General features: G+C 43.6%; 4 protein-coding genes and 1 non-coding gene across 8 annotated transcripts in view; 2 read left to right on the top strand and 3 right to left on the bottom strand.

Moving 5' to 3' along the window:
• Sh3d19 (SH3 domain containing 19) overlaps positions 1 to 68119 on the bottom strand; it is a 169375-nt gene extending 101256 nt beyond the window's left edge. The window contains exon 1 of the mRNA XM_037206704.1: positions 67873 to 68119. Within this exon, the coding sequence (XP_037062599.1) occupies positions 67873 to 67984 (112 nt within the window). The 5' untranslated portion in view covers positions 67985 to 68119. The remainder of the gene's footprint in view (positions 1 to 67872) is intronic.
• Positions 24148 to 42839, top strand: Prss48 (serine protease 48). Its single transcript, XM_037207269.1, is given in 9 exon segments — positions 24148 to 24246; positions 24452 to 24511; positions 24604 to 24740; positions 28868 to 28956; positions 35659 to 35821; positions 38329 to 38591; positions 39326 to 39492; positions 42390 to 42592; positions 42594 to 42839. Coding segments are annotated over 9 exon segments (1221 nt in total). The 3' UTR covers positions 42634 to 42839.
• A 17548-nt stretch (positions 68120 to 85667) lies between the features above and the next one.
• LOC114685572 lies at positions 85668 to 85787 on the bottom strand. The gene has a single exon (XR_003733476.1). It is a non-coding gene; the product is annotated as a small nucleolar RNA SNORA32 (small nucleolar RNA).
• Positions 85788 to 110451: 24664 nt separating this feature from the next.
• On the top strand, positions 110452 to 381494 carry Fam160a1 (family with sequence similarity 160 member A1). Of its 4 annotated transcripts, XM_037206700.1 has the most exons (15): positions 145796 to 146175; positions 178438 to 178472; positions 215726 to 215846; positions 242919 to 243026; positions 283778 to 284001; positions 296288 to 296914; positions 305157 to 305315; positions 307207 to 307293; positions 345259 to 345426; positions 349939 to 350018; positions 358691 to 358881; positions 361836 to 362966; positions 369598 to 369776; positions 370097 to 370235; positions 374635 to 381494. In XM_037206700.1, the coding sequence occupies exons 5-15, from the start codon at positions 283897 to 283899 to the stop codon at positions 374886 to 374888; spliced, it is 3120 nt and encodes a 1039-aa protein (XP_037062595.1). In that variant the 5' UTR covers positions 145796 to 146175; positions 178438 to 178472; positions 215726 to 215846; positions 242919 to 243026; positions 283778 to 283896; the 3' UTR covers positions 374889 to 381494. The 4 variants fall into 4 exon arrangements, with proteins under 4 accessions (XP_037062597.1, XP_037062595.1, XP_037062596.1 ...); XM_037206702.1 differs by lacking the exons at positions 145796 to 146175; positions 178438 to 178472 and adding an exon at positions 110452 to 110678; XM_037206701.1 differs by lacking the exon at positions 178438 to 178472.
• Positions 381495 to 381748: 254 nt separating this feature from the next.
• Gatb (glutamyl-tRNA amidotransferase subunit B) lies at positions 381749 to 458214 on the bottom strand. The gene is given in 14 exon segments (XM_028860213.2): positions 381749 to 382172; positions 384031 to 384143; positions 384146 to 384164; positions 393721 to 393799; positions 402235 to 402368; positions 414072 to 414261; positions 416845 to 416889; positions 418621 to 418705; positions 420884 to 420997; positions 428569 to 428691; positions 429130 to 429328; positions 431547 to 431660; positions 456289 to 456439; positions 457997 to 458214. Coding segments are annotated over 14 exon segments (1671 nt in total). The 5' UTR covers positions 458173 to 458214; the 3' UTR covers positions 381749 to 382043.
• Positions 458215 to 484544: the final 26330 nt, after the last annotated feature.

The raw sequence follows: 484544 nt of genomic DNA, 5'->3' as shown, positions 1-484544 counted from the left end.
GCTTAGCTCACAACAGTATGTAATGTATTGTTTGTATGGCTTTCGGCACAGGTCTTTCCCATTTATCCCCGAGTATTGTGTTGGATGAAAGCAAGGACAGTCTTAGGTCCTCACACAGGCAGCCACTGCAAATGTCTGCAATAATGGACCTACCCAGTGCCCTCCCTTTCCGCTTTTGCCCTGCATCCTTTAGGCTGTACACACATTTATTACCCCACAGATAAATCTGATACTGCTGGAAAATACATCTGAGAATGCCCATGCACCTTTTGCTTTTCACGAACCTGATGGTTTTGAAAAATCACCTCTGTTCTAAAGCAGTCCGCTTTTAGTTTATCCTCCTGCCTCAGAGCAGCGCTCGGAGAAACAAACTGAATGTCGGAAACACAGTGGCAGTGCATATGAACCGGAAGAGGAAATGGCAATTTCATGGCAGGCTGCCTCTTTTTTAAGTCATTCTTTAAAGCGTCTCAACGGGCTCACTTTGATTGCTGAATTCACCTGACATTCATTACATCAGGCTAATGTATGATCTGAACTTTTTTATGTTGGTCCTTTCCGGGAATCCGAGTCCCCTTGAACTTTCCCTCTTCACCCACGGTGAGTCAGGCAGGGACTTTAGGAAGATGGACATTTCATCAGGGCTACTGGCAGGGAGGGGGCAGAGTGGAAGCTGGCTTGGTGACAGGCGTCATCAATTCTTGCTGCTCCCACTCACGCTTTCCAATGACGCCCTCACATTATCGACCACTTTCTTTCAAACTTCTTACAACATCTCTTTGTTGCATGTATTTATTTGTTGTATGCTCTCTCTCTCTCTCTCCCTCTCTCTCTCTCTCTGTGTGTGTGTGTGTGTGTGTGTGTGTGTAAGTGTAAGTGTAAGATTTTTTACTGTTGTTTTGAGACAAGTTTTGTTATGTAGCACAGGCTGGTCTGGAATTTACAATCCCCCTGTCTCAGCTCTCAAGTGCTAGGATTAGAGAGATGCAGCATCTTGCCTGGCCCTTATTAGCATATGTTAACTGTGCTCCCCACATGTATTTCACTGTGACATAACGTATTTTGGTCTCAAAAGAATGCTATTATTATTGTTAATTTGCTATTTTGAGACAAGGTCTCACTATGTAGCCCTGGCTGCCCTAGAACCATGTAAACCAGGTTAGCCTCAAACTCAGAGAGAGTTGCCTGCCTCTACCTCCGAGGTGCTGGGATTAAAGGCATGAGCCACCAAACCCAGATCAAAATTATATTTTTTTAATCCTCAAGAGTTCCAAATCACTTTCCTGAGTAGGCTGACTGAGTGGTACAGAGAAAAGAACTAAATAGATGAAATATAAGAATTTGATCTCTTTGTGAAATTACTAGACCCTCCATTATATTTCAGAACAATACAGAGTTTGTTCATGAGAACTCAGGACACACAAATTAAGATTGTTATTTCAGGTGCAAAAAGGATAGATAACATCACTAGCCACATGTTGTCTTTTCAGCTGTTAGGGTTTTAAAAAAAAAACAAGGATGAAGTCTTTAAATTCCTTTAAAGACAAAACCCCCCATTTCCCCATCTCCTAGTCCTAGTGCTGAGCATTAAAAGACCTTGAAACACCAGAGCTTTCCTCTTGTACAGCTGACTCTAAAAAGTGAGTAAACATTAGGGACCAGTGCAGTTGAGAGACGCCTTCACTGTGGAGAAGCTAGGAGAAGCTGAGAGAACCCAGACCTTGTGGAGAAGCTGAGGGCACCAGGACCTTGTGGAGAAGCTGAGGGCACCAGGACCTTGTGGAGAAGCTGAGGGCACCAGGACCACGCTATTCCAAACACCAGGCCAGGCCCTGTTAAATAACTGGCTCACAAACCTTTCTCACTGGGATGAGAATTCTTGTGACCTGCATTTTCAAGTTGAGGTGTTTATCCACAGTGGGGCAGTCTTGATCTCTAATCTAGAGTGACTGTTGAAAAAAAACCTTTTAATCAAGAAAAGGTAAAGCCATGTATGAGCCTTGCTAACGTATCTTAGCTCTGGATAGGGAATGTATTTTCTGTGCACACACAGCCTCCTACAAACTCAAGCCCACTCTTCTCCTTCCTCTCTGTTTCCCATCCAAACAGCTTCCTTCAAAAGAACACAGAAACAGAAGCAGAATCCCCACTGGCTCATCCGGCTCATGCTATTCTTCCCCGTGTAGACACCTAAGCGCTCAGAGCTGCTGAGTGTGAAGAAATGCCTAAGAGACATCTATCACTTTCGCTGTGAATCCTTGTTTGATCTTCTCCCGGGAGCAGAAATCACACCTGTCCTCTCTCTCATCCATCCAGGGCTGAGCACTTCTCAGCACTAACACACTTTGACAGCTCATCGCTTCCTCCGGTGTAAACGGCTTAAAGATGGCAAAGCCTGTAAAGCCCTGTACCTCGCACAGCCTCAGTGCAACATAAATAGAGGACTACACTGGCTGGAGTCCTCCATATCTCTGTCAACTAGAAACAAGCTGAATTGAACTACCTGTGCTGCCTGTTCTTGTCTCCTCTTTTGTGGGAGCGGGTGGCTCTGACTGATTCACAGGGACATGCATCATCACACACAAGCTTCTAATAATTCTGATTAGAAGAGGAAGCATCGTGAAATGCTCCTTCAGAAGTGCAAAACGAAGAAATGCTCAACGTCGGTGAAGAAATGCAGTGTTGAGGGGCAGTGCGTCTGGCACAGAGAATGCAGTACTCCCTGAGTCCCTTCTGAGGCTCCCAGGTCACAGGCACCCAGAGGAACCAATGCAAAAACTGATCATCAGAACAAAGGCACTGGAAGCTGTGTGTCTCCTCTGCGGGAGGCATTCCTAAAGTACGGCCTCTTCATCTTTACCAAAGCCCCACAACGAATGTCCTTGACATTTTACGGATGAGAACTTAGAGAACTAAAGGGGGAGATTTTTAAAGCTGGATCTCAAGATCCCCAAAATCTCCACTCCTCCATTTACATCAGAAGGCTGGAGGCGCCCTCACCCGATGAACCCATGGTTCACATACAAAGCTGATGCTCACCACAAGCCACACTCATCTTATATTAGATTGTATGTTGTTCGAAGACTGAATCCAGAGTCCTGAATTCCTTCCCACTGACTCCGAGTTTTCTTAAGCTCAAAAACTCCTAACTATCCAGAAGCTGTTGAGTTGAGAACCTTATGACAGAGGTGTCTGAGCTGGGAGAAGAGCTCCAATTTACTGTCTATTGTTATCATTTTTTTTGTTACTAACATTGAATTTATGAGCAAATGTGTACACACGGATAGGGATGTAGTGCATCAGAACATTAACAGGCCTGAATTCTGCTGAGATACTGTTTGCTGTCAATTCCTGCACCCTTCTCTACTCTCCTACAGGAAACAGGCATGCTGTATTAATACACAGCTCGGTGCAGTCTGCTCTGCAATCAGAGGAAAGCGTTACAGAAAACAAACCTTCATCCTGTATCGGTCAACTCGTTCCTTCGCTCATAAACATGCTCCCTCAACCAACGTTAAACAAGCAGCTGAGGAAATCAATACATAAAATAGGATGGCCAGATGTACAATCGATTCTGGATGAAAGAGAAGAGGAATTTAGGAATAAGACATGTAAGATAGTCTAATGACGCCAGGTGGTGGTAGCGCATGCTTTTAATCCCGGCACTCAAGAGGCACAGACAGGTGGATCTCTCTGAGTTCAAGGCCAGCCTAGTCTACAGAGTTCCAGGACAGCTAGAGCTACACAGAGAAACCCTGTTTGGGAAAAAAAATTTTTAATTGCATTCTCAGATTTAACGAAGCTTATTTTATCTATCTCTTTCTATTTATACATAAAACAGGAAAAGGTTCTACCATGAAGAAAGAGTAGGCAGAGAACAAGATGTAGGTCTTTTGAGAGACTGGAGAGATGGCTCAGCAGTTAGGAGCACTTGCTGCTCTTTCAGAGGACCTGGGTTCAGTTCCCAACACCCACATAGTGGCTCACCACTGTCTGTAACTGCAGTTCCAGAGGATCCAATGCCCTTTTCTGCTCTCTGTGGACACTGCATGCACATGATACACATACATGCACTCAGGTAAAACATATATACATAAAACAAAAATTAATAAATCTCTTAAAAGAAATAGTTCTTGGAAGGAAATACATGACTGCTTGTCAACATAAAAGATTAAGCAGACAGGCTAAATACGAGAATAAACAGAACTGAATATTAATCTGAAAAAATAAGGTGACAGGATTTTAAGTAACACAAAGATATAAAAATTAAGATCCATTAAAAAATAGACTTAGGAGGTCCACAACATTTGCTCATTTATGTATTTATCTCTGAGATGTTAACTCAACATACAGCAATAGAATAGATAATAGAGTGAGTTAAGAATCTCAAAGAAATAGTTGGTTAAAAGCTATGAACAGGAAATATTTCCAAGATGTTACTAGGTAACTATACAAAAGAAGAATTATCTCCCACGTTCCAACATTCTGTTGAGAAAATATCCTCCAAGGAAAAGGATGGACAAAGGAAAGACAGAAGATGTTATAGATCTGCTTTGGGGTGTCTGTCTCAAACTATATGCCAGGCTAGCCTGGAACTTACTATGTAGTACAGGCTAGCCTTGAACCCATGGAAAGCTTCTTCCTCAGGTCCATGAGTGCTGGAATTACAGATGTGAAGCATCACAGCTGGCGGTTGGAGCTGGTGATTCTGTTACAGTATTTTATATGGGGCAAATGTCTGGGGTGGAGCTGGCAAACCCAAGAAAAGCTCTGGAAATTGAGAACCACACTTTGGGAGAAGAAGAAACAGAGATTACGTAAATAAGATAAAATTTCTAGCTAAATACTATTCACAAGGTAGTTAATGTAAGATTCTACACGAGAGGGCTGAGTTTTCCATCAGCCCTGTCACTGACCAGATAGCACTACACTGACAGGATTTTTACATGTTCAGCTCCAAGAAGTTGCTTGGGTATTGTGAACAAGAATTCCTGGAAATAAGCTGTGTCTGCAAGGGCCGATTGGCTGATTTGAACATGAATGATGTGGAGAGGGCGGAGATACTACTTCTCCACACCCAGTAGAAGAGCTACAATCCAACAGATGGACAATAAAAGTATTGGCAAAGATGTGGAGAAAATGTAACCCTTACATGCTCCTGGTGGGAACATAAAATGGCACATCTGCTCTGTAAAGAAGTCAGCAGTTTTCAAAAAGTCAAATACAGAGTCACCATAGGAACCTAAGATGCCACCTCCCGGTACATGCAGTCAATATAAAACACACAGCTCATTCCTCCAAGGCAGTAAGAGATAGCTTATTCTGGAGCCAAATATGAGTGACCATGGCCTGGGAACGCTGATTCAGGTTATCTAACATTCCATGTTCCAACACGAAGCAGTTTCATGAAGTTTTTATAGTAAGAGAACAAAGAAAGTCATAAATCAAGGCACTTTGCAAATCCACTGGTGGGAACATTAAGTAGGCAGTTATGGTACAGCAGAGAAACCCCAGCCTTGCCCTGAGATGCTATCTGAGAGCACTTGGAGCCTCTCCATTGATAGAACTAGGGTTTTGTTAAGCCAATACATTCCAAAAAGTTCTTAAGTCTGGCTTTCTCTGTTAGTGACAGGATGTTAGGTCCAGCACTTTGGGGGCTGGGGGGCGGATGCAAGGAATATCTATTAAGTACTTTAGAGATAATCCAAGATAAATTTAATTAGGCTCTGGGCCTGCAACATTCCACCCTCTCCACATCATTCATGTTCGAATCAGCCAATCGGCCCTTGCAGACACAGCTTATTTCCAGGAATTCTTGTTCACAATACCCAAGACAAACGAAATCACGTCCACACAGACTCCTGTATAAAAAATGCTCAGCTGCATAACTAACAGCAGTCAAACCTTGGAAATAAATTTTAAATTAAGGAACTAGTCGTGGATAACATATTGGGTAGCAGACCAGTGAGCTGGCTCAGCAGGTAAAGGTGGTTGCTGCTAAGCCTGACGACCTGAGTTCCATCCTTGCAACCACATGATAGGAGGCGAGAACCCCCTCCTGCAAGGTGTTTTCTGGTCTCCATACATGCGTCATGGCACACATGCATGTGCACGCGCGCACACCCACACCCACCACACACACACACACACACACGCACGCACGCACGCACGCACGCATGCACGCACGCGCGCACATGTGTGCTTTAGAATTTTAAAACAGTATTGCATATACTAGAGCATCATTTGATCAGTCGGCAATAAAGAGGAAGGAAGCACCGAAACATGCCACACCTGGGCGACCCCTGAAAACATTACTGGACAAAAGAAACTGGTCACAGGCATGGTGGCAGGAACAGGAAGCTGAGCGCTCCCATCCTCCACCACAAGTTCAAAGCAGAGAGAGTCAACTGGAGGTAGGCAAGGCTACAGGACCCTGGAAGCCCACCCCCCAGTGACACACTTCCTTTGGCAAGGCCACACCTCTTAAACCTCCCCAAGCAATGCTACCAGCTGAAGACCCTGGTTTCAAGTACCCGAGCCTACGGAGAACATTTTTCAATCAAACCCAAACAGCTTCACCCGATTCTTTTTACCCCTGGATGACAGTCAATTAACAATTTTAACACTAAATTGAAATTTTAAAATAAAATCAATAGTAATCCTTGAGGATACGTAGCCTCCAGTATAAAAACTTCAATAGAAATAATATATAGCCTCAGCTATAGTCTTTTATATTAAACTAAGGCTATACCTGTCTAATTATCTAACTATGATACAAAGATATAGAAAGGACCTCTCAACAGAAAGCCACATAAGAATATAGGTAAAAAAGTGAGCATGGATTTGCCCTTAGGGTAACTAAGTTGTACGAATCAGGAGAGACAACTCCAGGGGACAGGCACACTGGGTCTCCATGAAGTTTCTCCTAATCTCTCTTGCATTTTCCCAGGAACAGCACAAGCAAAAAGGAAGCATCTTCATAGTTATCAGTTCTTACAATACTAATCGGTTTAGAGCAGATAAATTTCAACAAAGAGCCTCTGTACTTCCTGAGTAATCAGGGCCCATTGGTTATAAGAATGATTATTTAATATCTAAGGTGAGAGCACTCTGTTATTATCAAATAAAAAGTACAATAAATGACAAATGAAACTTTAAGCTTTTATGTTATAAAACGGAAAAAGAATTGTCTCTTTGCTATTTCCTTCTGTGAATATCACTAAGATGGGAGAGACAAACTCAATATAGTCATATCGTGAATCGTCAAACAGAGGGGTAAATATAAGTGTTTCCTGCATAGGACAATTAAAGGATGTCACTGATGGCGAAGTCCTTCCCTTCCCTCCCTTCCCATTCCCCTCAACCCATCACTTGCCTCCCTTCCCCTCAACGTCATCACCCCCTCCCCGTTCTCCTTGACCTACACCTCCCCTCACCTTTTCTCCTCTCCCTTCCCCTCAACACAACCCCTCCCCTCTCCTCTTCCCTTCTCCTTATTCCCTTTTTATGGCCTACATTCCATGCAGGGTCTCACTGATGAGAAGCAGATACTCTACCACTGAGCTACCGACCTTCCATCCACCAACGGAAAGTTGATGTTATGCTCTTGCCCAATGGCAAAAATTAAGTCATAACTGGACAATACTAAGCTGGCTAAAACACAGATGGTTTTATTATATTATATATTAATAATACTGGTTTGAAAACACACACAAAGTAGGAGACACTGGGTCTGTATTTTAAGTGTGCAAAGCAATTTCCCAGGGCAAAGCATTTAACTGCTGGGGAAAGCTGGACACTCAACTCCATTTTTCCCGAGTATCAAGGAAAACTCATACTTTGATACAAGCTCAAAGCCCAGCATGGTTTGCGAACTGCTCCTGAAAAGCAGACGAACCGTAAATGATTGTCATAGTTACTTTTTCTGTTGCTGTGACTGAATACCACGACCAAGGCAACTTACAAAAGAAAGCGTTTAATCCGGCCTAGTTCCCGAGTGTCAGAGTCCCTGATGGCAGAGCACAGACATGCGGTGGGTAGCCGGAGCACAGCTCAGAGCTCATGTCTCCATTGCAGACAGGAGGCAGAGGGAGCTCACTGGAGACACACAGCTTTGGAACCCTCAAAGCATGCCCCTAGTGATGTACCTCTTTCGGCAAAGCCACACCTCCCCAAAGAGGGTTACTAACTGGGGACCAAGTAGTCAAACACTCGAGATTTATGGGGAATTTCTCATCACATGAGGATGCCACCCCTTACTAGGAAAGGAACTCAAAGGGAAGACCTTCTCATCAGACTCTCCAAAGAGTGAACAACTTGGTGGATTTTGAACTTACTGTGGAGTTCAGTTTCCCAGCTTAATGTACAATTGTTCAAGGCACCAGCAGGTACTAACCAGAGGCTGATGATCTTTGTGGTTTAGTAAAATGGCTATTAACTCCTGAAGTTAATCACCAGGGAGCAACAGCTGGTCTGACCTTTAAGAGTCTGCAGTAAACAAGGTGTGGATTGCACGACACTGCAGAATTTTCACATCTCCACAAACAAAGGCACAGCACTCCAGGGTTTTGATGTTGTTTCTGTTTTGTTCCAAGATACCCTAGTAGTATATCAGTTGGGAGAACTATAACGCAAGCTTTTAAAATTGGTCCAAATCTTGACAGGATACAGGAAGAAAACTAGACAGGGAAAACACACTGTGCAGCAAAGCCGTGGCAGGACCACGAGAATACTTGATCTTAAATTGTTTCTATCTGAATCTGAGACTGGGGATGAATTTTTATTTTTATTTATTTATTTTATTTATTTTTATTGTGCTATCATCGAAGACCATACAGTACATATGTCAAACAAAATGTAGATTCTGAACGAGCCTAAGGTGACAATGGACATCAGAACTGTGGTGGTCTTTCACTTGAGTGACTAAAATATCCCGCACAGTCAACATGCTTCCAATATTAAATCCAGCTGCTAGCCATGTTTCACCGCTCTCCCCGACACATGACCACAGGGAAACTGACAGGCACCCAGGAGCGATCTCTAAACACTGCACCATGACTAAACCACGAGGACTGACTACTGCTGGCCTTTCTGAAGCATATTAATATTCATTTGTTCATATATCGATTAAATATTGCAACAAGACAGCTTTCCATTTCATTTGTTTCAGGGAGAGGGGAGAGGAGTGAGGAAATATTGATGTTTGGCAAGATTTACACATCAACACGATCCCACGGAGAAAGGGACCCTCCCTCGGCAGTATGAGGGGAGGATCCCATCACAGACACGTGCTCAGTAGCAGGTGTGCCCAGGCCTTCGGAATAGTCCTGGAACATTCACACCTGTTTTCTGTAAAAACTCATAATGTTCTGGGTTTGGTTTAGCGGTAAAACTGTCAAATTCAAATATAATTGGATGGATTTACACTGATCCAGTACAGCCTTCTGAGCCTTTCACTGAGAACTGGCCATTCTCACTTCCCAAAGAATTTAAAGACTAAGATAAATTTAACTGGGGAAGCACAATAAAGGGAAGGATTGATAAGACACGTGACTTGAAAAGACCGGATCCTCACCCTCACAAAAAATTAAAATAGAAGTTTTTCTGGTAGCATTTAATTTATATTTTTAGGAAAAATAAATTCTCTACAAGATTAAAATAATTAGAGCCTTTTGCTGCAAAGGTTAACTTTTATATTACAATATATATTATTTATTAGTATATTTATATTATTATAGTTATTATATTACATATTAATTTTATATTATAAATTTTATTTTAAGCTATCATATAAAACATAAATGTACAAAGGAAAGTCCAACTCCAGATACCTACCTAAAGGAGTACTGCCAACTGTATTTCTCTGAGTTTCACGTATCTTGGGATAAGTTTGAGTTACAGTGTGCATCTGTCACCAGAGAACTGGAAAGTCACCTCAGCCTGGGGTTAGCAATGTCTTTCAGACAAAGGCTTATTAAATTATTCCCACTCTACCAGGCTGTGATGGCACAGGCCTTTAATCCCAGCACTTGGAAGGCAAAGGCAGGCGGATCTCTGTGAATTCAAGACCAGCCTGGTCTAAAGAGCAAGTTCCAGGACAGCCAGGACTACACAGAAAAACCCTGTCTCAAAAAACCAAACCAAACCAAACAAAACAAAACAAAACAAAACAAAAACAAAAAAACCCCAAATTCTTTCTACTTATAATCCTTTTCACCTGAGAAATTTTTATGCAACTCTCTATACACAGGTATATAAAATAAGTATACAAATCAAAGATTTACTGACAATAAATCAAAAAATAATTTATTCTAGAACAATTCTTTGTATATATGTAGATTTATCATTTACTAAAGACAAAGGCAAATTTAATTATTTATGAGATGGGTGTGCTTGCTTAATTTTATAAAAATAATTAAATCCTGGCTAAGTGAGATGCTGAAGGGTAGAACATCTTCAACAGTTTTCAGGGTTGATTACTATTTGGATTCATAATCACCAATGCTGCCAATGCTCCTTCAAATAAAAATGTGCTACAAAAGTGGCAGAAGTATGCTGAGGGCCATTTCTGAAATTACTGGAGATTCTGTCCTAATCCCAAAACAAAGTTCATTTAACAATGAACTTTTTAAAACATATTTTAAACTAAAATAAAAATTTTAAATGCAACACAAACACCAGTTTTTTAAATCAAAGTTTGTGGGGCTGGAGAGATGGCTCAGCCGTTAAGAGCACTTCCAGAGGACCCAGGTTGGATTCCCAGAACCCACATGGCAGCTGGCACCATAATTCCAGTTCCAGGGGATCTGAAGCCCTCTTCTGGACTCTGCAGACACTAAACACACAACTGGTACACAGACATGCATGCTGGCAAAACACCCATACACACAAAATAAAATAAAATAAATATTTTGTGGGTGGTGGTGGTGGTGGATTTTTTTGAGATAGGTTTTCTCTGTGCAGCCCTGGCTGTTCTAGAATTCACTTTGTAGACCAGGCTGGCCTCGAACTCAGAGATCCTTTTGCCTCTGCCTCCTGAGTGCTGGGATTAAAGGCGTGTGCCACCACACCTGGCTATAAATAAAAATCTTAAATAAAATAACTTTGTATCCCACACAATCCATAGACACACTAATTTGATACTCACATGCTGAAGAATTCTGGCCAAGAAAATATTGTCTTTGCTTCCCATAATTATGTTTCTAAAGAGCAGAACACTCTGTATATACAGCAAAACACTGCAATTCATAACATACAACAGCCTTGAATCTTAGCTGAGGTATTTCAGGCAGCATTCATTGATGACATATGGCATGATGGCATGGCCCGGTACCCATGGGCATTCAGAACCAAGGCTGCAGTGACGTCATGTGATTCAACACAGGCAAGCACCACCAGAAAGAACTTAGATTCATTACACATTTGATTTTGAACTAATTTTGGCCACTGCACTTTAGAAATTTCAGATTCTTCAAGACTCCTACATGCATTCAGTTACTCGATCCCTTATGACTCATGATTTAAGAAAGGGGGCCCAGGAGCACCGTACTGAAGAATGAAGTGGAGACCAGAAGAGAGGACAAGGGACCTTTAAATAAGGCAGAAAGGGAAGAACACCTTGGAAGGTCAAAGCGGGCACACAGAGAAAGCAAAGAACTGGGGGCCTCCAGTCTTTGTGACTTCTGCAATGGCCAGAAGAGCTGTGTTCTGTCTGAAGAGTCAAAACTGCACTGGACCTCACTTGTCTGGGCCGAGGAAGAAATAATTAGCTGAATTCCATTACTGTTGGTTTTTAGCTCTGCAGTCACTTAAAGGCTATTCTTTATAGAGCACACTTCAGGATAGAGATCTCAGGCAGCTAACCAAATAGCTTTGGGCCGGGAAGGCTCAGCTAATTGTGCCTGTGTAATGGTTTACCCTGATCTCTGTGGTCAGTGTAGGGACCCATTTTTTATCTCTGTGGTCACTGTAGGGCCCCAATCGGCTCCTTTGGTTCCTTTTCAACTAAACAGAGACAAGCAGTGTGAGAAGTGTTTGCTGAAATGTTAGCGTTTCAAAATCTACAGCTGCCTCCTCTCCCAGTTCCCTAACTCCTTGCCTACTCTATCTTATCCTGTATTTAATTAAAGACATATAAAACGACACTATTTTCAGTAATATGTCCAATGCTGGTACAAATAGTACAGACATGGGCAATCTCCCTTACCCATGGTAGAAATGGATATGGATCTTTCTAGACCAGAGCAATGTGGCACTTTAAAAAGTTTACAGCTTTTTTTTTTTCCTCTCAAAAGTTCAGTTTCTAAAAAAAAAAAAAAAAAAATCTATCTAATAAATAAAAGGGCAATCGAGACTTCCATTAAGATTTTTCACTGTACCATTATTTTGAAAAAAAAATTTATATTTTTATTTATATATTTACATATATATATATTTGTTTTTTATCTGTATGAGTGTTTTGCCTGCATGCATATATGTGTACCATGTTCTAGAGCCTGCAGAGGTCAGAAGAAAACTTCAGAATCCCAAGAACTGGCATTAGAGATGGCTGCAAGTTGCCATGTGGGTACTAGGAGCTGAAGCTGAGTTCTCTGCAAGAGCAGCCAGTGCTCTTAATCGTGGAGCCATCTCTCCAGCTTCACACTCTAGTAATCTTGATGAACAGCAAGTTTTAATAAACTACCAAGGGCTCAGTAAGATTTTTATCCCTCGAAGGAGGAAAGAGAAGGAAGGAGGAAAGGAAAGAGAAGCTCTTTAAGAACTTCTCATTGACATTAACTCTGCTTTAGATCTTATGCATTCTGTGGTCAGCTACAGTCACACATTTTTCATTTCATACAACTTCATGATGTCTAGTTTATAGACCATAACATTATCTGAAGGCTACCAGTCAGTGATGTTAGTAAACTCACAGAGCTGTGCAATCATTACCGTGACCATCATAGAACTCTCCCGTGGACGTCAGTCAAACAGCCGCAGGACCATCAAGAGGCAAACTAGGCAGTGGCTAGAGGACTGCAGCTACGGGACTGTGTTACAGCAGGGCACATGTGATTGTCCTCACTGTAAAGACACAAGACTACCTACCACAAACTCGCCGCGACCAACATGGCTGACCAACATGGCTGACCAACAGTTCCAAGTTCCATTAAAATAACACCTGAGCCTCACTGACCTGGCGAAGTTACCTGTTCCCATCTGGTCACCGCTGCAATTCCCCTATGAGGACAGGAAGGGGGAGCAAACCCCTGTCTAGAACAATCTCCACCCATTTCTGCAACCTTGCCTCGATAACTCGAGATGATTCTCCCTTCCTTAAAGCTTGCCCCGGGAATACGCTATCCGAAAGCCCAGCGATGTACCTCGTCCCTTAAGTGTGCCTTGGCCTAGTGAACTTCTTCGCAGTCATTTTCTTCGTCTCATCTCTGAATTCTTTCTTTGCTGGCAAGAAGAACCCGAGAACACAGAATGGGGAGTCTCAATCTGGTGGTTTGTTTATCTTTGAAATCTGCTCAGTTTTCACCACCAGTGAACCATCTCCTTGTGCCCATCTGTAGCCAAACCCTGCTGCCCTCCCCAAACCTTCTAGTTTAAGATGACTCTATAATCTTAATGGATACGAACAGATATGCCTGTTTTATATTGGATAGCAGAGGATTAAATCTTAGACCTGTGGCGCATAACAGGGTTATATGCTATACAAATGTCTGCTTTTAAGACATTAATTAATGTGGTGCTATAAGCAAGTGGTGTGACTTTCTTAGAGCTCATTAAAGCTCTCTGGCAGCGGGAGTGGTGGCATTCCAAAGCCAGCTGAGGCAGAAGGGCTGCACATTCGGGGCCACCAGGGGCAACGTGCTGAGCTCCTGTCTCAAAATACAATTTAGAAGGTATATATGGCTGGGTCACCGAATACTTGCCCGGCCTGTGTGAGGTCCAGGGTTCAGTCTTCACTAAGAAAAAAAAACAAAAACAAACAAACAAAAACAAAAACAAAACAAAAACAAAATAAAGCTGACTGCTCTCATTTCCCTATATTCAGCACCGTGACTGCCACAAACACGTGTTCCTGCCCGTGCTCTCAGGAACGTGTAAAAGAGGCTGACGCTAACACGGCATCATAATTCCCCCGTCCAAGAAGCATTTCAGAAAAAATAGCCACTTTGCTTCCTGTTAACCATTTCTCATTGGAAAATATTTTAAAGTGCTCACCTTCTTATAATTTTGCCCAATGAGAGTCTGTTTCTGAAATGGACAAAGTGTTTTCGCCCCCAATACTCAGGGATTTAGTGCTTGGAACTAGGCACAGCTGACGAACAGACTGGCCAATGTATTTTTGGTGGCACTGAACAGACTTTCCTAATTAGGGAGCATTTGTGTCATTTGATTCCTGGTCCTCGCGACCAAGTTCTCCCCACACAGCAGGAAGCATCAAGAAGATGATTAAACCTAATTTAACGAGAAAATATTTTTACATGTTCAAACATGCAGAATCAAGGCAGTACCATTTTTAGATCTAAGATTACTAGGGGAAACTGCTTTGAGCATTAAGACATTCTTCCAGTGACAAAGGTCAATAAGAAAGAAACTCTTGGCAAAGTGCAAAGAACATACACTTTAAAAAACTGTAGATAAGGGTATAAGAGTTCAAATCTCCGGACCACCATGTTTGTGCCCCCCCCGCTCCTGTCTGCCAGTTCCTTACCTCACACACACACAAAAAATGTAAATAAAACACTTCAGTGGAAAAATAGTTGCAAGATTTTTATTCAGTGAGTTTACACTGACTCAACTGGTTTTTACTCAGGAGCTAAAGCAACCGAATTATAGTTTTTCCCTTGTCAACTCGATATCCTTGGTGGCCATCTGTTAGCTTTTCTATCATCTTCCACTCGAACACATAAAGTGAACCTCAAAAAAAAAAATTGAAGTGTGTACTGCAGTATTGTTTTCGGTCTCCAACAGATGTGCACTCACAGGAACTCTCCATTCTGAAGCACGCCAGGGTAATTACTGTGCCGACAAGTCAAGTCACAACAAAGGTGCCCAAGACACAGTCACACATGGATTTGGTCTCTTCACACCTTCATCCTAAGCACACGTTCATTATGTCCGTACAAGTCACAATATTTAAAAATGTGTTTTCCCAGCCGAATAAAAAGATGACACGTGGCTCTTCTGGTTTAAAATTGAACACTGTTTTCAGTGTTTTTCTTTTCTGGAAAATTAAAAGTTTCCAAGCTGCAACGAAGAATATGACTTCACTGGATTGAGAGCATGCATTTAAGATTTCCATGAAATAATCAATGGGGAGAAAAAAACCTTCCCAAGTCTAAATCTACACTGCCGCTTATCAGATGCATGCATATTCCTTCTAAAACAGGTCAAAGTTTAAAGATATGAAAACCTGGTTACTGATTAAAGAAAACAAAATTTCCAGTGTAGTCATCAGAAACTCACACACGCTGGTGGTGTGAATCAATACTTTATAGATCACTCCAGAACCTCCAGTCATTAAAAACTTGCTGAACAAAATGATGGCTTCCACAACTCTTCGTCTTTTCCTCCTCCTCTTTGTCTAAGACAAAGTTTAGCTATACAGCACAGGCTGGCTTTGACCTTGTGACCATCCTCCTGCCTCAGCTTCCCAGGTACTAGATTAAAGGCATGAGCCACTATGTCCTGCTCGTCGTTTTCTTAATTAGGACATTGGTTAAGGCCATCTCAGTTTAAACTAAATGTCTGTGGCCAAGGCTGGCCTTTTAACTAGTGATCCTTCTGCCTCAGTTGGTCATTCTATTTTAGCGGCTCCTATCTATAAGCCCTGTATTAAAGGTATGTAGTCTCCACTGGGATAGCATCTTCTGCCCGTGCTCTTTTCTCTCTTTCTGTGGCTTATCTGAGCAAACGAAAGCCACGAAAAACAGTAAACTCTCTAAAAGGGGGTGGAATAAAATATCCAGACAGGACCTTTTTCTGTTATCACATGTCCAGTCTAGAACAGGTCCTGGCACCCGACACAGGAACCGCAGAACTGACTGATAGGTGAATGAGTGAAGTCCCGGTCTCAGGAGCCTTCTGTAGTAAGAAAGGTTATGTTGTTAGACAGTGAATCTGAAGGTCTGGGTTTGAATCTGTAGTATTAAGAAATCGGGATGTTACCAGCCTTTGTTACTTGACGCTCTAAGATAATTAGCTGTCGTCACTTAACCTCCAAGGACCTCAGGATAAGGATATTTTCCTTATCCACAAAATAGGAATGAAACCTAGAAGAGCCACCGTGTGACGCAAACACTGAGCAAATATTAAACACTGCTGATTTTCTGTAATTGATCACGTTAGATTATTTAGAATCATTTTCAAATTTCTAGGTAATGGTTCATTGTTAGAGGGGCCATGTGTTTATAAACCAAAAGGAAAACTTGGATAATAACAAATGATTGTCACTTCCTTTTCTTCAGGGCTTATAATTGTCTCCACATAAATTGGACATATTCAAGCCTTATAAATCCTAACTTCTAGGTGCTAAGGCCAAGATTATTTTTGCTTTGTATTCTGAAGTTAATGTTACTTGTTATTTTGAGATCTTTGGTACTGTTGTCCTTTCCACAGACCTTCCTGCAGTCCCCAGTCAGGCAAAGCTAAGATGGGCGAGCACACATGCCAGACAGTCTAGGGTAGTGATCCTCAACCTGCGTGCTGTGACCCATTCCATAAGGGTCGCCTAAGACCATCAGCAAACAAAGATACTTACATTACAGTTCATAACAGTAGCAAAATCACAGTTATGAAGTAGCAATGAAATAATTTTATGGTTGGGGTTCACCACAGCATGAGGAACTGTATGAAAGCGCCGCAGCATCAGGAAGGCTGAGAACCACTGGTCTAGGGGATCTAGAGTGTACAGCTGGACATGGGGCACCCGAGGGGGGGAGAAGCATCTTCCCTGAGTTCTACTGTTTCAGGCTCTTCAACCAGGAATGTGAACAACTACGTTAATCACCTCACAGAAACCACAAATCAAAAGGACGGTGTCAGCATGTATTGAGAGACCACCTTAATAACATTCTCTGCCAAACCGCCTATTACGTTAATTGATGCGATTTTTGTAATATTGTGACAAATTCACTGAATTTTATTGCCAAGGAGAACAAACTCTCTCCTGATGGAACATACACTTGCCATCATCAGGTCGGATCAGACATAAACGTGCCTTTCAGTGCCCTGACCTCCCGAAACCCCCAGTTCTCAACTGTTAACCCTTATACTAGAACAATCCTATCCTCGATTCTTGGAAAACATAACCAACCCTCTTTCCACTCCCATGGGCCTCCGATCCCTAGACGTTTTTATTATTCTCGTGATGTATTCCTGTGTCGAGCACAGAGCCTGAAACAGAAAGGACTCTCAACCACGCCAACACCACAACTTTATTAGAAATCGTAACCAGCTCTTGCTCAGCAGGAAGGTTAATCACCTCGGAAGTTCAAAAGTTCTCAGAGGCAACCTGCAGGTAGGCTGGGAACGAGGCTGGACGGCCCACACCATGCATGCTAATGCCGCCACAGTCATCTCTACTATTGTTTTTAATAAACACGATAGACGTTCTGAACAAAGGCCTCGGAGCTATTTTCCCTTTCCCACTAGATTCTCCTATTGTCCACTCCGCAGCTGCATTGGTGCTATAAGATTCTGGTCTTCATTTAGCCCACAGCTTGTATATTACAAATACCCAATAAACAGCTGGTGACCAAGGACCGTAAAGCACAGAATTTAAGGGCAAAAATGTAAAGAGAAAGCGGGAAAACCCTGGTTATCTAACAGTCGGGTGCATGTCCTTGATATTTTCATGTTAGACAGGTAACCATTTTCCAGGCTGGGGACCTGGTACAGTCAGTCGCCATAGGTTTTTGTGATTCCAGTTGAGGGTTTGGTCTAAGCCTCCCACTCTTGGGGGAGGAATTCGATGGGAGGCATGTTCCTGACATGGAGGGAGAGGGCAAAGGAGGTCCGTGGCCAGACTTGTCCCACACTACAGTCACTACCCACTAAACAGGCCCCGCTCCTTCTATGGCCCACCTTGCTCTGCCCCTCCCTTCCCCCATCCCCCACAGTAAGCAGAAACTCTCCAAACAGCACCTTACACTCCCCTGTCTGGGTCCCAAAGTTTCTCTTTCAGTCTGATCTTTTCACTGCTGAGCTGAGGTGCCCACAAAGGGGAGGGGAGGAAGCAAAGGGCTCCACTCGGAGAGGGTGTAGTCTCCATTTACCTCCCGGCTGCTCCCTCTGATGCTCCTGAGGACAGAGGTGTGGACTCTGTTGGCACTGAGGACCTGCTGATACTTCTGGGGGACCTCAGATGAACCCCAGAGGTGAGTAAGCCCTAGGCAAGGACAGAGGCTGCAGGCCAGGAAACATGTGGTAGGAGCTGCCTATCCTGATTGCATCCAGGTTTCCTCTTTTCTTTTGTAGGCGGAAGAAGAAGAACAGAAGGATCTCCTTGAGTTAAGTATGGTATCCCGGGCACGGGTAAGATGCACAGGGACCATGGGAAGGGATTATGTGCCCGCCCGAGAGGAAAAGTAACACCTGTGGGTGTGGGGGCAAGGTGCAGGGGAAGGTTGGGAGATGCAGAGCTCCAAAGTTCGTCTTATATTCTCCCTCCCTTTTATTGGAAGTCTGTGGTAACCTGCAATCTCACTGGGCATTGCTTCAGGTTGGAAGACCACCATAGGGCAGTAGCCTTAGCAGTTAGCATCTTCAGTGGCTTGTTTAAGGTCTGCTCATGTCACAGAAGTGAGTGCAGACCCCAGAGACAGTGAGAGCTGTGTCTGGTGAGTTGTGACCTCACTGCTAGGGCACCCATCAAGGAAGTGAATGACTAAATCCCTAGGCTGAGTTTGGGGGTTTATCCTTTATACATGGATCCATGAGTTCCTGCCCTAGCTCTCAGCTAAATGCAGCTACTCTCTGACTTCAAGCACTTTCACAGTTGACAATCATTTCACTAGCAAGGAGCTTCCTGCAGATATAATCCTCTACCTGGAGACATTTCCCAGGGAAGGCCCCTATTCCACACCACTCTTTGGAGGCCTCTTCCCTCATCTATTTGTTATAGTTTAAATGTCATGTATGTGCTGGGGGAAAAGTCTCTAGCCCAAAGCCCTAGTCCTGGTCTATCCCCATCTGAATGTCTCAAGGCTATCCTGAAAATCACTACGTAGACCAGGCTAGCCTCAAACTCAGAGATCAGCTTGTCTCTGCCCCTCTGGTTCTGGGATTAAAGGTGTGCACCACCATGCTCCAAGAAGTGATTTTTCTAAAGTCAGAGGTGAAGTCATACCACATCTCTCTTGTCATCCTCCAGCGGCCACTGAGACACCTAGGATAAAACCCAGAGTCCTGGCCATGGATGGCTAAGCCACCAATCACTATTTATCTCTCACCTTTCCAACCTTATTCTACTCCAGATTTTCTTCCAGTTCCTAGAAACTGCCTAGCTCTCTCTCACCCTCCTAGTCTGTGTGTACTGTCTGGCAAAGCTTTTCTCTTAGATGACTCCTCCTTCATGTGGAGACTCAGTTGAAAAGTTACCTCTTCAGGAGTTTCTCTCTGGTCATCTAGTTCAAAGACCTTTCCCCCCACCCTTCACTCTCTAGCTTAAATTTATTTTCTTTATAACACGTATCACAATTTTAAATTTTGAACTCTACTATTGTCTTAGGGTTTCTATTGCTATAAATAGACACCATGACCACAGAAACTTTTACAAAGAAAACATTTACTTTTGGTGGCTTGCTTACAGTTCAGAGGTTTAGTCCATTATCATCTAGGTTGGACATGGCAGCATGCAGACAGACATGGTGCTGGAGAAGTAACTGAGAGTACTATATCTTGCAGGCCACAGGAAGTAGACTGAGGCACTAGGTGTGGCTTGGACACATATGAGACCTCAAAACCCACCCCCATAGTCACATACTTCCTCCAACAAGGCCACACCCACTCCAACAAAGCCACATACTAATAGTGCCACTCCCTTATGGGAGCCAATTTCATTCAAACTACCACATTCCACTCCTTGGCTCCCATAAACTTGTAACAATATCATAATGCAAAATGCATTTAGTACAACTTCAAAAGTCTCCCATAGTCTATCACAGTCTCAACAATCTTTTAAAATCCAAAGTTCAAAGTCTTTTCTGAGATTCATGCAAGCTCTTAACTATAGTCACCTGTAAAAACAAAATAATCAAAAACATGTCCAACATACAATGGCACAGGATAGATGCTGGAGAACCCTGCATTTAAGGTTACAGTCTACCATGTCCGGATAGCTCCCTGAGCTTGGTGCAAAATGGAGGACTCCCTTTCTCAGTGGGGCTTCCTCTTCTCTGTCTAATCTTATGTGGAGAGTGTCTCTGAGCTCAGATGCCTGACCTTATTTGGAGGATGACCCTGCACAGAGCTCCCTGTAAATGCTGTATGACTCAGCACATAAGTCACACTTTTTTCCTCCCGCCCATATGATAATTAGGTGTTGTGTTATGACCAATCAGCCCTTTCCGCCTGTAACCCTAAGAACCCTTATATACCTTACCCCTGGAACAATAAAATGAGCTGTCTCTCTGAAGCTGACTCCTGAAAGTTCTTTCGGTCATGCTCATGACTATCTGAACCCTGCTCACAGCTTCTGTTCCCCTTTGCCCTCATGGGCCAGTGGCCAATGACCCCGGAGGAAAGGGAGACCCACAGATAAACATTACCATTCCAATGGAGGGAAGGGAGCACAGCGAGAAAATCCTGGACCAAGGCAAGACTGAAAACCAGCTGGGCAAACTCCAAACTCTGCATCTCCATGTCTGATGTCAAAGTGCTCTTCAGATCTCCAACTCCTTTCTGCTTTGTTAACTGAAACACATTTCTTTCTCCTGGGCTGGTTCTACTCCCTGTTAGCAGCTTTCCTTGACAAGTATCCCATGGCTCTGATATCTCCAACATTTTGGGGTCTCCAAGGCAATCCGGGCTTCAACTTCACAGCTTCATGCAACAGCCTCTCTAGGCCTCCATTCAGGGACATCCCTGACACATGCCTGGTCTCAGCAGCTTTCCTTAGTCACTGAGGCAAATTCCATAGCCCCTTTCTTCTGTCCTTAACTCCAGAAGCTGCCAGGTTCTGCTGCCTGCTGGCACATGGCCCCCTTGTTCAATTTCAGCTTCACTAGCTTTCTATAGTTAGACCAGGCTGACCTCAAACTCAGAGATCCGCCAGCCTCTGCCTTCCCAGTGCTGGAATTTAAGGTGTGCCCCCGATGACACCTGGTTCTAAGCTTTTCTTTAATTCCTTTTCACAAGTTGGGAATTTAGCTGGGTGGGATCTTGCTCTGAGGTCACCACTCCCTTTATTCCATTTCTTAATCTGTTTATGTCCTTGAACTCAGGACTTAGTTCCATTCCACTTTTTGGTGCTTCTTCTCTCCTTGAATTTTACACTTTGTAATTTGCCCTGCTCAGCTTGTTCCTTTTTATTATAAACCTTCATTAGAGTTACCACTAATAACCACATGACAGTTTATACTGGGCTGATTTGAGATCTCCTCTGCCAAAGGAATTAATCCCAAACTCTTCACTTTAGCCTCAGGCAAACTCTTCAGACAAGGGCAAAAAGCAGCTATATTCCTCACCAAAATTTCACAAGAATGATCTCTAGTCAAATACTGAAATTCTTCTCTTCTGAAACCTCTTGAGCTAACACCCAACAGTTCAAATCATTATCAGCACCATTGTCTTCCATGCTCCTACTAGTATGGCCCATTAAGCAGTGCTTAAAGCATTCCACTGCTTTCCTAACCCAAAGTACCAAAAATCTAAATTCCTACAAACAAAAACATGGTCAGGCCTATCATAACAACGCCCCAGTCCCTGATACCAACTTCTGTCTTAGTTAGGGTTTCTGTTGCTGTGAAGAGACACCATGATCACGGAACCTCTTACAAAGAAAACATTTAATATGTGGTGGCTTGCTTATAGTTCAGAGATTCAGTCCATTATCATCACGACGGGACATGGCAGCATGCAGGCAGACATGGTGCTGGTGAAGTAGCTGCAGGCCACAGGAAACCGACTGAGGCACTGGGTGTGTCCTGGGCATGTATGAGACCTCACAGCCCACCCCCACAGAGACACACTTCCTCCAACAAGGCCACACCCACTCCAACAAAGCCACACCTCCTAATAGTGCTACTCCCTGTGAGCTTACGGAGGCCAGTTACATTCAAACTACCACAACTGTTTACTTATCCATTGCTTGTCTCTCTTCCCTCCCCGTTTGTATCATCCCACCACCAACCCTTAAGACCATCATCCTCCGAGAGGAAGACTTAGTCTGGTTTATATCAATATGTGTGGGAAGAATGAAAGCTCAGGAAAATCTGGAGGAGAACACAATGTCCCGAGCATCAGGCTTCCCAAGATGCCCATAGCGGAGACGCAAGAAACCTATATGCTTCTTGTTAGGGATCTCCCCTGGAGCTGTCCCTTCTCCAGACCCCACCCTCAGAAAGCTGCCAAGGGTCACAAGGGTCAGCTCCTCCCCCGGGGCTGCTCAAGGCCACGCCTACAGGGTACTTAAGACCTGGCTGTCAGACCTGCCATGTGCTTCCTCTCCTGCCTTCCTCAGAGTCACCGGGAGTTGCTTTGCTCTGTTTATTAAACCCGTACTTATTAATTTGGCTTGATGGGCTTATTGCATCAGTGGAGGATACCCAAAAACTGGGGATCCAACACTTACCACTTCTCACCTTGAGTCTAAGGATACCACAAAACACAATGTGCTGATGGGGCCACTTCAGATCTCTGCCTGAACTCCTAAATGACTATAAAACTTGTGTCTTGTACTGACTTCCAGCAAAACATGTTTAGTACCATTATGGTAGATGTGGCCTACTCAGTTTCTTTTAGCCTGTGGTCCTGCCCATCTTCCTGCCTTCATTGGAGGTCCAGACAAGGAAGACAGCTCCCTACTGACTAATATGTATGTATGCACATACAGTGTATACCTGTGTATGGGTTTGTATGTGTGCAGGCATACGGAGGCCCAAGGTTGATTTTGCAAACCATCTGTGATCCCTCTTCCACTTTATTGACTGAGGCAGGGTCTCCTGACCAAACAAAAGCTTGGTGAAATAGTCTTGCTAGCCAGGCTACTCTTGGCATCCTTTATGTCTACTTTGCTAGGCTGGAATTATAGGTGGGCGGTCATGTTTACTTGGTATCCAAACTCTGGTCCTCACGCTGGCCTGGCAAGTGCTTTCTCCAGAGAGCAATCACCCAGCCCTCCTGTGCTTCTCCATCCTGTGCTCCCTCACAGTCCTCCTGTTATAATCTTTGCTCATTTACACAGGCTCTTGTTCTTTAGCTATGACTTCCAAAGCACAACAGACAGAGCCCCTGCTGTGGAGAGGATAGTGGTGTTTAACCTGAGAAGTAACTGGTAATGTGCCAATGTGCAGTTGGGTGGAGTATGCGTGGGTGGGTGGGCGGGCAGATAAGCAGACAGATGTATTCAGGAAATGGGGAAGGCCTGCATCAGGCTGGCTAAGGAGCCTCATGTCTGTGTACAAAGTCTCAATTCTTATTACACTAAATCTACCCTTTATTTCTATGTAAGAATAAAGCTATATTCCAAATATAAATAATTCAATGCTATATTATTAATTATTTTGGGTTATCTTGAATCACAGATTTCTCCGTTCTATCTGAATGGGAACAACTATCATGAGCCTTGTTCAGAGCCAGGAAGCTCAGTCGGCAGATGATTTAAAAAAACCATAAATCAGGATTCTATCTAACATGGGGGCAAAATTTGTTTGCTTGTTTTTCAAGACAGGGTTTCTCTATGTAACAGCCCTGGTTGTCCTAGAACTCACTTTGTCAACCAGGCTGGCCTCGAACTTGCAGAGATCCACCTGTCTCTGCCTCCCAAGTGCTGGGATTAAAGGTGTGTGCCACTACAGCAAGATGGGGGCAAAAATATTTCAAATCAGGGCGACTTTTCAAACACCATAAGCATGGAATCTATATTTATTGCTGAAAGTTACCAGGGCCAGCATACATGAAGGGACCGAGCGTGTCTCTCATGGATCTGCAGACATGGAGAGGTGGATCACTGGCGGGGTGAAAGCAGAGAGCATGGGACTGAGTGAGGCCAGGATCTGCTCCATTCTGGTTGGGGCTTGGAGGGAGAGCTCTGTGAGGACATCACAAGGAAACACTGACCAAGTCCTTATAACAGCCCTACCTTCTTCATCCTACTGCTCCCCATCCCCAGAGCGCACCGTGAACCCAGGAGTATTTGGACAGGTCTCATTCCACAATCCTTAGCTAACCCGTGGAAAAGATTCATCTGCTTCCCTTTGCCCCTACGCCCTCAGGCCAACTTTCTTCTCTTCCCCAGGACAACAGAGAAAGCCCCCTGAAGTGTCAAGCTGAGAATTTTTGGGTCCTGGAATTTGTGGTGAGTTAAGGATCAAACTATATCCAAACCAGTGAATCTACAATATACTATACCAGGACCAGTGACTCTACAGTATACAGTACCTGAACCAGGGAGCCTACAGTATACAGTACCTGAACCAGGGCGCCTACAGTATACAGTACCTGAACCAGGGAGCCTACAGTATACAGTACCTGAACCAGGGAGCCTACAGTATACAGTACCTGAACCAGGGCGCCTACAGTATACAGTACCTGAACCAGGGAGCCTACAGTATACACAAACATCAGTTTCTATAAATCTTGGATTAAGAAGTTAGCCATCTCATCCACAGAGTTTTGTGCCACCCCCACTTCTTATGTTCCTCTGTTTTGTTTCTGCCTCTGATATTCTTGGGGCCACCTTAACAGGCGAGGTCAATATGGCCAGGATGAAGGAGCAATTGCAAATGAAGGAGCAAGAGCAAATTTTAGACGCCGAGAATTGTGGCGTCTAGCAAGACAGATACAGTTCTGTCGTCCTGAACGTCTAACCTGTTTGTTGACTTTCTCTGCCTGTCTGGAAAGCTGAGCTGCCAGAGTGAACACTTCAGATGATAGATAAACCCAATATCTTAACTTGATCATTATATAATAGGTGTACCAAAACATAGTATAACCCATGAGGTTGTACAACTACAATCTGTCACTTAAAAACCACTGGTTAACTCTAACAGTTATCATAATTATTCTTTTGATGAAACGGAGGCAGAGCTTGGAAAGAAATTTAGAAGCACAGAACTTTAAGGCTGAAAGGAATCCAGAAAACCATCTGGCCCAACCACTCTCCACATTCAGAAGGAAAAGACGCTGGGATCCAGGGGTTAGCCTGCTCTTGGCTGAATTTAAGAAGAAAATCACTCAACGTAGGACTTAGACTGGATTCTGAAGGGGGAAAAAAGGGGGATGGGGAAGAATGTGAAAGATCAAAAGGATTCAGGTAAACTGGGTCAGGCTAGAAGAGCCCACACAGTGCATCAGTCATCTGCTGTTGTACAACAAATCACTTCCAGACTTGAGTCACTGAAATAGTAAACCTTAGTTCCCTTTTGTGGGTCCGTGATCAGGAAGGGCTGGGCTGGGTAGAAGTGGTTCAGGGTCTCTCACGGACTGCTGCTGTTTGGGCCATATTCCACTCTCACCTCTGAGCTCAGTCATGTACCTGCAAGCAGACCCACAGGGACCTCTCTGCAGAACTGCCTCAGTGAAAATGGCTTCTCAAGAGTGAGTGACCGAAGAAGGAGTGAAAGCAAGAACTGAGGTCTTTTCATAACCTACTTGCATGTCAGTCTTCTCCTTACTTCCTGTTGTATTCCCTAGTAAGGAGTCAACAAGGTGTGACTCTCAAGAGGCAAAGACTGGGGGTGTCTTAGTGACTTCTCTATTCTTGTGAAGAGACACCATGACCAAGGCAACTTATAGAAGAAAGAGTTTATTGGGGGCTTACAGTTTCAGAGGGTCTATGGCCATCGTGGCAGGGAGCATGGCAGCAGGTAGGCAGGCATGGTGCTGGAGCAGGACCTGAGAGCTTACATCCTTATCTGAACGCATAAGGCAGAGAGAGCTAACCGGGAATCCCCAGTGACACACCTCCTCCAAAAAGGCAACGCCTACTAATCCTTCCCAACCAGTCTACCAACTGAGGTCTAAGAACTCAACTATATGAACCGATGGAGGCCATTCTCATTCAAACCACCACAGGGGACATAAAAAAGGCTGCCGTCCTCATTTAGAAGTTAAGGGAAACAGTGTAATGGCTCCAAAGTCAAGGCTGGCTGTGCCTAGCGCTCAAGGGTCAAACAGAAGAATGTAGGGGGAAATGCCTTGAGTCTCTCATTAGCCTTATCCACAGAAAGGACTTCACAGTCGTGCTCTCAGGTGTGGTGTTAGGGAAGGTTTTATTAAAGATACATCCAATGTGAATGGAGAGCAAGTCTAAAAACCCCTTTCATAACAAATGCAAAGGCTGCCTTATTGTTCTTTCCGAAGCTCCAGCATACAAAGACGAGTGGTTAAGAACATGGGATACACACTGGCCAGGGCTAAGCCCCCTTTCCCCCCCACCCCATAAAATAGTGAAACAATGTATCCCATGATAGATAAGAGTAAATCTTAGTTGTAGGAAGGAGTTCTGGCACAAAGTAGAATGAACAACAGCAAAGCAAGCATCCCAATTTCATTAAAAAAAAAATCACTATTGAAAATGACAGCTTTCATTGATAACCACACACACAAAATTACATAATGGTAAGTGAACTAAATCAGGACCGTTATAAAAGCTTTCCAGGGCTGGAGAGATGGCCCAGCGGTTAAGAGCACTGGCTACTCTTCCAGAGGACCCAGGCTCCATTCCCAGCACTCACATCATAGCTCACAGCTGTCTGTCACTCCAGTCCTAGGGAATCTGATGCCCTCTTTTGGCCTCTGTGGGCACCAGACACATATATGGGGCATGGACATACATGCAGATAAACCCCACATACATAAAATTAAGAAAATAATTTTTTAAAAAAATTTAAAGTTTTCCAAACACATGAAGTGCTAAGAACTTTGAAAAAAAATTCCCAAATATAAAATTACACAAATTATAATCAAGATTCAAAGAATGGTTACAGTTTATTCAACTTGACATTGGAGAATGCTTAAGCATAAGAAAGAGATGCCAAATATGTAGAAACATAAGAGAATGTGAAAGAAGCCATGTATCTAGATATTAGAGCCAAAAACACAAGTAGATAAAAGATTGTTATATAATCATAAAACAGTTGAAAGGTGCTTTGCAAATGGATACAATTCTTACCTTAAGGCATGAGTTTGCTTTTCAATAGACACAATAAATAGATGATGCTCATACCTGCTAATAATACGGCAAAACTGGAAAGTTAATTGTTGACTGTTGGAAACAGGAGCGGTGATCACTATGTAGTCTCATCATACCCCTGTACCCTACATTTCTCTCTTCTCCTATACTAGTAGATCACGAGTGTGTGTGTGTGTGTGTGTGTGTGTGTGTGTGTGTGTGTGTGAGAGAGAAGAGAGAGAGAGAGAGAGCTTTCAATATCACTCTATTTAGTCCTAACAATTAAATGTTATTATTTATCCCATGTTTACAAATGAAAACACCACAGAACAACTGAGCTAATATTAACAGATTTATCCAGAACTGCCTGACTCCAAATAATGTGGCTCTTTCCATCAGGAGTTTCTTCCATTCACTGCTGAAAAGTGCTGTCGAAGGTTTTTCCTTTTGCTACACCAGAATAACATCCACCCTTAGAGCCCAGTTATTGGACATCTTATTGGAGTGCAAATCTCCATTTGTAGCTGTTCATTTCTCCTTTGGAGCAGGTATGAACAGCTTGAGAGAAGACGCAAATGTCCTAGTTATCTTCTTAACCTTCTAACAGCGGCTAACAAATGGGAAGTGCCCAAACTGGTTACAGATGGTTGTTCCTTTGGCTTGGTTTGGTTTTTTGATACAGGGGCTCATAGGTTACACCCAAACTTTCTACATTGTTGAATATGACCTTGAACTCCTGATCCTCTTGCTTCTACCTTGCAAGTCCTAGGATGACAGGCATGTATGTGCCTTGCTTCAGTCTAGTTTTGTGTCAGGAGGAGGAGTTGTTGTTGTTTGGTTGGTTTGGTTTTTTTTTTTTTTTTTTTTTTTTTCCTCCAAACAGGGTTTTTCTGTGTAGTCTTGGCTGTCTTGGAACTTGCTCTGTAGATTAGGCTGGCCTCGAACTCAGAGATCCCCCGGCCTCTGCCTCTCGAGAGGGATTAAAGGCATGTATCACCATTGTCCAACTTCAATCTGGTTTTTTTTTTTTTTTTGGTTTTTCGGACAGGGTTTCTCTGTGTAGCTTTGCGCCTTTCCTGAGTCACTTGTAGCCAGGCTGGCCTCGAACTCACAGAGATCCGCCTGCCTCTGCCTTCCGAGTGCTGGGATTAAAGGCGTGCGCCACCACCGCCCGGCCAATCTGGTTTTTAAATGAACAAAATAAGAGCTATACAATATAGAAAACTCAACTGTTAAAACCATGAAGAAGGGTTCTTCAGGATGAGTAGAAGCAAATTTTTTAAAAGGAAGTATTTTTTCTTTAGTCATGTGTAGAACAGTACAAATCCCTACAATAAGGCAAGAAGCAGGGCAGAGCTTCCTACAGGGTCAGTCTCATTCAGTGGATACCCACAGACCACCTAAGAAAATTAAGAGCTAGGGAGAAGAGAGGGATGTCCATGGTGTGAGCTTGATATAACAGATGCACTATATATACATAGTAGCTAGTTCTATGACTATGTAGGGAAACGAAAGCCTGACTAAAATTTTCTTGTCTAGGTTCAAGAACGAAGACCAGACTGGGCCTTTTAAATTCATGCTTATCATCATCATCATCATCATCATCATCATCATCATCATCACCGGTGGTAATAGTGGTGGTGGTGGTGCATATATGAGTATGTGTGTATGCACGCGCGCGCGTGCATGCTCGCTCGCAGTGATACATGCACCACAGCAACTATGTGCAGGTCAGAGGACAACTTTTAGGAGTCAGTGCTCTCCTTTACTGTAGGTTCCCGGGAATGAACCTGGGTTCACGGGCTTCCATGGCAAGCTCTTTACCAGCTAAGCCACCTTGCCAGTCCCGGATTGGATCTTCCAGTAGAGAACATAGGTATCTGTTGCTGAGGGCACCGACAATGGCCAATGCCGGGGTCTGCTACAAACATGCTGGAGAAATCAATTAGTCTTTAGGACAATGGTTCTCAACCTGTGGGTTGTGACCCCTTTGAGGTTGCATATCAGATATTTACAATTCATAACAGTAGCAAAATTATATAACAAAATTATGAAGTAACAACGAAATAATTTTATGGTTGGGGGTCACCACAACATGAGGGACTGTATTAAAGGGTCCCAGTGTTAGGAAGATTGAGAACCACTGCTCTAGGAGGTAGTTTTATAAGGGATGTGCTCATTTTCCAATATTACAGATTGCTCTGACAGACTGAATCAGGGAAGGGACAGAAATGCAAGTCCATTGGCCCTATTTTATCTTCAGGGTACCCACGATAAAAATTAATTCCTGGGCTGGAGAGATGGCTCAGCGGTTAAGAGCACTGGCTGCTCTTCCAGAGGTCCTGAGTTCAATTCCCAGCAACCACATGGTAGCTCACAACCATCCATAATGAGATCTGGTCCCTCTTCTGGCCTGCAAGCAGACATGCAGACAGAACACTGTATACATAATAAAAACCCAAACCAAATTAAAAAAAAAAAAAAAAAACAATTAAAAAAATTAATTCCTAATGTGGCATCCTTCCTCTACAACAAGGTTCTCAACAACCTACTGACTTTGACCCCAGGGACATTTGGCAATGTCTGGAGACATGTTACAACTAGTAGTAGGTAACTCCATCCACCTGGCAGGCCAGGGATGCTCCTTAATGTCCCACAATTAACAAGGCAGCTACCCCACAACTAAGGACCATCTATTCCTAAGGCCACCGGTGCCAAGGTTTGGGACACCTTAGCCTCCAGTGTCTACTGGCACATATCTAAGCTGTTACCAAGGTAATGTTTGCTGAGAATTAAACTAAAAATGGCAGCTGCCATTTGTTAAGCTGCTTTAGTAGATGAAATCCAAGCACAATGCTAGCTCTGTACTAATACGTTTAATTCTTATGACAATCTTATGGTGTGTTATTTATTCCCATTTTGCAAAGATAAAGAGGTAGTAACTTGCCCACAGCCCCATAGCAAGTAACAAAGTTCTCCATACTAGCCCCCATATTGCCCTTTCCCAAACCAAGAGCTTTTGTGTACAGTAGAAGCAGTAGAAAAGAACCTTAGCTGTAACGTCTGGGGACAGAGAACCCAACACCTGTGACAGAACATGGTAAGAGCGGTGGAGAGCTCCTAGAGTGTCCCTGGGGTGGGCATAAGATTTACACCCATTACTTCCAATTCCTTGGTACTTTCTTATTTCAGAAAGTCAAGGAAGCAGTAAAATGGCAGCCTTAGCATCTTCCTTGATTGCTGAACTGAAATTAAAGTGTCTGTAGAGGAAAAGTGGAATAATCAATAAAGCGTATGATGATAAAGGCGCAATGCTCAATTCGATGTCACATTTTATAAAGGATCTTTCGATCTTCAGTTGATCCCTCCATGGCCCAGCAGGAGCCTGGAGAAAGGCCACTGGATAAGAAGATGTATTCAAGGCCACGGTGCCACCTTATCCACGAAAACAAAACTGCTACAGACTAAAAAACCACCGGAGCATTCTCCGAAGCGACAAAAAGAATTTAGCTCAGATTGACAAAGGACTCATGGGTCCTGGTTCTCTCTTTGAAAACATATATTTCCTTATATAACCCAATGCCATTGTCACACCCACCAGGATTAAGGCCACTCATCCAATATCCAGCTCTATCAAATTTCCTTCCTTACAGAAAAAGGACTCATTAGGGTTGGTTTATTAAATCTGGCTCCAAACAGGGACAACACCTCCCCCCCCCCAAAGTTTCGCATAACCTAGCGCAGTCTCTCTCCCTTTCTCCCCCACAGGGTTGACTGACTACAGAAACTAGGTTAGCGGCTTTAGAAAATGTCCCACATTCTAACTGGTCTATTTACTCCCTTGCACTGTAATTTAACTGGTTCTTTCATCCCCTGTATTTTTGGCCAATGGAAGCAGCTTTGGAGCTCAGGCCTCTCTTTCTCTGACAAGAATGCTGCACAGGGGGTTCTGTGCGCTTCATGTTCGAGACATCAAGGGGCACATGTCTGCCTTGTCCCACTTCCAGCCATGCCACACTTTATCAGAGGGCTCAAAGGTGCCAGCCTAAGATCCGCATCCACCTTCCCACTAAGGCTCCTGGCTATTTGCGACCACACTCCTAATCAGTTTTCACTATGGGCTAAGTGGTGACTCTCTAATTTTTTAAAATTTTCTACTAGTCCAAACACATTCATTGGGCGGACTCTGTCCCTCACTGGCTGAGCCTAATTGGTTTCTATGGACTATGATTTGTACAGGAAAAGCAGGACAACTCTTTTTACTCTCCAATTTTCAGAATAAGAAGCCAGTGCCCTCGTTACATCCCATAGAGTTTGCTTCCGACAAAATTCAACAGTATCAAGATACATTTTTATAACACATTTTTAACAGAAGAGACTCTGTGAGCAACCCAGCTGAATTCTAAAGGGAGTCAGTTAGAACTTCACATTTGCCTAGTGATACCAGACGCCCAGCAACCTGGCATGATCACGGGACCCAACAGTGCCTGCTCGAACCTTTAGTCCAGACAAATCAGAGGCCCGGGCAGAGCCCAAGGATCATGGCAAAACCAGGAGAAACTAACTACCTGTTCCAGACATGACTCCAGAGACAAATGCCAGATGAAGATGTGACTTTTCGCTTTCCTGCTTGCAGTGCTTGGGGAAGAACCCAGGGCCTTGTGGATGCTAGGCAAACACTCTGCTGTGGAGCTATTCCCGGCTCCCTAAGCCTTTTTAAAAAGCTACCTTCACAGATAAAATTGTCTGTGAACATCATAAATTATTGGAAATACCCACAAGGGTGGTTGTGATTAAAATAAGTGTTTTTTTTTCTTCTTCTTCTTCAGAAAAAAATAATAAGATGAAAAGCAGGAAGCCATAAATTATACAATGATAAAAATCACGGCAACTGGCACAAAGCCAGCTCGAATGTGTAAAGCTCAAAAACAGAGGATGTGAAGAACCCAAGAAAGCCTGGGACGCTAGTAAGTTAACTGTAGAGATGGCGCTTTATCTGGCAGATACCACCGAAGACAAGTGGATCTGAAAAGCATAAGACCAGAAAAAATGTAGTGGGGCAGTCAGTAAACAAATACATGGAGATATGGTTTTTTTTTTTTTTCAAATGTTCACTTCTTAAAATGTCTTTAAACTATAATTATTTAAATAAAGAAGTAGGCTGGTACAGGTCGGAAAAGCTACTAACTCTTGGGAAGATCACATTTCTGAGGCTGACCTGGGACTCTGTCTTAGCACACACACACACACACACACACACACACACACACACACACACACACACGCTTCATGACAACGGGGGAGTCAGGCTGAGAGCAACTTCACTAAAAAACAGCTGGCCTGCTCTGAGCATTTCTGTATCCCCGCCCTCCTCTTTTTATATAGGAAGACCTACTTCAAAGAGAATTGATCCACAGCCATGAGAACCTATGTCCTGGCAGGAGCAGATCATCTGCCAAATAAAGCCTCTTAGGAATTCAACAGACCACAAGGAAGCTCTTGGGCGGGTGGCCCGGGATGCAGTTGAGCCATTTTAGTGGATGACTGGCCAGGGATCTGAGTGGAGACACTCAACCATCCTGCTCCTGGCTCTCAAGCTAGCGTGCCTCCAAGTCCTCCCAGCCCTGGTCTTCAGGTCTGCCCTAGGTTTGCTCCAGATGTCCTTGTTCACACTCTGCTCCTGGCTTTTCCACGCACACCCTAGGTATTCACCTGAGACCACGCGACAATAATTGTCCTACACACAGATCATTGTCTTTTTTTTTTCCCCCAGAACTGAGGACCAAACCCACCCAGGGCCTCGTGTACTTGCTAGGCAAGCGTTCTACCACTGAGCTAAATGCCCAACCCCTAGATCATTGTCTTATACTTCATTTGTAAAGCTGATTCGTAAAAAAACAAATGGATTTAACTCAGACAGTGGGTTAATTTCCTCTTTCCCATTCTTATTTTCGACTCATCCTCGAATCCTGTACCTTTCCACCTTCTTGCTACGGACAAGACAAAACTTGAATCCTTCCCAGGACCCTTAGCGTGCTACTCCACTCAGGCAAAAACTCCACACATTGGGCTCCCCCGTGACAGTAGGGGGCGCTGCAGGGGCCTGCAGGAGCTCTGCTTAAATCTGATCCCTTGCGGTCTGGCTGAGGCGAGGGGGAAGAAGCTGAGAGCTCCGTCTGAAGGGAGAAGCTGGTCCAGCCTGTTACCTGGCTACTCCTCACCCCACTTCCGCCTGGGGCCCGGAGTAGGGAAGCAGGAAGTGTTGCACCCGAGGACCAAGGCATGGGCCCTGCCGTCCCCGTGGTCCTGCTGCTGCTTTTGCTAGGTGAGCCCCAGGGGCAGGGCCAAGAAGCGGGGAAACAGAAGCACTGGACTCAAGAAGGCATCATATGGTAACAAGGATGCTGCTTGGGAGTGGCATCATGTAAGAAACTCCTGCGAGATTATTGCATACACGCCACCGTTTTAATGTCGTCCCTGGTTAGATAACGCAGTAAAAAAAAGTCCTTGTCTTCATGAGACTTACAGTCAGTGCACGTATTTAAATAAATGTAAATTATAAAGCATATTAATGGGCAGTAAATGTTATGGAAGGAAAGGGGCACCTAAGGTTCAGGGACCAGACAGGCCTGTAATCCCAACAGTCAGGAGGGCTGAGGCAAGTTTGAGGTCAGACTGTGCTACAATCGGGAGTTCTAGGCCAACCTAGCCTACATCAAACAAACAAAAGTAACAACAACAACAAAAAGAGCTATGCTGTAATTTTTAACAGGCTAGTTTGAGCAGATACTGGAAAGAGACTGGGTGATAGCGGAGCACTTGGTTAACATGGTCCAGCCCTGCTTTGCTCCAGGGATTCCCCAGCCAGGGCCATGAGGGAATGAGGAAAGGACAGACACACAGACACAGACACACAGAAAAGCTGGGGTTGTGTGGGCTCTCTGATGGAGAACTGCAGCATGTTTATTATATACAGCTGAACAAGAAGGCGGGGTTATTACATACAGATAAACAAAGAGGCGGGGTTATTACATACAGATAAACATAAGAGGCAAGGTGTACGGTATGAAGCTGGATGGAGGAGGCAGGTTTAGCTGATTTCCTAGGAGCAGTGTTTATTGGGGAGCATTCTTCAAGCCATACAAATCAGTGGGAGAAAGCTACAGTGGACATTTTCTGCCCACACTGTCAACATCCACACATGAACCAGGGGAAGGCTCTTCCCTCTGAGCCTCACCCCTAGACTGAGGTGGAGGGGCTTTGGCATTTCTCCACAGGTCTGAGGCTAGGGTCCTTGACATGGCCATGCCCATGTCAACAGCATGCATTCACTCAGGACTTTATTCACTCACGGCCTCCTCCACTCCCTATAGGGAGGAAGTCTTCATGGAAATGAGTGAGTTAGATGAGGCCCAGGCCCTGGGAAACTCCATGTCAGGCAGAGGAAAGTGGAGGTATAATAAATAACTTGTTATTTCTCTGGTCTACAATTGATTAAAAGAAGGCTATACCGTCAGTAGCAAAGACGTAAGAGGTAGCAAAAAAGATACATAAATATTGTAAAAAAGACAATTCAGTTAAAAAAAACCATAAAAATGAACAGCCTATAAATCTCAAAAGTATCCAGGGCATCACTGTATTACAACTCAACATACTTGATTTTCCTGACAATGACCCTGAATCATCAAGTAAAAGGTAAACTTCTGTTGCTACAGGCAGGTAGGTCTAAAATTATCAAGAGCCCCAGTAACTGGTAGATATTTGTAAATTTTAGCCTTACCACCAGTCTGGAAAGCTTTCTGTTCAGTGAGCTTAAATATAAGATGTGTTACTATGCAATAATGATGTGGTGTGTTTTCTGTAGGGTCTTGCCAATACTCCTTTGCCAAAAAGAAAAATTTGCAATCAGGTGAGTAAGTAGTCTCCCCCCTGGCTTGGGACTGCTGGGTTTGAAACTAGAATTGGGGGTAGGGGTGGCTGGAGAGATGGCTCAGTGGTTAAGAACACTGGCTGCTCTTTCAGAGGACCTGCATTTAATTCCCAGCACCTATGTGGTGGCTCACAACCATCCATAACTGTAGTCCCATGGGATCCGATGCCCTCCTCTGATGTGCAGATGTACATGCAGAGGAAAACACCCATATACATAAAGTGCACAAATAAGTAACTTGAAGAAAAAAAACCAAAACCTGGAATTGGGAAGCTTGAGTCTTAGGGAAGGCTTCAGTCCTAAAAAAGGATGAGATGGGAGTTTGGGGACAATGATAAAATGGAGACCAGAGGCTGAACAGAACTCCTAGTCTGCACAGTTCCTTCTCTTCTTTGTCTAGTGTGTGGACGACCTGTATACCATGGACGTATTGTGGGTGGCCAGGCTGCTGCTTTGGGGCGCTGGCCTTGGCAGGTCAGCCTGCAGGTTGACCAGACCCACATTTGTGGAGGTTCCCTCATCAGCGACCGCTGGGTACTGACGGCAGCACACTGCGTGAAAACGTGAGTTGTAGCCGGGAGCTGGCACACAGACGGCTCTTCCGGAAATGGTTGGATGGCATCATGGGAATCAATAGGCTAGCACAAGTGTTAGGATCAGCAGGGCAGCAGAGAAGACTGTGTCATCCCGGAACGAACACAACCAGGGGACGGGGTGTAGACAATTCCCTTCCACTGTGCTAGCTCACTTCTGAAATACTAGTCCAGGGGTTTTGTCTTGAGCTTTTGGGTCTCAAAAAGAACCAGAGCTTTCTCAGAGCCATTGTCATGTGGTGAGCACTATGTGAAACTGGATCCTCCCGAGGACTCCAACTCAACATAAGTGAGCTGGAAACACTCTCCCCCAGCCGAGCCCTGAGATGACTGCAGCGACCCCGAGATGGAGGCGCTAGTTAGGCCACACCTGATCCCCGACTCAAAGAATCGAGACACAAACATGTTTTCATTTACATCACAAAACATTGTTGTAACTAATTGGCAACAACGGATAACTAAGATGCATAGAAGTCAAAATAACACGCTTTTTCTTGAACAACTGTGAAAACCCAGGAAAATGGTACAGTGACTTCAAAATGCTGAGGGAGAGTTTCTTCCTTGCCCAGAATTGTATATTCTACCCATATACAAACCATGAATCAATAGGGTATAAACAGACATTTACAAATATAGAGAGCCGCAAAAACATTACCACTCACACGTATAGGCAGGGAGGAACAGGGAAACACGGATCTAGACAACATGGTACAAGAGGATTCTCAAGAAAATCATAAATATTGTAAAGGTAAGTCCAAGATGAAGCAGGGGGAGCAGACCAGGACAAGAAGGCCAAAGGCCAGAGAAGCAGGGTGGGGGTGGTAACAGACTGCCCGACAGTACTGCCTGGACGTCCTGAGAAGTTTGTATTTCTAGCAGAGAGCTTGGGGACAAAACGATGAATCTGTGATGGGCATTAAAAAAACAAAATGAGCTGGGCGGTGGTGGTGCATGCCTTTAATCCCAGCACTTGGGAGGCAGAGCCAGGTGGATCTCTGTGAGTTCCAGGCCAGCCTGGGCTACCAAGTTGAGTTCCAGGACAGCCAGGGCTACACAGAGAAACCCTGTCTCAGAAAAAAAAAAAAAAAAAAAAGAAAGAAAGAAAGAAAAAAGAAAACAAAATGAGAGGACGTTATTAACCTCAGGAAAAGCCAAGGGTTTTTATGAGACATGCAATCACAAGCTACAGTCTAAGCCGCAGTCCAGGAGGTTACAAGGGGACAAGAGAACACTGACCTGACCGGTAGGAAGAGGGGGTGAACACCAGGCATGGACAGAAGCTTCACGGTTTTCTACGGTTGTAATGAAGTCCACGGCCCAAATCAACCCAGTGGGGAAGGGCTGGTTTCAACTTACAGTTGTTCTCCATCACGAAGTAAAGACAGGAAGGACAGGAACTCAAGGCAGCAACCGAGGCAGAGACCAAGGAGGAACCCTGCTCACTGGCTTGTCCCCAGCGCCTGCTCAGCCTGCTTTCTTAGACCACCAAGACCTGCCCTGGGGTCAGCTGAGAAAATGCCCCAGACTCGCCTACAGACCAATCAGATGGAGGCATTTTCTCAGTTGAGAATCCTCTCCCCAGATAACGTCAGCTGTGTCAAGTTACAGAAAAGTAAGCGGGACAAGGCTGAACAGTGAGATGTGTAAGAAAGCTCAGGGCTTACCCTCTGTGTTAGGAACTCAAAATCCAAAAACATTGTGTGGGGTGGGTGGGAGAGTGTCAAGAAAGTGTTTCTTTTAAGATTTATTTATTATGTATACGGTGTTCACCTGCATGTATATCTGCAGGCCAGAAGAGGGCACCAGATCTCATTACAGATGGTTGTGAGCCACCATGTGGTTGCTGGAAATTGAACTCAGCACCTCTGGAAGAGCAGCCAGTGCTCTTAACCGCTGAGCCATCTCTCCAGTCCCAGCATTTCTTAAAAATACCAGGGAAATTATTTATCTGAAAGAGCTGAAAGTGACAGACTGCCTATGCATAGTGTGGCCTATGAGCATTCTGCCAAGAACTGAAGTTATTTATTTTGTACATCTTATGAGACTACCTGACACACACTCACACACATACACACACACACACACACACACACACACACACACACACACACACACACACACTCACATACTACACACACACACCACACCCCACACATACACAGACTCATATACCACACACACTCGCACACACGCATGCACGCACGCGCACACTCAACCATGGAGAATGGAAGAGGTTAAGTGGGGGAAACCAGGAGAATATATAGGGCAAATTCTGGCCACCCGCCTATAAGAAGAGAAGCCAGGAGACTGGAAAAGGACAGAAAAAGGACAAACTAATCTCAGCTCAAGATTAACTGAGCCCTGGTGGTGTCATCCTTTCTTGGTCAGAGACTTTGGGCTGTAGTTGGGCAGCTTGTTTTGATCCGCTGTAGGCCAGCACATTGCTTTCATTATTCTCTCCCATCCTTTCCTCTTAGGACTTTGTATGCTCTTTTCTACACTGTGTGGCTTGGCTCCACGGATGTAAACTACTCAAGTAAAGGCAAGGAATACTATGTGTCCAGAATCGTCATCTACCCCAAACAGGACGGTCTTTTAGACGGAGACGTTGCCCTGCTGAGACTGTCTTCCCGGGTCACCTTCACAGATGTCATTCTGCCCATTTGCTTGCCAAATGCCACAAAGCAGCACACACTCCCAGCTTCTTGCTGGGTGACTGGATGGGGACAAAATAAGGAAGGTATGGGAGAGATGGGTGGACAGAGGGATTGATTGATTAGTTAGTTAGTTAGTTAGTTAAGACAGTTTTTTTGTGTAGCCCAGGCAGGCCTTAAACTTGCCCAGTAGCCAAAGTTAGCCTTGAACTCATGCTCCCTTATCTCCTGGAATTATAGGTATATGCCACCATACCTGGTTCTAGCTAATATTTTTCAACTAGATCAAAGCAATTTACAAGTCTTCAAATAAAATATCCTTTTGACATTTACCTGTTTGTTTACTTTTATATCATGCCCAGAGTCTGACTAGAACTGACAGAGCAAATATTAACAATTTAAACACAGAATTACCTCTCCTTCAGAGACTACTAAACATGACTTAATGTTTGGAGAGTCTAGGTTTTTTTTTGTTGTTGGTGGTGGTGTGTGTATATTAATTTGTTTATAAAATGCGTATTAACACTGTTCCAGAATGAAGTAGAGATATGACAGGAATTCATCTGGAAGCATAAAAATGAGGAGGAGAACAATTTTAGAATAATTTATATTATCTACACTTTGACTTAATCAGAAGTTATCTGAATATTCTTTATTAGAATGCTGGCATAAACTGAAACAATTTGAATTCATTTATTTGGATTTAACCATCTCAGACCTTTCCATAGCAAGGACAGTGGCTGGAAGGTGGCTGATTCTGACTGTGGCCCTGTCCACTTTCCAGGTTGTTACAATCTTACATTCCTGTCTTCCTCTGCAGGTCATTACCCCTCTGCCCTCCAAGAAGTTGAAGTACCCCTGTTTACCAGAGAGGCCTGCGAAAAACTGTACAACCCAATCGGCGCTTTCATCCCAGAACTGGAGCGGGTCATCAAGGAGGATGCACTCTGTGCTGGCGACACTCGGGATGAGAAGGACAGCTGCAAGGTTAGTGTTTGCTCTTGAGGCTCTCCTGTGTTCCTTCCTTCCTTCCTTCCAGGAGATCTTACTGTGGCTCTAAGTTGTTTTTATCTGTTATTAACAGTAAATTATGACCCAAGCCATGATGGTCCTGACAGTAATTCTTGAGCTATGCTGGACGAATCAAATGACCTATATCAATATTTCAATTTATTTTACTTTATTTTTGAGATTATGATTATAACATTTCCCCCTTTCACTTCTTCCCTCTAAACCCTCCAATGTGCCTCCTCCTTGACCTCTTTTAAATGCACAGCCTCCATCTTCATTTCATGGTTGTTACATATGTGTATACACACACACACACACACACACACACACACACACACACACACACTCCTAAATAGATAACTATAACCTGCTCCGTCTATATATGTTACTTGCATATAGGGCTGACCATTTGGTGTTAGATAACCAATTGGTATGCTCTTTCCTGGGGAAGACCATATCTCTGCCCCAGCATTCCTTAGTTGCCTACAGTCTTTGTGTAGGGCTGAGGAGGCCTCATGGGCTTTTCCCTGTCCACTCTGACATGTCTGTGTTGTCTTTGTTCAGCTCGCATTTGGGCAGTCATGTTAGTGAGACCCTGTGTAGCTTCTGATGTTACTAGGAGACATAGTCTCTCAGCAAACTCCTGGAACCCTTGGCTTTTAAATAATCCTTCTGCTCTTTCTTCCATAAGTTCCCTGAGCCTGAGATGTGGGAGTTGTGCACATTAAAAAAAAAACAAAACAAAAAAAAAACATCCTTAGCTTATCTGGTAGCTTGAACTTCAATAGAAGCCCATAGTCTTGATGACTTGAGGTCCGGGGACAGAGCTCAGAGCTACCACAGGCAGTTAAAAAGTGAAGGGCAAGCACTCGGGAGGCAGAGGCAGGCGGATCTGTGAGTTTGAGGCCAGCCTGGGCTACCAAGTGAGCTCCAGGAAAGGCACAAAACTACACAGAGAAACCCTGTCTCGAAAAACCAAAAAAAAAAAAAAAGTGAAGGGCAAAAGGATAGAGGGAGGGAGGGAAAGGAGGGAGGGAGGAAGAGAGAGGGGGGGGGAGGGGGAGAGAGAGAAAGAGAGAGAGAGAGACAGAGACAGAGACAGAGACAGAGACAGAGACACTGACTGACTGCAAGCCGGCAGCCTGGATTCACCAGGGCAATACAGCACATACTTGACTGGGATGAAGGTCCAAGCAGTGGCTGGGTTAGTTGGTTGTTTTTATGGTGCTGGGAGTCAAACCCAAGGCCTCACGGATGCTAGGCAAGTCTCTACCATTGAGTAATACCCACAAACCTTGATGGCTAACAGTTGATCAGGAGAATGACATTTGAAAAGTATGTGATGAAATAGTATTAAAAGATGAAAATTGTGTTTACCTCAGTATATTTATGAAAAATTATAGCTCTTAAAAAACGTAATAGCCGGGCGGTGGTGGCGTACACCTTTAATCCCAGCACTTGGGAGGCAGAGCCAGGTGGATCTCTGTGAGTTCGAGGCCAGCCTGGGCTACCAAGTGAGTTCCAGGAAAGGCGCAAAGCTACACAGAAAAACCCTGTCTCGAAAAAACCAAAAAAAAAAAAAAAAAAAAAAACCAACAACCACGTAATAACACCTGGCAGTGGTGGCGCACGCCTTTAATCCCAGCACTCAGGAGGCAGAGCCAGGCGGATCTCTGTGAGTTCGAGGCCAGCCTGGTCTACAGAGCAAGATCCAGGACAGGCACCAAAACTACACAGAGAAACCCTGTCTTGAAAAAAAACAAAAACAAAAACCAACCAAACAAAAAAAGATACATCTTATGGGTGGAGCTTAAGCAGTGGTTAGAGAAACTCAGTTGTAAATGTCAGTTCTATAAACAAGAGTATCTCAAGTGAAAAACCTAATCTCTATTTTAAGACACTGGGGAAGGAGGCTGGACACAGTGCAGTCGTTTCAGGGCCATGGTTTCAATTTGAGCATTGAAGAGGAAACCGGGAAGGAAGGGAACAAGGGAGAAAGACTGCCACTAAAGAGAGGGAAGGGGGAGGGGGGGGGAGGGGGGGGGGAGGGGAGGGGAGCAGGAGGGGGGAAGAGGGCACAGTACTGGGGGTTGGGGAGCAAACTAGACCTGGAAAAGAACAAAGAAAATAAGGATTTTATTTACTGAAGCAGAGAGCAGAAAGACAATAAAAAGTCAACAAAAGCCAAACTTTGTTTTAAAATAAAATTGGAAAAAAAGATAGCTAGACTGAGAAGTTAATAAGCTGATCCTAAAACTCATATAGAAATTCAAGTGGCCATAAACAGTCTTGAAAAAGAAGAACAGAGTTAGAAGACTCAAACTTTGATTCCAAAGCTTTCTACAAAGTGACAGTAATCAAAACAGTGTGGCCGAGCGTAAGACCAGACACACACGGTGAGCTGTGGACAGCAGTATATCCTAAAGCTGTTACAAAACAAAGAAACAGGGACCAAATTACTAATGACTGTCATTTCATTCCATAGAAGAAATGAACATTTAACACTAAAAAGACAACAAGAAGCCATGGAAAAACAGGAGTAGTATGTTACACAGAGTAAGTCTTGCTCTGTAGTGAAAACCTTAATGAGAAACGTCACATTAATTTTCCTTTGCTTTTTCATGGTTAATCAGATGAATATTTAGAAAGGACCGATGTATTTTTCTAAGGTCCCTGCCAATTTCACATTCTGTGATTCCAGAACTCCCGTGAGCTCTCCCTGAAGCAGTGGGAAGTCCAACTCCCTGGCAGCTGCACAGCTCAGTCCAGGTCCGGCTCTGAAGAACTCTCCATCCCTCCCCAACTGATAACAGTCCCCTCCCGACCCCCCAGGCCTTCTCACTGCTGAGCTCTGGCCTTTCTGTCTCCCTTAGGGCGATTCTGGAGGGCCTCTTTCATGTCACACTGATGGTGTCTGGACCCAGATAGGTGTGGTGAGCTGGGGTTTGGAATGTGGCAAAAATCTTCCTGGAGTCTACGCCAACGTGACCTACTATCAAAAATGGATCAGGACCATTATCTCGAGAGCTCGGGGCTTGGGTGGTGACTGTACTTACGTGACTTCTTGTTCCCTACTCTCTCTGGCTCTCCTGGGATCCTCCTGAGCCTTGGCTCTAACATGATACCAACAGTATATAGAGCTGATGCTGCTGAGGAGCTAATGGGATGGGATGTGTGGAGAATAAAGCCTTGGGCAGAGAAATCATAAGAGAGTCACTGAGATTCCTGGATGACTAGCTTCATGATTTTGTTTTCAAGGTTCTTGATTTCCTCATGTTTTATTGGTTGGAATGCAAACAGCTAATAAACAAGGCTACCACTTCTCTGCATGGTATTTTTCTTTTATTTTTATCCCAGAATAATGTATGTTATGAGGGAGGAAGGATCCTTTCTATGAATAAATATTTGTGAATCTGAGTTAAATAACTACTAGAAAATCAAAATGATGTAAGGGAGGGTTGTTCAAGGAACTCTAGAAAGGGTCTATTTTGAACCTTACCTACATCAGGGATTTCTTACCTACTCTGTATTTTTTGCCTCCTCTATTATCCTTTGCTTCCCTTCTAACCCTCTTCTATCCCTCCATCTGTAACAAGGAGTGCGTATAAGCAGCTTTGCTCTTTTAAAATTCCTGTGTGGTTTACTACTACAAATATTGTTAGGTTTGACAGCACAGTCTCTAATCACAGCACCTGGAAAGCAGAGGACTGCAAGTTTGGGGCTAGCCTGTGCTACATCATGAGTTTGAGGCAAACCTGGGTTACAAAGCAAGACCCTTTCTAAAAAACATAGATCAATCAACTAAATAGATTAATGCTATGAGCCCAAGCCCTGAGGTCTCAGGTAAACAATCTTAACCTACCAAGGTCCCATAATGTCTGCTTTATAATAAAGGCCTTCAAATGTTCAGACCAAGGAAAAGAGCCTCTGCCTTTAGACTGCAGGAGCTCAGAGCTTCGTCCTGAATGGACCACAGTCATTATCTTTCTCTTTGATTGTAGGCTGAGGCTTCTGTCCTGCCAGCCATTCTCAAGTAACCACACAGAGGCTTAATATGAATTATAAATGTTCAGCCAATAGCCCAGGCTTGTTACTAGCTAACTCTTACATTTAAATTAACCCACATTTCTTATCTATGCTTTGCCACATAGCTCATGCTTGTTAGCTCATTTTCTCCATGTCCTGCTTCCTCGGGGGCTGGCTAGTGTCTCCTGACTCCCCCCTTCTCCTTCCCAGCATTCTCAGTTTGGCTTTTCCATCTAACTATATCCTGTCCAGCTACTGGCCAGTCAGCTTCTTTATTAAACCAATCACAATGACAAATCTTCACAGTGTACAAAAGGATTATTCCACAGCACTTGATTTTTCTGGTGTAATTTCATTTATACACCTTTGAGCCATCCTTTATTTCTCATTTAATTTGTTTATTGTATCTATGCCTTTTATAGTAAATCAACTTTCAAAAATAATTTTTTTTATAAATAAATACATTAAAGAGGAGTGAGTATGAAAGCCAGGCATGACACGTGCTTATAATCCCAGTTCTTAGGAGGCTAAGGCAGGAGTTCAAGGCTGGTGTAAGCTACAGGGACAATGTCTAAAATGAGAAAAAGCAGCAGCAGGACCGTGAGGGTGGACTTGGAAACTTAAGATCTGAGCCAGCAGGATGGCTTGGCAGGTAGGAACACTTGCCACCAGGCCTGACGACCTGAGTTCAAGCCTTGGGGCCCACAAGGTAGAAAGCAAGGGCCAACTCCCAGGAGCTAATCCTCTAACCTCCATATATACACACAGCACATGCACTCAGCTCCCATACACCAAACAGATGAACACAGCTTAAACGTTCTGAGGACTCTGATAACTGTGAATCTTACTTTTAGACCTGCCACTACAGTGTCCTAACTGGTGTTTCCATGTCCTTTCCCAAGCGATAACTTTATACCCAACTCCTGACTCTCCATAGCATTCACACCGGTGATTTTAAAATAAAAAATACTTTTAATACCTGCCTCCCTATTTCTCCTGCTCACAGCACACTGAAGGCATCTTGTTCAGTATAAGAGAAAAGTCCTTCACACGGTCCAGAGCCCTCAAACCCGGCCCTAGGAGGTTCCAGCCTCCTCTGATGTCACTCTACCTCCTGTGGATGCCCAGCCTTCCTTGGCTGCTCCACACACCCCTCAGCATAGACTTTTTACATCTTCTATTCCTCCTCCTGGCTGCCCTTGCTTGGTGAGTCCTTACCATGACTTCCAATCTCAAGCTACCCCTCACTTTCTGAAAGAAGCTGTGTTGGCTGGCTCTCCTGGCCAGAGCAGATCTTTATAATAAACATTTACACAGCACGATGGAGCCCTCCTTCACAGAACTCAACACAGCACTTACCTAACGTTTGTTTATGTAGCTGTATAATTATTGTATCTGTCTTATCAAAATGGAAGGAAGGAACGTAAGAATTTTCGTTTTCATCTACAACTGTATCCCAGCCATGCTAACCATCTGAATGAAGGGAAGAATGAAAACCACCCGACTGATTTTTGTCATCCCCAGCTACACTGTGAGAACTTGAGTATTTTGTCTCCTGAGACAACCCAGAATCCCATAGAATTCTTACACTCAGGTTTCTAGATGCTAATTAAATAAAAGGATGAAAGGAGGAGATGATGCTCCTCCTGCCCGGCCATAACAAACAGAAAGGGGAGATTACTAAAAGCAGGGGAGCTAAATACTCATTAGATGCAAGAACAGAAGCTAAGGCCCTCTGGATCACACAGCTGATGGAGAAGGAAACAGGAAAGCTAGACTACCACCGAGGACCAGGGCGGAATAGAAAGTGCAGGTGTGAGCCAGAGTCACAGGGCAAAAAGGACTTGGGTCAAGACCATCAAAATAATGCTTTCTCAAAATGGGAAGCAACTCCCCCTCCAGCCCCCTGCTGCCACCCCCAGCATAGGATCTGGCAAAACCTTCTCATTAACCAGGAACCAAAACGTAAACCTTTAGTGGGTGCTGGGTCCAAGCGGAAAGAAGTCTATCAGAAGGACCCTGTCACTTGACAGGACGGAGCAGGAATGAGAACCTGACTGGACAGCAGCCAGGTGTCTTGCCTAAGAGACAGACTCGGTCCCGGACAACATAGCAGATTCTTCCCCCGAGGAAGTCTGGAACGAGTCAAGAGTGTGCACCTGTGCATTTAACAGTATCGAGCACCCACCACGTAATGGGCACCAAATCAACAGCCCAGCCTGAGATACTCTAAGCCTGCCTTGAAGGAGTTGACAGCCTGGTGAAGGAGCAACATGAAACTCAAAAGAAACACACTGAAGCCATGTACAAGAAAGTCTGATGGAGAAAAATCAGACCAAAGCGTCAGGTAAGAGTAACGTTGTTTTTCTTCCTCTCCTGCTTCTAGTCTGCACTGCCCGTTTACCATGGTGACCTGAGAAAGCCCCAGCATGTTTCTTACACTGAATTAAAATCCACCACTAAGACACCCAGAGCAAGTTCTTGATCCTTCAGCCCGTTTCCACCTCGTGGCCTTATTGTGTCTGCCCTCCGTACCTAAAATATCCTTCTTTTGTACATCTCAATGCACTTATTTCTGTCTACTGCTTAGAAAAGGAAGCGAAGAACACCGACAGAATACATTCAAAGCACCATAGGGAATGGTGTTTTTAATTTGGTTTTTTAGGGCTTGGGGGTGTGGTTCAGTGGTAGAACACTTGCCATGATAAGCAAAGCCCTGGATCCTACTATCCCCAGCACCAGCAAAGAAAAATTAACAGTCGATAGATGAATTGCAGGGCATCTGAGTTATACCTCATTAATGCCACGTTCTAAAAACGAACAGGGAAGTTTATCTCCTGCTTCACGTCAATATCGACTTGTCTGTGATATACTTGGAGCTCTCTAAACATCTGAACAATACTTGTGATTGCATTTCAAAACAAGACGCAAAGTAATTATATACATTTTCTGTTTCAGTTGCTAAAACACAAAATGGAAAGCATAACCCAAGATGTGGGGTATGGAACTTGCTAATACATTACTGAGGGGGAAAAAAAATCAATAGATATTTGTATTCACAAAACTAAAATGTCAAGCAGTTACAGGCGTCTAATGCAGTCAGCACCACCACACTGGCAGACTGAAGGAGGGATAAACAAGGGCATCTTTATTCTCCGCTCTGGGAGGGCTCAGCACAGGACTTCTGATTTAAAATCAATTTTAATTTGCAGAATATGTTACTTCTTGGAATGTCTCATTTTCATCTTTGTTACCCTTCATTTTCAGATGTCTCGAGAAATTTTAATTAAGGTAGGATTTTAATAAATAAAAATCGCTGAAAATCTAGTAAACAACATTTTTCCTCCCCGAAAAGTGGGAGGGGGAGAGTGTATAGTTAGTGATATCCAGGTTTTTTTTCTTGGTAGCAAGTAGACTGCTTCAAGTAATGACCTAGTTTTCCCCTCGATTCCATTAAGCCATCCAGTTGTCCTCCCACACTCGGGGACATTACAGAAAGAGTTCGGAACAGAACCGGAAGCCTGCACGTTGCTACTGTTTCAATGGTGACCCTTCACTCCTCCAGATGCTGTTCTGTGGATGCTACCGCCAGCTCCCCGTCAAATCTGACAAAACACGCTTTATTTACATAATAGAAAGCAGCCATCTGCAACTTTTTTTTTTTTGAGACAAGGTTTCTCTGTGTAGCTTTGCGCCTTTCCTGGAACTCACTCTGTCGCCCAGGCTGGCCTTGAACTCACAGAGATCCGCCTTGCTCTGCCTCCCGAGCAGAGATGGCTCAGAGGTTAAGAGCACTGGCTGCTCTTCCAGAGGTCCTGAGTTCAATTCCCAGCCACCACATGGTGGCTCACAACCATCTGTAATGAGATCTGGTGCCCTCTTCTGGCCTGCAGGCATCTGCAACTTTTTTAAAACACCCTTTCTTCGGGAAGGGGAGGGAAAGAGTTGCTCAGAGAACCAGAGCTTAATTTCATTCTCTATTCCCAATAATCGAGAGGAAATATTCAACCAGATGAACAAAAAAGACTGAGATCTTTCATGCAAATCCTAACTGCCTTTCTCTCTAAGACTTTCAAGATCATTATCTTTAAGCAACACAAATTCTCTCCAGCGTCTTCTGTGATGTAAGACTTCACTTCCAGCTCCATATGGCTGCAGGAAAGTGATGTAGATCTAGTCCTGTGGTACTGTGTGTGCCACTTACGAAACACACAGTATAGGGCTGTGATTAACTCAGAACACCCAAGAGTGGAAGGCAGGGGCAGGGAGCCAGCCTGGAGATCCTGGATACTTCAGATATTCAGTCTGTGTTTAGTGGAAATTAGTGAACAGGATCAATCTGGACAGAGCTGGGTGGCGGTGAAAAGACCATGTCTGATCAGCTTTGGATGTGACCTGGGAGTGGTAGGAGTGGGTGTGATGTCAGGACAGGAGGATGGGAAAGAGAGGAGAGAAATTAAGAATGACAAATCTCACAGTCACTGGTCTCATGGTGAATGTACCATTAAAAACAAAATGAGGGAGGAGGAGGAGAAATGGATTTACCATGCTATCAAATTAGGCAACAGAATGAGTGAGGCCTCCCTCAAGGATTCCCACGTCCTAATCCCCATAACCTGTAAATATGTTTTCATACATAGTGAAAGGGGTTTGCATATAAGATTAGGTATTGGCCGGGCGGTGGTGGCGCACGCCTTTAATCCCAGCACTGGGAGGCAGAGGCAGGCGGATCTCTGTGAGTTCGAGGCCAGCCTGGTCTCCAAAGCGAGTTCCAGGAAAGGCGCAAAGCTACACAGAGAAACCCTGTCTCGGAAAAGAAAAAAAAAACAAAAACAAAAAAAAAATAATAAGATTAGGTATCACAAAATGGGGAAACTATCCTGGGTTATGTAGGTAACCCAAAGTAATGACAGGGCATATTGACATTAAGGCAGGAGAACTGGGACCAGAGATGCTTGTGGGCCACCGTGGTAGTTTGAATGTAACTGGCCCCCATAATCTCATACGGAGTGGCACTATTAGGAGGTGTGGCTTTGGTGGAGTGGACATGGCCTTGTTGGAGGAAGTGTGTCTCTGTGGGGGCGGGCTTTGAGGTATCTTATGCTCAGGATACTACCCAGTGTCTCAGTGGACTTCCTGTTGCCTTTAGATGTAGGACTCAGCTATTCCTCCAGCACCACGTCGGCCTGCACACTGCCACGTTCCTCGCCATGATGATAGTGGACTGAACCTCTACAACATTGTGAGCCCCACAATTAAATGTGTTCCTTTGTAAGAGTTGCCGTGGTCATGGTGTCTCTTCACAGCAATAGAAACGTTGAGACACATCATGACACAGAAGACGTCATGGTGATGTAGAGCCAGAAAAGCAAAGATGTTGCTTTGGAGATGAACCGAGGGACCATGAGCCAAGGAATATACTTGGCTCCTAAAATCTAAAAAGTATGATGGTGCACACCTAATCCCAGCACTGTGGAGGCAGAGGCAGGTGGATCACTGTGACTCAGAGGCCAGCCTGGTCTACAGAGTGAGTTTCAGGCAAGAGAGGGCTACACAGAGAAACCCTGTCTCTAAATAAAAAGTAAAGCGATGGACTATCTGTGGGCCTACAGAAATATCGCCCGCCAAACACTCTTTTAGTGCAGTGAGACTGATTCTAGACTTTGAACCTCCAGAACTACACACTCTTAATTTCGTGTTGTTTGAAGCCTTTAATTTGTAAATCGTTACAAAAGCAACAGGAGACTAATAGAGATAGGTGCAATTTGAAGGACCCTTTAGTGATCCCAGCAGACATGCCACAATTCAGAAGGAGGAGCAGGGGCAGAGAAATAAGAAAGATCCTTTCAAATTATGGACTATCTTCTCCACACTGCCAATACCGTACTAAAAAAGAAAACGCACATTCACGTATTTTTCTTATGATTTTCAAAATATTCGAGCACCTTTGCAAGCACAGAAAGCCCTAGGTGATGGCAAAACAGCCTTTCCCGGGGTCCTGACCTCCGCCTCCTGAAGAGGGGGAAAGTCAAGGAGCGTCTAACCTAGAAAAGGAATCATTTTCCCGAATTCTGGCTATTGAAAGAAAACCAGACTCCACAGATGGGACGACGTGGAAGGTTTAAACCTCTGGGCAGCACAGCGTTCCCACTGCGGCCCTCTGAGCTGGGCTTGAGGACACGGCTGTTGTGCCACGATTCCTTCTGAAATACTGGAACAAACAGTGCTCAACTCTTAAAACTAAGCTTTTAAAAACCGGCTTACAACAGAAATCTGGGATGCCGCAACTCTTACGCTTCAGAATTGGTTAATGTCATCAAAAATTCTATATCAATAGGCAAGGCGGAGAGAAGTGACAGAAGTTGTTTGATCAATATTTTCTACCAGTGGGTTTGGAATAATAAAAAACACATTTTTTGGCGCTGGGAAACTAAAATACTCATCAAAGGCAAGTATTTGGAGTTTAGGAGAAATATCCTATCCCCCTAAGGGTTCAATGAAGCTATTTTTAATTCGGAAAGAGGGGGCTGGCATAAAGACCACAAACAAGGAAGAGAAATGCACTCTTGCTGCAGAGACTTCCAAGTGAGTGCCATACAAGGAAAAAGACATGAATCCAGTTGAAGAGCCTGGGCTAGTGTCCGAGGAGTTCTGAATGGACCTGATCGAAATCCTTCATAGTGTCACTTTCAACTTCTAAAAACACACCCTATACTTTGGGTTTTGAACAAGCAAGTTATGAAAACCAGCCTATTCCAAAAGCTCACTGGGCCAGTTTCTAGTTATTTCTTAGTTGCAGGGAGTTTATGAAAAGTGTTGGGCAAAGAATTCCAAAACAAGTTTCTGCCAACAGTTTCAGTCTCTTCAAACTAGCAAAGCTTTAAGGAGGCAAGGAAGACGTCACTACTTCTTCTGGCCATCTGCTCCAGGCCCCCATGGCCTACAGGGCCTCCCACAGGAGAGTGCAGCCGCCTGGTGCTGTTAATGCTAGGTTAGCCAAAGAAATGTGAGAACTGACATCTGCAACCCTGAGCCTGAGCTTTAATGTTGGCAGGTGGATTTCTGTCCATTGTTCCTACCATAGTTCTGTCCATAGCTCTTAGGAGCCAGGATCCCAGAAGAGCGCCAGGGTGAGCCTGTGCATACCTCTCTAGCTGAATAGACAGTGAGATTTAAAGCTTGTTTTAACCACAGCATTAGTGACAAAATAGGTCAGGTTCAGGTAGCTAACAAATAATAATGTATAATTTAAGGTGTTTCTCCCTCTTCTAGTTGAATTTTTCTAGTAATTTACTAAGAAGGGGCCTGTGGGGATATTGGCTTAAATGTCCAAATCTAGAATCAAGAATTTTAAGCCTGAAAGGAAACTTGATAAGAATTAGCAAACTTTTTCTCCAAAGGGTAAGAGAGCAAGTATTTCAAGCTTGCAGTCACATGGATTCTACTGCAACTCCTTTGGAGGTGTAAGACAAAATAGCCATGTGAATGTGTGTGGCTGTGTGCCAATAAAACTTTATCTATAACAGTCATAAGCTTGGGGCCAAGGTCCAAATCCTTCATATTTGTCAGTAAAGATTCTGAGAAGAGTGAGTCAAGATCATATAGTTGATATTTTAATTTCCTTTTCTTGGTTGTTTTTCTTTTTTATGTGTATGGGTATTTTTATCTGCATGTATACCGTGCACCATGTGTATCCAGTGCCCTCAGAGGCCAGAAGAAGGTGCTGGATCCCCTGAAACTGGAGTTACAGATAGTTGTTAGTTGCCAAATGGGTGCTGGGAATTGAACCCAGGTCCTCTGGAGGAGCATTCGGTGCTCCTGACTCCTGAGTCATCTCTCCAGCCCCTTAACTTTCTTTCTGTTACTGCATAAAACACTGACCAAAAACAACTGGTGTGTGGGGGGTGGTGGTGATTTATTTGGCTTACACTTCCAGGTCACAGCCCATCATTGAGGGAAGTCATGGCAGGAACTCAAGCAAGTGCTTGAAGCAGAAACCATGGAGGGAGGCTGGGGCTAGCTCTCTGGCTAGTCACTGATAATGGCACTACCCACAGGGGTGGGTCTTCCCAGATCAATCAAGACATGCCTCAGCGACTTGGCCACAGATCAACCAGATAGACTACTACTCAACTGATACTCTTTACCACGTCTCCACCCCCCAGCCTGCCAGTCTAGACTTTGTCACAATTGATTGACAATTAATGCTAACTAACTAGGACAGCTGGCCAGTAGGAAGTTGCACATCTAATTAAGAATAGTTTTGTTTTTGCTTTTTGAGGAAGGATCTTTCTATATCATATAATCTGACTGACTTAGAACTCACTCTGTAGACCAGGTTAGCCTCAAACCCAGAGATCCACCTGCTTCTGCTTCGTGAGTGCTGGGATTAAAGGTGTGCTCCACCATGCCCATTGAGGTTCAGCATTTAGAATGTGTGTCTCAATCAGGTGGTGGTGCACATCTTTAACCCCAGCACTGGGGAGGCAAAGGTAGACAGATCTCTGAGTTTGAGGCCAGCCTGGTCTACACAAAGAAACCCTGTCTTGAAAAACCAAAAGAATGCATGTCCCCTGAATCTAGTCCTCAGAAGAGGTTCTGTTGGGTCACAAGAAAAAGACAAAATACACATAAAAAAAAAAATAAAGCAGAGAATACTTGGGGGGTTTTTAATTATGTTAAGCAGGCAACAGTTTGATTATAAATGAGGATTTGCTTTTCAAATGATTACAGTGTTTGTGAAAACAAGTAAATAGCATAAGAGATCAAACTCCTGAAGAAATGATAAATTAGCCAGCGCTTTGAAAAGTGAGCTGCCGTGGAAACACAATTACACGCTCTCGTCCTAAAGTCGTCCACACGACAGTTTATCAATCATTTCTTTTATCAACAGGACAGCATTTGCTATTATCTTTACAGGAACTCATCTCAGGGAAAAATAGCATTTTAAAAATATCATAAAACGAACAAAGTATACAAAAGCAGCCGGCAATCACGTCTCATGTTTCTCTTTGTTGTTTCTGTATTGAAGACAAACCCGGGTCCCTGGCAGCTAAGCTGGAGCTCTGCTACCGACCTATCCTCACCCTTCGGGTTTCAAATTTATTTTCCTTTCTTTAAATTTCAAAAATAATAAGCACTCACCGGGAGAAGCTCAAACAGTACAGGGATATAAAGGAAAACCCTCCAGGCCCCCCTCCATCCCACTCTCCAGGGGTAAACATTCATTCCATGTTATCAGCATTAATTACCACTGTTTCTGAGCCAGGAAGTACAGTTGCATTGTCTAGTCACTTTGGCGAAGAAGAAGAATATGGAGTTCCCCTGGCCAGATACTCTAGGGAAATCATGTTTTAAAATGCAACAAAGAAAAAAAAAATAAGATAAATAAATAAAGTGCAAGAAAAGGGTGTGTAAGCTTTCTGTGATCTAAGACAAGCAAGGTGCCCAGGGAGTCTGAATGAGGGTTGGATGCCCGGCTAAGTAACATTCCTTTTTTAAAATGTTTCTCAGTTTTTTTTATGTGTATGTCTGTGCAGCAAGTGCATGTCTGGTGCCTTCAAAAGCCAGAAGTGGCTGTTGGATCCCCTGGGACTAGAGTTACAGACAGTTGTGAACCACTATGCAGACGTTGGGGATATAGCCCAGGTCTTCAGAAAGAGCAGCCACTTGGCCACTGAACTGTCTCTACAGCCCCCGAGATTCATCTTTTGTTTTCTTTAGTTTATTACATATTTATTTATTTCTGTCGTGAGCATGGGTTGTCATGCCAAGACACTCAGGTGAATGTCAGTAGGAAAGCGGGAGTCTGTCCTTTCCTTCCATCATGCTGGTCCTGGACACTGAACTCAGACGTTCAGGCTTCGGGTCTATCATCTTTACTCAGTGAATCACCTGGCCTACCTACCTCAGGACCCCTCTAGACACATACTTTATATAGATTTACTTTATGACTTTAGATTATGTGTATATATGTTTGTACACCTTGGTCCAGCGCCCTCAGAGGACAGGTGTGTGAGATCTCCTGGAGCTGGAGTTACAGGTGGTTGTGAGCCTCCAGGTGGATGCTGGGAAATGAATCTGGGTTCTCTGGAAGAGCAACAAGTGCCCCTAACCACTACACCACCTCTCCAGCCCACCATTTGTTCTTTTAAACAGTCACTTTGTTGCCAAGGCTGGCCTGGAACTCCTGGACTCAAGACTCCCCAGCACCCCTGGTGCAGGCCACAGTGCGGGCATCCTCAGAAACGTCTCTAAGGCTCACTCCAGCCCTACACATAACTCTTATTATAGCTTGGTGAGGAGTCGGGGAACTAGAGGCTTTTGCAATCACAGTGTGGGTTCATTAGGCAAGTGGGTGTTTTTTTAAATTTGTTTTTTGATTGTTTTTATTTTGTTTTGAGACCTAACCCAGGTTGGCCTCAAACTCTGTGGTCCTCCTGCCTCAACCTCCTGAGTGCTGAGATTATAACCCTGTCACACTATGCCAAACGTGGCTGCAAACTCTTCTAATGGCACTATCTTTCAGGTCTCTCCCTCTTTACTTGCTGATTAGCATCCTTGTCCTGGCTAAATATACAAATGTAATTTGAACTTTAAAATTTAAAAGTCAATTGATGAGACACAATGGCTGTGCCCTCCTGTGCAGGGCACACATGAAGTTGTGGCAGATGTGTAGCCACATGGCTCTCCTTGTGTAGGGAACTCACAGCCCCTACAGAGCCTCTCTATGGTGACAGCCAAGAACATCCATCCCCAAGGGCAGCTGGTGGGAAGGCTCTGGAAGCTGGACTTGATAGCCATATAATGCCACGCAGCAAGATGCCTATAGCAACAAGCCAACAGGCTGCGTTGATGGTGCCATAGGACAAACATTTAATGCCCTTTGGACTCACACAAGACAGGAAAATATAAAGATCTAGTTCCTTAGATAAATGGTTTCCCCTCAACAGGGCAGGCCATGAGCAGAAGAGGATGCTTTCCAACCTTCTACATAAGGATTCAGGTGAGAATAAAATAATCAAAGTAAATATAACGACAGTAAATCAAGTCATGGTTTAAAAATCAAGACCAGCAGGGTGTGGGGACACACACACACACACACACACACACCTATAATCCTAAACACTAGGCAGGAGGCTGGAGACCTGCCAGCTGGAAGCCTACAGGTCTGAAGCCAGCGTGGGCTACATATGAAGATACGGTCTCGAAAGCCATGGCTGAGGATATAGCTCAGTAGAGAAAGCACGCCGGTGTGTGCCAGGCCCTGGGTTGGGGTACATGCGCACTGCTTCCGAGTTGAGTTTAATACTCTGCTGGAGTTGAGAGTCACTGCTCCAAAAGACAGACAGGGAGAACCTGGTCCTCAGATTCAGTCCAGGGACAGCCAACGGCAGGACCACCCGAAGCTTGTTAGAAATGCAGAGTTCCTCTGTAGAGCATAGGGGTAGTCGCCTGTAGTTCCGGTGACGCAGGAGGATAATGTAGCAAGAGGATCTCTTGAACCCAGGAATTCCAAAGCAGCCTGGGAAACACATTGAGACCCATTGCAGAGGAAAAGGAGAGGAAAGGGGATGAGAGGGAAGGTCAAGAAGAGCAAGAGGAGAAGAAGGGAAGGAAAAATGCACTCTTAAAACCTACTAAATGTGGACCTGTATTCTAGCAAGATCTCCAGCTGATTTTGGACACAATGAGATTTGAGAAGCACTGCAGAGGTCCTGCTGCTACAGAAATATGGGAAATATGCCACATTATAAAGTACTTATATAAAAAAGAAAAAAGTACAGGGTAGAAGATAAAACCAATGTTTGTGATATTAAGGCATTTTACAACAAGTATCCTATTAAAAGTCAAATATAGCCAGGCGGTGGTGATGCATGCCTTTAATCCCAGCACTCGGGAGGCAGAGTCAGGTGGATCTCTGTGAGTTCGAGGCCAGCCTGGTCTACGGAGAGAGATCCAGAACAGGCACCAAAACTACACAGAGAAACCCTGTCTCAAAAAGAAAAAAAAAAGTCAAATATAAGCTAGGCATAGTGGCACACGCCTTTAATCCCAGCACTCAGGAGGCAGAGGCAGGTGGACCTTTGTGAGTTTTGAGTTCAAGGTCAGCCTGGGTTACAGAGTGAGATCCAGGACAGCCAGGGCTACAAGGAGAAACCCTGTCTGAAAAGCTTGCATCCACACCCCACAGTTCAACAGAATCCACTGAGAGAGCAAGAGACCCCATCCTCCAGTCCAGCGACAAGACTCAGCTGAGTAACACTAATCCACCTGCAACCTCCAGGGAGCACCAGCTTTCTCCACCACATGACAAGTCCTCAGGAGGAGATGAACAGCAAAGGGTGTGGTTGCAGGATAAGAAGGGGTCTTGGACACCAGTGGTCCCACACTGGGGGCTTTGCAGTATTAGGTGAACCCCTGTAACTTTTTTTTTTTTTTTTTTTTTTTTTTGGCTTTTCAAGACAGGGTTTCTCTGTGTAGCTTTGCGCCTTTCCTGGAACTCACTCTGTAGACCAGGCTGGCCTCGAACTCAGAGATCCGCCTGCCTCTGCCTCCCAAGTGCTGGGATTAAAGGTGTGCGCCACCACTGCCCGGCCCCTGTAACACTTTTTTTTTTTTTTCCCTGTAACACTTTTAAAGGACTATTTAGAAATGGTGATACTTATTACCAGAAAAAAAAGAATCCTCTACATCTTGTACAAACATTCTCTTCTGTACCCCTCGTACTCAATGGGACTCAGAGCAAAAAAAAAGAAAAAAGAAAAAAAAAAAAAGAAAAAAAGAAAGAAAGAAAGAAAAAATTAACAAGCTTCCAATACGATGACTCTTTGATTAACATAACGTCTGAAAACAAACCTCTGTGGTAACGAAGGCAGCCATACTGGACATGGGAACACAGACCCCTACCCAGCAGCATCCTGGCTGGCATTATGGTCTTCATTAGCAATGCCAATGATAACCTGCTCCAGCGCATAGGAGGAAAAGCAGTTTCTATCCATTTGTTCTATCCATGGCTTCTATCCATTTATTCTAAATTAAGCTGTCAGTAGGTCAATGCCAAAACCAGAGAAAAACTGTTTTCAGGTTCTATAGGCTTCCTTCTCCTGACTTGTCCAAAGGACTTGTCCCGGACTCCTTAACATTACATATCGTATATGTGAACTTCAAACTTATAAACACACTCCTCCTCATCAGCCTCTTGAATTCTCAAAGAGGTAACCAAAATAATAAGAGGGACTCATAAACCTGAAGTGGTTTGTCCAAGGTCATTAAAATAAAGCAAAAATATTACAAGGATGTAGGCGTTTGTTTTTGTTTGGTGTGTGTGTGTGTGTGTGTGTGTGTGTGTGTGTGTGTGTGTGTGTGTGTGTCTTTTTGCCTGCACTGAAGTCTATGTACCATGTACATGCCTGATGTCTGAGGAGGCCAGAAGAGGGCATCAGATCCCCTGGGACTGACATTGCAGACCATGGTGAGCCACCACTGGGTACTAGGAACTGAACCCCTGTTGTCTAAAAAGCAGCCAGTAGCTGAGCCAACTCTCCAGCCTCAGACAGACCTGGGCATCCTCTGGCAGCCTTGTTTTAACGAAGTACATTATAGTTTAGTGGTAAGGTAAGGCAAGTAAAAACATCAAGTTGGAGCCTCTCCCAGTCAAGGACTACATTGGACTTGTGGTTAGAGGCACGGGACAGGAGTGGCTTACTCAAGACAGTTTCTGCTGTTGCTGTTCTTCTCTCTCACAGAAGGAAGGCAAGCAAAAGTTCATATGGTGATTCCATTATCATCGGGAACTAGGATCTCACCTATTTTTCCACTATACTCTACTCCCATATGCTTTTCTGCTCCACCATAGTCATTTCCTGCTCCTGGGGCCTGGGATGCTACTGAGAGCTAGAGATCTTGATTCCTGGCATGCTATCACTTGGATCCTCAATATCCCCGAGGCCTACATGTTGAAGGCTTGGTCTTCAGCCTGGGGCACTTTGGGGAAGTTGGAACCGATATGAGGCGAGCCCTAGTAAACAGAAGTTAGGCCACTAGAAGCCTGGTACCTTCTCTTCTGTCTCTTGGCTTCCAGCTACCATTGAGAGAAAGGCTTCTTGTGCTAAGAACTACTGGCCATGAGAGTATCACTTGGCCACAGGTTCAAGGGCAATGGGACTAAGCCAGTGCAGACCCCACACCTATGAACCCAAGAGTCAAATAGCCCTCTCCTCCTTTAGGTTGACTTTCGCAGGCATTTTGTGACTGCGAGAGAAAGCTTACCAACGTGTAGAAGCAGGGGGAATGAGGGGGATAGAAAAAGGGCCATTCTGTGCAACTGAGTTAACGCCTTTAAGATTGTTTTTAAACATGCAGGTGCGTCTTGCCTGCATGTGTGTCTGTGTACCACACACATGCAGTGCTCTTGGAGGCCCAAAGAGGCCGTCAGACCCCCTAGAACTGGAGTTGGAGGCGGTTGTGGGACACCACGTGGATGCTGGGATCAAACCCAGATCCTGTGGAGGGGAAGTCACTGCCCGGAACTGCTGAACCATCCTCTCTCCAGCCTCCGAGTTAACCCCTTAAAGAACAAAGCTCTCGGGAACCCCACTCAACACCCACTTGCTCCTCATGAGCAGGCCAGAAGCAGTTTCACAGGTAACCACGGCTGCCATACTCAGCAACAACAGGCGTTCCGGTCACCAGGATGGCGTGACGAATGAGCACTGGGTAGACAAGTGTCTGCACCTCCGTCCTATTCTGTCACGACCTGTGTGGCCTTCTGTGGATTATCCACCCTTTTGCAGGTTTTCGGCCCTTCGCCCATCAAATGAAGGAAAGAGTCAGATCTACTTCACAGGACTCTTGCCAGGGCTGAAGGAGAAAAATATGTGTACAACACTAGACTACTGCCTGGTACCTAGTGCACAACAAAACAGTAGCTCATTCTCTGATTCATCAGAGCCCAGTGTTTTTCCAAATCCTCTCCTGCTCTCTGACTTCCTCTCCATCTCCGAAATGGGAAAGGAATGTATATTAGTCATCGTACCTGTCGCTGGAGCGCTCCAGTGTGAATGAGTCTTAGTTGCAGGGTCACCTTAATCACGTGTGTATTTCGCATCTTTCTCTTTTCAATTATGAAATGAAATCATACAGAGACTTGGGGTGGCGAAACAGAGATTCTCCGGGACCAAAGGAAACCCCATTGTTCTGCAGAGCTGAAGGTGCTGAGGGAGTGGAAAGGAATCATCTCAGGGCGGGAATGGTGTTAGGTTGGTAGAGTGCTCACCCAGCAGGCCTGAAGGCCCCCGAGTTTGAGTCTCAGAACGCTGGAAACCAAGAATGGAGGCAGCAGCTCTTAACCCCAGCACTCGAGGATGCTGGCAGAAAGATCACAAGTTCAAGGTCATTCTTGGCTACATAACAAGGTTGAGCCCAGCCTGAAATACATGACACTTAAAATTGACAATAGGGGCCGGGCAGTGGTGGCACACGCCTTTAATCCCAGCACTCGGGAGGCAGAGCCAGGCGGATCTCTGTGAGTTCGAGGCCAGCCTGGACTACCAAGTGAGTTCCAGGAAAGGTGCAAAGCTACACAGAGAAACCCTGTCTTGAAAAAAAAAATCCACCATAGGTCTTTCACGCAGAATAATTATTATTTAATGTATGTCAGAGCATCTCACTCTGTTGGAGTGGCTTGCACAGTGACTTCCTTCCCTTCATACACTACAGAAGTTCCAGGGAACAAAGCTGAGGTATAGAAACCAACAGTCACTGTCCACGCCAGCCACCAAAGTCAGCATCCACAAGAGTAAGTAGTAAGACTAGTATACATCCATGATACCGAATAAAGATGGCACTTCACCTCTGTGGTCTTCCTAGTGCCCAGTCTAGTCTTTAGAAAAACATCAGGGGGGCCAGGGAGATGGCTTAATGGGTAAGGACCCGATTTGATGCCCAGAACCATATAAAAAGACAGATGAGAGAGCACACATCTATAATATAATATAATCCTAGCACTCCTAATGTAAGACAGAAGGCGGAGACAGAATTACCCAGAAGCTCCTGGACAAGCTACCCTGGTGCACAGCCCAGCAGCAGGAACCCAGAGAGCCCCTGCCTCTGCTTCAACGAGGGTGAAAGTGAGACCAGGCCCTTTTACAGCCCACCCACAGCCTCACTCTCTCACACAGCAAACAAGTAAGTGGCTTCTCAGACTTTGAAACAAATCAGACGAATCCCAGTGGAGACACGTCAAAGGTATCAAAACCAAGAAAAATCCAGGGAGCTGCCACAGCCACAAGAAGCCTAGAGACACGGCAAGGAAATGCGATACGGTAGGGATCCTGCAACACAGTAAGGCCAGCAAGCAAAAGCGAAGGCAAGAGGAGCTGTCTGGACCGGCGGCGGCGGCGGCGGCGGCGGCGGCACCTGCTCGGCATGTGCAGGGCACCGGGGCTCTACCCCGGCATTATCCCTCTGCCCACAACACAAAGTCTGAAAGCAAACCTGAAGACCCAGAAAGATGCTGTCACCCGCTGGAGGCTCCCAAGCGAAACGAGGTGGGATTGGACGCAAAGATGAAATGTTCACCGAAAACGGCATGCTCATGCTCTCCCCAGAATGGCTGTAAGCTGATGAAGTTACAGAAGTACATGGGTCAACGAGGCAAAGACAAAGAAGAATGGAAGGACACACCCTAGTGAGAAATAGGTTTGCGCCGGTCGGGTGTGATTACAGGGCCGGCACACCTGCAACGCCAGCCCTGTAGAGACTGATGCAGGAGAATCACGAGTCTGAGGCCAGGGTGGGCTGCAAGCGTGACCCCATGCTCTTTGCACTATCCCTGAAGGTCAGGAGAATATTTTCTCTGTAATGCTGCATGATGATGCCCCTAGGACACTGCCAGACATGTAAATATTTATAAGGTCGTTAGTGTTTATTTTATGTCGGCCTTTTGCTATTTTTGCTGAAGTATCTGGAAAGGATTTGCTGCTCTTGCAGAGGGCCCAGGTTCAGTTCTCCACAGCCACACGGTAGCTTATGATAGTCTGTAACTCCAGGGCCAGGAGACCCAGTACCCACTTCTGGCCTCTGCAGGCCCCCAGGGGCGTGCACGGCACACATGTGCAAAGGCAAATACTTACATAGACATAATTAAAAATATAGATTAGAGGGAGGAGTGAGCTTTCATGTGTATTGTGAAATGCAGAAAAAAAATTGTCAGCTCTTTTAGCTTAGAAATAAATTTGAAAAGAGAAGAGGAGGAATTGAAAGAAAGCAAATGAGAGTGTGAAGAGGTGTGTGTGCGAGCGTGTATGTGATGTGCGTGTATGTGTGTATGTGTGTGTATGTATGTGTGTGTGTATATATGTGTGTATGTGTGTATATGTATGTGTGTGTGTGTGTATATGTGTGTATATATGTGTATGTATGTGTGTATATGTGTGTGTATGTGTGTATGTATGTGTGTATATGTGTGTGTATGTATGTGTGTATGTGTGTGTGTATGTATGTGTGTATATGTGTGTATATGTGTGTATGTGTATATATGTGTATGTATGTGTGTATATGTGTATGTATGTGTGTATATGTGTGTGTGTATGTATGTGTGTATGTATGTGTGTGTATGTGTATGTGTATGTGCTGTGCATTCGTGTAGCGCAGGCTTTCCCTAGGGCACTCGCTTCCTTAGGGGCTTCTCCGGCATACTCAAGGCCCTGGGTTTGACCTCCAGGACTGAGGAGAGAAGGAGGAAGGAAATGGTCAACTTTGACTTGTTGAAATTAAGTCACAGGAACAAACTTTTCATTTGTGACAATAATGAAACCTAAACATTACTATTGGGCCACGTTAAAATAATCCATATGGGGGCAAGAGAGCTGGCTCCGCAGTCAAGAGCACTTGTAGCTCTTGCAGAGGATCCGGTTTTATTCCCAGCCCCGACATGATGGCTTACAACCATCTAGAACTCCAGACCGTCTTCGGACCTCTGTGGGCACGAGGCACGTGGTAGACAGACCTACGCGCAGGCAAAGCACCCATGCACACACATAGTCATCATCATCATCACCTTCTTCTTCCTCTTCTTCTTCATCTTCATCTTCATCTGATGGCTTGCAGAATGCCAAGATGAAGAACCAGTCTCAGGCTTTGGGAGTCTGGTAGGGACTAAGGTGCATTTCACAGTGACCATATCTGACTGTTAAGTGTGACACTCCATCTGCCTGATGCTTCTTCTGCTGATAAAAAAAACCAAAACTAGTCGGGCAGCGGTGGCGCATGCCTTTAATCCCAGCACTCGGGAGGCAGAGGCAGGTGCATCTCTGTGAGTTCGAGGCCAGCCTGGGCTACAGAGTGAGTTCCAGGACAGACAAGAGCTGTTACATAGAAAAACCCTGTCCTGAAAAACCAACCAAACAAACAAATAAATAAAAAAACCCACAACTAATCCCCAAATGGAACAGAAATTCAGATTGAATTAAGTATCAGGTAATTTAGTAATAGTGAAGAGCAGATATAAAGTAAACACTAATAACTATCACTATTTACCACATGTCTGGCTGTATTCTTGGAGTATCACCATAAAACACTACAGAGAAAATGCTCTCGTGATTTTATTGTAGGGGTAGCATTTACTAACCAGGAAGAGGAAGTGGAAAAATTATAAAGGAAAAAAAAATCACATAGCTGTTTACATTGAAATGATAAAGGTTGACATCAAAGAGACCACAAAGAAAATAATAAATAAATAGATAAGCATCAGAGTAGAAAATATTTGTAGTACATATAACTACTCACAAAATTTTAGATACCTTAGTTTAAAAAAAAGAAAAAGAAAAAAACTCCAAAAACCAATAAAAGAATGGAAAAAAACCATAATGTATTTATCACAGCTTCTGAAGTGTGAACTGCATATGGGGTCACATAACTGAATGTGGTTTTGTAAAAAAAAAAAACATTGGAAATAGTAAAATGTTTCTGAATGTGCAAAGACCAAAAATAAATTCAAAATCAAATGTGTAGCAGATTCAACAGTTTCTGACAGTTCTTGCCTGTGTTACAGCCCTGGGCTCCATTGTAGCCCTGGTTCTGAACACATAACACACACAGTCTACACCACACATGTCACCACACCAACCAGAGCCTGCACCACACATCACCACACCAATCACCACCAACAAACACTTCCTGAAACACCTTGGCTCAGATTTGAGACTACTTTATGTTGTAAATTACAGTGTCTTTTTTTTTTTTTTTTTTTTTTTTTACTGTATATAAGAAGTTTCTGCTTTATAGACATAGCATGAATTAATTATGGAAAATAATGACAATATCTTCTTAGAACCATTCTTCGGCATGTATCAAATCACTATATATTTGATTTGCATTATGTTGGAATGTTTGATTTTTAAAGTTGCTATTTGAGATACTGACTTGTTTCATTTTAAAAAATCATTCAATGGAGCCGGACGGTGGTAGTGCAGCCTCTAATCTCAGTACTTGGGAGGCAGAGGCAGGTGAATCTCTGAGTTCAAGGTCAGCCTGGTCTATAGAGTGAGTTCCAGTACAGCCAAAGCTACACAGAGAAACCCTGTCTTGAAAACAAAAACAAAACAACAACAACAACAAAAACAGAAAAAAAAAAAAAACCCAATCAACCAACCAACCAATCAAAATCATTAAATGAATTTCATCTTGGGATTGGAACAGAATTTCCAACAATCTGTGAAATAGCGCTCAACATGACTTCAGTCATTCTGGAGTGTGTGTTCTTAACATGACTTCAATCATCCTGGACTGTGTGTTCTTAACATGACCTCAGGCATTCTGGACCGTGTGCTTCTATGAGTAGCATCCTCAGCACTGACAACTATAAAATTAAAATACCCACCAACTCGGAAAAAGACTGGAGACGTTCTGACATCCAGCAGACTAACATTTCAGCCAAGATTTCAAACATAAAAAACCAGATCCAGCCGATTAGCATGCAAATCCGCTTTTCTCTTTAATAAGTGGAAAAATTACATGTATATCAAAGAATTGTTTCAACATAAAAATTCTTTATGATTTCTTATCAGTTAGTGTTTTTATAGGCTTATACATCCAGGGATATATAAAAATTTTCTGGTCAAAAAAGGGTGTTAAGTGAAAAAAATATTTAAGAAGATCCATTCTACACAACTGTGATAAAAACCTACAACAACCTGTGACATTATCAATCTTACAAACAACGCTGACTGAAAAAAAACAAAAACAAAAAAAACCCACGATGCTTACTCTGATGTATGCATGAGCCAACTTCATCCTTCCTTTTCCTCCCTCTTCCTCCCAGGTCAGAAGAAGCTGTCCAACCTTAGCTTTGCTGGGTTTGCAGCTACATCCTGATGCACCTAATACTTGGGAGTTTCCCAAGAACTTTCCGTATTAAAAGCCAAGATAGTTTCCGGAAACCTGGAAAGAACTGGGCACCCCAGCTTTCACTTCCCCTTGCCCTCCACGTGGTCCACTTCACCGGCACTAACCAGTGCAACTTGGCAACACCAACACACCAGACTTAGCTGTGCAGATAGATGAAGAATTGCTGACCAACGACAAGAAAGAAGAAGTCAAGAACAGAGAATGCCGTTGATGATGTAGGCTGGCCCACATCAATCAACCACGACTCCTTTAAGCTGCCAAGAACCCCACAATGAAAAATAAGCTTATGTGCTAGTCTGTGGCTCTCTTTGTGTTAATCTCATTGTTTTTCAATTGCTCTGTTCAAAGGAACCCTTCTGAAGGAACCAGAGGCATAAAAATCTCTGGGAGTACATTGAGAACAGGCTCCGATCCGGGCCTGTGAGACGGTTCAGTGAAGAAAGGGGAGAGCTGACCTGGGTTTGCTCCCTGAGACCCACATGGTAGAAGGAGGGCACAGCTCCAGCAAGTCATCCCCCAACCAGTGGAGATCAGAGACCTGAGAGGACAGTTAGCAGTCCGACTGAACAAGCCCTAGAAGGCAGTTTTGATACACAAAGGAAAAGTTTGAGAATCACTTGACCCACACACCCACAGCCGTCTTCCCTGCTTGAGACTGACGTCTAATGGGTGAGTAAGGTGCTCCAGGAATTAAAATGTGCCTGGCTTTTATACTAAAACTGTCACGTGAGGCAATGAAGGATTTCGTATCACACCACCAACAGTGAAGATCTCACACGGTGTCAGGCTGACAACAGCGTAGTGTCCACGAGCATCGGTGCATGGTAATCCTCTCTGCTCCGTCCGCTCACAAGTTAATGCCAGCTAGGTAGCTTCTCCATGGCTGCAAAATTGCAGTTGGCTTTTTCTTCCTCCTCCTTCCCTTCATTCTACTGTTTCCTCTCTCTTTTAATCCCCCTCTCTCTCACCCCTCGTATGTTATAACATTTTCTGTGTGGTTCTCTTAATCACTAAGAGAAGACTGGAATCACAAAGAAGTAATGGGTGTGGGGTAATAGAATAGTAGTAGTAGTAATAAATAATAATAATAATAATAATAATAATAATAATAATAATAATAATAACAGGAGGAAATAGTCCATTTGGTGCCCTAGGTAATATCTTGGAACTTTAAACAATAAATTAAAAAAAAATAGGGCTGATAAGAGCCATGTTAGCATAGGTAAGGCCCTGGGTTCAGTCTCTAGCATGTTCCCTGCCCCCACAAACAACCAACAAAAAACCTGAGAAAACTTAGATATATTTTATGAAGAAGATAGGAGCCAAGTCAGCTAACTTCCTATGTGTAAGATGAAATAGTGATTCCTAAAATCACTTTTGTTTTCCAAGGATACCCTACATCTGTCATCAAAGAAACACAAAATAAAATTTTAAAAAGCATGATCTGGTGTCTTACACCTATAATTCCAGCACTTAGAAGGCTGAGGCAGTTGGATCGTTAATTTGAGGCCAGACTGGGCATGACCTTGGAAAAACTACATTCAGGATGATTCTACCTAAGTCAGGCTATAAACGTAATATTATATATAGGATGTGTGTGGTAAAATTTTAAAGACAAAATAGGAAACAGGTTTTTTTGTTTTTTTTTTTAATATCAAGTAGTAGAGCACTTGCCTAGCACACACAATGGCCTGGATTTAGTCCCTAGAAATACACACACACACACACACACACACACACACACACAGACCCACACACAGACCCACACACGGGAAAAGGTTTTAATGGTTAACTATATATACAGAGAGAATGTCTGGGAGGGATAGAAGCATGATTCTAAGGAACTGATATTCTTTTTCTTACTCTGGCATAAGTTAGAATACTCTTCACTTTATAATGTGTTGTAAGTCTATTGCAAAAATAGATACGTTTATGTAACTACAGATAAGTTACCAGGGCGAGAAAGCTCACTGGCTGTTTCGAGTCTCCAAGGCCCGGGGTTATGGCATGCATCAGGTTAGATGAGATTAAAGAGAAGGAGAAATCTTTAGAAGGGAAACCTTCAACGTGAAGGAGGAAGGAAGGAACCCTGAGAACAGGCAGAATGAACTACAATAAGGAAGAAACAGGGGACCTTAGGCCTGCGTCAGTTCACACTCTCACTTGGAAGGGGGCACCAGTCAAGCACCAGAGTTAATGCCCAAGCTTGGTAAGGAATGCAAAGTGTTTGAAAACACAGTGATAAATTTGGCGGGAGAAGCACCACCTATAAAGCATGTCAACTATTAAATAATTTATCCCCAAGACAATAAAACCCAGAATTGTAAGTTTGACCCTCTTGACCTACTTATGGAATTGCTGTCCCCTCACCCCTCCATGAAGAAAGGCCATATTAAAGATAAGAAAGCTGAAAACACCTATTTCTAAATGCAGAGACTACACACCACCATGTCTTGGCAAACTATTATCACAGAACCTAACTAGGCCCTGGCAGCCTTCAGACAGTATGGAACTAGTGAAAAGCTACAAAAAACGCCTTGGGAAAAAAAACACACTGAGGAAATATTGAACACAGAGCTGGGTCATATCTAGTTTACATGCCAACACAGTCTCCACAGTGCGGTCCTTTGTAACGTGAAGCTTTGCTCACAGGTACCAGGAATCCAGAAGAGCCCACACTTTTTAAATCCATAAAGCAATGGGGGTATATCTTTGCGAACTTTTCCCATGGTATTCTCGAATCATTTACTCAACAATTCCGTGTTATTTCATTTAGGGGATACACTGAACAAAACTACCAGTGATGACCAGGTGGTGTTCATGGTGACAGTCAAGTATCTTTACTCTGAAGAAAAGGCTCAGTAACGGGCACAGGAAGTTATTTTTGAGGTTCCAGGACTTCTACCGAGAGTATCCTGCTCTGACGAACTTCCTTTCTCCATGGCATCCCATTTTCTGCCCTCCATTTGTACAGACCCAACTTTCTCCTGGTGGTCACAGGGAAAAGCTCCCCCATGTTTACTTTCCAAGGAGACTCCCACCTGGTGAATGGAATCCACTTGGATCTTTCCAAATCCTTCACCTCTCTGCATCTCCCTCTAGGCTAATTCTTTCCTCCAGGTGCTGATAACTGTGGTTAACCAGCTGGAACCAAAGGCCCAATAATATCCTGCCCATTAGGTTAGATTGGGGGAAAACACCCCGAAAAAAGGGGAGGAGTGTGGGTCTACATTTAATCTTAAACATTATCCGCCAAGCTACTTGATCCGTGCAGCTTTTGTGTGCCCCCAAACAAGATCATAAAGGTAACTACAGGCCCCAAATGATCCCCAGTCCAACTACACTGGGCACCACCACGGGGAGGGTAGTTTCGACGAATTACTCCCAAGCAGAAAATTGGTGCGTGGGGGAGGGAAGGAAGGCACCAGAGGTCCGAAGTTCACCCGCCGCCGCCCGCCGAAACAAGACTTGACTCAGTATGGGCACGTGGTCTGACCAGGTTGAGGTGGCTGCAGGCGAAACCACAGGGAGGGGTCGTTGTCCACCCAGAGAGCCAGACCTAGGGAGTTCTTCCTGGCCTCTGACTCACCCACAGATAAGTTATCACCCAGCCACAAGTTCCAAGCCAGCAGCCTTGGATCGAGTTTGCACGGAAATTTTGGAGTTTTCAGCTCCAAGGCCACTGAGCAGGTAAAGCGAGCAATCTGAATTCTCTCGGGCTCAGCCCGAAAAGGAGACTAAGGATGGCATGGCCACTGTCCCGCCCTCTCGCCTCCACGAGTTAAAGGTGTCAGTTCCCCCAGGCTGCAGCGAGAACTGCCGCCGCGCGGGGCAGGGCGTGAGTGGCCACGGAGAGCCGGGTCCTCGGCGCGTCCCCCACCGCGGGGTGGCCCTGGTCCCCTCGTCCCCCACGCGTCTCACCTGCGGCCGAGTGGCCCGGGAGCGCGCGGCCCCGGGCGCGGCGCGGTCCCCCGAGCTCCCGGCGCTCTCGCAGCTCTTCCTCCTCGTCCTCCCGCCGCCGGCCCTCAGCCATGGGCGAGGCGCCACCGCGCAGCCCGGGGACGGCGGGCGAGCTGCGGGCAGCGGGCGCCCCTCGCCAGCGCGCTCGGCGGGGAAGGACGGTTCCACCTGCAGCGCGCGGAGCTGGGGCGCGGGCCGGGCCGAGCTCCCCGCCTCCTGGGCACGCACCGGCGGCCTGCAGCTCCTTGGCTGGCGCTCTCCGCTCGCTTCCCGTCCTGGCCCCTTCTCCGCCCCACCGAGGTCCAGCCTGGGATCCGGGCGGGCTCCCGGCCGGCCTCGCCTCCTCGGGGAGGGGTTACGGGCTGCTGAGGCCGCCCTCCAGCAGCACAAGCTGGAAACACCCCCAGAACCCAAACAGACGTGCACAAAATAAATAAAGGGGATGGCGAGGAGAGAGAGAGACGAGGAGGCCTGGCCTCTTCCTGCCCTTTCACAATATCCCGGAGTCAACAGGAAACCCATTCGCTTGACACTTAAACAAAAGGGGGAGGAACCGGTTCCAGGGCGAGCTAGGAGAGATGCGCCAGCTAGGAGAGGCTGAACTTCACTTGGGGCGCACCACCTAGAGTTGAGTCTAGACTCTGGGAGTTCTGTCTCTGACCGTGTCTGTCTGTCTATCTCTCTCTCTTCTTCCTCCCCTCTTCTGCCCCCCACCCCCGGCCTTTTTGGGACATGTGGCTTAAGTTGGCCTCGAACTCCTCCTGATCATTCTGCCTCTGTCTCCCAAGTGGTGAGATTACAATAGTGTACCACCACATCGGGCCCCTTTTCCCCTTTTATCACCCTTTAAACTGTACCCCACTAGGGAACAGGATTTGGTTGTTTCTGGCAATGATACTCCTCTGTGATGCACGTCATTGTAGATTAGTCCAAAGCCATGGAGTGTGCCGCGGCAAGGATGAGCCTCCTCCGTGTACACTATGGAGTGTGTGGGTGGTAAAGACGCGCCTTGCGTTTGAGTAAGTTTATCCGCTGTAACAAATGAACCACTCTATGGGGGAAGGGGGAAACTGCGGCTATGGGGGTCCGGGAGAGCATCTGTGCTTTCACTTCTGTTTTACTGAGAGCATAATACTGATCTAAACAATGAAGTCTGACTTCTTTTAAATACTAGATAGGACTTGGGGTTGGAATGGGAGTAGAATACTTCGCCAGCATGGGAGAGGCTTATCTCTGGCTCTGTAAAATAAATAAATAGATAGATAGATAGATAGATAGATAGATAGATAGATAGATAATACACAAATAAATGAATAAAGCCTCCCTGTATTCCAGCTAATAGAGGGTTAGGAAAAGGCCACAATCCCTGGAAGTCCAGGAAGAAAATGTGTTTAAGGAGTCCCATACCCGATTATTTGTAGGGAGGTGATTTGGCCAAGCGGCGGGAGAGCTGGCTCTGAAGTCTGAGGCTGTAATTTGAAGCACTTCACGGCGGGGCCTACCCCCTGAACACCGCTCCAAAGCTGGAAAGAGCAATGTAACGAAAGTCATTATGTGTACCCTATAGCACGCATCTAAGGTTCATTGGTTGCACGTACGAAATTTCACACGGAGGGCAGATTCTGGAATGTCACAAAAAGATACCGAAACCCTTAGGAAAGGGCTGCGTGGGAGGAACGGGCCTTTATCTGCAGCCTCCTGCTCTCTTTTGGAGAGCTTGTGAGAGTGCCCCACGACGTTCAGCATGCTAGAAAAGGAAAGGGAGAGGGGGGTCACCGGAGGCAGAAACGCCAGCATTGTTGCTTTGCCTCTGCCGTGGGGACTGTTGCTGCCTGAGAAAAGTATTTCTGTTTTTAGGAAGATAAGAACAAAATTCAATTTTCAGAAATTGAAGTCAGATCCACACGTTAAAGCGCTGCTACCGTGTGAACGGTTAAATAAGTGGACTCTTGGATAGCTGAAAATTCAGACGGGGTGATAGAATCCCGAACGCTCAGGATTGTCCTCAGGGTTTGGGCTCCCTTTAAGGAGAAGTGTATCTATCTGTCATTGGCTTTCAGGAAGGAGGAGTAATTTGGAGGCCCCTCCCTGACGGCAGCATGGCTATTGGGGCCAGTCTAGTATTTCCAGACCTTTAGTTTGGGGATCCCTGAAAATTTCCCTGTATCTCCCATGCAATCAGAGTTGGGAGATCCACACCCTCTTAGGGGTGCGTGCTTACACTCACACTTAGCAAACCTTATTTCTAACTATGTGCCAAGAACCACACAAATGATCCCTTGAAGAGACCAAAGAAGGAAAGACATGGATGGTTACTGTCAGGAATTATTGCCATCGCGTGTGTGTGTGTGTGTGTGTGTGTGTGTGTGTGTGTGTGTGTGTGTGCCATTTTCAATGAAGAAGATGCATTCCTTGTCCTCCAATAAAAGAGAAAGATGGCTGTAGAGGGCCATCCTTGAGCTTGCCGCCATTGGTCACCATTTCCACCAGAGCAGTGTGATCGCACACAAGCAACCCTCAGACTGGGCCTCTTGGCATTCCCTCACAGAAAGAGGGGCAGGGCGGGTCATTAGACTCACCTGAGCTTCCCGACGCTCATGCCTACACCACCCCCTCAGGGGGATGTCATTCTGCCACAGCCGCGCGTGGTCTTAGGAGGGTCTATCATATATGGGCAGCAGAAAATGAACAAAAGAGGAAGAAGGGCTCCATCAATGCAGCCTTGGAGATGTTGTCTCACACACACTGGAGTGAGATGATCTGGTGGTGCAGTTGCTTGGGGGACACCTCTAAGTCACCCCTTGCCCGTGCTCCTGCAAGTCAGTGCAATAAACTGATTGACTCTTTAAGCTACACTTGGGTAGAACCATTCCCTTGGTCTGTCTTTGGTGTCTCATCTGAGCTGAGGAGATGTCTGTTCATGTCTCCCCAGGAAAAGTCCATGCAATAAAGACCAGTTTACCACAAAGCAGAGCAAAAGTTAGGAAGTTCCACATTGAGGATACAGCCACAGACAAGGGTGATGAGCTAATTCAATGGAGAAAAAAGGTGTTTTTAATGACTGAATATCCCTGTATAAAAGAGTAAATTTGACCTCCTACCTCATATCATCTACAAAAATTTACTCAACATGTATTATAAAACTCTATGTAAGATTTCCAGTACCAGGCATGATTTCCCTCTTGTTGAGAGGGTCTCAAGTCCAATTAGAATTGTTGATGACCACAAAGATATGCATGCCACTATTGGAACCGTATGGTTATTGTGCCATGCTGGTCATCATTGTGGTTCATAGGTGTCATAGCTGGGTAGGACTACTGGTTGCTTTCCTTCTTTGGAAGCTTGCATGTTGCCTTCTGGTACCATGAGAACTAGTCCTCAGGTCCTCAGGGAGGAGGCTTTCAGGTCAGATCCAGCTCTGACCTGTAGGTTCATGGATTTCGGAGAACTGTCTTAGCTAGGGTTTCTACTGCTGCATCGAAACACCATGATCAAAAAGCAAGTTGGGGAGGAAAAGGTTTATTTGGGTTACACTTCCAGATCATAGTCTATCATTGGAGGAAGTCAGAACAGGAACTCAAGCAGGCTTGGAACCTGGAGGCAGGAGCTGATGCAGAGGGCATGGTGAAGAACTGCTTACTGGCTTGCTTCCCATGGCTTGCTCAGCCCATCTTCTTACAGAACCCGGGACCAGCAGCCTAGGGATGGCACCACCTGTGCACACAGAGGTTTCCTAGTGAGAACTTAGAATCTTAGGAGCTTGCTTTAACCAGCAGGGCTGCAGAGGGGAATGATTGGGCCATCGGCATGGTTACCAGGTGTTTGGAAGGGTCTGCACTTGGCTGTGCTTTGGTCTAGCAAGGGGGAGGTCTTTTGCCCCACCCCTTGGCATTGTTACTAAAAGCCCTTTTGAAGAAACAGAAGGGGCAGGTGGATTCTGATGCAGGTCCTCCCAAAGCTCTCCTGTGTTTCTTTTTGTCTCCTCTCCACTATCTTTCTATCTAAAAGTTTCTTATTCCTCTCCCCTCCTTATAGGAACCCTTTAAAAGGTGGGAGCTGGCCTCCCACACCACCTTACAGCTGGATCTCACTGAAGCATTTTCTCAACTGAGTCTCTTTCCTCTGATGACTCTAGCTTATTTCAAGTTGACACACAAAGCCAGCCAGTACCACTGACCCCTCGTCAACTTGACACATAAACACTTCACTATTAAGCCTCAGCCCTTCCTTTCTTACTCATCCCCCAAGATCTCACATTAAAATCATAAATAATTTTAAAAGTCCCACAGTCTTTATAAATTCAAACACATTAGAATTTGAGTCTCTCTAAAATATACACTCTCTTTTAAAAGTTCAAGTGGGCTCCCTTAAAAATCAAAATTAAATACTTTCTTTAAAATGGAAGAACCAGGGCACTGTCACAATCTGAACCAAACAAAACCAAACTCCAACAGTATAAATAACTCCATGTCCAGTTATCTGGGATTCACTCACCATCTTCTGAACTCCTCCAAAGGGCTTGGGTCACTTCTCCGGCTCTGCCCTCTGCAGCACACACAACTTGTCTTCTAAGCCCCAGCTGGCTCCACTCCACTGCTGCTGCTGTTCCTGGTGGTTTTCCCCAGGTACTGGCATCTCCAAAATGCTGGGGTCTTCTGCTGCACTTTTACCAATAACCCCTCATAGGCTCTCTTCATGGTGCCAAGCCTCAACTTCTTTGCCTGATCCCTTCAGTCCTGGGCCTTCAGCTGCCACTGAGGCTGCACCTTCACCAGTGGCCTCTCCTGGCCTCTCCTGGTGCCAAGCCGCAGCTGCTCTCCGTGACCCCTTCACGTCTTCAAAACCAGAACCATCTGGGTGACGCTTACACATCACCAAGTCTGGCTGCCAACATGAGGTACAACCATGGCCACCTCTGGAACCCAGCTTCTCTGTGCTCTCAGGAAACACTTCCCAGAAGATTTCACCTCTACAATGCTGCCCTCTTCTTAATCATCACTAATTTCTTAGCTCCAGCTAACCAGCACCAATTATCCCCATAACGTAAAGGTTTCACTTTAGAAGTTCTGGTATCTTGTTAATCATAGCTGAGTCTTCCGCCCCAGCTAATCAGAACCACAGAATCTTAAATCAAAATAGCAAATGGCCCTGATATAGTCTTTAAACTTCCCCCTGCAGTTCCACAAGCCCAGCCTCCATCTTCTGCACTGCTCTCAACATTCTTACCTTCCAAGCTCCCACAGAACATCCCACTGAGGTCTCAACCCTCGGTAGCTTTTCTAGTCCAAAGTTCCAAAGTCCTTCCACAACCCTCCCAAAAACATGGTCAGGTCTGTCACAGCGGTACCCCACTATGCTGGTACCAGCCTGTCTTAGTTAGGGTTTCTATTGCTGAGAAGAGACACCATGACCACAGCAACTCTTATAAAGGAAAACATTGAATTGAGGTGGCGGCTTATAGTTTCAGAGGTTTAGTCTGTTATCATCATGGTGGGATATGACTGACGGCGTGCAAGCAGACATGGTACTGGAGAGGAGCTGAGAGTTCTACATCTTGCAGGCAACAGGAAGTGGAATGTGACACTGGAAGTAGCTTGAACATTGGAGACCTCAAATCCCACCCCCACGGTGACACACTTCCTCCAACGAGGCCACACCTACTCCAACAAAGCCACACCTCCTAATAGTGCCACTCCCTTTGGGGACCATTTTCTTTCAAACCAAGAACCTACAACTGCCACTTTACTAATCCTAACTACATTCTAAATATTTATCATTATGCCCACAGATAAGGATAGTTCTCACCTCCCGCCCCCCCCCCCCCACTATCAAGGAAACTTCTCTTTGCAATAGATGGAGACCATTACAGAAAACCACAACTGATCAAAAGGCAGAATTGTAGAACCAGGTCCCAAATGATACATCTACAAGACAACTCCTGCACCTAAGTCTCAGGGGCCATTGCAGACGAGGGGATGAAAAGGTTGTGAGAGCCCGGGGAGTGGGGGTTGCTGTGAGAGTGTGTCTCCTAGGAATATCAGAAGTTACACCCATAGAGTCTCACCAACGAGACTGCCTCAACATGACCTTTACACAGACGACACCAGTAGACACGCTGTGGACAGGGGATGCTCACAAGGCCTCAAGTCCAGACAAAGAACTACAACTGAGGAACACTGAGATTGGAAGAAGAGCACACCAATCAGTTAACCAATACCAAATGGTCAGCCCTGAAAACACATATAAGTAACATTATACAGACTGAGCAGGGCATAGTTATGTATGTATGTATGTATGTATGTATGTATGTATGTATGTATATGTGTGTGTTAGGATTTTATTTATATATATATATACACACACACACATATATACACACACACACACACACAAACATCAAATAATGAAAGACAAAGAGACCATGGATTTGAAAGAGAGCAAGGGTGTGTACATGGGAGAGTTTGGAGGGAGGAAAGGGAAAATGATGTAATTATATTAAAACCTCAAAAAATAAAGCTAGATTATTTTTTTTAAAACTATATGTAAGAACTAGAATTTCAAAACACATCCAAAAAAACAAAAAACAAAAAACCATGGTATTGCTGGACCTGAAGGAATATGCCTTTAATTCCAACACTTGGAGGCAGAGCCAGGGAGATTTTGTGACTTAGAGGTTAACCTGGTCTACATAGCAGGTTCCAGGCCAGGTAGGGCTGTATAGGGAGAATTTGTCTCAAAAAAGAAAAATAAAGATAGAAAATAGAAAATGCAGTATGAAATATCCGTGCCCTTAGGCCTGGAGAGATTGCCCGTGCTTAAGAGCATTTGTTGTTTTTGCAGAGGACCTGGGTTCAATTCCTAGCACCCACATGGATGCTCACAACTGTCTACAATTCCAGCTCCAGGGGTTCTGATGCCTCTTCTGCAGGCACCAGGTAGTCGTGTGTTACACAGACACACATGCAGGCAAAACACCAATACACATAAAATAAAAATAAAATTTTAAAAGTGAAGTCACTTTTTCCTCGTCCAGGGGCAGTGTCTGGAAGCACGTTGAACCACTCAGCATTTGACATACTGTTTTCAGCTTTCCTGTACGTGACCTCAAATATAAACAGAACATCTGGCAATATGATTGTTTATCTTTATACCAGGAAGGTTGGGAAACCACCCAAATCCACATGTGTTATGGGCCCAGGCCGACTTTGAGGGGTTCTTGCTGTGAGACCCAAAGTCCTTATGAGAGTTTCAAAAGTGGAGAAGAGCTTGCAATCGCCAGGTCGGAAGGGCTCCACATGCACTAAATGTGGGGGTGACAGGGTCAAGCATGCTTTCCCTACTGAAGAGCAGGAGATTGTGAGAGCGTTGGAGGCACAAACACAGGTCAGAAAGCTTCATAAAATTATGAAGTTAGGGTTTGGTTTTTCAAGACAGGGTCTCCCTGTGTATCCCTGGCTGTCCTGAAACTCTCTCTGTAGACCAGGCTAGCCTCGAACTCACAGAGATCTGCTGGCTTCTGCCTCCTAAATGCTGGTATTAAAGGTGTGTGCCACCACTGCTGGGCAACAAAGTTTTTTTTTTGTTGTTGTTGCCTTTTTGTTTCTTTAGTAGTAAAAACCAAGACTTATCTGTGAAAAAGAAAAAGTAAAAAGATAAGATAAAATATTCCCAAATCATATATTTGATAAAGAAAATCAGAATCCGAGATTGTGAGTTGGGTGGCTTAGTCATCAATGTGAGCAGGAGACCCTGAACTTGTCCTACCACGCAGATAAAAAGCTGGACATGGGGGTGCAAGCTTACAATCCCAGCGTTGGGGAGATGGAAGATAGGAGCATCCTTGGGCTCCATGGCTGGCTGCCTCAGTGAGAGACCCTGTCTCACAGTAAAGAGCTGTTGAGGAAGACACACAGTGTGGACCTCTGGCTTCCATAGAGCTCTACATACACTCATGTGAACACACACACACACACACACACAGAGAGAGAGAGAGAGAGAGAGAGAGAGAGAGAGAGAGAGAGAGAGAGAGAGAGAAGAGTCTGTAAAAAGCTTAATCCAGAAATTTAAAAAAAAATCTAATTTGCCAGGTGGTGATGGCTCATCCCTTTAATTCCAGCACAGCGGCAGAGGAAGGAGGATCTCTGTGAGTTCCGGACCAGCCTTGTCTAGAGAACAAGATCTAGGATAGCCAAGGCTACACAGAGAAACCCTGTCTCAAAAACAAACAAACAAAATCCAGTTTAAAAGCTGGTATTTTCCGGGCTGGAGAGCAGTGCCGCTCAGTGGTTTGGAGTGCTTGCTGCTCTTGCAGAGGACTGGAGCTTGGTGCCCGGCACCCACGTCGGGTGCATCACAAGTGCATGTAACCCCACTTCCAGGGTATCTGACACCTCTGCACACTTACAAGGGCGCTTGCATTCACATGCACACATTCACACACAAAAGCAAGCAATAAAAACTATAAATTAGCCTAATTTTAAAAAAATTGACATTCACGAGCCAGCACACAAAGTCTGATGACCTGAGTTTTATCCCCAGGACCTACATGGTAGAAGAAGAAAATCAGCTCCCAAAGTTGTCCTGTGATTCCATACATGTCCCATGGCATTCATGCACTCCACACTGGTATGCAATAAATAAACAAATGTAAAATTAAACATAAAAGACCATTAAGGCTTTTGACTATTATTTTTTAAAATGGCATTCTCCAAATTCTCAAAAGAAGGCAAATACATAAAAGGAGCCAGGCGTGGTAGGTAGCACATATTTGTAATCCCAGCACTCAGGGCAGAGGCAACAGAATTGTGAGTTCAAGGCCAGCCAGGCCTCTATAGCAAGACCTAGTCAAGAAAGGAAAGAAAGAAAAGGAGAGGGTGAGGGAGTAAGGGAGAGAAAAACACATGTTTCAGAATATTTCTTTACGCTGTGTGAAAATGTGTCACTGTGGTTGGTTTAATAAAGAGCTGAATGGCCAACTGTTGCACACACACAAACACAGAGACAGAGACAGAGAAGGAGGGAGAGAGACAGAGAGACAGAGAAGAAGGGAGAGAGAAGGGAGAGCAACAGAGCAAACACAAACAGGTGTTTAATTTGTTCCCAAGGACATGTGAATAAACAATTTTATGACATACAACTACAATTGCTAATTTTTTTCTAAAAATTATCTTCATGTAAATGGATGATAGGGCCATGCATGCCTGGGACATGTGAAATGGCACATCCAGTTTGAAGAACACTTTGACAGTTCCTCGAAAAGTTAAACTTAGAGTTAACATAGCAATTATCATTCTCAGGGAATACCTGAGAGATACAGTCAATTGTAATTATAGCCCCTCACAATCTTGTACATAAAGGCTCTTAGTGGCTCTTTTTAATACCCTAAAAGTAGATAAAAGTAGACATTCATCAGTTGGTGAGTAGATAAACAAAACGCGGCACATAGAACATTATTCAGCAATAAAAATTGAAGAATGGTTGCATGTTACCTCATATATGAACTTTGAAGACATTGTATGAAGTTAAAGAGGCCAGAGACAAAAGATTCCTTTGATATGTGACCCTATTGACATTCCATGTCCAGAAAAGCTAGTCTACAGAGACAAAGGACAGCTTAGTGGTTACAAGGGGCAGGCAGGAGTGGCGATGTGTTGGTGGCGTTTCTTGTTGCTGTGACGAGGTACAAAAAGCAAGGTCAATGAAGAAGGGCCTACTCTGCTAGGGCACACTCCATGGTGGAAGATCATTGTGGTGGAAGCGGCAGCTGGGACTCTCACATCTCCACAGACCGGGCAGCAGAGAGCAGAGATTCTCACACTCAGCTGGCCTTCCCCTGCCTCCCTGAGTGTGGGATCCACATCCGGGGTGGGTCTTCCTTCCTGAGTCATGCTTCTCTGGAAAGGCTTGTACAGACATGTCCAAGAGTGCATCTGAATCCAGTCAAGTTGACACTGAGCACGGGGAGTGTTAAGGTGAGGTTTGAACGTAAAATGTCCCTATCGGCTCATGTGTTTAAAAGCCTGGTTGCCAGCTCATGGCACTGTGAGATACAGGCCTGGTGAGATGGCTCACTAGGGAAAAACCTCAAGAATCATAATGACCCCACTTCTAATAAGCTGTCTACTTTCTGACCCACCAAGATATTTTATTCTAAAATAAGGAGATTAACTTTATGGTATGTTAAATATACTGAAAGACAAATTTCTTGGTATATAAATTGTATATTTTAGCCGGGCGGTGGTGGCGCACGCCTTTAATCCCAGCACTTGGGAGGCAGAGGCAGGCGGATCTCTGTGAGTTCGAGGCCAGCCTGGGCTACAAAGCGAGTTCCAGGGAAAGGCGCAAAGCTACACAGAGAAACCCTGTCTCGAAAAACCAAATTGTATATTTCAATAAAGCTATTTATAGTGAAAGATACCAACCTCACCACAAAAGCACAGGAAACAGACCAAAACAAAACAAAACAAAAAAATCAGGTAGGAATTGCAAGCAATAGCAATTCAATTGTATGAAAGAAAACCAAAGGTGTGGTCAACTACCTACCTGTGATGGCTATCTTGGTTGTCAACTACATCTGGAATTAACTAAAACCCAAGAGGCTGGGCACTGTTCCTGTGAGGAACTTTTTCTTCATTAAATTATTTGAAGTGGGAAGACCCACTTCTAATCTGGATCCCTTAAGGTGGGAAGATCCACCTTTAATCTGGGCCAATCTTCTGCTAGTAGCCTATATAAGGGACATGGAAAAAGGAAGCTTGCTCCCTTTGCCTGCTTGCTCTCGCTCTCACTGGAGAGTCCATTCCTTCACTGGCATTACAACCTGCTTATTTGGGATTCCTCTGTAGACCGAAGATCAGCTGAGACATCTAGCCTCATAGACTGACCAACTACTAGATTCTTGGGCCTTCCATTGGTAGACAGCCATTGTTGGACTAGCTGGACCACAGTGTGTGACCCATTCTAATAAATCCCTATACATATGGGATTTATTATTATAAATATATAATATATTGATGTATAATATTATATATTAACTTATATGATGAATATATAACATACAATATTACAATATATACTTATTATATATTACATTATATATACATTATAAAAGTTATGTTCCTGTAAAGAAACCTGACTGGTAAAGATTTTGGTATCATAAGTAGTTCTAGAGCAACAGAAGTATAAAGATAAATTTTTAAGGCTCTGAATAAGCTTTCTGATTTGCCAACACCTACAGGTACTGAAGCCTTTCCTGGAACTTTGGAGAGTACTGAAAGTCCATGATATGAACTGTTTATTCATTCATGCATTCATTCATTCATCCATCCATCCATCCATCCATCCATTCATTCATTTTTTGGGGGTTGGTTGTTTTTTTTTTTTTTTCGAGACAGGGTTTCTCTGTGTAGTTTTGGTGCCTGTCCTGGATCTCGCTCTTTAGACCAGGCTGGCCTCGAACTCACAGAGATCCCCCTGGCTCTGCCTCCCCAGTGCTGGAATTAAAGGCGTGTGCCACCACCACCCAGCATGGTACCAACTATTTTATAAACTTAAGGAGGAAAATGCATTTTATTATCCTGATTTACCAATTGTGAGATGCAACAGATTTGGTGACTCTGTATATAAAACTTTTAACAATGTGTGGAAAAATAAGGAAATGGATGATGCTGGTTGGTTGCTCTCGCATCTCTGAATAAATCGATCAAGGAGGAGAATGAGCTCCCTGACAAGATTAACCAACTTCCAGCATCTCTAGCGTCTCAGAACATAGTGAAGGACAACAATGGACTCGGTGATAAAACTGACCAGCTCCAGATGCGCAGAGCCTAAAGTTTCTAAGTGTGCCCTGGAAGACAGTACAGATCCATTCTATAAGATCTGCTGCTCTAGAGAATCCTGACTAAGACACTACCCAAGTGCACAAGAGCCTACACACAGAAGGAGAATTGTAAGAAACATGGGATGAGATCAGGCAGGAACATGATTCACCTTCAAAGCTGTAAGATACTAAAAATATTACTGAGATATCAAAAAGTATACTTGTTACTAAGGAAAATATTCTTTTTAAAAAGTTATATTTATTTACTCATTTTTTATTACAGGGTGTGTGTTGTATGATATTTTGTTTGTGTTTTGAAAATAAAGCTTGCCTGGAGATCAGAGGGTGGAGCTAGCCACTAGTTAATCACAGAGGCCAGGTAGTGGTGGCACACACCTTTAATCCCAGCATTTGGATGGAGAAAGCTGGAAGATCAGAAGTTCAAGGCCACCCTGGGCTACATGAGATTGTTCCCATCTAAAAGAGAAACAGAGCTGGTGGTGGTGGTGGTGGCGGCGGCGGCTGGCGCATGCCTTTGAACCCAGCACATGGGAGACTTTAATCCCAGCACTAGGGAGGTGGAGACAGGAATATAAAGAGGGAGGAGACAGGATCTCGGGCCCCCATTCAGTCTGAGGATTTGTAGAGGTAAGAATTCTTTGGTGGCTACCTGCTCTGCTTCTCTGATCTTTCAGCTTTCACCCTGATATCTGACTCTGGGTTTTTATTTAATAAGACTAATGAGAATCATGCTTCAGTGTGTGTGTGTGTGTGTGTGTGTGTGTGTGTGTGTGTGTGTGTGTACAACCTTTAAGAGTCAGTTCTCTCCTTCCACCATATAGGTCCCTGGGATCGAACTCAGGTCATCGGGCTTGGCAGTCAATGCCTTTACTTGCTGAGCTGTGTGACTAGATCCAGGAAAATATTGTTGGCTTCTTATTTTATTTATTTGTTTGTTTGTTTGTTTGTTTTCGAGACAGGGTTTCTCTGTGTAGCTTTGCGCCTTTCCTGGAACTCACTTTGTAGCCCAGGCTGGCCTCGAACTCACAGAGATCCTCCTGCCTCTGCCTCCCAAGTGCTGGGATCAAAAGCGTGCACTGCTACCACCCGGCCCAGCTTCTTAGTTTAAATTTACAACTCTATCCTACAGCAAAATGGTGTGCCAATTAAACACTACAAAAAATATACTATTACTTTAGGGTCTCTATTGCTGTGATAAGACACCATGACCATAAACAACTTGGAGAGAAAAAGGTTTATTTCATCTTACAACTCTCCGGCCACAAACTCTATCACCAAGGAAAGAAAGGGCAGGAACTCAAGGTAGGAACCCAGAGGCAGAAACTGAAGCACAAACCATGGAGAAATGTGTTGTGGAATATGCCTTTATACTGTGTGAAGATGTGACACTGTGATCGGTTTAATAAAAAGCTAAGTGGTCAATAGCTAGGTATGAGCAGGACTTCTGAACAGAGAGAGCTCTGGGAAGAAGAAGGCAGAGTCGCCAGCCAGATGGAGAGGAAGCTTGATGGGCAGTACAGAAGGTAACCAAGCTATGTAAAAGAACACACATTAAAAGATAAGGGTTAATTTAAGTTGTAAAAACTAGTCATTAACAAGCCTAAACTAAGGCCAAGTTTTCATAATTAATAATAAGTCTCCTGTCATTTTTTTGTGAGCTGGTGGCCCAAAGAAAAAACCATCTACAGGAATGCTACTTCTTTGCTCAGCTTTTTTTTCATATAGGATTCAGGACCACCAGCCCAGAAGTGGCACTGCCCACAGTGGTCTGGACCCTCCCACATCAATCATTTCATCAAGAAAATGTCTACAGGCCAATCTGGTGTGGATATAATTTCAATTGAGATTCCCTTTTCCCAGCTTGTATCAAGTTGGCATTCAACTAGCCAGCACAACTATATAAATACATGTGTGTTGCAATGTTGGGCAAACAGAAGCACAATAGATATTTAATGATTGGACAAACATAACTTTTTTTTCTGCTGAAAGTATGAGTCTTAAGTCTTTTCACTTAAACATAAAATAACTGGAATTAAAAGTTTACTGCTGAAGATTTCAAAGAAGAAAAAGTAAGAATGAGCCAACTATAACTATAGCTTTGAAAGTACAATATCTTAGTCAGGGTTTCTATTGCTGCAATGAAACACCATGACCAAAAGGCAAGTTGGGGAGGAAAAGGTTTATCTGGCTTACACTTCATCATTGCTGTTCATCACTAAAGGAAGTCAGGACAGGAACTCAAACAGGGCAGGATCCCGGAGGCAGGAGCTGATGCAGAGGCCATGGAGGGGTGTTGCTTACTGGCTTGCTTCCCACAGCTTGCTCAGCCTGTTTTCTTAGATCAAGTTGCATACAAAACCACCCAGTACATAAGGTATCTTCAAAACTTGGTTCTTACCATTGCAGGACACTGAGAATAATTAGCGTTGGATGGTGGGCTCATGAATGTGGACTACTTGCTTTTTTTTTTTTTTTTTTTTTTTTTTTTTTTTTTTTTTTAATTGCTGTGATCACAGAACCTGATAAAACAATTTAAGGGGGTGTCTTAGTTACTTTTCTGTTGCTGTGACAAAGCACCATGACCAAGGCAACTTGGGGCTCATGTTCTAGAGGGTCAGAGTCCATGATCACTGTGGTAGTTTAAATAAGAATGGCTCCCATAGGCTCATGTTACTTAGTTACTAGGAGGTAAGCCCTTGTTGGAATAGGTGTGGCTTTGTTGGAGGAAGTGTGTCATTGAGGGTGGGCTTTGAGGCTTCAGAAGCCCATTCCAAGCCCAGTGTCTCTTCCTGCTGCCTGAGGATCCAGATGTAGAACTCTCAGCTACTTCTTCAGCACTCTGTCTGCCTGTGTGCTACCATGCCCCTACCATGATAATGGACTGAACCTCTGAAACTGTAAGCAAGCCCTAGTTAAATGCTCTCCTTTATAAGAGTTGCTGTGGTCATGGTATCTGTTCACAGCAACACAACAGTGACTAAGACTAAGACAATCATCATAACAGGGAGCATGGCAGCAGAAAGGCTGGCAAGTGGGCACAGTGCTGGAGCAGTAGCTGAGAGGTCACATCTCTATCTACAAGCACGAGAGAGAGAGAGAGAGAGAGAGAGAGAGAGAGAGAGAGAGAGAGAGAGAGAGAGAGAGGTGTGTGTGTGTGTGTGTGTGTGTGTGTGTGTGCTGGGAATGCTTTTGAAACCTCAAAGCCTACCCCAGTGACACATCTCTAACAAGGCCACGGTCCCTAAACCGTTCCCAACAGTTCCAACTGGGGACCAAACATTCAAACATAGGAGCCTATGCAAGCCATTCTCATTCAAACCACCACAGGGAGAAACCATTTGCTTTAGCTCATGGTTTCAGAGGGTCTCAATCCATCACAGCAGGACTCCATGGCAGGCAAAGCACATATGGTGAAGGCCCTTCACATCACGGTGGGACAGGAAGACTCGGGGATCAGGGGCCAGGTATTACTTCCAGAGGACCGTTGGAATAGCTTAAGGGGCAGAAGACACCTTGGCAGTTTGGAGCCAAGGAGCACCACAAAGCCACAGGGGTGTGGGGCGTGGTGCGGAGGCTGCCTCTGAGCAAGGGTGGAGGGGGAAAAGGAACAGGGAGAGAAGGTACTGGGTTTTTATTAGGGCATATAGCACATGAGCATAGGGGGAATGCATGGCTCCTGGAGACAGTGGGAATGTGTCATGTCTTGGGGGCTGATGATGATGCTCATCCCCGAGGGCAGGCCGGTGCAGGGCCTGATTGCTAACACTCATGCTTACTGACATCCTAGCCAGGTCCACCTCCTAAACACTCCTTCTGCTTAGTTGGCACAATGCTTTCTTAGCAGGCAGGAAGCCCTGGATTTGATCCCTAGAACTACAGAAACTGGGCATGGTGGTACACACCTGAAATCTCAGCACCTAGGTGCATCAGAAGTTCAAGGTCATCCTATGCTACGTATCAAATTCAAGGCCAACATGGGATAAGTGAGAGCCTGTCTCAAAAAAAGTAAATAAACACTCATTAGAAAAGCAGAACCAGACACACAGGGAGGATTTGGGGGAAGTAGTAGCAACATAGTAAACTGAGATGATCTGATTTCTGTTAGGCTAGAACACAGCATTTCACTTCTGGGAATTCTCCCCACAGTAGATCAGTACAAAACATTCCCCACTTCTTACGCCTCCTTCCACGTTAACTTTCCCATATGCTTTCTCGGACCTTCCGTCAAGACGTGGTTTCCACAAAGCTAAGCTAGCCTGGAGCTTTGCCTTAGCCATTAGAATGCAGCAGAAACCGTGATGTAAGAAGTCAAGTCAGACCTTATGAGGCCTTGCTTGCTTCAACTTGTTCTCCTGGAAGCAGCCTTTTACCACAGAGGAACCAGCGCGGGTGAGTCTATTGGTAAATGAGACACTGTGGGTAGAAAAGACTGCGTGTCGCAGCTGAGACATCGAGACCAGCCCACGGCCAGTTGGCTCTCACCCATGACAGGCGACCCAGGACAACATCAGCAGAAATGTTTATAGAACAAACAACTGACCACAGACACCTGAGTGACCCAGCTCAGGTTACAACTCCAGCAGCAGGCCAGCTAACTCACAGCCAGCAAAAAGCTGCGTTTTGTGTCCCTGAGGTTTTGTGGTTGTTTGTTATGCAGAGCAGGCTGGGTTTGGATTCCCCACCCCCACCCCCAAACTAAAATCGGTTGATTGAACAACAAGATTGGTAGAGAGGAATGACTACCATAAGAACAAAGGAGCACTCTCATTACTCTGTGGACCTGGCAGGGCCTCTGCTAGCCCAACTGGAAGCTCTAGAACAGAGATCCACACTGCGCTAAGCGCACCCAGCGAGGCCCTTGAGTCACTGTTTGGCTCAGTTGGCTGAGCGGTCTCAAAGCTGAGGCACTCACAGCCGCAGGCTGAAAGCCTCCAGCACCTTTGGTGCCTGCAAAAATGGCTTTTCTTTTCAAGTCCGTGTTCTTGTTTTGTTTTGTTGAGATAAGATCTTATCATGGCCTTTAGCTTGTTATATAGCCTAAGTTAGAAACAACACATTGCTGGGCTTGGTGGTATACACCTTTAATCCCAGCACTCAGGAGGCAGAGGTAGGTAGAGTTCCAGGGCAACCTGGTCTACAGAGGGAGTTCCAGGACAGCCAGGGCTACACAGAGAAACCCTCTGGGAAAAACAAATGAAAGAACAAACTCATGATCCTTCTGCCTTAGACTCCAGTGAGCTATGAGTGCAGGCGCATGCTCCCATGCATGGCTGCATTTTATTTGTCTTCTGGTGCTAAGCTGCATCCCTAGAACAATACATTTTTACTTAAGGAATTTCACATGTAATTCTTTCTATGGCCTATCAAGGTCATTTTAGTTCTTCTAGAACTCTAGACAAGATTTATCTTAGTGATGGCCCTTTAATGCTAGATCTACAGTTATTTTGTCAGCCTTACATAGTGATAACACCCAGATAAAGAGATGATCATCCATAAATCAAGAAAGTTCTGGAGTCAGCCTACTTCAGCTCTCTACATACAAACTGCCTGGTCATTAGCATCCCAGAAGGTTTGCAATGCAAATTAGCTAGGCAAAGTGGATTTGTAATGCTCTACACATCTAGGCTTGCAGTGTGAGAATCTGACTGAAATATGACTCAAATCTTGTTCTGGATGAAATAGCTATTAGGAAAATCACACATGGCTTCCACTGTGTGTGTACTGAAGTACAATCAAGTCACGGGCATAAAAAAAGTAGTGGTTTTGGTATTACTTGGTTCTTTTGAAAGAGTCTCACTGTGTAGCTTGGGCTGACCTTGAACTCATGGTAATCCCCCTGCCTCACCCTTTCAAGAGCTGGATCACAAGTATGTGCCGTCATGCTTGCCTCCTGTAGCAGTTTAAAAAAGGATTCATAAAATGTTCCCAATAGGCTAATCACTAGAAAGGAACCAGGCAGAAAACTAGTGGGTAATTTTTTTTTCACGGTAATGTCCACAACAATTGAGAAAGAGTTTCTAAACCTTAGGAATGACCAAGCAAGTCCTTTCTTGAAGGGAGAGTTGAGTGGCACCATTGTTTGTCAAGCTACTTATTATACGAGGCAAATACACTTTCTGATGTGTGTTTAGGGAGCAGTACTTAGGAGTGTGCTTTCTCCACTGTCCCTCCTCAATTCCTTTTGTCCCCACATCTGCTAGTTGTAGCGAGTCTTTCTCTGTCCTGCCAGCCAGCTCCCAAATCACAACACAGAGACTTATTATTAATTATGAAAGCTTGAATGATAGTGTAGGCTTACTACTAACTAGCTCTTATAACTTAAATTAACCCATACCTTTAAAATATGTTCTTTTTTGTGGCTTGGTCACCTTTACTTTGCAAAGCCCATGCTGTTTGCTCTGTGTCCCTGGCATCTCTGCCCTTCTTCTTCCTGGTGTCCTCAATGCCTGGAAATCCTGCCTAGCTATTGGCCATTCAGCTTTTTATTAAATCAAATCAGAGTGCTATATCTCTACACAGTGTAATCAAATATCTCACAACATTTCTCCCCTTTTGTCTGAATAAAAAGGAAAGTGTTTTAATTTTTAACATAGTAAAACTATATACAATATCAAGGAATAGTCCTTTATACTGTGTGAAGATATGTCACTGTGATTGGTTTAATAAAAAGATAAATGGCCAAAAGATAAATGGCCAAAAGATAAATGGCAGGATTTTTGGGGCAGAGAGAATGCTGGGAAGAAAAAAGTGGAGTCGCCAATCAGATATGGAGGAAGCAGGGAAGCATCATGGGCAGTACAGAGTAAAGGTAATAAAGCCACAAGGTAGAAAGTGAATTAATATAAATGGGTTAATTTAAGTTATAAGAACTAGTTAGAAACAAGCCTAAGCTATCAGCTGAGCTTTCATAATTAAAAAGTCTCTGTGTGATTGTTTGGGAACTGACAGGTGGGACAGAAAAATCTGCCTACAGCTAGTCATGGCAGCTTACCAGGGTTTGACTCATTCATAACTGGGTTTTCTTAGCCTGATGAACACATCCTTCTTGGGCTGGTCTACTTTGCTTGCCTCTTCATAGTTACTGCTCATCAAAGGAAGCCAGGAACCAAAATGCACTGGTTGGAGCTTCTCAAGTTCTGCTCTTAATCTTCCCTCATCCATTGTACCAAAGCAGCCTCACTTCCCACCGATGACTGCCCCAAGACTATAACTCTGCTCGCCAGCTGGTCCCTGACTACAAGGAATTCAAATGCCCAGACAGCAGATACAGTTTTAATTCTACTGAACCCTTTTGTGTCCTTTGATGAGAATATACACCTCTGTTGATAAAAACAACCTCTAACCATATATGGGCCACAACACAAAAAGTCCCAGTATGCTGCTGGAAGTGCTTCCACACCTCATCCCCCCAAGATCCATGCATACTTCTGAGTGATGGTACAGTACCATGTGAAGGTCTCTGCATTCGAGAAGACTGGGCCCTATCATAGCTGTGTGTTGCCTCCTGCTTTGCACATCAGCTATGTTGTGTGTGCTTCTTCTGTGTATACATACACATATGCATATCACAAGTATATACATACATACGAATATATACATATACACTAGATGTAAGATGTATGAGAGAAAACTTGCAAAGGACATGTGTTGGCTCATCCATCAGAAGCAAATCTATAGAACACATGAGCATAAAATCCAAATCTTGTAGAACGCTACTCATGGAGCAAGTGATCATTATTAGCATTTTTCTTCAAATAAAAATGAGGCCCATCTTGAAACATCAAGGTCAGGGCTCTTAGAAACTTGTAGATAATAAAATACCTTCAAGAGTCAAAAATGAGGGAGCTTTCCTGAAAGAAGGTCACTTTTTTTTTTTTTTCAAAATCTTCACACACCTGAAAATGAAAATGTTGGTTGTTTATATATAGTAACCTATAACTTCTGTCATTCTTCGGCGGGCCACATTCAGATCCTTGTCCTTTGATTCTTTCTCTGCATTCCAGCCCACACTGTAACCCTTTACAAACTTCCCCTCCTTCCCTCCTTCAGCTTGTTCCAATCTCTTTCTCTCTGCTTTTCCTTGTCACTCTGGTTTTCCTTAACTACTGCACGTCCAGTTTTGCCATCTGTGAAATGGGAGCACATCAGCTATCTCACAAGAAGATGTTGAGATTAAAAGGAGTGAATATGTTGTGTAAGATTGCTGTGGTTGCTAGAACTGTTGCAGTATTTGTGGTATGAACAACAAAAATGTATTGCCTCACAACTGTGAAGGCTGGGCATCTGAGATAGTGGCAGAGGGAGGCTTTGGCCCCTCAGAAAGCTCCAGGGTTTCTCACAGTTCCTTGACTCCAAACTTGATTTGGCTTGTTCCCTGTGTAGGTGTCTCTGTGACCAGATTTCTCTTTTCTATAAGATACCAGCCATATTGGAATAGGAATCCACCCGACGCCAGCATAACCTCACGTAGTTACATATGTAGAAAATCCAATCCAAATAAAGTCTCATTGTGTGGTACTAAGATGTTAACAGGAATTTTAAGGAGCCTCAACTCAAGATATTCCATATGTAAAACACCCAGAACAGCTCTTGGCATAGAAGACGCACTATGTACATCTCTGTTCTTCATTGAGTATGTGCTGCAACATACAGTTTGGATCTGCTATATCCCTGAAGTCTCTTGGGTTAAATCTAGGTCCCTGGAGTGTGGCGCTATGTAGGTGGGGCTTACTGGAAGTTAGGTGATTTGGGGCATACCACTAAAGTGCATATTGGGACTCCAGCCACACCGACTCTTTTTCTCACTTTACTTTTCGGCCACCATGAGGTGAGCACCTCTCTCACACATTCCTATAAGGATGCACTGTGTCATTATAGGCCCAAGGCCAGAAAGCCAGCTGATTAGGGACAGAAACTTCTGAGACCTTGGGCTAAAATAAAACCCTCATCTTATATTTGTTTTCTAGAGCATTTGGAGCTGTGAATTAGACATAGGTCTATTCTTCATTAAGTCATGACAGAGGGAAATCAATGGTCCCATTTTTCTCAGGACTAGTAATGTGTGGGGCTAAGAGGTGTTGGCGTACAGAATTTCCAGTAACCACAGAGAAGTTCCAGTAAAGGAGGACTAGTCCTTTTCCCTCAAGGTGAACAAGATGGGACAGACAGGATCCTCCAGGCAACATCGGACGAGCACCACAGCAAAGACTGCTAGATCTCCCCATGTCCGTTCTGTCCTCATTGCTTGATGTTCATGAATAATCACCCATGATGGCACATGTCTCTCATCTCAGCACTCAGAAGGCCGATGCAGAAGGATTACAAGTTTATGGCTAGCCTAGGCTATATAAAAGAATCTGTTTATAAATAAATAGACAAAATTTTCAACATCCTATGACACCACACATAGCCATGTGACTAAGCTCTGTCTAATAGGAAATGGCATATATGATTTTAGAGAAATGTACCAAACAGAACAAACAGTCTTCCTCATCCATTTCCTCTCCTGACTAGTACTTGTATATAATGGCAGCCAGAGCTGGAGGAATTAAAAGAAGCCTGGACCCTTGATTATCATGGAGAAGAAGCATATCAGAGACCTCGCCCTTCTATACTTCATTACTTTTTGTAAGAAAGAAACTTCCACTTTTGAAAGCTATGGTTGTTTTTTGGGCTCTTAGTCACGTACTTAATGCAAATCAAACTAATACACACATTACAGACTATCTTAAAGGGGCCTGAAAGGTGTTGCATGGGAAAGGAAAATGTTCAGCCACAAAGTACACGTCACAGCTTGCAAACAAAAGAGGCATAGCTTCTGGTTTTAACGGAGTAGGTAAACTATTATCAAAGATCCCTAATAAGTCAAAGGAAATCTCCAAGGGCTGGAAATGAATAAGGAACTACAACGAGAGTGTTAACAGCCGACCCACATATGCCGCTGGTGCGAAAGTTGTGCACAGCTTAGCTCACTCATTCCTCACAATCAACCTGCGAGATAGATACTCCTTGTCCCCTCATTTTGCAGAAAAGCAAACTGACTCAAAGGGCTACAGAAGATAAAATGACAACACACGCTGGATAGGCAGCCAGAATTCTAGACAGGACAAGAGAAAAGAATCAAGGCAAAGAGACACTTGAGGAGACAAGCATGATGGTAAAGCGTTTGCTTAGCATGCATGAAACCCCAGGTCAATCCCCAGCAGAGAGAGAGAGGGCAATGACAGGAAATTATCCAAGACGATGCAAATCATGAACTTGCAGGTGAATGAGGTAACAAATATCAATTTGATTTCTAAAATACTGATACAAAAATAGTAGTTAAACACACGGAGTACATTCTATAAATTACATTGTTTAATCTCTCTCTCTCTCTCTCTCTCTCTGCATGTGTGTGTGTATAGAGGACAACCCCTGGGAATCCATTCTCTTCTTTCACCATATGGGTCCCGATGATCCAGCTTAGGCAGACAGGCTTGAAGGCAGACAGCCTCCCCTGTTGAGCTACCTCACCAGTCCCAGATTATGCAGTCTTTCTTTCCAACAGCGTTAGGGGACACTGTCCTGCCACTGTCCCCACTTCGTAATGGAAAATGTGGCAGGAAAGCCCAATAACCATCCTCAGGTCACAGAGCATTCAAGTGGTGAATCCTGGATTCAAAGTCAGACCATTTGATTTAAAAAAGTTGTACTTTTCCAGCCAGGCGGTGGTGGCGCAAGCCTTTAATCCCAGCACCCGGTAGGCAGAGCCAGGCAGGTCTCTGTGAGTTCGAGGCCAGCCTGGTCTACAGAGCGAGATCCAGGACAGGCACCAAATCAGAAAGTTGTACTTTACAATCACTTCTTTGGAAAATCTTCTCTGATGAAAATCTATGAGCTAAGAATATTTGAGTGCAGACAGAATGGTGACAGAACTTCCTGTGGTGATGGAGGTGTTCTGTGTCTATTCTGTCTAATCTGACAATCACAAGTCACACATTTGAAATGTGGCTAGTGCAACAGAAAAACTAAATTTTACATTTACTTTTAATAAACTTAAACTTAAATGTAAGTCCCTATAGGCGGCTAATGGCTACCGTATCATACAGCACAAGTTCAAAGCTAATGAAGACAAGTGAACTCACTTATCCTCATGCCCTTACACTGAGATAGCTGGGTGAGTCCCGATTTTAAATAAGAAAAACCAGCAGAGTGAAGCTGCTTCCTAAGCAGGGCATCATCAAAATTGCCCCTAATTAGTCCTTAATTGCCAATAAAGAACTGTCTATACATCTTATTTAAATTATTATGAAGGATAATGTGTGGACAGTGGATACAGGGATGACTGGAGTTAGCAAATATGAAAAGAGACCTACAGAGTTCTGAGACGATGTGCCAGCTGAGCTCGGAGGAGACCCGAGCAAGCAGATGTCCATCGTGCCTCCTGAGGAACATGTTACAGACAGTGGTTCCGGCAGATGCTGCCCACAGCCTGCGGAAAGGAACGCCCAAAGGGAGGGACTGCACACACTATTTAAACTACGTTTTTTCTTTCCTCCAGTACACATAGTAGAAAACAGCTTAATTAAATACATATTCTAAATATAAGTGTTTATACAAACAAATCATCAACTCTCTGGCAGTATAAAGTTATACTAGTTTTAAAGACATGTATTTAAGTATTTTATATTTATATTAATTTTAAATATATCAAATAAATACATATGTTTAAAATTTTTGTTTATCTGTTTGTTTTTCAAGACAGAATTTCTTTGTGTAGCCATGCAGTAGTTTGAATGTAATGCCCCCCCCCAAGCTCATAGGGAGTGGCACTATTGGGAGGTGTGGCTTGTTGGAGTGGGTGTGGCCTTGTTGGAGGAAGTGTGTCACTGTGGAGGCGGGCTTTGAGGTCTCATTTATGCTCAAACCATGCCCAGTATCTCAGACCACTTCCTGTTGCCTGTGAGTCAAGATGTAGGACTCTCAGCAACTTCTCCAGCAATATGTCTGCCTACACACCACCATGTCGGACCATGATGATAATGGACTAAACCTCTGAAAATGCAAGCCACTCCAACTAAATGTTTTTCCTTTATAAGAGTTGCTGTGGTCATGGTGTCTCTTCACAGCAATAGAAACCCTAACTAAGACACTCTAGTTGTCCTGGAACTCACTCTGTAGTCCAGGCTGGCCTTGAATTCACAGAGATCGTCTGCCTTTGAGAGTGCTGGGATTAAAGGCCTGTGCCATCACTGCCTGTCTTAATTTTTTTAAAATTATGTGTCTGTGAGTGGCTATGTGCATGTGTGTGCAGGTGGCTGCAGAAGCTAGAGGTGTCAGGTCCTCCTGGAGTTGGAGTTACAGGTGGTTGTGAGCTGCCTGATGTGAGGCTAGGAACTGAATTTGTGTTCATTGCAAGAGCAGTAGGCAGTCATAACTGCTGAACCATCTCTGCAACCCTTACACTAGTTTTCTATTGTGTATAATGGATTACTATAAACCCAGCAAATTAAACAACAGCCATTAGCTCACATTTCTATACGTTAAAAGCCCAGGCTACAAGTGCCAGCCCCGCTGGAACTACAAATCAATTCTCAATTTAAAAAAATGGGGGGTCCTTCTGAATTAACTATCTACAAGGCTGACATCGAGGTATCACCAAGCCAGGCTCTCTGGAGAAGAACCTGTTTGCATTGGTAGCAGAATCTGTTTCTTTGTGGTTGTAGGGTTGAAGCTGGCTTGTTCTTGCCATTTTTTTAGCTCCTAAAAGCTGTTTGTTGGACCTTTTGACATGCTCCCTTTTGCTCTTCGAGTCAGTCCTAACATCTTGAAGCCTTCTTGTGCTTTGAGTCTTGGCTTCTTCTGCAAACAGGCAGAGAAAATTTCATGCATGGCTGCCCCTATGTTAGGTCCAGCCAGAATAACCGTCACATAACAGCAATCACAGCAATGAGGTTCATTATACTCACAGGCTTCGTCCATACTGAAAAGGCGGAAGGTCACGGGACAATTCCAGAATTCTGTCTACTATGAACATCATCTCATCTCCCTTCAAAACGACATAAGAGAAGAATGTTCATCAGTTGAAAAAGTTATTCAATCCTAGAACTTTCTCGAATAGAGTGAGTGCGTTTTAAACCAGCAATGTCTTGAAAGTCAGTAAAAATAAGATTGTATAAAATTTGTGTTTAAATTTCAGCCAGGGCTGGGGCTATCACTTGGTGGAATGTGTGCATTTATTATATTATACACAAGACCCTTGGTTCAATCCCCAGCACCAAATACTCCTCTAGTTCACCTAAATCTCAAAAACTTGGGTTACACGGTGCAGTTACAGGGTACACCACCAAGCCTTGTGATCCCAGCTACTAGGGAAGTTGAAGCAGGAAGATTGGTTGAGGCCAGAGTTCAGGGCCAGGTAGGGAAACGGTGAGACTCCATCTCAAAAACAAATTTGCAAAAATTTGGCCAACATGTGTTGAGTGATTATTATGGAACAGACACCAACTAATATGCAGCTAAGGGTCCACCCCACTCTCTTTTCATTGACCTTCTTTGCCCTTGGTCTCTGCTTCAGTCAGACTGCAGCCTACATGACTTCCAAGGCTTGGGAGAAAAGATAGGGAGGGAAGCAGCCGGCTGTTAAAGGCCACTCAGCTGCCGAAGGACGCTAGACACACCTTCACGGGGACTCCAGTGACCGAAGGAACCCAGGAGAGGACCCAACCAAAGTTAACCAAAAGCATTCACAGACCAGTGAAAAGAACTCTGTTAACAAAGATCTTGTCAAAAAGCACAAACTCAGGAAAGTCCGGCTAGAGAAAGACAGAAAAGCAGTAAATCTGTAAGACGTCGGGAAATGACAGGGTCAGTGAAGAGTCAAGGGAGCTGAAACACAGAGAGCCGTGGACTGAGCACAGAGCCCTTAGCCAGAAACCAAACTGTCTGTGCGCTGCGTATTCACAGAAAGTCAGTGTGAGAACTAGGGGTACAACTCTGTGGCAGAGTGCTTCCCTAGTATACTTGAGACCATCAGTTCAGCACTACAAACAACACACACACACACACACACACACACACACACACACACACACACACACACGTTGGTCCATTCTTAGAAATGCTGGGGCCGTTCTTGATAGGGGGCTCTTTCATCAGACAATGTTTTTCTATAAGCCTCCTCTCCAGCATTGCCTTTCCTGCTTCCTGGAAGGAGAGCTGCCCAACAGAACGATTCACTGGTCTCTGGATGGACCCAGCACTGAAAATGGACCCATGGAAAGGCCATTACCAATGTCAGCCAGCCGTAATAGTCTGCCTCACCCAGGAGAAGATACATTCCATGCCTTTCTCGCTCGATTTTGGATTATGGACGCTGCTTTCCTTAGGAAGCTTTTCTTGAACTTTTTTTTTTTAAAGAAATTTTTTTATTCATTTTACATACCAATCACAGATTTCCCTCTCTTCCCTCCTCCTGTCTCAGCCTTCCCCACAACCCATCCCTTCTTGAACTTCTTAATACAAGCCTGGGTGCCATTTCCCTCTATTTAGTTCCCACGCCACCTTTTACTTTCTCCCTGTGGTAATTAACATTTAGCATTAGAACTGTATTTAAAGGCATCTCATTCATCTATGTATTGTTCCAAAGGAAAAAAGTTTGATCTTATTCTGCATCTTGCATTATAATTCTATATCTTAAAACCCTACATTGTGTGTGTGTGTGTGTGTGTGTGTGTGTGTGTGTGTGTGTGTGTGTATGTGCGCGCACGCATGTGGAGGCCAGAGGTCAACTTCAAATATCAGTGCTAAAATGCAGCCTTCCTTGTGTTTTGGGACAGGGTCTCTCACTTGGCATGGAACTTACCAATTAAGCTGGCTAGCCTGAGATCCCCAGGGGTTCTCCTGTCCCTAACCCCCCATGCTGTATCACCAGTGATAGCCACTGTGTCATGCCTGACTTTTTCAGGTGGGGGTTGGGGGTCAAACTCAGGTCCCCACGCTTGCTCAGCACGCACTTTACGGACTGAGTCGTCTTCTCAATCCCAAATCTTGCATCTTAAGGTTGTGGTGTATAACCTTTGCTTCAAAGTGGTACCTGTGTCAAGAGGATCAGCATCAAGTGACAAGTTACGACAATTTACTTAAATACAGAACATCAGCTCTGCCCTGGATTATGGAATCAGATTATAGAATTTAATAAGAACCCCAAATGCTTCATATGCATAAGAAAGTTTGATGGGCCCTATTACATGTACTCACCCCGTGGGGAACCTCTTAAAATGTGGTAATCGAAACATCTAATTTTCATCTTTTGATGTAATTGTAGCTTGCTTGTAGTTTTGTGATATTATTAATTGGACTGTAAAATATGTTGTGACTATATTGTTAATTATATTCTTAGTGTCTGACACCAATTCAGGCACACAATAGATCATCAATAAAAACTGGTAAAATGTGTAAATAAATATTGGCAGAAAGCGTTTAGGTTTTTATTAAGGGAACAAGAAAATGGAGTGTTAAAATGACCTCTTTAGGTTTGCAGCTGTAACATTTTTAAGCATATCAGATTAACTAGGTATTGGTAATTTTCTCCAATTATACTTAATTAAAGCTCAATGCTAATGTTTTTTTCCTGTTGTATTAAAATCAATGCTAAATATATTTTTTAAAAGAACTAGGCAGAGAGTGAGAGGCCACCTTGGGCTATATAGTGAGATTACATCTCAAAAAACCAAATTAAAATCTAAGCAGAAATTAATCCTCCACTCCCACCCCAGAATCCCATACAACTTTCAGCTCCATTAATTTAAAGTACATGATGCTTTCAAGGGTATAAGAAAGACCAAAGATGAAATTTCTGTTTATTTTTATTTATCTGAGATGAAGGCTTAGGATGATGAAAAGAAATATCCTCACATAGAAACAGTCTAATCCCCTGAGAGAGAAGGGTTTTAAGAATTTGTTTGGGGCTGGGGAGATGGCCCAGTAGGTAGACTGTGCACAAGCATGACGATCCATGGACACATCCCCAGGACTGGGAGGATGGGGGTGGCTGGATCCCTGGAACTTGCTGGCTGGCCAGCCTAGCTGAATGGGTCATCTCCAGGTTTAGTGAGAGAGAACACTATCTTAGAAAGATGACTGAAGAAGTCATCTGATGTTGACCTCCAACCTCCACATGCACATACGAACACACAACCAAAGGTTTGGATTCTTGTTTTTTGAGATAGGGTCTCATGTAGCCCAGGCTGGCCTTGAACTCATTAGGTAGCTGAGGTTGTCTTAGAACTCCTGAGTCTCATGCCCTTTCTTCCCAAGTGCTAGGATTATGAACATATGCCACCATGCCTGGCTTTCCTTCAAGAACTTTCATTTGGTCAACTTGAGTTTTATTTCCTAAAGTTTCCATTTGAATTGGTGATTATCCAAAGAACTTGCTAATTAAGAAGTCTTGAATTACCATGCCTCTCCCTAATTGTGCATACGGGAAACAAACAGTTCTTGCTTATTTTTATTTCATAGCATCTCCATAGCAATTGTCAGAACCCACCACACTGACCTTAGCAGGACCAAAAATGTCTCACACAGAGCTTGCCTTATTCCAGTCACTCCAAAGAGAATGTTCAGCTTCAGCAGTTCCTGGAGTTGAAATACCACGGGCAAATCAGGACAGCTGACACGTTTTCCGAACGTCAGTCCTTGGAGGTCCTTATACAGTTCGGCTGTCACCAGCATCCTCTGCCTGCTGCTCTCCTCCCCACTCCTGGGCTCCAGGCATGCTCAAGTTATAATCGTTGTGCCCCCCCCCCCAACATCCTCCTCTTTAATGTCTCCACCTGGGGACATGGTGCTGTTTCTGCCCAGATCACAGGGACAGCAGCAGTGATAGAGAAGATGAGCTTGGGGGAAAAATCAGATGTCCTCATTCTGTGATTTATTTTTTAAAGCATACTAATTCATTTTCTCTTGATTGATTAGAAAAATTACGAGCAATTGGTAGCATTTAAAGTTACAGAACAACTTAGGGGAAACTATAATAACAAACATTCAATGAGCAATTATGAAGTTTCATACATATGCTAAGTGCTTATATGGTGACTTGATTTTTTTTCAACAAACACCCACCCTTCTAGTAACCCTTTATGAAAGGATAGGGTTGGGTGTTTGTTTGTTTGTTTGTTTGTTTGTTTGTTTTGATCTTGCTGGCATGGAACTGCTCACTATGTAGCTCTTGCTGGCCTGGAACTGCTAGATAGACTGGATTGGCTTTGAACTCACAAGAGACCTGCTTGCTTCTGGCTCCAAACTACTGGGATTTAAGGTGTGCACCATCATAACTGGCTCAAAAGGATGAGGTTTTAAAAACCATATAGCTGTCTTTGAATTTTTTAAAAAAAATCTCTAGTTTTTGGAGAGGGTCTCGTATACCCCAGGCTGGCTCTGAACTTGTCATGTTCTTGAGGATGACCTTGAACTCCTCCTGGTCATTCTATCTTCACCTCTCAAGTGTTGGAATCACAGTCATGCGACACCACACTGAGCCAAAAGTACATAGCTGTCTTATATACTAAATTGTTAGCGCCTCCAAAAGGAAATAATACTCTTATTAGTACCCAACGTGTGAATACTTCACAGATTGACAATATAATGGCACTGTGTGCTCTGGGCTATGTCTGCACTGTCACCTTGCCTCCCAGATCTCGGGGGTTCATCTAGTACAAGTGCCTACCATGCATAGTTATTCTGAAGCTTAGATAATAATGTTCCTTCCAGAGACAGAGTAAATGCAAATGCACATTGCTAAGTGAAAGAAGTCAGTATGGACAAGAATAAATGATATGATTCAACTATATGATACTAAAAAAGGGCAAATTTTGGAGACTATAAAAAGATCAGTCTCTATCCAGGAATCTAACTTAGAATATCTTAGAGTGTTTGCACATACATATGTATTGCTGAGCCATTCACAATGGCCAAGATAGTGAACAAGTTAGATGCCCATCAACAGACAATAGATGAAGAAACCACACACACACACACACACACACACACACACACACACACACTGGAGTTTTTCAAGTCTTTATTATTATTGTTATTGTTGTGTGTGTGCATGATATGTGTTTGGGGCACGTGTGTCACAGTGTGCACGTGAATGTCAGAGGACGACTTCGTGGAATTTGTTCTCTCCTTCTACCTTTCTGTGAATTCTGGGGGTTGAACTCAGTTCGCACTAGGCTTACACATCAAGTGCTTTACCCACTGAGCCATCTCGTTGGCCCCACGACGGAGTTTCATTTGGTAGTAAGAAGAATAAAATTATTTCGTTTGTGGGAACATGGCTGGAACTTGGGATTGATGTAGTTAGTGAAATAAGCCGGGTCCAGAAAGACAAATTTTCCCATCTTATCTCATATATGGACTAGGTACATAAAAACAGAAGGAGGGCCAGGCAGCGGTGGTGCACGCCTTTAATCCCAGCATTTGGGAGGCAGAGTCAGGCGGATCTCTGTGAGTTCGAGGCCAGCCTGGGCTACGGAGTGAGATCCAGGACAGGCTTCCAGAGCTACACAGAGAAACCCTGTCTCGAAAAGGCAGAAGGAGGAATAATGAAAAGGGCAGAAGATGGATGAGGGAGGTCAGAGGGAGAGAGAATATTAACAAAGTAAATGATACATATGTACAAGAATGTTATAAACACACTTTTTGTCCACTAAGGATTAATTTAGAAATCAGTGTTTTGCAAGGATGGTATGGAGAGGGAAATCAGGAAGATGAGTAAGTGGAGTACAGGGATTCTAGGGCAGTGAAAGTGTTCTGCACGATACAGATCTAACTGTCAAAACCCACAGGCTGTATAGCACAAAGAGAGAACACTAAGTGAAATATGGCTCAAGTTAAGGCTGTCATAGAAGCGCCAGCTTCGTAAAAAAAGAAATCACCTCAATAATGCAAACTATCAGTAATGGAGGAAACCGGGAGTGGGGCAAGGGTCTCTACCAAAACCTCCCTGCTTGACTTTTCTGTACCATAAAACTGCTCTTTTCTAATTAAAATGTTTGATTATACGTATGTGTCTGAGTGAGGCTTTGTATACTTGAGCCCCAATGACGCCAGAGGTGTGGGATCCCCCTGGAATTCCAGTTACAAGCTGTTGTGAGCCATCCCACCTTGAGTGCCAGGAACTAAACTTCAAGAACAGTTCATGCCCCAAACTCCTGGGCCGTTTCTGCAGCTCCCGAAACTGCTCTTAAAAATAAAATCCATCAATTAATTTTTTCAAATAAAAAATGATAGAAACTTAATAGTTTTTCAGTGTCCCATAGGCTTTGTGAGAATTATATTCATAAATCTTATTTAATTCCTATTCTGTGCTAGATACTGGGGTTGTATACACATGAAGACCTTGTCTCTACCATCAAAATATTTAAGGCTTATGCAAGACACAGAGAGGTGAAGAGGTAATTTTCACTATGGTGTGCTATGCACAGATATGCTCAAGGCAAGTGCATCTAACCCGATCTGGGAATGTGCCATAGGGAAGGGCAAGGACCTCTGGAAGGAGGGATCCATGGAAAGATTTTAAGCCGTATTTTGGCTGCCCCTCCCCTCCTTATCAGATCTTTTTCTTTGGGTAGCCACTGGTAGTCAGCGGCTATTTTCCTGGAACGGGACTCGATACTGGTAGTAAGGGAGACCTGAGCAAGTACAGATGGGGTGGGGTGTGAGGTGGGGTGGGTGGGTGAGGTCAGAGAATGGGTGTTCCCTCAGCTGTCCATGGCCTGGTGAGGTTGCTTCCTATAACACAGACTCTTCACGGTCCAGCCTACTACTAGCTAGCTCAGCAGCCAGGAGACCATTTCCAAAGTCCTAGAACAGGACTGTGTGAATTAGTTGAGGAGATATAATAAGCTTAGAAGTAGAAAAGGCTTATTTTGGCTCAGGGTTTCAAAGGTGTCAGTTGATGGTTGCTGACCCTGCTGCTTTGGCCTGTGGTAGCACAGTATGCTATATTATGGTGGAGAGGTCGCTATAGAAGAGACTTCTTTAGCTCATGCTGGGTGATAAAGGGAAAGAGAGACGGAAGGAGGGAGGAAAGGATGGAAGGAGAAAGACAGATCCAGGGAGAGGGAGGGGAGAGGACAGGAAGAGGGGAGACCCAAGAGCTCCTTTGAGGATAACCTAACTTGGTTCCCTTAAAGCTTCAATAGTGCCACCAGCTGGGTACATGACCTTTGAAGGCTATTCAAAATCTAAACCAAAAGCTGTCATAACATGTATTGTCTTAGCTACGTAGAAGGCTGAGGCAAAGGCAACAAGAGCATAGGTTGGAGGCTAGCCTGGGCAACTTAGTGAGGTTGTCTCACACACACACACACACACACACACACACACACACACACACACACAGTCAGTGGTAGATCCCATAGTGTAAGACCCCTAGTCAGTCCACAACAAATAAAACAAAACAAATAATAATATTTTTTAAAAAAAACCCAGAAAGAGAGAGATCTAGACTGTCATATGCTATTATAAAAACTCAGCAGTGAACACAAACCTGATTGTGTATGGAAAAAGCAGGAAGGCACCTTTCAACAGGATCCCAAAGAAGAAAGCATCAGCTGACTCTAAGCTTCCGTGAGCTCGAAAAACCTCTGGGGAAATCAGCAGACAGGGTGACAGGAGAGAACTGAGAAGCAGAGTGACTGCTGCTGGGGGACCGGAAGGTAGCTTGGGACATCTGCAAGACTATGGGATGGAAGCCGAGGAAGTCCACGAGAGGACAGACAGAACACACCAAGTACAGCTGCTTCCACGAGGCTTATCTGGTCGCTCCATGGCCAGATTTCAAACACCAGGTATACCGGTAGTTGGCATTTTAGTGATGACCCATCTCAGTGCATCCTTTCTCTTGAGTCACACTTCCGCACTTTGAACTTACTGCTCTGCACACCAGGACACAACCAATGCACCGCTATCCTGAGGACCCACTTTACCAGTTGGATCTCCTTTTCCCCCTGTGATTCATGCGGCTTTGGTTTCTCGATTTTAAGTTTCGCATTATTGTCTTTATTCTTGATGTATGACTTGGCTGGGTCTAGAGCTCTAGACTGGAAATTATTTCCCTCAGAAAACTGGAGGCCATACTCCACGGTCCTCTCTTTCACTTTGGGTTGTTTTTGAAGTGCCTGGTGCCATTCTGATTCTTCTCCTTAGTGTGTGCCTTTTCTTTCTGCGGATTTTAAGCTCACTCTTTAAAACAGCACGGAAATAGGCAGCGAATGGGTCTTTGCATTCACTGAGCTGAATAGTTGGCAGACATTCTCGGTCTGGCAAGTGACATTCTCCCGTTATCCTTCATACTAGAGAACTTCCTCTGCTGTTCGATAATCCTGTCTGCTCAAGACTAAGCCAACGAGAAGCAGCGTAGAACTTTACTGTAAGGTGATGGGCAGTCTCTCCCATCTCACCACACTGTCACAGGGATGGTCCCTCCTCTTTGTCTGGTCGTGTCCCCTGGAGAAGTCTTTTCCAATCTTCTGCCCGAGGGCCAGGCTTTACTCCCAGCATCTGGGGGAAATTGGGAGGGGATAGAATGCCTGCATTCGTTATTCCCAGCTCTCTCTCTCTTTAGAAGCCCTGGGCCCTTCTCCATCTTGCCCTCATATCCAGAAGATGTGGCACTGTTACCAACTGAGCACTTGCTGTTTTCAGATGTGTGAGGTCCTTCATCATACTCTCAAGTCTCCACCACGGTTTCTATTGTTGCCTCCCTTCTCTCCTAGAGTTTTAGTGGTATTCTAGAGGGAGCCAAATTAGGTGCATTTGTTCAATCCATCATCTCTACCTGGAATCAACTGTCAAACATTCATAAAAACCTCAGACTCATTTATCTAATAAACACTGAGTGTCTACGATGTTTCTGGCACTTTGATGAATGCTAGAGATGTATTAGGATTTATCTTCCATAGCGATGACTGATGCTCTGAGGTAGTATTTTGAAAGGAAAATGTCCTTTCCTTACCACTGCTTTGAAGTTAGAGTTTTATTTTGTGGGGATTCGTATATGCTAGGGCTGCTGGGGGCAAGGGCAGCTTCATACCCACACTGATGTGAAACTACATCGGAAAGTGCTGAATCATTTCTGATGCTGCCCACCTATTCCTCTAGACCGGTTGTATTTCCAAGTATTTTTGTAGGTTAACTGGCTCGATACCGAATTCTAAGTTGTGTTCTGTCAGGACTGATACTCGTTTAATACTGAGGCTCCCCTTTGTCTGCAAGGGGTACATTTTAAGATCCCACAGTAGATGCCTAAAACCATGGCAGTAACAACTCCCGGGTTTTCTCCTACATGTACATAACTAGGACCAAGTTTAATGTCTATATTAGGCACAATAAGGGAGTAACAACAATAATAAAATCTAACAATTATAATAGACTGTAATAAATATTATCCGAATGTGGTGTTGGACCCCAAATCTGGGGGTCTCCAGTGGGCGCCCCAAGAACCCAGACTCCAGTCCAGTTGATGCAATAGCAAGAGGTTTTTATTGAAACTTCTATATAGAAGGGCAAACTCTGCTCCTAAGAGCAAGAGCCACATCTTACTGCAGCCCCATAAGGGCTTATAAAGGAAACCTCCCCACAAAACCCGTAAGATTACAATTTCCATACAATTTCATGGCCTGATCAGAGAGTGGGTACAGTCATGTCCACATGTACATTCTTCCTGAAACCTCAAGGGGGTATCAGGGCAGGAGTGGAGTTTACATGAAGGTCACAGTGGTCCTTCCTGGAACACCTGCAACTATCCCAGTCACAGTTGAGCACATCTCTTAACAGAAATCTTTTTACATTGTTATATGGTTGCAGGGGAGATTGAACAATGGCTAAGTCAGGTTGCCCTTGGAACTGGATTTTCAGTTTCTCATTTCCTGGTGCTTGAAGTTTCTCTTTCCTGAGGCTTGGGGGTGTAAGCCTGAAGGGCTTTCCGTGGTCTCTCTGTAGCGACATCTTATTGCACTATAGCATCCTTTGTGTGACGATGTGATATGCTACAGTGCCTAAGCGATGAAATGAAATGAGGTGGATGACATAGGTACTCTGTTGGTCTATTGCTTAAGTTACCTAAACACAGGCACTGTGGTACTGCTGTAATTGATCTGATAACTGAAACCACTACTGAGTAACAGCTGGGTAGTGTATCCAGTACAGACACTGTAGACAAAGGAATGTCCCAGGTGGGCCATAGCAGGGCAGCTCGAGATTTTATCACGATGCTCAGGATAGTGTGAGACAAACCAAGCAACAAACAAAACAAACAACAAATGAAATACTTATTTTTTGAAATTTTCTATTTCATATTTTTTGGATCAAAATTTATAATAGTGAACTGGGACCACAGAGAGTAAGGATGAGGAGGCCCTATTGTATGTGTAAGTACAGACCATCTGCTGGGTGGGTGTGCAATATTTTCAACAACCCCCCTGCACACTCATGTCTCTAATTCTCATAGTAATATATTCTAGATCTCACCCGCTCTCTCATTTTTTTTTTCTCTCTTTCTGAGACAGGGTCTCATATAGCCTGACCTGACCTGAAACTCACTGTGTAGTCCAGCCTGGCCTTGAACTTGTGATCCTCCTCCCTCTGCCTCTCAGGTGCAAGGATTATGGATATGTCCTATCATGCCTTTTTATTCGAGGTCTTGACTTTGAAGGGTAGCCACAAGTCTTGACGATAACCATGGCAGAAGAACAGGAGATGTGTATGATATCTAAGTGCTTACTGTGTGCTAGGCAACGGCCTTGGTGCTTCTCACTTGGTAACTCGTTACACTTAATTCCATTCTGTAATAAACTCACAAGCACAGGAAAAGCTCTCCTGGAACAAAGCACCTGCTTCAAGTACTTCTCCTCCTTTTCAGTCTTCTCACGCAGAGTCTACACCCTTGTTCTGCATCTCTGTATTCTACTTTTACAAAACCCCATTAAACCACACATGTTTACGCAGATCTCACTTGTATGAAAGCATGCTCTCGGGGTGTGTTGATAACCTGACTCCACTTTGCAGTTTCATTTCCCAGATGTGAACCGCAGAAGCTCGATGCAGAATCCAGTTGCCTTGACAGCCAACTTGGGGGCGTGTCTGCTCAACAGAAAGAGGTGAGGCAGACTCCAGCCAGACTCACCCAGGAGCTCCACGGGAAGCTGCCACGTTTTTCCACTTGTGGCATCAATGGCCATGGACGAGAAGATTTTACTTTGAGAATCTTGGGTTTTTTGGCTCCCAAATCTACACATTTTTAAAGGGCATTTATTTGTGTGTGTGTGTGTGTGTGTATGAGTGTTTGCCTGCATGTATGTCTGTGTATCATTTTGTATGTCTGGTGCCCATGGAGATCAGAAGAGGGAGTTGGACCCCTAGAACATCGATTATAGACAGTTGTGAGTCACCAGATGAGTGTTGGGAACGCAACCTGGGTCCTCTGTAAGAACAGCAAGTACTCCTAACCAATGAGCAGTCTCGCCAGTACTGACTTTTAAACTTTTAACTGACTTTGGAAGAACGTATGGCCTTGTTTGACTAGATTGTTTCATTTTCAATTTCTGGTCCTCACTGTTGATCAGCATCTATGATGAACTGGGAAAGATAAAATCATCTCTGCTTGCTATAAATGGTCTTGAATTGGCAAGGAACTGAAAGACTGCTGGACTTCTTTGTCTCCTACGTGACTTGGAGGGAAAAAAAACCACTCGTTTGGGACAGCAATAATGGATAATGTTAAAATATTTTTTTCGTAGTACTGAGAAGTTATAAAACATTGTTAGACATACTAGTTCCCCACCCTCAGACCTGGCTGTCTTAGAACGCGATCTGTAGACCAGGCAGCACTTGAACTCACAGAGATCTGCCTGCCTCTGCCTCCTTGAGTGCTGGGATTAGAGGCGTGCGCCACCACTACCTGGCCACATAGTTCCTTTAATCATCTTGAACTAGGTTTTTAAATAAATAGTTGTGTGATTCAAAGGTTATGCCATAGATCTATTTGTGATAAACATTGATCAACTAGTGAGTTTCCAATATCTATTTTAAAATATGGTTTATACTGAAAAACTCTACTCCAATAATAGCACATGAAATAACAGCAACAGGAGAACAAACCCGGCACAGGCATATCTGATGGGAATGGCAGAAGTCATAAAGCCAGCACAGCTGCTTGACAAAGATCCAGCAAAGCTGAGTCACATGATGGCCACCACGCCACCTTTGGTTTTCATCTCCACCTGTTGCATACTTGGGGCACTTTTAATATTTGTACAATTTGGGGACACTGGATTGATGGAAAATTTCTTATGAATCATTTATGCCTTCTCCCAAGAGCACTGCTTCTAAGCTTCCCCAGGGAAGTCCTGTACACACTGCCCCTCCTGCTTTTAGGGGGATATCCTTATCTACTTGAAGGTCTTCCTTACCTTGGAGGTTGTGACACACATATAGAAGCCAGAGGTCTCTTTTTGAGGCTATGAGACATTTTTGAAACATCTATCCCTGTACTTACTCAGGAACAAGATAGTCAAAACAAAGTAAACTTAAGAAGGTCAACAAGATTCAGTGGGCTAGAGGAGTTGGCCACAGTTCAGATTGCAACCTCTTCCCACTGTACACTCAGGCGGTTACGTGGCTTATACAGCAACAAAGTCAGATTAGCTGAAGTTATGTCTGCCCTAGACAGAGACTTATACTGATGAACAAAGTATGGAATGCAAAGATGATAAAAGAATAAGATGTCAGGACCTCCCTTTCTTAGGAAAGTTAACATATGCAAAGTTACTGTGATGTCTTATGATCAAAAAACAACAGAATGCCAGGATTAGACATATAAACAAATTCTATAAAAATATAAAATATAAACATTGTATTATGTCAGAATTTGAATAATAACTGCAGCAACATTGGCCTAAGGACTTTTCTTGGGCATTCTGACCTTTAAGAGTTAATAATACACTGCTTGGGACATGGCAATATGCCAGGGTTGGCTTGAAGATTTTGTTTTGGTCTAGCATCCTTGAAACAACTAAAGCTACCAGCCTGAGAATAGGCTGTCATACGCCTCTAGATTCTTAAAAATTGAATTATGGGTTAATGAGTAAAAATGATAACTCTGTTCATCAATGATGTCAAAACTTGAGGGAAAATGATTGAAAACGATAACTCTCTTCTGTCATAGTTTATCAGTGAAGATTAAAAGATGAGCAAGAGGAAATGAAACACACGTCCAAAAACAAAAATGGTATGATCCATGTTTTGGAACAACGTGAATCTATCCCTGCTTACTAAATTCTGTATAAATAAAGCAGCGCTCTGGCTGCTAGTCAGTCAGGCTGCAAGGTTCTCCCGACCATCATGCCTGGCTCATTTCTCCCCCCCCACCCCCCCAGACTCCTTACATCCTCTGCTGGGACCTGTCCACCTCTGGGGATGATTCCCAGAACAAATAACCATGTCAAATAAGCTATTTGTGCCTTGGTATATTAAATCACAATGAGTAAATAAATACTGAGGGTCCAACAGCTACCTAAATTTCATTCCACATTTAAATATCATTCGTAGGGAAAAATTGAATTCCCTAGGTAGTGCGCGGCCTCCTGGGGCCAGAGGGCAACTTACAGTAGGGAAAATAGTGGGCAGTGGACAAGGAGTTAGAGAAGATGGGATGTAGGAACTGCCTTAGGGAAAGAGAAAGAGGAGTTTATTTTCCCAGTAGCCTTTGATCCTTCCTCATCAGAGACCAAGCACAGATGGATATGGGAATATACAAGACCACACTAGACCCCGCCTCCTGGGAGTTTATAGCCTAGCTTGGGAAGGAATTCTCACCTTAATCACTAGGGTATGCTGGTTGGTCACTCCTTGAGTTTTGAGAACTGGATTAATAGAGGCAGTTGAGATGACTCTGGATACAGGTACTTTGAAGGAAGCACACAGCTCAGAAGCAGAGTGTATGACTTATTTAGGGCAGAATTAGAACCGTAGCTTATTTCAATGGAGACTATTTCAGACTGTTGGAGGGACTGTGATTGACAAAATGAGTATGAGGAGTTTTTGATTGCTGATCTTACTCCAAGGAGAGACCCCGAGATAGGTTGCTGAGTATCCCCCGTTGTGGGGGCCTGAGTGGCTCACACCTGGACTGCCCACCACCCTTGACTGTCGAGTGTGACAGTGAGTGACACTCCCAGTGACGACCTTCTGTGTGATCACTGCGGCTCCAGATGCATCATGTGAAGTGTTCCTGAACACAGTCCCATCTCCCAGGTGGACTTGACTCCCCTCTCCCCCACATTAATCGTGGGCATATTGCTCTTAGAATCTAACTGGACCACACAGTCTTTTGTTTATATGTAGTGCTAGGAGATGGATTCAAGTCACTGGCATGCTAAGCACCTGCCCTACCACTGAGCTAAACCCCTGGTCCCTAGCGATACCTCTAGTGGTGGCTTTACTCATCTCTCTCCCTGTCATATAGGATGGCAGAGAGAATGTCCTGACGTTTTTATGTTCTCACTGTCTCTGTGAGAAGGAGTGAATGGATGCATGAATAAATAGATTGAATCAATGAAAGGACAGAAATTAAAATGAGGCCAACACCATACCTGGGGAACAATGGTAAAAACAAGTTGTTTTTTTGGAACGAGCTGAATGAAATGGTTTAATAGAGTGAGGCCAATGTTTCTTATTTCCCATGCCCCCCAGGCTGTAGTCTCTCTTAGCGGACGTGGTGTGGATGTTAAGAAGAGATGGCCTTTACCATTAGGGAGCCCACCCTGAGGAAGAGAGTTATGCCGTCACACAGATGGTGGCAAGACCAGACAGACAGACACCACCAAGGAGACCTCAAGTGAACAGATGGATGCATGAATACAAGATTAAATGAGTCACTCCTGGTGGGGACCACAGTAAATCCTTGAAGGGTGGACTTTCAGGCAGAGGGCATGATGCTAGTGAGGAACGAGAAGTGAAACTGTAGAACCTGAGTGGAGGCAGAGACTGGCTCCCCAGGGCTGGAGAGAACCAGGAGGCAGAGACTGGCTCCCCAGGGCTGGAGAGAACCAGGAGGCAGAGACTGGCTCCCCAGGGCTGGAGAGAACCAGGAGGCAGAGGGAGAGGCGGAACATGCAGACCTGAGGTGAGGCCAGGCCAGACTGTGCAGGGTATCTGTCAGGTGAAGGTGGTTACATTCCATTCAGGAGGAGTTTGGAACGTGTGGTGACTCGCTGCATACTTGGGCAGGGCTAATTGCCATGGGCTCTGAGCACTGTCAGCCCAGCCCTGGATAGAAAAGGCAAGGTAAACACTTTTGACCGGCTTGACTCAACTTTTGACATTTTTTTCAGTCTGTAATTAAGAGTCAAATGCTGAGATGGTTTCTGAGGTTTTCACATAGGAACTTGTTCTTCTCACTCTGCCTTTCATGATACTACACGCTGTTATTACGTTACTTAGTGTGATGCTAAGGCAGACCTCAACTGAGACAGATAACCATAGCCTGGGAGTCCTGTAGAGTCTCCTCCTCATTATGGCATCCTTGATCATGGATTCGCAAAGCCTCCAGCTAGTGACTATCTTTAGATTGAGTTAGCGATACCTGGCAAATATGAAACTTCATCTGTTGTCAGCACGTGTGTGACTACCATGAGGAAAAGATCTTATCTTGGAACAGATCCCAGGTGTGTTTCTCAGAATCCCATTGGTTCTAAGTGACAGCCCAAGCCACCTTATTCCCAATATTAGATTTACTAAGCAGAAATGAAAGCCATTCACAGGGCAGGCAGAAAGGCCAGAACTAAGAATGGTTCTGAGTGTCAAGGGATTAACCTGGCTCACAGCTGTCCAGATGTTCTCTTCACCCTTCCATCACTCTCCTTGCTGGTGGGGAGCATCATTTCTGACAGTTTCAAATTCACTTCCTGCTGGGTGGTGGTGGTGCACACCTTTAATCCCAGCTCTTGGGAGGCAGAGGCAGGCAGATCCCTGTGAGTTTGAGGCCCGCCTGGGCTACAGAGCGAATTCTAGGAATAGGCACAAAGCTACACAGAGAAATCCTGTCTTGAAAAACAAACAAAAACAAAAATCAAATTCACATCCTCTCTGCACTGTGACCTAAGAGACAAGAATGGGCCTCTTTTCATCGGTAGATAATTTTGGAAAAAGCCTTTCTGCAATTTGGTTTGACTTTAATGAGTGCATCCTGAGCCTAACACTGAAATGGGGTGGCTGCTGGCAAGGGGGACAGAATACCATGATGGGGCGTGGTTGGTTGCCTACCCCGTTAGTCAGGAGGTTGGGGACTCTTGCCAGCAGGAATGGACTAGAGAGGAAAGAGCAGATAAAGATAGCTATTATTGGAAGACAAACATTCCATGAAGATGTTCTGCTAACTTTGGATAGGGCTCTCAGAATTTTCTGATTCAAGCTCCAAATGTGTGATTGGGTTCCAGTCTACTGGGTCTGAATTAACTCTGTTCCTACACTCCAGCATACCTTAATTATGTCTTAATTACTCCTGGGTCACTGACACGTGGCTTAAGTTCTTCAGAGCTTTTCATTTAAAAGGTGTTCCTTTTTTATCTCCAATCTCTGTTTGTCTTGAAAGACATTTGTCTTTTAACTTCCTCAGTGTTGGAAAGCCAAGAATATGCTTTATAGGCTTTAAAAGACACCCACAGCTGCTTTCATGAGCTCTTCTCCCTCCCTGGGGATCTGGGGGTGGCTGGGGCATGGCTCACCAGCTGCTGGCCTGTAGCAGGCTCTCCAGTGTCCAAACCTGGAGGTGGAGCACTGATGTCAGCGCTGCTGGGTCAGAGGAGACAGGAGAGGGAAGAGAGGCCTCAGGCAGGCTAGCCAAGGCGAGGCTCATTGTTTGGTGTGTGTGTGTGTGTGTGTGTGTGTGTGTGTGTGTGTGTTTGCTAAGGATTGAGCCCGGGGCTCCATACATTTAACAGTGCTTAATGTCTTACAGCAATGTTCATATTTTTAAACATTTCTTATTTATTTTGTGTAGAACTGCATGATACATGAGTAGGTCCGATTCAGGAGTTTTCTTCTTCCTTGTTGTAGTTGTCAATTGGTGTAGTATTAAGCTGTCTCAATTATTGTTCATTCTAAGATTTATGTCACTTGTTTTTTTTTTTTTTTTTTTTTTTTTTTTCATAGGTTATTATCTCTCCCAGATTCACTACATCCTACTTTTATCACTTTTTGGAGTCTTATGGTTATCAATTAGTGTCATGAGGGCCTGAGCTATGTGATCAACTGAGGATTGGACATACTCACACATAGAAGAGTGTCACATGATGTGATCCTGGTGAAGCTCATAACCTAAGAAAACGAAGCTTGCAGCGAACCAGAACTAAGAGCAGTGCTTCCTCCTTGTCTCAAGATCCCCCAGTCCACACCTTGATCTCAGCCTGGCCTCAGAGCTGAGCATGCATTTTGTTTTAGTCATATGTTGTGTTTTTTATGCAGCTGCGTATCATTGTCCTTTATACATGTGTAGCTTTATGACAAGTGGAGGATTCTTCTTTGTCATTTTTTTTGTGGACTATGACGCTTGTTGTGTGTGTGTGTGTGTGTGTGTGTGTGTGTGTGTGTGTGTGGTGGGGTCACATGTCTTCAACTCTGCTAGTTTTGTTCCCCAGCTACTTGGTCTTGCCATCATTATTCCCTTGTGTCCACCCCATGATTCTACTCTTCCCAGGCTCACTGGAATCTATTCTAGAGCTTGTCCAGCGGCCAGTTTCAAAAATAACTCAACCCAGATCATCTCCTAATGGATCAAACTTGGTCTCAGAAGTTATGTTCTTCTTCATATGGATGGGGTCTTGAACTCCTTGGTTTAAGCAGCCTTCTGCCTGGGAATCCTTCCTGAACACCGTGACTACAGGTATGTGAAACTACACCAAACTTTCAGGGTCTCAACACATTTCCAGGAAGCATTTTAAGGAATAGGTCCTTTAAAGGGCAGTGATAGGAGAGCATTTCAAGCTTGCTGTGGACAAGAGTGAACCCTGAATAAGAGAGGCGTTCATACCCCAGCCACTATGCCACAAAACTGGGGAGCCACCAAAGAAATCCTATTGGGGCTTCCCAACAACTTCTTTATTTACTTTTTATTGTAGTGTGTGTGTGTGTGTGTGTGTGTGTGTGTGTGTGTGTGTGTGTATGTTCACATGTATGTGCCACCATTGCCTGGCTTCATCTTGAAATGTTTTTAAGTACTTAGCATAGAATCTGTAACTCTAGCAAGGCAAGTAGGAGAGGCAACAGCCCCTGGGAGCACTTGTCTTCCTTACACAACTGTCTTGTTCAAAGACTTAGTGTATCAATGTTACTTGAGCAAGAAGGACAAATTCCAATGCAAGTTTAGTATCATTCAAAATTAAAATAGTCTGCGGATGCTGTACTTCATAGTTCTTGCAGAGAAATGACTCTCACTTAGGGATGTTTAGTTCTAGTGAATTTTCCTGTTGTACTTTTTAGTGGATCATGACCGTGCCAATAGTTAAGACTTTATTAAAATAATTCACTCAAAACTACTCTGTATCATTGAGTGTCAACAAGGGACTATTTCTATCCCCATAGGACATTTGTCTAGAGACATTTTCAACCATCCTGACAGGACAGCCCCTTGTAACAAAGAATTACCCAGTCCAAAATACTGAGATTGCTGGGGTTAAGGATCCCTGGACATGCTGACAGGCTCTTTCTTACATACGATGGGCATGCAAAAATACCGTCATCGTAGAGGCAGAGTGGGAGTACACGTGCTGTAAAGAGGGACTTTCCCCAGGAGAGGGCTGATGATGGGGGGCAGGGGGAGGGAACTGTGTCTGGGAAAAGTCTCTGTGCAAGGCTGGAGATGGTCAGGTTTCTGAACAAGTCAGTCAGCTTTGCAATCCGTCTGCCCGAGCACAGCCCAGTTCTGCCTCAGCCAAGTGGCCCATCTGTGAGCTGCGGCTGCCGGAGACAAAAGTGCGGCTATCTCTTCCCAGAACTGAGCACAACTGCAGGGTACCGCACACTAGCGCTCTTGTTGGGAGTTGGCAAGTCCACAGCTAGGGCAGTTGTTTGGGAAAGAGTGCGAGTGTACTTCTGCATCACGGCGTTAATGTCTGCAGTGTGCTCCCCATGAAAGGGTGGCTGGGGGAGGGGACACACACATTTTAATTATTCAAATACATGCAGAATTTCACAGCCTTGAAGTCTACTTCGAAGGCCCCTTCCTGCATCGACACAATGCGTTAGATTCTACTGGGTTCGTGGAATAACTCTTTTGGTTTGAGTTGTGAATTTTTTTTAAAGGCTCGTTAATTGTTTGGGGGGCCATCAGGTGATCATTTGGTCATTCCTGTCATGAATTGGGAGAAAAAAGGAAAGAAGAAAGATCAGAAAAGACACAAACTTGAACTGGGGGAAAAGTCCTTCCTCCCTCCCTCCCTCTCTCCCTCTCTTTCTGTCTTTCCTCTTTTCTATTCATCACAGCAGCTGTGAGGTACTCTTTCATTCTAAGTGCGACATTTTTGATGGAATGCTGCTGTTGTTGCTTTTATTCCTCATTTTTTTTGGGGGGTTGTAATCTAAATATGCCCATGTCAAAAGACCCTCAGTGACAGGTCAAGTTCTTATGCTTCCTAATGAAATACTAACTAGAGGTCCCGAGAGGCAGGCAACTCAGTGGTAGAATGCATGCTGTAGTATGCGTGAGGTACTGGGTTTAATCTCCAGCACACAAAAGAAGATCTTACTGAGGTCAGGCCCCAAAGTACAGTTTTGTTTGGGGCTTACAGATCAAGGATTTAAAGTGGAATGCTACTCGGCTTTATGTAGTTAAGACAATGAATAGTTAATGAGTAATCGACCACTTCCATTAGATACTATGAGATCTGTAAATGTGCACACAGATAGGAATCATATCAGATGTTTTTGCTTTGGTGGATTATAGGCAGCATTTGTGGTGAAGGAGCATTTTGGTAAGGAGTAAATCAACTGTTTTTAGGCAGTTGTTATAAGAGTTTCAGGCTTCAACAATATTATAATTTGGTTAGGGAGACAAATTACATGGATAACAGAGAATTAATGAGTGTCAGGTAGTTTGGTCTCAATTAGCAGTATGATGTGAGCTTCTACAAGGAAAATCCAGATTGAATTTAATAACTGGTTTACTTTGTGAAGTATTCAGAAATAAGATGGTGTGAATAATTTGTATTATGAAGACCTAGTCAAGCTAAAGTCTTCATATGATCTTTGTGCATGTGCGTGTACGACACAGACACAGACACAGACACAGACACACACACACACACACACACACACACACACACACACACAGTCACTCCTTTGAATAGGGAATGATGGTCAACCAAATGCTGTAATATGTGCTGCATACCGTGCCGTGTGCCAGGAAAATCGAGATGAACTGTATATAGCTCTTGTTCCTACAGAGCTTGCCGGGAGGCCTTTTATCGGTTTAGCTACAGATGAGACAGGATAGGTAGTGTTCAGTGCTAAAGACACTAGTTATGAGGGTGGGCAGGGAGAGGATGAGGCCCATGCTCCTGGGGGGCTTGGGACGCCAGGGGACAAATGAGACTGAAGGACATTGACATGTTTGGAGACCTAGGAAAGGAGAAAGAGAGGGAAGCAACAATGAAGGCAGGACATGGGACAACGGCTGTGACACCACAGGACATGGAATGACATGAATGAGGCCTTGTAAAGGCAGCCAGCTGCCAGTGCAGAGATTGTGAGGCTTTAGAAGGTACTGAAGATGAGTGTGTGTCAAGACATACACACTGAAGTGAATATCAGAAAGATGGAACCATGGAGTTATTCAAGATACATGACAACGGATGAATTCTCCAGGGGTTGCTAGAGACTGCAACCAGAGCCTTGGGGGAAGGACCCCCAGAGCTGGAAGAGGAGGAGAAGAAGGGGCCCAAAGTGGCTGACAAGACCAGGAAGAAGTAGGGGAACGCGCTGCCACTGAGACGAGGGAGGAAGGAATGTCCAGCCGTGGGCTGTCAGGGTGGTTAAATGCCACAGAGAGGCTGGAGCGAATGGCAACCCAGATAAAGCTGCTCATTGTCTAAAACCACACTCTCCGAAGCAGCCTGTGGGTCTTTTGTTTTAAAATTAAATGAGAAGTATAAGATATTAATAAGCCTTGGAATAAAGCTTCTATGCAAGTGAACAGCAAAGACGATGCAGCGGCTCCCCGGTGGAGATTACCGTACAGTCACACACAGCATTCCTGTTTTCAAAGAAACCTAGGGGACAGTGTTCAAACTCATCTTTGTAACATTTGGGGGGAAGAGTATAGGCTTTAAAAAGCCAAAAAAACCCTGCTTCCATTGCTTTCTTGCTTTGTAGAACCATTGACACTAAGGGTGGATAACTTTCCAGGAGCTTGGTGACAGAAAATGGAAGATTATGAGAATGATGAGGACACGCTCGGGAAAACCCAACACTTCTCCAGCATGAAGTGATTTCATGTGAGTTAGTTCATTTTACCGTCCATAACTCTGTGGAATAGCTTATCTCCATTGTATGTATGTGGGCAGCTTATAAGAACCCATGTTAAAAATAGATACATCGGACAGGACTGAAGAATTCCAAATAAGCAGGACTTTGTTGGATTATCTTGAGCTCTGCCTAGAATGATGGAGGAAATTTGATCAGGGGACAAACACAAAGAGAATATCAGGATTTCCACCCCTTTCTGCGTGTAGACGCAGCTGGAAGGCATATAAATTTTGTGTTGCGAATGACAAAGCCCCTATCAAACCCACTTAGAAAAAAGTGGTAACGGGGTGGGGGTGGGGGTTGGGGAATGGTTGGCTCAAGAATGGAAAAGTCCGAGGGTAGATGTTTAGTCTAAAGGCTCAGCTCTGACTGAACCCAAGGGCAATTCTAGCTCTGTAAGAGCCAAGTCAAACCTTGGAGGCACTGTGTGTGGATATGGGCAGGGGTGGGCGTGGTTGTACCGAGCCAGAGTAGGGCAGCAAGCATGAGGCTCAGGTACCTCAAGTGAAGGACTTAGGCAGAGAACCAGCAGTTCCTCATGGGAAAAATCAGTCGCTTGTAGAGGAAAGAAGGGTTAGAAGGCAGCAAACCAGCAGGTCTCCAAAACCAGTCAGTCCCGTCTTCAAGCGGCGCTCCACCAGCTTCCCAGAGATTCTCCCTCTTAGAACTCTTTCTTTCATACTTGAGTCTCAGGAGTTTGCTTCCGTGCTGCAGATACTCTGAGGCTAAGGTCTGCAGTGCTGGTGGCGTGTCAGAGTCACGTGGGTAGCCAACACATTCTCTTGAGGATGGGGATGTCTGAGCTCACCACCTCCAGGGAAGTGCTATGGGCGGGCAATGCAACATCCGCGGTACGGCGCTTACCTAGCATTTGGGTCCATATCCAGTACTGAAAAGGCAAGCGAGCGAGCAAGAAGACACAAAACCATCAGGTGAAGGCCAGACATCGAACCCCAATGCACCAAACTTTGCCCCGGCGTTGGAAAGGAACAATAATACACTGTGCACTGTTACTAGCAGACCCCCCCCCTCCGGTGTCAGTGTCTGCGGCTGTTTAACAGCTGCTTCGGGAACACTGACCGAACTGAATATAATTATAATTGCACGGAGAGAGTATATTGCACTCTACACTAGTGTTCAGGTATTTGTACACTAGATTCCTACTGGGTGTTCGGGGCTCCAGGGTACGGAAAGTGATGGATAAAGTGAGGAAACCCTCCAGTCCTGTAGGGAAAATGGGCTGGTGGGACATTACTGTTTAGAGTTGGGGAAGCACGCGGAAGGCCACCAAATCCACAGGAATCCAAAGAACTCTGAGTCTTAAGAGGTCTTGTTTAGCATGTGGAAACTCCGGTCGGGGAGAAGAAACCCCGCTTGTCTGAGGACTCGCTTCACTATGAAGTAAAGGGCCTGAGCGAGGCGGGCAGAAGCCGCAGCTGGGGAGGTTTTTGTTTGTTTTTAGTTAAATGCTCAAACACTAAAGTAGTGTTTCTTCCAGGGAAAATATCACACAGCCTATCATTTTGAGCCTGTACATTTCCAATTTGTGAGTTGAGGAAAACTGTCAGAGTTTTAAATTGGATTTTAAAATCGGCCAGGAAAGGCATCTAAGCGGCTTCTCCCCAGGGCTCCGGGCTGCAGTACCACTCATGGCCACAGGGATGCAGTACAGCTCAGCAGACAGTTGCAACCACGATGAGAGGTGGTTTCCAGAGAATCCCTTCCCAGGCAGGGAAAGCCGATCTCCTGGAAGCAGGCGGAAGGTATCCTTTCTCTGTCATCCATCTCTCCCCTCAGGTCTCCCGCAATTCCTGTGGGACTCCAAATGTTTATTAAACGACAGTTTCTACAGGCTTATTACACATCGCCTACTCCAGGAAGTGGTCTTGCCTTGTTAAAAAAAAAAATTGAAATAACGGAAATGTCTAATGACCAAGGGCTGGCAAAATGACTTGTTAAATGCTCATACAAAGAAACACAGTGCAGCGATGCAAAGCGTGATCCAGACATTACTTCGGGAAAACGATAAATGAGAATAAGTTAAGTGAAAAAAGCAAGCCTGTTGTGGTGGCACATTTGTAACCCCTGTACTCGGGAGGAGAAGGCAGGAGGATTGCAAAACAGAGGCTAACTTGTGCCTCACAATGAAGTCTTGTTAAAAAAAAAGTGTGTATGGGTGGGTAGGTGCCTGGGAGTTGGGAAGATGGCTTAGTTGGTTTAAGTGCTTGCTGCAGGCATGAGGACCTGAGCATCCAGATAAAAAGCAGGACACTGTAATCCCAGGGCTGCAGAGGCAGACAGCAGGATTCCTGGGATATGCTGGCAAGCTCTAGGTCAGCTCTGGCTTCAGGGAGACGCTGTCTCAAAAACTAAGGTGTCAGGCAATTGAGGAAAGGCATTTTATGTAGACCTCCAACTTCACGAATGCACACAAACAGTGTACTCGTGAACACAAATACCCCCCCATCAAATAACAACAGCAAAAGCAAAATCCAGATACCCAAATTATTTGAGGTTCTAGTGTTATTAAAGTGTTTAGATGGCACATACTTACATAAAATAAAATCTCTTAAATGGTAGACTTATTGTTGAAGTCTTATTTTCCTCTTTATAATTTTATAAAATAATGAACACAAACACTTTTATACTTAGGAGAAAGGTAATGAAGGAAATGCCATAGCAGACGACTATTCAGTCTACCACATGAAGAAGAAAACAGGTCTTAGTGGAGGCTATTCATGCTTATGGGACTACTCCGTGTTTGCTTATTGATAGGTGTTGGGGAATATTTGTTTAACTATGTGAAGACGTGTTGCATTTGTTAAATTATATAAAGATGTTTTGCTGTTTCATCTTGCCTGCCTAAGGTATCTGATTGGTCTAATAAAAAGCTGAACAGCCAATGGTGAGGGAGGAGATGTAGGTGGGGCTTTTGGGGAGGGAGAGTAACTAGGAGGAGGAATTTAGGTTTGAAAAGAAGAAAGAAATAGAGATGCCAGGGAGACACCATGGAGACTCCAGGGGCAGCCACCTAGACATGGAGGAAGCAGGAGAGTAGGACATACAGAATGAAAGAAAGGTAAAAAGCCCTGAGGCAAAATGTAGATGAATAGAAACAAGTTAAATTAAGTTAAAATAGCTAGTGGGACAAGCCTAAGCTAAGGCCAATAATTCATAATCAATAAGTCTCTATGTCTTGATTTGGGAGCTGGTTGGTAGCCCAAAGAAAATGCCAACTACAGATAGGCTCTTCCCCTAACATTGGCCAGGGATTGAGAAGCCAACGCACAAGACCTTGAAAGAACACATCGACAAATCACTAATTAGTTGTAATTATATATCATCATTAATTTTCTTCTGTATTTTTAATTTTTTTGTAGGAAGCACACACAGTTTATTTGAAATACTTAAAATAGAAGTATTTATATGAATATTGGTTATTGAATTACCATTTATATTTTCCTTTAGTCTAGAGTAGTCTTTACACTTGTTTTTTTCTTAGCATTGTCGTTGTGAAGAGATCAAATGAGATGTCTTGCAGTATCCTGCCCTCTAAATTTGCCTGATTATTTCTCGAGGTGCCCTTGAATCTATTCTACCCCAGATGTATTTCCTGGAAACAGGAAGTTAAACCATAACAGGAACAGATTCAGGTCACATTGTTTTGGCAGCCTTATGTGCCGGGAAATGCTGTGTAAGTCATAATTCACCCTGTCAGGAGGTGTATCAGGTTGTCTCCAGTTCAGGGTCAGGCCATGGTCACTTGGCCCCATGCCCTTTGGGCAGAACATACTGGCAGAAGAGTGTGCCAGGAGAGGCTCTTCACCCCCTGGTGGACAGTAAGCAGAAAGACAAATGGATACATTTTAAAAATTGCTTTTTAAAATGTTTGAGATTATAATATAATTGTATCATTTCCCCCTGTTGCTGGAGGGCTTCTCTCCAGGTTCCACCAAACCCCGCAGTCCCACAATCCACGTATAAAATAATCACTCAAGACGCTTATATTATTTATAAACTGTATGGCGGTGGCAGGCTTCTTGCTAATTGTTCTTTTATCTTAAATTAACCCATTTTTATAAATCTATACCTTGCCACGTGGCTGGTGGCTTACCGGCGTCTTTACATGTTGCTTGTCCTGGCGGTGGCTGCAGTGTCTCTCCCCCCTTTTTCCTGTTTCCCCAATTCTCCTCTCTCCTTGTCCAGCCTATACTTCCTGTCTGGTCACTGGCCATCAGTGTTTTATTTATATAGAGTGATATCCACAGCATCCCCCTTCCCTTTTCTTCCCTCCAAGTCCTCCCACATATCCTTCCTTGCTCTTTTCCAAATTCATGGCCTCCATTAATTGTTGTTATATGCATATATGCATACACATTTACATCCCTTAATACAACCTGCTCAGTCTGTGCAATGGTACTTGTATGTATGTTTTCAGGATTGACCATTTGGTGTTGGATGACCAGTTGGTGTGCTCTTCCCTGGGGAAGCCTGTATCTTCCCCTCTCAGCATTCCTTGGTTGCTGCTGGTTCTTTGTGAAGGGTTGAGACCTGGTGGTCTTTCTCCTGTCCACTTTAGCACGTCTGTGATTGTCTTTGTTCAGCTCACATTTAGACAGTCATGTTGGTGAGATTTTTATGGGTGGAGATTCTGACATTACTAAGAGACACAAGCTCATTAAATCCTTGATCCTCTGGCTCTTACAACCTGAAATGTATTCCCTATGACCGATTTTGAGTAATAAGTGGTGGAATACTTGTTACATTGGTGAATCAATGTTGATGTATGATTATTAAAGGTCCAGTTTACTTAGGGGTCATTCTTTGTGTGGTACATTCTATGAGTTTTGACAAATGGTATAATCACATGTTTCTACCATTATAGTATCTTACTAACAAATGGTCAGATAGATTTGATTTATCAAACAATCTGTAATATTGATTTTTGTATATTGATCTTACATCCTAAAACCCTGTTAAACCCATTTGTTAATTCAAGTGGCTTTCTTACGGATTCAACTCCATTTTCTGCACAGATGAGCACACTCTACAGAGAAGTTTCCCTCTTTCTTTCTGAATCCTCTAGCACAGTGGTTCTCCACCTTCCTAATGCTACAACCCTTTAATACAGTTCCTCAGACTGTGGTGACCCCCAACATAAAATTACTTTGCTGCTGTAGTTTCATTACAATAATTCATAACTGTAACTTTGCTAGTTATGAATTGTAATGTAAATATCTGGTGTGCAGGACATCTGGGATGTGACCCTGCAGGGGTCGTGACCCACAGGTTGAGAACCACTGCTCTAGTACACTGTTGAAAGAAATGTTATCATCAATGCCTTCCTTGTTTATGATTTTAAGATGGATACATTCAGTATTTCACATTCTTTTTTTGTGTTTTGAGACAGGGTCTTACTATGTAGCTCAGGTTAGCCTTCAACTTGTGATGTTCCTGTCTCTGTGTCCTGAGTGCTAGGATTATAGGCACGCGCACGTGCACACACACACACACACACACACACACACACACACACACACAGAGTTTAATGTTTTATAATTAATTATGATGTTAGCTGCAGATAATCATAGATGACCTTTACTACTTTGAGGAAGTTTCTTAGTTTTTAAAATTATGTCCTTGAATTTTGTCAAATACCTTTTCTGCATCTATTCAGAGGATCATACATGGTCTTTTAATTTGTTAAGAGGATGAATTATAATGACTAACTTGTTCATATGATACTGGTGCTGCATTCCTGAAGCTGACTCTGCTTAGTCATGATGTACTATCATTTCTGAACTGCAGCCTTTCAATAAACAAAGGGGTACATTCCAAGACTCTCAAAGATGCCTGAAACTGCGCATACCAGGAAACACCACTCCCTTGGTGCCTGTGTGGTTGATCCTGGGGGTCAGTTTGATTAACTGAAGGAGGAAAGTCTTTTCCAGTGTTGATAGCATCTCTGGCCTTTGCATGCCTTTACTGCTTGTGGATGAGCAAGCATCATATGTATCCTGTTGCTGCTGCCCTCCCCCTTGACATCAGAACTCAGCTTCTCTGTCGTCCAACGTGGACTGAAGATCAGCAGCTCCCCAGAAATCCTCTAGGTCTTCAGCACCAGATGGGGTTTGGAGCTCTTCAGTGTGCAGACAGCCACTATTAGACTACCCAACCCATGTCATATAAGACTAATAAATCCATATATATATTCATATTATATAAGTATAACCTGTATATAAATATATACTTATTTATACACGGATATACAAATCCATATACATTCATTCTAGCAGTCTATTCCTCTGGGAGACCCTGATGGATATTGATTGTGGTGCTTTCTGCAACCAAGCACCTATGGCCTCATGAGGTGTGATCTGTGATCAGGTGACTGCTTTAATGCTGATTCCACACTAAGCAAGCACTAGTCAGAACTAGGCAGCCACAACATTACAGCTTCTTTCTGGGACATCCCTGAAGACAGTGGTGAAGGGAAACCTTCTCAGTGGGCAGAATTTCCTGTATTGCATATAGCTGTGGCTCTTGCTTAGAAGGATAAACGGGCAGATTTGATTATGTTCTGATTCCTGGGCTCTACTCACTTTGGCTGGATGGTTGGGGGCTATTGGAAGAAGCATGATTGTAGAATTGCTGAGCAAGATATCTGGGGAAGGGATACACTCGAAGATTTCATCGCAATGGAGGTAAAGACAGGCATGTCTGGATTGCAGCAGATATTTTAGGGCATTTGTTGGCACTATTGTGTCCTCTGGTTGAAGTCAATGTAAAACTACAACAAGCCAATCCAAGCAGGATGATAAATAGCCCTGACCCTTCAAAAATAAATATATGAATAACCCTTTTATAACCCAGATAAAAAGAATAACCCAGATAAAAAGAATCAAGACCTGCTGAGGCGCTTGTTGAGGGCAGAGGAAGTACGGAATGAGTAGACGGTGATTACAGAACTAAGGAATGTAGTTGTGCCTTATTTTGTTAAGAAAATGTTTATGTGTTCTCTTTCTAGCAATACTTTTTTATTTATTTGTTTGTATAGCCCTGACTAGCCTGAAACTTCTATATGACCATGTTGGGCCTCAGACTTGCAATACTTTTCCTGTCTCTGCCTCCCCAGTGTTGGGATTATGTGTACGAACCACAGCTGGTTTCAAAAGTTATTAGTACGTATCTGGCAGATGCTATACATACTTGAATAGCAATAGATTCAGGAAGATGATAGTTTTGAAATTATTGATAAGTCCTCCCTACTCACTTTGATAAAATGCTCAGTTGTAAAGCTCTGTGTAATTGCTACTTATTACTATTGTTATGTTTTCTGTGTTGTATCAAAGCTTTACATGGGCTTTAGGTTTACACTGTATCCTGTCACATGAGAGTTACAGGAGACAGAATAATTAAACTGGAACAGATGACATTATAAAATGCTTAATTTTTTGTAGCTTTAGGAATTATGCTTAGCAAGGTAAATTTTTTTTAGTGTAATGATGAGTCACAGGAATATCTGAGCTAAGAGTTTTTAAATTTTTCTAGATAAGATTATTTTAAAAAATGTATTTAGAAGAAAGCTTTATTCCAATGTCTTGAATTTATCTAGGACTTTGGAAAATGTTTAAATGAAAGAAAAGTTAGCAAAATGTATGTTAGTGAACACTGAGAGCCCAATTTAAAATACCCTTTCAAAGCAGCAAATGGGAAACGGTGTCTCTTATCATGGTTCCGATGGAATATGCTCTAATGCATGCTGCAGTCCATCAAGTTCAATTATCTTATAAATGATAAATAATTATGTTTTCAAAGTGATGACAGAAATTGCAGGAGGTGCTTCTGGAACGCTGACCTCTTCTGTTGTTTTTCATTTTAAATAGCAGGTAAAAACTTAGTGAATGTTTTAGCAAACTAGTTCTTAAACCTTTTTTTTTTTTCATCTTTGATGAATAGTTTATTTTATTTGTTCTTTTCATCTGGTTCTGGGGGCTAACCCAAGGCCATGTGCACTCTCCAAGCCCCTGTGATAGGTTTTTTTTTAAAAAAATTCATTGTATGAATGGCAATAAGAATAAACATCAGAGTGGGAAGAAAGAGAGATCAACCAGGAAGAACACCCCTCTCCAGAGACATGAATTTCCTCAGTCCGCCACGGTAGGGCAGTATAACGACGAAGCGACCAGTCAACCAAAAAGAAACTGAACACCCAACTCTTCAAAGACCATCTCATTAGTATTGGCAGGTAACTATCCCCAAGCCTCTAGAGGTAAATGAAAAACTATGAATGATTACCTGGGAAAAAGTCTATTCTCTTAATGATAAAAGGGGAAATGAAACTGGCCCACAGATAAGTGCAGACGCAATTCATAGATTAGAAGGGTAAGTTGTCACAAACAAAATCAATCAAACACGAAGGGCTTCAGATCTCGAATCAAACCCTGCTCTGTATTTCGAGTCATCTGTTTGATTCATGCAGTTACCACATCCCATCAAACACAGAGACAGGTGAGCACAATGAATTGGACACCTGACAGCTTTCTAGTTAAGCAGGTTTTACAACCACCTTTCCGGAAACTATCAGCACATTTCTACTTGACTTGAGTACAACTACGAGATTGAAATTTCCTGTAAGGAAAAATGATTACTTACTACTGTATCAATTTAGAGATGCCTGGGTTCAATGAAAACAAGCAAGGTCTATTTCCCCCTGTGGGAAATGCATTACATCAGACAGATTCCATGCCAGCCATCTACTCCTTTCAAATAAATACATCCTAACACAACCACGAGCATGCTGGCCACTGCTAATCACCTTTTTGGAGGGAAACTTTCAGACAGTCCTTTCACAAAACAATCCTAAAAGCTGTGATATGCACTACAACACAGATGAATCTTGGAGACATTCTGCTAAGTGAAATAAACCAGTCATACAAGGATAAATATTATGCGATTGAATCTACACAGGGGTCTTAGAGTAGTCAAATTCATAGAGACAGGATAGAGCGGTGACTACTAAGACCTGAGGGGAGGAAGGGATAAAGGGTTGGTGATCTAGGGGTACAGAATTTCAGCTGAGGAAAACTGAAAAGGTCCAGAGATGGAGGTGGTGGCGTTTGTTAGCAACATGAATTTACTTAGGATCACAGAATGGTATACAGAAAGCTTAAATGAGGGGGCAGGAAGATGACTCAATGGGGAACATACTGAAATTATGAGGCCCTGGGTTCAAATCCTTGGAATATACTTATGAGCCAGGCATGGTAGTATGAATATTTGTTATCTCGGTGTTCCTTTGGGAAGATGGGAAGCAGAGACAGAAGAATCTAGAAGCTCCTGAGATGACTAGCCCCTGTGTATGCAGCAGCAAATAGTGTGTGAGGCCTTCATGATATCAGGTTGTCCTCTGGCTTCCACATGAGCACTGTGGCACATGTACACACTCATGCATATGCACACACATGCACACACACCACACACACAGAATATTAAAAGATGGTTAATGGGTAAATTTTATGTTACATATACTTAACCACATTAAAAAGAGACAAAAATTGTAATAGCTATTATCCCCTTTCCTCATTATAAAAATCAATATATATTTTCATTGTAAAATGTATAGTGGAAAAGGATCTGGAAGTACTATAGGATTGCTACATTTTTTTCCTGTTCATTTTGTCATATAAAGTGCGTGAGAGAGACAATTTAGTTTACAGCATGGCCTCTGAGACTAGGAAGCTCCATGGGAGTGAGAATATTGCTGATTAGTTTGACATTTCTTCCACCACATTTCACTAGAGGACAAGCTAGCTGTCTCTAGGAAGGAAAGCTAGTTGTGTTTCCAAGATTATAAGTGTGTAGTGAGAAAGTTACAGCTATTTCGTCACTTAATCCAAGTGGGCACTGGTAACCAAATCATCTAGTGAGAGCCAATAGCTTGACTTAAAATTTTCAGAATGTTGGATATGGGAATAGGACAGTAATGTTTAGGCAGAAGCATATGCATAAAACCAAATTAAGACAATATCCAAAGTAAAGGTAAGTGAGAAGGAAAGACAGACAAGAGAGTGAGTGACTTGAGACAGTGTAGGCCTTTATTGGGGGATGGGAAGACCTGCAGATGCGGTCTAGAAAAACCAGAGTCCTGGTTTTAAGTTTGGGTTGTTACATGCATTTTTTGTTTGTTTGTTTTTTGGTTGTGCTTGTTTGTTTTGTTTTCTGTGTAGCCCTGGCTGTCCTGGAACTCACTCTGTAGACCAGGCTGGCCTTAACTCACAGAGATCCACCTGTCTCTGCCTCCCGAGTGTGGAGTGCTGGGATTAAAGGCGTTTGATACTACCACCTGGCTGTTCCATTGCCTTTTAACAAAAATTTCAGTGATGCTCGTAGGGGCGGTGGTGGCACATGCCTATAATCCCAGCACTCGGGAGGCAGAGGCAGGCAGATCTCTGTGAGTATCTACAGAGCGAGATCCAGGACAGGTTCCAAAGCCACACGGAGAAACCCTGTTTCAAGCCCCCCCCCCCCCCCCGTAAAAGTTTAGTGATACTCATGCTCCGACAGAGGGAATACAGAAAACATTTGCAAAGCCAGATTATCCTAAGCACCTCCAAATGTGTCTGATACATAAGGAATAAAGGAGGTAGGAACTGACTGTCTATCCTGGCTGTCCTTGAACTCATGGAGACACTCTCGCCTCTGCCCCATCAGTGCTGGGGTTACAGGTGTGAGCGCACACCCTTGGCTGGGAATTCTTCATGTAGGAGCTCAACTCAAGTCAGGAGAATGGGTTGCATAGAGAGAGAGAGAGAGAGAGAGAGAGAGAGAGAGAGAGAGAGAGAGAGAGAGAGAGAGAGAGAGAGAGAGATACTGTATATAAATTTGGAATTTCACAAGCTAACATTAATTCTGGCGATGGGTAAAACAGCTTCTGGCAGCTTCGTATTCACATCCTTCCAGCCTGGCTGTCCCAGGAGCAAGATTCATGTCTGCTTCCGCATCTGCACAGCAATCCTGGCAAGTGCTCCGAGCTTTCCTGTTTGGCATGTGTGACCATCCCTGGCCTACTGGATTTCCCAGAAAGATGCGTTCCTGTGATAGGCCAGGTCTTTGTGTTGGACTCACTCCAGGGACCACAAGAAATAGAGAACAAGCAGTTCCTCAAAAGAAATTGAGGTAGAGGTAAAAATCTACAGCTTCCCACTCCCGGTAACAACAGCCATTTCCAGCCCCTCCTAGGTTGAACCTCATCATGATTATTTTGCTCAAGTCAGTCTCTTTATTGCTCCCTGACTATGTTACGCTTGTTCGAGGCTCTAAGCGGAAGTGCTCATGCTTGCCATTTGTATCTATGAGAATATTATTATTCGGACTTCCCTTTCTCCACATTAGATCTTCAGGGAGCAGATGAAGTCCTGAGTGCATTATTGACACAAGCTTCGCTATATCAATGTCTCAGACCCATGGAAATGGCAAAGCTTGCCCCTGGTCCACGTACAGATGTTTACAAATAGTTGGCCTTGAGCAAAACCCAGTGTATGAAGAAACTGCAGCTTCCTCTTGCAGGATGACTACAACCTGAGACTGGCCCCCTACAGAGACCTCCTACTGAGAACAGTTAGCCAGCCTCCTCCTAATTCTTGCTGTGTATAAATGTGCTGAGTTCTGGGTTATTGTTGATACATCTTCAGAGCTCAGGGCCCACCTGATTCCAGCTTTTCTGCCTGTATGTCTGGTATTTCTTCATTTCTCTATTGCCAGTCAGATGAGTCCCAAGGCTGAGCAGGCTGTGGCAATTGTCCATAAGAGGAAGTTGACCTAACTAGGCTATCCTAGGCATTTTCTTTCATGAATTCCCCGTCAGGCAGGGCTTGAAATACCACCTACCCTCAATGATATAGGGTCTTCTATTAGGCCCTATTTCTCAAAGGTTGACCACCTCTCAATAATAATGCCACCCTGGGGACCAACTCTGTAATTAAAGTGGACCTGTAGAGAGCATGAATCCATAGCAACCACTCAGTCTACAAACTCCACTCACACTTTTACCAGCCATCTCCAAAATATCTTATTTTCTGGCCCAGAATCCCATCCAGGATTCATACTGCATTTAGTCATTGTGATGACTATTCTTGGTTGTCAATTTGACTCTATCTGGAATGAATTACAATCCACAAGTGGAGGACACACTTGTGATCCAGATCTTGAGGCAGGAAGACACATCTTTAATCTGGGCCACACCTTCAGCTGGAAGCCTGTATAAGGACAATGGATAAAGGAAGGTTCCTTAGTTCTTGCCTGCTTGCCCTCACCTTGTCAGCACATCCATTTCTTCTCTGGCATTGGAGCCTGCTTCTTGAGGATTCCAGCATATAGAGAAGATCAGCTGAGATACCCGGTCTCGTGGGACTGAGCAACTACTGGATTCTAGGACTTTCCATTCGCAATTCACAGCTAGCCATTGCTGGGTTAGCTGGACTGCAGCCTGTAAGTCAATCCAATTAATTCAGAGAGAGAGAGAGAGAACAGAGACAGAGAGACACACACAGAGAGACAGAGAGACACAGAGAGATATTCATTCTAAAAGTTCTGCGACTCTAGAGTACCCTGACTAGTGCAGTCATGTTATTTTAGTCTCCTCCAGTCTGTAAGAATCCTCAAGTCTCTCTATTTTTCTCATCCTCTAGTTTACAAAGAAGTACAGCTTCCACATCCTGTGGGTGACCCTAGCCTGTAGCTGAGGTTTCCCCACACATGATCAGAATCAGGTTCTGCTTCCTTGTTGAAAGACCATAGGGATGATGCTGTGCTCCTGTTAGTGTGGACACCACAGGGATGATGCTGTGCTCCTGTTAGTGTGGAACACCACAGGACGATGCTGTGCTCCTGTTAGTGTGGAACACCACAGGACGATGCTGTGCTCCTGTTAGTGTGGAACACCATAGGATGATGCTGTGCTCCTGTTAGTGTGGACACCACAGGGATGATGCTGTGCTCCTGTTAGTGTGGGACACCACAGGATGATGCTGTGCTGAACACCATAGGAATGAAGCTGCCTTTGTGATCCAACTTCCTGCTGCCATATTTCTTTGCCACTCAGTAATTCCTGGAACAGAAAGCCGAGCAAGCTCTTCCTTCCGTAAGTTGCATTTGGTCATGGTATTTCAACGCAGCAGCAGGAAAGCAACTAATGCATTGAGTGTGATTCTAAGATTATGTTAGTATCTGTTCCTCCTCAAACTTCTACTCAGTGGCATTAGCCTCCTTCAGCAACCTCTAACCACACGTCCCAGCACCGGGCTGATGGCAGACTGGGGCTTCTCTACATACTTCATTCTTTCTGTTAGGTGGGTGCAAAAAATAATTGCACTTCTTGAATTTTTAAAATTTGCCGTTTGATATTGGAATACAATTTTTAAAATAATGCAGTCTTGTTACATACCATTTTATTACATTATTTATTTGTGTGTGGGGGTATGTATGTGTGAGCATGCTACGATGTGTGAGGAAGTCAGAGGACAACATGCAGGCATTTGAGCTCTCCTTCCCCCTGTGCATTCCAAGGATGGAACTCAGGTCCCCAGGCTTCGCAGCAAGTGCCTTTATCCACTGAACCCTAATGGTTGTGAAAGTATTGTCCCTGCAAAAAGTTGTTGATATATTTGAAGGTCACTTAGAAGGTCGGGTGAAGGTGGTAGGTAAAATAAAACCTCACGGCACAATTCATCCAATTTTTCACGCATTGTATATTCACACGGGTCGAGAACCGTCATGGAGAATTGCGCCCTTTTTACTGATCACTGCAGACTGCGGACGTCGCAGTTTTCAGTGCGTCTCACCCATCTGCTGAGCATACTTCTCAGTTGTAATGGTTCAGAAATGCAAGGATTCGGAAAGCAGTAGAGAATTCAAGCGGTGCAGACCGCCTTTATCATTTTTTGTTTTGTTGTTGTTGCTATGATCAAATACCATGACAAAAAGCAACTTAGACACGGAAGCATTCATTTTGGTTTACAGTTTCGGAAAGATAAGAGTCCATCACGGCAGGGAAGGCGTGGCAGTAGGCAGCAGGGACAGGGAGGTAAGAATCATTCCTCCGCACGCAGGAAACAGAGAGAGAAAATTAGAAGTGGGGCAAGGCTGTCGACCCTCCAAGGCTTCCCACACTGACGGACCTCCTGAAAGTTCTACAACCTCCCCAAAGAGCACCACTGACAGGGAAACGGGTGTTCAAGTACGTGTGCCTGTGAGGGACATTTCTCATTCAAACCACCACACCGCCACACAATGTGATGGTGACATTTTTTTTGGTACTTGGTTTTAGGAAGCACTTTGGAGCTGCTTCTCAGTGTCACGACTGAACTGGTCACTGAAGGTTGTGCTGTACAATCCACTTTACATGGCACAGCACAGTCCAATGAAGAATTGTTTCTTATTCCTTATATAAATGTAAATGACAGTTCAAAACAACTATTTTTTTTTTCAGTCAGCTCATGAGTCACCCACGTCTCAAACATTTTCACCTTCTCAATTGACTTCAAGTGCCTAATGACCATTAAGTGGTCTAGTTTTTTTTTTTTTTTTTTTTTTTGACAACTTCTCATGTAGTTAGTTACAAGAGAGCCAGCTTTGCTGACGGCTCACAATTGCTCATTGTCAGCTTCTGATAGCCAGCCCCACCTTCAAGGCTTTCAGGCCCTGCACTGTGCACTGGTAACAAACAGTTCTGGGGCCAAATGCACTCTTGATGTCATGAGTTATCTCATTTCTTTGAGACCTGTTTTGAACTGGAAAATGGATCAAGTTTGTATAACATCATTTCCATAGTCTTAAAAAAAACCATAAAATAAATAAGACCAGCCAGGCGGTGGTGGTGCACGCCTTTAATCCCAGCATTCGGGAGGCAGAGGCAGGCGGATCTCTGTGAGTTCGAGGCCAGCCTGGGCTACCAAGTGAGTTCCAGGAAAGGCGCAAAGCTACAGAGAAACCCTGTCTCGAAAAACCAAAATAAATAAATAAATAAATAAATAAATAAATAAATAAATAAATAAGATCAATGCAGTGACTAACAAGTAAAGACACATGCCACAAAAGCTTGATGACCTGAGTTTAGTCCCAACAACCCATTATTAAAGGAAAGAACTGACTTCAGAAAGTTGTCCTCTGACTGCCACACATGTGCTATGGCATGTGTACACACACACACACACAACACACACACACACACCACACACACACTGAAATAATAAAAGTTTAAAAAAAGACAGCAAGTAACATGTAATAAGCACAAAAAAATATAAAATAAGAAGTGTACATTAAAATGATACGTAAGGGTGCAGAACTTTCTAGAGTTCATTGAATCTTGAAAAACAGATTGTTTTTTACTCTACAGGGTAAACTTAATTTTCTGCCAAAATATGTGTTAATTATAATGGTTCCCTTTTTGATTAATAAGTGAGTTTGAGATAAGTTATAATGCTTTAGAATCCATAGCCCAGAGATTCAATTCCTTTTCACCAACCTAATATGTTTATTATCATTTATCATTCTATTATAAGGAGGCGGTTCCATTTATTTGTTATGTATATGACCTCATGGATTTCTGGTATTTATTCCTCCCCCCTTTTTGAGGCAAGGTCATGCTATGCTGTCCAGGGTGTCTTGAGTCCCAGGGCTTCACTGATACTTCTGCCTCATTATATAAATGCACTACTGTGCCTAGATTTTTATTTTTACTTTGTTTTTTGGTGGTAAAAACCACTTTTTAATGTTCAAGCGTATCCAATGGTAATCCCTTCAAGGTGGCTCCTGTTTCTTCTTGGTAGGCATCTTAGTGTCTTTTCCTGTCGCTATAATAAAAACACCCTGATGAGAGCAACTTAAAGGAGAAAGGACTGATTTTAGTTCGTGGTGTGCCCTGGCAGGGAAGTCAAGGTATCAGCCAGCTAGTCACATCACATCCACTGTCAGAGGAAGACAGCAATGGATGCACGCTGGTGCCGAACTTGCTTTCCACTTGTCTGTAGTCCAGGGTCTTCTGTCCATAAAATGCCTTAGAACAGCAGCAGGTCTCTCCACCTACACTAGTGCAGTCCAACAGTCTTCCACAGGCCCGCTCAGCGAGCTATCTCCTGGATGATTCCAGATGTTGTCAAGTTGACAATTAACCCTGACCATCACATCACATTTCTATTATGTCTGAATATTTTCTAAGTTTTTGGATTGGGAGTGCTTGGGTTGAATACTCCAGGTTTATCGTGTGCCTTCCAAATGCCAGTCTAAAGGCATCCATTTCCCCAGCAAACCCTAAGTTCTTTTTAGTGGTGGCCATTATTTAGAAACCAAGATCTTGAGAACTAGGTTCCTCATTGCCATTGTGTATGAGAGAAGAACATGATATTATGTTTCTAGTTTTCTTAATGGATAGTGGTGAATGCATGTGTGCACGTATATACGTGTCTACAACTGTCTTTCAAATATGTGTACACATGTATAAAAACATGAGTTCATATCTAATCCCTACAACTCTTAATACCTTGGACTATTTTCTATGGTTGCTCCTTCCATTTGGTAAATACTTCCTCCACTGTGTTTTCTTATTCTCCCATTGCTTGGTTTATTGGTTTGATGTACCCAATCCTTAGCACACAGGGTATGCCCTATGCCTTGCCAGATCCTTTGCATGGCTACTCTACTTCTTTACTTGGTGGTGTCCTCATGCTCTTGGATGCTTCTTCTGAGAGGGGGAGCTACTGGTAGTTCAGATATTCCATTTTCCATTATGTAGAAATCTCTTGTACGCTGCAGGATCTTTAACATCCCCGTTCCCCACCACTAATTGCCAAGAATGTTCCCAGTCACAGCGACAATGAAAATTACTCCTACCCATTTCTGAATCCGCCTTGCTATTGAAAATGTGATCCTTGGACCAGCGGCTTCTGGGAATGTCTTAGAAGTTCAAAGGTAGGCTCACCCCAAACTTAGAGAATCAGAAGCTACATCTTAACAAGATCTCAGGTGATTTATGAATGCACTAAAGTTTGAGAAGCAAGGATAGGCTATCCATTAAAAATTGTTTCCTGAGAGAAACTCTTTTTTTCTGGAGGCATGCTCAAAACTGTTCATGTTAGAGATGTTGAACCTTTGCTGTGCAGATCAGCTTGTGATCGAGAATCATTAACTAAGAGGGCTGTGGCAGACACCAGTATGCAGTCAACTGAAGGAGAACAAGTCATGAAGATCACTTGGATCCCTTGAGGACTGTGGCCAGTTACATATATGGTGTCAATAAACTTGCCATTTTATTTAAATCAGGTTTGTGCAGCATTTCAGTTGTATGTAATCCGAAAACCTAAGAAGACAGAGTTGCACTGGACTAGTGTTTACAAATGAGGCTGAAGAATGTGAACAGGTATTACCAAGAAGAGGCCTGTGAGTGGATTGCTCAAGAGCCAAGAGGTTGACACTTTTAACCTTTTTGACGGGTACATGGAGTTAGAGATGACCAAAGACTCCAGATCTTCACCTTTAGTGATGGATAGCTTTGCACATTTTCCTAATGCGCTAGCAGTAACATTCTAGGTGAGAAACAAATAGGGAATTTCTGCTGTCAGCAAAGGGAAAATTTTGACATACATATTTATGTATGTGTATGTATATGTATGTTCACACAATATATGTACATACATATATGCACTTTTAAATTGAAGTAAAGCACACATAAATTTGCCACCATAATAACTTTCTTCTTTTTAGACAGGTCCCTTATAATCCAGGCTGGTCTCAAACTTGCTTATGCAGCTGACAATGACCTTGAACTTCCTGATCTTGTCTCTACCTCCCAGGTACTGGCAAGACAGCTGAGAGTGCAAGAACAACCTCGTTTACATAATATGTTTAAATCCAGCCTGGGCTACAAGGACACACACACACACAAATACTGCTTTCAGTTTTGTGTGTTTACACTCTATCGATGTCTACATCACATGGCGATATCATTTAAATATATTCCCTCAGATTCACAGGCTAAACATTTCAACCTCAATGCAACACTATTGGGAGAGGGCCTTTAAAATGTTAAGGTCTGGGTTGTACCTCACTGGTAGAGTGTTCGTATAATAGGTCTGAGGCCCTGGGTTTGATTCCCAGCACCACAAATAAAAGGCAGACCTCATATAAATAGTGTTGCTGCAAGAGTGGGTTCACTGTGATGAGCAGACTTGTTACAAAAGCTGAGTCCTCTCTTGCGTGTGCTCTTGCGTTGGTTGTCACTTGCTGTGACAAGAGTGATTTAAACAGTATTCTTGTGCGAACGTTAAATGGTTCCTCACGTGTTTGAATATTTGGCCCTAGCTGACAGCACTGTTTTAGAGGGCCGTGAAACTTTTAAGAGGTGGAGCCCTGGTGGAGAAAGTGGGTCACTGGAATAGGCCTCGTGGTTGTATAACCTGGTTCTATTTCCTGTGCTTGGTTTTCTGGCTTTGAGGTTTCCTATGCTCAGGATACTGCCCAGTGTCTTAGTTGACTTCCTGTTGCCTGTAAGATATAGGACTCTCAGCTACTCCCCCAGCACCACATCTGCCTGCATGCCATCATGATCCTTGTCATGATGATAATAGACTGAACCTCTAAAACTGTAAGTAACTCTCCTCTGTAGATGTAACCAACCATCTTATTAAATAAGAAACACAGAACCAATGTAAAGAAGAAAGCCAAGAGGTCAGAGCTCAGAGCTAAAACCTTACCCTTTCTCCTGCGGTGGTCCTACCTCTCCAAAAGAGACCTACTTCCTGTGTGTTTAGTCTTTATATAGTCTTTCTGTTCTGCCTTCTCATTGGTTGTAAACCTAAACATATGACTGCCTTGTCACTGCCTGTATGTACAGCCCTCCAGGTCTTCTATGGTATTGAGATTAAGGCGTGTGTCTCCAATGCTGGCTGTATCCTTGAATACACAGAGATCTACCTAGCTCTGTCTACCAAGTGCTGGGATTAAATGCGTGTGCCACCACTGTCATGCTCTTGCTATGGCTCTGATAGCTCTGACCTCCGGGCAACTTTATTTATTAACATACAATTAAAATCACATTTCAGTACAAATAAAATACCACCATACTCCTCAATTAAATATTTTCCTTATAAGAGTTGCCATGGTCATTGTGTCTCTTCAGAGCAATAAAAACCCTAATTTGTTGTGGGATATTTGTATATTTGTAGACTGTGTGAAGATGTATTTTTGTGATTGGTGTAAGAAAGAGCTGAATGGCCAATAGCTAGGAAGGAAAGGACAGGCAGGATTTCTGGGAGAGAGAGAGGAAGAGGAGGAGGAACCTAGATGCACAGATATGCTAGTGAGATGCTAGGGAGACTCTGAAGAGGTCAGATATATGGTACAGAGTAGAGGTAACTAAGCCATGTGGAAGAACACAGATTAATAAGAGCAGGTTAATTTAAGTTATAAGAGCTAGTGGGACAAGCCTAAGCTAAAGCTAATAGCCAAGCTTTTATAATTAATAGTAAGTGTCTTTGTCCATTATTTGTCTGGCAGTCTCAATGAAAAAGTACTACTACATCAAGACATCATCTTTTTTTTTTTTTTTTTTTTTTTTTTTTTTAGTTTTTCTAGACAGGGTTTCTCTGTGTAGCTTTGCTCCTTTCCTGGAACTCACTCTGTAGACCAGGCTGGCCTTGAACTCACAAAAATCTGCCTGCCTCTGCCTCCCGAGTGCTGGGATTAAAGGTGTGCACCACCACCGCCCGGCCAAGACATCATCTTTAGTATTAAAACCAGATTCTCTCAGGTATCTTCTGTTATTTCTTTTGTTTGTTTGTTTGTTTTTTTGTTTGGTTGGTTGGTTTTTCGAGATAGGGTTTCCCTGTGTAGCTTTGCGCCTTCCCTAGAACTCACTCTGTAGCCCAGGCTGGCCTTGAACTCACAGAGATCTGCCTGGCTCTGCCTCCCGAGTGCTAGGATTAAAGGCATGTGCCACCACTGCCTGGCATCTTCTGTTATTTCTTATTGACTTTTCATTACCTCTTAATACCCAATTGTTATTTGACAGATGATGGCACACATTTCCCTCGCAACAGGTTTCAACTTCATATTTACTTTTATTTTTCAATTGAGTAAAAAGTCCCTACTGAATGATTCCCAGTGTTGGTATATAGATTTGTTTTAATAAAGTCACCATAACCCTTAATATGGGTACAGTTGATTCATATTCCTTTTTAAACTACAACAGTGACTTTCTTAGCAGTATCACCTTCCTAAGTTTTGGATGAGACTATGAGTTATGGAAGTGGGAGTGGCTGAGGAACTAACGCCTAATGACACAGAAGGAAGTCAATTTTATTAGGACAACCCATGGAGTTAAATTATTCATGACATTTTTTATCTTAGGAGTCATCAAGAATTCACTGCGGCTGAAATTTTCTGTTGAAATTTCTCTTTCAAAAGCTCTACACAGCTTGCTAAATTTTAACCTCTCATTGTCTTTTTAGGGGAAACTCTTGAAACTAGCTGTAGGTTTTCTAGGTATCTGAGTTGAAAATGTGGCAGTGTGGTAAGATACAAGATTAGCCAATGTAATAGTGTGGCAAGACACAAAGAAGCCTGAGTCTGAGAAATTTAAAGACTCTGGGTAAGCATTCGTAGGACTGTGACAGTAGATAAAGCAAGGAACCAAAGGAGAGGTTGGTTCTCAGAGTTTATCACTGACCATTACAATGGTGTCTCCTGTGAAGAGAGAAGGCAACCCAAACAAAAGAGCTAGGTATGGTTGCATGTGCCTATCATACCAGCTATTGCATGGGCGGAGGCAGAGGATTACTTGGAAAATGTAGTAAGACTTTGCCTGAAAAAGAAAACCAAATCTCAGATACCATGAAATCCTGAGAAAATGTTTAAATAATAATAATAATAAAAAGGACCAGCTCATATCAGGAGGAGCTAAATGGGAGCTGGGAACCTATCCATGTGGGTCCATGGAGTGGAACAACCAAGAGTGTCATGGCACAGGAACAAAGCACCCCAGGAAAGTGCAAGTGCAGACCCTCTTGTGACAAAGAGGGAAATAATCTGCCTTGGTATTCTAGGATAATAGGTTCATCTTGAAAGCTTAGAAATAATTTAATTAGCCCCAGTCATTATTCAATCACTAGGAAATATGCAAGTCTGCTTAGCTTTCTAAAGAGAAAATTGAGTTGGACTAACTTAAACCTTTTCCTTGATAATGGCAGGATGATTAGGGAAAAGAAATATCTATGCATTCATTTAAGGCACTGGGGTTTTTCTTTTTCTGTGAAGATTACATCCTTTCATTGACTGAATAATGAGTCTTAAAGACATCATCTGGGATAACAGACCAAATATTCACAGGCTCTACAGTGGAAAGAGGGCACAGGACTTAGAAATGATCATGCTACTAAGAATGTATCATGCTACTACAATGTTGCTGGAACTAATTCACAGGAAATGTTTTCTTTTTTTAAGATTTGAAAATTATGTATTATTATTAGTGCGTGTGTGCGTGCACGTGTGTGTGTGTGTGTGGTGTGTGTGTGTGTGTGTGTGTGTGTGTGTGTGTGTGTGCATGTTCCAGGGGTGGAATTCAGGTCATCAGGTTTGCAAGGCTGGTGCTTTTACCCACTGAGCTATCTTGCTAGTTCTTTATTAATCTTGATCTGTTGAAAAGCTACTTAAATTGGGCAGGATGGTGCACGCCTTTAATCCCAGCACTTGGGAGGCAGAGGCAGGAGGATCTCTGATTTTGAGGCCAGCCTGGTCTATATAGTGAGTTCCAGACAGCTAGGACTACATAGAGAGACCCTGTCTCAAAACCAAAACCCAAACCAAACACAAACAACCAAACAAACACACCAAGAACCAAAACCAAACCAAACCAAAACAACAACAAAAAAGCTACTCAATCCATCAAAATCTTGGTTAAATAATATTCTATTAGACCTTCCTGGGTTTAGCCCTGGCCAACTTACTTCCCTTTTAAAAATTCCTTATAACTAAAATTTATTTTACATTTTGCATAAAGTGATTAAATAAAAGTAGACACTTTGTTTTCCTTACTGGATTATGTTGGTAAAGATAATTTTGTGTTCATTTTTATGGCTTTCTGAAAGCCTAATTCAGTGTTTAGGACTTGCGTGGTTCTTGATGTGTATAAAATATCAGAAGACAGAAAGAAAGGAATCACTAGAGAAGGAAGGAGAGAATAAATGCACATCTGTACACATACGTAGGCATACTCCTACTCTTAAGGCATGAACGGATTTATGGGAGTGGACTCACACGGAAGTTTTAAGCACTAAAGTAGACTTCTGTTTCCAGATGAGATGGTGAGCCAAGAAAAACTTCCTTTCCAAAACAAACCACAGTGGACATTCCAGGAAGAACATTTCCCTAGCAATCCGGAAGTGGCTACAAGGTGGAAAGGAGGTGTGAAAAGAGAGCTTAGCCAGGGGAGGGTTTGCTCCATTTTAGACACTGGCAAGGAAAAATAATGATCAATATAATTCTTCACCTGAAGAATGAAAATAAAATATATGTTTCAAACAAAGAGAAGAAAATTTGATCTGTCAAACATTAGGAAACAAAGAAAATATAGCAAAAATAACATTTGAAAATGATGGCAAGGATACTTCAATACGGCAAAAGTTATAGTATATGTAAGTAGATTAAATTTATAAATCACAGGAATGAGAATATCAGGCGCATTTTAAAAAAGTTAAATCTAGCAACATATTATTTGCACGAAAGGAATAAAATATGTAGAATAATAGAAAATGCCAACTTGGACCTTGTTGTAAAGGCTTCTAACCTCGATATTCAGGAGGCTGAGGAAGGATCATAAGTTCAAGGCCTGCCCGGACTACATAGTGATTTTAAAACCAGTCTGGGCAACTCAATGAAATGCTGTCTCAAAATACACATCAAAAAGAGGCTTAGGAATATAACTTGGAGAATACGGCTTGGCGGTAGAAACCTTGCCTAGCATGAGTGGGCCCTGGGCTCAAACCCTAGTAACACGCACGCACGCATGCACGCACGCGCACGCACACACACACACACACACACACACACACGCACACACGCACGCACGCACGCACGCACGCACGCACGCACGCACGCACGCACACGCGCGCGCGCGCGCACGCACAGTAGTTAAAACTGGCAAGATAGAAGGATGAAGTAATTAATTTTAAGAATCGGCTTGGAGTGTGCTCTAGTTTCATTTCTGTTGCCATGATAAAACACCCTGACAGAAGCAACACAGAGGAGAACGGGCTTATTTGACTCACAGTTCTGGTTCTAGTCCACTGGAAATCAAGATGGCAGGAACTTGAAGCAGCTAGTCACATCCACAGTCAAGAGCAGAGTTCAGTGCCTCTCCATAACATAGAGGCCAGGACTCAAACCTGAGAATAGTTCTGTCTACAATGAGTGGGTCCTTCTGCTTCAATTGACAAAATTCAGACAACCTCCCACAGACACCGCCACAGGTCAACACAATCAAGGCAATTCCTCATTGAAATTCTCTTGTCAGGGGATTCTAGACTGGGTCAAGTTGATAATTAAAAAGTAACCCCTGTGGAGTGTATGTTGGATGAGTGAACACTGAAATTAGCAAGCTCTGGGTGGAGAATATCATCCTAATATAGGCCGGCATCATCTAATCAAGTCCTGTATAAATAAAAAAAGGCCAGGCTCTGCCAGACTATCTCCACATCAGTCCCGCTAGGTATTTGGCCTTCTGGTGTGATACAACTATTTGGATTTGACACTTCTTATAATACGGTTCTGTTTCTCTACGGAGGAGGTATCAAGCAGGTGATTTCATAGTAGAAGAACAAAAGGTAAGCTGGATGTGGTGGCACACGCCTTTAATCCCAGCACTCAGGAGACAAAGTGGGATCTCTGGGAGTTTGAGGCCAGCCTGGTCTACAGATCAAGTGACAGCTTGAGCCACATAATAAAGAGACCCTGTCTCAAAACGAGGAAAACAAACCAGAACAATAGATGGGAAAATATGTTTTAAGCGTACATGTTATGGCGGTTTGGAAAAGAATGGCTCCCATAGGATCATATGGGTGTGGCCTTGTTGAGTAGTAGGTGTGGCCTTATTGGAGGAAGTGTGTCACTGGGGGTGGGCTTTGAGGTTTCAAAAGACCATGCTAGGCCCAGTCTCTCTCTCCCTCTGCCTACAGAACAGGATGTAGCTAGCACTCAGCTACTGCTCCAGCACCTGCCTGCATGCTGCCATACTCCCTGCCATGATGATATGGACTAAACCTCTGAAACTGTAACCAGACCCCAATTAAATGCTTTCTCTTATAAGAGTTGCCTCTCATTTTTATATTTTCTCAGTTCCAGATCCTCAGCTAGTCTATTGAGTGGAAAGTCTTGGACGAGAAGGGTTCAAGAAGAATAATGTTGCATTTCCTTATGTCTCAGGAAACATCTTTTATGGTAACATGTCAGATTGTCCATGAATAAACCCACTTTTTTAGACATTGATAAATTCTTTTCTTCAGATATTTTATACCAGAACACTTCAGATGTGCTATTGGATGTGACTGATTTTAACAAATCCTATTATATTTGTATCAGCTAGTTACATATTCTATTCATAGTCTTTTGTGAATCGTTGTCTTTTTGTTTTTAAAGATGGCCTGTTTTGAGCCTTTGTATAGGTATATTCCTGATTTTGTGACAAAAGAAAAGCTTTAAAATTGTTCTAAACAGAAAAATAATGGCTATCAGAAGTATGTTTTGTTTTAGTGTGAGAACCATTTCTGTATTTGTTTATTGTAAAGGTGGACATTTAGCACTCAGTGCAGTTTTCAATAAAAAGTAATTAAAATTTCAAAAAAAACCCAAAGAGTTGCCTTGGCCACGGTGTCTCTTCACAGCAACAGAACAATGTCTAAGGCATATGCTACCAGAAAATGAAGAGATATGACTTAAACAATACACATTCAAAACACAGACTACATAAATATGTAGAGTAGTGGGTTTAAAGTTTTGAAAAAATAAAGAAAATAGAAAATCTAGTAAGATATCTTTACAAATGTTTATTAAGGCAGATAAGAAATAAGTAAACAAAAATAGTTGAAGATTAATGAGCTTTGCCTCCTATCTTTCAAAGTGTCTAATTTTGCCTAGAAAACAAATACCACTTGATAGGGTACCCAGGGAACATTTGTATCAATCAATTACGTGGTGGGTTACAAAAGACACCTCAAAAAATTCTAAAATATGGGCTGGAGACATGGCTCAGTGGTTAAGAGGATTGGCTGTTCTTCCAGAGGATCCAGGTCCAATTCCCAGCACCCACATGGCAGCTCACAACTATCTGTAACTCCAGTTCCAGGGAATCTAACAGTGTCACACAGACACACATGCAAGCAAAACACCAATGCATATAAAATGAAAATAAATATATTTGCAAAAAAAAAATCCAAAAAATTAGGATCACTCAGATTATATTCTTTGAGAAAAGGCAACAATTAATAATAAAGGTAAAATTTAAAATATCTATCAATAAAAAATACCAAAGTACCTAGGATTTAGAAAGACTCAAAAGAGAAATTACAATAATTTTTCTTTGATTATGTCTCTGTAGCAATTCTTTAAAATCTAGATTAAAAATGCTTTAAGTTAGTTCCAGCTGGGAACCTAAAAGCAAAAATCAATCCAGACCTTTTATAATCTAATATTTATGGTATTTTTGGACCACACTGATAGTATCAATCTTGGCTTGAAATCAAGTGTGGAGTCAGAGGGATTATTCATTCATTTATTTTACATTTTAATCATTCTACCAGAGCCAAGGTTCAATTAAAAAAGGCACATATCTTCAATGTTATTCTACCATGAGGTTTGGATGAAATCATGTGCTATAGGACTGGTCTTTGGTGGGATAGTATTAGAACCATTTAGACCTGGACAGTATGGGAGGAAATTAGATCACAAGGCACTGACCTTTGAAGGAAGCATTGTGGGTTTGTTGGCTAATTCTTTCAAGAACGGCTTGTTGCAGGTTGGGCACATAGCTCGTCAGTAAAGTGCTTGCCACAAGAGGACTTGAGTTCAGACGCCCAGCATCCACCTAAAAAATGCTATCCATGTGAACTGGCTTAAAATCCTTTTTTTTTTTTTTTTTTTTTTTTTTTTTTTCAGTTTTTCAAGACAGGGTTTCTCTGTGTAGTTTTTTTGTGCCTTTCCTGGAACTCACTCTGTAGCCCAGGCTGGCCTCGAACTCACTGACATCTGCCTGCCTCTGCCTTCCTAGTGCTTGGATTAAAGGCGTGCGCCACCGCCGCCGCCGACCACCCGCCGCCACCACCACCACCACCGCCCGGCCTATTATTTAAAATTGAGAAGGAAAGGGATCAGTTTATGCTGTCAAAAGCTAACTAACAATTAGAATTTTAAAAATAGTTCACCTGGACACCCAGACAACTTATCAGCATAAATAAATTGTATTGCTCTGTATTAGAAAGGGCTGGGCATGGTAGCACACACTTTTAATCCTTGTTGGCAGAGGCAGGGCAATCTCTGTGAGTTCCATTCCAGGCTAGCCAGGGCTACATCGTAAGACCTCGTCTAAAAAAGAAAAGGTGGTGTGTGTGTGTGTGTGTGTGTGTGTAGCAAATGGCATTTTAATGTCAAGAAAAAAAATCATACAATATCCGGAAATTAAATTATTAAGGAATTAAGAAGTGTGGGGTTGGTGATACCGCGGCATGCTAGAGTGCCGGCAGAGCATGCACACCCCCATCCCTACCAAGATTTGTTTAAAGGACATTTAAAAAATAGCCAAATAAATGAAGCAAAATACCATGCTAACAGACGGGATGATTTAAATTTAAAATATTTAATTCCTATAAAAGTAAAGATCCAGTGTAATTGTAATAAAAATTTGAGAGACTTTTTTTTGGGAGTGAAACCAATAGAACGAACCTGAATTGTATCTGGCAAATAGTTCAGGGCAATTTTAGAAAACAAAACAAAGCAATTGAAATCTTTAAGCCAAAGGAGCAAAGTACAAAGTTAAACAGATCTGTGAATCCACAGGGGTTCATTACAGGGGCAGGATGTCACAAATCAGTGAAGAAATGGTGAATTATTTAAGACTTGATATTGGAAATAAGGAGAAAAATACAACAGATTTCTATTTCCTCTTATATAAGATAAGCTCTGAATATATTAAATATAAATGTCAAATATACAAGGAAAGAAGAAAATACAGAAAACCAGGAAAAGAAAAAAAATTTTAATACATGCTGGTAGACTGGGTTTTCTGGAAAACAAATTCAGAGACAGGGATTTATATCAGGATGGAACTTATCGGATCTTGGAATACAGATACTGAGGACTAAAGGAAGCAAGATTGGCGGTACAATCTTTACAGGGCTTCAGCTGATCTCCTGAAGGTGCTCTGGAGCTGGGTTAGCCCTTGCAGTGGGTGGGCAGAACTTTTATTACTTGCATTGACCTGTGTTCAGAAGCAGGCTACCCAGAGAAGGAGGTGCAGCTGATCAGGCACAATGCTGGAACCGCTAGCTTTATCTTGTTTATAATTATGAATCTGCTGCTATGGATGTGAGAGTACTCCTATCTCTGTGAGGTGCTATTTTTAAACCCTTTGGATATGCACCCAGAATGAGATTATTGGATCGTATAGCATTCTATTTTTAATATTGTGAAGATCTGCTACATGGTTTTCTACAGAGCAATACCATCTTACATGCTCACTAACACTGATGGGTGTGGGGTGATAGTTGTTATTCCTTTAGTACAATTTATTTGAAAAGTAAAATTAATGCCAGGCATGGTGGCCCACACCTTTGAACACAGCACTTAGGAGGTGGGTTTGAGGCCAGCATGGTCTACAGGCCAGCCAAGGAGAGAGAGAGAGAGAGAGAGAGAGAGAGAGAGAGAGAGAGAGAGAGAGAGAGAGAGAGAGAGAGAGAGAGACCCTCCTTCGAATGAAATTGATTATCTTATTATAAAAGCAATATATATTCATTATAGAAGGTTGGGGAAGGAAAGAAAAGTATAAAAAAGAAAATAAATATCTCTTGCACTCCTGGTATTTTAAGATAATTGGTGTTCACATTTTAGCTTAGAGTTCTTCAGAGTCTTTTCTGACCATATGCACCCAATGCTAATGATACAATTTGGCAAAAAGTCTCCTGTTTTCTTATGAATATACCATGAACCAGGTCCTACCTGCCCCTGAGGGGAAGTGCCTCGAACAACTTACGTAACTATATTGTAATTCTAAATGTACTTAAAAATCATAAACCTGAGAGCATACTATTTGGTAGACGACATTTGGTTATTAGTTCTATTGGATAGTTGTTTAAGAAGTTTTTATATTATAAAGTCCTGCTAATAATACTTGTACATAGAATTTCTTACATATTTACAATGATTCTTCTTGATAAACTTCTAGATATTGCCTTGAAAATGAAATGTTTAATGACTGCTTATTATACGGTCTGAACTGTGATTAGAAATGAAAATATCTAGTCACAATGCAGTGTTGTAGACATAATCATTAACCTTTTTTCAAAGAGAAAGTTGAAACAACACAAGACTTGAATTTACTTGATTAGGGTCACAAAGTTGGAAAATGTAGGCCTGGAACTGGACCAGATAGCCTGGGCTCTGGTGAGTCACTTTAAAGTACAAGACAGGTAGATGTTAAGAATAAATATACCTTATACAGGTAGGGAAGTGGGCCTGAACACTCGATCATTTCCATAGGAGATAAAATTCATTCAAAAGCAACCTTTTTTGTTAGAAAGCAATTTTTCCTTTTTTAAAAGAAAACAATTTATTGATAGGAATGATTATTATTCTACTACGATATACAGCATTTGTTACTGAGCTCAATTCTAGAAGATAATTTAAATTCACATTGAATCTATGAATGATAATGTTTTCTTGTCATTGTTAGTTTAGATTTTAAGGCATCCGGGACAATGCTTCTCTGTGCCGCACTTTAGATTCCTTAGACAGAGGTGATGGCCTGTTTCTTCTTCATATTGATGTTTAGGTCTATAATCTAATGAGCTCTTTGAGTAAGAATGCATGAAAGTGTGTCTGGATGTGTTAATGGAGGAATATCAACTTTCTCTTTTTATATTTAACTCAAGATTTTTGGTATTTAAAATAGAACAAATTTAGAAACACATGATACAGCTTTATATAAGTACATTTAAAAATGGGAGTAAAAGCAGGAAGAGAAAGTGAGGAATGATGTCTGGCTTCTTCATTCAAAAAGTGTAATTTCAGTGTCTTAAGTACAATATGTAATACAGCCAAAGAGAGTATACAGGAGTAAAACTGGGAATGAAAAAATCCATTTTACAAGGTTAACGTTACTAATTGTGTTCTCTGGCCTTTTATTAGTGTAACAAAATACCTAGCTAGATCAACTTAAAAAGAGGGAGGGTTTATTTTGGCTCACAGTTCATTTCCAATTGTTGCTTTGACCCCGTGGCAACATAGCAAACCATTGTGGGTGCTCACCACATCTGAGAAATTGCTTACTTCATGATTGCTGAGACTGTAATGTTTTTGTCCCTCAACCCTTCAAAAGAGTGCTTGGCATACAAAAACTATCTGATAGGTATTTGTTGAGTATAAGAAAGACCTACCCACATTCTAAGGGCAGGCCTGTGACCTGCTGTGCAGAAAATCTTGGTCTCTACTTTTAATTTCTATTCATACTATCTTGGCCTTCCTCAGCTTATATTGAAGAGCTGCTTCTTTTCTTCTTTTCCTCCTCTCCCTCTTCTTCTCCTCCTTTCCCTCTTCTCTCTCCTTCTTCTTCCTCTTCCTCATCCTCCTACCTTGGTCTTCCTTCCTCAGCTTATACTGAAGGGCTTCTTCTCCCCGCAACCCACCCCTTCCCTTTTTTTTTAGACAGGGTTTCTCTGTATAGCCCTGGGTGTTCTGGATCTCACTTTGTAGAGCAGGCTGGCCTGGAACTCACAAAGATCTGCCTGTCTCTGCCTCCCCGAGTCCTGGAATTAAAGGCATGCACCCCCACCTCTCAGAGAGGAGCCATTTAACCACAGGTGGCAAAAGTGGAAGTTGGTGATTCGGGTCCGGTGGTGGTGGTGAACAGGTGGGACAGAAAGCATGAAGTTCACATCATCCAGTTGCTGTTGGTGCAAGGACAACTTGAAGACCAGATCTACCAGAATTTGGTTATCTCTGGATGCCATTCACGCAGAACAAAGGAAGACACTTCCTCGGAAGGAAGCGGGATTTGGTGAGGCGCCAGTAGCATGCCGTGGTGGAACACCTCCACATCCGTTTTTGCTGACTGTGGTGTAGCCCCATCCGCTGGGAGGAAAGCTCACTTCAAGTTTCAGCCACACTAACCACAGGGCAATGCACATGCCAAGAGAGCTGCTAACCAAGATTCAGATTCCTCCTCTGGGATTTAAAGTCCAGAAAGCAGAGCCGGGACTAGGCAGTCCAAGCACGAAGGGGCGTGGAGACTGAAGGGGAAAGCTGGCGTGGCGCGTGGCTTCCAGTCCTTAGGCAAAGGTCGCCCCGGGTCGAGGGCTGGGCCCTGGAAGAGCATAAAGTACCGCGCAGTGCCAAAGGGCCACCGCCTCGCTCCTGCTCTCGATTCCCCTGGAGAGTTGAGTTGCGAACTTTCATCCTTGCCAAAGGCCTGTCCACATTAAACAGCCCTCTTGTCTTTTGGCTGGAGGTGGGGTCAGTTGGCAGTGAACGAGCGACACACACCTGTGCAATACTCTCAAGCCCACAAATAAGGTCCGTATGGCTAAAATTACCCTTAAGAAACTGAACTGCAAAACCGTAACCCCCGCCCCCTTGCTGGGACCCAATGGCCTCCTGTCCAGGCCAGCCAGTTTTCCAGCAGACTACCAGGCGACCACGCTCATCTTTTGACGCAGCGCTCCCGGGACTGTCATGTTCAAGTTCAAATATCGGAGGAAAAAAGAGAACAGGAGAAGGGAATCCGAGGGGGGCGGGAGCGCCAGGCCCCGCACGCGAACCTTGTGGGAAAAGTAGGGGAAATCTACGGCGTCCGCGCGTCGCGGTGCGCGGCGGCTCCCTTTCCGCACAAAACCCTGGGAACTAGCCGTGCGTGCCCGCTCGTCAGGCGTGGCGCGGGAGGGGAGGGGAGGTTCGCGGGAGAGAAGGTGAGGTTCGCGGGAGAGGCGAGCCCCCAAGGGCGAGCGAGCTGTCCTCCACCGCGTCCCAGTTCAAGTTTCGGTGGAAACTTTCTCCCGGAGGCTCCGCCCCCTTCACCTAGGAAACCCGTGCGCGCCGGAGTCCGCGCAACCCGAGTGCCCGGAGCACCTGGCGGAGGCGGGGCGAGGCGGCGGGGCGGGGCCTTCGGGGGGCGTGGCCCGAGGCGGCGGAGGCCCTGGGGGCGGGGTCTGCGGCCAGCTCCCCTGAGTCGCCGGGCAGGTTGGGCTCTGCCCCTGCCGCCGCCCCGCCCAGGCTCCTCGGAGGGTGCGGGCTGTGTGTGGGGCGGGAACGAGTCCGGGACCTGCCAAGGGCTGACGCGCAGGAGAAAAGTTGTGCCTTGACCTTCTCTCTCTCTCGGTGATTTGTCCCCGGGTCCTCAGGCTGAGTGGAAACCGGGGCTGGAGGTCACCGCGCCCAGACGCCCGAGGGCAGCTGCCCGGGCGCCCGGAGTTGGGTGTTGGGCCCGGGAGGAGCCGGCTCTGCCCCGCAGTTAGTGCCCTGCGCACTGGCGGCTCGGTTGTCCCCCGGACTGCCGCACAAACTTTCTGACTGTCGAGGGGACACTGCGTGCGTGGCGGGTGGACCGCCCGTAGGTAAGGGATCTGCGCTTGAAGGATTGCTTTTTATTTTATTTTAGGATGTTGGGGGAAGAGGAGGGTGTCCTGAGAGCCTCCTTCCTGCATCCTGTTGGGCGACAGGGGTAGGTTTTTGAAGAGAGGGAGGGCAGGGAGGCTGGGACCTGTGACTACTGCTCGGGACGCTGCGGGCTTTTGCACGCGACGTTACTCATGACTGACCCTGGGCGAGCGAGAGAGCTGGCTTGTTTTGACGGAGGAAGATGTCATCAGGCTTTTGTCGGGTCCCTCGGGTCGCAGTGCCTGGGTCTCCCAGGAGGAATTGGCGAAGGCGATGAGATCTGAATCTGTCTTCCTCTCCAAACCTCCTGGCATACACTGAAATTGGAGGCGGTGCCTCTGAACTTGCAGCACTTTTCCTGCTGAGAGGAATTTGCTGTTGAGTAGCTGTTGCTCAATTTCATAAATTCGCTGAAACTGGATTCGAGTTATGGTTCTCATCGACAGTGTGTGTGGGTTCTCTGGCTTCAACAAAGCTCTCTTGTTAAACCCACTCCTGTTGTGAGGTAGTAGACTCGCTATTGTTTTATTTCAAGTTTGGGTAGATGAGGTATTGGCGGCGACAGCTGCTCTGTTTGCTTAGAACTTTGGGAATCATGTGTGTGGGTCCGGAGAATTAGCCCAGGGTGGCTTCAGCCTCCTGTACTTGACAGATCAGCCGCCAGCCATTCCACAGGTGCTGCCCTAGACATCCAGGTGCAGGGAATACCATCCTGACTCTCCTTAGAGGGCGAGAGCTCCAAACTGAAGAAAGACAGCTCTCAGGAGGAGGAAGGGTGGGAAATAAGGCAGGCAGACCAATTACAAGTCAGCTTGGGCTGACTACTCCCTTGGCTGCTCTGGAAGGGTCTTGCTATCAAGTTCATCTCATTAGGAAGTCAACTGCTTTCAGCTAATGGCCATAGCAGCTCTGATGAAATTATATAGGTCACTGAAAAATAAATTCCTGCTTAATCACCTTTATCCTGTTGATTAACAAGGAGGAAAATTCCCCCTCCTTAATGTACCTGCCTGACCTTCAGTTCGCTAGATAGGATTTATCTGAAGCTGTCTGGACTCTATGGACCCCAGCCAATGTCCCCATTTGGAGAATGTCAGTGGTCTTCTTGGGACAGAAACTGAGTTAGAGATTCATTCAGTCCAATATGGCAGACAAGTTGGCATTAAAGATCGATTTCTTTGAGCATTAACGAATTCTTCTCATGATACTGCTAAGAATTTTAAGGTTGGGGTCCCATTTGTCATTTGTCTTATGGTTTTAGGGATATGATTAAATTAGAGAAGCAGGCATTGCTGAAGTGGATTTAGAATAGTTGAGAGTGGATCTAATAATTTAGGCTTAACTACCCAGCTAGCTTTTTCTTGCTTCCAACAAGAGGCACCATGGGGCGGACGTTCCACTTGAAATGCAGGCCTTCGGAGACTAGAAATGACAAGGGTGTTCTGTTTTTTTCAGTCAGAGTAATACACTGCTGGACAGTTCTTTACCTCCCAGATTTAGTTCAGAAGTCTTTCTGCGAAGTCCTTTCTATAACAGGGCCCTAATAGGCAATGGCTATAAACCAAAAGCAAGCGTACGAACGTATGTGGCCGGGTGGGGTAAATAGAAGGCACGGGGTGTACAGTTGTGAGCTTGGGCTGCTTTTGTCTTTCGGTACCGTGGATTGAAATCAATACCCCAGGTGTGCTAGGCAAGCATTTTACGATGGCATGGCATCCTTGGTCCTCTGGGGTTACTTTTCAAAGGAGAATTTGGTGAAGAATATCCCTCCTCTGTGAAAATATTACAGAAGGACCATCTCCGATCTCTGCTTAGAAACCCGATCTTCATTCTGTGTGCAGTTGTCTCTGTGGTAGTTCCCAGGCCCCTGCCAAGGGCGGACCCCTGGACTCTGGCTTTGAAGCCGGATTTATAGCTATTTCACCTTTAGTTTCACTGACTTCCAAGCCCTAGTTAATAACCTCTACAGAGGAACAGTGCTCAGGAGTGACCAGAACCCTGAGGATTTCGTTTATGGATCTCTTGGATAAAACAGTAACAGAAGCAGACCTTTCTACAGTGTTATGATTGACAGGTGCTTTCAGGTGTGCCAGATTAAAGCCGTGTAAAGCAAACACTTTTCAGTGAGTGATTGCACTTAGACTACCCGGGAGGAAACAGGTGAGGTTCAGGGTGGTAAAGAGACTTATTAAGGACATACCCAGCTTTGGGGAGTAGGGGACATAGACCTCAATGTAAGATTGTTGACTTATGGGCCATATTTTTAATTTTGCCCCTGTTACAATTCAGGAAGTTTTTGGATGTAAAATGGGATTTTATTTTATTTTTTGTTTTTATTTAAAAGACTCTGTGATGAGTGCATATGTTTTGGAAGCCAGAGGACAATGTTACGTGTTTTCCTCCGTCTCTCTCCACCTTGTTTTTTGAGACAGGATCTTCCGGACCCAGCAGTCCTGAGGTTTGGCGGTCTCCACCTCTCTGCGCTGGGATTGCAGGTGTGCTGCTGCTGTCCCTGGCCTTTTTACTTAGGAGTGTAGCGAGCAAGTGCAGGTCCTCGTTCTTGAGCAGTGAGCACATTGCTGCCCAACCATCTCCTCAGCCCAATGAGAAAGTTTGTTTATCAACATTATTTATTTATTTGAGCGTGAGAGAGGGAGAGGGAGAGCAAGAGAGTGAGCTCATTACTGCTGCGGTAGATGTGTGGAGGTCCTAGGGCATCTTGCAGAGCTGATTCTCTCCTTCCACCTTTACGTGAGTTCCAGGGTAGGACCGCAGTTCATCAGGCTTGCTCTCCAGGCTCCGTTAACCGCTGAGCCATCTGAGGCCAGCCCCAGATCTTAGTTCTTATTAATCCAAACGAGAACTCCCGAGGAGTTAGGATAGCAGGAGTATGTACACACACACACACACACACACACACACACACACACACACACATATATATATATATAAAGTTATATAATATATAGATATATATTATATATTAACATATAATCACTGGAAAAAAAACCACAACAAAACTCCCAGGTCCAACCCAAATGAAGAAATAAATATATTCTTTACAAATAGTGGAATAACTACAAGAAGAAATAGCTATGAATTGAAGAGTGTATTATTTATGTGTATGCTTTTAAAAAACTCCTCTGGCAAGGATAGAATCAAGGCCTGTTGTCGGATTTTCAAGCTAGCGGGGACCACCAAGACTTTTCCACTTTTTGATGGTGCTCTGAGGAAACTGAGGTGTTGGTGTTTACACGATTTACCTGATGCCTTGCTATTGTAGAGATGAGAACCAATCTCTCCTATTCTTTCCCCAGAAGAGAGAAAGTCATCCCATGGTAATAATTCCTTAAACAACTTTCGAGCATGAAAACTTTTTTAAAAAAGTTTTTCTACAATCTTTGAATAGTCACAGGACTATGAATTTAGAGACATTGCCATTCATGTTATTTCCTTTATAAAAGTACTTCAGATACATTTAGAGTTTGAGGAATTCTTACTTTTTGTCATTAAGTTTGTGGTTACTTTTTGCATAGAATTAGAAGCCTGCAGTTTATCTGCAATGATTTAGAAGTTGACAGCATTGCTCAGTTGAATTTGGGAAACTTAAATTTGCAGCTCAGTTTTGTTCTGAGAAGCTGATACTGGAACAGGCACCGAAGAGGCTTCCCAATCTCTACAGTGTTGTTTCATTTTTAAGTTCTAAGAGTAAGGATGCCACTGCCTTCCGAAAGAGAAGTTGAGATATTTTTGGTGAATTGTAAAGATTTTTCTACTCTTTATAAATAAGATTTTTGCCTACTTCTGATCATATTACTAACACAAAATGATTATATTTATGATTATGTATGTTATATTCATTCAAAATAAAAAGCTAGGCATTAATGAAGTGTAGTGTTGAAAGTTAAAAGCAAGCACATTGAAATCTTATATTCTGGAAAACCTGAGGCAAGTACATGTATTTTTCCTCTTAAACTTTTCCTTATAAATCTGACAGCTGATACTGAAACCCACTTTAGATCAAAAAATTATATTTCTCATGTGAAGTATGTATTTACTGTTGTTAGTAACAACTGGAGTTACACTATGCAGTTTTCAAGTTGAGTTTTGTTCATTTATTTTGCTGAGTTGAGAATGCCGCCCCAGGGCCTCATGTATGGTAGGCAGATGTTCCTTCCACGGAGCTACCATCCTGGCCATTGCTTTTTATTTATATTTTATTTTTTAAAAATTTTTATTTAATCTTATTTCATGTGCATTGGTGTGAAGGTGTCAGATCCCTTGGGACTGGAGTTACAGACAGTTGTGAGCTGCTATGTGGGTGTTGGGAATTGAACCCAGGTCCTCTGGAAGAACAGCTAGTGCTCTTAACTGCTGAGCCATCTTTCCGCCACTGCTTTTTATTTTTAACTTGACAGTGTATCTTGAAAGTGTTTCCGTGATCATACACATAGATGATCCTTGTGCTTTTTAAATTGCTGTATAGTATTATATTGAACAGCTGTATCATGGACCACTAAAACAGTTTCCTATTCTTGGGAATCTGGGGTTGTTTCCCATTTTTTCACCAACAGCTCTAGAAATCACCCTTGAAATCCTTGAAACTACACTCGTGTGTTTTCTGTAGGACAAGTTTGTGGAAGAGGCACCCATATGAAAATGTCAGCTTTTTCTGATTTACGTTTTCTCTGATAGTGTCCTTTCAATGTTTGGTGACATTAACACTTTCTTTCTGAGCGTACAAGTTGAGGACAGGTGATTGGGGAGGCCACCATAGTGCAAAGCTCTTAGGTGGGGTTTGCCTCATTTTCTTACATTTCAGGTTCTATTTGGTTTTAATCTTTTCCCCAAAGAGGAGGAAGTAATTGATAACAGCTATAAAATCACTCTGCAGTTGTTGGACGATCTGCTAATTGGTTTTTATGAAGCATAGTTTTTTTTAAAAAAAACATTTTCTTCAGAACATTATTCTAGGACATGCCATTAAGGAGTTCAGAATATCCACTGGCTTTGGCAGAATGCTGGGAATGCAGTTTGGCCCCTCTTTGTATTGTGGAGTTTGTCTCACGGTCATGGATCTATTATAGGGTCTTTGGGCTTGTATCAGGAATTGATTATCCTTGTGCTGTGTGTGTGTGTGTGTGTGTGTGTGTGTGTAAAATGTGAAATGAGATACTTTATGAATTTTAGGGCTCATGCTCTTGGGGAGAGTGGGAAGAACTTTCCAGGATTTTCTTGTGGGCTAGAGAGATGGTTCAGTGGTTAGGAGCATGTGTGTGCTTGTCTGTGGAGGCCAGAGGACAACCTTGGCTGTCATCCTTAGCGATGTCAACTACCTCCTTAGAGACAGGGTCTGTCATTGACTGCAGCTCACCAGCCCGCCAGTGAGCCTCAGGGAGCCTCCTGCCTCTGCCTCCCAGGTGCTGGGATTAGAAGTGTATGCTAACATATGGGTCACTTTCCTGTGTTTTGGGGATCTGTCCCATGTCCTCACACTTTCATGGAAGCACTTTGCCTACTGAACCATCTTCCTAGCCCCTGATTTTCCATGAAAAAACATGGACTTTATGATTTGCATATACTTGTTTTGATCTTTTCTTGGGGGAAAATATATATCTAATGTATTATTCTTGATTATTGTCTATTTTGTAACACTAGCATTTTTTGATGTTGAATATTTGAAATCTCTCTAATATATATATATATATATATATATATACATATATATGTATATATATATATATCACAAGTTATTTGCATTTTTGTCTTAAAGGCCATGATGTAGTAGTTTAAATGCTTATGAGAAATCGGACAACAGGATTTTTATTAACCTTTATTTGCTTGAGGGAACATAAAAGTATTTGATATTTACCTATCTGCTGTGGATATCGTTCTATATAAATAAAACACTGATGGCCAGTGACCAGACAGGAAGTATAGGCGGGACAAGGAGAGAGGAGAATTGGGGAAACAGGAAGAAGGAGGGAGAGACACTGCAGCCACCACCAGGACAAGCAACATGTAAAGACGCCGGTAAGCCACCAGCCACGTGGCAAGGTATAGATTTATAGAAATGGATTAATTTAAGATATAAGAACAGTTAGCAAGAAGCCTGCCACGGCCATACAGTTTATAAGTAATATAAGCGTCTGAATGATTATTTTATATGTGGATTGTGGGACTGCGGGGCTTGGTGGAACCTGGAGAGAAGCTCTCCAATACCACCTATCAATCGTAACAAAAAACCTCAACCAGCTGTGGTGGCCGTATCTATAATCTTGCACAGGAGAGCCTACAGCAAGATGAGTGCTGCAAGTTTGAGACCAGCCTGGGCTACATAGGGAGCTAGCCTGCGCCACAGTGTGAGACCCTGTCTCCTTCCCATTTCAAGCTAAAACACCTGAAATCAAACCGCAAACTTAGTAGCTAATGTTTATTTTTGGTCAGCTCGGTGAGTTTTCCTCCCAAGTTCCTCCTTGTGCTTCTTTGACATTTGACTGCTGAGGACCTGGAATGCCCTTTTGGAAAAGTTGCTGTAGATAGTAAGAATCAGCTTGTCACAGTCGAGAAGTGGTTGAGTTGGCCCATCTCCTTTTTGTTTTCTTCAATGGAATCCTCCCTCTTGACGATGGTTTAGGCTTGGGTTGTCACCCAGGAGCGGCCATTCCTGCACAGTGAATCATAAAGCGATTAGGGTTGGCAGTGCTTGCCGCCTCAGTTTGCTGACTCAGCCTGACTGCGTGCCTGCTGTCGTCCAGCTTCTGTCAGGCCAGGAGTCAGCTCCCAACTCGACTCTTCCCCGTGCAGTTAATTCCTAAGTTTGCATCTTTATTGCTGACCTTTGGAGTCCTTGGCTTTCTTTGCCAGTTTCTTCCTTATAGATCTCTATAGGTCCACCCTGATAGCAAACTGAACTACAGAGAACCTGGAAATGGTAAGGTGTGCTTGTCATCCTAGCATTTGAAGGTTGAGGCAGGAGAATCCACAGTTCAAGGCCAGATTGGCTACACAGCAAGGTCCTATCTCAATATATATGCTATACAGTGCAATATACGTCAATATAATACAATGCAATAAAGTACAGTATAACACAATGCAATGCAACACAACACAAATAATAACCCCACATCTTAGTCTCCTATCAGAATTACTTATATTGAGGAGAATCATAGAAACATTTGTTATTGATCAACTGTCTCTTACTGCATAGATAATTGTATTTTTCATCTTGCTTCTGTTTTGCTTTTCTCCTCCTCATCGCCCGTTTCCATGTCAAGGTCAGTTTAATTTGCTATTGTGCTTCTTTGCTCTTGCTTCATGGTCCTTATTGCCTGCTGGGTAATGACTCAGCTCAAGGTGTGAAGGTTTGTTTGATGTGTCAACTTGGTTAGGCAACAGCAAGGTGTCCAGTACTCATCCTGGGTGTGTCTGTTAGAGTGTTTCTGGATGGCATTGGATTTGGAGTTGGTGGATTTAGTAATGCAGATTGCTCTCCTCAGTGTGTGCAGGGTTTATTCACTTGATTGAAAGTCTCCATAGAACAAAAAAAGGTTGAAGCAGCATGAGCTTGTTCCCTCTTACTGTGGTGCCTGGTGATTACTAGTTTCTTCTTTCCCTGCCTAATTGGGTTAGGGTTTTGGTCTTTCACTTTAAGGTTTAGGCCCAAATGGAAACTTACTGCTTTTCTTGGATTTCAACTTTCCAACAGCAGACCTTGAAATTTCTTAGCGTCTATAATCACATGTATTAATTCCTTATAATAGTTCTGTTTATAAGAGCCGATCTCTCTGTCTTCTCCTTCCCCCTCTGTCCCTTTCCCTCTTCATCATCTCGATATCCATCATCTCTCATCTCCTATTTCCATCATCTTGATCTCCCATCTCCTCTGTCTCTCATTAATCTCCCATCTCCCATCTATCTTCCATTTCCCATCTATCTCCCATCATCTTCCATCTCCATCTTCACCATATCTTCTCCTGGCTGTGTTTTTCTGAACAACCCTGACTGATAGGGGCCTCTGTGACCTGATGCCCTGTTCAGATGCTCTGTTTGGAGGCTGTTCTTGTCTGTTCCTCATTCCTGAACTCGCTCTACCTCTTTCCTCCTCTCACCTCTTCTGGAATCATTCTTTCCTCCTTCCAGTTATTTCAGGAATGCACATTCTTGAAGCCTCGTTCAGCATCTTTGATCTGCATTCATTCTTCCTTGGCTGTCTTTCCTGAAGCAATGTCATGCCATCTCATTTCTCTATGCCATTTTAGGAGCTTGGCCATTTGATGGCCTCTAATGCTATCTTTGAAATGTTTGTCCTTTCCCCCAGTAATAGTATAAAATCTATAGGACTGAAGTCAAGTTATATATTTACAAATCCTCCACTGTTCTGGGCCTGCCATTTTTTTAGTTAGTAGATGACCAGTGTTTATTTACCTACTATTATTATTTTAAAAATACTAAGATCTACTGAGGGAAGAAAAGGTAAATGAAGGGCTTGTATGCACCCCCTTTGCCCTCCCAATCTTGAGACCATGGCCGAAATGTCTAATTCATTCCTAGAGGGACCCAACCCTTTCCCAGTGTGGTGTTCTCTAAAGTGCCTGCAAGTTCTCTGAAGTTGTTTCACAAAGGAAGCTTCTATATCATTCTTAACTTGGAGTCAACCTTTATTAAGGAAAAGAAATGAGTAGTGTTTAAAGTCTGGTTGAGGGGCCTAAGAGATGGCTCAGCAGGTAAGAGTGTTTACTGCTCTCATGAGGACACAGGTTCAGTTCCCAGTACCCACGGAACTGCAGCTCCAGGGGGATCTGACACCTTTGGCCTGCATGGACACTGGCACTCATGTACACACCCCCTTCCCATATGCACATAATTAAAAATGCAGGAAATCTTGGAAGTTCTGTTGAGTCTGTCTTTCTTGAGGTACTGGTTTGAAGTTCTTTGGTGCCATCTGGTTCTCTTGAGTCTCTTATAGTTCCCTTTGCTCTGCTCCTGCCTCAGTCATTCCCTATTTTCCTAAATACGCTCGGCAACACTTCAGGCAAGTAATTTGGAACAAATGTGAAGAAGACATGTGGAAAGTGAGCTGTGTGTTCCTAGGAACTTTGTGTATGTCTAATTTGATGCCCATTTCATCCAAGCACAGGTGTGACCTTCATTCTTTTCCCTATGGCGGGATTTAGTTTTAGAGACTCACCATTGGAAATTTGTTCTCATTCTTATCTTTGGCTGGTATGTAAGTTCAAAATGTTGCTCGGCCTCCGTGCTTTTCATCACTGTGGCTCTGTTCTCTTGTATTTGTTTTAAACCTGGCACAGTTTACTTAGGTCTATCTCTTGTTTATCGGTTATCTCCAAATAAGAATGTAAATCTTTGTCCTCTCTGGAGGGCAGCTGTATCACTGTTAGCTTTGGCCAAGTTGGCCTTCTGTCTCATGGTCATGAGTGGCCCAGCACTCAGGAAATGTTTATTAAGTGAGTGAGGGGGAGTTGCTGACCCGAGGCCCTTACCCTCTGTACATCTTTGTAGCTTAAGCGTCCTCTTGCCTCCTCTGGAATCTCTGTCTTTTTTCCTTCTTGTTGCTCAAGACTTCTTACTGTGGCTTGACTGGGAAATACCTGAACAGATGACTGTGTTGAGATGTTGGCCCCATCTTAGGCCTCTATGTGGGAGGTGGTAGAAACTTTAGGACATAAGGAAGAAGGTCCCTAGGGGTGCCTTTGGAGGTTAGACCTGGGCCTCCTTCCTGTTTGAGTCTCTTCCTTCTAATTACTGGGAGGGGAAGAAGTTCCTCTGTCATGAGCTCCTGCTGCCATTATGTGGTGACAAACTCATGGGCCAAACATTTGAAACCCATGAACCCAAACATTTGAAACAATGAGCCAAAACAAATCCTCCCTTGAGCTGTTTATGTTAGGTAATTCGTCACAGTGATGAGTAAAGCTAGCAAACACATCCCTTCTATCTAGACTTACATTGTGTGTAACATACATGCCCACACACTTCTCAGGCTATCTTAGTGATAGCCACACCGAGAGCCAAAGTTACTTTACATTTTCCTGGGAATTCATGGTTTCTGTATCACTGTCACATATCATCTTCTCTGAAGTCTTCTTGAGTCTGCAACAGTGATGATATTCTTTATATGGGCTGCCTTTCATCAAAGCCTCCGAAGTAGCAGACACTTTCGCCATCAGGGAATTCCTCCCCCTTCTAATCTGTACCATGTGTGGGCTCTGCTGTAACAAAGTTAATGCAGGAGTATGCCATTGTCTGGCCCCCGAGGAGCAGGCATCATACTCTGTGGAAAAGTGCAACGTATGGCATTGCCTTTACGGCAGGAAGGTCCTCAAGTAAAATGAGGGAAGTGAGAAAGAAGGAAAAAAGTCTCAAACCATCAACAAACGTTTATGGGATACTTCTTGATGGAGTCCCTTGGCTGGATGCTGAAGAAGGTCAGCATCGAGTCAGTTTGTTACCAGGAGCTTTTCCCTGGTTTACAAGCTACAAGCAGGTCTCCCTGCTGGCCTACTAAGTTACAATCAGATCTCCAAGCAGGGATCTCAAGAGGCCATGCTGAAGGATGGGACTGAACGGGGCTGAGAGCCAGTGACTTTCAGATTTCCTGACTTCCTTGCCCTTCCTGGTAAGCTCTGAAGAGGAAGCTATTTTCTTCCTGAAGGCTCCCTCTTCTCGCCTCCAAGCCACGGGGGTGCTCAATCACGATTAGTGTGTAATGACGACCCAGGGCTATTCCGCCGAGCAACTGGAGAGCTGAAGGCGTGTCACACACGCATTGACAGGGGCTCACCAATCTCTTTTCGCCGTTTTTGAAATATTACTGCCAGGGGAGTTGTATACAACTTGTTCTGACAGAGTGGTCTTAAATATTCATTCCTTTTACCCATTACTGTGAGAGAAGTGCCAGCATTTAGTCTTCAGGTTGCCAGCAGCAATTTTGAAGAAATTGTATTATAACTTTTTCAAGAGACCCGTTTTCACATAGCTTATTTATTTATGCATTGACTTATGAATATTTTTTTTAATGATATAAGAACATATACTTTGGGGTCAGGGGAAATCAACATGCTAGGTGGTTGTCTTTGATCAGTTACGCCTTCTGGTAAGTTAATTAGCAATATTTAGTATTGTGTGAGGTTATGTGGGTATAATGGAAAGATGATGCAGCTTGAATGTGTATATGGTTCAAATCCTTGATCTATTTATTAATTAGTAAATGCATGATCTATTAATTAGTAAATGACCAAGTTACTTTCTTTTCATGACTCGTTGCTTATCCATCTATAAAATGGAGAATCATCTATAAAATGTAATGGCATGCACCTGTAATCCTAGCCATTCTGCAGGCTGAGGCAGGAAGATCATGAGTAGAGTACGGGCAAGGCACTGAGTTTGAACCCCAGCACCACAAAAGGGGGATGGGAGAAAGAAGAGGTAATAATGACCATCCCAGGAAGTTTCTATGAGGTTTAAATAACATAGCATATGTATGTAAAGTGCTTAATACCAAGGAATAACTAATACATGCTATTATTACTTACATGCTAAAAATCTATTTAGCACCCTTCCGAGGACTCTGAAGGTTGTTCAAGAGATGAATAAGCTATGCCTGCAAAACTACAAAAGATGGAGACAGGTGCACTTCTAATACACAGAACATCAGCTAAGAGGCAGAGAGGTCGTGTTTGTACAGACGGGAAGTACAAGAAACCGAGAAGATGCTCACGGTCTTCATGACTCATGGTGGGGTTGTAATAGGACTCCTTTCATCCCCTATTGTGGAAGGGGGAGGGGCTAATTGGTCACCTGACCGAAGTGTGGGAGAGGCGAGGTGGGTCTCAGGGAAGTCCCAACTGGACAGTTCTGTCCTATATCTACTCTCTGTCTCATATCTCTACCTCTCTCTGCATCTATTTTCTTCACATGGCTCAGGGTGTGGCTGTAGCAAAACGAAGATCACTCAGGAAGAGGACTTGACCTTCCAAATTCTCAGTTATCTCAGGAATGGTTCTGGTCAGCCTTGCTTGAGTGTTAACTTCTGTTCTTGTGCTCAGGGCCAGAGATTATTCAGTAATTATTCAGACTTCTCTAGACATTCTCCTGGGCCAGGGGAGAGGAGCCGTTTTTAAAGAAGGTTTGTACAGTCTCAGGAGAAAAGAGGGATGCTGGACAGCAAGAGCTAGAGGTGTGCTTACCCCTGAGGGGGAAATGGAGCCTGAGCTATTTTCGAGGAGAGGGTGGATATGTAGGATGCTGAGCCAAGGGCGCGGGTGCAGAAGGAGCAGGTGGCGTGTGTTCGTCGAAAAGGATGAGGTAGGCATGGTGTGGATGGTTTCAAGTGGTTGCCTGAGGAGTTTCCCCAACTCGATAGGCTGGAAACCCAGACACGGATACCAGACCACTACAGTCATACTGGATCCCGGCTTTTATTGTTTAATATATGTTTCATGTTGTAGGCCAGCTACATGATTGAGTAACCAGAGGGTTATTTCAAAAGTGTGTTGAGAAGTTGTACTCACTGACTGTAGATGAAGTAGTCTTTGTAATCAAGAGGCAGATATACATCCTGGTGCTCGTAGATGCTAAATACTGTGAAGATGTAAGTCAGGTGCCAACCTCCCTTCTCTGTAAGCAAGCAGACAGACAACACAAAATAAACAATAGAAACCCTCAGCTGGGTGTGGTGGCTCACTTGGGAAGCTGAGGCAGGAGGATTACCATAAAATTTAGACCAGCCTGAGCTACAGAATGAGACCTTGTCCCAATCCAAAATCAAATATACACACACACACACACACACACCCAAACCCCCTAAACAAAAGAAAAACCCAATACCATATTTCAGAGTAACCAAAAAGATGACTCAGACACAATCCTGTTTTGAGAGGAATTCTAACTGACAAACGTAGAATGAAAGACAGGCTGTAAAAGGCCTGCACCTTGTTACCCCTAAAGAAATAGAGGGTCTAAGGATGGCTACCAGTGGCTACTAAAAAAATTGAGCCCCACAATCCAGTCCCCAGCAACCCCCTTCCTCTTTCCACAGCAAGGGAAGCCATCAGGCCACAGGCTCATGGGGAACTTTATGTTAAGTTGGGCAAAAACCTTGGGTCCACTGACCAATCTTATCATTCAAAAAGGAGAAAGAAGTGAGCGTGATGTGTCTCCTGATTTAATAGGAAATAGAAGCATCTATGAAGTTTCTTGCCAAAGAACATAATATGATTCTGATCAAGATTCTTATTTTTTTTAAGAACAGGAAAAAAAGATCATGTTAAACAACCTTAAGATTTAAATTTTTAACTTAAAAAAAAATCTTCGTATGTTGCTTTGCCCACAGATATGTCTGCAGCATGTGTGTTCTTGGTACCTGCAGGGGACAGAAGAGGGTGTCGGATACCCTAGAACTGGTTACAGATGTTTGGTTGTGAGCCATTGTGTGGTTTCTGGGAATCTAACCCAAGTCCTCTGAAAGAGGAACCAGTGCTCCTAACCACTGAGCCATCTCTCCAGCCCCAGTGGAGATTTAATTAGTTAAACCCAGAATGTGGAAGTCTCTACTAGACATATTACTCTGTTTGTTTAGTAAGTGGCTGGAAAGAGGCAAGAGATAAGAGATAGATAGGAGCTACAGCAACTACGTTTGGTTCTTGGTTTGGAGAGAGTAATTATAAAGTCATTAAAAATAAAATTTAAGGCAATTTGGAAAATTCAGGCTCTGACTAGATAGTAGATAAATTAACGGACTGTATTTTGTTCAGAGAATGATTACAGTATTATGAAATGGAGTTACAGAAGGTTGTCTTTATTTTGGGGGTGCTGGATATTGAACATTTGCTTTAAAACAATCTTTCTCTTTTTGGAATGATAAGGAGTGGGGTTGGAAGATTACCACGGTCTGACTAAGGCTAGGCAGCACACTGTTCAGGAGCTAGGTGGTGGTCTTCATTGCATTATACTCTGTAGTCTGTGTGTGCTTGATTTTTTCATATTTATAAAAAATAGGTCTGAGAATTCTAATATCTTTGTTAATCCTCCCAGTTCTTGGTAGCTTTTTGGAAATTGCGTGTGTGTGTGTGTGTGTGTGTGTGTGTGTGTGTGTGTGCATGTTCACATCTGAAAAGTAAAGGATTAATGAAAATCCCTTCACTTGGAATTCAGAAATTATAAAATGCCCTAGGGTTTAGCTAATCCCAATTTTTCTTCTTTTAAATATATTAAGAAGTGGTGAGTGTACAAGGTGGCATGGTTATATTTGAACTCTTGGCAAAATATCTCTGTCTAGTGTATAAAATTGTGATCAGGTGAACATTTTTACCTTAGGGAGGGACACATAGTTCAGCTGTTTTTAAGGTGATCATGAGATGTCCAGTGAACCTCACCTTGGCGCTGTGAGTACATCCCCTGGGGTAGCTCAGTGAACACACCCCCTGGGGTGGCTCAGCAGCAGCTCACATTCTTTTGTAAATTACTCCTCTGCTTAGTTCTACAGTGGTAGAAGCCTTGAGATTTTGAACCCTAACTTCAGTTTAGTTTACTGTTTTCTGTGGAAATCAAAATTGCTGAGAGATTTGTAGTTTTGCTTCCTCACCCCTGTTGGAAAGACTTCAAGCTACAATTTGAATATAACCACACTGCATAGAGTACAGCCTACCTCCAAGAGTGATTGTAACAGGTCAGAATATAATTTTTTTTTTTTTTGGTTTTTCGAGACAGGGTTTCTCTGTGTAGCTTTGCGCCTTTCCTGGAACTCACTTGGTAGCCCAGGCTGGCCTCGAACTCACAAAGATCCGCCTGCCTCTGCCTCCCGAGTGCTGGGACTAAAGGCGTGCGCCACCACCGCCCGGCCAGAATATAATTTTTTTTGAGATATCACTATATGCTTAATGCAGGCTTAAACACACCTGTTGTAAATCATGATAATGGACCAGATGGTATGGCTAAACACTAATTTATTTCACACATGCTTTAGTAGTTTTTATAAGGGAAGGAAACCAGAAATTCATGTGCAGAATTTCTTTAAATCATGCCTAGATTGTGACTCACATTACCAAAAGTAGCCTATTTAAAAGTGCATTTTGCCTTTAGAAGTTACATTATTGACCTGCTATGGTCTTATATGCTTTTCTTGGTAATTTTCATATTGAATTTCTTTCCAATAAAAAAAAACTACATTTTCTGGCTGTCATAAACTGTAGTTGGAAAATCTCAAAATTACACTATCTTTTTTTGTTGTTCTCAGAATTAGAATGTAGATGGAATATTTGCTGTTTATGTGAGAACAGTAAAACTCCAGTTCCCCTTTATTCCTGCTGAGCTGCTGTACACATTGCTTTGTATACATTTATGCAGTCTAAGGAAATCATTCTGAGCTATCCCAAGTTATAAGATCTAAAGGACGGAGAGGAGAAGGGATAAGGGAAGTTATTCAGCTAATATTGGGGGGCCATTCTTGAATCTATGTTGAGACCCTCACGGAAATGCCAACACAATGGACCACTGCACCTGTTTACATCTAAACCTCAGCCAATCCAGAAGTGGTGGTGCTCCTGAAGAATTGTTGTTAAGTACCCCCCCCCACAGTCTCCAACTCATTTTACCCTGCCTTTCTCTTTGTGTAGTCAGTGTGGGGTCTATGTAAATAATCCGTTTTTCCTTCTCAGACTCTGATTATAAAACCACCATTGGCTTCGAGATCTATTGCACTTGTTTCCAGTTGCTATCTAGTCTTTTTTGTTTGTTTCTTTTTTTGAGACAGAATTTCTGTGTAACCCTGGCTGTCCTGGACTCCCTCTGTAGACCAGGCTGGCCTTGAACTCACAGAGATCCACCTGCCTCTGCCTTCTGAGTGCTGGGATTAAAAGCATGTGCCACTACTGCCTGGCTTATATAGTGGCAGCCTTTTTTTTTAGATTTATGTGTATGAGTATTTTGTATGCATATGTGTGCGGTAGGTACCCTTGGAGGCAAGAAGAGGGTGTTTTATACCCTGAAACTAGAGTTACAGACAGCTGTGAGCTACCATGTAGGTGCTGGGATTCAAACCTGGGTCTTCTGCAAGAGCAGCCAGTGCTCTTAACCACTGGGTCACCTCTCCAGTACTGCTATTTAATCTTGCTCCTGTTGACTCAATAAACTCCTTTATTTCAGAGACCCCTTTGTCTCAGGAGTCTTGGTTCAAACTGTGTGACTGACTACATTTGAACTTACTATGTTCTGTCAAAGGACAAAATTGCAATAATTTTAGTTAATGATCTTAAACGGATTTGTTTCCATCTAATTAATTAGTCAGTTAATTAATTAGAGACAAGAGCTTGCTATGTAGCCCAGGCTAGACTCTAACTCAAAATCTTTCTACCTCAGCTTTCCAAGTTCTGGGAATATATGAATACATACAGTGTGTACTTATCATATCAAGATATTTAGCATTTTCATCTCAAACACTTCTCCATCACGCTTTTGTGTAAGGGAGCCTTTGAACTTTTTTCTAGTTTTTTATAAAACATATAGTAAGTTGTTGTAAACTCTAGTCACCCTGTGATGCTGTAGAAGTCTTCTTATTCCTCTTATTTAACTGTATTTTGGTACCAAATATGTGTCTCTGTCCATGTTGCCCTGCCCTTCCTAGGCTCTAGTAATCACAGTTCTATTGTCTTTTGTGAGAGCAACCTTTTATTTATTTATTTTTGCTTTTCCATATGAATGAGAATGTGTGATATTTATCATCCATGAATCAACTTTATTTTCAGTTCTAGAATTGGGTAACTCATCATTCTTTATTCTGTAAAATATAATGTGTTTGATTTTAGAGACAGAAAAGAACTTAGTAAAGCAGAAGCAGGATGAAGAAGTGGACTGTTCACATCAAGGTCTCTCGCCCTGAAGCAGAAATGGAGCAGAGAACTGGTCAGCTAACATCAGGTTATTTCAGGTTACTTCCTTTGCATAAGGATTAAAACCTAAGGAAATTGATTATCATACCATTTGAAACTGGCCCATTTGGGAAATTTGGCTGTTAATCTCTAATCCTATCTGGCTGGAAGGTCAGACAAACCACTTGGCTAAGCTTGGTGATTGGGACCTGCAATGTAAGTGACTTCATTTTGGATTTTAGCTTAGTCTGTTCAGGAGCTTAATTCAAAATAAGGACTTCCTGTAATTTTTATTTAACGATTGTTACTGACAATTGTAACATTGTGACCCAGACTTACAGTGAAGATGGATTTGTGGGAAGGTGTATTTTCTGGAGGGTATGAACTGGAGATGGTGGATCAAAGGCATATAGATATAAAAGTGATTTTTTCCTATGGATAAAGGCTTAGATCTAAATCTTTGCAGACTTTGTGGGTATTGTGGTTGCTTACTAAATGGTTTATTATGAAACTGGATGGTGATTATTAGATTTCTGCTATCCCATCCTTTCAGAACTATAAAATCACCCAGTTTATGTACCGAGCCATAAAAGAGAAATGTTGTATGGAAATAGAATGGTTCCATTTCACTTGATGTACAGTGGTACATGGTAATTTGTTTTGCATTTTTAATAAATGCTTTTGTGCAAGGAAGAAATATTTATTCCATAATGTTTCTGAAGGTGTGCATTGTTTTATTACCAAAGTGCGGCACAATTTCTCAGGAATTCATGTTTACATAAAATGAGATGCTAAGTTTGTTTATTCTTTTTCTGCTTTTTCTTTGTTATCTAAAATATGCTACAGAAATACCATAAATATGATGCAGAGAGCTGATTGAAAAATGACCTTAAATTTGTATGATTTTCTTTTTTGGTTTTCAACTGATTAAGACATTGTTAGGCAAGACCAAAAGGTTACCTTCAAGTGAGTCTTAAATACATAATATTCCATACCATTTTTAAAAATCAACTTCATGTGCTTATTGGCTCTTAAATGCATTCATTTCTGTCCATCTTCACTACTTCTTCCGGGTCATTATGTTAACCCCTTCACTGGTAGCTTCCCATTGGATCTCCACTTTTAGCGATAGAACCAAGCTGTCAGTATGGATCTCATGATGGTCTCCCTTCCTAGCTTACTTTCCATTGGAGTCTGTTTGGAGATTCTCATTGATTAATGTTTGCAAGCCTCCACTGATTATCTTTCCAGCCTTGTCTCATACTACTGTGGCAGTAACTCTCAAGACTTAAGGATCTCCATCTTTCTTTTAGCCCCTTTAATAGGTCATACTGAGCGTTGGTGCATGCTGTCCATTTTTCCTCTGCCCCTGTTAGCACACATCTCCTTCTTAGTCCTGTGTATTTAGTTAACTACAATTTAGCTTCAGCTCAACTTTATTTCCTTACACTATAATTGGGTCTCACTGCGCTAGGCTTTTACATCACCATGTGTCTTTCCATCTACCATTGAATTTACTGGCTATAAACTATATTTTTTGTGTAAATTGGTTTTGTACCTGACTATAAATTTCATGAGGGCAGATGGTGGACCTGTGTTTGCTCACTATTATTATATCTTCAGCACTTGCCACATATTAAGTGAATAGTAAATCCTTGTCTCATGAATGTATGGCATGAAAGAATGAATCGGATTTGGCTGGTATCCAGTTGGTTAAGAGCACACACAATATTAGTATCAAAGTTGCTGTAAAAAGAGAAGCAGGCTTTCAAGGAAATCATGAAATTGTCTACTCATTCCATAGCTGCAGTTCCTAGAAGGGAGTTTTGGAACGTTTCTGGAGAGAGAATGAACTTTAGAAGTACAGTTGTCCTTCAGGTCTAGAACCTTTTGAAGATGCCCAAATCTGCAACTGCTTATATGAAATGGAGTCACTTCCCAAATCTGCAGCTTATATGAAATGGTACAGTATTTGCTTATAACTTCTGCAATGCTTCTGCATATGTTAACTCACCTCTGGATTATTTATAATATCAGATGCAATGTACACTATGTAAGTACTTGAATTGTTCGAGGGGGAGGGTCACGTATACATGTTCTGAATATTTTTTTCCTCAAATACTTTCAGGATATGGTTAGCTTATTTAAAACTTACAGGTACAGAGGATCAACTGTGGTTTACAAGCTACTTTAAAAAGCACATATACTTTTGATAAAAAAAAAAATAGTATCCAGCTAGCAGATTCTCCTTACTTCTAAAAGTATGTCTAGCCTACAGATATCAAATTCCACATTCAAGGGACCAAATTTGCCATAGTTGAAATTTAAAAGAATGTTTTAAGTATGAAGGCAGTCCTAGAAGAGTTGAGTCCTAAAATGTTTTGAGCATTGGCAGGTATTTTTGTAATAAGGATATAGTCTTTGAAGAGAATAATTCTTTTATGGATGTGTGGTTTATTTATTTTTCTGTTTCTATTAAAATAACAGTCATTCTTCATGCAGAAGGAAATTTCAGTTTTGCTGCTGGCCATGAGGTGGAGGGATGTGTTTTATTTAAGTTGTTCGCTTTATCTTGTTGTTCATGGGCAAAAATCAATCTAGCAGACTTTTTTTTTTTTTCAAACAGCAAGCCATGCAATAGGGCATTGAGCTAATCATAAAGAACTTGAAATCTCACAGATGATGGCGTCTATGTTCAGGACAATTCCCTCTTACGGTGAACAAGTATAGAACATGTGCCCCCTTCTTTAGTTGAAAAGCCTCAGGGTTTCCTGCCCAGTTGTCTTATTCAAGGTTATTTATTCAGTACTTCTGTTGACTTAGCTAGGAGCACGTCACCTCATTTGTGCAAGGCACTGCTCTTTCATTATCTGATTTTTGGGAGAAAGTTACGACGCGTGCTTCCTTTTCTCCAGTAGCTTAAATCATTGCTAGTTTTAAAGCAGGGGCAACCGTGTGTGTGTCTTAAATAACACATATTTATCTTTGCATTGCAGTCCTTGGGAACCTGTGAAAGCAACTGTTGTGGGGTTTATCTTCAGTGGGGTGTTTGCCCAGTTCCACGCAGGTCACTGTCAGGCTGTGTTTTTTGGCTCTTCAAACCCTTTGAGAAAATGTCCTCCCATCCACACAGTTCAGAAGTCGTCACTGTAGTGCACAGCCGCCCAAGCCACCACTGGGGTGGGAAGCCTTAGTTCTCTGGCCAGGAACCAATGTTCTTTTGACCTTTTATTCTGGTGTCCTTGTTTGCACCTGAGCCACAGAGGCTCAGTGTGCGTTTGCTCTTTGTTTCCCTTCTGACTCGCCAATAAAAGCTTACATTTTCCTGCTGCTTTGGTTTTGACATTATTCCCTTCTGCAAATATATTCTTTGTACCTAGCAATAATGTCAAGATTTGTGAGAGAATGTCTGCTCTTTTGAATTTGGTCTGTTGAAGAATGGTCCTTTGCTAAATATCAGCTCAGGCAGGTTCTTACGCTTTCGTCAATAAGGTCGGTGGGAGAAACCCTTGAAGCGTTGAGAGGACTTGCTTTGTTTCGTGCCTGCCTGTGTGAATTTCAGCAAGCCCTTCTGTGCTTGAACTGCCACCTCCTCGTGCCTGGCTGACCTTCATCTGTGTGAGCCCTGGCCAGACCCTCGCTGCCTCCAAATGGAATTGTCCCTCGAGGGATTTAAATGATGTCACATGCATTTTGACTGAGATGCACTTAACATTTTCATTTAGTCCCTTTATTATTGCTTCTTTAATCTCCCATTGGCAAGCTGGGGTCATGTTATTATATAATGTATTTGATAGGCCCAGATCATGTGCACATCTCTTACCTGATTGCACTGCTATTTCCTGTGTGGGGCATTAAAAGGAAGGGAACTACTCTTCTTGGTGACATAGTGACATCTAGGGAAATTATTTTGTGTTGGTTCCAGGAAGTCTCAAATGGCAGTAGCATGCTGAAGTCACTTGTGCCTACTGGATGAGTACTGACTGAAGTGCCATGAGGTCGGGAAAAGTTAATGGAGAATTAATGCTTTGTAAACTTAATTCCCTACTGCTTCAAATAATGACCTACTCAAGTTCAGACGATGTATTTTATAATCGTTGTGACATGAGTTGAACAATTTAAAACTGGTAAGGAAGGGGCAATAAAGGATTCAGGCCTGACAGTTTGGCTGTGAAGCCAGTAAGCTGCTGTGCATGACAGACTTACTAATCTTTCTGCGAGGGAGCTGAGGTGGAGAGACTTTAAAGGGATGCTGGTAACCAGGGACAGAGCTGGCGCCTGAACTCAGATCTCTGACACCACAGCCGGTGACCCCGATTACTCTGCATGGCCACCTTTCCTCGGGCAGGGAGGTGTTATGTCCTGTATTCCTTATGGTACATAACAAATCAGGTAGAATCCTGGGCTGGCCATGTAGCCCAGCGGAGAGCTAGCTTTTCATTCTCAGCACTACAATGCAAAACCGGAATGTCTACTGAAAGGAGAGCACGGATTCAGGTAATGTACTTGTGCTTTGGTCGAGCCAATATGAGTGTAAGACAGTGAGGCTGTTGTTAAGGAAATAAGAAAGTTGTTTCTTCTGAGTCAAATATGAGTGATAATGGTTCAGGAACACAGACTCAACTTACTGTGAATCACATGTTCCACTGTGGAAGAGATTACATGAACTTTTGTACTCACAGAACAAAAGAAAGCTGTAAGTCAATACAGTTAGCCGTGGGCGCACTGTCGATGGGATGTAACACAGCAGGGTGCCTTCTACAGCCTTCAGATGTTCTCAGAATCCTGCAGGGCTCTTAGTTTAGGGTTGGTGTACCTAGAGGTATGCCAGCTAAGTGATATATTCTGAGAAGGTTGCCTATTAACCACTAGAATGTCAGGTTAGACGTAACAGTTAAGGTAATTGGCCTTTGAAGAGCTGAATCAAGTCAGGTCTAGTGGCATGGCCGTAATCCTACTATTCAGGAGGCTTGAGGCAGGAGGATCACAAGGTCAAGGCCTGCCTGGGCTGCAGAGTGAGTTCAACACCTATTTGGGCAGTGCAGTAAAATCTCATCTCAAAATAAAAAGTAAGAAGAGGGCTAGGGTTATGGTTCAGTGGTAGAGCACTAGCCTGTCCCTGCATTCAGTCTCCAGCATTGAGGGTGGAGGAGGTGTTATTTAAAAAAAAAAAAAAATGAGTTCAAGAGAATTTTGGCTCTTGACCTACAGTATTTCATCTCTCCATGTCCCATATCATAGTCAGCCAAGATCAAGTATCCTGCAGCATCTTTAATATAGATGCACATTCAGAGAACTGTGTATCAGCATTCTGATCTCATAGAAATTTATTGAAGGAATAGTATGTGCCAAGCACTGTGTGGGATGCTAGAGACCATGCCAAGACTATCAGCTGTCAGAACTTATGAAGTATATAAAAATAACTTCTATAGAAGAGAGGACTCATTCATTCCAGTGGACATTTATGTCATGCCTGTGTGTGCCAGGACTGGATTAGACCCCATTCATTAATTCATCCTGAACTTTTGATTGTCTGCTATGTGCCAGCTGATGTTCTAGATGCCAAGGTTGTAACTGTGAACAAAGCTAGCATAGTCTGTATACTCACTGTGTACGTCTATCTGTGTGAAGGAGAGAAACAGCAAATAAATAAGCCAGGAAAGACCCATGCAAGAAGCAAGGTGGACTGTACTCAGTGACTGGGTGGATGTGTTAGATGGCAAAGGTATTTAAGGTGTCTGTCCTGGCCCTGGAGGAGGCAGATCCGTGGACTGTAAACTGTTCTACGATTCCGCATTCAGGAAGACTGAAGTGTGAACTTAGTGCTGTGGGGAAAAGCCTGTGTGGAAAGCCTGGGCTATCCTCATGAAGATTCTGAAGGGTGACTCCAAGTAGTGAGTGGACAGGACTGGATGTGTGTGTGTGAGTAGTAACCGAGAGGCAGTCTGAAAACTGGGCTGTCCAGGAGAGAGACGGAAAGATGTGATGATTACACTCTGGAGAGAGAACACTGGTTTAGTGCAGGGGGCTGGAGAAAATAAGTAGTTACTTCACAGGAGACAACCAAGTATGGTGACATTTAAACTTGGCCGTTAACCTGCAGAGATGGAAGTGGGGCAGATATCCCGCAGTGGTGTTACCATGAGTGAAAGTGAATAGATAGCTACAGCTAATTTTGAGAGTGGCAGACTTTCTGACAGGTGATCGCTCAGGTTGTGAGAAGGAAAAAAAACCAGCGGAGGTTTGGCCTCAAATAGCAGCTTGCTTCAGGAGTGCAGGAGGAACTCAAGTCAGTATTAGGGGAGGCTGAGATAGTCACAGTTTTGGGAATTTATTCTGGTAGCATCTTGGAGATAAATTGGAATGGAAGGCAGAGGTAGCCAAGGGAAACTGTGGAGGCTTTGGCCATGGTCCTGAGGGACTGGAGCTCGGCTCTGGGGTATGGATGATGACTTTGGATGAGAGTGGACATAGTGGGAATGCTGAGGAGCAGAAGTAACAAGCCGTGTTCTCATCAGGCGTGGAAAGAAAAGGAAGGAAGGAGAAGACAGAGTCCCCCAGACAGCACATACAACAGCTCTGTGTCCCATGTACTTGTTCAGATGCCATTGGGAAGCTTTTGGTTGCCTCTTTTGGTGCCATCTCCTAGACCAGCTTGCTCATAGTGAGCAATAGGAAATACCTCCACGTCCTCTGAGGAGTGCAAATGCTTGTTCCTGATGGAACAGCCTAGGTAATTGTGTTTACGCCTCCCCCCGGCTTACTAGGACGCATAGGTTCAAATTCATTTTTTGAACTGTAATCGTGTAGGTGTAGAACTTTATGGTCTCCATATTTGAATTCTTTCCCAATTTTTCATATTCTGCCTCGAGTCTCTTTTCTACTCTAATGGATTCTCTCCTTGATCACAAATTTTAATTTTCTTCCTGAATACATGCCTTTCTCTTAAGCCATCTCAAGTCCACTGTAGAAATGGTGGAGGCTAAATAAATATGATGCTTCCTGTGAGATGCTCTCAGAATGTTATTATGGTGACTTGAATGAGAAATGTCCCTGTAGCCTTGGGCATTTGAACACTTGGACCCCAGTTGGTGGTGCTGTTTGGGAAAATGTATGTGGTGTAACCTTCAGAGAGGAAGGATGTCACTGGGGTGGGCTTTGGGATGAGAAGGTTAGAGCTGCCTCCAGTCTTCTCTCTCTGCTTTGTCTTATGGTTGAAGATGTGAGTTCTCAGCTTCCCGCTCTTTGCTGTCAGGCCTCCCCACTGGGACGGACATTACCCTCTGGAACCATAAGCCCAAATAAACTCTCTTCCTTACAGTGCTTTCATCTTGGTGTTTTGTCAGAAAAGTAACAAATACAGTTATAGATCAGTATGCAAACACAAGACTCATAGTTTAGTTGTATGTATTTTATTTTCCTTAATCTTTGTCTTCAGCTTTTTTTTTTTTTCTTCTGAGACAGGGTTTATTTGTGTAAGAGCTCTGGTTGTCCTGGAACTCACTTTGTAGAGCGGGCTGGCCTCAAACTCACAGAGATCCACTGCCTCTGCCTCCCAAGTGCTGGGATTAAAGGTGTGTGCCACCACTACCTAGTTTCATTGGTTAATTTCATGGATAGTTTTAAAAGAAAGTAGTATATATAACCCCAGACTATAAAACTAAATGAAAGATGATGCAACTTGATGGCCAAGTTCATAGTAAATATTTGCACACTGACCCAATCCACTCTTTCTCTTGGTCAGTTACTCATTCCTAGGTATATGATTCCTTGTAAGAAGAACTGAAAGGAAAAAGAAAAGAAAAGATAAAGAAAAAAGGAAGGTCATTCATTCACAAGTGTTAGTAGTGGCTGCATTTGGAAACTTAAAGTCCATGTTTTTAATGGCCTGGAGCTCATCCTTAGAGTTTTGCTAACTCAATTTGGTAATACTTTGGTTTCTAATCAATTTATGCAGACCCCACCCCATAAAGCTGTGTAGCATTTTAAGATTTTTTACTACTAGGTGTTTAGTAGGCTGCTGAAGAGGTAAAAAGAATTGCTTTCTGGCTGCCCATATTCTGCTGTATAAAGAGAGATTTTTTGTTTTGTAAAAGCCAAACATTTTTTTTCTCAGTGGTCAGATGTCATTATAACAATGATATTTTAAATTAAGACAGCCAAATGGATATGTAGTTAAATACTTAAGCATATTAAATACTTAATATCCAAATAAATAGTTGTGAGGGCTAGATTCATTCTGTTTAGTCTCCTGTAATTTCTTTATTATCTCAAGCACTCTTTCAGTTGTTTCTTCTTCTTTTTTTTATTGAGACAGGGTTTCTCTGTGTAGTCCTGGCTGTCTGGAACTCGCTCTGTAGACCAGGCAGGCCTCAAACTCAGAGATCTGCCTGTTTCTGCCTCCCAAGTGTTAAAATTAAAGGCATGCACCACGACCACCTGGCTCTTCCAGTTCTTATAAAGTGGATGAAACTTGGAATGTAGAGATGGCTCAGCAGTTACGAGGGCGGACTGCTCTTCCAGAGGACCCAGATTCGATTCACAGTACAGTTTCACATGGCATCTTACCATTTTATTAAAATAAAAATCCCTAAATGGAATACACTTTGTTTTAGACTGGTGACCTATTTTCTGTTTCTGTGGAGGGTCACGATGCTTTTGTGATTTAATTTATATGAGAAGGAAATGAGTTCAGCTCGACAATTCAGTGGCATTTTCAGATCCTACCTGAGTTTGTTTCCAGCTAGAGAGATGCAGTTGTTTGAAAGGAGTCAGCGACGCTGTGGTGACTTCTTTGTGGGTGACACAGGCAGGGAGCTGAATGCTCTTCTGATCCTCTGCACCTTCAATGACCTGTTTTTGTGTTTTTTCTAAACTGGAACTGCTCGTCTACATGTAAACTGATCACTGTTTATTGTAGAAAAAAAGTCTGTAGGATTTTTATTACATTAAAAAGAATCTTCTATTAAGAAACACAGGCTAAATTTCTTTCTGATCTTGATATCAAAAATAGTTGTTCTTTCTCTAGGCCAACTGGTTTATTTTTACCCCGTGGACACTGAATATCAGGGCAGATCACATTTCTGTTTTCATGTAGACTGCAACAAAGCCCAGAGTTCCTCCCCTTTGCGCTTCATTCCTACAGCAGGTTCCCCCCCACCCCCTTCCCGGCTCTCACTTCTTGTGGCTGCAGTTAGTGGTGCACCTACATTACTCTACGTCTTTAAAAGCTGCTTGAAGACAGTGCTTCCACTATTTTTATTCTTTGAAATGCTTTGCACCTTGACAATGGTTGGATGAGTATTAGTAAGCTGTTTAAGAAGAGTTCCTTGGCTGGGGATTTAGCACACTGCCCAAAAAGGTTCTACCAGTGAAGCTTTTGAAGTATGCTGAGGGTCGTAGGATTTATGTTGGTGAGAATATGGGGCAGGGATGGGGATGTAGCTTGTTTGGTAGAGTGCTCCTGTAGCATTTGTGAAGCCCTGGGTTTGATCCCTAATGCTGCAGAAGCCAGGTGTGTGGCTCACACTTGTGGTCTTGGGAGATAGAAACAGGAGGATCAGAAATTCATTGTTTTATCCTCAGCTACCTAAGGAGTTAGAAGCTAGCCTGGGCTAGAGACCTTAGCTTACACTGCACTTGCTCCCCCCAAAAAAGAAACATCCCCAAAACATAAAAACAAAACTAACTATGAAACTATAAAACATGTTGACTATAAGAGTTAAATTCAAGCACTGACTGACAATGGAGTTGACTGTGGGTGGGTGGATTGTGGGGATGATTTGGGCAGTCACGTGGTTCTCGACGCAGACACAATTGCTAGGACTTTCTTATACAAGGTAGAGCTGTCTATAATAGCGCTACACAAGATGGAGCTGTCATCTCAAACAGAGCCTTAAGAGCTATAACAAGAGGCAGCGGTAGTCCATTTCAAATGACCAGAATTTATTAATAAACTCCTAGCTCCTGCTGAGTTTTCTGATATGCTTCCTGTGTCATAGTAATTCCACTGGAGACTCCTTGTGGCTGCCACAGTCCAAGCTCCACAGCTGGTGTTTATTTAGTGGAACTTCCAGAGCTTTCCAGTTGTGTGTCATGCTAGCCTCCTTTACTAGTCCCCTCCCCAGGCAAGTGCCTCCCGAAGGGCTCTTGATCCTGCTTTTCCCTGTTTCACTGTGCCATTCTGTCCTCCACCTTCAGACCCATCCTTCTTACTCAACGAGACAAAACCTTCATGCCTCACTTGCCTAAAGCCTTCAGATCCTGCCGGTGTACTCCCAAACACACCATTATTCTTAACTGTCTCACTTATTATTTATAATATTATTATATCATAATATTTATTGTTTTCCCAATTTAGGATTGCCCTTTGAGGGACAATGGAATAATGGGGATCAGTAAATGAGTCATAAATCAAAGCTGGGATGAAACCTGATAAATTGTGCAAAACTGGCCTGATGCAAGTGCCTTTCTACCATGTCAGAAAGTTTCAAGGGGTCTAGAAAATTCTGAGACCAAGTCCTACCTACTTTTGGGAGGTATTAAAAGATCCTTTTAAACATAATTGTTAAAATATCTTAACAATCATAATGGCTTCAAATCAATTATCTTTGCTTGGAAAAATAGGAAATGGGCAATTCACTGATCAAGTGTATGTGTACATTTTGCCCCCTCCCCCCCAGCCTTCAACCCTGGCATCGGCAGCTTTAGTTATCAGCCTGGCCCACTTGGGAAGAGGGAACCTCAACTGAAGATTGCTTCTATCAGATTAACCTCTCGGTCTGTCTGTGAGACATGTTCTTAATTTCTAATTGGTGTAGGAGGGCTCAGCCCACTTGGGCGGTTCCATCCCTGGGCAGGTGGCCCAAGCTGTGTAAGAATGGTAGCTGAGAAAGCCAGAGGAAGCAAGCCAGGAATCAGGCTTCCTCCTTTGGCTTCTGTTTCAAGCTCTTGCCTTGAGTTCCTGTCTTGGCTTCCCTCCTCGATGAAACCTGTAAGTCACAGAAACCTTTTCCTCTCCTGAGTTACTCTTGGTCATTGTTTGATCACAGCAACAGGGAAGCCGACTAGAACACCCCTCTCCAGTATGTTTAAAGTGCTTCACTGCCCTGTGCGATCAGAGACCAAGCCTGCAGCCTATCCCAGGAGCGTACATCTCCACATCTCCTCCGTCATCTTTGAGGGTCTGTTAGACATTGGCTGGGGTTTGACTCTGCTTATTCAGCACGAGATGAATGAATGTAACCTTTCCCGTATGCAAAAGAGTCACCTTCCCTACATGCAAAAGAGTTCCTTCCCTTTTGTGAGCTTCAAAGAATATATATATATATATTTCTTGTTCCATGCAGATTAATCTAGACAATGGCATCTCATGCCCTTTATAAGTAAATCAGATTTATGCAGGTCACCAGGAAAGAAATTAGCACAGCTTTCCAACTTCCCGGCTGATTTTAAAGAACTCTGGGGATACAGAAGACACTAATTTACTCCCTTTCTTTCTCAAGCTCCAACTATTTGTTCTCCTGTTCCCTATTGTAAGGCAAGTTAACATTCTCCTTTTCCTAATTGTTCCACAATTTCACGTTTTCATTGAACATTTCATCAAATTCACTGTGTATTTACTGTTGGGTTTTGACATGCTAATTATTAGGAGTGTTTGATCACATAATTCTAATGATGCTCAACACTCTCACACGGCTCACGTTTGTACAAAATGCTGTCAGGGTGACAGGCAGCAGGAGCCAAGATGGCGTGCTTGCTGCACAGCTGCTGAGCGGAGCCTTGGCGGGAGATGTGTGTGGGTTATGCATTGTAGAGAACAGAGGTCGAACCAAGGGAGAAGAAAGCTCCAAAGCCTTACAGAAATGGAGGGGTCGGCCCTCAGGCTCAGTGACACTAGAGGTCCCCACCAGGAACGGGCAGCGGCTAGCAAGGCAGGAGTCCTCCTTCCTGTCCTCTGCCTCGTTCTCCATTGCTTCTTTGTTGGTCTTCTCTCAAGTTATCTATACCCAATGAACCCCCATAATCTTTTGGCTTCAATCACTTATCAGAGCTTATGTTTTTCATAAGTCAAATTCTCAAAATTTGATGGACTCGACCAGAAGATCCAATCCCTGGGTGGAGTAGCCACTCTGGGTTTAGGGATTTTTTTTTTTTTTTTGGTTGGGACAAGGTAGAAACTGGGCAGTTTTCAGTTGGACATTGTGTGTCCTTCCTGGGATTTTATTTTTTTAATTTAAATTCTTTTTATTTTATGTGCATTGGTGTTTTGCCTGCATGTATGTCTATGTGATGGTGTCAGATGTTGGAGTTACAGACAGTTGTGAGATGGCATGTGGGTCCTGGGAATTGAACCTGGGTCCTCTGGAAGAGCAGTCAGTGCTCTTAATTTCTGAGCCCCCTCTCCAGCCTCCTGCCGGGGATCTTTATTATTAATCTGTTTTTTTTTTTTCATATGTCCTGTACTTTTTATGTTTTGGTTTCACATTTCGAGAACTTTCTTTACTTTTATAAGACTGTTTGAATTTTTATTTTGGTGATCATACTCTATTGTTGTCCACAATCATTTTATTCTGTTGTGTCTTATTTGCATTTCATGGGTGCAGTGTCTTAAGTCTCTGAGTTGTAAGGTAGCTGCTCTTTGAAAAGTGCTCTTGTGTTCCCAGATTCACATCAGAATCTACCTTTCACTCCCTGCTGCACAATTGGCTCAGTTGTTTTAGCTATGAATGCTGACATATTTGGTCTCTTTTAACCCTCTGTCGGCTGCTTGCAGGCTTTGGTTAAGAGAGAAGGGAAGGTCGATAAAGAAATGATGTATCACCATCACATATTCAAACCAAACTACAAAAATCTTCCAAAAAAAAAAAAAAAAAAAAAAAAAAAAGAAAAATCACTTTAACCCTCTTTCCTATCCCATATAGTTCTTCTTTACCATGTGTCTCAGTTAGGGTTTCTGCTGCTGTGAAGAGACACTATGACCATGGCAACTCTTATAAAGAAAATATTTAATTGAGGAGGCTCGCTTACAGTTTTAGAAGTGCAGTCCATTATCATCATGATGGGGAGCTTGGCAGCATGCAAGGAATAGCTGAGAGTCCTATATCTTGCAGACAACAGGAACTCAGCTGACTCACTGGGTAGTATCCTGAGCATAAGAAACCTCAAAGCCCTCCCCCACAGTGACACACTTCCTCCAACAAGGCCGCACCCACTCCACCAAATAGTGCTAATAGTGCTTGCTACTCCCTGTGAGATTATGGGGCCAATTACATTCAAATCACCGTACTGTGGATACCTGTTAGTTGGTCTAGAGCTCTCTGGGATCCTGCCAAGGAGGTGACTTCCACCATGGCCGCTGACCGTGGCTCTCTCCTGTTTTGTGGTCAGCACACTCCCACCCTGTCTTCTGTTTTCCAGAAGTTTGCCGAAAACTTTTGTCCATTTAAAATTCTTTTCTGGGCCAATGAGATGACTTAGTGGGTAAAGCTTTGCCTGCCAAGCCTAACAACCTAAGTGTGGTCTCCAGGACCTGCATGGTGGAAAGAAAGGGCCATCTCCCTCGAGACCTTCACACCTGAGCTGTGGCACAGGCTTCCCTCAATCAATCAATCAATCAGTCAATCAATCAATCAGTCAATCAGTCAGTCAGTCAATCAATCAATGTACTTAAAAACTTAAAATTCTCTTCAACATCTTTCAAGCCTATGGAATTCTTCTGTTGTTGTATTTGATGTTTTACTTCATTAGGAACTCAGGATGTTTTACACTGATTGTGTTTGTGTGTGTGTATGTGTATGTACACACGTGCCCCATGGTGCACTTGTGGAGATCAGAGGACAACTTGTAGAATTTTTTTCTCTTTTTCCACCGTCTAGGTTATAGGGATTGAACTCAGCTGCTGTAGCAGGTACCTTTACCCACTGAGCTACCTTACCAGCCTCGTTTTGGTTTTTAAACTGAGAAGCATGCATATGAAATACACGTAAATGAATGAATGGCTGGGTATGTTGGGGTATGCCTGTTATCTTGGAACCTGGGAGGCAGAGGCAGAAGGATTGCTGTGAGTTTGAGGAGAGCAGGGATATAGAGTGACCCTGCTGCAAGAGACCCCAGACCAAACCAAAGAATCACCCAAACCCACGAATAAAGGTACTTGTATGACTCACGGAAAATTAGTAAAATGAATGTCAGTCCCTATCCACATAGCCTAGGAAATGGAGTTTTATATTATCATACCCAGGCGTGCTTGCATTTCCTCTTTTGGTTATCAGACGCTTATCTATGTGCCTCCTGTGATTACGATTAGCCGTTTTTTTGTCATTCTCTGGTCTTTTTTTTTTTTTTTTAGAAATTGGATTTGCCTCCTGTGTTTGCTTCTAAACAATATAATGTTTAATTTTAGCTGCTTTTTCTCTCTTTACAAATGGACTCACATAGCACGTCCACTTCTCTACTTTGCTGTTTTGCTTAAGGTTGTATTTTTGAAGTTCATCCATTTATTCATGAAGCTGTGTTTTATCTACTTTTGCTACTATTTACTGTTGCACTGTAAGCAGTTACCTATGCTGTAAGTTTTTAAAATTTATTTTTTGAGAATTTCATATATGAGTACTGTATATATATCATTCTCCACTTCCCATTCCTCCCTCATCCCTCCCATTCCTTCTCAAATTCATGGCTTTTATTCTTTAATTATAAGTGAAACCTGCTGAGGTCATTTAGTATTGGTCTTCTGTGTTTAGGGCTGACCTCTTGGGATTGGCTAACCTATCTGGGAGCTCATCCCTTGAGAAGACTGATTTCTTCCTCTCCCAGCAACCAAATAAAGACGTTGACAGTGTGTTTTTAAGATTTTAAGATTGCATGTGTTTATGGGCTAAGGAGAGGGCTCACTTGGTAAAATGCTTGCCTTACAAGTGTGAGTTTGATCCCCAGAACCAATATTAAAGAAAACATGCTGGATGTTGTGGCAGATATACCTCTAAAATTCCAGCTCTCGGAGACAGGGACAGGCAGCTCCCTGGAGCTCCTTAGGCAGCCAGAGACTCTTCCCCACACCCCCCAAAAATGTGGGGACAGTGTCTGAGGAATGATTCCCGAGGCTGTCTCTGGCCTCCACACACACATGCACACCTATGCATAAACATGCACCTGCATGAACATATAACATGTGTGAAAACTTGTATGTATTTATTTGCACATCATGATTATTTTGAAGTTTATGTGTAGTGTAGGATGACTGAATCTTGGTAATTTTCATATGCATTGCCTCACATATATTCTTGTAAGAATATACTCTAAGTATATTCCTTTTCATTTTTCCTTTTGCAGTGCTGGGAACAGAACTAAAACCTCATGAATTCTAGGTGAGTCCTCTTTATTTTTTTTTTTTTTTTTTTTTTTTTTTTTTTTTTTTTTTTTTTTTTTTTTTTTTTTTTTTTTTTTTTTTTTTTTTTTTTTTTTTTTTTTTTTTTTTTTTTTTTTTTTTTTTTTTTTTTTTTTTTTTTTTTTTTTTTTTTTTTTTTTTTTTGAACTATCTTCTGCTTCTTATTGTTTTTTTTTTCTCCAGCATTTGCATTTCTTTTCATTTAAATTCAATTTTGTTTTTTTTTATTATGTTCTATTATCATTCATTATTTTTGATTTTTTTTTTGACTTAGTTTTGTATGTTTAGCACAGATTGTCTTTGAACTCAAGATCCTGTTTCCCTAGCCTCTTGAGTGCCCTGAATATGTCTTCACCTCTCTTCTTTCAAAGGTCATGGTTAGAGTATGGAGGGTCAGGTAGAGAATGAGGAAAAATTCTAACCAGTCATCAGTCACCTGCAGCCATCCTCCATCTCCAAGTCCCTCAGCTCATTAAAAAATTATAAAAGATAACTTCTCACCCATCAGTTAGAAAATCCAAAGGTTAGAATTCTATTCAAGAAATCATAAAATGATTATAAAAATTGCGTAAAAGATACACTGTATACTGTGATGGATAGTGTAGCTTTGTCTCAATAGATAACATGCATGTACGCAGTCTGTGGAAGTGCAATAGGGTTGTTGTATTTGGTTGTTACAGTGTTTCAGGTCCATGCATTAACAAGGGGTAAGCACAAAGCAGGAAGTCAGGGCAGGGACCTGGAGGGAGGAAGCAAACAGAGCCATGGAGGAACACTGCTTCCTGCTCACTCTCAGGCTCACCTTCAGCTACCTTTCTGATAGAGCCCAGGCCCACCTGCCTAGGGATGGTACTGTCTACAGAGGGCTGTGCCTTCCTACCTCAGTTAGCAACCAAGAACATGAGGCTGGAGAGATGGCTCAGAGGTTAAGAGCACTGGCTGCTCTTCCAGAGACGAGGGTTCAATTCCCAGCACCCACAGGGCAGCTCACAACTTCGTATAGTTGTAGTTATAGAGGATCCAATGTTTCCTTCTGGCTTCTGTGCACACAAGTCACACACGTGGTGCACAGACATACATTTAGGCAAACCACCTATCCATATATTCATATATATGAAAAGAAATTCCCTAAAGACATGCCCGCAGGCTATCTGATGGTGGAAATTCTTCAACTGATATTGTCTCTTCCTGGGTGTATCAAGGTGATTGCAAAGCTAACCAGGATACCTGTGAGTATAAAATGATTCTTTAGTGTATGTTTTTAAACTTGAGATGTAATTTTTCTGTAGTAAAATCTACTCTTCTGCCACTTGAATTTTCATTTACCTGCTTGTTAGTGAGGTTAAGAATATGCTTTCATGTGGCTCTCAGCTTTTCTCCTTCCTCTTCCTTGCAGTTCGCCATGTATTCCCAGTTTGCTTTGCACACGCGTTCCTAGTGTTACACACATACGATTTTTAGTTTGGGTGGGCAGGATCCATTGCACCAGGGGACCAAGTAGTGCTTCTGTCCCCTAGCTGGCTTTCTGCAAACGCGAACGTGGCACCCTTCCGTCTCTTTTTCTGCTAGTTAATCTTAGACTCAATTAGGAAGTAAGCTTTGGCAGTGTTGAAACTGCAACGTTTTTTCTTTCACCCTCCACCCCCCAGTCTTCTATTCCCCGTGTGAAGCCATTCTAGATGAGGAAGTGTCATTGACATTTTAGTAACTCAGAATGTCTTCTTCCTTGGCGTGCATACTATTGGAAGTATGGTACAGATTTATTTAAGAGAGAGAGAGAGAGAGAGAGAGAGAGAGAGAGAGAGAGAGAGAGAGAGAGAGAGAGAGAGATCAGATATCCTAGAGCTGGTGTTACAAATGACTGTGAGCCACCTTACATGGGGGCTGGGAACTGAACTTGGGTCCTCTGGAGGAGTAGTATGCACTCAATATCCAAAGCACTCTCATGACTATATTTTAAAGAAGGTTCCTCAGGTATAGGAATGAGGTTTGGGCAGATGAAGTCACTTGCTCAGGTTTAAGTAAATTAATAAATGTTGATGGTGACAGCTTAAAAATAGATTGTGTGTGTGTGTGTGTGTGTGTGTGTGTGTGTGTGTGTGTGTGTGTGTGTAAAGACCTGTGGAGGCCAGAGATGGTGGATCAGCTGGAGCTGGGAGCTGAAGCTACATGTGGTTGTGAGCCACAAAACATGGGTCCTGGGAACTGAGCTTCAGTTCTCTCGGAGGGCAGTGCCTGTTAACTGCTGTGCTACCTCTCGAGCCTCTGGAGGTGACATCTTAGTATTCATTTATGTTTCCAAAGTTTGCACTTAGCATTCACTGTTAGCTGTGGACGTCCTGTGTTCTTGGAGTATGTTGAGACGGTAAGTAATGTTGCACACTCATTTTTGATTTTGATGAAGTTACTATATATAAAAGTTTATAATATGTTTTTTTGAGACAAAGTCTTGCTATTTAGCTTAGTCTGGCTTCAAATTCACTGGACAGCTCAAGCTAGCCTCAGTGCCTCAACAGCCTCTGGAGTGCTAGGATTACAGGTCCCTATGATATCTTTTTAAAATGTGCTTTTCTGTAATGATTTTAAAAATACAGTTAGTCCTCTGTATTTGTGGATTTCACATCCTTGGGGTCAACTAGCCTCAGGCTGAATACATTGGAAGAGAAACAATTGTGTCTGCCCTGAGCATGTACAGACCTCCTCACCATTACTCTAAACACTACATCATAGGAAGCATTCCCACAGGATCCCATTGTGTTAGGTATTGCATGTAATCTAGAGAGACTTAAAGTGCCCCAGAAGATGTGTGGCAGCACTTCACAGTGTCACACAGGGATGGAGAGCACCTGCTGGTGTGTATCTTCAGGGGGACCTGGAAACAGTTTCTTTACTCAAAACATCTTCCAAATATGGAGTTTTTCTAATTTGGAAGTACTTTCATTGTGTTGCTGGAATTACTACGAGCAGACATTTCATAAAAGGTTTAAGTATGTTTGTTGACGGGTGATATGAAATCCACGAGAAGCCTTCGAAGATGTGTATCTGTATTTATTTTGTATGTAGCCCAGCCTGGGACTTGTCATGTGGCTGAGGCTGCTTTAAACTTGTAATCCTTTCAGTCTCTTGAGTACTCGGATACAGGCATGAGCCACCAGGACTGCCTGGACTAAAGTCTGTATGATCTAAAAGCAATGCCTGTACATTGTAAGAAGTCCAAAAATATGGCAAAGTACAAAATGAAAATGAAATCTCATATCATACTTGAATTTAATAGTTTATATATATTATTTTTATGTATTTTTTCATTCTACTCATATAAAATCATATCTGCTATTTTCTTTTTAGTGATGACTTTTGGCTATTTCTCCTTGCCAGCACTCATAGGTCTAAATATATTTGTGTACGTGTGTTTGTGTGTGTGTAAACACGTGTATTAGTTATTTTCATATATTTATTGGTTAATTGGATTTTTATATTTGTACCATTTGCCCACTTTTATTTGACGTTTCTTTTTCTTACTGATTTGTAAGTGCTCTTTTAATTTGTTTTTATTTTGAGAGTGTTGAAGATTGAACCAAGACTCTTTTTCCCCAGCTTTGTTAGTTATCTTTTTATATTTGTGAAATTCACATTATACACTGTAGATATTTTCCCAGATTCTCGTTCAGCTTTAACTTTGCTTCAGCTTTAAAAATATGTATGTGTTCATGTGTGTGTGCCCATGACTATACACACGTACACGTGTACTTATGAGCATGTGCATAATGAGGTCAGAAGACCATCTCATGTTGTTCCTCAGAGGCCTTCTGTCTTTTGTGTGAGACAGTCTCTCTTTGGCTTGGGGTTTCACCAGTAGATAACCCTAGCTGACCTTCAAGCTCCTGGGGATCTTGCTGTCTCTGGGATTACGGGCACGCTCACTGGGCCTGGCTTCTATGTGGATTCTGGGGACGTGAACTCAGGTTCTTAGGCTTTCAGGCCAAGCGCATTGCTGACCAGACATCTCCCCAGCTCCAAACTTTTGTGGAGAGACATGCAGCAGTCTTTTCTCTCATGGACCTGGGGATTTTCGCTCACTTGTGTTTTCTTCTAGTGTTCTTATGATGCTTTCTTAACATTTGAATTTTTGAGTAGTGAGGGAAATTTGTGAGAAATGCTTAGACATCTGAACTATAATTTTAAATAGGAGGTTGAATCTAAGGAATCCACTGTTCTTTCTGGCTTTTTGGTCTTTGCTATAGGAGTCTGCTTTTCTAGAATGTTCTACTTCCCCACACCTTTGCATAAAGAACATATGAAAATGTAGCCAAGCAGCTAGCTTCTACTTACTGATGTGTTGACCATCCCATAAATGGCTGGTAATGTTTTTTTTTCTGATTTTAGCAGGGCAACACATGTATTTAAAACTTTAATTTCAATAAAATTCAAGTACATTAGATGACATTTTTTTTATAGTAGAATCATTTTTTTTTTCCCAATTAGATGTATTTTCAAGTCAAACATCACAGGGATTCTTTCATTAGTGAGCTTTGTGGAAATCAGTGTATAGATCTGGCCAACAGATTTTATTAAATTTAAAACTTGAAGATGGTGCCTTATGTCAATGCTCATTTGAAAAACACCTTGATTTTCAGTGTGGATACTACTGCCAGACCAAGGTGTATGAGCCTGGAAAGTATGAGCATATTAATGAGAGGAAATATGGGCGCATGGCTTACAGGTCTTAAACAAGCTTTTCAGTTTTCAAACACATTTTTTTTTCTGGTTATAAAAGTCGTATATACATCCTAGAACATCTTGAATATTTAGAAAGTATAAAAAAAAACACTGTACTCTCATCTACTAGAGAAATTACCATGCGTTTCTTTGTAGTGTTTATTTTTCTTCTGTACCTGCAGGCAGACACTGAAACACATATATGCACGTAAGCATGCATTGCTATTTTATAAAATCAGAATGTAATTGAAAATCTTCATCTGCTGTTATGGCACAAGCATTTTTCCATGCCACTAAATATTATTGTACACAAGTCTGCAACATAACTGTGCAGCTTCTGAGAGTCACTTCACCTCTCTGTACCTTATTGTAGCCATTTGTAACCAGGACAGTAATACTAATGACATCTACCTTTCAAGTCTGTAACCATGAAATGGATGCAATGCTTGCAAGGCCTTGGTTAATGCCTTTAAAGTATTCAGAACAGGGGTGACATATTTTGAGTGCTGAGGATCCCTGCCTCCCCCCCCTTACCTTTTTTTTTTTTTTTTTCTGAGGTAAGGCCTTACTATATAGCCCAAGTTGGTCTGAACTAGCAATCCTCCTGGGGCTACAGGTGTGTGTCACCATGACCAGCAGGTTAGCATTATTCTTATTTAATAACAAGGTGTATAATTGTTCTGTCCTATTTCATCATGTGAGTATACAGTGATATATTTAGCAGCTTATTTATTGGATAACTTTTAAAACCATATATTCATTGTTACATCTAGAACTGTGGTGAGTCGCTTTGTAGATAATTCTTTTTCTAGGACTTTTTCTTTTTCTAGGGAATGCTGTAGAACTCGGGATCCATGCTTTTAGACATAATGGAGTTCCCTTTTGATTTTGTGGTGGGCAGGTGATAAAGTTTGGACTTTAATTGTTCCTAGTCAAGCCAGGAGATTCCCAGAGGCTTTGCTGTGGCATTAGGTTGCCTCTTGACTCAGGCATTTTACCAGGAGCCATTGGAGTTATGGATGGAGAAGACTGCCATCTCCTGCCTCCTCTCTGGGCTCAGGACTTTGTTCTAGAAGGTGACCGTGGGCCCGCAGGTGTCCTGGAGGACCCGGTAGGTGGGAATGTAGTGTCCTCAGACTGGAGCGGCTTCTCCGAGACTAAGGAGGCTGGCCAACTGGCTGGCTGCCTTTCCTCCTGCGTCACATTGCTGTGCATTTGTGACTGTGCTTGTTTTAAACATTCATGGACTTGAAAATTACAGTCCAGGGAAGAAAACAGAACAAGGTTGAGGCAAACCAGGCCTCAGGAATTTATAGCCAAACTCAAAGAAACCTGTGAGGCTCACAGGTGTTTCCTGGACAGCATTTTTGAAATCACAGAGATTGACCTTGTTGTTGCATTACAACTGCTTGAAGTTGAATTAAAAATACTTATGAATATGTCCCTCAGCTTTTAGCTTGTATGTGAACATGCAAAAGATTACATTTTTTAATTTCTTTTTCTCATTTGTATGCTTTACCCTCTCACCCCAACAGTAATTCTTCAGGCTAAGACTGGCAAACCAAAAGTCTTCCTTTTTCTGTGGTTTGGGACAGAAAAAGCTGCGGAGTATCACTGGGAGGTCAAATCCCAGTCACCCCCGACTCCTCCCACCGGCCACTCCAAACTCCAATTTGTACAGATGACAATTTGACCTTTAAGCCATTCAGTTTTCTAATTAGAAGTTCACTGTGTTAAGAAAACAACAGCAGTAGCATCACAGGATCTAGTAAAATTAATTTAACACACACAACTCATATTTTTCTTTATGTAATTTGTATGCCAACTGGTTTGAGGTTTCGCAGAAATATAATTAGAGCTATTGAAGCCAAAGATGTTCCCCCTGTTATTAGTCAGTCTTTGGCATCGTTGTGATAATAGCATCGTGTTTGGGAAGATTGGAATCCCTGCCAGTGCTTCATGGGTGCTGTAAACGGAGACAGCCACCACTGTCATTAAGGGAGGGCAGGTCATCCCCTGGCAGGGTTAGCTACTCCTGCCTTGCAGTGGTGGCTGGCTTAATTCTCTCTGGCATCGTAAAACTGGGTGTTCCAGTTTCATTTCTGCTGCTGTGATAAAGTACCCTGACAAAAAGCAACCCAAGGGGAGAAAGCATTTCTTTTGTTTAGCTCACAATTTCTGTCGATGGTCCACCATTGTGGGGAAGCCACCCCGAAGGAGCTTGAGACAGCTGGTTACACCGTGTCCACAGTCAGAAGCAAAGAGGGGTGAGTGCATGCATGCTCACTTGGCTTGCTTGCTTGTGCTAACTTGGACTTTTCTACTCTTAAAGCTTCAGGACCCCCCTGACTAGGGAATGGTGCCACCTGCAGTGGGCTGGTTCTTTCCACATCAGTTAATTAAGATGGTCCTTCAGGGACATGCCCACAGGCCAACCCAACACAGACAGTCCTTCACTAAGTCTCTCTTCTCAGGTTGTGTCAAGTTGACAATCAAAGCTAACCATCACACAGGCACTGAATGCCTGTACCAGGAACAGTGGAGGGAACAGACATGGATTACGTCATTGCCACACTCCCAGACCTATGAGTCTTTCATAGAGCTAGTCAAAAAGAAAGCACATCCTCTTCCTAGGCTGCAGTGTGTTCTGTGAGCCCGCCCCATCAGTGGGCCCGACTTAAGTCAGAGGGGCACACTGCAAGTTTGTTATTGTATAGATCATAGTGTTGCTTCTAAAAGCAGAGAAAAAGAGGGTTGAGCTGACTGTTCTGTTCATTAATTGACTGGTGAGTTGTTTTGTTTATGTTTAACAAATAGATATTGTTCTACTGTGTGTTGAAAGCTAAGTTCTGTGGAGACAGGTAAAATAAACATAAAACAATTCCTGTTGAAAGCAGCCTGGAAGTCTAGACAGAAGCGTTAGGCATTGAGTGCCCATCTGATACTTTTGGGGAATGTGGGAACTACCTTGGTCATGAAACCCCTCAGAAGAGGAGGCAAGGCAGAGGATGATTACCAGAGAGCTACTTTCAGCTTATGTACTCTCAACTCCTTATTCTTTTTTTTTTTAATTAAAAATTATTTTATTCATTTTATATACCAACCACAGATTCCCCCTCTCATCCCTTCTCCCACTCCCTGCTGCTTCCCCTCCCCCCTCCTCACCCCCATCCTCTCCTCCAAAAGGGTAAGTCCTCCTGTGTGTTGGGGGGAAGCAAAGCCTGGTACATTCAGTTGAGGTAGGACCAAGCCCTCCCCTGCATTAAGGGTGAGTAAGGTGTCTGACCATAGGTAATGGGATCCAGAAAAACATCTCATCCATCAGGGATAGATCCTGATCATACTGTCAGGGGCCTCCTTAAACAGACCCAGCTACACAACTATCTCCCGTATTTAGAGGGTTTAGTCCATTCCCATGTAGGTTCCACAGCTGTTGATCTAAAGTTCGTGAGGTCCTATGAGCTTGGCTCAGTTGTCTCTGTAGATTTCCCCATCATGATCTTGACCCCCTCTTGCTCATATAAATCCCTCTTCTTTCTCTTTGACTAGACTCCTGGAGCTCTGCATCTGCTTCCATCAGTTACTGGATGAAGGCTCTGTGATGACAGTTATGGTAGTTACCAATCTGACTACCAGGGTAGGCCAGTTCAGGCAGCCTCACCACTGTTGCTAGTAGTCTAATCTGGGGTCATCCTTGTGGGTTCCTGGGAATTTCCCTAGCACCAGTGTTGTGGGATGTCTTTATAAATGCTGTGAATATGTGTTGCTCTGATTGGTTGATAAATAAAGCTGTATTGGCCTATGGCAAGGCAGCTTAGAGGCAGGCAGGAAATACAAGCAGATAGATAGGAAGAAAAAAGACAGAAGGGAAGAGATGCGAGCCAGCCACCCAAGGAGCAACATGTAATAGGATGCAGGTAAAGCCAGGGAACATGTGGAGAGATACAGATTAATAGTGATGGGTTAATTTAAGATATAAGAGCTTGCTAGCAAGAGGTCTGCCATAGACTATGCAGTTCATAATTGATATAAGCCTCTGTGTGTTTACTTGGGTCTGAGTGGCTGCGGGACTGGGTGGGACTCAGGAAAACTTCTGACTGCACACGGAGGCAAGCATTTCTTCCTTACCCTATAATGTCTCCCTCTGTCAAGATATCTCTTTCATTGCTCTCCCACTCCATCTCTCCCCCAGCTTGACCATCCCATTCCCTCATGTTCTCATCCCTCCTCCCTTCCCCTCTATTGCCCCTCTCCCCCATCTCCAGTTTACTCATGGAGATCTTTTCTGTTTCCCCTTCCCAAGGTGATCCATGCATCCCTCTTAGGGTCCTCCTTGTTTCCTAGCTTCTCTGGAGCTGTGGGTTGTAGTCTGATTATCCTTTGCTTTACATCTAGTATCCACTTATGAGTGAGTACATACCATGTTTGTCTTTCTGAGTCTAGGTTACCTCATTCAGGATGATATTTTCTAGTTCCATCCATTTGCCTGCAAATTTCATGATGTCATTGTTTTTTACAGCTAAATAATAAATACTTCATTGTGTATATGTACCACATTTTAAAAATCCATTCCTCAGTCGAGGGGCATCTATGTTGTTTTCAGGTTCTGGCTATTACAAATAATGCTGCTATGAACACAGTTGAGCAAGTATCCTTGTGGTCCTTGTGGTATGTTTGAGCATCCCTTGGGTATATGTCCAAGAGTGGTATACTTGGGTCTTGAGGTAAATTGACTCCCAATTTTCTGATTTCCAAAGTGGCCGCACAAGTTTGCACTCCCACCAGCAGTGGAGGAATGTTCCCTTACTCCACATCCTCTTCAACATAAGCTGTCATAAGTGTATTTGATTTTAGCCATTCTGACAGGTATAAGATGGTATCTCAGAGTCATTCTGATTTGCATTTCCATGATGACTAAGGATGTTGAGCAATTCCTTAAATGTGTTTCAGCCATTTGGGATTCTTCTGTTGAGAATTCTCTGTTTAGACCTGTAGCCCATTTTTTAATTGGATTGTTTGGTATCAGAATCTTCTCAAGGGCCAGTCCTGAGAAAATCCTTCCCAGGGTCCTGGGAAGATTGTACACTGGGCATGGGGTTATCTGAGGGGAAGAATCTGTGTACACCACGCTCTTCTGTCCATATACTTTATTTCTCCAAGACAAAATTCTATCTACACAGCTTCAGCTTCTTCTGTCCTTCCTTACAGTCAGCTCCTCTCTGTCCCTTCTTTATCTGTCTCCTCATAGCCCTAGTAATTACTAAGCTCTTATGTTTTTGATCTCATCTTTGTCTCCTGTTCCTTCATCCTTATGCACACACACACACACACACACACACACGCACACATACACACATGCACACACACACACAGAGACACATACACACATAAAGAGGCACACAGACATACACACAGAGAGATCGAGAGAGCAAGAGAGTGAGAATGCTTTTAATAAATAGATTTTTGAGAAATGAGAGAAGAGATGGAGAAGAATTTCCTCCCTTTTTGGTTTTCTTTGTGATTATCTCACTATGTATATTTCTGGCTGCCCCCATCTCCAAAGTGCTGAGATTACAGGTGTATACCTCTAGTATAAAATAGAAAGCTAATTTATGATGTGGATAAATGTCTGCAATAGGAAAGTGTCTTGATAGGCTTGCCCAACCTGTAACTTTTCAGTGCTCTCTGCAGTTCTTTTTCAAGAAATGATAAATGTTAGGATGGCGTTTATATGTTGTTTCCTTTTTGTTTGTTTGTTTCTGTGTAGTTCTAGCTGTCCTAAAACTTGCTCTTTGGATCGTGCTGGTCTCAAACTCAGGGGTCTGCCTGTCTCTGCCTCCTGAGTGCTTGCGTTAAAGGAGTGCACCACCCAGAGAATGAGAAACCTAGGAACACTCAGTCCTAAATGGGATGTTTCCATCTATGTACCTATATATTTATACCCTACAGGTCCTTTGCATAATATCATGGCTTCCGGTTTAATGTTTTGATGGGACTCCTGAGTGTGGGAATGAGTGGGTCTCTGTCCGTGTTTGTTTCTTGTGCCTTTTCTTGGGCTCTTTTCCTTTTGCTTGTTTGTCTTGTTCTATTCCGATGTGCTAGTTCTTGTTTCATGTTATCTATCTATCTATCTATCTATCTATCTATCTATCTATCTATCTATCTATCCATCCATCCATCCATCCATCTATCTATGTATTTATTTATTTTGAGACAGGGTTTCTTTGTGTAACAGCTCTGGCTGTTCTGGAACTTGCTTTGTAGACCAGGGCTGTCTCCAAACTCACAGAGATCCTCCTGCCTCTGCCTCCCATGTTATGGTTAAAAGCATGCACCACCATCGCCTAACATTTTTGTTTTATCTTATTGTGTCTTACTTATTATTATCCTTTAGAAGCCTGTTTGTGTTCTAATGAAAAACAGAAAGGAGATGGATCCTGGTAGGAAGGGAGGTGGGGAGAGGCTGGGGGGAGTGAGAGGGGGACCATAATCATGATATATTATATAAGAATAAAAACTATTTTCAATAAAAGGAAAAAGGTGAACATGGTATAAACAAACACTTGAAGAAATAAAATAAATTTTAAAAAGGAGTGTGCTGTAATGCCTGGCTTATATGTGTTTTTTAATTATTAGTTTTGTCTTTGCATCATTAATGGAAATCTGTACAGGTTAAATTAGTAGGAATAGACATATATTAAAGACCAGGCAACTTAGCTTCCTGACATGGGCAAAGCTAGTCAGTTTAATACCTCCATCGTCTACAGGTGTCTTGGAACAGGACGCTCCTTGTGCAGTGGCTGCAAAATGAGAGGCAGAGCTGAGTATAAACAGCAATGAATCATCTCAAACATCTGTTTTGGGGAAGAAACAGCATCATGACCAGGTCTGATGGGGAGGTCAAGTTCTAGAAAATTCTTCACCAGCTGCTTTGGGAGGCAATTTCCTTTGTAGGTAGGGAATATAGAAAGCAATAGTTCCTGTGCAGTGCAGAAGAGGTGTGTGTGGTGTGACCAGCACAAGGGAATGGAAAATCAGACCAAATTGAAGTTTCGAAGCAGCTTGTAATGTAGCTTTTGGCAGCTGTGAACAAGGTTTGTGTGAATATTTTGTGCTTGGTTCCTTAACTGAGTATGAGGGACTATCTAGCGCTGGAGAATAAAGATCTGAAATGTGTGGGGGTCTGAGATTTAATACAGGGCTTCCTGTTACAGTAAACTTTAAAACTAAATGAAGCTTTAGTCTGATGCAGGGACTGGCTTTTGTCTGGTCTGTCTCCTTGGCACCTACTCCACGCAGCAGAGTCGCTTTTCTGGGGCATAGTGGATCTCTATCGGGAGCTGGCATTTCCCATGCTATTCAGGAGAAAGAGCCCCAGGGAAGAGTGTCTCCTCAAACCTCCAGTTGTTGGCCTCAGCAGCACCTTCGAAACCTTCTGCTGTTAATGTTGCACCTTTAGCAAATACATGGCTGACTTGGGTATTGAAGATCTCAAAGCCTCTTTTGTCCCAGGGACTTCAACGTGAGGAAATGGAAAGAAAAGTCAGACTGCTGCCAACCAGCTGCATGTGAACAAGAACCCTAGGAAATAGCTGCCACTGTGAGAGCCTGCTGCACAAACCTTACAGGGTTTAAAAAGAACCAGGATGAAAACAATTGCATGTACACACGTACACACACACACACACACACACACACACACACACACACACCCTCTATCTTAAAAAAAGTGACTTTACTCCAAAAGTATATGAGAAAGTAAAACTGATGGATTTGCTTTCTGCTCTCTAAAGGCTTTAACATAAGCAAGGAGGGAGGAGGGAAACTTGGTTGCAAGCCACCTTGTACTGCTTGAAGAAGCTGGTGAGGGTGGGGATAAAAACAGAAAGTGAGCTGCTCCAGGGAAGCCCTTCTGTTGATTGTGTCTTTGGTGTGAGCGATCACTTTCTTAGAAGCCACAAGACAAACTGGTCCCGTTTGTTTTCAGAGCTGGAAGTAAATGCTTCTGTAACCAGCTTCTGGCTCTGCGGCATTTCCACCTGGAATATCACTGAAGAATTTGGCTAGATCTCAGTGATTTATGTTTAGCAAATAAGATTATCTTCAGCTTCCTATTGTGAAGGAGCAAATGGTTTGGGGTTTAGGTGCTGCTTTTCAGCTTTTTTAATTGCTTCTTCAAGGTAGCACTGTGTTAATCTCCCTGATTTATCTCTAGTGTCGACTTGCAGCGGAGGTTTCTAATGCACAAAGTAGACCGGTGTTGAGGCAGGATGGCTTACAGTATTAATACCTTTGTTGTGGAGCGACCCCAAGCTACAGCCGTTCACTAATGCTGTGGGGAGGGAACGGGGAAGGACTTTTTCATACACTTGGAATTAGCATCTTACATCTTTTTGCATATTAAGACAGGTTGTTATTTATTTTATGGATACTGGAAAATAAGGGGAATCTTAAGGTAGCTATTTTAAACTCATAATTTTCATATTTTAAGAGTTTAATTTTCTTCCAAAATAGGGGAATATTTATTTTTGAAATTGTATCTACTGAAGAAATTGCATTTCTTTTAAAAGTTGAGGATATATCATTATGCCAGTGTGATTGCTGACATTATTGAAATGTATTGAAATGTTCTACACTTGAATAGTTTATAGAGGTCCTAGTCTAAAGGTCTTCTTAGGTCCAAATTTGTGAGAGATAAATGTTTTTTGCAAAGAACTGATTATTCCCCAAAGTTGGAAAAAATCGTTTCAGAGCATACAATGCAGAAATACTGTATATCATATATTTGATAATCTGGGCAGTTAAATAGTTACTCACATCTAGTTACTAAATCTTTGCTCCACTACAGCCATGGCCACCTTTTACTGAATGCTGAACTGACGGCCTTTTCCTAAGCTACCACCGATTTTACATTTCACACCTGGCATACAGTATCCACCAAACAAAAGATAAACTAGAGGGGTCACTCTGGCAGCTCTATCACTATTTTGAATCCAGTTCTCAAGCTGCTCATGATATCTTGGCAGTCAGCCATGCAGTTGTCACTTTGTCTCATTAGTTAAGTCTAGTCCTGTCAAGATCGGTTTTCTAGTCTTTTTAAATTGCCTGCTTCAAAGTTTCCATTTCCAGAATCAGCTGAAGGATTTAAGATGGTGCTAAGCTTGGAGCGAGGGCAAGTATAGTAGAAGTTGTGAACAGATAGCACTCACTGGAGGAGGCGAATGAAGAGATGATTTCAAGGCCCTTGGGGAGGAATGGAAGACTCCTGAAGTATTTGTAGCTAAGAAAATGGGACAGTGCTCAGATTGTGGAGTTATGTGAAAATATGTGGAAGGTTATGTGACTGGTATAAGCAGTTTTCTCTGTGTATTTCTGCATGTAACCATGCCACATCTTCTTCCAGCAAACAGAGGCCAAGTCTTAGAATGTTGGAAGGTTGACTAAAACCAGATGGAGGTGGGATGAAATATGGGGGAGGACAGAGAGTAGAGTACTCACTTCACTGAAAATGCTGGTGACATGGTAAAGGACAGTGTTCATAGGTTAGGGCACCTTCACGAGTGTGGATAATTCCAATATCCCCGGAAAATAAAGTGAGTTCTACTTGAAGGTTCCACCTCTTCCTTGACTGCCACAAATGGGTTTTGAATGCTAGCATTGTGGGTGACTTATAAATTAAAGCTCCTAAAATGCCCATCTGCCTCCCGGCTCCTCATTACTCTTCATTTCAACTGTGGTGGTGTTGTGGGTCACAGTAATGATCCTGATGCTTTATACTTACCTTGGCCAGTAGTTTATAAATCTGTTCTAATAAATAAAAGGTTTAGCTGTGCAGTAGGTGATGTTATTTGACAATAAGCACCAATATGTGGCATCTTCTTTTGGACATCATATCACATGACACTTACTGAGAAGACCTTGATTTCTAAAGGGTATCTTTATAAGTGGACAAGGTTAAATAAAAGCAATTGCCCCTGGAGCAGGTCTGTTTTTACAGTCCCTTTACAGGGAGGTTCAGTGGCTGCCTTCAGTGAGTTTGGAAGTTCCTGTGACTTGAGCCTAGACACAAATGTGATGTGACTGATTGTCATTCCTGCTTCGTGTGGCCCTCTGTGAGCCTCCGGGGCTGGCTTGTAACTTTTGTTTCTGTAATGTCTTACGGAGTCTTTGTTTGTTGGGTTTGCTTTCTACTGCTGCCAGAATTCTTGAGGAACTTCAGCTTAGTGGAGGGAATATTTATTTTTGCTCAGAGTTTCAGAGATTTCAGTCAACAGTTTCTTAGCTGCCCTTTTTTTTCTCGTAGTGGTAGTGAGGCATCATGATGGGGAAGGAGGGCATGGTGGAGCAAATCTGTTTTACCTCATGGCAGCCAGAGAGGTGAAGGGTAAAGGGAATGTCCCATAATAACCCCTTTCCTTTAATTAGGGTTCCGCCTCCCAATCTTCCATTAAGTTAGGAACCTATCAGATATGTCCAACCTGCAGCCCATCAGCTGCATGTGGCAAAGGATAGCTATGAATGTGGACCTTCATGCAAAATTATAAACTTACTTACAACATTATGAAATTTTTTTGTGTGTGATTCTTTTTTTAAAGCTTGATGGTGTGGTTTTCAACCATGAACTTTGCAGATGATAACATCTTGTTACAGTGTCAAGAAGATGAGGTCAGAGCCCTCATGATCCAGGGATTTCTGCAAAGTTCTCAACTTCAGATAATTATTGGGTTGTGGAACAATCTTCCAACATGCAAAGTCTTTGGGGGCACATTTCAGATTTAGACCACACGAGCTGCAGTATAGTAGAGTCAGAAATGGAGGGGCCCGAGTATAATTAACTCAGTGGTTGTTTTAAAACCTTTTATTATTCCTACAAAAGAATGGCTGTATTATCAGTAAAAATGTAATTTATGTCAGTATGTTAGCTGGAGAAAAGCTGAATTTCTGGTTCACAGAGGAGCAACGACAAAAGACTAAAGTTACCACCATGTCTCTCCTTCCCTCCCACCCCGGCCCTGGGGTATCTGGGATTCTGTGGAGCTCAATTTGCAAACCATGGCTCATGTAGCCACGAAGGGATGTCTAAGTGGTTGAGTAAATCCACAGAGCACCAATTTGCTGTTTATTGTTTCCTGGGGGTGAAAATTTATACAAAACCACTCCGATTCCTTCCTCTGTATCTGACTGTGGTGAGAGTTTCCAACAGCTACTACCTGTTATCAGGAAACTCACTGGGTGCCTTGAATATTCAGGCTCACCAGCAGGTACAGTGGGCACCACCAGTGAGGGGCCGATTTGGATGACAGAGTGCTACTGCTTGCCTTTTAAGCCTGCTTTGGTCTCTGGATAGTGCTTAAGAGGTTGAGATATTCTAAATACATTGTACTCCAATTTTATAGGTTGGTGTAATGATTAATGTTAATTTTGAACTTGACAGGATCTGGACTCACCTGGATGGGCTGTTGTGGAATATTAGTTAAAAAGATGTGTTACATTCTTTTATGCTGTGGAGTATTTTTTAATGATGCAAAGATGAGTTGCATTCTTTTCTGTTGCATTTGTTTAACTCTGTGAAGCTGTGTTACTTTGACCGTCTAAAACACCTGGTTCGTCTAATAAAGAGCTGAATGTCTAGTCAGTAGGCAGGAGAGGGATAGGCGGGGCTGGCAGGCAGAGAGAATAACTAGGAGAAAAAGAGAAGGAGCAAGAAAAGGAGAAGGAGGAGGACACCAGGGACCAGCCACCCAGCAACGCAGCCAGCCACTGAGTAAGAAGTCAAGAAAGGAATAGGGAATAGAGAAAGTTAAAAGCCCAAAGGCAAAAGATAAATGAAATAATTTAAGAAAAGCTGGCTAGAAATAAGCTAAGACTGCGCATTTATAAGTAATAGTAAGTCTCTGTGTGATTATTTGGGAGCTGGATGGTGGGCCCCCATAGAGTAGAGTCAAAACAAAACAAAACAGCAAAACAACAACAACAACAAAACCTGCAACAGGCCTCTGGGCATGCCTGTGGGGACTATCTAGAAAGGTTTGGTCTTTCAGTATCGTAAGGAATGGTCTTGACTGGGTTGATGAGGTGGGAGGATGCGTCTGAACTGTGGGTCAGCCATTCCCATAGTAGAAATCCAGGACTGTATAGAGTGGAGAGGTTGAGTTGTGCCCTGGCGTTCATGTGTCTGTGATTTCTGATGATGGATTGATGTCACCATCTGCCTCAGGCTCCTGCTGTTTTGAATCCCTGCCATGATGAACTCTATCTGGAACTGTGAGCTGAAATAAACGCTTTCTTCTATGAGTTGCTTTCGTTGGGGTGCTTTATTGAAGCAACAAAACCAAACTAAAGATATGGAAAAGGAAAAGAAACCATGACATTTGGTGATTCTCAGAGTAGGATCTGGGAATACAAGCACCAGCCTCCCTAGAACCTGTCACAGTGTAAATTCCCAGAACTGCTGAATCAGCTTTGAGGGTGGAGCCCAAGCCTAGGAATTTGCATTTAATAAACTGGGGATTCTGTTACAACAACTTGAGAAGAACTAGTTCCAGCAAGCCCAGTGATGATGTTAAGGGCTAGCCTGGGGTACCTTGTCCTGGTCCCCTTCCTCTAACATGCTTCTTGGGTTACTGTGGAAATACAGTATTTAAAAAAATGATGTTAAGGCTCCAGCAACTCTCTCTATATATATATTCAATACAAACCCACTAGCCCAGGCCTCTAGCTTGGTGGGTGCCCTTGGAGCCCTGTTATGCGGGGATGCTGAAGCAGGTACTGGTTGTGTATAAACATATGCTCCTAGATGAGACCTTTCTTGGGGAGCCTGTTTTTCAAATGCAGTGGCTTTTCTGTGGATGTACGAGGACCTGATTTGTTTGAAAACTGCCTCGGATCCCTAGAACTTTCAGCTTTATGTCTCCAGCGGGGTCTGATGGAGGGTCTTCTCAGCACAGAACCTGTGTGACTGTGATCGTCTTAGCCAGGACACTTTTATAAGCATATCCTTTTAAATCTCGTGTTTATGGTTACTTAGATAGCCATTCGGTAGGCTGTAGCTGAGGATTTCTAGCTTGTGGTCACAGGAACCACCCTTGATAACAGAAAAAATAAGTTTGAGGACTGGGGGTGTAGCTTAGCGGTAGAGCATATCGGATGCATTTGATCTCCAACACCATACAAACAGAAAAGCTTGAGCATATGGGTGCATGTGTGCATGCATGTGTGCACTTGTGTGTGTGTGCGCCTGTGTGCATACCTGTGTGCCTGTGTGCACGCATATGTGTATGTGTGTGCATGTGTGTGTGTGTACATGTGTGTGTTTGTATGTGTACATACTTGTGTGTGTGTGTGTGTGTGTGTGTGTTTGTGTGTGTATGTGTGTATAAATGGTTTAGAATTTTCACCAGATTCTGGGAAGGATCTACTACTGCTCTGCACTCACTACATCCCCTCCCCCACCAAAAAAAGCAGATTAACTATTTCTTCAGGATCGCTGTTTTAAGTTTTCCAAAGCCCAGAGGTGGCAGCCCAGCTTCTGTCCTGGCTCCCGAGGAGTTGCTGTGTGCATGAAGTAGAGCCCGGCTGTCTCAGCACTGGTGCAATCTTGCTTTTGTTGGTGTCTGGGAAGAATGCACAGTTGTTGCTGTCATCTTCAATAATGCACTGGGTGGTGCTTCCTGCTCTTTACGCTAAAGCTTTTAAAACTTTTTTGAGAATTTCGTAGCCGAGTACACTGTGTTTACATCATTTCTATACCTTCTTCTTTTTCCTCCAGCTTCTCCTGTGTCCTGCCTCACTCTCTCTCTGGAATTCATGACTTCTTCTATAATTGTTGGTGTTAGATATATATAAAATCTACTGAGATCATTTAGTGTTTTTCATTTGTACTTGTTTTGTGATGACCACTTGGGATTTGATAACCTTTCTGGAACTTGTTCCTGGAGAAAATGAATTCTCCTTCTCTTAGCAGCCATTGACTATCTGTAGCTCTTCATCTAGAAATGGAGCCCTGTGAAATTCTCCCATCCAACTGGCATGGTCATTGTGCAGGTCTTGTTTAGACAGCCATGCTGTTGAGATTTAATGGATGTAGCATCCATGTCATGTCTACTGGAGGAGTCCTGCTCCAGTAGCTCTTGCATTCCTCTTGCATGATGTTCCCTGAGCCTTATATGTAGGGGTTGTATTGTTGATGTACCAATTGGGGGGGGGTACATGGTTGTTTATTCTCTGCATTTTGACCAGATGAGGATTTCTGTAGTAGCGTCCATTGACTGCAAAAAGAAGCTTTTTTGATGAAGGGTGAGAGTTGTACTTATCTGTGTGGATAAGGGTAAGTACTTAGTATTGGAAGCTATATTGATTTAGGAAAATGGCATTTGTAGGATCCCCTCTAGGACCTATGATTCCTCCAGAAGTGGGTAGTTGGCTAGGTTTAGGGAAAGTGATTCTGTTTGTATGTTTGTTTTGAGACAGAGATGTAGCCCTGGCTGTCATGGAACTCATTATCACTATGTAGACCAGGCTGGCCTGGAACTCACAGAGATCCATCTGCCTTTGCCTCTCAAGTACTGAGATTAAAGGCCTGTGCCACTATACTGGCATAAAGTTTGTTTTTTATGGCTTATTTTATATGTATGACTCTTTTGCCTGCATGAATGTATGTGAACTATGTGTGTTCCTGGTGTGTGCAGAGGCCAAAGAAGGCACTGAAACCCCTAGAAATTGAGTTACACAGATGTTTTTGAGCTGCTATGTGGGTGCTGGGAATCAAACTCGGTCCTCTGGAATAGCAGTAAGTGCTCTTAACCTCCAGTCCTTCTATCCAGCCCCCAAGTTTATTTTTAAAGTTCAATCTTGTGAGGTGTGCAGAGCAGACAAGATTATCCCTACTTATAGATTGTGCTCTGAGGCCAACAGTAAGAGGGAAGCAGTGTGACTAGGTCTGCTCACTGTGGAAAAGCTTGGATATGCCCGCTAGGCTCATACTCTAGTTTGTTCCAAGTGGTCTAAGCTGATGGGCATGGGGCGAGGGGAGCTCAGGGGTGGAGCATGGTATGTGCAAGGTCCTGTGTTCCATTGCTAGTGTGGAAGCAGAAGAGAAGATTAGAAGTACAGCTTGGCTAATTCCTAGAGAAGTCTCAAAAGTTCACCATGTCTGAGACTGCCTGTGCAGTCATTATGATCTAGCTCTAAAATAATGGTTCAACCTGTGGGTCGTGGCCCTTTGGTGGGGGGTGATTGGTTGATCCATTCAAAGAAGTTGCTTAAGACTACTGGAAAACACAGATATTTACATTGCAATTCATAATAATAGCAAAATTGCTGTTATGAAGTAGCAACGAAATAATTTTATTGTTGGAGGTCACCACAACATGGGGAACTGTATTAAAGGGTCGCAGCATTAGGAAGGTTGAAAACCTCTGCTCTAAGGCAAGTGGATCTTGTTAAAATGTGGATTTCTTTCCGCTATTTCTTATTTAATGTTTTTAAAAGAGCAAACATTATAGATTTAATTTCCTTGTTTCTCCGTCCTGTAAAAGCTGGCCCCAGCCCTTTTTTGTCCGCTTACCAAATCCTGCCGAGCCTGTTTTTTAGCATGTTAGTTCAGGAGAGGGCAAACCACTGGCAGCTGGTTTCATCACCTCATTCTCTCTGTTTTTTGGGTTTCGGGAGACCAGTGCCCTCATGATGTACATTACATAGCTTTAAAATTGTACATAAAAGTTTGCTGTGGAAGAGTGGCGAATGTAAGATAAATTGGGAAGGTTAAGGGGAAAACTGCTCTAAGAGCGTCTCATAAATGAATTCTCATCATAAAAGCACGGGCCTTTCTGCAAGTGACAGATTCACTGGAGCCTTGTGCTTTGCATTTCTAAATAATGTGCGGCAGGGTGATTGCATCTGCACTCAAGCCAGAGGTCGGGGCCTCTGCTTCTTCCGCTTGTGCTTTTTGCTTAATAGTGCAGGAAATGGAGCTTTGTAGGGAGGCATTTCATTTGCTTTTATTCTGTGGACTCGGACTGGTATTTGTGATGAGGCTTGGGCTAGAGCATTTTCCAGAAGGAATACCGTGCTTAGTTGTCTTGTAAAGATTCTCATTCTGGCTCGAGTCACTTTTCACTCAGCAAGGGTACTGAGCAGGCCGCCAAGATGCCAGTCATTTGTTTACGTTAGCAGGTGGGTAGGTAATGTCTTTGTGGGTGGTGGTCTTTTTTTTTTTAGCCATCAAGGGGTTTGATAACTCCGAGTTAGGTGACTTTATCAAGAGTGTGCATGTGAAGGCTGTCTGGGTGTTTTTTGGTAGCTGGATATAGAATGTCTATTACTTTTTGGGTTTTCACTGTGGTTTGTTGAACAGTAATGAAGATGAGAAGGGCAGCCTGCCCTGCCGCCTTACCATTCCTCTGGTCAAACGCAGTGGATCATGTGAGCTCGCCTGTATTTGTCTAGTCACTGGGGTCAGAATTATGAATTTAGGCCGGGTAATTGATGGTAATGTCTTTGCCCTCTGCATTCCACTATGGTTTTGCTTTCCCTCCTTTGGCCTGTGGCCACATTGCATTTTCGCTCCAGGAGTTGACTCTGGCCAGGAGACAGTGGGCATGATGTTAACTAATTGCCTCCAATGCTGGCTGGTATGGACTTGGCCTTTCTGGGTTGGAGCATGAGGAAACTTGCCAAAGTTTTACTTGAATAAGGCTTTTTTGTTTTAGTCTAGGAGGGTGTAGGGTGTAGTGTCTGGGGATCTGTGAGTGCCTATGCAGAGGGGACACTGAGGAAGAGCAGGCTTGGGTTCAGGGGTCACGGAGTATAGAGGGAAGTTTCTCCAGTCCTGCCTGGCCCTGTGGTCGGTAGGAATCTCTCCCATCCATGTCCCTCAGCTACTTGGTCCCAAGTAAACACACAGAGGCTTAGATTACTTATAGACTGTATGGCCTATGGATCAAGCTTCTTGCAATCTAGCTCTTATAACTTAACTCAATCCAGTTCAATTAATCTATACGGTGCCATGTGATAGTGGCATTACTGGTCTGCGGGCATCTTGTTGCTCCTTGGGTGGTGGGCTTGCATCTCCCCTCACTCTCCTTTTCTTTCCTGTCTCTTCAGTTTGAATGCCCTGCCTGACCTTGTTTTGCCTCTTCATTGGCCAATCAGCTTTATTTATCAACCAATCAGAGCAACACATAATCACAGCATACAGAAAGACATCCCACAGCAACAGAGCTTGATGCTAGCCAATCCCCCAGCTTGTGGTGGGGAATCTATGTTTCTAGGGAGCAGCATCTGGTCAGGGATTAATTTAGGAGGGAGCCTGTAGTAAATATGGCTCTGGATTTCCCTCAAGTTTTCTGAACTGGAATTCACTATGTATCCTCAGGCTGGCCTCAAAAGAAAGCCAAACTCAGCAATTCTCCTGCCTCTACTTCCCGAGTTTTGGGACTATACCTGTGAGCTGCCCTGACTACTTCTGAAGTTCCTCTCAACTCTGGATCCTTCCTGGTGACCAACATTTCTTTCTTTCTTTCTTTCTTTCTTTCTTTCTTTCTTTCTTTCTTTCTTTCTTTTTTTTTATTTAATTTTTTTCCAATAAGCAAACGAAACCAAGGCAGCCCTCTACATCTCTGCTTTATGTAGTGGAAGCTGGTATGACAGAATGAATTTGCATCCAAATGAAAACGGCAAATCCAGCTGCTCCACAGGTTATGACAGGAGCAGCTGGTGCTGGTTGTTTGTCAGCTGACACAAGCTAGAGTCATCTGAAAAGAGGAAACCTCAACCGAGAAAATGTCCCCACCAGACGGGTCTGTGGGCAAACCTGTGGGGCATTTTCTTGATTCATAATGGAGCTGGGAAAGTCCAACCTACCATGGACAGTGCCACCCCTGGGCAGGGGGTCCTAGGTTGTATAGGAAAGGAAGCTGGACAAGCCAGTAAAGCAGCACTCCGCCATGGTCCCTGCTTCAGTTCCTTCCTTCAATTTCCTGCCTTGAGTTCCTGCTCTGATGACGTCTCTCACGGTAGCGGTAAGATGAAATAAACCCTTTCCTCCCTGAGTTGTCTTTAGTCGTGGTGTTTGTCATAGCAACAGAAAGCAAACTAAGACAGTCTGTGCTTTTTTTTTAAGATTTATTTTTATTTATTATTTATGCATATGTGTCTGTGTGAGTACGTGCTGTGTGTGTGAGAGAGCTAGAAGAGGGTGTTAGATCTCCCGAAGCTGGAGTTACAGTCATTTGTAAGCTGCCCGACTTAGGTCCTCGAGAAGAGCAGGGAGTTCTTAACCACTGAGCCATCTTCCCAACACCGGGTTTGTGTGTTCAACTTTTTATTTGTTTTGATAATTTTATATGTGGATTCTGTATTCACATCACTTCCATTCCTCCCTCCCCCCTTTCAGCTCTTTGGGTCTCCTTTCCCTTAGACCCTCTCATTTTCATGACCTCTTTCTGCTGTGTTGTTTGTAACAGCTTGTCTTTGTTGTTTTCACGTTTTCCGTGTTAGAGACTGCGTATGAAAGCTGGGATTTTGTCAGCCACACACAGCTGTGAGCATCTCCTGTGCCATGATTCAAAGGCACGGGTGGAAGTGGTGATGCTGTTGGTGTGTTTGTTGGGATTCTCAAACAGCACATTCATGGGTTGATAGGAGTAAGGCACTGTTTGTTGGAGTGATTCTGCCAAGCTTATTTTCTTCCTGCAAGTCTGTGTGTAGGTGGACTTTTCTCTCCAGCCCACCAGTTCCCAAATATCCGACACAAGGACTTAATATTAATTATAAATTCTTGGCTGATAGCTCAGGCTTATTTCTAACTAGCTCTTACAACTTAAATTAACCCATTTCTATTAATCTACATTCTGCCACGTGGCATTACCTCTCTTTCATCTTACACCTCTTGTTTTCTTTCCATGTCTGGCTGGAGACTCCTCTTACTCCACCCTTTTCCTTCCCAGTGTCCTTAGTCTGGTTCTCCTGCCTGACCTTATCCTGTCCGGTTACTGGCCAGTCAGCTTCTTTATTAAACTAATCACAGTGACATATATTTACACAGTGTAAAGGAATATTCCACATCTGTGCATGCATGGCCATAGCATAGTAAACTCCAAATATGCTCAATTGCATGTGCTTCTGTTCTTGTAGTATGACTTACCTCTCTCCCCTCCAAAGAAAGAAAGGATACACTTCCTATTTCCTTTTCTTTGAAGTTTCTTGAAACACAGATCCCCTCTGTGTTTCCTCATTGCTAAAATCTCTTCCCTATTTGTAAATGACAATAGCAATCCCTTTTCTTCTGATGATCATAAACAAGAGATGAACTGGATGATGTTTGTAATCTCTAGACCCCTTAGATAAAGGACAAAATGATAGCATCAATCAAGATAGATAACCTTCTTTCCTATATTAAGCTCTGTTTTTCCCCTTCTTCTTTCTCCTCTCCCCCTCTCCTTATCCTCCCTCTCTCCTATCTTTCTATTTCTTCAAGGTCTCATGTAGCCCAGGCTGTCACTGACTCCTCATGGAGCTGAGGATGACTTTGAACTCCTGATTCTCCTGCCTCTACCTTCTAAGTGCTGGGATTACAGGTGTGCACTCCCACAGCTGGTATATGTGATGCTGGGAATCAAACCTAGGGCTTCTTTCTGCAAGCTAGGCAAGAGCTCTACCACCTGAGCTGCACTGCCAGAGTCATAAACTAAGTTTCATTCACGAAGGTGAGTTTTTCTCAATTGCTTGCTTTTTTTTTTTTTAAATTTAAGACTAGTCTTTATTTAAAAAAAAAAAAAAAAAAAAAAAAAAAGCAAATGCTGTTTAGATTCCTACTTCCCAATGCTTTTCTGAATTGGTGTAATTGTCATGACCCCTAATTTAATGAAGTATGACATTTTAAAAATGTTACTTTAAAAATTCTTTGGCCCATTAAATGTAAAAAAAAAAAATGACTTCAATTGACTTCACTTTAATTATCTGTTAAAATTTTGAAACTTGAGTCAAGTGCTAGAATATGGTTTTCATAATGAAATTTACAGTCTTAGATCTTAGTTTTCTGTTGTCAGTTTGTATGCAGACTTCAAGTGCAAACATCCCTGGGGGCACTTCATAGTCACACAGGAAGTTTCCTTTCTTCCTCAGAGTGGCTTGAGAGGATGCAACAGTTGCTGGCTACCCTGAAACCTGCTTCCTCCCCAGTGTGAAACTTTACATCTGGGGCACACAGAGTGCACAAGGCTGAGGGACAGCTGTTTACTCTGGCTCTGACCCCCTGTGAGAATTGGAGGTGGAAGAGTCAGGCTCTGCAAAAGGAGGTGTTTTGTCCCATGACCCGTCCTCAGTTTTGTTACCTGTCATTGGAATGGAAGATTAAGCGAAGGTGATGTAATATCACAGCTCATAACGCAGCTCTGAAACAGGTTTTCTTTTGACTGATGCATTTTAAGTAATTGAATATATTTCCCACTAATTTTACTGCCTTCCATTTATCTTTGAATAGAAGCCAGTAAGGAGAAACTATGAGAAAAGTCTTTTTGTGGTTTTTTTTCAAGTGAGTGCCAGCAGAAAAAAACTACTATAATTTGATAGTGAAATGTTGGAAAATGATATATTTGCTGTTTAGAAGGACCACAAATGGGCCGTGCCTTTTAAATCCAGAGGTTCAGACAGTCAGCTGTGCCTCACTGGCTCCCTCTCTGCTCACTATGTTGTACCTCGACAGAATTAAATGTGACATGTTGCCATGTTGCATCAACCCTGAAGTTCCTAAAATATGAAGTTTGATTAAATTCTGAAGACAAAGTTGTTGTTTACTATCAAACATGGAAATTTGTGCAGTTTTGTTTTTAGCCTAAAGTTGCTTTGAGGAAAAAAATGTAAGAAAAACAAAACAAAGACAAAAACAAGACAAAACAAAAAAAGGCCTATATGAGTACTTAATTCTAACTTGGCTGTTGAAACCAAAATAAAGTAAACTTTGAAAAAGTTAGTAGCTTATTAAAAGTTAGGTTCTCCTTGTCATCATTGGCAATAATGTAGCTAGATGAGTTTCCTGGGAGGGAGATGTTCTAGTATGTGTTTCACCAACATATTGGTCGCTTGGTCCTAAAATATCCAGTTTTATCTCTTGGCTATTTAAGGACATACATGGATGCCCTGAGCATTATGCTATGCTTCTTGCTGTGAGGATCACGGATGTTGGGAAGAGAGCTAACTTAATTCAATGCCTGTAATTTCTAAGAGGTCTTTGGGAAACATCTGCTGACAATTTTTCCTCACTTGGACGTGGTCTGTCTGCCCAGCTTTGCTCTGACTTTCAGTGGTGCTTTAGTAGTTCTAAGATTGTGCGTCCATTTTCTGCGGCCTGAAGTCCCATATCATTTGTTTGAATGGTTACGGGAAAGAAGTGGAAAGTTAGACTGAAGCTGCAGCTGCAACTTTGCCCCTGCGGGATTTTACTTAGCTGGCTCTCTAAGCTTCAGGATCTTCCTTTGTTCTCTTTCGTTGATCCATGTAACGGACACTAAGATGTTTGAAAGTGTTGGGCAGTTCTGCATGCTGGGAAGCTAGGGCGAGGGGCAGAGCAGGTAAAATGTGTCTTTTCATGGGGCTTCCTTTCTGCTGGGCACTGTGACCTCTGGCAATGTATACATATTCCACCTGGTAGATGGTGGCAAGCCTGCAGACAAAAATAAGCCAGAGTCAGGGTCAAGTGTAAGGCGCCTGGCATTTATGTGGGGCAGCAGGCAGGAAAGGCTTCTGTGATGAGGTCACATGTGAACAGGAACACGAAGACGAATGGTGTGGGGACATCTGGGGACAGACAGTCAGGGAACAGCGTGAATGGCAGGTGCAGCTTACTCTCTGAGCCAAGAACAATCTTGGCATATGAGGAGGCCAGTGTGGCTGGAGGAGAGGGACCGTGGGGCAGAGCATGAAGGGTAGGAAGACCCAGTCTAGAGGGTCGTTTAGAAAACTGAGTGAGGTAACAGTTTAAACATGTACTTTGTATACTTAAGAATAAAACACCACAGCAAGTGAGGTTTAAGAACGAAGAAAGTGTAATCCTATAATTTTATTAATGACATTATCTTATTTATTATAAATAGAAAAACTGATTACTTTTACAGTTGAGGCGTTTGATAAAATTCAGTATTTATTCTTGATTTTGTTAAAAAAAAAAAAAACACCTGAAAACATAATAAGAAAATATGCCAGGAATGTAAGTTATGCTCATTTTAACCCCTAAAACTTTTCAGACTTATAAAGAAGTTTGAGAGCATTGCTATTAAGTTTAGCACCATGTAAGGTTAATCCAGTGTCTTCACCAATTACCAGGAGTGTTTTGGAATCACAAGCCCATAATGCCTCTGGAGAAGAAAAGAAAAATCATAAAGGCATAAAAACCAGGAAAGGATAAATAATTGCTGTTTGCAGATAATGGGATATAAGATTCTAACAGAATCAAGTGAAAAACTAATTATAAATAAGAGCTTCTTAACTTCAGAAAACACTGAATGGCTGCTGACACCAGTGTAGGAGTTCCGGGGGCCCAGGATTAGGGGCCACAGCTGCTTCCGTGGAGGATCGGGCAGCGGTCTTAGGGGCCACAGCTGCTTCCGCGCGGCAGGACAGCTGTTCGGGATCGGCAGCGGTCTTAGGGGCCACAGCTGCTTCCGCGGAGGATCGGGCAGCGGTCTTAGGGGCCACAGCTGCTTCCGCAGAGGATTGGGCAGCGGTCTTAGGGGCCACAGTCATGACTGAGGCCTAGGGGCTCGTGGAGGAGAAGTCAAGACAAGGAGTGGATCCCTGTCACCAAGCTGGGCCGCCTGGGTTTAGGACAGGAAGATCAATCCCTGGAGGAGATTTACTTGTTCTCTTGCCTATCAAGGAATCTGAGATTATTGACTTTTTCCAGGGCACATCCTAAAGGATGAGGTTTTAAAGATCCTGCCAGTGCAGAGGCAGACGCGGGCTGGCCAGGAGATCAAGTTCAAGGCTTTTGTCTCTGTTGGAGACTATAATGGTCATGTTGGTCTTGGTGTTAAGTGCTCCAAGGAGGTAGCTACTGTCAGCTCAGGGTCAGTCACCTTGGCCAAGCTTTCCATTGTCCCTGTGCAGAGAGGCTACTGGGGGAACAAGATTGGCAAGCTCCACACTGTTCTTGCAAAGTGACAGGCCATTGTGGCTCTGTGTTGGTCTCATCCCTGCTCCTAGAGGTACTAGCTTCATCTCTGATTCTGTGTCCAAGAAGCTGCTGCTGCTGGCTAGTATTGGTGACTGCTACACATCAGCCACTCTGGGCAACTTTGCCAAGGCCACCTTTGATCCTGTCTCCAAGAATTCACTGACCATCTTGTGAAAACCCACACCAGAGTCTCTGTTCAGAGGACCCAGGCTGCAGCTGTGGCCACCACATAAGGGTTTTTATACAAGAAAAATAAAGTTAATTAAGTCTGAAAAAAAAGAATAAGGCAATAAAAGTATCCTGCCGGCAAATGATGTGTGAACACTCCTAGCTTCCAAATATACTGACAATAGCCAGTTAGAAGATTGAAGAAGTAAAGACCATTACCATTAAAAAGAGTAAAATGCTCAAGAATAAACTCAAGGGGACCAGTGAGATGCCCTGCCAGGTTAAGGTGCCTGCCATTGAAACCTGGGTTCAATATCTGCAACCCACATAAGGGTGGAAGGAGAGAACTGAGTCCACAATGTTGTCTTCTGACCTCCACATATATGTTGTGGCATGTGGAGCCATAGAGACATGCACACACACACATTGAAAATTAAAGAATAAACTTAAGCAATATGTATGCTGTAAATGAAGGCATTAGTAATGTACCTGAGAGTTATACAGAGCTATGAAAAGTTAGCAGGGTTGTCATATTCTTGAATATGAAGATGTCACGGGCGGTGGTGGCGCACGCCTTTAATCCCAGCACTCGGGAGGCAGAGGCAGGCGGATCTCTGTGAGTTTGAGGCCAGCCTGGTCTACAGAGCAAGATCCAGGACAGGTGCAAAGCTACACAGAGAAACCCTGTCTCGAAAAACAGAACAACAACAAAAAAAGATGTCAGTTTTCCTTAAAAAGCTTTGTGTTTTGTGCCAGTTTAGTAAAAAACAACCAGAAAGTTTTCTTGGAGTGTCTGGCAGCTGATTCCATGTTCACTTGGGAAAGTAAGCACAAGTAGCTGGAATAATCTGAGAGATCAAAATATAGCTTTAAGGTTATAATAACAGAAACACTGATAATCACTCCATGCTTTATTTGTAAAGCATAAGATAAAAGGTGGTATTGCAAATCTGTGGGAGAATGATGTTCTAGTGAGTAAATGGTAGTAGGATAATCAGGCTGTTGTCTGGGGGAAAAGTGCTGTTTGGAGCAGTAACCTCACATGTTAAGCCCAAACCAATCTAACTAGGTTAGAGAAGAAGAATAGGAAATTATTTTATAATCTTAGAGTATATATGACCTTTCCCTCAAATTGAGACATGTAAGTGGTTTGTAACTTTGATTATTTATAAAAACCCACCACAACAAACCCTGAACCAGTTCTGTATCAGTCAGGAATAAGAAAGCTGGAGATAATATTTGCCTTTCATTTCTTATCTGAAGGAGCCGGGTTTTATAGCAAAGAGCTCCTACAGGTATATAAGAAAAGTACAAAAGTCTGGTGGAGAAACGGACAGAAGACACAAAAGTAGTCCACAGGGAGGACACAACAGTGCTTTTGCACACACGGAGAGCTGAGTACTCATTCTAGAAGATGTGCGTGCTGCAATTTTATGGAGGAACTTCTCATTGTAGTTAGATGAGCAGCCATTTAGGTTTTATAATCTTTGCAGAGAGAGTACAAGTGCAAACCAGTAGCATCTCTTTAGTGGCAGTTTGGCAAATTTTACAATAGGAAAAGAGCCATATTCCTTAGACCAGGGGTTTCCATTTTAGAAATTCATTCTTGATACAAATTGTCCTAGATATGCCTGCGTTAATATATTCTGTCAAAATCATTCACACATTTACATATTACATGCACGAGAAAATGATTTATAAGAGAAAATACTCATTGTAGCAATATTGACAGGAGCTAAAGATTGGAATCAACTCAAGTGTTCAGCTGTGGGATACCTAGTAAATTCGCTGTATTACAGGTGAACATTAGAAAGGGCATAATCATAAAATGCCACTGAACATCTTCAGTCGTAACTTGTAAGCATTGCCAATACATATTGTTTGGTAAAGATGTGAGGTGTGTGTATAGTATTTTTATCTGTATAAAAGTATACATGCAAGGTTTGTTTGTTGGAGACAAGGTCTCATTATGAGCCAGGCTAACCACAAAGCTGGGTTAAGGTGTGTGCCATCATTCCCAGACCCAGTCAGTGGGTTTTTGTTTCTATAAGGCCAGTGACAGCTTCTGGGGAGAGTGATTGCTAGCTGAATACAGTCCTGTTCTTGGTAGGGGAAAACGATGGTTAGTTTTCATTTTCACTCACAAGTGGAAGAGAAAGACTGTTGGACTGTAAATGCTACCTAATAGGAGTCACGCTTAGGTTATTCATCCAGGAATACACTTCCTGAAGTGAGTCTCCTGGTGCACGGCAGTGCTAGTTCTGCAGATGAGAGCCGCCCCAAAGCATTGACACACTGGGTTGAACAAAACTCACCTGTTTTTCTGTACTATTTAGGAAGCAATGAACATAGAGCACAGCATTTTCAAAATTCATTTGATCGTAGAACTTTAAACAACTTAAAAGAAAGTTGAACTTGTATGTGTGGGTGTTTGTATGGGTGTTTGTGTGGGTGTATGTGTGGGTGTTTGTGTGGGTGTTTGTGTGGGTGTTTTGCTTGCATGTATGTCTATGCACTGTGTGTCTACCTGGTGCTCAAGGAGGCCAAAAGAGGGCACTAGATCCCAGAAACTGGAGTTACAGACAGTTGTGAGTGGCCATGTGGGTGCTGGGAATAGAACCCAGGTCCCCTGGAAGAGCATCCAGTGATCTTAACTGCAGAGCCATCTCTCCAGCCCTAAATAGTAACTTTAAAAAAGGAACATGAGTAGCTGTGACACTGGAAATATTACTTTAATATTTGAATTTTGCCTTGTTTGATTTTATTTTATTTTTTTAATAAATCGGTATGCTTGTAGTGGTTAGGTTTTTTTTTTTTTTTTTTTTTTTTTTTTTTAAATTTGACACAAACTGGGGTCATCTAGGAAGAGGGAGCCCCAACTGAGAAAATGCTCCTATCAGACTGGATAGTATATAAAACTGTTGGGGCATTTTCTTGGTTAATGACTGATGTGAGAGGGCCGGCCCACTGTAGGTGGTGCCACTCCTGGGCAAGGTGGTCATGGGTGTTCAAGAAAAGCAAGCTGAATGAGCAGTAGTGTTTCTCTGTAGTGTCTGCTGCAGTTAGTTCCTGCCTTACCTGAGTCCCGGCTTCCTTCACTGATAGACTGTGATGGGGACATGTAAGTCAAACAAACTTTTTCCTTCCCAAGTTGCTTTGGCCAGACTTTTTTCCGCACATGAATAGGAAGCAAACTAGGACAATGCTTTTTATTGTAATAAATCATCGATGGAATATAAACTATTTAAAATGAATAAATGGTGCACAGAGCTCTATCTACTCTGTAGAGACAACATTTTATAAGTAACCTACAAATCAGTGCTCTTGATTCATTTTTAAGATGCTGTGGTCTTTCCTTTTTCTCACATGGACTATCCTTCAACTTACTAGTTGATTGTGTAAGCAAGACTTCCTCAGAGTCATACTGTTTGCACTAACAGGATATCTTATGGATCTAGAGCTACAGGTGGTTGTGAGCTGCCCAGTGTGCATGCTGGGAACAAGGCTAGGTCAAATTATATTAAGATTCTTTGGTTGCAAAAGAGAATTCTGTATTATTAATAGGATGTTTCAGGGACTGATTGAATGGAGACTGAAGCTCCATTCACTCAAGCTTTTCTGAAAGCATTAACAAGGGTTGCTGGCTGTGGGAGGAGTGAAAGGAAACCAATCCCGGCCTTGCTTAGGAGGTAGTATCAGTACGGGAGGTCAAAGGTCCTAACCTCCCTTCGGCATTACCCATCCACTTACATTTGAGTGTTTGAACAAGCCCCATAGCCGCCCAGCCTTATCAAATGTAAATTCAGGGACTGGATTTTGGAGACCACTACGGACTCATCTATTTAAGGGCATTACTAGGATGTTGAATGGAGTCAGTGAAGATTGTGTGTTTACGTAGGTTTCCACATGTGAATATTACCTATCGCCTGCCTCAGTGCAGACATTCTGGAGGAAGAAATTACTCAATAATTAGTTCATCGTCAGCTTCAGATAATGAGAACTTGTTGAATTTTTTGACAGTTTTCTCTGTATTGGTTGGTTTCTGAATCACTCTTTGGGAAAGTGGCACAGCCATATCTGAATGGAATGGCAGAAGTCATAAAGCCAGCACAGCTGCTTGACAAAGATCCAGCAAAGCTGAGCCACATGATGGCTGCCATGTCACCTTTGGTTTTCATCTCCACCTGTTACATACTTGGGAAACTTTTAATATCTGTACAATTTGAGGATGTTGGATTGATGGAAAATTTGTTATGAATCATTTATGACTTCTACCATGAATGCTGCTTTTAAGATTCCCTAGGAAAGTCCTGAACATACTCTTTCTTCCACTTTTAGGGATATATCCTTATCTACTTGAAGTTCTTCCTTACACATTGGAGGTTATGACACACATATAGAAGCCAGAGGTCTCTTCTTGAGCCTATGAGACATTCTTGAATCATCTGTCCCTGTACTTACTCAGGAATAAGATAATCAAAACAAAGTAAACTTAAAAGGGACAACAAGATTCAGTGGGCTAGAGGGGTTGGCCACAGTTCAGAGTATAAACCTCGTTCCACTGTACACTCAGACAATTTTGTGGCACACAACTCTGCCCTTCACAGAGACATATTGATGAGCAAAGTATGGAGAGGAAAGATGATAAAAGTATGAGGTGTCAGGACCTCCCTTCCTTAGAAAGTTAGCACATGCAGAGCCACTGTGATGTCATATGACCAAGGAACAACAAAATGCCAGGATTAGATATTGGCGTAATTATTGAGGCCACTCCACGTAGTTAAAAGGGAGGTTTATTTAGTGTCATAACTTACAAATGAAGGGATAGGTAGGTTGCAGGGTCTGGGAAAGACATAGCACAGTCCGGCGGTGTTCTCTGGAGAACTCGGCTCGGTCTGCCTCCAGTGTCCAGGGTCCAAGAACCAAGAGAGCACAGCGCATCTGGATCTCGGGTCTTCAGGGTCCTCTCTTGGCCCCGCCTTGTAGGCATGACAGTTACTGAAGCCTCAATGGGGGTTAGAACTTCCAGATCAAGGTAGGAATGGCTACCCACTACAATTAGACATATAAACAAATTCTATAAAGATATAAACATTGTGCTATGCCAGAATTTGAATAATAACTGCAGCAGCTTTGGCCTGAGGATTTTTCTTGGGCACTCTGACCACTAAGAGTTAATAATACACTGCTTGGGACATGGCAAAATGCCCGGGGTGGCTTGAAGATTTTTGTTTTGGTCTAGCATCCTTGAAGCAACCAAAGCTACCAGCCTGAGAACAGGCTGTCATATGCCTCTAGATTCTTAAAAATTGGGTTATGGGGTTAATGAGTAAAAATGATAGCTCTGTTTATTAATGATGTCAAAATTTGAGGGAAAATGATTGGAAATGATAACTCTGTTCTGTTGTAGTTTATTAATGATGACTAAAAGATGAGCAAAAGGAAGTAAAACACATGTCCAAAAACAAAAATGATATAATTTATGTTTTAGAACATCATGAATGTATCCTTTCTTGCTAAATTTTGTATAAATAAAGTAGCATTCTGGCGGCTAGTCGGGCTGCAAGATTCTCCTGACCACCATGGCTTGGCTCACTTCCTTCCCCCACCAACTCCTTATATTTATTCTCTGTTGGGACCCGTCCCACCGGGGATGACTCCCGCATGCTTCTTCTCTGTCCATCTCTCCTAAAATGAAACTAAGAAGTGTCCCATGTCTGATTCCTCTGTTGCCAGTCTTGCCTCCACCCATCTTCAGACCCTGCCCTCATCCAGAGCTGGGTTCTGGCAGGAAAGCACATGTTTATGTCTCAGGTCTATTGAGACAGTGCTACAGATGAACCTATATCTCCTGAGTAAATACCTGTCCACTTGTTCCTCTTACGCAGGGGAAATGCATGATGTGGGTTAGCCAGCTCTGGTGTTCACTTGATGATTTTCCTGTCTCTTTGTGAATCCCTGCCTATCAGCAGAGTCCTAAACGGCACAGCTGAGGTCTCAATTCATGGAATTTACGCCATCTGGAAATGAGCTTTAAATTTTGTTCCCGTGTTGAAATTAGGGGTGTGACATAGCTATTAGAAGGGACGCTGCGAGTCTGAATTTGACTTTGTTATGTGGAGGTAGGATGCTTTGTTAGAAGGAAAGTGCTTGCCCGGGGAGAGATGGGAGTGTGACTGAACTGTTAACTGCCCTCTTTCTCCCTTTTAAGCAGGAGACATATTTTGTTTTTAAATGAGATGACAAGCGAGAGAATTATCAAGACGCAGTGAAATTTAAGAATCTCCTTTCAATTTTCTCAAGTTCCATTTAACCTTGCCTCTGATATCATTCTGTACATTACTGTCAAAAGACCAGCTGCCTTTGAAGTCGGGAAGCCCTGCTGCTGGCAGAGTCATGATGGTAAAATATAAGCAGGTTTGCAGTAGAGTCCTTGCTGATACATGGTGATGCCTTATTATGTGCGTAAAAGCACGCGCGTGTGTGAGTACCTAAAGACCCAGAGTGTGGGGGGTGGATATATGATAATGGACACTGAGAGGGAGAACTCATCTCATGAATTAGGGATGCCCTTTCATAATTCATGAGTTGCAGGCTGAGGAAAGACATGAAATCACCTGAAAAGCATCTGGAAGCAATCTGTAATTTTTAAGAGGCAGCCAAAGAGCCTGTATCTCTCCAGTACATGATGATAAAATTGTTTGTGTGGGATTATGGAGGGAGTTACCTGATACTAGCAAAACTTCTTATCGTTAAATGGCCCGAGATTGGATTATGAGGATACTTAGTAAGCGATTGATTGATTAAAGTGAAGAAGGTGGGCTAGGATTGTTTTCTTTGCATGTGAAACATCTTTTCACTCCAGTCTTCACACAGGAGTATTGCTTGTCTTTACCAGAGTGTGTCCAGTTTTGAAGATTAAAGTCATGTTAATACCCTTTCCTTTTGTTATAACTAAAGATACTACATTTTAGACTTTGAAGCTATCTGTGTATAGGTCAAAACCACAATCTTTTCGAGTAAATTCTAGAAAGTTGTCTTTTACATTGTATTATTGCAGAAAAATTATGGTATTATTGAGTGGTTTTCCATCTGGGTCTTGGAAAATCCTTAGTATACAGAACTATGGAAAGGATGCATTTTTTCTCTGACTTGACTTCTTAGCTTAACCTGTCTAGAGATGGGAAGTATTACACCTAATACTAAGAAAGACTTACTTCCTCCCACTGCCTTGTTCATGAGTAGCTGTGGTCATATGTAATTATAGCCCAATACCCATCTTGAGCTGCCTGCCTGCTTGCTTTGTTTTCCTTTTTTCCTTCCTTCCTTCCTTCCTTCCTTCCTTCCTTCCTTCCTTCCTTCCTTCCTTCCTTCCTTCCTTCCTTCCTTCCTTCCTTCCTTCCTTCCTTTTCTCCCATCCATTGTGTGTAGCCCAGGCTGACTTTCCATTCCTGCCTCAGCCTCACTAGTGCTGGAATTAAAGGTGTGTCCCATCAGGACTGACACTTCTTTTTTCTCTATCATATGAATGCCATTTACTCACCTTATTATAAACTCAAAAGACTTAATAATAGCGGACAGAATTATGTGAACTAAATTATTGTACTAACAGATTTTGTTGACTGTTTGTCACTGGGCATTTAAATGTTTTCCATTATTAAAATTTCAGTACTTTGTTTTCTTAAAGAATTTTTCCTTGCATATTTTCTCCAGCTTTTCATCCATTGTGATGTTGAATAACGGTTTGTGATTTTGCCTCGTCTTTATATTAGCTTTTGCCTTCCATACCTCCAAGCCTTTGGGTGTAGTTGTTTTAGATAGTCTTATTTCTATCTGTGTACCTCCAGCTCATTCTGTTGTGCAGTAGGGATGGTCACGTGTCTGTATTGTAAAACTCATCTTTTTGTTAGGCCCGATGATAGGAAACATATGTCTAAGAACAAAGTAGACTTTGGCCAGGGGAGGGCAACAAATAAGCTTTGAATTTTTCTTCTATCCATAGGTACTAGGGGACATTTTTTTTAATTAGGGTTGCTTCCATGAGAGTGGTCATGTCATGCCTGGGAGATAGCATTTCATAGCACGTCTCTACATCCTCAGGCTCTTACAGTCTCTTTGCATCCTCTTCCAAGATGTTTGTGAGCCTCAGATGGGGGTGACAGAGATGTCTCATTTAGCGTGAAGCACTCAATACTCATTCTCAGCTGTTGTAATGGTTAATCTTATTATCAGCTTGGCCTAGAACCACCTGAGAGAGATGCCTCTGGGCTTGCCTGTGGGGATTATTTTGACTGGGCTAATTGAAGTGGAAGACTCACCCACTGTGGGTAGCATCATTCCTTGGGCTGGGGATTCTAGACTCTGTGAAGAGAGTGAGCTGAGCACACGCAGTCATTGCTTTCTGCTTCTCGACTATGCGTGCAGTGTGACCCGTTGGCCCCTTGAAACTTCGCTGTGACTTCCTCGCCATGATGGACTGTGTCCTGGAACTCTGAGCCAAAACAGACCCTTTCTCCTTGAGGTTGCGTTTGTCAGGGTATTTCATCATAGCAACAAGGAAAGTCAGAAAGGCAGGTATTAACATAAATATTTGAAGACCATTTGACAACATGTCCATTTAGTAAAACAACAATAGTATGTTCGCCTACTAAGCCTATTAGCTCCCTAGCCGTGGGCTTTTAACTGGGTCTACAGTACCAGGCATGATATTCCTGCTACAGAGTGGGTCTCTAAGCCAATCAGAAAGCAGTTGGTTAACCTCAGAACCATCACACCACTATTGTACTAGTGGGCACATCTTATTGGCAGGTCAGTATTGTAGCACATAGGATCCACCCCTGGGTAGGGCTATTGATGACTTTTTACCTCAGTGGTCCATCTGCATAGCATCTTCTGGCATTATGAAAGATAGCCAGCAGGGAGGAAGCCTGCCACTCAGTTCCAGCTTAGTTTTCCTATGCCCCACAATCGACGTGCCCAGTGTCTTCAGTAATAGGGTCTTACCATCTAGTTCAGGTGGGCTACCAAGAACGACGATGCCTCTGAGACCTCCCCATACTTTTTATGATAAAGACAGAGGTGATCTGAGGGTAATTCACCCAGTACACAAATGGGAGAAATGTAGATTGGAATTTGTAATTTATTAGTATTACTGAGGCATTATTCATTCTTTTCTATAGATTTTGAGTCTCTGGGGGTTTCCTGACAGAGCCAAATGTTAGAGACGTCCTTCGCATTACTCTGCAAGGTGAAGTGAACGAATACAACCTGAGAGTGTGTGGAGAAGAAAGGCATTCACAGGTAACGTCCTTCTTACTGTTAGTTTGTGTCAGTCGGGAGTCACCTGGGAAGAGGGATCCTCAGTTGAGAAATTGCTTTAATAAAACCAGACTGGCGGGGCTGGGGAGGGGCATTTTCTTGATTAATGATTGATGTGAAAGGGCCCAGCCCACTGTAGGTGGTCCCATCCCTCATAGGTAGTCCTCCATTATATAAAACAAGCAAGCCATGGGGCAGAGCAGTAAGCATTGCTTTTCTGTGGTTTCTGCCTCTCGGTTCCTTCCCTCAGTTGATGGATTATAAGCTATAAGATGAGGTAAAACCTTTCCTCCCCAAGTGGCTCTTTGGTCATAGTTTTTATCATAGCAACAGACAGCAAACTAGGATATTTATGTATTACTATTGGTATGTATCCAATAATGTTTAATAAACCAGTTTTAAAACCAAGCCTACTTAAACATCTGCATACCTAGGTGAACATTGCCTTGTTCAAAGCAGTTTTGGAGAATTTATGCTCACTTTTCTACTCAAAGCATTTATAAAACATTCCTTTGGGAATTGCATCCCGGACTCCCATGGCATTGGTTTAAGCATCCTGTTTTCTGTAGGAGTGTCTGTCAGCACTGTGATATTGTATTTGAAAAACAAGGTAAATGCCTGAGGGTAGGATGGTAAGTAGAAACACCGTGATTTTGGCCAAAATCAAAAAGAAGTATTATGAGGCAACTAGTTTTCTCTTTTGTTGTCTCTGTGTGTAGTTGAATCCTAGGAAGGAAGTGGGTATTTAAACAATGATAGCATTGTAAAAATAAGTGATTAGACTTTGTAGTTTATAGAGAAACAGTATTTATTTGGCTTATAAATATTGTTGTTCCTTCTTATTAAGATCAATCAATCTGTCATGATTCTAGAAATGTTCCTGTATTAATCAAGTTAAATAAAGTGATATCTAAACTCTCTTACACTACATACCTCTCAGGCTTTTTAATTTGCCTCTTATAAATGACTCCCTGCAGATGTTTTGGAATGTTTCTCAAAGTGTTATTAGAGTGCTTGTTAAGATACACATTAAAAGTTTCAAATTACAGGGCTGGGGTGCGGTGGAGAACATGCTTAGCATGACTGAGGCCCTGGTTCAATCCTTCACACACTCACAATTCAGATTACTAGCTTCCTGTCATGTCAGTGTGAGATGGTGGGGCAGGTCTGGGAATCTGCATTTTATGAGTGTCACCAAAGATTGATACCTCTTGAAGAATAAAACCAAACTTCTGCTCAATATTTGTATATGTGTGTGTGTGTGCATATGTATACACACACACACACATACATACATACATACATACATATACCCACACACATCTGTTTTATAGTTATTTACTTGATTTTTTTTTTTTTTTTTTTTTTTTTTTTTTTTTCGAGACAGGGTTTCTCTGTGTAGCTTTGTGCTTTTCCTGAACTCACTTGTAGACCAGGCTGGCCTGAACTCACAGAGATCCGCCTGCCTCTGCTCCGAGTGCTGGATTAAAGTGTGCGCCACCACCGCCCGGCTGTTACTTGATTTTTTTTTTTTTTTGAATGCAGTAATTTATTATACTATTTTGACAAAGAATTGATATAAGATCTTATAATAGCTTATAAGATCAAATTGAAGATTATAATTGAATAAAACACTTGGATTTTATAGCTACATTTGAAAGGGATATGCTTTTCCTTGGATGTAAATGGGTAAGTGTAGTTTTCCTCATCTCGATGCCCCACACTAAGTTGTATTAACATCTGCTTTCAAATGTCCCAGGAGATCTAGGGCAAAGACTAACAGGGTGTCTGCGGAGGCCCTGGAGTCATGCTGCACCACGCTGGGCATCCAGTGCAGCCTTTCTCTGTAGGCATCATGCTGAAGGTTGTGCTGTGCTTATGCTTTGGAAAGACAGAATGCTTTCTTTCTGTTGCCCTGAGATCTTGTGAATGCTTCCAATCCTCCAAATGAAAGGAAATATTAACATGAAATGAAGCAGCTGCTTTGATAGGAAGCTTTTTTCATTACACTCCTGTAATTCTCCGTTCCGTTATCCTCTGGTGTTTTAGGAAGCACTAGTTCCCAGGGCCTAAGTGGAGTTAGTATGATGACGGTAAAGAATGGCCACTAAGGAATCCTGCCAAAGATCTGTAGCCACCTCTAACTGTTCACCTGTCTAGAAGTTGTTTGGCCGTTCTTGCCTCTTAGCTTCAGTAGGCAGAGTTTGTTGAGAGAATGATTCTTAACAGTGATTTTGTTTTTTTAACAGTCACACCCTAAATATTGTACTTTTAGAAATGAAGTGTTTTTTGTTTGTTTGTTTGTTTGTCAAGGGCAGGAGGACCTTGGGAAGAGCAAAGAGAATATGAGAGCAATTATTACACCAAATATCCGTATATACGGCTAAAATCTGAGTGGGGATGCCCAGAAATCAGAGGGAATGGCTGTGTGTAGGAGCGGGAGGGACTTGAGTAATGAAGGGCTCCCCCGCTCAGATGTCTCACTGTCTCGGGAAGAAAACATAGCGGATACTGTACTGAAGGAGCGCGGCAGGAGCCGCAAGTGGTAATGGATTTGAAAGTGGACTCTCAGGCTCCCGAGGCGAACGGCATAGAGCGCACGTGACCGTCCTGAGGATGTGCTGTCCGCAGAACCCATCTGCTATGAATTTTGGATGTTCCCAGAACAGTAAGACAAACAGCAAGCAGACAGAGGCAATTACAGCTACTCCGAGCTGTTGAGAGAGAATTATGTACGTGAATATACTATTTCGGGGTTAAGAGCTGGCTACATAAGACAGCGGCAGTTATAGCCGCCTTAGAAAGCAGCCTTTGTAATGGAATGCTGGGAACGTGAGTCACGCAGAGTGGCGTGGTGATGAAAATTCCTCTGTGGCTTCTCAGGCTCTGTGTGGAACCAGTGGGAGGCTATTTTAAAAGATGGTTTTGAATAAAAATCTGCCCTCGGGAGTTGTTTGGGACTAGGTTTTCTAATAGCACCAAAGGGTCTGCCTGAATGAGTTATGGTTGGGTAGTCAGATAGCCACATAAATACTCAAAAGTCTGAGGTTTTAAAATTTTTATTTGTATATGCCTTCTCATAATCTCATGGGTTTGAATCTACATCCACTTTCTTTGTCGCTTTATTGTTTGTTTACCCACGTTGTCTCTTCACATAGTTCATGACTTTCATAATTTCATTCCTTGTAGTTCGGTTTGTTTCTAGCATTTTCCGCCTCTTCTAATAGACTTGAATGGCTGAGGATATTTCTGTTTGATCGCATGTCCTGTTTACTTTTCTGGGTTTTGTTTGTTTTGAGACAGGATTTTACTCATTACCTCAGGGTAGCCTTGAACTCATGGAAGTTCTCTTGCTTAAGCCTCCCAAGTACTGGGAGTCCAGGTGTGAGCCACCATTCTGGGTTCTTGTTTTATTTTCGGCATAGTTTTTGAAATCCTTCATCGTTTTTAAGTGCTCAGGTCACACTCAGAAAATGACTGTAACATCTCTAGCAGCTCCACAACAGGAGTTCTCTCCATGTGGGCTTCAGGGGAGCCCTGCCATCCTACCTGGGAACTTGTTAAAAATGCACATTCGGGTTAAATCAGAAACCCCTAGGGCAGAAGCCAGAAGTTTGTGTGTAACAAGCTGTCCTGTTAATTCCAGGGTCAGCTGGAGCCTGCCAACTACTCTGGACACAGTTGATGTTTATGTGCTGTTGTTGAAGTCTCACACTTGGTCCCCTGAGCAGGTAGATTAGGTGTTCTTAACCTTTCTGAGCTCATTTGCAAACTTAACCAAATCACCTCCAAAAGCAAAACACCAAAACCAGCAAGCAAAACAAAAACCAGAACTTCCTCTCACACAGCCGCAAGGATCAATAACCTCTGACCTCATGCTCTGCCAGCGGTTTGGTTGGTTTCAGATGACCCAGTTATCTGCAGTTCAGTCAGCTCTCCAAAATAGTTCTCATAGCTGTGGTCTAGAGGAGATAGTTATCTACCCTTCTCCTCCAGCTCTACAGCCTGTGTCATTTAAATGGCTTCTTTGGGCTTGGTAACTGAAACCTGGAGGCCAGAACTTTATTTGCAAACTGCAGTTTGGATTATTTTTCACAAAAGCCAAATGCGTTCTGATTTCTTCCCTTGAAAAGTCTAATTTTTTTTTTCTCCATATCTGTCTACCCAGCTTACTCTGTTTTTCTCTGAAACTTATCCTCTGTGGTAAGGCAGTTCACTACAAAAACAACTTTTTAACTCTTGTAGACTTAGAGGTTTCCTAAGCAGTTGTTGTAGGTAGTGCATGCAAATAGTCAGTTGAAACAGTGGTCCAGGGAATGAATGCCACTCCTCACTGCCCCAGCTCGTGGTGGAGTCTCCACAACAGTTCCCTAGGAGTGATGCTTTCTTCATCTCAGGATTATTCACCTGTTAGTCCTTTAGTTTTAAAAGACTGATGTTTGCATGTCTTTCTCTTGACTTTTTACATGTTTACATGTCGGTCCTTTCCCTCTGTCCATCCCATGACTAGAGGGGTTTTCCAAGCTGTTTTCTTTTCTGTATTTTTTTTTTCCTGCACTGTGGTTGGAATCCGTACAAGCTAAGAAGGTATCCACCACTGAACTACACTCCCAACTCCCAGGTCTTGTCTTTTCTCTCCACATTTCACCTACAGGAACCGACACGTTCTTCCACAGTGCCCATTTCTTTGTGTCTGCCAGGTCCTCCCTCAGATGCTACCTTAGCACTAGTCTTTATCAAGGTTTGTCCCATTCCCACAACCCTGCCTCGCTGACCCCATAGTTAGCTGCCTACTAGGTGTTCTGGTCTTAGTGCACATCCAAAGCTGAAGCCATTTGTTCTCCCCTGAATCTGTGCTCCTTTTAGTTTCCCGATCTCAACAAGGGCATCACCATCTGTCATCCAAATGTTCTAACACTTTCTTGTCATTTCCCACGTTACAGCCAGTGTTTGGGAGCTTCTGGGTAATTCTTCCGGAAGTCCAGAGATGGATTCTGTTGTTTTTGCCATTTTTCTACATGGGGAGAAACCAAAGCACATATGGTCAAGTTGTTTTCCTGTGGCCACAAAACTATTAGCGAAGACAGAACTTAGGCAGGACTGTCTCTGTGTAGAACACCTGGTCCTAATTGCTCTGATTTCCGACTTTCCTTTCTTAGGGGCTGTCCTAGTTAGGGTTACTATTGCTGTGATGAAACACCGTGATCAGAAGCAAGTTGGGGAGGAAAGGGTTTATTTGACTCATACTTTCACATCATAGTCCATCACTGAAGGAAGTCAGGACAGGTTTCTCTGTGTTGCCCTGCCTGTCCTGGAACTAGCTCTGTAGACCAGGCTGGCCTCCAACTCACAGAGATCCACCTGCCTCTGCTTCCTGAGTGCTGGGATTAAAGGCATGTGCCACCACTACCCAGCCAACCTGCTCTCTTACACAACCCTGACCACTGGGCGGGGTGGCCACACCTATATTGGACTGGGTCCTCCCCCATCAGTCATTAAGTATAAAAATACCCTATAGGCTTGTCTGCAGTCCAATCTTACAGAGGCGTTTTTTCTCAGTTGAAGTTCCCTCCTCCCAGATGACACTAGCTTGTGTCAAGTTGGCATAAAACTGGCCAGCACAGGTGACAAGGCCAGACAGCCAGGATTATTCTTTACCCTTCTCAGTCCCGCTTGTCTGGTTGAGCCTTTTGACTTCATATTTCTTAAAATGTGTTCCCCATCTCTGCATTCCATTGTAAGGTTTCTAGATTGGGTCTCTATTATCTCTCTCTTTGCCACTATAATTAATGGCTCTTCCCATTCATACCCCACCCTCTTTTTTTTTTTTGAACTACCAGAATGTTATTGTTCCTAGTGTTAAATGTGATCTGAACACCTTTTTTAAAAGAAAACAAAAAACCAGCCCAGTTCTTGTATATCAGTTACCCATCAGGTAGCCCCCTCCTAGTGTCTACTTCATTGTTGCGAAAGCCCTACCGATTCTGGGGACTAGTGTGCTTCAGACCGTTGAGAACCACACTACGAGGCAGAGAGCTGCAAGAGAGTCAGTCCTGCCTGACACTTTGAGGAGTAGAAACTTAGGGAGAAATGATGGGTTTTGATTAGTCTTTGCCTACTTTGGTCCTCAATTTCTTCTTCTCACGGTGAAATCATAATAAAGACATTCTAGCTGAGGGAACATAGTCTATACTTTTTGTGGGTCACCAGAAGAAAGATGCTCCATTCTACTCCACTGCCATGCCGTGGCTGACTGTGCCTTCCTGAAGTACATCACACACACACACACACACACACACACACACACACACACACACACACACCCGTACCTCCCTGTGAGCCTCTGCATGTACACTTCTGTTCAGTGGATGCTCCTCTTCCAGGAGCCTGCTAAGCACCACTGCCTCATTGTTCAGGCTCCAAATTAAATTTCCCATCACCTGGAAAGTCTTCTCAGGTCCCATTGACTTCTTTACATTTGGGTGAACCATTTTTTCTGACGTGCTGCCAGAGGACCCCGTTCTGTGCCCATTCCTATGACTTGTTAAACTTTGTTTTAATTGTCTAGTTGTCTCTTTTGGACTTGGTGCTAGGTCTTATTTATTTCTGTGTTTCTGTCACCCAGTACAGATGCTCAATAGGTATCGATTGTATGAAAGCATTGGTATTTAAATGAGCTAAATAATGACCACCACTTACATATGCTTTTATCTTACTAAACCACCTAGCAGATGATGTGTCAGGGTAGGATGAGGTTCACTTTTAAGTAACCATCAGAATCAATGACCAAACAAATTAAGGGACTGTTTTTCTTCTAAGTAAATAAATACGGACCCAGACTCTCCATGGAGTTGAGTGCTTCTTTGACTGCCAGGCCCCACTGCCTCCAGCTCTCTGCTTTCCTGTGCTCCGGGTGTGATTCTTGTCCTCATACTGTGTTCTGGAGATGGAGCAGAACGCTGGCTGGCTGTAGGCCCTCCTAGTAATGACGGGAAAGGCCCAAACGCCAGTGCTTGCCAGCCTTCTGTCTGCCTGCTCGCACCCTCTCTCAGGACATTCCTCAAAGGTCTTTCAGGAGACCTGTCATGGTATCACTTGTAGCTGCCAGAGGAGCCCGGAGATTGAGATTTTGCCTGACCCTTTACTGCTTGTGATTGATTGGTGTTGTGTTAATAGGGCTGAAAAGAATAGACGGTAACCAGCTGTCTTTGTAACCAGCAGGTTGACATGATTCCCTCTTACGTGATCATAGGCAGCATTAGTGAGTAATTGGTAGAGCTAACCTCCTCCCTTTTCCCCCTCCCTCTTCCACCTACTCCCTCCCCACTTCCTTTTCCTCCCCCTTCCCTCTGGTTTACCCACTCTCCCTCCTTTGTTCCTTCTTCCCTTTCTTTTGAAATGCAGGGGATTGAGCAGGGCCTTTTTCAAGCTAGGCAAGCATTCTCCCACACCCCTTTCCTCTTTCACTGCCTGCACACTATGTGTAAGATTGCCTTCTGTAATTGGTATATCTATCACCTTAGACATTGTAATGGTGATTCTTGGTTGTCAACTTGACTACATCTGGAATTAACTAAAACCCAAGTGGCTTCGTACACCTGTGAAGGATTTTTTTCTCAAGTCATTTGAAGTGGAAGACCCACTTTTAATCTGGATCTTTTGAGGTGGTTAGATACACCTTTAATCCAGGTCTTTTGATGTTTGAAGACCCATCTTTAGTCTGGGTCACACCTGTTGGCAGCTTATATAAAAGGCACAGAAGGAAGCTTGCTTTCTTTGCCTGCTCACTCTCTCTCTTGCTGGCAAGTCCATTCCTTTGCTAGCATTAGAGCCTACTTCTGTGGGATTCTGTCAGATACTGAAGACCAGCTGAGACAACCAGCCTCATGGACTGAAGTTCTACTGGATTCTCAGACCTTTCTTTGATAGACAGCCACTGTTGGATTAGCTGGACTACAGCCTGTAAGCCATTCTATTTTTAAAATTATTCTTAGATTTGTTTTTACTATTTTATGCATATGAGTGTTTTGCTTACTGTGCTACGTATATAATTATGTGTGTTATCCTACTGTGCTACATACAGAACACAAGTTCTTCCTCCTATTCAGCTGCCCATGTTCCTCCTTTTTTCACCTCCTCCTTCATACCCTTTTCAGGCTCTGGTAAATAATATTCTATTCTCTACTTCTCTGAGGTCACTTTTTAGTTTTGGTCTTTAACTGCTTTATTTAAAATTAAGTATTTAACTGTTTTATAGGCACTTACAAAATCTAAATGATCACTTTTTATCAATTTTTTCTAGTGTTTTTCACTTGTTGATTTCATCATTTACCTTCTCAAGGTTTTGTTGAAATGTTCCCTAGACCACAATGATAGAAGGGTATTGATTGAACTGGCAGAAAATATGGCAATAGATATTAAGAAAGAAATGATCTATAGTCTCCCATTCGTTCTTTATCTACAAAACCATCATGAAAAGTCATAAATACAAACAAAATTATAGTCATTTTTTGAAGAGGATTTCTAGTAGTCACAAACTGGAAGAAACTAACAGTTCAATAATAGGAGAAGGGCTGTATAAATGAGGGATATTTATGGAGGAGAAACACTGTGAAAGTTGGATTATCTTTTGTTGGGGGTACCACTTAATGGCTTAGAATAATGCTCAGGATATGGTATTGATTGGAATATCCAAGAATCAAGATGGAGTATATACACACACACACACACACACACACACGTTATGCTCCTAATTTAAAAACTGGTGCAGTTATTAGAAAGCACACTAAAGACTGCAAAGAATTATTGTAATCTTAAACTGAAAAGAAATATGAAATCTTAAAAGCAGTTAGTCTTTGTAGTGCTGGTTGATTTTTTTTTTTGTTATATACTTTTTATACTTTTTCTGCTGTGGCTATTGTTAAATCATTTTAAAATTAATTCAGTTAAAAATGTTTACTATTTTAGTGATAAGCTGATGCTTTATGTTTTTATGTGAAAGATTTTGTCTGTTTGTTTTTGAGACAAAGCTGACTTCTGTTACTCAGGCTAGTGAAGAGCTCATTATCTAGTTCAGGGTTACAGTGTTCATCTTGCCTCAGCCTGACTTATACTTGGGATTGCAGGTAGGAGCTCTTAGCTGGGTGCACACAGTTTTAATCCTAGCACTTGGGAGGCAGAAGCAAGTGGAACTCTGTGAGTTTGAGACCTGTTTGCTCTTCATAGATGGAGGCTAGCCAGGCCTACATGGTGATATATGTTCTCTCTCATACACACATACACAGAGAGAGAGGGAGGAAGAGAGAGCGAGAGCGAGAGCGAGAGCGAGAGCGAGAGAGAGAGAGAGAGAGAGAGAGAGAGAGAGAGAGAGAGAGAGAGAGAGAATGAGAATGAATATGTGAGGATGCAGCTCTTCTTGTATCTCTCAGTCTAGCCTTGAACTCCTGGGCTTAAGTATTTTTGTCTTCCTGTCTCATCTTCCAAAGTAGCTGGGACTATAGACATAAGCCTTTGTATTGAAATTTTGATGCTGGTATTTTAATGAAAGAAGAGTACATGCATGGCAGAGAAAGTCTATATGGCTTATTATTTACATATTAGGCATTTCCCCCTGCCTTTTTAAAGAGACCTTTTCTCTTAGTAATTTGGATGTCACATTGTAGAACCCAGTAACTTGAAATTTAAAAAAAATGTCTGGGACCTTTTTTTATTTTGTTGTTGAGGTATTTCTCGAAGCTATTGGATATAAATGTACTGTAAAGTTTAAAATTTCACATTCAGTAGTGGTGTCTTGTGTACTCTTTACCAGGCTTACCATGTCATAATTTCTAGGATAATCCTACCAATATATGAATATATAATTGCCTTAGAGGCAAAGCTGAGGGATAGTGGAATGTGGTGAGTTTCACGTGAGACTGTGAAAGAAGATACGGTGTTCCAGTGACCTACTTCATACAGTCTGTTGCCAGGAATAGACAAATTTTACAGATAGATTATAGAATGTGAGATAAGGAAAGAGAGTATAAAAATTCTAAATATAACCCCAAATCCTGTCAGTTAGTAACAAACCAGATTTCATGCCAACAAGATTTATCTTTAAATTTAGGAGCTAGAAATAAGAATGCAAAGTTTGGGATATATCCAGGGGAAAAGGGAAGATTTGTGGGAACATTTTAGAGTCCTTTCCCACAGGCTGTTTGAGAAAGGGACACTATTGTGTTGAATTATTGCCCAGAAGCCAAATCTAGCCAGCCACCTATTTTATTTTTCAATGACATAGCGACTGAGCAGAATAAGGCAGGGAAAATGTAAACTGCAGAAATAGGTATTTCCTTGCCTGTCTTTTTCTGGAGAAAGTCTGTTAACCCCTTTCTAAAGTAGTCTTCCTTGGGGGATTGTGACCTAGAGGATATTTGGCAATGTGTTCAGACGTTTTTTCGTTGTCATAATGTGTATGAGTGTGTGTGTGTGTGTGTGTGTGTGTGTGTGTGTGTGTGTGTCTACATGCATGCTAGTGAAAGAGGCCATTGTACCATGAACAAAATGACCCCCCCACACACAAGAATTATTTGTTCTAAAATGTTGAACATTGACGGAACTTTATGCCCCCTGAGCCCCTTTTTTGACTCATCTTAGTGGCTACTCTCTTATCTTGGCTTTAGCCCAGCCAAGTTCTAGCAAGAATCTTCTGAAGTAGTTTAGTGAAGCTCCTTCTCCCCTTTGATATTTGATCAAATTTCTCTTTTTTTTTTTTTTGCCCTTGATATCTGATCACACTGGCCTGTTTTCAATCAAAATCCTGTTAGTTCATTTCATCCAGAGCTCCCTACCCTCAATGTCTTCTCTTAGTCATTTTCTGTCTACGGACTCCTCATTCTCTCTCTCTCTCTCCTTCTCCCTCTCTTCTCCCTCCTCACTCCTCTTCCTCTCTACTTTGCTGCAGTAAATGATCTTGGCACCTATTTTGTTTGTCCCGAGAAAAACAATTCCTTACCATGTGAGAAAAATTTCTCTTGCTGGACATAGAGATGTGTGCTTGTACTTGTGGCATGAGGAGGGAGAGACAGAATGTTTGTTAGTTCAAGGTCAGCCCAGGCTGTGTGGTGAGCTCTTGGCCAGGCTAGCCAGCAGAGTGAGGCTCTATTAAAAAAAAAGCTTTTCCCCTTCTCAGTATCAATAGTTCAGACTAGATGTGCTCAGTCCGAGTCCCGCTGTTGGACTACTCCGGCTGCTGACTCTGTATCTGTGCTTTTCTCCGGTGCCCTAGTTTTGACTTCATAAAGTAAGAACCATCATTGATGGCCAGTGTCCTGTGCATGCTACACAGAATGTCACTCTACATTCCCTTCCATTTCCCACAGGATTTCATTTTCTTCATTTTGATTGATTGGAAGTCATTAGAGCAGCCCCGGCTACTGTTTATGGATGTTCAGCTCTTTCAGGTGGCAGAGGGACTTTATGGTTACTACGCGGCCATTCTGAGAGGCAGTTCTAATGACTTGTAACAGCCAGTGGAGAAAATGGCCAGGGGACATGGAGAAATTTAAAAATTTATACAGAGAAAGGAAAGGACCACACAGAAAATTTTAATTAGCAACAATGAAAACCTGGGTGGCCAGTTTTTTTTTTTTTTTTTTCCTGAGTCTCCAAAAGACCATTTTGAAAAACAACTGCTAAGTAATGTGGTAGAGCCTACTAATTTATATTTGTTATTAGGTCAATAGACATACAAAAATATATTTCTCCCCATCTAGAATTAGATGCAGGTCAATCATTTCACTCAAGTAAAAGCTTTCCATTTTAAACAAAAACGGAAGTGTGTAGGTGCCCTATACAATCCTGTAAAATCAAGACTCACTCAGGAGATGGTCTGCTGTGTTTGAATTCTGGTTCCTTCCTTTGTCATTTGGAGCAAGTTACTGAACCTCTCTGCCTCAGTTCCTTCAGCTATGAAGTGGGAATAATAGTATACCTCTCTCATAGGACTATTGTGAGGAGTGTGTTAGTTTACTCGGAGATTATTTAGCCTGTTGTAACTGCTGCTGGAGCCTCATCTGTTATTACTTATTTTATTGTTTCTTGTGGCCCTGGAGTAAAGGACCTAATCTTGCTTGTGATGTTATCAAGGTATTCAAGGCAGTACATTCAAACATTTCCAGAAAGAAAAATCTAAGCCTAATTTTGTGCAGTTAGTCCCAAGATGACTGAAATTGTAGGCGACACTACGTATTTTTCAGTGGATTGCCCACCACGGTATGCCACTGTGTATTGAAAGCCTTTTTAGCTGACAGATTGTCATGGCACTGGAAAGTACTGCTGCCTCCGTCCTGAGTATCTCAGGGATGTGGGCTGAAATGACCGTCAGTTAAAGTCAAGTTTTCACTGTGCAAATATGGATTTGTAACTATAAAGAGCATCAGAGTGAAGCTCCCCATGGGGTTAGTTTTGCTGTGGGTAGCAAAATACACAGAATTTAAGTTTCAGTGATCTCAGCAGTAATAAAGGCAATTTAAACATACAAATTCAAGTTATTTTATAGAACAAACCACCCAGTTATGGGAGTGGGGCTTTCTTAATTTAGGTTGGTAAAACATGAGTTTAGAAGGTTAGACATTTGTAAGAAATATATCTTTGCTGTTTTGATTTGATATCTAGAACATTTCCAAATGAAATGTGCTTACTTAAAACACCAAAGGCAATTCGGAAAGCTTTGTCTTCAAATTAGCCTGTATGTTTTGTATGTGTCTTATGGTCAGTTGTTCCTGTTTTACTATGCACATGCACACACATGAAAGAATATAATAATGCTACAACTAAACTGTGGAAAGAGACTGGATTTCTTTGTTTTTCTTTAATATTTCTTTATTTTTATTTTATGGGTATGAATGTTTCCTGTATGTATGTCTGTACCTCCATGGGTACCTCTTGGTACCCATGGAGGCCAGAAGAGGACACCAGATCTCCTGGAACTGGAGTTACAAATGGTTGTGAATAGCCATGTGGGTTCTGGAAATGGAGCCCAGGTCCTCACCTACCAGTAATCTTTCCAGCCCAGAATTTTTTTTTTATTAAATAAATATGAAGCTTCTTTCTTTGAAAGTGGTTTTTAAACATCCACAAAACTGTGAGCTGCATTGTGCCATTTGATAGTTCTGTTTTATTTTGTGTGTTTTGGTGCTGACAATGAAACCTCTGGTGTTATACATACTAGACAAGTGCTCTGTCCCTGGGCTACACCTCCAGCCTTTACCAGGTGATTTTTTTCAGAAGGGAGAAACAAATGCTCCATTGATCCTTAATGTCATCATTTGTGTGGCTAGTTTTCTACACCAGCAGAAAAATTTTGATTAATTGCTATTAACTGTGACAAATCCCATGGGTAATGAAATTTTTTGGTCTATCTATTTTCTCCACTTTATTCAAACAAATTGATAAAACAGTCTTGTAGAACACTGTAGAAAATAAATATGTATTCTGTAAAAGCACAGGACCACAGTGCTGTCAATTGCTTACTTAGGATCTAGAGATGCAGGGTCCTGCTGCTCTTGGCAGGGTCTGAGTCCTGAAGTCCGTTTCCCTGAGAGCTTGTATTAGACTCTTGTACTTTATTGAGGTATTTGCTTAGGCTCAGACCTGCAGTCTGTCACCATTAACACCAAGGTATCCATATTGGATAATATGGAGTTAATCCAATATTAAATCTTTTACTTTGATTTTGATAACTCTTGGTTCTCTAGTTACTAGGAAATAGGTATTACATTGTTGCTTCTTAAATTAAGGTAGCAAAAGAATTTGATGTACAATATTTTTCTCAAGTGATTTAGTGCTATATGAACAGACAATTGTCAGTTATAAAGCTAAATAATTGGACAGTGCTCTTAAACAGAGCGTGCCATAACAAACCCAGCCCATCCCTTCCAAACCTAAGTACATTTGTGCTCTTTCTCCTCTCTTTCTTTCTGAGGGTGGAGTGGGGATGGTGGGTTGAGACAGTTTCTCTGTGTAGGCCTGCCTGTCCTGGAACTCACTGTGTAGACCAGTTTAGTCTTGAACTCAGAGATTTGCCTTCCTCTACCTTTGAAGTCAGCACGTGAGAGGATTAAAGGCCTGTACTATCACACCTGGCTTCCAAACTTATTCCTTTAGATTACATTTTTTTTCCCATCTTCTTTCTTTTGAGCCTAGGCTGGCCTCAAAACTGGGGTCACAATATCTTCTTGCCTTAGGCTTCCAAGTAGTTGTTGTGCCTACAGCTGTGTGCCATTACAGCCGGCTCCACACCCTGTTGTCTACATTGTTGGGTTCTGTTTGCTCTTATTTTCTTGAGGAATTTTGCACTTGTGTTCATAAAAAGATACTTGTATGTAGTTTTCCTATCTTTGTTTGGTAAGGTAATGCTGACCTCATAGAAGATTGGATGTATTCTCTCTGCTGTTTTCTGGGAGAGATTATAGAGAAGTGGTGTGACTTCCTCCAATGTCTGGTAAAATTCACCAGTGAATCCACCTACACATGGTCCTTTCTGGTTTGGGAGGTTGCTAGGCATTTCTTTACTACATACAGGCCGACTTGGATCATCTTTCTTTTTATGTGAGCTTTTGTAGAATTTCTTACAAGGACTTAGTTAATTTCAGTCAGGCTATTAAATCTACAGACAAAGCTGTTCATAATGTCCCCTCATTATTTTCTCAGGGTCTAAGGGATTAGCAGTGATGGCCCAACCTTCATGTTATTGATAATTTGTGTTATCTTTTGTCTCTTTGTCTAATGGGGTTGAGCTAAGGATTATAAATATTATTGATTATTCCAAAAAAGCAGCTGTTGGCTTAGTTGACTTTATTGTTTTTCGATGTTCAGTTTTATTGATTTCTGTTGAGTTTTTATTATTTCTCCTCTTCTGCTTATGTAGTTTATCAGTTTTAGGTATTTCTTCTGCACTGATGTGCCCATTCAGTGCTATCAATGCTATAATTTCCTCCAAAGCACTACTTCTGTAGCTCACAGATTCTGTATTTTTTTTGTTTAGTTCAAAATCTTTAAGTAAATTTCTCTTGAGTGCGGCGAGCTCCTCGGCCAGCGAGGAAGAACGACCACCACTCGAGGATTCTTCTCAGATCACACTTTATTGGAGCGCTCTTGGTTAAGGAGAGTGGAGGTGAGGGCCCGAGACTAAACTGCAGCTGCTTATATAGGAATCAGGCAAACGTGCCGTACTGTGATTGGGTCCTGCCAGAATGCAAGCACAGGGAGCCACGGGATAGGCTGAGGACATAAGGTCGATTACCATACCCGCGCACGCACAGGTCACAGGACACGTAGTCCCGAGAGCATAGCCATATATGGAGTTGTTTACAACTAGGCTACCAGGAGGCCAGCGCCATCTTTGAATGGCGGCTCCCTACACTTGAGGTTTCTCCTTTGACCCATGTTGTTTTAGAACTGTGTCATCTAAACTTATCGTATGCTTTTGTGCCTTAACTAAGTCATACCTTTACCCAAAGTGCAATTAGAGAATTGTTCCTCGTGATTAAAAAAAAATTGTGTACATTGGGCCTTTAATGGTGAGGGAGGCTGGAAAATGAGAAAGGAAGCAAAAGTTATTGAGTCATTTTTAAAATCTGGTCAAGTGTGCTTGTTTATCCAGTGAGCCTATGCCAACATTAAAACACCCATCTAGCTGAACCACTATTGAAATGATAAAATTATGTGATAAAATGGAGAGAATAATTACATTGGAGGCTGGTCCTGACCAGTGGTATCAGCTTTCTGTGGTCTAAGATGGACAGGAGAGTTGCTTCAATGGTTAAAAACACTTGTTCTTGCAGAAGGCTCTGTTTGGATTCCCAGCACAACATGGCAGCTCACAACCATCTGTAACCCCAGTCCTGGGGGCTCCAGTGTTTTTCTCTGACCTCTGTGAGCACCAAACATGTATGTGGTGCACAAACATATATGTGGACAATACTCTTTGCGCATAAAATAATAGGATCTTAAATAATTAAATAAAAATAGATGCTAAAAAGGGGAAAGGTTCTAGACAGGAGATAATTTCAAATTAAAGTTTGTGATAAATATGGATGGGAAATTGAGCCAATATTTTATAAGGAAAATTAAAGAATTTGTTTTCAATATCCTTACCTAAATGGCAGGCCATCTTAGCATTGCCCAGAGGTGAACTGTAGTTAAGCCTGGAGAGAGCTTTTTTTTTTTTTTTTTTTCCTACTTTCAGTTAAGATCAGTAACATGACATTCATTTTTATTTCCCTGTTGTTCTAGTTCACCTTGTAACCCACTCCCCTTGAGAAAGTGCTGTGATAGGGTAGATGGGTTTCCTGTTACAGGGTGTGCTGTGGACATAGACTTGTCCACAGCTATCATGCCCATGAACTAAAACAGCAACCAGCAGGGCAGGGTAATCCTAAGGGTGCCATAGTGATATGCATATCTCGGCAGTAACCAACCAACAATTGTCTAGTTGACTTAAGACCCACTCAAGAAGAGAGAAGTTATACCTGGTACTAGAAGCCTATCCAGGGCTAGTGACATCATGGATCCTGGAGGAGAGCTTACAGCTACCACTTGACTTGGCATAATTCCTAACTGCGTTCTAAAAGCATTCATCCTTATACCTATGAGAAGTGTAACTCTCACTTCTCATTAAAAATAAACCTGTTTGCAAGAGATGACAAGCATTACAGAAAAGCACAGCTGATCAAACTGAAGAAAACAAGTGACCATGGGGTGCTCAGCCTGAAATGATGCATCTGTAACAACTCTTGACTGAAGGCTTAGAGGGATTGTGAAGGCCGAGCTAGAAAGCTGTAAGAGCCAGAGGAACAGGAAGTCAGCCATGAGACTGTCTCCAGGGAAGCTAGACTCATGAAGTGTCAATAACATGACAGCCTAAACAAGATCTGAGCAAGGACTATGTAGCAGTAGACATACTGACAGGGATGCTCTTCCCCAGGACCAACCCTAGAGAAAGAACTAGAGGCAGCTAAGACATGCTGATAGTAGGAGAATACTCTTCCTCAGGGAAGAACCCCAGCTGGTTATCCAGTACCAAATGATCGGCCACACACATGTAAGACTGAATGGATAGTTATATATTTAGGAATATATGTGAATACACACACACACACATACACACACACACACACACACACACACACACACACATATAAATTTATAAACACAGCTCGCTGAGTTCCTTTTGTGTTGCTCGTATGAATATCTAAGACTGACCACTTAAGATTGGATCTTATCAGGGGCTCATCCCTGGAGAAGACTGAGTCTTCCTCCCTCATCAATCTTTCATTGCTTATAGCACTTCATCTAGGGATGGGGCCTTGCGGGATCTCCCTCGTCCACACTGATGGGTCAGTTGGTGTTGCCATTTTACAGGTCGTCTTTAGGCAACGGCACTGGGATTTCATGGGTGTTGCTGCCCTGTCATCTGTAGAGGGCACCATTCTGGCAGCAAATGCCATGGTCTTTTGGCTCTTACAACTTTTCCATATCCTCTCCCACAATGTGCCTTGAATCTTAGGTTTAGGGGTTGTATTGTAGATGAATCAATTAGTGTTTGGGCGCCTGTGGTCAGCTGTTCTCTGCATCTTGTCCAGTTGTGTCCCCCTGTAATGGTCTCCATCTGCTGTAAAAGGAAGCTTCCTTGATGAGGGATGAGAACTATATATACCCAGAAAGGCAGCATGGGAACTCAAGGAATCAGCTTTCACAATCAACACAGCTCTGTTTTCTCAAGAATGTTACCCATAGCATGCTGGGATACTAGCAACCTGGCTGAGTAGACCTTTCTAAAGCTTCTGTAGTTGGGCCTTATGTTCTCCAGCAGTCAGCTTTGTGTGTATCTGTGCAAACTTTACTTAGTAGTATAAGTTAATAATTTGGCTAAATATATGAACCAATTAAATACAGGAGCAAAAGATGCTTCTCAGCAAACAAAGTTTAACACTTTAGAAAAACTCTTGAGAATGTTGCCAACAAAAATTGCTTTTTAATTATGTGTGGATAATACAACCATAAGCCACTGTGAAACTTGTAGAAACTTTACAAAGATTTCTTCACTTATATTGTATTACAGGTATCTATAATCTACATTAAAGTTACCAGTTTATTGAAGACACCAAACTGTAAACTATGAAAGTATGTTTTATATTAGAAAGATGATATCAGTACCAATCACCAGCATCTCATACATAAAACATCTACATAAAATGTATGACTGAATATATGTCCATATGTTGAAATGAAAATAACCTTTATAGAATTTTTATAGCACCATTGAGCAATCAGCTTTTTTAATTCATGATTAACTGTCCACTGTGATCATTCTGGGTAAAGTTTTTATTTTTTTTTACCATATCTCTCACTACAAAGTCAGAGCACTCCATCCCCAGTTCATTAACTTAAAGGACTTTGTGACTCATAACAGATATTTCTATGGAGATTTTAGGACTGGTTGACTTCACAGTCATAAGGAAATACTCTCTCCTTCCTTTCGTTTTCCATGCATTTCTTCAGGCTGGCTCCTGGCAGAGTTTCAAAGTATGTCCAGGAGTAGAACCAGTCCTGTTCATTCTCTGGAACTGGAAAACTTCCCTGGACACCCATCTGCAGATGCTACATGTTTCACTGTCTGAAATGGGTCACACTCAACCTGTCCCTAACACTGGTCTGTCATCCTGAAGGGAGAGGCAGACCTGAGTCATTTGAGGCAGGGATGGGTTCCTTAATGAAGCCTGTATGGGCTGCGTTGCCAACTTGGCACATACTGATTCACATGGGAAGAGGAAACCTCAACTGAGATAATCCCTATTTTCTTGATTAATGCTTGATGTGTGAGGGCCTAGGCCCCTGCCGATGACCTGGAGCAGGTGGTCCTGGGAGGTCTAAGAAAGGTAGCTGGCCCTTAGTCTGGAGGGTAAACCAGTGAGCTGCATCCCTCCATGGCCTGTGCTTTAGTTCTTGCCTTCAGGTTCCTGCCCTGCTTGAGTTCCTGCCTTGGCTTCCTTCAGTGATGGACTGGGATCAGGACATACACACTCTTTTTTTCCCCAGGTTGATTTTGGTCATGTCTTTATCACAGTGACAATAAGCAAACTCTAGGACAAAATTAAAACCTGTTTAGCAAGAAGCCAAGGACAAGCTTGCTGGTGAAATGGCAGGCATTCTTAACAGTGGCAGATCTTCATGCAACGCACTGTCCTTTAAGCTTTTGATAAGAGCCGAGCAGGCAGCAAAACTAAGGGTATATTTCTGAGTATTTGCCGTGCATCCATACGGTATTGTTGTTCAGGAATGTATTCATTTACTTCACAATGGACGCTCACTGTGAAGGGCAGGTTGTCTTGCCCTGCTGAAAAATTGTAGGAAGTCTAGCTGTCACACCTGAATAGATGACTTTCCCACCTCTGCATGGAAAGGTCAGTGGTAATGTGGAGTAGCCGATGATTGTGCTGGTCCAGATAGTTTTGCTCTCATCATTATTTAGTCCCCCTTTCATGGGAGTTTTCTTTCCCATTTCATGAGGCCTTGCAGAAAAAGAAATAATAGTGCTAATTTATAGCCTCCTATTTCCCCCTCTTATTCCTAGCCACAAGATTAGGCACTTGGGTTAAGTACAGCTAGTCAGGGTCTATTTTCCAGGCTGCAGTGATGTCTTCAGGGAAGGTATGAGAATCAATCCTCACGAGAGCCATTCTTGGGATTTTTGAGAGACAGTGCTTGAAACATTTATAGTTTTAGGATGGAAATGAAAGCCAAATGATAACTTGTTTCTGAGGCCCCAGAGGGCAAGGCTGCCCATGATGTAGGAGAGAAGAAAGCCTGGAGGCGGAGACATGATAACTAGAGGGTAAGGCGCAGACAGGTAAATGAATCTGGGGCAGCACAATCCAATTCCAGTTTTCTTCTGTGCCATGAGCCACCTCAATGTCTGTCCAGCTAGATGAGTTAAACTACTTCCTGCTTTGTTTATGTGAATGTGAGTGGGGTTCCTGCCTCCTGTAGCTCCCAACATCCTGATTAACTACAGGCTGTATCTGAGGAGATATCTGAGGATAGTTCTGTGATATTCATTAGCAGATTCTCTTCAATACTTAATGTGCTTAATGAACTCTGTGGTCCATGGTGAAGGTCCCACTTGCGTTCAGTTTAACTCATGACCAGAGGAAAAATGACCTCAATCTGGAAATGGTCAGTGGTCAGTTTAAGCACTGTAGCTTGTTTCCAGTACATGCTTCTGGGTAAGTGAGTTGAGAGACTTTTTTTTTCTCTTTTTCCGAGAGATGTATATGATGGCATATGTTTTAAAAATATCTGAGGAGACTTACTAGATTGAATGGAATGGTTTTTAAATAGTTGAACTTGAGTTACTGTTGGTGAGGCTGACTTGGTATCAGCAGTTGCCTGTCTGGGTTACTCATGGTTGATGAAATATAACCCTAAGAAAGCCAGGTGGTGGTGGTGCACACTTTTAATCCCAGCACTTGGAGGAGGCAGAGGCAGGTGAATCGCTGAATTTGAGGCCAGCCTGGTCTACAGAGTGAGATGAATTCCAGGACAGCTAGGACTACACAGAGAAACCCTGTCTCTCTCTCTCTCTCTCTCTCTCTCTCTCTCTCTCTCTCTCTCTCTCTCTCTCTCTCTCTCACACACACACACACACACAACATGGTACATACATATCGTTAGGCCCTTTAAATCTGAGATTCACACCCTCAGGGGACCTTCCTGTTTTATGCTCAAAGTATATCTGAGTAGAATTCTAATTAATAAGCATGGAGGGCAGGAACAGAATTGATTTGGGGTCTGAGAACCTAGGTATTTGAGGTCTGGAGATTCTCTGTGTCTGGCATTGCCACAATAAAGCAGTTAGAATTTTGGAACTTAATGTATCCAGTGTTAATATATAACACTGGGCAGGGGCACCGGACTAAATGGAACCTGGACTGGACGCGTGTGTCAGCAATCAGCATTTCTTCCATTTTCTAAGACGTTAGCCAAGTTACAACTTTTACTTGTTTCTTCAAAGACAAATAAGGGACAAGTGCAGAGCGACAGCACAGGCCTGGTACAGTTTTAGGAGGAGAATGTGGAGTTAATGTAGTAAAGCAAATGTTTCAGTATAGCAGCCCTTTGCGTTCTTTAACTGTATTGAGAACGCGGGCTGACACCAACCGTGTAATGGCTGTACTGAGACAGGGAAATGACCCTGCGCCAGCATGCCCTGGTGTGCACCCAATGGCGTGTGTTAGTTGTCCCGGAGTGCTGTGGACCGACAACGAAACTGTATGCTGTTCAAGGGCATTGATAATAAACTGAGTGGCCACAAATAAAACTGTTCTTTCGTACGTACTCTGCGACTAGCACTGAATAATTTGGGGTTTCTAAAAATGGGAAGGCATTTGATAATCTTCCGAGCTCCGGACCATCTGCAGACCAGTTTCATTTGCTTGGAGTCAGATATGGAAAGAATCAGGAGTCAGACTTGAAAAGGCTCTTTTGACAGAACAGGACAGATGATGCTATCCCCAAGAGAATGGTAGTCTGCCAAGACTTGGTCATCGACTTTACTTTAAGGATGTTTTGCCATATGGTCTTCTCAGGAAGCTAAAGATCAGATTTCAACATCTAGCACACACACATTAATAAATCATGTTATTGAACTAAGGGCAGGAACTACCGCTACCTGCATCTGGAGAGGAGAATTCACGTGGAGCTGTGGGAAGTGGAGGAAGGGAATTGACCTGGGCGGTGAGTGGTTGGGGAAGGGTGGTATGTTTTGGGAAGGATAGTTAATACAATATTTATTAGGACTACAAGGCACTAGTGAGTTTTCTGTGACCTTTCTCAGGGAAGTATTCCCACCAAATAAAAAAAAGACATCACTATAAGAGTGCTGAATTTCAGAGTTAAAAAACAATTAAATCAATTGGGAAGAGATTTGGACCTGTGGCAATCACTCTTGAAATTTATTTACAAACCAACTTTGCTTGCTAGGACAGAGGGACACCTTCCCATCTTTCTGAAGGAGAAATCTGTTGTGACATTCCATTAGCATTTAAGGCAAAATTGAGACTTCCAGTGTTGAGCAAGAGCTGGATGGTTCTAGCTGAGGTCTCCCACCCAGAGTAGCACTTAGTGCCTGCGGCTCTTCCTCTATCCTGGGATAGCTACATCTGAGTTTTCAATGAACGATATGCTGCGAGAAAGAGACCAGATGTTTTAGAAGACAACTTGAAAAAGTTAGAAATCCAATGTAATATTTATTTAATTATATGTACTTCATACCAACAATATAATTACTATTATTAAAATAAATATTTGCATATTTATCATATGCTTCCATTCAATATGCATTTATTAGTATTTGATGATACTGGCCTTGGATCCTGAATTCAAGCATCCCTCCTGGGCCAGCTCAAGTATCTGAGACTACAGGCCTGTGGCACTGTATTATTCACCTTTTAAATAATCCCAGGGCATTAAATAAACAAAAGGGCATCTATGGTTACTAATTAACCAGTTAATTTTGGAGCTAGAAGGAAAACCAAGAACTTTGAGCATGCCGGGAAGACATACCGTAGAGCTGTACCACCAGTCCGGGTGTTCACTCTGAAGCTTCCGGTGGCCCGTAGGGAAGTTCCACTGCCCCTCGCTGAATTTGAGAGCATGTTGGGAACCAGTTTTGCCTTTGAAAAAAAGAGGCATTCACAGAACTAGAGGGCATCTGGCACTGTAAAGCAAGTTACAGGCTAGCATTCACCAGAGAGGTCCTGTTATATATTATTTAAGCGGAAGATAGCTGTTGTAGATCTTGGACACAGGAGTGGTATTGAACTCCGAGTTTATTTCCTGAGGTGTTTTGAGTCTGAAAGATTCAAAGGAAGGCAGAATCTAGAAGCAAGGTCTGAAAGGATTGTTTTGAGGCAAAGGCTGGAGGAGGTGGCGAAGGAGGACCGAGCAGCCAGGAAGCTCTCACCTAGGCAGATGCTCAGAAGGCCAGGGAGAGACAGAGATGGAAATGAGGAGAGAAAGCAAGGGCTATGTAACAAACAGCATTTCCAGATTTTACAGGGCTCTGTGCTTCTGATAACTGAGTTTTAATTGACTCTAGAATATCTCAGAGACACAGTGCTTATGAAAGAAAAACAACCCCTTGGGAACTTGATATGTAGGAAAGACAAAATAGGTGCATTGCCTCTGGGGGCCCTGCCTCCGTGCAGTCTTGTGCAGATGTGACCCTCTGGGGGCCCTGCCTCCATGCAGTCTAGTGTGAATGTGACCCTCTGAGGGCCCTGCCTCCATGCAGTCTTGTGCAGATGTGACCCTCTGGGGGCCCTGCCTCCATGCAGTCTATTGTGGATGTGTATCTATGGGGGCTCTGCCTCTATGCACAGGCTAATGCTGATATGTACCTCTGGAGGTCCTGTCTCTACTCAGTCTAGTGATGCTGTGTACCTCTGGGGGCCCTGCCTCCATGCATAGTCTAGTGATGCTGTGTACTTCTGGGGGCCCTGCCTCCATGCATAGTCTAGTGATACTGTGTACTTCTGGGGGCCCTGCCTCCATGCATAGTCTAGTGATGCTGTGTACTTCTGGGGTCCCTACCTCCATGCATAGTCTAGCGATGATATGTACCAAGGTCTGACCATTGGCCAGTGTCATCTCATTTTGTGGCTTTGGAGTTCTTAGACTTTTGCCAGGATCTGGCAATCTAGAGGTTTTTCATCAGAGCACGGGAACAGAAGGCGAGTTGCTATTGCTGTGGCCCCAGGCTGGAGCTTGGGTGAAGGGTTGGAAAGAACATGCTGCCTTGTACATCCTCTCTACAGGATCAGCAGCATATCATTGATCCAGACCTTTGTGGACTTGGTAGAGAGGTGCTCAGGATCACTATTGGATATTTGTACTCTTGAAAGACTTAGAATCATAGGCTAACCCCAAATTAGCTATTTGGTATCAGAGCCCACGGAGTCCTATAACAAAGTAAGGGCTGACTCTCTGGGTTGGCCTGAGCAGCTCAAACGTTGGAAAAGTCTGTTTCTCCACTAGGCTATATAGTCCTCTTATAGTCCTCTTGCCTCCCCAGTGAGCTCTCCTTAGAAATTATGCATGAGTTTGTAGAAACAGTCCTGAAACATCTGCCCCCTCACTCCAGGAAAATGTCGGCAATCCTCACAGCAGTTTCTCCTCTGGAGTTTTAGGGACATCTTCCCCGAGGTATGTATTTAACATCATTTGGGAACAATGTAAACAGCATTAGCATAGGGCTAACCTTGTACAAATGAAAACTTAATAAATATTACTCGCGGAAAGTAAATGAGCTGGGAAGAAAGCTGACTCTTATAGCTGTTGGTGTCGCTGGAAACATTTATTAAACTCTTTACCTTCATGGGGCACTGAGCCAGGGATGGTACAAAATACATTAGCAGATGTGACTTGTGCCCTTGGAGACCCAGGGCAGCATTTGCAAGTCCATTCTTGTGTGAAGTGTGAGATTTACCTCTCTTGTCATTCTCAGCTGACAAACAAGTAAACAGTGGTTGGGGGCAAGGAGAATGGTGGCCATCAGAAGGCTGGCATGCAGGTGGAGTGCACCCAGGGTGCTCGGTTATTACTCTGTGCTCCTGGAAGCACTTTCCAATACTGTATTGCGTTAGAGTAGATGCCTAGGTATGTATAGTGTAGTGTAGTGTAGTATAGTAATTAGTTATACTTCTAAGGTTCTTGTCTTTGTGGGTATAAATACATTTTAAAAAGATTTACTTTTAGTATGTAGTTTGTCTATGCCAGGAATGTTCAGGTCTGGATTGGAAACATCACTTTGGCTGAAGAATGATTTATCTTTGCAGGGCAGGGTCTTTTGGGGAGGTCCAAGATTTCCATTACAGTGGGAAGCATTGTTAAAGTCTATCTGGTCCCTGACAAAGTTGGGAACTGGAAACTGAGACTTGGTCTTTCTCCTCAGGCCTCTGCTTTTCTGCATTCCTAAATACAGCTGGCTTCCTTTAGTTTCCTCTTTTCATATGTGGCCTAGGGTCCTGCCTGTCATCTGTGACAGAAACATTTTTTTATTTTGAGATAATTTTAGATTTGCAGTAAAGCTGCTAAAATAGTATGGAGGATTCCTATACATACACTCTAACTGGCTTCAGAATGTTAACCTCTTTTGTCCTAGGGGCCTTGCTGTTCACAGAGTGATGGGTCTGGACAATGACCTTCCTCTAACTTCCAAGGAGTCTCCAATTGTGGAGTGGATTTTAGTGACCTAATGTTTTAGCTTTTCATGAGCAATTTAAAAATTTAAAATGTTCTTCAGGTAATAGCAGTAGGGAACGCAAAAGGTAGTGGGCATTAGTGGTTGCATTTCAGCGACGATATAGTTTATGAAAGGAGAATTTTAATGTGAGAGTCCTTGCTGGGTTCTTGAAATGCTGATCTGTTTCCTTAGCATCTACACTGATCTCTGGGGATACCAAGTTGAGCTTTAAGATGGGGTTTTTAATCAACAGTGTACAAATGCTGTGCTGGAGGTATATACCATGTGCTGTGGAGAGCATGGCAGAGGCCTTGATGCCCTCCTGATGGTACAGTCTTCATTAGGCTGCAACGCCTGGAAGGAACACTCCTGGCAGATGGAAACAATCTGTTCTGTCTAGTCCAAACTTACAATTATGAGAGCCTAGGTGAATTTAGGGACAGAAAATGCTTTGTTGTCTTACCAGTAGGTAAGTACATTGTTCCCCATAAGTAGAGTGAAAATGGTCATTAAATGCAGGGATGTGCTGATTGTCTTTATTTTCCCAATGCCACCCACTGCTCTCCTTTAATTGTTTTTTTTACAATGCATAAAGTTCTTTATTTAGAACAATAAAGTATATGTATATATAATTCGATTTCAACTTCAAACCTGTACAAAAATGTCAGGATATATACCTACCTTGAGAACGGCACCTACAGTATATACACAAATACATCACATTTTACAACCCTCCTATTTTATTAGACTTCAGTCATAATAAGGCATGAAATAACTATTTTACTTTTTCATATAAAAATCAGAGTAGGTATCTATACTTTCTAGAAAATAATTGTACACAGAACATCTCAAAATATGTACCTCACTATATTGTTTAAGTGATGTTGCTTGGGGAAAATGTGGATATGGACTGGTTCTGTAAAGGTGCCCATCTACAACTGTGCTTTGGTGTAGAGTGTAACTTATTGTCATTGGTATTTGTGTTTCTTCATTCTTACACTTAGTGTATGTAGAGACTACTTTGTTACTCAGTGCATCGTTGGCTCACCAGCTCGCCTTTTTTATAGGCTCATCAGTAGGTGGTGTGTGCTATGTCTTTCTCTGTGGTCCTTCTAGAGGATGTTCTGGAAATGGGGACATATCATCATAGTAGACTTGAAACTCCAAGTTCGTACTAACAGTTTCTGTAGAAACATTCCTTATAATTAGGCTCTTCTGCCATGTGTGTACCTGTTAAGGAACGCAGACTATGTTTAACCAGTTCATTTAAACTTCCTTCTGTAATCTCAGACATATATCTCTCCATGTTAAGTATTAGTTGATTGAGAGTGAGTTCCCATGAGCACTACTCAAAATAGAACAATGGAAACAATCAAAATAGCAGATGGACAAGTTTGGAAAATGTGATTTTTGTATGTATGCTGGAGACCAGGGTGTATAGTATCAGGTCGCCATTATAACCAGCCGTGGGCAACCTGATGCTATGCACCGTGGTCTCCAGCATACTTTGTGTTAGTATCTGAGTCTTGTTTCTGGTTAGAGATTCAAAGATGAGACATAGAAAGTGATGTGTCAAATACACATCTATGATCCAAACACTTGTGACATATTAAATTCCACATCAGTCTCACCAGCAGCAGGCTTGGCAGTGAAGATATCATATAGATATCAATGTGGAGAATTTCATTCTGATGAGTGAAAGCTTTGACTGATTCTTCTTCAGTGAAACTAAAACTGCATCTTTTTTGTTCGTTTGTTTGTAATTTCAGAGCAGTGGTGGCAGAACTTTGTTTAGCAGCCCCCGTTGCATGTTCAGTTTGCTGAATCCTGCCGTGAGGGCGTCAGTCAGTGGCATCACCAATCCAGTTGTGAAACAGGTGAGAACCTCTTTATCCATCCCTCTGTTGTTGGGCACCTACGTTGTCCTCTTACATATTGTGAGCAGTGCTGCAAGAAGCACGGATGTTCAAGGATCTCTTTCGTAGGTTGACTCAGAGTCCTTTGGGCAAATTCCTAGGGGTGGTGTAGCTGGATCAGTATGGTAGACCTATTTGTAGTTTATTTGTGAGAACGCTCCACACTGATTTCCGTAGTGACTGAACTAATTTGCCACCTCATCAGCAGCATGTAAAGGTTCCCTTTGGTCTGCATCCTCGCCAGCCTTTGTCATTTGTTTTCTTAATGGTTGCCATTCTGACCAGGGTGAGAGAGGATCTCAATGCAGTTTTCCTTTGTGTTTCTCTGACGGTTAGTGAGGTTGAATGTTTTTTCATGTTTATTGCCCATTTATACGTCATCTTTTGATAACCGTCTTTAACTCATTTTCTGTCTATGCTTTTTGACTTCTTTAGTTCTTTTGGGCTCTTCGTATGTTCTAGATATCAACCAATCTTCTGTCCACTGTTCTCTAAAGTGTCTCTTCTCCTGATTAGCTGTTTCCATCATGCAGGAACATTTTAATTCCATGAGATGTCATTTGTCCATGTTTGGCCTTATTTCCTGAGCAGTAGGATTCCTATTCAGAAAGTCCTTGTCCACTTGTGTTTTGAAGCTCCCGACTTCTATACTTGCTTCTTCATTTTCTAAAGACTGTCTTCAATGAGATTTAAATGTTGGCGTCATACTTGTCATGCTTACTAGTCATGGTCTAGTTCTGTAACCTGCCTGAGAAACCTTTGCCCTCTTCCACATCCTGATTTTTCTTTTGTTTCTCACCAACAGCTTTATGATTTTATCACTTGTATTCTCATTTATATTACCTATCATGTTAGTTTTTGTGAATGAGGTGGGGTTGTGCTCAAGATTTCTAGTTTTTCTATTGTTTTTCTTTACCTGTTGGATTATGCTGGTGACTCTGTGAAAATCATGATTTTGTATGAGGAGGTCTATTTTGGGGGGACTCCATTCTGTTCTATAGTTGTTCTTTGGTAGTCTTGTACCATTTATGAAACTATTATAGTGTATATGGTTGTGTGTATAATGTATATGTGTGTGTGTGGGAATGTGCATCGAGGTCAGAGGACAACTTCTGGGAACTGGTGCTCTCTTTCCACTTTGGTTCTGAGGACCACGCTCAGGTCCTTAGGTTTACACAACAAGCATTTGTATCCAATGATCCACCTTTCTGGCTTGCACTATTTTTAATGGTTGTTATCAAATAGGCGGCTGTTCCATAAATCACATGGAATCACTGGGCAATCTTGAAGTTTATAATTTTGCTGTTAAAAACAATAGATATGTCTGTTCAGCTATTGATATCTGAAAAGAAAAAAATTTTTATACAAAATCCAAGGCAAATATTTATAAGTGCAGTACTACTATTTAGCTTTATGTAGTATAGTCTAGTTTTTATTTCTGGAGCAAATGAGGGTACCTTCTGTTTACAAGAAAGTAGAATGAATGCTCTGATCAGAGCCCATGACGCTCTTGCCATCTGGGAGAGGACAGTGTACTTTGCTTCTGGCTAGTCAGCTTTCTGTCTCTGTAATGAAATAAATGATAAATGTAACTCGTCTAGAAAAAAATCATTTATTACAGGTTTGTCTTGATTTCTGCTTTCAGGGATTCCAATCTAAGTTGGGTGGATCCATTGCTCTGTGCATCTGGTAGATGTGTGGGGTGGCAAAAGCGGGGACCCTCTCATTATTAGTGCTGACTGCTTACATCAGGAGCCAGGAATCTAAGCAAACGGCAAAGAGAAAGAGACCAGAGCACCCTGTCTGCAAGGGCATGCTCCCAATGACCTACGGGTCTTTCACAAGACCTTACCTCTTAAAGGTTTACTGTCTTCCCATAGCACCATCCTGGGGACCAAGCCTTTAACACATGGGCCTTCAGGGAACACCTTCTAAAGCCATAGCAGCCCTTACATACCATTTTCATATTGTTTCTTTTATGTAACAACCAAAATTATTAGAGAGTCATAAAAACCAAAACCTTCAGTGGAAGAACTTTCCTAAAACTTAACTATTCTCCATGGGCCTCATAACATCTTATAAATATATATGCATTTGCATGCATGTCAGCTGACTGAAAATAGGAGGTGAATATTTGACCAATTGTCTAAAGGCATTCACTCAATTATAGAAACCGAACAGTGGTCATAACTCTCCCTGTGTGTGCTGTCGGATGTGAAAGGTTATCTGTCTTCAGCTTTTTTATATGCTAACCAGAAAGGCATTTAGTTGCATAAATGATCCCCGAGGTCACATGCTTTTATTTTATGTGGGTATATACACAAAATTATAGTGCTGTGTGAAGTATTTGTAAATGTTTAGCTGCTTTATGTGATCATTTATCCACTTAAAGGAGCCTTTTGCAGGAGAAGGGCCACCCTAGATCTCATTTTAGGTATTGTGATACTTTTCTTGGGGAAGATGGGTTTTAAGAAGGAAACTGTAATTTTTGGTAAATATTTAATATTTTCCACATCTTTTTCTGTATGAACAGTAAAATAATTGTATATTACGGTATTTTAATATGATTTCTTATATTTACCATAATAAAATTATTATCTGTGATAGAAGGACTACTGGTCTGGAAACTACAGTTTTAATAAATTATTTAGTCATCCCTGTAGTCTAATCAAAGCTTGACAGCTCTAAATTGTGCTAAGTTAGATACCAGGACACAGAATGCAGAGGACTGTATCTTGGGCAGTACACAGAAGGCTGTGTAAGAACAGCTTCTTCAGACTTTACATATGCCTTTTAATTTGTCCGTGAGTTAGAGACTTCTTTCTGGGTCATGTCAGTTATTTTTAACCAAGTAAAAACTCGTTTTTCTTTTCTTTTTCTTTTTTTTGTATGAAGCCTTTATTTGATTGTTATCTATTGTAAATAGAACAGAATCTTTAGGAGGACTATCCTCATTTATTCTTTATCTTTTCTATGTGTGGCATGAAAAAAACCCAATAACATGAATGGAAAAGCCTCATGGTCCTAATGCTGACTCCATCTTTCAATGCTGACACAGTTTCTGGATCCCCGTGTGTATAAGGCAAGAGGACCACCCTAACCTGGACCCAATTCAAATTGATTCATGAGATAGTTTAAGATAGAACTGATGGTTTTGGGGGTATTGGTCTTAACATTTTGAGGTATGTTCCAGTGTGACTGGACATGCTAGACTAAAAATAATCTCTTTCTGGTACTTATGATAGAAACATTTTTCTTTTATCAAGGCAGCAAAGGAACCTCTCTGAGATTCTCTTTAGAATTCTCCCAGGGAAGTCAGTGGAGATGTGACCAGGTAGGAAGAGGATAATCACAGCAGCCTGTTGATTGCTGTGTATTCCCTGAATCATCAAGTCTCCCACTTTCCTGATGAGAGATAATCCAGAAAACAGGCCAGAACCAAAACCAAAGGTATAGAAGATTAATTAAAAATGAATTTCATTCTTTGGCTCTCTGTCTCATATAATCATCCCATTTTCAGTAACCTTTGATAAAAGGTGTATGTATAGTTAATGTGTTTTTCCTTCCTGAGACCCTGTATCCTTCCCTCCCTCCTTAAATAAGAGCTGGGAACTCATGAGCTCACGTCATTCTAAAGCAGAAGCTTAAAACTAAGAAGGGTCTCTCCTCCATCCCTTTATACTATGCATTGCAATGTTACCCCCAACGAGAATAGGTTTGTTTTGTGGTCACTTTACTGTTTGGTGCTTGTGATTTTTCTCAGGTCTGACTCTTGCTGCTAATGAACATGTTCATTTATACTATGCAACCGTAGTATAGGCATGTTAAATAATTGATTGGGCTGTGGCAGATAGAGAGTGGGAAATGTAGTCCCTTTGTTGCTATGGTGATACATTAAGGGTCCTGTCCATCATTTGGACCACATGGATCTGACACATGTGATGTAATTGTGGTTGATGTGGTTGGAGGAGAAAATCAACTTAGGAAGAGGTGGTATTTGAAGCAAATGAATGTATGTTTCAGAAGGTGCTTGGCAAACTTGCGAATGACTTATACTGTTCTATTAAAAGGCTCACTCCCAGCTAATGCATCAGCATAGTGAATGGGTGAAGTGACAGATTTGTTTACTTGCTATCACAGTAGCATTTGATCATTTATTGCCTAAAATGGTTATTGTGTGAGGTTTACATTCTTCCCTCTGTCATCCTTAGAAGGGCTTCCAGTAAGTGGAATTAATGCTGTCTTTAGTAGAGATTCTGAGGGGAAGGACATTTCTTTTATTCTTTGTTAAAAGCAAAACCCCCAAGCTGTTAGAGGAAGCCATTTTGTTTATGTACTGTTTTAGCAAATATTCATTGAGCATTCAGCTGGGGACCCCCAAAAGCTGGGAGACAAGGGCACAAAACTGATATGGTCCTACCCCCATGGTGGTTGTCTGTCCATTTGCCCTTAGCTCTTCCCTTTACTGCTAGCCTCTGACTTGAAGAGGACTTTATTATTATATGTATGGTAATGTTTTAGACTGTGTGTGTGTGTGTGTGTGTGTGTGTGTGTGTGTGTGTGTGTGTAGATGCATTTATGTACAGGTGCATGTGGAGATCCAAGGTTGATGTCAGGAGTCTTCCCCAAATACTCTCCATTTTGTTCATCGAGGAATGGTTTCTCAGTTGAACCAAGAGCTTGCCAGTACGGCTAATTGAAATAGCCAGCTTGCTTTAGAGATTTCCAGTTTCTGCTTTGAGCCCTGGAATTAAAGGTGGCTCACCACGCCCCCTTGCCATTTATGTGAGTCCCAAGGTCCCAAACTTCGGTCTACATGCTTGTGCAGCAAAGACTATCCACTGAGCCATCTCCACAGCCCCTAGAATACTTATCTTGTTCTTATCCTTTGTGGTTCTTTAATGTGTATATCTCTCAGAATTTTTTGTTTGTAGTGCTAGGAAGTGAATCCAGGGCCTGGTATAAGTATTCTACCAGCGAGCTGCCTCCTCACCTTTCAGTACTTTGTTTTGAGACAAAATCTCATGCAGTGTAGGATGGCCTGTAATGTGCTATACTATCTGAAGCCAGCCTTGGACGCTTGCCTCATCACTGCTGGTATGCACCACTACACCTAGTTTTCTCAGTAGGTGTGTGTGTGTGTGTGTGTGTGTGTGTGTGTGTGTGTGTGTGCGCGCGCGTGCGCGCGCGCGCGCGTATGTTTACTTAGGTACATGTAGAGGCCAGAGGAGAACCTTGAATGTTGTTCCTCAGACACTGTCTACTGTCTATACATCCTTTTCTTCTTTTTTTTTTTTTATTGAGACACTGTCTCTTGGTCAGTATCTCACCAAGTAGGCTAGGCTAGTCTGGTTGGTCAGCAAGCCCTGAAGATTCACCTGTTTTCTTCCTTCATAGGGCTGGGACTATAAGTAGAAGGCACTATGTTCAGCTTTTTCAGTGTGGATCCTGGGAATTGAATTCAGGTCCTTGTGCTTGTAAGGTTTAACATACAAACAGCTGAGTGGTTGCCTTAACCCCCAGTAGTTACAGCAAGCAACATGAAAACAAATACAAACTTCAGTGACATAAGTGGCACTCTTGATCTGTACCTTTCCTGTCACTGGGCCAGCGAAGTCAAGAGCAATCTCTTTTGGGTATTTTACTCAATTACTTTCCCATACATTTTTCCTGACTATGTTTTTTCTTAAATGCTATTAATTAATCTTATGTGTGTTTTTATTATTCCTAGGAGAAGTCTTGGGGAAGGACGAAGTTGAAAGTCAGTAGAGAGGCCCTAGCACATATTTTTTTTTTTTTTTTTTTTTTTTTTATAGTGGAAGAATTGGGTTGAGTTGAACTCATGATGGGATATCGGGAAGATTAGACCTGCTATCCCAAATGTTCTGATTCACAAAGCCCCGGTGCTTTGCTCTCCCTGGGCCATATCTGAAAGGGGGCTTGAGCAAGTGATGCCCTATCATCTTGGAGTAGAAGTTTATATGGCCTTGGATGGTGAGCAAGAGTACAGACACTGGTCTGGCTGTGAATCTAGGCATGTGGAGCTATGACAGTGATTGGGCAATACAGAACTCACATACGTAGCACTCACCAGGAATTTTAGAGTGATACAAGCAGCTGGGAACCGCTGTGGGGGGCTGGAAGCTCAGTGTGAGCAAGTTAACATTCCAGGGAAGAAACTGGCCCTTGAGCTTGGGGACAGGGAGGTCACCTAGAAGTGCCCTTGGACGTGTTGAGTACTTGACATATAGACACTCAAGGCTCTTTGATTTTTGATCTGAGAAACTAATAACTATCTGACAGAAATAGGAATCATCTCAAATGGCAGGTCAGCTTCATCTCTTTTGATCGAAGCGGGCTTTCTGGCTGGCTCTGAGTTTTGATGATTATCTTATTTTCACATTCTGAAGGATCATTGAGTATTGCTGAACCCCTGCGTTTATACGTTACCAGAGGAGTTTGGAAACATCCTTGAGATTCAGATTCCGAAGGGTTACTAGCTTTAAAAATTATGATTTTGTTTGTTGGCTGGGAAAAAAAATACAAAAGCAAAAAGCACTTCTTGAAGCTTGTGATTCACTGCTTATCACCTTGAGCTCTTGCCACTCAGTGTCAGGAAGGCATTGAATCTTGTACAGAGGGAAAATAGTAAACACTGTGGGGCTACAAAGAGCAGCCCGAGCACTGTGACGCCAGGTATCTCTCATAGCGGGTTGACCAGCAGTCCCAGGCCAGTGGCTTTGCGTGTGAATTTTTCTGCCCAGCCTAAGCCCAGTGAGAGACAAATATCTTGCTAATACAGCAGCTGCATTTGAACCTGGTCCTTCTGGTGGCTGAAGGAAAAAAACTAATGGAAACAACTGACCTCAGGCCTGGCTGAGTAGTGGTCTGACAAAAAGTAAATCGAGATAAATTATGCTCTGGTCTGCTAGAGTACCCCTGTCTCCATCTCCAGGTTTGATTTATGCAGGAGTGCTTGCTGCTGCTGCCTTTGAACCTACAGCAAACAAATTTTCTCTGTTATATGCAGATTTGAGGAAGGCAGTGAAGCAAGTTGCTATGGGGAGCACATCCAGGGTGTTGGGAGAAACCCATCACCCATTCTGCTGCAATACAGAACTCACACATTTAAACCAGATGGCGTGAAATGGAACAAATTGGGCCATAAGCCACGCAACACAATGAATGCTAAATGGGAAGGAACCCCAAAAGTGCTATCAGAAAACTGGTGTGGTACTAAAGACCAGACTAGGAGGTGGGCGTTGTGGCATGTGTCAGGCCAGGGGAGCTTGCCATCTTGACTGTCATTTTCTAAATTATTTGGGTGGAGATAGAGGGAAGTGTTGCTTTTAGGTTTGGTGGTTGTTTGAGCCGTTGCTGTAAGGATGTTGGGCAGTGTTTATTTTCTCATTCCTTAATCAAAAGCTGTCACAAAGATTAAAACCAGCAAATCTGGGCTTTGTTTCTATCTCAAGAAATCGTTTCCACTGAAAGGAAGCTGGAAATCGTGGTTAAAAATACTAGCACTTCTGGATTTTGGTATTGTACGTTGTGGAACTTCTTTTTATTACATTTTTTTTTTAACCATTTGTACATAGGTTCATGTAGTTCAGTCTGGCTCACTGTGTTGCTGGTGTTGACCTTGAACTTCAGCTCCTCCTGCCTTGGCTTTGAAGTGCTGGGAGTATAGGTTTATGCTACCGTCTAGTTTATGTGGTTCTGAAGATTGAACTTGAGGTTGTGCCTATTAGGTTGTACCACACTACCAACTGAGACGCATCTTCAGCCCTTCATGGAACTTCTTCAAGATGTCATTCACTCACAAGGGATGTTTTGTACCCTCCCCCCCCACACCAGGTGTTTCTTGTGGCAGACTGTGTCTGTGGGAGGCATCTTTAGCCTATTTCATCTGAAGGAATCAGTTGCGCCCTCCCCACCCATTCAGTGAGGTTTAACAAAGAACCTTAGTGAATGCTTCCCTGCCCCCTTGTGGCCTCTTTTCCGGGGTGGGCGTAGGCTTCCCACCTAGCTTGTCTCTGGTCACGGAGAACAGAGAGAGCCTTCTGTGACCTAGATAGTAGGAAGCGTATTGTAAGATCCCAGGCAAAGACAGCAGCAGGCTTCAGGAAGGGCAAGGGCTGAGAGGCACTGGACACCCAGTGGCTGGAATCAAAGGCTGTTGGATCCCTACAAGTTCTCCAGGCCCGGCTGTCGTTCCTCACTGTACCCAGCTGTTCTCTAAGCTGCTGGTCTGTCTCAGGCTTATCTGCTTCACTGCCTGCTGCCAGGTCACTTTACCGCTTAGAATTGAACTAGGAACGTGAATGGCGAAATTCATGGATCATCATCTCTGATATTCAAGCATAATGCAGATTGGTGACCAACTTAGAGTTGCTTTGGATTAGGTTGCCACCCTGTTTTTTCTGTTTCTGTTCCATTTGGCTAGCAAGTTATTGTTAGTGGTGGTGGTGGTGGTGGTAGTGGTGGTGGTGTGTGGTCATGCACTGCTTTAGTGCAGAAAAGCATTATCTAAGGCTGCCCCCAAGCAGGGGCTAGTACTATTACTAGTGTCCCTCCGAAGGGTTGTGGTAGGGCATTGCACAGTCCCCGTGAAGAGCATACTGTCATGCCCACAAGGTGCCAGTCAGATAGAGGTTGTTATCTCCATTTTGAAACAGCAGAGATTGGGGCCACAAAAGGTTAAGTACTGTGTCTCCAGCTATGGACTTAGTAGGGAGCAGGACTGGAATTTAAGGCCAGATGTATTTGACTTCACTAGAGCATGTTTTTAAACACTGGAACAGCAGAGCTGGCTTGAAGCATCATGATAACACTGGACCATTCTGCTTTTGATGGCCGGGCCTTATGATTTTGGAGTCCTTCTCGATGTCTGACTACTAGGATGGTGCTTCACTTTCTCATCTCCAGGGAAAGACCTTCTAAGGAAGATTCCAAGTTCTCTGTCATTGAGAAGAAATAGTTAAAACTCAGTGCTTTTGGAGTGGATTTGTTCTCACTGTATCACAACAGAATTAGGTTCAGGAGAGGAGTTCTTCAGCTGGGTTCTCCATTGCCAGGCAGGTGTTCTGATGCCCGCCGTCCTCTGCCACCGACGGTCTTCCTCACTTAGGGGTCTGTGGTACTTCCCAGCACTCTGAGTTTGGAGGCCAGGGCAGCGTTTGGGCTTTGGCACAGAGCAGGCATGCAGTACATGTTGTTTGAATGATTAGATAGAAGCGTGCACCCCATGCTTTCCCCAAGATCAGCTTGGTGAATCACTCTTTCCTCACGCCTCAGTCTCACTGGCTGTTTTTTGTTCGGGTTTCATAGCCCTGTGTGAGAAAGTACTTTATCTGATGCCTGTTTGGATTTCACCCTCCACCCTGTCGATTCAAGCTGGGTAACCTCTTTAAGTTACTATCTCGGAGCGTGTAGTATATAAAACACCTCTTCGTGCAATGTGTGACTCAAGAAAGCTCAGACGTGGCCGATATTACTACAATAATCCTCAGGATAATTACTGCACTTCTTTCCCTGGCCTGTTGCTACTCCTTATTCCCAAACGGGGGAGCTCTTAACTTTGATCCGCAGCAATATAGTATTGGACTGCAGCCTTAATTCATGGGCCTTTTTGTTTATATTCTGTTGTCACCCTACGACTTGAAGCATTTCAAGTGTTATAAAGCAAATTTTGTATGAAGATAATTATCATGCTGCTAATGTAGAGGGGAGCTGAGGTGTTTTAATTAATGATGTGCCAGACACCCTTTCAAATAGGGTGAAGTATAATTTTTAAGGCCTTCATCTACTTGGCCATAATTAGGGACATTTGGAACGTTCCAGCATAATGTCTGCTGATTTGCACACTTTCATTAAGCAATCAGGATTGAATGACCCGGTGGCCAGACTTGCATGGGATTAGGCTCCAGCTTTTGAGGTGGAAGAGCCAGCTTTCTGTTTTCACCGGCCTGCTTTCTAATAACTTTTACCAAACCATGATCCTTGTTCATCACTAGTAATGCAGTACACTTTTTTTTTTTCCTTTTGAGGCCTTGGTTTTGTGTTGTTGTTTTTAATAGAATCCTGCATTTCCTCTTCGCTTTTACATTCTGAACCAGCTTGGCTATGTCTGTCTGTTAGAAAACAGATTCTCTAAGCTCAGTGTATAGTGCATGCCTGGGTTCCCTGCACTAGAGGCTGGGGCAGGAGGATTGTGAGTTTGACAGCAGCCTGGGCTATACAGTGAGACCCTGCCTACAAAACATAATATTCAAGGATTAAATGTTTCATATGACATGTTAGTTTTCCTTGGTGTACAAGAAATAATTTAAGGGGGGGGGGTTGTGGGTCACAGGCCGTCGTGGTGGGTAAGCATGGTGGTGGGGTGCAGGACACTGCTCACGCCGCCTCTGCAGTCAGGAAGCCGAGGGAGAGAGAGAGACGCAGGCTGGTGCTCAGCTCACGCTCTGCTTTTGTCTGGTCTGGAACCCGGTCCATGGGTTGGTGCTGTTCACATGTGGAGGGGATCTTCCCTCCGCAGTCCAGCCTCTCTGGAAACATCCTCACAGACACACTCAGAGGTGGTGTTTCCATGGTGATTTCAGTTACGGTGACAATGATGGTTAACCATCACATATGGCAATGATTATTTTGTGGGTGTTAGAGGTAATTAGTAAGGGAAATAAAAAATGTGAAGTTAAAGCCATAAAAATGAGAAGAAAAGGAATGAGTTAAAAACTTGGGAACTAGAATGGACTTTGGATATCATATCTGCCCCTCCATTTTAGACTGATCCCAATAAGAATAGGGGCAATACTTGACTTCTTCAGTATCATGTTCCTTGTACTGATAACTGTACCTAAACTGATGGCTAATTGGAGGCCCACTGATCCCTATATAAACTACTTTGGTAACTACAGGAATGGAACCTGGATTTCCCCGGAACCTGGTAATAGATAAATTAAGAAGGAAGTAAAGGAAAGAAGACATGAATTTGGAAGAATAAAGTCAGAATAAGGGTACTTAAGGAATGTGTAAGAAAGCTGCAAATTAGAAACTGTGAACTTTGCTCACCAATAATTCATGTGGAAGAAACAAAGTACGTAGACATGTGGCATCTCAGAAATCAGTGCCATGTGATTGCTTTCAAGAGGCCTTTCAGGGCTGAGACAGCTCTGTGAGCAAGAGTGCATTGCAAAGCCAAGCTCTGTGGCTGGAGCCCCTAAGAAGACAATTGGAGAGCACTGACCCTTCAGAGTTGTCTTCTGACCACCACATGTACGCCACGGCACACCTACGCCCCAATAACAAATACATCCAGAGCTCTTTTAAATAGCTGTCTTACAGTTTTTCCTGTTGGATCTATGTTTTTTTTTCTTGGTTTTGTCATTTTACTGTTTAAACCAGGGCAGCTTTTCAAGCTCAGAATCTTCATTAATTTTCTCCTTTTCTACCTTAGGTTTATAATTCCTGTCCTGAATTCCATTAGTTCTTTCCTTGCTGTTAGTACAGATTATGCAATTTTAAATTCATTTCCATTTGTCAAATTCTTGATAATGTCATGTGAATTGAAAGGTATATCTCAGATATCTTCTGTTCATCAATTTTGGTCTTCTTCCCAACCTCCTGTCTTTTTAGTGGAGGTCCCACTAAAAAGGGCAGGTCCTTTCTAACAAGAAAAGAGGGGTTCCCTCACCCATGGCTTTTAGCCCATGACTGCCATATAGGGATGGGGAGAATGAGCAGCAGTCACTTGCTAAAGGGCTGGACCATTTATATGAGAGAGTCAGCTTTGGGTCTGTTTAGGGATCTATGGGATGCATTTCCTTTAGCTCACTGGAACACAGATCATGACTTCCAATTATGTGGGTGTCTAGAAAAATTAGTTTTGAAAACCTTTAAAGCATGCCTGCAGACCTATTTACCAATCAACCGTAATTATTTATTGATCACATGTCATGTGAGCAGACTTGGCCAGACCCTGCTCAGATAGAATAGTAAAATTTGGCCTAAGGTTTTCTGCCTGTCATTCTGTTTGTGATTTAGGTTATTAGAGAAAGCCCATTTATGCTGAAATCAAGACAGATGGCCTGTGGGGGTTCTGAGTGGAAACTCACCTGTTTTCGCTGTCACTTTAGAGACTGCAGCACTTGTGTCTTCAGTAGTGGATTATGCCCAATCAACAGTGATGAACATATGAGCGCTTTTAATTAGTCCTCATGCCCTCTGTCTAATGCAATCAGAAGCCCTGTACCGGAGCAGAGAGTTACAATCAATCGTTCATCAGCTTCGGAGCTAGAGGTAAACCCATTTGCTGTTAGCTTGCAACTTAAAATATCTGCTTTATGTAACCAGACAGACATCTACAAACTGAGTGTATTTTGAGCATGTAGACTTAAATCTCAAGTCGCAGATTGCTTTGATTAAGTGTAATTGTGAGAATTAAGGTGTCTCTGGCTTCCAGTCAGCACGTGGAAAACCTCTCAGCTAACGAAACAGCATGAGAGAAAGAGCTTGAGGCTGGCATAAAGGCGCTCTGCAGACCTAGTTTTGCTCATTCTGAAATGGAAAGGAATTTTGAAACAATTGCTGTGGCCATCCTCATCCTATTACACTGGAGGTTTTTTAGGTATTATAGATGTATTGTAGGTGCACTAGGGGTAAAGCGCTCCCTCAGACCTTACAGTGGCACAAAACCACACTGTCATTTGTGCCGTGCTCCCGTAGGAAGTGGCCACTGCTAAAAGGCATGTCTGTCATATCCATTTCTCGCTGGGGAGACTGATCTCTACAGGATGAAGACTGGGAGACATGAACCCACAAAGATCTGAAGACTAAACATCGCTGAGTTGAGTACGAAGTGCTACAGAATGACGAGGGTGGAGGGCACGTTACCTGAGTAGATCGGACAGAATTCTGCAATTTAAATAAAATTGACAGATCTTCTAATTTAATGGACACATACTTGTATTTTGATCTACTGTTAGAAACAATTTCCCCCTCTACAGTGAACTTCTAGAAAAAACAAGAGCACGTTAATCCTCTGTTAATTAGTAGCATGGGTGGGCACTCCTAGCACGCATCATTAACTGCTAGACTATTGGTGTAGCTTCGGGGAGCAGAAGTATTCACATGCATGCATCTTTTGATCCAAAATTCGTACTTCTGGGATTTTTTAAAAACTGAAGACAAAATCATGACTATGCTTAGATATTTACTTAGAAGAATATTTTTGGCATACTGATTTTGATACTGAAAATCTAGAAGCAAACTATATATCCAATCATTATCAGATTGGTTGAGTGAATATATTTATTGTTATTATAATTGTGCCATTAAGATAGAATCTATTAATAAGAGGGAAAAGCACTCCCTATTGACTAGCCTTTTTCTTTTCCACTAAATGAAAACATGCAATACCAATGGCACACGTAGAAACAATACACAGATAAGCAAAACTAGTATAATTATGTAAAGCACACATGTAATCTCACTTTCCAGAAGTAACCATGATTGACATATTGGGTTATATCTTACAGGGTTTAGATTATATGCACTGCACATATGTATGTGTTTGTGTGTGTGTGTATCTGTGTATATGCATATGCATATGTGTATTTGTAATTAGACACAGACATATAAATGTTGGCTTCTCATTTGTTTTGCTCTTTTCGCAGCAGAAGACATTTGGCCAGACAGTACATTCTAATGAGCAGAAAGGCCTAACTTTATTTGGCATGTTAAAGATCTAATGGGAAAAGCCAGGCATGCTGACTCATGCCTTTATTCCCAGGGCTTGGGAAGCAGAGGTAGGCAGAGTTCTATGAATTTGAGACCAGCCTGGTCTACATAGTAAGTTTCAGGCCAACCAGGACTATCTAGTGAGATGCTGTTTTCGAAAACAAAATAAAATCCTAGTGTCAGAACAGTGCCAACATACAGTAGGAATCGAAACAGCTGAGTGTATCTGGACCATCATTCCAGGTCAGCTGTTTGACTCCTTAGTTGTTAGTGTGAATGGGCCTCTTCTCATTTTCTTTTCTTGTTGGCAACTGTAATGACCACTGCTCAAATAAATGCTCTTGTCACATGATAGATTATTAATTATAATTACTAGATACAATTACAGTTAATTATTTTTAGGATTGAAAATAGCATTGCTGGCAAATGTTTTATATATATATATATATATGTATATATATATATATATATATATATATGTATTTCACTTTAGATAGCATTGCTAAGTGCCACTGATAAGGGTGCCCTATGTTCCCAGTGAGAAGCATGCAGTGTCTGGCATTAATTACCTAATACACTTGAGAGCATGGCTTTTTCTTTCTCTGCTGGGGTTTTTAGTGAGGCAGTCAGAGGTCCACATGGAAGGACTAATGCAAAGAGATGCCTCATACTCTATTCAGTTTTCTCCGATGGAAACATTTAGCATGATGAGTTTTGAGGGTTCTTTAATGTTCTAGGTATTAATCCTGTATAGCGGGAACTGGATGTTTCCCAAGGGCCACATGTTGAAGGCTTGGCCCTCAGCCAGTCCTCTAGTGGTGGATCCTCAGAGGCGGGGCCTCGTAGAAGGGAGTTAGGTTACCCTTGGTGCTCTCTTGAAGGGGACAGTGTGTCTGTTTCCTGACTGCCATGAGGTGAACTGCCCCTCTCCATCCTGTTTCCAGCCGCGGTGCACTGCCTCGCTGGAGATCAAAACCTCTGAAGCTGCAGTAAGAGGACTCTTACCTCCCTGTGAGTTGATTACCTCTGGTGTTTTGTTACAGTGACAGAAGGCTGACCTGCACATCAGGATTTTTTTTTCTTACTCCATACTTTGTCTTTTTTTTTTTTTTTAATCAGGTTTTCCCTTTCCCCTCTTCTTACCTTCCTCTTTCTTTCCTCCCTCTTTCCCGCTCTTTCTTTTTGAGGCAGTGTAGTCTGGGCTGATCTTGAATTTACTAGGTAGCCTATGGAGACCATAAACTTGTATTACTCTTGCCTTAACCTCCCAAGTGCTGAGAAGATTTCATGTTTGTGCCACCACATCTGCCCAGCATTTTTTTTAATCTTCTTAATATAGGCTTTCACAGAGGACGTTTTTAAAATTGTGATGAGGTTCAGCCTCTCAGTTTTTCCTTTAGCGGGTCATGCTTTTTCTGTCAAGTCTAAGGACCCTGCCTAGCTGGCATGGGCTTTTGGCTTCTTAAGAGACTCTCTCATTGTGGTCCTAATGTTGTAGCATTAGATAACTGTGTAGGAAATGGGTTGGGATAGCCTTAGCTCAATCAACAATTGGTATCTTTTCCTTTCTTATATCTTGAGTTGGTGGAATGGAAAGGACCTTTTTGTTTCTTGCTGTCAGTGTTTATAAACTATCCACTTCAGAATGGAGCTGAAAGTCTAGGCATTATCCTCATTCTTTCTCAGTTTCTCTACGTGTAAAGTACACTCTCCCTCCTTACCATGATGGCGGCAATGAACAAGACAGTTGAGTGCTTGGGTAAAGGGCCTTACCTGAATTGGGAGCAACGCACCTTGAGTTTGTGTTTAGCAGGCTCCCATAGGCTCCTCTCCTAGTACAGCACAGGGGCATGACTGTGAATGGTCTGTGGAGATGGACTGACTGGCTTTTCATCCTGCTTCTGCACCTCCTTGCTTTACAGGCACAGTCATTTTTCTTAATCCTTCCCTTCAGTTGCTTCATTTGCACAGTGGGAATAATGTTAGTTCCTTCCTCATAGGATCGGTCCAAGGATTAAGATTGATTCAAGTACTTTGTGGAAAGTACTTGAAGGAGGACCTGGTAGCCTCTCATCTTGAACACTTGTTGAACACAGATTCTTGGGCCTCCAATCCCCATACTTGCAGAATCAGAACCTGAAGGGATTGGCTCCCCAGGATATGTGTCTCAGCAAGACTACCATATTGTTCTTAGGAATGCTAACTAAAGGATTATTTATTTGCATGTGCGTGTGCGTGTGCGTGTGCGCGTGCGCGTGCGCGTGCGTGTGCGTGTGCGTGTGTGTGTGTGTGTGTGTGTGTGTGTGTGTGTGTAGGCCCGAGGGCCACGGCATGCATGTGCGTACATGTGGAGGTCAGAAAGGCAGCTTTGTGGGGTTGTTTTCTTCCTTCCATCTTTATGCGGGTTCTGGGATTCAAACTCAGGGTGTTAGGTTTGTGCAGCAAGCACCCTTACCAACTGGCTCTGAAGACTTTTGATAGCCACCCTTGGTCCTTCTATGTCATATCTGTTTTTCCATGGCAGATGAACTTTGGTCTTTCTACAGTGATGAGGTGGATACTTCTGTTAAGGTGAATACCTTCTCTATAAGATTACTACTAGTGTTGAAAGATTATCTAGTTTCTATACAAAATAAAGCTATCATGGTCCTGTATATGCAGCCAGTTCAGTGGCCTGCCCCTAGGTCAGAAGATCATAGGGGTGATGGGGTCAGTAATAAACAGAGGTATAGTTACCATACCCAAATGTCTCCAAATGCAAATGATGGTAATTAAAAATAAATCAGTATTATTCTACTATTTGTAGCATTCTTAAGAATGTTCAGAACAGACTTAGGAGGAAGACTGCATTTGCAAATCTCTCTGTGGCAATTTTCTTCTAAGCGGGCTCTTCTAGGCTAGTAATTTTTTTACCAGCCTGCCTATTAGGGATTATCTCCAAGTGTAAATACTATGAATTAAGCTCTCAGGATGATTTGAAGCTATATGGGAGCAGTACATACTTCCCTTCCTGAGAAGAACCCCATGACACTTCTCCCCTGAGCAGTGTGGCAGAAAGTTCCCTTCCTGAGTGGCTTGACTCACATTTCCTCTAAAGAAGAAACTTGATGTGGGGGTAGGGGAGTGGGGGTGTGTGGGCGGGGCTTGGACCTGCCTCTGCTGAATGGACCAGGCTCTGCTAACTCTCCATGGGAGGCCTTACCTTGTTGGAGGAGGGAATGGGGGCTGGGTGGTTGTGGGGAGGCGGGGAGGGGAAGGCTGGAGGGGCAGGAGGAGGGAAGAGAGGGGGATCTGTGGTTAGTATCTAAAATGAATAGAACATCCTTAATAAAAAAAATAAAGAAGAAACATAACTGACTACTCTGTATAATACAATGAAGGTTTTCTTAGCCCACTGGGGGAATCCCTGGATCTCCAGTGCCTTCCACTCCCTCTGGAAACACCTCCATCCCAAGGCACACTCCCTGCTGAGTGCGCTGTCTGGATGGCTATTTGCCATGAGCTCTCAAAGCTGCAGTTTGCTCTCATTGCTGATCAGTGTGCGGTGCTACAATAATTACATGATTTCACTCCATAACTCACAAACGGATCCAGTGTGTGTGTGGAAAGGAGTTATTTCCATGAAGTGGTGTTCTCTTGAAAGAATAGAGGCAAGCTGCTGTGTGCCACGGCAGCTGTCGCATTGGATATAGAAGAGACACCTCTAAATGATTGGTAAAGATGCTTAAAATATGGACAAGGGGCCTCAGTGGTAGAGTGCAAGGCTTTGACTTCAATTATCGGCACCATAATAACAAGCAAGCAAACAAAACATAGAAAGGTTTTACACTGAGATTGATTCTCACTGAGTTTTTCTTAGTCTCAGGCAGCCCAAGTAGGGCATTATTGATTATACCATTTATGAGTGTAGCTTATGCAAGAAAGACAAGTGAATGACCATCAATAGGCAAGAAAGACAAGTGAATGACCATCAACAGGCCTGTGCTTGAAGAAATAGCACCAGTGTATGTGATAACATTGAAAAATATGTTTGATTTTTATTTTTATGATAAAACATTTAAGCTACATATATATGTTATTTTTATGATTTTTGTGTCTGTTGAGCTACCAACCATCATCTAATTGTGGTACGATTTCTGTAATGGTTCTGTCTCAGAGTTGTATGCTAAAAACTGAACAATTAACCAAAAGCAGTGTCTATAAATATGTTAAGGAAATTCTCCTTCTGTAGTATAAGGTGAAGTTTTAATATTTTAAATACTTAAATATGAGTAATTATGCATTTAGTAACATGGAAAAGTTATTTCATTTTGTACCATATTACATTTATAGTATTAAACGAATAGTTAATAGTTAATTTTTTAAATACTAATACAAGTAATTATACATACAGTAAAGTGGAAAATTCAATGTTTTCTTTCCCCATGAAAAATTCTTATATAAATGATGCCTACTATTTGATACTGGGTGATATAGAAGAATTCATGTTTCCAGTTCAAGGATTTTTAAAATATTCTGTAGCCATAAATCGAGACAACAAACTGGTATTACTTCAGACGTGAACTGATAGTTTTATGAAATATATTGGAGGTGAGAATAGAACTTTATTAAATAAACAATAGTCCTGGCACACTTGCGTGACCGCCTCTGTTCCACACAGCGGTGTTCTTTGCCTGCATTTGGACTCTTGCCTCAGAGACAGGTCTGACGGATCAGGGCATTCTGCCCCCACTGCCACTCCCACCCCTGCCTCGATCCAGGGCTTTGTGAGCATGGCTCCCCGTCTGTCTGGCCCAGGTTTCCTCTAGGCAGTAATGTTGCAATCAAAGCAGGCAAGATAATTTGGATAAACCAACCATATAAGATTTTCTTCATACCATATTGACTTTGGCTTGAATCCATGAAAGAGATGTAGATGAAAAATATCCTCCTTGAAAGAGAAAATCTGCTGTTGGATATGTATTCACTCCCTAAAGGTATCCAGTCAGTTGGCTGTCCTTTGTGCCCAGCAGGCTATTAGGTGGAGCTTAGTGTCACTTTTTCTTTGCTCTGGATTCTTTTCCCATTAAGGCTCTCCCCCATACAAACTGGTTTTAAGACTGTCTCTTGTACTAATAATGGAAGATTAGACAATCCTTTATTACCTGAGAATAGTAAATGCCCCAGAATATTTGTTGACTGAATGAAGCACTTTGCCAGTCTCCACAGACTTGTGTTTGCTAATAACCCGGACTGAAGAGAGGCACTGTCAGTTCCGTTAATAAAGCATGAAGTGCAGAGCGGGGATGCTAATGCAGGCATAATGTGGTGAAATTGCCAGCCTGAGCCTCTAATTGGGCTATAGCCACTGCACATACATTTGTACGGCCCTTTATGCTTCCTCATTTCCACCAGGAGAGCACATTCATTTGAGACTGCTGTCTGTGTCATCACCATCCAGGAATATTCATTAAGTTCCTCCATGCTGGGGACTGTCAGGTTCCATCCCTTTTAATGAGTGTGGGTGTCGAAGTTGAAGGGTGGGCTTTTATGTGACATTACTTTGTCCTGGAAGGAAGAGTCATCTTGGAGTGGCCATGGTTTTGGCCTACTGTTTTCAGGGCGCTAATTATATCAATCATGTATTTTTGTTGGCAAGCTAAGGCTGTGTCGTTAAAACAAGAGGTAAGTCAGCTGGTCTTGATGCTGGGAGATGTTAAAAGACAGGCTCTTTGTCAGCATTAGCCATTAGTCAGTCTTTATTCCGACCGTAAATAGTCCCCTTTCACACAGCGGATGTCTGTGTGCTTTCCTATGCTCTCCTTGTCTGTCACCCACTGAAGTCCACTTCTGCACACACCGGGCCTTACTTGAATGGAACATTGGGTTGAATGGTGCTTTGTTTTGATTTACTGTTAGTCTTAAATGAAATATTTTTAAATCAAGTAATTGCATAGAACATTGGACAAAAGGCATAGAAATCAAAATGGAAGGGAACAGTTCTTACTTAGCCCTCAGTGGACTGTCAGATGTGACTGATCTTCCCCTTCTTTTTTTCCCAGTATTAGGTGTTTGTAAGTTCTTTTCGTTTCCCTTCTGAATGTTTTTTGTTTGTTCAGCTCCGTGTTCTCACCAGCCCCATCTCTCATCAGCACAAAGACGTTTTATAATATGTTCTCATTTCTCCCTCTGGTGTTTTTGTTGCTGCATAAGCACAGTGACCAAAAGCCACTCGGGGGAGTAAGGGTTTATTTGACTTACAGGATAAAGTCCTTCATTGGGGAAGCCATGGGAGGAACCGGAGGCAGGAACTGAAGTGGGGACCATGGAGGAACACTGATTCTTGGCTTCCTCCTCCTGGCTTATTCAGCTGCCCTTCTTACGCCTCCCACAACCACCTATTCAGGGATGGCACTGCCCACAGCGGGCTGGCCCTCCACATCAATTGTCAGTCAAGAAAATGTCCTGCAGATTGGCCTATAGGCCAGTCTGATGGAGGCATTTACTCAATAGAATTCCCCTTTCCAAGTGGCCCTTGTTTGTGTCAAATTGACGAAAACCTAACCAGGACACTTCTCTTCTTTGTTTTCCCATGCTTATCTGTGTTGTGCTAATTTCTTTATATTCCTCCTTTGTCCTGTAACTTGTTTGCTCAGAGTTCTTTATAAATTTGCAATCACCTAGTGAACTAGAGATCAACTCTCTGGCCTGTGTCACCCCTTCTGACCATAGTGCTTCTTGTACTTTTTTTATTAAGGAATTTTAAAATTCATTTTACATACCAATCACAGATCTCCTTCTCCTCCCTCCTCCCACCCCTCTCATCTCCCCTCCAACTCACCCCCCCATTCCCTCTTTCAACAAGGCAAGGTCTCCCATGGGAGTCCACAGAGCCTGGTACATTCAGTAGGGGCAGGTCCAAGCCCCTCCCCCTGCATCAAGGCTGTGCGAGGTGTCCCACCATAGGTGGTGGGCTCCAGAAAGCCAGCTCATGCACCAGGGATGGATCTTGATCTTACTGCCAGGGGACCCCTTAAGCAGATCAAGCTACACAACTGTCTTGATTATGCAGAGGACTTACTCTAGTCCCAAGGAGACTCTACAGCTGTTGGTCTGAAGTTCATGAGTTCCCACTAGTTTGGTTTGCTTGTCTCTGTAGGCTTTCCCCATCATGATCTTGAGAGGGCGTCTGAACTGGCTTACCCCGGTAATCAGATCAGTGAGTCCCCTGCCTTCAGAGAGCCTTCATCCAGTAACTGATGGAAGCAGATGCAGAGATCCCCAGCCAAGCTTCTTGGACTTTTTAAGAGCAAGTCCTATATGCAGATGAGGTTGTTTACTGCCACCTCCGGGATGACACTGTGATGGAACCTGGGCATTGCATTGAGGTTTGCCTGGATCAGGTATTAGTTGAGCCCCTTTGCTCTCATTGGCTGTACTTGCTCCTCTATAAATTGGGGATAGTCTTTCTGCTGGAGACCTGTGAGCCCCGAGTTGTAGATATATCTGACACAAAGGAAGACTTTAGCAAAAGGATGAACTACTACATTGACTAAATGCTCTTCTAGTGATTGTGTTAGTGGTGCCTAGTATTTATCTTTAGGCAGGTACTGACCTACAAGCCCTGTGTGAATTTGTTCAAGACTTTCTCTGAGGAAAGAATTGGCAACAGCACCATTTTATACTTGAGAATTTGAGTAACTTGTATTTTCATGTCTTAGTTTCTTAGTTTTCTGCTGTTTTCATAAAATATCCCAACAGAAGCTACTTAAGGCGGAAATGGTTTCTTTCAGTTCACAGTCCCAGGTTGTAGTTAATCAATCATCACAGGGAAGGAACTTGAGACATTGCAGCAGGAGCTTGAGATATAGCTGGTTATACTGCATCCATAGTCTAGAAGCAGAGAGATATGAATGCTGTGTTCAGCCCTCTCTCTAGCTTTTCATTTAGTCCAGGATCTGGCCCATGAAATGATCCTGCCCACAGTTAAGATGTTCCTCCTACATCAATCAATGCAATTAAGATAATCCCCCACAGGTATGCCAAAGGCCCACCTTCCAAGTAAGTCTAGATTCTGTTAAGTAGATAATTAACATTAACTGTCACAATACTCATAGCCAGATAAATTAGTTGAGCTAGAATTTGGACCTAGGAAATCCATCCCTAGACACTGTGCTCTTATGCACAGATTCTATTTATGTGGTAAAGTCCCTGATAAATGGAGAGAGAGAGAGAGAGAGAGAGAGAGAGAGAGAGAGAGAGAGACAGAGAGACAGAGAGACAGAGACAGACAGAGACACAGAGAGACACAGAGACAAAGAGAGACACACACAGAGAGAGAGAGTTTGGTGCTGCCATTCATATACCATGTTACATATGTGTAGACCATAGACCTCAGTTGGGTGTCATGCCTCCCTTTCCACTTTTTTTGAGACAGATTCTCTCTTAATGCTCACTGCACCACACACTAGCTGAGCTGGCCTGAGAGCTTCCACAGTTCCTCCTGCCTCTTATCTCCCATGTTCTCCAAAGAGCATTGGGATTACAGACATGTGTGTTACTATGTCCAACTTTAATATAGGTTCTGGGGTCTGAGCTCAGATGATCAGGCTTGTGTGATGAGTGCTTATCCACTGAGTCATCTCTGCAACCCTAGAAAAACCTCTTCTAGGACTCTTCTTGACCTCCCCAGCCCACAGTGACATTTCTCTGTCTGAATTCCTAGTGCATTTGGTAGACAGAATAAGTTAGTAATTGCTAAAGACCAGTCTCTACTATACAGACTTACTTGGTTATAGTTATTGTAGGTGATTGTAGAGAATTTGGAATATGGAAACACCAAAGAAGAAAATAAATACACTTGGAGATAACTGTTAATCACAGTTTGTATGTTCTTTAAGTCTTATTTTATAATACCATGAATATATGCACAATGCATAATTATGTGAGAGTTTGCCTTTGTCATTTAATATCATTCTAAATCACAACTGAATGTGAATAGTTTAATTGCTTAATTGGTCTACAAAGAACATATTGCTTTCTCTCAACTTTCCAATGACTACAAATATTTTTGTAGTAAATTATTTCCAAGGTTGTCATCTTAAAGAGACTTCTGTAAAATTACCTTTTAAATAGTTTAACCAGTTTATCCCCATCTCTATAGTAGGAAAACTCCAGAGTATTTTTCAGCTTTTGTTGATGGCTAGAATTTTTTATTTATTTATTTATTTTTTTATAAATCTTTACTAATGGAAGGCAAGGGCCAGAATTTGAATGGCAATGAACCAAAAGTACCAAGTGTAATAAGATGTGGTACTCTTTGAGTATGGTGTGGTTGATTTTTTTTAGCAGTGATGTGATAGACCTTATTAGATAGAGTTTTTGCCTCCTGCTTTGTCCATGAGCCTACTGGGGGCCAGAGAGAAGATGTGGTTTAAATGAGAAATGTCCTCCATAGGTTCAGAGATTTGAATACTTGGTGGTGCTATTGGGGGAAGTTATAGAACCTTTAAGAGCTGGGGCCTTACTGGAGGAAGCACATCCCTGAAGATGTAGTCTTACCCTCTTCTAGTTCATTCTCTCTTCCTCATGTTTGTTGCTAAGATACGGTCTTTCAGTACCAACTCTAGCTTCCTGCGGCTATGCCTCCTCTACCAGTCTTCCTTTAGGACCGTAAGCCAAAATAAACTCTCTTCCGTAAGTTGTTCCTGCTCATGGTATTTTATCATGGTAACAGAAAAGGAACTAATACAGAAATCAAGGAGGATGGAAATTGGTACCAGAGTGTTACTACAAAGAACCCAACCATATTGTTTTCTGAAGGCAGGCGCTGTAAATTTTTTTTTTTTTCATTTTTGTTTGGCAGTACCAGGGCCAGAATCCAAGACCTCACACATTTTAGGCAGGCACTCCACCCTTGAGATTTACCCCAGCCCCTCGCCTGCATTCTGAAGGAAAGGAAGACACAGAGGTTTAGTGACAGAAACAATGTGACATAGGAAAAACAAAGTGAGTTAGAAAACTGGAAACCAGGGCTGGAGAGATGGCTCAGCCGTTAAAGGCTAGGCTCACAACCAAAAATATAAGAAAACTGGAAACCAAATACCTGTTCTACCCCTAAGTTTTCAAGGTCACTAAATTTTTACTGTGTCACATTGTTTATTTAATTTAATATATTCACATAACTGGCTTCACTTACATGAAAGGAGGTACAGCTTATGACCATAGAATAAAATAATTGATGCTTTCTTTGAGCTCTTCAAGACTAAGGTAAAGGGATTCAGATTAAGTTAATCTGACAATCCAACTTCCTCATGATTTGATCCTCTTTTCCCTACATAGGGCTTCTCAAGTGTCAGTGTTTAACAGATCACAGGGCAAAGAGTGTGGGACCTGAAATGTGGCTGCCCCTCAGTCAGAGGCATTGGTACCACTTAGAATGTTCACTTTCTCTTCCTAGGTTCTTTGTGGATGGGAGCTTAGGGGTGATAGAGTAGGTGGCTGTGTGGCTTTTCTCCCTCTTCTGCTATTATATTGAGAAAGGTATGGCATGGAGTTAAACATTGGAAACGGACTCAACTTGGTTTTTCCCTGCCTTGGAACTAGTTCGCTGAGCCAGCCCCTTGGCTCAACACTGCTTTGTAGACTCACAAGGTGGAATGCTGACTAGGAAAGTCTTCACAGCATGGATTAATAGTTTTATGTGTTAGTAACATCGGATGAAAAGTAAATGCAACCACTTAGCTGTTCAGTCTTTCTGTGGTATTGTGAGGATTTTAAGCTATTAAAAGGATAGTAGTTTCAAGGCTAGAAACATGTTAAATTCATGTCTCACCAATTACCAATAAAATTGACTAAAATTATGGAGGCAAACTATTTCCTTAGTCTTTTCAGTCTCTGATTAGAGTGGGTTCTTTCTATTCAGGAGCCAGGAGAGACTACTGGGACTTTGCTTTGTAAGTGAGGCTATCGATTAGCTCTGTTTGCCTTCTGAAGAGCTGTTATCAAGAACAGTAGACTTTGGTTGCATTCTGGAGAAGTGGCAGGACAGCCACAGGTATATAGTCCTATATTATTTAGCTACACTTGCAACCCCTGGAAAGAGTTTGTTTTTGAAAGAAAAATGTGAGTACCTGGCTTAAGTTTTTATTCTTGTTCTTGATGTTGTTGCTATTTATATATTTATAAATTAGCCAAACTACTTTTTAGCCTAACATGAAGGATAAATGACTTCCAAATGGCAATATAAATATGCAGGGCTTTAGGTAACACAAAAACTTGTGTTACTTCCTAAAGTAGTTTGGTAGTCAATTGGAGCTCTAAAGGACGGTGCATTAGAAAATATCAAGTGAGCATATTGAAGCAGGCTTGACGTGTGTTTGCCAGTTTTCTTAGTAGAGGTGGAGATCGCTCCATATTTGAAGGCTTGTACCATTTAAAATAATACTTAAAACCTTTCCTTTCCTAACTACCTTTAGAAACCTCAGATGTGTTGTTTCTTAGGTAATTGATGGCTGTGCTTGCTATATACCATCTTGGGTGTAGACTCTGAGGTGGGCATTTGTAGTTAGGATCTGTGCTCTGATCTATCCCTGGCCTGGGCAGAAGGCATTTATTACCAGCCATCAAATCCCAAGGCCGGGCTTGGCCCTCCAGAAAGCTGGGATACTGGTCTCTCAGAGTTATTCTGAATATGGGATTATCATACTTTCTTAATCATGAGTATGTATGGACTGCCTTCAAGCAGAAGGCTATAGTCTTGGGCAAAGTTTCTATTTTCAATAGAGATCAGCTTCTGGAAAAGGGCGGACAGCAGCAATGCTCCTCCCAACTGAGGGAATACATCTTTCAGTCCCAAGGAGACAGGGCTGCTTACACATTCGTTGCAATGTTATTGACTCTCGACATTCAGTAAAAGGGGAGGGAAGGAGAAGCCCCTTGTGTGTTCACCAACATATTTCTCATCGACTTGCACGAGGTTTTTCCTGTATCCCTCTCAGCTATGTGTTCACACACATGGGGCACTAAGTAAGGAGCTGCTTCTGGTGAAGTCATCCCAGACACTCTCTGCAGATTGACTTTTGATTTCTCCCTTGATATCCTCCCAGCACGGACCCTGCATCCTGCCAGCGATGGGACTTCTGCAAACTGTGGTTCCTTCTTCTCTAAAATGGAAAAGACAGTCCCAGTCAGCCCATACAGCCACTCACTGGGTGCCTGTAAAGATGGACGGGCAATGGAGGGTTGCATCTGGCCTAGATCCCATGCTCCCTGGTGGCCAGTGCTACCATTGGCTGGAGCAAACATTTCCCCCAATATTTTAGTTACTCTTAGTTATTGTTCTATTGCTGTGTAGAGACACCATGACCAAGGCATGGAATCAACTCATGTGTAATAAAAGATAAGCTCCCCCTCTTCCAGAAGTTCTGAGTCCAGTTTTGAAAGAACTATGCCAGGTCCTGTGTTGCCATAGGGAGACATATTTAAAATAAGAGGTTTAGAGAGGAAAGACGTTAGTAGACAAGCTTAAGAAGATGCCATGTAGTAGGCACTCAAGTTCAGCACAGTGTTGTTCAGCTTGGCAAATAGATAGATATTTTGCTGAAATTTAATGGGAGTATTCTATTTTGAATTTTACTCTCCCCCTCTCTGTCTGTCTGTTTGGCTCTCTATGTGTGTATGTGTAACTCTGTGAGTATATGTGTGTGGTTTGTGTATATGTGCATGTGTACACACACACACACACACACACACACACACACACACACACACACACACTCAGATATCTTTCCTATTGCTTTCCACCTTATCTTCTGAGTCAAAATCTTACAGTGAATTTGGAGTTTGCATTTTCAGCTAGGCTGTTTGGCCAGTGAGCCCCTGGGGTCCACCTTTACCTCTTCAGCACCGAGACTACAGGCTCAAGTCACTATGTGTAGCTTTTCCCCCGTGCTGAGGACCTGCAATCAAGTTCTCATGCTTGTGCAGCAAGCACTTTATCCAGTGGACCACCTCTCCAGTCCTACTTGAACTTTGAAACACAACTCATGCTTGGAACTATATATGGGACAGGAATGTATGTAACAATCGCCTTTCGTCCAGACAGATGGAATTAGACTTTAGGGTGTCAGTTAAATGTGTCTACTTCCTTCTGATAAGTCCGCAACCATTTCCTGAGCGTGTTATCATTGTGCTGGGTAGATGGTAGTTTTATATACCTACTCATAGTCAGTGCATGTGAACAAATTTGAATAGTTTTGCTTTTTAAAAACCTCCACTATGTAGTTATCCTATTTAATGACTTTGAAAAGATTTTCTCCAGAGAGAGAGCCAAACTAGAATTAATTATTTTTTAATCACATATTTTTTGATAGCATGTTTTGCTTTCTGGTTCTCCCTATAATTGTATAAGCTAGATTGAGGCAAGGATTCACAAGGGATCTGCTCAGACACTTGTTTGAAGCTCCCAGAGGTACTGGCTCTTTGATCTCCTTGTGAAGTGCCTCTGATCTTTTATTCTGTAAGGTGTTTGTGTGTCTGTGTGATGGATGTTTCACTGGCCCTAGTAAATGGAAGAAATCTTCCCCAGCCCTTAAATATATTGCTTTCCCCGTTCTTTCCAAAACACATTCTTCTTGGGTAAGAACATTTTAGAGACATTTGGCACCAAATCAACAGGATTGTGGCCTTTAATGGAATTTGGAAGTTCTGAGAAATGTTTTGATTGGTAAGAACTCAGTTTTGTTTCCTTTTCCTTGACTTCATCCCTCTTACCTGATAACAAAACAACCCCTTTCTTCCTCTCTGTCCTTTCATTATTTTTTTTTTTCTGAAACAAGAGTATCAGATTTCATTGAATTTTGAACCTTGGCATGTTGTCACTTTCCTTTTTTTACTTGAAGGAAAAGCTCATAGGTATACAAAGCAAAATAAATTATGAAGAAAATAGTCTGTGAGTTAAACAAAACCAACCAAAGTTTTGGAACAGAATTGGAAGGATTGCCATAATGTTATAGAGAGTCTAATCCATGATTCAGAAAATGTTAGTCATGTTGACAGACCACTGATTTGACTAATTACTCCATAGGCTGGATAGCTGATTCAATTGCTCAAGTCACCTAGTAATTTTGATCAAATCAACGAGTAATTATGTTTTTTTTTGCAGGCAATAAATACAGAATACTGATTATATTAGATGGAAAGTGCTACTGTGATAGACTCATGTAAACTATTTAATTCTTATGGATGAAATTCTCAAAATAGACAATAGAAAACGTTGTGTAACTTTCAAAGACAATCCCTTTATTCTTTCAATTAACAATATATTTATATGCAATATTCTCTGATGATAAATACTCAGACTTTACATGTCTTTAAATATGATAAATGTAGTTTTGGAAGTCCAAAGAACTAAACATGGCCAGATTTAAAAGAAAAATTCTCTTTATAGCTCTCACAGAAAGAAGCTATAGGTTAGCTGGAATTTATCACTGCAAATTTTCCAGCTCATTGATTAAATATTAATACTGAAACCTAGTTGCTTATATTTGTTTTGTTTCTGTTTTATAATTATCCTTTCCCTTCCTTTTGAGAAATGTTTCTATGGAACATCCTGTTTATTACTGAATTTCTAATTGGCAGTGTTTTTAATACTATATTTGTGGGAGTAAGTTTAAAATATTTTAGAAACAAGGACATGTTTACTTAATGGAAAAAATCTGTCTTTTAATTTTATCTGAGCTGTCTCTTGGATCACTTACCTGCTTTAGAGTCCTTGCAAATGAAAACAGGAAATATGTACATATGTAATGTACACGGAATTTGGTGTAGATTTTGGTGCACAGAATTCCTGTTTGTGAAGTTTCTCCAGGGTAGCTGTTGTGAAAATGTGTTATAAAGTCACTTCTTCCATTGTATATGTTCTTGTCTCCCTGATTTCTCCTCCTCAAAAGGCAAAAAGCAAAACAAAACCCCTAGAGGTCGAGGAAGGACAGAGGATGGTGACTGCTGAAGTCCAGGCCATTTGGATGTATTCTTGAGGACTCGAAGTGTCCACTAGCTGTGTCCTTGCCTGGGTGCAGTTTCTACCTGCCATCTCACTGTGCTGAAAGTAATACTCATACCCAATGATATGTATTATTTCTATACATTCTGACTCATACACCTACTGCTTTATTGGGGTTTCAACCATTTATCCAACTTAATGAGAAATACGTTTACTTCTTTAAAGCGCCTTGCTAAGGGATACTTGGTCATAATTTTGAGTATCTTCGTGCCTTGCCTTATTTATGTACTCTTATAACCTAATCCCCAGAGAAGTTGCAGGTATACATATACATTCTAATAGTATAGGGTCTGATCATCAATTTTTGCTAATTCTCTAGGGCAGAGGATGGAGTGAATCATCACAGATGTATAGGCTAATATCATACAAAATTATTTTTGTGAAAGGAAAAAAGGTTTACTGTTTGCTTCCATATTCCCTTCACAATGCCTTTGCTTTATTTATTTATTTTTTTGGTGCCAGGGGTCAAACCTAGAGCCTTACATGTGCTAGGCGAGAGTCCTATGTCTGCGATACATTCTGGGCCTCCTTTGGTTTGGAAAGATAATTGAGTCTAACGTGCAGATCGCTTTGTAGTGCAAATAGGAACCCTTGCCTGTTCCTACCCGTGGTTCCCATCTGAAGCTCAGACTCCAGGAGAGGTGAGGCACCAGTGTGAAACCTGTCTGAAGCACGACTTAATTTAGAACACCGTCTTTGATTTTCCTTTCCTTGTTCCTCCTTCCTAATAGAGGCATTGCCACACATGTATTAATTTAGTGACATTTAATTAAAGAAATATAGATAGCCTGAAACCATCTAGTGCAGGCCAGTTGCTCCAGAGGCAAGAGTACACCAACTGAGGCAGGTGTAGGAAAGGCGCCACCTCCAGCTGCTTTGGGGCCTTTCTCCTCACGAGGCCAGCCTCTTGGCTGGTCTGCTTGGCAGGTGGTAGTGACAGCCAGCCAGCCAGCCAGCCAGCTTTGCTGTGGCAGAGGAATTTCTTAATATAAGTCATTTTAACTTTTGCTCTTGTTTCTTGCAAAAGCAGAAGGAGGGAGCCTAAATTCCGGACCGTGAAGCAGACATGGGAGCCTCTCTTACCACTCTCAGCAAGCTACACAAGGGCTTTTCTGTTGTCAGGTCTCTGAAAGGTCACCAACTGATGGCTAGTCCTCCCCTGTGTGCCGCGAGCTAGATGCGCATGTGCACGCAGGCACGTAAGAGGTGCGCAGGCGTGGCGCCTCACTCCAGCAGAACACCACACGGTGAAGGGGGAACCGATCTCTTGTCAAATTCTGCCTTAGAATTCCACAAAATGATGCCTGTGGCAGGAAGAGCCAACCCTCAAAGTACCCAGCTCTGCTCTTAATTGCTGAATGTTTTGAAAAGGGAACGTTTAAGAAACATCCAGGTCCTGGAGAGATGGCTCAGTGGTTAAGTAAGAACTCGGGCTGCTCTTTCAGAGGATTCGGGCTTGGTTCTCAGCACCCACATGGCAGCTTGCAACTGTTTGGAACTTCAGTTTCAGGGGATCTAATGCCCTCTTCTGGTATCTGTGGGCACAGGCATGCAAGTGGAACACAGACACACGTGAAGGCAAAACCACCCACACACATAAAAGGAAAAATAAACGTATTTATAGGTAATGAATGGTACTTGATTTTCAGATAAAATTTTAGTCTTTTTTTTTTTTTTTAAAAGCCAGATTTTATAGAAGTTTTCAAAAAGTCCAAAGTAGAAGAGTGGGAGGCGTTAAAGCTACTGTCATGTGACTGTGGGGAAGCTGTAGTACAGGAGTCCTGTCTGTGTCAGGAGAAATCTTTGTAGTGAGCTATATTTATATCGACTCACTCTGAGTTTTCCTTTTCTTCTCTTTTTCTTTCTATTTAAAAAAAATTTGGAGACAGCATCTCACTATGTAGTCAATCCAAGCTGCTCTTGAACTCACGATCCTCTTGCCTCTGCCTTCTAAGTGCTGGGATTATAGGCATGTGTCACTACACACAGGTTTACTTTAATTTCTCTTAGAAAGAGGTCCTTGAAAAATTTTACTGAGAGTCTCTTGAAAGTCATCTTGGGGAGCCGGGGATTGTATTTGGAGATCCACTGATCTCTTTGACAGAAAGCTTGACAAAACATTAACTTCATGATTACTGGAGCTATGAATGCCACTGATTGAAAATAAGCTGCGTAAAATTAATTCTGCTGGTATTATTGCACAGCCATATTTAAATAGCCTTTAAAAACCAGTGCTCTGTAAAAATGAGATCACCACACTTCTGAATCCTTTACCCTTTTCCAACATGTGAGTTTTGTCCATATTTATTTCGCTGGCCTTTAACTGCCTCACAACTACAGATGTGCAGCTGGCCCTTATTCTCTTAGCATGTCTGCATCCACAGATTCAACCAACTACAGATGGAAAATATTCAAGAATAAAAACGTTGCATCTGTGTTGAACACATACAGACTTTTCTCCTTGTCTGTGTCCCTTGACAATACAGTATAACAACTATTCACATAGCTTTTAAGTTATAAATACTCTAGAAATGATCTTCTGTGTGGCAGGAGGATGTGTCTTGAACATCCACAGATTTTGGTATTTCAGAGGTTCTGGAACCAACCCCTGAGCATGCTGAGGGACAACAGAAGTTGATTTTCCTCTGTAGGTGTTTGTTTTAAATGTCTTCTGAGCATTTCGTGGCCAGCCAGCATGTTGTATTAAGCTGCTCATTCTCCAGCAGACAGTTGTCCTTGTGCAGGTATTTGGCTTTCTCCGAGGACTCAGAGGAGACTGAAGAATGTTGTTGTTGCTGTATTTCACTTGGACTTGGGAACTTTTCCTTTCACTTAGGATGTTCTTCTGCTCTTTTTGTTTGCTTGAATAATTAAGAATATTGGGTGGTGGCATGGCCCAGTGGGTAAGATCGCTTGTCTCACAAGCCCGTGAGCTGAGTTTGATCCCTGGAGCTCACCTGAACGTGGAAGGAGAGAGCCAACTCTATATAGCTGTTCTCTGACCATCATGCATGGACCATGGCACACCCCCATCCACCTAATGCACATGCACAAATACACCCCGCCCCACTAATTAATTAAATGTCATCTGCTAAATGGAAGTTCCTTTTCTCATTGTTGTGATAAACTGCCATACAGAAACAACTTGAGGGGAAAGGGTTTATTCTAGCACTTTATTCCGGGAATTCAGCCCATCATGTCAGGAGCAATGGCAGCAGAGTGGCTTATGACTGTGGGGACAGAAGCATGAGCTGACTGTTACACTGCAGTGACAGTCGGATGGAGATGGAGAGCTTGGGCTGGAACCAGGGCCAGGTTAGAACATGAGATCTATGCCCTACTTTCCAGTGACCCGCTTCTTCCAACTCAGTCTCACCCCTGATGGTTCTACAACTTCCCAAAACAGTGCCACTCATTGCTGAAGACCCAACTGTTCAAACACATGCATCTGGGGAAGACATTTCACATTCCATCACAACATTTTGCGTCTGACCTCCATAGGCCTATGGCCATCTCATAATGTACAGTACGTTCTAACTTTAAGAGTCCCCATCATTTTACAACTCTAGCACTGTTCAAAGTCTCCTCATAAGTCAAGGTAATCGGTTAGCTGTGAGCTTCTGTAAATCAAAGATAAAGTTCCACACTTCCAGTTTACGATAATACAGAATAGATATTCTGATTCTAGAAGGAAGAAATGGCATATCAATGAAAAGCTCAAAACAAAACTTAAAACCTAGCAGGGCAAACATCAAATCACTCAGTTTCATGTCTGATACCTGGGGCTCAAGGTGACATCACCAGAGCTCCAACAGGCTGGAGCAGACCTACTTCTGTAGATCTGATCTGTAGCAAATGTAGACTCTTCCTTGGTTCAGCTCCACTGGGAACCTACGGCTCGTCCCAATGGATGTGCTGCATTCTTAGCATCTAACCCATCTGGGGTTCCCACTGACGCTTGGGCTTTAGTTTCACACCGCCACCTACGTGAAGGGAATCCTATCCAGCTACACATTGCCTGGCTCCAACAGCTTGGTATAAGCCTCCACAGCCCCATACATCTTCTGGTCTACATTTTTGCTAAGTGGCACTGTGGGGATGCTGCTGCCATGGCCTGCTCCCAGCCTGTGATGGAGTCTGGCCCCCTTCTTCCACAACGCCTGTGGCCTTGGAGCACTGAGCCAGTGAAGACATTCCCCCTTGGCAGTCCATGCAAGGCTATCCCGGAACTCTACTTTCTCATGCACTATTTTCTCCTTTCAAGAGAATTTATATTTTTATACACTAGATGGACAGAGTCTTGCCCTCCAGGGACCTTTCCCATCACCCCAGTATAGAGTGGGAAGCTTCTCTTTAATTGCACTAACCTCTTAACAATAACGACCATTTTGTCTACATCCTTAAACTTACCTATGCTTCTTTCCTTACCAGGCTTCATATTTTTCCATATCTTTCTTCTCAATATTTTACTCTCTTTCATGTAAATCTGATTAAGAGCAGTAAATAGTAACCCAAATGCTGTACTATATTGAAATTTCTTCCACCAAATAGAAGCTCTTGTAATCCTCTGAAATGGTACAAGCACAGACTTTACTGTGCATTTGTATTAGCTTTGCGGTCTTTTCAGCTCCCACCAGAATGGCCCAATACGCTCTGCTTTTAGCATCCTAGGACTTCTGTAACCTGTTGCTCCATACTCTTCCACATTCCTCTTGTAAACTACTTCCAATAGTCTATAAACCACAAGGTTAGATTTTCACAACAAAACCTTATTCAGTGATACTGATTTTTCTGCACTAGTTACTTTTCTCATTTCTGTGACAGAATACCTGAAGGAAATAACTGAAAAGAAAGATTTATTCTGGTTCATGGTCCTGAAGATTTAGTGTCATGGCAGGAAGGTATGGTGATGAGTGGAGTTTGAGGCTGTCCTGCCTGAAGTATGACACAGTTTGTAATATTGCATTGGTAGTCAGGATGCAGAGTGTTGACCTAGACCTGGGGATGGGCTATAGCCAACAAGTTCTGCTTCTCAGCAACCCACTTCCTCCAGCTGACTCCAACTCTAAAGGTTCCCAGACTGTCTAAGTCACACCACCATCTGGAGACCAAGTGTGCAGGTATGTGAGTCAGTGGGGGGGACAATTCACGTTCAAACCGTGATATTAGTCCATAAATAAAGCACGTGATTTGAAAAGTGAAAAGGCTACACAATGAAAGTAAGTCTCCCTTCCATTCAGTCCCCTGGCCACCTAATGTCCCACATCCTTACAGTTCCTGTGTGTCTTTCTAAAGAACATCTCTGTTTTTTTTAGGCATGGTAGCGATTAAAGGAATGTCCCTGTCTGAGGCCTGAATTAGACAAATTCCCTCTCTGTTCTTATAGGTTTTCATTATCAGAAGTCACAACTCCCCACAGCTGGCACTAACGTAGTAGTTTAGGATCTCACCTGTTAGTATCTTTTGTACTCTACGTACTGTTAACAATGAATAAACTTTCAAGTAGCGTTTTAAACTTTATTGAAGGGAAATAGTTGATATACTTAGTGTCTTAAATAGCCTTAAAAGTCACAAACCAAGTTTCAGGTATGAATTTACATATTAATTTTTATTTTTTCTTTCTTCTTTGATTCTGCTTATCATTCCGTTGTAGGGAACTTCAATGTGACCTAGTTGGAAGGAAGCCCATTCTTGTGAAATTAATGTGTAAAACATGGTAGGATTATTCCTTGGTATATTAACAGTGCTCTGCAATCTTGTTAACTGTTTTGAAGCTTTCATTTATCACAGCTTGAAGCCATTTGGAATGTGTGCATGGTGAGAATTTTCTTTGTGCATATTCTCTGTATTAACCAGTGACCTGCAAGGTGGCGGAATAAAACAGGTTACTTACTGAAATGATGGACATTGAGCAAAGAATGGGTCAGAGTCAGACTCCACAAGTTGAAGGAAGCGCAGGAGACCAGGGGCTTATTTCTCCCAGTCTAGCATTGCCAGACAATACTGTGAGAGGGTGGGGGTGGGAGTGGGGGTGGCCGGGATTAGAGCATGAGGAGGATTTCCCTTTTTGTTAGGCTCTAAGGAGAGGTGGTTTGAAGCAGTTGGGCCCCAAATGACCCCCCCCCCACACACACTATTAGTTATAATTGAGGGCAACCAGTCTACCTCTCTTCAGGTGTTCCCAATATTTGAAGAGTCATCACCCTTAGATGCAATTTTATGTGGTAAGCACATTTACGGTAATAGACTTTTTATGTATTTAGTAGCAACCAATTTAGGGCATTCCAAATGTACATTCTGAAACAATGAGTTTTTCTATTGACAGTTGTTCAGAAAAAGGGAAAGACAAGATAACCAATTGCAGAAGTTACTGTTGAGTGGTTGAGTTTTAGGCTATGGATTCCTTAAAGGAAATGTCTTCACTAGTAAAAATAATACAGATACAAATCCATTTACAACTAGAATTCTTATAAAGATAGTTATCCAAAGGCCTTTATATTTCTTTGGTGGTTATCTGATGGTAACAGCTGTGATAAAGAACATAAAATAATTACTTGAATTGGAAAAAGATTGAGTCCCAGCCACCTAGCGATGTTTTAAATAAAGAACTCCTCCTCCAGTTGCTCCTCAAGGTCTTACAGCTCTTAGAGGCAGAACTAGACACAGAGACCTGTATCCTGTCTGCCACCTCCATGGACAAGTTCTGAAGTCAAGACTTAATGCTTCAGTTCCCAGGCTTAGAAAACAGCTCCGAACTCTTAGCTCTTACTCTTTCTGCAAATCAACAGGACTATCAGGAGGGGATGGAGCAGAAATGGAAAGGGAGCCTGCCCTGCCTTTCCATCAGGTTCCAGGTCCTGCTCTGACCTGGTAACTCAACATGAATGATGCAGCTTTGCATGTTCTTTCTCTCTGGGTCTCTGACCTGAGCTCCTGACTTCACCTTTCTTCTGCTCTTTTAGTCCACTGAAACCCTTTGTCATGTATCGCCAAATTCCCCATGCTCATTGTATCCTTCTAAGTAGGCTTGCAAATATGGGTACGTTTCTCTTTAATAAAAACCTTACTTTGGTTCTGTTCTCCTTAAGGGTAGCCATCCCTTTGGCTTTACCTTAACTTTTTTTTTTTTTTTTTGATAATTCATTGTGACAAGTTAATTACTTTTAAAAGATTAAAGAAGCAAAGAATAATATGAGATTATGTGTAACTAAATGCCAAAATACTCATAATTTATATTCAGTCTGCTAGTGAGAGAGTGGCATGTTAAAAATAATTACTGGAACTTTCAGAAAAACAATGTGATTTTTGACACCTGACTAAGTCTTGTAGCTTTCCAGAGGATATGAAGTCAGACTACCTGGCATGAGGTCGAGGCAGTTTTACACTGGGACGAGGTGGGATCAGGGAACTGCAGATTCTCAACTCGTTTCCCCTTGAGTTAGCTCCCAAAGCACTGGTCTTTACTGTGACATTTGAATGTGTGCACTTGAGTATGCTTGTTCTTGTTCATCCAGTTTCCTTGATGATCGGCTTCTGAGGATACAGGGAAAAGGAACCCTCAGGACCTCCACTTTGATGATTGCATCTCATATTGTATAATTTTTGTGATATGGGACATACGTTTCTTCTTTATTTAATAACCAAGGACTAATTCATTCAAAACAGGGCCAATAAAACCACATATGATTCTTATGGCTATTATTCCTGTTACGTCAAAATTTAATATGAATTTTCTTTCCATATTGATGAGATAAAATATTCTCACATATAATATTAATGAGATAGAAATGTAGCCAATTAGTAATGTCTTTGGAAACAATATACATGATTCTACCTTTGTTGTGAAAATTTTGTGATGAAGTACTAGGCTGTTATAAATACATTTTGAGAAGCTATCTCTTTTCTATCCTTACTCCTCCAAAAGAATTTAGTAACTACACCCTAAAATCTGTGTGTGCTATAAATGTTACAAATAGTATTTTGCACACACACACACACACACACACAGAGAGAGAGAGAGAGAGAGAGAGAGAGAGAGAGAGAGAGAGAGAGATAGTAGTTTTGTTTGAAGAAAGAAAAAAATAATCACTTGTTAGAGTCAGAGCAGTCTATGGAGCTCTCTCAAGTATGAAATTTGAGTTTCCAGGAACATGTGTATTTCTGGGAAGTGTTGGCTATGTATCAAGAGTGACAAGCTGCACCCTAATACTCCCAATATCATATGGCTTACACTAAAGAGAGCAGAGGGCACAGAGGAAGAAATGACTACCATTGACTACCATGCTTGTGACTCACACCTTCCAGTTAGTGACCACTCACTGTCTCTAGCTTTTGGCTTATGATTATCTCTATTTTTTTTTCCAAGACAGTGTTTCTCTGTGTAGTCCTGACTGTTCTGGAACTCACTCTGTAGATGAGGCTAGCCTTGAACTCAAAGAGATCCATCTGCCCCTGCTTTTTGAGTGCTGGGATTAAAGACATGCACCACCACTGCCAGGGCTTTAATTCTCTGGCACTGGCACAAGAGATGGGGAATGGAAACATCTAGCTTCTTGATGTCTGATTGAGTTCCATGGTGGATCTTCTGGCATCGATTTTCCTGTCTCCAATTTAGGTTATCTGACTTGCTTCATTTCTTCCTTCTCTCTCAAGTTTACTTTATGCTGTTGTTTTTGTATTCATGATACATTTTGAATCTTCAGGCACCTCTCTTAAAAAATGTGATTAGAAAAGCATAAACCAAAAGAGATGCATATTTTCTAGAAAAGATAGATTCCTTGAGGGAGTAGGACCAGAGACTGTATTGTAGCCAGAAAGAAGAATATAACTTCTTAGCAAGTGCTCTGGACTTGGGAACTAGCAACTTAATCTTCTGATTCTATCAAAACTGACTGGTAAGCTCAGAGCGTTGGTTAAGGTGTTTTCCCTCTGAACCTCATTCTTCTCTCTCCAAGAAGGGTAAATACAAGTTCTTTCTGAGAACCGAATTAAGGCATCTTAGAGAACAGCTTTCTTCCCTTTATCTTTCCTTGGAGGCAATTGGCAAGGTATATGTTCCTTCTTTGCTTTGAAGAAGGGTTTTTTAAAATCCTGGAACTGGAAAGCATCTCAAGTGTTGCAGTTTTCCAACCTCTGGGATAAACTAGATGCTTTGGTTATCTTCATTCTCACTGCATTCTCTGAATAAAGGTGTTGGCGGTTTCTTGGACATAAATGCTTGGGACAGTGAGGAAGTTGACTCACAATCTGGTTTTATTGCTCAACACAAAGCTGCAAACTTAAATGTTGATAAGCATGAGCCAGGTACTATAGGTGACGTAAGGAGACCATAGGAAAACCAGGGCTGTGGGAACAGGCGAATCAATGCTCTACAAACATGGGCTTGCTACCCCCATAAAGCATCAGCTGGGTCCAGTAAAGTACAGCTACTTGTGGCAAAGAGCCATGGTCTTTAGTGGACTGTGTTCATTGAAAACAGCCATTGTATTACTAGGAAATACAGGTTGGGGAGCTCATCTATTTACAGAAAACATGACTATAGAAATTTTCACAGGCTGTTTTCCTCAAGTATGTGAATGTGTAGTCCTTACAGGTCTTGCTTCCTGTGTACCTCAACACTCTACTACTCTTCCATTCTCCTTTAAAAGCATACTCAAAATCATTTATTCTTGCATTCTTCCATTCTTATGACTAACCTCTTTTTGAAAATATTTTCATTTGGATTGTCCTCCACTTTTAGAAGTACTTGTTTTGAATATTTCATATTTTCTTGAGTTTAATTCTACACCCACAAAGAATTTTAGCCATAAATCCAACTTGAATCACCACCGGATCTGTCCTCATAATTTTCGCCCCCCAAGACAAGGTTTCTCTGTGTAACAGCTCTGCTTGTCCTTGAACTCGCTTTGTAGACCAGGCTGACCTTGAACTCACAGAGATCAACCTGCCTCTGCCTCCTGAGTGCTGGGAATAAAAGTGTGCGCCACTATTGCTTGTCTGTCCTCACATTTTGTGGTTGTTGGAAAGGAGAAATTGACCATTGTTCCCTTTGTGACAACCCTGCACAAATCTGTAAATCTGTAGTTATTTTTTCTATCTATCTATCTATCTATCTATCTATCTGTCTGTCTGTCTGTCTGTCTGTCTATCTATCTATCTATCTATCTATCTATCTATCTATCTATCTATCATCCATCCACCAACCATCTATCTATCATCTATCAGCGTGTGCACACACAGTCACATATGGGCATGTCATGGCACATGTGAAGAGGTCAGAGTATAATTTACAGGAAGATTCCCTCCTTCAACTGAGTGAGTTCTGAGAATTGAACGCAGTTTGTCTGGCTTGGCAGCAAGCCTTTCCTGCTGAACTATCATATCATGCAGGTCCAAGTCTGAAGACTCTTATCATAGGCTGTTTCCCAGTGCTCTGATAATTATAGTTACTTTCTTCTGAACTCTCTCCAATCTGTACACTGAAAGAAATTATATTCTAAACTCTACCCAGTCCTTTTCTGGGCTGATTGAACTGGCTAGATAATACTATAATCTTACTGCTTTTTTTTTTAGAGATCCCCACATATTCAAGGTACAGTCTGTGACCCTAATATTTTTTTCCAGTGATGGTAGTGTTGTAGCTAAGATTTCTTCATATCTTATCCACACAATTCATTTTGCATTTCTAAGTTTGCCACCTTTTACTCACAGCTAATAAGACGCTATCTTGTTTTTGATGGGCCATTCCTGATTGTCATCCTAACCGATTGTCAACTTACTTGGAATATGATTATATTTCAGAAAAACTAGAAAACTTCACCTACTTTATAGCCACAAAATGATTCATTTAGAATCACCCTTCCTTCCTTCCTTGCTTCCTTCCTTGCTTCTTTCCTTGCTTCCTTGCTTCCTTCCTTGCTTCCTTCCTTGCTTCCTTCCTTGCTTCCTTCCTCTTCTTCCTTCCTTCCTTCCTTCCTTCCTTCTTCCTTCCTTCCTTCTGCCTTTTTCCCTCTTTTTGTGATGTAGCGTATCATGTAGCTGAATGTTTTCAGTTTCATTGTAAAGTCATTGGGAAACAAAAAACCAGCAAAACTCGGTTGTTTTGGGCCAAGGAGGATGATTCTGTGTGTGTGTGTGTGTGTGTGTGTGTGTGTGTGTGTGTGTGACGCCGCGTGTGCTTGTGCATATGTATGTTCATGCTCATGTGTGTGGGTGTAATGTGTGCTGGTGTGTGTGCCTGTGTGTGAGAGTGCACGTGAAAGTGAGAAGTTGCTGTCAGGTGTCTTCCTTGATTTAGTCTCTGTCCACTATATTGACTGAGGTAGGGTCTCTCAGTTGAAGCCAGAAATCACTCTTTTTGGCTCAGCTAGCTAGCCAGCTTGCCCCGGGGCTCTCCATCTTGGTTTCCTGAGTGTTGGGATACGTAGGCCATAGCACCCACCGAGCTCTTACGTAGGCTGCGCACGTGCAAACACACACTTTATGCACTGAGCTCCAGCCATGCAGCTCACTCAAGGTTTATTAAGCTGTTTTTTTTCCTGTGACTATTGATTCACAATCTTCTTATCACTAGGTGTTTCTTAAAATTCTGTGAAAGTTGTTAGCACAGTTTGTTTAGTCGTGGAAACTAAACTTGAGTGATTTGGTACAATAACTTGTGGGTAGTAGTTGCTTCTAGTGGAGAGAAGAAACCCCACATGTTTCATACAGGCATATAGTTTAGCAGCACCTTAGTTTACGTGGTTTTAGTAAGAATGTGAGAGAATAGGAGAAGCTTTAGAGTGAATATAAATAATATGGTATAATTATCATATAGCTACTGTTTGTGTTGGACTCTGAGGGTGTCTATCCTTTTATTTAAATTGAGTAGTCAGTATCTTGTTAATAGATAAATGTAAGATGCATTTTTTTTTTGTTATTGTCATTACAGGTTTTGGAAAGTGACAATGAAGACTGAAGAAGTTACATTTTTAACATGATACCTGAAGTTAATGACTGCCTCCAACGTTTTCTTGAAAATTAAATATGACTTAGAAGTGTCAAAAGTTTATGATGTCATCAGTTTCGACAGAAAGCAAACTCCAGCAGGCTGTCAGCCTGAAGGGAGTTGACCCAGAAACATGCATGATTGTGTTTAAGAACCACTGGGCACAGGTAATAAATAACCTCCACCTCCTCTGCTGGTCTCAGTAGCCCCCCAGCTTCTGCCATATTGAGCCACGATTTCCTACTCGGTGACAGCTAGCTGGCTTTCTAGAAACCAGTTGACTTTTCAGTCAATAGAAAAGTCAGTATTTCCTCCTGATTTCCTGTAGTATGTATCTAGTTAAAAACACTTTTCCCAAAGGACTTGCTTATGAAGCATTTACTATGTACTCTGTTGAGTACTTCAAATGCTCTGTATCATCTAATCTTCCTCAGAAACCAATAAGGGACTTAGTAGAGAAAGTAGGAGAAGTTTGCAGGTTACATGACTGTCTGGAGGTTCTGTCTGGAGTGAATTACCAATTACTTCAATCCCTTGAGTCTAAAGCCCACGGGTCTGACGTCAGCACTCTGCCATTGTCAGGCCTGTGGACTCCATACAATGTAAGGAGAGCTGTCTGGCTATGCCGAGTCCTCATCTTCTTGACTGAGCACATTAGTTTTTATGGATGATTCATTCATTGACTTCTCTGTGGCTCTTCTCTGATCTGCTGGTGTGGATAATTAAGGGTTGACTGTTTAGAAAATTTACCAGCCTGCCCCTTTCCTCAGGGAGCTTGCAGGTAGTAAAATAAACAAAATTGGTATTCTTTACTACTTGTCCAATGTTATTCTCCCCAGGTGAGCTGGTAAGTGGCTATTTATGTGACAGTTTTTTAATGACTACCAGGTTCCTTCCTGTGTCTGGAAACAACACATGGGTTAAAGCCCCGAGCCTGTAAATCACAGCAATTATAGGGGACACAGTTTAGATCAAAAGGGGCAAAATCAATTCTGCTTCTGGATTGTTCACGCCTCAGAGTTGCTTTTCACTATCCAGTGGAATGCTCCCATGACTTCTTTCTGCTCTCCCATTACCTGAGTTATTGTTCAGATTTTAATGGACTTACTGTGGGCATTGAGGACACCTCTGCTATAGTGAAGGAAAGGAAGTAATTCCGGGTTATTCTTGATAATTAGATAACTGCCTTTGGCTTTGCACTTTTTAAAGCATTTTAAAGCAATGGCTCCAGAGTTGGCTAGTAAACCCTGAGAGATGTGGCCAGCAGTCCTCAGGAGGCCTGCTTCTATCTTTACCTGTGTGAATCATTCATTAGTTTGTGCTTATACCATGTGCAATGTACCTGTGTGTTACCACATGCTTGTCTATTTGATTTACTTAATTATTGATCCCGTTTTTGAATGCACCATCATACTGGTGGTGTTTTCAGCTCACCTTTCATTTGGCTGACGGAGTCTACCTTTGGAATGTGAAATCTTTGCTCTGAGGTCCGCTGTGTTTGTATATAGTACAGTTGACTGTTAACATTCCTTATGCAGTTACCGTGATGTGATCCATTTGGCTTTCAGCGTTGCTCTTAGAGACACAGACACATCACTGCCCTCTTGACTCTGTGTAGGTAGATCATCCACCCTGCTCAGTCCTGTCTCTTTCTCCAAAGCAGTTGGACTGCTCCTAGAATGTTCTATGTCAGGAACGTGTCTATCTTTTTTTTTTCATGTTGTTGAGGGTAAATATTGGTCCCAGAATCCTATTAGTCATTTCCATATCTGGCATGAATGGCTTCAGCATTATCAGACACTGTGGGTTATCTGAAGCACAATGCAGGTGCTTAGCACCCTCCTGTTGAAATAAATTGAGAATATCTTGTCAGAGGGAATGATGTTAGTCATTAAACAATTTCCTTTATAAAGGGTGAGCCCGTCTTATGATAGTTCAACAATTCCCTTAACTTTGGTTGGATTTTTTTTTTTTTAAGAATGAAAGAAAAGACCTTTTTTTATCAATCTCTTTAGACTTAGCTTTTCCTTCTAAATAAATCTGGAAAATGCCCTCAGTCGCTGTTGGCAGAGGCTCTGGGGACCTTCCTATCAACTGTTTGAATGAAATACTGGTTGAGAAATAAATGCATGCGGGTATCTAAGTGGCTAGCTTCCCGTAGAGGCTGAGTTAGCCAGCAGTTCCAGTGCATCCCTGGAGCATCCTAGGTGGTCCAGCGACAGGAATTAAGTCAAGAGAAGGGGCTGTTCTGGGCGGGAGTGGTGAAGAAAGTCAAAGTGTGGGCAGTTTGGCTGTGGAAGAAGTTCTGATGTCAGAGGAAGGGAACATTTGAAGAGGGACATGGGTAATAGATGCTCAGCTTTGACACTTTTCTTGGTGAAAAAGAAGGTAGGGAAGGCAAAAAATTGAGGGTAAGGTAGAGCTGTGGCCTGGGAGTGAGTCCTTCAGCTGTCAGGACTGGCTGGTGCGCATTCCTCTCTGGACTTGCATACCTTGGCTCCTCACCATAGCTTCTCCTGCTGGGGTGGCTGAAAGCAAACTCAGGAGAAACAAGCTGAACTCTGACGTGCATACCTCTGTACCTGCTATGACTACAGTCCCCCAACTCCCCCGAGGCAACCAAGATAGCCCGAGAGGCCTCTAGGCAATGCGCCATAGTCAGAATTGAAAAGCCACATTGTATTTACTGGAGTGTGCCACTAACCACTCAGTACAATACTTTTGCATACCGTAAATTAGGAAAAATGAAGGCAGCGAAAGTCTGCACTATCTAGAATTCATCTTTGTTAGGATACTTCAGTATAAATTCAACATAACTGACATGCATTTGACAGGCTCCGTTGTACTATTTATGAGTTGCTTCTGTGGCAGAGCTTGAGTTACAGAGCTAACATGGACACAGAGAGAAGGGTGACTGCTTTCTGTCTTGGCCTCTGCTGTCAGGGGCAACTAGTTCTACAACTAGCTGGGCTCATATCCAAGGCAGTCCGTCATTCCAGGGGTGAGGCCTTGAGAGGCCTAGTAGTACACTTGAATTTCCAAAATCCCCGGGGCATGATGGCATGACAGAAGGGTGCTTCATAGACACCCAGGAGTGGCCTCCTTTCTAATAGTGACATGGAGAATGTAGGCTTAGGAACTTGGGCCTGGCCCATGCTTCCTCTCACCATCTTGATTGGTGGTCTTGTGTCTTAAGTCACCAGAACAGTAGACCTAAAATCCAGATCTATCTGCTGCCCCTCTAGATGGACTTTCCAGTGGCATATGCCCACCCGCAGGCCAGGATGGCACAGACAGTTCCTTAGAACCTAGCTTCTGTGACTCCGGAATTGAAGTTGCTTGGCATTCCTGTCCACCATCATCCTTGGCAAATGTCCTGAAGTTTCACGCCTCTGTGCCTGAAGTACTTCCTGCTCTTTCTGCTTGAGTATTCCTCCATCTGGTTAAATGCTGCTTTCTACAGGACTCATTTGGGACCTCATTTCCTATGGACACTGTCCCAGCTCTCTTTCATGTTTTCACTCTGTGCCCACCATCACCGCAAGCTTTCTTTTACTGTTCCATCAGACTCTTTACATTACAATGGTATATGTAACATTTCTTCCCAACATCATTGCGAAGCGCCTCAATATCAGAGGCTATTAGTGATGTATTTGTGTTTCCGGTGCCTGTAACAGAGTATGGCATATTGTAGTATAACATATCTCAATAAACTGCTGAAAAGCAAGGCAGGGACTAAGAAACACAACTTTAGAAGACCCAGGCAATTTAGGAAGCCACTTTAAACATGCATTAATTGTAAACCACTGTATACTATGCTTCCAGGAGGAACTTTGGACTTACCTTCAGGGATAAGGACAGTATGTACTTGTGTTAGATTTTTATAGTCATTTACAAAAACAATTTATTGTATGGCAGGTTATCCTTGTTATCTTTGCATTTTCTCAATGGAAGAGGTCCAAATGGAAGGAATCACTGACCTACCAGATAATAAATTGCTCAAGTAAACTGGCTGGTGAATTAAACCACCTACATACTGGTCACTTTTCATGACATGCTTTTCCTTTGTGACTACATGGAACTTGTAATAGTTATTGTGTCCTTTTTTTTTTTAATCAGGAGAAGGGGGTGGCAATTGGAGGAGGCTAGACAAGGTAGTGTCTGTCTGTATGTCTGTATGTCTGTATTCCTAGTACTTTAGCAGCAGGAGCAGGGAGATCACGAGTTCACCGTCAGATTAGGCTATTGAGTGAGTCCCAGACTAGACTGGCCTACATAGCAAGACCCTGTCTCAAAACATAAGCAACAAAAGAAAAAATGCATCTCCATTTATCTAAAAAACAATCTAAGTCTCCTTTTTACCAAAACTTCTGCACTCCAAGAAAGCTGTTTTTAAAGACTTTTTTTTTTTTGGTTTATTTTATAGCATGCTTTGTGACTGTATGGACCTTTTTCTATTTTTGATATACAGAGGAAATAAGTTCTTAAAAATTAGAGAAAACTGGGCATGATGAGATATGTCTATAATGCTAGCCCTTGGGTAGTGGAGGCAGGAGGCCAGCCTGGACTAATAGTGAGACCCTGTGCAAGCAAGGAAGAAAATGTCAGGAACATATAATTGTTACAATAACAATGCTTGAGAAAGAAAGTAAAGTGGCTTTTCTTTTTCATCTTGGAAAGGGATGGCAGTGAGAAAAAAAATGGAGGCACGTAGATTTTTTTCTTCTTTTTCGATGTCCAATACCTTTCTAGTGAAAACTAAAGGGTGGGTTTTAGGTCTAGTACACAGTGTAGAGCTCTGAGTCCCCTGACTTCATTAAAGAAATAGAGAACACAGTGCATGGATTTGACATGCATATCTGCATTTTTATTTCTTGCTCTGTTTAGCTTTGCTTTTGGTGTGTGTCTTGTCATGGACTAAATGACAGAGAACACTGAAAGCCTTGGGGAGACAGAAAGTTTAGAAAGCTCCGATTAATCTTCTGAATATCTTAGAAAATTGATGTCCACCAACATTTTAAGCACTTACGTTTCTCTCCAGCTTTACGAGCGGCCTTAAACTTGACAGCTGAAAGCGGACAAAAGCCATACTTCTTAAGAGAGTACCAGCAGCTGATGCTCTGGACCCTGCAGTGTGCTACAGCTCTCCTGTTGCATACTCACCAATAAATCTGATTTGTGATATGGCTGAGGCTAATGTTCTGTTCAGTATTTTTACTTAGATCCTTCTTCCTGTGTTCTTTTCATACCTCTTATTTGTCTTTAATTTTTTTTTTTAAAAAAGGTTTTATTAACAAGAGTCCTGGCTGGGTTATTGTGAGCTTGACACAAGTCAAGAGTTATTTGGGAAGAGGGCCTCACAATTGAGTAAATGCCCCTGTAAGACTTGTCTGTAGGCAACTCTCTAGTGCCTTTTCTTAATTAGTGATTGATGTAGGAAGGCTCACTCGTTATGGGCAGTGCTACTCCTGGACCTGGTCCTGGCTTGTATAAGAAAGCAAGCCATGTGGAGCAAGTCAGTAAGCAGCACTCCTCCATGGCTTCTGTATCAGCTCCTGCTTCCAGGTTCTTCCCTTGACTTCCTTCCCTGACTTTGGATGGTATACTACACATTGCCAGATGAAATTACCCTTTTCCTCCCCAAGTTGCATATAGTTATGGTAGTTTGTTTTTTAAGACTGCAACAGAACCCCTAAGACAGTGTGTATTAAGTATACATAATCATGAATTTCATATATGTAGTATCATGTGTTTTTATCTTATTCACCTCTCACTACCCTGTTGCGTTCTCCTCTCACTCCTCTTGACCCCTGCAGAAAGAAACGTTTTTTGAATAAACCCGACAGTGACATAAACAAATAACTAGAAAGCATTAGCAGGCACTTTATGTCCACTTAACAACACAACACAACAGTAGCAGTTTCCCTGGTAGGGCCTGTGTCTTCACTTTTTGTCGTTTTGAACAAGGTCTCATGTAGCTGACATTGGCTTTGAACGCTCTCCTCCTGCCTCTACCTCTCAAGTGTTGGGGTTATAGGTGTGTACTACCACACCCTGCCTTTATCATATTTTAAAATCCCAGATTCAGACAAGTCTGTGCAGCTGCTGGCTAGAGCTGATTTTATGCAATTGGAGTAAGTAAACATATTTTACAAGAGGATTATAGTTTTAGTATTAAAGAAATAAAGCCAGGCATGGTGGCACATGCTTATAATTCCAGCTACTCAAGAAGACTGCAAATTCAAGATCAGTTTGGGTTACATAGCAAGTTCAAGGCCAGCCCAGGCAACTTAGATTCTGTCTTAAAGGCCAAAACTAGCAGAAGCCACAACAAAACAAAAGACTGAGGTCATAGCTTTAGTGGTAGAGTGCTTGCCCAGTGCAAGACAAGGCCCTGAGTTCACTCCCATTCTGCAAATAAGGAAAGACAGACAGACATCAAGGAAGGAGAGAGGAGGGAGGGAAAAGTGGAGGGAGGAAAGAAGGAAGGGAGGGAGGATAGAGGAAAAGAAGGAAGGAAGGAAGGAAGGTGGGTGGGCAGGAAGGAAGGAGAGAGGGAGGGAGGGAAAGATGGAGAAAGGGAGAGAAAGAGAGAGAGGGAGAAAGAGAGAGAGAGGGAGGGAGGAGAGGGAGGGAGGGAGAGAGAGAGGAAAGAAGAAAGGAAGTCAGGCAGGATCGGGTAGGCAAGCAGGCGGGCTGGCAGGAGGGCAGGAGGGCAGACAGGCAGCAGGCTTGCTTTCGACCCTGGTAAGACCTTGTAGGGATAGGTACTCAAGGCATGTCCCAGAGGAAAGGCTCGGCCATTAAGTGATGACAAGGATGCAGTGGAAACCTAACTTCTGCTGTAGTTATCCGGTACACACAGTAGCATTTGGTCCACGACAGTTGATCCCCCTCCCTTTCTGTGCACTGGAAAGGGTTGCTTGGTAACTTGAGTCTTTCCACAGTTGCCACTCTAAACCAGCATTCCAAAGCTTTTGGAACTGTCAATTTTCTTCACGTGGCTTTCTTGAAATAAGTAAGCTCCAGCCAAAGTCATGTGATCACCTGTGTCGGGAAGGCATAGACCAATGGTATGACTGGATTGAAGCAAGTCTCCTGGCATTTATCCCAAGGGATGATCCCTTGTTAGTGCGAGGTAAAATGATGTAATTAATTTGGACTTCTCCTTTGTTTCCTGTTTAGAATTTATCACTCTTTAATACGCAGGCCCATTACCACTAACTGATGAGGCCTATTAGAGACCAATGGTAGGGACATCTAGTATTCCTTATGAAAGAACTAGACTGTTTTTAATTGTATTCTTAATATCACTCCTACCTAAAGGTCAAATGGCTTTGAAATTAGGTTAAATTTAGCTGTTTTGATCTGATGGCAATTTGAAAGTCATTGTTCATACTGTTCATTTTGTGTTTACTTTTAAGTTATATTAATTTATACATGGAACTAAGTATGATCCCAGCTCATTCATATTCCACAAACACTCCCCCCCCCATACACATGCCCTCTAGAGATGAAAAACATACCTAGTTGTGATCATCAATACGTTTATTGTTTTTAACTGAACTGGTTTGCTTCATGAATGTGGGCTTTTATTATGTGCCAATTAGTTTATTAAATATGATTTTCAGCTTAGTACAGTGGACTTGTTTTCTAAAGAAATGTTTACAAAGTATACTTTGTTTGCTTTTAGTCTCTCTCCTGCTGTGGCTCTTCCAGCCTTCTTAGTTGAGTTTTCCCTTCTGGTTGGAGTGCCCAAGACTGATGGTAAACACCCGAGAAGAGGCTTGCTTGAGTAACACAGCAGATAGGCACAGAGGGCGGAGCCTGCGGGAGGCACTGTGTGCGGCCTCCGCTCACCAGTCTGGAAGGTTAGAGTCAGTGTAGTGGGTAAAGGAGGCAGCCAGCAGAGAAACCAGAAACAAGAATAGGAGGGCTTAAGAGCAGTCCCATGAAGATAGGGCACAAAAGGAAAAGATAAGGAAAGGCCACGTCACTCCAGAAGTCCGTCTGCAGCAACTGAGGGGATGCTGTAGTTTGGATAGAAGCTCTTTGGCATTTCAGTGCTTACTGAGTTCCTGCCCAGAAGCTGCCAAGGCTCCTGCTAGGGTGGGAGCCAGTCCTAGGTGTGGCCTCAGAACCACCCTGAAAAGCAGATTATAGGTATGTCTGCTGCAAGGAAGGGAAGGAGAGGGAAGAGCCTGGGAAGGGCCCACTGAGAAGCAAGGCTCAGGATTTGTAACAACCTGGGCACAAAGGCAGTCAGCACTTGCTAAGCTTGGGTGCTCTGTGACTCAGAGCACAGCCTTGGTTATAACACACCCATTTCCCATGCAGTAAGACTACTGGCCAGGGGTGTGAGTGAGTAAAAGGGTTCTAGGATATCTCTCCCTTCCAGGTCAACAAACCTTTCGTCTCTGTGGATTATTAAAATCCTGCTCTCAGGTTTCTCTGCCAGCTTCCTCAGAAAACTGTAGAAAGGAGCTGATCTGAGGAGGCTAACTTACTGGATTTAAAAGCTGCTAAACAGGGCTAGAGATGGCTCCATACTCTTGCAGAGGACGAGAAGTCAGTTCCTAGTACCCCCATCAGGTAGCTCACAAGTGCCTGTAACTTTGACTCTAGGGGATTTGACACTTTCTGACCTCCACAGGTACCTACTTGCACATTCACATACCTACATAGACATCGAAGTTTAAAAACCAAAAGGGCTGCGCAGTTTTTATTCTGTCCTAAAATTCTCTGTTCTCCTCCCTCCCTCCCTCTTTCCTTCCCTCTCAAAAAAACGGGGTCTCTTTATGTAGCTCTGGCTAGTTTGGAACTCATTGTGTAGACCATGCTAGCCTTGAACTCATCACAGAGATCCACCTGCCTTTGCCTCCAAAGTGCTGGGATTAAAGGTGTGTGCCACCATGCCTTGTAGTTTTTTTTTTTTTTTTTTTTTTTTTAACTCTATAGGGGCCCACAACCCAGCTCCCAAATAAATCACACATGGATACTTACTCTTACTTAAGAATGACTGGCCTTGGCTTTGCTTATTTCTAGCCAGCTTTCCTTAAATTATCCCATTTATCTTTTGCCTCTGCACTTTTACCTTTCTTTAGTCTCTATGTCTTTCTTTCCTTCTTACTCCATTGCTGGCTGGGTGGCTGGGTGGCTGGCCCCTGGCATCCCCCTTCTTTGCCATCTCTCTCATTTATCCTCTCTCCCTGCCAGCCCCACCTATTTCTCTCTCCTGCCTAGCTCTTTATTAGACCATCAGGTATTTAGACAGGCAAAGGAACACAGCTTCACAGAGTTAAACAAATGCAACATAAAAGAATGCAACTCATCTTTGCATCATTAAAAAATATTCCACAGCATAAATGATTGTAACATATCTTAAAATAATATTTCACAACAATGCCCAGCTCAGTTCTTTTTTAAGGATGTCTTCTAATAGGACTGGGAATGTAGCTCAGTAGTGGAGTTTTTGAACTGGAATCAATAATATATATAATTACAGGTTAATTAGTGAGAAGAAACTGAGTTGTGGTTGTATGGATTGTTTGGCTGTATACTGCACAAGTACATTACATATACAATAAATATTTGCTTAAATATGTATAAATGTATATCCTCATTTATAAATTTATATTGCTTAGGCATTCTAGAGAATTGGATTTTCAGTAATTGACTTATCTCAGTATTTTCCTTTTTTTAGACATTAATACAAAAAGCTTTTTTACTTTCATTTTTTTTACTTATAGTTTGAGCTTACAGCAAAGAACTAACTGATCTTAAAATCTCATTTATCTTTGTCCCTTCCTCTACCTTCCCTCCTCTCTTGTTTCGATAGACAGGATCTCACTGTATACTTCCCGCTGGCCTTGAACTGTGACCCATGTTCCGAGTGTTGGGATTGCAGGCATGAACTGTGATCCATGTTCTGAGTGCTGGGATTGCAGGCATGAACTGTGACCCACTTTCCGAGTGCTGGGATTGCAGGCATGAACTGTGACCCACTTTCCGAGTGCTGGGATTGCAGGCATGAACTGTGACCCACTTTCCGAGTGCTGGGATTGCAGGCATGTGCTACTTTTCCCAGCCTCGTTTGCTTTTCTGAAAATTTTTTCTGATTTATTTTATGCATATGAGTGTGTAGTTGAATGCCTGTGTGTGTGCATCCTGTGTGTACCTGGTGTCTGCACAAGGCAGCAGAGGGTGCTTGACTCCCTGGAACGGGCGTTACAGAGGGCTGAGATGCCGTGTGAGTTTAGGGAAGTGAACCTGCAGTCAGTGCTCTTACCTGATGAGCCAGCTCTCCAGCCCCGTGTTTGCTTTTTAGTAAATTATTTTATATCACACACACACACACACACACACAACACACACACACACACACACACACACAATTTGTATGTGATAATACGATTCACTTACATTACAGTAGTTGCATTGTATGGTGATGTGTTTTAGTTTTAATTCTCTTATTCTTGACCATCTGGGTCATTAGTATTTTTATTTCTCATTATTGGAAAAGTGTGTTGGCACAAACATTTTAGGCATTTCCCCTCAAATCAGATTAGTAAAAGAGCAAGAACAATTTTATAACTGTTGTTACACATTGACGGATTATTTTTTTATTTTTAGAAAGACTGAGGTGATTTGGTGTGTCACTCCCTGTATATAAAGCAGTCTCAGTTTTAGACAGTCTGCACAGTCTGAGCAGAGTGGGAAATGTAATCACGTTTTACCTGGAGGCCTAGCTGTAAATATAGTTCTCACAGGTCGATTCAACACATGCACTTTGAAATCGTAGCACTGATAAAGCACACGCTAATTTGTCCTTCAGAATGCAGAACCTTCAAGGTAGGGCCACCGGAGAGTGTGTGGTGTTGAAGTCAAAGCCCCTTTAGGAGCAATGTGTTACTGTGTTCCTCTCTGTAGATGCTCTCCAAGCAAGCTCAGCTAGGCCTGCAGGAAATCCTGCGGCACCCGAGAAGGTGTAGGAGAGCAAGTGCTCTCAGGAGGGATGTGGCAAGAGGATGTCCAGTGGCTGCCTTGTGGCCACCAGTCCACGGGCCATATAATGTCAACTCAAAAGTGGGGTCACTTTTTCCTTTATGAAGCAGTATTATCAACTTTATGATGAAAATTGATAGAGATCACAGATAGTATGGAGATGCATTCATTCTGTCAGGATATATGTACCTGACCCACAAAGATTCCTTTCTCATGCTTTTGACAGGTGAGAAATGGAGACCTTTTCCTGACAAATAGTTTCCCTGATTGCTCATGCATGCTGACATGACACTGTGTATTTGCCAGCTTCCCCAACAACTTGAAAAAAATGTTATGTAAATACAGAACATGTAACAACACATCATAGAACTGGGCCAGGAGGGAACTGCCGAAGGCAAACATTGCTTTATATGCTGTTCAGAAAGGCAAACAGAAGCGGAGATAGAGTCGTTGATAAAATGTCAGGTGGTTTAAAAAACACCAGGTGGAGTGTTTTAAGGGGAGTGAATTGAATGGGATTATCATAGATATCCTGTGTCACTAAGGTAAATGGAAATTAAGATATAAAATGGTTTAAATTTCCAGGCACCCAAGTAGAAGTATTGGTGGCCAGAAGTGAGGTCAGAAACTTCAGATTCTGAAGGAAGGAAGGGAAATAGACCAAGGATGTGGTGTGACCTATACAACAGATAGTGAACAAAATGTATTTACCTTAGCCATGGGTTAGGTGGTGTCTAATTTTGTTTCATTAACTATTTTTATCACTATGTCCAAAGCTTTTATATCACTCCAAACATAAGAAATTTGCTTTGTAATTGATTATCTCAGAGAGGTATTTACTTATTTATTTTTGGCTTAAAGATCAAGATGCTCGGACTCCAGAGTTCGGTTCCTGTGTCTATGCCTTCTGTTAGAACTGACTCTACTTGCGCTAGGCCTACAGTTTCTCACTTTGCATTTATTGCTCCCATTGCTGTGCTGGTGTCGAGGCTGCCCCTCCGAGTGGAGAAGTGAGGCAGAGTGTTTATCAAGAGCATGGGAGGAGTTACGTTGCTCTGCTGGAGCCTTCAGAACAACTGCGTTTATGGGAGAACATGGGTAGCCAGGTTGCCTTTTACTTGTTTAATGCATTTGAAACTTAAAAGGCAATGTTGCATTATAGGTAGTTTAGAGGGAAAGCAACTTGTTTTCTCTTTGAATACCAAAGGAATTAATACTTTTGCATTTTTTTTTTGCTTTTCTTAACTTTTGCGTATTAACTATTGGCATATTTGATAATTATAGATATTTTATATCCAATGGCTCCTGTGTTTTTGTCCCAATTTGGTAAAAACAAACAAACAAATAAAAAAACAACAACAACAACAAAAAACCCAAAACGGTGATGGTGTGGTTGGGGAATTATGGTGAGCAGCAATGGATGACAGACAGGTGGTTGATATGTTGCAGGTTGTGAAGATCTTAGAGAAGCATGACCCCCTGAAGAACGCCCAGGCAAAATATGGGTCCATCCCCCCAGATGAGGCCAGCGCTGTGCAGAACTATGTGGAACACATGCTTTTTCTGCTAATCGAAGAACAGGCCAAGGATGCTGCCATGGGGCCAATTCTAGAATTTGTGGTCTGTGAGAATATCATGGAAAAGCTCTTCCTTTGGAGCCTGAGACGGGAATTCACTGATGAAACCAAAATTGAGCAGCTAAAGATGTATGAGATGTTGATCACCCAGTCGTCCCAGCCTCTGCTGCACCACAAGCCCATCCTCAAGCCCCTGATGATGCTGCTAAGCTCCTGTTCTGGGACAGCAACCCCAGCTGTGGAGGGGAAGCTAGTTGTCCTGCTCAACCAGCTCTGCTCCATCCTTGCCAAAGATCCATCCATTTTAGAACTCTTCTTCCACACCAGTGAGGACCAAGGGGCCGCCAACTTCCTCATCTTCTCCCTTCTGATACCCTTCATTCATCGAGAGGGCACAGTAGGCCAGCAAGCTCGGGATGCTTTGCTGTTTATCATGTCTCTCTCTGCTGAGAACAGCATGGTGGCCAATCACATCGTGGAGAATACCTACTTCTGTCCAGTAAGTCCCTTCGGCTGCTGCACTTTTCTCCCATCTCACCCCTTTCCTCTCGGGTGACAGTGGTAAATGCTCTTGGTCCATTTATTCCAAGTTGTACCTTCCATGGAAAGATGTTCAGAGGAACTTGCTTGGGGGCAGCAGAGGTGCCCAAGTTTCACTGCTAAAATGTGGCTGAGGAGTGGCAGCTCAAAATATACCTCTAGACTTGCAACCGTTTCTCAGTTCATTTTTATTGGGAACATTTTTTTTATTCTTTTCTAAGAGAATATGCATAGAGGTTGGTAAAACTTGCTCTTTAAAATTCATAGCCTTTCAGGTTGACTTTGCTCCACTGAATCAAGGTATGTGGTAAGACCCCTCACAGCTACTTCTACAAATTAATTTATTTCTCAGCAAGATAATGACTGTTAGTTTTAAGCCTAGAGCATTATTGAAACATGAATACATATTTGCCATAACAAAAAATTCTCTTGTATAGTTTCTTAATCCATGATGTGGAAACAAAGTGGTATATATTGGAGTAGCCAATGCCCCATCAGCAGTAGGAAAAAATGGGAGCAGTGTGGAACTTTCAGGGGTTCATAGGTCTCTGAGGGTGTTTGGTGTTATATTGTTTGGACAGTAGTTATCAACACTTTCTAAGCTCAGTGAACATTTCTATTGTCTATTCTTTTTATTAGTCTTTATACATCATGGAGCCTTGTATATGTGGAATAGTTTGGAGTCCTGGTGAGTTGTGTTGGAATAGGCAAGGCAAGTTGCTATGGGAAGATAAGAGTTTTTGCTATTGTTAGTAAACACTATATGGGTCAGTTTAGACCAGGAGAAACACACTCCCTCAGGGACATTTAGAAATATATGTGGTAGGTGGGTGTGTGCTTAGCATGGGGATATGATGTTTGTAAAGGAGGGGTTCACCTACGAAACCCGTAAAGTTGGTGTTCACAGACCATATGAGCAATACTGAGTGCTGGCAAGGGTGTGGAAATAGGAATTCATGTTAGTTACTGGTGGAGATGCAGATTGGTACAGCCACTTTGGAAGACAGTTTGATAGTTTCTTTTTCTTTTTGAAGTGGTTTATTTATTTATTCCTTTTTACGTGTATGGGTATTTTGCCTGCATGTATGTCTGTGCATGCATGCAATGCCTGGGGAAGTCACAGCAGGGCATTCTATTCTCTGGAACAGAAGTTAGAGGGGCTTGTGAATCACGCTTTGGTTCTAGGAATCGAACCCAGGTCCTCTGGAAGAACATTCAGTGTTCTTAACCACTGAGCTATCTATCCAGCCCTGACAGTTTCTTGTAAAACATGCTCTTATCATATGCTTTCCTTAGTATTATGCAAAGGATTTAAAACTTGTGTCCACACAAAAATCTGAACATGGATGTTTCTAGCTGCTTTATTCATATTTTTAGTTGTAGAAGCAACCAAGATATCATCTTTACTTGGTAAATAAAAACTGATCCACCTAGATATTGAAAATATTACTCATCTAAAAGAAATGAACTATCAAGTCATGAAAAGACCACAGGAACCTTAAACACATACTACCAAGTTGAAAGAAGACAATCTGAAAAGGATGTATGCTTTCCAATTTCACTAGATGACATGTTAGAAAGGAAAACTCTATGGTATCAGTAAAAAGAGAAGCATCTTCCAAAGTAGGCAGGCAAAACATGGGGGATGTTTAGGGAAGTGAAAATATTCTCTGTGATAGTCTTAATGTGGATACATGTCATTGTATATTTGTCCAAAGCCACAGAATGCACAGCAGAAGTAAATTCTTATTTGAACTGTGGACTTTGAGTAACTATAATGTGCCCAAGTGTTTCAAGATATGGAAAAGACAAGAACTGAGAATATAAGTTGATATATAACTTAGGAAAGCCATACAGCAGTGGCTACTAACATCACATATTTCGTTGTGTGGCCCTGAAGCTTTACCTATAAATATTGGCACAGGGATGTTCAGTTGAACAGTGATTTAAAGAAAATAAAAGCTGAAATACATGAAACAAAAGATAATTAGACCATGATAATGTATATTAGCATGTAGCTACACCTATATGTATGAAGACCAACAAATCTGAAAACATGTTGCTTAATGAAGAGGTAGCAAAGTTCCTACCATGTTAGCATTTACATAAAGCTTTCAAGTGGTGCCTACCATTTTTTTGGACACACATATAGTTTAAGTAAAAAACAAAACAAACAAACAAAACCACATCAAGAACAAGAGTAATAAGTGTCAACTTCAAGACTCCAGTCAGTCTCGAGGTTGAATAAGGAAGAGGGATGGCAATGGTAGTGGAGTAGGACTTGTTCTGTTTGTTGGTGCTGTGGGTTGACTGAACCCAGATCCTCCCTCATGCATGTACTCTATCACTCAGCCCCATGCCCCAGCTGGTGCTGTGTGTTGATTGAACCCAGATCCTCATGTATGCACTCTATCACTCAGCCCCATGCTCCAGCTGGTGCTTTGGCAGTTTTTTAAAAACATGCAGAATTTGTAAAGAAACAATTGCAAAATGATAAAAGTCTGATAAGTATTGCTGTTTGTTTTCAATTCTATTATTTTCTGATTATCTGTAATATTTCATAATTTAAAAATTCAAATGTATTGAGAGAAGAATGTGGTGTTGTTTTAATGTTTAAATTTCCATTAACTGTGTTTAAGCTGATTTCACTAATTGTTGCTTTTACAAAAATGCATTCTAAAACATTGTGCAGTTCATTAAAATTGGAGGGAAAACAACATTTCTAGCTGACCTTATTTGCTAAAATGGAAGACAAGTTTCTTGTGTTAGGTTGCCCCTCAGGATAGAGCCCATAATCTCATTTATACCCAGTTTTCTATAATTACATCTGACAAAATAATTAAAATAAAAAGACCCCTTTATGTTGCAGATAAAAGCATACTCTATTAACCAACCAGCTAAGGGCCACAATTGACAAAGAGCTTTCTCTAATTAGTATGATTGTCAATGTGTGTTAGCATCAGGCTGTTGGAAGAGTAATGACTCTCTTAGTAAATTGGATCTCTTTTGGAAACTTTGTCTTCAAAGTTGATAGAAAGAGCTGGCTGGTTCTGCTCTCTCATCTCTTGATTCTTAAGAAAAGAAGAATACAGATGCCCTGGAGAGCAATCTGGTCCCAACAAATGGTTGGGCACTAAATGATCACGCCTTTCTTTTTGTTTTTATAACCAAATGTTGATGGTTACACTTAGACCATTTGTCACATGTTGGCAAAGAGAGCACAGAGCCTACTATACATAAATCAAGCAATACAAATCAGAGCAGGTGACCTTTAGATACAGAGCCACAGGTAGGAAGTTATTTATCTCATATCCAGAATTTATGAGGCCTTTTATTTTGGCAACTTGTATCAAATGGTCTCCACCAGGTGTTTTGCTGCTAGCTTTCCACCAAAGCCATCTGCTAAAAATCTTCATTTGTGCTAAAATGAACCAAGTACCATGGGATGTTTACAGACTGACTCTAACTTGCTCAGTGATATGTGTGTACATGGCTTGTCCTTCTTCCATCGCCATATGCAAACCATTGCACTAATCTTGCATGGGTTATTTTCTTTAATCCTTACAGCAGCTCCTGTAAGTTTTGAGAGTTCAATAACCACCAGGTAATAGCAGAGTCTGGCTCAAAACCACATTTGTCTGATACTAAAACTGCTTGTTGTAGCATTACCACACCAGACTGTTAAGAAGTTATTGCTTTTCACTGTTGCTGTCCAGATGGCCCTCTGTGGGAATCCTTCCTTCCTTTTTCTTTCTTTTTTTCTCTTTCTTTCTTTCTTTCTTTCTTTCTTTCTTTCTTTCTTTCTTTCTTTCTTTCTTTCTTTCTTCTTCCTTCCTTCCTTCCTTCCTTCCTTCCTTCCTTCCTTCCTTCCTTCCTTCCTTCCTTCCTTCCTTCCTTCCTTCCTTCCTTCCTTCCTTCCTTCCTTCCTTCCTTCCTTCCTTCCTTTCTTTCTTTCTTGTGTGTGCGGGTTTGTGTTTCCATATATGGAAGTGTAGGTGTGTGTGTTTGTGTGTGTGTTTGTGTTTCCATATGTGGAGGTGTGTGTGTGTGTGTGTGTGTGTGTGTGTGTGTGTGTGTGTGTGTCACACCCCTGGGTTTGATGTTAGCTTTCTTCCTTGACCACTCTACCTTACCCACTGAGACAGAGTCTTTCAACTGAAGCTAGTTATTGCCATTTGGCTGATGCAGCTTTCCAGCTTGCTCCGGGGCTTCCTCGTCTCCACTTTCAGAGCACTGGAGTTCTAGTCAACACACCTCCGGCTTTTATGTGGGTGCTGGAGACCAGGACTTGGGTCCTCATGCTTGTGAAGCAAGAACTGCTGCGTCATCTCCTCAGCCCATGATAACTCCATTTAAGGATCATTTTGGGAGATGATAAGTGGAGAGTACTTGGCTAATATTTAATGTACTGAGAATAAACATCATGTTTTACAATTTTGTGGTCTGAATCAATAAAAGGCTAAAAGAATAGATGGGCATTTTATTTTTAATTAGCTGTTGAATGCAGATATGTGTGCATTTTTATAATTCAGTTTTCAAGTTACACAGTGAAATTTAAAAGTAAATCACTTTTGATGTTAGTTCTTGACCCTAACAAAAACTAAACAAAAACCCCAAACCACCTCCACATCTCCCGTTGCCTCTCTCTTCCTCTGGTCCTGCTCCCTTGGCACCTCTGTATCTCGAGGGTCTTATTTGTGATCGTTAACTTGGAGGCTGGCCTCTCCATCTCTCCTGGCCTGACTTGTTCCCCATGTAAGCACCATGCTTGCCTATGCATGGCCCAAGGCCCCTGTTCTAGAAGAGTGTGTAATCTACGTAAATGGCTCTGAACTCAGAGCCTTGGAAGGGGATACAGTTGTCAGTAGCTGTGATGACTCACACTCCTGTCTCGAAGAATGTGTGATGCTTTTTATTTTGCAGAATATTTTTCTCATATTTTTTGCCACTCTGAGGAAAGTAGCTGGGCTATTTCCTAACCCTGTCTTATGGTGGCAGGAACATGGTGGGGACACCCTGCCTTACCATCTGTCACTTCTGCATGGGGTGTGTCTTCCTGTCCGGGCAGGTTTCCTACTGTTCACATCCTAGCCGTGCCCTTTTGGAATGCTCACTTAAAAAGTGAATATTAGGTATGTGTTATTTTTAATTACTGTCACTGATGTATGTAATTTGAAAATTAATGTTGCTGTAATTATATTGATATACTGAATAGTTATTCCCAGCTTTTTAGTCAGACAAATTAAGCTTGTCTTTATGAATTCATCTTCAGAGCCTCAGAGTGGTTAAGAAAGTAGGAGAACACAGAATTAAAGTCTTTGTTCTGTGGTTAATTTAGCATGAGTTAGCAAATGTAATTGACTTTTAAAATGTAGCATCAAGACTGGACTTCTCTTCTAGGAGGACTTTGGGGCTCCATATGCTTTTGCCAGAGGTTTCTAATTTATAATAGACAACTCATTTGGGTCACATTCAAAACTAGTATTAAAGTGATTTGTATGAGTCTGTTGACAAGGAATTAAGTACTTTAAATAGAGGACATCTTCCTTGGGGACCACAGATGCCCTGATTTTTAAGGGGATGAAGGATCAATCTTGCTTACTGTTTTGTTTCCTATTCTTAGCACCGGACCTGAAATTAAGTAGTCAGGATTTTTTTTTTAAATCAGTGAGTTAATGTATGAGTGAATAAAGATTACTAGGCAATAGAACGAAGAACTGTATCTGTATTATCTCTAGTGTTGATATGGTCCATCTGTTTCTCTCACTGTCTTTTATAGTGTGGGCTCCTATACCATCTCAGCTCTTAGTTTCTCCTGTGGTTTCCTCTTCATCCTAAGTCCTCTCAGGCTTGTACTCTCTTATTGAATTCCTTGTGTTACTCTGGGAAGGTCACATTCGAGACTCCACACACCTGACTGTGTCCATCATCCACGTCTCCAGTGTAGACTGATGTGACCAAGTCAGATCAGGAGAGATGGAGAAGACAGCTAGGGAGCTAGTGTATGCCAGAGAGGTGACTGTCCCACCAAGGGGAAAGGAGAGGTAACAGTAGCTCTGTGGGCAATGTTCCCCGGGACTTTAGCATGTCTGGCTGTAAGGCTTCTCTGTCTTTGGTTCTCCGTGCCAGGCTCTGTGGATTCTTTCATCTTGTCATCTTTTCCTCATCCTCCTTGGTTTTATGCTCGAGTGTCACCGCCACATGGATGGCTCTAGATGGCCACCTCTAGCCCAGAGCACTCTCCCAGGCATCACACCCGCACAGCTGTCCATAGGGCTCTCCATCCAGGTGTGTCACAAGCTTTCTGTGCAGCGCCGCAGACCCCCCCCACACACACACACAGAGGCCGTGGCTCATATTTACCTTTGTTTGTGTGGTCAATCCTCCCTGGTCTGACGGCACTGGGCTTCCCAGTCCCGAGGAGACCGTCTCCTCTTTCTCTGTACAGCTCTCGGGACGGCTTTCCTCTGCTTGAAATATTCTCCCTTCCGCCGCTCGTTTTTTGTCTAGTTCCTGTTTACTCTTCAGCAGCCTAGACGGCACTTCCGAGACCAATTCCCGTTTTCACCCCCCCACCCGCAAGTCAGAGTGGAGAGCTTTTGTGTATCAGCCGCATCCTACATTTCCTATCGTGCGTTTTGAATGTTTCTAACACTATTATAATTCCTTGTTCGTCTCTCGATGGGCTGGGAGATCAGTGAGACATGCCGCTATTTCTTTTCGGGGCCTGACTCGGAATACGTTTTTGAATGTTTCCATCCATTTGAGTCGCTTCAGGATCTAGGCTAGAATGGTGTCTTTTGTAATTGACTTCTGTTTTGTTTTGTTTTCTTCTTTCGGTTTTTAAAACTGCGTATTTATTTGTTTGTATTGTATGTGTGTGGGCATGCACACGCCGTGGTGGGGTGGGGGTGTGGAAGTGAGAGAATAACTTACTTGCAGGAGTCAATTTTCCCCTTCCCCCGTGTGGGTCCCGGGAATAAAGTTCAGGTGGTCAGACATCGGGCACCCTTCCCTCTGAGCCATCTGGCCAGCCCTAGAGCTGACTTCTTGTGTACAGTCTGTGTCATTCTGTACATTTGCTAAGTCAGGATGGCCGGGACGCTTCCTAGCTAGCATTCCTTCCCAGTTGGGAAGCCCCTGGCCCTGTGAAAGTCACTGTTTCCCCAGTCTTCTATCCTGTAAGCGCTCAACATCAACTGATTCTTTTCTTAATGATCAAGTCGGAGAACTTGACAGCTTAAAGTTCTTAATCCCACTTGCCAGGCCCGAATACTGTCAGCATAGTTTTAAGAACTGGCTGCAAAGGAAAAAAGGAAATCCCAGTTTTGACTTAAAACCAGACGTCTTGGTTAGATTATCCCATCCATTTTGTGTGTGAGGTTCCACTTGATACTTCAGTGTAGACTCGCATTAGCTCTGTTTGAACTGTATCTCAATGACCTGTCCTTCTCCCCACTGAGTTCTTTATTCTTGTTATATTGTTTGTGATAGTTGAAGGAAACTATATGTGTGTATGTGTGTGTGTATGTGTATGAAAGTATACACACACACACACACACACACACACATATATATGTATATATATGTGTGTGTATATATATATATATATATATATATATATATATATGAAAGTATTTTCTAACACGCAAACTTGCTAGTACGTGTCAGTCCTGACCCTTAACACGCAAGCAGTCTTTCTCCTAAGTGTATGCACAGCCTCTGGTCCTGGACCACCTCTATCCAAGGCTGCCTCCCATAGACTAGAGGATGTGCACTGACGTATTTCTCTGTTGGCTCTCTCCAAGTTGTGCTGTCCTGGGTTTCTTATGAGTCTGTCCCTTCTCTGAACTTCTTGGGTATGAGGCTCATATTTCATTCATCTTTGTGTTTTGCCTTCTCACTTGCTTGACTCCTAGCCCATCATGGTGCCTGACATAGAAGATGAGTCACCCCCACCAACCTCTTGACTAGTAGCTAAGTAGCTCTGGTTTTGCCTTGCTGTCTGCTGGGGTAGCCTTCCTATTCGATCCATAGAATAGGGATAACCCGTCCTAGCTAGTTGCTACCTTCTTATATTGCTAATCTCTCGCTACTCAGAGTTCTGTCTTTGGATCAGTTACATTGGCATCCTTGTGAGCTGTTAGGTATAGACCATGCACTTCAGACAAGACTACTTTGTCTTTTCTTTCTGAATGCAGGTACTTGCAACTGGACTCAGTGGCCTCTACTCGTCGCTGCCCACGAAGCTGGAAGAAAAGGGTGAGGAGTGGCACTGCCTTCTGAAAGACGACTGGCTGCTGCTGCCTCCCCTCGTGCAGTTCATGAACTCGCTGGAGTTCTGTAACGCAGTCATCCAGGTAGGCACCGCAGCAGCGGAAGCCATCAGGGGCTGGGGTCCGGTCAGAGCTCAAGCTTTCCTCGGGCAGTTCATGAACTCGCTGGAGTTCTGTAACACAGTCATCCAGGTAGGCACCGCAGCAGCGGAAGCCATCAGGGGCTGGGGTCCGGTCAGAGCTCAAGCTGTGCCGGGGATTAGCGTGCGTAAGCACCACTCTCAAAATTCACCCTTCATCAGTTTTGAGAAGTATGTGTGGAATCATGAGGCTTTGCTCGAATCCCATTGGATATCCTGAAAGGAGTGAAAATGTTTGGTAGGCTTCTGAAAGTTTCAATTGAGAACAAATGAAAAGATTTTATTTTCTCTATAAAAAGTGTTATTCTGTTTTGATTATCCACTTACCCATCAAAAATAAGTTCACTGGCTGGCTCATTAAATAGATATTTTTAGGCTGCTTAAGTACTCCAAATTATAACCCTTTTACTTCAAGGTCTTCTTGGGAGCTTACAAAGGAAAACACTTTATTTTGCTTAATGGTGCACACACTACATAAAGAATATTGTTATCCCAATTGAATTCGGAAGAAGTTAACAATCTTCTTAGCTACACAAATTAAATTTGCTTTGAAATTGGCTCGCTTTAGGGGAAAAAACAGCCACTGAACTCTTGTGTATTTGGCTTTTTGATTAGATTTTTACCGTCAGATTTCTTGTTACTGTTTTCAATAAAAATCCAATTTTATATATGTTTAAGGGTATACTAAGTTTTCATCAAAATTTCTTCTAGGTAGCATAAATATTACCTTAATATTGGATTTATTAAGAAATCAGGTTTGTTTTATGGTGATTTTTTTAGGGTGAGAAATGTTAGTTATAATCTGTTTATCTACCAAATAAAGAGACAGCTTCTGGAGGAAAATGAAAGTAAATTACTTTAGTTCCTATCTCATTTTTATTGCCAAGTCAAGGGAAGTTTTATTTGTATTTAAGATAAATGGATTACATTTTAAATTATTTTCCCTTTAATATTATAGTCTATCAACATTTTCTTGCAGAAATGTATGGAAATAAAAATGATGGAACTACTATTAGCTCTTCTTCGGATGTACACAGAGAGATTGTCAGTAATTTAAACAGCTAGCCTTACTTCCCTAGAAATTGCTTTTTACTTTATTGTTTGACTGAATCTTAATCTCTCTCTCTCTCTCTAAAGCTGACGGGCATGGTGAAGAACGGGGAAATTATGTATTTGTTTGAAAATTAAAGGCAACTATTAGTTAAAAACACTTAAATAATGATATTGGGTTAGGGACTGAAGGATTACTTATAAAAAAATATTAGTAAAGGTTTGTCCATGTTACCATGTATTTTGAAAATCAAATTTGGGAAGTTCAGTACCACCAGCAATGTTTTCTGCGTTTGAACAGCTGTCCACTTTTTATGAGAATGTTTTACAGATCCTTTCCTCCCTAATATAAATATCAGAAAATATATCTTCAAAGTTCTCTGTTAGCAAAATAAGCGTATTTAATTTTCAATTTCTATAGTTACACTCTTAAAAAGGTAGCACAAATGGATATGGAGCCCAGAGGGAGTTAAGGGCCAAAAATTATACTTTATAATTTATTCATTTTAACTTATAAATATTTATGCATAGTCAGTCTATTCATTGTCTTTTTCAAATCAGCTTTAAAATTAACATTTTTTCTATATTTGGAAGTATAACTTTAACTGTTTATACTGTGATAGATATTTGGGAAAAAATCATGTCATTGTGTGGTCTGAAGTATTATTTAACAACTGAAAACATGCCCCAAATTCGGGGTTCCATTTTGAGTGTAAGATGTGCACAGAATGGCTTGGTCTTAAGATACCGTGGAGACTGAACCCTGTGTTCCTCTTCTGTCTCAGGTGGCCCACCCTTTGATTCGCTCTCAGCTGGTCAGCTACATTTACAATGGATTCTTGGTACCAGTATTGGCTCCTGCCCTCCATAAGGTCAGTGATGGGTGAAGGCCACCTTCTGTCTGCTAATAGAACAGCTGAGGGAAACTGAGGGAAGCAGGCATGGTGTAATGACTCCGCAGTGGATATAACCTTATTTTTCTTCTTGATCCATCCAAGGTTCTTAGTAGTATCGAATGTGGGTCTTAAAAATAGCCCTGGTGTAAGTTGGATGGGGTCCTCTTGATGTTGTGGAATGTCAAGTAAGACGGTCTGTAGAAGAGGTGATGCATAGTCTTTGACTCTGGGGTCTGCTTCAGTTCATGGGTGGGGCTGCTGTGAACGTTCTGTTAAACTGACCTCTGAGGCCTCGTCCTCCATTGAGAGTCATGGGCTGCTGTGGCCATGGAGAGGGCGGAGGTGGCCCAGGGGCCAGAGCTTTACCTTCTCCTTAACAGAATGTGATTTTCTATTGTAACAATTATAAAGTGAAGCCACTTTAAGGTTCCCATCAAAGGTTGGCTATCTCTTTAGCACCGCTCTGAATTCCTTATGACTCTCATTTTACATTTAATAAATCAACTGATAACTTTTCCATTGAGAGTTGTTATGAGACACACATAGAATTCTGATTTTAAGGAGTCTTCTTCCCTGGTTGGGAGAGGAGCAAGAATTAATTTACAATGTGACTTGAGTGAAATGCCCGTCTTTCTGCATATTTAAATTACATTTTATGTGTTCTTATTTTGTGAAGTGGGAAAACCCAGGTTCTAGGAATGCTGTGGGTTACGGTGTGTGCCGATGGCATGTCTGGTCCATTAGCAGCTGGTCTCACTGGAGCTGTTTCTCTCTCGTTGTTCAATGCCCTTTGAGTTTAGTGGACACAGTTGTGTGAAACAAACTGTACTTGGTCTGATGCGGGATTCCCTCGGGTTACTTTAGTGTGTTATAGACTCAAAGAGACCGAGTCTGTGGAATTAGAGCTGTCTTGGGAAAGGTAAGGCATGCCGTTGGAGAACACGTGCCTTCTGTGTTTCTATACTGTCCTTCTGGTGGCCAGTGTTCTGCTGTTCTGGGGTAGGGGGAGTGTCTGGCTTTGGCGGTTTCTAAATCTGTGTGGAGAAGAGCTCTTTTTTAGTGGTATACAGTGGTACTACCGCACGTCTTGGCCATAATTATAACTCCCTCACATAGTCTTGGCCATAATTATAACTCCCTCACATAGTCTTTCTTCCTCTTTCACTCCCAAGTTTACCTCACTGACCTACCAACACTAGATAATGCTGTTGATAACTATTGTACTAGTGATAACTATTATTATTATTTCCCACACTACGTGTTATTATAATTAATATATTTTAATGTTATAAACTTTGATGGAAATTCTCTTTGTGTATTAATGGGGTATCAAGTGATGTTTTGATACATGTATATATTAAGATAATGTTGAAGTTAAGTTAAACATATTTATCTTCCCAAACATGTATCGTTTCTTTGTGCTGACAACCCACTTGTAACTTTTCAGTAGTATAGCACATCACTGTTATCTGGAGACACTCTATGGTGTACTAGCACCTGAGAGCATCTTGCTATGATCTCACTATAGCTTAGAACAGTGAGCTGTTGTAACTGAGGATGAGCTCTGACTCACAGAGCTGTTGTGGAGACCTTTCCACCTCACTTCCTCACAGCACTTAGGAACGAGTGAGGAATGGGCATGAGGTGTGTATGTTCAACATCTCAATCCGCAGAGGCGAGCACACTTTCTGAGGGTAGGGGTCCCGTATGTTCTGTCCTCTGGGATATGTCACTGCTGAGTGTGGACATCTCCTTAGACTGGAGAAGTATTGAAAACCAAACCAAACCAAACAGCACACAAATAGAATGTTTACTTTAGTACTGGCAATTGTTGGCTTCCCAGACAGTGCTCTATAAGAGAATGATTTTAGACAGCACTGTGTATACATTACCTGACTTCATTTTTAGAGTTATGTCCATAATTTAAAATTGGAGATTTTTAAAACTGTGAAGTTAATACATGTTTATTTTTAAAAAGTTAATATAGAATGCAGGAGATGAAAAGTGAATGTTACTGTATGAGATCTGAATTTGCAACTCCCCAATTAAGATGCTTTAAATTTTATCCATTATTGACAGTTCTTCTCAGGGTATTTCCATTTAGTGTCCAGGGAGACCAAAAACTGATTGTTCTCTTATTTATTTTTTCTTCCTATTCTTCATGGTGTGTGTGTTGGGGGGGGGGTGGAGGGGCTGGGGACGGTTGTTCATGTTTTTACCATTTAGAATTGAAAAGATTAGTAAGGCAGGGGCAACCTCTCCTCCACCTCTGGCTCTCTCAGCAACAGTGATAGGAGTGTGTCCTTGAGCAACAGCCCAGGGACAGACATGCAGGGAAGGTCGGAGCTTGAGTGTATCTTGAGAAGCTCGCAGTGGGAGCAGTCGTATCCTAGTTCTTACATCTCCTCCTTGGGTGCCGAAAAGGTTGCTTCACGTCTGGGCTCAGGTCTGCTGTAGAATTCCCAGTGTGCTTTGCAAACTTCAGGTCTGCTGCCCTGACAAAAGGGCCTTAGTTAGTCTTCCAAATAAAATTCCTTTGTGCACTCTCTCACCTAAATCATGCATAACTTTTTAGTTACCTGTCACCAGTGTAGGCAGCTTATAAAGGTGAACTTGTTCTCTCTGCCTCATAAATCATACAAATAAATTCATACTTGAAATTCCCTCCACATACAGTCAGTATATCTCCACAGCATTTCTTAAGCAGAGATTAAGTGTTGGAAAGCCCTGTGAAAGGACTGGGAAGATGGCTGTCCGTGAAGTGCCTTCCACACAAGCTTGAGGAGCTGAGTTGGATTTAAGGATTAAAAAGCCAGGCATGGTGTCTTGTACCTTGTGTCCCTGTCCTGGGGGACAAGGTGGGGCTGGGGCAGGTGGAGACGGGTGGATCCTGGAATTTCTTTAGCCAGCTGTCCTATCTGAATTGATGAACTTCAGATTTAGTGACAAGGTCTGCCCCAAGAAGTAAAGGTAGAGAATGAGGAAAGACGTTTGACACTGTCCTCTGGCTTATACACATGAATGTGCGCACCTCTACCTACCCTAACAAGTGCATAAAACATGTGCATACCACATACCATACCCATGCGTGCATACGACCCTGTGAGTAGGAAAGATGGGGAGGGGCATCAGGCTGAATGAAGGCCGCCTCCGAGGTTCCTCCCCACTGCTGTGTATGTGCCTGGGACTCCACACTCCAAAGCTGTTCTCGGCGTGCTTCCTTCATCCAACACTGAGACATGGCCATTCCTCTGGATTGGTGCAAAGGCTCACACGGTTCTCCTTAAAGGGCTGCATGGCTTTCTTCTGCAGTTGTGTCCAAGCTGAACACAGAAAGCTTTGGGGCCAGGAGTAGAGTTTGCTGAACATGTGTGAGGCCTTGGGTTTAATCTCTAGCATGAGAGAAAAAAAAAAAAAAAAAAAAAAGGTAACTCAGGAAGCTCTGAACACAGAACATTTTTATCAGTTCATTTGGTATACCACCTAACCTTGCTAAGTGCATTTGTTATCTGGTCCTACCTGAATCATCTCAAGGTTGTTGATTTTAATCCATTTGTGTTAATATTTATATGTGCTTTGGGGAAAATATTAATAGACCTGATTCATTTTGCTAACCTAGACCTTCTGAGGATTTTATATAAAACATGACAGATAAATGCATCATTCTTTTAAAATTTTTGGATTACCAAATACATATGGCCTCCAGAGTTTGAAATAAGAGATGGGAAGCCGACTTTGGACATTTTGGGAAAGGACATTTTTTTAAATTTAATTTATCTATTTATCTTACATCCTGACCTCGGTTTCTCTTCCCTCCTCTTCTCCTACTCCCTCCCCCTACCTTCATCCACTCCTCCTCTCTTTCTGTTCAGAAAGGGGCATGCCTCCCATGGGTATCAACAAAATATGGCATATCAAGTAGCAGTAAGACTAAGTACTTCCCCTTTTATTAAGGTTGGGCAAGGCAATTCAGTACAAGGAATAAGTTCCCAAGAGCCAGCCTTGGGAGTGTTAGGGACAGCCCCTGCTCCCATTGTTAGGAGTCTCACAAATAGATCAAACTAAACTGTCACATAGATGTAGAGGTCTTAGATCAGTCCCATGAAGGCTCTCTGGTTGTTGGTTCAGACTCTGTGAGTTCCTATGAGCCAGGTTAGTTGTTTCTTTGGATTTTCTTGTGATATCCTTAACCTTCTTGGATCCTACAATCCTCCCTCCCTCTCTTCAGTAGGATTCCCTGGGTTTGGCCTAGTGTTTGGCTGTGGGTATCTGCGTCTGTTTCCATCAGTTCTTAGATGAAGGCTTTCTGATGACAATTGGGGGACCCACCAATCAGATTACAGGAGATGGTCAATTCAGGCTACATATTTACTATTGTTAGGAGTCTTAGTTGGGGTCATCCTTGTAGATTAATGGAGTTTCCCTTGCATCAGTCAGGTTTCTACCTGACCCCAAAATACCCCCCTTTCCAGGCATTTCTTCCAGTACTCTCTCCCTCCACCCACCTCCAACCTGATCCCTCAGGTTCCTGTGCCCACCCACCCCCCAGTCCACCCAGGAGATCTCTTCTATTTCCCCTTCCCAGGGAGAACCATTCATCCCACCTTGGGCCCTCCTTGTTACTTAGCCTCTCTGGGTCTGCTGATGGTAGCACGGTTAGCCTTTACTTTACAGCCAATATCTACATATGAATGAATACATACCATGTTTGTCTTTCTGGGTTTGGGTTACCTCATTTAGGATAATTTTTTTCTAGTTCTATCCATTTGCCTTCAAATTTCTTGATGACATTGTTTTTAACTACTGAGTAATATTCCATTATGTAAACATACAACATTTTCTTTATCCATTCTTTGGTTGAGGGGCATCTAGGTTGTTTCCAGGTTCTGGCTATTACAAATAATGCTGCTATGAACATAGTTGAGCAAGTGTCCTTGTGGCATGATTGAACATCCTTTGGGTATATGCCCAAGAGTGGCATTGATGGATTGAGGTAGATTAAGTCCCAATTTTCTGAGAAACCACCATATTGATTTTCAAAGTAGCTGTACAAATTTGCACTCCAACGCTCAATGGAGGAGTGTTCCCCTTGCTCCATATCCTCTCCAGCATAAGCTGTCATTTGTGTTTTTGATCTTAGCCATTCTGATAGGTATAAGATGGAATGTCAGAGTCATTTTGATTTGCTAAGGATGTTGAACATTTCTTAAAGTGTTTGTCTGTTTGAGCATGTACCTCATTTTTATTTGGATTATTATTTTTTTTGATATCTAGTTTCTTGAGTTCTTTATGTATTTTGGAGATCAGCCCTCTGTTGGATGTGGGGTTGGTGGAGATCTTTTCTCATTCTGTAGGCTGCTGTTTTGTCCTATTGGCAGTGTCCTTTGCCTTACAGAAGCTTCTCAGTTTCAGGATGTCCCATTTATCAGTTGTCTATCTTAGTGTCTGTGCTACTGGTGCTCCATTTAGGAAGTTCTTTCCTATACATTCAAGGCTGTTCCCCACTTTCTCTTCTGTCAGGTTCCATGTAACTGGATTTATGTTGAGGTCTTTGATTCACTTGGACTTGAGTTTTGTGCAGGGTGATAGATATGTATCTATTATCATTCTTTTACATGCCGATATCCATTCATGCCAGCAACATTTGTTGAAGATGCTTCCTTTTTTCCATTGTGTAATTTTGTCTTTTTTTTGTCAAAAATTAAGTGTCCATAGTTGTGGATTTATATCTGGATCTTCAATTTGATTCCATGGATCAATGTGCCTGTTTTTATGCCAATACCATGCTGTTTTTCATTACTATAGCTTGTAGTAGAGCTTGAGATCAGGGATGGTGATACCTCAGGCAGTGCTTTTATTGTAGAGGATTGTTTTAGCTATCTTGGGGTTTTTTTTTTCATATGAAGTTGAATATTGTTTTTTTCAAGGCTTATAAAGAATTGTGTTGGGATTTTGATGGGGATTGCATTGAATCTGTAGATTGCTTTTGGTAAGATGGCCATTACTATGTTAATCCTACTGATCCATGAGCATGGGAAATGGGAATGGGTAAACTTTTACAGATAGATCGAAATAATGCTTTTGCAAAAGTCATATTAAAGAAAATGGTATTCATAGATGTGGTAAGTAATGCAATTCAGCTGTTGATATGTATGTAGGCATTCCAAGCTGGTTGGTTATTTTTTACTTCAGATTAAAGGGGTACCTTGTCCACAGTGAGAGCTGTTTCTCTTGCATCTATTTGGTTAATTTGTCCAAGCTAATATTTCAAAGCTGAACGCTCATTGGTTGGTTGTATTAGCCTGCATCCTCAGAGAAGCGGGGGCCAAGGAAGGGTTAAACAAACAGGGATTTTATTTCAGAGAGCAAGGCAGGAAGGTACTTGGGGATCAGGTTGACAAAACCCTCACCACTGGAACTTGCATCACCTGTCACAGTGTCTGAGGGAGAGACATGTCGCTTTTTATCTGGTAGTGACACATGCCATTCTATTCATATTTCATCCTCTGAAGGTAAGCAAGTCCCCGGGTCACAGCCTCCCTCGGAGAGATGCACGATTCTACTGTTTTATCAGAAGAAATGTTTAGGATGTGAATATTTGCCCTAATGACTGTCACTCACGTTGTGTCAGGGTCCCAGAAGGAACAGGTGGGCCTCGGATTATGCTGTGAGAGGAGGTGAGGAAGTCGAGTCGTTTTGAGAGAGTGACATTTCAATGCTTTAGAGCCGCATTAGAAGCCCTCCTTAGAGTCAGTGCCATAAGCCAGCCTTGGCGGTTGGTGTGATTCACCACCTGGGTGGTGACTAAGAGGGTGCACAGTGAGGTAGGTGGTCTGGCTCTCAGGCCTGGGCCTCAGCTGAGATCATTTCTGTGTCCGGGGTCTGAGCATTCGGGCCTGCCTGGACACTTCTCTCCCTTTGCCTCCTCCCTTCTACACAGGGATAGCCTGGGCTGCTCCCAGCGTGGCCGTCTTGGGTATTGGGTTCCTGTGCTAGTCGAGGTCTCAGGGTCCAGAGAATGGCGGTTCTGAAGGCTTCAAGAGTTATGGTGGACAGGCTTTGCTGACTCCCCTGGGAGGCCTTACCCTTGGGAGGAGGGGATGGGGGTGGGTTAGTGCAGTGGGGGGGGGGGAAGGGGTAGAATGGAGGGGAGTGGGAGGAGGGATGAGAGGGGATCTGGATCTGTGGTTGGTATGTAAAAGGAATAAACATTTTTTGAACAACAACAAAAAGAGTTACAGCAGAAGTAGCCAGTGTCCTAAGGTAGGACCTGGAGCCCGGAGCAGTGTCCCTTCTGCTGTATTTCATTGTTCGCGGCATCCCAGAGCCACCGCCACCTTTTAGCAGGAGAAGCTGTCTGTTGATTTCAGAGTGTAAGGAACCTGTGTCAAGTTTCCTGGGACTACCACACTGAGGTCTGAGTGTGTGTGGGAAGAGTCAGTGTGTGTAGCAAGTGCCTCCTGATGGGAGCTGTGAACTTCAGCCAGAAGCAGATGGGGTTTGAAGGTAAATTCGGCTCCTTGTAAGCCTCCAGGACTCATAGCTCCCGGTGTTAGCATCGGGGCGCATTCATCAGCAGGGGCAGCTGGCACCTGTCAGGTGTGTTTGGACTCCAGTAATGTCAGCTTAAACTTTTCTAGAAAGGCATTAGAACCTCGTTTGTTTGTTTGTTTGTTTTATAGCTTCTACTCACCAATTCTCCTCTGGAACCTACATCATAGTCAAAACTTACTGTGACAGCTAGAGATGCTAACAGCATACTGGGTGTGAATATGCATGCAGTAAAGCAGTGTGCAAAACACAAGTCACCGTCACCAAATGTGATGTGTGACCACATAGTCTAGGCAGAGGGACAGTGTGCAGTGGGGCAGCACTGGGTTAGGGGTCAGAAGACCTGCCCTCTAGTCCTGGCTCTTCTGTCCCGTTTACTGGGGGGTGGCCCTGTGCCCAGCCTTCAACCTCTCTGAGTCTGTCTCTGCTGCTGCTGTACGGTGAGGAGAGCAGTTTCTCTCCCTGCCCTTGGAAGGTATGAAGATAGCATCTGCACATTTGGAGAAGCATGCAGATAAGCCGTCTGGTTGTTCTGGGAGAAACCCTGCCGTCTCCTCCTCCGCCGCAGCAGGATGATGCTGTTTGTTCAGAGGCCATTTAGAGAGTATGCGCGGGTGCTCCGCACTCTGTCCGTGCTCACAGGAAACGAAGCGGGCCGTGAAACCCTCTCATCTCGATGGAGTTTGTAATCGGGGGCCTCGGAGGCTGACATCTTAACCACAGTCTTAGAGCAGGAAGGGACAGAATAAGTGCTGTGACAGAGAAAGAGGCAGAGCCAGGCGTAGGCAGACGCAGGTACATGGTTGGGTAAAGAAGTTCTCATGCAGAGCCTTGCTAGGTGAGCAGGGGGAAAGGTCGCTTGGGGACAGAGCACCAGGAGCCAGCGTGTGGAGGAGCCTGTGTGGTCGGCAAAGGTGTCAGGGGCCCGGGGGCTGAGAAAGATGCTCCTTTGGTTCTGACTCCAGCGGCGTTTGTGTCCACTGTAATCGGGGCAGAGGGAGTCAGGTGTACTGGGCGTAGGCAAGGCCTGGCAGTGACAAGGCAATGTCTCATGGCCCGCTGTTCTGAGAGGTGTGGAGGAGAACAGAAGACAACAGAATTCTAGGCATGGAGGCACTAACCTGTCATCCCTGTATTGAGGAGGCTGAGGCTGGAGGGTTACCCATGAGTTCAAGAACATTCTGAGCGATGTAGTGAGCCTCAGCTCAGCCTAGGCTTCAAGTTAGTCCCGGTCCTCTCTGCCCCCACCCCTGCCTCACCTCCAAGGCTTCCCACGCCGGGCTGAGTTACCCACAGGAACTCTCCTTGTTCTTTATGTCTGTGTGCTACACCGACTTGTTCCTCTTGAATGCTGGCATGTCCCCGGAACTGGGATGGGCAGAAGTCTGGTGGGCCTGAGCTTCAGCCACTGGTTTGGTTTGATTCCCCTTAAATGTAGACTATAAAAGCCCAATGCATTAGCAGACCTTTCTTTGTTCCCAGTCCAGCTCGGCTTATCTGCATACTTTTTTGTTACTAATATAACCTTTCCCAGTTGCCCTAGAAGGCTTGATTATTCTCTAAACTTTTCTCTTACACTCCCCAAGTGTAGACCAATCTTTTTTTTTTTTTTTTTTTTTTTTTTTTTCTTTTGAATTCTTTAATCTGTTTAGTTCTTCTCCCAATAGTTTCACTTCAGGTCTTCATCTCTATACATCCTGACCAGGGTTGGCTTTCACTGGTGTGGCTCAATGCTGCGACTTCTCTCACACACTGATGGTTTCTAAGTCCACCGCCCTTCTTCTCCTGTCCCCTGAAGAAGCTCTGCTTCCCTCAGTGTCTGTCTCCTTAGTGTGCTGATCCCTCCCCAGGCCTGCCTGCACTCAAGCTTTCCTTGGCTGGGACGTCCTCTCGGGCCACGTCAGCCTAAGTCCCACGCCTCCTACTGTCCGTAACTTTGGAGGCTCTAGGCTTCTTGCTTTTCTAGAGGTTTGGAACTCCCGGGGCTGAACACACATCTCTCTAATGTTGGGCGCATTTTGTGTTGGACCCTGCCTGTCCTCTGACCTAGGAGGTCTTGGATTCATGGTTCCCAGGCTGTGTGCCCAGGAGCCCCAGAGTTCTTCAGGACCCTTACACAGACACCAGGGTATTTTGAATTTGTGAGGGAAGTACAGCGACACCGTTGGATACGGGATGAAACACTGGCTCAGATGATTTGCAGTTTCAGCATTAAAGCCACATTCATTCCTTTCATGTGATTGGATGAGAAATCGGGTGTTGCTATCCTTAAAAGCAAGTGGCTCATAGCCGTCAGTGTGGAACAGGAAAGGAGTCTGCAGGTTCTAAGTGATTGTCCAGGTCGAGGGTGTCCAGTAGATTGTTAGACACAGACTAAATGTTATGTTATTTCAACTTAAATACTTAGTGATCAGCATGGATGGGTGAGTGTTCTTTTGGCTTGGGGTGTGTCCTAAAAAAGAGTTGTGGTATATGTGGATCTTTAGGGATGAAAATTTTGCAACCTCTGCTCTATTTTTTTTTATTCATTTGACTCTAGAGCAAGGTGTGGCAAACTGGAATTCAAGGGCCTACTTTGGCCTGTGGCCTTTTTTGTATATCCCCAAATTTAAAATAGTGTTTGCATTTATCAGTAGAGGACTAGATAAAGTATGGTAAGTGGATAATGCTATTCAGCCATTTATAAAGAGAGGTTCTGACATACTATAACATCAATGAACATTGACGGACAAATGCATGATCTCACCCACACAAGATACTTACTGTCACATTCACAGACACAGAAAGCAGAAAGGGGCTTCTCACAAGTGAAAGAAATGGGAAAACAGGGAATCATTGTTTCCTAGATACAGGTTTTCAGTTTTGTGAGATGAAAAATTCTGGAGATTGGTTGTACAACAATATGAACATGACTGAGCAGCATGCTTAAAATTGATGAAGATGATGTGGTTTATGTTCTGTGTATTGTACTACAATTTTAAAAGATGGAATAGTGTTTTGCATTTTCCAAGTTTTTTTTAAATGTTAAAATATATAGGTTAGACTGTGACCCCTCCAAACCCTAAAATCTTCCTGGTGCTAGGGGTATAACTTAGTGGTACATTCCTTACCTGGGATGTACAAGACCTTGGGTTCTACCCCAAGTAGTAGTAGTAGTAGTAGTAGTAGTAGTAGTAGTAGTAGTAGTAGTAGTAACAGCATAAAATAATTGTAACTCTGGATCTTTATAGAAAAGTGTGCCAACCCCTGCCTTAGGGGCTGTGTGGTGTCCTGTACATTTTGGGTGAGCAGCAAGTGTTTGGAGGTGACAGTAGTATAGAGAAGTCCCCATGTAGTAGGAGGAGGCATTGAGAAAGGGTTAGCAGTGCTTTTTCTCTGAACGCAGTGGTCAGGACCAGAAGCAGGAGACCCAAATAGCCTGACTGGCTGGCAGCCGCCTGGAATCTCTGCCCAGGGGTGCTGTTGGCTTCCTGTATTCGCAGGAGAACAGTGGGTAGGCAGTGGGCCATAGGGAGTGTGCATGGGAGACAACTGTCTGAGCAACACCCTGGCACACTTGCAGGATGTCCAGAAGGAAATGAGGGAAGATGTTGGAACTGTCTCTGTTAGATGGAGGGACTGTCTCTGCAGACCTTAAGGGTTGGGTGCTAAGGCAGGAAGTGATGGGAGGGGAGTTAGTCACACAAGTCCTTTTCTGCATACAGCTCACAGGCATCAACCATGGAAACCCTCACCTCAAAGCCTGTACCTTTGGTTTTGACAAAGATCAGCCAGTTATATTTCACTTCTTATAAGTGTGCGTGGAACACTGAAGCAAGAAATCTTACCAGGAAAAAAAAAGTGTTTTTCCACCATCTTCTGTGTGCTGCAACTGTGCTTGAACAATATACATGGCTAGCATAATTTCAGATGTTTCCTTAAGGGCATGTGTGTTAGCTTCCTCTAAGCCACCGTGGAGCCCATTTGTTTTACAATCTTGCCTTGCAAACACACACATACATATTCATGATCTGCATCCTGCAAGCTCAATAATTCATGGCTTATTGACTTAAGTTGATGGATGGAAATTTGGGGGTGATTGAAAAGAAAAGATGGAAATTCCAAGAGGCTGGTCATGACCACACAAGAGTTGCCCACTTATCAATAATGTGTTTTGTACGTGGGATGGGACAAGGACTTGAGTACAGTCCAGTTTGGCTCTCCTGGCTCAGCATACTCTGGACTTTTATGCCCAGTGAAAGTCGTGACTGCAGATTTTTTTTAAAACAATTAAATAACGTCTTCAGGTTGTCATCATTATAAAATATTAATGGGCCTCTGTTGGGTGTCTAGCTTATAGGAGGAGCAGACTGTGGGTGTCTAAGGGGGGAGCAGGGAGGCTGCTGCCTTCCCACTGTTCATCTCTACCTCTCTTTATTTCCTGGTCTGGGAGAGAGAAGAGAGGATTCCAGGGTGGAAGGAGGGTGAACAGTCCCCTTGCTGCTCCTCTGGGACACTTGCTGCTGTGGTTTGGGATGTGTAGCATGTTCGTGTCCTCTGTCCTTCTGTCATCTCCACCACTTCTTGATGGGAAACACTTGGACATTTGTGTCTGGTTTCCAATAATGCTGTGCAATTCCATTGGGGGAAAAATGCTTTCAGTACAAAACTGGAAGAAAGGAGTCCAAGCATGGCATTAGAAGCAGCTATGGTCACCATGGTACCACCAATGCACCCCCAGCGTGGAATTAGTGTGGCATGTTGGCTGTGGAAGCCTGGGATTTTTCTCTTTCTTTTAAACTTAGTGGTTCTCTGCTATGCCTGCTGTGGTTGCCCTTCAGTTATTTGGTCACCAAATGAGACCCTGGCTCTGCAGCTCTGCAGTGGGCCACACCGGAAGTTGTAGCAAGGGTGGCCTTGCTGCTCTTTACACTCAATAGTTTTACTTACACATTTCAGTGATTTGCTTTTTAAAGCCCGTTACTGGCCGAGGCTTTTCATTACTAAAGGCTCTTGAATGTGGTCTTAGTTTTGCTAGGCCCTTACTTATTTTCCTGTAATGATGTTAGGGTTTCATTTTTTTTTTTTTTCAATTTCCTCCCCCTTTTCACTGTGCCTGGAGTGAAGACTGTGTCCCGAGAGTGAACTTGCTGCTCACATTGGCCCATAGACCGTTAGTGGTGTGAGGCGAAGCCGTCCCAGAAGCGACCTGAAGAAGCAAGCTCGTTCTTTTAAGAGGTTGCTACTATTATCGCCAGCCTCAGGGGCCAACACTGGCTGGCTTCAGGACAGGCAGGTATCCCCTGTATTGTCACCTAGAAGCTGGCAAGACTGTAAGTTGTGGGTGCCTGAGCATGGCAGGAAAGCTTGAAGTATCTGTTGCCATGGCCCCGTGCGTTAGGTTATATCGTGTGCGGTGCTGGGGTGGCGCCTAAGGGGCCACAGGTAAGGAGGCTGGCTCAGCGGCTGCCTTGGTTTCTCTACCTGTTGCTGTGATAAAATACTCTGAAATAAACAACGTGAAGGAGGGAGGGCTCATTTTGGCTTACACTTCCAGGGTGGAGTGTGTCACTGTAGGGAAGTCATGGTGGCAGGAACCTGAGGAAACTAGGCACATTGCATCCACAGTCAAAAAGCAGAGAGAGATTTTATGCACGCTAGCCTTCAGCTTACTTCTCCACGTTATACAGTCCAGGATGGAATGGTCCTTGCTCCAGACTAAAATGGCTCTTCCCACATTAATTAACATATTCAAAATAATCCTCACAGGCATGCCCAGAGGCCCATCTTCCCAGTGATTCTAGATTCTGCCAGGTTGACATTTAACACTGTCGTGACTGTTACAGTGTGAAGGGAGGGGTCCAAATGGTTGTTGTGTCTTAAATAGAGTCTTGTGAAAGTGGATGGGGCAGTTGTGAAGATCGCCAAGGTTGGTCAGTGACTGCAGGTGAACAAGATGCCTAAAGGGCCAAGTTCTCTGCGAGGCCTAAAGCTCTGTGACATGGGACAGCAGTGGCACTGTCAGACTGGACTATGACCTGCACATGCAGCGAGACCAGCTATGGACAGACTACAGAATGGCTCTGTCCAGCTATCTGAATGGACCTAGAAGATACTACAGGTAAATATAAGGGGCTTTGTCTTGGAAATACTTGATCTAGTAACTTAAAACTGTGAGTCTGTATCACCTAATATCTCTATTCAGGTAATAAGTTTGGAGAAGCAATATAGATTCATGTAAAAAAATGTACCTCAAAAATGGATTTTGGGATTAGCCAGACCTTAGTTTGCAGTCTGGTCTCCGGCTACTTTAATCAGCTTTGTGAGTGTGGCAGGGTCCTTATCTGTGTATGTATACAAAATGATAGCTGCCTTCTTGGGATTTTGTGAAGAATAAATAGATATTATATTTGAAGTAATTATCATTGTCACTGATACTTGTACGTACTAAATACAGTAAATACATCTTGCCTGTCATTATTCATGAAGGTAGCCAACCAACTCTCTCAAATGAGATATATCACATGATGTAGTGTCTTGCCCCGTCTCAGCCAGTGAGACATTGTGAATTTAGATAATTTTCTTCTATTTCTTACTGTGCTTTTAGTTCATGGAAAGCCTTATGTTTTCTCTTCTTCTGTTTCCTGAGGGATATGGTATCAATCCAGCTATCATAGATTTACTATTCTGTGTATTCTGATTCTCAATAGCAGGTGTTTTTCAAAGACAGTTACGTTGGGTTTCTTGAATGAAAACTCTTAATCTCTGGAGGTTCTGATTCAACAGGAGGGCAGAAGCCTGAGAGTTTGAACCTCAGCCACCACTGAGCCTTTCTAAGGGCCACACTTGGAAGAACACTGACCTGTGTCCTGACCGCACTTTATAATTCATGTTATTTCATTGAACTAGGATTCAGAAGTCTCAACGTGGTGGTGGACTTGAACTTTCAACTTGACAGAATCTAGAATCACCAAGATGTGCCTTTGGCCATGCCTGTGGGGATTGTCTTGGTTTTGTTAATTGAAGTGGGGAGGACTGCTCCATTGTGGGGAGCACTGCTCCCTGGCTGAGACCCTGGACTGTGGAGGAAGGGAGCTGAATAGCAGGCATTCATTGCTCTCTGCTTCTGACTGCGGGTGTGATGTGACCGGCCACTTCAAGCTCCTCTTGTCTTGACTTCCTGGCCACGGTAAACTTTCCTTTGACTGTGAGCCACACCCTCCCTCCTGGAGCTGCCTTTGTCAGGTTCTACCACAGTGATGAGAAAGTACCCAAGACACATAGGTTTTAGTTTTCTGTGAACCTCCAGAGGTCTTCACTCAGTTACCCATCCGGTTTTGTCCTTTCTAACCCCACCCTGCACACTCACCCCTGCAAGATTATGGTGAACATCAAACAGGAAGGTGACAGTGATTTGAGAAATGAATTGTTCGAATGGGTAAGGGCTTCTTGTCTCACTATGACAGGTCAAAGTACTTTACTTCATGTAAGGACACAGCAGCAGCAGCAGCAGTAGTATTTGAAAGTGTGTAGTAAAAGGAGATGGTTGGCTCCATAAAGGCGTTTCTTCTCTGTTGTGTGCATCATGTTGGATTGAGAGAGGTCCTTTGTAGTTGGAAGGTTTCTCAGGTCCAGTCTGAGCCACGCCCCCCATCATGGTCCTGCAGCCTGCTTATAAAATAATCATTCAGAAGCTTAGATTAATTATAACTGCTCGGCCATTAGCTTGGGCTTATTACTGACTATCTCTTACACTTAAATTAACCCATAATTCTCATCTATATTTAGCCACATGGCTTGGTACCTTTTCTCAGTTCTGCCTTGTCATCTTGCTTCCTCTGTGTCTGGCTGGTGCCTCCTGACACTGCCCTGCCTCTTCCCAGAATTCTCCTAGTCTGCTCGCCTGGCCTATACTTTCTGCCTGGCTACTAGCCAATCAGCGTTTTATTAAACCAGTGTACAAGAGCATTATCCCACAGCAGTCCTTCCCATTGTTGAGGATGGTGGCAAGTTCTGCTACTTACTGTGTGAAGTCAGCTCTGCTCTGCTGTGTGGTGCTGTTTAGGTGTGTGGGCAGAGTTATCAGTACTGTAGACACCTCCCTCAAATGGAAATGGGCTCAGTCAAGGATGACAGTGGTGCCTACTCACTGACGTTACATGTATCACAGAATATGGTAAGGTTCCAACCATCCCTCCACACCCATTCCCACGACACTGCTCTGGTGCTTCTTTTAATGTGACTTCCTAATAAAAGGGGGCTGGAAGATTTTATTGTCACTATCACTGCTCTTTGTCACCTCTGGTGTGGAAAGATGATGCATTATAGACATCCAGATCCATATAGAAACACATGCTTCCCTTCATCAGTATATAGAAAAACTTAACAGTCCATTCTGTAGCCTCGAATAACACTTATGGGCCAACTGTGAAACATAGAGAAATGATTAATGTTTATTGGGAAAAGCCTCTGGGAATATTAAATGATGGTAATAGAAGCTATTGGAACATTCGCTTCTTTTTTAGAAAAGAAAATCTTGTAATTAATATCCTCTTAGGTCTTGTTGCTGAGTTTCCAGACTAATTAAGTACCACATTGTTGAGCATCTTTTAGTCAAGGCAGCTCCATCTAGGGCCCATGACACATTCTTATCTGATACTACGTATATTATTCAGGGACTGGAAGCCTAAAGCTTTCCACCCATCTTTCATGTTTACAGAATAATGGCAAATTAATTCAATTATGGCCATTTGTGACCATAGGATCAATGGTGTTGTCAGCCTGGCCCATGGCCAGCTCTATGGTGTCTTGGAAGCATCCTTATCCCTATAGTGCTTGTCTAATATGAACTTAACAAGAATGAATAACACTGACTGAAGTAAAGAGAAGTAAACTAGAGTGTGAAAGGCAGGCAAACTTATTTATACAGGTGACTGGAGCTCAGAGTGAAATAACCTTAACTGTGCAAATCCAAAAGGAAACCCAAGATTTAAAACAGCCATTGCCTGAAAAACAGAAGGGAAAACATAAATTTTCTAGAAAGAAGGGAAAAGACTAATTACAATATTATTGAAGAAGCTGTGTCGGCAGAAGAATCATGCTTGCAACATGCTCTCTACATATAGAAATGAAACTGGTCAAGGTGAACTTCACTTCTCTGGGTTTGGTTAAGGGTAATTGGCAACATGTCATTGCCATGGTTGCTTGTCAAGATATCAACTATCTGAATAAGCCCTGTGATATTTACATTTCTGTCAAATGCTCTACTATAAATATGAATCAATTAACTCTAATCCAAAAACCCTAAATGCTCTGAAACCACAGGCTGCACTTTGAACGAGTGGCACTCAATGTATGGTATGTTTAACTGTCCAAATTGTTTCTGTGTGTAAGAATCTAGGTGTTTAGAGATTCCAAGTCCAGGAGATTTCCATTTCCTAGAGGAACAGCATAGAGCACAGGGGAGGAGCTCGTGCTTGTTTCCTGTCCTCATCTGACTCAGTGTTTGTCCAGTGCTGGGTGCCTAGACATTTGGGGGTATTTGTCAGTAAATGAATTACTAAGATCTCAGTTTTAAAGCTTTTCACAGAGTGCTGGGTCCTATGCCCCAACTCTGTACTCCCAGCTACTTGAGAAATTGTTGAGGTAGGAAGATTGCAAGTTCGGGCTAGCCTGGACCACAGAGTGAGTTCAAAGCATAGTAACATGGTAAAGCCCTGTTACAAAGCAATAAGTAAACAGTGGGCTGGGGATATCACTCAGAGGTAGAGCTTGCCAAGCATGTGTGATGCCCAGGTTCAATCCTCAGTACTACAAAACAAACAAGCCCATACATGTTGGTGTATGAACTTTGTGAAACATTCTTTGTGTTTAAAGTTCTTATCAAATCTGGTAATAGAATAAATTAGAAATAGAAATGTGGTATGTTATGAACACTTACAGAATGTGAGTAGTGGACATAATTCTAGAAATTATGTGTTCCTTATTTCTCAGTCAAAGGCATTAAAGACCAGAGAGGTGAGTTGACTTGTAAACTTGGTGATGTTTACACAGGCGTTATTGACCAATCTTGTACCAAACCCAACCCTCCAGTGCTATCTGCCCCTTGTATTAGCTTTTTATTTATTTATTTATTTATTTTTGTAAGTAAATCTTAGGTCCATAGGTCCTTCCATGACATAAGTTGAACTTCTAGGTTCCCAAAGCAGAATTTAGAGAAAGCTCTTCCTCCTTTTCCTAAACACAAGATAGATTTCCTTGGAGAACAGCTGCATTTCTTGTCCAGGCTCTGGCACAATGCAGGGAGTTACTTGGGTGCACCAATATTCATTTGTAAAGTCCTTTTCTCTAAAAGGAGAGTTTGCGCCACCTAGTGGATTGCAGAAGAGGCTCTTGGGGTGAAGGTTTCCGTGGCCCTCCCCTAAAGAGAAGAAAGGAGTAGTTTTAGTTCATGCACCTCCACTCTCTCCCATGGAAACCTTTATTAGTGTCCTGGAAGTGGTGTTCATAGCCCAGGATGCACATCAGTCACTCTGTACCCCACTGTGCTGAAAATAAGCTGCACTATTGCCCATGCTGCTTTTCGGTAGGGGAAGGAGGTGAGGCAGTAGGAACCCCATTGGCCCCCCCAGCTCTCTCTTGTCTGGACGTTTTCATTCATTAATTCAAAACTGCTGTAATAGGCCTTCCCAACATGGTTGGCAATCAATTAAGTCCCGTGCTTCCCAGGAATTCCCCTATGGTTCTTTTGGACAATTATTCAGTACTGTACTGAATTCTAGTTTTTGGAATTTTCCAAATTGCTCCATGTTCAGTAGAGATGCTCAGTCTTTTCATGTGCTCTGGGGAAGATTTGTTTTGAGTGGCAGGTGGTAGAAGGCAGTATCCATCTGAAGAATAACTTGAAAACTGAATGGCCAGGGCAGGGTCAGGTTTCTCAGCAGTGATTTTTCCCTGTGATTGGAGGTGTCTTTCAGCTTCTTGCATTGGATTTTTCCTTGAAAAGAGTGGTTGGCCATCTTTATAGTTAAGAGTACAGCTCAGCAAAAAAAGCATTTCGAAAGCTCTCAGTGCACCTACCAGCAGAAGTATCTTTATTGGGGTGCAGTGTCTGGGAGGTTTAGGGGACTTGAAGGTCAGAAGAACCATGTGGTTTTATAATGGTAGAGGTGACAATCAGAATCAAAAGAGAAACTAGCCCAGCAGGGAGGCTATCCCAGCAGGTTGGTTAGCTGTGCAGAGAGGCTGAGTTAACTGGGTCAGGATGGGTCCTAAGCAAGGGTGTCTTTTGGGAGATCCAAAGATGGAATTGAGACCGAGAACAGCCACCAAGTTGTTACCCAAGTGTTTAGGGTGAAAGCCTGGGCTGTATTGACTCCATTAAGTTAGGTTCAGTCACCTGTCCCCAGTGTGCTAATTAAGGAGAGTAATTTTGAAAAGTAGAGAAAGGAGTTTTCTTCAGCAATGCCACATTGGGGAGAAAAACAAATAAAGGTCCAGTAACCCCCCAAGTTAGGGTGTGGACATGAGGTTTTAATAGAGGGCAAGAGGTTGGAATAACCTTAGTCGGCCTCAGCTTCCTGTCTGTTCTGTCCCAACATTCTACAATGCTGTGTTAGATTGCCAAGCTGCTAATGCTGAGGGCACAGCCTTGCCTTCGTAGTGAATTGGCCTCCTCTGGGAGAGTGAGCTGTCCCTGGAAGCTTGTATCTTCCTGGGATTTACAGTAACTCAAGAGGAAAGGTTAAGGACAATTGCTTATCTTGTGTGGTTTAATACCGAATTTCACCTTTACCTGTGGATTTCAAAGGTCATGTGCCCAACCAGTTCTTGGAAGAAGCTTCTGGAACAGAGGCCTGATATGACACTTGTGCTGTTTTCTTTGGCCTAACAAACTTCACTGATTTGACTTGGCTAGAGGGGGCATGTGGAATGGTGAGAGGTCAGGGGGTGGCACCAGTCCTCTGGAGTGTGGGGACATGCTTCTGTACCGTAGAAGACCTTGTCTGACCACCTGCTCCAAGCAGTTGATACCAAGGTTCAAGTCTGAAGAATTTCTGCTCTGTTTTCAGAAAAATGGTTAGAATATTGTCCTGACATCTTCTCAGATGCTATAAAGACCATGAAACATTGGTTTGACTGGTCTCTTCCACTTCCTGTGTATTTGGGGGACAAAATTTTGAGTCTCAGTTTTCCTACTAACTAACTTAAAGGACCAAGGAGAATTAGCCCCAATAATGTGCCTCTAGTACCTAACACACTGTTGCCAAAGAACTAGGGTTCCTTGAATAGTAGTCATTTGGGGACTATCACAAATAGTGCATAATTAATTAAGATGATAATTAACAACATTCCTTTCTTCTGTTGGAAATAGCAGTTTCATGGCCCAGGTGTAGTTGTTGTCTGGTGGGGATGACAAAGAGATGTTGAAAGAAGCTCCCCCAAGAAAGGCATACTCAGAATGTCGCTCCCCACAGTCGGCACGTGATCAGCCGTAGTTTCATCACATGTCAATCCCTTAACATGCAGTTCCTTGAACCAGTCGTTTTCAGCCCTGTGACAGAATGCTTGAGAAGACAACCTAAGTGGGGAAGGAAGGATTCATGGTTTTAGTCCATGGTCACATGGCACCATTGATGGCCCTTGCTGAGGTAGGACATCTTGGTGGGAAGCATATGGTTAAGAGAAAGAAACAAAGATGGGAAGGAGTGGGGAGGGCAGGCAAGATTCAGAAATAAGATGTACCCTCAGGGGCTAGAGAGATGTCTCAGGGATCCAGGGGTCCAGTTCCCAGTACCCACATGGCAGCTCACAAGAGTCTGTAACTTTAGCTTCTGAGTGTCTGATGCTCTCTTCTGGGCTCCATGGGCACCAGGTATGCACATGGTAAACATATATGCCAGCAAAACAGTCATATGCATACATAAATAAATAATTTTAAAAGAAACGCCCTTCATGCCTCGCCGTGACCTAATTCCTCCAGCCAAGTCTGTGTCCTAATAGCCCAGTTACCCGTGAACACATCAGTGGATTAATTCATCAATGAGTTCCATTGATGAAGGTAGTTGTCCACATGATCCTGTCACCTCTCAAAAGTGCCACCAGCTGGGCATCAACACATAGAGCCTCTAGGAGACATTTTATATTAAACTATGTTGCTCTCTAGCAGAATTAATTTTACTGTTCACACATTCTGCTGCTCATTCAGAGGGTATAGAATACAGACTTTTACTTGAACAATGAGAAAAATATGACTTCTAGTGTTTATTTTGACATGTTATACCTGCTATGGAGTGGTGGGGGCATTGGAAATCCATGAAAGTTAGGGCCATTAGGGAAGCTGAGAAGGGGCATGAGTGACTAAGGGTGGTGAGAGCTCCATACAACAGCCATCATTTTGGGGTTCTGTACAGACTCACTGTTGGGGTTGCCCGTATGCTGTCATGAGTTCGTCTTGCTGCTGTCATTTGCCACGACTTAGCAGTATGTGGAGAACCACCCACTTCACTGATGCCCTCAGCCTGACAATAAAACGCATCTGTGTGAATCAGTGTAAACTGAGTTTGCAGCCAAAGTAACCTGAAATAAAGTTCTAGAAAAGTCAATATGGCCTGAGCTCTGAGTCTTCCCTACCTGTGTTCTGAGGAAATGGGAAAAAGAAAAAATCAGTCAGGCAGGGATCACCAGATAGCATCTTCATGACTTTGGGAATTCATGCTGGAGACTAGGGCTTGTTCTTGTAGATAATGTTAAAGGGCTTGTTCTTGTAGATAATGTTTCCTAATATTAAACCCCAGAATCAGGCAAGCATAGAAGCTGCAGTAGAAGCATGGAAGAATGTGTGCTTGCTGCCAGAAGCCTGGCTTCCAGGGAAGGGAGGGATAGATTCAGTCTGCCATCATTCCCTGGGGAGAAAGGCTGAAAGAGGCAGCCCGGAAGCACAATGCCAGGAGCTCACTCCCTACCCAGTCTTCAAAAGTCTACCCTTCCTTAGTTCCAGCAAGTTTATGAGTGGCCACACACACTTTTTGAAATGCAGCTATTATTTGTTGCCCCATTCCAAAGAACACACCCCAGGCCCTGTTTCCCGCAGAGGACAACTTGGACACCTTTTCCTGGTTTTGCAAACCGCATCTCACCTGGCCCCACCCAGCCTGCTGCTCTGTGGTTTCCAAATGCAAATCTTAAGTCAGATCCTTGTTGTCACACTCTGCAGAGTCTGTCCTTGTCCCTGTGTTCCTGAGGGACTGTCCCTTCTACTTCCTGCCTGTCCACCCCAGAGTGTATACGGTTTAAGTCCCAGTACAAGCCCCACACTGAGACAAGCTTTGCACTTGAGCACACATTGATTTCTCTCATCTCGAAACCACCTCTGAGCAGTCATGTGAGATCAAGAGCTCGGACTTAGCACTTCTGACATTGTATGAGCTTGGTCGGCCAGCACATGAGTACCTCCAGGGATAGACACATTCTGTTCTGTGTTTCTCCAGCTGCTTGTGTGATGTGTACGTGTAGTTCACTCAGTAAATTCACTATTGGTTGAGTAAATATATCAAAAGAGTGAGCATCCTTCTCACTGTACTGGCTGTGTGTTCTTATGCTAGAGAGTAAGACACTAAGATGCAGAATTCACGTTAGCTCTGAGTTTCAAGCCACTGATGCAGAATTGGAGACTCTCAGAATTTCAGAACCGAGACAGTGGTCCTCTAGATCAATACTGTTGTTTTACAGCTGAGAATGGTTGTGTGAGAAATGAGGCATCTTATTGGTTGTAAGCCATCTGCAGCCTTCGGTCTTAGATTAGCCATCGAAGGTTAGTTGGCAGCTTTATGTTGGCCTTAGATGGTCCGGTGAGCATTCCAAAGTATGTTTCTGTTATCTTAGAAAGCTTCACTGCTTATGTTTTTGCCAGATTCTGTGGAGGAAGGTACTGTATGGATGCTTCTGCTACATCTCACTGCTACCTCTCCTTTATTGTGTGTGTGAGTCCACTGTGGAAGACTACAGAGTGTGTGAGCTTGTTCTATACCTATAGCCACCAAGACAACAAAGTGATTGGCTTGCCTGTGGCCCCAGACACTAAGCATTAAAATGCAAGTGTCTTCTATTCTCACCGCAGATCATTTTAAATACTATGCCATGGTGCTCTCGGCTACCTTAAATGGTTACCCATAGTCCCTGAGAGACTCTCAGCTGAGAAAGAAAGCTCATTTTCAAAGATCAAGGACAGTTACCACAGTGCTTAGTCACCAGGACAGACCATTACAAGCCAAGCTCCTGAGGACAGCAGCTCTGATGGGTGCTGGGAGGGGAGGCAGCTCTTTGCCAGTGTGGACCCCACCAAGAGCTGGGATAGGGTCAGGGACAGTGGGTCAGCACTGGCTGTGCTGGATAGCTCCCAGTCTGCCTGTGCTGGGGGAAGGCCTCTGTACTCATGTTGTGTGGTGTTGTGTTGTATAGTGTGGTGTTGTGTAGTATAGAACTGTGTTGTGTTGTTGTGTTTTCATGTTTATTTTAGAGAGAAATTCCAGTCACAACTAATCATGCTATTTTGATTATTCATGCCATTGTTTCTTTTCATTATATTTAAAGCTTTTTAGAATTATAACTAAGAAATTAAATGTTAGCACTGATTCTTATTTGTTAGTAGAAAAGTCAGTAGAGAAGGTTATATAGATCTATATTTTAAACAGTTTTTAAGCACTGAGTCATCATGTTAATGAATTGTAAAGTCACCTTGGGTCAAGATTAGCATTTAAAATGGAACCAAATAAATATCAGGATGCACACTGTGGTTAGTGCTGGTGAGTGCTGTGTGTTGTTCAGTATGCGTTTTATGATGAGTCATGGTGTAATCAGTCTTGGAAACCCTGCTGTCATGCATTGGAGGGTTGTTTGGAGGCTGGGTCACTGCATTCTATTTCTGTATTATTATGAGCTGTCAGTGTTGGCTGCTCTTCTTGTATTCTGAAATGTTCATTTATTAATTATTTCAACACATTTATTTTGAGCACCCAGTATATGCCAGGCACTGCTCTAAATGCTAGGGAGGAGAAGCTATTAAAATTTACAAAGGCAATCATCTTATTTTTAGAGAACCTCTGTATTGGTTTGCATAGATTAAGCTGTGATCATAGACATCTCCCTTCAAAGATCCTTTCCCATGCCTCACATGGCTTCCACTTATAGTCTCCCCAAATCAGGACATAGGTAGCCACAGCTGGATACAAAGCAAACATATTTTTGTTGTTGTTGTTGTTCTTAAACTTTTTTTTTTAAGATTTATTTATTTATGTATACAGTGTTCTATCTGCATGCATGCCTGCACGCCAGAAGAGGGCACCAGATCTCATTATAGATGGTTGTGAGCCACCGTGTGGTTGCTGGGAATTGAACTCAGGACCTCTGGAAGAACAGGAGTGCTCTTAACCTCTGAGCCATCTCTCCAGCCCCTGTTGTTTTTAAACTTTAAAGTCAGGGTTTCTTGCAAAGAGGGGAGAATGGCCGTGGGGAAGACATATCACAGTGTCTCCGACACACTCAGAGTTTCTTAGGTATTAACAGGTTGGGTTTCTCTTGATGGCAAGCTGGCCGTCTCTGGGATCGTAAGTACAGGGAAGACTCAGGCTCCGCGAAGCCATGGCGTAGAGTTGCGCATGCACCAGAGCAGTCTGCAGCACTGCAGGGAGAGATGAGCTCACATCTTGCTCTCTAGACTTAATGCCTCGGCGGGGGCTGTCTCCACAGACAGCACAGGGGTCGAGTTCAGTGGTAAGAAACACCCTCAGCTCTGACCAGACCGTCAGCCAAACCAGCCACAGGCCGGGGAGAGCTACCTCCATCCAAGGAGACCCTTTCACGAATTGACGAAATGCCCTGTGCGGGCGGGCTGCTGTTGGCTCGGAGGTGGGTCTCCGGAAGCCCACGGGTGGCCTTAAGCAACTGCCCCTGGGTGTGCCTGATTCTGTCCCTTCAGCTGCAGCTCTTCCTGGTTCTACTACTTGTGGAATCACAGAAGTGAGGTGACACACGGGTATCTATGGTCTTACCACTCCGAGGAGCAGAGTTTGTTCTTAGAGGCTAACGCAGGTCCTGTGGTATTCTCATCTGCTGACCTCTCTGCCATGTCTCGTGTCTCCTCTTTCCCATTGTAGGAGAGGACATTAGGATGATAAATTAAGCTTCCAGTTACTTGTGATTTGAAACGGGAAATTAGATTTCTCTCTCTAATTTCAACAAGTGCACAGGAGCGATAACACCACACCAAAGAACGCGGTTCTTAAGCCTCGGAATTAGGAGACGATGGGACTGGCCCCACCCTCCCGCACACAGAAGATGCAAAACATAACTCACACAAAGCCCCGCCTTATCTATGGGAGCCAGGTGGCGTGCACCTCAGGAACAAGTGCAGACAGACACAAGAGGGAAAAGTCTCAAGTTTGGTGTCAATCGTTTCTTCTTTCCCATGCACCGTCCTAAGAGAGCATCCAAAACCCATCAGCAGCCATGCCTGTGAGTTTCTCTTCAGGCAGGTGGTAAGAAAACCAGAGGGCCAGGGACTCAGCAGAGGCTGTTGGCCTGCTGGGAACCATCTTGCCATGGGTGTCTCTTGCCCCACACCGACTTCCCGCGGGACAGGTTGCTCCTCATTTCTTTCTGACTTGCCTTCTGATGAGATGCTCTGCTGTGACTCTCCAGTGCCAGACGATGAGCAGGTTTGGGGAAAACAGAGGAGAACGGCCACGACCAGAATTATTGAATTTGTTCTGGCAGACACCTGGGCTCCTTCTGTCTCACCATTGTGTGGAGAGTTCTTTGTCGCTCATGGAAAATAAGCCAGGAGCGAAATCTGTCTTTTGTCACCAGAGCTTGTTTTTGCTGTAGTTTTCATGCCTGGGAAAATTGGTCTAAATATAAAATTTCACCCCAAAATGATGCACTTAGCCCAGCAGGCAGATGGAGTCTGGGGGTGAAATACAGGCATGGCAGGCAATCCTGCCTTCCTGGAGTCAGCTGCTGGCTGAGAGTCTGGCCCATACATTTCCCCTCCACTCATGGGTCGGGAGGCAGCCTTACCAGGACTGAATAGGACTGTTGTGTTAATCTGGGAGAGAAATGGAGGGAAAGCCCAAGGAAGCATTTCTTCTTCGCAGTGGGTCGCTTTTCTGAGGTGCTCTCATTCAAGAGTATGGCTTGAGTTAGGTCTGTGTTTTCAATGAAGCATTATTCAGAACAAATAAATGCTCCTGTTACAGATATCAGCCCCAACAGGGGCTGTGGACACCAGGTTTTATTTCTTTTTCTTCTTTAGTGACATGGTCCCAGTGTGCATCTCAGTCTGTTTATTGATTATGCTCTGAGCACTTGACAGTGCACGGTGTCCTTTGAGAATTGGCTCAGTGGGTCGGATGTACATGTTTCTACGCAAAGTTGGCAGTCTTGAAGGATGGATAAATACATGAAGAAGAAGACTGAGAAATGGCACTGACCTGGCTGCAAAGATAGAAGTGGAAATTTGTATGAATGGAAAGCTGCACTGGGCACAGGCGCACATTTCCACCATCACTTAGTAAAGTGAGGGCAGGCCACGGAACACTGGAGTGCATCCACAGGGTTGCCCTCCAGACCTGTTGTATGGCCAGAGACAGTAGTCTGGTCTTTGAGTTTAGAGGAGGCTATAGCAGGAACTCGTGACTCAGTGGGCCAGCCTCAGACATCCTCCTCCTCCTCCTCCTCCTCCTCCTCCTCCTCTGTCTTAGTTAGGGTTTCTGTTCCTGTGAAGAGACACCATGACCACAGCAACTCTTATAAAGGAGGACATTTAATTTGGGTGACTTACAGTTTCAGAGGTTTAGTCCACAATCATCATGGCAGGAAATGATGGCATACAGGCAGATATGGTGCTGGAGAAGGAGCTGAGAGCTCTATCTTTGATCCACAGGCCATGGGAAGTGAACTGTGTCACTGGGTGTAGCTTGAGCATAGGGGACCTCAAAGCCCACCCCTACAGTGACACACTTCTTCCAACAAGGCCATATCGATTCCAACAAAGCCACACCTCCTAATAGTGCCACTCCCTATGGTGGCCATTATCTTTCAAACCACCACATTCTCTAACCCTGTTCCTGGAGGAACTGCTTTTCCAGGAGAGATTTTTTTTTTTCTCTTCTGTCTGGGTCATTGGAGTTGGTTCTGAAAGGTTGCATGGATGCCATGGACTGAAATAATATGCTTAGCAGAGTCCTTAATGCTCAGGGGATATTCAGCAACTGATGGACAATGATGCTTTTATCATTTTTCATGTTGCAAATAGTAAATTTGGATCCCAAAGGGAGAGTCTTTATCAAACAATGAGGAAACAAGGAAGAGATAGACGCCACTTTCTTTGGAATATCCCTCCCATCTTTGCTTCTGAGTTACCCCCACCCCAGTTTTCTTACCAGTTCTGGCTCCAGAGTTAGACTGTGAAATCTACTCTTACATACTGTCTGTGGTATGCCCTCCCTCCCTTCATCCTTCCTTCCTCCTCTTTCTGTTTAGTATGTACAGGCTATCCTAAATTCCTATGCAGCCCAGGATAGCCTCCTTGAACTCAAGTCCTCATGCCTCGGCTTCCCACATGCTAGGATTACAGACACATTTTACCATTCTTGACTTGGAGTATCTCCACAGCTGAACTCTATTAGATGGAATTTAATTATGCTGGGTCATATATTAAATTATTGTCTGGTAAATTGCATTATGAAGCCAGAGGGTACAAATAATATGCATATAATATGGGACAAGAAGCTTTAGAAGTAGCCCTTTGCCAACTGCTCCAGAGAGGTGTGTGGTGGGGGTTGGTTTGTGGTTTGTGAAGGGCAAGAGAGAAAAACATCTTTGTGTCATAAGAAGAGTGACTTCACCTTGGCCAACCCTTTTGTCAAGCAGAGATCTCTTAGACATGGCTGTTTTCTGCTGGCAACCTCACTATTATTTCTTCTCTAAACTATTGTTCAACCGGTCCTGTGGGATTAGAATGAGGTTTAAATGGGTGAACATGGCAAACAGAACATGTTTTAGAGAATCCAATGGCCCTGGTAAATCCATCCTGCCCTAGGACACACTTACTCTTTGGAGTCTCCTGGGCTTATCTGTTGCAGTGACCACAGCCCCTCCTAATTTGGCAAAATGCTGGCAAGGAGAATTAGAAGGGCTTGTTTCTGGAAGAGCTGCTGTAGTGTCCCGCCACTTCCCAACGTAAATTCGTCCTGACTGTCACCAGTACCTCTGCTCACCCGACCCTCGGTTTATTTTAAATTGATGCCCCAAATCAGAAAATAGCAGCCATTTTGTTCCTGTTAGTCCCATCTTGCATTGAGATGCATAGGCATTGCCTTTAATTCTCAAATACTTCTAGATATTGTGGTTATCCCCACTTTACAGAGGAGGAAGCAGCTCAGAGAGAATAAATGGCACAGTACAGCCCACACAGTAAAAACTGTTAGGTTTGAACCCCCCGGGTCTGCCCACCTGAAAACCCTGTGCTCTTTCTAAAATCCGCCGTCTGTCCAGGACTGGCAACCATGCTCTCTGGCTCTAGCATGACTCCCTGGCTCCCAGGACAGACCTAAGTCAGGTCTTAGATGGTCCCGGTGCTGGCCTTTGTGTGCAATAGCAAACAGCATGGCGCTGGCTGTCTTTCCATCCTCATCGCTAAGTGCTGAGTTTTCAATGTGTTCAACAGATGTTTGTTGAAGAGGGGGCCACTCCTGAAAGGTGGGTCAAGTCAGGAACCCCAGAAGGTACCATCTCTATGGCGTCAGCAGTATGCACGGCAGGCCGTCTCCATCTGCCCTGAAAACAGAACGGGTATAGAAAAAAGGTTGAGGCTGGCTTTCATTTAAAACATACTATGTTGCAGACGTCCTCAATGTAGCCATCACTTCCACTTCCTTCTTTTTAAAGTATTTTGGGAATAAGTAGCTCAACTGGATGACATTGAATGTCACCTCCATCCTTCTCAGCCTGCCTCTGGCAGTGGCATCAGTGTACTGGGTGGCCTTAAGGTGGCAGAGCAGAAGGGAGACAGGAGGGGACGTGATTCAGCAACTACAGACTATTTTCAGACCTTGAGTAACTGAATCTTTCCTGTCCTGAATTTTTGGCTGAAGTCTGGGGTGGGCCACTCTTTGGGAACCAGGGCGTCTGTCTCCCCTTTTGCACTTGAATGTGAATCTGGGGGTCTGTGTCCTTGGAAGGGAGAGGTGGCTGTGAAGAGTCCCTCCAGCCACTGCCCCAGGCTACCCCCAGTGGACAAGCTTCCTGTCCATTGGCTTGCTTCTTTGGCAGCAGCTGGTGGGCTTCAGCATGGGTTCAGTAAAGACTTTCTCAGTTCTCTTTCCTGTGATGTAACAAGTCTCCCTTCTCGCTCTGCTGATCCTCCTGTTTCTCCACACTGGTTGGAACCATGGGGTGGGAGAACTCACCATGGACCCATGGAACCAGCTACTTAGTTTACTCCTCTGCACCAGAGAAAAAGCCGAAGAAAGGTGGCTTCTGTCTTATAGAGGATGTCACAGTCACCTGACCCCCACTGCCTGCCACCTACCTGAGTGACAGAAGGTAGGATCCATCTGCTTGCTCCAATGTGACTGGATCACAAAGAAGCAGCTAGCAGATGGGAAATTTATTTTTCAAGACACATATAAACCAGTCATCACAGAGAGGACACTGGTGCTAATTTAGATGCAAATGGGATCACCCAAGTAGAGCTGATTACAGAAGGGTCAGAGTGTCTATATGCTCAATTTCACTCCTACGTATCGAGTTAATGTGCTGCTGCAGTGCAGGCATGATGGCTGGGCTGGTTTTTGTTTTTTTTTGTTTTTTTTTTTTTGTATAGAGTTTTGACTTTGTAGAACTAGAATGTGGCATCCATCTCCTTTTAAAAAGAAAATAGCGGTCCATTTTGTCTGTTTCTCAAAGGCTTGAAATTCTAATAAAGGAGGGCGGAGCTTTTAGGCTAAGATAAAAAGAAGTAGGATGACTATAAATTCAGTTGCCATCCTGCTCAGAAAGCTGGGGTCAACTCTGTGCACTTTGCTGAGCTGTAGGCAGAGCTGGATCGCTGGTGGCAATGGACCCGCACAAGTGACTTGGAGCTGTATGGAGGTACTGCTTGTCGGATGACTGTGCTTCTCACACTCAGGGCTTTGAACACTGGCATATCACATTTCCTGGGCACACCAGTGAAGCGCCTGCACACAGTGCAATTTGTCTGTATTTCTAACAAAATATATATGCCTAAGTTCCCCAGAACAGTACTCGCACTTACTACATTTTCTATTTGAAAATGGTCTAAACCATTAGTGAACCAGCAAATTGAATTCATTCACCCAGTCTCAAGCTATGTTTTTTAGAAAACACAACTTTAAGGGGCTGGCAAAGGCTGTTGGCATGAAGAAAGAACCAAGCAAGGGCTAAGGGAAGCTGGAGAAAGTGGGTAAAGAAAGATTCGCTTCAGCGAATGGACCAAATGGGACTGACAGTATTAAAACCAAGTCCCCAAGGAAGGCCTCCGTCCTAGCACGTGGGCTGGGGAGCAAGCAGAGGCAGTGCCTAGGCAGCAGGTGTATTGATTCTTCAGGTCACGGCTGTCTTTATCCTATCAAGGATGATTGTGGGAGTGGGTGGAATTTGAGTTTTCACTATGCTCCTTCATTCATTATGGCCTGCCTTTTAATATGAAATAACATTCTCAAGCTGCAGCTTGAGACATTGTATAGACATTGTTAATTTGAGTGACAAGTTAATTTGTATAGCTGGCTAGTTTTGTGTAAGTTGGTAGCTGCCTGCCATCCTTTATAGAACAAGGTAGACACTGACAGCCTTATGAGACAAAAGGTCCTCATGCTACAGCTCGTTGTCCTTCATCATCGACTAGTTAGTTTGCGACTCCTGTGCTTTGCTAATGCTGCTCTGGAATCCTAACAGAAGGCTCCATTTTGCATTCCTCAGGCTGAGTGTCTTTCCTCTGTGGTTATCGTTAGCTTTCAAGTGATCACACTTAGGCTCTCAGTCTTAGCCTCATTAAGGACGTTGCCTATTTGGGAGGATTAGGAGAAGTTTCTGAGTGTACGATAATGGGGCAGAAAAGCTTTTCTGGGATAAAAGGCTTTGAAGGATACAGTGCGGGCAAGAGGTGGAAGGAGAGGACCACTGGGCTTCCGGGTTGGGGTATTAGTTTAAGGTAAGTGTGACCTCAATCTATAAAGAGTTTGCAACTTGATATTTAATGGGATTGGGTTTTTAATATTTATAACATGTTATGTAAATGCTGTCCCCCAAGTGCTTCCTTAAATCCTCTTAGCTTATTAATGACAGCTTTGATTTCTAAAAAGAAATAAAATCTTTTCATTTATCCAGCCTAAGAGTAGTAAACAATAGCTACTCAACACCCCCCTTTCATGTTGGCCCCTGAGGACGGACTTGGATTCCAGCTAGTTGATTGCTGGGCTTTTTTGAGCTTATTAAGGTCACATGTGACCCAGTGGGGATAGCTGATGTAGTGCTCCTGTGGTAAAGGCGCTTCTGGGAGTCTCGGGACATGTCAGTTCAGCAGTGCTGGTAAAGTTAGAGACTTAGTATCAGAGGAGCTAACTGTCAGCCCATTTGGAATGATTTCATTTCTCTGCTTTTTTTTTCTATTTATATTTTTTTGTCTTGATCATTTTGGTTGAGGGTTCCATCAAGCGATCCCAATGTTGCAGTCAAGTAGATGTGAATAGTTGAACTCCGTGTTTGTGGTTGAGCATCATTTCCTGTTTAGCTGTGTTGAGTGGCATTAATTATTTTGGAGATCTTCACTAAAAATGTACCTACCCCCAGATGTGGTAGCACACACCTGTGATCTTAATGCTTTGGAGACTGAGGCAGGAGGATTATTAGTTAGAGTTTAGCCTGGCCTACACAGGGAGGCCTGTGTCAAAAGCTAAGGGTTGAGAGGGTAGCACAGTGGATGGGGAGGAGGCTTGAGTAACATTTTATTTACAGAGCACATGTGTGCATGTGCATGCATGCACACACACACACACACACACACACACACACACACACACAGGGTGGGGGAGAGAGAGAGAGAGAGAGAGAGAGAGAGAGAGAGAGAGAGAGAGAGAGAGAGAGAACAATGAGAAAGGACAGATGGAAGAGCCTCCAGGACACGTGTTGAACAAGGCTTCTTAGGTGTTTGTCTGGTTGGAATTCCTTTGCCTGGGCCGTTTTAGCTGACGCTGGGTATACAGATGTATTCCTTACTTTTCTCATTGCCCTAACCATCCAGCAGGAAGCAACCAGAGGAAAGAAGGGTTTCCTTTGGCTCATAGTCTAGGAAGGGACAATCCACCATGGTGGGGAAGGGGCGGCAGCAGAGGAATCAGTCACACAGTGTCAGCAGAAAGGACACAGAGAGGGCAGGAGTCAGGGCTGGGTTCATGGTCTCCATCAATGACACCTCCAGTGAGGCGCTGCCTCCTGAGCAGTACTACCAGATAGAGATCAAGTGTCCAACCCATGAGTCTATGAGGGGACTTTACACGTTTTACCACAGTAGGTATATAAAATAGGTATACAGATTATATGTTTATATTAATAAGTCATGAACTTATGTAAAACAATTATTTGTAGCACATACAATTTTGCCATTTATTAAGATGAAATCCAAGTTACCTAGTGACAAATGTGCCTATTTATTTTCCCATAAAAAATTAATTCTTGACTGAATATTTAATGCTGTAGGATGTGGAACCTTTTCAGTGGTTTATAATTGATTGATGCTTAGATTTTTTTTTTTTTTTTTTTTTTTTTTTTTTTTTAAGTAAATTTATTTTACAACATCATTTAGTTCAACATAATAGCCACAGATTCCCCTGTTCTCCCACTCTCGCCCCCCTCCCCCTCCCCCCATCCCACCCCCCATTCCCACCTCCTCCAGATCAAGGTCTCCCCGAGGACCGGGATCGACCTGGTAGACTCAGTCCAGCCAGGACCAGTCCCCCCCTCCCAGACCGAGCCAAGTGTCCCTGCATATGTCCCAGGATTCAAACAGTCAACTCATGCAACAAGCCCAGGACCCGGCCCAACACACGGCTGCCTCCCAAACAGATCAAGCCAAATGACTGTCTCACCCGTTCAGGGGCCTGATGCAGTTGGGGCCCCTCAGCCTTTGGTTCATAGATCCTGTGCTTCCATTCGTTTGGCTATTTGTCCCTGTGCTTTATCCAACCCTGGCTTCAACAATTCTCGCTCATATAAACCCTCTTCTTTCTCACTAATTAGAATCCCAGTGCTCCACCAGGGCCCAGCCATGGATGTCTGCATCCAGATTCCTCAGACCTTCCTTGGATGGGGTTTATGGCACAACTAACAGGGTGTCTGGCCATCCCATCACCGGAGTAGGTCAGTTCCTGCCGTCTCTCGTCCATTGCCAGCAGTCTTTTCTGGCAGTATCTTTGTGGATCTCCGTGGGCCTCCCTAGCTCTCTGCTTCCTCCCCTTCTCATGTGGTCTTCATTTACCATGGTCTCCTATTCGTTGTTCTCCCTCTCTTTTCTTGATCCAGCTAGGATCTCCCACTCTCTTTCCCTCGACCGTCGCTCTTCATTGTTCCCACTCATGACCAGGCTGTTCATGTAGATTCATCCATTTCTCCATGTCTTTTTTGGGGTCCCGTTTTCCAGGTAGCCTCACTGGTGATGTGAGTAGCAGTTCAGTCATCCTTGTTCCACATCTAGTATCTTCCTATGAGTGGGTACATACCATATTTGTCTTTCTGAGTCTGGGTCACCTCACTCAGGATGATTTTTTCTAGATCCATCCATTTGTCTGCAAACCGTATGATGTCATTGTTTTTCTCTGCTGAGTAGTATTCCATTGTGTATATGTGCCACAATTTATTTATCCATTCTTCAGTTGAAGGGCATCTAGGTTGTTTCCAGGTTTTGGCTATTACAAACAATGCTGATATGAACATAGCTGAGCAAGTGCTCTTGTGGTATGATTGAGCATTTCTTGGGTATATGCCCAAAAGTGGTATAGCTGGATCTTGGGGAGATTGATTCCCAATTTTCTAAGAAAGCGCCATATTGATTTCCAAAGTGGTTGTACAAGCTTGCATTCCCACCAGCAGTGGAGGAGAGTTCCTCTAGCTCCACAACCTCTCCAGCATAAAGTGTCTTCAGTGTTTTTGATCTTAGCCATTCTGACAGGCGTAAGGTGGTATCTCAGAGTTGTTTTGATTTGCATTTCCCTGATGATTAGGGATGTTGAGCAGTTCCTTAAATGTCTTTCAGCCATTTGGGTTTCCTCTGTTGAGAATTCTCTGTTTAATTCTAAAGCCCATTTCTCAATTGGACTGTTGGTCGTTTTGATGTCTAATTTCTTGAGTTCCTTATATATTCTGGATATCAGTCCTCTGTCACCTGTGGGGTTGGTGAAGATCTTTTCCCATTCAGTAGGCTGTCGCTTTGCCTTGTTGACCGTATCCTTTGCTCTACAAAAAGCTTCTCAGTTTCAGGAGGTCCATTGATTGATTGTTTGTCTCAGTGTCTGCGCTACTGGTGTTATATTTAGGAAGTGATCTCCTATGCCAATGCGTTCAAGATCACTTCCTACTTTCTCTTCTAGCAGGTTTAGAGTAGCTGGATTTATGTTGAGGTCTTTGATCCACTTGGACTTAAGTTTTGTGCACGGTGACAGATATGGATCTATTTGCAGCCTTCTACACGTTGATATCCAGTTATGCCAGCACCATTTGTTGAAGATGCTTTCTTTTTTCCATTGTACACTTTTGGCTTCTTTGTCAAAAATTATATGTCCATAGGTGTGTGGGTTAATGTCAGGGTCTTCAATTCGATTCCATTGGTCCACATGTCGGTTTTTATGCCAATACCAAGCTGTTTTTATTACTGTAGCTCTATAGTAGAGCTTGAAGTTAGGGATTGTGATGCCTCCAGAAGTTGTTTTATTGTACAGGTTTCTTTTAGCTATTCTGGGTTTTTTGTTTTTCCATATGAAGTTGAGTATTATTCTTTCCAGGTCTGTGAAGAATTGTGTTGGTATTTTGATGGGGATTGCATTGAATCTGTATATTGCTTTTGGTAAGATTGCCATTTTTACTATGTTAACCCTGCCTATCCATGAGCATGGGAGATCTTTCCATTTTCTGACATCTTCTTCAATTTCTTTTTTCAGGGACTTAAAGTTCTTGTCATATAGGTCCTTCACTTGCTTGGTTAGTGTTACCCCAAGGTATTTTATGTCATTTTTGGCTATTGTAAAGGGTGATGTATCTCTAATTGCCTTCTCATCTTCTTTGTCCATTGTATATAGGAAGGCTACTGATTTTTTTGAGTTGATCTTGTATCCTGCTATGTTGCTGAAGGTGTTTATAAGCTTTATCAATTCCTGGGTGGAATCTTTGGGGTCACTCAAGTATACTATCATGTCATCTGCAAATAGGGAAAGCTTGACTTCTTCCTTTCCAATTTGTATCCCCTTAATCTCCTTATGTTGTCTTATTGCTCTGGCTAGAACTTCAAGTACTATATTGAATAAGTATGGGGAGAGTGGACAGCCTTGCCTCGTTCCTGATTTTAGTGGAATTGCTTTGAGTTTCTCTCCATTTAATTTGATGTTGGCTGTTGGTTTGCTATATATTGCCTTTATTATGTTTAGGTATGTTCCCCGTATTCCTGATCGCTCCAAGACTTTTATCATGAAGGGGTGCTGGATTTTGTCAAATGCCTTTTCTGCATCTAGTGAGATGATCATGTGGTTTTTTTCTTTGAGTTTGTTTATATGGTGTATTACATTGATGGACTTTCGTATGTTGAACCACCCTTGCATCCCTGGGATGAAGCCTACTTGATCATGGTGGATAATTGTTCTGATGTGTTCTTGGAGTCTGTTTGCCAATATTTTATTGAGTATTTTTGCATCAATGTTCATGAGGGAGATCGGTCTGTAGTTCTCGATGCTTAGATTTTATAATTGTCAGTTTTGAGACCATCAAGTCACACAAATACCTACTGCGAAGTTAGTAGTACAGTTTAGGGTCATTTCAGAAATTGCTGGAAATCCTGACCTAAGCCTAATTAAAAATTAATTTAACTTTTTTTCCCCCGTGAAACTCAAGTTAACAACTCAAACACAAGTGTTTACAAGCAAGCATTCTAATGTAATACAATCCAAACATATAGTAATTCCATACTTATGTGCTGAGTATATGGTGGGATATTATGCGGCATGGAGCATATGGGAGAATTAAGTTATGTTTAACTCTGGCAGATATCAATTGCTGGATCTTTGAGGAATAGCTGCCATTCACCTACAAGGAAGTCCTCTGTGTGTGCACCTTTGTGTACTGTAGTAGGATGGTTAGGTATAGACCTCAGGACAGCTTTAGACATGTCCCTGCAAGTCCCACAGAGAGCTACAGAAAGCCCCAGGCTGGAGCAGCTAGCTGCAGAAGCAGGACAGTGGTGAGATGCACTTTTCTCAGTCTGACTTATTTGCCCAGGGTTGATATTCCCTGCTTCCGCTTCCTTTACTGTATTTGGGCTACAGAGAGCCCTTTAAAGTGGACGGACGACTTCATGCGGTCTGAATGCTTGTGTGCTCACACTGTTGCTGCCAAGCTGGACGAGGGTGTTTGCACTCCAGTGATGTGCCCTGTCACTCAGAACACCATTGTGGGGGTTCAGTGGGTTCTGAAAGAGTGAATTCATTTGGGCTTTATTACCATAAGGTTCATTATGTATTAGAGTGAAGAAAGGAGACAGCTGATTTTGTGATATTTTACCCACCTGGACTCATCTATCCAGAACACAGCTGAGCACCAAGAACTTATAAAAAGTAATTCAAACCACCAAAATAGATAGTGTCAAGCCTTTATTCACAGATGCAGCCATTCATGGCCTATCTATACCCATCTTGAAGCTCTGGACAGCTGGTTTCTAAACTGATCTGTGGGTTTTTAAAGCTGAAAATTAAAAGGAGAAGAGGAATGTCGTATAAAAAGAATGGCCCTGGTAATGGTACGATTAAAGTGACAGTGAGCACTTGGAAAGGGAGGGAGAAATGGAAAAGAGGAGACACACTCATTCACAGAGCACTGCCATCTGCTTCATTGAGAACCAAGTACAAGGGGTGGGGTGGGGTGTTTGCAGTGAGTGGTGTTGGAACTCCGGAGCTGGAACTGTGCATTTGGTGACTTCAGTGCATCCAAGGCGGACGTTTCTGTGCCCAGCAGAGACATTAACAGTTTGGTGATAACCTCTAGATAGAAAGATCAGCTGCTACATTCTGCTTCTAGGAGAACAGGAGCACATAGTAGCTCTTAGAATCAATATGTTTAAGGTCGAGGGGCTGAGGACATGCCTCAGTCAGTGAAGTGCCTCCCACGCAAGCCTGAGGACCCAGGTTCAGATCCCTACCATCCATGTAGAAATGCTAGGTAACAGTGTGTTTCTGCAACTCCATGGCGAGGGTAGCAGGCACAGGAAGATCCCTAAGGGGCCATTGGCCATACTAGTGGAATGAGTGACCTCCAGGATCAGTAAGATATCCCCTGCCCCCCCAAAACCCCATAAGGTTTAGAGTGGTCAAGAGATACACCCGACTTTGACCTCTGGCCTCCACTGTAAGCCTCTCCTCCTCAGCTCTGTGAGAAACCTAACTCCAGTCGGATTCACTGAAAGACTGACTTTTTTTTTTCTGAATAGGAAAAGTATATAGGTAGAAAAAAATCTGAATTTGTGTTATAAAAAAGTCACCATTACTTTATTAAGCAATAAGTTCTTACAGCACTTTATAAATAGTGTTTTATGTGTGGTACTCATTTATAAAAATATTGGCTTGCTGCTTTCCAGAAACACATCTGAGAGAACATCTGTAGCACTCCATGTCTGCACCTCTCTTCTGCAATTTATTACATGATCATTTAATTTGCTATAGCTCAATTTCCTGAACATAAAGCATGTTCTCATGTTTACTGCTCCTTGTACGTGGAGGATCCCAGTAAATGTTTATTGAATGACTAATAATGAGACAAATTATACCAAACTTTCTAATTATTCCTTTATTAAGCATATAAATACTTTTCATAATCTTTCATCCCATTTTGAGTATGCACTAAAACTTTTATAGGGTTTAAACTGCATTTGACTGGAACTGTCAGAGCATGTGGGTGCCTTCGCTGTCTTTGCGTTTCCCCACTGAGCTACAGGGCAGGTGTTGTGTGCATTGGACATGTTGTCGGCTTCAGCTAAGCGCTCAAGGTTTTCATGGCGGTGTCCCTATGTTGAGGGTGGTGTTGGGGTGAGTCTCTGGCAGGCTCGGGAAGGTGACTTTCTGTGCTCACTGCCATTGGTTCCAGGTGACGGTGGAGGAGGTCATGACCACAACTGCATACCTGGACCTTTTCCTGCGCAGCATCTCTGAACCAGCACTTCTGGAGATCTTCCTCCGATTCATCCTCCTGCACCAACATGAAAATGTCCACATTTTGGACACTCTCACCAGCCGCATCAACACCCCTTTTCGGGTAAGGAGAGCTTCCGAGGAAGGATGCATTCAACTCAGATTCCACAAAGGAATTGTTTGGGGAATGAAATTATGAATATTTCCCTCCATCCCTCCCCGCTTTTCCACTTTGCTGCAGCTGTTGTCCTCTTTCTATTTGAGTCGAGATAATTTGATGACTCTTTTCCCTGTCAGGTGTCCCTTTGTTAGGGAGGTGGCACTGAGCCCCCCTACCCCCACCCCAATTTTCTCAATTTGTCTGTGTTGATGCTTCCTTCTGTGGGACTGGCAAAGTGCAGTTCCGAAGGAACAAAATTCTGAGAACATAAAGACTTAGGCGCAGCGAAAGCCAAGGAACTGGAGTAACCAGGCCTGAGGTAGCAAATCTCTGTCCATGCTGTTTTGGAGTGAAAGTCTGGGAAACTGTGGGGTCAGGTTTTCATTTGGAACCCCACTCAACTTGGAAGAGTCATTAAGTAGTAAGAGTGTCACCCAATGCAGCCCCTCCTCAAAGACTGTATCTGTTTAATGTCAACAACTGTTTTAAAAGCGAAAGATAAAAATCTAACAGTCTATCTTTGAGTTTATAGTGTATGTGTGTTACATGTTTAAAAATAGCACAGAGAGGAGAGGAGAGAACAGAACTATATAGGAGTACTGTTTTTGTATTTTGTTTGAATTAACTTAGTTTAAATCCAAAGCAGAGTCTGATAAGTTTATTGGAAGAACAAAAGCAACTACTAAGGAAAAAATATATTATATTGTATGTATTATATTATATGTATTCATAGCCAGGAGGCAGGCACGGTAGTACAGGTCTGTAATCTAGCACTTAGGAGGCTGAGGCAGAAAGACCTGTGGCTAGCTTGGGATACATAGCAGGGCCCTGTCTCAATTAAATAAATAAATAAATAAATAAATAAATAAATAAATAAATAAATAAATAACTGTGAATAAAATTAAGGAAATTTGTGGTGATATTTTATTTGTATGTTAATAAATAAAGTTTGCCTGGAGATCAGAGGGTATAGCCAACCATAAACAGAAGTCAGGCAGTGGTAGCACATGCCCTTAATCCAATCACATGACAAGCAGAGTCTCTGTGTGTTCAAGGACACACTAGGGAACAACCAAGTGTGGTGACACACGCCTTTAATCCCAGTACCAACCATAGAGACCTGGAGGCCTGTACAGACAGGTAGTAACAAGGAAGTGAGGTAGCTGGGCTAACAGCCAATGAGAAGGCAGAACAGCAAGGCAATAAAAGTGCAGGTTAGACAGGAAGAAGCTCTCTTGGGAAGCTACGGTGGCGTGGTGAGCTAAGGCTAGCTGGTGGCTCTCACTATTTCCCTGATCTCTACGGCTTTCACCCCTGTATTTGGCTCTGTGTTTCTTATTTAATAAGACTGTTTAGAAATTCATCTCCAGAAATGTAAGTGGTATACTAGGAAAAAAATCTCATTTAGCATTTCACCTGTTAGGAGCAAGGTCCACATTCAGCCTTCTCCAAGGCAGACCACAAGCCAAATCAAACCAACAACAAGGCTCAATGGATGTAAAAGGATTGAAATCGTGTATATTGTCTGATTACAGTGAGTTTAAATTAAAAACAACATTGACAGAAATTTGAGAAATCCAAAGGTAGGTAGATATATATACATACTGTAAACAATATACTCATAAATACCTAGAAGATCAAGAAATTACAAGGGAAAGGATAAGTTATTTTGAGATGTTACCACATGGATGAACCTTGAAGATACAGCACTAAGTATCAAAAAGATACTACAGCCAGTAAAAAAAGCATGAACTCTTTGATTGTATTTGTCTGAGGTAGATAGAAAAACAATAATCAAGCTTCCAAGAACAGAGGAGAATGATGGTTTCTAGACACAGCAGACCATGAATAGTGGGGGACTTCCTTAAGCTGAGCCAGGTTATCTATGAGCTCTGAGCTAAAACCTAACAGTGGAGAAAGCATTCCCTTAAGAAAGGAGTAAGGTAAGAGTGTGCTTGTTAATTATTTAAGCAGTGCTTCTGTTTATATAATTAAGCAAATAAAGACCCAGATAATTAAAGCTGCCTGCTTTTTAGATGGCATGATCTTATATGCAAAAAAAAAAAACCCACAAAAAACAAAACCCTAAGGGCTATGAGGTCGGTGAGGCTGCAAAAATACAATTGCATGTACAAAATCAGCTTTATTGTTAGACAAAGCGAGTGTCTGAACGCTGCTTTTCCTCTTGCTAGGATAAACTTTTCTGACAGAGACAGCTCCTTAAAGGAGGCAGTGCTTGCTTTATGTCAGAGGAGAGTTCTTCGTGGTAGGGACCTCAAGGCAGCGGGAGCTGAAATGGCCGGTCACATCACATAGTCAGGGACACAGAAGGATGACTGCGTGCATGTTGGGGCTAGCTTCACTTTTGTGTGGCCCACAATTAAAATGGGCTTTCCAACATCAATCAAGGTTGCTAAGATAATCCCCCCAGGCATGCCCAGAGGTCCACCTCCCAGGTGATTTTAGGGTCTGTCACATTGGCAATAACACTAACCTTCACAGCGAGCAATCTAAAAATCAGATTAAGATATCAGTCATATTTACAACAAAAATAACACACACATACACATATATATGAAAAGCATTTCTATGTTCATAGGCTAGAAGACTTATTCCTACCTCACACGATAAACATTAACTCAAAATGAATCAAGGACTTAAAGTTTAAAGAAAATGAGAAAAATCTTTGTAGTCTTGGCAATTGTTTCTAAGATACGACACCAAAAACATGAGCAACAAAAGAAATATTAGACAAACTGGGCATATTCAACATGAAGAGCTTTAGTGTTTTAAGGATCTAAGAAATGAAAACCAAGTTTTGTGGGTAGTGTTTTCCTGTGAGCCTAGCATTCTGGAAACTGAGACAGGAGTTTCACAAGTTGGAATCTAGTCTAGGTTGCATAGCCAAGACCCTATGTCAAAAATAAATATAAATTAAGGCCCAGTAAGATGCCTCAGTGGGTAAAGGCTCTCTCTGTGCAGAGCTGGTGACCTGAGTTCAATCCACGGAACTCACGTAAAGTTGGAATGAGAGGACCCCGACTCTAACAAGCTGTCCTATGACCTCCACACATGCACAGGGATATGTGGGAGCACATACATCTTGTACACATATGTGATAATAGTTTCAAAGAATAAAGAAGTAACACAATTTTTTACTTATTTATTTGGTTTTTCGAGACAGGGTTTCTCTGTGTAGTCCCAACTTTCCTGGAACTCACTCTGTAGACCAGGCTAGTCTTGAACTCAGAGATCTGCCTGCCTCTGCCTCTGCCTCTGCCTCCCGAGTGCTGGGATTAAGGCATGTGCCACTGCCCAGCAGTAAACAAAATTTTTAAAAATTGAAAAGGCAGTTCACAGAATGGTTGGAAATGTTTAGATCATTTAAAATACCTGTACGTAGACTAAAAGATTCTTACAACTCAGTAAAAGAAACACGCACCTTGCCAAGCACCTTGACAGTGATTGACAGGGGTTGCTATGGCAATAGATAAGCAGGATATCTATTTGAGAAAAGGAAGTGTTGGGTGGATGTATTGTGAGAGAGAACAGAAAGGTTCAGAGGAGGCAGGAAAAGGCGTTCTAGGTAAGGGTGTAGCATGTGCCATGACTTGGAATGGGACAGTGTGTTGCTTCTGACTAACTACAGGCCTGTCACCATCCTGAGCAAAGGCATGTTTGGAGCCAGTCAAATCCAGCTATGTCTTTACAATACTTTTGTTGGTTTTAAGTTTATCCTGGCTAGAAGCCAAACTAGCATTTACTCTCCTCTCCAAAGAATGGGAGGCTGAATTACTTAAATGGTCTGGGAGATTGAGAGCAGCTCGGGACCCAGAAGCTACCCTGACTTTTGTAATTGGGTGTCTCCCCTGCTTGGTAGTTCATCATTCCTTTGTAGAAATTAGAGGTTGAAAGAATTCATGTGTTTGTTAAAAATTTCGTTATTCTTTTTGAGTGAACTCCTTAAGGAAGCAAATTCTCACACTTGGAGCAAGCACTATAGGAAATGGAACCAAAGAGAAAAATTTGCCCCAACACCAAGAGAGAAACTGAGGCTTAAGCTGCACATTCTAAAGAGAGCTGGCCAGGTTTTGAGTGCTCTCCCATGAGCCCTCTCTGTAAATAACCAAGTGTTACATTTGAAGACAACTTAGAAAAACAAATTGTCCGAAGAGGAGGTAAGAAGTTCATATGTATGTCAGGAGTTGAAGGGGCACATTTGTATTATCTGGCTGGGTCTTTGATTCACAATATGAGCATGAGTATTTCCCAGGCAGCCGTTAGGTTTCTAGCCAACTCTTCCCCTGGGGAACTGGTATTCGGAATACATTTTTCCTGGCAGCAATGTGCGTTTTATGAAAACTGCTAGGGATGGAGAGGCCATTTTGTTGTGTAATTCTGATTTATTTGTCACCTGCCGGGGGTGGAGTTATCAGCCTGACATCTGAAGCCGCGCTGTGTTTATTGGTCCCCCAGCTCTGTGTGGTGTCCCTGGCGCTGTTCAGAACTCTCATCGGTTTACACTGTGAAGATGTGATGTTACAACTAGTTTTAAGGTGAGCTTCCATTGTTTGTCCTCGTTAAAGAAGTTTCCTCTGCAGTGTTAATGTTTTGTTTTACTTTGATGATGTAAATGAAGTCAGGACAGTGCCTCTAAGGAAGAAAATTATTAAGAGAGCCAATTTAATTTTTTTTGGTGTTATCTCCTAAAGTTAATTTTGTTTCATTATGAAAAGTTTTTTATTGTGTTATGAATGTGTTCCTGGAAACAATAATGAGAATGTTGGAAAATTGTGCAAGTATTAAAGCTCTTTGAGGTCATGGCTGAACTTTGGTCTCCTGGACCACTCTTTGTTGTTAGCTCTCTTAAGGGACCCTTGTTATTGAAAACAACTCTTTTTTCAAATATAAAACACTTGGATATAGTTTTCAGCCTTTTCTTTAGTAACATTACACTGTGACTGTCCAGGCTGTGAGCTTCGGTTGTGAGGACAGCGTGAAGCAGATAGATGTCAGGGCTCAGCACAAGATGGCAGAGCCATCCTCCAGGAAAGTCGGGGAGCTCTGAGGATGCTGCTGTTGGAGGGTGGGAGTCTGAGTGTTCTTCAGATGGTCTGAGTCTGGTGATTGGGCAGCAGGTTCAGCAGCCCCCAGTTCTGCCTTATCCCCCTCTCTGCCTGCCATGGGAACCCCTGCTTCTGTGAAGGAAAGTGACTGTTCCTTGGGAACATGTGGTTCAGTCCCGAATCCTCCTGCAGCACTCCAGAAGCACCAGGCTAGTCCCAGTCATTGTCTTTCCTCCTCTGTGCTGAACCCAACCCCTAAATCCTGAATGCACTCCTCCAGTGAGACCCACGCTAACACGAGCTTCAGGGTGTGTAAAGGGGGCCCACAGAACTAAGATCCCTGCAGGAAAGCCCATGTCCCTCTCCTCTGTAACCACCATGGACAAGGCAGGGACAGGCCAGGACTGTAAATTAACTTCCTGTAGAGATGTGTTGGTTCTATCGTCTTCTCTCAAGTGGGCTGGTGTCTAGACACAGAGCTCCGCTTTCAGGAGGGTGGGGATGGAAGAGTGGAAAGCTTTGGGAGCAGAAGCAGGTAGGCCTGGCCTGAGGAGCTCGGCTCTAAGAGGGCGTGGCCAGCAGGTGAAGTGTCAGAGGATCAGCCTGTGCGCTGGTGAGTGCACTTCTCCTTCCTTAGTGGAAAATAGGGAGCAGCGGAAGGAAGGACAGGGCGAGAGGGAGGCCTGGGCTTCCCCTGTCAACCTCTGGTATTGACATGACTGGGGTAGTATCGAAGACTATGGGGGTCCAGCCCCTCGATAGTCCCCTCCCAGGGTCTGGGAAGAATCTACAACCAGCTGATAATTAATCTTTGATGAAAAGAAATGAATCTATGTACACGAAACTCCTTAGTTCATACACTTTATTATTATTCTGTGATAGTTCTCTCTCTACACAGTTTCTATTCTGCTCTCATGTCTAGCTCCTTCCTTGCCTGATTTCTCTATATTTGTCTACTGTCCCCTCTAGGTTCTATCTTAATTCCTTCATCTAGTTCTGTCCCTTCTAGGTTCTCATCTATCTTGTTCTTTCCCCTATCAGCTCCTCTCCGTCTCTTTCTCTCTCATCTGGCTCTTCCTCATCTTGTTTTTCCCCATCTGGCTCTTCCTTATCTTCTATCTCATTCCTCTAGTCCTCTCTTTTAGCCCTTCAATCTAGTTCTTCCCATCTCAGTTCGTTCCTCTCAAGTTCTTACCCATCTAGTTCTTCCATTCTCTTTTCTCTCCTCTGTCCTCTGCTTTACAGTTATATATCTCCCCCAAATCACAATCCTCCCCTCCACCCAGGACACTCAGCTTGAACTTCCTCAGGCAGTGATTGTCCACTATCAGGATCAAATGGAGGGTTGATAAGAATTACAAAGAGGGGCACTAGTTGTTAATTACCATTTGTGACCCAAAGGGGAAGTGACTAATGAATTAACTAAAGGCTAAATATGGGTAATATCTAAGAAGAGGGATCTTATGTGCACAACTATAATCTTAAATGTGTTTGGTAAAAGATGTTAAAAATCTATAAGTTGCTAGGTCAATGGGAGAAAATAAAACTGTCTTCTTTTTTCCTGTGGCTCCTATCTGTCCAAGCTGTCTGCCATTTTTTTCTGCAGGGTGGGGGACAGTGTGCTCAGTCTCTAGGCAACCTGTGTACAGGTAGATGCCTCTGGTGATAGTTAAAGGGAGATCTGGAACTGGAGGTAAGATTTGGGAAAGGAGGAAGTTAAGCTTAATTGGCACATCCACCAGGCCTTCTCAAACAGATAGCCTGGATGCTTAAGTCTGTTCTTAGAGAGTACAGAGGTATCTCTGATAAGGTACTTTCCTCCATCTGGGGATGGACCTGGCCGGATGCTGCCGATGATGATAATTACAGGGAGGCTTGAACTGGGGTTCTGGCTGAGCATAGCTGTTAGCGCAGAAGGTTATCTAAATATTCCTAGAAGTGGTTAGGTAAGTAGTTAGAGGTCTATAAAGTTAGTAAGGCTGTAAGAAAGGAGGGGTCTGAGCTAAATTGTGTAAAGCTATTACTTAATGTCTACCTGACCTAGGCGGTGTCCTCTTGTGGAATTTACCTTAAGTCAGGAGACTCGCCTGTGGGTTGTTATCACTGTTAGTCCTCAGAAATTGGGTGACCACCTGGGTGATGTCTCCTTTAGTCCTTGAAAGTGGCTAGGGGAGATATCTGATTCCAGAGAAAGCCTTTCCTGAGGCTGTTCTCCAAATGCCTGGAATGTGTATGTCTAGAGAGTGATCAGTCCACACTGTTAGCCCTTCTTAGGGAAAAATCAATTGGGAAAACTATGAAGGCACACATGATTTTCATAACAGAATACAGCTGATATATAACAAGCCAAGTAACACCAAAAACTCCTTGGGATTTGGCTTCCTCTGGAGGAATTCCCTGATTCCTCCAGGTAGTGACTTTGCCATAACCAGATGAGTTCTTATGATATTCCTGCGGCCCGCAGCAGGGTAGGAGTTACTGAAGAGGGGCGGGGAACACAGCTCATGTGATAAGGGCCTGCCATGCAAACGTGAGGACCTGAATTTGATCCCCAGAACCCACTTTAAAAATAGCCGGTGTGGTAGTGTATGCTTGTAATCTCAGTGCCAGGGAGGCAGAGACAGGATCTCTGGAGTTCACTGGCCAGCCAGCCTGGAGTAATAGTCGAGTTCCAGGCCAATGTGAGGGCTTGTCTCAAAATAAACAAGGTAGATGGTGTCTGAGGAATGATATATGAAGTTGACCGCTGACCTCCATGTGTGTGTGTGTGTGTGTGTGTGTGTGTGTGTGTGTGAGTGTATATATATATATATAGAGAGAGATTGATTGATTAATTGATTGATTGATTATTGAGGTGAATCCAGGATCACTGAGATGATAGGTAGCTCTAGAAAAGCCAGGGGATGTGCAAGTTCTGTTCTGGGAACGGTCATTGCACAGGACTGGTCAGAAAGGCAAATTCCCCCAGGACCTGGTAAATCAGAAACCCTAGAGTGGTGTCTGTGAACTGTGTCTTAACAAACACTGTGGAGGGTCCTGGTGTACCACCAGAGTTGGAGTGTCACTGGCTGGAGGGATGCTGGGTGTGAGTATAGCGTCCTACAAAAAGGGGGAATTAAAACCGAGTCTGGAAAAACTTGGTGGCACACTCTGGAGGGCCTCACAGATTGTTGCTTTATGGGAGACTATCATTTATAAGATTTTTAAGTAAAACAGTGTTTTTGAACTTTCAGGGTTTAAATCAGGTCATCAGTAACTAATCTCAAGGCATTAGCAGAGAACAAATCCGATCATAAGGACTCAGCTGGTAGTCTGTTTTAAAAGGATTACTTCAGCTCCCCAGCAAGTCTCTACCGACAGACAGAATGCATTAGCAGGGCCTGAATGAAATCCAGCAGAACAACTTGGCAAAGCATTTTTTATTGCTCAGAAGCAGGCTTTTACTCAAGGTGGGCAAAGCCTTGATTGCATTTGAATGTTAAATTCCTAAATGCTGCATCGTTGATGGCAGAGAAAACAGCTGTGTTTGCAGGGTCCCTGAAATGGCAGTGTCCCTGGTCAGGTCTGAGATCCATCACTTCCCCACTGTGGGTCACCAAGGTCTGGCAAGACTAGAGTGACAGGTTTGCTTGCTGGACATCTGATGACCTTTACAAGATGAGCTCTAATCATGGTTTTGCTCAGAATATTCAAATCTGTCCTCAGCAATGGTGTTAAACATGATTGCATCTGAGAGCCAGACCTGGACCTTATGACGACGAGAAGTGTACACATGTCCAAGTCAGATCTAGTCAGTTCTGTGATGTCCCAGAAGGTGCCTGCAGGGCACGATGCTATTACAAGTTCTAAATGGAAGAAGTTCTGAAGGCCGGGCCTGAGGTTAGAGACAGACCTGGCCCAGGGTTCTTTGGCTAGCTATTTTTCCTATGGTGGATGGGAGCTAATGCAATACCACAATTGCTCTTTCCTGAGCACTTCCTCTATTTCCAACTCTCCCTGGAATACCAGAGGACCCAAGAGGCCTGTGCAGGAGACCTCTAGCTCCTGCCCCTCCCTCTCAGCCTGCAGATAGATGTACTTGTCTCACTCTGGAACATGCTGCCTCATAGCATTGTTGAGAGGACCAATTGTGGTGACATCCATGAAAGCATTTCGAAATAATGCAGGGTATTATATACACTTAAGGGAGGGGGCTTTCTAGAAAATGTATTTTAAACTCCTAAGTATAATGTCTTTCTGATTTAGAATCCATGCCTGAAGCAAGGACAACAACAAACTTTGTTCTTCTCATCACTTAAACTTTGTTGGAAAGAGGATACAAATAGATCCTAATCTCCCTTTCATATTTGCCTGCTGTGCAGTCATCTGTGCGTGATGAGCTTGGAGGTCTGAGGACCCATGCAGCAGCACAGGCTGTGAGCATCCTCCTGGTGAAGGGGTTCTGTCCGTCTGTCTGTCTGTTCTGTATCTATCTGTTGTAACTCAAGCACTCTTAAATATTGACACTTCAAAGTAGTATTCTGTTCATCACCGTTGGAGTTTCTCCTTTGGCAAAGGGTCAGGAGGGCCAACTGAAACGAGATTCCCAGAGAGGGGGAGGCCAGTGAGCAGAAAACCCAGGAGAAACTGCCCACGTGCGGCTGTGAGAGGCCAAGGGCAGGCAGGGACTACTGACAGGTAGTGATGCGGCAAACCCCTCTGCTCCAGGAGCTCCCCAGTTCCGGTGAAAATCAATTGCTGTACCTTAGCTGCCATTCCTGAATGTTCTCCTTAGGGTGTTTTTGTTTTTTAATCGTGTTTGTGAACCCCATTGCCTGTTGTGTTCAGGCAGGAGCAGTTTTAGTTGAAGCGAGTCTGTGTGCACATTTCAGGAACACTTCTGTCTGGCAAAGGAGTTGGGGATCAGTGACAGAGGTGGACAGCCAGCCCAGGGAGAGGTGGAGAGGAGAAACATGGCCGGACTTTGAAGCTCACTGATGGCACTTGTAGTTTCCTGTCTGGGGTCCAGGCTTCAGTTCATCATTGCTGCCATCCATTTGGTGTCTCCTTGTCAGTACATCATTGAATAGTGTGTGCTCTTTGTCCCCACTGGTTCGTCACTGACCACTATGAGTGGTGGCTTACTTTTTAAAAATGTGTCGAGAATATCATATATGTATACAATGTATTTTGGTCATATCTACCCGACTCCTCCTCCCATTCCACCTATGTCTTCCAAACTTCATGTCATTTTTTTTTTGATGTCTTAAATGATGCCCAGTGAAAGGTTTTAGAGAGTTGGGAAAGTGATGGAAACCTGTGTGTGTAAGTGTAACATGGACAGCACTGTTTATTCCGGGTATATTGGGTAATGACTTAATCTGGACATTTAAAGACCATATTTCTTAGTCTGTGAGCTACACATGGTGGTGTTGACCTGTAATCCCAGTACTTGGGAAGCTGAAGCAGGGGAATGGCGAGTTTGAGGCCAGACTGGGGCTACATAGTGATTTGAGGAACATAGCATTTCAGTCAATAAACACACACGCAGATCTCTGTTACTCCCTGGATTTAAGTAAAATCTCCAAACAAAATTATGTAGCATGCAGTCAAAAGATGGCTTCATAAAAAAAAGTCTGTACTAAATGCTCACATTATTTTTCTGTTAGCAACAACCACATTATCTTGGTATTTATCATTTGGGAAGCTGTTAGCATTTATTCTGTTCCCCACCATTCTCTCAAAAAGATGGAAGGACACAGGGCTAGAGTATGGTGTGTGTGCGCTTACACTTGATTTAAAAAGCCAACAGAGCAGCAGTGCTGGGAACCCTTGGGGGGTCGTTCACTGGGGTGCCCATCCCCATTTCTGTCCCAGAGAACCTCTGCTTTAACCAACAGGCATCTCCCTCCATTTACGTAAGAGGACTTTCTTAGCTTGTGCTGAGAACAGGTATTTTTAAAGTCGCACATTGTCAACTCTGTCTTCTAAAATAATTTCAAGCTATCTACTGGGTGGTATTTGATAAATAGCTTTATTGGCTTTGATCCAGTGCTCCATTTTGTTTAATACTTCAAACAAAGAGTAGAAGCATGTGTATCAGTTTAAGTCATGAAACACGATTGGTTTGAGCTGCAAACAGGCATCGAGTTCGTGCAGTCCATGAAAACACTGAAGCTGTTGATTCTATGAATAGTTAATGATCCGCGTGCGGGGACAGTAAGTCCCATGCAACCTTTCCAGCCTGGAATAGAAGAGTTCCCGTCAGTGCTATGGGATTCCTTGCCTTGCCTTCATCCTTGTCATCTCCTGTCAGACCTTAGCCCTCTGGGAAGCAGCACCCATCACCTCCCCAAGCCAGAGCGCTTATGTACATTCATGAACATGTCTTTCTCCTGCCGTTTTCATGTGGTGTCTGCCCTTGCTCTGGCCCCTTTTTAAGGAGCTGTTTCCCTTCCATTATGTCCTGGCCCCTGGCTGCCTGTGCTTGCCTTCCACCCAGTTGCCCCCATCCTCAACTGCCCTGAGGTGCTGGGCAGCTGGATTCGCTGTGATGCTCTCTGAGTTCCAGCTGGCCTGTGTTCAGACAGAGGTGGGGAATGCCTCTCTCCCCTTGTCCCCCGGATTACTATGGCGTCTCAGTTCACAGGGCCCTTAGGAGAAGGGGTGTCTTTATTTTCCGCCTGTGCCGTCCATCCTTGCTCCTGTACAGTTCAGACCCAGGTCTCCAAGGTGTCTGGACAGACCTGTCTCCTTCCCTGTGCTTCCCTCCCACTCTGCTCTTCTCTGTTCTTGTTGCTTTCAAGAAACAGCTGAGATGTGGATGCCACCACACCAGAGGTGACTGATGGGTGAATCGGGCTCTTAGAAACAGCAGTGTGTGTGCCCATGAGGGTGGAGGGAGCGAGGAAAGACAAGACCCTATCACCTAGCTACACTAGGAATTTAAAGGACTCAAGAAACGGCTTGGTTTGGGGAGAGCGGCAAGTTTGCGTTTCATACCCGGAGAGTGCTCTTGAAGTGACCACTTGGAATGGATCAAGGGCATTGAATGTTTCTCTCCTTGACTCAAGCTCCTTGCAGCAGATGGGCCGTTAGAACAAACAAGTTTCTTCATCCGGATCAACGGGAGAGGTGGGGACCGGTCCATGATTATAAGCCCCTAGACATACCCTGTGAGCTGTGCTTCTCATCTCTTTCAGGGGATCCTTAATCACAGCTTGTTTCCCTCTGTGCTGCCTCTTTCCCAGGAGCCGAAATGGGAAGTCAGAAACATTCTGGCTTACCCAAAGCTTGTGGTTGCTCAGATGGGGGCTTAGGCTACTGTGAAATTGTCTCTGGCCTCAGGTCCTTCAACCACTTGGCCCATCCTTGTTGAACTGACTGGTGCGGTGTTTGCCTTCAGAATGGGCAGCCACTCAGCCCACCCGTTCTGCCCACAGAGCTCAGTGGTGCGCTCAGGTGTGTCTGAAACAGACCATGGGATCTTCTCTTCTCCGGGTTCACGTTAACACGAAGATGCTTTCAATCACCAGCCGGCCTGCGTGGCGGGGTCCAGGGCTCCCCACTGAACTGTTGGGCACCATTTTCCCTCTTGTCCCAGAGAACAGAAGAAGCCGTGGAGGGGTTTGCCACCTTCACTCGGTGCCTGTCGTGGGCCAGAGTTTTAGGAATCCAAAGACAAAACTATTGAAGCAGTCCTTGCTCTGGTAGCACACATGTGGAGGAGGTAGATTAGAAATATTCATGATGCGAGATTAATAATGCTTCCACGTACACACAGTGGAAGGAGAGGAGGGCTGCTGTGCCTTGGAGAAAGGAGCTGGGAAGCCTCCCCAGAGAATGTGGTGCTTCCACGACAAGGAGCTGACAGGCGGAGAAGGGGGAAGAAGCCTCACTCTGGATGGGGTCAGCGGTGGGTTGAAAGGCGTAGGGTAAAGAGGGACATGAGATGGTCTTGGAGAGGGTGAGAAATGTGCTGAAGAGAACAGTTCTTTCAGAAGGAAGAAGCCCTTGGCAGGCTTCTAAGCAAGGGAGCGAATAACCAGTGTGCCAGGTGTCCTGACTGGGGGGAGGTGAGTCTGCCCACTCATGACTGGGTCCAGTTGTATTTTATGGCGTCGTTCGCGATAGGGTTTTAGGGCATTGCAGAGGCATTGAACGCTGGCTCTTTGTCATTCCAGGTATCTGATCCCCTGCAATCACATGATGCTGAGTCAAAGGTGGGCCGTGAAGGAAGGAGACTGCTACTCCATGTCCGCAGCCAAGCTGCTTGCTTTGACGCCCGTTTGCTGTACCAGTGGCATCACCCTGACCCTTGGGACCCAGGAAAGGGATTACATCCTCTGGTCAAAGTGCATGCATGCTGGTTCAGGTGGGGGCATGCTAGCGTGGTCTTTAACCCCGATACCGACTCCCTCTCTCGGCCTGGGGCATCTCTTTGGGTAGACAAGATAACCGCAGTGTGGAGGAGGAGCTGGAGCTTTTTCTGCTGCAGGAGTTGTGTAGAGCCCGGAGCTAGTGTTCTCCAAAGCACCTGCCTTCACCTAGTCATTTTCACAGAGTTTTGTTTTATATGTCCCTTTTAGTGGTGTCTTCCGAGTCCAACTGTGAAGATGTGTATTAACATGTCTTCTAAAACAAAATGAGTTACAGGTGCTCGGTCTATAACCAAGACAGGCCTGCTTTTTAATTTCCAAAACTCAAAATTCAGATTAAAAATGACTTTCCAAAACTTGTCAGCTACTTTCTCTGTGCAATCTCATTTAAGGATGCGAAGAAAGTAGCGCTGTCATTTGCAGATGAGGAAACAGACTTGGGTGGGGCAGTGGTGGCGCACGCCTTTAATCCCAGCACTTGGGAGGCAGAGACAGGTGGATCTCTGAGAGTTCGAGGCCAGCCTGGCTACAGAGTGAGATCCAGGACAGGCGCAAAGCTACACAGAGAAACCCTGTCTCGAAAAATAAAAAAAGAAAGAAAGAAAAGAAAGAAAGAAAGAAAGAAAGAAAGAAAGAAAGAAAGAAAGAAAGAAAGAAAGAAACAGACTTGGGGGGAATTGACTTGGTCATGGTTATGTCACGGGTAACTTCTCTGATTCCCATACTCCATGTTTGTTCCATATTCTGTGTCTGGAGTTACCACAGATGTGTGTCCTACCAGGGACACATCGCTAGCTGGCAGGATTCCTGTGCAGTGGTTAACAGCTAGGATTCTGATCTTGGCTTTCTCACCTTTTAGAGAAAATTTCTTAATCATTAAAAAACCTTTCCCCTTTCTGTGAATTAGTACCTTCCCCAAAGGACTGCTCCAAGGATAGGTGAGTTCAGGCCCAAGAGCTCTTAGGAGGCTTGCCCGGCACGTAGCCACTGCTCAGGAAAGATTTCTAGGAGTAGTTTGATGTCTTTTTCTGTAAAGTGTATAAGAGAAGCAGCACTAGCCTCTGACAGTAGAATGATAAACAATGAGGTGGGTGTCTGTTTTACTGGGCTGTGTATATGCTTCTAAAGGCTCAAGTCTGATCCATTATGAAGGGGCACAGAGTTCACAAAGATGTGGCTGGAGTGTGGAGAGGGTCCAGAGGAGGCCAGCACTCGAATCATCCATGGCCCTGCCACAGCTAGGGCGGATGTTCTATCTGTGCGCAAGTGGGGAAAACCGTGTCTATCATATAGGATCGTTAACTCCCATGCCAGTGATAAAGCACGTACAGTATTGTAGATACTTAAGGAATGGTGGACAGCATGTTTCCCTCCAAGTCTGAGTTTTTTCTAGACATTTCATTTTCGAGGAAATTACAAATGTAAATACAGGTGTTTTCACAACTAGTTCAGTTCTGATGTTGGAACTTATAACATGAAGTCAGTCACCTTTAAACACATGACACCTTCTCAGGTTGAAATGACTGTTGTGATTGACGGTGACTTGGCTTCAGGAGACCATCTGATGTGCATCAGCATCCTGATTATTGTCAACAAGGTGCAATGCGTTAATTGCCTTTTCTAGAAACCCAGGATTTTTCTACTAGAAAACCTGGTTCTCAAACTCATGAGTCATTAGCCTTCCACTTATCAAAATACTTTAAAATTATTACATCCTGCGGCAAGCACCACATTAGGAGCACTGCCTGTCATCCCCTTGTCCTGGAGAGTGGCCCTCATCAGCTCTTGTTTCTCTGATGACTGACATTGTCACCAAAGAAGTCAGGATCCCCTCCATTCGGGTCCCTCATCTTGTTAATAAATGACTTTAGAAATGGACTCCGAAGGAAACTCAAAGACAATTTTTTTTTTTTTTTTTTTTTTTTTTCGAGACAGGGTTTCTCTGTGTAGCTTTGCGCTTTCTGGAGCTCACTTGTAGCCCAGGCTGCCTCGAACTCAAGAGATCCGCCTGTCTGCCTCCGAGTGCTGGGATTAAAGGCGTGTGCCACCAACGCCCGGCTTCAAAGACAATTTTTTTAGAATTTGAGAGAGAAACACATGGACAGGCAACTGTAAGTCTTGGAGATGAGGAAGAGAGAGGCCATGCCCTTTCAGTTAGAGTCCCAGAAAGCAGGGAGACCCTGCAGTCAATGAGCACCAGCTACAAGCAGTGTATGGCACAGGGGTGGGGTGTGGGTGGGGTCTTTAGAGGAAGAGTGAGGGTGTGTGTAGGTTTCTGGCCAGTATCCAAAAAGAAAAGAGAAAAGAAAGGAACTTAGTTTTCTGAGTAATTCAGAAAACCTGGTAGGCTCCATAGCAGAGGCTCTGCAAGAGGCTGCATGAGGGAGGGGTTTCTGGGAGGGGTGAGTGCATTATCTCTTTAAGAGGATAGTTATTCTTCCCATCTTCCTAGCATATCTTCAGGTGAACCAGCTTTCCTGTGGGGTGGACTCAAGGCCAGGTGATTGACAGGCCCAGCTAGATTATCTCTTAATGGAGGAAACAGTAGTATGTAAAGCTCTGATTTCATGTTTCCTCCTGGGGCCGGAGGCATTGAATTTTTTTTGACCAGGGGGCCTGAGGAGTGAACAAGCAGGCACTTACCTTTCTGGTGTTGCCAGGAGATGGGAGGTGGGCTCCAAAGCTGACCATGAAGGAGGGGACCATCCTCATGGGCCTCTCCGGCTGTCTAGTCACCTCACAGCATTACCTAACAGTTTCTGTAGCCCGTACCTGGCCACTTGGGTTTTATCTCTTCTTGAGGGTGGAGTGTCTGTCACTGCCTTTCCCTCTTAATTCAGCGTTTATTATCAGAGATAATGTAACTAGCCATTGCTGACCTAAACTGATAGCAAGTCCCCGACTCATCCCCACCTCTCTTCCTGATGGCTGTTTGTTCCTTCCTGCCCAGGACCCGAGGAACAGCCACTGCCAGAAGCGCCCTGCCCATCTCCTCCACCCGCCCCTCCTCCCCCTCCTGCCCCAGCAGCCTGCATTGTGGAGTATGGGAAGACCCTGGACATCAGCTACCTGCAGTATCTGTGGGAGGCCCACGCCAACATTCTCCACTGCATGAGGGACTGCAGGGTGTGGTCAGCCCTCTACGATGGGGACTCACCTGACCCCGAGACCTTTCTGCAGAGTCTGCCAGAGGAGAGCCGAGAGAGTTCAGGCCCGCCGGAGGCCGGACCCCCTCAGCAGCACACCAGGACAGCAGGGCAGACGAAGGACAAGAACCAGTCAGAGCTGGAATGGGATGACAGCTACGACACTGGCATCTCCTCTGGAGCGGATGTGAGCTCTCCTGGGCCTTACGACGACGTGGAGACTCCAGCCCCACCGGCACCCGTTGACCCCCCCAAACACATCCAAGAGATGAAGAAGAACGCCATCCTCCTCTTCAAAGGGTCCTACATAGAAGAGTCAGACTTCCAGGATGACGTGATGGTATATAGGCTGTGTGCCGAGAAGGACTCTGAGGACGCCAGGGAGCCACAGGGAGACGTGGCTGACCCACCAGCTGAGGCCCAGCCCCAGGACCAGCCTGAAGCCCAGAGTACCCCCATGAGCAACGGACCTCTCTTTAGCCCTGATCCTGAGGCAGAGGCACGACCCAGCAGGGAGAGTTCAGACCTGTGTCAGAACACGTTCTCAGAAGCCAAGCAAGAGAGTGAGCCTGATGCAGCCTTGGAATCAAACCCGGGGTTGACAGTCCCTGCATTTGAGGCGGAAGTCCAGTCAGACCTGCCGGTTGCCAACTCAGAGAGTGAAGATTTCATTGCACAGTACGACCAAATCATCCAAGAGCTGGATTCTGGCGCCAAGGGCTTGATGGACCAGAGCATGCCCTCCGCTGACCCCCTGCTTCTTACAAGCCAGGAAGAGAGGCGAGAAGAAGGCAGAGGAGAAGAGGAGGATGACTTCGACTCCCTCATGGCAGAAGCTCCTGCTGTGGAGACTGTGCCGTCCCCATTTGGTGTCAGAGAGGACGCGGCCTTCACCAGTCACCATCCCGTGAGGACTCAAAGCACCCCGTTCACAGGTGACAACCTTAAGCTGCTCTGTGGTTTCCGCTTGTGCTGTGGTAAGAGGGCAGTGAGAACTGCGAGAGTAAGGCGTGTCCGTTTACCTGACAGGAGTGAAATACCTTTTTTTAAAAAAAAAAAAATTAATTAATTAATTAATTAATTAATTTATTTATTTATTTATTTGGGTTTTCCAAGACAGGGTTTCTCTGTGTAGCTTTGCGTCTTTCCTGGAACTCACTTGGTAGTCCAGGCTGGCCTCGAATTCACAGAGATCCGCCTGCCTCTGCCTCCCGAGTGCTGGGATTAAAGGCCTGAGCCGCCACCACCCAGGCAGGAGTGAAATATCTTCGCAGGGAGGGAAGGGGCGGTCTTGGTTTCCATCTACTGTGATGGATGTATTTGGTTGGCAAGTCAAGCTTTACGTTGTCTTCTGTCTTATCTTCTCCCCATGTTCCTGATAAAGTCATAGGTCTGATTGGACCACACAAGAATCGAGTCGTTTTTTTTAAAGCTGCATTTCCTTGAATCTAATTTATTTTTCTCCTTAGCACTTACTCATATGTGTATTGTTAAAACAAATATATTTTGCTGTTAGAGGGTGTGCTCCATGATGGTGACGCGTTTGTTCTATGCTCTGTCCCCAGTGGCCAAGCAGTGGCATCATGCTTGAAACACTCGCAGGATGACAGTTGGGTGAGAAGAAGGCCACTGCCATTAGTTGGGCTTTTGCCCTAAAGGAAAGACTTAACACCTCAAAAAGACTAGATCCACATATACGAACCACTTTCCCAAATGTATGTGTTCCAGTGAGGACACTGCCGGCAACAGGGAGGATCTGTGTGAGGCACAGAGGGCTAAGACGGGGTCTAAAATGAGCGCGTCAGCCGAGGAAGTATGATAGAAACCATCAGGAACTGTTAAGCAGCAAAGTCTGAATCTACACACACACAGGGAATTCCCACACCCAAGCGCTCAGTGTGCCCAGGGAAGGCTGGATGACGTTTGATAGCAAACAGAAGTGCTGGAAGAAGCTCGTGACACAGAGGGACAGACAATGGCCTTGGAGTCACCCTCTGGGTGTATCCTGGCCCTTAACACTTACCAGGCATGGGGCTTTGGTATGCTCATGCCCCCACAGCCTCTGTGAGGACAGACTGAGGTAGAAAGGACACTGCTATTGTTCTCACTAGTGACCCTCTCAGAACCAGTTGAGAATTGTTCTTCCTGGGGAGCAGCTTGAGGAGGGAGGACATTGTCCCCACCTTCCAGGATCCCCATAGACAGATGAAAAAAAAAAGATTGCCTTCTAGCCCAGTCACAGAGATCTGCTATGATTTCAAGGGGGCTCCCCACCCTTCTCCCCCAATATTTATTCATTTATTTACTGATGCCTGAAGATGTATTTAAACAGGGAGAAAGCTTTTAATTCCACAATTATCAGGCTTGAGCTTCTAGCTGAGATAGCATTTCAGTGTGAACAAGTTTTAATTAAAATTGAGCCAGTTAGTCAATCATAAGTTAAAAGGATTAGATCATCTTAGGTTTCCAGTTAATGGGGACAGAGTTGGGGAGCCAAGTGAGGGAAGGGGTCCCACGTCAGGTGCCTGTCCTTTTGACACACCCAACAGGAAGAAGTCCCAACCATGTCCTGCAGCCTTTTTGTGGGACATCAGGTCTAAGTCCTGGCTAAAGAGGGCTGCCATTTTAGGGTGCCAGCTTTCTGACAAAGTAGTTCCATCCCTGGGAAGTATGTAAACTGGGGGAAGAAGTACAGCTTAGGGGAGAGCATAGAAAACAACACCATATCACTAACATCCGTGGTGTGTGTGTCTTCACCCGTGAGCTGGTAAAATGCAGGTTCCTTGGTGCACATGGCTCACTGTACCGAAGATCTTGCCTTTCTCCTTCCCCTTCCTCTTTTTGGAACTTGTACACGATGTCAGGAAACATCTTTCCATGTGTGAGTTCTGTTGTTTCCAAACTTCCAAGTATGGGCTGAGGTGGTAGCTCACCTTCCCTTTCTCCACACCATCACCAGGGGTCAACAGCAGAAATTGATTTCTGTTGAGGTGAATTTGCTTCGTAGAAAAATCATAGTATTCCACTTTTTAAATTTCATTTATTTATGAATATGACCATTTTTATTGATCCTATGATATTCTATGCATAGGACCTAAAGACACAAAATTAAAAGAATAAACAATCATTCACAGAGACACCAACAAAGAATTTTTTTTTAAGTGCAAAATGGTTGGAAATGGGATGTGATCCAGGTGGGAAGGGAGTCCAGTGGAGGGAGGGGTGAGTGCCACACAACAGGGGCTCTGGTGGTGAGTGGGAGAGGGAGGCAGGGTTACTAAATGTCTGTTTACCCTAGACAGGGCACTAAGAGCAGACAAGAAACCGGTCTATCCAAGTTAGAGGGTTGAACAACGGAGTTTGTTGGGGCTCCGTCCATGAGCATGCGTGAAGGGGTACATACAAGAGCATGGGTGACTCAAAGGAAGCTGCATCCTTGAGAAGCCCGTCCCAGCATGGGCTGTGACTCACAAGCTGCACCCCCAGAGATCCCTGTACAACGTGCAGGCAGCTATACCAGCGTCTCCTCTCCCCAGCAGTCTCTAACTGCCCGTGGAACACTGAGGAGAGGCCTCATGAGTCTTGCAGGTTCCTGAGTTTTCTGAGCCTCATAACTTGAGTTAGCTTCTAAGTCTTAGGAGCCTCCCTCCTTCCCCCAGAAGGAAATGGCTGACTTTAAGCTGGCAGTGCGAACGGAAGTGAAGAGTATGGTCTCATCGGGCAAAGGTGCGAGAGGAAGCCCAGGAGTAGTTGATGTCTGCTTGTAGAGAGTCTGGGCCAAGATGAAGAAGGGGAACTTGTACTCCTGGCCAAGCATTACAGTTGGAATGTGGCATGACGGCCTCAACAGTGCTGTGGAGAGGGTGGGGGTGGGGAGAGGTGGTAGCAGGAAGAACACGTGGGAGACCTGTTATTGCATCAGATATAGGCTGTGCCCTTGCTTGACCTGGGAATTGTGTCTAGAGCCATTTCCACAACTTCTGCTCCAGACTCATACTTCTGTGTCACACATTCACCTATCCATCCATCCACTCATCCATCCAAACCATCCATCCAAACCATCCATCCACACATCCATCCACACATCCATCCATTCATCCATCCATCCATCCATCCACTCATCCATCCAAACCATCCATCCACACATCCATCCACACATCTACACATCCATCCATCCATCCATCCATCCATCCATCCATCCATCCATCCACTCATCTACTCATCCATCCATCCATCCATCCATCCATCCATCCATCCATCCATCTATCCACACATCCATCCACCCATCCATCCATCCACACATCCATCCATCCATCCATCCATCCATCCATCCATCCATCCATCCATCCAACCATTTACACATCCATCCACTCATCCATCCAAACCATCCATTTACACATCCATCCACACATCCATACACACACACACACACACACACACACACACACACACACACACACACGCACACACACACACACCACTAGGAATCAAGGTAATATGCTGGTTAACAGCCCTGCAAACAGATGGTCCAAATTGAAATTCTGACTTCTTTTATTTCCCAGTTGTGTGTATTTAGCATTCTGCCTTATCTTTAAGTGGGATAAATAATTAACATACTTCCTAGGATGATTTTATCAAGTGAATCAGTACAGGAAAAGTACTTGGAACTCTGATTTCTGTCTAAGATATACTTAATAAATGTTTTCAACAATAATTCAGATATTACTTTATCGTATACATACAATGTTTTTACAATATACTAGAATCTGTAATAAGGGTTTCTTCTAGGAGGTGGCCTGTTTTTCACTTTACACCTTTATACTGTATAAAGATGCATGTGTTTATGTATGTATGTATGTATGTCATTTTAATCTCTGTTAAATGTTGCTCGAGTCCAGTCAGGACGTGAAAGGACTGTGTCTAAGGCAGAGATGCAAAGGTGGAAGTGAAAGTGAACATTTAGATGTTTCCAAGGTTGGATTTGTGAATAGAGCTGAGTCACAGAATCAATGACAACTTTGTTTCAGAATTGAGAAATGCAGGGAACAGACTCAATGTAGACCAGGGACTGAGCATTTGAAAGGCAAGAAATGAATGCTGGTGGGGGGTAGGGGGGCAGTGAGGGCTTTCTGAAGATTTAGCAGTTCTGTGGGTGTTCTGTTCCTCAGCTTTGTGGGGCTGTGATAAGATGTCTGAGGTCATCGCCTCTATTTTGGATCACTGTTTCAGAGGACTCAGTCCATTCACTCAGCCCCATTGCCTTTGGTCCTGTGATGTGTAGAATGTGCCCAGGAGCCTCCCATCTCATGGTATCATGGGAGCAAAAAAGAACAAGGAATATCAGGATCCCATTAGCCTCCTCAAGGTATGCCCCTAGTGACCCAATTGCCTTCTACTAGGCTCCACTTTCTAATGTTCTGCCACCTTCTTATAGTGCGTGAAGGGGACCAGCCTTCAGTAAACACATGGGCCTTTGGGGGACATTCACAATCTAAACTAGCAGGTGAGGAGCTTATTGTCCTCCCAGGAATAGAGCAGCAAATATTCAACCTCCACGTCCAACGTTTCCTGTGACTTTCTGAGAGTAGTGCAGTCTTCTGATTTTCAGATGCTTACAGTTCCCCTGGCAACTGCTTTTTGCTAAGCAGCTTTCTTTGATGTGCTAGAAACCAGCTAAGAATAAAGTCAGGACTCGGAGTTTAATGTATATATTGTTATTGCCCATGCCTACGAATGTATAGTTAGCATCATTGGTGGATTACAGAGGCAGTCTCCTGTCCTTGACTTAATGCACTGTCACTTATAGCCTTATTCTCCACCTTGCCTGGGAGTTGAGCTATTTCAATCTCCCTTGTAGTAGTGATGGGCTATCCATGTCTACCCTAGTCACTGATGGCCAGCAGTATTCATGTCTGTAGGTAGGGTGGCTAGATACAGAACAGAATACTCTGGGCTCAGGGAAAGTACATTAGGAACATGTTTTGTTGAAGGTTCAACCTACTTGATTATGTCTTTACTAAACAGTTTTTTTTTTTGATATGGAAGGAAACAGATAAGGAAGCAGAGATGTCAGCACTTGGGGGTGGAGTGAGGGTGTGACAGAAGAGAGACAGGGAAAATAGGTCCAGAGTAGAAGAGGGTAAGGAAGGCAATTCAGAAAGAGAATTGTGCTGTGGTGACTTAAGAACCCCAGGGACATTTCTGGAGTTCTTAAAGGGACAATCATTAGTTGCTTTCAAACCGACATTCCAGTCTGTGGGGTTTCTGGGTACGTTTGGTAGACTTCCACGTTTGTTTGGCAAGATTCTCCAAGGCTCATCAATCCCCTTAGGGTTCATCACCCAGTCAGCATAGAGAGTGGGTGAAGAGTTCTGCTGGCCCTTCCCAGGGATGGTGTGGCCTGTGAAGGAACCGTACCTCCCAGGGCCTCTTAGAGATCCTGACACAGGATCACTGCATCGCCCACTCATGTCGGCACTCAGCATAGTTGTGTGCTCTCATTTCCCAGAGAGCTTGAGTCCTCATAGGGGATTTTGCTCTTCGCTGCTGGCAGACTTCCGCATGAAGCATCTGGAGATGAAGTGTGTTTGTGTCACACTCGCTAATGGTGGTGAAGTCTTCATAAGGCCTGTTTATCTATCAAGGGTTATGTGCGTGTGTTATAAATATGCCTGGGCTTAGTGGCATCATCAACAGCTCCACGGGGGAAATAGAGAAGTCGCATCGATCTTTCTTAATGGAACACTTTTATGGTAAAAATTTAACACATCTCCAAGTAATTTTATTAATTCCAGATTTATTATTATTTTTTGTTTTCTTTGCCCTCAGTAAACCAACACATAAACCATATTAACTTGTTACCAATGTGGAGCAGAAACAAAGCTGCCTTTTGCTAATATATATATTTTTTATGAACTGCTTTTGTAATCATACGGCTTGGCATTTTGAGACCCCTGCGTCACACTGGACCACATTGCCTGAGACTGACCCCTTCTTTCTCTCTGGTCTGAAATAGAAAATGCAGATACTGAGTTGCGAGGCATCATCAGGCCTCCGCCCAGGGCCTCTGTCTTCACCTTGTCTCCCCTTTCCCACTCCTCCGCATGGTGACACTCATGAGGCAGGTGTGTGGATAGGACAGACACTCCCTGGTCACATGTTAAACATTGCCCAAACATGTGTGGTACTCTCCACAAACACTTGTTGCTGTGACACTTTCGGTGGCCTCTTACATCTGCATGTAGCCCACGGCACCAAGAGATAGTGAATTGCAGATTTTGAACACTGACAGAATCAAGGAATGAAGAACCCGTGTGGAGAAGCAACTTTAATCTTTAAAAAGGATTTATGGTCTGAGCTTTTCAGAGTTCTTTCTAGCTTCCGAAGGATTGAAGGTGGCTGGAGAGTCAGGGTGTTCGCTCTCACTCACATGGAGAAGCAGATATGTGTCATGCATGTTCACAGCCTGGGCCCAGGGTGGTCTGTGACCGTGGCCCCGGTGACTCTGCAGCTGTAAGAAGGTCCCACGTGCCCAGCCAGCCCTGACACGGTGTGTCCTCCCTGTAGGTCCATTCATCAGTGTGGTCCTGTCAAAGCTGGAGAACATGCTGGAGAACTCTTTGCACGTCAACTTGCTTCTCATTGGCATCATCACCCAGCTGGCCAGCTACCCCCAGCCACTCCTGCGCTCCTTCCTCCTCAACACCAACATGGTCTTCCAGCCCAGCGTCCGCTCTCTCTACCAGGTATGTTACGGCCACACCTGTTCCTCTTCTCTTTCCCTTCCTCTCACGGTTTTGTTAGTTTTCAAAATCCCACATCCCATTCATTTGCTTTCCTGCCCTGTCCTATTAAGCTGGTTGTGTCGATTATTCTAGACAAACTGCAAATCTTCATTTAGTGTGATGTTTTGAGGGTACCTTACCAGGACCACACAAGCAGTTAAAAATGAGCAGGCGTCTGATACCATAACCGTCCCCGTAATGAGGGCTGGACCCAAAAGCTGTATTGGGAACAGTAGACCTTTGCTGTAGAGCAATAGCATCATTCACGTGGTCTTTGACAGGTCCTCGCGTCTGTGAAAAACAAGATTGAGCAGTTCGCTTCCGTGGAGAGGGACTTCCCAGGGCTCCTCATCCAAGCCCAGCAGTACCTGCTCTTCCGCGTGGATATGTCTGATGTGACCCCTGTGACACTCACCAAAGGTCAGGAAGCTCTCTCTCCCCACCGTGTCCGTCCTGGCCTGGTCCCACTCCCCACATTCTGGGTTGCGTTTGCAGACATTGCTTGGCATCTGGACCCTAGGGGCAGCAAAGGATATTTTTATTTGTGTCCATCTTAGAACAGCCTCTTCTCAGATCTGGAGGAAGGGCTCCCTGGCCTCCACAGAGGCTCTGGCTGGCCATTCATTTTCCTTGCTGAGGTGGTTCAGGGAAGGAGCTGATGTGTGAGATGGTGTTAAACTCCAGTAAATCACAGCACCTGTGGACCACAGAGAGGCATTATGTGGACTCCTGGAACCATCTTTCGGCCACCTCTGCCCTGCAGATGCCATCTGTTCCCTTTATTATATTTTCAGAGCATCTTGCACACACACACACACACACACACACACACACACACACACACTTTAGGACTCTAGGAGGTGGATGCTGTTAGTTAGGATGAGAAGTGAGGATTGCCCTCAGCCTGATTCCTGACAGACTAGCCCTGCTGGCCCCTAGGCCTGGTGAGCACTGCTGCTTGGCCTTGTTTTGGTTCTGGTTAGACAAATCTGATGTCCATTGTCTTCTGAGCTGTGACATGGGCCCTGGTGAGCACAAACGAGCAAATTCCAATATTGCTCTGACTTTACCACAGTTGTTCAGGTGTGGAACAAGGCTTCCACGGGGCAGGTAAGCAGTGAGGAGACTTGGGCCTAAGTGGCCAGGAACAAGGCTGGGAATGAGAGGCAGAAACATAACTCCGGGAGAAACTCACACCATTAAAAGAAGCTGAAAAGACTCTGGAACTGTGTGCAGCCGCTGGGTCGTGTCTCCATGTGTTTGCTCTGATCTTGGTCACTTTGCTTCACTGGGTCTCAATGTCTCTATGTCTGGAGGTGGGGCTATGGATGAAACCCAGGGCCCCCAGCAGGTTAAGGACACGCAGTACCACTCAGCAACATTCTCTCCCCTTCCCTTGACTTTGAAAGGAAGGATTTGTTCATCTCTAAGGTACTTTCTGGCCACAGAAAGAACTCTGGTTGTGGTGATCTCCTGGGGTACTGCCCCAGATTTTCAAAGAAAGTTGCCGAGGTACCACTGGTGAAATGATGGAAAGTGAAGGCAAGGCGGTTGAGGGAGGGGAGGAGAGCTGTGTTGGGTGGGAAGGTGGGACTGAGGCCCTGAGGCCTCTCAGCCACACGGGCCGCTGCTCTGTGAGCTCTGCTGCCCCTGAGGGAGCTTGTGCTGCTGTTCACCGTGTGAGAGAAGGTGCCTCGTTTGCCTTTGTGTTCGATAGGTCAGTGCCAAGCTCAGTGCCTTCAATCATGGCCGTCTCCGATTGTGTACGAGCGCATGTACAGGTGGGCGTGGGGTGTGTGTGCCCTGACCCCAGCCAGCTTAGCCGCTTTGGCCTGGACCCACTCACGTGCGCCATCGCAGGAAGTCTAGGATGGCCCGCACATCTTTGCCTATTGAGTGGGGCGTCAGGATGTTTGTCGCCACTTGGCAGGTTAGTTCAGGCTAGCAACACACCTGGCTCCTGTGGAGCTCCGGGAGTGAGCGGGAAATGTAGCAAGCACCTGAGGCTCGGGCTGAGAGCTCACTCGAGGTCACGTCCGCTGCTTGGGGCTGGCTGAAGCAAGCCTCTGGGTGTTCTAAGTGGGAAGAGTTGTCAAGAATGGTAGCCACGCTGGGCGGTGGTGGCGCAAGCCTTTAATCCCTTTCCAGGAAGGAAGGAAGGAAGGAAGGAAGGAAAGGAAGGAAGGAAAGGAAGGAAGGAAGGAAGGAAAGGAAGGAAGGAAGGAAGGAAAGGAAGGAAGGAAGGAAGGAAGGAAGGAAGGAAGGAAGGAAGGAAGGAAGGAAGGAAGGAAGGAAGGAAGGAAGGAAGGAGGGAAAGCCAGCCCACATAAATACTTTAAAACTATACAACAATAGTGCTGGGCTCTGACTTACACTCGGAGCCTCTAACCAAGTGCTGATTCTAGAAGGGAGGCCCTCTGATTCTAGATGTCAGCCCATTTTATAGAGAAGAAAACTGACCTGGTGAGCCAGGCCAGGGGATCACTCAAGTCTGCTTACTGTGACACACTGAAAGGCCATTTCCTGGTGGCAAGCCAGCTCAGGTCCACCCCAGCAACTGTGGGAACCGCCCGAAGGATGATGCCCCTGCAAGTTTCTAGACTCCTTTCCTGCTCTTCTGCCTCATGAGCAAAGATTCTTGGATTCAAGCTGGGCAGATGCACCTTAGCAGTGACACTTCTAACTCCCAAGTCATGCTAGATACATACCCACAAAAAGCCTGGTTTAGAGGAGGCCGAGTTGGAAAGAGAGCTGGAAACAATGAGGAATACGAGGCACTCTGGAGAGGAGCAGGAGTGTGAAGAAATGTGGGTCACACTTGGTGCAAAGCATTTTTGGTCCTCAGGAACAGACCGGCCAGAGGCTGTGAGACACGTTCTCAGGTGGGTTTGACCCTTGGCGACACTAAGCACAGCACAGGTAATCGAGCAGTGTGTGGCTGAAAGACTGTGCAAGCCTCTAGGACACGGGGCTGGAACCAGGGCAGGGAGGGGCTTGAGGGGCTGTGGAACAGGAACCGCACAGGCTGTGGGAAGTTAGCGGCCGCTGAAGAACTCCGTATGCAGTCTAGTGGCCCCTGTGTACTTGACACCCAGTGACCCCCTGGATCCTTACAATCATCCCAGGCGCTTTTGACAGGTCAGTGGAAGCGGAAGTACAGAGAGGTGGAGCCCCTTGCCTGGAGTAACCCAGCCAGGAGGCGACAGAATCTGCTCTTAGCGCCTCTGAAGCTTAGGAGGATGTAGGTGAACAGAAATGTGGAGATGGAGTTCCAGACAGTGAGCAGCGAGCACAACACAGACTGTGGTCCGAGCAGGAAGCCTGCAAGTGTCCCGATCCCCAGTGGGATCCAGGCCAGCTTCATCAGTAAGCTTTGATGGCCCGAGGGAGAGCTACTGTGCCTGAGGAGCGGCAGGGAAGGGGTTGCCAAGGCTGCCCTGTGGACCTCAACGTTGTTCCCAGTCTTGTTCATCTCCTGTCAGGGCATGTGAGGAGGAATTTCTGGTAGGGGTAGTGGGGGACATCTTCTCAACTTCTCTAGTTCTCTGTGACATGAACTGTGATAAGCTTTAATCCAAAAGGATATTTAAAGCAGCAAAGCGGAGGATTTTTTCTAACACTGAAGACTATAGTAGTGAGATGTGGGAAAGTACTATAAATGTCAAGCATTTTTAGTGCTGTCGTTAAGTAACACTCTGAAAAGTGTTGAAAAATGGGGCTGAATTCTAAGAAGCAGCCAAAATAATGAAGAGCTGGAACGTAGAGATTTAGAAGGAGTAATGAGATCATTTGGGTAGGGGGCAAAAGGTGGCATAAATAATTCCTACAAATATATGAAGGTTGGAGATCCCAGGAATTAAAGAGTCAGGGATATTGGACTATTTTAATTAATTAGTAGGGCTGATATGGTCTAAAAATGCAAATCAGTTAGATATGTTAGAACTCGGGCTCTGTCATCTCAGACTTGTGTTACTGAAATGGGGATGCAAGCCTCTGGCAATGCTCTATAAATGCTGGCTTCCCAGCCCTTGCTACCACTGGATCCTGATGGCTGCATGAGACTCTTAGTCTGGTCCTTGCCATTATTTCTGGTGATCTGGAGGAATCTCTCACCCTTGTGTTTTGAAGCTGCAGGACCCAGCCAGGAGGAGCTGGGGTTTCTGGGAAGCCCTGGAGGTCATAGCAACAGCTGCAGAATACAAGAGCTTAAGGAGCTGCACCTGGTGACCAGGACCCCCCCCCACACACACTGGGGTGTTAGGAGAGCAGAGGGGCCACAGGTGTCCTTGGTAAATTTCCCATGAGCCCAGTCTCCACTCAGCTGACACTAGTGGTAGCAGGTACTGTTGGAAGTCTGCCTCTTGTCTGTCTGTCTGTCTATCTATCTATCTATTCCATCCATCCATCCATCCATCCATCCATCCATCCATCCATCCATCCATCCATCCATCCATCCATCCAATCAGGGTTTTGCTTTGTTGCCCATGCTGATCACATGGTCCTTCTTCTTTGGCCTCACAAATAGCCAGGACTTCAGGGTGCCAGCACAGTGTCTGGCTGGGAGTTTGTCAAACCTGTAGTCTTGCCACAGCTATGCATGAGGTTCCCTGTGTAGAATTTTAGGCGAACAGTCCTGTATTAGAAGCTGAGTGCTAGCTGGTATCTGCAGGACAAGCTGGTCATGGAGCACTTGAGGGCTGTCTTCAGGATCTGGTCAGCTGAGGGACCGCACCCAGACTATTCCCTCCGCTAAAGCGCTTGCCCCTCTCCCCCACACTTGTATTTAAGAGTTCCAGGACTACCGTTTTTCTGCTTTCAGATCCCATTCAAGAGGTCTCCAGGACAGAAGGTGACAAGACCCTTGTGGATGGCCCTCCACGAGTGCTTCAGCCCTTCCTGGGCCACAGAGCCAAGGTGCCTGGGGCACCCCCAAACCTGCCTCTGCCAGTGAAGAACACCATGCTGGCTGCCGCTCTCTTCCCAGAGTTCCTGAAGGAGCTGGCAGCCTTGGCTCAAGAACACTCAATTCTGTGTTACAAGATCCTGGGGGACTTCGAGGACTCCTGCTGTTAGCTTTTTATACTACTATTTTAATAGAGATTCGGTTTTATAAGGTTATAGTGTCTTGACTGAATGTTAAATGCAAAGCTGCTTATCAAAAACTGTCTACTTTGATACTTCCTGACAATACTTGATTTGTAGAGAGGGTTTTTGTGTGCATCTCCTCTCTCCAGCCGGGTCTCCCCTTATTATACAGAATGTAAATCTCTGGGCTGGTGGCCCCTTGGCGGGTCTTTCTGCCCAGTTTTTCCTCTTCACATGATCCGTAGTTGCTCTTCCATCCCTTGGAGTGGATCATTCAGCCTGTAGCTCAGACAGCTCCGAGCACACACTGAGGCTCTGTGACCTCTGCACACCCGTGAGGGGGGGGGGTCAGCTATTCAGCAGCCTCAGGGAAGCTCCTCCACAGCTGCCTGCACATGCCTGTTACCCTCTACCCTCTGTAAACTGCAAGAACAATGTGGAGCTCCGCCTGCCGCACAGGTACACATCATCTGCCGCTATGAATTTACTTCTAGGACTTGCAATCTCTCCACACGCATTGCCTTATGTTGTGGGAGAATTCCCCAGCCCCGGCTGCCTGCCCGAAAATTCACACGGAAAGAATTTGGAATGTGGGGACTTTTTTCCTGCTGCTGCTTGAAAGCTTGCTATAGTCACTGGGGCACAACCCAACCCCAAGACTGCCTTAATTTAGGAAGATTTGCACAAAATGAAGCAAACCTATGCACACTTTGGATCTTAGGCATTTGATCAGATGAACAAAGTGTGGTATCGTATACTTATGCAAAAAAAACCAAAAACCCAACCCTTATTGTTTAGGTGTTTTATGAAAAGAAATGTTAACTTGTGAAGCCATAGAGGATGTTTTTTGTGGGGGTGGGCAGAGTTTGGAATGGGTACAAAAGATAAAATTATGCTGACGCAACTTGTGAAAACACTGGTTGTTATTCTCTTCTGCTAATAGGTTGCACTTTGTAGAGAAGTGAGCACTGTGCAGCTCATGTTGGCGGCTGGGATGGAAATGCATACGGGTCCCAGGGAGCTCGTAAAGCCAGGTGCCTACTGGTGACTCCCTCTTCATGGCCATGGCGTATGTCTAGTATCCAGTTGTGGAGGATACGCCGGTGGAGAAGATGTACTGGTGGCTCTGGCTACTTGCCAGCCTGCTCCCAGCAGCATGGCCATACTTCAGCCACAGCCATACAAAGACAGGGAAGAACCCAGAAAAAAACAAGACCACAAACAACTGGTATTTATGATAATTATTAAAGTCCCCTTATGTTCAGACCCAGCTCTGAAGTGAGAAGGTGGAGGCTCCCCAATGGAAGGATGCTAGGCCCAGCTCTGTTCTTTGTGGGCATCTCTGCTGAGCCCCAAGGGTGACACCAGTTCCATTAGTTGTGCCTCAGGAACGCTAGTATGTCATTCAGGTCCTGGTACCAGAGGGCATTGCAGAGCTGAGGGGTCTTTGTGGGGTCTTGAAGCAGCTTTGGATTGAGGAAGCCGGAGAGCCAGACCATGAGACAAATGCCCTGGAGATCTGGCCAGGGCTCGGTGAGCTTTAGGAGCCAGCCTAGCAGTGTACCATAGGCTAAACAAGGATCCTTGATACCTGTACATTTGTCCTGAAAAGCAGTTTGCCATGGTGCAGCAGCCAGCACGTGGAAAGCACAGTAAATTGGCCTGCTCTTGCCTTCCTGATGAGTGCCCACAAGTCTCCATTGAGAAGGAGAGTAGCTTCAGAGAGGAACAGCTAGAGGAACTGTTACTCCTTCAACCCCACTTTGTCTGGTTATCTGTGTTTGCCACGTCACTGAATGCTGAAGCCGTATCTGCAAATGGAGTTCTTTAGCTTTGTGGTTTTATGCCCATCATTATCGGTATTGGTTCTTCTCAAGTCCTTATTTCTTTTTTCTTCTTCCTTTAAAAAAATACGCTAAGCAAGCATGCTGCTACTTGGCTATACTCTCTACCTTTTCTACATATTTATTAATTTATTATACACCCCAGAGTCCCCTTCGTGGAAGGTGCTTGTTGGGCAAGAGTGACTGTGTCTTGTTCTCCCCCACCCCACCCCAAGGTACTGATGTAGACTTAGGTTAAGGGGGAAGGGTCTGGAAATCAGGTTCCCTGGGGTGGGATGTTGAGAGCAAACTCACTTGGCTCTTCTCTGAATGCTTACAGACTTCCCTAAGAGGGCTGTGCTCAGAGTTTTACAAAACAGAAGTCAGAAAACTGATCTGGGAATAGAGCATCGAGCACCTCAAGGCCCATGCAGTTGAGCTAAGTAGTCAGGAATGGTGTGGACATGCCCAGAGCAAATCTGAGCTACAGACAGATCAAGTCCCGATGATTTGGAAGAGTGAGCACTGCTCTAGGCAGACAGGTGACGACAGGCGCTCTTTGTGGGGAAGGAAGAGTCGCGAGGTAGGTTATCTTAGTCCTAAAGTTCACAGGTTGAACATCCCCCTTCCCTCTCTGGTAATACATTTTGGGAGAGAAATTTGAAAGATATTTGACATGTCTAAAATATGGTCCAGGGACTGTGTCCTCTCCCTGTGACAGGTGTCATCAGCTGCCATGCTTGAGGAGCAGCAGTAGACACCACTGTTTGGCACAGACCCTGGACTGGCGTCGCTGTGTCTAGCCCGATGGACCTCAGCAGGGACAGGGGGAAGAGGGTTCCTGGAACATCACAACATTAACCTGGGTCCATAATTCAAGGTCTGATTTAAGGTCTAGACTGAGTGAATTTTATGGTTCAAAATACATGAGCACACCGGGATAGTTAAAATTGATTTTTAAAAAATCTGAACAAAGAAAATCCAGCGTAGAATTCCAGTCTCCCAGCTCTGGAGTGCAGTTGCAAGAAGAACTAATTGAAGGTGGTTTGATCGTTAAACCCCTTTCTCTGATGCAGGCACTGGAAGATGGCCCCCAGTTGGTTTAACGTGGTTGGGGAAAAGCACGGTGACACCCCGAGAGTGGAGTGATATCTGTTGTGTGACATGGTCTCCATACAGTGCTCTGCAGTCCTCAGGAGCAGGTCCTCACCAAGTGGCCTGTATTTAGGTTAGATGTAGTTGTTGGTTTTCAGCCCACTAAGACATCTTGAGGTGGGGTGTTGTCACGTGAATCGAAGCTAGAAACTGGATCTGTGAATGTCTGGGGTTGGTCTAGTCGGGGCAGCCAGTTGTTTGCATCCCTGCAGTAATCACGTGAGCTTGCTTCCAGCTCCATTTAGAGGTCTAAAGTTGTAATGTGGCTACCCATTCTGGATTGGTGTACCCCAGGTTACTCTCAGTAGGGAAGTCTGGCCAGCATGGTGGAGCATGTCACAGGCATGATGTTAAACATGACTGTGTTCCAGTTCTCACTGAAGGGCAGCCTGGTTCGGTTGCTGATGAGCAGCCGGGGGTTTGCCGAGATGGCTGTCGGGCTTGCCATCTTCATGAAGTGCTTTCTGGCAGGGCAGTTGCTCATGCACATGCCACTTCAAGTCACTGGCCGGGACAGTACAGTTCGCTGCAAACCTCGAGTCATTTCCGTCCTTAGCTTTTCCCGAGGCAGCGGTTCCCCTGGCAGCTGAGGCCACAGCAGCTTTAGACCATTTGGGGGATATCTTAGCCCTTTCCATGTCCTCTCCCCATCACATACCAGCTTAGAACAACTTGTCAAGAGTGTGTGCTCCACCCTTAAGTCTGTCAAGGAAGGAGACATTTGAAGAGAATGGAGTTAGACTTTATCTTCTTTTGGAATGACCATCATAAACCTAATGCTTCACAAAAAGCTCTTGGATGACTCAGAATGGCTTCTGGGATAATTTTGCCTCAGCAAATCCCCTTTACATCCAGGCATTATTAACTCATTACTTGTTTTGGAGGGCAGATTATCTTGGCGGCTTGTTAACTGGATAAACAAGGCTTTAGCAAGAGATTTTCTGTGGAGCTCTTTAGGGGAACGGGACCAGGGGAGAGGGAGAGGGAGGCTGGGCGGGTCGGTATCTGTGGTTCCTTGTCCCAGAGCCCGCCTGCTGATGTGGCTGGTTTTAGCTAGAACTGGTCACAGCAAGCTGTGTTCTTGTCTTTGAAGGTGTGAGTTCACCCAGGTCCCTGCTGCCCACACAACCCTGACCACAGGATTTTGTCCCTGTGTTCCTTCCGGGTTCTTTCAGGGAGCTGAGATGGGCGGTGTCACCTCAGAACCTGAAAAGGCAGGCGACGGAAGTGCTCAGGCCAGGTTATCTAGTCACTGAGCTGAGGCTGCACAAGCCTGACCTCAGTATGTCAAGTGAAATGTCCTGGACAAGTCTACAAAAGGAGCACTGACAGCCAGGCCTCTCCTGTCCCTGCAGACACTGGACACGGCGTCTGGTGCTGATGATCTTAAAAGACTCTGCTCAGCCCTGACCTGGGAGCCCGTGGAAGCGGACTTCATGCATTGCCTTTTACTTGCCCACCCATGGGTTGTGGAGAAGCAGTGCCCAGGTGTATCTGTCTGGAAGCTGCCAAAGCAGCCCAGTGGCCGCATCCACACTGCTTCTGGCAAGTGGGCTAATTACATGGCCTTCTAGATGGACTGTTTTCCCTCATTAGTCTTTGAAGTCCTTGAAATGAGAACAACTAAATTCAATCTAATTGAAAGTCACAATATAAACTGTGAGCCATGCCACAGGCTACAATACTGAGATGACCCACTTGAAGAGGTACATTCTCAAACCTTTCATGGCTATTTCCAGATTACCAATAATTATGTTGGGGGGCAGGGATGGTACTGACCTCGGTTGAATGCTGGTGGTTTTTCTATCTGTGCCTTGAGAGAAGTGAACAGAAGTTCCCCTCATGCATGGACCTGTCAAGTGTGAAAGGCTGACAGAGAAGACCCAGAACTGAAAGTTGAGGTAGTGAGCAGCCCCTCTTACAAAGGGAGGGAGAAAGCTGCCTGGTCACTTGTTCCTTGGGTTAGATGAACTGATATTCCCTGTGTTAGCTTCCCACAAGGACCATCGTAAGCCACGACCCGGCAGGTGCATGGATTGGGCCTGAGCAGGCAGAGGTGGCTGGGTGGGGCTGGGGCGGGGAAATCACCAGTTTCCAGCACTTTCCCCTACTCGGGATGGCTTCTGAGTCACACATCCAGCTACAGGTGTGTGGGTTCCACTGGCAGATGGCAGTAGCCTCAGCTCTGGTGCCAACTCATACATTTTAATGAGAGTTCCCCTAACTGGTACTAACAGAACCAGACCACATTCATGCTTGTGCAAGAATGGAAAGTCCTTTCACGGAGGCCTGTGCACCAGCAGGCCACACTTCCTGAGGTTTAAGGTGTTCTATAAACACATCTTTCAGATGTGTCAGAGCTGGCCTTGGCTTTTCCCTGGAAGCTGTGCTATGTAGGACCTCTAGCTGCCTGGTTTAGGTTTCAAGACAACAAGGGGACAAGGTGGTTGTGTCAGAGCTGGATGGGAAGAGCCTCAGAAAGAGTCAGAACTGGATGGGAAGAGCCTCAGAAAGAGTCAGAGCTGGATGGGAAGAGCCTCAGAAAGAGTCAGAACTGGATGGGAAGAGCCTCAGAAAGAGTCAGAACTGGATGGGAAGAGCCTCAGAAGAGTCAGAACTGGATGGGAAGAGTCTCAGAAAGACTGCGATGGCATCGCCTCTGGGAATGCTCACTCCGTATGCTCTTCTCAGTCGACAAAAATTGGTTCTGGAAACGACTCCTAGCCAGCTGCACCACCCACCAAGGTGAGGCCAGGACTTCAGCTCATCAGTGCTTTCTGAGAAGCTTGATGACCAAGCCAGACCTTTTGATAAGAATGGAGTTTGTAAAGCGAACCTTACTGTTCTCTGTGGAACGTGAAGCTGAGCCGTCTGGCCACTGGCGCTCAGGCTTGCAGAGCCACCGGTGTCCCCTTTCTCTCTTGTGGGAGGTTAGCAGAACGCCATCAACAGCCAGTCTTCATCAGGGAACACAATGTGGGCCCGTGGCTCCCTAGGTGAGGTAACGTTCTACAGGGCATCTCCTCCTGCTTGTCGGAAATAAACCACAGCATTGGTGTCCACTCTGTCTCAGCTTTTGGCTGGGCAAGGAGCCATGTCTGGTGATGGAGTGGGTTGTCTACTCTCCCCTATCCCTCAGCTGCCCTGGAAAGATGGCCCCAGCAATGATCTTACCAAGCTGGGAATCTGGTCTAAGATGAGGGCCTCCAAGGTTTCCCCCAACCCCTTCACTGACAGTTTGACAGATATTTCCAAAACACATTTGGAAAACTAATCATTAGAAGGAGTGTGGTGTCTCTGAGGTAGCAGGCACGTAAGAAACAAGGGGGTGCCCAGGACTCCGGAGAGGAATGGCTACCATCACAGGCATGGGGATGGAGGCAATGGCCTTCCTCATCATCATCAGCTGTACTTCAAGACAGTTAAAGGTCAACATTCTGATTTATTAGTTTATAATCTTATTATTTCCAGGTAAAACAAGTCAATGTTTCAGATCTCTTTTGATCTTTTTTTGGTCTAAAGCATTGTGTTGGGGAAGGGTGTAAATCTCTGAAGTGGACGTTAATTTTTATGTGCTATTTTAGTATATATTTTATTCATTAAATTTATCTGAGAAGGTCTGTGTCACTTTATTCACCGGGAGCTGAACACACAGCAGAGCCTGCCCTCACTCAGCAAATGACGCCAACCTACACCTTCCTTCCCACCCTTGCCCGAACAGTGTGTTTGTGTGACACGAGTTGGGTTGGTTGTTTTCTTCTTCATAAGCTCACTTGCAGGTCTTAATATACTGTATCCATAACATACTACATCATCCACCCAGTCTGTCGGCCTTCAGTACCTGGTTCCTAGGAAGCATTCACCAGCATCTGCAGTTGAGACATGAGCTTTATTCTGTTTAGAATTCCTTCACAGTAGAACATGCTATTACTTTAACCACGGCTGGCATCATCGCAGAACCGTTTCCAGACAGCGAGCAGACCTCCAGCTGCTTCCCAGGCCATAGGGTCCCAGAGGACACACGTGTGAAATGTTACCTCCCAAGAGGTGTAGCTTGGCCCGGGACTGAGAGACACAAATTGTACCCACACAAACAGCAGCGTTCACGGGCTCCTGTTCTCAGGGCCACACTGTCCTCCCTCAGGTAGAAAGACCTCACCACACATCACAACGACAGCTTCTTCTCCAGTATTTCCTTTATCAGAGTCGGGTCTGCACGGCTGAGGCTTGCTTTCCGGACCAGCCCAATCAGCTTGTTTATAGCTTTGGGGTTTCTTTTCTTCACATCCATCACCTGTAAAAACAAGTTAGGGGGAATTAGGAGACTCATACCAAGAATCCGCAAGCTTTCCACTGATTGCAAATTAAATTCAGGTCTTTCTTCCCTTCATGGAAGATGTAAAGTGAGGAAGGAGATTGGGGGGGGCGGTTAAATAGAGAGCTCTCTAGGCTCCCGTCAAAAGGGACCTGGCTCCTCTACTTCTGATTAGAACAAACAAGGGAATGGTGAGCACAGATGATTGCTGCGGGGCCCAGAACACTCTCCTCTGGGGCCACAGTGACACAGGGAGGAGCCCGAGTCAGTCAGCTGTGATGAGCGTCGTCGTCGTCGGGTGTAATCAGGCAGGGGTGCCTCTCAAGTTCTCTAGTGCCACAGGCACCCCTGCTCCCTGCCAACAAGAGCTGCTCCCTAGAAAACAAGCCTTCAGGGATGGCAGGGAGGGGCGGTAAGGGCAGGAGGGACTGAGCGACATCAAATAACCACACGCTGGCCCCTCTCTGCAAGTGTCCTGATGGGCAGTTAGTGTACTTGAGTGCCGCAGGATGAGTCTGAAGCCAAGTGTGTCCTTATCAGTCACTGCAGATGGGGCAGGAAGATGGCGACTGCTGGGATGGGGTGGGCTCGTTTTCCCCATCAAGGGCTCTTTACAGAGCCGCCAGTGTCCCTGCGCACTGACAGGCGGCATGCATTATCCTGAAAGAGATACTAGCAATTTTTTCCCCACTGAAAAACCTCTCTAGACAATATGATTAGACCAGGGGTGGGCTGGGAGGGGGAGACCTGCAACTTGGCTTTTTCTCTCTCGTGCTATGCTAAGAACACAAAATGACTTGGTTTTCAGCCATGTTTCTGCCAAAGGATTTCTCTGTAATTTACAGATCATTTTCCTCTCAGTCTCTTCCCTTCTCTCTGAGGCCACAGAACTGAAGCATCCCTGGTCTCTCCCCTCTCCCAGGCCACAGAACTGAAGCATCCTGTCTCTCTCTCCAGGCACAGAACTGAAGCATCTCTTCTCCCCTCTCACAGCCACAGAACTGAAGCATCCCTGGTCTCTCCCCTCTCACAGGCCACAGAACTGAAGCATCCCTGGTCTTTCCCCTCCTCTCCCAGGCCACAGAACTGAAGCATCCCTTGTCTCTTCCCTTCTCTCCTAGGCCACAGAACTGAAGCATCCCTGGTCTCTCCCCTCTCACAGGCCACAGACCTGAAGCGTCCCTGGTCTCCCTCTTCTCCCAGGCCACAGAACTGAAGCATCTCTGGTCTCTCCCTCTCACAGGCCACAGAACTGAAGCATCCCTGGTCTCTCCCCTCTCACAGGCCACAGAACTGAAGCATCCCTGGTCTCTCCCCTCTCACAGGCCACAGAACTGAAGCATCCCTGGTCTTTCCCCTCCTCTCCCAGCCACAGAACTGAAGCATCCCTGGTCTTTCCCCTCCTCTCCCAGCCACAGAACTGAAGCGTTCCTGGTCTCTCCCCTTCTCTCCCAGGCCACAGAACTGAAGCATCCCTGGTCTCTTCCCCCTGCAGCAGGTCCTCCTGACAATGTGGAGGTGGCCACACAGAATGTAAGTGACATTCTGGGAGAGAGTGACAGACCCCCCCCCCAAATTAAAACCTGGAATTGACACTGCCCCCTTAACTCCACAGAGAGCAAACACTGGCGAACTTTCCTCACAGGACAAGAAGCTGTGTTCTTCATCTGATTTTGTCTCTTGACTTTCAAGTGCCGGCACTAAAGTAGTGATGGATGGGCTGGGCCAGCCCTCAGGAGGGAGGGTCTGGGGGGGGGGCAGCAGGAACCGTGGACAGATGTCAAGCTGTCTCATTCCTGCTGTACAGGAAGACCTTGCTCCCATTGGAGATAGTTACCGCTTGGGGGTGTCCATCGATGGTGGCCTGGCAGAGCTGTTCCAGGGCCTCTCGATCCTGCATCAGCTCCAGCTGCTGTTCTGACACAATCTGGGCTGCTGTCTTCCCTCTCCCTTCCATAGCTCCTCGAACACCTGCAGGTGGGGAGGGAGAGAGAAGGAGACCACTCAGCGCTTCTGCCGCCTCTGTGTGCCTCTGGGGTGACGTGCGCCACCGGGAAGGGACTGCGGATTCACCTAGCACCCAGCTACATGGCCTGGCCCAGGGAGAACCTTCCCTGAGGCTGGGAACGTCTCCCTTCAGCAAGCCCAAGTCTCTCCTGGGGTTGGCCGGCTCCTCTCTGCAGAGGATGGGGACTCCGTCCAGCCACGTGTGTCCCCATTTGATGACTCAAGCCAGGCAACCTGTCCTCAGAGAGGGCTGGTGCTGGATCTATGTGGAGTCCACTAAACTAATTAAGGAGATGACATTTCCTAAGGCATAGACTACCCAGGCAGCAGGAGGGAGCCGCTGCATGGAGTCCAGAGCAGCCTGCTAGCAAGCAGGGCTGAGGGAGGCAGGAAAGTGACCTCAGAGAGAAGGTATAAAATAGAAAAGGACTAAGAACAAATTGCAGCTCGCAGGCTCCGGCCTCCCTTCCTTGGGTCCTGTTGGGAGAGCTGAGCCCAATCTGACCGGGATAATTAACGTCAGTCCTCTGCTCATTTCCCTACTTAAGAAGAACAACAGTCCCAAGAGGAATGGAACTTGGGAAAAGGCCAACACTATGGAAGGCCCTGCTGCTTGGGTTGGTCTCCTCATCCTTACACCCAAGGGAGGATGCAGGGCGCCTCAGTTTGGCTCCCGCCCTCAGCCTGCAGCCGTGACTGACACAGGGACACTGTCTGTCTGGGGTGCCTCTATGCAGCCCTCCCTTCAGGAAAGACTGTTCTTCAGTAACCAGCACACATGCCAACGCAGAACGGAGGAGGAGGAGGAAGAGGAGGATGAGGTGGAGCTCTGGATGTCAGCAGGACGGCACTGCCCAGTGAGGGCAGAAAACAAGCCAGGAATCTGCATTGTGACTTAGGAGGCACCGAGCCTCTGTTTAGCTGGCCAGACTCCAGTCCTGGAGGACCAGGTGTCTCTGAGGTGAGTCCCACTGTGAGTGCTTCATGGGACTGCTATGGCCACCTCCATCTAGTCCTGGTGGCCCAGGAAAAAACAGAAGATGGTAAACCACAGGCCTTCAAATAACATTTATAAGATGTTCAGTGAAAAGATGGGACACAGATCTCCAAATCTAATTCATAAGAAAACAACCCTTTGGGGCTGGAGCGTGGCTCAGAAGGTTAAGAGCACTGACTGCTCATCCAGAGGTCCTGAGTTCAATTCCCAGCACCCACATGGTGGCTCACAACCATCTGCAATGAGATCTGGCGCCCTCTTCTGGCCTGCAGTCATACATCCTGTATACATAATAAAATAAATAAATCTTTAAAAAAAAAAAGAAAAAAAGAAAACAACCCTGACCGGAGAGAGCTGTGGGAGAGGTGGAAGGTGGTCAGCTTCTGTGTGTCTGAGTGTCCCAGCTGAGCGAGTCGGCCAGAACGGCGGCTTTGAATGTGCTGTATCTGGGTGGGAGGCTGCTCTGAGGCGAGTCTGGGGAGCTGTTCCGCCCTATCCCTGTTACATTTGTGCTTAGTGAAGACTACAGGAACTGGAGGCGTGGCTCAGTGGTACAGAGCTTGCTGGGTAAGCATGGGGACCTGAGACTGGCCCAACCCTGGGCAGGTCGAGGCAGGAGGATCTCTGCAGCCTGCGGCCAGCCAGTCTAGTCAGAGTGGAAAGCTGCAGGTCCAGTGGGCTCCTTGTCTCAAAGACTCATGTAGAGAGCAATAGAGGAATGTGGGCCCAGCCCTCCTCATTACACGAGTACTTCTATTAGTAAAAGCTAATGTCTGCCAGCTAGATTTATCATGACTTGAAGTTAACCCCCATCCTTCAGGTCATCTGCACAGACTCCTAAAGAAGTCCCCCTAGCTCAGGCATCCAAACCCAGAAGAGAAGATGGTCCTTAAGGCCAGCTCGGGACAGATCCACCTGCAAGACTGTGTCACAGAGAACATGCAGGGCAGCTATTCCCGGTAAGGAGGCAGAGCTGCTTAGCACACATGGAGAGGCACCCTCCCAGCTCCTCACAACCCGTCCTGGACTCACGGGGCCACTCCTGGGCCAGGAAAGCACTTCTTGGGCCCAGGAACAGGCTGACAAAGGAGTCTTTCTTCGCCTGGGACCCAAGACTCAAATGCTGGCTGGAACTGCACTAGGTGCTGGGGGCCACTTCGCCCGATGGCAAGGGATGCCCTCTACGACAAGCACTCCTAAATGGTAGGCTGCTGCTCCGGGGACGGGCTAGCAGTACAGAGTCATATCACTGAGTGGTTCCAGGAGCCACGGGGGCATAGTGGCTGACATGTCCTCTACCTCCGCGTTAGAAGCCACTGCTGTCCACCTCACATACTAGTGCCCGCAGCCCACCCCTAGCTCTGGGCCTGATACAGCAGACTCCAGTTTCCATCCCTTCGCTCCTTCCTATGTAAGCAAGGGCTAGGAGTCCTGGCTGGGGCGCAGCAAGAAGGAAACCACTGAGGGGCCTCACCCTGCTGCCGTGGCCCTCCGGCCTCTCACATAATGGCCTCTGTGGCCCAGGCTCCCACTGCAGCATAATCCTCAGCGACTGTCTGCATCTGTTCATCTCAGGGGATAAATAGCCACCAACGGTAAGGGGAACACGAGCTGGGAAGCCCCAGGTGGGGCAGAAATAGCCTATGTCCTTGGGGACTGAATCTGTACTCTTACTTGCTACCCCACCGTGAAAGAAAACACACAGGTCCCTCACCTGCCATTGCCTGCCCTAGGCTTTTGAGTCAGAATAGAGAGGAAAGGCCTATTCAGGAGAAATGTCATGGAAGGAGCCATGTCCCTACAGAGAAAGGACCCCCCCCCCCAGTCAAAGACAACTGTTCTGAGAGGCCATCCCTGTAGGAAGTGACCAACCCAACAGAAGCCCCTGAGGAGGCAGGGCAGGCTGAGATGTACAGAGAATGTTAGCACATTCTAGAGAGAGACTTCAGTCATGTGACAGTGTCAGTCAGTACAAGGTACACGGTGACATTTCCACATCTGAAAAGCTTCTGGTGTCTTCTCCCAAAGGCCCACTCTAGAGCACACAGCGGAGGCTGGTTAAATGGCACTCAGTGTGTTAAATGTGGCTTTCATCTCTACAGACCCCATCTGGCCTGGGCCCACCAGCAGCCTTCACTGGAATGCTCAGGAGACCAGGGACCATCCACTTTCATACGCCACACACACAGCTACCATCGTCCCCTGAGCTGTAGGCTGGCCAGCAGTTGGGACATCGCCTGGGCCTCCTTGGACTATATGTGAGTCAGCTGTGGTGCGGAGAGCTCTGGAGTCTGATGTGTCCCAGTTGGCCCTGTCCTTAGCAGGAGAGGTGATGGGACTGCCACCTGCCACTTCAATACACAGACCTGGCCCCTCAAAGAGGACCACAGGGCGCTTTTGTCCACAGTGGCCAGGAGGATGTGCATTACGGCACACAGCCTTCAGGTTTCTATTTCTGAAAACTAGGGCTGTTTCACAGTGGACACCTCTTCCTGCCCTGGCCCCGGAATGCAGAGGGACTAAGGCTGTAAGCCTCAAAAGCCCCGCTGGACCTCCCGGGAGGGGATGCAGTGACATGTGAAAAGGACACAGCTAATTGGCAACCATGTCAGCAAGAGGCAGGGGGCGAGAGAGGGATTAATAACAAATGACAACACAAGGGAGGAAGCCCTCTGGCGTTCAGAGTGCTCTCAAGACAGGATGAGTCTTTGTGCACATCTTTACCACCAGGCAGCCATGCAGCTAACTTCAGTCATACATGCAATCTCTTCCGGTGCTCTCAGAGGCGAAGCCAATCATCAACAAGACCAGAGACTCTGTTCAGCCAAGTTTCTAAAGCCTAAAGTAGACTTGGTTGGACTCTTCTATTAACGTGTTAAAATTAATTACAACAGTTTTTATTTAAGAGACAACACAAAGCTAAGATGCAAAAAGATGTTTAACATAATTAGTCATTAGAGAAATCCATCTATCCAGTGAGATTCTACTTCATATTCAGGAACATGACTAATAAAAATCATGTGTGCTGATGACACCTTTAATCCCTGCACTCAGGAGGCAGAGGCAGGAGGATCGCTGTGAGTTTGAGGACAGTATGGCTACAGAGTGAGTTCCAGGCCATTGGCTATCCAGTGAGAACCCACAGAGGAGAACCTATTGCTGCTGAAAACAGATACACATAAGCAATTACTTTAAGGGACTGAACAAGTTTTTGTTGGTTTGGTGTTTATTTATTTGTGTACACACACACACACACACACACACACACACACACACACACACACACACACACTATTTTCAAGACAGGGTTTCTCTGTAGCCCTGGCTGTCCTGGAACTCACTCTGTAGACCAGGCTGTCCTTGAACTCAGACATTCACCTACCTCTGCCTCCTGAATGCTGGGATTAAAGATGTGTGACACCATGCCTGGCTTGTGTGTGTGTGTGTGTGTGTGTGTAGGCATTCACGCACGTTCATGTGCATATAAACAGCAGTAATAATTAAAGAAAAAAAGGCCATGAATTTGAGAGAGAGGCATGGGGATGGTGGGAGGGGCTGGGGGAGGAGAGAAGAGGGGGAAGATAGATATATTTAATTTTAAAAATTTGCAAAAGTAAAAAGATATCAAGTGCTGCCAAGAATGTGGAGTGCCTAGAACCTTCTACACTGCGTGGAGGGTGCAAACAAGGAATGGTGCAGCCATGTAGACTAACAGACAAGATAATCACACATTCCAGAGATGCCATTCCTGTATCTATAGCCAAGAACTGGGAACCATGCAAATTAAAGGAGTTACACATGAATTTCAAAGCTGCATCATTCATAAAGTTGGAAACGACTGTCCATCAACTGATGCATAAAATGCAGTATACTTGTAAGTATCCGGGTGGGATTTTCTTCTCTTTTCAGCACTGGAAGAGTTGGGGCAGGGAGAGCTCCAGCCATTGCCTTGACTCTATGTATACATGGCAGTCCCCACCCCCAAGACCCTCCTTCTGGGCGGGTATCACCTCAGCAGCTGCCATTATACCCAAATGTGACTGCTGGCCACTGGACATGTCTAACTGACTGCTGTTAGGACTGACTGTGAGTGCTACAGTGGGTGTGCATGTGTGTGCAAAGGCATGTGTGTGTGTGGGGGCATGCACACATGCATACTGTTCCTGCCCTCACCTTTCCCTGTCAAGCACCTGTCTAGACTCCTGTCTACTCAGAAGACAGGTGTTCCAGGCCCTGACTACTGCTGGCTCTACCAATGCCACAGGCCCTTACACTAAGATCCAATATGGACAGAGTCTGAGGAACCCCCGTCACCTGATAAGGACAACAACTTCCAAATGGAGCAGCAGCCACACAGTGAGCTCCCCCACACTGTGTTGTTTGCACCACACCTGCTTGACCTGCTCCTGGATGATTTAAAAGAAAAGCCTCAGTGAGAATACAAATGAACAGTTAAATGAAACTAGGAAGGTCATGTACGATAGGAATGAGAAATTCATCAGAGATGGAGATCTGGAAAACGAACAGAAATGCTGGAAATGAAGAGTTCATTAAGTCAAATAAAACTTCAGCTAACCGTCTGCAGCAGAGCAGATTAAGTGAAATAAAGAGTAACCAAGCTTTAAGATGGGTGTTGTGAACAGTACAACAGGAAAGGAAAAAGGAAAAAGCAGCATTCAAGCTCTCGGGGACTCCACCAAACAACCTGGCTACGCAGATCTGAGGGAGGAAGCAAAGGCTCAGAGCACAGGAAAGCCATGGGTGAAGCGACGGCAGAGGAGGCCACAGCCCTATACAGACATGACCAGAAAACATCGTCACCAGTGTTTGAATCAAGCTGTCAAAAGGACAGAGCCAAGAAAGGACTGAGTTAAAAGCAACACTGTTAGAATTATAGCAGACTTCTTCTTGGAAACCTTACAGGTCAGGATGAAGCAGAATGGATAACTCCAAGTGCTTTAAAAAAAAAAAAAGCCAAACAAGATTATTATGCTCAGCACAGTTGTCCTTCAAAGTGAAGGACAAATAAAGACCCCGTATGACAAGCAAAAATCAACCAACTCTATGAGAGATGCTTGAGGATAGAATTACGTGTCCAGAAGTGAAAGACCGCTACCATCATGCTATGTGATCATTAGCAGAGTAGATGTACATACAAAAGAGAAACAGAAAAGAACCCAACATTATCAATACAGCAAACAAACATAAAGATGAACAGAGGAAAAATAAAGAATATTTATCTGCAAGAAAATCAACAGAATGGAAGGTATAAATTCATACTTTTCAATAATAATATTGAATACAAGTAAGCTAAATTCTTCAATTAATACATACAGATTGGTGGAATCAATTAAACTCAAGACCCAACAAATGCTGACAACATGAAACTCACTTCACAATGAGGATCATACAGATACTGAAAATGAAAGGGTGGAAACTGGTATTTCAAGCAAATGGGTTTGAACAAAAATCATAGGAAGGGGACAAATAAAGGTCGTAACAATCATTAAGGGTTCATTTCATCAAAAACGATCAACAGTGATAAATCAATATGCACCCAATATTGTGACATCCAGTTACAGAAAACAAACACTACTAGGTCTAAAACGAGAGACAAGGTCCAGTGTAGCAATGGAGATTTGAATTCTCCACTCCTGTCGGTGGACAGATCACCCAGGAGCAGCCTCAAATTCAGAGTTAAAGGATATTGCAGACGAGTGGACTTAACAGAAATCAACATAACATTTGATGCAATAGCCACAGAATACACATTCTTTCCCTTAGCGTGTAAAACTTTCTTTACAGTGGACAAAGTAATATAACTAGAAGTCAATAACAAGGCAACTTTAGAAGTTCCACAAGTCGGTGGAAACTGAAAACACACATTTTGAACAAGTAGTGTGTCACTGGGGAAGTCAGAAAGGAAATGGACAATTTTCCTTCAAATAGTGAAAATGCAAAACAAAACAAAACAAAAAAACCAACATTCCAAGACCTTCGATCTAAGGCAAAAGCCTTATTAAGAGGGAGGTCTGTGGAAATGAGGACATGCACTAAAAAAGGAAAAAATTTAAAAAGGCTTTTTTTTTTCTTTTGCGCACGTGGTGTGTGTGTGTGTGTGTGTGTGTGTGTGTGTGTGTGTGTGTGTGTTCACACACGTATGGATGCACATCTGTGTTTGGTATGTGATGTGAGTATCTTTCTGGATTGTTCTCCATCTGATCTTTCTCTTGAACCCAGAACCCAAGTTTACTATTGAGCTTGCTCCAGGAATACCCAGTCTCCACCTCCCAAACACTGAGGTGGGCTACCAGGCCTGTCCATGGGCGCTAGAGATCCGAATTCTGGTCGCAGTGATACAGCTTAAGGATTTAGAAAAACAAGAACAATCAAACCCCAACTAGTAAATGAAGGAGATAACAGGCCTGGAGCAGAGAGTGGGAAAGACAACTCAAAGGGAGTGAGCTGGTTCTTTGAGGAGACAACACTGACAAGTCTTTAGCTAGACTAACAAGAAAAGACCTAAAGTTAAAAAACAACAACATGAAGCCATGTGGCTGGCACACAGCTGTAAATCCCAGCACCCTGGGAGTTTAGACAGCAGGACAGCATGTCTGTTGACAGCCTGAACCACACAGAAAAAACATCTCCAACAAACATGAGAAAGGAGACATTACCACCTATACCATAGCAATACAAATAATTAGGGATTATTTTGAAGAATTTATATTAACACATTGGAAAATACTTCATAAGTAAAAAATATCAGCGAACTATACATTTAATGAAAACAAACTTAAATTACAGTACAGCCTCCTCCTTTTGAAGTCTTCATCTCTCTGAGTTTATGTCTGGCTGCCTCTGGTCCCACCTCCCTTTTCTGATTCCTTGTACATACACATGAGTAGCGTCTGAGAATGATGTTCACCCAACAGCAATGATGATTACATTCAGGGTAGCATTTGAGAACTTATATATTTAATGTATCACTGAAGGGTTCTGTCTGTCTGTCTGTCAGTCAGTCAGCTGAAAGCAGGGTCTTCTTAGGTAGTCCAGCCTGGCTGTGAACTCACTATGTAGTTCAGGCTGACTTTGAACTCTGGATCACCCCGCCTTAGTCTCCTGAGTACTGGCATTACAAGCTTATATCACCATGACTGGCTACTTAAATCCTTTACAGTCAATAAACATAATATTCATTACTTCTGCTCAGAGAAATCAAAGAGCAGAAAATACAAGACAAAGTCCCCAAGGCTCTGAGCCGTGAGGGCGATTCCCCTAGCAGCACGCACTAAACACTGCAGATCAGGTTTATATTTTCATTTCATGGCCTCACAGAAGCCAGGGTTCACCTGCTCCTTTAGACATGCTGGACGTCGGATAAAATGCAAACGTGTCTCTGTCTGTGGCTGAAGGCAGCTGCCAGCATCTTCCAGCTGTCTATTTCTCCCCACCGGAACAGTCTTACTCGGTACACTTGGTCTGTGTGTGTGTGTGTGTGGGGGGGGGTGGATAGGAAGGACATGGGGAGGATTTTTCCTTCTTTCATTTCAAACGCTGCGACTCACCTGCTCTTGCGTGGTAGACATAGTGTTTCTGCCCCCGAGCCATTTACTCTTCCCGCACGCCGAGCACTGTCATAAACATTTGTAATTCTCTGACGTGCACGGAAGGCAAAGCCTCTCCTAAGTGCTGGGTCCCTGTCGTTGACAGCCTCACATGAGGTCGCTCACAGAACCTTCTCCAGCTCCTGTCTCCAGGTTCACAGCAGAGAGCTTGGAGTATGCCAGTGGTGTCTCATAATTAACCAAAAGCAGCCGCTTCCCCAAGCCTCACTTTGTAACCTGCCACTCCTGTCGGAGTATATAAATATTAAATGCAAAAAGCACCATTAAAATAACATTAGGTTTCGGCTGCAGCACTGACAGCTGCACCCGCCGCCGTCTCTGAAGTGGGAGGAGGCAGCCCCTAGGTGTTCTGGGTCCTCATCTGCAGAGCTTTCTAAATTCTAGGAATCACTCACCCACCTAGCCTTGTTAGTGGAGGTGGTTGGGAGGCGGCCGCTTGGCATATTCTCCTTTCCCGTATCTCCACACCTAGGTGCGCATGGAAAGTATCACCTCCCGAGCATGCAGCAGACTGACCCCAGCTCCTGACTGAGGACCAACTCTCAAAGGGCAGGTCTGTGAGAGAACAGAGGCAGCCTTGGAACTGCCTGTGAGGACAAGAAAGGGGCAGGTAGACAAGGCCAAGCTGTGGCTTCCTGGCCACGACACTGGGGAGGCTACCTGGGGAGCAGCGTTTGGGGTGGACACTCAAGGAAAAGCCAGACAACGGCAAGTTTTCCCAGGAAGCTAAAACCAGAAATCCCTCTGCCCACTCCTGGTGCTGCACTTTGCTGACTTCCTACCTTCGCCAAGTGAAATCTTCCAGTGTTCAAGCTCACGGGCACTTAAGACTCCAGTCATGAACATTAACTGTGATTGTGGAGCGAAGGGACGTCTTCTGGGAGTGTGCACATACCTGTTTAGCTGCTGATGAAGAAATTGCTTGGCTGTCCAGGAGGTCGAGGAGCTCGGCGAGCGCAGCAGGCGTGACAGGACTAGTGGCCCCAGAAAAGAGGGAAGTCAGCATCATACATCAGCAGGGCCCACTGGCTACCACAATCCAAACGTTCGCTCTTGTAGGTTTAAATAATCAACCACACCCGAGGATGAAAATAATAAGCTAGCTGGGCTCTATTATTTTGTATTTTAGGAGAACAAGTGTGCTTTTTAAAATTGTTTATTTTACCACCCAATAATAACAGCTGTTTGATTGCAGTTATAGCAAAGGGCAACTGCTCAATGTAATTAGTTCAAAAAAGGAAGTCACCGCAAAATTCATGGACCACAAAGGGGCAAAAAAATCCAGTAATGAAATATTTTTGACTGAAAGATCAGCCTGAAAAATTACTTACACAAAACAGCTAATAAAGGCACTTTCCTGAGTGTTTTTATGCAAATATAAATTTCTTTTCATTGGAAGGAATTTTTCCACAAGGGAAATTCAATGTTTACCTCACAGGCCTTCTATATGCAATGTCCTTGTACATCTGCAGATTCTTAATGGCTTTCTCAACAGAGACGAGCCTAGAAACTCACAATTTCTCCACTTATATGACGTGACTTACTGGAGGACACTCTGACGGAAAGTTCGGGGGAAATGAACAGTGCAGGTAAACACTGCGAGGGGTTACTAACTCACACTCCGAGAAGAGTAGGGTAGGTATGTCCTCGGACGGCCGAGAAGAGAGTCACAGAGCGCATCTTTACAAACACACGTCTAGCCACTTCTAAATATCCACAGTAACTAGGGTAATGGAATGACTGTCTGAAGTCATCATAGGACTAGTTAAAATAGGAGCCATTTATAAATAGCACCTAAGTGTGTCAGTCTAAAAGGACTCTGAAGCACTGGAGCACTTGAAAACACCTCTGTACAAGTCTTGGCTCTGTCACTCACTCGTCATTTCTTTAGAAACTTTTGGGTGACGAGCAGGGAACTAGAGCTTATCCTCAGTGCCAGTTTCCATGAACTCCAAAGCAACAGTGTTCACGATCACCACGTTATAATTCAAGTCCCTTACCTAGGGTTGTTCGTTTAGTCTGGGGAGGTCCATCGTCCTTAAACTACTGTTTACTCCAAAGTACAGAAAAAGGGTAATTCCAAGTGGAAGTTAGGTTTGGAGACTATCTAGTGTTACCACACTCCTACTCAGAAGTCTAAGAACTATCCTGGTAAGCCTATGGGGCAGAAGGCTGCAAAGTAAACAATAATCTTTTCTAACCTCCCATCTTCACTGGCAAGAAATAAGAATCAGTTTGTTTTCAAAATGTAGGTTGCTTGGATGTTCTAAAATCCATAAAATACAATCACCACTTATAGTGTAGACCATGTACAGAACCCACAATAAACACTGAGGGTGCACTAGGCTTTCGGAACATGAAGAGAGGTCACCATTCTCAATGATCACCATGGTCCATTTGATCTGCTGCAATAGGCTACCATAGGTAGAGTGGTTCATAGACAGAAACATTATTCTTCCCAGTTCTCCAGGCTGGAAATTAGAGATCAAAGTGCCACAGAGCCTGTAGTTAGTGAGCTCCTGCTTCCTGTTCCTGGTACCTTCTTGCTGCGTCCTCAAAAGAGTTAAAGGGTAAGCTAGCTCTCTAAGACCCATAGAAAAGCACTAATCTTATTCCTCAACGCTCCATGTCCCAGACTCCATTTCCTAGGACCACAATCTATGACTTTGGAACACACACAATTCATACCATGATGCTATGAAAGATGTGAAGTAGAAAGGGACAGAGAAAGAACATAAGATCACTTAAGAAGGAAGTAATCTGCCTTACAGAAATTCATCATATGACCTTAATTGATTAGTTTGCTTATAAATTTTCTCTATAGATTTCCCGAGTGATCTAACAGCAGATGGGATTTCTCAGTCACATTTTTCTTCTCACAACACACTGATACACAGTAGGCCAATAGTTCCTGTGTCTTGGGACTTGCTTGGACAATTGACACACTACACAGTTGCTCTTTGGTACCTAAGGGTCTGGTATTCAGAACACACTATCCCATGGATACTAAAGCCTGTGGATGCTCATGTCCTTTGTACATGGTGATATAATCATTTAGAACCTACACACTCCCTTCCCTATGCCTTAATTTCTTGATTACCCACATAATATGATATGGATGGCATGTAAACAGTTGTTACACTGTGTTGTTTAGGAAATACTGGTAAGAGAAGAGTCTGTGCATGTTCATTACTGTTGTAATTTTCCAAAGGTATTTCCAATCTGTAGTTGGTTGAACCCCAGATATGGGAGGCTGACTGCCAACTGCAGCTATACCAGGGATAAACTTGTGAGACCATGACAAAGATCAGAAGCTGTCATACTGATCCTGAGAGACACCCTTCATCAGTTAAATAAATAAACCATCAGAATTCAGACTCGGTGGTGGCAGCCGCATAGCCAACTAATTTGCTGCTGTCAGATAATCTTGGATTCTGGACAGCTAGTGTGTCTCCATGAAAGAAGAATCCGACACCTCAAGGTTAAGCTTCCTGTACTCGACTCTCGTCGATTCTGAGCAGGGTATCTTGGAAAGAGTGGAACGGGATCTGCAAGTCTTGCAATTTCATTCAGTCCCTTACAGCTCTTTTAGGGTCACAGCTCCAGCTCCAGCTTGGATCCCAAGAGCAGATCCGCTGACACTATGCTCCACCCCCAGGAAATGGCAGCCCATCTCAGTCCCACACTTACCTCAGCTTCTCTTCTGCTAAAGTAAGACTCAAAAGGCTCCTGGAAGAAGATGCAGAGGCCTGGACCTCCAGGTGGCACATGCTGTTCACTGATCCTTTTGTTCTCTTCTTTTCTGGGGCCCCATGTGGCACCCCACTCCTAACTATTCTCCAGGCTCTCGCTCTCAGGACATGCCCTTAGCTATTTCCTAAGAACTTGGGCTGAGAGGTGCAGTGCTTTCCAGATGCTCTCCTTTTCCCACGGCATCTAACCACTCCTCACCTGCCCTGCACCCAGAACCTCCCCCACATCCTCCTGGGACGCTCAGCTCCCTTGGCATGCAGCTAATTTAATCCTGTCTCTTGTACATGTTCAGACCTTCCCTACTGGCAAACATGCTAAGTGATCCTGCAGCTACTTGCCCTGCTTGGCTTAGTACCTTTTGCCAGTAAATAAAGGATTGAATGAATGAGTACATCGACATTTGTTACCATTGGCCCTCTGGGAGCACATGTCTTGGGATTACACCCCACCCCCTAGAGAAGCTCTTCTCTGAAAATCCTCACCCCCACTAGCTGCCGAGCACCGGCTTTCCCTCCTCATGTACCCTGTCTCGAGAAGAGCCCTTCTCCAGGGCTGTCACTTCTGTTCTGGATCCTCTTTCTACCTGCTTCATTCACGGGCTTCCAGAGGGGCCAAAAGCTCACCCAAACTATGTGTTCTAAACAGGACACAAACTTCAGGGAAAAGCCTCATGGGAAATATCTGAAGCTTAAAAAAAGAATGTAGGGGGGAGTACTACCCAGTCATGGTGAGGCTGCAGTTGGCTTTGCCACACTGGTCCTGGTGGCTAGCGAGGTTCACTAACTAAGGTTAACTCTGTGGTTAGGCTGGCACAGTCGGTGGCTACTGTATGAATATGGTTTGTTCCCACTGAAACTCTATGCTGATATGCTATCTCTATGAGGTATTAAAAGAGAGGACCAGGGGGGACCTTTAAAAGGTGGTTACTTTGAGTGAGTGTCCAAAAAGCCAGCTTGGTCTCCCTCATGTTCCTCGTCTCTCACCCAGTGATGAAGCCCTATGTGGCAGGAGGACTCTGTCAGCAAGCCCATCCATCAACATACAGGCATCAACCTTGGAATAGAACTCGGAGCCAAACTAGTCCTCTTTCTTTTGATGGTCCCTAGTATGTGTTAACAACAGAAAAAGGACTAAAGCACCCAATTGGCTAAAAATCCCTTCAACTGTGTGGTCCCTGGCTTCCTCTTCATGTGATTTTGGGATGACAGTATACTTTTACTTAGAATGGAATACCTTGAAGAGCTCCTATGTGCTAGTGCCTATGAAGCCTTCTGAGGAAACACTAGGGGGTCCAAGTTCGTTCAACAGGCTCATGTCCTTGTTATGGCAGAAGCTGTTGAGAAGGCTGTTCAGAGAGTCCACTAAGGATCCTGCAAACCCCTTACATGAGGGCCAGTAAGAGCTCAGAGTGTCAGGACAGACAGGCAAAAATGTGTTATCGGGAGAAGTTTCTAGAGGTCTGCTTGTTGTCTAGACTCATCAGCCCACAAGTCCTTATATTACCTTGAAGACATTCTTGTTGAAATAACTGGACTGTGTAAAAATCAGTGTGAGAGGGGCAGGGGAGACAGACAGACAGACAGAAAAAAAAAAAGGCTGCTTAGCAAACTTCCAATTCACAGACCAGCACAAAGACACTGAGTGGAGAGTCAGGGTGACGAACCAGCATACAGACACTGAATGGAGGAGGGTCTTGCTTGCTGTACCTTCTCGGGGAGGTCATCTGATCTCTTAGGGTCTCAATTGCCCCATCTACTCAATGGAAGAGCTGAATCTGAGATACCAAAGTTCTCTCCCAAGATGAAATTTCAGGAGCTCACAAACGGCAACCATCAACACAGTGACTGTAACTTCAAAGACTTCCACTTCTGGACACTGTAGCCCCCTTTCTTCTTGGAACCTTCTTGGCATCTCCCGGCTCAAGTGAACCTCCCTGCTCTCCACCCCACTGCACTGGATACACACAGCGATGCCGCTGCTGCTAACACAGTTCATCTCCATCCCCACAGACATCACTCAGGCCTCCCCTCACCAAAACCTTTCCAGTCTTCAAGGCTGTGGCACGGTTGTGCCACCTTCACACTCCCCCAGATGGCTCCCATCCTCCCTTACGGGCCACAGTACTGCCAGCGGAAACTGGTGAGTTTCTGAAGAGAAAGGTTCCAGCTGGGGAAATGGGTGACAGACAGAAGTGCAAAGGACGCTGTGGGAGTTCAGGCCGGAGCACCCACTGTTGGACACAGCCATGGATGTGCTGAGGTAATGTCACACACACCGGCCTGGGCTCCCCGTCCATGGGGCCTAAACAGGACCCTGCCATTTTCCTAGCTGCCACGATGAAACCCTCTTGCTCATTCTCCATATTTAAACCTGTTGCTCCTTTTGGGTGTCTGCATATTTTTTTAGGTTGTGGTCGTTGGGATGACAATGACCCCCACAGGTTCATACTTCAATGTCTGGTTCCCTGTTGGTGGAATTTTTAGGAACGATCAGGATTAGGAGGCGTAGCCTTGTTGAAGGAGGTGTGGCACTGGCTATAGGCTTTGAGGTTTCAAAAGCCCATGCAAGGCCCAGTCCTGCTCACTCTCTCCACCTTGCAGAACAGACACAGGCTCTCAGCTGCTCTAGTGCCTGCCTGCCGCCACCACCGTGTTTCCCATCACGATGGTCATGGGATTACCCTCTGAAACGGTAAGCAAGCCTCAATTAAATGCTTTCTTTTATAAGTTGCTTTGGTCATAATGTCTCTTCACAGCATTCAACAGTGACTAAGACATAGGTACATATGCGCGTGTGTGCAAGGGTGAGTGTGTCAGCCTGGGTCCACGTGAAGTATCTGTTAGGGAATATTACTGTAAGGTGTGCTACTTTTGTTCATGTTGCACTTGTTTAACTCTGTGAAGCTGAGTTACTGTGCCCGTCTAAAACACCTGATGGTCTGATAAAGAACTGAACGGCCAATGGCGAGGCAGGAGGAAAGGGTAGGCAGGGCTGGCAGGCAGGAAGAATTAACAGAAGGAGAAATCTGGGTAGGAGCAGCCAGAGAAGGAGGAGAACTTCAGGGGCCAGCCACCCAGCTACACAGCCAGCCATGGAGTAAGAGTGAAAGTAAGGTCTACAGAAGTAAGAAAAGAAAAAATTCTGGAGGCAAAAGGTAGAAGGAATAATTTAAAGTTAATGAAAGCTGACTAGAAATGAGCCACGCTAAGGCTGGGCATTTATAATTAAGAATAAGGCTCCATGCATGATTTATTTGGGAGCTGGGTGGCAGGCCCCCAAAAGAGCAAAAACAAACAACAGGCATTTTTTTTTTTTTTTTCTGAAGCTCTCCACCTTTTTAAAGACCAGGTCTCAGGGGGAGGCAGGGCTCACTGATTTGGCTGGACTATGGGCTCTGAGATCCTGCCCTCTCCCCCTCCTTCTTTACAAGTGTGCTGAAGCTCTGGACTCACGTCCCCACATTTGTACCACATGAGTGATCTCCCCAGCCCCTCACTCTTTCTTTTGGCCATGTGCCCCTTCTTTGAGTTCTGTGACTCCTGACTGTCCTTCTACTCCCTGACATTTCTGCCCATCTCCTTCTTTGTCCTGCTTCTGAGAAAGGCATGGGATTCATCCTCAGCCACTTTAGGCCACTGTCTTTCCAAGGGCTCCTCACTGATTTCTTCTGTGGGGATGGTCTATATGTCAAATTGCTCTGATTGGTCAATAAATAAAACACTGATTGGCCAGTGGCCAGGCAGGAAGTAGGTGGGTGGGACAAGGAGAGAGGAGAATTGTGGGAAGCGGAAGGCTGAGGCAGGGAGACACTGCCAGCTGCCGCCCATGACCAGCAGCATGTGAAGACGCTGGTAAGCCACCAGCCACGTGGCAAGGTATAGATTTATGGAAATGGATTAATTTAAGCTATAAGAACAGTTAGCAAGAAGCCTGCCATAGCCATACAGTTTGTATGCAATATAAGTCTCTGTGTTTACTGGGTTGGGACTGAGCGGCTGTGGGACTGGCGGGTGACAAAGATTTGTCCTGACTGTGGGCAAGGTAGGAAAACTCTAGCTACAGATTTCACATGCTGCCATGTGCACAATCTGCTCCACAGCACCACGTGACTCCAGGTCTCACCTCAAGATCTCCATGAGTGTCCTGAGTGAGGACACTTTCTCTCTGTGAACGTCTGACTAACCCCGTGGTCCCCAGCTTGGGTCTTATCTAGTCTGCTGCCTTCTTCACCTCTCGGGCTTCTTTCAGAGAAGTGCCTATGCCTGTCCTGTGGGCTGCTCTTCCCTGGTTGCTACAAGGTTGAGTCCTAACAAGTTTGCGGAATGAACAAATGAGAGAAAAGTGATTTACTCATCCTAGACATCACCTGTCAGCTGTGGGTTCACACGCCGTGAATGCTGCACACCCCACTGTGGGCTTCTGCCCCAATAGCAGCTCAATTCTAAGCATCCTTCTCAGACCCTCTGCCTCTTCCTCCAGCTCCTAACAGCCCTCAAAAGACTGCCATCTGTTTCACCTTGTACATGGGAGAAACTGAGAAGTGGAACATGTGAGAGAAAATGGTTCCCTTGGTCTATTTCATTTCGGCCAGGCCACCACCATCTAGCCACCAGCCATGATCAGGAGCACTGCTCATCAGAAGTCTCATGAGATGCTTCCTACTGGCCATCCTGACTACTCTCTTACTTAGCTATTGGCTGAATTGTGCCCACCCCACAGTATACACACTGAAGCTGTGACCATCTGATGTGCTGCTATTAGGAGGTGGAAACTTCAGGGAGTGACTGGGGTCGGCCCAAGTCAGGAGGGTGGGCACCACGATGGGATTAGGAACCTTATGAGGAGAAACCACAGAACTTTTTCTCCTTCTTTCCCCAATACCCCACCATTGAGGATACACAGCAGGCTGATGGCCACTTGAAGTCCAGCAAAGGAATAAATCAGCTGGAACCTGATTTTGCTTGTTTTTGTCTATCTGCAGAATTGTGGGTAATCAATGTCTATTTAAGGGACTCCTCTTGGATACTTTGCTATAACTGTCCAAGCTATTAATATATGCCATATTCCTCCAGCATGAAATTGGAGTAGCCCTGTGATCCACAGTTTGTCCTAAACATCCTTCAGGTAGCTCTTGGTTATCTCTCCAGCCTCTCACCTACCTTTCCAGCCTGCCTACCTCAGTACCCCAGAGCCTTTGGGTTTTCTGAGTTCACCTGGCTGGCTGCTTGTCTGATCATGGAACTTCTAGATGTTTGTAACCTACACTCCGACTCAGCAACCCCAAAGTTCTTCAGGGGTTGGCTTTCTCAAGGTTCATTTCCTGAGAATTTCTCTGGGCCCCACACTACCCCAGCACAGTACCCCAGCACAGTACCCCAGCACACTACCCCAGCACAGTACCCCAGCACAGTGCCCCAGCACAGTACCCCAGCACATTAGCACAGACAGTACATTGTGAGATTTGAGCACAGAGTGAATTTTCAGATGGGCTGGAGGATATTTTTAGAATGTGGAACACAAAGGCGATGTTTGTTGTCTTGTTAGGGGACTCTGAGGGAGAACAGGCAGAGTAAAAAATTCACACTGTCCTATTTCAACCACCTCTGGACACAGAGTTCATGATAGAGAAAGAAAGCAATCCCCAGCCCTCACTCACCTCTCACTGACTGCAAGATTCTGCTGCTTTAAATAGTACAGGAAAGTGTTCAGGACCCAGTTCGTCACCTTTTTTGGCTCTGCCCTAGTTTCTTTTATCACACTTTGGAAGAACTCCAGTAGGCCAACTTCATTCTGTTGGAAAAAAAAATTACACTTATGTGTGTGCGTCTCTGTGTGTGTACGCAGTACATACATACATAGATACACACACACACACACACACACACACACACACACACACACATCTCCCCAGACTGGAAGAAACCACTGCCTTCTGACTCCACGAGACATCTACTCTTCTCAACCACCAAGCCGTCACCAGGTCAGTCAGTTCATTTTCAGCCAACATAAAATCCTTCCACTGCCGCTCTGAATCCATAGGGCATTTTCCCAAAGGAATGCATATGTTTCAGAGTGCCTAACTTCATGGCCCTGAGGACAGTGAAATTTACTGTCCCCACACTTGCCTGCCACTCAGGCCCCTGCCAGCCATCAGTCCTGGGTGGTGACATGGACTTGCATGGCTTGACTCTGATGTCCTTTCTCTCTTCTGTCCTGTCCCCTCCTAGACATCCTGGTAACCACTGGCAAAGAAGGTAACAAGTGGAGCATAACCATATATATTCTTCTTCATGTTGTCTTAGGTAGGCAATGATGCTGGAATGTTCCAAACCAGGCAAGAAGATGTACACGTGTGACCCAGTGAGACTGGCTCCACAGTGGGTGGAGGAAGCCTCTGGATTCCAGGCCTTCTGAGACAAGCTGGAAGGGTGGCCTCGCCTCTCCTCATGCTCTATGAGATATTCATCTGGGTTGGCCCAATGACGAGACTTGTTTCATAGGCCTTACTGTTTGCGCCCCCTCTGGACTACAACGTGAGTTAGAGCCGCACTGATCCTGTTCCTTCTGTTAAGTACAGCCGAGTTGGTTCTGGTCACAGAAGAGTCTGGTAAGAACCAGTGGATGTCACCATGTGCCTACTATAGATCACAGTGAACACTCAACCCTTCTCATGCCACATTCACCTTTGAGTACTGGGGACTACCGTAATTGGGCATGAGAGTAGCCAGGACACTTATTAAGTTACATACATACTGTGACTACTCGTCAACTCAGAGTGACTGCGCTATCCTTAGTATTCCTGTTAGAAAAGTAAAAACATGTTCTATTTATAGTAGAGGCTTAACTCTCCAAATGCAGATGGTATGTTTTTAAAGGTTTAAGTTTTTTTTTTGTGTGTGTGTGTGTGTAGGTATGTATGTATAGAGGGGGGGTAATGTACACGTGAGTGCAGGTGTTCATGGAGGTCAGAGGTAATGGTGTTGGAGTTATAGGTAGTTGTTCCAATGTGAACTGTGGGAAGTGACCTCAGATCTGCTGCAACAGCAGAGTGCACTTTTAACCACTGAGCCATCTCTCTAGTCCCCAGATGGTATATTTTTAAGCAGCATATTTTCCTACCCACTGAAATTAAACATTATCCTCAAAATATTCTTATGTTCACTCTGCAGCTAAACCTCCAAACTTTCCCACTTTCTTAGGATCCTTCATTGAGCAAAAGAACATTCTAGAAGAACAAGATAATAAGAAGAAACAAGACATACTAACAAAAGTACACTCCAACTTTGGCTGTACAAGTTTTAATATGTGCATGGGCACACTGCTGCTAAGGTAGAAATCCCATAATAGAAAGTATGTAAGTGTCTTTTCAGATAAATTCCCTGGTGACAAGCCTACTGAACAGTCCCACAATCACGGCTTGCATCTCCTTCCGAGCTGTCACTATTATTCTGCTCATGCTAAACTAGGGCAAAAGGCCACCTCAGCAGCCCAAGCTTGCCTACGGATAAAGGCAATCTAGGTAACTTGAAGAGGAAGTGCTGCTTAGCTCTGTTAAGTCTCCAAACTTCTCCATGGGTTCATGAGTCACTGGGGAAGAAAAACTGGGCTATGCAGCTCACACTGGGAAGGCAGAGTTCTTGTTCTGATGCAGACAGGCTGGCCCACCAGTGGAATGAGCGGCCAGGAGGAGACCTTTGTGCTTTGTGAGGAAAGCTTTCCAAAATCCACCTAGAAAGAACGCACTCGGGGTTGCAGGCTTGGCCGAGTGACTGCCATGTGGTGACTACGCCTCCACCCTTGGGTGGTTTTATTATTGGACGGATAACACTGCGAGTCAGATGCCTGTTGGTCTTCTGCCAGTGCTGTGATGAAGCCTCTCGAGCTGGAACTCCATTTCACTGGGGGATACAGGGCTTCAGTACACAGTGTTAAGAGGATGTGAAACTTGCAATGGCAACAGCGTGAGCTACAGGGAGTGAGGCTGCAAGAGGCTGCTGCTGCCGCTGCCTGGAGAATAACTGATCAATCAGAGCTGCATGGGGACCGCCTGCTCGGCTCCTTAAAGCAGCAGTCCACTTCCCAAGGAGAACACGTGCGCATGCACGCATGGGCACCACACGCGCACACACACACACACACACACACACACACACACACACACACACCTGCTGCTTTCCACAGTTTTCTTAGTCTCACAAGATTGGCAAATGCTAATAAGCTTGGCACCAATCTCTGAAGTCTCTGATGAACATGGCAGTTCAGCCATCTGGTTTTGTCAGGGAAATAGTGGACCTGTAATTCTCTTACACAAAAATCATATTGAGGGCAGTACAGCAAGGCTACTGGATTAGGCCTTTAGTATCTTCCCCCAAACAACAAGCCTTGATATGTCCAAACCTCAGGCACACAGCAAGTCAAGTAGTCTCCCGGCTGATGTGACTGCAGCTGTTCTTTCAGAGATGTCTAGAGCAGCAAGGACCACAGATCCTGTCTCATGGAGAGCACCAGGCAGCCGTGCAGTTCTGGGACTGCAAAGCATCTTCACCACTTTTTAATTTCATTTCTCAAAGCATTCAGTTATACACAGAGCCAATGTCAAGTCAGCTGCTTAGGCACTAACAGGAACCCTCATTACTAATGGATTTGTCAGCTACCCGATGCTGATGAGCGGCAGAACAGAGGGGTAACCTTGCCCTTACTGCCTGCTCTAGGAAGAAGCCTCAGTTTGCCCTTGTGCTGGGCTCTGGAAGTAACATGCTCCTACACTGTCTCTTGTAGGCTACCGTCAGTGATGGTGAAATGTTGGAAGACCATCCCTGGGAAGCAGGATGAGGGCTGATTTCTCAAATCCATGTCTTGTTCTAAGTCACATATCCTGTGATCCTGATTTTGGTCCAGAAATGAGGCTGGGCTGTATTTATAGGTAGAATGAAACCCAATACAGACAGCTGCCCAGTGGCACTCAGGAAAAACTGGCTGAGGAACAGCTATTTATGTGACAGGGAGTGTCCTTGGCTGCCTTTTGGGACCTTGAATTAGCAATTCCAGGCTGGTCAAGGGCTCTCAAGAGTAGTTACTAAAGATGGAATTTGTGCCTCAATTCATCACCATCAGATCCCAAGGCCACCAAGGATAGCTGGAAGCTCAGGTGGTGCTAACCTCGATGGGTTTCTAAACACACATAGCCATGATGCTTAATTTACAAATCTGATACAGTAAGCAACTAAGAACAGAACAGAACCACCATAATATACTGTGCTAGAAGCTTTTTTTAACTTAATTTTTTTTTTAATTTCTGGAATTTCCCATTTGCTATGCTTGGCCCACAGCTGACTGTAACTCAAACCTTGAGACTATGGATGGCTCAGGACACAACCACTGCACTTGGTGGCCACAGACGACAGCAGGGCCCTTTGGGCAGCTGCACACTCTGCTGCTGCTCATGACAATAATGCAGTGCCCTGGGTTCATGCTTCCTGCTGAGGGGTATGTACACTGTGTGAAGATGTATTGCTGCCACTGTGTAATGAAACGCTGAACAGCCAATAGCTAGGCAGGAGAGTGTAGGTGGGACTTCTGGGGAGAGAGAACTCTGGGAAGAAGGAAGGCGGAGTCGACAGACATGGAGGAAGCAGGATGGGCAGTGCGGAGATGAGCTCACAGCACCACGTGGAGGAATACAGATTAATATACATGGGTTGACTTAAGTTCTAAGAGGGAGTTGAGACAAGCCTCTAAGCTAAAGGCCAACCTTTCATAATTAATAGTAAGTCTCCTTGTCATTATTTGCAGGCTGGCGGTCCCGATGAGAAAGTACTACTACACTTCCTCCATGTTATTTCATTCAGTTCCAACAGTCCCATGAGCACACGATCAGGCCTTTGCAGGTGAAGGTACTGAGGCACTTGTGGCCTTGAGGTCACCCAGCCAGACAGCAGCAGAGCTCTGTAGGCTGGGCTCTCCGGGGGGAAAAGATGGAGGCAGGTTTGCTGCCTTTCTGGGGACTGATAATGAACACCTATTAATGCAGGCACAATGTAAGCCACATCTACAGAACAGATGTTCCCAGCACTTTTATATTATGTCTGCCAGCTGCTCAAAGCTTCCTGACATTAGAGATGCCACAGATGCCCCAATCAGTTAGCTTAGACTAGGAGGTGGCAAGCTCACTATCTGCCTGTGCAGAGGTATACCCAAGTCGCGTGGCATGACACACAGCTGTCCCCAGATCAGGAAGGAAGACAGTGGCATGCACACCATCCATTCTACCCCAGGTGGCCAGAAATCCCCATGTGCCTCTCTTCTGCAACACCTCCCTCCCCCTCAATTAGAGAAATGACGAGGCACTCATCAAGGCCTTGCCACTACACTATTTTTAAGGACTCCATTTTCTTTCATTAATCTGAATATTAAGCATACTCATTATTGCACTCTAATCCCCTACCACAGGGAAGTCAAGTGGTAGGTTTATAGCTCCAAGCTGATAATAGCCGACCACCCAGAAGGCCCTGTACCTACCCTACATGACCAGCAGCGGTTTCTTCAACTGGGTAAGGCTCTAACATGTCACCATGCGGCACTCTGTGGAGTTCAAAGTAGAGTCTGGACCCATGGTGACAAGGGTGTGAGGAGCAGAGCTCTGAACATCTGTGCAGATGTTTAAGGTGGACATCAACTGTCCATCTAGAGACTCTGTTGTACCTTCATTATACTAGTGGCTCTGCTCATCCTTACAAAGTGAGACAAAAAATTTTGAATCCAACAACTTTGTAAATTATGGCCATGAGAATAACACCAAATGCTAGCGTCTGGGGTGGAGATGCAGTAAAATGGGCTATAATAGCAATACTTTTAGGCCAGAAAGTAGAAATTGAATAGTAAAATGAGGGCCTGCAATGTTCAGGTGGTAGTGACTCAGGTCTGTGATGTGAACATGCTTGTCTCTGGGGTGACAATCTTCAGTGAAAGCTCCTGTGAATGGCAAAGTTACTTATGCAGCCAGGTTTCTCCATGGGGAGAACAAGCGACCCGGCAGTGTGAGGCTGGCCTAGGAAATAGGACTCTCTCTGGGAAGATAGAAGAAAGCCAGAGAACCCTGAACCACTGCTCCAGCTGCAAGCATATATGGGTCCATGGAAGCTCCACATCAGCGCCATGAGCCCTGGGTGTGCCCTTCAGGCCTTGCGAGGCAGACAACTAGCTGTAGCTCTGCCTTCTTTTCTGGGCCTCACAATCCCTACCTAGGGTTGCTCCCACATGGTGTGAGAGCTTCTAAACTCTGAATGAAACTCTCAACCATGTTACTTGTGCTGTGTTCCCAGAAAAGCCGAAAGCACACATATCCTAAGCTGAACCTAGCAGCAGCTCTCTGCAGAGTGCCTTTAACTAATGTAAAACTCACTTTGGCTCTTGGAGACATATTTACTCGAAGACAGAATTTGTGCATAATCAGTTTGGGAATGCACATTTCCCTTGAATAATCAAAATATAAATAATTAAGGTAATAAAAGCTGACAGCAGAGTGGCAGCAGAGACTGTGTCTGCAAGAGCGGGGGCCCACAAAGTGCGCTGCTAACGAATCAGTTCTGGCTACAGTCACATTTCAACTAGTCCAACCAAAGAGAACCTGGGTCGCTCAGGAGGAGCGCTGTGCTGGGGCTAAAAGGCAGAGCGGGGCACCAAGGCAGCATGGAGCAGTATGGATATCCATTGTCTCCAAGCTCTGCTTGCCTGGAACCTGAAATAAAATCCCTTATTTGTCCCCCAAAGTATATTATTCCACAAACAGGAAATCAAGTGTCAGAACGGGATGGGGACCTAGGCCCCTGAGGGTCCCCAACTCGGCACTAGGATGTCCCCCCTCTTCTTGCACTTTTTTCTCAATAGACAAAGGTCAAATGCCTTGGAGCCCAGAGCGTCCTCCCTTAAAGTGCCTGTCACTAGTATCAGAAAGGAATGAAGCCGTGCTTTTACAGATCTGTCTATTCTACATTACCAGAAGAAAAGTTTGGGGATCCCCCCCCCAAGCATGGAATAATTGTAAAGTACCCTTAAGCTGGCAAGCCTGAATGCAATTTAGAAAATGAAGAATAAAATCAATTTTAAAAATTGTGTGGAGCTGAAATATGGTGTGCTACAATGTTGACCGAATGGATTTTTCTTCAGCCGTAGTTAAAGATGACGACTTGGCACCATGAGAGCCTGGGCAGTCTAAAACCAGTCACTATGGCTCCAGATAAGATTCCAAGCTATTCGTTTTAAACGCAGTACTACATGTGGACCTCCAGAAACTTGCCATGGCAACTGATTTATGGGCAATCCATCCAGAAAGCAAACAGACCCTTTCTGGCTTACAAGAGACCTAAAGAATAAGCTTCTAAACCAGTTCATTTACCAATCAACTGACACTTTCTGTTTCCTTGTCCTTGGGAGACATCTTCACCTTTTCTATGATGTCAGAATCAAAGGACTATTCCTTCCGATGGAGAAAACGGAGCTGTCCAGTAAGATGACAGGTCTGAGGCTGACTACAAAGCCTGACACTCACACAAACAGTAGGTAGCACAGGTTAGTGGTTGGAGGGGAGGTGGGGCTGACGTCACATTTTCCTGCCGCTTCACGGAGGTCAGACTGGATTTTTATAAACTCCTGCTCTGCATGGTTCCCACTGAGCCACGTTTGCCTGCTGCCTGATACCAACACTCTTTTCTCTGGAATCAGACTCTGGAAGTCCACTTAACTCTCTTCACAATTTTTAGACTCAATGAAGATTCTGCTATGTCTACCATCTTTGGGGTGCCTATGTCAGATGTGAGAGCTTTAACTGGGTTGGGACTACCCAAAGTGTGAAGAGTAACAGGCCAAGTTGAGTCTGTACAGAGGGAGAGGGCAGCAGCAGGTGCAGCAGCCCTCCCCAAAGCCTGACCTGGGGCTGCGGCAGGGCAGCTGCTCCCCTACTGCAGCTCTGTGCAGATGACTCATCTATTGTTCCCATGCACAGGCAGCTGCATGAGAGCTCACAGCAGGTCCCGACCAGGTGCCTCATCTGCACCAGACTCAACAACCCAGGGCCTCAGAAAAGCAGCCCCACAATCCCTACCCACTGCCCTAGGTAGGGGCACTTCTCAGTGACCCAGACCAAAGGCCCCAGAGGCCTCCCGCAGAAAGTTTAAACAAAATAAATGAAGATGTACAAGACAGCTCATGTTACCTTTGACCTAATTTTTCCACTTGGAAAATCAGCACGACTTGTGCTGTTCATTTTCCATTGCAGTTGACTGATTTTCACAAAATTTAGTAGACAACATTTTATGTTTATTTATAGCACAGTCTGGCATCTTCAAAACCAACAAGAGTGGCTAAAAGCTTTCAATGAACATGTACTTTCTGATTGAGCTTCCTAAAAACAATCCTGGGACTGTATTAAGCATTAAGTTTTAGCAAAAGTAAAAACTCAATTTCCTCCACTAATGAAACGAAGGCAATCCAAACCAGTCATTACCTAAAAACATTATTTCCACTTGGCATGGCTGCACATTGTGCGTGTGAGCAGGTAGCAGAGCTCAGAAACATAAAGCATGGTTCAACACGAGTATGAAGTTCCTTACAGAAAGGTTCTATTTCCTCGTGTGTAACAGGAGAGCACCTGCCTTGGATGCTGTCTGAAGCAAATGTGGTCAACGGAAGAGCATTCGGTGAGCAAGCTGCCTGGAACAGGCTGCTTGGAAAAATGGCTCCCATCCCTTGTGTTGTTTCCTGAAAGAAACAAGACACTCGGGCTAGGAGGTGATGCTCCCATGAACATCAGCCTAGAAGATTTTGAAAAAAAAAAAAAGCACATGCATATAACTCTAATAATTCTAAGAGTTCTTCCAACATCCACCGACTCACAGAAGGTACTGCTTTACTATCAGACTCTCTGGTTTTCCATAACCCTAGTCCATAGATCTCAGCTTCTACATTTCTACATTAATCTTTACAAATGAGACTAGAAAGTAAGTCGGTTTGACTAAGACGGGAAGAAGGTTAGCTAAATAACTGGGAGTCTTCAGTGGGTCAAGATCCAAATGTGGGTAGAGAAAATCAGTATACAGGTTTCGTTTTGAGAGGGGATTCTCAGGACGGCGAGGAGAGGAAATCCAGACTAGGGGTAATCTGCTAACAGAACGAAGCTGGAACATAGTGTCTGAGACCAAGTGACTTGACACATGACATGACTGGAGCAGTCACTTGAGTCTTCTCACCGAGGGTGCAGTGATGCATACACAGCCCCATGACTGTGCTGGGTTGTCAAAGGGTGCTTTATGTATCTGGTCTTTAGAAACTGTCAGGAACACTACTTCTTAAGGATTTTCATGTGTAATACAGTAGTATCCCATTCATTCAATCATCTGTCTGTCCAGGCAATGAGACCTACTACATGCTTGATAAGACAGCAGATGCTAAGGAATATTAGCAAAAGTTCTGTAAATGTCAAAGACAAGACTAACAAAACATAATTTAGTGTTTACTGCAGAGGAAAACAGCAAGATAAATCAAAAGTGAGTTAAATTCTGAAGGGTTTTTATTTGTGGGGAATATATGTGTGTGGGGGTGCACACACTACTTAATTAAATAAGAAGTCCGAAGGCACTGAGCTGAGTGGAAGCCATGTGAGCACACCTCGACCACTGCCATTTATTTAATGAATACTCCTGGGCACTCTTTAAATTGAAAGATGGTTCATTAGATTTGTGCATCTGCCCTTCTCAGCAATCTGTTGTGTTTCTGATGAAGGCAGAAAAACATGAACATATCATTGTCGGGAATGTTATGAGTAACTCAGCTTCCAATGATTATGGAGTCATAAAGGGCTCAGGCTGCCTAATTTCGGGAAACAATTTGTCTGAATCATTCTGTCTGTTCCAATCTCCAATTTTTATTCATTCTGGAAATCTCAAGGACAAACCCTTTTATCTTTTTGTTTTATAAGTCACCTAATACATTATCTTCCATCTATAAATATTATGTCTTAAAGGTACTAAGAAAAATAAGTATAAAAAATGCCCCCCCCCCAAAAAAAAAAACAAAAACCAATCACCTCCTTGAAGTTTCAACATCTCCTCTGGGCTCCTCTACTCCATTTATCTACTGTAGTCTCCCAAAGAGCTGACCAGGTGTAGTACCAGAGTAAATGTAAACACTATGAGGGGTGAAGGAGGAAACAATTTTGCTCCCCACCCAATGCCTGCTACCTTGGAGAGTTAGCTTCCCCTAAACAGGTTCAGGAACTATTCAGACAGATGCACTCCTTTGCCATTGTCCTTAATAGCACTTATTCAAGGCCTGCTGGGTGTGGCCCAGAGAAGACTAAGACACAAACATACATATCAGCGGCCTGACTTTACAGAACTTATGCTCAGCAAAGTGGGGCAGACACATTCCAGGGGCCAAGTGTGACAATGTCAAGAGTTGCTTTTCGAGGGAGTGAAACAGCTGTGTTCTGAAGATTTCAGGAAACCCTTCTCTTCTCTTACAGAGGACTGATATACAACAACAGTTCTTAATTCATATTCAGAGGATTCTTCTTGGAAATCAGGCTACAGTAAAGAAATGGTCAAGAAACTTTGGTGCATTGCAAACTACCTCAAATGTCTGGCTTGAAGCCAGCTGCTCAAAGGTCAGATGGAGAGATGGCCTTGACCTCTATGAAGCCAAAACCCTTGGTCCCTTCCATTCTTCCCCGAGATGAGCTGCAGAATGCTAATAAGATGCAGGTCTGCAGTTCAGTGTTGGGTTCGAGTGGCAAAAGTGATGGGAGACATGTAAAGATTAAGACAGTTTGTTACAGCAACTGTGCTGGCTAGTTCTCTGTCATCTTGATATAAGCTGGAGTCACCAGAGAGGAGGGAGCCTCAGTTGAGAAAACATTTCCATAAGATCAGGCTGCAGGCAAGCCTGTAGGGCATTTTCTTAATTGGTGATTGATGGGGGAGGACCCAGGCCATTGTGGGTGGAGCCATCTCTGGGCTGGTGGTCCTGGGTTCTCTAAGAAAGCAGGCTGAGCCATCCATGTAAAGCAGGGCAGTAAATAGCACTCCTCCACGGCCTCAGCATCAGCTCCTGCCTCCTGGTTCCTGCCTTGTTTGAGTTCCTGTCCTGACTTCCTTCAATGATGAACAATGATGTGGAAGTATAAGTCAAATAAAACATTTCTTCCCCAAGTTGCTTTGGGTCATAGTGTTTCATCACAGCAATAGTAACCACTAAGACAAAAATCTAAGAAATATACACGAGTTGTAAGGAGCCCAGGTCTAGAGATGTTCTGTACAGGATGCTGATCAGCTGAGTTCTGCAACTATCTGCTGATGGCTCCACTAGCTGAATGACAGACTGGAGCAGTGTTTTCCTTTAGGACACTGGCCAAGATATGCTACCAACTTAAGTGCAATGGTAGTTATCTCAGGTGTATGTATGCATAGGACACAATGGCACCCCCTAGAGGCAATGATCAAGTCAACCTAGAGTGTTGCTAGTGCTAGAAAAACAGCAGCCTTCTTAATCATCGGTCAGAAAACAGGAGTTCTCACGCATCTGTTTACTCTTGAAGCAGTTGACTTATGGAGGACAAAAAGAACCACTCAACCAGGAGTAGGCTGCCTAGTGCACTGGAAACCACTATATTGTGGTTATTAAATATAGATATAGATATAGATATAGATATCCTAATACTCCCATATACTTATTGGATCATTTAAAAAGCAAGAATCCAGTTCCACAGGTTTTGTTGATCTGGAAATGACAGGAGTTCAAGGCCAGCCTAGATTACATGATACTCTGTCTCAAAAAATACTCAAACCCAACAAAACAACTTCCCGATTTCTCCTGTTGACAAGAAGATGACAACTGTGACAGAATGCCACCCTCACTGATGCTGCATCACTTTACTGTGGTCGTGACAAAGAAATCCACAAAGCCCCAAGGAGTTCTGAAAAGGATGGAAAATCCCTAAGCCACCCAAGGGTATCAGATTCTCTAATGGCCCAGAAGAGGCATCCCCAAGCTTCACAGGATGAAGATGTTTAGTAGTTTGCAACATTTTATACAGGATATTTTCTGGCTTTTGGGAACCTAACATCCTGTCATGGCTCATCACAATTAAGACATCCAGAAACTCTAAACATTGATATGTGTTTGGTCCTGCAGACACACTCGTCCTGGGGACACACTCATCCCTAACATCTGAACTAGCTTCCTAGTCTCTCCAGGGCTTCCTTGTCGAGCAAGCATTGAAGGATCGTTTCACTCTCAATCTGGTGTGCTGAGGAGGAGCATGTACTGTCCAGGGCAGCACTGTGCCTTACCCCTCTCAGAGTATCTGGAGTAGGGGAAATGCATCTGACAGTGCATGCAGGGGCTCTGTGGGGAAATGCACCTGACAGTGCATGCAGGGGCTCTGTGGAGGATCATCCAATCTGCCGAGCTGGGCTAACTTGGGATCCAGTTGACACTTACCACTAATGTGAAGCTGTGCTCTGGCAGCATCCCGTACTGCTGGACAAGCCTTTCTCGGGTTGCACTGGGAAGCTCAGGAAGCATGTCCCGAAGCTGGTCAATATTGATCACCTGCTGAGAGTCTGCATCTGAAGGCAGAGATGTGGCATCGTAGAGCACTAAGGGAGGCAGGTTGGGCTCTGGCATAAACCTAAACAAAGAGAACAGTTGGGACCTGAGTCTGGGTGTCTGGATTGATTAGAACCACAAATCTAACAATGATGGGAATGCTCTGTGCTTAGGTACAAAGCCAGAACACTTGCAAAGGTTTCTGAATGCCCCAGTGAAGATCACACAGCAAACCCATTCTTCACATTACAGAATAAAGATGGGGAAAGGGTGGCATGGAACCGAGCCACACTCTGGTTTATACCAGTGAGGAAAGTGTCAGTGGGCCGGAGACTGAAGGACGAGTGAGACAGTTTACCCGTGAGGAAGAAAGATGACTGTCCCTACTTTAAAATTTCTGTTTTTAGCAGTACTTGTACAACAAATTAAAAGTCAAAGAGGGAAGAGAGGGCTCTTCCCTTCTTGAGAAGTAGAACAGAATGGATTTTGCCTGAATGAAATGTGGAAGCTGGTGGGGGGGGAGGGTGAATAGGTGCAGCCTGGCACACTATCAGAGTAGTGAACCTGTGTAAGGGTGAGTTCAGGCCGCTAGACAAATGCCAAAACCCACAGAATGGACAGCCAAGAATGAATGCATCTCAGTGTAAACTATGGATTTCAGTGAAAAATGAGCAGCAATATGGTTGGTTCACTGTTGTAGTAAACCATATTAATTGAGGGACAGGGGCCTGGGAAGAAGTACATGAGAACTCCACTTCCCATTCAAACAGTCAGTTGTTAATACTCAGATGGACTACAGTACTGCATTCATCTTAAGAAATCAAATACAACTTTGCTTGTTCTGCTCCAGCACTGCTTTCTCTCTGCCCAGAGCCAAAGGGCAGGGTAGTGCTCAGCCATGCAGGGTAGTGCTCAGCCATGCAGGGTAGTGCTCAGCCATGCAGGGTAGTACGCAGCATGCAGGGTAGTGCTCAGCATGCAGGGTAGTGCAGCTGCAGGGTAGTGCAGCATGCAGGGTAGTGCTCAGCCATGCAGGGTAGTGCTCAGCCATGCAGGGTAGTGCTCAGCCATGCAGGGTAGTGCTCAGCCATGCAGGGTAGTGCTCAGCAATGCAGGGTAGTGCTCAGCCATGCAGGGTAGTGCTCAGCCATTGCAGGGTAGTGCTCAGCATGCAGGGTAGTGCTCAGCCATATGCAGGTGAGGTAGTGCTCAGCTCATGCAGGGTAGTGCTCAAGCACATGCAGGGTAGTGCTCAGCCATGCAGGGTAGTGCTCAGTCATGCAGGGTAGTGCTCAGCATGCAGGGTAGTGCTCAGCAGGTAGTGCTCAGTCATTGCCACATGCAGGGTAGTGCTCTCAAGTCACATGCAGGGTAGTGCTCAGCCATGCAGGGTAGTGCTCAGCCATGCAGGGTAGTGCTCAGCCATGCAGGGTAGTGCTCTCAGCCAATGCAGGGTAGTGCTCAGCCATGCAGGGTAGTGCTCAGTCATGCAGGGTAGTGCTCAGCAATGCAGGGTAGTGCTCAGCCATGCAGGGTAGTGCTCAGTCATGCAGGGTAGTGCTCAGTCATGCAGGGTAGTGCTCAGCCATGCAGGGTAGTGCTCAGCCATGCAGGGTAGTGCTCAGTCATGCACCAGTCTCATGTGCAGGGTAGTGCTAGTCTGCAGCCATGCAGGGTAGTGCTCAGCAATGCAGTGCCACATGCAGGGTAGTGCCCAGCCATGCAGGGTAGTGCCCAGCCATGCAGGGAGGACCTAGAGTAGAGGTAACTCCTCAGTGCAGTACCGTCTCAGCTGTGGGCAGTCTGTCTTCTGAAAGCAATGGAAGCCCAAGAGGAAGGCTTCTGGAGACCCACTGCTGTCTAATATGGGGGTTCTAGGAGAAGCCGCTGGCTGAGTTAAAAGGCAAACTCCATGGTCAGTAAGGAATTACAGGGAGCAGCAACATGGGAGAATAAAGAAGGTGGAAAAGTCTGACCCTAGAAGACCACTGTAACAACAAAAAGCCCCTGTAGCCTCTGATAGGCACATGACAGGATTCTGGCAGAGAAGGTATATCACACTTCACAAAGGAAAGCCACGCAAATTCCATCTTTGTAATCTGCTAAACTCTGAGAAAAAGTGAAAGGTTCAATTTATCTTAAGCTACCGTTATTGTTTTATGTGGAAATCTTCTGTTACATAACAGCTCCCCACTCCCCCCGGAGGGGGGGTTTAAGAATGGAACCCAGAACCTCTCACATAATAGGTGAGTACTCCATGGGTGAACTGGTGGCCTAATTTGCTTATCTTGGCAATGAACTAGCATCACCTGAGGTTTGAAGGGACCCTCCATTAACAGACCGTTTTCACATCCTCCCAATATATTCCAGAATATATTACCAGCAAATGTAAGCCTAGGCCCTCCCTCACCTGCCAGCCTCTTAGTTAAACGACAGCATCTTTGTTACTGAAACCTGTGGACAGGTATCTTCCAGCAACTGAATTCCTATTTAAGAAACTCTGCAGCTATCAAGTCAAGAAAATATCACTTCTCCTAGTTTACATACAACAAAATAAGCAATCTTGACTTCTTTCATGTAAAAACAAGTGGTTGCCCAAATTCTCCAGCATCGTTATGCTGATTTTCAAATGGATTTGAAGTGTACCCCGATGAGGAATAATCACCTGTAGTCTTGTTTTCCTTCTTTGTCTCTCATGGGCATGGTGCACCTGCAACAGGCAGAGCAGACAGCATTATGTCAACACTGCGTGCAACTGGCTGGACCACGTGCAGAAAGGGGCTGGCGCTCAAGTATTTCCGGCGAAGGCTGTGTGTTAAAGGCTTAGTCCTATTAAGAAGAGGTAGAAACTTTAGAAGTGTCAGAAAGAGATGGAACCCGATGAAGGCCTTTGGGTCATTAGAATATGCCCTCAAAGGAGACTGTGGAACCCTGGTCCCACCTTCTATCTTTTGTTTCCTAGTGTGTTTACTTTCTTCATGCTTACCAATACCTGGTAGAAACAACCTAGGAGGGAAAACAGGTATTTATTTTAGTTTTTGGCTTCAGAAGTATTAGTCCATCATGGTGGGAAGGTATGGCAAAGCAAACAAAGAAATGGAAATGTAGGAACAGACAAAGATATATACCCAAGGATATGTACCCAGAGACCTTCTCCTCTTACCAGGCCCAACTTCCTAATAATACCATCATATGACTCCATGAAGGGATTCAACATTCATTAAGCTGGGGGCTAATGGTCTCTGGAAACACCATTAGAAATACCTAAAGGTATGCTTTACTAATCAAATCAAGCTAACAATCAAGGTCAGGAGTTTAGCTCAGCCATGTGCTTGGGGCATGATGTACCACCATAGGCCAAATCACAGACTGAAACCTTTGAAACCGTGAACCAAAATTAACTCTAAGATGAGTAGCTCAAATATCTGTTACAGTAACAGCTGTCAGGCATAGGACTTTCTCAATTCACGACAGGCAAATTCAAGCTCTTCAGATGTCCATGGGCTCTCCTATGGACTGGATCTTCTATCTCCTATGGCTCTCCTATTTTATATAAATAAAGGGAAATGCTTAGAAAAATAATTTTGTAAAAACAAAACCAAACTGCTTCAATATTTCGTGTATGTGCAGACAGGGATTGAACCCGGGGTGTTAAAGCATTTGCAGCAAGCATTCTATTGCCGAGCCAAACCCCAGCCAGCTTTCAGACAAACTCTGTAGACTTTTGAACATTCTTTGGTATTTTACTTAAAGTAAAAAATCTTAAAACTCAGACTGAGAAAAATTAGGATCCATGTTATCTAAACCACCACAGAAAAGTATCCGTGGTGGTGAGAATGAGAATGTCCCCAGCTGGCAGTGCTGTTTCAGGGGACAGTTCAGTCATGCTGGAGGAAGTATGTCACTCGAAGTTCAGAGCTTTGCCCATTTGCAACTTGCTCTCTTTGGTTTGTGTTTGTGGTTGAACTTGATCTCAGAGTTTCCTGCTCCAGCCACTAACAGCTAAGCCTCCCTTGCCACTATGGATCCTACCTCTGGAATCACAAGCCAAAATACATTCCTTCTTCCATAGGCTGCTTTTGATCATACTGTTTTATCACAGTAACAGAAAAATAACTGGTACCGTATCCCTACAACCAGCTCTTAGCCCTTTAAGCATCAAGCTTAGGCTGTGAGAGATCTCACAGATGATTTAAGGGAATAAAAATTCTTGCCACAAAGCAGGAAGCAAAGGGTAGCCTAGAGCTGAGACTAAGCACTTCTGTATAAGCTTGGGTCAGCAGAACTCCAGGGCCCAGAAGACCATGTTTCATTCCAATGGGATGCAGTGATCTTTTCTCTTATGGCTACAGAGAAGCTAAGGACCTTTGTTACGTGACCAGTCCATGGCTGAGCCCCAACCTCCCAGCTGCGGTCAACAGGCTCATCAACACAAACTCACCCCAGCTTATAATCAAATGAACGAGTTTCATTTAGAATTTCACCTCCATTCTCAAGTTCAGTGATTTGCCTCTGAATTTCATAGTCTATAAAAAAAAAACACAGCAAGTTAGTATATTTTGAATCCCTTTCATCCATGCAGGCAATAATTAGAAACCATTCTCAATTCTTAAGTTAAAGAAAAAAAGTCAAGGAGACTATTTATGATGATCATTCCCTTGTGAGTTGTGTTTTCTTCTCACAACTGGGAAGGGCCTTAAGAAGCATGTCTCTTCCCTCCTCTTTCTTTTTTGGACATCTCAGCTCAAAGAGATTAATAACCGAGTACAGACTACAGACACCTTGGTAGAAGGATTGGGACTGCTATGTAGGTCCAGTGACTGCAGATCTAGGATTGTGATCTATTAGAATTTCTTATCCTGGGACTAGCAGATGGGTCACAAGGAACCCTGGTAACCCTCAAAATTTTTATACAAAATATGGGTGAAAATGTATGTACACTTTTGGAAAGAGAATAATTTTCATTTTATTTTCCAAGATATCTGTGACCACTGCTTTGTAACACATACTCCCACTACCCAGCAGAATAGATGGACTATGCCAATCAACACAGCTAAACATGGCTGAAACACAGAACTGCTAAGTCCCTTTGCAAAAGTAAGCCTTCCCAACTTCCTACCCCACGGTCCTTGCTCAGACCTTTTAATCTGGCTGCTAAGAGACAGCAGCACAAACTACTCCATTTGTACCCCCTCCCTCACCTGAGTGTTCTCCTTGATTGACCTGAAATGATGGCTAAAAGGTCCAACAGGATTTGAAAAAACCTGGTGGGAAAATTCCAGGCTTGGGGAATTAAGCCCACGGTGGCAAAGCTTTGGTTCTGCTAGGCTGTGTCTGAACACAGGTAGAATTCTGACTGTTGCTTCAGAGGGCACTTCATATTCAAAAAAACATTCGGGGCAGCTAAAAACACCCGGGTTCCCATACCCGTTACAGACAAGTTGTAAACTCTGGTTGCCTGCCTCTGGTTGGTCACCACCTCGTAGATCAACGCAGCCCTGAACATGGCACGTCCAGGGTGAAGGCAGAGTCATTCCACTCGTTCCAAGCTCCTTCACAAATGCAGGTTCCAAGCGCGAGTCTCTCTCCTTACTCCTTTGGTGGCTTCAGAAAGTGGACTATGTCCCCTTTCAGAGACAGGAGTCATTCCTTACCCTTATCCTGCTGTCCCATGAGTAATCCCTTGAACCATGTTCATGCCTCTTCTCTAAAAGTCTGTCCCTTCAGGTGTCTGCATTAAGGCTGGCTCATCATTTCAGGTTTGGGACACGAGGTTTACCCAGGCGAGAACAACCTCTCTGAACTGCGTTAATCCTCCCCCAGAGACCCGGTGCCCACTAAGCATCTTGGCTGCGGCACCGCGAAGGCCAGAGCTTCAGCAGGCCTGCTGTCTGTGTACTCCTGACAGCACTCACCCCTCCCTCCTCTACGGATGTCTCTGCCTTTACAATCTACTTCGAGTCTTCTGAGACGGCCTCCCTTAGGCTGTTTCTAGCTTCTGTGGAACTACCTATAGAACTAGCCTGTTCTACATGTGCTAGCCGGTTCTACATGAGCTGTTCGCGGACATTTGTCACCAGTGAAATGTTCACTGTATGCTCCACGAAAACCAACCTTGACTGAACAGGCACATTCAATCTACTAGCTGAAAACAGTAAAAAGTAGAAACATACTAACCAAACAGACTACATCCAATCTAAAGAATGAACTTGACTTCATAAAGCATATGATATGAGGTAGGACACAGCCACCATATTCTGCAAATCCTCCCAAAGCGGGTGGAGTCTATTTCCCTCCCTTTGGGTCTGGCTTGAATTCACGTTGCTTTGAAAGAAGTGTGTCCGAAGTGACACTGTGTGAGTTGAATTCCAGAATTGAGGACACAAGTGAATCTTGAGGCTCCTGCCTCTTCCATCCTGGGATCCTCCACTGGCAAACACAGAAGCCTGGACTACACAGACGAAGGACAAAAGACCACACGGATGGAGACGCCTCCAGTCAGAGGGCCCCCGTGACTGAGGCCGTCCCAGAGCTTCGCTTCTGCTAACCTGACAGTTGCCGGAGCGTCTGCAGGACCACTACCTGGTCCACAGGACTGTGAGAACTAGTGATGGCTGAAGAGCTAGTAAACACAGTCGTGCACTACAAACGAGAGGTGACGACGATACACAGAGAAGCCCGCAGGAGTGGGAGGTGACACTCACCTATGGCCTTGGCCAAGAACCTGAAGCTGTTGAGATTCTTCACTTCGGTCCGGACGCCCAGAGGTTCCCCAGGGTGGTGCACCGATATATTGGCGTCTACTCTCAGCTGACCCTCTGGAAGGAGGAAATACAAAACCTGTAGAAATTCTTTGAAGCAATGTTTGTAGGGTGTGGAGACGTCAAGGTAAGTAGTGTCTAACTTGATTTTCTGTCTAGTTAGAGCAACCTAGCTTTGGAGAGCATAGCTGTTCCCCTGGCACGGCAAGAAGTCAGAGTCCTGAGGTGTGTGGAAACAGGCTTCTTCCTGTGCACACACAGACATTCTTGATGCACAGCTGGAAGGATCTATGTAGTGTCAGTGTGCTAAGCGAGAACAAGGTTATTAAAATCGAGGTTCACTCTTCAGTTTTACACCACGGTTATTTTCCAAGTATCTGAGCTGGGTTGGGGGAAGCCTCAAAAATGATCATGTGAAACCCCTCCAGTGCTCTCCGGTGAAATAGGATCTCTATGTGTTTTGAGGAGATTTATAAGACAGTCCTTGAGAATTTACAGCTCAAGGGCAGGAGCTGGAACCTGGGCTGTTCCCCCTCCCTTCTCAGGCACTGTAATGATTTTCTTTCCATAAACAGGCATCTGAAGGCTCCCTGGTTGCCATGAGGATTTGCTGAAGCAGAAAGACTACAGCGAGATGGGTGGAAGGGTGAAGAGAGCTGACCCATCCTTACGGGACCTTCTCTGCCCTGGAAAGCTCCTTGGCTTAGGAGACGTGACCCTAAAGAAGCAGGTGGTTTGTGGAAAGAACCAAAGGATTTTGAGGAAGAAGAGAGAGGCAAAAACTCCAAGACAGATATGAAGACAAGCAGTCATCACATTTTCTATCTTACAAAGGAAAGCTCAAGTTCTAGTCTCCAACTTTATGTGCAATACTTACAACAAGATGGGAAGACAAAATCTTGCTCTTATTATTTATTTCCTGAGACACAGTCTCACTATGGAGCCCTGGCAAGCCTTGAATTTACCATCCTCCTATACCAACCTCCCAAGTAGCTAGGACTACAGGTGTGTGCCACTGCTCCTAGCTCTTAGGTAGGTTTTTAAATTTAATAAACCTGATGATGGGCTAAATAAATTCATTTCCCAAATGTTCCACAACAAAAACATATTCAAACAATCAAAAGAATCAATAAATCCCATGTCAGGAAAAGGAGCGCTCTTTGTAACCCCCACCCTGGAGCTGCAGCAACAATCCTCTATCAGCCTGAGACCACCGCTCAGCCAGCCACTGACCCCTCCCAGACTCCCCTGAGAACAGCGCCCCACTCTGCGGCTCTGAAAGCCTGACAAGACGCCTTTCAGCTCGGGAATGGCTCCACCTATTTTGCCTGTTCTGACTTTTCAACAACTGCACAGATTCTACAGTTGCTGATTTTTAAATCAGCTTTTGAATAAGTCACGTTCTTCCGAATTTTGAGAAGTGGCACCCACTTAGGAACCTTGGTGTCACCTTGTATTTCCTACTTTGTCCTTTACCTCCAATCTATCAGGTCCCTCTAGACACGCTCAGATGCGTCACTCCTCTCCATTCTGCTACTGCAACCTTTGAGACCACATCCTGTCTCAACACAGCAGGGCCTCTTGTCCAGTCCCAGCGATGTAACTAAGCAAGACTATCATGCTGCTGTAGCGTGGCTTTTATCATGTCCATCGCTTACTGGAGCACAGCAGTCCCAATGTGTCATCTCCTCTACTTCATATCTAAGATCTTATTTGGTCAGACCAACAGTCATACCATTCATTCCATAGGAAAGCTCCCCCACTGCTAGACAGGGGAGCAGTAGACTATTTACTCCACCGGAACTTTTTATTTTCATTTTTCAAAGAGGTAGGAGTGTTGAGACAGCGTCTCATGCCATTCAGGCTGCCCTCAAACTCACTATGTAGCTGAGGCTGGCCTTGAACTCCTGGTCCTCCTGCTTAGACCTCTGGAGTACTGTGATTACAGATGTGCACCCCATATCTAGCTTTCCACTGGAACTTCATCCAGGTTACTATCTCTGTGTCCCTGAGGCTCAACCTCCAAGACCACATGTGAGTGTTCCTTCTCTCTACTAGGCATTGCTGTCAGGAAGCGAGCCTCCCCGTGGAGGTCCTGCAGCTTTCTCAGAACACAAGGAATATAAGCCACATAGAAGAGCCAGTGACTGATACCTATTGTGAACTAAGCTTTTTGCTAAGACCAGAATGGATAGGCCCTTGAGGATGGGCCCAATTTCCAATCCCTTCTTGCCCTCCAAGGACATGGGCCTCACTAATTCTCTCTTCCATACAAGTCATCAATCTTTCTAAGCATTCCCTCTGATATGTACACACGTAGTAGTGTTTATTTCTCATTAAGAAGATACACAAAAGCCTCAAAACCTATTGCCATGAGGCCAATTTCCCCACCATCAGTCAGCAGCCATTTCTCTGCTTTCCCTCTGGGCAAATCCTCTCTAACAAGTTAGTGCACACACTGTCTTCACTCTCAACCCAGTTAACCCTAACCCTCCACAGCCTGGTTTCTGTCCTCAGGTCTCTCAAGATGCTGTGTCAGGGCTGCCACAACCCCCTTGGTGCCAAATCCAGTGGGCAGAGACACATTCTGTTCTCACCTCACTATGACATATCAATTAATCCTTCGTTTCCTCTGTCTTTTGAGACAGGACCTTAATATACAGCTGAGGATGGACTCAAACTTGCTATACAGCATAAGCTGGCCTCGACTCACAATCCTCCTGTGAGCCAGGATTACCTCTACCTGGTTTCCTTCTTTCCTACATCAGTGTTGGTCACTGAATGCGATCATGGTTTTCCTGAACACTCAATTTGCACTTCATTTGCTTGTGTCCTTTTCCTATGAAACCACAGGACTCTTTTCTCGACTCCCATGCTTTCCAGAGTGGTTTACAGTTTTAAATATCATCTGTGTCCTCATGATGCCTAGATCTCCATTGGCAGACTTCTCCTGAGCCCTACTCAAGGCTTTATAGGTATTCCAGTTTCCAAATCCAAATCCTGACTTGCCGATTTGCAAATACGTTCTTGTCCTTCTCTTCCCGTCTCAGATAACACCACACCCTGCTTCTTCCAACTTCCTGGAAGCCGCCTTTGCTTTCCTCCACCTCCGCTCTGCCACAGCAGCCTGTCCGAGCCTTCATCCTAAGAACCATCTCGAGTCTACCCGTCTCTCCATCATCTCTGCCACCATCACTGTCCAGCAGCATCACCTTGTACCTGATCCCTCATTCTCGAATGGGTTCAGGCTTCTCTTCTGGACCTGAGACCCACTCTCCACAGCAGCTACAGTCTTCTAAAGCGTAGCCCAGTCTAAGTGTTCTCTCGCTCGAATCCTTTCCCTGAGTCCCACGTCACCTGGATGGGTGCACTTCCGACAACTGCCTATTGCCCTCTGTTTGCCTTTCTGCCTTTCCTACAGTCTGCCACCTTGGTAACCTTGGTGGTACTTTCTGAGCTCTTCTTTAGGCCAGGCCCTTTGCCTTAGCTGTGTCCTGGAATGCTCATCACCTTGTTCTAGGCTGGCTAGGGCTCTGAGTCATTCTTTAGTTCTTAACCGAACATCGACTCTGCCGAGTGGCCTTGAAAATCAAGACTGTCACAAGTTGTTCCAGCACTGAGATGCATTTATTTCCTTAAAATAACTATAATAGTCATTTTCATTTTTTCTGTTGATGTAATTCTTGCCAAGGGTAAGGTCCTCAAGGCAGGGACAAGGCCTTTTTCAGAATCTAGAGCTGGGTCTGACCCATTGTTATTGTCCAGTGAAATTAAACCCCATTGAATGACGAATTCCAACACACTGGTATTTTCCTGAACAATAAGCAAACAGATTGGTTTCTGTCTCACACTGGTTCCTAGTGAGTCTACAACCTGTCTGACTAGAACTAATCTATAATTAGAATCACATGCAAGGCCCATTAAGCTCAAAGGAAAACTGCCCAAGTATGCCGAGCTCTGCCGACCAAACCTCGGTGCTTGGGAGACAGTTTAAAAAAAAAAAAAAACTCGGGGACCTTGAATTACTACTTACTTTCATGATTTAGAATTCTAATTTGGAAGAGGAATAAAGGCATGAATTTTCATCTCTCCCAGAGAATCCCACACTACATAAATGTCTGAAGAGAATCACTTAGTGTCCTGCCGTGTTGAAAGAGAGTTCACTAGCCTGGATTCAGATATAGTATCAGACTTTAACAAAAGACATTCTACCTCGTGAAGACAAAATGCCTTTTAAACAAATTAAGTTAAATTCCCTCCAATGCATGAAAGGCTCACCAGTCAGGTTTACCTCCGTGCATTCTGTCCCACTGAGGGGCCTTCCTTCCCACATAAGAGGAGCTCAACTTCCATCTTCTCAGAGTGGACAGCTGTAACAGCTACGCTACAAACTACACCACTGAGCACCGTGATAGACTAGTCACGTCTTCTGAGACACATCTGAACAAGAATAAAACGCGGGGACAGAACTGTTTCCACAAACAGTGAGGGTCTGAGGCCTGGACAGGGAGGTCTGTGGAGACAGCCGGTCATTCTACTGCTGAATAATCTCCAGAACTGAGAACAGAACATGGGGCAGGGCTGACTACAAACCTCGGTTTGTAGAGCCGAGATAGGCCTCACACATGCTAGACAGGCATTCCACCACTGAGTCCACCCTGGCCCAGCGTGATCAACGTTTGCTGACTACAGTTCACCGGACCCACTCATCCGGATGAGCGGAACTGCAGACAGAAGAGTGCGGCAGGCACCCGGCACAGGCCTTTGTCAGATCCCGTGCTGCTGCTCTACAGCCGCCACCACATCCACTTGCTGGAACAGGGCGGCAGTGATAAAGGGACCTGGACACCCCTGTGGCATTTCAAACCACGTCCCCACCAGAACCCCAGACCTGCTCCTACAAACTCACTCCTCTCCTCATCACCCAGTGACTCCCTGCTTGCCTTTCGCTTCCGTCTTTCTCTCCACACAAGGATTTGAGAATGACTTCTAAAAGTGCAGGAAATAAGACTCCAAGAAATCAAGTAACGTGCCCAGGTTTGCACTGCTAGAAGCCACAGGCCTGGATTCTATCTCGGATCCAGGCTCTCTGTCCACATTCAGACTTCTCCACCTACTACTTCTCTGAGCAGGTCCCTGTGGCAGCCTGATGCTGTATGGCTGACCGCCGGGAAGTGTGGTACCAGGTGTAAACAAGGGAGGCACACTTGGGCTCAGGCCCAGTGTAGACACTTGTAATGAGTCTTGGACAAACTTGTAAACAGGCATACCACTATCTCCCAGGAATGTCGGAATGTTTAAGTTACAGGATAAACTGTTTTAATAAGCACATACTAAACCTTCCAACTAGTAGCTAGTATTACTGTTAAAGTACTTAGTAGGTCTACTTCTGTTCCCATTCAGATCAACACACTGCTCTGGGGGTCTCTTTTAACAGCAGCAACATGCTGAACACGAGAAGGAAATGACTTAGACACTGGGCTATGGTGGTCTGTGCTCATTAGCAAGACTACCAGGAACTCACTAAATGGAGCCCAGAACAGTTCACACTTCAGTCCCTAAGCACCAAGTCTACTGGTCTCCAGTGGCACCTCTTCACGACAGCCCTCAGTTCCAAGTGCAGCCCCCAGGGCTGGCACAACAGGGGTCTCACAGTGGCCACAAGAAAAAAGGAGCAAAGACATTTAGGCTAAGAAAATGTCATGGCCAGGGAAGTGAGACTCTCAGGCCTCCAGGCAGCCCTCAGTGCTCCAAGGCACTTCACAACAACTTGGGCTTCCTGGCTGCCGGGCTGGAAGCAAAGCTGCCCACCTGGGTGGAGAAGAAACAGAAAGTGTCACAACAAATGAGATTTAATGGACCTGCTCAGCTGCCACTGACTCATGAGCTCTTGCCATGGTGGCTTCCCTCTTTGCTAGGACCCAGAGGGGACTCTCCCTCAGCTCACAGCTCTTCCTCAGCTCACAGGTGTTCATTTATTCCATAGGTTTGCAGGAGTCAGTGATTTTGAGAATATCTGGAAACTTTTAAAAGATGATACAGAATCAACGCTTAGCGTATTAATGGCTAACCATCCAACCTGCCCATATTTCATTTATGTTCTGTGGGCAAAAAAGCAGCATGAGTGATAAATGGAAAATAGAGAATTCCCTTATTCTAACATGCTCTTGTTTCTATAAAAGAAACATGTGGGCAGCTAACCTTTATGCCACTCAGACTCACAGGGGTTGTTTCTCCAGCCTTTAAGGATGAATGAGAGCAAATAAGGAAGCTTGGTCTTCAGGTCTCACTTGTACCACAATTTGGAGTTATAATTGATCATTTTTAAGAGGCCCTATGTGACAAGTGTGACATTAAAAATTCAGAAGACCCTCTGTTACATGCAAACACATTATGTGATGTGATAAGGGTGTCCACAGTATTATGCACCAACAGGGAGATGAACATCATCATTAATGGTACTCACTAAGTGCACACTGTGGCCACTTTAATGTGCGTGCTATGGAAAGAAGACTGTAAATGCAGAGCTTGTATTCTGCCAGGGAGGGCCCCAAGGGTGCTGGGAGTTTTCACACCGCCTCTGGGAAGGGAAAATGAGGGGGAACCGTGGGAGAGATTTGCTCCAGGGACTTCAGGGAAAGTAAAGGAACACTAGGCAAAGGCCAAGACAGAGCTGCCATGAAGAAACAGAAGTCAACAGACCTAGGACTTGCTAGAAATAACGTGTATCGTTATGACACTTTCACTCATGGACTTCCATCATACTCCAGACCCAACGGTCTCTCTCCTTGAACTTGAAGACCAAGACAGTTTGCTACAATCTTTTTCTTTTTGTAGTGCTGGGACCTCACACACGCCAGGTGAGCACTCTACTGAGCTGTATCTCTAGGCCCATATAATCATAGTATTTGTTTATAGCCAAAAAACTGGCTTTACCTGCACACACATGAACATTTTTACTCTGTTTTAAAAATCATTGGGTTATTATTGTTGTTTCTTGAGACAGGGTCTCACTGTTTGGCCCTGACTGGCCTCAGACTCTCTTTGTAGATCAGGCTAGCCTTGCATTCAACAGAGAACAAACTGCCTGCCTCTGCCTCTTAGGTGCTGGGATTAAAGATATTTTGATTGTACAAATGAATGGGAAATAGTTTGATATTTTACTATCTGCATCCACAAAATATGTATACATAGATACATAGTATGTAATAATCTAATCACAGTAGTTCAATGTTCCAGATGGACGACAATTTTGCCAAAGAAGAGAACCTAGATCTTCCCAAAGTAGCAACTGGCTATGTATGTAGAACTCACAAAATAAGAATCCTTATTCATGATCCATGTTCTCTTCTGAAAGGTCTGAACTGAACACACTCACGAATCCCACAGTTCTCATGTAGCATGTGGGAGAAGGTAGATCTTGCCTCCTGAGTCCTATGCTCACATCCTCAGGCTCAAGGTGTATGCAGTGTTGTTTGTGTTTAGTTTGGGTTTGGGGCTCATAAAAAGAGCCTGAGGGAAATTCTAAGGGGGAAAAAGAAGTGCAGTGGAGAAGGCTAAATATAGAATGTGCCAGAAGCAGAGAGGGGGACGATGCGGAGCAGGGACACCATGCACGTAGCCTCTACCTGCCATGTTCGCCTGGCTGGTCCCCAGCGCTTGAAGGATCAGCTGCAGTTCCCTGACAGCTATGGCCGCCTCCTCTCCACAGCACAGGTCAGGCTCCAGGACCACTTCGAGAAGGCCGACTCCTACCAGAGAGAGGCCAGTCAGCCTGACTTGATCTGGACAGACATCAGCTAAGGAAGTGGGAAATCTTAGGAAAGCGTGGCATCAATGCACAGTCTGCAAAGCAGCCCGCCCTCCTCCCCCGCCTCTGTCGCTTGTCGATGCCTAACTCTGCTTCCCTTCTTCCAGTGTCTGCTTACGGACATCCAGCTGTGGGCCGTGACAAGGCAGATAGGTCTGTCCGATTTTAGGGGTGGGTAATTGGCAAGTCTAGCAGGGAGCACGGTTCAGGCTGTGCTCTCTCATCAGCTCTGCCAATACCAACATGGGTATTTTGATCCGCCAGTCAGGTCCTGTGTCTGCTTTCTCAATTGGTTTGAGAAAAGTCTAGAAGGGAAGAGAAGTGCCCAAGACCCCGGAGCAGAGAGAGAGTTGGAAGAAGTAGGGCAGACCCAGCCTACCGGCTCTATTCAAATCAATGAGCGTCTGGGACCTCAGGTCATCATGGAGGCTCTTGCCACTGTCCTGCTCCAACTGGATTTGCTTGATCCTCACCGTCTTGGTGGTCACCTGATTCCGTTTCTTCCCTGTGTAGGTACTGTATGTCAAGTGCCCCTTGGCAGCAATCGGGAGCCTCTGCTGGGTGATCTGGTAGCCCGCCTGCTCACAAACCAACATGGATTAGTCACTAGCCCAGAACTGAAGGCTGGGGTTCACTTCACGTTTAGTTTCACATCATAAAGCCTGTCTTGAAACAAACACAAAAACAGGAGAAATGAGGAAACAACAACAACAACAAAACCTTCCTTTATACAGTGCTGCCATAATTCAGCCTTTCTTCTTCTGGCTTTTCCCATCACCCCATTACCCACCCCAAGTCTCTCACCCCCAATAATGATGCAATTAGGAACATGAATCCCATCTTCCTTGTTGGAGTGCCATTTTTGAGAGTAACAATAATCTCATTGTCAGAGGCCCCTAAGAGAAGAATTTATTGTTTTCATTTAGCTCATTAGCCTAAATTCTGCATCTCATTACCAGGCTCCTGCTGAGCCCCTTATTAGGGAATGCCAGCTAAGCAGTTAGCCATCCACTTGCAACAAGGCTTGCAGCAACTGCCACTGCATTTCAGCTTGTTTGGGTTCTGCTCTTTGGGGTAGGCAATCTGCCAGCCACTCTTCCCTTGTTCCTCTGGCCAGAAGGTATTGTGATGTGCTCACAATCTGCTAACGGACAGCACACAGCACAAAATAACTGACGGACGTTGCAAGGATGCCTGCCCCTTCTCAACTGAAAAGAAGAATTACTTTCAAACACACACTGGGAATGCAGGGCGATGGGAAGACTGGAGATAAACAGAGAGTAATGGCTGAAGCATCTGCAGTACCTGCTGGACACCATCATCGTCACCCTCATTCAATCCCACAAGCCTATCGAGTGCAGGCAAGGGGGGCCAAGGGACTTGCCCAAGGCACACACAGAACCAGGAGATCTCCAGGCCACACTGGCCCAAGTCGGTACCTCTCCTTACTAGGCTAGTGAAAGACTTAAAAATTTTACTACCTCAGTAATACAAGTAGACAATTCAAATGATAGAATGTTTTATGTGAGCTTCAAGGTTTCTGATGCAGAAGGCCTGGAGTAGGGCTGGAGAATTTCTACTCCTAACAAGGCTCTGGGAAACGCTGACACTGGGTGCCCTGGGGAACTGAGCAGAAGGCTAGCCCTCTCTCCACCTAGAGACCTGAATTCTGGTTTGGGTTGCTGGACGAAACGCCAGGGCACCTTGCTAAATGTGAGTTCCAGATAAACAACAAATGAACCGTGTTATACGCATGCCTTGTGAAACATTGTGACCACCTGTTCCAGACATGCTGAACTGCTCAGGCAGGAAGAACAGGCGAGAGTCCAAACACTTCCAGGGTTTTATGAGTCAATGGTACACAGCTCACCTCACATGTACAAGTCCCCAGGTGCCATGCCCAGCACTGAAAAAGCCAACATTTCGTTTTCATTTATACAGCAGAACTTGTGGAAATGGGGGCTGGGGGGGGGCTACAGAGTACTGTTTACCTTGCTTTTTATTTATGTCTATTTATGCCCTCACCACTAAAACCCAACTCTTCCAAATCTTCAGTTCCGGGAGAATGAAGCACGGCAATGTTTATTGCTATTGTTTTTCACAATCATACTTACCTATCAGAACAGCTGATTAAATGACACATTATTTTCAGAAACCCATTCAACATTTCAATTTTGTTCCAGCGCGATACTATGAAAAATTGCCTCTTGTTCACACTGGCACCACTTTAAAACAGAAACTTTCTAAATTTAGGGGAAAAGCAGGTAAATATTGAGTTTGCTGCTCAACTAGTTACTGTTGTTTGTGCTCCTTCTGGCTCCCAATCCTGCCTACTGCTGCTCCTTGGGAGATGACAGATGTCCCCAGAGGAGCTAGCCTTCTTATTAGGAAAGTCTACATGAAAGAGACGCGTCCTCACAATGTTTGCAGTGACAGTGGGTACCGGCGGCCGCATCAACCACGGGGCTAGCCTTTGTCCTAACAGGCAATTAGCACCAAACACCGTGGCTGGGAGAACCTGACAGCACTGGCCTCTCCCGGTCCCCGTTCAATTATAAGCGAACCAACAGAAGTACAGAGTAAGCAGGGAGTCAGAGATCAGGACAATCTCAGGCAAGCTAGTCAACATCGGGGGCCTCTGCCTTCATTAGGGCTGGGCAGCACCTCCTGCTGCGATGGACAGAGGGCTGATTGAAAACATGAGTGGCGCACTCCCTGGCCTTTGCTTCCATCCCCCAAGGCAGGCGGGCCCAGCTCTGAGGACCTGTAAGGGCAGACAGATCACAGCATACTTACAGGCAGGTCTGCGTAGAAGTAGTGCTTCCTGTCAAACAGGGACTTCTTGTTTATGCGGCAGTTCAGTGCCAAGCCAGTCATCACCGCGGCTTCTACACACCTCCTGTTGAGAACCTTGACAAACACCACACAAGCTCCTTTTAGAGCCACAGGCCACACAGTTGCTCCTCTCCTACTCTGACATCTTCCCTGAAGAGTCAAAACTGCTATCTCTGGTTCTCAAGCTGGTGAGTCAAGAGGTGGTCAGCTCTGCTTCACAAGCTGAGTGCGAATCAGAAAAATATTTTTTAAAAATGTATGCAACAGTGGGGCCCACTGGGCACTTAATAAATTGCCATCCCAGGCACCCTTCCCCGGTATACAGCATCAGAGAAAAGAGTTTCAAAATGCCCAGCAGAGCATTACGGCATGGACTGAATCCCTTGTCCCTCTCTGCAAAGAGAATTGGGAGCCACTCAGGATCTGTGGGGCAGTGATTTGTGAGAGGAGGGTCCCAGGTCTACAACTTCATGCTGTGGTGAAGTGTGACATGGAGAGGCACAGGTGGGACCCAAGAGGCTGAGAGGGTGGCTGAACTGGCAGAAAAGAGAACAAACTTTTAAGAACAAAATGGCCACAGCGATTTTGTCAGGGGCTGGGGCTGGGGTGATGCCTCCTCCAGGTGGGCCACCTCCCTCAGAGAGTGCTCTCACTGCCTTGTGCTCTGGGCTTGGCAGGGTTCCTGGAGCTCCCAGGTTCTATTGGACCCAAGAGACAACTAGACAATGTCCCAGTGCCAAGATCAGAAACAGAATTTTAGAGGTTATGAACTAGACACTGACTAGGTAACACAGTAAAGGAGACTGCTAAGTTCTAGAATCAGGTCCATGTTCCACTTCTCTGGATATCTAGTGACAACATGCCTCAGTTTTCCAAAGAGGGATGTGACCTTGTAGAACAGATAAAGTAACGCCTGGAACACTTACTAACCCCATTGTAGGGATTCAGTGGTTCATCAATAACCCATTGTATTTTGGGAAAGTCTGTGAGGCTGCTGAACTTGAGGATGAGATTAAGTTCCATATTCTAATGGAAGATCTGAGGTATTCTCTGATGTAGCTGGCATTTCTCTGTAATATTATATTTAGTATATGACAGTATTTATATCCACTAGGTTAATGTAGCTAATGCTTTCCAGTGAGAGTTTCCACATTAACTATTTTACTTGGGCTTTTACAGCAGCCCTCTAAAGAAGGAAATTAGTACTATCCCAGTATTTCAGTAAAGAAAAACTAAGCCCCTCCAAAGAGGCCTGAGAGACCTGGCTTAGGAGCCCAAATGATAGGTGAAACCTCTCTGAAGCACACACACGCCCTTGCCTGGATGGCAAGCGGAATACCTGTGACTCAGTGACCAGCTTTCTCAACTGTGAAGAGAACTGATTGGTCAAACAGACTAGAAAGTAAACTGTATAAGAAAACATAGATGCATCTCTAATGACAGCAATACATAAACCCCCAAAGGAAACTCAACAAATTCCCTCTAGAGACAACATCACACCCCTCTTGAGACCTAAGAAAGGCGCCAATGGAGTCATCTCCCAGCATTTCCAAGTTCTCCATTCTGGGTCTCATGATATTGTCAGCCCTACAATAAAAATGGCTTTCAAGGAAAGATATGCATGGGGACCAGGATGATCTAATGATCAGTGTGCTTTTACATGCCAGTGTCTGACATCTCGTGGAAGCGTTGTTAATGCGATACTAATAGAGCCTGCAGTCAGGGTCAAGGCACACAGGCTGCAGTGCTGGCGTCCCAGCCCTGAGATGTGCTCTTCCTGAGGCTGGGACACAGCCTGGCTGTGTGCATTCTTTACCTCCCTGCTCTACATCTGATTTGCTGGCTGCCTGCTACTAGCTTCGCAACTTCGGCTTTCTCTCACATTTTGGTCCAGCATGCTTCCTCCCCTTGGCATGGAGAGAACCCAGGTCACTCTGTTCTGAGCATGCACAGTAAGTTGCCTGTTCCTGGCACCAGGAGGGAGTCTGAAGTTGTGGGTGATCACAGATTCTCACTGTGTACTTATCAAGAACACGAGCACTCGAGAAGCCATCAATTTCCAAAGACTAAGAATGCAGTAAAACACACAAACATTAGAGTGATATTGAATATATTTTAATCTTTTTCTGATGATTTAGGAGCCCTGAAGTACTTCAGGGTCAGAATTATAAACATCAATCATCACCACACTACAGTTGCACAGAGGGGCCAGTAAACAGAGCGCCAGCTAAAAGAATGCCAAGAAAGGAGAATTTATTATGATCTTAGTCACGCTGCTGTGACAGATGGGAGGCCAGGTCAGCATGTTCTGGGGACAGAACTAAAAAAGAGAACTTCAACTTGAGCTAGCTTCATTCCAAATATTTCCTAAATGTTTATAATGTGCCAAACACCAGGGACACAGAGATAAACAAGACCGTGTCCCTGCCCCAGCCGTGATCATCAACCTGTGAAGATGAGACAAACCTGCCTTTCCAAGTCTAGATTCCACACCAGAGTCATGCTGTTAAAAATATATCCTGTGGCATTTTGTTACCCGAAGTCTCTCAATGGTCCAAATAGCCCCAAGACAAAAGGCCAAGCTCTGGCATGGTCTAGCTCCTTCCTACATGTACTCCGGGGTCAGTTCTCCTGTACAAGCCTACAGATCCTGACTCTCTTCCACCCTGCAAAGTCTAAGCGCCTCCAGCACTGCCGTAGCCCAGTTACTGTCCATCCTTCTATGCACTAACCTTGCTTCTGTGCGCCCGACCTGTGCTTGTATCACAACGACCGGCTCCGCTCCAGTTATATACACAATCAGTCACAAATCTCACAAGAACGGGATTCCTGTTCATCCTTCCATCCCTGGACTGCCAGAATCTGAACAGACTCGTGAACAGTGAACTCAAATGAGGATGAAGGGAACAGGAAAGTTTCACAGAGGCAGTGATGGCTGAGTCTCTTTTTAAGTGTTACCTGTCACCTTCTGGCCTTTGAACTCATTTCTGGAAGTTCTCTATGTGACAAAGTGATTATATATAATATGATCAAAGGAGTAGCCTGAGAATCATGGTTCAAACAACCAACTTGTCCTGAAGAAAGCATGTTCCAGAATTTTCTTTCAGTGACTCTAAAGAGTATAGGGCTAGCCCTACCAACTCTTCTGAGGAAGTAAGTCAACAACCCCTGGCACTCATACACATACCTCTCTAAGCTGAACCTTCAAAGACTCCCCTTTGATGTCAGGTACGACCCACAGTAAGTATTTACTGCACACTGCTGGGATGTCAGAAGGAATGCTGTGTGCATCACATACATTTGTAATCTGAAGGTAGACACCGTCATGATCTCATTATGGATAATGAAGGGAAGCATCAAGATGAGGTCATTTGGCCAGGATAATGCACATTTTAGAAGCCAGACTCCAGAACCCAGACTCTCAATCACTATACTCAACTCTGAATCTTCAAGGAATACAGCAAGTTAGTTTTAGCTCTTAAAACTACCAACATCTGCCACAGCTCCAAAGCAGCACCTCCCCAAACACTCACTGTAGACCACCTAAAGCAGGTGCTGCCTCTGATGTTTTATTTCTTACCAGGTTCTAGCTCTATAGATCTGTTTCCAAATGCTCAGCTCCATGGGTGCCATGTTCAATTTTCTGAAACACTCAGTACACTCAGTACACAGTCCTGGTATATAGGAAGTCCAGTGACAGGTAGAGCTGTGGATTTTATAAATTAGCAGAGAATGTCCCACTGGTAGACTTCTAACACAAGAACTCATACTATGACTTCTCAGCTAGAAAGTTAATTCTTTCATCAGGAAAGAAGAAAGCTGTGGCAGGTAGAGTGGGGAATGAAATCCACAGTGGATGGATAGTCAACAAATTTCATGACTAAAAGAGAGAGGCTGTGGGGATCAGAGCCTGGAAAAGAGAATCAGGAGTGGTGGGCAGTAAATAGGAGTACTGTACAGTTCTTAGAAAGAACCACTATTTGGCTTGTCTGTAAAACATGAGCAGGGTTGCAACCATAATTTTTTTATAACCTAAAATATACCCAGTTCATAAGGCATCAAAAACACCCCAGAAAGATGCCTGGGACCTCCAAGAAGAGGCTGTGACCTCAATATGACAAACAGTCTTCTAGTCTGGAAATTCATTTTGCTTTATTAAACAAACGTGTCCTCTCCCTGAGTACCACAGACTTTACCTGATGCAATGCCAGGCACATGCAGAAGAGTCACCAAATCCCTCACTATATCCTGATTTCCCTCCTGTATCCTCTGTAATCCAGGACTCCGGCTAAAGCCTACCCTCTTCCACCAAGGTTTCTGCCCCTTCACCCGGCCAGAGGCTCCCCTCCAAGTCTTCTTTCTCCACACCCCCTCCAGGATAGCCTTTGTTAGAGTCAGTGTGTGCAGATACTTCTCTGCGTAAAGTTCTGCTTCACTGCTCCCCTCCACCGAGGCTGAAGGTCAAGTGCTCGGAGACTCTTCAGAGCCCTGAAGGATCCCACTGAACGACCCTCTGGCCCCTCTTGCTCTACTACATCAGCCTAACACTCTTCCTTTGGCCACACTAATGTACTCCTGAGTACACACTGCTGCTTCTACAAGCCCCTAGGATGTGTAAGCTCTTACCCATCACTACTGCAATACAAGCACTCCTTCTTGGCTCCCACTGCCCTCAGGGAAGCACCACCCCCTTCCCAGGCTGAATTCCCAGGGGACAATCAAATCATTCTGCTTGGTTCTTCTTTTACCCTATCACCTAAATATAATACCAAATTGATTAAACATTAGCTAAGATAATGAATAATTTAACATCCCCTTTATCAACACCCCAACAATGATAGCTATGAGATAAAAGCAAAGCTGTTCTAGAAATGCATCAGTCGGGAAAAAGAAAATACTCTTCGCATATAAAATAGAACAAATTAAGACCAAAGACTTCATCACCCAGATGACAGAAGGGTGAAAATGTCACAGAGGGCACAGTGAGGCAGCTAGGGGCTTTCTCCACGGCAAAAAGCCACCCTATCCTAGGGCTGCAGGGACAGGGGAGAAGGGTGGGGCTACTGGAGAACACTGGGAACAGGATGGGTCTGCATCCCAGGAGCTGGAGTCACAAAAAAGAGCCCACCACACACACACACACACACACACACACACACACACACACACACACACACACACCACGGGGAAGAGGGGGAGATGGCAGCGCAGGCAGAGAAGGAAGAAGCAGCGCCTACTACTTCCTTCCTCCTAGCTGCCCTCTTTCAGCAAAGCATGCTGTTGGCCAAACCCAGCTGAGAGCCAGCTGACACGGCCCTAGCTCTGCACCAGAAAGAGCAAGGAAATGGGAGACATGGAGCTGCGAACATGCAGGCTTCGACTGCAACAGCATGCACATACATTTCTCATCTATTTCTGTGACGTTTTCTTTTGACAGATAAATAAACAATAAACGCTGCATTCTCCAGTCTGTCTGGCCAACATAAAACTACAAATTCTAAGGGCTCGTTTTCATACACTGCAGGCAGGAATGACGGAAGGCTACTAATCTTATAAGGGACATATGTAACTACTCCACCTGGCTTGAACTGAGTGAACTCTGAGTCTGCATCTAGGCCTAGGAAAGGAGCTGCCAGGCAAACTGAAAGACTAAAGGTTCAGAGCCTACTCAAGTTAATTCTCTAGGATTTGAGCATTTTTATGGGGAATTATATTAATTATAAATATAGTTCATTAAAGCCATCTTAGGACTATCATCCTAGAAAAAATCCATGTTTTCCCAGCGGGCTGCACCTCCCACCACTCCTGTCGGCCCTCCTCTGCCTCTGCCTGGTGAGCGCATGATGCTATGACAACCACAGTCTAGTGAGTACCATTAACACCTCTGGAAGTTGAGGTAACACAGCAAGCCTATGTCTCCACTGAAAACCCAGCCACTGAAGCATTAAAAGAAAGACTATAAGGCCATGTTGCCCCAAAAGCCCAAATGGCAATTACTCTGTGAAATTTACACTATACATGACACATCTGATAATTAGGATATAGCATGGAAAATGTTGGAATTTATGGAGAGAAAGTAATTAAAATTTATTAAGTAAAAATAAGGCAGTAAAACGGGCCTTTATCTTACTGCTAACCATAAATTTGTTTCAAAGAATGAACTCCCTGATTCATATTCAAAGCAAGCTGCCACATGGTATGTTTTATTACCATAGAGGAAATGGTTTCCCACTTCCTCACCCCTACACCTCTCCTCACCATGGAGACCTTCCGTCAACCCCTAAACAATTACAAAATCTTTCTGCTACCATAAATAGACCTGCTGAACTTGTCAGTCAGTGAAGATCATTTTTAATGTAGAATTTTACCACGGAAAGTACTGGTCGGTGTACAGTCCATAGACATGTGTGTGTGGATACTACACAGCTCACACATGTTCTTCTTGTTTAGCACAGGGAAGAAGACACATGCTACAGCCCCTCTGTTTAAGTCCCTCTTTAACAAAGAGGAGAATCACATATTCATCACAAAGGCAAGAGCTCCTGTGGAAAGAAGATGGTGTGACTGGGGGTTCCAACGGCCCAGCTCTACTGTCCCCTCTATTTCTAGCCATCTTGTCCTAACTCCACTCCTCGCAGGGAATCAGATGAGGGTAAGAACTGCCTTGATCCAAAGTACCAGAAGCCTCATTTTTCTCCGGTCTCTGCCAGCTAGCAAGTTCAGGTATCCCAGAGCCAGCTCACATCAATGCCAGCAAGCCTGGCTGTGGGCACTGGAGCAGACACTCCTGCTCTTTCCTGGATACGAAGGTCTGACATTAACCTGGGGGGATGTAAGCACAGGGAAGCAATCCTGTGGCCCATGTCAGCACTGGGTCTGTCCCCAACTTGGCTTTTTTTTTAAAGGGAGTTCTCACATAACACTGCCTGGCTATTTGGTTCCATGCTGGCATTGGAAGTCACTGATGTAGTCTCATCTTTGGCCAGTTCACCAAGTTAGATGGGAAAGTCAGAGAGTGGCTGGCAACCAGTAAAATACAAAACTGTATATACTGGTCTCCTTATATTCTTACAGGTCTTCAGCAGTTACTAATCAGGTACTACCCAGACTTTTATAAATCCTTGAAACAGAGCAAACTGAATCTGACAGACCTGGGTCTGAATCTCTTTTATTTGGGGGTGGGGTGGGGTTTGAGACAGGGGTTCTCTGTGTAGACCAGGCTGTCCTCGAACTCACAGAGATCCATCCATGCCTCCCAAGTACTGACTAAAGGCATGTTCCACCACTGCCTGGCCTGAATCTGATTCTTTTTTTTTTTTTTTTTCCGAGACAGGGTTTCTCTGTGTAGCTTTGCACCTTTCCTGGAACTTGCTTTGGAGACCAGGCTAGCCTCAAACTCACAGAGATCTGCCTGCCTTTGCCTCCCGAGTGCTGGGATTAACGGCATGCGCCACCACCGCCCGGCCCTGAATCTGATTCTTGCTATCAGTTGCAATTGCAGTCTGAGCTTTACAAGTGACCTGACCTCTCCAGGTCTCAGTTTCCTCATCTACTGAGAGAAGAACCTTTGTTTTGCAAGATTGTCACATACATCAAAAGGAAAGACATCTGCTCTGGCAGACAATTGGAAACACTGGTTTCAGAAAGGGGGCATTAATATAGGCAAAGTGTGCATCAGATGGATCTTCCATTTGCAAGTGTTTCAAGGAAACCCAGGGAATCTAATTGGAAAAAGTTCAGACAGTTCCAGAGAGGTATTAGCCTGGATTCCAAACCCACGGCAAGGTATGACAGGTGTCATGTTTATGTATTATGTCAACACACTATTTCCCCTTAAAGGATAACTGGCACCTTTTGCAATAATCTCCAACTACCTCCAGCAGAATAGAGACTGTATTTCTTAGTGCACTGGGAAGCTGTCTTGCTTCATTTTCTGTCTTTACAGTGAAGCAACGTTTTCTTGAACAACACTGTGCGCTCACCTGTGGCAGGAAGAGCTCCCATTCTCAAGTGAAAGAAGTGAATCAATAACAAGCTGGATTCCTGCCTTCCCCCACACTGCCCACCGCGGTCACACAGCTGTGACTTCCTCTTCTAAGGTAGTGGGCAGCTGCTTTTGAAATGCAGTGAGTTCACGGAGAAAAGACACAGAGAAGGCATCGAGAATCAAGGGAAAAGACAAAACCAGCCAGCCAACCAAATTAAAATAAAAATAAATAGTTCTTTTTGACAAATTTGGGATGGGGCCAAGATTTTTAATGCAGAACTACTTCTCCCTATTTAGTCTTTCCCATTTTCCTAACTTAAAACTTTTAAAGATTATTTCCAGGGGAAAGACTAAAATGTACACTTTGTATGTGTCCACACACAGAATGTTAACTTTTCTGACTTGTCCGCAAGTTTACAAATGAGACTCCACACCTAGAGAGCCTGCGCGGGATGACAAATTGTGTGGCATCATTGAAATCTCAGGCACAGTAGAGGGTGATGAGGAACACTGGCGTGTGGAGTGACAGCCCTAAAGATCAAGTCAAGATCTGCTTTCTTCCACATACAGATTAGCTCAGTATTAAGTTGAAAGATTTGATTATGGCTCAGAAAGCCACAACTGGCTTGAACCAGCCAAACTCTAAGTCAAAAAAGCCACTGGGTACTCACTATCATTATCCGAAAGAAACTGGGGGGACAAAAGCCTGTGACTGTCAGAAGCCTCCCTATCAAAAACTGCACCTGACCTGTCAGCAGCCCAGGGGTGTCCTGAGAAGTGAGGCTTTCCAGATGCTTCCACTGAAGACACAAAAGTTACAGAAATTCAAAGGGAAGCAGACATGAACTTGTGTGCACATACCAAGCTTCCAGTGGGCAGTAATTGGTGCTAATTATGGATGCTTCAACAGTATACAATAAGACACAATCAGTGGCCTGGACATTTTTTAAAATATTAATTTGTGAAAAAGAAAAATGAAAGAAGGCAAAGGAAAGAGGGGAGAGAAGAAGAGAGAAAGAAAACAAAACAAGACTTCAGAAGTAGGACAGCTAACTGCAATGTAGTCTTTGACTACATTCTGGAAAGGGAAAACAAAAGACACACTTGAATATGAACTGCCAAATAATGACACTGCATCTAGGTTAGTCTTTCTGAGTGTGACATCAACAGGAATCCATACAAATGGTCTGTGTTCTTGGGTGGTAGATGCAGAAATATTTAGAAATAAAGTGCTATGTTATCTGTAACTTATGCTCAAACAGCTCATCTACAGTGGGGGACAACTTAGGTGCAAGGAGAACAGTCACTGTACTGTCCTTTCAGATTTTCTATAAATGTGAATGGTTTCTAAATAAAAATGTAGGGGAAGAGTAGGAGTAGATCCTACCTGAGAGGACTGTGAGCTGTGATAAGATGCCCACACCAAACAGACTGGGACACAGAGCTGGAGGAGGTGGGACTGGTGCCTGGGTGCTATCTCATAAATCACAAGGATACCTGAAGCTTTTATTCACTGTTGCTAAAAATAAGGGTTGGAAATGAAAGCATCCCATATACTAACTGAATCTATCAAAACCGTCCTATGTCATAGATTCACTAAAGTTATAGGATACAGTAAGACCTCTATATAGGTGATGAAGTATGGTGCAACTCTCAGTAAAAGGGGACAAAAAATATTTGTGAACAGAGAATTCTATAATACCTATATGGAACCTAAAAATCCTACATATAAGTAGCCATGTATATTTCTATGAATATAAACAGAAAATTCATTCTTTTAAAACATATTTTATCTACTATTCATACTTGCTATATATTTGGTGATTAAATCCACCCCCATTGCTTTCTCCCATCCCCTCCCCTAAGAATTATTCTTTGACCAGTTCTATCTTTTCTCATTGGACTGCTCTTGCAGAGGACCTGAGTTCTGTTCCTAATGATGTAAGGAGATGTGTAACCCCATCTCCAGGGTGAATGATGCCCCTGACCTCCCAGGGCACCTGCACTCTTGTGCACACTGTCACACAGAAACAAATGTACATACAAAAATTAAAAACAAAGTTAAAAAAGAAAATACATCCAGCTTCCCCCAAAGTTGTAGGCAAGCTTATTTTCCATTGATACTGTCATTCTGTGGCTTCATTATGTAAATATGTATGTAATTTTCCAATTTGTGCTTTTCTAAAAGAAAAGAGTTAGGGTTTCTGTTATTGAAATTTTAGTATTAACTATTACTCAGATTACTGTGCGGTCTAAGTTATTACAGGAGAGTGGTAGGTATCTACTACCACCATCCTATTTGCTATGATAAATAAGTGTTTATAGTTTAATGATGAAAAGTCAAGAAGTGAATAGTATAATAATACCAAATAAAATCTATGTGCCACTTGAGAGTCCAGGAGGTGCTCCAGACATACACTTCTCTGCATGGATGTAATAATGGAAGGGAATAAGAACTAAGGTAAATAAGCCGGCTAGCTGGCTGTGATGAATAAACAAAGGTGATGATGAATGGCTACAGGATTCTAAAGGTTTACAAAAGCTGTAAAAGAAAAATCCCTGCTACATTTTGTTGGAAATGAACAATTAAATACTGCAGAAGGCAACACAGACTGGCAGCAAGGCCCTGCTCACCCGTACTTTAGGTAGGTTGCTGGCCGGCCTTTGTCATCGGGTACATCAAGCCCTCCTCAGCTGCCTCACCTACCAAGTGGGGTTGGTGCTCACTGGTGTGCTATGAGAGTTTGACAATCACAGATTCATGAACGACAAGGATCCTTGATTACCATTCTTGCTTCTTTCTATACCTGTGAAAGGAGATTCAAGTATCAACATTTGGAATGAAATACCTTAAGGCTCCTGGAAACACTAGTGTATTTTCATTTCTACCTATTGTTCCTGCCAGCTCTAGTCTTTTCTCCAAGGATGTGGCTGGATGTGGAAGGCTGAGAAGCATCAGGCTCACTAGCAAGAACTCTCTGCCATGAGGAACAGAATGCTCTTTGAGGAGCTTAGCCCAATTACCTAACTCTGCCAGAATCATCCAGCCCACGTTTGCCATCTCTGGATGCCAAGGCAAAATGACTTCTTAGCTTTGCCAAGATTGTAAAAAGAGATGAGGGAAAACATTCCCCAAGATGTCATGATATAGAAGGCAGCCAGATTTTCTCCAGCTCCCCAATGCTAAACGTGGAGCTGAAGGCACATAATAGTGTCCACCCTAGGATGGCCTCTCCAGAGGCCTCAGACAGACCACAACTACATACTTGTGGTGTGAACAAAGAATTAATTCCACAGAACCCACCCTAAATGTCTCACATCTCCCTCCAGATATGACACAGATGCTAAAAATAGCCTCGTGCTCACTTTCTTCGGGAGTTCAGGCAATCTCCATTCCCTTGTCCCCAGATAGTAGGCCTTTCTATGCTAGGCTGTCCCCAAAGAGTCACTTGTCTGACAAGGGACTTGAGAAAAACGAACTGGTCACATGTGGACTGGCTGTGAAGAAAGAGCATCTCCAGCGCAGGTTCCTTGTCTAACTCCTCAGAAGGAAGCCGGAAGGAGCTCTTTTGGCTGAGCAGCACAGACGGCCACTCCAGCCACGTGATTATCTGCTGGCAGATGCAGGCTCTTCCCTACAACGGGAAGGCATGTAGTTTGAGGAAGCCGAGGTCAACTTGGGCAGAAAGTATTAGAAGCCATTTGGCTTCCTATCAAGTGTATGTATCAATCAAGTAATTACCAAAATGAAGTCGATACGTTCCTCTCCACCTGCCTGGCTGCAGTTCTCAGTGGACAGAGGGAGTAGGATTTTTATTACCCCTTAAAGCTGTACTACATCTTCTAGGAGACTCTGCTAGCTCAACCTGCCCACCCCCAGCATCACAAGGACACCCTGAGGTAAGAAGCCCGAATGGCAGTCACCAAGTGCTTTCCCAAGTCTGCTGCAAGGTTTTAGTTCCAGAACTGTCCATGGAAAATGAATGGTGCCCAGCAGCATGACTTCAGGCTGCATTTTATTACAGGCTTCTGTATAAATCACCGGAACAAAGCCTGCGCGAGCTACCTGGATGTCAGACAGAAATAGTGTCACAGAACACTGTTAGGTATTTTTTAAACTACTACATATTTATATCACCAAAGGATCCCTATGCTTTGTAATCCCGGCATCTTTGTAATATGCTCATATTTTATTTTCTATACACCCTCACCTCCTTTTCTAGTATTAAAGTCTTTTCTTGTGCTTTGTAGACAAAGTTTATCTGAAACAGTTCAGAGTTCTAAGTGTGGCACTGGCTGCTCTAACAAGGGCTCTTGAACCCCTTTCTTGTTAAAAGACAAATAAGAGAATAAGAAACCAATAAGGAGGAATAAGGAAATGGGACAAAAGCCCTTCCTAGACACAATACCCATGGTTTCTTGCTCAAAACCAAGCCTGGGAGCCGAGTCTGCTGCCCAGAAACAAGGTATTGCTGGAAAAGAGCAGACTCCTGAGACCAGGGGCCTGTGGGCTGCTCTGTAGCTCCAGAAGTCATCTGGACAGGCTGACGAGGTCCCTCCAGGTCCCCAGGGTGAAGACAGAGGAGAAACTGGACTCCAAGTCTTCCCTGCTGCTCCCTCCAGAGCAGCTGCTCCACTCAGTCCCACCCTATTGTCTGCTGCTCTTCAGAGGAGTGAGATGACCTCACTCCCACACAGGGGTCAGGGACGGACTCACTAAAGATGAGATGACAAAGGCCACTGCTGTAGTTTACATCTAAAATGCCCCCAAAGGGCCATGTGCAGTTTCCACCTTCGTGAAGTGTTAGCTCGGGTTCTGTGCAGGGGAGCCAGCCCTTAGGATGGATAGGCTGCTCAGACAGCTCAGGTCAAAAAATCTCTAACACCGTGCTCCAGGACCCTCAGACTAAAAGATAAATGACATACACCTTAGATGGGAGCATCGGACTGTAGCCAAGAAAGCAGGTCTCTGAAAAGACTCACTCTCAGGCAAATCACTGATGGATCCCTATCATGATCCTTCATCAACCAGACTTACAGAACACATAAGGCAATCACTGACCCTTAGCTAGAATCAGAAAAAAAAAAAAAAAAAGCAGAGTAAGATAGGAAGATCACCTAGGTGCTGTCCGGTAGAATTACTAAATGTAGACTATAAAATAAGCAGATTTACAGTTCTTGAAGAAACAAAGATCCTAACATATTTTTTTAAAAGGAAGACATTATTTTTAGAAAAACAAGATATTTGAAAGGGAACGACAGTAAAATTAAAAACAAAAAACAGACACGTTATCAAAGAGATACAATGAAGAGAAAATCAGCAACCTGGAAGAGTATAGAGAAAATTAGCCAAAATGAAACACAAATTATAAAGTCTAAAATAATGCTTTGTTACTGTCATGATTTGAATGGTGAATCATGGCAAGCTGCCTGAAGCCACAGCTGTACTCAATGCACAGAGCATGGATTTGCAGTTAGTTAGGTTAGATCTCCTTTCTTCTAAACACACTTCTTTTCTTTCTCCAGGTTTAATCAGAGGTCATCATACCTGGCACATACAAGCAATGTCAATGCCCTGTATGTATATAAGCAGACAGGAGTACATCTATAAACATATAAATACAAATATATATATATATATATATATATATATGGGGGGAGGTGTGTTAAAGGTATTCATGTTTGAGATATATATTTATAGATTTATCTATCTCTAAAATAATAGACACTTACATAAATCAAAGTTCTTGCAACTTCTTTACAGAAGACCACAGATTGGAAGCTGGGTTGTCAACATGATTGGAACTATAATCAACTAAATGATCTCTTCTTCTGGGTGAGTTTGTGAGGGTGTTTCCTGAGCACTGACTGGGAGGGGCATCCCCTGTAGTGAGCAGCACCTTCCACAGCAGCCCACATACAAGAGGTCTGAGAGAACAGTGGTGCTTCTCTTGCCTGCCCACTTTCACTCCTTGCTGGTGAGTACATCTGTCTTGTTGCTGCTACTGCCGCCATTCCTTACGGACATCAGAACACAACTGCTTCTATCTCCCAACATGGACTGAAGACCAAGGCTCTGCAGGAACCTGCAGTGCCAGACAGTGAGTGCTGGGGCCTCCAGCCTTGTAGACTGTGCAGTCACCAGGTTCTCGGCCTTCCAGTGTATGACAGTCACAGTTGGACTACCCAGCCCCAACTGCACAAGCCACTCTAATACATCTCCTTTATAATATATATTCACTCCATTAGAATTCTGCCCCTCCAGTGAATCCTGACAAATACAGCAGCTGATTATTAAACTGAGAGAAACGCTGGGCCTGAGTGGGTGATTATGTGACTGTGGGTGGGCCAGTCACAATGGCACTTCCTTTATCTGTACATTAGAAAGACTAGACCAAGTGACTTAAGCATTTCTTTCTACTCTGGTCTCATGATATCTGCACCTTCAAGAATGGCTCCTGCACTGTCTGCATACTTTACTTGTAGGACAGAGCTCTATGCAGAGTTTTGCTTGCATACTCTAACAATCATAATGACCTGGCTAGTGGAGATCAGAAATAAGAATTCAGAAGTGGAACACGATCAAGAAACGGTTTCTAGAGTCTAATACAGTGACAGTGGCTTTAAAAGAAGAAGGAGGGGGGCTGGAGAGATGGCTCAGAGGTTAAGAGCACTGCTTGTTCTTCCAAAGGTCCTGAGTTCAATTCCCAGCAACCACATGGTGGCTCACAACCATCTGTAATGAGATCTGGTGTCCTCTTCTGGCTTGCAGTCATACATGCTGTATACATAATAAATAAATAAATCTTTAAAAAAAAAAAAAAAAAAAAAAAAGAAGAAGGAGGAGGGGGAGGAGGAAGAAGAGGAGGAGCAAGAGGAGGAGGAGTAAGAAGAGTGGGAAGTAATGATTGCAAACATAAGGAGAAACAGTGTACTGTGAAATCTAAAAAGAATAGGCTATTGCTAGCATTTACTGTGTGATCAGATAGCTTTGCACAGCTCAGTCGCTCTTCAAGGCACCATTATATTCTATCTCCAGCAGTAACTGATGTTGTTGATAACCTTAAGCAATCAAGTAAAGATTGTCTTATGTTCAAGATACTCTATTTAAAAGTTGGGAAAGCACACAATATATTTTAAAAAGAGACCCATAAAAAAAGTTCTAGATGCTTGGAAATTCTTCCATACCTTCTCTTCGTGTATGTCTGCGTGTGCGTGTGCTGTGAGCACTGTTATCAAATTCCCAGGGGTGGGTATCACAACACATTTATAATCCTTTACATGTGCCTTATTGTTAGTAGTATATACTCTTGTGAATAAAAATTCTATAAAATGTACTAAACAATGTTCCAGTTGCCAGGGCCAATTCTAAACACCTCTGTATGGAAACCCCCAAATGCTTTTTAGACAGTCCGACAGTGAGAAAAGAGGAGAGCATTTTTGCATAAATGTATGAAAAAATGGCTTTCATTGTCTTTGCCCAGTTTTGGGAAAAAGAGGCCTTGTGTTCACTAGGGAGTTCCACAGTGCATACAGATAAGAGCTCTCAGATAAACAAAACAAGAGCAGGTCACAGGTTTCCAATTAATCTCATTAATGGCACAACCTGATTATCAGAGGAACTTATATACTGAGCCACACTGAGCATCCCTACCTGCCGGGGCAGAAGGGGGAGGTGTCCTCTCTTCTTTCTCCTACTTAGAAAATGAACCAGGGCTCAGGCAGTTGAAATCACAATGAATGAGTGTACATGTATGTTTGAGCATGCAGGCTTGCACAGGCATATATTTCAACTAACTTGATGCTTGGCTAAAATCTTAACCATTCCTGGAAACATTTTGACAATTATTGGATGAACAAACTTGTAAATCCTATGATAATTTAGCAAATAAATATATTTTGTTTCTAATTTTCATCCTATTTCTCATCAAGAGTATTTCAACAAGAGAAGCTGGAATGATATTGATAAACAGGAAATAACCAACTCTAAGCAAATAATCTAGGATCCTGTTTATAGTTCTATAGGCCAATAATTAGTTAATGATTTAAGGGCAACCGGTACCACAGTAGAAAGTTTTACTTGGTCAAAATAATGAATGAGGCTTCACCCTCGCTAATAAAAACAAAGAATGTTGTCCTTGGTTTGGCTGTAATTCCGCCAATAAGCAGCAAAATGGGCTGACTGACCTTTTCAGTCTGAAGATTCATGATGGAATTCCATAAAATTCTAAAACTAAGGTAAAATAAGAAGATAAAATGTCTGTGCTCCTAAAAACCATTCAGAAAGGTCACTAACTGAGAACCAGGAAGGGATGTTTACCCAGAGGTCAGGATGGTAGCCTTGACAGAAGCAGACATGGTAGAGATCCTCAGAGAACAGGGATAGAGGCAGGGAAATCGTTATATTTATACATACATACATTGGTATGTATTGATGTTCACAAAAGACACACATGCATGAGCACACATCTACCAAACAACAGTCAAGCTCCATGCAAGAGCGAGAACCACCCAGGGCCAAGGCAGGGCTGGGTTTAAGGCCACATAGTGTCTGGGGCAGCCACAAGCGTCAGGGCAGCTCTGGGACAAGGGCATGAGCTCTGAAGCCACACAACTGGTTTTTAATCCTGGCTTCTCCACTCACCTTCTAATTTCGGTAACCATAGTAACTGCCTCACTGGGTTGTTAGGAGGTTAAAATAAGCTAATCTGCCACAGAACAAGCACTCTGTTAGTAGATCATTATTGTGAACGCAGCTGAAAACTCCAGCTGTGGGCAACTGAAAACACCCTGGAGCAGAAGTCAAGACTCTGAGCCCACAAAGGTAGAGATTTTAAGTGGCTCCCTCATGAAAGCTTTAAGCCAAAATGCCTAGTCCAGTCAGAAAATTTGCCAGCACCTGGAAGTAGACCTGGAGGAGGTCACCCACCTCCCGTCATGGGTGAAAGACAACTTTGAGAAGGAAGACTCCCTGACCTTGGACCTCGGCTCCAGTGCACGGCAGGATTTTGGTAGTACCTAAGCTGTAGGGGGTTGAGAAATTAATGCAGGAACTGTTCATCCTATAAAAACCAATGGGCCCTGGTGGAAGCTGTCATGAGACATCTTTACAGTCCAGGGTACAGTCAAGTTGAAAATCACATTGAGCACAGAGAACAGATGATAACAAATCCACACCTGGAACCATCCTGGCTAACAATTTCAGAGAGAACAAATTACCTACAGAGACAAACTCCTCATCAGCAGTAACAGATGCCCGAGGAGAGTGGAATCGCATCTTCAAAGTGCTGAGGGGAAATAAATGTCAACATGGAATTCTACACTATCATTCAAGTCTGAGGGAGAAGCACAAACAGCTTGAAGTACACAAGAACTGAGAGTTAGTTCATCACCCACAGACCCAGAATGCAAGAGACACTACCACCAAGAGGAGTGTGAGGCACAAAAACGTGTTTGCTCGAAGAGGACAAAATGATGAGGCCTTCCTCAGCTTCACATGCTCAAACCTACAGAATGTATTTGTGCCTCTGTGAGGAGAGTCCCATCTTTCTTTCCCTCGGTCTAAGGGAGGAGTGGTCCTTAGACCACTGAAGATGTCTGCTTTTGAAAGATGCTTTGTCTATGCATCCCTCCCACTTGGCTTGACTCGCTTAACTTTGACTACTTTAACTGCTAATGAAAGGCAGCGGTGTCCCACCCCACCCCCAAACACCCGGTCATGTTCCTGGCAGCAGCCACCTTCAGATCTTTGGGCATTCTCCTCTGCTATTTATCTTCCTATTTTTAAATAACACTCTGTGCCAGGAGACCTTTGGAAAAATCCATCACCTGCCGATGAAGGCTAAGGATGCTTGGCCATTTGCCATCAGACAAGCCCTCCTAAAACCTGGCAGAAGGACAGGCTTGGTAAGCTGTGACAATGAATGACACGGTGCATTTGTTTTTAGAACGTGGAGCCACAAGATGTGGCCCACTTCATTTCCAGAATTAACTGATGCTATTCCCTCACCTTGACACACACAACAGAAAACATTCCACCACCACTTTATACAACTATTTCATAAGGACTTACTCATGCTTTATTAGTTTATATCTGTCTAAAAAAATAGAATATGCTCACCCCTGAGAGCTCACCCTTCATGATAAGCAGAGTAACATGAAAGTCCATGAAGCCAGGCTGCCCGGGCAGTTGACTATGCCAAGAACAGGAGCTCCAGGACATGCCAGAGCTTGAGTATGGGTGAGTGTTGTAAGGATGGAGAGAAGAAAAGGTCTTAATTATTTGGCCTTTGAGAACAAAAGTGGAAGAAATTTCACCAACAGAACCTGGAGAGCAATATAGGAAATGTGACTTAATTTTATCTTTTGTATAAAAGAAAAAGAAACTTTGGGGGAAAAAATCCCCATGACCAAAAATCTGTCTCTTCAGAGCTCTAAATTGTTTACTATTGCCCAATTAAAATTGTAAACACAAAACAATAAAGTAAACGAAACAGTGGCAAGTCCACTCCCACCCCTCCTCTAAGAGAAACAAAAAACAAAGCAAGCTACTAACCATGGGTCTAAGACTAATAAGTGCCCAAGGCTGTTCTTGAACAATATCTGTCTATCCCTCCCTCCCTTCCTCCTTTCCTCTCTCTCTTTCACTTTAGTTTAGAATGTGACTTCCAATTATGATAACTGTGAGTTTAGTTTTGCCCTTCTCCCTAATATCTGAGTTGTCATAGGTTTTGTTACATCAGGGTCCAGTGCTTCTATTATTTCTTAAATATGCTTTCTACTGAGGGATTTCGTATGATTTTATTTCCTTTCTAGAACATCCTGCTTTCCCGTAGTTGATATCCCTTTCATTTGCTTCTTTGTGCATACACACTTTGTGCTCATTCTCCTTAGAGTGCCCAGCTTATAGACACCTGCTGTTCGCACCTCCCCATCTTCTCCAGTCCTCTCTGCTGGAGCTACCTCCCTGTTCCATCTGCCAGCTGCAGGGCCTGCTGCACAGCTGGCTAACTGGACTGTTCATTCACTATCCAGACTGGACAGTGAAAGCTGCCCATTTAACACTGACATTATTCTAAACCAGCACACCTGACTAAACAGTAGCGGGGCAGAATTCTAGTTGGAATGATTTATTTTCTGCTAAGAATATTTAAGATTTTGTTCCAATCTCCTCCAGATGTGCTGCTGCTGAGAAGTCTACTGCCTCTCTGGTCCCAATCCCCTGCACGTGGCCAGCCCTTTTATTGTCCTCTCTCTCTTAGCTGCTTCAGGATCTTCTCTTCAGTCCCAGTGTTCCTGAACTGCATGGCATGCCCACATGAGAGGCCACTTTTATTCTCCGTGATGGGCGGTTGGCAGGCCCTTTCCACTCGGAGATGCAGGTGCTTTGGTTCTAGGAAACACAACTGTGTTGCCTGTGTGGAAGGGTGGGTCCTAACACCTATTTTCTATCCATCAACTACCCAGGCTGAGTTCAACTCACTTCATTATCTGTTTTGTCTTTGGGAAGATTTTGTTGACTTTCTCTTCTAATTCCTTTGGAGTTTTTTTTGTTGTTGTTGTTGGTGGTGGTGGTGGTGGTGATGTATGTGAAATAGGCAAAGTCACCATAATTTTAAGAGCTCATTTTTATTCTCTATGTTAGGATATTTACTAAAGCGTTTGAGCTTATTTTCACCCATTCTATCTTTTACCATTACCTGCTGCCTCCTAGCTCGTTCAACTTTCATTTGTATTAAGGACTCTGTCCATCATGTTCTGGCTGGTGGTTTGTGGCTGTGGAGCTACACTTTGAAGTGAGTTAGTCAAGTGCTCATTAACCATTCTACGTGACTCTCCAGGGCCTGCTGACTGGTGGCCTCCCACTGGAGGCAGTCAGGAGGCTGTTGCCTTCTTACTGGGAGACAGACCTCCACCCCTCTGCAACATTAGCAATGTGAAAGTCCTCCCTGTGGCACACACTCTCCATAGCTAGATTCTTGTCTGGGGAAGGAAGGGAAGAGGAAAGATGGACAAACCAAGCCACTTGAATGTCTGGGGAAAAAAGGCAGACATAAGGTATCAATGAGCATTAGAGGTTAGAGGGCAGACATCAGTGCTATTCACAGCTGGTGGCATATGGAACATGTTCTGATCCCTAGTGCTAGTCATAACCTGCTTTTCTTCTGGCCTCTTGTTTTAGTTAGGGTTACAATTGCTGTGATAAAACACCATGACCAAAAGCAATTTGGGGAGGTAAGGGTTTATTTGACTTACGTATGCTCAATTCATTGAGGGAAAGAAGCCAAGGCAGGAACTCAAACCAGGCAGGAACGTGGAGGCAGGATGCCATGGAGGAGTGCTCCTTACTGGCTTGCTCCTCATGGCTTGTTCAGTCTGCTTTCTTATAGAACCCAGGGCCACCAGCCCAATACCACCCAAAATGGGCTGGGCCCTCCCCTATCAATCACTAATTAAGAAAATGCTCTATAGACTTGTGTACAGTCCAGTCTTACGGAGGCATTTCCTCAGTTGAGGTTCCCTCCTTTCAGATGACTCTAGTTTGTGTCCAGGTGACATAAAACCAGCCAGCACGTGTCTGTCCATTCCATTTACTTTCTGTTTTGTCAATTTATAAACTCCTTGTGTCATGGCTGCCCATCCTATGTTTTCCTCAAGCACACCCTATTTCTACTACTTACACGTGTATAAGCAGGTACTATCAGTGTGCTTAGTTGTTCCATGAGATCAAGATGACCTGGCTCACAGCTGTCTCTCCAGAGCTAGTACTTGGTAGAGAGAAAAAAAAAATCAGCTGAGTGAAAGAATGAAGGTAAGCACAAAGGGAAGAACACACTATAATTTCAGTAGAAGTCTTGTTTTACTAAATCAGGAGATAATACTATACACTTTGAACGTACTCAGTAAGTGTTTACTGACTGCTCTTGGAATATTCTAAAGCACTACTTCTCTTAGAGGCACTTGAGGGTTCTGTAATTATAGGCATCTCTTTAATGGTCAGCAGGCAAAATAAATCAACATAGACCAAATGTGTTCTACAGAAAAAGACTTTAGTCTATCTGAAATGACCCATCACTGCTTTTTGAACAAAGCAAATCTCTAATTTATAAGGACACATTAAATAAAACATAGTAGCTTTCTATTTTGCAAATAAAGTATTTTTCTGAGAAATGACTTTGTCTAATACACTATTATAGCTTACACAATTTTTCAATGTATCTATGGTGATGGGGGCATTGGGTTATTTTCGTGGTCTAGAACACTGAACTGATAAAATGCAAATAAGGACACTGCTGTTGTCTGTAGCAGCTACTTTTGCTGTCGCTGGCAACAAAGTTGTGCTTAAAGGGAGTCTTTGTAAAGATGAAAGTCACCAATCATATGGATTAATACTAATAGGTTGGATTTATGAAGCACTTATTACTTGCAGTGACTAAGCATCTTAAAAGAGTTTATTCATTTAATTCTCATAAAAATCCAATGAGTCTAATACATTACCTTCACTTTGAAAGTAAGAAACTGAGGCAAAAGATGATTAAGTGATCTATCTACACACATATTCCACTCATCTCAATGAAGATTTTATCTTTAGCAGTTTCCTATGCAACTAAACCATCTTCATAAACATTAACAGTGGCTTCATAATACTCTACTATATACATTTATCACAATTTACTCAACCATTCCCACACCACTGGGGAAATTCTGATTGCTTCCAATTTCACATTATTACAAACAGTCCTGCTGTAGACATCTCTGCAGATAAGTCTTTACCCACTTTTAAAAAAATTGTTTTCCTAGGACAGACTCCTAAAAGATTCAGTGGGTCAATAAATACTTGTTGGATGACTAAAAGATACAAAACAATATAATTCTGCCTTATGAGATTTTCTTCTTACTTTTATGCTTATAAAATATCTTCCTATCCCAAGAACAAGTGAGTATTCTCCTATATTTTGTTAATTTTACATTTAACTAGTAAATACATATTTATATATATCATATAATCATGTCATATAAGTATATTTATATCATATATACATATATTTACAAGTTAAATTATGTAATATATAATGCTGTATTATATAGGCTATATATGTCACATATATATGTATCTGTATATACACATATACATATATACACATAAATACATATATACAAATTTTGTTTTATGCACAAGCTACATATATTTTCTCTAAACAGCTAACCAATTTTTCCAAAACTATCAATTAAGTAAATTATTCTTTTCCCAATGACTTTTGTTCTTTGTTGTGTGTGTGTGTGTGTATGTATGTATGTGTCTGTGTGTGTGTGGCATACATACACCCTAATGTACACATTCTTCTCTTAAACATCCATTTCTGAGCAGATAATTTCCTCTGCTGATTGATTTATTCTTTTTTTGGGGGGAATAACACGATCAATAAAGTAAGTGCTATATTTTAATACATTGATGAATCATTTGTGTAGAAATAGATACATCAGAAATACAGACTGATATCTAGACAAGAGATAGGTGCTCTATTTGAGGGCAAAAGATTCCTCAGGAAAACATGTAAAACAGAGTGAGATCTGAGGAGCGGAGCATGTGAAGCCAAGACACAGAGTTGGTAGAGGACAGCAGCCATGTGGGAGCAGCAGTGAATGAGGCTGGTGAAGGTGCAGGAAGGAGGGAACAGCATGAAAGTGGGAAGCATCATTGTGAATTACAAATACTTGACCGAGCTGATTACCCAACACATACTATTCCACTCCAGTCTTCAAAGAACATCGTTCAGGGTCTTCATTTGTTAGTTACCAGATGCAGAGTAAAAACATCAGATATAACACTGCGTCCATGGGTCTCAGAAGTGTTCTATAACATTTTAAATTGAATGGCAGGCAAAGAAGAGAGGAATGAAATGCTTTAAGTGATATCTTAGTCTGAGGGTTTTCGTATCCCTCCCTCACAGACTGAAACAGATCCTTTAAAAAGAAGGACACTTCTGAAGAGGAGGCAGATCACCCTGCTGGAAGAACAGTCATGGAGACTACTGGTGCCACTGGCCCTGACGAAGAGAAACAAACCCTTGCTCATGCAAACTCTAAGGGTAGCCCTTTCCTGCTGTCCCAAGCTCAGTGTCCGACGTTCTCAATGCACTCAGTTTTACTGACCTGCTCATCACAGAGCAGGAACTTTCTAGGGCACATAACAAGTCTTTGCAAATATGCTCACCTGCTAGTTACTCTGATCTGTCTCTAATATTTGACTATATTGAGGGGCAACAGAAGACTCTGTTATCTGTTTACAGAAAATGTGCCGAACTGCAAAAATGTGTCTCTGAATGTGCCCCAAGTACTCTGCTAGACACCGCATTCTCAGCTGAGGAGAAAAAAAAAAAAAGGAACAACAAAACTCAAAAGTTTACATTAGACTCTTGGTGGTCAACCACCACCTAAGGAAAACAGGTTTTCACCTGAGAAGGGAAAAGGCACACGTGCTGCAAAGGTGTCTCTTCTCAAGCAAACAAGAACTCTTCCTCCAGAGACGGATACCGTAAGAGAACCCGACAGGAGGGGAGCACAGGTGCACAACACATGTCCCTGTACCCGGTTTCCTTCAGAGGGACCCAACAGCACGTGAGCAGTGGCCAGGGGCGTGGTTTGGATGGATGGGATTCCTCATGACGAAAGGCAGAAACACGAACAAAATTCTAGGACTGAGATGCTGCCTTAATCCAATCAGAGCTCTGAGTAAAGCAGACACATGCAACACACTGCCAACAGCCTGTGCCGTTCAATCTGCCTTCACTTGTATTTAAATGTCTGAGAGTACAGAACACGCTCATCACCACCTTGTCTACACATCCTCCTAAAATGGAAACTCCATTCAACTTGACAGAGAAGTTCCTGAACAGAATGTGAGCCACATATTAGTTTAAATATTTACACCGCTCCTTCCATCTTATTCTTCAAAATGCAACTTATTACATAAAAATACCACACTAAAAGTCTTGTTGAAGGTTATACTGGCTCAGTCACTCCTTGGGATCAAGTGAAAATGAGTAGCCAAACCAATAATCAGCTCTCTTTATACTGTAGTTGTCTCTTTGCTCCATTACTGGCTGCTTCTTAGCTTTTAATAACCACAATTGCTATTGATCTTCCACTGTGAAATCACATAAGACATGTTCTTTCCTTGGACTTCTCCCCACCCCTCCACGTATAGGTTTACTCCTACTTGACTTCTCAAACACCTTAAACACGCCATCCTTCCATAACTAAATAGACAATTATCATTTCTCACAATATTACTTCCTCTTGCTCAATTATGTGTTCCTCTTTTGGGTCCCCAAACCAGGCTCTTGCCTTTGCAAGAATCATCATATTGTACTCTACTTGCTTGTAAGACATATCAGCCCTATCCATCTTTAAACTCATCCTAAAGCAAGGATCTTTGCTCATTTGTATCAGACCGTTCCTACAAGTATCTGGTGTGTGATGGACACTTAGAAATGCTTGTGAAATGAGTGAGTAGATGCTATGAACACATTCATATTTAGAAACAGAATTACAGAGACAAGTCTTATAAACAATTAATGCACCGTGTTCAATCTAAAATTCCCTAAGAAGTACTTTCTTAGAGTAAGTCAAAATATTAAAATAAGGAACTTTTTATTCATATTCACTATGACATAAACATTTTCTAACGAAAACAGACTATATAAAACACCTTACCGGCAAAGTTCCAGGCAGAGATGCATCAAAAAAAGAAACCAGAGAATTCGGTGGTGCTGCAAAGCACACCTGAGCTCCAGAGAAGAGCTTGGAGTTAGAGGAAATCTGGGCATGAATTTCCAATCCTACCACAGCTGCCCATTTGTGTTCACTAAAGAGAAAGAAAATGGTTAAAAAGTTACATTTGTCACCATAGATAAACTTTTATAAACCTACATTTCAAATGATAATAATATCCTATTTGTGTTTTTAAACTAAAATTTAATATGCTTACATTTTAAAATGTGTCATTTTATTGATGAGTACTTTATTAGCTAATAAACACTCAGTAAATATAAAGGTTTATCTTCCCATCATTATTTAGGTTTAACACAAATGCCAGGATTCTACTACTAGAGAAACAACGGATAAAGAATAAATTATCAACCACATTTTGAATTCACTATTAGCAGCATGCAGGTACAAGGAGCAACATGCTGATACCATAGACCACCAAGACATAGTATTCTTGAAACTTGTAAAAAGAAAAAAAAGAGAGAGAGAACAGTAAACTATCAGAGGAGACATTTTTTCACCCTCTAAGTCACATTCAGTTCCTGAAGTCTAATTTTAAATTCTTTCATTTCTTCATACTTGATTGCTAGCAAATCTTTAGTAAATGCTATAAAATGTCTCTTATCCGACCACTTCTACTCTGGTGAGCCAGTACTCAGTTCTCTGGGGAATTAAAATTCCCCATTCCACATGAAATCTATGTATGTACCTATCCAGCACTTCTCCCATGCAATTTTCTATACTATATGGGTTTGTATTCACATGTATCCAGTTCTCCTTTAAGCATTTCAATACATGAAGTTCTACATCGAATGAGAAAATAAGACTAACTCCTTAAATTTTGGACACAAAGCTTGCAAGTAAGAGGAAATAAACTGAGAAATTAAGAAATTCACGATGCTCTAATTACTAATCAAAATATTTCTGCTGTTTCATTGTACAGAAAGGAAATGGTCTAATTTACGAAAAGAATAGAAATGAGATGCTTCTGAACATTTTCCCTCTCTTCTTCACTGAAATAATAAAAGAATGCCAACCTCAACAAAATATTAGAAATTTGCCTGATGTTTCTGTATTTTAAGGCAGCTTTAAACCATATACCGAAGCATCCAACAGCTGTTCAGGATAAGCAAATCTTTACATAATCAGCGGGAAAACTTCGTCAGTCGACTTCATCCTCCTAGGTTTAGACAAACACGCTCATCATAAAATCACAGCTAGCTAGTGTTTTCTGACTAATAAAACTTCTAATGACATTAAGCTCTACTATCTGGGGCTTCGTACAAAAGCGTTTTCTATCTTTAGATTACTGCTAGCCCGTAGTAAAGCTAAATGTTTACTATATACAAGCCGAGTCTAGTGTCACAGACCCACGCTTTTTATTAAGACTAGGGAATCCAGTCTTCTGTCCGCGAAGACGGCTGGAGTTACACTCGCACGTCGTCCAAACGTGTCTACTTTAGGACAGAAGTTTAAGTGTGAGAGTGGGGGTTACAGGCCTGGTTTTGTGTTTTCATTTAGGCTTCAGCTGCCCATGTTATTATACAGGTGCACACCCTCCCGCCCACTAAAACCCTCACTCAGGCTGGGCTACGGGGCCAGCATCTCCGTTCAGCACTTCCATTAGACAGGCAAAGGTATGAAGATTATATACCCTTTCCTCGGCTTCTGAGCCTTGTGGAGGGAAAGCTGAGTCACTGAACTCTGACCCCTAGCCCAATTGGACGTGGGCCCAGTCTGAGTCCCACTTCGGGGGCGGGAACCACCGTCAATCCACGTTAAAGCCCAGCGTCTTCCAGGATAGCTCAAACGCAGCACGGACGCCGCCATTGCATCTCCAGAGTCCGGGTCAGGTGATCTGGCCTCCCTCTGCCGTGAGGCTCCCTGGGAAGCGTAGTTCTGGCAATGCGCCACAACGTTGCAGGCTTGGACCGGAAGACTACTATTCCCGGCAACCCAACTCAAAGGCTGCCGGAAATCTGCTGGGGAGGGGCGGGAAAGAGAACCAGAGAAGTGGGAGGGTTTCTGAGTTCTGTGTGACTCCTCCTAGCGGGGAGTTGGCGAGGTTTGCGGGGCTGTGCAGCATGTGTGTGAGTTTGACAGCTTGTTGAGGGAGAGCCAAAGCCAGGAAGCCTCACCAAGGATTTTTATAGCCGGCTTAAGCCTATGAGTTGAAACAAATGACCCTGATATCACCACGGAGACTTCCTGGATTCCTAAACACATTTATTTTCTCTGTCTGCTAGCACACACACTTTGTACACTAATTTGTGCATTATTTCAGCCAATACGTATTCGCATGCCTGCTATAGACCTAGTCCAATTCTTAGGCATCAGAGATGAAGAAGAAAGCAAGACTTTATGGCTGTTATTTAAGGATTGACATTTTAGGGAGAGGAACGTATAGAAAATAAGTTTTTAAAAATAAGATGTTTTCAGATAGGCATAAAAGCACTATATTTAAACAGAGGTACTTGGAGACAGACCTAGATTAAACTTTTATGTGCTTTTTGACTTTTTTCTCAGCCAGCATCTAAAAAATTATCTTTAAAATCCTTGACAGAAACAACAACACCTCAATGGATTTTGTTGTTGTTGTTGTTGTTGTTGTTGTTGTTGTTAGACTTCAGAACTCATGCTGGGCTAGAGATATTGCTCAGTGGTACAGCATTTGCCTACCGTGTAGAAGGTGCTGAGTTCCATCCTCAGCAAGGCAAAATCAAACAAAATCCTTCATATCCCCCGTTGAAATTCCAAGTGATTTTTTTTTAATTTGAAAACTTAGTCTAGAATAGTCTGCACTTTTATCATTTTTATCCAATTTTAACTCTCCATATAGGACCTGAATAGCTATCTAATGTTTCAAGAGACCCTTGTCTGGTATTCACCACAGTATTTTCATAGTAGGCACCTCAAAAATATTTGAAATGGAGCAGTGTGGAGAGTGTATTTGACAAAAGACAGTAGGTGTTATTGAGAGGGTATGTTTTTTTAGAAAAGAGATGCTGTATTTGGGGTAGTGATGAAGGGCAAAATAAAACACCTATTTCCAGCAGGTGTGTAAGGTGAGACTGAGGGACCCGATGAAAAGTAGGGGGTTGGGGGGGCGTAACTTCTGTGTTTATGACTTACGAGTCTGAGTGTCTAATGTAAGGTAAAAGAAGCCAGAAAAGGAACCCATTTTCTGTGCAAACAAACTTAGGTGTTTGATTGCGTTGGAGATTTCCAAGAGGAGTCATCCAGCAGAAGTCATTGATGACTGATGCCTGAGTATAGAGAAAGAAAAGATATGTACTCCACATATTTCATACTGATTGGTTTTCAGTTATTGATCGCTAACCTGCAGATTAGACAGCTACAATTTATGATGTTTCCATTGATATTCACAAGAAGATGTGGTATTATGTAATAGAGTCTCTCCGTTTGGAAAAATAAAGTTGAAACTGGCGCAGACATAATTCAGTGGTGAAGAGCACTTTCTGATCTTCCAGAGGCCCCAAGTTTGGCTCCCAGCACTCAGGTCCAGTGGCTCACAAGTGTCTGTAGCTCCAACTTCAGAAGATCTGACACCTTCTTCTGGTTTCTGCAGACACCTACACACAGCCCTACCCACCCCTGTCTCTCTCAAACATACATATAAAAAATAAAATTTAAAAAATGATTGTCACTTTTCTGTATTTTCTACGTTTTTATCTACTTCCAATGAATAATCTGAATTGCTACAGCAGAAGTATTTTTTGCATAACTAAAGATGAAAATGGAAGGAATGAAAGTGGCTGGAACACAAAGGTAGAAAAATGTTTCAAAATTTGTCTCTGAATAGTTCCTGTTACAGCAGGTGCATATCACTCTTGAGGTCCTTGGTCTTTCTTCTGAGTCCCCATGTTTTCTACCTTTGCTGTGTATGGCTCTTCTTTTTCCTTCTCATCCAGCTTCTTGGGTGGTTTTTCTGGTCAGTAGAGTTGCCGTGAATGCAATGTGCTTTCACCTTTCATAGGACTGCAGAAGAAAGGCTGAGAGCCTTCCTACCTCACCCTTAGACAACGTAGTTAGGAGACAGTTCCCCACCTCACACGGAGTATTAGGCGAGTTTCTGAAATCACTAAAGAGAATGCGAGGACACAAAGAACAGCCTACTTTCTGTACAAAGTGCACTCCAGTGGGAACCCATCCAGATTCATAAAGCAGTATTATGTAATGACATGCTGTCACTTCAAAGGCCTCCACCCCGCCACTAGAGGGAGAGAAAATCCTATGCATGTAAATGTATTTGCTTCCTTTACAAATGGGGACCTTCCAGTTAGAGCATTATTTTTGTCTAATCATGGCCTTCCAAAGGCCTACAAGAGCTAATGGTGGAAATAGGGACTTATCGCCCATTTTCCTGGTTTCATTCTCTATCAAAATTATCTCTCATTTCCAGAAATGCCTATTGATCTCTTGGTGGTGTCTAGGAGGGGCAATGTTTTCCAAACATCCCTTGCTCGTCAGGGAGGACAGTTCTTCTACCAAACCTTCTTTCCTGAGACCATTTCTTGCCTTCTCTTGAATGCCAAGTATGTATCTGTCAGAACTCTTACTGACAGACAGCTCTCTGGCTGAGAGAGCTATTTTGGATCCACAACAGGTGGCTGTCATCTGGAAGACACAGAGATTTTCATTTTCAAGGCACTCAGGAGGTAGCAGGACAGAGTTTCTAACCTCGTTCTTTTCAAGGCAGGGTCGCAGCTCTCCCCTCCCCCCAGCATTATTTACATGATACAAGCAGATTTAGAATGTGTCTTTAAAAAGATGTTTGAGCCAGAGCTAATTTTCAGTTGTGACTTATAAAGGAGACTCGTTAGGAAGCATGTCTTAAATAACATGCTTAGTTTGCGTTAATCCTTCCCTGTGTCTTGAATGGTCAGAGTTGGAATGGCCTGGTTCACCTCTCTATTTGACTCAACATCTTTATGTATCTATGTAAATGCATTGATTTCTAAACACAAAAATATTCCCCTAAATCAAGACTGTGTTTAACTGTGGCCCTTCCCATTTTCCATCCTTTTACTAATGTGCCGTGGAGGAAGTGATATGGAAAAGGTGTGTGTGTGTGTGTGTGTGTGTGTGTGTGTGTGTGTGTGTGTGTGCGCTAAGGTTTGTAGCTCCTTCAGTGCCATGTGTTACAATGTGAGGGGAGTCATACAAGTGGCACACAGTTTCTGCTTTTTAAGACGAAGCAAACAATTTTAGTTGCAACATTATAATTTCAAGTAAAATTAAAAGATAGCTTCTGCTATCATGGCAATGTATCTCAAAATCTACTTGAATATATGTGCAAATCTTAAAACTGTGTGAACTACTCTTTTCTTTAACTACTTTTGTCCTATAGAAACAAAAGCAATTCTTTAAAAATTCTTAGCAGATGAACACATAAAATATCCTTATAGTCTAACAGAGCTGGCTGTGAATTGTTATCATAGTGTTACTTAACACAGTGATGAGTTTGATCTCTCTGTTGGCTGTTTTTTTTTTTTTTTTTTTTTTTTTTTTTCTATTTGGTTTTTGGCTATGGAAAGAAGCCCAGTGTTGAAAATTTCAACCATGTGGATAGGAAAGGTTGGTAGTAAGGTCAACATAAATTCCCTATAAAAAGAAAGCAACAACAAAATTCATTTAAGATGATAGGCATGTGACAAAAATTGATAAGACTATCTGCATGTAGGAAAGTGACAGGAACAACGGAGGTCATGTTTTTGAAAAGACATTCTTTAAACACAAAGATTCTTCTTAGAAAATCTCACATTTTAAGATCCAGGGAAGCACCATAGGGGGAAAACAAAGACTGGGAATACATGCCTGCTGAGCAGTTGGGAGAACAGGATTCATTTCCTTTTATTTTTCCATTAAAGTCTTGCTTCTGATAAAATACTGATGTGGAGGGAACAATTGCCTTCTCTAGAAGATTGCTTTGGGGCAAAGAAATCTATAACCCTTTCTTCATTTCCAATGCAAGGAAATAGAGCACCCGGCTCAGGGCCTTGGTGGAGATGAAATGCCAGCTGGGAAGATGAGGCCAGCACATCGTTATTAGGCCTGGCCTAGGAGCTATAATCTTTTTGTGGTCTTCTCACTGATTTCAAGGAATAGCTTGCTGTTCTAAAAATATGACTAAGCCTTGGGAAGAAACGGGAATTATGTATCAGCAAAAGTTCTACCTGCATGTATCCCCTTGGCTCATCGCTTGCTTGAAGGAAGATAATCCAGAGTTGTAAGTACTAAGAGCTAGAAAACATTCAACTCCATGTCTCTGCAAGCTGTGGTTTGCATTTCATCAGAGCCCTGCAAAAAAAAAAAAAAAAAAAAAAAGGCACTAAACGAGTTCTCTATTTTGTGCTTTGGAATTGAGTATTCTAGCCATCAAAGCTCGAGAGTTTGTGCGCACACACACACACACACACACACACACCTCTAAGCACAACTCCCATTTAAAAAAATAATGCAAAATAATAACCAGTGGCTATTCAGTTTTAAAACAGATGTTCTTGTAAGTCAGATTGGTCTCTTGTTTAGAAGCCATAGGGTGGTGAAGAATAAATGTATACCATTAAAGAACCAGTCAACCGGAAGTCTGGGGAGATGATGGCTCAGTTGGTAAAGTGCTGTCTGCCCAAGCATGAAGATCTGAGTTTGGGACCCCAGCACCCATGTAAAAAGTTAGGTGCTGTGTTGTGTATCTCTAACCCCAGCACTGAGGAGGCATCTCTGTGTACAGTTTCAGTGAGAGACTACACCTCAAAAATAAGGTGGAGAGTGACTGAGAAGAGACTCAACATGGACCTCTGTCCATAACATAAACAACATGCACATGTGTGTGGGCACACACACACACACACACACACACACACACACACACACACAACTTCACGGGGACATATGAACTTTGGTGAGACCTTTCTCCTAGTGAATCAACTCTTCGTTGATCACTGAAAGGAAAAATCCATCACGTTCCACCTGATGGTGGTACAGACGAGAACAGAAGAGCTTATCTTATAGATCCTGTCAGATAATTGGTGTCGCTACCTGTGCACATCTGAACTGGTATCTCTTATGTTGAATCAAGAATAAATGAACTACACAAAGCAATAAGGGCTGAAATGTTGGTGGCTGAGCCTTCAGGTCCAACACAGTTTAATGCATAGCTATTGAGAGGCAACATCGTGCTCTATGAAGAGGTGCTGTATTGGATTAAAATCAAGCAGCAATCAAATGATACAACTGCTGAGATAAATGCAGAGAGAGGGGAGAGCGGGGAAAAGTTCTCAGCAATTCATGAATACTAATTAGGATGGGAAAGAGCAGTGCAGAAATTCTTTGTGTCTCCTTGGAACCTGACTCTAGAGTCTAATTCAACAATAAGATTGGATGATGGCCCAACAGTGATCAACAGTGATTTCAAATTGATGTTGTTCAAACATTTAGATCAGACTTGCTACTTAAAGGTATTTTCACTCCTATCTACATATAGTAAAACTGAAAAGATACAGTGTTAAGAATGGGACTGAATATTGTGTATTTCAAAAGGCAAACAGATGTAAGAATATATAAAATATCACTCCAGCAAACAGTGGTCGCATTTCAGTCTAATATTTATTTGTATTCATTCTATAAAGTTGTTTTCTCTATTATGGTTGCTGTTGTATAAATATGCCTTTGAAGAATATTTTACAGTGATGCAGAGCCCATGGATTTTTAAAAGTGTATTCAGATTTATTAAATAACTTTATTATCTTTTACTTACCACAGTCGTGCAGTTTCAAACAATGTTATCATGATTTATATGGGCCAGTTTGACATTTCATAGTCTGTCAGAGTTGAATGACAATCACAGATGTCAAAATGAAGTGTGTGGGGTTTAGAAAAGAAAATCTTTGTCTTGCTTAGTTTTCAAGGCAAAGCATCATTTTAGATGCTGTGGCCTTTCTCCTGGGATCTACAGAGTAGGTCATTGCTATTTAACACCCTCCCTATGATACTTGCAGTGCCTAAATCAATGGTTTTCTAATGACACTTGTAGTTCCTATAGCAATGGTTCCCCATGACACCTGTAGTGCCTAGAACAGGGGTTCCCCATAACTCTTGTAGTGCCTAGAACAGGGGTTCTCCATGACACATGTAGTGCCTAGAACAGGGGTTCCCCATAACTCTTGTAGTGCCTAGAACAGGGGTTCTCCATGACACATGTAGTGCCTAGAACAGGGGTTCTCCATGACTCTTGTAGCACCTAGAACAGTGGTTCTCCATGACACATGTAGTGCCTAGAATAGGGGTTCCCCATGACACCTGTAGTGCCTAGAACAGTGGTTCTCCATGACACATGTAGTGCCTAGAACAGGGGTTCTCCATGACACCTGTACTGCCTAGAACAGGGTTTCCCCATGACGCTTGTAGTGCCTAGAACAGGGGTTCCCCATCACACTTGTAGTGCCTAGAACAGTGGTTCTCCATGACACATGTAGTGCCTAGAACAGGGGTTCCCCATGACACCTGTACTGCCTAGAACAGTGGTTTCCCATGACACCTGTAGTGACTATAACCATGGTTCTCTTCTTCAAGGACAGCCATAAGTACTTTTATGTTGGTATACATTTTCTTTCTTTAAATCTCTCCCTAAAATTCTCTGCTAGAAAATTTCTTACCCAACTTGGATATGAAGTGTCATTTATTTCAGAGTGATAATACCCCTTTGCATTGGCTTGGGCATGCAGTGGATCAAATGCATTGTACTATGCAAGTTAACAGAAGTTCTTCTTGAGGTTGAAAAAAGAAGTTGGAGTATATGTTTTGGTTGAATTTGTATGGCACCATAGAATCAAATGTTGTGTTTCCTTTTTCTTCTTTGAAAAAATATTGTTGCTCATTTTCAATTGTCAAGAAACAGCAAGCTTGGAAGTGGTAATTTTCACTCTGTCTGAAATATAATTTGGCAAGACAGGCCAAATTACAGAAAATCAATTAGTTTCTGTTACAGGAGTTGAGTATCAGGACTGTTCTGCCTCTGGTTACTGCAGCTGATGTCTGTTTCACTGCAGAGGATTTCTTTCAAGACAACTACTCAGAGACTTTTTTTCTTTCTAGGGCAAAAACCTGATTGTATCTGGGTATTTAATCCTTGTCAATTAGGATGGAGGCAGAAATAAATTTCTCCCTTGAATTACTTTCTCTTTTCTTGCAGTTTTAGGCCACATGCTGTTAAAAGAGCAGTTAACATCTATTTGCTGAAGCATGGAATTTCAAAATATTAAAATTCTAAGTCATATCATCTGTGTCTTTTAATATACAGTGATGACTGTAATGGTACCAAGCATGGGCTTTCACATCAGCCTGATCTATGACAATAACACTTCCCTTTTGATCCAAAGATCAGCCAACAAATTGGACAAATACATCTAGGCCCAAGTTTCAGTATTCCTAATGTCACTTTTTATATATTTATATTGGAGCATGCCTTTCTGGAAAGAGAAACCTTGCTCCCCTCCCCAAATTCCCTTTGTCTTTTTCTTTATTTGAGGATTTTTGTCACAAATATTTCATTTTATTACTAGTTTCTGGTATTATATCCAGGAAAACCCAAGAGATTTCAAAGTAGGACACACACACACACACACACACACACACACTTTTAACATAAATGATACTAATGATTGATTTAAGATTGCTGACTCCATTTTCCCTATCTAGACCAGGGTGGCCATAATCAGTAAAATTCTTAATTAACCTTGACTTGCACTTAAAATAAGGTGTGGATATAAAAGAATTATTTTAAGGGGTTGTGAAGCAACTCAAAACTTGTAGTGATCCAAGTTATAACTCCTGTGTTATGTGGGGCCCATAATTAGCTTTTTAAAAATCAAAACACTTTTAAAAATAGTCTCATATGTTGAATTCCAAGCATGGCACTGCTTTTTGTAGAGGAATTTCTGTAAAATGCAAGTTTATTTATAGATTACAAGTGACTCAAAGATGTTCCAATAAAAAAGAAAACGACACTCTAGAGTCTTTGTTCAGGCTGTTTGGGGCTGTCTTGGAATGTTCAATTTACTCCAAGGGATTGCTTTTAATCTTCTGCAGGAAAAGGAATTTCATAAATTGAAATTGTTGGCCAGATGGAATTTCCTGATTAATTTTTTAGTGTTAGGTATTAAACATAATAATGAAAAAGGGAGTTCTAAGAGTAAACCCGATTAACATTTCATAAAAGTTATTGCTCTAAATATGGCTTACCCTTCATTTTACAGTTGCTACTGGCTGCCTCCTTGGAGGACCTCATTGTACTTTGAAAAATCGAACATGGTCAACTTGCCTCCTCCTCCCTCCCTCCCTGTCTCCCTTTCTTTTTGCTGAGTTCCTTCCCCCAGTGTATACAAATTCCTGGAGTCCTTACAAGGCCGTCAGCGCCACTTTAGAGCTTACTTTGTCCGCTTCTTTGCGGGCCTTGTTAGAATGTTTTTAACAGCTGAGGGTATCAAGTCCTGGTGCTCGAATCGAGTTTCTTGTGTTGTGCAAATTTCTAATCCTACATATAATCATACACTAGCATATATGTTTATAAAACTGCTCTTCGTGATTTTTTTCTTTTTCATTTACCATTTTCCTATGGCATTTGATTGTTTTCCATTCTTTCTGAAGCTCAATATAGTCATCTGAATTTCCAGGGATTGGAAATGGAAAGTTTGAAAAGAAAATCTGTCCTTCTAGACTGTGAGATTGTTCGAGGACAGTAACTGGTTTCTGTTTCTGTGGCCTTTCTGTTCTGTACAAGTTGTTACAGGTTACCATCTACCCACTGCGCTTGGGAACTATTTCTCTGTCCCCAGTTCCCCTTCTATGTTACAGATTGCTGAACTGAACCACTACTCAATTCCAAGGTTAGCTCCATAATTTGTGGGGTCCAATGCAAAATTAATATTCAGAACGTTATGAAAATGGCAGCCACACAGCATTAAGCCAAACGTGGACCCCTCCAAACATAGGGGTCCATATGCAAATGCACAAGCTGCAAGTCCAACTTTAGCCCCACAGGCCCCAGCTGTGGCTTTATTGAGTACTGTGGGAAGGGACTCTCAGACCAAGGGAAGAAAAACAAAAACCAAAAAACCTTGGCCCAACTATGTAAAACCGGGGAGCCAGTGTGAAGAAAGCCACTGATGCACAGAACACAAATCTTTCTGATAAAGACAGAAGAAACTAGTCAGGCAGTATCTGAGCAGGGATCTTAAATATGAACAGTTTAGCATCTTGTCCTTCACAAATGGTTCTGTCTGGGCAGAAGCTGGAATTGTCTTTGGTTCAGAGGCCACAAATACCAAACTAATTAGGGATCTAGTTCCTCTCTGGTTGCCTGCCTTTATCTTTCTTTTCCTTTTGTACAGCAACTTTAATAAGCATAGCTGCCTGGAAGCTGAGCATGCTCAGCTACTTCATTGGCTCTGGAAGGTGTGCCTCAAACTCTAGTGTAGACCAAGGGATAGAGAGCTGTGTTAACTGCTTGGTGGGTGGGGCAGCTAGCCTGGCCAGCTCACCCTGCCCCCATGCATCAGCTCAGTAAAGCCTTACTGACTCTTAGAGTGGAACCCTCAGTGATACCCCTTTCATGGAGCCCTGTCCTTCTATACAAGAACTCTGCTCACCTTTTCCCTACACTTTCACCTACAACAAAACTCTTTTCTGGACCTTACCCTTCCACTCTTCTGTGGGACAAATGACCCAGAAGACCCTGGCCTGGGGTACCTTTGGTGGCCATTGATTATTAGCAACCTGGCTCCCTAAGTTATTGATTCCCTGAGGTGAGAAAGCCTCTGTCACAGCTGAAGACTCCCTGTGCACCTTCCATAAGCATCACTCTCTTGCTGGCAAGAAGTGGAGAATTCCACAGTCCCAACATACTGTCTAAGACCCTGACAGCCCCTGTGTCTTTCTGCTGATCCACCCCTTGGTGTTCACTAGCTTTAAGACTCTGGGAAGAGAGAACACTCTCTAGTTCTGAGTTGATAACCAGGTTCCCTAAGATTGACTATCTGTAGCCAATGTTTAGGTTAATCTGTTTAGATTGCCCAAGAGTGCCTATAGCTCCTCTTCTTCAAATTAATACAGCAGTCATTTGCTTGTGGGCTTAATGGTATAATGACCAGTGACATAAGAAAACAAAGCATGACCATTTAAGGCTGACCACCAGTGGGGACAATTTTTTTTTAAAAGTCTTTCAGTTACAAAATGATTCTGAGCTCTTCCCTAGGGGAAAGCGTATTGAGGCCAAAGCCAAGGCCTCATGCCCCTGGGAGGCCCTGTCTCCACAAAATCGCTTTCTCCTTTTCCAAACAGTATGAATCTCAAGAATGTTTTGAAAGAGAAGTCAAGACGTACTGATAAGTAAATAAAGATTGGTTCCTGGGAGACCACTTGACAGGCATTCTTCTGGGAGCTCATTGTAAAAGGCAGTATTAGGGGCATAGCATTATTTGAAGGGACTAGGGTCTGGGCTGATATTTCATGAGTTTTTTAATGACCATTTAGGCACCATCACACACACACACACACACACACACACACACACACACACACACATGCTAAAACAAACAACAGGTACCCAGTAAAGAAGAGTTTTAAATAAATTAAAATATATAACAGTTAATTGCTTTCTGACTCAATACCTAGAAGCTTAAGGAAAATTTAGGCTTCTTTGTGCTACCCAAGTATTTTATCTTGTTAGTTAATTGAATGATCTGCTTTTAAAAAAAAGGATTTATTATTAATTGTGTGTGTGTGTGTGTGTGTGTGTGTGTCTGTGTGTGTGGTATGTTCATGTGTGTATAGGTGTTCAAAGGAGGCCACAAGAGGGCAGTGGATCCCATGGGGCTGTGGTTACTGTAGTTGAGAGCTGCCTAACATGGGATCTCTAGGAGAGCATCAGTTCTCTTTGCTGCTGAACCATGTCCCCAGCCTTAACCATCAGCTGTTGTGAGAGAGGGGCTTACTATGCAGCCCAGGCTGACCTTGAACTCATGATCCTCTTTGCCCCCACCTCCTGAGTTCTGGGATTACAGGTATGCACCACTGCACCTGATTTTTATGTTTATAATTATTTGAAGAAGATTTTGTGATGCTTCCCAGCTTGATCTCAAAGCGGTGGACTTAGGTGAACCTTCTGTCTCAAGTATTTTAAAGTAAAATATCCATAGTGTATTAGTTACTATTCTATTGCTATGAAGAGATACCATGACCAAGACAGTTTACAAAAAAAAGCATTTAATTGGGGGCTTACTTACGGTTTCAGAGGTAACCCTGAAAGTCATGGTGGCAGCATGGAGGTAGGCCGGCAGGCATGGTGCTGGAGCTATAACTTAAGAGCTCACATTTTATTTGCAAGATGGAGGCAGAGAGACTGGGCTTTTGAAACCTCCAGTGACACACCTCCTCCAACAAGGCCACACCTCCTAATCCTTCCTAAACAGTCCTCCAAATGGGAATCAAGCCTTCAAATATATGAGTCTTTGGGGGCCATTCTCATTTAAACCACCACACATAGATCAAAATGTGTTCTAGTGAAAAATGAGTAATTCCTCCAATATACTTGAAATTTAGGATCATCAATACAGAGTAGTTTGCTGCAGTATATTTAAGCAACTTATTCCTAGGAAGATGTTTTGTAAAATAATCACCTTTCTGTCGATCTATAGTGGAGAATGCTGGGCTCTTGCATGGTTTAAAATCTCCTATTTTCGCAGCGTGTATCTAGACCCCTCCAGACCTTTTTTCCTCCACTCCTGGCTGGGTTAATTTCAAGAGCCCTGCCTTTGTGCACGGCCTCGGAGGTGAGAAATTGATATGTGTCATAATGATGGCTTGCTCTTACATTAATATTTTCCATCCTTTCAACTGGATACACTTAAGCCTTTTATCGCCTGAGTGAAAACAGGATGAAACAAAGGTGAGAAGCGTTGGCCCGGAAGTGAGAGGAAACCTGCACAGCCAGTCACTGAGGAAAGGCTCCTCTACACCAGGTCCAGAAGCTCACGGCCATATGCCTTCCTGGAACTGTCCCAAGACAGTCAGAGGATCAAAATGATCTTTTCATGGCCATTATGCAGTGTCACATCTTACAGAGCCAAAGGAATAAATCGCAGACATGCGGAACACACAGTCCTTCAGCCTCTCCCAGGCAGGCTGTCAACGCTGCAGTGTTAATGTGCAAATCCGAAAGGGCAGCCAGAGCCTGAAGACTTTTTCTGCTCTACTCTTCCTTACTGTCCAGCCTCCATGCACAGAGGGATGAGAAAGCCACAGCCGGGCCTTTGTCCTCCTCACAGCCTTCCCCAGGGAGGTACTTTTGGATTAGAAAAAGAAACAGAGGCAAGGAAGGACATAGAGGGAAGAGATGTCGTTGAACAAAGGGGTGGGGGAGCCATACATTCAGAAACTACCTAGTAAAGACACTGGCACAGAAATCCGACGACTTACCGCCTGGCCTAACGGGTCACGTGCACACTCCCCGTGCGTCACCCCTTCTCAGCCCTCCTCTCTTGCCCGTTTCTCTATGGTTTGTCCTCCACAGCTGAATGGTTCCGAGTTCTTTCCCTCTTGGAAACACCACGATTCCTGTCAAGCCACAGTTTAAACTTTTCAGAAAGGCTCTGGATCTGTCATCTCTGCAGCTAAGGTCAACATCTGTCACGTGCTGTGGCTTTTCCAACTGTCCGCTGGAGCCCTCCACCCGGATGTCGTGCAAGCACGTTGAAATGAATCCGTGCACAACCTCAGCATCTTCCCTCCGGAATGCAATGTGCCTTCCCTGGACTTGCGATTTTTTGTTTTCCTGATAAGCCATTTTCAGTTGTTCCAGTTATAAAGGTTGAGATTTTATCTGATTCTTGCTTCCTCTATACTGCCTTGTGCGTTTGGTGATTACCAGGTAGGTGTCCAGCACCGGAGACTGAGTGAAGGCTGTCCTCTAGACATATATCAGGTGTGTAGGCTTGGGTTCTAAGTGAAGCTTTGGATAGACTGGGTTGAGATGTTGATGGGACAGTTTATTGGGTAGTTGAGAGCCAGTGGAAAATACCAGTCTAGAGAACTAGAAATCAAGAGTGCTAGCACTTAGGAGATGGAGGCTAGAGGATCAAGAGTTAAAGGTCATTCTTAGCTACATATTGAGTTAGAGGCAAGCCAGGGCTACACAAGATCCTATCTCACCCAACCCCCAAAACAACAATAGCAACAAAGACCCACAAAACATGCAACGTGTGTTAATTACTTATAAGAAAGGTTGGCATTGGTTGTTTATTTTAATGCCCAACGTATTATTCTTACACAAGCTGTTTGAGCTGTTCTCCTCTTTGCATTTCCACATAAATTTTGGAATCAGCTGGTTAACTCTATGAAAGTAAATTGCTGGGATTTTGGTTGAGATGAACCTGAACTATAGATTAATTCAGGGAGAGAAACTTTCCTAGCAACCTTGAGTCTTGTTTAGTTTATTTAGCTCTTCAGTTACTTTCTACAATGCTTTGAGGTTTTCAGTGCACAATGGCTTGTCTAATTTTCCCTCATTTATCTGTTAGCATTTTGTATCTGGTGCTATTGTAAGTGACAGGGCTTTAAATTTGTCATTGTCTTTTACTGGTATGTGGAAATACAATTGGGTTTTTTTTTTTTGTATATTGACTTCATTTTAAACATTGATAAAAATTACTTCTTACTTTTATTAGCTTTCTGGCAATTTACATCAGATCTTCTACATTTATAACCATATAGCCTGAAAACTAGATTAATTCTGCTTATTCTTCTTGACTCTAGGTACATTTTTTTTCTTGTTTTGTATTAAGTAGAATCTCCAGCTCAAGGTTAAATACAACTGGTGGTAACTTCATTTGTTATCCAGTGCTGTAGCTGGCCAGTCGGGCCTCTAGCTGGCCAAGCAAGAGCTTGATACCCTGATCCTCCAGCTTCCACCTGTAGGGTGGCAGGGATCGTCATCGTTCGGAAAATCCCTGTCTCCTAAGCTCTTTTCCTCTCCCCACCCTCTAGACAGTGGTTCCCAGCCTTCCTAACACTGCGGCCCTTTAACACAGTTCCTCATGGTGTGCTGACCCCCAACCATACAATTATTTTCATTGCTACTTCCTAACTGTAATTTTGCTACTGTTGTAAATTGTAGTGTAAATCACGGATATGCTGGATATCTGATATACGACCCCTGTGAAACAGTCATTTGACCCCCAAAGGGGTCAAGACCCACAGGCTTAGAACCACTGCTCTAGAGGTAAGAATGTTCAACTCTTGGCTGCTTCCCTACAGCATGCATTCACACAACAGCAACAGCATTTCTTTGTAAATAATATCCACTTATTTTACTACAGGAAATGAGGATTTTCACTACTTGTATTTGCCTATTCACTCCCTCTCCCCTCTTTTTTTCCAACATAATTATGCTATAATTTTACTTATTCAATATTTAATGCTTATATTTTTGTGAACATGTTACTATTATCCAAAGTAAATCCATGTAGTATACTGTAATCATATCCCTTTACATTTTTTTTTATTTCCATCTACTCTTCTTCTTTGGCCTTGAGCTTCTAATCTCCTGGCCTCCACCTCTCAAAGGCTAGAATAGCAGGCACATAGCATCATATTCAGCTTATATTTTTATGATAAAATTTTCATTGAATTGTTTTTGTGTTCGCCTAGAGTCTTACTTCTAAGCTTTTACATTTTATTTGTTATTACTTTGTATGTGCATGACTGGGGCCGGGGTGTGCCATAGCACGCGTTTAGAGGTCAGAGGACAAGTCTGTGGAGTCACTTCTTCCCTCTCATCCTACCGTGGGTTTCAGGGATTCCACTCGGGTGGTCGGGCTTGCAGGGTGAAACCCCTTACCCTCTGAGCTATCTTGCCAGCCCATTATTCCTAAGCCTCTGGGTAGATATTGCTTCCTCGTATGGTCAAATCTACCTTTTTCTATCCATTTGACCCCTGTTTTACAAATATGCTGCTGAAGTCCTGCTTTCTTCTTGTTTGGATACGGTCTAGTTGCATGCACAGCTGTCTTTGTCGTCCTGAGTAATCCCAAGATCTCTGTCATTTGGGATTTCCCTTCATTTCTTAAATAGTTCCATATTTTGAGTTTCCCATTTTCTTGTTCTCACCTTATGTCTGTTTTCTTAGTTTCCTGTTTTTGTTTTTTTTCTTGTTATGATAAGACACCCTCCAGTGTCTTCTTAAGAGAGGATTTAGAGACAGTCAACAGGCCATGCTTTTTTAAATGTGTGTGTGTGTGCCTAATAGCATATGTATGTGTATATATAGTATTTTTGTTTTAGCCTCATGAGTTTGGATGGCTTTAGAATGTTATGTTACAAGTAATTTCTCCTAGATGTTTCCTTCCTCTTTCTCAGATTCCTGAAAGCTTTCTTCTTCTCTAGTTTCTGTGGTTGCCTTTGAGAAGTGACATGGCATTCTGCTTCCTAGTCCTCCATTCATTTTTAGATGCTTTTATGATCTTTTCTTTATTTCTAGTGATTGGACTTTCATCCTGATGTCTCCATAGGTGCGTGTTTTTACATATACTGAGTTTGATACTGCACTGACCAGTTCAATCTGAAAATTTATTATTTAGTTCTGAATTTAAAAGTTTTGTTTTGGTAGTTCTTCCTGTATATTTCCTTCCTGGAGTTCCTGGTGTGTGGCTATGGAGCCAGTTTACATTATTTGACTCTGAATGTTGTTATTGCCGTTTCTGTTAACACCATTTCAGTAAGCAGCAGTGGTAAATATGTAATTTCAGGCCTCCGTGTTTAACTGTGATCCTCTGTTCTCTTCTCAGATATCTCCATTACAGACTCTCCCACCTACCACATTTTCTTCAGGATGTTTACAGAAAGTGGAAATAAAAGCAAGTAAATGAGAGTAGAGCAGGAGCAGGTGCAGGCCCTCTGGGCATATTATTCACCCTCTGTTCATTGTAAGGTTTATTCATTTCAGAAGACAGGGACAATAATGCCCACTTTCGCCATGAACAGAGGATGCTAAGCAAAGGAACACTGCTGGAAAGATACGTGGTAGCATATGAGTGTGAAAAATTAAAATTCTCAGAAAGGGACATAGACCCTCCTGTCTATGCTTAATTAGAACTTCTTGTTTCTGCTTTTGATCAAAGGAAACAAAATAAAGCAAGAACCAGGTGAGATTAAGATAATCAGCGGAAAGGAAGACCACAAAAGCAGCCTAGGCAGTGGGGTGGAGCAGATGCCTTTGAGGTGAATGATGGCTGACAGACAGGATTTACACCCTGATACTGGGACTTACTGGGCCATCCATAAATGTCCTTGTCTGCAAAATGAGGAGGTAATACCTATTTTCCGTGTTTTTATAAGAAATAGACCTATAGGTGTCGAGGGAATGGCTCAATAGGTAAAATGTTTGCCATGCATACATAAGAACCTGAATTGATAGCACCCAGGAAAAAGCCAGATGTGATGGTACATGCTTGTAATACCAGCACTGGGGGGGGGGGTAGAGATGGGAGGATCTCTGGGATTGCAGGTAGCCAGTCTACCCAATCAGTGAGCTCCAGGTTCAGTGAGAGACCCTGCCTCAGAAAATAAGGTGGAAGACAATTGAGGAAGACACAATATTGACTTCTCACCTCCACCTGCACACAGATGGACACACACACACACACACACACACACACACACACACACACACCAAATCTAAAAATAAAATAAAAGAAATAGACTTACAGAGGTTAAAAATAAGTCCTTGGCACACAGTGGTCATTTCACAAATAGCGGTGATAATTAGGTCTTGTGTCTCAAGAGCTGGCTTTCTGGGTTTTGCCTCATCCTATCATTTATGAGTCTTGTGATTCAAAGGCAAGTCACTCAAATTCTCTGGGCTTGTCTCCTTTTCTGTAAGATGATATAGTAACAGTAGCCACCTCAGAGGACAGTTATGAATATTAAATACGCCAGTCAATAGAAAAGTGTGTAGAATGGAGTTCTGGTGCATAATCACTGCATAATAAACATTAATTTATTGTTGTTAGCTACTAAACAACAAGACTATTTCAACCATGCACCAAGTCTTCATTTGGGGCACAAATAAAGCTGCAATTTAATCTGTGTGTTCTGTGTCTGTTCAGGCTTCTATAACAAAATATTTTATGCTGGGTATTTTATAAATGAGATAATTTTATTGTTCATAGTTCTTGAAGCTGGGAAGTTCAAGACTGTGGCACCAGTAGATCTGGTGACAGATAAGGCCCCATTTCTCTCCAATGGTGCCTTCAATGACTTCTCAAAATATAGAAAGGTGGATGAGCTCCCCTAGGCCTCTTTAATGCAGAGACTGGCCCCATTTAAGTGGCCTAAATTCTCATGATTTATTCTCTCCTTAGCTATCTCTCTGGAGATTAGACTTCATCTAAGTTAGGGAAATCACAGCATGTAGTCAATACATTGTGCATAATAATAATACAGATTATCTTTCCTGGTTTCAGGTGGCTCATTACCTAAAAGACCTTCAGTCCCAAGACCAGAGGCCCTTAAGCCAAGAGTGAAATAAAGGTATTTGAAGACATTCTGCACCATGGTAGCTAGTTTTATCTCAATCTATCACAAGCTAGAGTCATCAGAGAGAGAGGAACTTCAATTAAGAAAATGCCTCTATAAGAATAGGCTGTAGGCAAGCTTGTAGGGCATTGTCTTAATTAATGATTGATGGGAGAGGGCCCAGGCCACTGTGGGTGGTGCCATCTCTAGGCTGGTGATCCTGGGTTCTATAAGTAAGCAGGCTGAGCAAGCCAGTAAGCAAACTCCTCCATGGCTTCTGCATCAGCTCCTGCCTCAAGGTTCCTGCCCTGCTTGAGTTCCTGTCCTGACTCCCTTCAGTGATGAACAGCAATGCTGAAGTGTAAGTCAAACAAACCCTTTCCTCCCCAACTTGCTTTTGGTCACGGTGTTTTATCATAGCAATAGTCACCCTGACTAAGACAAGCACTATGGCTAAGTCCTAATTCTGATCCTGAAAAGTGATGGCAAAATCCTAAATTGGGAAATAACTAAGGGAAGAAAGATGGATTGCTCATAAGCAGTTCTCCAGAACTTTTGGGAATTTTCACATAACTTCTGTCTTGGTTAGTATTCTGTTGCTGTGAAGAGAAACAATAACCAAAGCAACTTATAGAAGAAACCATCTAATTAGGGGCTTGCATACAGATTCAGAGGGTTAGTCCATCATCATCACATAGGGGATAGTGTTATGACAGGTGGGTAGGCATGGTGCTGGGAAAGTAATTGAGAGCTCATATCCTGATCCTCGGGGAGAGAGAGAGAGACAGAGACAGAGACAGAGAGAGAGGAAAAGAGAGAGAAAGCCTGGGTCTGGTATAGGCTTTTGAAAATTCAAAGTCCACCTCAAGTGAGCCATACCTCCTAATTCTTTCCAAACAGTTCACCGACTGGGAACCAAGCATGAGAACAGACGAGCCTATGAGAGCTGTTCTCATTCAAACCACCACATTCGGTTCCGTGGCTCTCACAGACTTGTAGCCATATGATTAAGTAAACTGCATTCAGCACAACTTCAAAAGTCCGAATAGTCTTTTCCAGTCTCAAGACTGCTTAAAAGTCTAATGTTTCAAGATACCCCCACAATAGACTGCTGGCAATGGTCGAGAGACAGCCAGAACTGACCTACTCTGGTGATGGGATGGCCAAACACCCTAATAGTCGTGCGAGAAACCCCATCCAAGGACTGAGGAATCTGGATGCAGACATCCACAGCTAGGCCCCAGGTGGAGCTCTGGGAGTCTAATTAGTGAGAAAGAGGAGGGTTTATATGAGTGAGAATTGTTGAAACCAAGGTTGGATAAAGCACAGGACAAATGGCCAAACGAATGGAAACACATGAACTATGAACCAAAGGCTGAGGGCCCCCAACTGGATCAGGCCCTCTGAATAGGTGAGACAGTTGATTGGCTTGATCTGTTTGGGAGGCAACTAGGCAGTGGTACAGGGTCCTGTGCTCATTGCATGAGTTAGCTGTTTGAAGCCTGGGACTTATGCAGGGACGCTTGGCTCAATCTGGGAGGAGGGGACTGGACCTGCCTGGACTGAGTCTACCAGGTTGATCTCAGTCCTCGGGGAGGCTTTGCCCTGGAGGAGGTGGGAATGGGGGTGGCTGGGGGAAAGGGGAGGGGGACAGGAGGGGGGAGAATAGGGGAATCCGTGGCTGATATGTAGAACTGAATGGTATTGTAAAATTAAAATAAAAGGAAAAAAAAGTCTAATGTTTCTTCTGAGACTTAAGGAAATCTCTTAACTGTAACCCCCTATAAAATAAGAAAAAAATCAAACAAACCAACCAACAAACAAAAGCAAAACAAAAATGGATTACATATTTCCAACATACTTTGGCACAGAATATACATTACCGTTCCTAAAGGGAGGAAAGGGGGCACAGGGAGGAAATGCTGGACTAGAGCCAGACCAGATCCCAGCAGGGCGAACTCCAAATTCTGCATCTCTGTGTCTGACGTCAAAGAGATCTTCCGATCTCCGGTTCCCTTCGGCTTTGTTGACCGCAGCACACTTGTCTATCTGGGGCCAGTTCTACACCACTTCTGCAACTGTCAGGTATCCCATGGCTCTGACATTTCCAACAGGTCTGGGTCTCCAATGCAAAGCAGGCTTCACCTTCACAGCTTCATGCAATGACCTCTCTGGGCCTCCATTCAGGGATTTCCCTCCCATATGCTTGGCCTAAGAGGCTTTCCTTAGCCTCAGAGAAAAACCCCACAACCCTCTTCCTGTATCCTTCTTAGCTCTAATTCAGAACCACATGGCCATCGCTGACAAGTTCTTCTGCTTGCTGGTGCTGGAACCCGGTCCCCTCCTTGAATTATATTTGCATAAAGCTTTCTGTCCTTGTTTAGGCTTAGGAGATCCACAGCCTTTTCCTTTTACGGGTTGGAGGACTAGCTGGGTGGGGTCTTGCCCCGAGGACACCACTCCCTTTATTCCATTTAGCATCAGCCTTTTCTTTAACCTTCTCATCATCTTGAACAAGACTTGGGTCCAACATTCCATTTCCTAGTGCTTCTTTTCTTCTCAAACTGTGCCTTCTGTGTTTCTCTTTGGTCTGCTTACTCCTTGTCATTGTAGATCTGCCTAAGAGTGATCACAAATAACCATGCAACACAGTCAATTCTAGGCGGTCTTGACATCTCCTCTGCCAATGCGTTAATTAAAAAACCCTTTAGTTTAGCTTCAGGCAGATTTTTAGGTTAAGGGTAAAAAACAGCCACATTTTATTTTTTTGCCAAAATATCTTAAGAATGGTCTCTGGGCCACTTGTTAATATTCTCACTTCTGAAACCTCTTGAGCCAGGCCCGTATAGTCCAAATCTCCTTGAGCACTACTGTCTTCCATGGTCCTACTACTATGGTGGCCCATTAAGCCCCACTTAAAGTTTGTAACTACTTTTCTAATCCCAAGCCTCAAAGTCTTCCATATTTCACTAACAAGCAGCATGACCAGGCCTTTAATAGTAATAACCCAGTCCTAGTACCACCATCTGTCTTAGTGTTCTATTGCTGTGAAGAGAAACTATGACCAAGACAACGTACAAAAGAAAATGTTTGATTGGGGCTTGCTTATAGATTCAGAGGGTCAGTCCATCGTCATCATGGATGCCATCACCGTGGTGGCAGGCAGGCATGGTGCTGGAGAAGCAGCTGAGAGCTCACATCCTGATCTTCAGGCAGCAGGCAGAGAGGGAGAGAGAGGCTGGGGGTGGGGTGGGAGTGGGGCCTGGGGCTAACATGGGCTTTTGAAAGTGACATACATCCTCCAACAAGGCCACATCTCCTAATCCTTTCCAAACAGTTTACCAACTGGGGACCAAGCATGTAAACATATGAGTCTATGGGGGCCGTTCTCATTCCAACCACCACAGCTTCAGAAACCATTACCTTACCAATCCATCGGCTACAAAAATGAGTAGCTACAGATTGAACTTTGAAGTCACCCCTGAATTGGCTGCCTGCTCCCACCCACTGCCTAGGTTCACTAGTGATGCCTGCTGAGCTTTTGGCAGCCTGGACTCTACCCCATCTTGTCATCAGCACTGGGCTGCCTGGCACTGACGGCCTCATATCCCAGCATGGCTCCTAATGACTGAGAGGGCCGCGGTGCTCAAACATTCTGTGACTAATTGTTGGAAGAATAACTTAATGTGGGAGGGGGCAGAATAGCGACTATGTCTGTGTTCATATGGTGCCATACACCATGTAATATAAATGCCCTGTCTAGTTCAGCACGGTTTCTTCCTCTCCCACACTCTCACTGTGATGGTTTTAGTGATTCTTTCTGTTATAACTGAGAACTTCTCAAAGGTGTGGACTAATTTTTGTCATTGGTTGTATCTGCAGAGTGGATAAATGAACACATTCATCCCGTCAATAGATATTTGCTGAGCGGTAAGCAGTGCTGTGGAGATACAGTAGAGCTTGAGGCAGATGTGGTCTGTGATGTCACAGAGCTTCCATTTTTAAAAACGAGACAACACAGAGATGGGCAGCTGAACAAGCCTGATTCCAGAGGGTGAAAAACCTCACAATCTGCCGATGATGCAAATGCACTCGGCACTTCCCCACAAGGAAAAGCACTGTGCTCTGTGGCCCCACCTCTGTGCAGGAGGCCTCTCCAAAGGGAAGAAGGATGGATCTAGACTGCTAACCTGAAATGGTCCAGCCCTCCAGCACGAGAGAAGCGGTAGCATGGCTTGTCCTGCAACTTGCTGGCCAGTGGCTGAGGGTGACACACCATGAAACTCCCCAGGCTTTTTAACTGAGAGGTTTACAGGAGGGTCACAGCAAATCTGTGCCCTGTAGTCGGAAGTGTAAAGGTACAAATTTCAGATCATTTGAATGAAGGAAATTTCTATACTCCTTCTACCCCCTTTTCTTTCTCCTTTACCATGAAACAGGAAAAGCAGTAAATTCATCATCACTCCCTGTAAGGAGGAAACTGGAAACCACCATTAACTAAGTTCCAATAAGTAGGAGCCCATTGCACTTGTAAAATATGTGTATATGCAGAAAAGTTATTTTTGAATAATACAATAAATGTATTTTGATGATTTTACATGCCTGAATAATAAAGAAAAGCAAATTTAATTGGCCTAAACCAAATTTGCCCTTGATACGTGAAGGTAGCTCCCACAGAGATAACTATACAAAAATGAAGGTGCTATTTGGATCTCAGTATAATGTGTGTCGTCCAAAGGTAGAAATCGATCTTCAGCACATGTGCATGGGCCCTGCATCCTGTATTGGGTTTGTGTGGATGCCTGGGGTCCTGTGTTTCTAGCCAGAGCCTGGGATGGAGAAGGGCTGAGAACCACACTGATTGGGGGTCCTGTGTTTCTACCCACAGCCTGGATAGAGAGGTGTGCTGAGAACTGAGGTGACTGGCAGAAGCTAAGTGGATAGAGGAGAAGGTGAAGAGCATTAGTGCTCTCCTTCCTTCTCAGTAAAAAGTCTTCACACACACTTTTGGAAAAACTTACATTTTAGGAGTTTCCATGGTGGTGGTGACTTCTGGTCTTGTGTGATTGATTAGTATTATGTAGGTCAAAAAGGGACAAATAGCAAATGCCATTTGCTTCTCTGCCCTGGGATTGCTTGGCTTTGTTTATGAGCCTTATCCTGTAGACATCTGAGCTAAAGTGGGGGCAGAAATAAGAAAGGTGCAACAATAACTTTCTCACTGGTGTGACCAAATGCCTGGCATAAAGGAAGAAGGCTTTTCTTTGGTGTAAAGTGTCACAGTCCTCCATGGTGGGAAGGGCATGGCAAAGCAGAAATGCTCACAGAGTATACAGCAGAGGGGATTTACTTCATGATAGATAAGGAGAGAGAAAGGGAGGGAGGGAGGGAGAGAGACAGAGACAGAGAGAGACAGAGAGAAGGAGGGAGGGAAGAAGGAAGGGGAGAGAGAGAGAGAGAGAGAGAGAGAGAGAGAGAGAGAGAGAGAGAGAGAGAGATCAGAAGGGACCAGGAACCTTCAAAATCACTCACCCCCAGTTACCTACTTCAAGGTAGGGCTTATCTCTTACACCATCTCTCCAAACAATGCCATCAACTGGAAGCCAAGCATTCAGCACATGAGCTTGTGGGAGACATGATGAAACCATAACAGCCACCTTCCTCATCTTTAAAACTAAGCTTCAGAATCCTAGAGTGGGAAGCTGGGGCAGCAGGGGTTGACGTCCCTTCAAATTTGTATGAAGTCAAACTTTATAAAGTGAAGTGATCAAAACAAATTATGTATTTATTTAGGAAAATGGAAATTGTGAGGGTAAATTATTCCAAAGCAATTACTCTTCAGAAGAGAGTTATTATTCAATTTCTACTCTTGCTCCTAATGTTTCACTTATATTTATATTCATAATGCTATCAGAACACATTAATCCAGGCAAGACACCAGCCAAGAATCTTAGCTATTAGTTATTCTCTGGATGCCTCTCTATATGCATTTACAAGGCTGATGAAAACACATACACACACAGAGACAGGCAAACAGCCCCACAAACACACTCCTCCCTTGCCCATAGTACAGTCATTTGTGACAGGCTAATTCCTAGTAGGTAGTCAGTCAATTGGTTTCACGGCTTAGCTATTCATCGTCAGACAGGGAGTCTGTGTTCCCCCCATGCACTTCCAGTTTACAGAATGGTGCCAGACTGGCATCTTGTCTTGTGACTTGATAACAGATTCCATTAATAGTGCATCCAGGGGCTCTGACATCCAGTCCCACTCAGCTGGGGGCATCTGGCAATTAGTGCCAGCCTGGAGAACTGCAAGGGCTGTGGAACCAGTGCCAGGTCATACATAGAGGCTGGCTGTGATTCACACCCTCTGTATGCACAAGGGATTGCAAAAAAAGGGAGCATTGAAATGAAAAAAAGATGAGGGGAGATAATGGGTCCAGACCTTCTTGATATTTGCCATCCCTGCTTTGTGAACTCTGGCATGAAACAAAACCACCATTGTTTCCCTAGGTTGGGCTGAAGCCTAGTTCAGTACTCTATTTATTCCGCAGCACATTGCTGGGGCTCAGTGATTGTCATTATCATTATTAATGATGGTAATAATTGACAACATGGTAAATAACTTGAAAAGATCTAGCTTCCTGAAGGAAAAAAAAAATGTAAGTCGCTGTAAGAATGACTCTTTTACATGGGAATAAATAGCACATTTGTGTTTTGGTACTTTAAATTATGTCTTTGCTTGCTGAGGCTGGAGGGCACAGGGCTCGGTTTTAAACTCCAATAAATGAACAAATGGATTAGCATTAGGCAAAGGGTACATGTTGATCAAAACCAGCCATTTGGACTTTGGGTCCGTAACCGCCCATAGCCTTCCGGCTTTCCTTCTCTTGCCCATCATCACTCATTCCTGGATCTGCAGAGCTGGCCTTCCCCGGAAGAGGAGAGCATCGCTTACTGCTACTGAGATTTTAGGTTATGGCAATGAGAATAGCTCTTTCTGCCCACAATCCCCTCCACTAAAGCTGAAAATGTAAATGTATGGAAAGCAAGAATCTGGATCTGGAAACCCTTGGGAAAGGCCTCGCCCAGCCAACTTCTCTCTCTGACGTTTCCCCAACAGCATGAAAGACAGGCCTAGACCATCACTCTCTGAAAACCCGAGTTAATTACTTTTTCCACAACACTTGCCAAAGTCACTCTTCCTTGGTCTCACTGAGTCCCTTCGACCTGTATCAGGAAACAGTTCCCCAGATAGTAAACATGTTTACCTTGGCAAATAATTTCAATTAAACTGGAACTACATTTAAAAAAAAATGTTTAACAATGGAAAACAACTGCTCAAGCTTTTTCATTTCCTCTCTTTCTGTGACCTACAGTGATGTCTAGTACAGGAATAAAAACTCCAACATGATCTATGGAGCTTGACGCAGATTGCTTTTTGAAGTAGTTTGACATGAATGTATTTGTGCAACTGAACTCATCTGTTTTAAGAGATGGCAGAGTAGATTTTACCTAGAAAAATCCATTAGAGTTCTAAATATGTATCCTCCGGGGTCTGCATTTGTTTTTGGAGTCTGGTAGAAAAAGATACGAATCCATTTCAACTCGGAAAGCCCTTCTTGAAGAACCAGCTCAGGCGACAGTGTCAACTTGGTGAAAGTAATAATAATAAAGATGATGATGACATCTCCTAGGAAAGCAGATTGAGCTTCAGGCCCCTGTCCCGTGGAACACCAGCAGCTGCGCCACATCCGCACATCACGAATTGGCATTCCTCCCCCATGCCTCCGTCCCTGAGATTTCTTCTCTTAATGCCCTAAAAGCAACTTGAATACACGTGGAGAATATCATGCCCTGTATTCAAGCTTTGTCCCCGATTCCTCGTCTTAGATAGCTGTGCGACTGGTAAACTTCCTCCCGTGGACTTCAAGATGGAGGGTCATCTTTGTCTACCACGTGCCCAGCTCCTTCTGGGGCCTTCGTAGCACAGTTTTTTTAGTTTTTTTTTTTTTTTCCTACAGTATGGATGAGTCCTTTTTCTAAGGCTCAACTTTGTTTTGGCAAAGCTGGCCACTTCTGAGCAGCTTGTGCCCACAACCACTTCTGCGCCCCTCCACAGAAAAGGAGCACGCCGCTGTCTAGGCAAGGAGCACTCCGCTGTCTAGGCAAGGAGCACTCTGCTGTCTAGGCAAGGAGCACTCCACTGTCTAGGCAAGGAGCACTCTGCTGTCTAGGCAAGGAGCTTTCCCCGTGCTGTCTGAATACCCTGTCGAAGGCCCTCTTAATATAGTATTTGTAGTTCCCGAGAGTTACCACTTCAAAAACGTGACTGTCTTAGTTACTTTTCTGTTGCCATGACAAAATGCCATGTCCAAGGCAGCTTGTCAAGAAAGAGTTTACTGGAGGCTTGCTTACACTTCCAGAGGGTTAAAGTCCATGACCCCACGGTGAGAAGCCTGGCAACAGGCAGGCTGGCAGGCCTGGTACTATAGCAGTAGCTGAGAGCTTAGGTATCTGCAAGCACGGGGGGCAGGGGGAGGGGAGAGAGAGAGAGAGAGAGAGAGCGAGAGAGAGAGAGAGAGAGAGAGAGAGAGAGAGAGAGAGAGA

Source organism: Peromyscus leucopus, chromosome 6 (assembly GCF_004664715.2).
Source record: "Peromyscus leucopus breed LL Stock chromosome 6, UCI_PerLeu_2.1, whole genome shotgun sequence".
Classification (NCBI taxonomy): domain Eukaryota; kingdom Metazoa; phylum Chordata; class Mammalia; order Rodentia; family Cricetidae; genus Peromyscus; species Peromyscus leucopus.
This window is presented reverse-complemented; position numbering and strand designations above follow the sequence as displayed.

Coding starts and splice junctions, on each gene's coding strand:
- Fam160a1 (XM_037206702.1), top strand. CDS start 283,897: ATGATGTCATCAGTTTCGACAGAAAGCAAACTCCAGCAGGCTGTCAGC. Junction 284,002..296,287: donor TTAAGAACCACTGGGCACAG/GTAATAAATAAC, acceptor GATATGTTGCAG/GTTGTGAAGATCTTAGAGAA. Junction 370,236..374,634: donor CCCTGTGACACTCACCAAAG/GTCAGGAAGCTC, acceptor TTCTGCTTTCAG/ATCCCATTCAAGAGGTCTCC.